We start from the raw sequence: 576716 nt of genomic DNA, 5'->3' as shown, positions 1-576716 counted from the left end.
CAATTAACGCCAGTAACAAGTGTAATAGATAGTCTAAAGGAAGCAAACTTGCAATTACCGGAAGGACTTTATTTTCCATTTCGGATTAACATAAATAAATGGTTTGAAATCGAAAAAATAACCACAATAAACGCATACTATAATAACGGTAAAATATTTACGATATTAAAATTTCCGTTAATTTCACACACGGAATATAGCATACTTAACGTAATTGCATTACCCATACCAAGAAATGAAAACCAATATGCTATCATTAAAATAAAAAATCCGGTAATAGCGATTAACACAGAAAAACGCTCATATATTACACTCTTGCAAAACAACCTAAAAACATGTAAAAATATAGATAGAAAATACTTATGCGAAGAAAACTTTTCAATACAACGCATAAACACAAGTCCAACATGCGAGATAGAGATATACGTAGAAAATAAAGTACAAAGCGACAATTGCGAAATAAGATACATAACTTCTAATAACACAATTTGGATACCTCTAGGTAATCCGCATTCATGGTTATACTCGACAACAAGAAAACAATCAATAATCATCCAATGTAAAGACCACGGGAAAATAAAGAAAACGATTGAAAATACAGGTAAAATCACATTAAAAAATAATTGCAAATTAATAACACAAGAGGTAACACTACAATCACCTAAAATATTAAACGAGACAAAAATTGAGGCATACATGCCAGACTACAATATTTCATTACCGAAAGAAATAACGCAAGAAAAAATGAATATGTCTCAAATAAAAATAGAAAGAATAGTGCAAGACCATCCAAAATTAAAAAATTTAGAAACTAAGTTAAAAGAATTAAATGAGGGTCTTGACACTCCGTATTCTCAATCAAAAAACTTTATTTACCCTATGGCAACAAGCAGCGTTACCATGTTAATAATCGTAGCAGTTGCAATAGGGATAATATTATATACTGTAAAAAGGAAACGGAGCAAAAAAAGAGAAACGTTAGAATACGAAAGCAAGCATTATACTACTTTATCTAGATCAATTTTAAAACGCACACAAAGCACGCGTTTCTAGATACCCAACAAACTAAAAATACTAAATCGATCTAATATATTTTATAAAATGTAAATAATGATAGAAAACTACATGCTTCCGTTTTCTTTCCCGGCGAGGGAGGGGTGTTAAAAGCGAAAAACTCCTTTTCCTCGTTTTTCTTTCCCGGCGGGGGAAGAGTGTTGTACCCTGTACAACGACGATAATTATACGCATAGCAACAGGAAATCAAGATTCCTATTGCTATGCATACGCGTAGCGGACTCGAATTCCGCATACGCTAGAAATATCGAAAAGACGCTGATGGTCTGTCGGGCTTCCGGCCCGCAACACCATCGCGCTGCGCCAGCTAATGCTGAGTCGCTTTCCGGTATTCGGATTTCGGCTAAGCGTGGGAGCTGCATACCGCAAGGAACACGATTGGCCGAACCAAACGACGAATTTCCGTATAAATATCGCGACAAAATCGGAAAGCGACGGAAGAGTTTGACAAACAGCTGTCCGGTGTGTTACTCGCCGTGCGTGACTTACACGTCGAGCTTGTAACACAATCCGGAGATAACAGCCGACCTATATATACCGGGCCGTCCGGGAAGAACAAGAAAACGAGCGACATACATACTCATACCACAAGTGTAACGAAGGCAATACTGAAGAAAATACATTATTTTAACGTTGGAACAAGCAAGTGTTTTATCTTCAACCACCGAGCGGCCCTTCCTACGAGTCCTAACTCCTAAGGCGCCAAAAAGATCCCGATATACCTACCGACGTCCCTGGAGCCATCACCGGGGCACAACAATTCAGACAAGAAAAGTAAGGGCAAATATTAATTGTATCAAAGAATTTTACAACGGTATCAATAGACAAAATAGATCTATGAATGAAGAAACCTTAATCTACATCCCAATGAGCAGATAATATTTTTTAAATGTTTTTTAAACTGTTTTCTTTAATAAAAATTGTTTTGTACTTAATTTAATTATTGTATTATATTGACATATTTTCTAGTTGCATTTTTATTTAAATAAATTATAACAGAAAAGTTATTTCAGATGCTAATCCGCATTTGTAAAAATCAATAGAAAAACTATAATTTTATATATACGAGGTGTGATCAAAAAGTAAGGTGACTTTTCATTTTTATAAAAAAATATTCATTTATTCATCCAAAATTATGTTATTCCCTTTAAAATAATCCCCCTCTGATACAATGCATTTGTGTCAGCGCTTTTTCCAGTCGTCAAAACATTTCTGAAATGCACTTTTGGGTATTGCCTTAAGCTCCTCCAGCGATGTAGCCTTAATCTCCTCAATCGCCGCAAATCTTCGTCCTTTCATAGGCCTTTTCAATTTTGGGAAGAGGAAAAAGTCGCAAGGGGCCAAGTCTGGTGAATATGGTGGCTGAGGCATGATAATAGTATTGTTTTTGGTCAAAAAAGTACTCACTAGTAACGACGAATTTTGCTGACACACGTGTCATACCCAAAACATCCGTTAAAATTGATTGGCATGAGCCAAACGATATGTTAAGATCATCAGCTATTTCTCTAATCGTGATTCGACGTTTTTTCAACACAATTTCTTTCACTTCCTGAACATTTTCGTCGGTTTTTGACGTGCTGGCGTCCAGAGCGAGGTTCATCGTTAACATTTTCTCGGCCCTCTTGGAATAACTTATATCATTTATAAACATTTTTTTTGCTCAAAGTTGACTCACCGTACGCCACTGTCAACATTTCAAGAGTTTTTGAACACTTAATACCATTTTTTACACAAAAATTAATACAAACTCTCTGCTCCATTATTTTCAACAGCAAAAAATTGCCGAGCACGCAAACACGAGTCTAACCTTTATGCCTCTCACATAAAAACAACACATGCTATATAGTCAAAACTGTGAACATATGATCGTGACGAGTGTACTAACACAAAAAAAAATTTTGAAATTAGAGTGTACAGAGCGCGCGAAATTCAAAAAGTCACCTTACTTTTTGATCACACCTCGTATTTATATAAATAATATGGTTTAATTATACATATTTCATATTTTCGGTAATATAAATTTACTTAATCTATCAGTTATATACACATATTAGCATAAAGTGTTCACAAATTATCACAAGAGATCCAGTTCGCAGCGATCACGGAGGTCAAGCAACGGTTATCGAAGTCACGACCGTGACCGCTTAGGAATTTTCAAAAAATTCCCAATTATTTTTTTGAAAAATGTTTTTTAAAATGTTATTAAAATATTGTTTTGCTTAATTGGAATTATGTGGTGTAATAATATAATATATTCATACGGATATTTCTTAAATATCCTAAAATAATCCTTAAATGCGTGTGTATATCCCGAGGATTGCGAATGGTCATCTTTAGGTCTTCCGATGGGATGTCCACAGGATATCCAGAAACAAGAATGAGGCGCTTATTTGGTAGTCCACGGGACGCCCACAGGACGTTTCAGAACTATAACAGGTAGTTACCAAGATATCTCGCTCGTTCCGACAGGTCGTCCTTAGGACATCTCGTGGACGTCCCTGTGCTATTAGGGTATTTTACAATGTGACGTCAATATCTTAAAAAGTGGCTTGAATTGACATTGATTGTTGTAGAGCTTTCAGAAAGATTCTAATTTTTTATATTTCATATGCAGTATTTTTGAAAAAATTCTGAAAAATGTCATGAAATATTAATTGCAACAGAAATGTTTCTAAAATGTTGTGATGTAAAATGTTGCAATAGAAATGTTTTTAAAATCTATCATGCAATAAATTTTTAAGTTGCGCTTTTTAAAATTTGCTTGTACTTTTGTCGAGTAATCAAGCGAAAATTTTTGAAGTCCGCTTGCAGCGTGTACTAGTTTATGTAGTAGGAGTATAAAAATGTTACGCAAATAAAATATTATGTTCTTATATTATACATTCTTTTTATTAAATATTTCAGATATCACATTTACATTTATTATATTAATCAGATTGCAATAAATAAAAACGTAATATAAAAAAACTAATTGTATTTTATAATTAATATTTATTATAACTATTTAATAGAGGAGAAGAGGGTATTATAGCTACTGTCGACAATATGGCTACCCCTATTATTTGTTATTAGGTGACGTATTTTAATAGCGATTTCGGCTGGGTTACACACCGGTTGCGCATTTCAGGTGTCGGTGCAACTTTTATGTTTGGCTAGTCAAATAATGCAGTTCTTCAATGGTGCCGCGTGTTCGTCTGGGCTCGATACATCTCACAAATGTATATTGGGTGTACACAAAGTAGACCTGAAAAAATAGTCGGAGCCAGTTTGTGTGCCACCGGTAAGGTGACACACCGGTACGCTCCAGCCGAAATCGTTATAACAATGCTTATGTTAGAGATATGCTTTTGGATCGATAATGTAACAACATGATAATAACAATGATAATAAAAAAGCCTTCTTCGGTTGTGGCTAGATCTTAGTGCTTATATTTATTCGTGTGATTTTATATACTTCTTCGAATTCAACTAGAATGTACGCCTAGAATTGTTTTTCCGGTCGTAACACAGCATGTCGAATGAGAATTAGAAATATCACAATTTTTATTAAATTAATTAATTTAATATAATAATTGATGCTGATTTGTATCTATATATTATACCCATTCTCCCCTGAAAGAAACTGTATTAAAAAACTGTAATTGCTTATGTTGTTATTCGTTTACCCCATCGTTTTTTAATGATGCTAATATGCCTATACATAATAATTGGTAATTGTTATAAAGCATTTTTACTTTTGAGTATTTTTAAATTTTTACACTTTTAACCTTTAATTACATATACTTTGTCATTATTTTTAAACTTAAGTGTATTATCACATGAAAGTAAATACGTACACTCGAGTGTTTTTTCGTTATTTAACTTTTTATTCGACTGTACACATTTCGTGTTATACACAGTTAAAACAATAACATGGAATTTTATTAATATGATTTTTTAAGCAAAATTTTTATATCGAAATATTTTTCGATAAATCAATTGTTATTTTAGAGGGGGGTGTTTAGAAACATTGGAGATATCATTTTATGTTTCTTGTTTAATGTTCAACAGGGATAAAATAATATTTTTAATGAAATTTCTGATATTTCTAAAGTCTCTGAACGCAAGAAAATTCGAAATCAGGAAAATTTTAAACAATAAAAAATTAAAAATATATAATTTTGTAACAAAGTGTTGTGTTTCGTTTAAACTAAACTAATTTTTAAAATTATTTTTATGGATAGCTATATTACAACCACTTTTTTTCCACCTATTATGCAGTGCATTAGATTTTTATAAATTACGTCCTAAATAGTAAATATTTTATTACTTTGAGTCTAGAATCTGTCAAACAATATTTAAACAAATGTAATCATTCAAGTTTTAATAGAAAATATTAATTATAAATAAAGTTATTCAATTAAGTAAAAATAAGTGCCATATTACTCTCATCTCTACTTGTAATTCTCTAAATATATGATAAATTTGAATATTATTTCTTAAGTACTTCAAGTTTAAAGTATTTCACAAATAAAATGTTTAAATTTATTACATTCACAGGAACACGATTAGCAACATTTCAGAAAGATTTTAGTAATTTTTTTGGTAAGCCAATCAAGCGCTCTTATTAATCTAGTGAGTTACATAATTAAATATTAGGAGTACAAATTGAAAACCGCCGTTTTTTGTCAAAATTTGAAGATTGATTGTTGAAAAATGGTTACATACTTATTCTTGAAAGTATTGTCCATCGCTGGCCACTACTTTCTCCCACCTTTCGGGCAGCATACGAATCCCGCGTCGAAAAAACTGCTCGTCTTTTGCGGCGATCCACGAATCGACTCAGTTTTTGGCCTCTTCGTAATAATGGAAGTGCTGCTCAGCCAGTCCATGCGCCATTGATCGGAACAAGTGGTAATCTGAAGGGGCGATGTCAGGAGAATACGGCGGATGAGGTAAGACGTCCCATTTCAATGTTTCCAGATAGGTTTTAACGACCTGAGCAACATGTGGCCGAGTGTTGTCGTGCAGCAACATCACTTTTTCGTGTCTTTGCTCGTATTGTGGCCGTTTTTCCTGCAATGCTCGGCTCAAACGCATTAGTTGTGTTCGGTAGCGAGCTCCTGTGATGGTTTCACCCGGTTGCAACAGCTCATAATAAATCACGCCGAGCTGGTCCCACCAAATACACAGCATGAGCTTCGAGCCATGGATGTTTGGCTTGGCCGTCGATGTTGATGCATGGCCGCGGTAGCCCCACGATTTTTTTTGCTTTGGATTATCATAATGGATCCACTTTTCATCGCCGGTTACAATACGATGCAGAAAACCCTTCCGTTTTTGCCGTTGGAGCAGCTGTTCGCACGCGAAAAAACGCCGTTCGACGTCTCTCGGTTTTAATTCGTATGACACCCAGTGTCCATGCTTTTGGATCATTCCCATGGTTTTCAAACGATGTGAAATAGCTTGTTGAGTCACGCCCAATGAATCTGCAAGCTCCTGTTGCGTTTGAGATGAATCTTCATTCAGTAATGTTTCCAATTATGCGTCTTCAAACTTTTTCACCTGTCCGGGACACTCCTTGTCTTCTACACCGAAATCACCACTTTTGAAGCGTTGGAACCATTCTCGACACGTTCTTTCACTAATGGAAGCCTCACCATAAATTTTTACAATCATTCGACGCGCCTCAGCCGCAGATTTTTTCGAATTGAAGGCAAAAAGCAAAACTTCCCGCAAATGACGCTTATTGGGCACAAATTTCGACATTTTCAATCACAAAAAAATATATAACGCCGATAAAAATTCACAACTGCAATGATAAGGAATTGTTGCCAGATGCCCAACCTTACATTTAAAATTTTTGATCTAACGTTTGGCGCCAGCATTTACCGCTGGCGCCATCTACTGGAAAACGGCAGTTTTCAATTTGTACTCCTAATAATTAAACGAACTTATCGTGAAGTTTGATTATAATTATGCTGACTTGTCCGGATGGATAAGTGTATAAGTGTAGTAGCATTCCGCTGCACTGTTGTCAACAGAAATTTTAAAGCTCACCGAAAAAAAAAGATTTAGGGACGCGGCAAATTCTTACACCCAGGCGCCACTCTCCTGCGCCCGTGCGCGCTTTCAACCTTTATTTAGTTTAAAGCTGAAAATGGGGTCTGGGCGGGTAGGGGATTTCGGACAGCATAATTATAATCGAACTTCACGCTAAGTTGGTTTAATTCTTTAATTATGCTACGTCTCGTCCGGATGGATAAGGTGCAATTTCACGTAGATATAATATCCAGACATTTACCCCCATTCTACTAAAATTCCCCATAACACCTATCTGGATACAATTCTCGATAGTTCGATTGCATCGAACTATCGATGTTCGTATTCGGATATATGCATATACACACTACGTCGGAAAAGTGAGCGCGAAAGATTTCAAAATAAATGACAGAATCTCTCAGCAAAGTTAGTTACATACATTAAACAGATTAAATATTTATGATAAATATGATTATCGTACAAAGATAAAAGAATTTAATAGAGTGATTTATTTTCCAGTTGGTACTTGGAATGGATAGCGATTTGAGTGACGAGCATTTAGCGGAAATATGTGGAAATGCTGTCTCGCAAATAATAATAGAACAGATTAGACGACGACACGTCGTTGCAGTATTTAATATTTTAAAGATGATTGCGAAAAAGAGAATGTACAAGAAAAAACAGTACTGCGTAGCACCGCTCTTCCAAGAACGCTCTCGGCATGGTTTTTATCATGCATTACTACCCAAATTAAAATTAAAAGACACTTGTTTTCATAATTATTTTAGAATGTCTGTAACGCAGTTAGAAGTTTTGTTGTCTATTGTTGGCCCCCGATTACAAAAGCAAAATTTTCTAAGAGAAGCTATAACACCTGCAGAACGCTTAGTAATAACTTTGAGGTAAATTTGTTTACTGCAACACAAAATGAAACAAATTAATTAATTAAAAAAATATATAATGTAAAAGAGATAAAAATATTTAAAAATAAAGATATGTAAAAGTATTTAAAAAAAAGTATAAAAAATATTTCAGATTTTTGGCATGCGGTGATTCTATGACACTCTGTCATTCCAATATATATATATATATATATATATATATATATATATATATACACACTACTCAAAAAAAATAGGGAACACTTTCCAGACACCAAAAATTAGGCTATTTTCAAATGACTGTAAGTCGGTGAAAAATCATCGTAGATAAAAAATAAAAAAGCATTTTGAAGCTTGAAGATCGAGCTTTAACGTTCTACCAGCAGATTTTCAAAATTCTTTTAACTTCATTGTCTTATGCAGTAAAAAAGTACACCTTGTTTTGTTCGTTAAAATTTCGTATTTTTGACACTTTGCAGATCGACCAAAAAATTTTTTTCAAATAATTCAAGTAAAATTTCATAAACTACAACATTTTACCTACAAAATGTTTTTTTAAAAATTTCTCTACGATTTTTTTTGACCGAGTTACGCAACTTTGAAGCTAAACCTGCATTTTTTACAAATGATATCCGTACTCCGTGAAAAATCATCGTAGACAAAAATCATCGTAGACAAAAAAATCAAAAAACCATTTTAAAACTCGAACTTTCAGCTTTAACATGCTATTAATGGTTTTCAAAAATTTTCTCAATTTCTTAGTACTATGCCCCAAAAAAGATACACTGTTTTTTCCTTAAAATAACGTATTTTTAACAGCCTGTAGCTCAATAAAAAAATTTTTCTTGACAAATCCAATACAAGTGCCATAAAGTATGACATTTTCTCTACAAAATGCTTTTTTTTTAATTTTTTCTACGATTTTTTTTGACCGAGTTACAAGACTTCGAAGATATACATTTTTTACAGTACATTTTTCCGAAAAATGACGTCTTCCGCCGACATTAGCATTACCCAATGTGCACCACGTGGAGGTTGCCAGTCGGATTTTTGCACATCGTGTGTGTGTGTGTGTGTCTGTCTGTCTGTCTGTCTGTGTGTGTGTGTGTGTGTGTGTGTGTGTGTGTGTGTGTGTGTGTGAGTGTGTGTATGTGTCACAGCAGAGATAAGAACCCCGCAGTTCGTCACTTCTGCACTATTTAACGACTCAAAACCCTCTTTACTGTGTATATGTGTGTGTGTGTGTGTGTGTGTGTGTGTGTGTGTGTGTGTGTGTGTGTATCACAGCAGAGATAAGGACCCCGCAGTTTGTCACTTTTGCAGTATTTAATGACTCCAAACCCTCTCTGCTGTGTGTGTGTCTGCGCGCGCGCGCATGAGTGTTCAATGGCGTGTATTTCGTGTGTGTTCGTTATATCAACGATATTCTACGATCACACGTTTTGCTATTAAATCGAACCTGTCGGAACTTTATTTTCATGCAGGACAACGCTCGACCTCATACGGCGAATATAACGCGACGTTTTTTTCAACGACACGCAATTAGACTGTTAAATCATCTCACCAATAGCCCGGATTTAAATCCAATCGAGCATTTGGGATGAAATGGAACGACGATAAAGGCGTCGCAAGGAACAGCCGCGAAATTTAGAAAAATTGGGAGAAATTTTAACGGAAATTTGGCACAACATTCCGCAAGATTGTATTGCAAGATGTATAAATATGCGAGAACGCTTGCAAGCAGTAATTGATCAGAGAGGAGAAAATACACACTATTGAACTCTCATGCACGCGAGCGCATACAAAAACAGCAGAGAGGGTTTGGAGTCATTAAATACTGCAGAAGTAACAAACTGCGGGGTTCTTATCTCTGCTGTCACACACACACACACACACGCACGTACGCACGCACGCGCACGCGCACGCACACAAGCATAAACGCACACACACACGCACGCGCGCGCGCGCGCGCACGCACGCACGCACGCACGCACGCACACACACACACACACACACACACACACACACAGACACACACACACACACAACGTGCAAAAATCCGACCGACAACCTCCACGTGGTGCACATTGGGTAATGCTAATGTCGGCGGTAGACGTCATTTTTCGGAAAAATGTACTGTAAAAAATGTATATCTTCGAAGTCTTGTAACTCGGTCAAAAAAAATCGTAGAAAAAATTTAAAAAAAAGCATTTTGTAGAGAAAATGTCATACTTTGTGGCACTTGCATTGGATTTGTCGAGAAAAATTTTTTTATTGAACTACAGGCTTTTAAAAATACGTTATTTTAAGGAAAAAACAGTGTATCCTTTTTGGGGCATAGTACTAAGGAATTGAAAAAATTTTTGAAAACCGTTAATAGCATGTTAAAGCTGAAACTTCGAGCTTTAAAATGGTTTTTTGATTTTTTGTCTACGATGATTTTTCACTGAGTACGGATATCATTTGTAAAAAATGCAGGTTTAGCTTCAAAGTTGCAACTCGATCAAAAAAAATCGTAGAGAAATTTTTAAAAAACCATTTTGTAGGTAAAGTGTTGTAGTTTATGAAATTTTACTTGAATTGTTCGAAAAAAAATTTGTTGGTCGATCTGCAAAGTGTCAAAAATACGAAATTTTAACGAACAAAACAAGGTGTGCTTTTTTACTGCATAAGACAAGAAAGTTAAAAGAATTTTGAAAATCTGCTGGTAGAACGGTAAAGCTCGATCTTCAAGCTTCAAAATGCTTTTCTTATTTTTTATCTGCGATGATTTTTCACCGAGTTACAGTCATTTGAAAATAGCCTAATTTTTGGTGTCTGGAAATTGTTCCCTATTTTTTTTTTTGAGTAGTGTATATACCTAAGTGGTATTTACCTTTTCAAAGAAAAGGTAAAAAAAGGCGCCTATGTGTGTGCGCGCACCTAAAAATCTTTATTTTTTTAACCCAAATAATATGTATTAATTAATATTTTCTACAAAATCTCTTATTCCAATCTAAGTGGTATTTACTTAAAATAAATATCTTGAAATTATGCAATCTAATAAACATGATATACGTCTAATAAACATGATATACGTTTATTCAAAAAAATGCATGAAACCTTTTAAAGTGCGCCTATTATGAAGAGAATATACTTTTTCTATAAAATCCATGGTAGTATTTGTATTTTTTTGAAAAATATTCCTATTCTAACCCAACTGGTAGTATCTTTAATTTTTATACAAAACCCACGTGATACTATCTCTTCTCTATATTGTCATTGAAAAATCCTCTTATTGCAAAAATTCAAGTGATAGCATCTTTAATTCTCATTGAAAAATTTTATTCCAACTCAAATGGTATTTCAACATTTAATTTCAAAGAATTAAAGAGGAAACAATACAAACTGAGAAAATTTTATTGAAATAAAAAATTTTTGTACAAAAACATGGCGCAGCTAGATAGAAAAAGCAATGAGAAGAATTGAATAATTTCTATACAAAACCAAATTGCTACTATCTTCTTCTACTACTTCTCTGTATTGTTATTGAAAAATCTTCCAACCCAAGTATTTAATTGAAAATAAATAACATATTAAAATTTTGTAATCTATTTTAACCTAAATAATTTATATGTTAACAGAAATGAAAACATTTTATTGAAATAAAGAGTTTTTTCATCTTTATTTTTTTAAGATCCAAGTGGTGGTATCTTAATTTGACTTACGATGTTACTTAAATGTTAATGAAGCTAAAACTTATTTCATAAATTGCTTTTATAATGCATATTTTACAAGTGTTACCTTTATTGCATTCTTTCTTATGTCTTTTCTGCTTTTCTATTTAGCAGCGCCATGTTTTTGTACATTAAAAATTTTTTATTTCAATAAAATTTTCTCATTTTGTATTGTTTCCTCTTTAATTCTTTGAAATTAAATGTTGAAATACCATTTGAGTTGGAATAAAATTTTTCAATGAGAATTAAAGATGCTATCACTTGAATTTTTGCAATAGGAAGATTTTTCAATGACCATACAGAGAAGAGATAGTATCACGTGGGTTTTGTATGAAAATTAAAGATACTACCAGTTGGGTTAGAATAGGAATATTTTTCAAAAAAATACAAATACTACTATGGATTTTGTAGAAAAAGTATATTCCCTTCATAATAGGCGCACTTTAAAAGATTTCATGCATTTTTTTGAATAAACGTATATCATGTTTATTAGACGTATATCATGTTTATTAGATTGCATAATTTCAAGATATTTATTTTAAGTAAATACCACTTAGGTTGGAATAAGAGATTTTGTAGAAAATATTAATTAATACATATTATTTGGGTTGAAAAAATAAAGATTTTTAGGTGCGCGCACACACATAGGCGCCTTTTTTTACCTTTTCTTTGAAAAGGTAAATACCACTTAGGTATACTCGTAATTTAAACGTATATACCCATACAGCACAGAAAATTGCAGCAACATTGCAGCAATGTTGCAATGTTGCAGATTGCAATGTAATATTACGAAGACATTGCAGAAACATAAATTAACAATATGCCTGCAACGTCTCATGGCATATGCCAGTAATATTCCGGAAACTTTGCAATATCATAATTTTTTAATATTTATATCAATAGACGAAATAGGTCCATATATGAGGAAACCTCGATCTACAGTCTAATGAACAAACAATATTTTTTAATTGTATTTTTAATAAAAATTTTTTTATATTTAATTTAATTATTGTATTATATTGATATATATTTTCTAATTACATTCTTATTTAAACAAATAACAGAAAAGTTATTCCAAATTCTGTTCTGTATTTGCAAAATTAGTAAAAAAAAACTATAATTTTATATTTGTTTATATAAGTACTGAGCTTTAATTATACATATTTTATTTTTTTGGTAATGTATATTGACCTGATCTACCAGTTGTATACATATATCAGCATAAAGTGTTTACAGGTTATTATGAGGGATCAATTCGCAGCGATCACGGAAATCAACGTTCACCAGAGTCGCGACTTGGATGGGTGACTGCTTGAAAATTTCCGAAAAAGATTCGCAAGATTTTTTTTTGCAAAAAATGTTTTTTTTAAATGTTACACAAATATTGTTTTGTTCATTGGAATTATATGTAATGATATGTGAATATTTTGGAAAAATGGGATGTTTCAATGCAATATTTCAAAAAGCGGACATCTTAATGTTGCTGCAATCTTCCAACAATGTTGCAGCAATGTTTCGCAATCAAAATGCAATATTACAATGTTTCAATGAAATCATTCTGCAATGTTCTTGGAATCTCTCTGTGCTGTATGGGTATATATAACCCATACAGGGCTCTTTGACGTCGTCGTCGAGCATCGCCGTGACTTCGGCGTCAATCACGGCCTGCATGGCGGGGTTTCGCGGTCGGTACCGCTGTTTAATTGGTTCGCGGTCCGGTTTCAACCGGATGACGTGCTGCGTTACTGTCGTCGGGCCGGTCACGCCCTCGAACTGCGCGAGTTCGGTCACGAGGAAGTGGCTCAGCTCGGCTGATTCGGTAGGCGTGAGCAACGTGGACACGTGGGTCACAGCGTGATTCTCTTAGCGGCCCCGCAGCCCGGCGGGGGGGATAGGTATGGGCGCGCCTACTTTTGCCCATGCGTCTATGCCGAGGAGCATGGCGGTTTTCATGCTTGGCATTACGCGGAATTTGTGCTGGATGTGCCGGTGTCCGATCGTCACGGTCAGGCGCACGTGGCCGGACAGTTCCACCGACTGACCGTCGGCCAGCTGTACGGTGTTACGTGCGCGCTGTATCTTAAAGCCGCTCGCCTCGGCGCGGCGGGCGGTGGCGAGGTTAATAAACGACACCTCCGATCCGGTATCGAGAAGTGCCGTGAGGTCCTGGTCGCGCATGCGCACGGTTAGGTGCGGCCGGGGCGTAAATTTTATTCGGAGGACCGGGGGTCGGCCGGAGTGTCGCCGGTCCTGGCGCCGTTTCCCGCCGGCGGATGGTCAGCACGCCGTCTTTGCCACATTGCGAGCAAAATTTGCGCGGCAATCGGCGGCACTCGAAACGTGTGTGCCCTCGCTGTTTACAGCGCCAGCAACACTCGCTTCGATCGTACGTCGCGGCGACGGCGGGGTTCTCGCGTTCCTGCGCGTGACTGGAGGGGAGCGCTCGGCAGCGTTCTTGGACGCGTTCGATCTCGACGACGCGTTGGAGTAGCTCGGCGGGGGTGCGGACGTCAGCCCGTCGTACGTGTAGTTGGAATTCGGGGCGCATGTTGTCGTACAGCTGGTCGACTTTCTCCTCGGTGGAGAAACTCTCTGCCCTTCGCATTAAGGAGAGGATTGTCGTTGCGTATTTGAGATACGGTTCGCCTGGCTTTTGAACGCGGTCGCGTATCTCGCGCAGTAGATAGCTCCGGTAGCGCGGTGGCAGGTAGGTTGCCTTGAAGTCGCTGACGAAGTCGCGCCATTCGTCCCACGCGTCTCGCGAGTTTCGGTACCACAAGAGGGCATCCCCCTTTAGTAGTTCTGGCAGCCCCAGCAAGACCTGATGATCCGAGAAATCGTAGCCGGCTCGCAGTTCCTCGACCCGCTCCAGGAAACCCCAGGGGTCTTTCCCGTCGAAATGTACCCCCCATTTCCGCATTTGATTCATAATTTTAGCGGGGGTGGACCCGTCCGGGAGTCCGTTGGCGTTGGTCGGGGTTGCATGGTGCAGGGTGAGTCGCGGCGGTCGGAGGAGTGTCAGCGTTGGTGCGGGGGGTGTGGTGGAGGTCGCCGTTAGTGCCGGCGGTCGGGTTGTTGCTGGTTCGGTCGGTGGGGGAAGCGCGGCCGCGCAGAACAGGTCTGGGTTTTCCTCGACATATTGGCTCATGCGCTGCCGTAAAGTGTCGAGGTTTCCCTCTGTATCTAGACCGAGCGTCTCCATCTCCTCGAGAAGGACGTCCTTATGTAGCTCGTAGATCCAGCTTTTTAGGCCGGCGGTCCTTCCTTTTTTCCGGTCTGGTCCCTGTTCGGGCGCCATGTAATTTACCGACTTTCCGCGCGCGGATCTGCTCGTCGGGCTCCCGGCGCGAGGCCGCGGAAATGGTTCGACGCGGGAGAAAGGAAGGTCGGCGGAACGGCTTTGAATAATTCGACGCGAGTTTTGGGTTTGAATGCAGCTTACACAACTATATTTCTTATATGCTATTTACACGTTTGCGCTATTTACAGATATATATACAGTACGGTGAGGTAGGCGCGTCTCGGCGTTAATCCGCACGGGAGCGTATAGGCGCGACTCCGGGGGGGGGGGGGTGCGGTCCCCGCGGTCTGCGTGTCGCGCTCCGGCGACGCGGTAGGCGTGGCCTACGGTACCGTTCGCGGTTCTGGCCGGTGAGGCGCGATCGCTTTGGGGCGGATCGGATTCCCGCACGGTATCGCGGTTTCGCGACGGGGATCGTCGCAGGCAGGTCGGACGCGCGATACCCTGTCAAGTACCTTGATCCGGGACCCCGAACACGGCGGTCGCGGTTTGGTGGGTGTCGCGGGGAGAGGAGGGCAGCCTCTGGGTCACCGGAGGCCGGCTCGTGGAGCGAGACTCGTGGTCCTCGGTTCGCGGAGGCTGGTGGCTATCGAAAGGAGTTGCGTCGGAGGCGGAGTACCCTCTCGCCGCGGCCAAGCACTCTTCGACCGGGTTTTCCGACTTTAGGAGCAGGATGTCGCCGACGCAGCGGATCGTGATCGGGAAGCTGGTCGGTGGTAGAGTGTCTCTTTCTCGTTGCGGTGGCCCTATTTATACCGAGCGACTCCGCTCGCCTCCGTTATCTTCCTCGGCGCTTGACGGCGGAGTCGTCGGGGAAGGGAGGACCGCGTGTCCTCCGAGAGCGCGTGCGTGCCGACTCAGCGCGTGCGATGGCTCGGCGCGTTTCTTCTGGCGATGTCTGTCGCCAGGCGGTATCGCGGTCTTGGGTCATTAAAAGTGGGTGCCCACGGCACCCCCGGTTATGGCCCGGCGGCCTTTTCGGTTGATGTTTGCCGTGGCGATGCTTTTTCTATGGGGTGCATCGTCACAAACAAATTTAAAATTATAGTTTTTTTTACTAATTTTGCAAATGCAGAATAACATCTGGAATAACTTTTCTGTTATTTGTTTAAATAAGATGCAATTAAAAAATATATATCAATATAATACAATAATTAAATTAAATATAAAAAAATTTTTATTAAAAAAACAATTAAAAAATATTGTTTGTTCATTGGGCTGTAGATCGAGGTTTCTTCATATATGGACCTATTTCATCTACTGATATAAATATTTATGTTTCTTAACTCTACTATGATGCACACAGCACCACTGGACCGCATGCTTCTTTCTAGACGTCTTAAGCCCGTATCAGACTACGCATTGAAGATTTAGATTGAAGATTAAAGATTGAAATTTGACCAATCAAAACAAGCAAATTTTAACTCCTTTTATTTTGATTGGCCAAAGTTCAATCTTTAATCTTCAATCTTCAATTTTCAATGCGTAGTCTGATACGGTCTTTAGAGTCAACATTTGAAGGATGTCTGCAAACGTCTATGCAAAGTCGATTTGCAAGCAACTTTGAAAGCCTGACTTGGATGAGTCAACTTACAGTCGATATATGGACGGTTGTATTCTTAGGGAATGTAGAGATTCAGCGGAAAATTTAGTAACGTCGCCCGACCTTAGTTTGCTAAATGCGGATGAATAATTATGGATGAGTTAAATTAATATATTATTATACGCGAATATTCTGCTTTGGCTCTTTATTGCCACTACTTAAAAAATTACGATATTACAATGTTTCCGGAATATTACTGGCATAAGCCATGCGATGTTGCAGGCATATTGTTAGTTTATGTTTCTGCAATGTTTCGGTAATATTGCATTGCAATCTGCAACATTGCAACGTTGCTGCAATGTTGCTGGAATTTTCTGTGTTGTATGGGTATATATATATATATCTATATATATTGCGACCGCACTCACGAGCGTGGTGCAACTGCGTTAACTGCTCCTGATGCTAGTTAGGCAGCCACGGTAATCGCGAAGTCGCTCACATCAAATGCGTGAAATTAGCCGGTACGATTGGGCGCCAGGCACGAGCGAGCGTGCCATTCTTAGACCGGGACGTGACCGATCTCTCGATTCAGGCCGGAAAAGGAAACGCGAAGACGCTCTACCTCGTCACGGGCAATAACGGGCTCTGTTAACCGGTAGCTTAGCCACGGGATTGGCAGAGGGGGTGGTTCGCGGTGGGCGGGGTGGTAGAGGAGAGCGAGGGAACTTAAAGAAAACACTTCAATTTAATAAAGAAATGGACAATGTATTTCCAAGATCTAACCCTACTCACCGGGCTCGGCGACGATGTCTCGCGACGCGGACGCGGTCGGAAAATACTACGCGGCCGTCGGTACGAGCTCACCGAACGGAGAGAGTCACAATTCCATTCTAAGTAGCGGCGGACAAATTACGCCGTGCACACTCGCAACTCAGCACAAGCACTCTCATTTCACGCGAAATTATGTCGCGATTCGGTACGAAGCAAGCATTCGGAAATACGCGGAACAAAACGGACATCGCCAAACCGAAACGCATACATACGCTATTACAGACGACACACAAGAATGTGACACAATTAACGCGACTTGGCTGTGGTGTCGGCGACGCTCTCAGTAAACGGAACCGGAAGAATCAAGACGCGACTTGATCGGATGAGACGTACGGCGGCTGAGCACGCGGACAGCACGCGATCACCGGCGTGTTCCCGGCGGGAGGTTTTACGGCGAACGATAACTCTAAATGCAGCTATCGCACGCGCGACTCATCCGACCGGCGAAATCGGTGGCTTTACACAGGTCTTGTTCGTCTCACCACAACGCTGGCTTGTCTCGAGCTCGTCTCAGAACAGGGGTACGACTCGTCCCTGGGTGATGGCGGCTCCCGTCGTCTCGGCTAAAGGTCCGATCCCGGCGACGATCCACAGCGAAGTGATCGATAGCGCGAGAAAATTCGACAGGCGGCACGCAGCATCTCTCGCCCCACGCACGGGGGTTCGTCGCGCCGCGCTATTGGTTCCGCCTTATAACGCAGTCCTCGCGGCCCTCTAATCAGGCTGTCGCGCCGCGGCGCGCAATTCGAGGTAGGTCGGTGTCTTCGGGCAGCTCACGACTCTTCCCGTGGTTTTTCCGAGGCCGGACGGCTATCCCTACGGACTCTTCGACGTCCGGTGAGTAGGGTGAGGCCCCCGCGCTCGGGACCACGTCAGAAACTTTCTCTCGCAGCTCCTCGTTCGGGGTCTCCTACGCGATGATCCGCGTGGAGTTTCGACATCCCTTACTCCGGACCTTCTCTCTTTGCGTCCTGCAATTTCAGCGGCCTTACTGTTGTATACAGGCGTGACGGTAAGAGATAGCGTAATTAAATGAAGAGAGATCACCTGTCGTGCGCTCTACTGCGATCCTGCGCACGGTCCGGAAGGTCTCAAGTGGCGGGAAGTCCTTCTTCTTGTAGTTTGCTCGCCGGGTGAGATTTCGTCGATACAAAAATTGAATATCCGCTAGTCGCCGATCCGCAAAACGTCGCTAAAATTAACGGACGGACACACGCACACAAAACAAAGACGCGAAATTGTAAGCCCACTCGCCGACACGTCCGACTCCGAGCCGAGAGGACGTAAAGCCGCAGCGTGCCCTCCTCGCCCGGATCTTACGATCCCTGTGACGGGATGTCACGTCACAACTCCCCCTTCCCCGGGGAGGACCGAGGAGGTCTTGGCTATCGACGAACGTCGATAGCTACCCATTTCGCCAAACGGTGTCGAGCCAGCCACGAGGGAGACTGCGGAGCGGTTTGCAGTCGCCGGGAGTACAATACTGTCTCAGCCGCGTCCGGCTGCCTACGCTAGAAATTGCTCTACGAAGTGGAACTTCCGGGCTGTTCGGCTCGAGGAAGGGGCGCCCGTACTCCGGGGTCACATCCGTTGCCGATCCACCAGTCCGGCGGTCTCCGAGCTCTCCAAACGCCAAAAAGGGGGCGGCCCTCTGCTGGGCCCGGTCGGGAGGAACATCTGGCGCCATTGCGGCGTGCTCACATCCTGGTCCGTGGCATCCAGTCTGGTGGCCCGAAACGCAGAAAACGCTTAACCTTTTCGAAATGCCTACTCTAAAGTTCGCCGAAGATTTTCCCGGCGACCCCCAGCTCCGTCCGCCCGCCCCGCTCGCAACCAGGCACCAGAACACGGAGCTCGCTATTACCCTACCAAACTCTCAAACGCCTCACTACGAGGCGGCAGCAACGATAAAAATAAACGAAAAAGAGACGCCGTACTTACCAGCGGAAGTCCGGTCACCTCCGTCTGGCCGATAACGCTCCACAGCCCCGTCGTACCTTCTCCTTAGTGGCACTTCCCAAACGATTACACCCAGACGTTCACACGGGACGGACATAACATCAATAGTCTCCCGATCTAACCTAAAGTACAAGGTCGGAGTGGAAGACAGGTAAGGGGGAGGGGGGGGGGAATTTCCAGAGCGAGACCGTGGTTAGTCTTACATCTGTTTATTGCGTATCAGAGCGTTTCTCCCGGCGCAGACAGCGTATGAGCCGGCTTCAGGTGGGCCCGTGTAACTCAAAAAAGAACGAGAAAAGAGAAGAGAAAAAAAAAAAGAAAAGTGCGGCGGGCGAGGAGAAAGAAAGGAAGAGAGAAAAAAAAACGAAAATAACGGTCCTACAAGCAAAGGGGCATTATATCCCCCCATGGAGTCGCCCGTCGCGCAGAGGGGCCAGAACAGGTCGGCCGGGCGGGAAACGGGCAGGTTTCGAGCCGTCGTCGTGCTTTCCAGGGATCCTCGCCGCGAGGCTGCTCTTCCTACTTTCCGATGCCCCGGTTCGCCGCCGTGCGCGCCCAGTCGTCGCCGCAACGCGGGCAGTCCCTGATTGAGACTTCCACATACCCGCAGGCGTAACAAAAGACGCGCTGCTTTGGGCGCGAGCAGCGGGAGTACCGATGTACCCGCGACCCGCAGTTCCAGCATCCGGCTGGGGACACGGGATAGTAGGAGGGCTCCTTCATGCCGCCGTCCCGTGATGCAGACCTCTCCGCCGGCCGCCCCCGTACTCCTCCCGGGCTGGCGGCGTCCTCCACGGGGGGCGGGTTCTCCTTGCTCTCGCTTCTAGCTGGCGGCTCGCTTGCCAGCAGGGGTCCCCAGGCGGGGAGGGGTTCGGTCTGGGTTGCCTGGTCCCATCTATGACACCCCACCCCCCCATACGGCTTGGATCCCAATGTCGCGTTTCTCCGGGCGGTTGACGGCACGAGCTTCTTGTGCCTCCTCCGCGTTCCGTGGGCGCTGTTGTCTTAGTTCATCCAGATCTTTCCAGAAATTGGGGAACTCTCAATAAATGGTGCTAAATAATTTCCGGTACTCCACCAGAAACTCCTGGCGGCGTTGTAGGTACTCCTCCGCCATACTCGGTGGCCCAGTTTACGGCGTTCACGCTCTTCAGCCCGGGTAGAAGGGTATAACGGAAAGAGGAAATAGAGGTGCAAAAAAAGGGGGGAACAGAAGAAAGAAAGAAAAAGAAAAAAAACGGTGAAATATGCCTCACTCTAGACACTACGATACTCCCGTAGGGGTCTGGAGTCGTTTCGGGGCCTCCCGAGGCTGCGGATCGACTCTAGATACAGGAATTGGCGTTCCTGCGGTTTCCCGAGCTCGCTAGGGGTCTGCGGTCTCTCGTAGGCCGTAGATTCAGGGATCTCAGCGACCCTGGCGCCCGAGCTGACACACCGTAATCCATCACGCGCTGAAATTACGTGCGGGATGGACCGGGGACCTTGGCTTCACCGCCCGGGTCGCGAGGAGACAACCTCTATAAAAAATCAAGGAGGCGGCGTCTGAGTGTCGTGTTCTCGCGCCTCAGACGCCATGGTGGTGTATACTGTGTTTAATGTACGGTGTTCGTCGCGGCGGGGGGTCGGGTCGCCTTCTCCTTGCGGAATCCTGGAGCGATCTTCTGGTCGATGGTTAAATCCCGCGCGTTGACCCGCTGGTTGTCGATGTCTCCGGCTAGCCCGGGTGCATCGGCGCCGGGCCCTTGGGCCTAGGATCAGCCCGTACACCGGTGCGACTGGCACTACCTATCGGGGATGTTCCTCGTTAGCGCGGGGGCATCGTCGTGGGTGGTGTTAGCTCTTGCCGAGGCCTCTGGTCGGGGGATCGCTGTGGGTGCCTGCCGGGATCGGGGGTCCCGTCTGCCCGCCGCAATCCATTGTCTGATACGCGTCGATCGTGGGTCATCCCGGGTGTGCGCTTAACCGCGTGCACTTAGGTTTTGTTTTCTGTTTTTCCCTGGTCGGCGCGTGTGATGTTTTGTGTTATCCATTAGGTTCGCCTCGGATCGGTAGTCCCCGAACGCCGACCCGTAGTACCCCTCGGGGCGAGGGTGGGGTTCCCCTCGCGAAAAGTACCCTATTATGAAATACATGGACAAGGATAAAGATAACTTACCGCCCAGGGGGGGTCGGATACCCCAGGGCCGGCAAGGGGGGACTAGTGTCCCGGGTGCCCCCTTGTCGATATCAACCGACGGGCTGTCGCGCGGGGTGCCCACAGGCTCCGCCGACGAACGGGCTACTGTGGTGATGAGTGTTCGTGCCTGCCTTGGTGCGCCGTGGAGGTCGCGCAGAGTGACGCTCTTGCAGATGCGGGAGCGCCTCGGGCCCGAGGCCCGCGACGCAATAGATCGGTTCCTCGCCCTCGAGCAGCTCGAAGGAGAGCTGTTCAAGGGGGAGGACTCCGAATGGGAGGGGGGAATTAACGGGGGGTCCTCTTCCTCCTCAGAAGACCAGGGGGAGGGTTATGCCTCCCTCAGCGAACTAACGCCGGAGGAGAGGGCTCACTGGGCCGGAGTCCTGACCGAGTCCGCGGGGGAGGATTCGATCCTGCTAGCCGACGGTCGTCGCAAGACGGGCGGCGGTCGGCAGGATACCAGCGTAATCGGGTCCGAAGGGACCCGATTTTTTGAGACGGTGGCTTATATGCCACCACCAACCACCATAGGGGGATCGACGCCGATCCGCGTCCGTGGGGGGGACTCGGGCGGGGAGGACCCCCGCTGACCCGCCTCGTAGGAGGCTGCAGGGGCTCTCTCAGCTCGATGCTGAGCCCATGGACGTGGATCGGCGAGAGGAGGAGGAGGAGCCGATGGCCAGGAACCCCCTGGAGCCGGTCATCGATTTGGATGAGTCGGAGGGCCGTGTCCGTATCCCGAATGTTCTGGGAGACGGGACCGACCTTCCGACTCATGTTAGAAGTAGGCGCGCCCGTGGCCGACCCCGTTTGGACGGGAGTGGACCCTTCAGGTCCCCCTCCCCATTGTCCGACGGGGCGGACACAGAGGACCGGCTCCATGGGGTTCCTTTAGAGCGATTTAGGGCCCGCCGACTCAGAGCCAACGTCATCCGGAGCTCTGAGTCGGAGGGAGAGGGAACGGGGGCGAATGATGCGCGGCCTCGGTAGCGCATCAGGATCCCCCCGACCCTATTCATGCCGGACCAGCGGCGATACGTGGACCGCCAACTGGGAGTGATCTCCCGGAGTACGACCACCGATCTAGCCGGATTGGCTGATGGGTGGCTCCGGGAGGTCGAGGGGGCGCGAAATAAGGCCTCGACGGGTTGCCCACTGTCGGGCAACCTGTCGGGGCGAATGAAGTTAAATACCCATCTCGCCCGGGAGGCGCTCATGACACTGGCGTACCGTGCCATGGGCCATCTCGGGCGAGAAGATGGGCAGGAGGAAGCGGCGACCGCGGTCCGGGAGGAGGAAGTGCGCTCCCTCCGGGCCGAGGTTGCTGAACTGAGGGGCCAGCTGGGGGTCGCCAAGAGGGCTCTCATGCTCCAGAGCGACCCCTCCTCGTCTGCGGCTGCTCCGCAGACGTCTAGGAGAAGGTCTCCTCCCTCCGCCGCCCCCGTCGGTCGCTTCTGCCCCCGGCTCTTCTCCTTTCGAGGAGCGAGTGCTGGGGACGTTGGAGCGGCTGACGGCGACGGTGGAAGACCTGGAGAGGCGCCTAGCGCGGGTGGAGACAGGGGCTGTCCCAGCCGCCGTCCCCACCGACGCCAGGAGCAGTAAAAAGAAGAAGAAGGGGAAGGGGGGAAAAGGGAGTGCGGGAGCTCCGCCGGAGGAGCCTCCCGCGCCCCCCGCCGTGCCGGCGGCAGCGCCCGGCCCCGATACGCCTGCGAGCGATCGGAGCTGGGTCGAGGTCGTCGACACCAGAAAAAGAAGGAGGGTGGACAAAGGGGGCCGTAGAGCCCCCCCCACTCGGCCTGCGGAGAGTGGCTGGGGGGGGTTCCTCCCAGGACACGGGGCGGCCCTAGTCTCGGGTCGGCCATCGGGGGTAGCGGCACCTACCGCCCCCCTGGCGACCGGGCCGGGCAAGAAGAAGAAAGAGAAACAGAACGGAGGTCCGCCGCGAAGCCAAACGCTCGCGGCGAAGAAGATTGGGAGGCGCATCCCCAAGTCATCGGCGATTCTAGTGACGACGCAGGAGTGATGCGGCGGGCCCGCGAGGCAATTGTCCTCGGGGACATCCTGCCGCAGGGGGAAAACGGGCTGCGGGTCCGCGAGTCCAGACCAGGGGTCTCCTTCTGGAGATCCCCGGCGAAGATAGTAGGCCAGCCGCACGGAAAGGTCCGAGCGCCGCGCACCTCCCCCAGGCGAAGGTGGTGCTCGAGCCCCTCCCTCTCCCGCAACGGGAGAAGCGAGTGGGACGAGACTCGAGCACGCCTCTCAGAAAGGCATTGAGACCCCAGGCGGAGAAGGCGTTGACGCCTTCTCCCCCGGGGTCGCCTATCCTCGGAGATAGGGCCGCGAAGTGACTCCCCTGGGAGGGGGGGGTCATTACGCGATCCTGGGCCACGTTTCCGGCTGCCCCTGCGCTCGGGGATGCCCAGGAGACGAGGACCCTGGCTGTTGGGCCGCCCGATGAGTAGGGGTCTCCGCTCATCTGGCGTGCCGGCCGCGCGAGGATAGGAGGTAGGCCCGGTCGGTCCCTCGGGACCACTGGACCTTGGGGGGTTGGCGTGGAACGGGTAAGTTCGGCGCTCGCCTCCTGCCCTAAAGGAGCGCGGGGGGGCGTGCGGTGTTTTTCACGGCGCTACCCCGGGGTAGACAAGCCGGCAGCTGACGTATCTCGGCTGCCGCCCTGGCACGTCCTCTCCCAACCTGACGAACTGGCGCGTCGGGGGGCTCACGCTCCGACCCCCGGGGGAAGGCTACTGATGAAATAGCGTATTGCTGGCCGGGGCCTTCCTTCGATCTGGGGCGAGGTGGCTCGGTGAGGTAGGCGGGTTAGGGCGAGCCTGGTCGCTGAAACTACGTGGCCGGGTTAGCACCGTCCTGACTCGAGTCCAACACTGTCAGGTCTAGCCAACCTGTCGTGCCATGAGCATTTCCCTCATCGTACCAAAAAAAAAAAAAGAAAAAGACTACGATACGCTTTGAGGTCTTTTACGTGGGTTTTTCCTACTGCGGTTCCGTCTAACTCGGTGAGCTCGTATACGACGGGCGAAAGGGCTCTCGAAACTCGAAATTGTCCATGGAATTTCTGTGACAACTTCGCCGCGATGTTTTGGGCCACGGACGATAGAACGTGCTGTCTCTTCAAAACGAGCTCTCCCACCCCAAAAACCTTATCACGCCGGTGCTGGTTGTAGTACTTCGCTTGTTTTTGGTATGCCTGCTCAAGATTCTCCGAAACCCACGCATGCAACGCTCGCAAGTCTTGCATACGTCGCGACCAGTCCCCCGCTTCGCCCGAGGCCACCTCGATAGCGTTGCGGCAACGACGACGCAGAAAGTTAATTGGCTCTAATTCACGACCGAGATTTAAAAACGCAGACGAGGTTCCGATGGATGAGTGGTGGGCGGTGTTATACGCGAAACAGAAGTCATGGATATGAAGATCCCAGTCGCGGTGGTCACGATCGAGAAACGCGATAATCATCGTTTTCAATACCCGGTTCACCCTCTCTACGGGGTTGGCTTGCGGGTGGTACGGCGGGACGGTTGTGTGCGTTATCTCGAAATCCTGCGCAAAAGCCCTCAACGTCTGGTTCACGAACTCGGTCCCGTTATCCGTCAGTAGGAATTTTGGCGTACCCAATCGCGACAAAACGAGATCCTCGAGAGCTTCCCGTATCCTTTTGCCGTTTGCGGTTCGCAGCGCTTGGCATTCGACCCATTTAGTGAACAAATCTTGTATCACGAGGAGATACGAATAGCCGCTTCTACTTCGCGGTAATGGACCCATTATGTCCGCCGCTATGACTGTCCACCGTGCCCCTATCACGCGACGCCCCATCAGTCCCACGGGACTGGCTTGTTCGACCTTTGTCCGCTGGCAGACCTTGCACCTTTTCACGTACCCTGCCACATCGCGAAACGCATTCGGCCAGTAGTACGCGATACTCAAGCGGTAGTGTATTTTATCGACCCCCAAGTGACCGGACTGCGGATCGTCGTGAGACTCCCGCAGAGCCTCCTCCCGCAATTCCCGTGGCAATACCAACTTCCAACGGTCTAGATCGGGGACGATGGCCGAAGTCACCGGGCGCGGTTTCAGGAAATAGAGTTGCCCGTCCACGATTTTCCAGTCGGTACAGTTTCTCTTTACCTTCCCCACCTCGCGAAATTTTTTAAGATACCACTGGTCCTGCGTGTTCGGCGGATTAATCGCGTCGGCGACCGCGACCACGGCGGGCTCGGTTTCCCCCTCGAACATTCGCGACAAGGCGTCCGGAACATGGTGTTGCGCGCCCTTACGATGTACAACTTCATAGTCGTACTCGAGCAACTCCAACGCCCACCTCGCTAGTCGACCCGTCGGGTTCTTGAGATGGTGAAGCCAGCGTAAACTACTATGATCGGTTATCACCGTAAATTTGTAACCTTCGAGGTACGGCCTACTTTTGTATGGCCCACACGACTGTCAGGAACTCCTGTTCAGTTACGGAATACTTTTTCTCCGGGTCCGACAAGGCTCGACTCGCGAACGCGATAACGTGCTCGACTTCGTCCACCGCCTGTGTCAGGACCGCCCCCAATCCGACGGAGCTCGCGTCCGTTTGTAACACGAACGGAATTGAAAAATCAGGGCATGCCAGCGTCGGAGCGGACGTTAAGCGCACGCGAATTTGTTCAAAGGCCGCTTCCTGTTCGCCCCCCCCACTCCAACCTCTGGTTTTTCCTAAGTAATCGGGTGAGCGGTTCGCTGAGCGTCGCGAATTGTGGGATGAAGCGATGGTACCAGGACGACATCCCGAGGAAACGGCGTAATTGCTTTAGATTGCGCGGAGCCGGATACTCCAAGATCGGTTGCACTTTATCGGGGTCAATGGTTAGCCCCTCCCTCTGCACAACGAAGCCAAGGTAACGAACGTGTGCGCGACAAAATTCACAAATTTGCCCGGATTGATAGTGAGACCGGCTGCGGCGATTTTATCCAAAACCCGTTGGAGCCACTCTAAATGTTCCTCAAACGTGGACGTGACCACGACGATGTCGTCCAGGTACGCGAACGCATGCGGTTCCATCTCTGGACCGATCAGTTTGTCGAGGAGTCGTTGAAAGGTCGCGGGCGCCCCCGTCAATCCGTACGGCATGCGAGTGAAGTGATACAACCCTTTACCCGGGACGCTAAACGCGGTAATTTCCCTACTCTCCTTTGCTAAAGGAATCTGAAAATACGCTTGGCTCAAGTCGATCGTTGAGATGTAATGGGCGGGTCGCAGCTTATCGAGAATACCGTTCATATTTGGTAGCGGGTACGCGTCCTTCTTTGAAATGCTGTTTATTTTCCAAAAGTCAAGGCAAAACCGATATTTGCTCGTGGTCTTCTTCACCATCACAATGGGATTCGACCACTCGCTAAACGACGGTTCTATAATTCCCGCTTCTAACATTTTGTTGATTTCCTCGCGAATCGCGTCCTGAACCTTCGGCGAAACTAAATAACACCTTTGTTTCACGGGCCGGTGTTGTCCCACGTCAATGCGATGCTCGGTAAGCTTAGTAACACCCGGATTCGCGACTTGTTTTGGTACGTGGTTTTCTAAAAATTCCTCTAGACGTCGTTCCTGATCCGATGTCAACTCCGAAAGCCCGCCACCGGCCGGAACGCCGGCGACTGCGGACGTAATATTTTTCCCGCCAAGCTCGAACGGATACCTGCGATCAGGCTCGTCCGCAAAAGTCCACGCCACGGCAGTGAAATCGAGACTAATACCGAAAACGCACAGAAAATCTACACCCGCCACGCACGGGACAACCAAATTCGGCAAGAGGCACACGGAGAGAGAGTGGCGTCTCCCCTCCAACTCCACCGTCACGTCGGCTTCCTCCGCGATCGTGGCGATTTGACCGTTCGCGGTTCGTATCCGCGAGCTGCGGTCGCGGAGCGTCGGGATCCCCAGCCTTCGTAGTATCCGGACCCCGTCCTGCCCGAAAATCGTGCGGCTCGACCCGGAGTCAACCAGCGCGAGGAGCGAGTGTCCCTCCACGAAAACGCGAAAATACCGGATGGGTGGGCGCCCCTCGATCGGAAACGCACCGTATGCATGTTCGAAATTGCTTAAGTTAGTTGGTGATCGGGCCTCTGCCGATTCTATGGGAGTCGCGCAGACCCGACCTAGCGACTCGCCGGCTCGTTTCCCGCGCACATGGCACACGACTTCACGGTCACGCCGGTCCTTCCGCAACGGTAGCAATATATCCGCCGGTTCTCGCCGCACTCGCGCGCGATGTGACCGATTTTATCGCAGTTCCAGCATTTGGCGGTGCTGGTACGCGGAGAGGCGTCTGTGGGGTCCGCGGAGGCGGTACCCGTCGACGTGGCCGTCGGCGCGGCAGCGGCGGTGCTTGGTAGTTTCGCGGATTTCTTACGCCCCCGAGACTCGCAGCCGCGACTCCCGCTGCGACGACCGCAGGTGCGCGCGCGGCCTTCCCCGGCGAGCGATAGGCCAATTCTGGAAAAAGAGATCGCTCCGGCGCGGGTGGAGCGCGATAGCGGGTGGCCGCATCGTGGCTCACCTCAATTCGCGACGCCAATAACTCCAAAGACGCGAAGCTTCTAAACTCGTCTCGGCGGATCGCTATCTGTAACCGCGGCAACATATTCCGATGCGCGTAATTTAATTGCTCTTCGAGAGTCCACGGCGGGCTTAGTCGATCGAATAAGGCCTGCATACACGTCAAATAATCGGCGACGGTCTCGCGCTCCCCCTGCGTGCGACGGAGAATCTCGTCGCGCAACGCGAATTGAAAATCCGGATCGCCGAATCGCGTGCACCATGCCACCACGAAGTCGTCCCACGATCGCCATTCTGCGCGTCGGTTGCGGAACCAATGTACCGCCGTCCCCGACAAAAAGAACGGCAGGCAACGGAAAAGATCGTCGTCCGAAACGGGCAGTAATGCGCGACCCTCCTCAATACGCACTAAAAATGCTTCCGCGTCGCTACCGCGAGAACCCGAGAACGCCAAGTTCCATTTTCGCAAAATGTTGAAAATCTCCGTAACCGAATGCTGCAGTCCGCCAGGAGGTGGAAGCCGTCTTCCGCCCCCGCGAAGCGGCAGCATCTCCTGACCCGAGGAAGCGTGAGCGGGGATCGCGTCATCGTCCTCGTCCAGGCGAAGGTTGCCCATCGCGAGGTCACCCGGACTGTCCGGTCGCATCGGCGGAGAGGGCGGGGGTAGTCGTTGGATGGCCGGCATCTCGATAGCGTCGTGCAACGACGCGGTCTCGATCGGCTGTTCCATCTCGTAACGCAATAGGCGGTCGTGCAATGCCGCGAGATCCCCGCCGCTTAGCTGTCCACGACGCGCCAATTCCTCCCGCAAACGATCCTCCGATAGCTTATAAATCCACCCGTAACGCGATTTTCCCTCCGAAGTTGTCATCGCGGAAGAATGCCGCGAAACCGCACGATGCTACAGCGAACGAAAGAGAGCCGCAAGGACGGGGTGACCGAAAGTCAAGATACGATCGCTCACAACGATCCGCAAGGTTCAGAACGAATAATATTTTGACACGAATATTCTCCAAATTCCGCCAGCCCAAGCGCGAAAACTCTCAGTAAGCTAGAACGGTGAAGGCAATCACAGAGAGGCACTCGAAAACGTAAACAACGTCGTCGCGCGAACGCGTACGCGAGCGCGAGAGAGACAGCCGCAAGGCCGACGCGCACGCACAGCGCACGGCAACAAGCGACGTCGCGCGAAACCGTTCACGCGAAAAACACTCGAAATTCCAGGACCACTCGGATTCACAAAATCAGTACGCGAACAATAGCATGCACACTGCTGCAAAGAAAATGATTCGCAACAACAGAAATCACAACAATAAAATTCACCATAGAAACATAAATCACACATATAGAAAATAATTTCAAAATGCAATAAATCAATACGAAAACATGCAGAAGTCCTCTCGCTCTCAACGCCCGTAATTTCGATATTTGCAGAATTTCTATTTTCCAACGTTTCTGGGCCCCACGTTGGGCGCCAATTTTGCGACCGCACTCACGAGCGTGGTGCAACTGCGTTAATTGCTCGTGACGCTAGTTAGGCAGCCACGGTAATCGCGAAGTCGCTCACATCAAATGCGTGAAATTAGCCGGTACGATTGGGCGCCAGGCACGAGCGAGCGTGCCACTCTTAGACCGGGACGTGACCGATCTCTCGATTCAGGCCGGAAAAGGAAACGCGAAGACGCTCTACCTCGTCACGGGCAGTAACGGGCTCTGTTAACCGGTAGCTCAGCCACGGGATTGGCAGAGGGGGTGGTTCGCGGTGGGCGGGGTGGTAGAGGAGAGCGAGGAAACTTAAAGAAAACACTTCAATTTAATAAAGAAATGGACAATGTATTTCCAAGATCTAACCCTACTCACCGGGCTCGACGACGATGTCTCGCGACGCAGGCGCGGTCGGAAAATACTACGCGGCCGTCGGTACGAGCTCACCGAACGGAGAGAGTCACAATTCCATTCTAAGTAGCGGCGGACAAATTACGCCGTGCACACTCGCAACTCAGCACACGCACTCTCATTTCACGCGAAATTATGTCGCGATTCGGTACGAAGCAAGCATTCGGAAATACGCGGAACAAAACAGACATCGCCAAACCGAAACGCATACATACGCTATTACAGACGACACACAAGAATGGGACACAATTAACGCGACTTGGCTGTGGTGTCGACGACGCTCTCAGTAAATGGAACCGGAAGAATCAAGACGCGACTTGATCGGATGAGACGCACGGCGGCTGAGCACGCGGACAACACGCGATCACCGGCGTGTTCCCGGCGGGAGGTTTTACGGCGAACGATAACTCTAAATGCAGCTATCGTAGGCGCGACTCATCCGACCGGCGAAATCGGTGGCTTTACACAGGTCTTGTTCGTCTCACCACAACGCTGGCTTGTCTCGAGCTCGTCTCAGAACAGGGGTACGACTCGTCCCTGGGTGATGGCGGCTCCCGTCGTCTCGGCTAAGGGTCCGATCCCGGCGACGATCCACAGCGAAGTGATCGATAGCGCAAGGAAATTCGGCAGGCGGCACGCAGAATCTCTCGCCCCACGCACGGGGGTTCGTCGCGCCGCGCTATTGGTTCCGCCTTATAACGCGGTCCTCGCGGCCCTCTAATCAGGCTGTCGCGTCGCGGCGCGCAATTCGAGGTAGGTCGGTGTCTTCGGGCAGCTTGCGACTCTTCCCGTGGTTTTCCCGAGGCCGGACGGCTATCCCTACGGACTCTTCGACGTCCGGTGCCCCCGCGCTCGGGACCACGTCAGAAACTTTCTCTCGCAGCTCCTCGTTCGGGGTCTCCTACGCGATGATCCACGTGGAGTGTCGACATCCCTTACTCCGGACCTTCCCTCTTTGCGTCCTGCAATTTCAGCGGCCTTACTGTTGTGTACAGGCGTGACGGTAAGAGATAGCGTAATTAAATGAAGAGAGATCACCTGTCGTGCGCTCTACTGCGATCCTGCGCACGGTCCAGAAGGTCTCAAGTGGCGGGAGGTCCTCCTTCTTGTAGTCTGCTCGCCGGGTGAGATACAAAAATTGAATATCCGCTAGCCGCCGATCCGCAAAACGTCGCTAAAATTAACGGACGGACACACGCATACAAAACAAAGACGCGAAATTGTAAGCGCACTTGCCGACACGTCCGACTCCGAACCGAGAGGACGTAAAGCCGCAGCGTGCGCTCCTCGTCCGGATCTTACGATCCCTGTGACGGACAGCCAATGTCAAGGGATGTCATGTCACATATATATACATGAGTATATACTGTATATATATATATATATATATATATATATATATATATATATATATATATTTAATGCATATCTAGGATTAATAAGGAATACATTTCATCAATGCTTTATGTTTATTACATACCTTAATGTCAATATTAATCTTTTTTCCGCAGCAATTGGTTGTCTTACACAATATTCTTTTGTTAAATTAAGTTGAACTAACTACAACAACTCTTCCAATTTTATCGCTGACATCCGAAAATAGTTATGAAAGCCTAAATTTTCCAGTCAAAGTGATGGAAGAATTGCATTATAAAAACCATGAAATTTTCTTTCTGCACAAATAGAAGTCTCCTAAAATTTTTTTTTTTATATGTTTTTCTTTCAATACATACAATCGCAGCAAATGCTGCACTAAACAATCGCTTCTTTCTAATTTCTTCTTGCTTTATCACAATTTCTAAACATTTCTTTTGCTATTCATGATATTTGTGTACATATTCAACGAGTGAGGCCCAATCAAAATAGAAGATATGAAGGGTAGCATTCATATGTTGCAACGTATGTTATCTTATTTACATCATTTACATATAAGCAACAAATTACTGAATATGAATAAAATGTCTTCGTAAAATTCACATTTCTATTATGTGAATAAATTAACCTCATAACCTTACACCTGTCAAACTCCATGAAAAAGAGCGAGAGTAATGAATTATACATCAACATAGGTGAAAGCTCTCAATGTTCCCAAGCAGAACAGGGAGTCATTACGACGTCAAAATGATGCCAAAGTGATGCAAAATGATCATTGAAAATCACTTTTCGATCAATTACGATTCACTTTGGTGTCATTTTAACATAATTGTGAATCACTTTGATGTCATTTTGACTTGTTGTTCTGTTTGGGTTAACAACATTGTTATATTGCTTCTATCTAATATTTGTGTATAATTCACTCTCGCTCTTTTTCATGTAGTTTGACAGGTGTAAGGTTATGAGGTTATGTCCCTTGGTTTAATTAATGAAATAAATGTTGGAACCACATAAAAGAAATTGTGAATTTTACGAAAACGTTTGATTCATATTCAATTTGTTGCTTTCATGATCCAGGTGTAAATGATGAAAATAAGATAACATACATAGCTAGAAGATATGAATGCTATCTTCATATCTTCTAGCTACTTTGATTGATGAATTCTAAATAAATATGGTCACAAAATAAAGCTAATTGGATCAAATGAACATAATAAAAGCTATTTTGATCTTTCTTTCATCCTCGAAGGGGTATGTCACATTATTCAAGAAAAATGTATATCGCTCGGACAGATCTGTCATTAAGTCATTGTTGTAATGGCTTTCCTGTCAATGCAATGTGTAGTTTCAAGCAATTTACATTCAAAACAAGTATCTCATAATAAAATAAATGTATTAACATGATTCTAATGCCGGTATGATAATTTTAAAAGCTGAATGTTAGAGGTCATAACCTCTAACTTTACATCTGCCAAACTGCATAAAAATGAGTGAATTATACATAAACATTAGATGAAAGTTTTCAATGTTAATAATTGTTGTATTGCTTGTATCTAATGTTTATGTAGATATGACTCTATAATTGTAATGGTCATGACTTCGACTCTGTAGTTTGTAATCACGTGGGTTATATACACATATAACATGTCCGACTTATAAATATCTATCTCTATAAAAACCGTTTACAATTTGATATAAATTTCCAAAGAGTCCTTTACTCTTTTCATTAAAGAGAGGAAAGAGAATAGGCATTTATAAGCAGGATATCCTACACAAATATGCGAAATGCGATTCTTTTATTACTTGCATCTGTAACTAAAAAAAGTACAATTTACTAGTACTTTCCATCGGTTTATTTTTATAAAATTGCAAATACATCAATTAAAGTTCATTTTCAATTTCAAGTTACAAAGTACCCGCTAAACAAAATTATGTTGCAACGACGTTTCTATAACGTAGCGTTATAGCCATGCGACGTTATGCATTTTGTCGCATAAACGTTTCGGTAACGTTCAAGCAACCAGAAATGTCCCGATTCAATTACATATGCGATATCACATTTCCAACATTTCTGCGACGTTTTTAAAACTTGCAATACAATGTTAGGGAAACGTTACCCAAGCAATTAAAAATATTTAAAATTTGGTTTTTAAATTAAAAGAGAATTGTTTTCTCTGTGAGAAATTAAAATTTTATTCCCAATTTTTTAAATTGTGAAAGTGTCAGCTTCGCAGAAGTTTTTTTTAAAAAATTTTTTTCGGAAATTTCAAGCGATCACCCATCCAAGTCGCGACTCCGGTAAACGTTGCTTGACTTCCATGATCGCTGCAAACTGATCTCTAGCGATGATCCGTGAACACTTTGCGTTAATACATGTATATCACTGATAGATCAGGTAAATATATGTTATTAAAAAAGTAAAACACATATAATTAAAACATATTACTTACAAGGAAACACAGGGAAGTGTCCGCCTCAGATTAAAACGAGTTTTTAATATGTTGTAGTACAGATAAAAATAAGGGAAACGTACTTTTTTATACGTGCCCATACGCACTTTAAGGGGGTGAAACACCCCTTTGAAGAAAATCGGTTTTTTTCTTTCGAAGTGTATGCCGTCGAAACTATAAGAGATAGAAAAAAATGTTTTAAATGAAAGTTGAATGGCTCGAAGAGTAATTTATGACAGCGGAAAAAAAAATTTTTTTTTAATTTTTTTAATACTTTCCCCCACCACTTACCTATTTTTTTTCAAAATTTTTATTTTTTTTATAAACAAAATAAAGCTTATTTTATTACGAATTCAACGGTATATGATAAAGTTACGATACAACATTCCCATTTTCCAAAAATAATTAAAAATCTCTCGATACGAACGCGGTACGCGCACCCGTCCGCGCGTTTGTGCGCTACAAAAGTGACTCCCTTCGATTTCGGCGTGCTTTTAATATGTTGTACAGATTAAAATAAGGGACACGTATTTTTTACACGTGTCTTAATACACTTTTAAGGGTGAAACACCTCTTTGAAGAAAATCGGATTTTTTCTTTCGAAGCGTGTATCATCGAAACTATAAGAGATAATAAAAAAAAAAACTCCCGACTGCTGCCAAAAGTTGGTTTAATAACAAGAATTAAAAAGTTTAAGAGTTTCAGAAATTAATTAATAAAAAAAAAAAATTAAAAATTTAAAAAACAATTTAAAAAATTATAAAGTTAATTAAAATTAAATAAAAATTAAAAAATTAAAAAGTTAATTACAAAAATTACAAAAATAAGAAAAAACCAACAAATTAATAAAAATTAACAAAATTAACAAATTTAGTAAAAAATTGGAAATAAAAAACAAATTAACATAAAAACAGAAAATCAACAAAACTAAAAAATAATAATAAAAAGGTTGCTTTAAAAAGTTTGAAATAAAAATTAATTAAACAATTAAAATAATAACAAAAAATAAAACTACGGATACTAAAAAATAGTTTTAAAAGTTTGAAATAAAAATTAATTAAAGCAAATACTAATACTTGACATTTTAAATGCTAATTATATTTTTAGCACATTATTGTACCAATTAAAAATTAAAATTGAAATTTACACTTTGTATAATAAAATACTTTTTTTTCAATAATAAATTGTACTTAACCAGCAGTCGGGAAACGTCACGCTGAATGTTATAACTATTCAGGATATAATGTAATGTTATATTTATTAATTAGCGTGGCGTCTCCCGACTGCTGGTTAAGTACAATTTATTATTGAAAAACAAAGTATTTTATTAAACAAAGTGTAAATTTCAATTTTTATTTTTAATTGGTACAATAATGTGCTAAAAATATAATTAGCATTTAAAATATCAAGTATTAGTATTTGCTTTAATTAATTTTTATTTCAAACTTTTAAAAGGATTTATTTTTTAGTATCCGTAGCTTTATTTTTTGTTGTTATTTTAATTGTTTAATTAATTTTTATTTCAAATTTTTTAAAGCAATCTTTTTATTATTATTTTTTAGTTTTGTTGATTTTCTGTTTTTATGTTAATTTGTTTTTTATTTCAAATTTTTTACTAAATTTGTTAATTTAGTTAATTTTTATTAATTTGTTGGTTTTTTCTTATTTTTGTAATTTTTGTAATTAACTTTTTAATTTTTTAATTTTTATTTAATTTTAATTAACTTTATAATTTTTTAAATTGTTTTTTAAATTTTTAATTTTTTTTGTTATTAATTAATTTTTAATCTTAAACTTTTTAATTTTTGTTATTAAACCAACTTTTGGCAGCAGTCGGGAGTTTTTTTTTTTATTATCTCTTATAGTTTCGACGATACACGCTTCGAAAGAAAAAACCCGATTTTCTTCAAAGGAGTGTTTCATCCTTAAAAGTGTATTAGGACACGTGTAAAAAATACGTGTCCCTTATTTTAATCTGTACAATATATTAAAGGCACGTCAAAATCGAAGGGAGTCACTTTTGTAGCGCACGAACGCGCGGACGGGTGCGCGTACCGTGCGTATCGAGAGACTTTTAATTATTTTTGGAAAATGGGAATGTTGTATCGTAACTTTATCATATACCGTTGAATTCGTAATAAAATAAGCTTTATTTTGCTTGTAAAAAAAATAAAAATTTTGAAAAAAAATAAGTAAGTGGTGGGGGAAAATATTAAAAAAATTTTTTTTTTTAATTTTTTTTCCGCTGTCATAAATTACTCTTTGAGCCATTCAACTTTCATTTAAAACATTTTTTTCTATCTCTTATAGTTTCGACGGCATACACTTCGAAAGAAAAAAACCGATTTTCTTCAAAGGGGTGTTTCACCCCCTTAAAGTGCGTATGGGCACGTATAAAAAAATACGTGTCCCTTATTTTTATCTGTACTACAACATATTAAAAACTCGTTTTAATCTGAGGCGGACACTTCCCTGTGTTTCCTTGTTAGATAAACATATATAAAAATACAGTTTTTTTTACTGATTTTTACAAATAAGCATCTGAACTTTTCTGTTATTTTTGTTTAAATAAGAATACAATTAGAAAAAAAAACAAAATAGTACAATAATTAAATTAAATATAAAATAATTCTTATTGTTTTATTTTAAATCGTTATTCCAAATAATTTTGTAAAATAAATTAAAATTTAAACTTTTTTAAAAAAATTTTAAAATAAATAATAATTGATATAAAAATAGTTTAAATGTTGAATACACATTAAATACATAATAAATAAATATTAAATAAACATTTGAAAAATGTTTATTGAAATAATTTTTTTAAACAAATATTTTATGAAAAAATACTTAAAAAATATTTAATAAAAATAGGACTTCCGTTTCCGGTAGCGAGAGTGATAGTCGTGTGTTTGTAAGGGTGTTTGGTGAGATTGTGTTTTTGAGAAGAAGAAGGGCAGGATTGGAGTTCGAGGAGGTGAGGGGACGGAGAAGTAGCAAGTGGAGTTGGGAGAATAAGGGATAGGACAGGGGTAAGGGAATAGGGAGACAGGAGTGATAGTAGGGTTGGGACGGGATTTGGAGGTTAGACGGGATAGTAGGTATAGAGAAAAGAGAGGAAGCAGAAAAGAGGGAGGGTAACGACATCGGGCGGTAGAAGTGAGAAGCATAGCAGGAGAGAGTTAGTGCAGTCGCGGGAAATTTTGAATTGGAGTAATCTACTGAATATCCAATATAATATCTTAACATATAATTTGGTATTTTTACATTTCCTAAACTTAATTGATTTGTTTTCTTAGATTAAAAGTGACAATCTTAAATATAAAAAGAGTCATTCTAGTAAATATTTTAAATAGGAAAATTGGCAGGTTAGAAGAAAGACGAGATGGAGGAAGGAAAGAAGGGAGGGAGAGAGAGGGAAAAGGAAGTAGAGGGGAACGGAGAGGAAAAGAGAAGAGTAGGAAGGCCGAGCAAGGCAGAAAGCCTTATGAGGGAAAGATCAAATAGTGTGCCACTGCTAGAATTGTTGAAGAGGGGAGAGAAAAGGAAGGGTGAACAGGGGGAGGAAACTAGAGTAGAGGAGGGAGAAATCTTTAAGAGGAGCAATATGGTAAAGAGATCGCCGGTAAGACAAGAAGAAGGAGGGCTAAGGGAGATATTACGGGAGGTGAGGGAAGGTTTTAAAGAAATGAAAAGTGAATTGAGAGAATTGAGGGACGGTAGAGAGGAGATGAGGGAATGGATGGAGGAAATGAGGAAAAGACAATTTGGAGAGAAGAGTGGAGGATATAGAGAAAGGTAGGGGAAGGGCGGAGAAAGTGACGGGAGGAAGGGAGAAGGATAAAGGAGAAGAGATAGAGCAGATGCAGATAAGAGGAAAGAGTGAAACGAAGGAACTAGAAGAAAGGATGAGGAGACTAGAATTAGAAAGGGAAAAGGGGGAAAGAGAGAAGAGGAAAAGGAATATAATTATAAAGGGATATATAATAAGAGTAAAGGAGGAGGGAAAGGAGGAATTAAAAAGAGAGATTGAAAAGATAGTAGAGGCAACGGGGGTGGTAGCGAGAGTGGAAGGGGTGAGGAGGATAGGGAATAAAGATAAAGATAAAGATAAGGGGAGAGGGATCATGGTATGGGTGAGATTAGCGAGTGTGAGGGAGAAAATCGATGTGATGAAGGGAAAGATGAAGCTGAGGGATAGGAAGGAGTGGATCGTGGACGACTTGACGGAAAAAGAGAGAAGGGTAGAGTGGTGGATAAAGAGGGAAGCAGAAAGGAATAGAAGAAAAGGAAAGAAGGTAAGAGTAGGATATATGAAAATGTGGATCGAGGATAAATTGTGGATATGGGATGAGATCAAAGATCAATGAAGGGAATGGAGGGGAAGAGATGTAAGAGTGGAGGAGAGAGGGGGAAAGGAGGAGAAAGGGAAAGAGGTTTTTTTAATAGGGGGGTGGGGTGGGAGAGAGGGAGAAGGATGGGAATGAGGGAAATGGAAAATATGATAGAAGGAGGAATAGAAAAAGGAGGGACAGTAAAGAATATAAAATAGGATTTTGGAATGTAGCAGGCATGGAAAATAAAGAGGAGGACTTTAGGGAGAAATTGAAGAAATGGGATGTGATGTTTTTGAGTGAGACATGGTTACAGAAGAAAGGATGGGAGAGGGTGAAAAGATGGTTACCGAAGGGATACATTTGGGAGGTGCAAGAAGCGGGAAGAAAGAGCAAAAAAGGGAGGGCAATGGGGGGGATGATTGTAGGGATTAGGGATGGGATAGAAAGAGGAAAAGAGAATAGGAAAAGGAGAGAGGTGGGTTTACAGGTGAGTAAAGTCAAATTAGGGGGAGAATGATGGAAACTAGTGGGTGTATACGTGAATGGGGATTTAGAGGAAAACACGAGACAATTAAGAGAGTGGATGGAGGAGAGAGAGGAGGGGTAAGTATATTAATAGGGGGGGATTTTAATGCGAGAACCGGTAGAGAGGGGGGAGGTATAGGAGAGGAGGAAAAAGGAGGAGTAGGGGAAAGAGAGAAATTCAAAAGATGGGAAGATGAATGGAGAGGGAAAGAAATTGTGTGGTTTTTTAAAGGAATTAGGATGGTCAATTCTGAACGGATGTATAAAGGGAGATGAGGAGGGAGAATGGACATATACTGGAGGGAAGGGGGAGACTGTAATTGACTATGTAATCGGAAATGAGGATACGAGAGGTAAAGTGGTAAAGATGAAGGTGGAAGACTGGGTGGACTCGGATCATCAGCCATTAACGGTGTACGTGAAGGGGGGAGAAAGGGGGGAAGAAAGGATTGAGAAAAGAAAAGGAAGAGAAAGAAGAGGGGTGTGGACGGAAGAGAGAAGGAGGAAATTTGAGGAATATATGGGCAAGAGGGATAATGTTTCGGAGGTGATTGAGGAGGATTGGAGGAAATTGAAAAAGAGAGTGGAAGGAGCATTGGAAAGAGTAGAAAGAAGAGAAAAAAATGCGGAAAGGATGGTGGGATATGGAATGTAGGAGTATGAAAAGAGAAGTAAGGGAAGAGTTTAAAAAGTGGAAGAAAAGAGGAGGGAATGGGGAGAAATATAAGGAGATGAGGAAGGGATACAGAGAACATTGTAAGGAAAGGAAAAGAAGGGAAAGAGAAAGATGGGAGAAAGAATTGGAAGGTGTAAGAACGGAAGGGGATGTTTGGAGGGTAGTAAATAGGGGGAGGAGAAAGAGAAAGAGAGTCACGGAAGGGATCGAAATGAGGGAATGGGAGGGACACTTTAGAAAGGTGTTGGGGGGAGTAGAGTGGAGGGTGAGAGGGGAGGTGAGGGGAAGAGAAGGAGTGGAAGATGATATCAGTAGGGAAGAAATAGCAAGGGCGGTAAGTAAACTGAAGGAGGGAAAAGCGGCGGGAGGGGATGGTACTGTAAATGAAGTATGGAAATATGGGGGAAAAGAAATAAAGGAATGGCTATGGGAAATATGTGACAGAGTGTGGAGAGGAGAGGGGTGGCCGGAGGAGTGGAGGGAGGGGGTGGTAATGCCGATAGTGAAAAAGGGGGAAGGGGAGAGGGTTGAAAAATATAGAGGGATCACGCTAACGCAGACGGCATACAAGGTGTACGCAGCGGTACTTGCGGAGAGATTGAGGGAGGAGGTGGAGAGGAAAGGGATACTCCCACCGAGTCAAACGGGTTTAGGAGAGGGGTAGGCACAATTGATCAGATTTACGTGCTGAATTATATGATAAACAAGAGGGTGGCAGTAAGAAAAGGCAAGGTGGTAGTGCTATATATAGACCTGAAAGCTGCGTTTGACTCGGTGGATAGGGAAATCCTCATACAGATGATGAGGGACAGGGGAGTTAGAGAAAGCTTGGTCGTGAGGTGCGAGGAGGTACTGGAGGAGACCCTAAGTAGAGTGAGGGTGGGGGAAAAGGTAGGGGAAAACTTTTGGACGGGGAAAGGGGTGAGACAGGGGTGCCCTCTGAGCCCATGCTTGTTCACGATATTGCTGGCGGATTTGGATGAGGAGTTAGAGAGGGAGGGATGGGGAGGAGTGAGGGTAAAGGGAAGGAAAATATACTCGCTAGCGTATGCAGATGATGTGGCAGTGGTTGCAGAGGAGGAGACAGGGATGAAAGGGATGATTAAGGCATTAGAAAACTACATAGAACGGAAGGGACTAGAGGTCAATGTAGAAAAGACGAAAATAATGAGGTGTAGAAGGGGAGGCGGAAGACAGAAAAAGATGGTGTGGAAATGGAAAGGAAGAGAGATAGAAGAGGTGAGAAAATACAAATACCTAGGGTATGTAATGATGGCAAATGGGGGTCAGAAAGAACATATAGAGGAGAGAGTTAACAAGGGAGCAGTGGTGATGAGAGAAGTATGGGGAATAGGAAAGAGGAGATTTGGAAAGAACTGGGCTAGAAGGATGTGGTTATTTGATAGGTTGGTATGGACGGTGGTTAGCTATGGGGCAGAAATTTGGGGGTGGAAAGAAAGGGAAAAGGTAGAGAGGATACAGGACAGGTTCTTGAAGTGGATTGTGGGGGTTGGGAGGTACACGCCGGGGTACATGGTGAGGGAGGAAATGCAGAGGGAAAAGTTAAGGGGGAGGGCAGGGTTGAGGGCATGGAGCTATGAAAAGAAACTGGGAGAAGGAGGGGGAGGACAGCTGGCGAGGTTGTGTTTGGAGGAAATGAGAGACAGGGCGAAGGTAGGAAAAGTAGTGGGTAAATGGGAAGAGGAAAGGAGAGACTTTTACGAGGAGAAGAGCTGGAACCTAACTGAGATAGAAAAGATGAGAGAGGGGGGAGAGCTGAGGGGGGAAGAGGTAGTGGCAAGAGAGAGAAGGTGGCAGGAGGAGGAAAGATGGGAGAAAATTAGGGGCTCGAGATATAACTTATGGTATGGTAGGGTGAAAGGTAAGAGGGTGCCAGAGTACCTAAAGAAGGGATGGAAGGAACAAAGATGGCAGAGAGTGGCGAAGTTTAGGTTAGGAGACGGGATGATGGGGAATAGATATTGGGAAGGGGATGAAGAAAGGAAGTGTAGGATATGTGGAGGGGGAATGGAAACTTGGGAGCACGTATGGGAGGAATGCACGAATTGGGGGGTTGAAAAAGGATGGCAGGAGATGGTGGATGAGGTCTTGGGAGAAGACGGGGAGGGAGAGATTTGGATGAGGAGATTAGAGGAGATGAGGGAGGGAGGAGGGTGGTTGGGTGTGAATGAGAGTGTGGAAGGAAGAGAGGAAAATGCGGCGGAAACGGAGGTCCGGAGAATGAGTGGATGTATGGATGGATGAATGATCTTTCTCTCTCTCTCAGGTGTTGGATGGGATGCGAGGAATAAAATTGCGAGGTTTAAATTTTGTAAGCGGAGCGGAGGTCCGCAGTGTACTCCGCAAGGAATAAAGTACCTTATATATATATTTAATAAAAATATTTAATACATTATTAAAAATTAAAACAAAATTTTTTGAAAATTTTTTTCTCAAATGTATAATACAATATAATTATTGACTCAAAGGCCGGTATTTATAGTCGACTCTTATTTCAAGACTGTCTTAATACAATATATTATTGCTGCTATAGAGTAGTTAATAAATTTAAACTTTTCAGTGATGTAACAACGTTAATGTAGGAAAATATTTCAAAGTTAAAAATGTCGCATATGCTACGTTGTTGTGGTGTTTTTGAATGTGTAAAAATTAATGTTTCAAAGAAAACATTGAAGAAACGTAGCGAAATGAATGTTTCACAAACATCGTACATATAAAGTTGAGGTAACGGATTTAAAGTTGCAAAAAAAAACGGTTTATATGAAACGTTACTGTCACGTCACAAAACGTTTATTTTGTAACATTCCAAAAGATCACATTTAAGTTAAAAATGCAATGTTTTTGACACGTTCCACGAACTAACGCAAGTCAAACGTTACTTTTAAACGTTACAGGATCTGTTAATTATCTGTACATATAAAACGTTACAAATTCACTAAATTAGGGTCAAAACGTAACGTTCCCTGAAGATTTCATGTTTAGCGGGTAATTACATCCTCTACATAGACTTATTTAGATTATAGGTGTGATCAAAAAGGAAGGTGACTTTTTGAATTTCGCGCTCTCTGTACACTCTAATTTCAAAAATTTTTTTTTTTTTTTGTGTTGGTACACTCGTCACGATCATATGTTCACAGTTTTGACTATATAGCATGTGTTGTTTTTATTGTGAGAGGCATAAAGGTTAGACTCGTGTTTGCGTGCTCGGCGATTTTTTGCTGTTGAAAATAATGGAGCAGAGAGTTTGTATTAATTTTTGTGTAAAAAATGGTATTAAGTGTTCAAAAACTCTTGAAATGTTGACAGTGGCGTACGGTGAGTCAACTTTGAGCAAAAAAAATGTTTATAAAAGGTATAAGTTATTCCAATAGGGCCGAGAAAATGTTAACGATGAACCTCGCTCTGGACGCCCCAGCACGTCAAAAAGCGACGAAAATGTTCAGGAAATGAAAGAAATTGTGTTGAAAAATCGTCGAATCACGATTAGAGAAATAGCTGATGATCTTAACATATCGTTTGGCTCATGCCAATCAATTTTAACGGATGTTTTGGGTATGACACGTGTGTCAGCGAAATTCGTTCCAAAACTGCTTAATTTTGATCAGAAGCAGCGTCGCATGAACATCGCCCAAGACATGTTGAACGACGTCAATGATGATCCTGATCTGCTCAAAAGGGTTATAACTGGTGACGAAACATGGGTATATAGTTATGACGTCGAAACCAAAGCTCAATCATCCCAGTGGAAGAGCCCAGGAGAGCCAAGACCGAAAAAGGCACGCCAAGTTCGTTCGAATGTGAAGGTTTTGTTCACAGTTTTCTTTGATTACCATGGCGTTGTGCACCAAGAATTCCTACCACAAGGTCGTACGGTAAACAAGGAGTATTACCTTGAGGTTATGCGGCGTTTGCGTGAATCAATAAGAAAAAAACGTCCGGAAGTGTGGAAAGAAAATTCATGGATTCTGCACCATGATAATGCATCTGCGCACACGTCGTTACTAGTGAGTACTTTTTTGGCCAAAAACAATACTATCATCATGCCTCAGCCACCGTATTCACCAGACTTGGCCCCTTGCGACTTTTTCCTTTTCCCAAAATTGAAAAGGCCTATGAAAGGACGAAGATTCGCGACGATTGAGGAGATTAAGGTTGCATCGCTGGAGGAGCTCAAGGCAATACCCAAAAGTGCATTTCAGAAATGTTTTGATGACTGAAAAAAGCGCTGGCACAAATGCATTGTATCAGAGGGAGATTATTTTGAAGGGGATAATATAATTTTGGATGAATAAATGAATATTTTTTTATAAAAATGAAAAGTCACCTTACTTTTTGATCACACCTCGTATTTCACAAAGTAGCTCAAAACAGCAGTATTACTGTTTACGATGATGTAGTGCACTGTATGTGTTATAACATGTCAGTGATCAACGCTTTGCATTGTAATATTAATTGTATTATTTGTGCAATTTCACCCGTTTAATGCTTAATTTACTTTTAATTCTGACAATATTTTCATTTCTAGTTTTTTGTATTGCACTTATATCACTTATAAAAATTTTAATCAATCAACAAAGCATATAAAGTACATTTTTATTGTACATTTCTATTGTATATACTTTAATTTTCAGAAAATATATATGTATGAATTTTTATAACAAGAAAATAAAAGAAAAAACTGAAAGGAGCATTTTTTGCTGTCATGTTATTTCTAATATCACACGTACAAACGATGCACGTATGTCATCACAAGATCACCTGTCTTTAAACATAAGCGTCCAACGTAAATTCTTTTCACTCTAGTTCATATTTTAATATACAGGGTGTTTCAGACCACACGTACACCTCTTTTCTCTTCGCAGGATTAGGACCAATCAAAAATATGTTCAGACGAAAGTTGTAGGGTTTCAAAAGATCTATTCAATGATCTTATCAGTTTGACCTTGGATGGCGTCGCCAAAGTCAGATCGAAATCACATTAAGTTTTTTAAATGGAACACCCTATTTTTGATTCCAGAATCTAATAGCTGGTGTCAAGACCTTTCCAAAACACTATAAGAATGTTTATTTTCGTTAACTACTTTCCGAGTTGTGCGGCTTGAAAGTTACACTACCGCCAGCATCAGCATTACTCAAGATGTACCATGTGGTGATTACTTAGTCGGATTTAATCTTGTGTGTGGGTGTGTGCATACGTGCATGCGTATGTGTATGGGGGAGGAAAAGGGGAGTCAAAGTTTTATGTACTCTGCTTTTGTTTATTAACTGGATTGATTATGTTTGATGATCAATCATGTCCAGATTGACTGTATGCATTTTCCCGTGCTTAGCATTATCCAGAATGAACGACGTGGACGTGACGAGAATTTCATCCCATTGGGGTGCTTGATTCACGTGAGTCCCCTTGCCTCTCACGTTTGGGGTGCTTGATTCACGTGAGTTCCCTTGCCTCTCACGTTTGGGGTGCTTGATTCACGTGAGTCCCCTTGCCTCTCACGTTTGGGGTGCTTGATTCACGTGAGTCCCCTTGCCTCTCACGTTTGGGGTGCTTGATTCACGTGAGTCCCATTACCTCTCACGTTTGGGGTGCTTGATTCACGTGAGTCCCCTTGCCTCTCACGTTTGGGGTGCTTGATTCACGTGAGTCCCCTTGCCTCTCACGTTTGGGGTGCTTGATTCACGTGAGTCCCCTTGCCCCTCACGTTTGGGGTGCTTGATTCACGTGAGTCCCCTTGCCTCTCACGTTTGGGGTGCTTGATTCACGTGAGTCCCCTTGCCTCTCACGTTTGGGGTGCTTGATTCACGTGAGTCCCCTTGCCTCTCACGTTCGGGAATGAATGAGTGTATGTTTTGTTAAGCGACTAAATGTTCAAAGTGAGCACCATTCTCTGCGATGCAAGCATCAACTCTATTTTGAAAATCATTGGTTGCTCGAAGAATTTCCTCGGCACGTAAGGATCGAATTGCTTCACTTATTCTACGAATCATATTATCCCTCGTAGTCGGACGTTCATGATAGACCAAGTTTTTTATCCTTCCCCAGAAATAATAATCAAGGACGGTGAGATCTGGTGATCGGGGTGGATAATTGATTGGACCGTATTTGCCTATCCACTTGTCGGGGAACATGGTATTTAATGCCGCACGAGCAACTCTCGATGTATGAGACGGACATGCATCTTGTTGGAACCACATGTTCAGGCGCAATTGCAGAGGAATATTTTCTAGTAAGACAGGAAGATCTGTCATTATCAAGGCGGAATATCTATCACCGTTTAGATTTTCGTCAAAGAAAACAGGACCTATGATTTGACTTCCAATAATTCCACACCAAACATTGACTTTCCAAATGGTTTGATGATCTACTTCTCTCAACCAGTGAGGATTATTTTGTGCCCAATAACGAGAGTTCCAAGTATTAACAGATCCATCACTTTTAAGTGTACATTCGTCAGAAAATAAAATTTTCAAGTGGAAATCAAGTGGTTGCTGTCTTATAAAGTTGCAAAATACAAGTCTCTGTCTAATATCGTTATAATTCAACGCTTGATGAACAGACATTCTGTAAGGGTGAAATTTGTTATTTTTTAGAATGCGCCAAACACTGATTTTACTAACACCAGAATCTTGTTCTCGTCGTCTTAAAGAATCATAAGGGTTCAATTCTGTCGCAAGAATTTCCACTGTTCTTTCATCCATAATCGGACGACGAATTTGTGTACCTTTGTTATGTTGAGGCTGAACGACACCTTTAATTTTGATTCGTTTAGCCAAACGTGAAAAAACATATCGCGAGTGAGGAGTCCGATCAGGATAACGTTCCCGCCAGAATCTTTCCGCTGCAATGAATGTACCTCGACACTCACCTAAAATTAGCAGCATATCATATGCTTCTTCATTGGAATAGGACATGGCTAAATAAACCTAGACTAATAAAGAGGGTCGGATTTTTGTTGCGCGATTGATACTGATATGACGGTTATTGAAGACGTAGGTGACAAGTTTGAGAGAGTTATTGTCACTCGTGTTGAGTTGAGTCACAATAGCGTTGTGGTGAATACATCTCTACTACATCCTATGCAAATAACAATATGTATAAAATCACGAGTTAGACATCGTTACGCAGAAAGCCGCGCTCGTTATTGCTCGTGTGCTACCGTTAAAGTAATAATGTAATTACATAATATTATGACATACATATGTATGTGACTATCTACGGTCGCGACAGCTAACTTTCACGATTTTTCATGATCTGTTTTTGTTGGCCCGGCTCGCGTGTTTACTTTCTTTGTGTCGGCTGCACGGCTTTCTGCGTAACGCGTGATTTTATATTGTCATTTACATGGTGTTGGCGGTAGTGTAACTTTCAAGCCGCACAACTCGGAAAGTAGTCAACGAAAATAAACTTTCTTGTAATGTTTTGGAAAGGTCTTGACACCAGCTATTAGATTCTGGAATCAAAAATAGGGTGTTTCATTTAAAAAACTTAATGTGATTTCGATCTGACCTTGGCGACGCCATCCAAGGTCAAACTGATAAGATCATTGAATAGATCTTTTGGAACCCTACAACTTTCGTCTGAACATATTTTTGATTGGTCCTAATCCTGCGAAGAAAAAAGGGGTGTACGGGTGGTCTGAAACACCCTGTATATCGAGAAATTTGTGGCGTATGCGTCTATTTAAGGTACGTGGTGCAAAAAAATGATTCGATTAAAAATAGGTCTAAAACTTATAAGGTATATAATACAAGTTACGAAATTTACGGTTTTGCTCAAAATTTTTAATTGAGTTGAGAGGCTGTCGTCGGTTTTTCCAATTTGCAATTTTCTGGTCGGAAAGTTGTCGTATTTTTATTTGAGGCTCTAATATATATTTATTAGTAGAGCTCTTTTGTCTTTCAAAATTTTCGCATTGCATAGAGTCATTTTCTTTGCTCGCCAATAGCATATCTACAATACATATATTCGTACATTCTACGTACGTTTTCCTTGAAATTTGGATATAGGAATTGGATACGCAGTGTATTGCGCAACTCTTCATATATCGGAGCGTGAAAGAGGATGCCATTATAAATGAAAAGTTTCTGTTTCAATTTTGGCTCAGACCATTATTTACCTACGCATTTATCTGCTTATTTATCTATCCACTTATTGATTTATTCATTTAATTATTAATTAATATGAAAAGTTAAAATAAAATCTGAATTGGAAGATAGTACAGTAGGCGTGAGAATCTTCATGACATGCTATTCTGAATTCTTCTTTGTATTCCGAATGGGCATAATCTAATGAACTTTAATCATTAATAACTTCATAAATTATGATGAAAGCTAAAATTGAGATAGGAACTCTTAATTCAGAATTGCATCCTGTTTCAGTCCCCGAAATATTTATTAAGAATTATTTATTAAGATTCTATTAAGAGTTACACTCTGTATATTATTCTCTATTATGTGACTTATATTTTTCCATTTCATACCTAGTATAGGATGATTATGTGTGTACTGGTACTCATCCAATTTACCAATAAACATACGTAGAAACTGTTGAAGAGGTAATCTACAAGATATTGTATATTCAGATATTCATAACAATAAGAAATAAAAGTGTAAATAGCGGCAAAAAGATTGCAACACTTTTTTCGAGGAGTTTTGGAACTTAGCCTTGCTAGAGAGAATGAACGTAACTTAGATCCATAAGCAAGAACCGCTCGGTTAAAAGTGCGGATAAGACTGCATTCCAAACTCATTGAAAAACAAATGTTGCAACGTTTCTACCACTGACCGTACACAAAGTTAAGCATAAACGTAATTATAATTATGATTATTTAAAAATAAATAAAAACTAAGTCTAGAGATAAATATAAAGTTAACTATAAATCTAGATACACTTAAAGTTAAATATACCTTCCATGAATCAGTTTGTGCTTGAATGATTTTTAAGCCTCTTTCCAAGCTTTTTCGTGATCGTGTAGATTGTATCTTTTGATTGTCATTTACATGTTTCAATTTAATTTTTTGGTCCATTATAAGGTTGTTCAATTTTTCTAAAATTGTTAAAGTATTGATGTTAATTTAATTTAAATGTGTGTGTGTGTGTGTGTGTGTGTGTGTGTGTGTGTGTACATGGTATAACTAAAAATCATATATTGAGTATATCACAAGATACAGGACAAGAATCCAAATCGGAAAATCCAAGTTATTTTTTTATCTGAGCTTTAATTCTGTTTGTAGTTATACGGTATTAAAGTTCACGAATCAGCGCCTATCCATAGACAAAAAGCACGGAAGAAAAGTAGTTACTCTTCGTTCCTGCTTTTTGTCTATATATTGGCGATGATTCGTAAACTTGAATAACGTAAAACTAACGAACAGAATGTTCAAATAAAAAAATGACTCGGGACTTTTTGATTTGAAGACTTTGATTTGACTTTTTCTTGTCCTGTATCTCGTGGTATACTCTATGCTTTTTTTAGTTACACCCAATTATTACCTTATTATATAATAATATCATTACCCTGGTAAAAAGTTTTTTTATGTATAATTATGTATAGTCACATATAATTACAGTTATACATACACACACACACACACACACACACACACACACACACACACACGCACGCACGCACGCACGCACGCACACGCACACGCATACACACACACACACACACACACACACACATATTAAAATATGTCCATATATATTAAAATATTATAGCTGATCCTATTGTATATATGAACCTAAGTTTAATATATATTTATGATTTTTTTTTATATTAAGATTTATTTTTCATTTCTATTAACTTCTAAGAATATATTGCATATATTTACCTAAAAATAACCATATATTAGGATGACGGCCACCTAATTTCCTATTTATCGCATTGTGGAAACTTTCAACGCCATTATTCGTGCTGACTGGATATTTATATAAGCTTATTTTTGAAGTTTTAGATATCCATGTTTTTTCAACATAAGTCAAAAATTGCTTTATTTTCTCATAATTAAGATTGTTTTCCTCACAGGCCTTAGACAAAATGTTATAAGCTTCTGTAAAGTATTCTTTTGGCAGTAATGGTATTGTGATTGTCATAGATAGTATAATATTCGGAGAATTGATTAAGCCTAAATAATTCCATTTTGTTTGTAGAGCCTGTAACAAAAAGCATACAAAATACTTTTTTGAACATATACAATAATAATAAATATATATAATAACAAATTTTATTATAAGTTAAAGTACTTGATTCAGTTGAAACCAGCATCCATATATAATTGCATTGGGAAAATATTTTTCGAGTGCATTTATTGCTGCACAATCATAATCTGTTATAATGGATTTTAGATTCGTTTGCAATCCAGGAACAAATTCTACTATTTTCAACCAAATCTCTTCATAAAAATCTACAGTATAAGCTTCGCACAGAACAAATATCGCTGCTATACGAGTAATCTACAAAACATATAAGTTTTAAATTAGAGAAATATTTAACCGATAATATAATAACACAAATTAAACAAGAACGCCTTCAACGGTCGTAGCTAGAATGTTAGTGCTCATAATTATATAAACATAAACACTAAGATCTAGCTACGACAGTTGAAGACGTTCTTGTTTAATATATAAGTTCTGTTACTATTTTTTTAAAATTGCAGATATCTTCAAATATCTTGTTCATATAACGTATACAAATTATATACAGTTGATTAAGCAAAGGTGTTCAAAAAACAACCTACAATCAAATTTTTATTTAGTTTATAATAATGTTAATACAAATATAATGTGCTAAAACAGGCTAGTGAGAGTCAGCGCGGGTATAAGAACGCAAAACACAATCAGTGTTCAAATAATTATTTATTCATAATGAATTAGAAGTAACGAATGTGTCGGCTCTTTTTGGAGCCCTCTTCAGCGAAATTACAAAAAAAATTATTTTAATAGTCATCTTTAACGCAATTACAAGTGGAAGCTATTCTAATCGTCATCAGTCAGTTACCGGGAATTAAATCAGTCACCAACGGTTTGCCAAATCCGCCGTGGAAGCATTGCCCGTTGTCGTGTCAGTGAAATTGACAATTTTCTAAACAACCATCGTGTTCTTAGATAGCTGACATTACTATAATTAATGTTTTTTTATTTTTTAATTTTTTAAAAAGTACTGTGACTCATCCATTGGCACTGATGACGACCAGTGAAGCGTTGGACAACTTTGTCCATAGGAAACGAAATTCGCCTGTCAAAGTATACGTTTGAATTTGCTGTAATGCCGCGTGCTCACTATCTCACGTAATAACGTATACTGACTAAATCTTTGTTCAAACATCCTATCATCGCCGAGGAAGTCAAATAAACGAGAGAGAGCAAACAATAATAGATACATAGATACGTAAATATGAACGGAGAAATCATTTGATACAAAACAAAATAAATTAGCGGACAACAATTAACAATGTCAGAATTATCAAATTAAAAATAAAATTACAGACTTAACGTGATTTGGAGGCAAGGAGATTAATATAATTAATATAATTAATATAATTAAAATCAACGTAGCGAATTAGCGGTCAGACGACTGTTGCTAGTAAATAAAACTTATCTGTTACAGTCTCTTTAATAGTGAGAGGTATGCGTGATGTAGAAATTCAGTATCCCTTTGTAAATTGAGGCTATTTGTTTGTAATTGGATGTGTAGCATTTCCGATGTTAACCGCCTGTCCAAAACTCGCTCGCTATCCAAGATTTTAATATTCTCCCAGTCAAAGTCGTGATTAAGATTAATTCTGTGTTCCGTGATGACCGAATAGTTGTTCGCATTACGTCTAATATCATTGCAATGTTCTATGGCTCTTGTTTTTAATCTTCTACTACCCAAACAGGGAGTCATCACGACGTCAAAATGATGTCAAAGTGACTGTAAAATGATCGTTAAAAGTCACTTTTCAATCAATTACGATTCATTTTGATGTCATTTTGACACAATTGTGAATCACTTTGATGTCATTTTGACTTGTTGTTCTGCTTGGGTAGTTTGCCCTACATAAGACGCATCGCAGTCTTTGCACACGATCTTATACACTTTTCTTAAGATTATTCGGGAGAACGTCTTTTTGAACTTTAATGAATCTGCTCAATTTATTGAGACTAAAAAAAGCCAGATTTATGTTGAATTTGTTCGTGAAATATTTGAACTTGTCAGAAATTATGGGAACATATGGCAATAAGAACCATGGAGATTTTTTAGTTTTTGTTTCGGTATCATTGTTAGTGTCTGTATGTTTGCTTTGATTAATTAAATGTTTAATGCGGCTATTAATTGTCTTAAAAATAAATCCAGCAGGATAGTCATTCATAAAAAGGGTATTTACGATAAGCTCAAAATTCTTTCTGTGGAATTTAGGATCTGACAATAAAAACGCTCTGTCAACCATGCCCAAAATTGTTCCTCTTTTCTGTGATGAAGGATGGGCTGATAGAGTTCAGGTATCTCCCTGAAAATGTGGGTTTATGATACCAATCAAAAATTAAGGAATCTTCGTATTTTATCATAGTGATGTCTAGAAAGTTTATTTTATCACCCCCTATTTCCAATGTAAATTGCATCCGCGGGTGAAAGGAATTGAACGTACTTAAAGTAAGATCAATTAAATTATCTGGGACAGCCATCACTATGTCATCCGCATATCTAAAATAAAGAGGTAGATGTATTCCAATTTTGTTTAAAGCTCAGTTTTCAAGGTCCTGCATGACGAGGTCTGCTATAACGGGTGACAATGGAGAACCCATGGGGGTACTAAATTTCTGTTTATAAAATTCATTTTCAAAACTAAAATAAGTTGAATCTAAAACAAATTTTATCGCTGTTAAAAATTCTTGTTCAGGAATGTTACAAGATTCACTAAGAAACATCCACCTATTGGAGATGCTTGTTAAAGCTAAGTCTATGGGAATGTTCGTGAATAGTGATATAACATCCAACGAAATCAACCTGTAATCAGGACTTAGATGTCTGCCCTTCAATTTTTTAACTAATCGGAAACTGTTGTTAATCTTACTTGAAGGCTCCGGAATGTTTTTTGAAATAATATCATGCAGCAAAATGGCTAAACCATATAGAGGGCTATCAATTGACGACACTATTATTTTATATGGAATTCCGGGTTTGTGAACCTTCGGGAGACCGTATGCCCTTGGGAGGTTGCCGTCGCTGCAATGAGCATTCTTATAAGCAGACTCAGTGATGTATTTATTTTTCTTCCACCTCATCAACAAGTCATGAGCACCTCTGGTCAAGAAACTAGTCGGATCTTTTTTAATATTTTGATATGTGTCCTGATCTTGGAGCATTAGTAACATTTTTTGTTTGTAACTTTCCCTATCGAGAGCGACGGTGATGTTCCCCTTGTCCGCTTTAGTGAAAATTAAATCTGGATTATCCTGTATGAATTTTTTAGTAATTTTTGTTAAAAAACTGAAGGTGTTAGTGGTTGCATTATTTAGTTGTGGTGGGGAAAAAATATTGTTAATAAGTGGAATCGATAAATTTCTGATGTTTAGGCGTTGATCAGGACTCATCTTATGTAAATTATTTTCAATATTTTTTATATGATCAAGGATAACGTTTTTTCTGTCGTACACCGGTAAAGAAAAGTTTTCACCAAATTGTAAGAAAGTCTGTATTTCTTTTGGAATGCTGATAGATGATAGATTCAACATCCATTTATCTCTAATGTTTGCGAGAGAGGAATTGTTTAGTTGGTCAATAAACTTTTTTGGATCAACGAAAACTTCTACATTTCGCAATTGAGAGGTATTAGTACTCGGTTGTATTGAGAATTCCGTTTTGCGGAGAATTTGAAGTATCTTCCACACTAGTGTACGAACAATAATAATTGATCGGTTTAATTTTTTTCAGTATCCGTCTGTCATTCTTAAGGACCAGCCAATTTAATTTTTGGTTTAATTTATCATGTTCATGTTTTAAATGAGAACGAAAAGTGGCCTCTTGTTTTTTGAAAAAAAAATAACAAATATTTGCCGGAACATGTCGCAAGATTTGTCTTCTGTGGTGAAAGAAGCAGGTGACATTACTTTTTAAAAAATAAAAAAATAAAAAAACATTAATTATAATAATGTCAACTATCTAAGAACACGATGGTTGTTTAGAAAATTGTCAATTTCACTGACACGACAACGGGCAATGCTTCCACGACGGATTTGGCAAACGGTTGGTGACTCATTTAATTCCCGGTAACTGACTAATGACGATTAGAATAGCTTCCACTTGTAATTGCGTTAAAGATGACAATTAAAATAATTTTTTTGTAATTTCACTGAAGAGGGCTCTAAAGAGAGCCGAAACGTTCGTTACTTCTGATTCATTATGAATAAATAATTATTTGAACACTGATTGTGTTTTGCGCTCTTACGAGTATAAGTTAATTTTCTACTGATTTTCATAGATGTTATTGAAACATTTTTTAAACGAATTTTAAAATTATTAATAATTGAAAAATAAAGAACTTAAGTGTTAAATAAATAATAAACATAATTTTATAAAGATAAAAAATAAGTAAAAAAATTAATATTAAATAAACATTAAATAAATATTAAATAAACATTTAAAAAATGTTTACTAAAATCATTTTTTCAATTAAATATTTCATGAAAAATAAATACTTAAACAATATTAAATAAATATTTAAAAAATGTATATTAAAAAAAAAATAAATAATAAATATTAAATTAATATTCAATAATTGTAAAATTAATGTTTTTGAAATTGTTGTTTCAAATAAAAAATTAATGTGAAATAAATATTAAATTAATGTTTAATAAATGTTGAATTAATGTTTTAAAAAAATGTTTTTTTAAATAAAAAATTAATGTGAAATAAATATTAAATTAATGTTTAATAAATGTTAAATTAATGTTTTTAAAAAATGTTTTTTCAAATGAAAAATTAATGTGAAATAAATATTAAATGAACGTTAAGTAAACGTTAAATAAATATTTTCCCAAATCATTATTTTAAATATTTAATTAATGTTAAATAAATGTTAAATAAACGTTAAACTAATATTAAATAAATATTTTCTCTAAATCATTATTTTAAATATTTAATTAATGTTAAATAAATATTTAATAAATATTTAATAAATATTTTTGTGATAATAAATTGTACAATGAAAAATTAATATTAAATAAATATTAAAAAAACATTTAAAAAATATTGTGTGCTGATTGGTTTGTACGAAATAAAAGATTGAATCTGGCAGAAAAGAGTCGATGGGCGTCGTGAACCGAAATATCAATCATTAAAGTTGACAATTGTACAGGTTAGAAAACTATCATGTACTAGTAAAGAAAACTTAGTAAAAATTAATTTTGTTGTAAAGAAAACATCTGTTGCTTGCTTTATTTTAACATGTTTTATACTTGTCCGTTTAGTTGGCGAAAGATTTAAACAATAATTGTATGAAATCTTATTAATTTAGTAAAGTGAAAAATTTCAACATTATTATTTTTTAAGTATACAAATGTATTTTATATAATTACTAGCAAAACAGGCGCGCGCTACGCACGCAATACATGGCTTTTGATATAATAAATTACAAATTTACAAATTTTTTAACAATCATTTATTAACGATTGATATATCGGTTCGCGGAACAGAGCAACACTTTCATTTTCCAGATTCTTTCATCTCGTGCAAAAACGCATCAAATGAACTTAATTTTATCAAAATCGGAAGTGAAGGGGATATCCTTCTAAATAATAATTTATACTCAAACTGTGTACCTAATTGTTAATATAGCTTTTTCATCTCAGATAAAATCTTGCTACTTATTGTCGACCAAGAGTATTTTTAATATATTTAAATATGGAGAAAATTAAAGGAAAAGCGAGAAACAGTTTCGTTTATATTTATGAAGGATATGTTTACAACATTGATAAACGTACACGAGATACATATAGATGCGCTACTCGACGCATTCCCTTACGGAAATGGACTATTGTAACTATTAGTAAAGCTATTAATAAAACTGTTGAATTATTCGTCATAGTTTTTTCGCGGATTATTGAGACGAACTATTACAGAACTATTGAAAAATTATTTGAGTCCAATAGTCACTACAATTTATATAGTCATATAAAATATATATTGATAAATCAATAAATTAAACGTAATAAGTTATAGTTTTCAAAAAAATATTTCTTTTTTTTTGTCCAAAGGATTAAATAAAGATTAAATCTAAATTAAACATTTATGTACAAGATTTAATAACAATACAAATTGTTATTTTTACATGTAAAAATAGAAAATTTTATGTGGAACAGTGAACCACATACACATCACATTTGAAAAAAAAACGAGAGTGAAATTCGTCTCAAGGTTACAACTAGTTTCCAAAAGTTTCACTGAAGTGCGATTTAGAATTATGGTCACGGTGGCGCCTAGATATAATGCCTGTGGCCGCACTTGACTCACGAGAAAATCCCCCGCGGCATGGCCACTTACTGGAAGCCGCGCAAGCCGCGAAAGCGCGAAAACTGGCGTCGCGCAAAAGCTTTGAGACCATAGACATAGTACAAAGTCTAAAGTTTGAGACTCAAAACCAAAGCAAATCGCTCGATTTTTGAAAGCACTGTAATATGTTTTTACGTGTAAAATAACTATTAATAATTGAATGTCTTGGATTTTAAGCGTATTCGGTATTTCTGAAATGATTTATAAATATTTTCCATTTTATAAATAATATACGTTTTCAATAAACCTTTAATTAGCTATACCAAATGTGTATAAAATACGTTTATTATTCGTTTCAATATTGCTGCAATAAAAACATATAAATATAATTTACGCTTAAACTTTTATTAACATATTTAAAAAGTATATCATATTCGGATATTAAATCCTATTTTTGATACGTTATTTAAAGGAACAATTTTTACAAATCATAAACATATTTAAGAAACGTTTAATTAGCATATGATAGTATTTTATAGTATTTTTATACGTGTTATAAACGTAAATACATTTCTAGCATTTTATAAACCATTTTTCAACGTATAAAATACGTTCCGTATTATATATATACGTAATAAGAACGATTATTATAAACGTATATTGCACTAACGTATAAAAACCGTTTTACCTATATACCATACCTATACCTGTTTTATACCATACTTGCGTTTAATAAACGTATAAAACAATCCAGTTCTTATTGAGTTTATTGTGAATAATCGACTAATAATCATTTATATATTAACTATTAAAAGTAGTGTGCTGGTGATTATTCCAAATAACCTGATTATGAAATCAATAATGTAGAATATTTGAAAGGAAAGAATACAAGCATAAATGTAATTAAAATTTATTGTGTCTGACTCGCAGATCAGATCAAAACAAACTCAATTCTTTTTTTTTAGTTTTTCTTCGTTGCTAAACGACGCTTTCTAACGCCGTCTTCGCTTGCTCGAAGAGCGAGAATCATATCGACGGATAACTTCACACAACTCATTCAAGATAATTATACAAATTAACCCTACAACTCGGCCATTCCTGAAAGGCATTCGTCCTCGAATGCTTACAATTCAGTTTTAGTTACAATTTTAGCGTTTAAATTTTCACATTTAGCATGTTTATTTCTAATTTAATTTCTATCGCTCTTTTAATTTTCGATTTCATTTTCGCTAGTCATAACATCAATATCATAATCGTCAGGTATCCAAAGTTTCATACAATCAGCTGCCGTCGACGTTTTGCGTGGACCTTCATGATCACCGACTTTTGATACCACGTATCTATCATTACGCATAATTTTAATTACGCGATACGGACCTAAAAATTTATTTTTAAATTTAATACCCGGACCTAACTGCGTTCTCTTAATCGCAACAAGATCTCCTTTCTTTTTTTATTATAACTTTTTGCATTTTCCTGTTGAATTTTCGCGATTTTCTTTTTGGCTTCTCTACGAATATTATCACGTCCTTCTTCACACATCTTTATCCATTCATCTTCGATCATTTCCCGTATTTGTGGATCCTCTTTTAATCGCATATGAACTCCAAACATTAACTGAAATGGCGTTCGATCGGTACTTCGACTCGGCGTTGCATTTAAATATCTCTGCGCGATTGTTAAAAACTTAAACCATTCATCTGTTTTCGGCGTAGATAATTTTGTTAAAAGCGGTATAAGCGTACGGTTCACTCTCTCTACCTGCCCGTTTCCTCTAGGTATCCCTATCGAAGTAAGGATATGTTGAATTTTTTCGTCATTACAATATTCTTTAAAAGCGCCTGAAGTAAAAGCGGTGCCATGATCCGAAACAATTCTTCGCGGATTTCCGAACACCGTAGATTGTTTTCGTAACCGATCTATAACTTCAGCAGTGTCAGTCGATCTAGTAGCACATAGCCAAATAAACTTACTAAATGCATCTATTACTACAAAAATATGCCGATAACTTTTTTTTGTACTGGGCATCGGGCCCAAATGATCTACATGGTACGTATCCAACGGTCCATCTCCTTTATTAATCGCATGCAAGAACCCTTCTTGTCGACCATACTTCCGCTCGGCTAAAATACAATTTATACAACCCGCTATTATTTTTTCAATTTTCGGACGCATCTCTTTAAACCAATAATTTTTTCGTATAATTGCTTCTGTCTTACTAATACTAAAATGTCCCTGATCATGTGCTTGTCTAATTATCGTGTTTTGTAACATTTTTGGTACAATAAGTAATAAATCATCACCTTCATTTCGATATAATAAATCATTCTTTAATATATAACCGTCGGTTTCATCTCGTGCTGCTAATTCTCTGATTTGCTGTAAATCTTTATCGCTATTTTGTGCCTTCTTAAACCTAGCGATCAGACTGTCGTTACATTCATTTATAAGTAAGATTTCTGGAAGAGGATGTCGGCTTAATGCATCTACATGCGTCATACTTTTCGCTGTCCTGTGTTGAATCTTATAATTATATTCTTCTAACGCTAGAGCCACACGCACGCCTAGATCTTTCTTATTCATCGTTAGAGTAAATGCCTTGCAATCAGTAATGATTTTAAAAGGAATTCCCAACAAATATATCCTAAATTTCTTTAATGCCTTAATAATTGCAAGTACTTCTAACTCGTAGCTAATATATTTTTCCTTCGCGGGAGTGGTCTTTCCACTCATATAATATATCGGATGAAAATTATTATCCGCGTGATCCCGTTGCATCAAAATCGCACCATAACCGAACTTTGATGCGTCCGTGTGTAACTCCGTTTCGGCTCCTTGTTTATAAAGTTTTAAAACAGGTTTATTACTTAACGCATACTTTAAACTTTGAAACGCTTGTATCTCGTCTTGTCCAAACTGAAATTTGGTATTATTTTTCAAAAGGTTTATCAGCGGCCTAGCTATCATCGAATATCGAAAAATAAATTTCCTAAAATAACCAGTAAGCCCGAGAAAACTTTGAATGTCACGTACGCATTGCGGGATTGGAAATTTCATTACCGCATTAGTCTTATGTTCGGAAGGCCGTATCATTCCGCCTTCTATAATATGCCCCAAATACTCGATCTTTGTTTGAATAAAACGACATTTTCGCCAGTTAAGAATCAGTCCGGCTTGACTTGCTACTTCTAATACACGCTTTAAGTCGTCAATTGCTTGCTCAATATTTTGCGAGGGAATAATTAGATCATCTAGATAAATTAATACAGTTTCTTCATTTATTAAATCCTTAAACACATTTACGAATTTTTGGAATACCGCCGGGGAATTGCAAAGCCCAAACGGCATTCGTATAAATTCATATTGGCCATTTGGCACAATAAATGAAGTATACTTTCTACTTCCTTCAGCTACTTTAACATGAAAGAATCCATTTTCAAGGTCAAAAGCACTGTAAATCCCAGCACCCTGCAAACGATCTATTTGATCCTCAATTAACGGCAGTGGATATCGATCTTTTACTATTTTATCATTCAGCTTTCTATAGTCTACACAAATTCTCGTATCACCATTTTTCTTCTTAACTAACACGATCGGACTTGCATACTCTGAAATAGATGGCCTGATAATACCGTTATTTAACCATATTTTTAATTGCCTATCTACCTCTTCTTTTTCAGGTTGAGACAGTCTACGTGGCCTTTGATAAATCGGAACGTCATCTTTTAAAATCAGAGTCATTTCAATACCAATTTCTCGTGTCTTTTTTGGTTTATAATTTTGAGCAATTGTTTTTATTTTTTGTCGGATATGTTTTTCACTGATGTACAAAAAGTCATTTGAATTGTTTATTTCTTCTACATCTATCTTTAATATCTCTGGTAAATTTGAAATAATTTTACAAATTGTAATCTGTCCTCCTATAGAATGTAATTCAACCTGATTCAAAAAATCAGTTCCGATTAAAATTGCGTTCTTCATTATATGATTATCCACGACGTGAAATAAGATTTCATATGTTTCGTCATCAATAATAACATTTGTTACAAACGACCCGTGTGTCTGATTATTCAGCGCTTCTAAACCGGTAAAAACTATTTTATTTTGTAATTCTGGACAACTTAATTTTTCATAGCATTCACGATTCATTATACTTATGTCACTTCCCGTATCTATTATACTAGTGAATTCCCGATTCGCAATTTTTATTTGTTTTGACTGTTTCTGACGCAGATTATCGGAAATTACATGCGCAACTTTCTTCTGTGTATCGACCGTTTCTTTACATGATTTCGCGATATGACCGAATTCATTACATTTAAAACATTTTACACCTTTGTCTTTTGACGGACATTCTTTGCTTACGTGATCTTTACTACCGCAGTTGAAGCATCTCTTCGTTTCCGTGGATGTCGTGCTGTTCATGTCGTCTCGAATCGTCTTTTTCTTTTTATTCTCTTCCGTCTTTTGCTGCCTCGTTTTTGACTCTCCTTCTTTTCGTATGGCCTCGTACAGAATGAACCTCTCCTTCAGCTCTCGTATCGTCTTCGCTCCATGTAACACCGTTTTATTAACGGGTTCGTCTTGAATACCCTCGATGATGTACTGGATCACCGACTTTGTATCAACGTCTGCTTGCGCCGCGATTTCGAGCATCTTATAAATGTATGCTTGATACGATTCATCTGATTTTTTCTTTCGTCGCATCAATTTTTGGTGCACTGCGTGACTGTCAACAGCGTCCATGAATTCCTCCGTTAATGCTCTCCGTAGTTTTTTCCACGTCTTTGTACATTTTTCATAGTTCACAAATAATTTTGCCGAACCACGAAGAAGTCGCTTTGCGTACGCCACCTTCTGTATATCGGACCATTCGCATAATACCGCCATTTCTTCAAAGTCTTTAAGCCACCTCTTTACGTCGACCTTGTCGTCTCCACTAAAAGTTTCCATCGACTCTTCTACGTCTCTGAATGTTAACAAATAGTTTCTTCTGGATCTTCTCGCACCATTATGTCTTTGATCAGTCACCAGTACATCTTTTTCGTCGCTTGAACTAGAACTGCTTTCACTCACATCATCTTGCTGCTGCACGCTTTCCTCTTCATCTTTGTCTACATGTTGTCGTCCACCATGTTCGCGTTCCACGCTCATAATTGCTGCCAATCTTAGAACAAGCTCGTTCTTGGGTCCCGTTGTCTTCAATCGTCGTTTTTTTAATTCGTCTTTTAATTTTACTATCGTCATCTCTGTTAACTTAGCACTTAGATCGTCGTCTAACACACTAGGGCCTGGTGTCGACATCATCAGAATAATACGTCTTAAATCACGTCTTCGTCTTGTAATTTCTGGTGCGAGTCACCTTCGCTGTCTGTATACGTCTTTACTTCTTCTTTACTGATACACTTTTATTGCACTGATGATTCACTCACAATTAGACTCGTAATTTCGCTTGTATCTCTTGTATTCTTTATGTAATTCGACTGGACGAGCCCCCAAAAAATATGTAGAATATTTGAAAGGAAAGAATACAAGCATAAATGTAATTAAAATTTATTGTGTCTGACTCGCAGATCAGATCAAAACAAACTCAATTCTTTTTTTTAGTTTTTCTTCGTTGCTAAACGACGCCTTCTAACGCCGTCTTCGCTTGCTCGAAGAGCGAAAATCATATCGACAGATAACTTCACACAACGCATTCAAGATAATTATACAAATTAACCCTACAATAATCATTCCATAAAAGAACTATTGGGGAATGATTATTGCAAGTAATCTCATTAAGAAATCAATAATCACTCATTCAAAAACTATTGGGAAATGATTATTGCGAATAATCCAATCATTAGATGCTACATAATCACTATTAGAGAATGAATAATCACTATTGTAAGTCAATAGTGATTATTGCCTTTCCAATAGTTCATTTCCGTAAGGGCTACTAGATGCAGTAGTTAGTGAAGATGGTAAAGTAATCGTTAATACTTTACATGATCATCCACCTAATCATATAAAAATGCAAAAATATGCATTAGAGCAAGAGATGTTACTCGTATCTCGGATGTCGTTACAAACTCCTAAAGATATATTCGATGATGTTTCCCGAAGATAAATATATAAATTAAAATATTATTTATTGCAGTAATTAAATAAATGATTAATATATATGACATGATTCATAGAAATCCTGAAGCAGCTGCATTTCTTGCTTTTAAATCAATCAGGTGTCGAATGAATAGAGAAAGAACAAAAAACAGGCCAAAACTGCCACATTCTATAACTGCACTTGCTGATGAGTTAAATCAGTGCTCGGAGTTAGTTGCTCATTTCGAGCCGATTCCTGAAGAGTCGCCCACTGTTCCCCCACTACCGTTTGCCGCTTGACGATCGAGCCGACGATCACGCGGCTGGCGCTCTGCATCAGGAGCGAATAGTACGCTACCAGCATATTTTTCACTCATTGTCAGAGACAGAGCTCGGCAAGAAATGCACATTTCGCCCGATTTTCAGTTGACTCCGCCTAGCGCTCGTCCCTTACCTCGACGTCCCGCGCGCAGCCTACGAGCCGCGCGAGGCTCAGGACTGTGTCACCTTGCGACTCGCGACCATATCGTGTCACCGGTCACCGGACCTCGAATACATATTTTTAATAGAGTTGAGCAAAAATTCACTACCTGTGAATTAGTCACTGATAATAAAAATTCACGTTCACGACCTGTGAACAAATATGAAAATTCACTGTGAACTTTTGGCTTTCCGCACTGTCGGGTAGTCACCAAATTAAAAAGTTATACATTAAAATGCGCAATTAAAGATTATTTGCAATGCAAAGTACAAATTAGAATCTAAGATTTATTAAATAAAAGTTTTAGTTTACGTTTTTTATAATATATATTATATATTGCATTGCAAATAATCTTTAATTGCGCATTTAAATGTATAACTTTTTAATTTGGTGACTACCCGACAGTGCGGAAAGCCAAAAGTCTCATTCACACTATTCACAGTGAATTTTCATATTTGTTCACAGGTCGTGAACGTGAATTTTTATTATCAGTGACTAATTCACAGGTAGTGAATTTTTGCTCAACTCTATTAAAAATATGTATTCGAGGTCCGGTGACCGGTGACACGATACGGTCGCGAGTCGCGAGGTGACTCGGTCCTGAGCCTCGCGCGGCTCGTAGGCTGCGCGCGGGACGTCGAGGTAAGGGACGAGCGCTAGGCGGAGTCAACTGAAAATCGGGCGAAATGTGCATTTCTTGCCGAGCTCTGGTCAGAGACGTTCCTAATGCAGAGCGCTTGCCGCGTGATCGTCGACTCGACAGTCGAGCGGCGAGCAGTAGTGGGGGGACAGTGGGCGTCGCTTCGAGGATCGGCTCGAAATGAGCAACTAGCTCCGAGCACTGACTGTTAAATCATTATATACCAATGAGTTATATTTATAAAGGCTGTGTAATCTCGTGCAATGGAGAAAAAGCATTACTTTTCTCTGATGATAAATTACTCCAGGCACTCGAATCATTAACAGAAATTTATTGTGACGGTACATTTTCAATAAGTTTAATATCCATACACACAAAATGCAAATGTAATATATACACCGTATTTCTTCATTAACATTACAATCAATCGAATAAAAATTTGATTGCAGGTAGTACTTCGAAAACCATCATTTAGTCAGCTTTACACTATTCATACCCGTTATATGGATAAGGTATGTCCCCCTTAAAATCAACTACAATAAAAAAAAAATAAGTTGACGTAACTTTTATATATGTAATAGCTCATTGCGGCAGTATTTATATGGTGCAAAGTTCGTACAATAGCTTTTTATGAAGAAATTTGGTCGAAAATAATAGAATTTATTCCGGGACTACAAGCCAACATAGAATTTATTATGACTGATTATGAATGGGCAGCGATAAGAACAATGGAACAATTTTTTCCAAATGCAATTATACAAGCTAGTTTCATTTAAATCAAGTATTTTAATTTTTATAATGTATCTTTAATACAATAATTTAATTTAATAATGCTTGTTATTGTATAAAAAAAATGTTCTTGATGCTTCTTGTTACAGGCTTTGCGAAGAAAATGAAATCATTTAGGTTTAACCAATTCTTCAAATATTATACTGTCTATGACAATGACAATATCATTACTGCCAAAAAAATACTTTACAGAAGCATATAACATTTTATCTAAGGCTTGTGAGAAAAACAATCCTGATTATGAGAAAATAAAGCAATTTTTGACTTATGTTGAAAAAACATGGATATCTAAAGCTTCAAAAGTTAGTGTGTACAAATGTCCAGTGAGGGCAAATAACGCCGTTGAAAGCTTTCATAAATTAATAAATAGAAAATTAGGTGGTCGTCATCCCAATGTGTGGTTATTTTTAGGTACACTTATGTAATACAATCTTAATAAATTAATAAAAAAAAGAAGTTAATAAATCTTAGTGTTAGAATATTTATTTAAAATAAAATAATACCGACTTTAACAATTTCAGAAATTAAAGAATCTCCCAATGGATCAAAAAATTAACTTGGAACTTTTGCACCATAACCAAGAGATACGATCTGTGCGATCACGAAAGAGTTTGGAAAAAGACTTAAAAATATTTCAAGCACAAACTGATTTGATTCAAGGAAGGTATATTACCCAGAATTATATTTAACTTTATATTTGTTTTAAGACTTAGCCTTATTCTTGTACGATTATATGACAATTATAATTGCCTTCGTATTTTATATATTATGTATTACGTACTGTTATTTTTGTTTGTTTATTAATATCTAAATATACGTACAATATTTTTAGATTATCTGTTTAACAGTTTTTACATATGTTTATTGACAAATTAGACAATTATCAATAAACACAAATTCATACTGTACATACCAGGTAAAAAAAGAAATAATATAGTTAATATAAGAGACAAATATACAGAATGTCTTTTAACTCTTAATTAAATACTTCGGGAAGTGAAAAAGGATGGAATTTTTTTAACTAAAAATTTCTGTCCCGATTTTGGTTTAGGCCATTATTAACCGAGTTACTAATGATTAAAGTTGATCAATCAGATTACGCCCATTAAAATGCAGAAGCGTATACTATGAAGCTTATCGCGCCTACTGTACATTCTTCCGATGTAGATTTTATTCTAACTTTTTTGCATATTAATTAATAATAAAATGAATAAATCAATAAATGGATAGATAAATAAGCAGATAAATGGATAGATAATAAATGATCTGAATCAAAATTGGAACAGAAACTTTTCATTTAAAACGCCATCCTCTTTCACGTTCTGACATATGAAGAGTTGCGCGACACCCTGCGTATCCAATTCCTATATCCAAATTTCAAGTAAAACATTATGTAGAGTGTATATGTATTTTAGACATGCTATTGGCAAACAAAGAAAATGACTCTATGCAATGCGAAAACTTTGAAAGGCAAAAGAGCTCTACTAATAAATATATATCAAAGCCTCAAATAAAAATACGACAACGTTCCGACCAGGAAATTGCAAACTGGAAAAACCGACGACAGCCTCTCAACTCAATTGAAAATTTTGAGCAAAACCGTAAATTTTGTAACTCGTATTATATACTTTATAAGTTTTAGACCTATTTTTAATCAAATCATTTTTTTGCAGCACGTACCTCAAATAGACATCGACGCATGCCGCACAAATTTCTCGATATATATTAAAATATGAACTAGAGTGAAAGGAATTTACGTAGGACGCTTATGTTCAAAGGCAAGTGATCTTATAATGACATACGTGCATCGTTTGTACGTGTGATATTAGAAATAACATGACAGCAAAAAATGCTCCTTTCAGTTTTTTCTTTTATTTTCTTGTTATAAAAATTCATACATATATATTTTCTGAAAATTAAAGTATATACAATAGAAATGTACAATAAAAATGTACTTTATATGCTTTGTTGATTGATTAAGAAAGATTTTTATAAGTGATATAAGTGCAATACAAAAAACTAGAAATGAAAATATTGTCAGAATTAAAAGTAAATTAAGCATTAAACGGGTAAAATTGCACAAATAATACAATTAATATTACAATGCAAAGCGTTGATCACTGACATGTTATAACACATACAGTGTACTACATCATCGTAAACAGTAATATTGCTGTTTTGAGCTACTTTGTGAAATATAATCTAAATAAATCTATGTAGAGGATGTAATTACTTTGTAATTTGAAATTGAAAATTAACTTTAATTGATGTATTTGCAATTTTATAAAAATAAACCGATGGAAAGTACTAGTGAATTGTACTTTTTTTAGTTACAGATGCAAGTAATAAAAGAATCGCATTTCGCATATTTGTGTAGGATATCCTGCTTATAAATGCCTATTCTCTTTCCTCTCTTTAATGAAAAGAGTAAAGGACTTTTTGGAAATATGTATCAAATTGTAAATGGTTTTTATAGAGATAGATATTTATATATCGGACATGTTATATGTGTATATAACCCACGTGATTACAAACTACAGAGTCGAAGTCATGACCATTACAATTACAGAGTCATATCTACATAAACATTAGATACAAGCAATACAACAATGTTATTAACATTGAAAACTTTCACCTAATGTTTATGTATAATTCACTCATTTTCATGCAGTTTGACAGGTGTAAAGTTATGAGGTTATGACCTCTAACATTCAGCTTTTAAAATTATCATACCGGCATTAGAATCATGTTAATACTTTTATTTTATTATGAGATACCTGTTTTGAACGTAAATTGCTTGAAACTACACATTGCATTGACAGGAAAGCCATGCAACAATGACTTAATGACAGATCTGTCCGAGCAATATACATTTTTCTTGAATAATGTGACATACCCCTTCGAGGATGAAAGAAAGATCAAAATAGCTTTTATTATGTTCATTTGATCCAATTAGCTTTATTTTGTGACCATATTTATTTAGAATTCATCAATCAAAGTAGCTAGAAGATATGAAGATAGCATTCATATCTTCTAGCTATGTATGTTATCTTATTTTCATCATTTACACCTGGATCATGAAAGCAACAAATTGAATATGAATCAAACGTTTTCGTAAAATTCACAATTTCTTTTATGTGGTTCCAACATTTATTTCATTAATTAAACCAAGGGACATAACCTCATAACCTTACACCTGTCAAACTACATGAAAAAGAGCGAGAGTGAATTATACACAAATATTAGATAGAAGCAATATAACAATGTTGTTAACCCAAACAGAACAACAAGTCAAAATGACATCAAAGTGATTCACAATTATGTTAAAATGACACCAAAGTGAATCGTAATTGATCGAAAAGTGATTTTCAATGATCATTTTGCATCACTTTGGCATCATTTTGACGTCGTAATGACTCCCTGTTCTGCTTGGGAACATTGAGAGCTTTCACCTATGTTGATGTATAATTCATTACTCTCGCTCTTTTTCATGGAGTTTGACAGGTGTAAGGTTATGAGGTTAATTTATTCACATAATAGAAATGTGAATTTTACGAAAACATTTGATTCATATTCAGTAATTTGTTGCTTATATGTAAATGATGTAAATAAGATAACGTACGTTGCAACATATGAATGCTACTCTTCATATCTTCTATTTTGATTGATGAATTGTAAATGAACATGATCACAAAATAAAGCTAATTGGGTCGAATAAACATAATAAAAGCAATTTTGTTCTTTCTTTCATCCTCGAAGACGTATGTCACATTATTTAGAAAAAATGTATGCCGCTCGAACAGAACTGTCATCAAGTCATTATTGTAATGGCTTTCCTGTCAATGCAATGTGTAGTTTCAAACAATTAACGTTTGAAACATGTATCTCATGATAAAATGAATGTATTAATCCCTTATATTTTAAATAAATTATATTGCATTATGTAAATAACAACAAATATTTTTTTTAATAATACTTTTTTAAGATTTATTTTGTTTTGTTATTACAAATTAAGTTGTTTAAAAACATATAAAGGTTTCAATTTTTCTGTGTAAACATTTATATACTTTAAGTATTCAGGATGATGTGTGCAAAGCTTCATTGCGATTAATTCTGAACTTACTTTTGTCGTAAGAGATAAAAATATTTCGTTTATTAACAAAATGCTGATATTCGCACTAAAGTGTCACATGAATCACCTTGGATACTTAAAGTACATACACCAAAAAATTTTATATTTACATTATTTCTTAACTATATTTTCGTCAGACGACATTTCTGTTCTTAAAATAATTTTTCTTCGTGTAGAATCGGATCCGTGTGCAATCGGGTCCGTGAGCAATCGGGTCGGTGCGCAATTGAGTCGGTGGGCAATCGGGTCGTGCGCAATCGGGTCGGTCAGCAATATCCCAGATAGCCGAATGATTGCAAATTGTCGGCAACTTGCCACAAATATCGCTCATAAGTTGTCAGCAACGCAACAGAAGAGGGTATCCTCTTTTCAGTGTGTTTTTGTCAGTAACAATTTTCAAAATATAATAATGGCAAGTTTCCAACAATCTATTGGCAATAGACTTTAAACTCAGTTTTCAGCAACTTGCTGGCAACTGGCGCGCAACACGTCAGGAATTCTTAAAATCTAAACAATGGGTAGGAAACAAGTGTTGCTATTAGGTTGCCCTCAGATTGCAGACAATGCAAGAAACTTGTAGAAAATCGATCGGCAATCTGATGACGATTTTCAGCAATTTATGAACAACTGACGTGCAACATATTGTATTTTTAAATTGCCATCATGTTATAAACAACAGGTAAAAAGATTTTTAATCCTTTTCATATCCCTTCTATAAATACCATATAGATCTTGTTACAAAATCTGTGTCATGTCAAGACTTATGTTCAACAGATAGAGCAGATCGGTGAGCGCTTAGTGAGTTAAAAGCAAAACTATGTTCCAAAACTCATCAAAAAAAAGTGTTGCAACCTTTTAGCTCATGACTGTATATACGCACACCGACGGAATCGATATCCCTCCGCGCGCGACACGCTTCTACACATATAGTATACGCAAAGCGCCCACATACATACTAGTCTTCCCCTTCCATGCTATTAGTGTGGCTGCTAAAAGTCAAAAATACATTGCTGACACTGGGCCATTTTGAATTTTCACTAGTTTTATGAAACACACAACGACAAATGATGTACATTCATAATAAGAGTAAAAAAGTAGGTTAGGCAATGCATGCGCAAATATGCTTCGCTTCAGTTGGTCGCTTAGGTACTGACGTTTACGTGCACTTCTCTCACTCAATAATAATGCACATCATTGTCAACTAAATGCTGAAAACTTTCAGCAATTTCATTATAGTAGAGTTGCTATTCGGTTGCCGACATGTTGCTCACAACTTATGAATAAAAGTAATACTCGCATGTTTCTGTTAACTTTATATTACCATTCGGTTGCCGACACGTTGCTCACAACTCATGAATGGTAATCGTTGTTCACATATTGTTATCAAATTGTTATAAACATTGGTTGCAACAATTGTTCTACCATTGTTTGACAATAAAACTCAGCATATTAATACTGAATTAACAAAGACTTTTATTTATTAAGATGTAGAACAGTTAAAAGTAACAAGTAGAAATATTTTATTATAGCTTAAGTTTCAACTTTGAAATATGTACAAAATGTTAAAATAGCTGATCATGTCATGATTAATTGTGACACAACTGTGACGTGATGATTAAGGCACCTAGTATGAAAGATGGCATATTTATGAAATATCTATATGTGAATGGATACGCAAGTAGAGTATTATTCTAGCTTGTGCAAATATTAATTTAGCGTTATTCATGCAAGACTCCATATCACTTTATAACTGCACCGAGAACATTGTAAAGTGCAAGATATTTCCTAAGAATTGATGAGCTTTGTATATTTTGGACAAATTTCAAAATTGTAAGATCTTCTACTTCTCAACTCTTTCTATAATTATCACAATACTTATAATAATTTATAACGATCAAATCTTTTCCTATCTCTCTGCCGCGCAAACGAGAATTCTGCAGTGTTTCTACAATGTATGGCTTGCATACGTAAATAGAACGTTCTTTCAAAACGTTTGTATTGGTCTTCATCTTCTTCAATATCGTCGGTGTAGAATTGTCGTATAGTTTATTGTCTGCATGTTGCGTGCAAAAAATCATAGTTTTCAACTTGTAGCAATCGGCAGTCATTTTCATTTTCTCAAAATCCATTAAAAGCTTAATTGTTGCATTATGGAACTTCAAATTTACATACTCGTTCTATGAGAATGTAATAGCCCATACAGCACAGAAAATTCCAGCAACATTGCAGCAATGTTGCAATGTTGCAGATTGCAATGCAATATTACGGAGACATTGCAGAAACATAAATTAACAATATGCCTGCAACATCGCATTACATATGCCAGTAATATTCCGGAAACATTGCAATATCATAATTTTTTAATAAAGTAGTGGCAATAAAAAACCAAAGCAAAATATTCGCGCATAATAATATATTAATTTAATTCATCCATAATTATTCATCCGCATTTAGCAAACTAAGGTTGGGCGACGTTACTAAATTTTTCGCTGAATCTCTACATTCCCTAACAGTACAACCGTCCATATATCGACTGTAAGTCGACTCATCCAAGTCAGGCTTTCAGAGTTGACTGCAAATCGACTTTGCATAGACATCTACAAACATCGTTCAAATGTTGATTCTAAGATGTCTAGAAAAAGGCTTGCGGTCCCGTGGTGCTGTGTGTATCATAGTATTGTTAAGAAACTTAAATATTTATATCAATAGACGAAATAGGTCCATATATGAAGAAACCTCGATCTACAGCCCAATGAACAAACAATATTTTTTAATTATTTTTTTAATAAAAATTTTTTCATATTTAATTTATTTATTGTATTATATTGATACACATTTTCTAATTGCATCTTATTTAAACAAATAACAGAAAAGTTATTCCAGATGCTATTCTGCATTTGCAAAATTAGTAAAGAAAAACTATAATTTTATATTTGTTTATATAAATATTGTGCTTTAATTATACATATTTCATTTTTTCGATAACGTATATTGATCTGATCTACAAGTTATATACATATCAGTATAAAGTGTTCACAGGTCATCATGAGGGATCAATTCGCAGCGATCACGGAAGCAACGTTCACCGGAGTCGCGACTTGGATGGGTGACCGCTTGGAAATTTCCAAAAAAATATTCTCAAAATTTTTTTTTGCGAAAAATATTTTTTAAAATGTTATACAAATATTGTTTTGTTCATTGGAATTATGTGGTGTAATAATATTTATTTAAATATTTTGGAAAAATTTATAACATTGTTGCTGGGATGTTTCAATGCAATATTTCAAAAAGCAGACATCTTAATGTTGCTGCAATCTTTCAGCAATGTTGCAGCAATGTTTCGCAATCAAAATGCAATATTACAATGTTTCAATGAAATCATTCTATGATGTTCCTGCAATCTCTTTGTGCTGTATGAGAGCGTAAGCGACACTATTGTACGTACGATAGAAACAATCTGTTTCGACGATTTCTCTTATGACATTTTGATCAATCTCTGTAAAAGGAAAGTTCCATGGTATAACGGTATATGTACCCTTACGGAAAAAAACTACAAGAATACGAAAAAATTACTAGAATACTGTTGAAAAACTGCAGTTTTTATATAGTATATCAATAATTTTTTCGCATTCTTGTAGTTTTTTTTTATAAGGGTAAACTTCCAAGAAGAAGTTGGATCATTCGCCATTTTTTTTAGTCTATTATTGAACTCGTTTGAAATTCCGGAATCGTATATGATGAAGTTATCCATTCCGAACAACATATGGATGAAACTTATCATATCTATTGACTTTACTGGCTTCATCGATGATTGTGTAACGCACACCCCTATCTTATTGTGGCTTGAGCTTCGAGTGTATATTTTTATGAGAAAAATAGGTGCATAATTAAGGTATTTGTTGGACTTGGTGACAAACGTTATTCCAGTGGGCGTCTCGTCGCTGGTGTATATACAAATGAAATGATATCCTCCATATCTTGGGTTTTCTCTTAGACTCGAAGCAACTGCATTGCCAATGGGAATAAACCTAAAACTCCCCAATATAGGTTTACTTTAATTCTCGAAGAAGACGAGACATTGCATATTCGAGACACTGTTTATGGTCCCAAGTCCAACTGCTCGTATTTCCTTGTCATTAATGCTGTGCGCAGAATATATATACAGATCATCCTCCAGGCGTTGCCAAGAGGGAATTGGTTCATCAAATTTTGGGTTAAACGTGGTAAAAGTTGTATTAAAGTTCGCAAAGTTTACATCTGATCTTGGTCCAGGCTTCCCAAAGTAATTGAAAACCTCCAAGACATACCTCAGCTTGTTGTATTTATGTCGATAGATGAGCAAAGATATGAGGCTTACTACCGCTGTAACAGCCAAGGCAGCTTAATAATATTTTCTCATATTGTCGGTGGTTTTAGCTTAAATCTCATATAATGTTTTTAAAGACAAATTTGTTATGTGAAATACTGCACTTCATAATCTTCGTTGCGGAATCATGCTCAGAGAACATTCTGAAAGAAAATAAACAAATGTTACGTAACTCCATAATATTCGTAACTGTTGTAACATGCACGCAATTACGAATGTCCCTTTACTTTCCATTTCTATCTCATATCATTTCGGCTGCAAGCGTGTGCTATTTCTCGTCGACTATCTCATAACCAATCACCCGATTTGATACAAAATTTCCTCGACCTTCGATACGGACGTGAATCAATGTGTAAATCAAGATTATTGCATTACTTCAAATAAATTCTTATAATTTATTTTTTAACAATTTACTTAATTGCAATACACAAGACAAAAATGTGAGTGTATACATACATACATATGCAATCATGCACAGATAAGTTACGTGGGTTAATGTTTCATGCGTATAAATTTTTTTGCGCCGATTGGCTAGCAAATAGTGAATTTTAAGTCCCGAGAGTTCCTTTCGTAAAAACGTTAAAAAAGTACAATTTTATGTAACAAATTTTGTTTACAAAAAAGCAGTCGAAAAAGTGTAAGGAAAAATAAATAACGTACTAAACTCTTTTAATTATTATATATTACAATTACAAATGCATTATTCTTATGTAATCTATACAATTGCATATTGTTCGTATAACAACTCCCGCACTTTGTAATAATCCTCAGAAATGCAGCCTTCCAATATTACTTTCCCAGCTTCGTGTTAAAATAAACACAACAATTATTTGTTTGGCTATATTTTATATCGAAATTGTTACATATTTTGCACTTCATATACATAGTGATTTCTAAGTACATAAAATTTTAAGGAACTATTCTACAGACGGTTTTAATTTAAATTTTTGCTTTAATTTTTTTACTAACTTTTCTACTCGATTTTATTTTTTACTTTAAAATATCTCCTTAAATTTTTTGTACTTATTTAAAAATCACCTTGTACTTAAAACACAAGAAATGACAGAAATATAAGAGTACAAAATGTACAGATGAAGAAAATTCATTTTTACTAAAATAATAAACAAACCTTTCTAACAGCGATGGTATTATTGTAACACCACAGTACTCCTCCACTAAATTCTGATGAAATGTTACTTTTATTTATAACTTGTTTGAAATCCGATAAATTTCAATTCATTTATGAACGTTGTTTGATGACCAGGAACCTGTAGAAATACAATTTATAATATTAATTAACTTGAATGTTTTCTGATATACTTGTAGCCTATACTCACCTCGTTTATTGGCAGAGGTTCCAAAGTCAATATTTTATCACTTTCATCAATTGCGTTCTTGGATTTGGTATGGGCGATAGCATCTCGGCAAATCTGATCACGTGCCGTTATCATCGCGTCTATCCATGCCACTTCGGAGTCGCCTTTACCTTTCGAGAAATTCAATCCGCTCACGAGAGCATCAGTCAAACGTACCTATTATAAAAAAAATATATTTTATGTAACAGCATGAAACTGGTTTCTTAATACAAATAGAAAATAAAATAAAAGGAAAATTATATTTAATATTAGTAGAAACGTAATTATGAAATACTTGATAAATGTGCGTTTCTGTTGTAGCGTCTAATGTTTCTCCTCTGCCTGGAACAAATACTCTTGCACCAGTACTTTGCGCTTGCCAAGCTAATATTTCTGTATCTTTAGGCAAACCTCTAACCAAAACAACTCTTCTCGGCCTTAGCTGCGCCAAAATTTTCTGTAGAGATTCGCCGTCGGATCTGCCTTCAAAATCTATATATGTTACCGCCGCAACGTACCGTTAACAGTCATCGTACGTGAAACTTGTACACATTTCGTTGGAATATCCATGGCTACTTCTGGATGATAATTAGTCTCCTCCTGTTTCATTTCCACATTTTCCTTATTATCTTCTATTTCAGGTACAGTCTCCGCTATTTTATAAACTTCTGGTCTGCAACAAATAATAAAGAACAAAAATTTACTCACAATACATATCATACATAATTAAGAACACATTTATTCATAAAAATAAATAAACAATTATCAAATATTGTTAAAATATAAACAAATTTTTGTGAATAAACTTTTAAACATATTTCTAACACCTTTTAAATGTTTTGTATAGAAATATGGAAACTTTCGAAAAAAATTAAATGATGTAATTCTTTTATATTAGAACTAAAATCTTATTACAAACTTTTGTTGTATATTTAAATATAGTTTATGATATATAGAAATATCCTTACTTTATGATTTTTCTGTATTCATCAATTTTAATCTTTTCCTCCACAAATGGAAACATGGGATGTTGCTTCTCGCTTTGTTTAAAAAAGCCAGGTTTACTTTCTTGTTTTACCAATAAAACATGTTTTCCCCCTACCACTTCCAACTTCTATTTCATCTTCCAACTCGGAACTCACATCTGCAGTTTCCCCAATGAAACGCATTGTAAGCATAATTAGTAAAGCATAAATTATAACCGAATAATAGATAGATATAAATTAAATCTGTTCCTGCTTCAACTTCTCTCTTTTTTTGTATTCTTCCAATTCAATACCTTCCAGTTTTACTCGTCTTTTTACATCTAAAGTAATATTTCGATTACCATCTTTCTCTACCAAATCTCTAGCAAGTGTCCCAGAAGGTGTTCTACTCGTTAATATAATGCTATTTTATGGATTACTGCACCATTGCAGAAATAATTCTCGGGAAAATCCACATTCCATATCGGGAGTGCTTGCAAGAACCACCTAAATAAATAAACAATTTGAGATGTATCATCAAATAAAATAATCTATAAGACCTGTGAAAATTTTAATTTTTTTTTATTTACCTTTGGACTTGGAATTTGATTTAATTCAGCCATACTGTGACAAAGTTGCAAGTGTTTAAATTGAAACGGATTATTGCGTGCACCTTCAAAACTTCTCATTAATTTATCACTCATCCATTCAATTTGCGATTTTGCGAATTCTACAACATTATAGCTGACATTATTGAGAAGAGCTAGTGAATAGGCAATCCGGATTTCTTATTACGCCACAGCTGGTCCAACATGTGTGCCAACTCCAGTACACGGCCAGCCGTATCTACACTGATCAGTACATTTCCACCGCCACGTAATGTTTGCAAGATATTAGCTAAATAACAAAAATGAAAAATACATATTTTAAATATATTTTAAATATATCTTTCAGTTAAATTTTTTATGTTTTTAATTAAAATAATTTACTCATCAACTTCTCATCTTTTGTTCTTCGTCTGGCTTGTTGATACATTGCATTGAACGCGTCTGTTATCAATAAAGATGGCCTTTGCAATCTTTCCAATTCACAACTATTCAAGTGACATTCCTTTTTATGATTAAAATCAACTGCATATATTATATCCTCTTCTCCAACTTTTACAATCTTCCAAATTGTTCCACTAATCATGTGTCCTGTTGGTAGAGGCGTCAACGTAACACCATACCCTTTACCTTTCATCGATATGCTTTGGTTGTATTTTAACTGGACAATTTTATCAAATGCAGCATCAACGTCGTTTAAGGTAAATAAATCGAAATCTTCCATATTATGACGAGACTAAAATCAATATAAACAACTTAAATGTCAGTAATGATTTAGGATGATACTTTTTCATATTTCTATTCATATTAAAGGAATGTACCTGGTATATATCGTACATAAACATTTGACCCATTTTGTAGACAGGTATGGTAGCATGTATGGGACAATTCATGCCACATTTACCTACTAGATACGGTAATGCACCTAAATGTAATAGATCTGAATATGAAAGTAATACTGCATGTATTTGATGTTCATGTCTAGAAATATAACAAGTAAAATAAGTAAATATAGACATTGTTAAAATAACTTAGTGATTGTGTATACCTCTTTAATTCTTTTATGAAGTCTTGATCAAAATTTTCATCCCATCCACAGTCGAACAGTATCCTTAACTCGTCCACTTGCAATATGTAGCAAGGTGGAGATTTGTTCATCGCTCCAGAGATAGCGTGAAGCTTTATTATAGATGTCATTTTGTATAAATTTTCTTTATCGGTACCAATCAAGTATAAACTTCCAACAAGTTGCACTATAAGATGTGATTAGTCATCAATCATTAAAACTTAAGATCGTTTTTTCATACTTTATAGACTTTAAAACTTGATTTCTTAACCTATCATCTTAACCTAAAAAAAATTGGTTCCATAAATTGGAAATTTATATTTAATTTAGACTTGTATCCGTGTTGAATACGAACTATTTATCAAAAACCTGTGCATGTATAATATGTTAAAAAACAATCGCAACAAAGTTTGTATCTGTAGCAATCACAGATATACAAATTAATACAACATAAATCTGTCGCATCTGTCAGAAAATAGTCCCCATAATCCCGCTATTTCCTGACGCATGCGCAGTGACTAGTTAACGGCAAACTCAAATTACAGAGCTCTTCTTATATGGATGTAATATACTGTAATATACGATCATCGATCACACCAAACTACACATTCAATTAATTATTATAGGTATCAAAATACATATAAAATTACAAATTAATATTTATAACATTTTATATTTAATAAAATATGAGTTTTTACATTTTAATTTACGCATTTTTATAATCACGCCATTATAATCTTATTGTTTCTTTATTATATATTATTAAATTAATTATACATATTGTATAATTATATAGTGGTGTATATTTGATACACTTCTATAGATACACATCATACACTCAGAAAAAATGTAGCATCAGGTAGTACAATTGCGGAATGCTCTTTTACAAATAATAACACAAATAGGAACAGAAATAAAATACAATAAATAAGTTTAAAAAATTGTTCCAAAAAACCTGTCTTAAATCATTTGACAAACTGCTTAAGGTTGTAAAATATTGCAATATTAACAAAACCTAAAAGATGTTGTAATTTTAAATAATTTTGTAGCAATTTATTGCCATTGTTGTCAAAATATAATAGCTGTTGACTTAAAAATCTATCACATTTAGAATTCAAGAATTTTTTTACTTTTAATATGAATGTAAGAAACAGCTATGTTTTATACAATTATAGTTTAGAGAATTTAATGTTTTAATACTTATTATTACATATAATATTGATTATTAAATAATTATTATAATTTTAAAATCTAATAACTTAATTCTTTAGCATTACAGAAAAGTAATGAATCGTTATTTTTGATTCGTAACAGTAACGGTAACGCGTTACTTTACGAAACCAGTAACGAGTAATGGTAACGAATTACTTTTTACAAAATGTTCCTTTGTAAAAGTCGGGATGGGTATTAATGTTAACAGACGTCTATTATATTATATCAAAATTCCCCCTTCTCTATTATAATATTATAAAGAATTCAAAATATTATAAAGAATTTTTTGCGAAAAATAAAATGTGCTAGTAAAATGTGGTTTACAATATTGTTTTTAACATTTAAAAATCTCTTCATTTTACTACTCATTTCTCGTATCACATAAGATGTTCTTATAGTAATTAAAAGCCACAAATGGATGGCTTGATTAAATGACGCTGCCTGATTCACATTGTTTGTATACTTTTTTTTTAAACAATGTTAACAAAATTGTTATCAATAATCGTTTACAGCATTCAAAAATCTGTATCGCGCTTGTTCCCATTGTTGCAATTCGCCGCTCGGCACCTTTGCTTGATCCTGCCGAGGCTCTGTGTCCATCAGACAAATGGCAGGTAAAGCTTTTTTCAAATTTCACGATGTAGACTAATAGAAAACAAAAGTTTCAGCCTTAAACCTTTCTATCAACCGACTTAATATTTTTCACATGTTTATATAAGTGGCAGTAGTATGCTGTTCTACAAGTAAGGTAATTTGTTGCAGGACATCATTTTTCATCATTTTGTGAGGTCCATAGTTAGCACAAAAAAATTTCAACTTTAAGCATTTATATCATTGATACTATTTTTTTTACATAATTGAAACGCTATTGTCAAGTAATGAACCCTCGAAAATTTGAACTTGTACCATTTATATAATTGATATTTCACAGTCATATATCGCAATGTAAATAGGAGAATCGCGCGAATAAGTAAAAGCGAAAGCAAATCAACGAAAAGGAAAGTGGATATTTTATAATATCTGCATGGGCGAGCGAGCAGGCAGGTGTCCTTCTCGATTCGCCTGTATTGGCGTAGTTTACACCGAGCATTTTCGACGATGCATGTATACGTAATACATATATTTAATTATGTCGATTCATATTGTACCAGCTTAATATACTATTCTATAAATTCATTGCCGAAATTAAGATAATTTAATAGCAAATTACTAGTTAATACGCGTATCAAGTGCTCGGTGTAAACTAGACCATTGACCTAATTTTTATGATTAAAGCAACTGTAATTATGTGGTTAGCACAAAAAATAAATTATAGTTAAATTATAATAATTGCAATAATTTTTTTCTTTCAGTGCACATCTCGAAATTTTGTTTACGAACGAGATGTTGCGTGTCGATAAATGCCAAGATAAATGCCAAGGTCCTCTTCTCATTCTTTTTTTATAGAACATTCGCGTATCACGAATTTACGTGACCTTGTTGCGTATCCGGTTTCAGTTTTCTCTCTCTCTTTCTCTCTCTCTCTTAATAGAAGGAGCAGTAACGGAGAATTTCAAAGTGTATTCGATTTCCGCGAAACGGACGCTACCCAGGCGATCGAAATTCCTTGCTGCTCCGTCCGTTAATATAGACAGCCTCTCAAGCGCTGCAAATAAGAGAGAGAGAGAGAGAGAGAGAGAGAGAGAGAGAGAGACAGTGAGAGAGATCTGAAACCGGATACGCAACAATGTTACGTAAATTCGTGATGCGCGAATGGAGTGTTCTACAGGGTGAGCCATTTGAATCTATCACCACAAATATTTCCGTTCCCTTGCATTTTACAAGAAAATGTTTCAGACAAAAGTTGTATGGTTTTGAGGGGGACATAAAATGGTGTCAGTAATGTAACCTTGAATAGTAGCTTGAAGGTCACGTGAAGGTCACCTTCAATTTCTTTAATGGGATTGCCTACTTTTTATTACACATTCTTGTAGCTTAAAAGTTAAAGTGCTTTAAAAGTTAAATAAAGTCTTGTGCTTTAAAAGTTAAATAAAATCTAATCAATCATATTAAAATTATTTAAAGCATTAATTAATTTCTATTATTATATATTATAATTTAAAATTATGATAAATTTGTAATAATATTTACATTGAAATTAGCAATAATAACAAGTAATACTATTGAAATCATTTGCAATCACAATAAAATCATTTGTAATCACTGCAATCACAATGATATCATTTGTAATCACTGTGATATCATTTGTAATCACAATGAAATCAGCTGTGATCACAATCGATTTCACACAGTCGTATAAAATCATTTTAGTAGTTGTAATCACATCGTAATCAACTGTAATCAGTTGTAATCAACTGTACTTTATAATCACGTGTACATCAAATAGCTGAGTGAATGGCCCCTCGGTAGTCCCATTAAAAAAATTGGAGGTGTCCTTCACGTGAACTTCAAGCAACTATTCAAGGTCAAATTAATGACACCATCTTATGACCCCCTTGAAACCATGCAACTTTTGTCTGAAACATTTTCTCGTAAAATGCAAGGGAACGGAAATATTTGGGGTGATAGATTCAAATGGCTCACCCTGTATAAAAAAAGAATAAGAAGAGGACCTTGGCATTTATCTTGGCATTTATCGACACGCAACATCTCGTTCGTAAACAGAATTTCGAGATGTGCACTGAAAGAAAAAAATGATTGCAATGATTATAATTTAACTATAATTTATTTTTTGTGCTAACCACATAATTACAGTTGCTTTAATCATAAAAATTAGGTCAATGGTCTAGTTTACACCGAGCACTTGATACGCGTATTAACTAGTAATTTGCTATTAAATTATCTTAATTTCGGCAATGAATTTATAGAATAGTATATTAAGCTGGTACAATATGAATCGACATAATTAAATATATGTATTACGTATACATGCATCGTCGAAAATGCTCGGTGTAAACTACGCCAATACAGGCGAATCGAGAAGGACACCTGCCTGCTCGCTCGCCCATGCAGATATTATAAAATATCCACTTTCCTTTTCGTTGATTTGCTTTCGCTTTTACTTATTCGCGCGATTCTCCTATTTACATTGCGATATATGACTGTGAAATATCAATTATATAAATGGTACAAGTTCAAATTTTCGAGGGTTCATTACTTGACAATAGCGTTTCAATTATGTAAAAAAAATAGTATCAATGATATAAATGCTTAAAGTTGAAATTTTTTTGTGCTAACTATGGACCTCACAAAATGATGAAAAATGATGTCCTGCAACAAATTACCTTACTTGTAGAACAGCATACTACTGCCACTTATATAAACATGTGAAAAATATTAAGTCGGTTGATAGAAAGGTTTAAGGCTGAAACTTTTGTTTTCTATTAGTCTACATCGTGAAATTTGAAAAAAGCTTTACCTGCCATTTGTCTGATGGACACAGAGCCTCGGCAGGATCAAGCAAAGGTGCCGAGCGGCGAATTGCAACAATGGGAACAAGCGCGATACAGATTTTTGAATGCTGTAAACGATTATTGATAACAATTTTGTTAACATTGTTTAAAAAAAAAGTATACAAACAATGTGAATCAGGCAGCGTCATTTAATCAAGCCATCCATTTGTGGCTTTTAATTACTATAAGAACATCTTATGTGATACGAGAAATGAGTAGTAAAATGAAGAGATTTTTAAATGTTAAAAACAATATTGTAAACCACATTTTACTAGCACATTTTATTTTTCGCAAAAAATTCTTTATAATATTTTGAATTCTTTATAATATTATAATAGAGAAGGGGGAATTTTGATATAATATAATAGACGTCTGTTAACATTAATACCCATCCCGACTTTTACAAAGGAACATTTTGTAAAAAGTAATTCGTTACCATTACTCGTTACTGGTTTCGTAAAGTAACGCGTTACCGTTACTGTTACGAATCAAAAATAACGATTCATTACTTTTCTGTAATGCTAAAGAATTAAGTTATTAGATTTTAAAATTATAATAATTATTTAATAATCAATATTATATGTAATAATAAGTATTAAAACATTAAATTCTCTAAACTATAATTGTATAAAACATAGCTGTTTCTTACATTCATATTAAAAGTAAAAAAATTCTTGAATTCTAAATGTGATAGATTTTTAAGTCAACAGCTATTATATTTTGACAACAATGGCAATAAATTGCTACAAAATTATTTAAAATTACAACATCTTTTAGGTTTTGTTAATATTGCAATATTTTACAACCTTAAGCAGTTTGTCAAATGATTTAAGACAGGTTTTTTGGAACAATTTTTTAAACTTATTTATTGTATTTTATTTCTGTTCCTATTTGTGTTATTATTTGTAAAAGAGCATTCCGCAATTGTACTACCTGATGCTACATTTTTTTTGAGTCTATGATGTGTATCTATAGAAGTGTATCAAATATACACCACTATATAATTATGTAACACATTCTACGCAAAATGTAGTTGAGTTGAAATGCTCTTTGCCTTAAATTGTTTCAGTCTTTTGCTCCCTCTGACTTTTGGCTGTTCTCACATTTCAAAAAATTCATGCGTGGAAACTATTTTGATCGAACAAAGAGGTAATAACAGCCGTTGAAGCGTATTTCGACAGTCTTCCGGATTCTCACTTCAGGGATGGGAATCCATAAATTAGAAGATAATTAGAATAAGTATACTGAAGTTTAGGGAGATTAAATTGAATAATAAACTGTATTTCTAACCATAAAATCGTGTTTTTCTTATTGAACGACAAAACTTATTGAACAACCTAGTATGCTTTATTTCGCACAATTATGAGCATGTGCATTTAAAAGTATGATTACGCGTATACAGTTACGATTACGAAAATTAGATGCGTAGAAGCTTTATTGTAAACAATTTCAAGAGCTTTCCAATGTAACCTTCCTCCAATGTAATATCAGGTATTATTTTAACTAGTTCAGTGAACTCTATATACATTGTAAAAGCTTAACTTTATTAACTTTAATAAAATTATTTTCAAACAGGATTCAAAATGTACTTACGCATTAAGTAATCCAGTCACAAATTTCTGAAACCAGCGTGAACATATGCAGCGTTTTAACCTCCAAAATTCAACTATAATTTATTGCCCCTAAATTTTCAAATATCATACCTTACTTCTAGAGTATTTTATTTAATATAATAGTGGGATAAATGCATATCTCAAATGCGTTACGATTTGTCCATCTTTTATATTTAGAGTTCTAGAGCCAAGGAATATAATATATCCATTATTATAAAATAAAACTGTAAAATAAGCATATAAACAAAAACAGAAGAAACAGACAAACTTATATTTAATTAATATTTTTATTTTTAGGTAAAAGAAATAAAATTGTATAGAGAATTGATAATGTCTTAGAAAATTACACATACTTTTATTAATTTTTTTTTTACAGAAAAACAATTTTTATTTTTAAGAAAAAGTCGTAGTGTTATATATAAAAATATTACTTAAGAACAAATCTAATATATGGCGTAACAAAAAAAATCAATTCTTACAACAATAAATATTCCTTTAATCTATAATCTATGTTATATACAAATATATCTTTTTATATTACAATATTTTTTAATTTATATTTAATATATATATATATATATATCTGACTATTAAACTAAATACGTTTTCTAGTAATTTTGTATGGCTTTACTTTTATTATAAATAATATGATATGATGTAGTTTCAAGACGTTTTATTGTAAATAGCAGAATAGAATAATAGAATTAAATAATATGTTTTATAAAATTTCACAAGTAAAAGTAATATGTTAATATTTGCTACGATATGTTTGCTACTGAATTTCAATACTTTTTATAGCAAATAGTTTTAATAATTTTTCACATCAATAGTTCTTATTAAATACTTGTACATATGTTTAAAGGGCAATATAATAAACTTCTACCTACTAATCCGGTTCCAGTTCTCTCTCTCTCTCTCTCTCTCTCACACACACACACACACACACACACACACACACACACACTCTCTCTCTCAATAGAGAAAAGGCGCCTACGCGCACACGCGTAGCTTCGCACTACGCAGACACTAGAATATTTTATGACAAGTTGTAGGAAAACATAACAACAATTATTGTAAAGCAGTTTATTTTTTATGTTTAAAGTTAAGTGAAAATTGTATTCACAGAGGCTATAAACTACCTATATGAATAAAACGAACAAAATGTTAATACAAATTAATGTTAATTGTTTTAAATATTAAAAATTAAAATATTTTATACAGCATTATAATAAAGCAATAAATTTTAATTGAATTTTATAGCATAATTTCATAACAAGTGTGTAATAGTTACTCTTAATATATTATAATTATCCCAAACGCTGCAGAAAAATGTTTTATTTTTTATTAATGAAATTTATTTGTTTCACGGAATCATAGTTTTTGTGTTTGCACGTGAAAAAGTAAATTTGCTACAAAACTGTAGTTAATCTGTGTATTGTCTATTTTCCATTACATTACAATTTGAAGATCCTTATCTGACAAAATAAAGTCTATTGTAATCATTTTTTCCGAGAGATTTTTCTCACTGCATTTTATTTATTTATTATTGTACTATATTATATATTATGTAAAACTATTCCATACAAGAACATGTGGATGAAAAGTGGTTGATTACTGCAATATAGGTCCTGATTTCAAGAAACAAAAGAAAATTAAATATAATAGTTTGAAATTTGTACATGTTCTATAATCAGAGAAAAAAGTGATAAAAGAGTGCTGAAATTTACACGCGGAATGGCAAAAGAAAGCAATATGTATTATATTTTTGTAGTTTCTAACTCTCTGTTGAATATAATTTTCACCTTTAAATATTAAAATAGTATTAATAATATCATATCATTTGCTATCAAATATATAGAATGAGGCATATAACTATTACCACTCTGAATATCTTTGAAATTATGAGAGTAGGAGAAAAATTTATCAAATAGAAATTACACGACACAGAAGTGATCTTGCATTTCGCTTCTTTTTTAGATAAAGTAATTTTGATCTGAAAATTTTATCCTCGTTTTTTAAAATAAAATTATATATTTTATTTAAAATTTAATAGATATAGATTTTTCTTAAATAACATAATTTTTTAAATATAATTATTCTGTAAAAATGTTAAAATAGAGTTATTAAAAAGTCAACAATTTATTAAATATTTTATATTTTATACGGGCGTATTTTGGTAAGAAGTATAAAATATCTCAAACTAATCATTTTTGGGGCAACTATATCTTTTATGTACAGAATAATAAGATGAATTAATTGCTCTAAAGAAAAGACATGGATTTAAAAAAAAAAAATGTAATTGCACATTGACAATTGCATGATTTATTATTATTTATTAGTTTTTAGAGTATAAAATATTTATATATACATACAAATATACATTGAAATTGATTATTTAATTAAAAATAAAAAAAAAACTTACTTCTGAAAATTAAAATCCTTGTGCAACAGTATCTTTTGTATACACTTTTTCATTATCTAACAAATTAATCAATTAAAAATTGTTTAGTATTAATTAACATATATCAAATGAGGTCTGTCCAAATCAATCCAAAACTTTGCTCGCAATCTAAAACGCTTCTATTTTTCCGTGATTGACAAGTTTGATAACTTTGGCACATAAATTGGATCGTATAAACGTAATAATTGTTATAGGCTTCACAGGCAGAGGATGATAGGTAAATTTAGTCATATTATGATTGCAGAATTAAGATGCCGTCAGTGTCTTCGTTTTATAAACTTAAACAAGTTTGGATTCAAGCAAAGATCTTTTTTTTGTTACTTTTTGTGTGACAATGTCGAAGCGAGAAATAAAGGCGTTTTAAATCGCGAGCAAAGTTTTGGACAGACACCTGTACTAAATAACTGATCTATCCCCTAAATATATGTTATTCTTTTACATACCTTTTACATACATCGATGAACAAGTGCTTTGGTAAATAAAATGTTTGTCAATTTACTCTGTGCGTAGCTCATCATTGGCGAATAAGATCTCTTTAGATTAATATCATCAAAATTAGTATCGCCAACTATAACAGAATATTTTTATTATAATAATACTTTAAACGAGAGAATCCTGAACGTATATAAAAAAAACATTTTAATTTTTAAAAAAACCCCATAATATTGTTTTACTTACAAATATGCGCAATTAACGAGAGATTGACTATTCTGCAATTGGGAGACAATTTTATTTTGAGACAAAAGTAGAAGGGTCAATAGAAAATGACGTAGATGGTTGACTTGTAATGTAAATTTATTTCCGACCATCGTCCTCTCGTACGGACGCGCATACACGCCGGCATTATGGAGGAGTAGCGTGCGGGCTCGAGCTTGGCGTAGGATTAAATGAATGACAGAGCGTGTAATGGTTAAACTGAATCTGTATTTTCGTAATTACAGAATAGTAGGAGGTTACATATGGGGGCTACAGGTAAAACGTCATCTTGCGAAAGAAGCGCTTTCTGCCGCCGGCGTACGCGCGGTGTGCCCTACGTTTGCCCATATGTGCTTCAAACGAGGCATGGTAGAGTTAATATGGGAGAAGGATTGCCACGTTAATGCGTATATGAACAGGTAACTTACCGATCTTAACGCGAGAGTGAGAGAAAACTCGGTATAAAAAATCTACGAAATTTAGTGAAATAGATTAGTGATCGAGTATATGTAACGAGTGACGAATCCGCTGGGTCGGAGTGGTTACTCGTTAGAACGCCTCCCTTAAGGGTGGAAATTATGTGGAGGAGGGGGGACGGTGAAAGCGTCGAGGAGTCACGCTAGCGAATCTTCCTCGACGGGTTGGGAAGGGAAGAAGGACGGTGTCGAAGAGTCGCGTTAGCGAGTCTTCTTCGACGCCGCAGGAAAAAGAGAGAGAGAGGAGACGTCGAAGAGTCGCGTTAGCGAGTCTTCTTCGACGCCGTAGGAGAGGGAGGGAGGCAGAGAAACGAGTGAGGCCACACTCTAGCTAGTGCTAGGTGAGGTTCAACCCTCAGGATCTCTGGTGGAAAGGAGGGAGAGGAAAAGAGGCGATCCGACCGGGGCTACCCCGAAGACCAACGTCTTCGTCAGGAGTAAAACCCTCCCGTCGCTGAGATCGTACCTGGAGGTCTGAACGTTGGTGGTCGCCGATGGCAGCGACCAACAAGACTGATCTGAATTTCGAGCTCCGATTTCGCTCCTTATATAGGCAAGGATATGGGCAAGAGGTGTCGCGGGACGATTCCTCAAGTTCGCGGAAAATTCGGAGCGATAGTTTTTCGTAACGTGTGGCCCTTAGAAGCCCGCCCCGTTCCGCGACCGCGCGGCTTGCGCCTATATCGCGCGAGCGCTTATTGACTTCTCCGGGGATCGCGACTCGCGGGGGCACCGCATACCAAGCCCCGACGCGAAATCCAGTGCTCAGAAAATTAATAGAATTTAATAGAATTTATATTATAATTGAGAGTGTGTGGGGCGATAGCGCGAAGCACATGCAGTAGTTTTACGTATAAAAAGTTAAGGTTTTATTATCGTTCGTAAGAGATTAATTGATTCAAGGTTATTTGGCATTTTTATTGGCCGTGATTTTAGAGTTGTTTCGATCGGAGTTGCATGGCGCAGCAGTGGGAAGCGTCCATGAGTGGATCACGTTTAGATAATTATAAATTTGCCGTTCTTAATATTTTGTATTAAATTGGAAAGATGAATAGAATTCCAACGCGCGGAGCTTGTCGGTACCAGAGGGGGCCGCGAGCCGAGGGGTCGGCGCGCACGATGTTTGTCTCGCGCCGATGGACGCTCGCGGGTGTTGCGCGTCGAGGGGGCGGCACGAGGTAGCCAAGCCGTATGAGATTTAAAATCGAGCGATATCGATTTATGATACTGATGCAGGATTTATCTGATTGATCGGAGGATGTTTCCGGATTCTAATTAGGCTGTTATTAGTACGGATGGCGCGGAAAAATAAAAATTTTCTCGGCAGACGTAACAATATAAAATCACACAAATAATACAAGTACGAAAATTTAGCTGCGTTGAAGGCATTCTTGTATTGATATAGTATTGATATAGTAACGGTCAAAATATCTCTCTACTACTTTAATTTTTTTATATTTTCTATTGCTAGTTATTAATATATTCATAACAGCATAATATTTATATAATTCATTTATTTGTTTTCAATATACATTTTCTAAATATATCATTTTTTAACGAGGTGATAATATTAATCCAGCAAAACTAAACAAACGTTCTAATTGTTGAATATTTATTAAGACTTTGCAGCGAAATATCATTATCGTTTACATATTGCAGAAATTCCATTTCAACCAAATATACACTATTTTGAGATAAGGAAGTAGGTAATAAAATGTTCATAAAATTGAAAAACTGTTGCTTCTTTTCATTACTGTACACTTTATTATTAATCGTCGAAGTAACTAAACTTCTATTGTTTACTGTTTCAATCACATTGATTACTGTGTCTTTATTAAATTGTAATTTAATATCTCTTAAATTTGGAAGTATCCAACGAAGCTTCTATTTTGGGTGACATACGGTAGCAACAATAAAATATTTAGCATCGTCATTTAATTCTATTATATTATAAAAACAATCGTAGAAACGTTTTAGAAAATTCTCTTTTAATGGTTCACAATATTTTAGTATTCCAATATTATTTTAATCTCTCTCTAATCCTTTAATATTTTCTAAATTGTTTTTTAAGCCAAAGATCCAAGATGTAATGTTGCCAAAAAATATTATACACTAGGCAATAAAATTATCGCAACACTCATTTATACTAAAATTTCGCACAATATCAAATTATCGGAATTTCGTTAAGAATTATCATACTTGAAATTTTTATTATTTTAAAGCGTCGTTATGTTTCTGATGCAGATCAAGCGTCTCTTAAGGTGCATTTGGCCAATTTTGAATTTCTGCTTTCCTCCTTCCGCCGTTTCTTTAAAGCCTGATCTACAATATGCTTGTTGCTTCCTATTTCTTGCTTTTTGCATCTTGCTTTCTAGTCTTTTTGCGCACTGTTTTGCCGACAATCGTATTTCTTGTCTTTTCTGAAGTTCGTCAAATTTTATCTCGAACAACAAAGACAAAGAAACATGTTGGTTAGGTTAGGTTAGGTTAAATACGACTACGGTATCGTGGCGAATTGAACATAGTCTGATAAAAAATATGTCTGATAAAGAAAATAAGGCTGAGATACAAATAAATGTAAACAAGAAGCTTTTGGCAAATTGTTTGCCAATTTTGTGTAAAAAAATCCTTGCCTTTTGTGTTGACGATGTCTCTCGGCTTCATGTGACAAAAATACAAAAACAAGGAAACAAAAAGAAGAAAGAACAAGACAAAAAGCAAAAAGGACAAGACAAAACGCAAAGACCACATTGTAGATCAGACTTGAAAGTAAAGACGCGTTTTGTTTCCAAACATTTGCATAGTTTGACGCACTCCACGGGGTAGGATAAATTTTTTTCGCAAATGTCACAATAGCCATCGTAAAATTTGCTTTTCCCTGAAAATTAAAAAAAAATCAAGTTCTTACAATTTTTTTGAGGAGTTAGAATGTATCAAAGTTATATATGCATTTTTGTCAGTTACCGCCAGCGTTACCTGGATTTCGATTTGTCTCATTGATGATGAGGCAATCTTCTTTAGCTGACGTTACATAAAATTCGACGAAATCCGCCTTTTTCTCGATAACGAGCCCAAACTCGAAAGATAAAGGATGAATACCTATTTTCCTTGTAACATAACTTTGATTCAATCCTTCTTCCAAAAGAGCAATGATTTGCGCACATTGAATTTTATTCAAACGAGGTATTGTTACGACTTTATTGCTTGCTTTTTGAGTGATACAGTAAAGAATAAGTTGACCTTTATATAGAGTTTTGGTGTCGACAGTTTTTATGAGAATCAATATAAATCACTACATTTCACAGTGTTTCTCCGGATCACCACGCAAAAACTGGCCAAATGCACCGGCCTTAAGCCGGTTCTACAATGCGTCAGCATGTGTCGCTGTCGGATGTCGTGTCATAAAGGATGGGAGATGTTAAATTAATTCGTTCCGAAGGAGAAGTGAGAAACCGATAAAATTGTACATTCAGTGCATCCTTGATTCGCTCCTGCAATCCGTTCCTGCACTCGAACGCAGAGCCGTTCATTTCTCTCTCGTTTGCGCGCGTCGTCGTCGCTCTCTCGCGCTCTCTCTCTCTTTGTCGCTCGCGGTACTGCCGTCTCTCGCGCTCTCAACGCTCGCTAGCAGTATCGCACGAAATCAAAATTCACAACTCCCGCGTTCTCTCTCTGAGAAAAAACCAGCTTCCAGTGCTCGTTCGTTAAGTACTAAATGAACTAAACCGAGTCTACTGAACATTACTGTACTATTGAAATATTTATACATACACACACACACACACACACACACACACACACACACACACATATATTTTTTTGAAAATATCACTGTATGTAATTTTATAGATAGAATAAATTTAAAATCACTTGGTCGTCATGTTAATTTGGGATGCAAATTAATACTTTCGAACGTTGTTATTCAGGAACCGTTAAAATTATCAGAATAAAGAACTCGTAACTTTCAAGCTTCGTAATTCGAATGTCCTCAATAAAAGAACTTTATTTTAACATTTTCGAAAGTTCTCAAAGTCAGAATAAAGAAAGCAATAATAAATGAGGATTTTTGAGAGTTTCGAATTATAAATTCCACGATTTGCGGTTTCACGATCCTCAAATCTAATATTTTTTATTAAGTAAACCATCATATTCTGTATTTTTCTATTAATTTTTAATACAACTTTATCACTCTATCACTGCATGCAGAATTTAATATCAAATATTTATTTATTTTATAATAAACAAGGTTTAAAGACTTATCTTAAGTCTTGATAACATCCAATTTAAAAAAAAATTTTTTAGCGACTACATGACCAACTTATGAGGTAGAGGATGGTTTCGCGTGAGAACTGATTGCGAAATCAAGGCCGTTGCTCCGGACACGTGTCGCTAGTCGTAAAAGGAGAAGATAGGATCATTCGATTAGGAACGTTCTATGAATTAATTATCGTAGAAATAGAAACAATAAAATAAAACGCGGTCACAATATAACGCACGCACGTAAAATTAAATAGCAGAACATAATGTTTTAATACATAATATTCTAAAATAAACTACGATGACTTTTGTTGCTAGAACTTTGTACAATGGGATGTCTTGAATAATGGTTCTCTAAATTTTTGAGTATGTTTTTACAAACATTTTTAAGAACACGTTTACAGAACATATAGATTTTGGAAATGCTTCTAAGGAAAATACAATATAAAAGAAATAAATACAATCAAATTTTATCTATCAATATTCAAAGAAAGTAAATGTATGTTAGAGCTAAAAAGAAGCAAAATTAAATAGATAATTAAATAGACAGTTCAAAGCTTTTGATGTAATTATTACACATTTAACGCCTCTATTCTGTGGTTACCAACAAAGGTAAAAGATTACTTTTTATGCATAATAATTTAATAATATTCCGATAGCAGGAAATATTTCAACAATATTCCAACGTTGCTGCTATCTGAATTGATTTAATATTGGTTATAATTACTATTAAATCAAACTAAATCAAATATAATGATTTGATTTAGTTTGATTTAATAGTAATTATAAATATTTTTGTTAAAGCACCTTTAAAAAACGAACATTTTGATTTGACCGCAAGGCAAATTATTAAAATATTTCTCACTGAAATTATTCATATATCAACATATATCACTGTCTATTTAAAACTGAAAAATGTCAGCAAAAATTTCCAATAAAAAATTAGTAGATTCTTACAGAAGTAAGTTGCAAGATTGTAAAAATGTGGAAGTCGCAAATGTGGAATTATAAGTAAAAAAAGAAAAAGATCAGAAGACGATGAAGAAACAGAATTAGAGGAAGATGCTGAATCGATTTCTCACGGCACATCTATATTTTCTCTTTGCAAAAACAGAAGCGGTTATTAATGCATTTATGCCATTTTCCGTATGCTAATGTGTTTTATATAGAATATGTTATGTGTATGAAACGCATGCACATATGAAAACCAGCGTGAAGGCATTGAAAAACGCTTCTGTACAAAGAATAAATCTTTAGAAAGCACTATCTAAAATCATAATTATCGATTTAAAAAGAAACCTATTACGTATTCGTATATGCTAATTAGCGTATATGTGGAATTAGCTCCTACGATGACGTATTGCTTTTAAATATTAAAATTCCATTTACCCCCACCGGGAATTCGCAGACACCGCGCTCGTAACGAGCACGATCCCTTTGCTCTCAACTCTCAGTCTTACGCGATACATTGAAAGGAACACAGTTTGATATATTGATAATTTGTGCAGTTACTTAGAAAAAGGCTTAGACAGCCACGCGTTCTAAAGCATAGAAGTAGCAAGCCTCGTCGGATTTGTTTGCTGCTCCTATGCCGGATCTAGTGCAGCGTAATGATAAGACTGTAAAGTATAAAGAAGTTTAAGAATGGTAAGACTAAAAACTATAAAGAAGTTTACATGTTTAAAAATTGTGATATTAAAAATAAAACTTTCTCGTATAAATATTGTTTTGTTACAGATATTATTATAAAATATTACCAAAATTAATGTTTTACCGTGAAACATTCATTAATATGATTGTGCTGACGGAATATTTAATGGGCGGATACTTGTATCTAGAGGTTCTCCAAGAAAAACTGTGTTCAGAGCTGGTTGGAATGAAGCATCATATTTTGCTGCGTGCCAAGAGTGCTGGTAATGGATACACCTTAAGTGTGCGTAAGTATTTTATATGTAATGTTGGTCTCATGAAAAAAATGAAGAAGGTACACTAGGACTCACCGTCCTAGATGTCTTAACACATGAACTTGTGTTCGATGAGTTTCTAAACGCGCAACTCTAATGCGAGATGGGAACGACTGCTACTAAGGAGGTTAGCGCGAAATGTCAAACTATCATACGAGTATACAAGGTGTCACAAATAAAATTTGGGCACCTTGGAGGAAATATGAGATAAGTATACTCGACAATAGTTTTCAAATAAGGTTTATAAATAAATATTCGCACATTTTCCGTATTTGATCGGTTTTAATCTACTTAAGTTTATAAATTCGTCATTACAACACGATGAGCTGAGATGCTTACCCTTACGGAAATGGACTATTGTAACTATTAGTAAAGCTATTAATAAAACTATTGTTTTATTTGTCATAGTTTTTTCGCGGATTATTGGGACGAAATATTACACAGAACTATTGAAAAAATATTTGAGCTCAATAGTCACTACAATTTATATAGCCATATAAAATATGTATTGATAAATCAATAAATTAAACATAATAAATTATAGTTCGCAAAAAAAATATTTCTTCTTTTTCGTTCAAAAGGATTAAATAAAGATTAAATCTAAATTAAACATTTATGTACAAGATTTAATAACAATATAAATTGTTATTTTTACATGTAAAAATATAAAATTTTATGTGGAACAGCGAACCACATACACATCACATTTGAAAAAAACGAGAGCGTAATTCGTCTCAACAATTCGGTTACAGCAACTAGTTCCCAAAAGTTTCACTCAAGTATGATTTAGAATGATGGTCACGGTGGCGCCTAGATATAATGCCTGTGGCCGCACTCGACTCACGAGAAAATCCCCCACGGTATGGCCATTTACAAATTTAGTGGAAGCCGCGCAAGCCGCGAAGGCGCGAAGACTGGCGTCGCAAAAAAGCTTTGAGACCATAGACATGGTATAAAGTCTATGTTTGAGACATAAAACCAAAGCAAATCGCTCGATTTTTGAAAGCACCGTAATATGTTTTTACGTGTAAAATAACTATTAATAATTGAATGTCTTGGATTTTAACCGTATTTGGTATTTCTGAAATAATTTATAAATGTTTTTTATTTCATAAATAATATACGTTTTCAATAAACCTTTAATTAGCTATACCAAATGTGTATAAAATACGTTTATTATTCGTTTAAATATTGCTGCAATAAAAACGTATAAATATAATTTACGCTTAAACTTTTATTAACATATTTAAAAGGTATATCATACCTGGATGTTAAATCCTATTTTTGATACGTTATTTAAAAGGACAACTTTTACAAATCATAAACATATTTAAGAAACGTTTAATTAGTATATGATAGTATTTTATAGTATTTTTATACGTGTTATAAACGTAAATACATTTCTGGTGAAAATGTGTTATTTATTAATTAAAGCTAACTTTTTCTTATTTTTAGAAGGAGTAGAAGACACAAGGATGATACTGAAAGAAAGGTAAATAAGATTTTAGTTTAATTACGTAAGACGTAAGAAAAATTTTGTAATAAATATACAATTTATTATTTGCATAGGTATCACTTTAATTCTGGTCCATTGATGCAACAAGCATGTAACATTTTGAAACAGATGGATGGTAAAGTGATGAAGAATGAATTTGATATTCAAATTCTTGATTTATTGGCGAGTTCTTGGCCAGACAGACCACCAGTTGAGAAAAGCTGGAACTATTGAAGGTAATATTATTTTAAAGTATGCGGCTCTTTATATTTTATTATAATATTTATCTATTGCATTATTTCTTAAAAGGATATGAAGACTGGTTTATCAGAAGAAGGGAAAGCTACCTTACTCACAAAAATGTCTTTGGAAGAAGGGAAGCCAGATCCTGTCACATAGAGGATAAAATATTCGTTGCACCATCGAACTTATGACAAGTGATTTATTTATTCCAATTATGTTTGCACCCATTGCTTGTGCGACAGCATTGAAAATATTACATTCTCCATGGAGGTAAAAAATGATTATTTCAGTGTAATCTTTAGCTTTATATATGTATATATAAATCTTTTCCATAACAATAACTATATTACGTCCATTTGGTATTAAATCTCGCACATTGTTGACGCCAAATTAATTCACCTAAAAACAACGCATGTATTAAGTTAGAAAAAAAAAAATATATATATATATATATATTTTTCTAACTTAATACATGCTTTGTTTTTAGGTGAATTAATTTGGCGTCAACAATGTGCGAGATTTAATACCAAATGGACGTAATACAGTTATTGTTATGGAAAAGATTTATATATATATATATATATATATATATATATATATAAAGCTAAAGATTACACTGAAATAATCATTTCTTATCTCCATGGAGAATGTAATATTTTCAATGCTGTCGCACAAGCAATGGGTGCAAACATAATTGGAATAAATAAATCACTTGTCATAAGTTCGGTGGTGCAACGAATATTTTATCCTCTATGTGACAGGATCTGGCTTCCCTTCTTCCAAAGACATTTTTGTGAGTAAGGTAGCTTTCCCTTCTTCTGATAAACCAGTCTTCATATCCTTTTAAGAAATAATGCAATAGATAAATATTATAATAAAATATAAAGAGCATACTTTAAAATAATATTACCTTCAATAGTTCCAGCTTTTCTCAACTGGTGGTCTGTTTGGCCAAGAACTCGCCAATAAATCAAGAATTTAAATATCAAATTCATTCTTCATCACTTTACCATCCATCTGTTTCAAAATGTTACATGCTTGTTGCATCAATAGACCAGAATTAAAGTGATATCTATGCAAATAATAAATTGTATATTTATTACAAAATTTTTCTTACGTCTTACGTAATTAAACTAAAATCTTATTTACCTTTCTTTAAATATCATCCTTGTGTCTTCTACTTCTTCTAAAAATAAGAAAAAGTTAGATTTAATTAATAAATAACACATTTTCCGTATCGACTTTGGTCTAATTGAGCTTTATAAATTCGTTGTTACAACAACGATGATCTGAGATGCTTAGATGTAGTTAAATAAATTATAATTATAACTGTAACAAATATTTAAAATTTTAATTTTTTATATTTATTGTAGTTATAATTTATTTAATTACATCTAAGCATCTCTGATCATCGTTGTTGTAATGACGAATTTATAAAGCTCAATTAGACCAAAGCTGATCCAACACAGAAGATGTGTTATTTATTAATTAAAACTTACTTTTTTGCTAACTAAATATATATGTTTTTTCTAGGTGAATGAATTTGGCGTCAACAATGTGCAAGATTTAATACCAAATGGACTTAATATAGTTATTGTTATAGAAGAGACCAAACTCGAATATATTAGAGGCTCGTGTGTCAAATAAAAATAATTGGAGCCATTCGTAAGCAGTAAATAAATTTTCCAAAATTAAGTAGAAAGATATTATTTGCTTTAACTATTTATGTAATTACGTTTTTACGTTTTGCGTTATTTTTATATTTTAAATCTTCCTACATCAGCTACAGGTCGAACGCATTCTTGGAAGACTTTTATGATATACTGAAACTACTGATTTCCATATTTAATGAACAAGGATTTGAACTATAGATCAGCAGCTTGCCTAATGTAGATATCGAGGATCTTAAAGCAAATATTGAGCATCATAAATACACTGCTACGTCTTTACAGGTACATTTTAATATTTTTTATTATCTTAAGTTTGAAGAATTGAATTATACTATATTTGGTTTTTTTTTTCCATTCAGATTCAATAGTTCTGGCGTGCATTACGAGGTTTAGATCAAGCGGATCATGCGAAGTTCTTACAATTCGCTCCTGGTACGTTCAAAGTGCCGTTACAAGGTTTCGCCGCGTTGGAAGGCACGGACGGTGTACAAAAGTTCCAAATTCACAGAGAAGATAGGTCAACAGACAGGCTTCCATCTGCACATACTTGGTAAATATATGAAAAAAGAAATTTTTAATACTTCCTCATATGCGTGTATAAGCTGAAATTAAATTGATACAAAATTACTAGGCTAAAACTATTCTCTAATTGCAGTTTCAGTCAACTGGATCTGCCAGTGTACGGGGCGTATGATAAACTTCATACAAATCTACTCGAGGCGTTTCATGAATGCAGCGAAGGATTTGGATTTGCATAAGCTTGTTGGAGCGCTATTGTGTAGCAGTTTTTCACACATGTGTTGTCCAGCCTGTTCGGAGTAAACAGTTATAAGAATGTCATTCAATCGATGACATTCTAATGACACGCTTGGTCTTCGTTCAAGATCCATTGAAAAATTTGTTTAACTTGATATATACACGGAAAAAACAAACATGATTGAATTAACAAGCTATATTTAGTTATACAAATTTTGGTAGGTGTTTCATTGAAAGCTTATACGGTTTATACAAACAAAGTGATGCATAAAAAATGAATAAGAAGACGTCGGACTTACTTCGTGAATGGGGATTTAAAGAATATATTGAAATCTTCAAAGGTTTGTATAGTTTAATATATTTACGAAAATTCGGTTTCTGATGCATGCTATTCATTTGATATGTTGTACGAGGTGTGTTCAAAAAGTATCGCGAATTTTGTGTTTTTTCAAAAATTATTTATTTATTCATGAATATCTATTTTGTCCCCTTCAAAGTAATCCCCATGAGATATTATACACTTGTGCCAACGGTTTTTCCAATCTTCGAAGCACTTCAAAAAATCATTTTTTTTTATCTTGTTCAGCTCCTCCTTCGATGCCGTCTTTATCTCGTCAAGCGTAGCGTAACGTCGTCCTTTCATGGGCCTCTTCAGTTTAGGGAACAAGAAAAAGTCACAGGGGGCCAGATCTGGGGAATACGGTGGCTGCGGCATCATTAGTGTGTTGTTTTTGGCCAAAAAGTCGCGCACAAGCAACGATGTGTGAGCAGGGGCGTTTGGTACGAATTTCGCGGCGACCCGTCTCATGCCCAAATCATTGATAAAAATCGAATGGCACGAGCCAATCGATATGTTTAGGTCCTCAGCAACTTCTCTAACGGTGATTCGACGATTGGCCAATACCATTTTCTCCACTTCATTAATTTTTTCGTCTGTTGTTGAAGTGCTCGGGCGTCCGGCACGCTCTTCGTCGTTCACATCTTCTCGGCCTTCTGAGAACATTTTGTACCACCGATAAACGTTGCTTCGGTCCAAGGTAGCTTCTCCGTATGCCACAGTCAACATTCGGAATGCATCCGCGCACTTAATTTCGTTTTTCACACAAAATTTGATACAGGTTCTTTGATCCATTTTTTTGAATAGGTAAAAATCGAAGACGATCCAAAACACGTGCAAGCAAAGCAGCTGTCAACAATTAAGTGAACATTCAAAATGGCCGAGCTTGTCGGCATAAGTGAGAGACATGAGTACCAACATAACGCCACAAAAAGATCGAAATTCGAATATACGTAACCCGCGAAAATTCAAAATTCGCGATACTTTTTGAACACACCTCGTATGTCAATGGTTGTGTTGTGATATAATTTACATTATGTATATTCTTAGATAGCACAATATCTTTGACAGATTTGTGTTTTTGGGGTTATGTAACCTTAAAAATCATTATTATAGGCATATGAAATTTTCGTACTCGTAGTATACATCCAAACACAGCCCATGTCTCACACAACCATGTACTAAAAGCGTGTTCCATTTAAAGCTCGCAACGGTTCCAAGCACTATTTGTCTGTTTAAGATTTGATAAACTACAAGGATGAAATGATACGTAGCGAATGTTAAGTGAAATACGCCCTAAGCAATCTAGTTTTGCATTTTTTAATATTATTAAATTAAAGCTATTAATTTTATAGACAACGAAATTGATTATGAAGCTATGATAATTATGAAGGCCGAATCCGATTTTCAAAATATAATACCAAAGGCAGGGCCTAGAGCCAAGTTTTGTCATAAACTTGAAATTCACAAGCTTAAGTTGCTATCTACAAAGGTTGTAATAATCGAATTTACATTTTAAGAATCATAAAAATTAAGGCACTCTTAAAATATCTTAAGTTTTCTTACAATGTTTATGATAATTATTTTAAATATTTTTAGCCATTAACTTGTTCAGCGTCAACTTCTTCCTGTATAGTGCAAAAAGAAATAAATGCACCAGATGAAGTTTATTCTTCTATTTTAAATAATGAGCCTGTTATTATTTTTGATGACATTATCACAGATATCATAGATGAAGAAGAAGCAACACCAAAGGTGATGAAAATGAAATTATATAGATTTTTAGTTTATAAAAGTTATTCTATTCTTTCAAGTTTTAAATATTTTCTATATTGTGTTGTACCAATATAAGATCCTTTAATATTTAAAAAATCTGACTATAACTTTTGAATAAAATTATTTAAATATTTTAATTTATAAATATTATAGTCAAACAGCATTAGTCTATATGTATATTATTTTTTCATGGCTTATATTTTATATTATATCTTACTTAGCCTTCTGAAGCAGTAACTTTAGATGAAGATGATGTAAGCAAGCAAACTGTGAGCAGGATGAAAATTCAAAAATAAATGTAAGTAATGCAATTTTTAATTACATTGACTCTACTATTTGTTGTAATGTGCTTATTACAGATATTACGTAATTATATACAATAATATTCTTTTTATATTTTTACCATTTCTGTAGTTGTTTATTTTTTTTTTTTGTTTCGTGTTTCTATATTAGATTGTTCAACTGCTTTGTGACATAGATTTAGATGTAAAAGCTGCTACAGCTGTCTTAAATGGACAGGATAATAAATTAAAAGACTCGGCAAGAAATAAACTTTGTTCAGTGATTATAAAATATGAGCTGAAAGAAGATGAAAACAAAAAGTATGTTTTATTTTTATCATTTGTTGAGGAATTGTCATATGAAATACATTCATCATGTTCCTAAAACAAAAATGATTACTTTCCGTACAGCACAGCATTGCAAAAACATTGCAAAATATTGCTGAAACATTGCAACAATATTTTACAATGTTTTTGCAATGCTGTGCTGTATGGGTTCAATCTACATTTTGAAATAATTGTTATTATTGTATTATTATTATTATTTTGTTATTGTTCTATACTATTATTTCAATAATATTAATGTAATATATTTCTGTACCAGAATAAGCCAAAAACGATTTCAAGAAATAGCTTCGCAGATACAAAGTGCAATTCCAGGAGAAGTTGAGGTTTGTAATTCAACTTTCCATATAATTTAAATTTTTTAAATTTTTTAGCAAGCTCTTAATATTTATAATTTAAAATTAAGAAAAGATACAGTTAAAAAATTGATGAAAATTTAAGATGTAGAGATATATAACACTTCTAAAGGAAAAAATATATACCATATACATAATCCGATTGTTGCTTTAAATGTTAAACTTTTATATACTTATTCTTATAGGAGGCATAAAAAAGTAAATGCTAATGGCAAACTTTATGACAAGTATACAAATTATGTTAAACATTTACGCAAAAGTGGATTGAGGCAAAAAAGAAAGATAAAATCGACAGATTTTGAATCAGATTTGGTATTATATAAAATAAAGTAACTGAATAAATTAAAAATCCTTCGAAATAGCAGATAATTTTCTATAATCGCAATTGATAGTTCACAAAATAAGAGTATTATACAAATGCATTATTTTATATAGATGTAATTTTAAACGACGATTTGATGGGAAAGCTTGAGTGGCTTCGTAATCATAAAGAACCATATGAAGAAGTAAAAGAATACTGGGACGCTGCTACTCACGAAGTAAGATTAGCACAGCTACGACGGGAACCAGGTAGCGTTTATGATTACATCATTGAATATAATGCTCTTCAATTGACAACTGGCTACAAATTAGTAAGTTTCAATATACTTACATAAATCTGCATTATGGAGATGTTATTTTAGTGATAAAGAACAGTTTATTTTCAGTCATTTTTATTTTTTTCAGCTTCAAGCAGATTTTAAGAAATTATATCCTGATTATGATACACGAATGTGGAGTAAATGGACAGAGTTTGCAAGAAAAGTATCACTACTATTGTCTCTAGAAGGTAACATTCATTATATAAAATTATTTTCAAACAATATGTTACTTATTAAATTATTATGCTAAATATTAATTATATTGATGATAATTATAAGATTACACCATCTCACATGGCAAATGTTTTTAATTTATTTTGAACGTAATTAATATTTTTTGTCTTGTTAACTTTAATTGTTTAAAAATTTTTTTTAGATATTTATGATTTAAATATCTTCTTACAATTAGGATATCTTTTTACTCCAGTTCCTGTACCTCTAATTAATGGAAAGAGATGGAAGCTTTCTACACAGAAAATGATAGATGGATTCATTCTTCATGTAAAGGTAAGTTATTTAAAATTTTTTAGTTCTGACTAATAATAACAAAGATGTTTATTCTATTTTATTGATTTTATTTTATTTTACGTTTATGTTAATCTTCTTATAAAATTATTCTGTTCAGATAATGAATGATTTGGTGCCCAATATCCAAAGAATTAGAAGCAGAGCTCAACAATTGAAGACTAAAAAAATTCAACCGCTTGTTGTCGCTGTGGGACCTACTCTGTCACTGTGCAAAGATTTTTATGTAGTAATTGATAAAAATTACTATAGGTTTGATAACATTCGGACGGCAGTAGATACATGTTTTAAATGCGTGCATGCTTTGCATGCTGAATATTTTCCTCAAAGTGAGGCAATATGGTATTTTTTACAATTTGCATTGTACGAATTACGTACACAATGGGACAATATAATACCTCAAGTGAGTAAACAATTAAAATCTTTTTCTGAAAAATAATACTTTTGAATTCGTTTCTTTACTGTAACAAGACAATTTAATTAACAGTTTAATATTAGAAATTTTGATAAGGTTTATTTTATTTTTAAGTTAAACATATATTTGTCGTACGATTGTCATCATGCCTCGCTGCATTATAAAAACTTGTAGCCATGCTCTATTTCCATCTGTTAAAGCACTCTATCTTCACATTGAAATGTGTCATCAATGCCATTTAAATGAGAAAATTATGTGTCAAGAAGAAAAATGTTGTAGAGATTTTAAAGGTTGGCGTTCCTTTCGTAGACACTTGATGTCACTTCATAAAGTTCCCGCCGCATTAAATTCTGCTCATAGATGTGAAAGAAAGCCTGATATTAACATTAATATCATGCCTAATTATCAAGATATAAATATAGTCACTGATCGTCAAAATGTGATTAACAATGAGAATTCTGAAACTGTTGAAAGTATTTTGCAACAAGACTTTGCCTTGCATTTTGTAAGTAAACTTTATGTCACTCCAAGCCTTCCACGGAATATTGTTCAATTCATAGTGGATGAGACACACGATCTTCTCTATAACATTTCGTCACTTGTTATTCCTTCAATTATAAGTAATTTGGAAAATATTCCTTTGAATGAAAATATATTAACTGCCATAGAGAAAGGATTGGAAATCCTTAAAGAACCTTTTAAAAATATGGAAACAGAATACCAAAGACTGAAAAAAATAAAGTTTAGTGGATATTATATAGAGGCAAAAGATTATGTAGTTGGAAGTCGCTTTGATGAGAAACTTATTCAAAGTCATATCATAAAAGAAATGTGTGATATTAAAGCTAAGTTTATACCTATAAGAACAGTTTTGCAACAATTCCTATCTCTTCCAGCAGTATTGGAAACTATTCTTCATTATATGGATAGTCTCCAGAAAGAGAAAGGAGTGTTCTCTAATTTTATTCAAGGCGAGATATGGCAAAATAAAATGCAACTTTATTATAAAGATAAAATTGTTATTCCTCTTTTTCTTTTTTTTTTTTTTTGATGATTTAGAAGTTAATAATGTATTCGGTTTTCATGCTACTATTTAAAAACTTGGTGCTGTTTTCTATTCTATACCATGTCCGCCTCCTCAATTTTCTTCTCAATTAAGTAACATTTTCCTTGCTTTATTGTTCCACTCTGCGGATAGAAGTGAATTTCAAAATAATAATGTCTTTGATATTCTTGTAAAAGAAATCAATTTCTTACAGAAAGAAGGTTTGTATATTCAAACCGAGACAGGTCCTGTTCAAATATTTTTTGCTTTAGGTTTAATATTGGGGGACAATTTGAGGTTAAATTCAGCATTAGATTTTGCAGGAGGTTTTAACGCTACATATTACTGTCGTTTATGTAAAATGTCACAACATGAAGCTCATTCGTGCTGTATTGAAAAAGAAATTCTCTCACGAACTGAAGACTATTACAATAATCACTTAGAAACTAAAAATCTAAAAGATAGTGGTATTAAACAAAACAGTATATAGAATAAAATAGATTATTTCCATGTAACTTCTAATGCTGCAGTAGACAAAATGCATGATTTAGATGAGGGCGTATATAAATATGGAATGGTTCACATTCTGTATCATTACATTATTAACACAAAACAAATTTCTTTGTCCTGTCTAAATGAACGACTAAAAGCATTTGATTGTGGTTGCAATGACATAACAAACAAGCCACCTCTCATAACCGATGATGAAATAAGGAAAAAGGATTTAAAATTTTTGGCTAGTGAAATGAGTAATTTTATATTATTATTTCCTTTTCTTGTTGGTGAAGATATACTTCATGATGATGTATGGCACTATTTCTTGATTCTTCGTAAGATACATGTCATTGTTAATGCTAAATTTCTTCAGAAGAAATGTAGTGACTTATTAGGAGTTCTAATACAAGAACATCATGAAAAGTATCTTCATCTTTTCCATGACAATCTTAAATGTAAGCATCATAATATGACTCATTATAAAACAATAATGAAAAAAAGCGGTCCTCTGTCTCATTTGAGTGTTATGCGTTTTGAATAAAAAAATCGTTTACTTAAACTTGCCGCAAATACAACTTGTTCCCGTAAAAATATTACTCATACATTAGCCATAAAAGAACAGCTAAATTTATGTCACAGACTGTTATCTAAAGCAACATTATATAAAAATCAGAAAATGGGGCCTGTCCTTTTTGCTGATCACATTTCTCAAATTCATGGATTTGATTCGTTTAAAATTTCTTTATCTCCTGATTTCATGGGAAAATGTATAGAGGTTGCATGGGTGCAGCATAGAGGTGTAATATACAAACCTAATTTCTGTGTAGTTATTGATATTTTAGATAATCTTGCCACATTTGGCGTTATACAAAAAATTTTGTTTAATGAAAACAATGATTTATGTTTAATCTGTCAAAATATGTATACTATAGGCTTTAACGAAAACCTTCATTGTTTTAAAGTTGAGATTGTTACAAGTTTAACTGCAGTTAATGTAAATAATTTGTTTCATCCTTTTTCTGCAATTATGGCACGTTTGCCACTGAGTGGAATTCTTTTAGTAGTGACTAAATTTGCTTTGTAAGTTTTGCCATGCTTATATTTTATTAATTGCATACATTATAAACAAAATCGCATAGGAAATTTGCTTTTTTCATTTATTCTGATAAGTTGTAATAATTTTAATTTACATTAATTGAATAGAGAGAAGCGCCCTAAAATAGTCAGAGCTAGATTTTATAGAGCTTGCAAGTTTTAAGACGTTTCTCTTAACTGTGCAATGTTATTTTCTTTACTTATTTGTAATATATTGTAAAAAAGATATGAAAGACATTGTAAAGGAGATAAGAAATAAATACTTTCTTGCTACTATTATATAAAATAGCTGTAATTTATTTATATACAGAAGAAAATTAGTATTACATCAACAATTCATTGTTTCATACATGAGCAAGAATATCAAATTTTTTTGAAAGAATTTGATAATCTTAAACAAACATAATTTGCTTATATAAAGAAACAAAATTTAACAAATTATATCTGTTTAAGATTATTAAATCTTTCAAGAAGACTTTATTTGAAGATTCCTACTTATATATGAAACAATAAATTGTTGATTTGATATTAATTTTTTTCTGTGTAGATATAAAATCTGGCTACGTTACTAAAATATTGTCATGGTATTGCAACCAAAAATTTCGTTGCTTTTAGCATATGCATGCAACCGAATGTACTTGATTGTCGTAACTTGACTATGTGCAATCAAATTTGTCCGGTTATTTTAATCAGAATGCAAGTAACCAAATTTGTCTGGTTACTTTAATAAAAAATATGGATCGTTCATATTCCACCAAACAGTCTAGTTACTTGATCCATTTTTCAGATTAATTCAACCAATTTTTTTTCCGTGTAAGATGAACGGATATGTATAAATATAAATAATTAGTTAGTATTAATAATTATAACTAATTCTTAATTACAGTAATGATCATTAAATATCATTTTAATATTAATCATTCAAAATGTGATGTTAAACAAGTGTAATTTCTTTTTTTTGAAATCTAACGAAATAGAATTTACAATTGAACAGACGTTGCTTCATAAACGCATCAAACGGATCAATTTATTAGTGAAACACCGAACGGGCACCGTTATATTATAGTTATTACCAAACTCATTGTTAGGGAATTATTTGTTAAGGATCGCAAAATAAAGTAAATGTTGTATTTCTTATAAAAAAAAACAAGCAGTCAGTCTTTTATTATTTTACAGAATCCTTAATTGCCAATTTCCGAGTTTCCTGAATAGATAAATATCAATAATGTTGCGGTATAATTTGACGAAGTCTCCCTTTAAAGTTAGCTTAACTTTATGTATAACCGATTATTGTTCGATTAATTACATGAGAGTTTATGTATATAATAGCATGAAAACATATATTTCAAATTTACATAGTCGTATAAATGCAATAATCCATATTAGCAATTAGAGCACTGTGATTCGCAACGTTCACACGATAGTTTTACATATAACGCTGCATGTAACATTTTTTGTTAGTACGTCAAAATTTTCGCAAGCAGTATGCCATTGCACGTCCGGAATATTATCACTGGCTGCAAAGACTCATCCATAAGTTGAAGCAACAAGCATTGACAAAACCTTTTAACATGTCTTAACATATTTTAAATCAACATTTTTACATTTTACATTTTACATATTTTAAATTGCACATATATTTATAAGTACAACTTTTGTACATTGAAGAGGATAGAATACTTTTTATCACAGAATGTTGAAAAGCATTCTATCAAGTGATATTGAAATTGCGCAATTTCCATTTTTTTAATCAAATGTTATGTGGGCCATATAATCCATTTTAATCCATAAAATAAGAAAAAAGTAAAGTAAGTTTTAAATAAGTTTTTGAAAAGTAATACTAGACGTTTTGCAAGTTATTCAATTTATTTAAAACATTTCAATTTCAATTTATTTAAAAAAGATACCGAATTAATTTTTACACCTAATATTTATTAGTAGTTTTTATATACGATCTCAGATAACAATGTAACAATGTATAAGATTAATAAATATATTTATGGCTTATAATTCATAATATATTAGTTATGCTACTAAATAGTAGCATTATATGTTTAAGTAGCAAGAACTATCAGTATTTTAGCAGATGCTTGAAATATAAAAGAATTTTAAGATTCTATAATTTTATCCTCATTCTTTATTTTATTCATTTTACTTGTATGTCTTTATCTTGAATATATAGAAAAATCTATTAATTGAAAAATTTAAGCATCTACAGAGTATTAGTTAAATTAAATAACATTTAAAAGTCATATAAAATACATATATATTTTAAAATTTAATATAACATTTATATTTATTATCAATATTTATTAATTTTCTTAAAGTATTACCAATTACATTTAATTTCGACTTAAAAATTGATTATATACTTTAATCTAAGAAAAATTTAACTATAACCAAAAAGAGGTAAATTATTGTTAATAATTTAATTTTTAATTGAATATAATCGCCAGATGACAGACGTGAAATGTAAAAATATCTAGAGTCGGAACACGCCGAATCTACCATATCGATATGCCTTGACACGCGTACAAGTTCATGTGTAAAGACATCGGTGAGACCTAGTGTATAGTCGTGAGCTAAAAGGTTGCAACACATTTTCTTAAATGGTTTTTTGAATGTAGACTTGCTCCTCGATCGGCAAACGTAATTGGTTGAATCCACAGGTAAGAACCAATTACGTTTGCCGTTCGATGAGCGAGTCTACATTCCAAAAACCATCGAAGAAAATGTGTTGCAACCTTTTAGCTCACGACTATACATCAATAACTAATTTATTTGAAATATTTAGAGGAAATGTTGAATGTTACTAAGTTTCGGTGCAACATTGATATGCAAATGGAATACTTGTCCACTGGAGGTCGTCTTCCGGTTTGGGACTTATGCAATCCTGTAGTCTTACGATTGTTGTAGAAAATATCAATAGAATGAGTCACGAGTCATTTTCGTGTGATACACACAAGCGCATTCTTTCAAGAAATGAGAACAACTGAAGCTAGACAATTGTTGTCCGATGCATGAGGTAATTAAAAACTTGCCATAATTGCTATAGATATATTTCACAAATTTCAAAAAATGAGTAATTATGAATAATATAAGCAATTTATAATTTATTGTATATGTCATAAAGGAAAATATTGCAAGCGTTACTAGTCTAATAATATCTATAGCCAAAGATATTCTATTACCGTTCTCGAAACTTGCAAAAGATGTTCAAACGTTAGATGCTAATTTAGATCCCAGAAAGCTGAAGACGGGCGACATATGCAAAATTTATTGGAGCACCATATGGAAGAGCATTGTAAACTTCAGGAAAAATGGGCTTTTTGTCAATCTAAATTTGTTGCTTTATAAAACTTATCCGAACGATCAGCTTTCTGAACACGATTCGTCATTAAATGCTTATTAATGATTATGTATTCGTAAGTATTAATATATTATTTACAAAATATATTTACTCACAAAATAATATTTACGAATACAGTATGAAGAGTTATGTATGTCAGCGCAAATGTTCTTATGAAATAACTCTTAAAAGAAAAAGGATAAAGTATTAAAGTATAGTTTTATTATAGATCGGGTAATTTAATTTTAAAAAATATCATGTAGAAATTATAGTGAATTTTGATTAATTTTTGTAGAAAATCTTATAAATCGATCTCATTGCATATTTTCACACTTTGCAAATATATCGATGTGAAACATACGAAACAATTCAATGTAGAAAAGAGAACAATTTCTGTTTCAGAATTTACATGAAAAAATTGCATTAATTTATATTATTTTTTTATATCTATACAGAAGCAATGGCAGCAAATCCCAATTTTAAATTAACAAACTTTATTCAAGGAGGCTATTACTGAAGCATTGAGATCGTCAAAGCAACGACTTCGAAACCAATAAGATGCAAGTTAAAAATAATGGGAATATCAGCGATAATAATGATGAAACTGGTGACTCAAACAGCGAAAACAACAATTAATTTACATTAATAACATAGCCTCGAATTAGTTGCTTCTGAAATAGACAGAATAGTTCACAAAATTATTTTTTGCTCGTAGCAAATTACAGCTTTAGAGAATGAAATCACTTCTTGAAGAAAATGTACATATGTTTTCGGCGGAATAACCGAGAATGATGACACGTATAAGAAAACGTTTAAATGGAAGTTGCATCACGCTTTCGTTTGCTCTGTTACGCAACTGCGTATAGATAAGAATCAAAATATTCGTATTGTTCAAATTATCCCTGTCATCCTTAAAATTGAATTTTCATTGCTTACAAGTTATCTAGATATGTTTACTAGTTATAAATAAGTAAATAGAAGGCAATAAAACTTTTTATATATAATTACTTATAATTATATATAAAAAGGTTTTCCCTGATAATCAATATTTTTATCTTTTATTTATTTATTCGTAACGTGTAAGCAATTGTACATGTGTTACGTCCGCGAATTCGCGAGGGTTGCGATCCCGGGACGTAGATCTGGTTCGTTGGTTAGTTTTGGTGTTAAGGCAGCTGTCACCAGTCGCGGCTCCGAATCGTGTGATAACACGGCCGGATACGCGACAAATTCCTTGTATGGGAAATAGGAGGTATTGTAGGAAGATATATTATTAGTAGGTTTAGAAAATGTAGTAGCGTTTTATTAACGCTACTGGAGGAGTAGCGTGCGGGCTCGAGCTTGGCGTAGGATTAAATGAATGACAGAGCGTGTAATGGTTAAACTGAATCTGTATTTTCGTAATTACAGAATAGTAGGAGGTTACATATGGGGGCTACAGGTAAAACGTCATCTTGCGAAAGAAGCGCTTTCTGCCGCCGGCGTACGCGCGGTGTGCCCTACGTTTGCCCATATGTGCTTCAAACGAGGCATGGTAGAGTTAATATGGGAGAAGGATTGCCACGTTAATGCGTATATGAACAGATAACTTACCGATCTTAACGCGAGAGTGAGAGAAAACTCGGTATAGAAAATCTACGAAATTTAGTGAAATAGATTAGTGATCGAGTATATGTAACGAGTGACGAATCCGCTGGGTCGGAGTGGTTACTCGTTAGAACGCCTCCCTTAAAGGTGGAAATTATGTGGAGGAGGGGGGACGGTGAAAGCGTCGAGGAGTCACGCTAGCAAATCTTCCTCGACGGGTTGGGAAGGGAAGAAGGACGGTGTCGAAGAGTCGCGTTAGCGAGTCTTCTTCGACGCCGCAGGAAAAAGAGAGAGAGAGGAGACGTCAAAGAGTCGCGTTAGCGAGTCTTCTTCGACGCCGTAGGAGAGGGAGGGAGGCAGAGAAACGAGTGAGGCCACACTCTAGCTAGTGCTAGGTGAGGTTCAACCCTCAGGATCTCTGGTGGAAAGGAGGGAGAGGAAAAGAGGCGATCCGACCGGGGCTACCCCGAAGACCAACGTCAGGAGTAAAACCCTCCTGTCGCTGAGATCGTACCTGGAGGTCTGAACGTTGGTGGTCGTCGATGGCAGCGAATCTCACTCGACCAACAAGACTGATCTGAATTTCGAGCTCCGATTTCGCTCCTTATATAGGCAAGGATATGGGCAAAAGGTGTCGCGGGACGATTCCTCAGGTTCGCGAAAAATTCGGAGCGATAGTTTTTTGTAACGTGTGGCCCTTAGAAGCCCGCCCCGTTCCGCGACCGCGCGGCTTGCGCCTATATCGCGCGAGCGCTTATTGACTTCTCCGGGGACCGCGACTCGCGGGGGCACCGCATACGAAGCCCCGACGCGAAATCCAGTGCTCAGAAAATTAATAGAATTTAATAGAATGTATATTAGAATTGAGAGTGTGCGAGGCGATAGCGCCAAGCACATGCAATAGTTTTACGTATAAAAAGTTAAGGTTTAATTATCGTTCGTAGGAGATTAACTGATTCAAAATTATTTGGCATTTTTATTGGCCGTGATTTTAGAGTTGTTTCAATCTGAGTTGCATGGTGCAGCAGTGGTAAGCGTCCATGAGTGGATCACGCTTAGATAATAATAAATTTGCCATTCTTAATATTTCGTATTAAATTGGAAAGATGAATAGAATTCCAACGCGCGGAGCTTGTCGGTATCAGAGGGGGTCGCGAGCCGAGGGGTCGGCGCGCACGATGTTTGTCTCGCGCCGATGGACGCTCGCGGGTGTTGCGCGTCGAGGGGGCGGCACGAGGTAGCCAAGCCGTATGAAATTTGAAATCGAGCGATATCGACTGATGCGGGATTTATCTAATTGATCGGAGGATGTTTCCGGATTCTGATTAGGTTATTATTAGTACGGATGGCGCGGAAAAATAAAAATTTTCTCGCCAGACGTAACACATGCTTTGTTGTTTAATCGTACCCTTCCAGAGTTATCTAGTACAAAACGCAGGTGCTATAAAAATTACAGATTATATTTGTTGTTTAAAATAATGCATACGTATGTATAATTATATAAATTTTTATATATGTGGAAAGTTTTGTATGTATAAATATATATGAAAACTATATTACAAATATGTTATTGGACCGATAGTGTAACAACACAATGATAGTAAGAAAGCCTTCTTCGGTCATAGCTAGGTCTTAGTGCTTATATTTATTTATGTGATTTTATATACTTTTCCGAATTCAACCAGAATGTGCGCCGAATTAATTTTCGATCGTAACACAGCATGTCGAATAAGACTATGTGTAATATCACTATTTATATTAAATTAATTAATTTAATATAATACTTGATGCTGATTTGCATCTATATACCCATTCCCCCCTGAAAAAACTGTAAGAAATTTATTGCGAAAAATAACACCCCACCCAGGGTTCGAACCACCCTGGTACCTCCGGAATCTCCGGTGGTGAAAACTGTATGATAATTATATATAATAATTGCACATCATTTTTTATAATCATTATACGATTGTCAAAAATGTAAAAGGTAAAATATTTAAAGTGTTTAAAAATGTATAGCTAGAAAATAGGCAGATAAAGAATAGGTAGCGAGCGCACTGCAGAATTGTGTGAATAGATGAATGAATTTTAGAGTAATATTGTAAACCAAAACCCCTTCTTGGATATCTTTCGTAAATTAAACAGAAACATATATCTATCTATACATATATAACTGTATACAATTATGTATGGTTATATAAAAATATATACAATTATATATAACAATCATGCCTAATTGTATGTAATTATATATATTTTAACGTTAAAAGGTTAAGTTTCATCTTTTTATATCGTGCGGTTTACATAATAATGTAATAAGATAGCATTAAAATAATGTACGTTGCTATTGTTATGCTTCATATACGTCAATGATTTATTTTAATTAGTTTCATCTTTTATGTTGTCGTCAGTATACATATAATATTGTCGTGCTTTAATAATGAAAGGTATATTAATAATCTGAAATGTATATTAATAATAATTAAGTATCTCTGAAACCATTTGAATAATGAAGTTGCTAAACAGACTTTAAATATTCGATGAATAATAAGGTACCCGAGCCGAATAAGGCCCACCTAACTTATTTTATTTTTTATAAATTCTATTTACAAAGATATTGAAATAAACTAAATTGGGCCTTATTAAATTCTTGTGCTTTTAATAAAGCTCGAATTAAAAATAAATTGAAAATAACAAAGAAATTAAGTATTATTTTTCAACTCACTGTTAAAATGATTATTAATCACAAATATGAAATCCTTTAAGATCTATTTTACTAGTAAAACATCACAATTATTTTTAATTTTGTCTATAATTAATATTTTAACTTTAAGAAATTCTAGCTATTTTAGTGCAATTTTAGCTTATGAAAAGTTAGCTATTCTCATTGAAAATCGTTATTCTCTGTTGCAAGCCACATACTATACATAATAAACAAATAACAATAGCTATACCAATAAATTTACAAGTGGGCCTTATTTATTAATACATTATTTATAAAAAAGTATATTTATTCCAAAAAATTAATATACATATTTGTTTTTTCCTACAGTTAGAAAGTTGAATAATATTATAATATGTTGTAATAAATCATAAAATAATGTATACTTATTAAATTTACAACACATTTTTATAAAAACGACTGATTTACCCACTTTGTTACAAACTTTCGTTGCATTGAATAAACGTGTTGCCTTCGGTATTAATTTCTTATTCAGTCTTTATCTACTTCCTATGACATATCTTTTAAGCATATATTTCAAACATCAAACGGGTTTTTTAATGATAAATTGAAAAGTGGGCCTTATTTAGTACTGGGCCTTATTCGGCTCAAGTACCTTACTGATTTTTCTTTCATTTACAACAAGATATCACAAAAAGTGATTATGAAAAGAGGTGTTAAGATTTTCATATAAATTTACGAAGAATAAAAATTTAATTTTTATACTTTAATTAATCCTTAGCGCTCCGCACGTTTTTGTACCACCGCCTACCAGCAACTCCGGCATATTTTCGCAGCGAAACGTGATAAGAATTATACGTGCTTGTGAATCTTTTTGATTTTAAATAGTTTAATCGTAACAGTACAGAGCACGTTTTAACTACAGATAGCAATTGCCAATGCTGACGATATCGTAACGGATTTTACGGATTTACGAAACAAATGACGGATGGCTCTGTAGCGGAGCCAAAGGAGCGCTAAAAAGGTGCGAATTCATGCAGCGATAAATCGCTGGCGACTTGGAAGAAGTGGGGGAAAAATGACGCCTGCGTCAAGTATCTGTCGCTTTTTTCTCAGTACATATTCATGTGGCGACAAATCGCTAGGCTAAAAATAAAATAAATATGTAACGATACGCCCCTCCACCGTCCGTGCGCCTCCGTTCCGTCCACCGAACACCGAACGCCGAGTGCAGTCGAGGGCCACGTGCGCGCACGACCGAACTTCGCCGTGCGACCACGCGGCGACACGCGCGCCGACCGTGGCGTTCCGTAACGCTCCCACTCCGGCTCAACCGACCGAACGCGCGGATTGGCTTGCTCAGCCGCGCGTTCGGATATATAAGCCGGCAGTGGGAACGCACAAGTCAGATCCGTCCGACTATCCGACCCGTCCACAGACCGAGCATTCTCGATCGCTCCTTAAAGACGAGCATTCTCGTCGCACTCCGATATCCTCGACGGGCATTCCCGTCGCTATCCTCGGCCGAGTATCCTCGACCAGTCATCTCAGATATCCTCGACGAGCATTCTCGTCATCATCACCGGCCGAGCATTCTCGACCAATCACGTCCGAGATCCTCGACGAGCATTCTCGTCATCATCACCGGCCGAGCATTCTCGACCAATCACGTCCGAGATCCTCGACGAGCATTCTCGTCATCATCACCGGCCGAGCATTCTCGTCATCATCACCGGCCGAGCATTCTCGACCAATCACCGTCGTCCTCGAATACCGTTACCGTCGAACCGACAAACTTCGTAACCCATATCGGCAGGGCACAAGCAACCTGTCGATCGAGCGCCCCACTTGCACGGGGCGCGCTCGGGCGAATCGCGGCGGCGACCGCGCCGGCAACGACCCGCACTTGCGCACACGCTTATACGACCGCGTTAGCCAATCCCGCCGCGCCCCGCGACTCCCCGACCGTACGGGCAAGCCGCCCGCATAACTTCCTAGTTTAGCCGGAAAACTTTGTACATAGATAGTTCTAGCATTAGATATAAACCGCGCCGCGTAGCTGGTAAACCGAGTACCAGCCATATTGCAATCTGTATACTACTGTTATCTCTAGCATTGTCTCTCTTGCGATCTCTATGTTATGAGCGCGATCATTATCTTTTATTTTTATATCTCTCTATTTCGTTAGTTATGTTCCTGTTCATTCTGTCAACTCTTTTTGGCAACTGATATTATCAATAAAGCATCCACTGTCTTTTGCTACGTAAAACACTGGGTATAGTCATTGCGGACACCTGACCAACCGACGAGCCTTATCCGGTCCGATCCCGAAGTTCCCGCACCGCACCGAACCGACCGAAACCGCGTACCGTTACAAATATAAAAAAAATATAAAATAAAATAAGTATTATTTCTATTAAAAATAATACTTATTACTCTGTAATTATTAACTAATAATTTACTGAGTTGATTGCAATAGGCGCAATAGGCGTTTAGTGTCAATAGGCGCAATCAACTCAGTAAATTATTAGTTAATAATTTACAGAGTAATAAGTATTATTTTTAATAGAAATTGAAGAGTGAGAAAAATAAAAGTGACAATACGTTCGAATAAGGCGTATTCTGCTGAATGCGCAAATATTTTGGGAATAGTAGTAGCAAGAGCAATTAAAAAGCGACGAATAGTGATTGCAACTGCTATAATGTTGGAATTGCAAAAAACACAAGAGAAACGGCATTACAAAAAGAAGCAGTAATGGGTAGCTCCATACTTAAAAGACCGTCAGGATCATAGCTTTTTTCACGTATCTGTTCCTAAACTGAGATTTGAAGATTCCATACATTTTTATAACTATTCATACTGAAATTCATACTGCTCACGAATGTGTCGACTTGTCGCTGAAGTGCAGCCAAGTTGAACTTCCGACGATTTGTCGACGGATTCCAACGGATTCGGCACAAGTATGTGTAGAAGGGGAAAATCGAGGTAGAGGGGGAAAGTCACCAGCGATTTATCGCTGCGTGAATTCGCACCTGGGGTAACTTGAACGACATAAATATTTTGATTCTTATCTATACGCAGTTGCGTACAGCAAAAAGAAAACGAAATGCAACTTCCGTTTAAACATTTTCTTATACGTGTCACCACTCTCGGTAGTTATTTCTCTGGAAAGAAAATGTACATTTTCTTCAAGGAGTAATTTTATCCTCTAAAACTGTAATTTGCTACGAGCAAACAATAATTTTGTAAACTATTCTATTTGCACACAATATCTTTAAGTTTACTGAATTTTCGGGTTGCCTAATATTGGTCAATAAAATAAAATGCATTGACCATTGTAATTAGCTGTTCTACAGTCAAAATTAAATAAACAATATTTTGCAAAAAATAATAATTTCTCAACACATAACTTGTTTTTAATTGTACAATGAATTACGTAAATACTTTGACATCACCAAAAAGATTTTTATGATTTTAGGTCGAGTTCAAAAAACTCATTATTATCTTATTATTTCAATTACTATTATTATTTTTAAAAAACTTTTATTTTAATATTTATTGTACTATACTGATTTGCCTTCAATGCTTTTTCACGTAATACGCGATTAGCGATGCGTATGAGACAAATTCGTTCCAACGCGGAAAAATCGAGCGCACGAATAAATACATACGTATAGCGTGCATGTATAAGGAGTTTGTTATTATTTTTCAAGAATGGTATATCGGAAATATACTTTGTTATATATGGTTGGATTCGTATAAAAATCTGCTTTAATTCTGTCATTAAAATATTTAAAAATTTTTAAAAACAAGTATGAAGTACTGGGGGAAGTATGAAAAATAATTTTAAAAAATTTGTTTACATTATTATTGTAAAGTACCCTTCGAGCCATTTAACTTTCATACAGAACATTTTTTGCTATCTCTTATAGTTTCGACGCTATTCGCTTGGAAAGAAAAGAACCGATTTTTTTCAAACGGGTGTTTCACCTCCTTAAACTGAAATTGGACACAAACAAAAATATTTTTGTGTTATGAATGAACTCCTCTATGTGTACACAAAATTTCAGAATTTTTTGAAATTGCGGGTTTGCAAACCTTTTTTGTGAGCATCATAAACACACTGCTACGTCTTTACAGGTACATTTTGTATTATTTCAAATTTGAAAGAATTGAATTATACCATATTTTTTTTTTCCCCACTCACAGATTCAATAGTTCTGGTGCATTACGAGGTTTTGATCAAGCGGATCAAAGCGTGCGAAGTATTTACAATTTGTTACTGTGGTACGTCCAAAGTGCCGCGACAAGGAAGTGCCGTTAGAAGAGATGAATGGCGTACAAAAGTTCTAATTATCTCAAAGATGATAAGTCAACAGACAGGCTTCCATCTGCACATGCTTGGTAAATATATGAAGAAAGAAATTTTTTTAATATTCTCGCGTGTATAAGCTGAAATTAAATCAATACAAAATTATGGAGCTAAAACTGTATTTTCTAATAGCAGTTTCAATTCCACTTGGATCTGCCAGTGCACGAGACGTATGATAAACTCCATACAAATCTACTCAAAGCGATTCATAAATGCAGCGAAAGATTTGAATTTGCATAAACTTGTTGGAGCGCTATTGTTGTATATTATGTAGCAGTTTATCATACATGTGTTGTCCTGCCTGTTCAGAGTAAACGTTACAAGAATTCGTTCTTGTATAATTACGCGTTCATACGTCCAATCGATGACATTCTGATGACACAATTGGTCTTCATTTGAGATCTAATAAAAAACTTGTTTAACTCGATATATACATCTAAGATGCACGGATATGTATACACATATAACTAATTTTAATGTAATTACGTGAGAATAATTGTCAATGATACGCGAAGGTAGGGATTTATTTTGTTGAGGAAGATCATGGAAGAAGTTGCTGAGCTTAACGATAATTCCCAACAAAGAATGATAAGGAGAGATTAGAGTTCAGTTTTATGATAAGGATTTGCTAAAGATAAGAGTCACACACATAACTGTAATAGTCAGATTAGTTTGTCATAAGAAATAATATAGAATGAAAAAAATGTAATATACTGCACTTTAAAATCAGCGTATTTATTAGCGTATGTATTACCGAATAAATTATTGTTCGATTAATTACGTGAGAATTATTATATGTACTATATATAACATAAAAATATATAGGGGAGACCGGGGCAAACCGTTAGACGGGATAATTCGATAATTGGAAATATCTTTTTATGGGTACATATTAAAAATTTACTTTAAACACTGTAAACACGTGTCCCACACATCAATGGAGATCTGTAGGACATACTAAAATTATCGCGGATATACAAAATGTATTTCAATATACTGGCGAAGATATCGCGAGTATATTGTAATAAGTAAATTATAAAATCATTCCCGTATAAGATATTCAGGGGATATCTTATCCTTAAAAAAAGTGAATATGTTCAGTACATCTTAGAGATATCCTAAAGATGTCCGAAACAGATAGGATATCTTTCAGACATCTTTAAGATATCTTATTTATACAGGACTTATAAAATAATATAAATAATTGTACAGGCATTTTATATTATAAGGAAATCACAGTGTCGTACACTGAAAGTACCTAACATCTTTTCATCTATATGTTCGGTATTTGTGGACTGAATCCCTAAAGCGGGCATACATATGTACGTGTATGTATGTGTATATACAAAAGTCCGTTTGGAGCCGCCTATGGCGCCTATACGAGTGCGTACTGCGTACGAGATTGCACGTTGTCGAACGCTAGTTGCAGTTGCATTGTTGTGCATTGTGCCTGATTGTGCCTACACTAAAGAGAATAATACTTTGAAGCATGGTGGAAGTATACATGGTGTATGCAAAACCCGGAAACCACGCCCCTTTTTTGCTTCGATATACCGCTCAGACCCCAGGTCTACCAACTTCGAAAAATTAAATGTTTGATAATATCAGGTTACTACAACTGTTATGATTGCATCTTTGTCGCACCTTGCTATATGTTCGTTGTGTCCTTTTCTCTGAAAGAATTGCAGTTTGTACTGTTTGTAATACGCGTGATTTCGAGAGAAGTACGTAATTCCAAGGTCCGTGGATTGGCGTTGGAGGGGAAGGAAGGTCGTTGCATCCACTTCAACGATGTGGAACGAAAATGGCGGCGGCCATACTTTTACTGCACACTCGCTCACTCACACAACTAATAGCTGTAGTACCTTACTATCTACGTACATACACTAACACTGACTCGCTGTCTCGAAAATGGCGGCTATGCAACGACCTTCCTTCCGCTCCAACGCCAATCCACGGACCTTGCGTAATTCGAGAGATTTTATGTGAAATTTAGTGAAGATGGTGCGTCGGTGTATCGTAAAATAAATAAGAAGCAATACTTAAAAAATGATAAAAGGAGAAAAAATAAAAAAATGGAAAAATTATTTCCGCAAAAAAAAAATAATTTTCGCAACAAAAAATAAACATAGACCAACTTTTGGCGACTTAGTCAACGATTTGCGGAAACTTTTAAAGAAAGACTGATCCTGCTATGCTTCCTTTAGAGTGTTCCCAAGCAGAATAGGGAGTCATGACAACGTCAAAATGATGTCAAAGTGACTGCAAAATGATTATTAAAAGTCACTTTTCAATCAATTATGATTCATTTTGATGTCATTTTGACACAATTGTAATTATTTTGATGTCGTTTCGACTTGTTGTTCTGCTTGGGTTATTATCTTAACAAGACTGCATCGACTTTCGTGGTAGGTGAGCAACCTATATTAGTCAAACTTCCACATAAATTAATCAAAGTCTGTGAAATATCAATTTTACGTTTACTCGCGGCATTTTGTGCGGATCGAGTAAAAAGATCGCGGCTTTTCAAACGGAACGATCTTAAGAATTTTATACATTACTCGCGGCGTTTTTTGTAGATCGAGTAAAAAAATCGCGGCTTTTCAAGCGAAACGATCTTAAGAATTTTATACATTACTCGCGGCATTTTATGCGGATTGAGTAAAAAAATCGCGGCTTTTCAAGCGGAGCGGTCTAGGAAAAGCACTATATATAGTGCAGTTCGCGACCTTATGGCGGATCGAACTAATTTGGGAGATAATTAACTGGGAATTCTTTAAAATTAAATTTTTGTATTTGTTTTTTCTTTTTATATATTGAAAGAGACCTTCAAAGAGTCATTTCATTGAATTTTATGTAACTTTATTTGAAGCCTTTCCAGTTTAATTTATGTAAATATATGAACAAACTTCTTCAATTATTGTAAAATATTAAAAAATATTACTTACATGCAAATCACACTCTTTCTTTTACGCGAGGCTCTCGTACGATATTCACGTATGCGATAAAAAAAGATCGAGAGAATACAACATGATGTGCGTGCAACGAAGACAACTACATTCAGTTGTAACAACTTTGTGGAGTTAAATAAGATTGGTACACCTGGGGTCTGAACGATCAGAAAACAAGCGAGAGGGCAAAGAATTAGAGAGAGATGCTTGCAAGCTGCACACACCATGTTACTTCCATCATGCTTTGAAATATTATCATCGTCTCCGCTGCATAATAGAGATTCAGTGGACTAGACTGATAGCGAGCGTACATACAAGAGAGGATCATTAGCTTGCCGTATGTAAAGGTTAAATTTCTTCTACACTTCTACACTTTTGTACTGAAAACGTAGTTTTACTTTTATTCCTCATTATATGCTGAAGAAAAATAAAACAATATTTTCAATACAAAAGCGTGCAAGACAAAGTTAGCCATAATTAAAATATATAATATATATTATCTGTACAGATATATTTATACTACTTAGGCACGATTGCATCAACGTTATTTTAGTTTTAAGTAAAATTTAAATGTGTCTGTTTTTATTTAAAAAGAAAAATAAAGATAGATACACGTTTAAGTCTTATTTAAATCCAAAACAACGTTAGTGCAACCAAGCTTTATTTAAATATCCATAATATGTATTAAAAATACTTTAATTTTTGCAGAAGTATAAATATGAATAGTAAAAGTAGAAAAGAGAATAAAATGAAAACAAAGAAAGCAAAGAAAAACTTAAATTCTATTACAGACAGACATAAAAGTAAACTTATACAAATTGAAAGCAATAAAATTTACAATGAAATATTTTTATCTTCTAAAAAATGTGTAACTAAAGATAATAATTATATCGATGAATAGAAGTCATTGTTATACAATAATAAATTAATAGTAACAAATCATACTAATAACAAAGATTTTGAACAAGAAGTAACAATATCTATAGAACCATGTGAATTACAAAACATATTGCATACTGAAGCTAACGACTGTTATTTTTTCAGTTAAATAAAAGTACTAATCCAATTGAACAATTCAATCAATCAGAGCAGACAAATTATTTCAGTGATATTCAATACATGTTGCATACTGATGAAAGCTCATTTGCCCAGTTTGAGAAAAATATAAATTTAAATGTACTATTTGATCAGTCAAAAAATATGAATTATTTGAATAATACTATAAAATTAAAAAATTTTTTGACCCAATGGACTTTACAAAATCATGTTACGCATACTGCACTGTCCACATCATTGCAAGAATTAAAAAGTTATCAATGTTTTTCTACGTTATCTCAGGATGCAAGAACATTGCTTAATACAACACATCACAATATGTTGTAAAAACGATTGAATGTGGAGAATACATGCATTTTGGCTTAAGTAACGGTATAAAACATACATTTGAAGAAAAAACTTTGACAGCAAACTTTAATACTGTTATTGAAGTAGCAATTAATATAGACGGCCTTCCAATTAGTAAATCTTTCGGCAATTCATTTTGGCCAATTTTGGGATCTATTGTACCACATGGAAAAGTTTTCATTATCGGAGTTTATTGTGGTGAAGAGAAACCGAAAAATGTTAATGATTTTTTACATGATCTTTGTCTGAGACTAAAGACCTGTATGCAAATGAAATTTTAATCAATAATTTTCAGTTTTTATTTAAAATTAAGTATTTTGTATGTGATTCTCCAGCAAAATCTTCTTGTATTTTGCAATGTAGAGGGCATACTGGATATTATAGTTGTACAAAATGTGCAGTTGACGGTGTTTATAAACAAAACCGAATATGTTTTCCTGAAATTAATGCTTCTAAACGTACAGATAAGGACTTTAGAATGCATACAAACGAATCCTATCATATATCACATACTTCACTTGAAGAAATTCCCAATCTTGATTTTATAAAAGATTTTGTACTTGATTACATGCATTTAATATGTTTAGGTGTTATGCGTAAATTACTTTATTTATGGATATATGGAAATGTAAGATGCCGTTTACAGTATTATGATATACAGAGAATTTCCGTTGCATTGGAAAATATAAAAAGTTTTATACTAAAAGAATTTGCACGTAAACCACGCTCATTAAAATATGTAAAATTGTGAAAAGCTACAGAATTTCATCAAATACATTTATATACTGTTCCAATAGTTTTAAAACCAGTATTCTCAGGTAGAAATCTGCCTCGATTTGCCGAGATTAAATATAGGGCCTGTGTAAAAGAATCCAGTTTGGAATATCCGTCTAGGTCCAGAATACACCCTAGAAATTTACCTTGACTTTACCGAGGGAAAAAATAGTCGGAAAAATTTACATGGGTCCTAGATTGTCACTGACAGATTTTTCTCAAATTAGATATGAAAGTATGGGGCCTGGATTGGATAATCTTGCTTGAAATACCCTAATAGGTCCAAAATATAATTCTGAAATTTACCTAGTTTTCCCAGGATAAAATTTACGTACTACAATATATTGTATACATACGCGCGCGGCGTACGAGTATACATATAATAATTGTTTTGTACAATTGTCTTCTTAATTAGTGACCACAATTGTAGTTTTGAGATGAGTGACATCGAAGGATGGACGTCGTCACGATTGTTGAGGAAACGAAAATATTACGCAAGAAAAAAATTAGAAAAAAGAGTGTGTGTAGTAGTGAAAACCAATAGTGAGGTTAACAATGATGTGCAAAACAGTAATATCATCGAGAATTGTTATCGTACTACCAGTAATGACTGTACATACGAAAAAGCTGAAACACAAGAAAATTCTAAGTCCGAAAGACACATGGTAGAAAATTATGAAAATGAAAGAGAAAATGAAGTCGAAGCCGATGAAAATATAATTAACGAAGAGGTTAAAACCGATGGAAGTACAAATGATGATGAAGATGTTGAAGCCGAAGAAAATGTTACAGATGACGATGAAGTTAATGAAAATGAAACAGAAGACGAAGAAATTGGAGATAATGAGAATGAAACCAAAAATAAGGTGGTGAAGTTACGCGATTGGATTATTAATTGTCAAGTTCCACACACACACGCAGATATCTTACTTGATATTTTAAGGTCACGATTGACGCCAAATTTACCGAAATGTACGAAAACATTAATTGGAACGACATCAGCTAAATACAAAATCGAAGAAATACAGGATCCCGATGGATCAGTCGGGGAATTTGTTTATCTGGGAATAGAAAAAAATCTTATAAATATCATTAATACAGAATTGCACATCAACAATGAAATAATTAATCTACAAATTAATATTGATGGAATACCACTTTTTAAATCAGCTGCGAAACAATTTTGGCCAATTTTGTGTCGAATCGATTACAAGCCAATGATATATAAGCCGTTTCCACTTGCAATATATGCTGGCAATTCTAAACCTAAATTGTTAACAGATTTTTTTACAAAAATTGATAACAGAGATCAACATACTTCAAACAAACGGTTTTAATATTGACAATAAAAATTATAAAGTTAAAATTAAATGTTTTATCTATGACACACCTGCTAGGTCATTTATAAAGTCTACTGTAAGCCACACAGGATTCAGTTGTTGCGAGCGATGTACTGCAATTGGTAAAAAAGTTAATCGAGTAACAGTCATTTCAAGCATCGATTCTCCAGAACGAACTGATGAAACATTTCGAAGCTTTTTAGATCCACATCATCACAAAAATGCGACACCTTTATTACTTATCGATCCACCAATAAATATGGTCAATTGTTTTCTTTTAGATTTTATGCATTTAGGTTGTCTTGGTATGATGAAAAAATTGCTAGAATATTAGACAAATAATACAAAATCTAAAATCAGTTCAGCATACAAATTAGAATTATCTCGAAGATTGCAAACTATACGTTCATTCGTACCGAACGATTTTCAAAGAAAGCCGAGAGACGTCGATACTTTGTGTAGATGGAAAGCGACAGAGTTCATGCTATTTCTATTATATATTGGTCCAATTGTTTTAAAAGGCCTTTTAAGAAAAACGGAATATAATAATTTTTTTTATTATTACACATGGCCTGCCGATTACTGTGCACTGAAAGTAAAGCAGTAATGTATGTGGAAAATGCAAAAGAATATCTTAGAGCTTTCTGTGCATCGTCTCAAGAAATTTATGGTGAACAGTTTGCTGTCATTAACGTACACAACTTAATTCATTTGGCTGATGATGTAAGAAACATGAACAGCACTTTAATAAACATTAGTGCGTATTCATTTGAGAACTGTTTAGGAATGATTAAGAAAGTACTTCGCTCACCAAATCGTCCGTTGGCTCAATTATGCCGTCGGATTCATAAAAAAACGGAATGCAAAACACCCTGAAGTCTACAATACCAAGTATAGTTGAATATCGTGAAAAAGGCAATACAATTTTAGAAGTGACATACAAAGGAGCATTACTGAAAACAAAACCACCAAATGATATGGTCCTGTTACGGGATGACATAACTGTTTTGAAAATAACAAAATTTATTAAAACAGAACACAACGATGTGCTGAACGTTGCAGGCAATGTGATACCGTTGAAAAGGAGCATTTATTCATATCCATCGGATTCAAGTGTAACGGACATGTGAGAAATTGAAACCGTAAACCAACAACCAACCAACATTTGAAATAAGTGTGCCAATAAATCAAATTAAGTGTAAACTTATGCACTTAGTTCTTAACTTTGAACCACACTTACAAAATTGCAGATTTGCAGTAGGATATTTACACCAAATGTAAGCACAATTTCTCAGGAATGTATATCAACACCGATGGAGAGACTATTATGGTAGTGTAATGAACGCGGTCGGCAAATAAGGGCGCGAAATGTCGCGATCATGAGCGTGCGTGGTCACGTTATATGGTTGTGTTTGTGAACGCGGACAATTTCGCGATCATTTGTTTTTCTTCATGAGTGTGTCGTGCTCAATGGAAACGTAGAAAAATTCAAGAAAAGTTCGTTGCAAGAAAAGTAAAGTCAAAATATATTCTACATTTTATTTTTGTTTGCCTAAAAGCCACGGTTAATTTGGTGTATACAAAATTATTAAAAAATTGGAAATATTATTTACTATGGGACAAATAAATCCGCTAATACCATGTTATCGGTGGATTTGAGGTTATAAATTTATCGAAACATTTCTTTGATAAAGTTACAAACATTCTATATTCGACGGAAAAAATTCTTGAAAAAAGAAACGATTTCTTCGCGTTCGTAAATGAGGGAACCCTCTTCATTATATTATATGTGAATTCAGTGTGACAAAATTTCCTGAAAATAAACTTTAAATAATATATACTAAAAAATATTTAACTTTTATGAATGCAATTTAATTTTTGTATGCAATGAATTTGGTATTGAAGGTTGAAAAACTTTCAAAGATTATTTTTTCGTGTTGAGATGAGTAGTTCATCAAGTGATGATTTTGATGACTACTTGTACGATGTCGTTGAATTTGTCATACGAGGAAGGCCTTCGTCAAGAACAATCGACATCGTTCCATTGAAGTGGCTCAGTTTCAATGAAAAAAAAAAATATGGAAGCTAAATTCAAACCACCCCCGTACAATGAAGAAGTTTTCAAAGAAATAGAAAACTTAGTCGAAAACAATGTTGATGCACCAGCAGAATGGCCAGTATACCATGTGAGAGTTATTGCTCGTGAAAGTAAGTATACACAATACACTTTATCAAATCTAATACCTTAATATAAATTACAGTAAAAATTAATTATACTTCTTCTGTTCATGTATACATATATGACCAAAAATTTACTGAATTAAAAATTAATTTATTATTGGAATCATAAATAATTTAATTTATTGATATATATGTGTATCTATATAAATATACTAATTCTTTCTACAACTATACGATGTATTGATTTACGTATTAATTAAAAATTAATATTTATAATATATGTATCAACAGGAAATTATACTGCACTTAAAAAATTAAGGTTAGCACAGAATCAACGTTATGCCTTTACAACAGAGACTGATGTCGAACCAGAAGAAAAAGCTGCTGCAATTGAAAGAGAATTCAAAAAGGAAACTCTGTTTACAAATGTCTCGGAAATAAAATCATTGATGAATGTTAAGCCCATTGAACCCAAAGGTTTGTAAATTGTAACTTAATAAAAGGCAATATTGTCTTATTCACTTAATCGATTTTCTTGCCATTGTTTTAACACTGTTACAGTATATAAAAAAGGAAAAAAGCGTAATATTATGTCTAGTCTTTCAAACCAGCCAAATTCAAAATACTGTAGAACGTCAAATGAAATAAATTATTTAGGTAAGTATTTCCAAATATAATCCTATTCTAATATAATGCTCGAAGATATCAATTAAAAGTTTTACAAAATAATAATTTTCATACTTTTAATGCGCATAATATCTTTGTTTCTAGACGAAAATGATAATTGGAATGACCAAGAACCACAAATGATGCACCGATCAAATAAATCTGGTGAGATAACAATTATTTTCATATTTTGAATACAAAATTTTATTTACAAACAGAACGTACGACGTGCTTTTTAAAAATAATTCCAATAATCTTTAACTTCAAATAATCAATTTACTTTAAAAAATATTTAATAAAAAATTACAAATGACAATTTCAGATGTGCCAATTGATGAACCATCTACATCGCAAATCATTCTTGACGTGATGGCCCTTGTGATTAATGAAAACTCAACAAATCAGTTGGATGATACATTGTTTGCCGACTCAAAACTCATGGATATTCCGAAGAATAATGGTAAGTTTATAAAAATTAAAATGTTGTAAATGTATAATAAACGAGTGTACAAATACGTGTACGATAAAATATTAATCATTTTATGTATATCTATTATTCACAGATTTCACAAAAAAATCACAGCTGAAAACACAAAGTCTAAAACAAAAAGATAAGACAATTGAAATTTCCTTCGAACATTTGCAAGTAATGACAGCTATTGGAGACATGAATACGACGCTTCAACAAGTTTTAGATAATCAAAATAAATTGATGAATTTGTGGGAAGCGTCAGGCATCCTTAAAGGAATGCCTCAAGCCTTTCACGAAAAATATGAATTAAATATCCCTTTTAAAACAGTAGAGGAGTTTATAAATTTCAATGAATTATTGCAAAAAAATAATGATTGTGTGATTTTGTAAGTATAATGTAAATGTCAATATGTAAATATGGTTGTGTTTTTATTGTTAACACTGATTAATACCATTTGCATTGTATCAGGTCCGGTCGTTACATGTTTTGATTGACGCAGAAATCATGTTAAAACAATTATGAACATATTTAAAAAATACATGACCCAAGATGTCGCTTTAAAATATACAGCACAAAAACAATGTACTGATTAGTGCTCAAGGAATTGCCTTTTTGTAAATCAATAAGAGGTAAAATGTTTCAGTATATTCGTTATTAGCATATATATTAATATTTTTTTAACTTTATTAGAATTAGCAACGCACAAACTCATCAACGAAAATAATCAGTCACTAACGGAAAAGGAAATTCTGAGTGCTATTGGTTACTGCTTAACAAACGCAAAAGATTGGGATGGACATCGCGCACAGAGGAACAAAGTACAAAACCTAGAATAAAATTTGTAGGTTAACCTATATTATAAGTAATATAAAGTGTACGTGTTAATATAAAGTGTTTAATTTAAATATATGACAATTTGTTTTGTTTCGCTGACAAGAAATAAAAGTATTTTCTTTTTTGAAATGTAATATAAACGAGTAAAATTATTATTAAAATATCCTTCGAAAATTCTTTGAATAAAATATTGGCGGGATTCCAGGGAATATTTAAGGAAAAAATTTTAGATTCAAGGGCAAAACTGGATTATAGAAATAATTATGGTACAAACCCAATAAATATATCTAGGAAAATTATAGGAAAATCCCAGCTAGATTCCAGATAATATCCTTAAACAAATTTTGGGCGCAATCTTGGGCCGACCTGGATTCAATAATAGGGCCTGTACGATTTAGGCGTCCCAAATTTTACACAGGCCTTAGCTAGATTGCCCAACTAGATCCCAGAAATGTTTTACAAAAAATATATGGGGCCCTGATTGTTTCTAGATAAAATTTCTACCTGGGTTACCACAAGATAATTACAATAATTTTATTAATTTGCATGTAGCAATTAAAATATTACGTAATAAAAGCAATAGAATCGCTTATAGGGATTATGCCGAAACATTATTGAAACATTTTATTGAATCATTTGGAAAATTATATAGCAAACATCATGTATCACATAACGTACACAACTTGAGTCATATTACTGACAATGTCAAAAATTTTGGTATTCTAGATAATTTTAGTGCTTTTAAATTTGAGAACTTTATGCAGAAACTAAAAAAATTTTTAAGAAAAAGTGACAAACCTTTACGACAATTATTTCGAAGATATTACGAAGCACAAAATATAACGACTGAAATAAAAAGAAGAAAAAACAACTGTATTCAATAAAATCTACATGTCATTGCAATAGTCCATTATTACCTTTATCAAGTAATCCACAATACAAATCAGCTGAATGTACTTTTTTTAAATTAGACGCAAATAGTCCTGCAAACAATTGCTGTGGATTAGAGGATAATACAATAATATTATTTCGTAATATTGCATACAGTTCTGAAAAAAAAGAATTAGTAATTATAGGTCAAAAGGGTTAACAAAAAGATAATTATTATGACATACCATGTGATTCATCTGTTCTTGATATATATATATATATATATATATATGTATATATGTATGTATATATATATATATATATATATATATATATATATATATGCCAATATATGGTATCACAATTATCTGATCTTAAAATATGGCTCCTACGTTTTGTTATTAAAAAATATGCAAGATATCCATATAACAATGATGAATTTATTATTATTCCTCTTCTGCACAATAAAATAATTGAAACAGATTTATGATATTTAAGAATGCTTTCTTCTAATAAACTGAAGCTAATATATATCAACACAACGGGATATTATATCATTGTAAATATTTTAGTGTATATTACTAATACTTTATTTGTATGTATTATTATATTATATGTTGTGTCGCATTGTAGGTAAAAATAATAAACATGAGCAAAGAAGAAAGTCCCTACTATATTATTGAATTTGGTGATGGAATTCAACTTATACCGTACATTTGGTTTACTACTACAGCTAAAACTAAGGCATACTGGCCTAATTTCACAGACATATCGAAATATGACAAAGTTGTGAAAAACAGGTATTCTGTTGGAAAGAATTGGACTTTGTACGACGTTACAACAATATTAGGTAGTGCTCGTAAGTAAAAAATTTATTTTTTTTAATATATGTTCAGATATCCTTATGTAATTTTTTTGTATAGTGATATTAGAGTTATTAGTATCGTTGGTAAACCTATAAAAGATAATCTATTTTATCATTTTAGAAACTTTCGAATCTGGAAAAAAAAATTAAAATTAGCAGAAACCACCTCAGATTTAAATACCGATGTTAGTGAAGCAAGGAAAAAAAAAAAAAAAGAAAAATAAGAGCTGCTAAAAAATTTAATAGTGATACAGTTTCTGATTCACAAATTGTAGAATCTGTGATAAAACCATTTCCAAAAATTAATTTGCATAAAGTTGCTCAGAATACGAAAACGAGTGATAGTAAATGCAAAAATTCACAATATGTACACGATCATTCGGCATCATCATCATCATCATTATCATCCCAGTCATATAATATGTTGACAGACCCTCATATGTCTATAACAGTATCAAAGAGTAAAAAAAGAGATATAATAACAGAGATTAACGTAAAAAATAAGAGAATAAAAAAAGATAATAGTGAGGAAAATGTTGAAAGTAATAAAGAAAATTTGGACTCGTGTACATCAAATGATACGTATATTTGTATAATTATATCTGTATATATTTTATGATTATACAAAGTATAAAATTAAAAGTGTTACAAGCATTACTTCTCATGCGATTAATATTTATTGTCGGAATCTGTGATTAAACCTTATTTTTCTGTTTTAATAATTTTGTTCTCAAAAGAAAATTGGCTACAATTGCAAGTATAAAAAGTATTTTGTTATTTCAAAATCTCCTTCAAATGACATATAAAGTTAATTTGTTTGTAATTCTTTCGAAAATAACTTTATCATATCTTTGACAAAAAGCAAAATTGCTAAAAAGTAATTTTATTAAATTTCTATTATTAAATATTAAAGTCTCTATTATTAAATATTAAAGTTTGCAACACTTTTTGACATTTTGTGTAATATATTTTATTATATTATAAATTTATTAGCACACAAATATTTTATTACAAAATAAATATTAAATATCTTTCATGTGTAGAAAAATTTCAAGGATTTATGGTGACGGAGATGGTATATACAAAAATCGCACTACGGCGTTGTGAAAGCATGTTGCTAGAGTCCCTAGACTAAGACTAGAAAAATTTTTAAATATTTTAAATAAATGTTTATACAAAAAAAATAAGAAAAATTATAAAAATAACAATTGTTTTCCATCATACTAAATAACGGTTGATTATAAACAGAAAAGCGAAATAAATTTTAATACATGGTAAGAAAAAAAACACAATCTGTGCAAGTACATCCACGGCAATTGATGCTGTCCCACGAAAAACTTCACCAAGTAATGACCCTATATTAGGAGACCCAAGCAGCAAACAACATTGTTAAAAAGATTTATGAAACATTTTAAAAACGTTAAAAATAATGGAATAAGTTCCCTTTATTTCATTAAAAAACGTTTACTTTACATTTAAAAAAATGTCTTTTAATATTAAATAAATATTTTTAAAATGTTTTAAATACATATATTTAATATTTACATTTTTTTTAATGTTGAAAGAAACGTTTACTAAATGTTAAAAAAATTATCCTTGTATTAAAACAAATATTTTTTTAATTAAATAAAGGGGATTTAACATTATCTGTAACGTTTCTAAAAATGTTTTCTAAATATTTAAAATATTGTTTGCTACTTAGGATACTCACAGTCCATGTACATATAGTTGGGGATATTTAAAATAATAAATATACTTTTTATTGCATAAAATATCATATGCAGCTAGCGGATAATGTAACAAAAATAAGGTGCGTTTAAGAAACGCAATAAAGTGTGTTCAGGCTGTGAACAAACTTGTACTTTATTAATGGCTTCACCAAACTATTTTATGTCAATTGATTTAAAATATCAACTTCAAATATTGCTTGAGACGGAGATTGTACAGAATAGATTGTTAAAAATTTTTTTGGATGAACTAAAACAAAGTGATAACGATAATGATATAGAAATGCAGACTAGGAGATATTGGAAGAATTACTTAACAGAAGACACAGTTACTTTCAAAGAATCTGGGTTGAAGAAGAAAAAAGTTCTTTTTATGATCTGTGGATTTTCAACACGATTTTCATTAAACTACAAGGGTAGAAAAGAGCTACTTAACATGATTAAACTGTTGGCAGGTCCTGAATTTTAAGATTGGAGTTTCAGTGACTACCATTTTTTGAAAATTTTTGATGTACCTAAAGAAGTTATTAGATATACCTTTTACTGCACAAAGTGTCATGTACAGCTAACGGATAATGTAACAAAAAATGCATTTAAGAAACACAATAAAGTATGTTCACGTTTTCCTTTGTCATAGCACCAAGAACACTCAATTTTCCATCAGAACAGTTAAATAATTGAAATCCAACGTTGCTTAATTTCTTCGCTTGATTAACAAGTGATTGTAAATATGTATTCATCATAGCAGGTGAAGGTTTATTTTTTCCCAACCACAAACTCGCTACTAATATGTATTTAAATCGTAATTTGGGGGGTAACTTATTTAAAATAATAAAAATTAACCAAATAGCTCGTTTTAAACTTTGAAATACCGATAGGTATTGAAAGTATAAGTTAGTACTATCACGTTTGGATTTTTCATATAACCTATCATCTGTTGATATAATTGTCCATCGAAAATATCACAGATATAATCGTCTGTTCTGTCTAATTTAATCTCGGTTAGATTTTTTAAGCTATTCTGTACAATCTCCATTTCAAACGATATTGTAGGCATATTTCTCTTGTCGAGCGCGACATTGTCGAACATGATGCCGTGGGCACATTTTCCGTTGCCGATCATGCTACGTACAGCGCAGCTCAGCGTGATTTCCGAGACTGTGATTAGCTCCGCGGGATCGTATGATCGGCCCTGATTTGTTATTGTCGTTGTGCCCTTACGCGCGTTTTGAGAGAGCTCCGAATTTGACGCGCGGTTCGGCAGTTCTGCCGGAGCAGCCTGCGAGCACTGTACATAATTATAATAACGATATAATACACGGACACTTTGCACGTAACTGCAGTTACGTGAAGAAGTCGTCATGACGACTTGGCTCGCGTTAATTTGCCTACCGACTATCCATCCTATGGACCATCCTTGACAAAACCCCCTACAATATTTAAAGTTGATATTTTAAATCAATTGATATAAGATAATTTGGTGAAGCCATTGATAAAGTATAAGTTTGTTTACAGCAAAATGGAAAATTGAAAAGAATTTTAGACAAGCCTTTGCTGTGCAATCCTAATACAGTTTCTCGTTCTATTTTACAGAATAGAATGCAATTTAATGGTTATTGCGGGTGTTCTTAGTGCTGACAAAGAAAAACATGATATAAGATGTACGCGATTCTTAATGAAGGAGAATGATCCCGATGATAGAACTCACGACAGGCATATGTAAGATATGAGAGAAGCCAGTAAAAAACATGAAACGTGTACGGGAAAAAGAAAGTGTAAATATTAATGGAGTCAAAGAGTTTTCCGTCTTATCAAAATTACGTACAATCGACATGGTATGGTCATTTGTTAGAGATTACATGCACGCCGATCTATTGGGCATCATGTCGCATTTACAGTCGATATGAAATTATCCGCGTAGTCTTATTCGCTTGACTAAAATTGATATGATTGATTATTTTTTAACAGAAACTAAATAAATCCATTGTACTTATTGGTGGTATTGAAGTGCCACAAGAAAAATTAGCTTTGTGTTCACGAAAAGCATCATTAACCAAATTTGTAAAGGATGTGATGCTCTTTATTTTTACTGAACAAGAGATGGCTAATTCTTCGTTAACTGGCACTACACCTACACGCAAATCATAAAGATGATGTACTTCAAAAATAGAAGTTGGATCCAATTAGAGTCAAAGCTTTACACGGTAAACATTAAACCATTTATACTCTCATTTACTACTTATTTAGTACTACTTTCTTTAGAAATAATTTAGTAGATGTACATTTAAAAAGCTTTATTTCTTTTTTCAGACTATGTAGCAAAAGCAATGCTATCGAGATACGATGTAAAATTTGTGCAGGAAACCATAAAGCAAAAACTCCATTATATTAATAAAAGAGTTAACGGAGTAGCGTTTAAAAAAGTGGCCAAATTATCAGCGTAAGATAAAAAATAGATATATTTATGCATTTCTTCGTTTATTTAAAAATTTTTGATATTTTTCAATAAATATCAAAAATTTTTAGCCGCAATTAAAATTCTTCCAAATTTCTGCATTTAAATCTGTTTATTAAATTGTAATTGTATAATTATTTTATATAATTATACAAAATTGTATAATCATAATATATAATTAAGTTATTACAGTTTTTTTATAGATTCTAACGTTTTTCTAATTTCATGAATCAAAATGAACATGCACGTTTAATTTGCTGTTTTTCGTGCAATTATTTTTTGTTTTTACGTAAACAAGATACAAAAAAATTAAAAATTGATAGCTCATGTAGATTACGGCATTGAAGTGTGCAATCTTTTTTGGAAATATTTTCGTTAATATATATCACGTTGAGGTTGACGACGATAAGTGCGCACGAGGTAATTGAGATACAAGTGATAAGACTGAGCAAATGGAATGCGTATTTCCAATTGTATACATTTCCTTTTTGCTCCAATGACAATTATCCAAGTTTTTAGTTTTGTTATTTCCGTCAATTGAGGAATTGGAAATGGAGTTACGCAGCTGTTCTTTATAAAGTTGTACATTTCATCTGATTATTATTATAATACTTGTTTTAAAACACTATGACTAAACATAACATAATAGATAAGATTTATTTATTGCTTCTTTGGATTGCACAAGTTTTACATTCTTTTTTCCACGAAGCTGATTAAGTTACTATTGCATCCAATTCCTCGATAAGAACTGCAGGATACAACAAAAAAGAGTTCTTCACGTTACGACGAACGCGTTCGCAGATGGATTGTTAATTAATCGCAACGTCAATTGATGCGTGCATCACGTTGTTATCAATTTATACCTGCAAACTGTCTTGACCGCTCTGGCGTTATTAATCTTTTTTCCCCGTTTTTATCGAAGGACCTCCATTCAATTGCCGTCAGAATTTCTCTATCGATGATTAAAGGAATGCTAGCTGGATCTACAATATTAAACACTATTTTCAGACATAAACATTTTTTTTATTACACAGAATTATAAATCTTTTTTGTTTGTAGAAATTAAAGTATAGATGATAATGCAGGATGGTGTGTAAAATTTAGTATTAAAAAAATATGAAAAAATTAGAAAATTATAATTTTGCTATCGGCTTCTACGATCGACTCGTGACAACATTTGTTATACTGTGTTTTTAGAAACTGTAGTACAAAAAGAAACATTGTCTGAAAATTTGTGTGCGCGTATGTGCGTGCATTATTGATGCAGTAATTTGTACAGATGTATTGATGTTTACTACTACATCAATATCGCAGACACACGTAGGTTAATTCGGTCGGCAAAAGTAATATCGCCAGCATTTTCTTGATGCCAAGGTGATCGAGTCTGGAGGCGGTGTCTCTCCGAGGTGCCGTTTTTAATAATTAAGGTTTACCAAATAGATATTTATAGAACACCTTGACCTATCGTCTAGGATCCCCGTAACTACTACATCAATATCGCAGACACACGTAGGTTAATTCGGTCGGCAAAAGTAATGTCGCCAGCATTTCCTTGATGCCAAGGTGATCGAGTCTGGAGGCGGTGTCTCTCCGAGATGCCGTTTTTAATAATTAAGGTTTACCAAATAGATATTTATAGAACACCTTGACCTATCGTCTAGGATCCCCGTAACGATCGTCTCTGTCATTCTAGAGTAACTGCGAATAGTTCACAGGTGTATATTATACGTAAGTATGCGTAGTTTGAAACGACCTACAAACGATCGTACATAGCGTCGTAGGGTGCTTCCCTCCTTAGCTTAATCGCGGCAACGCGAAACAACGACGTGCCGCGCCGAATCTCATTGTACTTACAATTAGCGTCGGCCGTTTCGGCGCCAACGTTGTGTCCTTTGCGACCGTCTCGTCCAGATCTGATGCTTCATCGTTTTGCAATTTTTCGTAATTTTTATGTATAATATATTTCTCGCAGTTGTCTCTCGTTATTCTTTAATTAATCTTTAATCGGTACCGTTCGACTTATCAGTCATACTCTTTTTCCATTTTAATTGAACTTTTTTATTTGTGAAAATTTTGTTGTTTGAATATTCCATTGAAACCGTACACATTTCTCTGTTGATTTAATTGATACAGAAGGTGTTAGCTGTTACAAAATTAACATTTCTTGTGTGTCTACTAGAAAAATGTTTCAAATCAACAAATAAATGTGTGTATACATCCCAGCGTCATTGAGGGTGGCGTCTCATGGCATAGATATTTCGCGTATCGCGTAACCAATCAACTTTATAAAAAGACTCAACAAAAGACGCTTCTGGTTACGCTTCTGGTCAAAAGATTGGTTACGCATTACGCGTTACGCGGAAAATATCAGTCCATGAGACTTTAGCCTGATTCTGTCATTCAGAAAATTTTCCAATCTAAAAAGTCACCATTTTTCTACACACTTGCAGTTCATGATTAATGAAACGACTAGAGCTTATTAGTAGAAAAATAACGACTTTTCAGTTTGGAAAATTTTCCGAGGGACAAAATCGATAACGCTGGGTTCAAATTAAATGGTACAACGAACTGCACAAAATTTCTAAAATAGCATCTAGCAAAAATAATTTTTATTTCTGTTATATATAGTAATAATACCTATAAAAAGTTGTTTTTTTTATTTGTTGAAATTAATGAGAAATTTTTATAGTTAGAGATTAATATGAGTAATGCGGAGCGAAAGACCTGTGATATTTGCTATTAATTTATACCTGTAGTTAAATAATATATGTATTAACAATATTTCAACAATATATGTAATAGATACGTAATATATTAATAAATATATATTAACAACAATATATGTAACATAAATGTAATATATTAATAAATATATATTAATTATATTTATATTTCAGGGTGTATTTATATGTAAAATAATATAATTTTGATTTCGATCATCATTACAAATACCATTGAAAATGCTACTCATTTAAAACAATGCGTCCATGGACCAAAAGGAATTTACGAACAGATGGCAAAAAATACTTTGAGAATCCAAACTTATAAAACTATTGTAGAAGAAGTTTCAGAAACGTATATCTGTTCGTCGTATTGCAATTCGTTATTTCAGCCAGATGAGGGCCATTGAGGCGCCGATTTGCAACACACGGACAGCACCGGTTGGCAGAAGGAACTCTCCCCACTTCTCGGCATTCGGCTGATTCGGCGTGCGTCGTCGAGACTCGACGTTCGAGCAGCCAAGGCGACGAGTGGTGACTGGGGAGGTCTTCCTGTCTCTTTCTTTCTCGAGCGGTTCCTCTCCTTCTCGCCGTATCCTCTTCTGTCTCGAGCGTTCTCTTTCTTTCTTGTACAGGCATAGCTTTCAGCTACGAATTCCAATTTTCGGGCACAGAGCCGAGCGCGCAACATATATATATATACAAGGTGTCAGGTAACTACCGCCCGTGGTTTCGTGGATTGATAGATCAAGTAAAACTGAGCAGAAAAGTCCTTTACGATTTTTTAATATTTGCCATAGTTAACGAAAAAAAAATTAATATAGTCTGCGAATAAGCGCGTATCACCGCGCGCAAGGACCGCCCGCCGGTCGCCGAGACGTAGGCAGCCGCGGCTGTAGACGCGGCGCTGTGCGGTGAGGAGGGAAAAGCAGCAGTAACTGTGGCGGGTGGCCTGCGAGCGGCACGACAAGGAGGGAGCTAGTTACCTGACACCCTGTATATATACACAATTATTTATACATATAAGTTAGTAGGAAAATCTTAATTTTCCTACAACATTTATTAAATTATATGACGATAAAATCTTGCATAAAAATTTTAATCGGCAATTATGTAGGTGTATATAAAAAAATAGATGTGGAATTGACCTGTTGTAAGACATTGATAACTGCCGATGTAATTTCAAAATATTTCAAAGTATTCGACAAAACTATGACGATATATATCGATATTTTTATCTTAATAGTATATTTACAAAATTAGAAAAAAATTGAAAAAAAATATTGCTGTACTATGCATGGAACATATAAATATAATTAATCCATGTACATGTTTACGAAAATCTTAATTATTTCTAAATTACAATGTAGAACTATTGCAATATGAAATATATTACACATATTCAGCATGGTGACATATTAAATAAAGAACCAAACGGTATCGAAATCGTTATAAAATTATGAATAATTTTACTGAAAGCAAAGCTATGCCTGTAAGAAAGAAAGAGAACGCTCGAGACAGAAGAGGATACAGAGAGAAGGAGAGGAACCGAGAAAGAAAGAGACAGGAAGACCTCCCCAGTTCCCACTCGTCGCCCTGCTCGAACATCGAGTCTCGACGACGCACGCCGAATCAGCCGAATGCCGAGGAGTGGGGAGAGTGGGTCCTTTTGGCAACCGTGTGCTGCAAATCGGCGCTTCAACGGCATCACCGCCGTTGTAAGGGTAACCCACCCTTAGAGAGAGACGCTCTTACTTTGACACACCATGTCTACACTACGGTGTGGCTACAAATCAGCGCCTCAATGGCAACTCTGTCAGCGAGGTATAAAAGGCGGATTCGAGCGTTTAATGCTAGATATAAAGTAAATTTTTCGGAATTCGGAGCATACGAGTTCCGCGGCCAATTTCTTATTGAATAGTTTTGTTGCTCAACGAGCAATTTTGCGACCATTCAACGTGCCCTAGGATCAAGTACTGACAAACAAATTTTGTGAGTTTCTAAAGGTATTGTAATTTATCTTTTGATTAATTTTACACTTTATAATTATTACTTTATAATTATTACATTTATAATTATTACATTCAAATATTTTGAGATTGTTTCAAGGTTCATTAGTTATAAATTTTGAACATAAAAGATTTTGTTAATAATTATCTTGTTATAGTTACCCAAATAGCACACAGAATTTTTAAAAAATTCAGGTTTATGTTATTAATTCTGAGTTCTCTTTTATTTTGAAATGCAGAATTTTCTTTTCGTCTTAAATTGAACCTAGAATTCATGACATAAATTTGAATTTTTTTATTCTTTTTGAATTTTCTGTGCTGCGCGACAACACGTAACGATATTTCTAGCTGTCGTTAAGAGTTACCGAATCCCGCTACAGATATTTTGAGTTATTGCATTCTTTATTATATACTATTCGTATGTATGCATCAATGTACGCGCAACAAACTATAGAGGGTGTTCATTAAGCGCTCCATAGATGTCAGACGCTCGGTTACAGAACCGAGTTAAACGTACAGACCTCTGGTAAAAATTATTCTCAGATTTTTTTGTATCATTTTTCGGAACATCTATATAATTTTTTATAAAACGTTATAAACTCTAAAAAGTAAAGAAGTATTTTTTTAAAATTGTGAAATGAGAAATCAGAATATTTCAGAATTCAAATGCATAAAAAGTTCTAAGAAAAGATATAAACTTTTTAGGTATTTTTAATTGTATGTATTTCCGAAAAATGTTCCAATTCGTATAAAAATTTTATGAGAAAAACTTTAGCCAAGGAGATTTTGAGAAAAATATGATAAAATATGAAAAATTTCTCATAATTATGAAATCGTTCTGAGAAGTTATAAATTTTTTATTTCTCCCCTTAAAAAAAAAACTACAAGAATGCGAAAAAATTATTGATATACTATATAAAAACTGCAGTTTTTCAACAGTATTCCAGTAATTTTTTTGTATTCTTGTAGTTTTTTTCCATAAGGGTCGTTGGAAAAAATGTAAGAAAACATTAGACAATCTGAAGAATTTTATATAATTTCACATGCGAGCATTCTGAGAAATTATGAAATTTCTTATTTCATATTTCTTTGGAAAGTTGAGAAAAAATATTAGATAAATTGAAAAAGTTTTCATAATTTATCGTTCTGATCGTTCTGATCGAGACATTATATTTTATGTTTTGGTGAAAAAATTTGAAAACAATTTCTCATAAGTTTTCATAATTACTTATGAATTTGTGACAAGAGAAATTATGAAAAATTTTATAAAAAATTATGAAAAAAGTTTTTATCAGGGAAAACTGCATACTTCGTTATATTACAAAAAATCTGAGAAAAATTTTTATCAAGTGTTTGTACATTTAACTCGGTCCTGTAACCGAGCATCTAACATCTATGGAGTGTTTAGTGAACTACAAATGCAAGTCGGTAAGTCAACTCCTACGGTAAAACGTGAGGACAACCATTAATGAACACCCTGTGTGTGTGTGTGTGTGTGTGTGTGTGTGTGTATAGAGTCATTATTAATGACTGTTTCTACTTTTTACCATAGAAGCGCGCATTTGTAATTTCTAATATAATAATATATTAGAAACACGTATCCGTCGGTAAGTCAAACTCCTATGATAAAACATAGAAACAGTCATTAATAATCACCCTGTATACAGGGTGTAGGGGAAAGTAGGTAAATTGCACGCACCTAAGGGAAATTTATCGCAGTGAAGTGATTTTTAAAGTTGAAATTGATACGAGTACAGAAATAGAAACTTTAAACATTTTTTTATCATTATGTATTGTCATATTGAACAATTTTTTATTTGATAATGCTATATTCAGCAAAAAGAAGCAAGTGGTTAAACGAAAAAATTTCTCGGGCCTTGGGTAATTGTACGTGCGGTTGGATAAATGGACGCGGAGGAAAAATGAGGTTATAGCCCATTCTTTTAACTACACTACACTGCACTACACTGTACTAGTGGCACTATAGTTGATCTCACGTGGTCTCACGCCTTTCAAGATGGATGCGTAAAATTGTCGACGGCGGACTTGATTTGATAAATAAACAATTACTGGATGACTATTTAATTAAATTTAATAAACAATAGCTCAAAGAACGCAGGAAAAAACGTACTTTTGTTAGGTATAACAAAATTAAACGAATAAAGTAAAAATACAGACTTATTGCCTTATTTTCTGAACGCCAAAATCGCAAGAAAAATCATGATTTTACTTTTTCTTATTTTTTAAATTAACTACGTTTTTAAATGATATAACGTATGGTTATATATTTAAAAAATGCCTTCAGCCTACAAATATCGTCGTGATATAAGTTTTATTCATCGGGAAGGTGCCAAACCACGAAGCGTACAATTACCCAGTGCGTACAATAACCCTACTTTCCCCTATGATAATGGTTGTCCCCACGTTTTACCGTAGGAGTTGACTTACCGACTTGCACTTGTAGTTCACTAAACGCGCCTTAGATGGCAGATGCTTTGGCACAGGACCGAGTTACACTGTACATACAGGCCCCTGGGTGAAACTTTATCTCAGATTTTTTTTGTATCATTTTTCAGAACATGTGTATAAGTTTTTATAAAACGTTATAAAATCTAAAAAATAAAAAAGTATCTTTTTAAAATTGTAAAATGAGAAATCTTAGAATATTTCAGAATTCTGATTTTATTAATTTGATTAATAAATAAAAGTAGTAATCTTAGTAATAAATGTAATATAACTAACCATGCACAGCTTTACCTAGTAAAAACTTTTCCCATAATTTTTATAAAATTCTCATAATTTTTTATGTTAACAAGTAATTATGTGAACTTATGAAAAATTTTTTTCAAATTTTTTCAAATTTTTTTACCGAAACGTAAAATATAATATTTTGATTCAATTATATCCTATTATAAATTCTGAAAAATTGTTCAAAAATTATCTAATATTTCTTAACACTTTTCCCAAATAATATAAAATAATAAACTTCATAGTTTCTCAGAATGATCGCATATGAAATTATGTAAAATTCTATAGATTGTCTAATATTTTCTTACATTTTTTTTCAACAAGAAATAAAAAATTTATAACTTCTCAAAACAATTCCATAATTATAAAAAATTTTTTATATTTTATTATATTTTTCCCAAAAACATCCCTGGTTAAAGTTTTTCTCATAATTTTTATACGAATTGGAATATTTTTCAAAAATACTTACAATTAGAAATATTTAAAAAGTCTACATTTTTTCTTAGAACTTTTTATACATGTGAATTCTGAAATATTCTGAGATTTCTCATTTCACAATTAAAAAAATATACTTTTGTAACTTTCAAGATTTTATAACGTTTTATAAAAAAATTATACACATGTTCTGAAAAATGATACAAAAAAAATCTGAGAAAAAGTTTCACCGGGGGCCTGTATGTACGTGTAACTCGGTCCTGTGCCAAAGCATCTGCCATCTAAGGAGCGTTTAGTGAACTACAAGTGCAAGTTGGTAAGTCAACTCCTACGGTAAAACGTGGGGACAACCATTATTATACACCCTGTATATATGTATTGTACTAAGAACCAAACCAAAACACCATTTAAAAAAAATGTCTTCAATAATTTCATTTATTTTTAATGACAAATAAAATATTACATTAGTAACTTTTCTTTTCATCTCATAATAGACATGATTTATATCGTTAAGGAACATACAATAAGCAGTATAATCTTTAACGTTTCACAAAAATTAAGTTGTAAACAATAAATGATTTTTATTTTATAATTAGACGTTACAAGAATAAAATATTAAGCTATCAGTAAAAGAAGTTCAAGAAAAAGTTTTGCAATATATCAAATTGATCAACATTATTCTTCCTGTTTTTCAATTTTGTCGTATTTTAAGCATAACAAATGGAATATTGGGATTTCAGAGAGACACTACGGAGGGGATATATTAGCTTATAAAAATAGGAGGAAGGAAATTTAAACTCTTCAGATAAATTTTATCAAACTTCTTCAAAAGTCGCGCGTGTCCTGATTGCTATATAAGGTAAAGATTTAAAAATATTCATATACAGTGTAGCTGAAATAAAGTGTTACAGATTAATATTGTCTTCTTATGCCTTTCAAAAAAAAGTTTTAGACAAAAGGCGCAGGAAAAAAGATATTAAACTTTATTTGAGTTATCCAGTATGTTAAACATCAACACATGTCCTACTATTATATTTTATTCTATCGTAGATATTCAAGAACTAATTACTCAAACATGCAGACCAAGATCCTGAGTCTCCTTCACGTTCTCAGTATCGGTGCCATTATCAATCCGTTACATGGGTATCAGAATCAAAGCTGGCATTATAACAACAGTAATACGGAATGGACGTTAACAAACTTACTAGAATTAGGTGTTGGAGCAGTGAACTTTCTCAAACAGAATCAACATTATATTGAACAGGAAGTACCGAACACGACACCACAATCCGGAAATACATATGACTTTATAATAATCGGTGCTGGTACTGCCGGCGCAACCTTAGCCGCAAGATTGAGCGAGATTTCTCAATTCAAGGTACTACTGATCGAAGCTGGTATCCACGAAAACCTTTTTATGGATATTCCAGTACTCGCTGCTGCCCTACAGGCGAGTAATATCATTAATTGGAATTACCGAACCAAACCGTCCAACAAGTATTGTCGCGGCATGAAAAATAATAGTTGCCCTTATCCGAGAGGAAAAGTAGTTGGTGGCAGCAGTGTGTTAAACTTTATGATAGCTAGTAGAGGCGGTGCCGAAGATTACGATCGATGGGCCGAGTTGGGCAACGAAGGTTGGGCATACAAGGACGTTCTTAAATATTTTAAAAAACTGGAAACATTTGATATTCAAGAGCTGGAGGCAAATAATACCTATCATGGTACCGAAGGACCAGTACATATCACTTACCCGAGATTTCGTACACCATTGGCAGAAGCTTTTCTAAAAGCAAGCACGGAGATGGGATATCCGCTAACAGATTACAACGGGAAAAACGAAACAGGTTTCTCATATTTACAGACAACGATTATGAACGGCAACCGCATGAGTAGCAATACGGCATACTTGCATCCAGTACACGATCGCAATAATCTTTATATGACTCTTCAGAGCACGGTGACAAAAATACTGATTGACCGTATCACAAATCGAGCAAAAGGCGCACAGTTCATCAAGCATGGTAAAACTATAAGTGTATTTGCGAAAAAAGAAGTGATTCTATGCGCAGGTGCTATCGGATCACCACAATTGTTGATGCTGTCAGGTATTGGACCAGCGAAACATCTTACTAAACTGGGCATAGACGTAGTAAAAGACGCGCCAGTCGGCGAGAATCTTATGGATCATACTGCTTTTTTTGGATTAACGTGGACAATAAACGCACCGTTAAATTTAATCCTATACGATGCTTTCAATCCCTTTAAAAATCCATTTGTATCGGAATATTTAAACAAACAAACGGGACCATTAACGATGTCAGGCGGATGCGAGGCCCTTGGTTTCATTAATACAAAACAATCAGAAAGGGATAAAGGTTTACCGGATATCGAACTATTGTTTAACGCCGTTACAATAAAAGATTTTCTTCTTCCAAAAATTTTACTTAATCTTAAAGACTCAATATTTCAACAATGGTCCAAGTACCAAAACAGTTACGGTTGGAACGTTCTAGTAATATTGTTAAAACCAAAAAGCCGTGGAAGAATAACATTATTAGCTAATGATGTTAATGTTAAACCAGAAATTGTGCCAAATTTTTTTGACGACCCAGACGACGTAAAAACCATGATCGCGGGTATTAGAACTGCGATACGCCTTGGTCAAACAAAAGCAATGCAGACGTTTGACTCTCAATTGATAAATATTACGTATACAGAATGTAATAAGTACAAATATGATTCTGATACTTATTGGGAATGTGTAATAAGGATAATAACTGCCACGCTTTATCATCCTTGCGGCACTTGTAAAATGGGACCTATTGGAGACCCAACTGCTGTCGTCGACCCCAGATTAAAGGTATTTACTTAAAAAAAAAGAATGAATTAAAATAAAAATATTTACGAAATATATCGTGAGTAGCGCAACGTGTTTTTATAAATTTATATGCAATGTTTTGCAGGTAATCGGTGTTCAAGGTTTACGAGTGGTAGATGCCTCTATTATGCCCGAAATTATATCGGGCCACACAAATATTCCTGTATATATGATTGCCGAAAAAGCAGCAGATATGATTAAAGAAGAATGGAATCACTTGGTGAAATCACGAACATAATATACTTTCATGAAATAACTATGCGCATATGTGTGTGTGAATGATAAATATTCATTCTGCTGTTATTGATTCAAATTAAAAAATTTAAAGATTAATAAAATCTTAAAATACATGTAATATAATAATACAAATACGTGTTTATTGTCTTAAATAGCTTTCGGAATAAATAATAAAGGATGTTAAAGAAAAGCCACATACAGTCATATGAAAACAACTTAAATGATAATACGTAAGAAAGGAAATTTTAAAATCTAATTAAACTTTCAATTGAATTGATTCTTTTGCTGTCTTATTATATTTACTTCATAATTTCATAATTATCTCGAACACTATAATAAAAAAATTTAGCAGCGGTCTCCCAGTTCTCAATGTGGTAACAATGTATATAAAAAATAAATATATCTAAAAATTAATTATGAACTTTTAACACTTCTAATTTTTATAAAATAAATGACTTTTATACATGTAAAGTAATAGCCTTCTTTGAAATTTTATTAATCATTTCATTAAGAATAAATAATTTTTTTTAAATAATTCACGTTTATTGATCAAAATAGAGGATGCTAATTTAAAATAATATAGTATACTAATTAATATTGCAATATAAGAACTGTATATTAATCAAAGAAGATTAAAAATATAATAATTATGTATTTATATGTGTGAATGTAACATGTATTAATTTTGTATTATACATTGTTGTATCTGTTTTGTTAGCTATCAAAACATATTTTTAGAAAATATGCTATTAAAGAAATTTACTATAAATGTTAATAAAAAAAATTTTTCAGTAATTAATTATTTTTAATAGTTTTAGCAAAAAATATTAAGTATCGACGTGGACTTTTCATCCCGTCACAATAGATACATGTTTTATCATGCCATAACATTTTAGATCTGCCAAAAATACAATGTCGTTGCATGAATTTCGATATTATGGTCCACTAACGGCACAATTCCGTTGCGGAATAAAAATATTAATTTTATCTAAAAACGAAACAAAATATTTTGATTTCAATAGACAGAAAAATATCTTTAGTAAGACATGTATCAAAAATCCGTCAAAGTCTTATCAGAAAGTTTCATAGAGCGCTGTTGTAAGCGTCGCACGTTGAAATTGTTACAAATTTTTTTAGAAAGTGACAAATGTATGTTTAAACATGTATTAGAAAAAAACATAAAAGTAACGGCGATGATGGTGTTTCCTAACAAAAAATTTATCAAATTAAATTTTGCATTATGACCTTTTTTATCTTTATTTAAAAAACATAATTATCTTTATCATAATTTGTACAGAAAAAATCAATGAGACTTTTGTCATATAAAACTAACGATTAAACCTAATAAGAACTCGTTTGGTCCAGCCGTTTTCGTTCTGAAATCTGATAATGTTGGATACTCGCAACTAACTGGCTTGCATATATTATATTATATTATAGATACACGTGAAAGTCTTGCATAACATGTATTATATTATATTTAGCGCGAAACATTATGATACATAATTCATAATTTGGAAAATTAGATGATGCAAGAGTAAAAGATATTAAGCTGTTACTTAAAGAATTTAAAAAAAGCGCTATTAAACAGGAAATTGCAGAATAACTGTAGCAATATTTCGATGTATTGCGCATGCGATACTGAAACAAGCTATCGACTACGACATGGAAAAGACATTAACTTATAAAAATGCGATGTAAGAAAAATATAAAAATATCGTTAAATTTTTTAAGCCTCTACTATACAATTGCACATAGACCACTATATATACTTAAAACTATAAGTCAGATATGTACTCGTATGTTAAACATCTAGGCACATTTTCCTATCATTGCATTTTACTTCAGATGTTCAAAAGCTAATTATTATTCGAATATAATACACAAATGTTCAAATTTTTCATGTTCTCAATTGATATTATTGTCAATTCGCTACATAGGCACTCTAGCTGCATTCCGATATATACTGTCAATACATGTAAAAATCTGTAATATACGTAACGTAAGCTATAGATTTTTTGTACTAGTAGTGAATTTCAGAACGCAGCCTCTATAGTAGTTTTCTTAACAAACTATGAATGGTTATTACATCATAATTAACTAGTTTATTAGTAATGAGTTATATATGAACGAAAAAAGAGTATCACAACTGGTAATGACTCATATATGAATTATTAACTTTTTAATAAATAATGAGTGAAAAGGTCAATGATCTTGACCTTATGAAGAATCAAGGTCAATATCAAGATGTGTAAAGTAAATATTTATTTTGAATCACATTTTATTAAGTATATTTTCATGCCTTTATGACGTAAGCATTAGATACAAATTAATTTTTAAACTAATTGAGACGTCATTGCGACATAACGTAAGGTGAATCTATACGTCACATTTCGTTTGGTGCGGACAGGGAACTGATTTATGTAATTATTCTGATCATAAAAGAAAAACTATATACGTTAAAATACAATTACAATAAAATAAATAATTTATAAGATGTTTCATATTTTATATTGAAGTATGTCAGAATAAATTTGCTTACACGAAAAAAAGAATTTTCTTTATGTAAGCAAAATTATGTCTGTTTAAAATTATAAATTCTTCCAAGAAGATTTTATATTCTTGCTTATATATGAAACAATGAATTGGTGATTTAATAATAATTTTTTTCTATGTAATTTTTGTAAAATAATTCTATTTTAATATCTTTGTATTCAGACTAATTGAGTCACACTATGTAAAACAAATCATAGAATTTTGTTTTAAAAAAATGTGACTTTTATAATCTTGAACAATCAACTTTTTCGAAAAATAATTTAGTCCATAAGGTGGATGATTTACATTTAAAGTGGCGAATCAAGAAGCGCGGTCGCGCCTATTACGTTAAGTCGCGGTTCGATTTAGTCTCATTTTTTATTTATCTCAAGGTCTCTATAGCAAGATCACATGCGTTCGCACGTCGTCACTACTTTCAGTCAAATCGCTCCTAAAAGAAATTAACTTCGTTTCCTTGGTTCAAGTGTCCTTTCAGAATTTTCGTTCCTTTCCCTTCTAAATGTTCAACATTTAAATTGTACATCACAGTGTATTTCACATCGTATACCCAAAATTACTCATACGGCCTGCTGACAAATTAATTAGTACGCTGCGTGACCACTTACACTATTATCGGACAAACAAATATTTTTCGTTTGTCAATTTTCACAAAAGAAGAAAATGTATTATGACCATTTAAACTACTCGAGACGTTACTTTGTTTTCGTTTCAAGTATCAGTCATATATACATGTTTCGACCTGCATTCGAACAATATTCGTGTTCAAATATATGTATTTTTCCAAGCTTCTAAGAATGTTTCCTATGCCTTTATTTTCTTTATATTAAAAGCTTCTTATATTTTTCATATTAAGCAGTCATAGCGTGCAGAAAGAATTTCCGATTAGTGTTGTACTATCTGCGAAAATGCACGAGAACGTTGTCAGAGGTTTATACATCAACATTTTATGACAATATCAATGTGTTATGTGAGTTGTCGTAATCGTCATAATAATTTTACCATTATTTATCCCCCTTCATACAACTTTGTCTAATACATTTTTCTTTTTTTTTTGTAAAATACGTAGAAAAACAGTCCCTACACTTTATTTGAGCCACTCTGTACTTTACACATCTACAAACATTTTATCTATTGTATTTTATTCCAGATTAAAAATCAATTTCGAATATGCAAAATACGATTCTGAGTTTTTTTCTCATTCTCAGTTCAAATGCTATTATAAATCCATTATATGCGTACCATTACTTCTATAGTTTTTATGGCCACCGTAATGAAGAATCGGAGTTGCCAAATTTACTGAAAGTAGCTACTGAAGTCGTGGACTTCTTCAAGCAGAATCGACATTTCATAGATCAGGAAATACCGAATATGACACCCCAATATGGAGACGTATATGATTTTATAGTGATCGATGCTGGTACAGCCGGTGCAGCCATAGCCGCAAAACTTAGTGAAATTTCTGAATTCAAAGTATTACTCATAGAAGCTGGTTTCCATGAGAGTCTCTTCTTCGATGTTTCATTCTTTGCTACCTTGTTGCAGTTTAACAATAACATTAATTGGAATTATCGAACCAAATCATCCAAAATGTATTGTCGTGGAATGAAAGACAATAGCTGTCTTTATCCGAGAGGAAAAGTAGTTGGTGGCAGCAGTGTGTTAAATTTTATGATAGCTAGTAGAGGCGGTGCCGAGGATTACGATCGTTGGGCCAAAATGGGAAACGAAGGTTGGACGTACAAAGATGTTCTCAAATATTTTAAAAAAGTTGAAACAATGGATATTCCAGAAATCAAATACTGCCTACCATGGTACTGATGGACCAGTACACATCACTTCCTTAGAATTTCATACCACATTGGCGCGAGCTTTTTTAAAAGCTGGCAAAGAGCTGGGATATCCGATACTAGATTACAACGGGGAGAATGTAATAGGATTTACATATTTGCAAAACACAATCGTGAATAATACTCGTATGAGTAGCAATAGGGCGTACTTGTATCCTGTACACGATTGCAATAATCTTCATATAACTTTTTAGAGCACGGTGACAAAAATACTGATTGATCGTACCACGAATCGAGCAATCAGTGTAGAATTCATCAAGTATGGCAAAACTATACGCATATTTGGGAAAAAAGAAATGATTCTATGCGCCGGTGCTATCGGATCATCGCAATTGTTGATGCTATCCGGTATTAGACCAGCGAAGCATCTTACTGAACTAGGCATCCACGTCATTCAAGATGCACTAGTCGGCGAGAACTTGATGGATCATACAATATTTTATGGACTATCATGGACAATAAATGCATCGATAGGTTTCAATTTCAATGATTTACATTCTGCTAAATCCTATGTAAGAGAATTTTTAATAAATGGGTCATGACCGTTAACGTTGCCTACAGGTTTTGAGGCTGTCAGTTTTATTAACACAAAACGTCCTAATATACCTAGTGCTCTACCCGACATAAAACTGCTATTTTTCACCTCTACAACTAAAGATTTTCTTCTCTCAATGTTAATAAATTTGAAAGACGAAATAATCCATAAATGGAATAAATACGGCAACACTCATGGCTGGACCATTATCCCAGTATTGTTGAAACCAAAATGACGTGGTAGGATAACGTTATTGGCTAATGACGTTAATGTTAAGACAGAAATTGTGCCGAATTATTTCGACGACTCAGACGACGTCAGGACAATGATTGCTGAAATTAGAGCTGCATTAAATATTTAGTCAGACAAAAGCAATGCTGGCGTTTGGTCCTCAGTTCCTAAATATTACTTTTACTGAATGCAACAATTATGTATATGACACTGATGCTTATTGGGAATGTATAATAAGGATATTATCTAACACACTCTATCATCCATGCGGTACTTGTAAAATGGGACCCAGATCAGATCCGACTGCTGTTGTCGATCCCAAATTAAAGGTATTTGTTTAACAAAATGCACTACAGTATTTATTCGGAAGATAATAAACAGTATATATCTTCATATTTAATGTTTCGCAGGTAATCGATATACAAGGATTGCGAGTGGTAGATGTGTCCATTATGCCCGAAATTGTATCGGGGCACCCAAATATCCCTATATATGTAATTGCCGAAAAAGCGGCAAATATGATTAAAGAAGAATGGAATTACTCGGCGAAGCCATGATAATAATATCCCTAGTAGCACAGTACATTGGCTTTACATTGGTTAACATTGGCGAAACATTGGTTATGTTGGGAGTACATTGGCCAATATTTCCCAATAAAGAGCCAATATTGGTCATAGAATCAATTGCACATGTACTTGTAATATTGCTCGCCAATTAATAAACAATATTGCATTTACATTGGAGATGCATTGGCCAAGATTTGCCAATGTAAAGCGAATATTGTTTATTAAAGAAATGACAATGTTTTGCCAATATTACGAGTCAACAATTTTACAATATTGCTCTTACATTGGAGGTGCATTGACCAAGATTTGCCAATGTAAAGCGAATATTGTTTATTAGAGAAATAGTAATGTACTGCCAATATTACAAGTCAACAATTTTATAATATTGCTCTTACATTGGAGGTGCATTGGCCAAGATTTGCCAATGTAAAGCGAATATTGTTTATTGAAGAAACGGTAATGTACTGCCAATATTACGAGTCAATAATTGTACAATATTGCACTTACATTACAAGTGCATTGGCCAATATTTGCCAATCAAAAGCGAATATTGTTTTTTAAAGAAACGGTAATGTGCTGCCAATGTTACGAGTTAACAATGGTACAATATTGCACTTATATTGGAAGCGCATTATTGGTCAAGATTTCCAAATCTAAAGCGAATATTGGTTATAAAAGAAATATTAATGTGCTGCCAATGTTACGAGTCAATAATTGTATTGTAAATATTATCAATAAACGAAATAGGTCCATAAATGAAGAAACCTCAATCTACATTCCAATAAGCAAACAATATTTTTCAATTGTTTATAAAAATTTTTTTATAAAAATTTTTTATAAAAATTTTTTATATTTAATTTGTATTATATTGACATATATTTTCTAATTGCATTCTTACTCAAACAAATAACAGAAAAGTTATTCCAGATACTATTCCGCATTTGTGAAATTAGTAAAAAAACTATAATTTTATATTTGTTTATGTAAATAATGTGCTTTAATTATACATATTCCATTTTTTTGATAACGTATATTGACTTGATCTACCAGTTATATACAAGTATCAGCACAAAGCTTTCACAGGTCATCACGAAGGATCAGTTCGCAGCGATCACACAGGTCAAATAACGTTCACCGGAGTCGGGACTTGGATGGGTGACCGCTTGGGTTAAAAAAAAAATTGGACTAATATTGGTTAAAGTGTCAACCTTCTAATATTGGACCAATGTTGAAAACCCAATGCACAACCAATATATAATATCGTATTTATTTATTTTTTTAATATTGGTTAAATAAGGGTCGATATCATACTTTGCAATATTGGACCAATATTAAAAATCAATTCACATCCAATAGATAATATTGGGTTGACATGATTTTTCAATATTGGACCAATATTGCAACTTCAAGATTGGTTAAATAAGAGTCGATATCATACTCTGCAATATTGGACCAATACTGAAAATCAATTCACACCCAATATAGAATATTGGGTTTACATTATTTCCCAATATTGAACCAATATTTTGTGCTACTAGGGATACTTTCATGAAACAACTTCTGTATTATATTTTAATTAGTATTTTATTATAGTGATACTACCAATGTTCACATTTTTTATATTATTTATAGAATATCTTTCAAAAGATAATATTAGATAATTCATATAAAAAATTTTATAAAAATTAAGATTTGTATTACAAGTATTTATGTGCATGTGTGAATGTACGTGTGTGTTACAAAGAACCTATATTTTTATAAACATTTGCACAATATTTTAATTATATATATATATACATATATACGTATATGTACACAATATACATCGCTTGTTAATGACTTCGTTTACTAGAAAAAGTTCTGCATGACATTTTATAATGTAATTAATTATACATTATGTTTTGATTATAAAATCAGTGAAAAACTAAGGCAAAAAACCGATCGTATTAACGAATCATACATCAGTTGTAAATTTGATCTTCTTCTGTTAGAAGTAGACCTTGTTTACACCGTACGCAATTTTAATGCGAATCAAATTAATACTGTTGTATCTCTTACTTTGTGGGTGTGGGTGATTCACAATTAAGCGAGAGGGATATTTATAATGCAATGTCGAGTTTATTGTTACGGGATACAGACAGACTAAAAGAAAAAGACTGAATACATAGACTGACTCTCTGGGAAGGCCCGGAAGGTTATCGGATAATATAGATGGGTCAGTGATCATGAAAAGAAAGGCGGCTTCTTATTGGTCGAGAGAGGTACACGGGTGTAGTGTGCGAAATGCATATGGCGGTAATTCCAAACATAACAAATACACATCAAGTATGAAATCTGCATGTGTTTACACCGAACAATATCAAGTGAATAGAACGAACCATTAAGAATCCAATAAAATACGCATCAAATAATATGGTATCTTTCTGCTAACAATTGTTTTAGTTCCAATAGAGAGAATAATTTTATATAAAGGTTAAATTGTACAACAATGAATAATATACAAGAGGTTACATCCTTATTTATTGCATTATTTGCAATAAATAGACTTCAACAAGATTGTCGGAAAAAACAATTACGACGATTGTTTTCCCATAGACGACGTGCATTGAAGGCAACGCTTAAAAGGTTATGTTTTCAAAAAAGAACAGAGTTGTTATTAAGGTGGAAACAAATTAATAGTCTAAAACAAATAGAATTAATTGCAGAAGGTATACGATATCGAAGGATTTGGCAACTTGAGAGAAATTCAGATTTTTGGAAAAGGATTGTGAATTGTCATTATACTGAAAAAGAATGGATTGAAAATTTTCGTATGTCTAAAGAGAGTTTTATAGAATTATGTGATATGCTCAGAGATGAATTAGAACCAGAACCACAATTTTTAATGCCAAGGGAACCTATATCTGTAGAAAAACAAGTAGCTGTGGCCTTATATAAATTAGCATCTACTGCAGAATATAGAGTTATTGGCAATGCAATGGGAATACATAAATCGTCTGTAAAGAAATGTTTATACAGAGTAATAAAGGCTATCAATAAAGTAATGCTTCAAAATTATATAAATATGCCAAATGAAAATGAAGCCAATTTAATAGCTTCAAATTTTGAAAACAAACGTTTTATTCCACAAATTATTGGTAGTATCGATGGTACGCACATAGAAATTATTCCACCAAAAGAAGGATACAGAGATTTTATAAATAGAAAAGGTTGGCCTTCATATAATGTACTTGCAATTGTTGATCATAACGGAAGGTAATTTTTTATATTTCAAACAATATGTAAAAATCAAATTTTATATTATTTATAAATTTAAATTACAGATTTAGAAATATTGTAATAAAACATCCAGGGAGTTATCACGATACAGCTGTATTAAAAGAAAGTATGTTATATAAAGATGCTGATACTTTAATACCTAAGGTATCTAGACTTTTATTTCAAATTTAAAATATTGCATAAACTATTAATTATATTTATTTTTATATAAAAATATGCATACGTATCTATTTAGTTGACATAATTTGATAACTATTTGATAAATAGTTGTGATAATTTGATAAAAAAATTTTGGGAATATTTTATAAATACAATATAATATTCCTAAAATTTTGCTAATATTTTTATAATGTTCCTCTATTGGCGCAAGTTCTTAAACTTATAGATATTATATGGACTGTGTTCTAATATTCACTATTAGTACTAAAAATCTATAGTGTACGTAATGTCAACTATAACTTTTTAGTACTGGTAATGAATATTGAAACACGATCATAGTGAACACCTAATTGTACTGATGGAATAAATATACATGATAAATATACCTGTGATCTGAAATTTATTTTCTAAACTTATTTTATAGATGTTCAGAAAACTCGTAACATAAATAGAATGGAAATACCGTTTATAATTGTGGGAGATCCTGCTTACCCACTGTTACCATGGTTCATAAAAGGATTTTCTGGTTCATTATCATCGGAAGAAGAATCTTTCAATGTCCATTTAAATTCTGCTCGAATATCTATAGAAATGGCGTTTGGTAGACTGAAAGCTAGATGAAGAATTTTACATAAAATTAATTGCGATTACAGTTTTGCTGTAATCGCAATTAATTTTATGTAAAATTCTTCATCTAGCTTTCAGTCTACCAAACGCCATTTCTATAGATATTCGAGCAGAATTTAAATGGACATTGAAAGATTCTTCTTCCGATGATAATCCAGAAATTATTGCAGCTTGTTGTGTATTACACAATTTTGTTGAAAAAAACAAGGATAGGTTTTACATACAATGGTTACAAGAAATTGAACAATTAGAACTTGTAATATCACAACCAAGAACTGCAACGATTACTAGTACAGATTCTATAGATGGTACAAATATTCGGAATCATCTAAAACAATATTTATCCGACAATTTTCCATTAAGAAAAGCCTTAATACGACCATAAAAGTATTTTGCGTTAAAATAATTGCAGTTTGTAGTAATAATAGTAATTAAAATAAAGTTATTGATTTAGAAAATTGAACTTAAATAATATTATATCTTTTATATGTATAATATATATAATATTGATAAATACAGCAAGATTATATAATCAATAAATGAATGTATATAACTTACTTTACTTTCGTATATAATCAACAACCAATAATTCCAGTATATTATAGAACGGATAAGTTACAGAATGGTAGTGGTTCTACATTCAATTTATTACTTTATTAGTTTAATTTTATTAATATGATATATAACAGTCATATATATATATATATATATATATATATATATATATATATATATATCAGTCTCGCATTGCAAATATTTGTCTTACATTTAAATCTTTAATCACATTGAGCATAGAAATATTAAATAAAATATAATCGCAAAATAAAAAATAAAAATTCTAGACTCATAATTAATATAAAAAATAAACTGTTTCACTGCCTTACAAAACATTGCTTTTTATAACAAAATATAAAATTGCGAAACTATAAATAAACTACAGCATAATGTAAAGATCACATTTAAAACTAAACCATTAGACATTGCAAATATTTGTCTTACACTTATATCTTTAATCTTATTGAGCATAGACATATTAAATAAAATATAATCACAAAATAGAAAATAAAAATCTTAGACTTATAATTAATATAAAAAATAAACTGTTTCACTGCTTTACAAAACATTGCTTTTTTATAACAGAATATGGAATTGCAAAACTGTAAATAAACTACAGTATAATGTAAAGATTACATTTAAAACTAAAACATTAGACATAACACATTAAACATTGAGATTAAAATATTAGAAGTATATAGTAACATAAAACTGACTTTTTGGCAATACGTTATATAATTTAAAACAGTTTAAACTAAAACTTTTTGGATAAATCTTCTTTTGAAGTAGCTTCTGTTTGCATCTTTGTATTTTCTTTTTCTTTTTGGTTTATTTTAAAAGGTGAAAAACCAACATTATTTATCTGAAAAAAATGTGTCTTTTTTTGCTAATAAAACATTATTTAGTAAAAACATTTTATTTTAGAACTTACAGGAATTAATTTTACAGATGGATAATTATTTTGAGGTAATAGAGGCATCTGAGGCTTTAACATTTGTATACTTTGTAAAAAAGTTTGCATAATAAAATTAGTTTGTTCCCGTTGAAAGTTACGTTCCTTCTCCATTTCATGTTGCTCCCATTCTCTTTGCTTATCCATTTCTTGTTGAATTAATTCTTTTTACCTTTTATCTTGATTCTCTAACATTGAATTCAAGGTAGTATTTTGCAATGTGAACCATTTCTCTGTACAGTTTTCTAAAGCAGTCTTGTAACTTTCTCTTCCTAAAAAGCAAAATAAATATTATTTGTTACACATATAATCTATTATTAAAAATTCAAATAAAAAATATATGTTTACCAGATTTTTGTTTTGTTTTTCTTCTTTTTTTTGCTGGTTCTTCATTTTCTTCAAGATTAACTTCAACTGGCAAAATATTGTCAGTACTATTACTACTGTGAGCCTTATCATTACCATCAGAACTTCCATTATTATCAGCACCACCATTATCATTATCAATATTATCATGTTCATTTTCAATTACGTTGCTAACTAAGGTTAAAAAATTCTTTTAATTATGACTTAATTTTAATTATGATTGTCTTAATTAATAATTGTACGTCTAAACAATAATATAAAGAGATAGGTCAATAAACTAACAATTAAAAGGATGAACAATATATCATAATTTCATCACACAATATAGAATTATAATAAAAAGTTGTCTTTACTAAGTTACTTTTAGCCTAATAAGAATAATTTGTAAAATATAAACTTGAATATAATATAAATATCAAAATATTGAAAATCGAGTTCTTATATGTATATATATACAGGGTGTCCCAGACCAATGTATAAAGATTATCACGATGAGGTAGAAGGGATCGAGATAAATGAAAAAATCTAATACCATTTTACGATATTTGCAATAATTGTTGAGTAATAAAATATTAAGGTCAACCGAATAAGAGCGCGCGGAGAGACAAGCGGTCGCTCGTCTGACCCGTAGGACCGCCCACTGTGGCCCGATTGTAGACGATGGTAAGTGGCGCGCGGCGAGGGAAAGGATAGCTTGGCACCGCACCATGTCGAGCCGGGCGGTCTTACGGCTCAGGCGACCAACTGTTTGCCTCTCCGCGCGCTCTTATTCGGCTGACTTTAATATTTTATTACACGAAAATTATTGCAAATATCGCAAACTGTTATTAGACTTATTGATTTATCTTGATCCCTTCTACCTTACTGTAGTAATATTTATACATTGGTCTGGGACACCTTGTATATATAATATAAATATCATATATATATATATATATATATCTTATATATATATATATATAATTGCAATATTAGTGAAATGTTTTATTTAATGATGTCATACCTTGAAACAATTTGATAATGTTGTGATCCTTAAAATTAAAATCAAATCTTTTCTTCAGATTTTAAATTAGGAACATACATGTGTGGCAACTATGTATATAACATATTGTTAAATCCTTTCAATTATTTATTTATTGACCTATCTCTCTGTACCACTTCTTAATTAAATTTATAATAATTAGATTTTAATAAATATCTATATATTATTTACTATTACCATTATTACTTACTATTATCATTAATATTGGAAATAGCAGTATCGATTCCTGAATTACATGAGCTTGCTGCTGCATTTGGTCTGCAGCCATATAATATTTCCATTTCATCATAGAATGGACAACGTGTAGTTGCAGCTCCACTAACATTATTATCTCTTTTGCATTTAAAGTATGCAAGAATTAAATTTTTTAATTTTAGCTTCATCTGCTCTGCAGTTTTATTGTAACCTCTTTGTTCCATTTCTGGAACAAGTAGCCGGAAAATTTCAACATGTTTATGTCTTTTTCCATCTATTATTGATAATATTTGTTTTTCCGTGCATAATTCTAAAAAAATACACGCGTCTCCTCTTCTCCCCAATTTAGTCCTTTTTTACACATTATGTTAATTATCGCAGATTTATTCTCACAAGACGAAGACATTATTAACTATTAACTGAATAAAACTTGAGAAAACCTAAATCGCCTATTACTTAATACGGAAATGTTTATACCGTTACATGTGTGCTGAAAGTACTATTTGTACTATTTTGATACGATACGTCTGTTTGATTCGTATCGTACCAGACTATACGTCATCGTTTACACTTACACCATCGAATTAAATTAATTTAGTACGAATATAGTACTTAGTACGCGTACAAACACCCGGTGTAAACTAGGTCATAACCATGTTGATATTGATGAATTTGAAATAATTTATCAATAATCCAAATATTTTCTGAATAGAACATTCTACGTATACGTATAGAACTTTTCATTGTAATATTCCGAAATTTAGAACATTTGTCTCTTTTAAAAACATTCAAAAAAATGTTCTTCATAAAATATGTTGTTCTGAGAATATTATTCTAGTAAATACATTAAAAATTATCAAATTAATAAAATAATATCTTTCTTAAACATATAAAATATGCAAATATGTATGCATAATTTGTCAATAAAGAAAACAAATGACAAAATTTTAAAGGAAAATCATACACACTTGTACAAACTCATTCACCTTCTCCTATATAAGAAAATATTTTATAATAAGCATTAATACATAATAGCATGATATTTTTCCAACTAATAACAAATTTCACAAATCCATAGAAATATTATAAATTATTTCATGTATAACTGTAAAATATATTAAAATATTTTATAAGATAGTTCAAGTGCTCTATATGTGTATATACAATGTTACGTTATCAACAGGTCAATAAAAAGCAATCAATATAGATGTTAATAATTAAATATATAATTATAATTCAATGTTTATATTTTAACCATGGACGTTTGGGGTTCACGTGCCTCTTATCAACGTATGAAGTTAATTAGTTATATATTAGGTGATTAGAAGTTAATTGTTAAGTTACAAACTGTGTGAATAAAATTCGCGAGTAGTTAACGGAATCGAGAGACATCAGTCAACGTATAAAAATATCGAAATGTATAAGTTTTTTTGTTATTGTATCCGTAGAAGTAAACGTAATCCATAAGAAAAATATTCCTTGGATGGTCATGCCTTACATTAAATATACCTACTACGGATGCAATGACAAAAAAATTAGACAAAAATTATCCGATAGGATATCGTTGCTTCAACAAATATAACAAAATTGTAAAGATACATAAAGACAACATTCCGTACATCAATAACAACAATATTATTTATAAATTGCCATGTAACAATTTTTGTAGTTTAAAAATTTTTTATTTTAATAAAACATTCTCATTTCTGTTTTCTCTTTAATTTTTTGAAATTAAATGTTACATATTTCATTGAAACTTTTTTAAATTAAGTACATCCACTTAGGTTAGAACAGAAAAATGTTTCAATAAAAATACACAGACAGTATCACTGAATTTTATTTAAAAAGGAATTAAAGATACCGCTACTTGGGTTTTACTTAAAAAATAAATATGCTATCATTTGCATTTTATTCGTTAAAAGTAGTACAGTAGTTATTTCAAAGAGCAATATATTCTTTTTATAATTGGCGCAATTTAAAGATTTCACTCATTTTTTAGAATACGTACCACTTGGGTTGGAATAGGAAAATTTTTCAATAAGAATACAAAGTACAAAGTAGTACTACTATTGTTTTGTAGAATTAAAGTTAAAGGTAAAATTACCACATGGGTTAGCATGGAAAAATTTTAGTCAAAATACAAAAATAGTACCACTTGGGTTTTTAAGAAAAGTTAAAGATAAGGTGCGTGCACACGCATAAATTGGCATCTTTTTTTATCTTTCTTTTAAAAAATATATATACATGCTTATGTTATTATTTATAACGAAAACCATTAATAAATCTTATTATTAAAAATTCAACATTATCATTAGATAGCACATCTTTAGGATCACCAAATTTTAAAAGAATCGATCCCACAATTTAATCTACAGTCCTCTATTCCTACCTTTGAATAACAACAGTAAATATCCAATTTTTTATAACTTTTAATTTTAATCTTCTGTTTTTATACGAGACATCAAAAGAATAACAATAAAAAAAACAATAGAAATTGTAAAGTATTATGATAAAATTAAACATTTCCAACAAGCACTAAATATAATGCTAAGATGTAATGTATGTATATAACATATATAACATAGTTCAAGATAATTACGTTATATTAAATTAAACACATACGCTATGTGTTTGCTAGGTTTGAAAATTAAATTTTCGTTACTCGTAATTAGAATAGAATACTAAACGCCTTTTCGATATCTCGGGGATCACCTCGTCGTCAACACTTAGATCGTCACCGCTGCCGCTGCCGCTGCCGCCGCCTCCGCCGCCGCCGCCGCCGCCGCCGCCGCCGCCGCCGTCGTCGTTATCGTGCGTCGTCACCGTCGTCGTCGCCGCCGTCGTCGTTATCGTGCGTCGCCGCCGCCGCCGCCGTCGTCGTCGTCGTCGTCGCCGTCGTCGTCGTTATCGTGCGTCGTCACCGTCGTCGTCGCCGTCGCCGTCGCCGTCGCCGTCGCCGTCGCCGTCGCCGTCGCCGTCGCCGTCGCCGTCGCCGTCGCCGTCGCCGTCGCCGTCGCCGTCGCCGTCGCCGTCGCCGTCGCCGTCGCCGTCGCCGTCGCCGTCGTCACCGTCGCCGTCGCCGTCGTCGCCGTCGCCGTCGTCGCCGTCGCCGTCGTCGTCGTCGCCGTCGTCGTTGTCGCCGTCGTCGTCGTCGTTACCGCGCGTCGTCGCTGTCGTCATCGTTATCGCGCGTCGTCACCGTCGCCGTCGCCGTCGTCGTCGTCGTCGTCGTCGTCGTCGTCGTCGTCGTCGTCGCCGTCGCCGTCGTCGTCATCGTCGCCGTCGCCGTCGTCGTCGTCGCCGTCGTCGTCGCCATCGTCGCCGTCGTTGTCGCCATTGTCATCGCCGTCGTCGCCGTCACCGCGCGTCGTTCCCTGTCGTCGCCGTCACCGCGCGTCGTTCCCTGTCGTCGACTACCACTAATAGACTAAGTGCTATCTTCGATAATAACTTACCTTCGACTTTCTATTGATTGATGAATAGACTTGATCGATCAAATCGACGCGGTTTTACACGACGAAACAGACGAATTAATTAAAAAAGTATCGGACTGCCCCGCAAACCGAGATTATTATTGTTGATAATTGAGGCATAATTAGGTTAGAAAACCTGTCACGGCGGCCATAATGTCAAGAAGTGCAGTGCGCGTCAATGATTCGCTGGGTCATAGTAGGTAGTTTGACTTACCGACACTGAGTTGATGACGATAAACGCGCGTGCGCAGGCGTACATCGTTATCGACTCAGTGTCGGTAAGTCAAGCTACCTACTATGACCCAGCGAATTATTGACGCGCACTGTACTACATCACATACATCACAAGTACACCACAATCGCATATAGCTAATGTATACCAGCGCCACTCTGTGTCGAAAATGTGAAAGGGAGAATTCTTGAGAGCGACGACGACGACGATAATGATGAAAACAATGACGTTTCTTAACACAAAAATGTCGAAAACTTAGAATTGCACCGCGATATATCCGCTCGTAGGACTCGGAAAGAAAAAATAAAAACACTTTTGTTATGCAATTTGTTCCCAACCTATCGATTGAAACTACTAAGAACTTGATCGGTTCAGCCGTTACTGAGATCTGTTAATCTCGTTATGCTTGAACTCGCTGACTCGCGTAAAAGAGGCGCTCGGTGTTTTTCGCTTTTACTTTTCTTTTTTAATTAGCACGAGACGCGACCGCGCCTTTTGATGTATAGTTTCAAGCAATTTACGTTCGAAACAGGTATCTCATAATAAAATAAATGTATTAACATGATTCTAATGGTATGATAATTTTAAAAGCTGAATGTTAGAGGTCATAACCTCATAACTTTACACCTGTCAAACTGCATGAAAATGAGTGAATTATACGTAAACATTAGGTGAAAGTTTTCAATGTTAATAACATCGTTATATTGCTTCTATCTAATGTTTATGTAGATATAACTCTATAATTGTAATGGTCCCCACATAGAACTAAAACCTCCAATGGACGTCTGCCGTGGAGGTTCAGACCTTCCAGTGGACGTCCCATAGACATCCAATGGACGGCCATTAGGCATCCACAGTTCCGCATTGCGCACGTCCATTGGACGTCCATAGACGTTAACAATGGATGTCCATTAAACGTTACGTGGATCATTAATAAAGGGTTCATAGAGCCTTAGTGGATGACAAACCGACGTCACGTGGATTATTAGTAAAGGCTTTATAGAGTCTCAGCAGACGTTACATGGATTATTAATGGACGTCTGCCGTGGAGGTTAGGACTTTCAGTGGACGGTAAAAAAAAATTTTTTTTAACAGATTTTATTATTTTTATAGCTTAATCTGTATTCACTGTTTCACATATAACATTTTAATTTACTAATTACAATTACGTATTATTTTATAAATTTTTAAAACGCATCGGCGCCTGCGGGATTCGAACCTAAGATCTTCGGAACGATAACCTAGTATCTTAACACTGAGCTAAACGTGTGAGATTGTTAATAAAAAGTTATATTTGAAGTAAAGCTGATTTAAACAAGAAGAAACTGGCGTCTTGAGTATCGCGCGAACACTCTTATTAATCCTTTGTTCATTTAGCCTTAGATATTTTTAATATAAATTATATAAATAATTAAAATCTGTTTCTGCCCATGGCCAAATTGGTCAAAAAACAACAATTAGAAATAGTATCGGAGCATGAAAAAACATTAATGATGTAAAGAGCCCGTTGCCAAAGTTAATTTTGCAATTAATTGTTATAAACAAATTATCAAAAATGACTGTAGAGGAGAATTGGTTGCGCTAACCGATTCACCGGGAAAAATTACTAAAGAAACATATATGACGCTTTTTTAATTGTCATAGTTATTATAATTGTTATAAACAAATTAGTTGCATAATTGTTTTGATAAAGAGATAATGATCAAATTCCGTAAAGAGAGCGCATGATGTACGTAATATAACATTTTATCCTTGTTTAACTTTTGGTGATCAACAAAAATTACGTCATGCGCATTATACGCTTTTAGGAATCTATCTGACTTCTATGATGAAAGTAAAATCTCATGAAGCTATAGAAATTTTATAGACTTCTAATGGACGTCCATCTGACTTCCATGATGAAAATAAAATCTCATGGAACTATGGAGGTTTCATGGACTTCTAATGGACGTCCATCTGACTTCTATGATGGAAATAAAATCTCATGGAGCTATAGAGGTTTCATGGACTTCTAATGAACGTCCATCTGACTTCTATGATGGAAATAAAATTCCATAGAGCTATGGTTGGATGGATGTCCAATGGAGATCTATTTGACTTCCACGATGGAAGTAAAATCTCATAGAGCTATGGAGGTTTCATGGACTTCTAATGAACGTCCATCTAACTTCCACCATGGAGATAGACGTCCCATGGAGCAATGGAAGGGCGATGGACATCCACTGGAAGTCAATTTCTATGTGGGTCATGACTTTGACTCTGTAGTTTGGAATCACGCGGGTTATATACACATATAACATGTCCGACTTATAAATAACTACCTCTATAAAAACCGTTTACAATTTGATACATATTTCCAAAGAATCTTTTACTCTTTTCATTAAAGAGAGGAAAGAGAATAGGCATTTATAAGAAGGATATCCTACACAAATATGCGAAATGCGATTCTTTTATTACTTGCATCTGTAACTAAAAAAAGTACAATTCACAAGTACTTTCCATCGGTTTATTTTTATAAAATTGCAAATACATCAATTAAAGTTAATTTTCAATTTCAAGTTACAAAGTGATTACATCCTCTACATAGACTTATTTAGATTATATTTCATAAAGTAGCTCAAAACAGCAGTATTACTGTTTACGATGATGTAGTACACTGTATGTGTTATAACACGTCAGTGATCAACGCTTTGCATTGTAACATTAATTGTATTATTTGTGCAATTTCACCTGTTTAATGCTTAATTTATTTTTAATTCTGACAATATTTTCATTTCTAGTTTTATGTATTGCACTCATATCACTTATAAAAATCTTTCTTAATTAATCAACAAAGCATATAAAGTACATTTTTATTGTACATTTCTATTGTATATACTTTAATTTTCAGAAAATATATATGTATGAATTTTTATAACAAGAAAATAAAAGAAAAAACTGAAGCATTTTTTGCTGTCATGTTATTTCTAATATCACACGTACAAACAAGGCACGTATGTGATCACAAGATCACTTGTCTTTGAACATAAGCGTCCAACGTAAATTCCTTTCACTCTAGTTCATATTTTAATATATATCGAGAAATTTGTGGGGCATGCGTCGATGTCTATTTGAGGTACGTGCTGCAAAAAAATGATTCGATTAAAAATAAGTCTAAAACTTATAAGGTATATAATACAAGTTACAAAATTTATGGATTTGCTCAAAATTTTCAATTGAGTTGAGAGGTTTTTCTAATTTGCAATTTCCTGGTCGGAACGTTGTCGTATTTTTATTTGAGGCCTTGATATATATTTATTAGTAGAGCTTTTTTGCTCTTTTGTTTGTCCTTTTCTCTTTTTTTCTTTCAGAACTTCTTGACGATGTATCTATGTTCGGCTCTACAGGATGATATGGTATTGATTCTTCAGAAGCATTCATTCTACCTTTATATATGTATCCGTAATCATCTTTTTGGACTGCAAATACGTTTTCTATAATATTGTGAAAATGTTATAATTCAAATTACTTTAAAATGTAATTATTGATTAAGTATATATTTTCAAATAAAATTCTTTATAATATTTACCATGTGGCGTTCCATAACGCGTGAGCGCGTTTCGTCCGCCTACCACACGTGCTACCGGAAAGATTGCGATCGGGAGCGATGTGGGGGAGGTAAATGCGTTTTCACCTCAATTTGTACGTATGTATTTAATTATACATACCTCTTCACCGGTACAAAGGTCGCACAGAAAGACTCGCTCGGTTTGCTTGTGAGCTCGGCCACGGCTTACACGAATCTGCCCGTCTTCTCTCGCCTTCTCTTTCTATTCCGCGCGCAGTAATACACGGCTCGCGCCCATTCGCGACGGGGCAATAAGCCGAACGCGTCGTTGCTTGGCGACATATAGACACGTGCATAGGAAACGGGTTCGCCTATGCAAGACCAATGTTACGAATTTTAACGAGACAACATTGTGTCGAACTGTTTACGCTACATACCATCTGGAATTTCTGATAAGGTTTCTGTCATTTCTGGCGTCTGTATTTTCGGGCGTAAACATCTAATTGGAAGTAGTAACTTCAAGGCCAATATTTCCAGATTAAAAATGTGTTGTAATAGTTTGTTCATGTTGATCATGTTCATCTCTGTTATTATTAGTACTGTTTTGATTTTCATGAAGTTCTGGTGATTAGAAATTGAATTTCAAGAAAATGAATATAAATATTTTACTAGTTATGTAGTTTACAAAATACCTCTGCTTATTTACTTTACATTTAAACTTTGATCATAATGTATGTTGTCGAAATCAAAATCCTGAGTTACCTTTAGCAGATTTTAACCGTCGTTTGTTGTTCGTTAAAAAGTTATTAACTTGAGTTGACAAATTAAATGTGTATTTTTTAGCGAAATAAAGCTCAACTAGAAGGTTCGCCCGCCCTTCCATAAAGAGGACAAAAGTTATCATCTAATTATATTGCAATTGATACTAACCACGTTCTAATTAATCATGTTGCCATTTTGGACTAAAAACGTGATCAATATCAGGGTTATACCTTTTCTGGACTCTCCATGTTCACTTTGCAACGCAAAACAAGATCCCACATCTGCTACGGAGTGAAACGAAGTCTACAATTGTATTGTTTCACATAGGTCTTTGATAATTACTAATTTTTTTATCAAATAACAAAGGACGGCTAAATCCTCTTGAAGGGGTTATGCTTACCAGATCTTACTTCAGCTCCTCTTGAGTTTTCAGATGGAAAGTGCGTCATCCTTCTTCGTGATCAACGACGCATATTTCTACTGTTGGTTAAAGTACTTCTACTCTCATTAAGCTCTAAAAAAATAAGATTTAAAATTTCATTTTTAATGCTTGATTGTTTTATAATGCTGAGCAACGATCTTAATTTCTGAAAACTCATTTTTTGTGGAAGACAAAATTTGTGTAGTAAAAAAGAAAAAAGTTATTGTTTTTAATCACATAATAAATTTATTAATTTAATCTTACCTATATCACGGTCAATAGTAGATGTTTCTGACAACATGTCAGCACAGATCTCATCTCGTTGCTTTCATTAGTTCCAATAGAAAAAGTTATTTCAGTAAGATATATTTGATCCTCATTAAATCGATGAAAAGATTGCAAAAATTCCTTCAAAGATATTCTGAAAAGAGTACAGAAAAGCATTAGAATTAAAAAAATATTACTAATTTTTAATATTACTAATAACTTCAATTAACATGTGAGACACTGTGTAAATACAAAATACCTATTTTGCGCAAGATCCTTTTGTTTTCGAAATATTATATCATATCTTTCCTTATTAATTTTACAATTTTAATTTCCGTAATGTTTACATTTATAACATACTGCTTGTGTGTATAAATAAACCCAAAATAAAATTGTAGTGTTTATATTTTAATTCTATCCCAAATGTAATTTTACGTAGTAGTAGTAGTAAGGTACTTTATTCCTTGCGGAGGATATTACGGACTTCCGCTCCGCTTACATAGTTTCAACGTTTTTATTCCTCGCATCCTTTACAATGCTCGAGAGAGAGAGAGAGAGAAAATCACTCATCCATTCATACCTCCACACTCATTCTTTGGACCTCCGTTTCCGCCGCTTCCTTCCACACTTTCCTCTCTTCCTTCCACACTCATTCATACCCAGCCACCCTCTTCCCTCCCTCATCTCCTCCAGTTTTTTCATCCAAACCTCTCCCTCCCCCCTCTCACCTAAAACCTCTCCTACCATCTCCTGCCATCCTTTTTCCGTCCCCCAATCCGTGCATTCCTCCCATATATGTTTCCACGTTGCCTCTCCCCATCCACATATCCTACACTTTCTTTTCTCTTTCTCTTCCCAGTATCTACCTCCTCTCATACCGTCTCCTAACCTAAACCTCGCAATCCTTTTCCATCTTTCCTCTTTCCAATCCCTCTTCAAGTACTTCGGCACTCCCTTTCCTTTCACTCTGTTATACCATCTGTTGAACCTCGAGCTCCTAATTTTTTCCCACCTTTCCTCTTCCTGCCGCCTCCTCTCCCTTGCTACCACCTTTCCCCCCCTTAACCCACCCTCTTCTCTCAACTTTTCTATTTTCTTGATATTCCAGCTCTTTTCTTCATAGAAACCTCTTCTTTCTTCCTCCCATTTTCCCATCACCTTTCCCTCCTTCACTCTACCTCTTATCTCCTCCCAACACAACCTTGCCAACTCCCCCCCTCCACCTTCTCCCAGCTTCTTTTCATGCCCTCCATGCCCTCATTCTTCTCCTTCTCCTTAATTTTTCCTTCTGCATCTCCTCCCTTACCATGTACCCCGATGTGTACCTTCCCACCCCTATTACCCATTTCAAATACCTGTCTTGTATCCTCTCTACCCCTTCCCTTTCTTTCCACCCCCAAATTTCTGTCTCATAACTAACCACCGTCCATATCAACCTATCAAATAATCACATCCTTCTAGCCCAGGTTTTTCCGAATTTCCTCTTTCCTATTCCCCATATTTCTCTCATCACCACCGCTCCTTTTTTGATTCTCTCCTCTATATGTTCTTTCTGTCCCCCATTTGCCATCATCATGTAGCCCAGATATTTATACCTTTTTAATTCCTCTATTTCATTTCCTTTCCATTTCCATATTATCTTTTTCTGTCTCTCACCCCCTCTTCTACACCTCATCACTTTTGTTTTTTCTACATTTACCTCTAATCTTTTCTGTTCTACATATTCTTCTGTTTTTATTAACCCTTTCATCTCTGCTTCATCCTCTGCCACCACCGCCATATCATCCGCATACGCCAGGGAATAGATTTTTCTTCCTTTCACCTTTACTCCCCTCCATCCCACCTTATCCAATTTCTCATCCAAATCCGCTAGCAGTAGTGTGAACAAGCATGGGCTCAACGGACATCCCTGTCTCACTCCTCTACCTGTCCAAAAGTTTCCCCTCTCCTTTTCCCCCACCCTTACTCTACTTATTGTCTCCTCCAAAACTTCCTCATACTTCACCACCAGATTCTCTCTCACTCCCTTCCTCCTCATTGTCTGTACCAGTATCTCCCTATCCACCGAGTCAAACGCTGCTTTTATATCCACAAACATAACTACTATTTCGCCTTTCGTTTCCGTTATTTTCTTATTTATTAAATAATTTAACACGTATATGTGGTCTGTCGTTTCTACTCCTCTCCTAAACCCCGTTTGACTCGGTGGTAATGTCCCTTTATTTTCCACTTCTTCCCTTAATCTCTCCGCCAAAACCGCCGCGTACACTTCATACCGTTTGCGTAAGCGTAACCCCCCCTATAGTCTTCTACCTTCTCCCCCTCACCCTTTTTCACTATCGGTACCACTATCCCTTCTCTCCAATCTTCCGGCAATCCCTCTCCCTTCCACAATCTATTACATACCACCCACAGCCATTCCCTTATTTCTTTTCCCCCATATTTCCATACTTCATTCGTAATCCCATCCCCTCCTGCCGCTTTTCTGTCCTTCAATCTCATTATCGCCCTACCAATTTCCTCTCTACTAATCTCTTCTTCCTCCTTTACCCCTCTCCCCATTACCTCCCCTCTTATCCTCCACTTTACTCCCCCCAGCACCCCTCTAAAGTGTTTTTCCCACTCCCCCATTTCAATCCCTTCCCTAACTCTCTTTCTCTTCCTCCTTCCTTTATTCACTACTTTCCACACATCCTTTTCGGATCTTATTCCTTCTATTTCCCTCTGCCATATTTCCCTCTTTTCTCTTCTTCTCCTCACAATGTTCCCAGTACCTCCTCCTCATTTCTTTATATTTTTTCCCTTCTCCCCCTCTCCTCCTCCATTTTAATTCCTCCATAACCTCTCTTTTCCTATCCCTACATTCCTCATCCCACCATCCTCTCCGTTCCTTCTTCTCTTCCTTCTCTATTCTCTCTAATGCCACTTCTACTATTCTCTACATTTTCCTCCAAACCTCTCCTACTCCCGCACCATCACTATCCCTCTTTCCAAGGTATTCCTCAAATTTCTTTTTTTCCTTCTTCGTCCAAACCCCCCTTCTTCCTCTCCCTTTCCTTTTCCCGGCCCTCTCTTCCCTCCGCCCTTCTCCCTCCACCCATACCGTTATCAACTGATGAACGGAGTCTACCCAATCCTCCACCTTCATCTTTTCCTCCTTCCTTCTTGTCTCTTCATTCCCGATCACGTAATCTATTACGATCCCTTCCTTCCCTCCTGTATACCTCCATTCCCCCTCCTCATTCCCCTTTACGCTTCCATTCTATATTGACCATCCCAATTCTCCTATAACCACATAGCTCCTTTCCCTCTCTATTCACCTTTTCATCCTTCGAGCTCTTCTTTCCTTGTTCTACCCCTCCCTCTTCATCCTCACCTATTCTTCCCCCTTCTCTCCCCGTCCTAGCATTAAAATCCCCCCCCTATTAACATCCTCACCCCTTCCTCTCTATCATCCATCCACTCTCTCAGCTTTCCCATTTTTTCCTCCAAATCTCTATTTACATACACTCCTATTAGCCTCCACCACTCTCCCCCTAAATTTACTTTTACTTGTAATCCCTTTTCTTTTCTTGCCTTATCATCTTTTTTTCTCCCTATCTCTTCCCTTATCCCCACAATCATTCCTCCCATTGCCCTCCCTTTTTTACTCTTCCTTGCCGCCTCTGGCACTTCCCACACGTATCCTTTGGCAGCCATTTTCGAACTCTTTCCCATCTCTTCTGTAACCAAATCTCACTCAGGAACATCACATCCCATTCTTTTAGACTCTCCCTGAAATCCTTCTCTTTGTTTTCCATGCCTGCCACATTCCAAAAGCCTATCTTATACTTTTTGCCATTTTCTTTTTTCTTATTCCTCTTCTTTTTCCTATGCTTCTCATTTTCTATATTTCCTTCTATTTCCCCCTCTCCCTCTCCCTCCGTCCACCATCCTACTAAAAATCCTCTTTCTCCTTTTCCATCCCTCTACCCTTCTCCATCCCCCCTTCCATTCTCTTACTTCTTTTCCATGCCATTTCCTCAACTCATCCTTAATCTCATCCCATACCCATAATTTCTCCTCAATCTATATTTTCATATATCCCACTCTTACTTTCCTACCTTCCCTCCTTATCCTTTCCGCTTCCTTCCTTATCCACCACTCTATCCTCCTCTCCTTTTCTGTCAGATCATCCACTATCCACTCCCTTCTTTCCCTAAGCTTTGCTTTTCCTTTCATCACTTCAATTTTCTCCCCTACACTTGCTAATCTTACCCATACCATTTCCCTTCCCTCCTTATCTTACTTCCCTATACTCCTTATCCCTTCCACTCTCGCCCCCGTCGTCCCCACTATCTCGTCTATCTCTTTTCTTAACCCCTCTATCCCTTTCTCCTTTGCTTTCTCTCCTTTTACGATTATATTTCTCTTCCTCTCTTCCCTTTTCCTTTTTTCCCCCTCTAACTCTATTCTCTTCATCCTTTCTTCTAATTCCTTCATCTCTCCCTTTCTCCTTCTCTCCATCTGCTTTACCTTTTCCTTTTCCTTTCTTTTCTCATCCCCTTCCTCTTTCTCCTCCCTCCCCTTACCTTTCTCGATCTTTTCCATCCTTTTCTCTAAACTGCCTAATCTTTTCCTCATATCTTCCATCCATTCTCTCATCTCTGCTTTCCCCTCTTTCACCTCTCTTAATTCCGCTTTAATTTTCTTAAAATCCTCCCGTACCTCCCTTAATATCTCACTCAACCCCCGTTCTTCTTGCTTTTCCGTCTGTTTTTCCGGCTGCTTTTCTAGCTGTTTTTCCGGCGATCTCAATACCTTTATACTTTTCTTAAAGATATCTGCCTGTAATGCATCTATCTCCTTCCTTTTCTCTCCTCTCTTAAACGCATCTATCAGCGATAGACTATATACTTTATCCCTCATCCCTTCTGCTTTGCTCGGTCTTTCCACCTTCCTCTTCTCCTCCTCTTTCCCCTCCTATACTTCCCTTTCCTTCCTATCTTCCTTTCTTCCTTTCCTTCCTCCATCTCGTCTTTCTTCTAACCTTCCAACTTTCCCTATTTAAGAGTTTACATTATTTGCAGTCGGGTTGTAAATAAAAAAAGAAAAACAAATTTTTTTTTTTAATTAAGTAATCTATTTTTGTAGAAAATATTTACTAGAAAATATGATTTTTTTTATATTTAAGATGATCACACTTTTACACTAAGAAAACAATTTAATCTAGTTTAATAATATTTTTAGCTTACTTTTACAATTATTATATAGATGTAGCAAATGTAAAAATATAAAACCATGTATTATATCGGTTACTCAAACGTTACTCCAATTCAAAATTTTCCGCATTTATTCTTTCCTGCTATGCTTCTCACTTCTACCGCCCGATGTCGCTACCCTCCCTCTTTTCTGCTTTTTCTCTACACTCTAAACCTGCTCTCCCGTCTAACCTCCAAATCCCGTCCCAACCCTACTATCACTCCTATCTCACTATTCCCTTACCCCGGCCCTTTACCCTTATTCACTCTCCACCATCAGTCCCTTCCCTTTCCCTTCACCTTCTCGCACTCCACCACGTCTCACCTTATCCCCTAATACCTGCTTATCAATTGTACTCTTCACACACACACGTCAATCACTTTTGCGACCGGAAACGGAAGTCGCCAAGTATAATTTTACGTATTAATTTGATAAATTTTTGGTGGTGGAAATAAGATCCCTTTTATGGAAAGAAATAAGAAAGCAAAAGAATGATTGGCTATCTGCCACGCGTAACGCGTTGACGCGTCCTGTGTGCATTGAGCCATACTTCTACCACGGGTTCTAAGGACTGTTAACTAATAGAAACGGTAGTACTAACGATCATGCGACGCGAGTGACCAAATACCGAACTCATTTTTACGACGAAATTCGAGTTCACTTTTGCTACACAAAGTTTGGTCTCCTTATCCTACTTCATGGAAAAACGCTAAAGCCGATATTCATAGTCGATTCTTATATTTAAGATCATCTTAAGCATCATCTTAAGATGCCATCAACCAATCAGAGAGCCGTATTAGCATCTTAAGACGTTACTTAAAATAATCATCGACTAGACGATCTTAAAATAATCATCGACTATGAATACCGGCCCAAGAGTGTTCATGCACGAGGCGAGTACTTTTCTTTCATTTCCTCTTTCTTCGTTTACTTTCTATCTTGTTCGCTCTTTCAGCATTTAAAAATTTAAATGGTCGTAAATATTTTTGTCGGTTAGAAGTTTAAATGCAATATTAAAGTGATAAAGTGATTAAAAATAGTGTTTATAGTTAAAGTAAAGTGCAAAAAAAGTTATAAATTATTAAATTTATTAAAATTATGTATATTGTAAAAAAAATATGAATATTAAAGTCTTCTTTGCTATATGCTATATGCGATATTACCTAATTATATATTATTATTCATTAATATATGTAAAACGGACGGGATCCGATAGCGCACGGTGCGATAGCCCACCAACCAATCATCTTGACTTATCTAACCCAACCTACGGAAAATCTCTAGGCATCTGCCATTGTGAGTGGTTTTTATGCTATCGGGATGTGCGCTATCGGGACCCGCTGGATGGACACAACCGTCTAACGCTAAATACACCTGAAATATTCATAAAATGTTCATAATGTACCAAAATAGTATTCCAAAAGTATTTCGGTATATTTCTAGAATGTTTATGAAATATTTATAGAATGTAAAAGCAATATTCAAATTAATTGAATAATATTAATTCAAAGGACATACAGAATCATGGAAATAAAATAAGATGTGCTACTATGCATATCTTTGAAAATGCTACTATGCATATCTTTGAAAGTGCTACTATCATGGAGTAGGAGAATAGGAGACCGAACTCGATAGCGCGCGCAAAGCAAAAGTGTTCCTGTTTTATGTACCTTATTGGTAGAAAGTACGTTAAACGGAATAACTTCTTACCGATGGTCGCGATCTTTAAAAGCCTCTCACGCATGTAAAATGTGATGAACTCACGATCACGCATACATCGCATACACGAGATGTCACTCCGATTTTGAAAGAAAATGTTGGAAAATATCATTTGCATTGCAACATTTTTAACAACAAAGTAATATTAATTGAGAACTAATCGTAAATTGCGTACATCGTGTTACAAGCTGAGTCCAATAATTGGAAATGGAAAATAGAAGTTGCGTCAAACAAACGACAGAGAGGTATAAATATTATAAAAAAGTAATAATTATGAAATAGTATATTTGATTAGTAATTAATACGAAAACTTACATTTTAGGGATATAATGGAAAGAAATTTCACGGAAATATATCATGCATCAGATGAAATTAAATTTAAATATTTGCAACAGAACTTGAATTTAGTGGAGCTGCCTTCTTCGGATTGGGGATTTTTGACTGGAAACAACAAATTCTTTGGTTTTACGAAGTTAAAAGTGATTTTAGCATAAGAAAATGAATTGCTGTCTTTTCAAATTTACATATTAATATTTGTATCGATAATGAGATTATACCCTTTTCAAGATATAGTAAAGTATCAAGTATTAATAATTTAAATGAAATTTTGAGAACATTTGATACTGTTTAATTTATACTCTTTTTAACTGTATATATATTTATGGTATATATATTTATACTCCTTGTAATTGTATAATATACAGGGTGTTTCAGACCACCCGTACACCCCTTTTCTCTTCGCAGGATTAGGACCAATCAAAAATATGTTCAGACGAAAGTTGTAGGGTTTCAAAAGATCTATTCAATGATCTTATCAGTTTGACCTTGGATGGCGTCGCCAAGGTCAGATCGAAATCACATTAAGTTTTTTAAATGAAATACCCTATTTTTGATTCCAGAATCTAATAGCTGGTGTCAAGACCTTTCCAAAACACTACAAGAAAGTTTATTTTCGTTGACTACTTTCCGAGTTGTGCGGCTTGAAAGTTACACTACCGCCAACACCATGTAAATAATAATATAAAATCACGCGTTACGCAGAAAGCCGTGCAGCCGACACAAAGAAAGTAAACACGCGAGCCGGGCCAACAAAAACAGATCATGAAAAATCGTGAAAGTTAGCTGTCGCGATCGTAGATAGTCACATACATATGTATGTCATAATATTATGTAATTACATTATTACTTTAACGGTAGCACACGAGCAATAACGAGCGCGGCTTTCTGCGTAACGATGTCTAACTCGTGATTTTATACATATTGTTATTTGCATAGGATGTAGTAGAGATGTATTCACCACAACGCTATTGTGACTCAACTCAACACGAGTGACAATAACTCTCTCAAACTTGTCACCTACGTCTTCAATAACCTTCATATCAGTATCAATCGCGCAACAAAAATCCGACCCTCTTTATTAGTCTAGGTTTATTTAGCCATGTCCTATTCCAATGAAGAAGCATATGATATGCTGCTAATTTTAGGTGAGTGTCAAGGTACATTCATTGCAGCGGAAAGATTGTGGCGGGAACGTTATCCTGATCGGACTCCTCACTCGCGAAATGTTTTTTCACGTTTGGCTAAACGAATCAAAATTAAAGGTGTCGTTCAGCCTCAACATAACAAAGGTACACAAATTCGTCGTCCGATTATGGATGAAAGAACAGTGGAAATTCTTGCATCGACAGAATTGAACCCTTATGATTCTTTAAGACGACGAGAACAAGATTCTGGTGTTAGTAAAATCAGTGTTTGGCGCATTCTAAAAAATAACAAATTTCACCCTTACAGAATGTCTGTTCATCAAGCGTTGAATTATAACGATATTAGACAGAGACTTGTATTTTGCAACTTTATAAGACAGCAACCACTTGATTTCCACTTGAAAATTTTATTTTCTGACGAATGTACACTTAAAAGTGATGGATCTGTTAATACTTGGAACTCTCGTTATTGGGCACAAAATAATCCTCATTGGTTGAGAGAAGTAGATCATCAAACCATTTGGAAAGTCAATGTTTGGTGTGGAATTATTGGAAGTCAAATCATAGGTCCTGTTTTCTTTGACGAAAATCTAAACGGTGATAGATATTCCGCCTTGATAATGATAGATCTTCCTGTCTTACTAGAAAATATTCCTCTGCAATTGCGCCTGAACATGTGGTTCCAACAAGATGCATGTCCGTCTCATACATCGAGAGTTGCTCGTGCGGCATTAAATACTATGTTCCCCGACAAGTGGATAGGCAAATACGGTCCAATCAATTATCCACCCCGATCACCAGATCTCACCGTCCTTGATTATTATTTCTGGGGAAAGATAAAAAACTTGGTCTATCATGAACGTCCGACTACGAGGGATAATATGATTCGTAGAATAAGTGAAGCAATTCGATCCTTACGTGCCGAGGAAATTCTTCGAGCAACCAATGATTTTCAAAATAGAGTTGATGCTTGCATCGCAGAGAATGGTGCTCAGTTTGAACATTTAGTCGCTTAACAAAACATACACTCATTCATTCCCGAACGTGAGAAGCAAGGGGACTCACGTGAATCAAGCACCCCAAACGTGAGAGGCAAGGGGACTCACGTGAATCAAGCACCACAAACGTGAGAGGCAAGGGGACTCACGTGAATCAAGCACCCCAATGGGATGAAATTCTCGTCACGTCCACGTCGTTCATTCTGGATAATGCTAAGCACGGCAAAATGCATACAGTCAATCTGGACATGATTGATCATCAAACATAATCAATCCAGTTAATAAACAAAAGCAGAGTACATAAAACTTTGACTCCCCTTTTCCTCCCCCATACACATACGCATGCACGTATGCACACACCCACACACAAGATTAAATCCGACTAAGTAACCACCACATGGTACATCTTGAGTAATGCTGATGCTGGCGGTAGTGTAACTTTCAAGCCGCACAACTCGGAAAGTAGTCAACGAAAATAAACATTCTTATAGTGTTTTGGAAAGGTCTTGACACCAGCTATTAGATTCTGGAATCAAAAATAAGGTGTTCCATTTAAAAAACTTAATGTAATTTCGATCTGACCTTGGCGACGCCATCCAAGGTCAAACTGATAAGATCATTGAATAGACCTTTTGAAACCCTACAACTTTCGTCTAAACATATTTTTGATTGGTCCTAATCCTGCGAAGAGAAAAGGGGTGTACGGGTGGTCTGAAACACCCTGTATATATTTTAAGGATGAAATAAGTGTGCATCCAAGGAAATTAAGGAAATTAAGGATTTTACATCGATAATTAAATTTGACAAGTGAAATGGAATCGACCGAGTCATTAAAGGAAACCAATAATTAATTTCGATTTTTGAAGACTATTTGTTTATTTACTCTGATATGAAATAGTTTAAGGTCTGAGATTTATATTTCAATTTGTATCGAAGTAATTTTAAGTCTTTATAATTACTTAATGCTGTACGATAAAAGTTTATTTGATATATCTATTCAACTTTTTTTAAATAATTGTACATTTTTATTATAAGAGAATATAAACTTAGTGGTTCATTAAATATCCATTTCTATGTTCATTTCCTTTTTATTTATCACCATCATATACATTAACAGATGAATAAATTTACATAAACTTATGTAACAACATAAACTTGAGTAACAACATAAACTTAAAAAACATAGAACATTTTCACAAATTATTATGTTACTTACAGTAAAAGCTGTAAAAAGACTTTTTTTGCCAAAGTACCACTTTTTCCACCTTTCGTGGTACATCCTCAAATCCAACACGCCATTTCTATGTTTGGTTTACAAATAAATAAATATTTCAATATTCGGGTAAAAACACTGAACTCTATGAAAATACATAAAAAGTCAAGTTAGGGTAACTATTACAAATAGCGCTCATCCGTAAGAAATTATTCTTTTCAGCGACCATCCTCCCAATAGGGAACACGAAACGAGAACGTAATTGGAGTGCTGAATTTAGCCTCCTATTGTCCTACTCCATGGCTACTATGCATATCTTTGAATTTAATAAAATTTTGTTTGGCCATATTAGGAATAATGTTTTGTTGTAACAATAACACATAATTTGGTTAAAATATACCCAACAAAACTAGTTAATACAAATAAATATTTAGTTAGTATAAACAAATACTTTTTGTATTTACATGTATTTTGCAGAAGCAACCAAATTTTTTTTACAAGACAAAATATTTGTCATAGTTAAGAAATGCTTCAACTAATCAGCCTTTTCTGAAAGCAAATTTTTTTTTCTAGAGTATATTATTGTAATGATTGACAAATTTAACTGATGGTATTTATTTTGCTACATCAGCTTTAATATTGATGAAATTATGCTCACTACACGCGTTTTTATAAAAGAATCTGGTAAAGAAAAGCGTCGTTCTTAAATATAAACTGATGTCAGATATTTCCCAGCGCAGAATACTCCAGTAATGTTGCAGCAATATTTTCAATGTTTCTACAATATTTCTGAACGTATTTAAGCTAGACCAAAGTTAAAAAAAGAATGTTGCAATGTTGCTGCAATACATATTCGGAGGATATTTCATATATTTCGAAAAATTAATTCTTCCAGGAATATTAAAGTGGTTCTCAAATTAATTTTTAAACTAAATTGTACTTTCAAAACACATTCATTAATTTTTATTTTGGATCCCAATTTTGAAGACTTAACGTCGAAAAATCCTTTCATCGAATCCTGTAGTTTCAAAATACATAATTTTGTCAAAATGAGAATGAAAAATCTCATTATGCTATTCTATATGGTTTTTACTTACTGCTATGCCGCATCTCCTTTTAGTGGCAGAGACAAGTATTGCTCGTGAGTGAACGATTTTAAGTACATACAAGAAGTATTCGTACAATATTCTGAATATTTTATTAACATTTAAACATTCTGTGAATATTTTTTTACTGTTCACATGTACTTTACAAATGAAACATTTTATAAATGTTTAATGCTACCTGAGGATATCTCTTCCGAGTGTCGTCTGTTGCTAATTCAAGTAGACAAGTAAACAAGTACAATAAAAAAAGAGTAAACATTGATGGAAAAAATGTATAATAATGAAGAATGTACACAATAAACAATTTTGCTGAAATACAAATCTGAAAATAATTGTTAGACTATTAAATTTATTATTTCAGACACAAAGACCCTGGTTTCTATACTACCGAAACTTTTTACGACGAATAAACGTGTTTGAGTTTCCTACATAATTTATTTGATAGTCCAATATACAATTATTTTCTGATCTGTATCTAGCAAAATTTTTTAAATACTGCTGTAAATGTCTTCTTTCCGTATAAATGTGTTTATCCTGCCTTTGTGCGATTATTCAAAACAAGTTAAAGATTGCTCTTCATAACAATCTTCTCAATCGAATTTTTATGCCAAATAATATTACATATTGTATATTAAATAGTTATTATTATCCTATTACATAATTTTATAAAACTATTCGGAAAGCTATTAAAAATATATTTTTTTGTGACGTATAAAGTTAATGTTATAATTGTTAAAAATGCATTACTTGTATCTATAAATCAGCAGATATGTTATCTGTAAAAAATTTTATTACCCATCTCAATTTTTAAAACATAAATCTATCTTATTTTTAAATTTAATTAATTTAATTAAACGATGGAATTTCAGATTCGAATATTCAACATGGAATTCGAACAATTGGAGGATCTAAATTAAAATTGCACGTGAATCCGAAAGTCAGCTAGTATATCAACAAATAAGTAAATCCTGAGCTAACACACAATAATATACGTTCATACTGCTTGGAGCAAAGCTCTCTTCAAGCTAACAGTTTGCACCCATCGCTACTTCTCGAATCACCAACACAACCACGTCTGATCTTTGTCACCAATAGCTAGCACTCGCAACTATCAACACTGTGATTCTTAAGCACCAACACAGGAGCGTGCACCCCACCATCCTCATACGTGAGAGCGTAGCAGTGGACCAGTTGATAAAATGAATGAGAATAAGTCAGTTAAGTGCGAGACAGTGCGAGAACTCCGCTGAGGAGAAGGAGGACGAGATGTTTGAACGCGAACTGGCCGAGGATGCTCACAATCAGTGGAAGCGAATTCAACAGAATACCTTCACGAGATGGGCGGACGAGCGGCTAAAGGTGGTAAACAAGCACATCGGCGACCTGAAATGCGACTTGTCCGATGGTCTTTGGCGGGTGAGCCTTATCGAGGTGCTGCCACAGAAACGGCTGCCGAAACACAATCAACGGCCTACTTTCCGTTCTTAGAAACCGGAGAACGTGTCTGTCGCTCTTAAATTCTTGGAGGATGCCTTCATCAGGATTGTCAATATCGGTGAGTAATTCCGTGTGCATGTTGAATTTCGTACACGCGTCACAGAATAGATTCGTCCTGTCTCTTGATGCTAGGAAGAATCCCATTAATTGATCATAAATAGTGCAATAAAACATTGATGTCTTAGATATATTTAATAGAAGAAATAATAAATTCAAAATATGATTGTACTTCAATTATTCTAAAGAAAATATGTACGAATGACTATATTGCGATTGTAATGCCATAAATAATTTACTGTTTTTACTCCAGAGGAAAACAGGCGGTAATTTTGAAAACCAATAATTATCACGTTATGTTTTTGTCAAGTTCAAGTGAAGTAATTATTCCACGTAACAATTGTTGTCGACGGGAATATCTATTTGTTAATGCTATATTAAATTTTGATGTCTATTAGCTAAGAATTTATAGTGGATGTTCAGGTAATATTTCTATATAATTTTCGAAGAAGGTTTATATTTTTTAAAGTTTATTTTATTTCACAAGGGGAGGATCAGGTGAGTCACCCTGGGATTTTGATCCCAATTTTTTTAGTTACTCTGGAGACAAAAAAAAAGTTTACGTCTCCCGGCATTTGATCGAATAGGCCTTAGTTTTGAAATAATAAATTTGTGAAAATTGCCCATACCGCGGCGCGACATATGAGCCTTCCCAGTAACTGTTTTCCTAACTGGTGCAGTCGGCTCCGTGCGTTAGGTGCTTGCTTCACAATCGTAAGATCCGGGTTCGCTCCCGGATGTGTGCAATATTTTTTTTAATAAGTGTATTTATTTATCTTGATGATATTGATCTAGTATGCAAATTTTTAAAATAGAAAATTTAATTTAATATCACTTTCTAAACATTAATTTAAATTTAACTTGAATTCAAGTAATAATATTTGAAATAATAAATAGGTAATAATAATAATAATATATAAGTTATTTGAAATAGATAATATATAAAGGCAACGTATCTAAATTTTCAAATTGTTTAATTTAAAATTTAATTGGAAATAATATTAACAGTGTTTTAAAATTATAGCTTTTAAAATAATTAATCGTAGAAGAAGAATACCAGTGTTAAATTTAAACAATTTGAAAATTTAAATACGTTGCCTTTATATGTTATCCATTTCAAATAACTTATATATTATTATTATTACTACCTATTTATTATTTCAAATACTATTACTTGAATTCAAATATCCTTCAAATTAAATTTAAATTAATGTTTAGAAAGTGATATTAAATTAAATTTTTTATTTTAGAAATTTGCATACTATATCATCAAGATAAATAAATACACTTATTAAAAAAAATTAAAAAAAATATTGCACACATCCGGGAGTGAACCCGGATTTTACGATTGTGAAGCAAGCACCTAACGCATGAAGCCGACTATACTGGTTGGGAAAACAGTTACCGGGAAGACTTATATGGTGCGCTGCGGTATGGCCAGTTTTTACAAATTTATTATTTCAAAACTAAGGCCTATTCGATCAAACGACGGAAGACGTAAACTTTTTTTTCGTCTCCAGGACAACTAAAAAAATTGGGATCAAAATCCCAGGGTGACTCACCTGATCCTCCCCTTGTCAGTCATATATGACTGATTTTTAAATTTTCCTATTGTAATCTCATCAGGTAAAATAATTACGAATCTTTCGATACACTACATCACCACATGATAGTTACAATTACCGTGAGTGATGTGAATGAAGTCTGCGTCGTTTTGCGGATTCTGCATAAAATAGATTTATCGATCCGTAGATTTTTATATGTGTCAAGAATTCATAGCTTCTTTTTTAAGAGTTTGAAAGATTTGTGCGGAAATAATTTTCAAAAATTTATCAAATTAATACGTAAAATTATACTTGGGATAGAATTAAAATATAAATATTACAATTTTATTTTGTGTTTATTTATACACACAAACAATATCTTATAAATGTAAACATTACGGAAATTAAAATTGTAAAATTAATAAGAAAAGGTATGATATAATATTTTAAAAACAAAAGGATCTTGCGCAAAATAGGTATTTCGTATTTACACAGTGTCTCACATGTTAATTGAAGTTATTAGTAATATTAAAAATTAGTAATTTTTTTTAATTCTAATGCTTTTCTGTACTCTTTTTAGAATATTTTTGAAGGAATTTTTGCAATCTTTTCATCGATTTAATGAGGATCAAATATATCTTACTGATTTAACTTTTTCCATTGGAATTAATGAAAGCAACGACGTAGATGAGATCTGTGCCGACATGTTGTCAGAAACACCTACTATTGATCGTGATATAGGTAAGATTAAATTAATAAATTTATTATGTAATTAAAAACAATAACTTTCTTCTTTTTCACTACACAAATTTTGTCTTCCACAAAAAATGAGTTTTCAGAAATTAAGATCGTTGCTCAGCATTATAAAACAATCAAGCATTAAAAGTGAAATTTTAAATCTTATTTTTTTAGAGCTTAATGAGAGCAGAAGTACTTTAACCAACAGTAGAAATATGCGTCGTCGATCACGAAGAAGGATCAGGCACTTTCCATCTGAAAACTTAAGAGGAGCTGAAGTAAGATTTGGTGAACATAACCCCTTCAAGAGGATTTAGCCGTCCTTTGTTGTTTGATAAAAAAATTAGTAATTATCAAAGACCTATGTGAAACAATACAATTGTAGACCTTGTTTCACTCCGTAGCAGATGTGGGATCTTGTTTTCCGTTGCAAAGTGAACATGGAGAGTCCAGAAAAGGTATAACCCTGATATTGATCACGTTTCTAGTTCAAAATGGCAACGTGATTAGTTAGAACGTGGTGAGTATCAATTGCAATATAATTAGGTGATAACTGTTGTCCTCTTTATGGAAAGGCGGGAGAACCTTCTAGTTGAGCCTTACTTCGCTAAAAAATACACATTTAATTTGTCAACTCAAGTTAATAACTTTTTAACGAACAACAAACGACGGTTAAAATCTGCTAAAGGTGACTCAGGATTATGATTTCGGCAACATACGTTATGATCAAAGTTATCTGTAAAGTAAATAAGCAGAGGTATTTTGTTAACTACATAATTAGTAAAATATTTATATTCATTCTCTTAAAATTCAATTTCTAATCACCAGAACTTCATGAAGATCAAAACAGTACTAATAATAACAGAGATGAACATGATCAACATGAACAAACTATTACAACACATTTTTCATCTGGAAATATTGGCCTTGAAGTTACTACTTCCAATGAGACGTTTACGCCCGAAAATACAGACTCGCCAGAAATGACAGAAACCTTATCAGAAATTCCAGATGGTAAATATTATAAAGAATTTTATTTGAAAATATATACTTAATCAATAATTACATTTTAAAGTAATTTGAATTATAACATTTTCACAATATTACAGAAAACGTATTTGCAGTCCAAGAAGATGATTACGGATACATATATGAAGGTAGAATGAATGCTTCTGAAGAATCAATACCATATCATCCTGTAGAGCTGAACATAGATACATCATCAAGAAGTAGACGTTCTGAAGGAAAAAAAGAGAAAAGGACAAAAAAAGGGCAAAAGAGCTCTACTAATAAATATATATCAAGGCCTCAAATAAAAATACGACAACGTTCCGACCAGAAAATTGCAAATTAGAAAAACCGACGACAGCCTCTCAACTTAATTAAAAATTTTGAGCAAAACCGTAAATTTTGTAACTTGTATTATATACCTTATAAGTTTTAGACTTATTTTTAATCGAATCATTTTTTTGCAGCACGTACCTCAAATAGACATCGACGCATGCCCCACAAATTTCTCGATATATATTAAAATATGAACTAGAGTGAAAGGAATTTACGTTGGACGCTTATGTTCAAAGACAAGTGATCTTGTGATCACATACGTGCATTGTTTGTACGTGTGATATTAGAAATAACATGACAGCAAAAAATGCTTCAGTTTTTTCTTTTATTTTCTTGTTATAAAAATTCATACATATATATTTTCTGAAAATTAAAATATATACAATAGAAATGTACAATAAAAATGTACTTTATATGCTTTGTTGATTGATTAAGAAAGATTTTTATAAGTGATATAAGTGAAATACAAAAAACTAGAAATGAAAATATTGTCAGAATTAAAAGTAAATTAAGCATTAAACGGGTGAAATTGCACAAATAATACAATTAATATTACAATGCAAAGCGTTGATCACTGACTGTTATAACACATACAGTGTACTACATCATCGTAAACAGTAATATTGCTGTTTTGAGCTACTTTGTGAAATATAATCTAAATAAATCTATATAGAGGATGTAATGACTTTGTAATTTGAAATTGAAAATTAACTTTAATTGATGTATTTGCAATTTTATAAAAATAAACCGATGGAAAGTACTAGTGAATTGTACTTTTTTTAGTTACAGATGCAAGTAATAGAAGAATTGCATTTCGCATATTTGTGTAGGATATCCTTCTTGCCTATTCTCTTTCCTCTCTTTAATGAAAAGAGTAAAAGATTCTTTGGAAATATGTATCAAATTGTAAACGGTTTTTATAGAGATAGATATTTATAAGTCGGGCATGCTATATGTGTATATAACCTACGTGATTACAAACTACAGAGTCAAAGTCATGACCATTACAATTACAGAGTCATATCTACATAAACATTAGATAGAAGCAATATAACAATGTTATTAACATTGAAAACTTTTACCTAATGTTTATGTATAATTCACTCATTTTCATGCAGTTTAACAGGTGTAAAGTTATGAGGTTATGACCTCTAACATTCAGCTTTTAAAATTATCATACGGGCATTAGAATCATGTTAATACATTTATTTTATTATGAGATACCCGTTTCGAACATAAATTGCTTGAAACTACACATTGCATTGACAGGAAAGCCATTACAACAATGACTTAATGACAGATCTGTCCGAGCGATATATATTTTTCTTGAATAATGTGACATACGCCTTCGAGGATGAGTAAAGAAAGATCAAAATAGCTTTTATTATGTTCATTTGATCCAATTAGCTTTATTGTGTGACCATATTTATTTAGAATTCATCAATCAAAATAGCTAGAAGATATGAAGAGTAGCATTCATATTTTGCAATGTATGTTATCTTATTTTCATCTAGAGGCGCGGTCGCGACTCGCGCCTATGTAGGAGAAGCGAGTCGCAGACCGACTCTCTTTTACGCGAGTCAGCGAGTTCCAAGCATGCGAGATTATCAGATCTCAGTAACGGCTAAACCGATCAAGTTCTGAGTAGTTTCAAACGATAGCTTGGCCTCGACTTGTATAATAAAAGTGTTTTTATTTTTTCTCTCCGTGCTCTACGAACGGAGATATCGCGACGCAAAGTCCAAATCTCAATTTTTACATTTAAGAAACGTCATCGTCACTAAGATTTTCTTGTCCAGTACATATTTTCGTCACAGAGAGGCGTTTGCTATTATATTATATTAGCTATATTCAATCAATCATGTCATGCACCTTCATCTAACCTGAATAGTAGTTGTCACCTAACGCAACTGACCATTCCGTCACGGCGATTTCAGTGGAGCGAACAATCCTTTAATCCGTTTTCCGCCCGGTTAAGAATAATCAGTACAAAATTACCGTTTCAAAAAAAAGATAAGAAAAGGCATCAAGTGTATGTGCGCGCACCTAAAAACTTTTATTTTTTTCTGCAAAACTCAAGTGGTACTATATCTGTGTTAATTGAATAACTTACTATGCCAGCCCATGTCGTAATATCTTGAACTTTAATATACCTTTGTGAATTACAATATTACATTTTATTCTATTTTTTTTTCTTACAATTTTGCCAAGTTGAAATCATGTCTTTTATTACAAAAAAATACAAATTGCTTGACACTGCAAAACGCATGATATCAGTATAAAATTACCTTTTCAAAAAAAAGTAAAGAAAGGCACCAAGTATGCGTGTGCGTGCACTTTATCTTTATTTTTCTTCTAAACCCAAGTGATATTATTTTTGTATTTTAACAGAAAAAATTTTTTATGCTAATTTAATTCTACAAAATCCAAGTAGTACTACTTTGTACTTTATATTTTCATTGAAAAATTTTCCTATTCTAACCCAATTGGTATGTATTTGATTCCATAAAACCTAAGTAATAGTGTAAATTATGTCTTATTACAGAAAAAAAAAATTACATGTTGCTTAACACTACAAAACGTGTGATATCAGTACAAAATTACCTTTTCAAAAAAAGGTAAAAAAATGCGCCTATGTGTGTTGCGCGCAACTTATTTTGAAATTGTGTAATCTAATAAAAATGATATACGTTTATTAAAAACAAAAATGTGTGAAATCTTTTAAAGTGCGCCTATTATAAAAAGAATATACTTTTTCTACAAAATTAAAGTAGTAGTATTTGTATTTTCTTTGAAAAACATTCCTATTCTAACCCAACTGGTAGTATCTTCAATTTTTATACAAAACCCACGTGGTACTATCTCTGTATTGTTATTGAAAAATTTTCGTATTTTTAAAATTCAAGTGATAGCATCTTTAATTCTCATTGAAAAATTTTATTCTAACCCAAGTAGTATTTCCTTAAATATTGTGTAATTTAATTCAACCTAAATGCATTTTTTCAAAAAATCTTTTAAACAATCAAAGTACTATTTTTGTATTTCAATTGAAAAATCTTTCAATTTTAACTCAAGTGGTTGTATTTAATTTTAATAAGTTTCAATGGAATATATAACATTTAATTTAAAAGATTAAAGAGGAAACGGTACAAAATGAGAAAATTTTATTAAAATAAAAATTTTTTTATGTACAAAAACATGGCGCTGCTAGATAGGAAAAGCAATGAGAAGAATTGAATAATTTCTATACAAAACCTAATTGCTACTATCTCTGTATTGTCATTGAAAATCTTCCAAACCAAGTGGTATTTAATTGAAAATAAATAATATATTAAAATTTTGTAATCTAATTTAACCTAAATAATTTATATTTTAACAGAATCTTTATTTTTTTTAATAAAATTCAAGTTGTATCTTAAGTTTAACTTACGATAAGAATTACTTAAATGTTAAAGAAACTAAAACTTATTTCGCAAATTTCTTTTATAACGCATATCTTACAAGTGTTACATTTATTGCATTCTTTCTTATGTCTTTTCTGCTTTTTCTATCTAGCATCGCCATGTTTTTGTACATAAAAAAATTTTTATTTTAATAAAATTTTCTCATTTTGTACCGTTTCCTTTTTAATCTTTTAAATTAAATGTTATATATTCCATTGAAACTTATTAAAATTAAATACAACCACTTGAGTTAAAATTGAAAGATTTTTCAATGGAAATACAAAAATAGTACTTTGATTTTTTAAAAGATTTTTTGAAAAAATGCATTTAGATTGAATTAAATTACACAATATTTAAGGAAATACTACTTGGGTTAGAATAAAATTTTTCAATGAGAATTAAAGATGCTATCACTTGAATTTTAAAAATACGAAAATTTTTCAATAACAATACAGAGATAGTACCACGTGGGTTTTGTATAAAAATTGAAGATACTACCAGTTGGGTTAGAATAGGAATGTTTTTCAAAGAAAATACAAATACTACTACTTTAATTTTGTAGAAAAAGTATATTCTTTTTATAATAGGCGCACTTTAAAAGATTTCACACATTTTTGTTTTTAATAAACGTATATCATTTTTATTAGATTACACAATTTCAAAATAAGTTGCGCGCAACACACATAGGCGCATTTTTTTACCTTTTTTTGAAAAGGTAATTTTGTTCATTTACACCTGGATCATGAAAGCAACAAATTGAATATGAATCAAACGTTTTCGTAAAATTCACATTTCTTTGATGTGGTTTTAACATTTATTTCATTAATTAAACCAAGGGACATAACCTCATAACCTTACACTTGTCTAACTACATGAAAAAGAGCGAGAGTGAATTATACACAAACATTAGATAGAAGCAATATAACAATGTTATTAACATTGAGAGCTTTCACCTATATTGATGTATAATTCACTCTCGCTCTTTTTCATGAAGTTTGACAGGTATAAGGTTATGAGGTTACATCCCTTGGTTTTATTAAAGAAATAAATGTTAGAACCACATAATAGAAATGTGAATTTTATGAAAACATTTGATTCATATTCAGTAATTTGTTGCTTTCATGTAAAAGATGTAAATAAGATAACATACATTGCAAGATATGAATGCTACTCTTCATATTTTCTATTTTGATTGATGAATTGTAAATGAACATGATCACAAAATAAAGCTAATTGGGTCGAATAAACATAATAAAAGCAATTTTGTTCTTTCTTTCATCCTCGAAGGCGTATGTCACATTATTCAGAAAAAATGTATGCCCCTCGAACAGAACTGTCATCAAGTCATTGTTGTAATGGCTTTCCTGTCAATGCAATGTATGGTTTCAAACAATTAATGTTTGAAACCTGTATCTCATGATAAAATGAATGTATTAATCCGTTTATATTTTAAATAAATTATATTCCTTTATGTAAATAACGACGAATATTTTTTTTAATAATACTTTTTTATGATTTATTTTGTTTTGTTATTACAAATTAAGTTGTTTAAAAACATATAAAGATTTCCATTTTTCTGTGTAAACATTTATATATTTTAAATATTCAGGATGATGTGTGCAAAGCTTCATTGCGATTAATTCTGAACTTACTTTTGTCGTAAAAGATAAAAATATTTCGTTTATTAACAAAATGCTGATATTCGCACTAAAACGTCACATGAATCATCTTGGATACTTAAAGTACATACACCAAAAAATTTTATATTTACATTATTTCTTAACTGTATTTTCGTCAGTCGACATTTCTGTTCTTATAATAATTTTTCTTCGTGTAGAATCGGATCCGTGTGCAATCGGGTCTGTGTGCAATCGAGTCCGTGTGCAATCGGGTCTGTGGGCAATCGAGTCCATGCGCAATCGATTCCGTGTCCGATTGAAACGATGTGTGTCCGATCATTACTGTGTCCGATCGGGTCTGTGTCCGAACGGGTCCGTGTCCGATCGGGTCCGTGTCCGATCGAGTCCGTGTCCGATCGGATCCGTATTCAATAGGGCCCGTGTTCGAAATGCTCTTGTGTCCGATAGTTTATGTGCGCAATCGGGACAGTCCCATATTCAACAGTACGATTGTACCACTCACTGTACTTGGCAGTAAATAACATAATTTTATTCAGATCAAAAGAAATTATCGACTGTGTGAAACGAAAGTTAACTGTAATCGTTACTTTCTATCGCGCATTCTATTTTCATGATCGCTAAAAGTAAAATAGCAATCAAAAAATTTTGTCGCTAAAATTTGAGCGACTTAACAACGTATAAAAAGAAACCTTAAGTGTAGACGTTTAAAGCTCAGATTTATTGTTTGATTGTGTTTGTTTTATCGAATCAAAAAATTATGATCAGACAAAATATAACTGAATAACATGTTCTGATAATACTTATACTATGTAAACTCTGTGAAACTGAAAACTATAACTAGATTAATCTATTTTAGGTTTACTTATAACTGACTTAAATAAAAAACTTATATACTTAAAATCGTCTCATGAAAAAAAGCGTCGTTAATTATTGGGCGATTATAAAAAAGAGCAAAAACCTGTGATGATTTGCATTAACCAGTAGTGCGTCTAATCTTGTCTAAACTAATATCTTTAGGAACTGCAAAGGAATTTGAGGTATGACAAGTAGAGTGTGCCAAAAAAATACTTATATCTGTTCTCGCTGCACCTAACTTTGCTTTGACCCAATGACTTATAGCGTTTTTGATTTGACGACTCTACCCGACTCCGAGTCAAGTTTGATCGAGTCGAGTCAGATCTCATGTTCGATTTGGAACTCTGGGAACTGTCATGGCGGAAAGTGTATGCCTAACTTAAATTTATCAAAATTATTTTACCGTATTTTAATTGATATATTTATAACAATGAATGAATTAAGTAAGAAATTTGTATTATATTGGTAATAAAATTATAATTAATGATGTAAACTCGTGTTAAACGGTATGGCAGTTGGAATGAACTCATCCCCCCTCCCTGGTTATGAATGAGCGTTGTGTGGGATGAGCGTTGTGAGAGAAAAACCCTTCACTCTGGTTTAAGCCTTTGGGGCAAACGGCACACATAGTTAAATAAGTTACGTGTAAGATGGAAATAAATGATATTAATCAATAAAGTCCTCTTTTTATAATCACCAATCTTAACATGGTAGCAGAGCGTGGTTGGTTTGCTTGGGTGATTTAAGTGGTGAAAAGTGTTGGACACGTGAATTTCGCTAAGTGAAAAGACGCTCGAGACGAGCACGTGGTACATTCCGAACACGAAGGAACGTTCGAGAATAAAGAAGACAAAATGGAGAAAAAGGAGATTATGATACCAGTATTCGACGGAGAGGACTATAGTATGTGGAAGAAGAGAATAACGATGTTCCTTAAATTGAAAAAGTGCCAAGAAGTAATTACCAGAGCAAGAGTCGCAACAGATAGTGAAGACTGGGATGAAAACGATTTAAAGGCAATAAATCTGATTTATGGTGCGATATCGAATAAACAACTAGAATTTGTTTGTGAAGAAACTACAGCATATGGAATTATAAAGAGACTAGACGAAATGTATTTGAAGGAATCTACAGCGTTACAAATTGTGTGCAGAAACAAACTGGAGAAGATGAAATTAGAAAAGTACAGTGATACAGCAACATTCTTCAGTGATTTTGAGAAGTCAGTCAATGAATTAAGAAGCGCTGGAGCCAAGATCAGCGAAAAGGAAAAACTGAATTATATGCTAAACACGTTGCCGAGCCAATACAGTTACATTGGCGATTTAATCGACACGTTAAGGGAAGAGGATCAAACAGCGGCCTACGTCAAAAATAAAATCCAGATTGCCGAAATGAAGAATAACGATCATGGTGAAAGAGGTGAAAGAAGATCAAATGTATTCACAGCGAAGAAGGATCAAAAAGGAAACTGCTTCAAGTGTGGCAAAACCGGGCATTTCGCACGAGAGTGCCAAGATGGCGGCCAAGCGGGGTACAACCAAGGAACATGGCGAGGTTCAACACGTGGTCGCGCACGAGGCAGAGGCGGAAGAGGCAACTACATCAGAGGACGCGGTAACTTCCGTCAGCAAGGAGCCACCACCAGTGAGCAGAGCAGCGCATGGATAGCCATGGCACACGAGGCGCAGAGTGGCTACAGTAAAGATAAGTTAGATAATGAAATCCAATGGTTATTAGATAGCGGATGTACTGACCATATAATTAATAATGAGAATTATTTCGAGAAAAGTATTGTACTTAAAGAGCCAGTCAATATTTACTTAGGAGATAATAGATATATAAAAGCAACGAAAATCGGGAACGTAGTAAGTTACTTTGACGCGTTTGGTAAACGGAATGAAGTAAATATGAGTAATGTTTTTTATGCCAAAGAGATGAATACAAATTTAATTAGTTTTGGAAAATTAACGGATAAAAATACGATTATTTCAAAAGGAAATATTGCAAAAATTGTTGATGAGAATAATAAATTAATAGCAGTAGCTTTCAAAGAAAAACAGGTTTACAGAATGACAAGTAAATTAAAAACCAAGGAGATTAGTGTAAACAGTGCCGCACGAAACAATAACATGAGTCAAAAGGAAAGGTGGCATAGAATCTTAGGTCACGTAAATTTTAGTTATCTAAATACATTAAGTACTCAACAATTGTTAGAAGGCATTCCAAATAAACTTGAATCGGAATATATGAAATGCAAAACGTGTTTAGAGAATAAAATGCATAACCTGCCTTTTAATAACAACAGAACAAAAGCTAGAGACGTTCTGGAGATTATACATACAGATGTGTGTGGAAGTTTTAAAACGGTTGGTCTAAATGGAGAAAGATATTTTGTTTCGTTCATAGATGATTATAGTAAAATAGCTAAGGTTTACTGCATAAAATCCAAAGATGAAGTTTTCGATTGTTTAGTACAATTCGTAAATGAAAGCGAAAATATGACTGGGAAAAGGGTAAAAACTTTAAGGTGCGATAACGGGAAAGAGTACATGAATAACCGCTTTTATAGATTTGCCAAAGAAAAGGGTATTGTAATAAACAGCTGTCCTGCATATGTACATGAGTTAAACGGTACGGCGGAACGGTTTAATCGGACGATAATGGACATGGCGCGTTGTTTATTAGCAGAGGCACAAGTAGGTAAGCAATATTGGCCGGAAATAATATGGGCGGCCACATACCTGAAAAATCGTACGTTAGCAAATACAATAGAAAAGAAAACCCCTTATGAAATATTTTTCGGAAAGAAACCAAATGTTGAACATCTGCGATTGTACGGTAGTAAAGTTTTTGTAAGAAAGCCAGAACAAAGAAGATTTTCGAAATGGGAAAAAAAAGCAGATATGGGAATTCTATTAGGCTATAGTGATGTTGGATATAGAGTTTTTGTAAACAATAGAGTAATAGTCGCGAGACATGTTGATATCGTGGAAGAGAATGTAATTTGTATTAACCTTGATGAAAATGATAATGAAAGCGATACTAATGCAAATAATGACTTAAATGATAGTGTTTCTGAAAGCGCGGATGAAACAGATGAAGAAAATCGTAAATCAAAGGAAAATGACTCTGAAAATGTAGAATCAAAGGTTCCACGTAGATCTAAGCGAGAAAAGAAAATCCCAATAAGATATCCAGAGAATAGTTCTAGTAATATCTATGTAAACTATTGTAGAGTAGATACTCCTTATACATTTGAGGAAGCGTTAAATAGTAATGAATGCGAAAATTGGAAAAAGGCGATGGATACAGAGATAGATTGTATCAATAAAAATAAAACTTGGAAATTAGTTAATAAGGAACAAGGTCAAAAGGTATTAGAGGTAAAATGGGTTTACACAAGGAAGTCCGACGATACGTATAAGGCTAGGTTAGTCGTAAGAGGTTTCCAACAAACAAATGTAATTGATGACATATACGCTCCAGTTGCAAAAAATCAAACGTTAAAAATCTTATTTTCATATTGTTGTCAAAATGGTTTAAAAATTGAACAAATGGATGTAGAAACTGCTTTTCTAAACGGCAAGATTAACTCGGAGGTATATGTGAATCAACCACAAGGATATGAAGATGGTACAGATAGAGTGTTTAAATTAAGAAAAGCATTGTATGGATTAAGAGAAAGTCCTAGAGATTGGTATGAGTGTTTCGATGAGTATATGATGAAACTAGGTTTTAGGAAAAGCAATGTAGAATTGTGCTTATACATTCACAGAAAAGGTAAAAATACTACTTATCTTCTAATATATGTAGATGACTTATTGATCTGCAGCAAAGATAAAGAGAAAATACAAAGCATAAAGAAACTATTATCGGACAAGTTCAAAATGAAAGATTTAGGAGAAATAAATGAATACCTTGGTATTCAAATAGATTACAACTATCGTAAATATGAAATGAATCTTAACCAAACAAAATATATAGAGTCCTTAGCAAATAAATACAAAGTAAATAATGGGAAATTATATAGCACTCCCATGGAGATAAATTTAAAGATTGAAAAGGCTGAAGAGTGTGTATCCGATATAAAGTATAGAAACTTAATTGGCGCATTATTATACATAAGTTCTAGTACAAGACCTGATGTGAGTTATAGTGTAAATTACTTGAGTAGATATCAGAATTGTTATAACGAAACGCATTTTAAGTACGCTTTGCGAATTTTGAAATACCTGTACTTAACTAAAGACTTAAGTTTATGCTATCGAAGAAATGAAAACGCAGAAGTTATACATTGTTATGTAGATGCTGATTGGGCAGGCGACAGCATAGATAGGAAATCCACATCTGGTTATGTAATTAGTTTGTATGGAAATGCAATTGACTGGAAATCGAGAAAACAAAGATGTGTAACCAAAGCTTCGACTTATGCGGAATATGTAGCACTATCAGAAGTAGTGACTGAGTTAAAGTATATTAGAGAGTTAGTTAAAATATTTGATATAAGCATAAATGAACCTATAAAAATTTATGAAGATAACTCAGGGGCGATAAGCATAGCAAATTTCGGAGATTTTACGAAAAACTCTAAACATATAGAAATACAATATCACTATGTACATGAAAGCGTTAAAGAAAAATTGATTGAAGTATGTAAGGTTGACTCGAATGAGAATATTGCAGATATATTTACCAAGGCCGTGTCCAAAGAAAAATTTGAAAAATTCAGGAAACTATTGAACATAATGTAAAGGTATATTAAAGTGTAAAATATAAATGTAAGGAGGCGTGTTGGGAATATAGAGTATAATACATTTATATTGTACACTGGGCGTTCGTTTAAACGGTATGGCAGTTGGAATGAACTCATCCCCCCTCCCTGGTTATGAATGAGCGTTGTGTGGGATGAGCGTTGTGAGAGAAAAACCCTTCACTCTGGTTTAAGCCTTTGGGGCAAACGGCACACATAGTTAAATAAGTTACGTGTAAGATGGAACTGTCATGGCGGAAAGTGTATGCCTAACTTAAATTTATCAAAATTATTTTACCGTATTTTAATTGATATATTTATAACAATGAATGAATTAAGTAAGAAATTTGTATTATATTGGTAATAAAATTATAATTAATGATATAAACATAAAAAACATGTGAACTACATGTTATCAATACCATGTCGCATACATAAGTTTCGATTGTAAGAAAGGATTTGAACTATAGAAAGATAATGATAAAGCGATTTTATTTCAGAGAACACAATGCTATGCAGTACAATAAACACTACACAAGAGAAAACTAATGAAAATGTGCACAAACTTGTTTTTGCATGTGATTATTTTCTTTCTTCGTCAGATAGTTCTGATGATGAATTGCAATACATTTATGTAATGCAGAAAAAAAAGATACAATGAATAAAACATTATGTTACAAATATTGTTAATCATTATACTAAAGAAGAGGTAAAGTATAATAATATTTATTAGAAATATTAATTTCAATGTATAAGCTATTTTTTATCATATGAATTATTTTTAAGCTTATGAGCTATTTTTTATCATATAAACTGTCCTAATAGCCACCTGTCTGTGTTGTTGCTGTAATGTTAAAGTTCACATGTTTTTTATATTTATATCATTAATCATAATTTTATTACCAATATAATACAAATTTCTTACCTAATTCACTCATTATTATAAATATATCAATTAAACTACGGTGAAATAATTTTGATAAATGTAAGTTAGGCATACACTTTCTGCCATGACAGTTCCCAGATCGAGTTCCAAATCGAACATGAGATCTGACTCAACTCGATCAAACTCGACTCGGAGTCGGGTAGAGTCGCCAAATCAAAAACGCTATTAGTGTCTGTGGAAGCGCAAAATTGTGAGGGATGCGGAGAGAAATGAAGAAAAAATTGCGAAGACATCTGACGGAGATCGCGTGATCTTCAGATTGTTACGTCCAGCCTTGTAAGAAAGAGATTCTATCGCACGAATGAATTGGATTTAGCTAAGGCTCTGGAAAACGCAACAGCGTGAGCTCACGCACACCTGTGTAAGATAAGTGTGCATGAGTCGAACGCTCAGATAAGCCGATAAGTCCGTGGGGGAACTGGAGTCCCACGACTACTGTCGGATCGTTCGCGTTCCTGTTTTGGGGGAACAAATTTAATCGCTTTACCTCAGGATCGGACCAAGCGCTGATCTTAATATGAGCGAGGGATGGTACGATTAGGTTTAGAAATAATTACAATTATTTACATTCTAGAAATTTATTACTATTCTATCCTGATAGCCAAATGATTGTAATCAGATGACATTTTGCTGTCACTTATTCCGCATTCAATTTCATCGAACTAGAACCAAGGTGTTTCTACAAATTGTCTATTGTTCTGACGTCATTAAAGTCTTCATTTAAATTCAGCAAATTGCAAGCAATTTGTTATCATGCGTGGACTACATTCAACTGATGTGTTTGATATCAAAATGTCAGCAAGTCATCATCATACATGATATCTACACGTGAAACTTTGTTGTCGGCAATTTGATTGCTATCCTAGTAATAATTTTCTGCAGGACTGCAGTAAATCTTGCAGCAGATTCTTGAAAGATTCTGCCAACAGGTTATGATCTGCTTCCTCATTATACTCAATTCTTCTGAAAGATTTTGCAGTTAAATTCTTGCAAGAAATTTGTATATATCTGCTGCAATATTTGCAAAATTCTTTCACCAGAATATTAATACAGTCTTAAGATGCTTCCCTGCCGAAAATGTGCAATTAAAACCGATTAAAAGTAATCTGAATCAAACGGAATTTTTGCACCAAAAATATAAAATTTTATGTGGAACAGTATTTCATACACACGTCATGTTTTAAAAGAAAGAGAGCGAGTATTCGCCTCGATGTTACAACATGTAGCTCTTAAAAGCTCATTGAAGCATGAACCTTGGTATGAATTGGGGAGTTGGTGGCGGTAGCGCCTAGATATAACGCCTGTGGCCATACTTAACTTACGAGAAATCCCCCGCGGCGTGGCCGCCTAGCGGTGGCTCCTCTCACTTGTTCGTGTGCGGTCTTACACACGGCGGAACCGAATATTGTCATGTCACCAAATTGTCGATAATAACCTGCAATTTAGAATCTTTAACAATATTCATCAAATGTTCTACTTTTTGTATTAAACTTTTGATATCATATGTGCCATCATTTTGTTAACACATTGCTGTCATTATGACATATACGAATGCAAGCTCATGACGAGCTGACAGTTTGCTGTCAACATGATATGTTACTATTAATAAACGTTTGCTTTTAACATTTCATTAATTGATGTTGTGTTTTTGCTCTCCTGTTGCTGACTCAGTTTTATGTTAAATTCTGTAGCTAGCAAATTGCCTTCAAATTCACAACAATACATGCAATGCATTAATTTGCCCGATGTATTGAATCTAGCTTGGTTATCTGGGTAAGAGGTTACAAAAGTATAAGGTTATCGTGCCAGATTTGCATGATTATAGATTACAATATTTATTTTCCCTTAAATCTACAATTTTTACAATCTTATTTATGTCGATTTAAACGTGATTCAATATGTGAGAGTTTGTGAGGGTGTGTAGATTTATGGCGAAAGGGATTATCAAATTTTTCTTATGATGGCAGAGTTTGGCCGGAAATCATTTAAGAAGATTATTTTAGGCACGAAATAATAGCTTGGGAAGGTGTGAGGAAGGAAAACAGGAATGAATCCGTCTGGCGGAATGTGGGGAAGAAAAGCGCGAACTGTTTCTAAATCGATTTCATTAGGACCAATTGAGAATGCACCGAGAGGAAGGGGGTAGAGGACAACGGGAGGGCTGATAGGATTGTTTCTAGACATTGGAGGGGAGAGAAATAGGAACGAGGGGGGAGAGTGGTGGAAGTTCGTCTATAAACTCTACACTTGGAGGAGGAGAGCGGAGGTGATGTTCAGCCTCAAGATCGTGAGATCCGAAGATCGGCAGATTCGGTGGAAGTTCCTCTTCCTCGAGATCCTGGTACTCGAGAGAAATAGGAGTATCGGGACAGATTCTGTAAGTGAGTGGGGTAAAGTCCGATCCACGGGAGGATACGCGAGGTTCAGAGGGTGAACGCGGTTTCTCTTCGTGGAAAGAAAGGGGGGTAAGAGGGTTCAAGGAGGGAGTGACTATGGTAGGAAGGAGAGGATGATTCGGGGGAAACGTGAGAGTAGATTGACAGAAGCTACCGGTATCGAATTAACAGAGTTTTCAGGGAGCATTATAGGTGGGGGAACAGGACCTAATTTTCCCGACTTAATTAACTTACAAGGAAACACAGGGAAGTGTCCGCCTCAGATTAAAACGAGTTTTTAATATGTTGTAGTACAGATAAAAATAAGGGACACGTATTTTTTTATACGTGCCCATACGCACTTTAAGGGGATGAAACACCCCTTTGAAGAAAATCGGTTTTTTTCTTTCGAAGTGTATGCCGTCGAAACTATAAGAGATAGAAAAAAATGTTTTGAATGAAAGTTGAATGGCTCGAAGAGTAATTTATGATAGCGGAAAAAAATTTTTTTTTTTAATTTTTTTTAATACTTTCCCCCACCACTTACCTATTTTTTTTCAAAATTTTTATTTTTTTTATAAGCAAAATAAAGCTTATTTTATTACGAATTCAACGGTATATGATAAAGTTACGATACAACATTCCCATTTTCCAAAAACAATTAAAAATCTCTCGATACGCACGGTACGCGCACCCGTCCGCGCGTTCGTGCGCTACAAAAGTGACTCCCTTCGATTTCGACGTGCCTTTAATATGTTGTACAGATTAAAATAAGGGACACGTATTTTTTACACGTGTCCTAATACACTTTTAAGGGTGAAACACCCCTTTGAAGAAAATCGGGTTTTTTCTTTCGAAGCGTGTATCGTCGAAACTATAAGAGATAATAAAAAAAAACTCCCGACTGCTGCCAAAAGTTGGTTTAATAACAAGAATTAAAAAGTTTAAGATTAAAAATTAATTAATAACAAAAAAAATTAAAAATTTAAAAAACAATTTAAAAAATTATAAAATTAATTAAAATTAAGTAAAAATTAAAAAATTAAAAAGTCAATTACAAAAATTACAAAAATAAGAAAAAACCAACAAATTAATAAAAATTAACTAAATTAACAAATTTAGTAAAAAATTGGAAATAAAAAACAAATTGACATAAAAACAGAAAATCAACAAAACTAAAAAATAATAATAAAAAGATTGCTTTAAAAAGTTCGAAATAAAAATCAATTAAACAATTAAAATAACAACAAAAAATAAAACTACAGATACTAAAAAATAGTTTTAAAAGTTTGAAATAAAAATTAATTAAAGCAAATACTAATACTTGACATTTTAAATGCTAATTATATTTTTAACACATTATTGTACCAATTAAAAATTAAAATTGAAATTTACACTTTGTTTAATAAAATACTTTTCTTTTCAATAATAAATTGTACTTAACCAGCAGTCGGGAGACGCCACGCTAAATAATAAATATAACATTACATTATATCCTGAATAGTTATAACATTCAGCATGGCGTCTCCCGACTGCTGGTTAAGTACAATTTATTATTGAAAAAAGAAGTATTTTATTAAACAAAGTGTAAATTTCAATTTTAATTTTTAATTGGTACAATAATGTGCTACAAGTAGAATTAGCATTTAAAATGTCAAGTATTTGCTTTAATTAATTTTTATTTCAAACTTTTAAAACTATTTTTTAGTATCCGTAGTTTTATTTTTTGTTGTTATTTTAATTGTTTAATTGATTTTTATTTCAAACTTTTTAAAGCAATCTTTTTATTATTATTTTTTAGTTTTGTTGATTTTCTGTTTTTATGTTAATTTGTTTTTTATTTCCAATTTTTTACTAAATTTGTTAATTTAGTTAATTTTTATTAATTTGTTGGTTTTTTCTTATTTTTGTAATTTTTGTAATTAACTTTTTAATTTTTTAATTTTTACTTAATTTTAATTAATTTTATAATTTTTTAAATTGTTTTTTAAATTTTTAATTTTTTTTTTATTAATTAATTTTTAATTCTAAACTTTTTAATTCTTGTTATTAAACCAACTTTTGGCAGCAGTCGGGAGTTTTTTTTTATTATCTCTTATAGTTTCGACGATACACGCTTCGAAAGAAAAAACCCGATTTTCTTCAAAGGGGTGTTTCACCCTTAAAAGTGTATTAGGACACGTGTAAAAAATACGTGTCCCTTATTTTAATCTGTACAACATATTAAAGGCACATCGAAACCGAAGGGAGTCACTTTTGTAGCGCACGAACGCGCGGACAGGTGCGCGTACCGTGCGTATCGAGAGATTTTTAATTATTTTTGGAAAATGGGAATGTTGTATCGTAACTTTATCATATACCGTTGAATTCGTAATAAAATAAGCTTTATTTTGCTTATAAAAACATTAAAATTTTGAAAAAAAATAGGTAAGTGGTGGGGGAAAGTATTAAAAAAAATTAAAAAAAAAAATTTTTTTTCGCTGTCATAAATTACTCTTCGAGCCATTCAACTTTCATTCAAAACATTTTTTTCTATCTCTTATAGTTTCGACGGCATACACTTCGAAAGAAAAAAACCGATTTTCTTCAAAGGGGTGTTTCACCCCCTTAAAGTGCGTATGGGCACGTATAAAAAGATACGTGTCCCTTATTTTTATCTGTACTACAACATATTAAAAACTCGTTTTAATCTGAGGCGGACACTTCCCTGTGTTTCCTTGTTAGATATAATAGGTATTGATTCCGGGGGTGGTCGAGCGCCGCGGTGAGCTTCCTGGCTCTTCTGTTTCTCCGATTCCTACGGTGGCGGGCCCCGGCGCGAGATTTGTTTTTGTGTGACCTTGAGGGTCTTAATCTATCCACTAAAATGAATTTGAACGAAATGAATAGTTACCTCCATTTCTCTCTTTTTAATATATTGACATTTTAGTTGACGAGCAAAAAAAGGAAGAGGAGGAGCGAGTGATTAAGTTATAGAAGAGTATTCCTTCGAATCGAGTCGAAATAGGACTTGATTATTCTAAGAGGAAATTTGAATTGAATCGAGGGAACTCTCGATTCAATCCGGTAAGATAGTTAATGAGAGATTGTTTTAAATTGGATCGAACAGAATTCGATTCAATCCAGAAAAACAAGACTAAGTAGAAATAAAAACTCTTAAGAATCGAATTGAAATAAATTTAATTCAATCTCGATAATAAAAAAAATAGAAATAGAAACTCTTAAGAATCGAATTGAAATAAATTCAATTCAATCCCGATGATAGAAAAAATAGAAATAGAAACTCTTAAGAATCGAATTGAAATAAATTCAATTCAATCCCGATGATAGAAGAAATAGAGATAGAAACTCTTAAGAATCGAATTGAAGTAAATTCAATTCAATCCCGACGACAGAAAAAATAGAAATGGAAACTTTTAAGAATCGAATTGAAATAAATTCAATTCAATCCCGATGATAGAAGAAATAGAGGTAGAAACTCTTAAGAATCGAATTGAAATAAATTCAATTCAATCCCGATAATAAAAGAATAAAGGAAAAAAATAGTAAAGAAATGTGCTGAGAGGGAGGAAGAAAGTTAAATAATTACATATGTATAAATTTATATATATATATATATATATATATATATATATATATATATATATGCGTGTGTATAGGTTATCCGCAAGAGAGAAAAAGTGGCTAAACAAAAGAAAAAAAAATAATGAGGTGAACAGATGAAACGAATTTACTGGTGATTGAAGGAGTCGAACGTGATGATAACGCAATGCAGCGGTGTGACTTTCCCTGTCGTAACTAACGGGTTGCTTGTTCTTGGCTCTCTGGATGGACTGTTTTCGGGAACGCACACACTGTTTTGTGAGGTTTGCTGAAGACGGTGTTATTGAATGAACTTATTCAACTGTTACAATTTCGCGTCTTAAAAGGTTAATTAAAGCCCCGAACGCCACTGACTCGGACATAAATGCCACGGACAGTGAGTGGGGTGTAAGTGAATGAATGACTGAATGACAACTGCGTTTTGTCTCGGTGTCCTCTCTTTTTATACCTGATTCGGTTCATTATTCTTATGGGTTTTAGCTACAGGTGTGCTATTACCTATTAACTCGCCTTCGCGTTCCTAGAATTTTGACTTTTTTAATCCGCTACCGGTTAGGATTATCTCGCCTTTATCCAGCATTAAAAAACATTTTTTGCCGAAGCGATCTCGAAAATCGGTTTATTTTCGGCTAATCTATGCTATCCGTTGCCGGACGTCGGATTATCTCCAGATGGTTAATCCATGCTTATTCATGCATCAGTACTTGCTATTATTTATTCTTAATCCTTCCGGGCGGATTCGGCACATGTCAGGTGTCAAGCATCTGTGTCAATCCGAGTACCCCAGTTCCGGCTTACTTGCACTGTTATCCCGAATCACTTGTTTGATCCGCGCTAGTTCGGCCGCTTTGTTTATCCGGGTGTCCGGTCACTCGGATTTCGTTACTTCATTCTTTCGATAATTTATAGCATACTTATGTCCCGCCGTGTTACAGGAAGTCAAATTAACTAGATTTCCGTTGCCTGACACATGCCGTGGCTCGAAAGAAAAGAATAGTTACTCCGCCGGACGTAACAAGATAAAATCTTATCAATAAATAAATGTTAAACCCTGGTTTGTCCGGGATAAGTTTGACAGGGATTTTAATAATAACGAATTTCGATATTCTAATATTCGAAAGCTGTATAACTGCTAGAGTTTGCATCCCTTGAGCGGTTGTGGGAGCGGAAAGCGTCGCTAATTTTCTCGAGACCGTTTCCAAGGAAAAATCCTCATGAAAATATAAAGTAGATAAATGATCACTCATTAGAGATGGATCCTCAATGTAATTGTAACGAGAGCATTGCGGCTTTAACGCAGCGACCCAATCAGCACACAATATTTAAAAAATGTTTTTAAAAACATTTAAAAAACATTTTTAAAATCATTTATAAAAACGTTAAAAATAATGAGTTAATAAGTACTTTTTTTTCATTAAAAAAATGTTTATTTTAACGTTTAAAAAATGTTTTTTAAATATTATTATAACGTTTTTTAAACATTTAAAGAAAATGTTTATTAAACGTTAAAGAAACTTTTTTTTAACGAAACATAAATGAGCAAAACAATAATTAAAAAAAACATTAAAAAAATTTTTGCAATAAAAAAATTTTTCAAAAACGTTAAAATTAGTTCCGTCCCCCTTTTTACATTAAACAAATATTTTTTAACATTAAAGTTTTTTCTTAAGAATTTTTTCCAAAATTTCTACGCGGTCACCCATCCAAGTTGCGACCCCGGTGAACGTTACTTGATCTTTGTGATCACTGCGAACTGATCCTTCGTGATGATTGTACACACTTTGTGCTAATACATGTTCATCACTAATAGATCAGGTCAATATATGTTATCGAAAAGACGAAATATATATAATTAAAGTATATTATATATATGTATATATATATATATATACACGAGTATATATATATATATATATATATATATATATATATATATATATATATATATATATATATATATATATACGAGTATATATTGTGACGTGGCAGTTTTATCTGCCTCGCCACTTCGTCCTCCGCCTGAGCATAGCGCAAGGAGGCGCGTAAGACCGGGTCGGGCACTCAGCGAGAGAGCGAAATCTCCGGCGGGACTGCGGCGCGTATTGATTTCATTTATTTATTCGCGGCTTATTTCATGTATCCGCGGGCACCTCGACAAACGTCGCCTAAGGACCAGCAGCAGCGAGGAGGATGGGCAGCAGCAGGACAAGGAGAAGGCGATCGTCCAGGGCCGGCGCACGGAAAACCGACGGCGGAGAGAAGGACGAGACTCGACATGGTGACAGATATGCGCCACGCAAAAGAGGCTCGCAATTGGCGCAGCCGAGGGACAGGCCAGGGCGGACGAACGGCCAGGACAAGGGCCGTCGGATGCCGGCTGTCCGTCGAGAAGGGTAGCGGCGAAGAATCGTCGCGGGAAATCTCTGCTGCTGTCATCTGCGAGGACGACGAGAGCGGCGAGGATATCGGATGCCGACGGGGACCGCACGACACCTGCGGAGACCCGACACTGCGCTGCCGTGACGTCGCGGCTAGATAAGGGCGGCCGCTGATAGGCCGCGCCGCTAGGCGCAAGGATATCGCGCACCCTGTGGGAGGGGTAGCGCCCATCGATCGCGTATCGAGCGCGATCCTCTTGGCTTTTGCGTGCGACCCGGCGAACTGAGCGCGTGCGGGACGAATCCGAGCGAGTGTTATCGGCGAGCGAGCTACCGGATTTTGGCTATCGGAACTGTGCCCGGCCTGGCGATCCCTGCGGAGACGTCCACGGGACCAACGGAGGACGGGATCGTCGTCGAGGTGACCATCTAGAGAAGATGTAAAGCCACGAGCCGGTGCCGGCTGACTCGCGCTCTGAGGTGGAGCCATTGGGTTAGTGTGCAGGTGCGTCCGCCGCGTGGCGATAGAACGCACCTTTTTAGTGTTTGGTCGGCTCTCCACCTCAAGCGTGAGACCTTGTCGAGGCACCCAGCTGTCGGCTGCCGCGTGTACGTTGGCTGTCCCGCCGTAGAAGCTCGCGGACGACCGGCTTCCCGGGAAGCCGCAAAGCCCTCGCGCACGTGCGCGAGTCGTGTTACGGCCGTGATCACACGACCGCCCGCGTTATCGGTGCGTTGTCGTGTCGCGCGTCTTCGAGAGAATTGTGCATCGTGACCACGACGACGGCATTGCCGTCACCGGGTATCTTTGATTGTATTGCTTTTGAGTTAATTACTGTCCGTTAGCGAAAGTTCGACGAGTGTGTTTTCGCCGCGCTGTTCCGAGCGCGCGTGATTGGCTGTCTCGTTCCGCGCGGGACCAACCGCCGTTGTTCGCGCCGCTAGCGTAAGCATTGTAGTATTTAAGAAAATTTTCGCGTTCCGCTTATTCGTTTTCGTCAACTCTCTTCATCTTTCCGTTCTTTGCTTGCTTCGACTGATAATTTCTTCGTGTTTGGCTCTACTCTGTCTCTGTCATATGCTACAATACATGTTATTTCTGTCTGTTATATCGGCCTGATCTTGCTTGATTTCTCGCCTACCCGTCTCCTCCAGTAAGAGAGCCGCTTCGTCCCTGTCTCCGCTACCCCGCCCCTCTACTGGTTAGAGGAGCTAGCTGGCCGCGTGCGAGCGACGATTTCGTGTTTCGTTCTGAGAAGCTATCGCGTAGGGTGCATCCGCGTCTAGCGTTAAATAGTGTACCCGGCGACGCGACCGGTATAATCGCGTCTGGCGCCCAAATTCGCGATTGGTAGTATCTATTTGTTCTATCGTCACTCACGCGTGTCTCGCGCGTAATTCCGGTGTTCGATCGCGTATTTCGCCGCTGCTCTCCGGCGTGAGATAAAAATACGTGACAATATATATATATATATATATATATATATATATATATAAGGTACTTTATTCCTTGCGGAGTACACTGCGGATCGCCGCTCCGCTTGCAAAACTTAAGCATTTTATTTCTCGCATCCTATACAACACATGAGAGAGAAAGAGAGAAAGATCACTCATTCATCCATACATCCACACTCATTCTCCGGACCTCCGTTTCCGCCCCATTTTCCTCTCTTCCTTCTACAGACTCATTTACACCCAACCACCCTCCTTCCTCCCTCAACTCCTCTAATCTCCTCATCCAAATCTCTCCCTCCCCGTCCTCTCCCAAAACCTCCTCCACCATCTCCTGCCATCCCTTTTCAACCCCCCAATTTGTGCATTCCTCCCATACGTGCTCCCAAGTTTCCATTCCCCCTTCACATATCCTACACTTCCTTTCCTAGTCCCCATCCCAATATCTATTCCCCATCATCCCGTCTCCCAGCCTAAACTTCGCCACTCTCTGCCATCTTTGCTCCTTTCATCCTTTCTTTAGGTACTCTGGCAGCCCCTTACCTTTCACTCTACCATACCATATGTTAAATCTAGAGCCCCTAATTTTCTCCCATCTTTCCTCCTCCTGCTACCTGCTCTCTCTTGCCACTACTTCTTCTCCCCTCAATTTTCTTCCCTCTCTCATCCCTATCTCAATTAGGCTCCAGCTCTTCTCCTCATAAAAATCTGTCCTTTCCTCTTCCCATTTACCCATCATTTTTCCTACCTTCGCCCTGTCTCTTATTTCCTCCAAACACAACCTCGCCAGCCCTCCTCCCCCTCCTTCTTCCAGTTTTTTTTCATAGCTCCATGCCCTCAACCTTGCCCTCCCCCTCAACTTTTCCCTCTGCATTACCTCCCTCACCATGTACCCCGGCGTGTACCTCCCAACCCCCACAATCCACTTTAAGAACCTGTATCCTCTCTATCCTGTATCCTCTCTATCTTCTCTCTTTCTTTCCAGCCCCATATCTCTACTCCATATCCCATTACCGTCTAAACCAATCTATCAAACAACCATATCCTTTTCAACCAATCTTTTTCAAACTTCCTCTTTCCTATCCCCCACACTTCTCTCATCACCACTGCTCCCTTGTTAACTCTCTCCTCTATATGTTCTTTCTGACCCCCATTTGCCATCATTATATATCTTAGGTATTTGTATTTTCTTACCTCTTCTATCTCTCTTCCTTTCCATTTCCATACCATCTTTTTCTGTCTCCCGCCCCCCTTTCTACACCTCATTATTTTCGTCTTCTTCACATTGACTTCTAATCCCTTCCATTCTATATAACTTTCCAGTGCCTTAATCATTCCTTTCATCCCTGTCTCCTCTTCTGCAACCACTGCCACATCATCTGCGTACGCTAACGAGTATACTTTCCTTTCCTTTACCCTCACTCCCCTCCCCCCTCTCTCTCTAACTCCTCATCTAAATCCGTCAGCAACAGCGAAAACAAGCATGGACTTAGGGGGCACCCCTGTCTTACCCCTTTTCCCGTCCAAAAGTTTTCCCCTAACTTATCCCCCACCCTCACTCTACTTATGGTCTCCTCCAGGACCTCCTCGCACCTCACTATCAAACTTTCTCTAACCCCCCTCTCCCTCATCATCTGTATGAGGATTTCCCTATCCACTGAGTCAAACGCAGCTTTCAAGTCTACAAATAGCACCACCATCTTGCTTTTTCTTACAGCCAACCTCTTGATTATCAGATAGTTCAATACGTAGACATGATCAATCGTGCCTACCCCTCTCCTAAACCCCGTTTGACTCGGTGGGAGTATCCCCTTCCTCTCCACCTCCTCCCTCAATCTCTCCGCCAGTACCGTTGCGTACACCTTGTATGTCGTTTGTGTTAAAATGATCCCTCTATATTCTTCAACCCTTTTCCCCTCCCCTTTTTTCACTACCGGCACTACCACCCCCTCTTTCCACTTTTTCGGCCACCTCTCTCCTCTCCACACTTTGTTGCATATTTCCCACAACCATTCCTTTATTTCTTTTCCCCCAAATTTCCATACTTCATTTACAATACCACCCCCTCCCGCCGCTTTTCTCTCCTTCAGTTTCCTTACCGCCCTTGTTATTTCTTCCCTACTAATATCATCTTCATCCACTCCTTCTCTTCCCTCACCTCCCCTCTCACTCTCCACTCTACTTCCCCAAACACTTTTCTAAAGTGTCCCTCCCATTCCCTCATTTCGATCCCTTCCGTAACTCTCTTTCTCTTTCTTCTCCCCCTGTTCACTATCCTCCATACACCCCCTTCCGTTCTTACACTTTCCCTCTCCCATCTTTCTCTTTCCCTTCTTTTCCTTTCCTTACAATACTCTCTGTATCTCTTCCTTATCTCCTTATATTTCTCCCCGTTCCCTCCTCTTTTCTTCCATTTTTTAAACTCCTCTCTTACTTCTCTTTTCATACTCCTACATTCAATGTCCCACCAACCTCTCCGCACTTTTTTTTCTTCTTTCTCTACTTTTTCCAATGCTCCTTCCACTCTCTTTTTCAATTTCCTCCAACCCTCTTCAACCCCCTCCGAAGCACTATCCCTCTTGCCCACGTATTACTCAAATTTCTTCCTTCCTTCTTCCGTCCACACCCCTCTTCTTTCTCTTCCTTTCCTTTTCCTAATCCTTTCCTCTCCCCTTTCTCCCCCCTTCACGTATTCAGTTAATAGCTGATGGTCGGAATCCACCTAGTCCTCCACCTTCATTTTTACCACTTTTCCTCTCGTGTTCTCATTCCCGATTACGTAGTCAATTACAGTCCCGCCCCCCTTCCTTTCAGTATACGTTTATTCTCCCTCCTCATCTCCCTTTATGCTTCCGTACAGAATTGACCATCCTAACTCCTTTAAAAAACCACACAATTTCTTTCCCTCTCCATTCATCCTTCCATCTTTTGAGTTTCTCACTCTTTCCCCTACCCCTCCGTCTTCCTCCTCTCCTATACCTCCTCCCTTTCTACATGTTCTCGCATTAAAATCCCCCCTATTAATATACTTACCCCCTCCTCTTTCTCCTCCATCCACTCTCTTAATTGCCTCGTTTTTTCCTCTAGATCCCCATATAGATTCACATATACACCCACTAGTTTCCACCGTTCTCCCCCTAAGTTGACTTTAGTCACCTGTAATCCCACCTCTCTTCTTTCCCAATTCTCTTTTTCTCTTTTTATCCCATCCCTTATCCCCATGATCATCCTCCCCATTGCTCTCCCTTTTTTGCTCTTCCTTCCCGCTTTTTGCACCTCCCAAACGTATCCCTTCGGTAACCATCTTTGCACCCTCTTCCATCCTTTCTTCTGTAACCATGTCTCATTCAAAAACATCACATCCCATTCCTTCAATTTCTTCCTAAAGTCCTCTTCTTTATTTTCCATGCCTGCTACATTCCAAAAACCTACTTTGTATTCTTTACCGTCCCTCCTTTTTCTATTCCTTTTTCTATCATATTTTCTATTTCCCTTAATCCCATCCTTTTCTCCCTCTCCTACCCCGCCCCCCTTACTAAAAAACCTCTTTCTCTTTCTTCTCCTTTTCCCCCCTCTCCTCCTCTCTAACATTTCTTCCCCTCCATTCCCTTAATTCATCTTTGATCTCATCTCATATCCACAATTTATCTTCGATCCACATCTTCATATATCCTACTTTTACCTTCTTTCCTTTCTTTCTATTCCTTTCTGCCTCCCTCTTTATCAGCCACTCTATCCTTCTCTCTTTCTCCGTTAAATCGTCCACGATCCACTCCCTCAGCTTCGTCTTTCCCTTCATCACATCAATTTTCTCCCTCACATTCGCAAATTTCACCCATACCATGACCCCTCTCCCATTATCTTTATTTCCTATTCCCCTCACCCTTTTCACTCTCGCTACCGCCCCCGTTGCCTCTACTATCTTTCCTATCTCTCTTTTTAATTCCTCCTTTTCCTCTTCCTTTACTCTTATCCCTATAATTATATTCCTCTTTCTCTCCTCCCTTTCCCGTTTTTCCCTTTCTAGTTCTAGTCTTCTCATTCTTTCTTCCCCTTCCTTCATCTCACCCTTTCCTCTTACCTGTATCTGCTCTATCTTTTCCCCTTTATCCTTCTCCCTTTCTCCCTTCTCCTTCTCCACCCTCCCTCTACCTTTCTCAATCTCTTCCACTCTTTTCTCTAAATTGTCTAATCTTTTCCTCATATCTTCTATCCATTCCCTCATCTCTGCTTTCCCCTCCTTCACCTCTCTTAATTCCGCTTTAATTTCCTTAAAACCCTCTCTCACTTCCCTTAATATCTCGCACAACCCTCTTCTTCTTGCTTTTTCGGCTGCTTTTTCAGCTGTTTTTCTGGCGATCTCAAAATCTTTATACTTTTCTTAAAAATATCTGCCTGTAATCTATCTCCTTCCTTTTCTCTCCTCTCTTAAACGCTATCAGCGACAGACTGTATACTCTATCTCTTATCCCTTCTGTTTTGCTCGGTCTTCCCACCTTCCTCTTCTCCTCCCCTTTCCCCTCCTCTACTTCCTTTTTCCCTCCTCTAATTCCTTTCCCTCTCCTTCCCTCCCTCCTTTCCTTCCTCCATCTTGTCTTCTAACCTGCCAATTTTCCCTATTCAAGAGTTTATTTACTTGCAGTCGGGTTAAAAATTTTTGAAATATTTATATATTTATTTTAATAATTTTGAATAAAACGTAAATAATTTTTTTTTTAAATAAGTAATTTATTTTTACAGAAAATGTTTACTATAAAATATGACTCTTTTTATATTTAAGATGATCACACTTTTTAATCTAAGAAAACAATTTGATCAAGTTTAATAATATTTTTAGTTTATTTGTAAATCATTTTATAGATGTAGCAAATGTAAAAATACAAAATTATATATTAGGAGAATATATCGGTTGCTCAAAAATTACTTTAATTCAAAATTTCCCGCAACTGCACTTACTCTCTCCTGCTATGCTTCTCGTTTCTACCGCCCGATGTCGCTACCCTCCCTCTTTTCTGCTTCCTCTCTACTCTCTATACCTGCTCTCCCGTCTAACCTCCAAATCCCGTCCCAACCCTGCTATCACTTCTGTCTCATTATTCCCTTACTCCGATCCTTTACCCTTATTCGCCCTCCTCTACTAACCTCCTCTTCCTTTTCCCTTCACCTCCTCGCACTCCACCACGTCTCACCTTATCCCCTTACTCCCGCTTATCAATCGCACTCTCCACACACACACACACACACATACGCACACGCACACGCACACGCACACGCACACGCACACACACACACACACACACGCACACACACACGTCAATCACTCTTGCTATCGGAAACGGCAGTCATTAAAGTATATTATTTATATAAATATAGTTAAGTTAATTTTTTACTAATTTTTATAGATGTTATTGAAACATTTTTTTAAACAAATTTTAAAATCAATAATAATTGAAAAATAGCTTAAATATTAAATAAATAATAAACAAACATAATTTTATAGAGATAAAAAATAAATAAAAAAATAAATATTAAATAAACATTTAAAAAATGCTTACTAAAATTATTTTTTTAATTAAATAATTCATGAAAAATAAATACTTAAATAATATTAAATAAACGTTTAAAAAACGTTTATTTAAAAAAAATTTTTTAAAATTTTAAATAAATATTAAATTAATGTTCAATAAATGTTAAATTAATGTTTTTGAAATTGTTGTTTCAAATAAAAAATTAATGTAAAATAATTATTAAATTAAAGTTGAATAAATGTTAAATTAATGTTATTAAAAAATGTTTTTTCAAATAAAAAATTATTGTAAAATAAATATTAAATAAATGTTAAATAAACGTTAAATAAATATTGTCGCAAATCATTATTTTAAATATTTAATTAATGTTAAATAAACAGTACAAAATTACCTTTTCAAAAAAAGCTAAAAAAAAGGTGCCAATTTATGTGTGTGCGCGCGCACCTTATCTTTAATTTTTTTTAAAAACTCAAGTGGTACTATTTTTTAATCCAACTTAAATGTATTTTTTCCAAAAAATGTATGAAATCTTTAAATTGCGCCAATTATAAAGAGAATATATTGCTGTTTGAAATAACTGTTGTGCTACTTTTAACGAATAAAATGCAAGTGATAGTATATTTATTTTTTAAGTAAAACCCAAGTAGCGGTATCTTTAATTCCTTTTTAAATAAAATTCAAGTGATACTGTCTGTGTATTTTTATTGAAACATTTTTCTGTTCTAACCTAAGTGGATGTACTTAATTTAAAAAAGTTTCAATGAAATATGTAACATTTAATCTCAAAGAATTAAAGAGAAAACAGAAATGAGAATGTTTTATTAAAATAAAAAATTTTTAAACTACAAAAAATTGGCGCTGCTGCTTTACATTTTATTTAGATTATATTTAGACATCTAGCAGCGCCAATTTTTTGTAGTTTAAAAATTTTTTATTTTAATAAAACATTCTCATGTCTGTTTTCTCTTTAATTCTTTGAGATTAAATGTTACATATTTCATTGAAACTTTTTTAAATTAAGTACATCCACTTAGGTTAGAACAGAAAAATGTTTCAATAAAAATACACAGACAGTATCACTTGAATTTTATTTAAAAAGGAATTAAAGATACCGCTACTTGGGTTTTACTTAAAAAATAAATATACTATCACTTGCATTTTATTCGTTAAAAGTAGCACAACAGTTATTTCAAACAGCAATATATTCTCTTTATAATTGGCGCAATTTAAAGATTTCATACATTTTTTGGAAAAAATACATTTAAGTTGGATTAAAAAATAGTACCACTTGAGTTTTTAAAAAAAATTAAAGATAAGGTGCGCGCGCACACACATAAATTGGCACCTTTTTTTTACCTTTTTTTGAAAAGGTAATTTTGTACTGATATCACGCGTTTTGTAGTGTTAAGTAATATTTATTTTGTTTGTAATGAAATACATGATTTTAACTTTGCAAGATTGTGAAGATACATACCACTTGGGTTGGAATAAGAAAATTTTTCAATGAGAATACAAAGTATAATGTAGTACTACTTTTGTTTTGTAAAATTAAAGTTAAAAATAAAATTATTACATGGGTTAGCATGGAAAAATTTTTCTGTTAATTAAAAAAAAATTAAAAATAAGGTGCGTGCACACGCATAAATTGACATTTTTTTTACCTTTCTTTGAAAAAATATATATATACATGCTTACGTTATTATTTATAACAAAAACCATTAATAAATCTTATTATTAAAAATTCAACATTATCGTTAAGTAGCACATCTTTAGGATCACCAAATTTTAAAAGAATCGATCCCACAATTTAATCTACAATCCTCTATTCCTACCTTTGAATAATAACGTCGTTGTCGTCGTCGTCGTTACTTCGCGTCGTCGCCGTCGCCGTCGTCGTCGCCGTCGTCGTCGCCGTCGTCGTCGCCGTCGTCGTCGCCGTCGCCGTCGTCGTCGCCGTCGCCGTCGTCGTCGCCGTCGCCGTCGTCGTCGCCGTCGTCGTCGTCGTTACCGCGCGTTGTCGTCGTCGTCGTTACCGCGCGTCGTCGCCGTCGTCGTTACCGCGCGTCGTCGCCGTCGCCGTCATCGTCGTCGTACGTCGTTACCGCGCGTCGTTGTCGTCGCCGTCGTCGTCGTCATCGTTACCGCGCATCGTCGCCGTCGCCGTCGCCGTCGTCGTCGTCGTTACCGCGCGTCGTCGCCGTCGCCGTCGTCGTCGTCGTCGTCGTTATCGCGCGTCGTTGTCGTCGTCGTCGTCGTTACCGCGCATCGTCGCCGTCGCCGTCGTCGTCGTCGTTACCGCGCGTCGTCGCCGTCGCCGTCATCCTCGCCGTCGTCGTCATCATCCTCGTCGCCGTCGTCGTCGTCGTTATCGCGCGTCGTCGCCGTCATCGTCGTCGTCGTCGTTACCGCGCGTCGTCGCCGTCGCCGTCGTCGTCGTCGTTACCGCGCGTCGTCGCCGTCATCGTCGCCGTCGTCGTCGTCGTCGTTACCGCGCGTCATCGCCGTCGCCGTCGTCGCCGTCGCCGTCGTCACCGCCGTCGCCGCCGCAGTCGTCGTCGCCGCCGTCGTCGCCGTTACTCGGATCGCGATCGTCGTCGTTCCCGGGTACCGCGCGTCGTCACCGCCGTCGCCGTCGTCGTCGTCGTCGTCGTTGTCGTCGCCGTCGTCGTCGTCGTCGTCGTCGTCGTGCGTCCTTGAAATGTGCTGTCCTCGTCGTGGAATCACGAGGACGTACCATCACCCGGCACTAACGACCGTATACCTAATTCACCGCGTTTTTCGCGACGCGACGTGCCTGATTCGCGAATCCGCAAATAGGTTAGGAAAACTGTCAACTTACCCACTACATTTATGTACACATATAATATAGTCGTAGACGGCCATGATGCTTATGGGTATGGCCATGTTACATCACGTGATAGAACGGCTATGAGCGCCACTCGTTACTCGTGTCGAAAAGATGTACTGGACAAGATTCCAGGCGACGATAATGACGTATCTTAACATGTAAAAACATATATATTGGACTTTTCGTCGCGATATCTCCGCTCGTAGGACACGGAGAGAAAAAATAAAAACACTTTTATTATGCAATTCGTTACCAAGCTATCGATTGAGACTACTCAGACCTTGATCGGATCAGCCGTTACTGAGATCTGATAACTCGTTAATGCTTGAAATCGCTGACTCGCGTAAAAGAGGCGCGGGTCATTCTCGCTTTGCGTTTTTTATCTTTTCTTTAAATTGGCACGAGACGCGACCGCGCCTCTTGATGTTAAATAAACATTAAATAAATATTAAATAAATATTTTCTCTAAATTATTATTTTAAATATTTAATTAATGTTAAATAAATATTTAATAAATGTTTTGTTACGTCGCGGATTCGCGTGATTGCAATCTGGGACGTAATTTTGACAAATAAAAAGGCTGCTGTCTCCAGTCGTGTCTCTGAGTCGTGCGATAACATGTCCAGATACACGACAATATGATATGAGGAAGGAGGGATGAGGGTGATTTGGGGAAGGAAATTTATGAATAACTAAAGTGATTATTTTTAGGAAAATAAAAAGTTTATTAAAAATTAAAAAAAAAGAAAGATTGTTATACAACGTGGTTGAGTGTGGCGTGGGATTAGATGAACAATAAAGAGTGTAAATGTAAAATATATATATATATATATATATATACAAGGTGTCCGGGAACTACGAAACTTACTGCTTTGACAACTTAAAGAAGATAAAAAGGGACAAAAAAGTCTTATACCATTTTGCAATATTCCCTATAATTATCGAATTATAAAATAAAACGTATGAGCTAATGTGCGGTGACGCCGCGCCATCGCGCCTAGCTCGTAGGCAAGAGCGCGCGGCGGGACAGATAACGCGTCTTTGTTTGAAATTGCACGGCGCGATGATCTGAATTCGCCGCAGCACGTGTACATACGTTGCAAAAATCAAATGTGTTATTTATCAAATATGTAAGAAGACGTTTTAGTTAAAATAACACATTTTTTTGCAATGTTATATAGGTAAAAAAAAGGCGCCTATGTGTGTGCGCGCACCCAAAATCTTTATTTTTTCAACCCAAATAATGTGTATTAATTAATATTTTCTACAAAATCTCTTATTCCAACCGAAGTAGTATTTACTTAAAATAAATATCTTGAAATTTTGTAATCTAATAAACATGATATACATTTAATAAACATGATATACGTTTATTCAAAAAAATGCCTGAAATTTTTTAAAGTGCGCCTATTATGAAGAGAATATACTTTTTCTACAAAATCCATGGTAGCATTTGTATTTTTTTGAAAAATATTTCTATTCTAACCCAACTGGTAGTATCTTTAATTTTTATACAAAACCCACGTGGTACTATCTCTTCTCTGTATTGTCATTGAAAAATCTTCCTATTGCAAAAATTCAAGTGATAGCATCTTTAATTCTCATTGAAAAATTTTATTCCAACTCAAGTGGTATTTCAACATTTAATTTCGAAGAATTAAAGAGGAAACAATACAAAATGAGAAAATTTTATTGAAATAAAAAATTTTTAATGTACGAAAACATGGCGCTGCTAGATAGAAAAAGCAATGAGAAGAATTGAATAATTTCTATACAAAATCTAATTGCTACTATCTTCTTCTACTACTTCTCTGTATTGTTATTGAAAATTTCCAACCCAAGTATTTAATTAAAAATAAATAACACATTGAGTTGGAATAAAATTTTTCAATGAGAATTAAAGATGCTATCACTTGAATTTTTGCAATAGGAAGATTTTTCAATGACAATACGGAGAAGAGATAATATCACGTGGGTTTTGTATAAAAATTAAAGATACTACCAGTTGGGTTAGAATAGGAATATTTTTCAAAAAAATACAAATACTACCATGGATTTTGTAGAAAAAGTATATTTTCTTCATAATAGGCGCACTTTAAAAGATTTCACGCATTTTTTTAAATAAACGTATATCATGTTTATTAGACGTATATCATGTTTATTAGATTACACAATTTTAAGATATTTATTTTAAGTAAATACTACTTCGGTTGGAATAAGAGATTTTGTAGGAAATATTAATTAATACATATTATTTGGGTTGAAAAAATAAAGATTTTGAGTGCGCGCACACACATAGGCGCCTTTTTTTACCTTTTCTGTGAAAAGGTAAATATCACTTAGGTATATATATATATATATATATATATATATATATATACGTTTAAATTATGTATCTGACTTTGTTTTGGAATTATTAGTATTATGCATACGAGCATCCACCGTATCGTTTTTATATAATTCACATGACATGTACTCTTCCATAGCTTTCATGAAAAACGGATTGTTCAAAGTTGACAATTGTTATATTAATTTTTTTTCAATATCGGCATCGTGTTCTTGTAATGATATTTTATTATCTATTTGCAGCGCAATGTCTGTTTCGTCCACTGACGAACTATTTAAATATTTCTGATCATAATTTATTTTGTAGCTCAATGTTCAATGCAATCCTTATGTCTGCAAGAAATTATAATAAAATATATAAATTCACAATAAAAAAAAATAAAACAAAACTAGTCAGAAACTTTTACCAAGATTATTGTTAATAATGACTGACGAATAAAGATCAGGTTAAAAAACCTGTCACGACGGATATGATGATGATGACAAGACGACAAGAAATACTGTACTACATCACATACACCACAAGTACACCACAAGTTGCATACGACTGACTGATGTATGCCAGCGCTACTCGTGTCGAAAATATGAAAGGGAGAATTCCTGAGGGCGCCGACGACGTTTCTTAAATGAAATGTAGAATATTTAGACTTTGCGTCGAGATATCTCCGCTCGTAGGGCACGGAGAAAAAAAATAAAAACACTTTTATTATACAAGTCGGGGCCAAGCTATCGTTTGAGACTACTCAGAACTTAATCGGTTCAGCCGTTACTGAGATCTGATAATCTTGCGTGCTTGGAACTCGCTGACTCGCGTAGAGAGTCGGTCTGCGACTTTCATAAAAAAAAATTTTTCCACATAGGCGCGAGTTGCGACCGCGCCTCTCTCTCTCTCTCTCTCTCTCTATATATATATATATATATATATTTATACATATTTATACATATTTATACATATTTATACATATTTATACATATTTATTATATGAGAACATAATATAATCTCGAAGAGAAACAAATGAATGATAAGTAGTGAATTTCTAAACGGTGGGTATTACTTATAATTTACGATAGTATAACCTGCAAGGGTCTTTTAGACCTCAAATGGAGGCCTGACATTTTCAATTACTTTAGGTATCCCTGTTGGTTTGATTGGTTTGATTGAGCCTGGCTTCCGAGCCGTTAGATTAAGAGATAAAGGTCGCGTCGGAGCACGAGTTGGGGTGAAATCAGGTGTAGGTTTTGCCGGTTTGTGCTTCGCGTTTCCCTGTGCCTTATTTAAAGGAATTTTGGAGTGCGGAGCAGGTGAATTGTTCTGAGGGGGTACAGGGGTTTGTACTGGTTTGTCAAGGCGGTCGTCTCCTAAATCCGGCATGGAGGATGATTCGGAAATTAAAGCCTCCTTCACCTCCATCGGCGAGGGCAGAGGGCTAAGACGCGGATGCGGAAATACAGACAGGTCGAATTCTCCCAAAGCGTATAGTTCCCTTATCATCCTTTGAAAGAAACGCTTGCGACCACCGGCGTACGCGAGGTACGCCTTTTTTCAGCCCATATCGCCATTTCGGCGGTATGCCTGTTTTCTTTAAAGACAGTATGATAATTAGTATGAAGGTTTGCCACGATGAAATATGAATGTAAACGTATGTGCGTGTTACTGCTTACTGATTTTCCCAAAAGAATAATCAGAAAAAGAGAGAAGTCTATGCGAGAGATCTACAATTTTTAATAAGATTAATTATTAATTATAGAGAAATAAATGGGAAGGAAACAAAAAATATAAGTATATATCGAGAGACGAATCCGCTGGGTCGAAGAGGACACCCGTTAGAATGCCTTTTTGAGGGTAGAGATTATCTAGGAAAAGAATTTGAGTCACAGGATAGAGAGAAGGTGAATGCGTCAAAGAGTCGTATTAGCAAATCTTCCTCGACGCTGCAGAAGAGGGAGTGAGGAGGACGACGTCGAAGAGTCGTGTTCGTGAATCTTCTTTGACGGTGCTGAGACAGAAAGGAGACGCCGAGGAGTCGCGTTTGCGAATCTTTCTCAACGCCAGGATGAGAAGGAGAGAAATAGAGAAACGAGTGAGGCCACACTCTAGCTAATGCTTGGTGTGGTTCAACCCTCTGAGTCTCTGATAGGAGGGGAAGAGGGAGAGAGGATGATAAAGATGGAAAAGGCAATTCAATCGGGGGCCAAAGACCAACGTCTTTGTCAGGAGTAAACCCTAACCTAACCCGTCGTTGAGATTGTACCTGGAAGTCTGCAGTTTGGCGGTCGCCGGGCAGCGAGTCTCGCTCGACCAACAAGACTGATCTAAATTTTGGAGCTCCGATTTTGCTCCTTCTATATGTCCAGATATGGACAAGAAGTATCGCGGAACGTTTCCGCAGGTTCCCGGAAAATTCGGAGCAATAGTTTTTCTAAACATGTTGCCCTTAGAAGCCCGCCCTGTTCCGCGACCGCGCGGCTTGCGCCTATAGTTTGCGTGAGGCGCTTGTAGACTTTCCCAGGGGTTTGCGATTCGGGGTGGTACCGCATACCATGCTTCGACGCAAATTCCAATACTTAGACAATTAATATGAATTATCTTCTTTACAGGATCTTCATTTGGCGTATATGGTACGGTGGAGGGCCATGTACCAAAGCGCTATGTAATGTTAAACATTAATATTCTATTGTTGCTACTGCAGGGAGTTAAATTTTGACAGGAGAAATTTCTAGAATTTTAATGTGAGTGTTACTTTTTAAATTATTGCAGTTGGGAGTGTACGAGGCAATAGCGCCAAGCACACGCTATTGTTTTATGTGTAAAAGATTAAAGTTTTATTGTTATTCGTAAAAAATTAATTTTTATATTGATTCTTCAACATCTTTTAACATTTCTATTGGTTGTGGTTTTAAAGTTGCTTTGACTTGAGTTGCATGGTGCGGTAGTAGAAAGTATCCACGAAAGAATCACGCTTCAATAATTATAAATTTGCCGTTCCTAATATTTTACATCAAATTGAAAAGTTAGATGGAATTCCAACGCCTAGAGCCTGGTGATATTAGAGAGGGTTGCAAGCCGAGGGGTCGGCGCACACAATGTTTGTTCCGCGCCGATAGACACTCGCGGGTGTTGCGCGTCGAGGGGGTGGCGCCGCGATGTTGCCGAGCGGTCGCGCATGTAAAAGCCGTATAAGATCTATTGAGATCGAGCGATATCGATTTATGGTTTTAATGTAGGATTTATTTAATTGGTCGGAGGGTGTTTCTGAATTTTAATCTGACTACTAATAATACGGATGGCACGGGAAAATAAAAAATTTTATCCGCCAGACGTAACATTCCCATCGTTAGGGAGGAAAGACATCGGAGGACCCAAATTCTTAAAGCGGAGCTTGAAATCTCTCCCAAAAGAAAAGGAAACGGAGTGTATAAAAACGACGTCCTCACAACGTCAAAATGATGTCAAAGTGACTGCATAATGATCATTAAAAGTCACTTTTTGATCAATTACAATTCACTTTGGTGTCATTTTGACATAATTGTGAATCACTTTGATGTCATTTTAACTTGTTGTTCTGCTTGGGTATTAAAGGTAGTACATGAGCCTATATCCAAAAAGGCGGATGATAAGAATAATAGCGAAAACTGAAGGGTTGAAAAAAATTGGCCTAATTCCGTTTACAAAATAATCACCGTAATCTAAGCGGTTTTGTATATTGCGTCATAGTAACGTCCAAAATTGAAGCGATCGTCACATTTAAAGCTGAAGATGGCTCCTGCACGAGAAAGCTTGTTGGATAAACTTGCTGCTGACATGGAATTTTTGGTCCATGCCGGGTAAATATCTTTCAGTCTAGCGAGAATGCATCAATAGCTTGCGCTAAGAAATCCAGGAACCAAGATGCAAAACACTGACAATTACTATTAATCTACATCAAACAAGTTATTGTTGACGAGGCCAAAACAAGAATCGATTTTGTTGAAGTAGTCTTGATCAAGAGATCGTTTTTTTTTTTTTTTTTTTTTTGACATGGCGCAAGATTTACTATCTGTATCAATGTTTTGCATAAAAAAATGTATGAGGCATAAACGAATATATTTCGTTCTATATACCACTCCCAAAAATCCGAGCTAATTTACAAAGAACGGGGAATTTAATTTACAAAGAACGGGGAATACCATATGAAAAAGTCGAAGAGTTGTTTACTTTCAAAGGGATGACCCTTTTAGAATCATCTCATTGCATTGAATGCGGCCAAGAGTTCCAAATGATTAATATGAAACTATCTTTCTCTAGGTGACCAAAAGCCGTGAGTTTCAATTTCGTCTGATATAGCCTCACATACCATTGTTACGTGCTGCGGAGTAACGATTCTTTCCTTCGCAACCAGCAGATATTCTAATTAACGGGCGAGCGACGGTGATCTCACCCCGATCCCAAGAATTCGGTGACTCTCACGGCAATAACCGGATGTCGGAAATTAAGTAGTTATAAATTCATCAATTGAGGAGATCTGAGGTGACACCGTTGCTCGATACCGGAAACACTCAAGATAGTAAAATCAGGGATCTGGAAGACGCACGTGTGCATCCCTTTGAGTTCTGATGCCCGACACCCGCATAGCAACAAATCAAAGAATTTTTTGACATTTAATGCCTCTGAGAGTTCAATTGTCAAACCTGCCGCTTTCTCGGATAACAATTACCGAGAAATATAAAAAAGTCATAAAAACAAATATTGCACGTGGGCGCATTAATGAATAAAGTGGTGCACACGGCCCTCGATGGGACAAAGGGAATCATAGACGAAAATTTGTATAAATAGGCGCGTTTTCCAGCGGAGCGCGCAGTCTAGTCTTGATCATTCCGAGTCGCAGTTCCGTGGCATCTTGTATGCTCGAGTTCTCTGACTCTCGGATCGCGGCCTTTAAACTCGTGCGGAGCGTACGTCTCGGTCGAAACAAAAAGTGCCATTCGAAACGTGCCTGGTTGGAGTCTGCAGACCATTGCCCATCGCACGCGGAATCCCTCCGACCGGACCATCTCCCGCTGAGTACGGCCCAGTTTGAAGGCCTGCGGCTCCGAGAGTATTCCATTTACTATTATCAACACTCACAAGTAGATGTACAGGGCCGATTCTAACCCAATTTGGGGTGGGGGAAGTCACGTGACACGGGGGAAGAGCGGGGAGGGGGAAGGGAGCCCCCCCCCTTTTATTAATTAAATTAATTAAATTTATATTAATTTTATATCAAACTATTAATTAAATTAATTATATTTATATTAATTTTATATCAAACTAATAATTAAAATAATTTTTATATCTGATTATTAATTAAAATAATTTTTTTTTTATATCAAACTAATAATTAAAATAATTTTTTTTCAAATTGTTATTTGCTAAACTAATTTTTAATAAATTAATATAAATTTTTATTATGTTTATATTAGGTTAATATTAACCTAATATCAATTTAATATAAATTTTATATTAATTTATTAAAAATTAGTTTAGCAAATAACATAATTTGGGAATAAACGTATTGCTCTCTCCCTTTCCCCTGCGCGTTCTCACTCGCACACGTTACAGCTATTGTACATGGTTTTCTCTTTCTCTCACCCGCACACATTGTTCTCGCTTGAATATGGTGTGACTAATGCTTTATCTTTTAAGGGACAATAGTTGAATAGGAAAAGATAATATTGAAGACATCGTTACAATATTTCAATTTTTTCTTATTTATTTGTCATGTAATGCATCATGTACAATATTATCTAAAGCGTAAGCTAACATTTCACATTCTAAAAACGAAGTTTTATCATATTTTTCTCGCAAGAGTTTTGCCGCATCACATTTATTATTAACATAATTTTGGCGTAAAAGGGTTACAAAATGTTTATATTTTTCGCTCACTGTATATGTATATTGATATAAAGAGTAATGTATATGCTCGACGCATTGTTCGAGCTCAAACAGAAAAAGTACAGTTTTTGGTTTCAAATACATGCAAGTATCGCGTAATGTTAATTTAACAATATTTTCATTACGCAGTTTAATGAGTTGTACAATAAGATCTTGAATCGGTAATGCTGAGGAAGGAGAAGTCGACTGCACGAGTCGTTCAATGTCCACACGTTTCTGGAACAGTGCTGTCCACGTTGCATGAGGCAGGATTATTTGATTGCCTCGGTTGTCACCAATAAGTATCTCCACAAATGATGTAAATCCCACACTAATTCCAATGTCGAGATATTTATACGCGGTGGATGTCAATGCCAATCTCCTTCCCAAAATGCGAGGTGTATACCGTGGCAATGTTCTGTAAATAAAATTTAAAAAAATAAAAAAAAAGATAAGTGAGTTGTAAAAAAACAAATAAATAAATTCAAAAAAAAAAAATGTATAAAAATTATAAATACTTACACTTTTTCACACGTTTCATCTTGTTGAAGCGGAACGTAGTACTCCATTTTTTTTTCTCGTATATATTTTTTTCTGAAAGTTTTCAACTGTTCACTGAGCGACTGATGCGGTAGAGTTTTCTTGCTTCCTTTTTATTATGTAATCCCCTCCTTTATTTTATAATCCCCTCTTCTACTTTGTAATCCCCTCCACATATTTAATAAAATAAATTTTTTTTACGACACTTCTTCGTATTTAGTACAGATTATCATTATGAAGGTCCACTGGTGAAGTTTCACTATGTCAGAAAGCTTGCCATGAATCACATGGTGTATAAAGCTTTGAGATTGTATCATGATCACAGTTACTATTATAATTTGATATGTCTATAAATGTACAATAATTGTATCTACCATGTAGGGAACAGCAAAACAATCTGTTCTCATCTTCGCTGTAGTCTCAGTGTTCCTAATTTATAGAGCTAGCAATATCATATCATACATTCTGGAAAATTCTTAAAGTGATATCATTCAAACCTAGAAATTTCTCATAGATATTACTTATTGAAAAGAAAATCTCCAAAGAAGTTTTATTCAACTTAATCATAGGAAGAAAAAATAATGGAAAATCTATTGTACCATTTTATCTTAAGATAAGAAATCAGCTCTTTTTAAAATTGATATGATTTATCTTTATGGGGTGCTTTTCAATGCAGACTCCCACAAAACATGAAATGACATGTGAATATCAGCTTTTAAAAGAAAATTTTGATAAAATTGTAAAATGCAAGATAATATACTATTTCAATGGTTTTTAAAATAATATTGTATTATATCATTTTATCTTGAGATAAGAAATCAGCTCAGATTAACATAACTTATTTCTATGGGTTACTTTTCTATGCAGGCCCTACTATAAAACATAAAATTATAATGATATATGACTATCTCTTAAAATTAATAAAAGCTGAAAAAGATTTGTTTCATGTCGAATGTTATCTTTCTGAAAAACATTGAATTTATTTTATCTTGACAACGTTAAGATGAGTCATACATTTTTTTCAAAAATGTGTACTTTAATTGTCCTAACTCAGTATAAAACCGAGAAGTCTGAGTTACTCTCGGTCAGTTTTGAGTTGAAAGTTTAGTGAAAAATTCAGCAAGAAGTTTCATCAGAAGATCAGTAAGAAGTTTTGTGAGAAGTTCTATAAGAAGAAGATTTCAAATGTTAGTTTTTCTTTTTTCCTCACGAAGATGGAACAAGAAGAAAATATAGTGCTGCAAAAGGAAATAGAAGATGAATTAATGGATGATTTTGATGAAGATTTTGACGAAGATTTTGACGAAGATTTTGAAGTAGAAGAAGAAGAAGATTTCGACCACGTTCTTTCTGACGATTCCAATTATGAAAGTGATACTGATGAAGAAACGTTTGACAAACAGCTTCAAGGAGGAAAGTTTCAAGATTTCAAACAGACAGAGATAAACACCTTTGATGACTCTAAAAAAATGTGCGTAATATATATTTTTTTCATCGAGAGAGACTACCCACATCATAAATACTGCTCCAAATGTGTAGTAAGTTTGCGTGCAGAATTTGAAGGTGCCTGTGCTGTTCGTAGACACAGGATTCGCAAAGTTGCAGATATTCACAAGAGATATTGTACAGAATGTGACACTCCGTTGTACCAAATTATGCCATGTAATTTGTGCTACATTTGTACAAATTGAACTATTTAAAAATTATATATTTATCAGTGTTTATTTTTTTTCGTGTGTGTTTTTTTCTCCGATTTATTCAAAAAATGGAGCATCTCGAACAAATGGAACTTCAATTATTGGAGCAGTGTCGTGCTATTACTACCTTGGTGCAGTGTTTCGCGTGGCTGCAACGATGTGAAGAGTGCATCGAGCAGCTCGAAGAACTTAGTCGCGCTAAGCGTCCTCGGCTCACCGTTGGACATAGACAATCTGCGGTAGCGAGGATTGCGCGACTCGCGGGTGAAAAGACTCTGTTAGAGAGACGTTTTCTGCACGTTGGTGGTGATTACGCGGGCACTAGTGATAACGCGGAAAGACTCGTTTGGCGAGAAATTGATACCGCGTTTAAGAATCGTGTTCTGACCGGTGCGGTAATTAATTCTAAACACATTGAACCGCGCCAGTTTCTTGAAGATGCGCGGGAAATTGTGATCGAACGAGTTGGGGATGCTATACGAAAACATAATAGTGTAAAAGTGAACACCGTGTTCAACGGTGAGTTTACGAACATTCGTGGTGAACGTGACAATAAAAATGTTGCCACTAAAAACTGTGAACTTTATCACACTTCAAATCTGCACGAGTGGTACGAGCAACGCGTCATTGAAGTCACGTTAGCGATGATCGATGAGTTCCAGGAACGTGATAGCGGATGGAAATTGTTGCGAATCTTAAATTTGACGGTGAACATAAACAAGCATAATCCCATGCACGCGGGGTGTGACATCACATTACCACGTGAAATAATGCTGAAACGAGCAGTGATCAACGTGAAATCTAAAGACAATGCGTGTTTTGCGTGGTCAGTCGTGGCTGCTCTGCATCCAGTCGAACGTCATACGGACCGAACATCTTCTTATCCACATTACACCACAGTACTTCACTTCAATGGCATAGAGTTTCCAGTGGCGCTAAAAGACATTGCAAAATTTGAACGTCTGAACAGTGTCTCGATCAATGTGTACAGTGTCGAAAAGGAAGGAAAGAGTTTAAGCGTTCTTCCGATACGGCTCACCAGCGACAAGAAGGAGAGGCATATCAACTTGCTATACGTACAAGATCCACGAAACGATAATCTCGGCCACTATGCGTGGATCAAAAATCTGTCACGCCTCGTGGGCTCACAATTAAGCAAGAAGCAGCATAAAAAATACATTTGCGATCGGTAAGTATAATCATAAGAAGAAATATTTTTTGTATACAAAAAAAAAATTTTTTTAATATTTAAAAATTGTTTCTTTATTTTTTTTCACAGATGTCTGCACCACTTTAGTTCCTGTGAAAAATTGGAGGCTCACATAGTAGACTGCAAAAAAATGAATGACTGCGCCATCCGACTGCCGAACGAGGAGGACAAGTGGCTTGAATTTAGTAACTATCGCAACAAGGAGCGCCTACCATTCATCGTGTACGCGGATTTGGAGTGTGTTCTGCGCAAGATGGATCCAGATAGAGAGGCATCGTATCAGCATCACGAGGTATTCAGTGTAGCATATTACGTGAAATGCTCGTATGACGATGCGTTATCATTTTATCGGTTTCGTCGTGGTAATGATTGCGTTGCGTGGTTCATTAATGAATTAAAAAACTTAGCACATAATGTAAATAATATTTTATCGACTAATGTCCCCATGGAATCAACACGAGACGATTGGGCAAAACATAACAGCACCACGCACTGTCATGTTTGCGAAAAACCGTTTGCGCTGAACGACACGCGAGTACGCGATCATTGTCACCTTACCGGTCGTTACCGTGGCCCTGCCCATTCAAACTGTAACTTAAATTATAAAAATTCACATTGCATTCCCGTAGTTTTTCACAATTTAGCTGGTTACGATGCTCATTTTATTATTAAAGAAATTGCTACCGCGTTCGAAGGCAGGATCGATTTGCTGCCTATAACAAAAGAAAAATATATTTCTTTTACTAAACATTTTAAAAGCACCGAGAATAAAAAAAAACAAGACAGGCATAAAATTAAGATTTATTGATTCATACAAATTTCTCGCTTCTAGTCTTGATAAATTAGCATCATTTCTAAACAAAAATAAACTACGGATAATGCAACGTGAATATTATAATTTATCCGCAGCAAATTTTGATTTGCTAACGCGAAAAGGCGTCTTCCCATATGAATACGTTGATTGTTTTGAAAAATTAGAGGAGACCGAGTTACCACCGCGCGATTCATTTTTCAGTACATTAACAGGCGAAACGGTGTCGGAAAACGATTATGCACACGCCGTTAACGTGTGGCAGCGGTTCTCCATCCAAACGCTTGGAGACTATAGCGATTTATATTTGAAAACCGATGTATTGTTATTGGCCGATATTTTTGAGAACTTTCGCGACAGTTGCGTTATCAGTTACGGACTCGATCCCGCATATTATTACACATTGCCTAGTTATACGTGGGATGCAATGTTGAAATATACTCAAATAAAATTTGAACTACTGACGGACATTGATATGGTATTATTTATCGAGCGCGGTATACGTGGTGGTTTAAGTCAATGTTCCAATAGATACGCACAGGCCAATAACAAGTACATGTGTTCGTATGACCTATCGAAACCGTCGTCGTATCTAATGTACTATGATGTTAATAATTTGTATGGTTGGGCAATGTGTCAACCATTGCCCTATGGTGAATTTCGATGGATCAAAGACGCTGAGAACTTTGACGCGAGCGCAATCGCTCCGGATTCGCCTGTGGGTTATATTCTCGAGGTGGACTTGGAGTATCCGCAACATCTCCATGACATGCACGCCGATCTACCGTTCTGTCCGACGCGAGATAAGCCGCCTGGAAAGCGGCAGGATAAACTTCTAGCGACGGTTTATGACAAAAAGCGTTATGTCATCCATTACCGCAACTTGCAGCAGTGCACGCGCCACGGTCTTCGTGTAACAAAAATTCACCGCGTACTACAATTTGCGCAATCTCCATGGCTTCGTAATTACATTCAGCTAAATACAGATTTTAGAACTCGTGCAAATAATGAATTTGAGAAAAATTTGTATAAATTAATGAATAATGCGGTATTCGGTAAAACTATGGAGAATGTGCGTAACCACGTCAATGTAAAATTATTAACTAAATGGGATGGACGGTACGGTGCGGAGGCAATGATCGCGAAACCGAATTTTCACAGTCATAGCGTCTTTTCGGAGAATCTGGTCGCGATCGAATTGCGTAAACTCGAGGTGAAATTCAACAAGCCAATTTATGTAGGTATGTGTATACTCGACGTATCCAAGACATGCTTGTATGAATTTCATCATGAATACATGGCACCATTGTTTCGCGAGAAATGTAAAATTATGTATACCGATACGGATAGTTTAATACAGAGCTCGGCAAGAAATGCACATATCGCCCGATTTTCAGTTGACTCCGCCTAGCGCTCGTCCCTTATCTCGACGTCCTGCGCGCAGCCAACGAGCCGCGCGAGGCTTAGGACCGTGTCACCTCGCGACTCGCGACCGTATCGTGTCACCGATCACCGGACCTCGAATACATATTTTTAATAGAGTTGAGCAAAAATTCACAACCTGTGAATTAGTCACTGATAATAAAAATTCACGTTCACGACCTGTGAACAAATATGAAAATTCACTGTGAATAGTGTGAATGAGACTTTTGGCTTTCCGCACTGTCGGGTAGTCACCAAATTAAAAAATTATACATTAAAATGCGCAATTAAAGATTATTTGCAATGCAAAGTACAAATTAGAATCTAAGATTTATTAAATAAAAGTTTTATTTTACGTTTTTTATAATATATAATATATATTATAATATACACTACTCAAAAGAAAATAGGGAACACTTTCCAGACACCAAAAATTAGGCTATTTTCAAATGACTGTAACTCGGTGAAAAATCATCGTAGATAAAAAATAAAAAAAGCATTTTGAAGCTTGAAGATCCAACTTTAACGCTCTATCAGCAGATTTTCAAAATTCTTTTAACTTCCTTGTCTTATGCAGTAAAAAAGCACACCCTGTTTTGTTCCTTAAAATTTCGTATTTTTGACACTTTGCAGCTCGACCAACAAATTTTTTTCGAACAATTCAAGTAAAGCATCATAAACTACAACATTTTGCCTACAAAATGCTTTTTTTAAAATTTCTCTACGATTTTTTTTTACCGAGTTACGCTACTTTGAAGCTAAACCTGCATTTTTTACAAATGATATCCGTACTCCGTGAAAAATCATCGTAGACAAAAAATCAAAAAACCATTTTAAAGATCGAAGTTCCAGCTTTAACATGCTGTTAATGGTTTTCAAAAATTTTCTCAATTTCTTAGTACTATGCCCCAAAAAAGATACACTGTTTTTTCCTTAAAATAACGTATTTTTAACAGCCTGTAGCTCAATAAAAAAATTTTTCTCGACAAATCCAATGCAAGTGCCATAAAGTATGACATTTTCTCTACAAAATGCTTTTTTTAAAGTTTTCTCTACGATTTTTTTTGACCGAGTTACAAGACTTTGAAGATATACATTTTTTACAGTACATTTTTCCGAAAAATGACGTCTACCGCCGACATTAGCATTACCCAATGTGCACCACGTGGAGGTTGTCGGTCGGATTTTTGCACATCGTGTGTGTGTGTGTGTGTGTGTGTGTGTGTGTGTGTGTGTGTGTGTGTGTGTGTGTGTGTGTATGTATGTATCACAGCAGAGATAAGGACCCCGCAGTTCGTCACTTCTGCAGTATTTAATGACTCCAAACCCTCTCTGCTGTGTGTGTATGCGCTCGCGCGCATGAGAGTTCAATAGTGTGTATTTCCTCCTCTCTGATCAATTACTGCTTGCAAGCGTTCTCGCATATTTATACATCTTGCAATACGATCTTGCGGAATGTTGTGCCAAATTTCCGTTAAAATTTCTCCCAATTCTTCTAAATTTCGCGGCTGTTCCTCGCGACGCCTTAATCGTCGTTCCATTTCATCCCAAATGTGCTCGATTGGATTTAAGTCCGGGCTATTGGCGGGATGATTTAACAGTCTAATTGCGTGTCGTTGAAAAAAACGTCGCGTTATATTCGCCGTATGAGGTCGAGCGTTGTCCTGCATAAAAATAAAGTTCCGACAGGTTCGATTTAATAGCAAAACGTGTGGTCGTAGAATATCGTTGATATAACGAACACCCGTCATTGCCGGAGGTGGCAGGATCACTAGATCACTTCGTCTTGTAAGTGATATACACCCCCACACCATCACGGAACCGCCGTTGTAGGATCGTATTGGCATAACGCAACGTCGATCATAGCGTTCATTTCGTCGATGCCAAGTACGTATACGAGCATCATTGCCATAAAGGCAAAAACATGATTCGTCGGAGAAATATACATTTCTCCAATCCTGTGAACTGTAAACATATAGTCGTCTTAGTCTAAAAAAAATCTCTTTTTAGACAAAGATGACCATATGTAAACATTGCATGCTCAATACAATAAAATTTTGTTTAGTACGCCGGCGATTCTCGCAGTGTGATAAGCGACACGGAATTTTCAAAATGCCGCGTAGACATTTATCGGCCGTAGAAGTTGCACGCATAATTGCGCTTTTGCAACAAGGTTTTAGTATGCGTTATGTGGCGCAAGATATTGGTGCATCTGTGTCCGTAGTGAGTAGAGCTTGGTTACGATATCAAGACACGGGAAATTACACGAGACGTGAAGGTAGTGGTCGTTCTCGATTAACGACAAATAGACAAGATCGAGCCATTGTTCGTTATGCATTAGAAAGACGAATAATTACCGCAAGAAACATTCGTAATGACATTCATTTGCGCCATGTGTGCGAACAAACAATTCGCAACCGTTTGAGAGAAGCCGGTCTTCGTTCTCGTGTTCGTGCACAAGTACCAAGACTCACACTTGTACATCGCCAAGTACGTTATCAATTTGCGCGCGATCACATAAATTGGACCGCTAGGGATTGGAGAAATGTATATTTCTCCGACGAATCACGTTTTTGCCTTTATGGCAATGATGCTCGTATACGTACTTGGCGTCGACGAAATGAACGCTATGATCGACGTTGCGTTATGCCAATACGATCCTACAACGGCGGTTCCGTGATGGTGTGGGGGTGTATATCACTTACAAGACGAAGTGATCTAGTGATCCTGCCACCTCCGGCAATGACGGGTGTTCGTTATATCAACGATATTCTACGACCACACGTTTTGCTATTAAATCGAACCTGTCGGAACTTTATTTTTATGCAGGACAACGCTCGACCTCATACGGCGAATATAACGCGACGTTTTTTTCAACGACACGCAATTAGACTGTTAAATCATCCCGCCAATAGCCCGGACTTAAATCCAATCGAGCACATTTGGGATGAAATGGAACGACGATTAAGGCGTCGCGAGGAACAGCCGCGAAATTTAGAAGAATTGGGAGAAATTTTAACGGAAATTTGGCACAACATTCCGCAAGATCGTATTGCAAGATGTATAAATATGCGAGAACGCTTGCAAGCAGTAATTGATCAGAGAGGAGGAAATACACACTATTGAACTCTCATGCGCGCGAGCGCATACACACACAGCAGAGAGGGTTTGGAGTCATTAAATACTGCAGAAGTGACGAACTGCGGGGTCCTTATCTCTGCTGTGATACATACATACACACACACACACACACACACACACACACACACACACACACACACACACACACACACACTCACACACACACACACGATGTGCAAAAATCCGACCGACAACCTCCACGTGGTGCACATTGGGTAATGCTAATGTCGGCGGTAGACGTCATTTTTCGGAAAAATGTACTGTAAAAAATGTATATCTTCAAAGTCTTGTAACTCGGTCAAAAAAATCGTAGAGAAAACTTTAAAAAAAGCATTTTGTAGAGAAAATATCATACTTTATGGCACTTGCATTGGATTTGTCGAGAAAAATTTTTTTATTGAGCTACAGGCTGTTAAAAATACGTTATTTTAAGGAAAAAACAGTGTATCTTTTTTGGGGCATAGTACTAAGAAATTGAGAAAATTTTTGAAAACCATTAACAGCATGTTAAAGCTGGAACTTCGAGCTTTAAAATGGTTTTTTGATTTTTTGTCTACGATGATTTTTCACGGAGTACGGATATCATTTGTAAAAAATGCAGGTTTAGCTTCAAAGTAGCGTAACTCGGTCAAAAAAAATCGTAGAGAAATTTTAAAAAAAGCATTTTGTAGGCAAAATGTTGTAGTTTATGAAGCTTTACTTGAATTGTTCGAAAAAAATTTGTTGGTCGAGCTGCAAAGTGTCAAAAATATGAAATTTTAAGGAACAAAACAGGGTGTGCTTTTTTACTGCATAAGACAAGGAAGTTAAAAGAATTTTGAAAATCTGCTGACAGAGCGTTAAAGATGGATCTTCAATCTTCAAAATGCTTTTTTTATTTTTTATCTACGATGATTTTTCACCGAGTTACAGTCATTTGAAAATAGCCTAATTTTTGGTGTCTGGAAAGTGTTCCCTATTTTCTTTTGAGTAGTGTATTATTACTTGAATTCAAATTAAATTTAAATTAATGTTTAGAAAGTGATATTAAATTAAATTTTCTATTATAGAAATTTGCATACTATATCAATATCATCAAGATAAATAAATACACTTATTAAAAAAAAATAAAATATTGCACACATCCGGGAGCAAAACCGAATCTTACGATTGTGAAGCAAGCACCTAACGCATGGAGCCGATTGCACTGGTTGGGAGAACAGTTATCAGGAAGACTCATATGGCGCGCCGCGGTATGGCCAATTTTCACAAATTTATTATTTCGAAACTCGGCCTATTCAAGCAAACGCCGAGAGACGTAAACTTTTTTTGTCTCCGAAATAACTAAAAAAATTGGGATCAAAATTCCAAGGTGACTCACCTAATCCTCCCCTTGTAAGTAATCTGCTGCCACCGTTTAGAATTGCAAAAAATGTTATAAAGGATATTATAAGTTTTAAAGTAATTTTAAGTAATCTTACTATTATTCTGTGGAGAAAATGTTTTTTAAAGAACAATATTTTTTGTACCGTAGGTTTTTTGTGACGTACTTTTTTTGAACGATGATGATAAAATGATCCAAAATTTTGTATGCAAATGTCTTGATAGCCAGACCATGTTGAGCAAGGATTGATTTTTAGGTGATTTATTTATACCCGCACATGGATAAGCGCGAGAGCGCACCTCCCCCCTCCTCACACACACGCACGCACGCACGCACGCACGCACGCACGCACGCACGCACGCACGCACGCACGCACGCACGCACGCACGCACGCACGCACGCACGCACGCACGCACGCACGCACGCACGCACGCACGCACGCACGCACGCACGCACGCACGCACGCACGCACGCACGCACGCACGCACGCACGCACGCACGCACGCACGCACGCACGCACGCACGCACGCACGCACGCACGCACGCACGCACGCACGCACGCACGCACGCACGCACGCACGCACGCACGCACGCACGCACGCACGCACGCACGCACGCACGCACGCACGCACGCACGCACGCACGCACGCACGCACGCACGCACGCACGCACGCACGCACGCACGCACGCACGCACGCACGCACGCACGCACGCACGCACGCACGCACGCACGCACGCACGCACGCACGCACGCACGCACGCACGCTCGCACGCACGCACGCACGCACGCACGCACGCACGCACGCACGCACGCACGCACGCACGCACGCACGCACGCACGCACGCACGCACACATACTACTGTGTTCAAAAAGTAAAGTGAATTTTGTTATAAAATGAAAAATCTTTATTTATTCATCCAAATCAGTTTTATTCCCTTCGAAGTATTCCCCCTTCGATACAATGCATTTATGCCAACGTTTTTTCTATTCCTCGAAGCATGTCAAAAAGTCGTTTCCCGGTATAGCCTTCAAAGCGCGCAGCGATTCATGTTGAATCTCTTCAATAGATTCAAAGCGGTGTCCCTGGAGCGGTCTTTTGAGTTTGGGAAATAGCCAAAAGTCACACGGAGCTAAGTCAGGTGAATAAGGCGGTTGCAGAACGATATGAGTGGAATTTTTGGCGAAAAACTTACGAAGAATCAATGCCGTTTTTGGCACCAAACGAGATTTGACTTTTCTAAGGCCCAAACGATCCTTCAAAATTGTTTGAACTGATTCAATTGAAATGCCAACCATATCGACAAGGTCTCTAATTGTCAATTTTCGTTCAACGATTTTCGAGTACCAATTTCTTGATTTTCTTTACGTGTTGCTCATCAGTTGACGTTGATGGTCGTCTGGAGCGTTCCAAGTTATCAGCACGTTCTCTGCCTTCTTTGAAGTCTTTGTACCACTTATAAACTTTTTTCTGCGACATAGTCGATTCACCGAAGGCCCTCTGCAATATTCTACACGTTTTCGCAGCCGAAATTTCATTCTGTAAACAAAATTTAATGGCACTTCTTTGCTCACATTGTAAAAATCGCCAAAATCACTTTTAGTCGTTTAGAAAACACAAGCGTAACTATATGACTAATGATGACATTCACCTGAAATTTGGCACAGATGTCACTAACAGTAGTACCATCATAAAAATAAAACAGTTTGCTCAAATCGATTAGCGCGGGAAGTTTAAATTAAAAATTCATCTTACTTTTTGAACGCAGTAGTACACACTTACACACTTAAACCTAGGCATCAGACCTCCGCTACGTCACATCTTGCACATTTATTCACATTATTATGCATTTTTTCAAAAGCTTTTTCCATTCTAATTGTGATATTGGTTCCACCATTTTGAATTTTCCAAAAAACCCAACGGCATAAAAAAATAGACATTTCAACAAAAATTTTAAGCCCTTGTAAAACATTTATATATATACAGGATGTTTGATAATTAATGATTAATCTCTTGCATGTAAGTAGAATGGACTAAACTGAGTCCTCAAAATCAAAAAGTCCTCATCATTTTCCAAAATTCGCAATAGTTAACGAGTTATAAATTAATAAAACAAGTTATAAATTAATAAAAATAACCTAATTAATCCCGCCCACCGCCAATCCAAGCGCGCGCTCGACGTTGCCGAGCGCGAGGAGTGTGATGTTTACTAGCAGCGATGGCCTTCGCAAAAACAGCGCGTAATGCTGGGCCCCCGTTTTGAGTCGCCGTTCTTGCAAAGGCCATTGCCGCTAGTCAACATCAAGCCCCGCGCGCTCGGCAACGTCCAAGGATGGGGAGGGATTAATTTGGTTATTTTTATTAATTTATAACTTGTTAACTATTGCAAATTTTATAAAATGGTAGAGAATTTTTTGACTTAGTTTGGTCCATTCTACATACATGCAAAATATTAATTATTAATTATCAAACACCCTGTATATATATATATATATATACAGGGTGTCAGGTAAATATCGCCCCTGGTTTCGTAGATTGATAGATCAAGTAAAACTGAGCAGAAAAGTCTTTTACCATTTTTTAGTACTCGCCATAGTTAACGAGGTAAAAATTAATAAAATTTTCGAATAAGCGCGTATCACCGCGCGCAAGGACCGCCCGCCGGTTGCCGAGACGTAGGCAGCCGCGACTGGCGGCGCGGTGAGGAGAGAAAAGCAGCAGTAGCTACGGTCCCTGAGCTAAAGGACTTTTCTGCTCAGTTTTACTTGATCCATCAATCCACGAAACCAGAGGCGGTATTTACCTGACACCCTGTAATATATATATAATATATATATATATATATATATATATATATATATATATACACTACTTAAAAGAAAATAGGGAACACTTTCCAGACACCAAAAATTAGGCTATATTCAAATGACTGTAACTCGGTGAAAAATCATCAGTAGATAAAAAATAAAAAAAGCATTTTGAAGCTTGAAGATCCAACTTTAACGCTCTATCAGCAGATTTTCAAAATTCTTTTAACTTCCTTGTCTTATGCAGTAAAAAAGCACACCCTGTTTTGTTCCTTAAAATTTCGTATTTTTGACACTTTGCAGCTCGACCAACAAATTTTTTTCGAACAATTCAAGTAAAGCATCATAAACTACAACATTTTGCCTACAAAATGCTTTTCTTAAAATTTCTCTACGATTTTTTTTGACCGAGTTACGCTACTTTGAAGCTAAACCTGCATTTTTTTAAAATGATATCCGTACTCCGTGAAAAATCATCGTAGACAAAAAATCAAAAAACCATTTTAAAGCTCGAAGTTCCAGCTTTAACATGCTGTTAATGGTTTTCAAAAATTTTCTCAATTTCTTAGTACTATGCCCCAAAAAAGATACACTGTTTTTTCCTTAAAATAACGTATTTTTAACAGCCTGTAGCTCAATAAAAAAATTTTTCTCGACAAATCCAATGCAAGTGCCATAAAGTATGACATTTTCTCTACAAAATGCTTTTTTTAAAGTTTTCTCTACGATTTTTTTTGACCGAGTTACAAGACTTTGAAGATATACATTTTTTACAGTACATTTTTCCGAAAAATGACGTCTACCGCCGACATTAGCATTACCCAATGTGCACCACGTGGAGGTTGTCGGTCGGATTTTTGCACATCGTGTGTGTGTGTGTGTGTGAGTGTGTGTGTGTGTGTGTGTGTGTGTGTGTGTGTGTGTGTGTGTGTGTGTGTATGTATGTATCACAGCAGAGATAAGGACCCCGCAGTTCGTCACTTCTGCAGTATTTAATGACTCCAAACCCTCTCTGCTGTGTGTGTATGCGCTTGCGCGCATGAGAGTTCATTAGTGTGTATTTCCTCCTCTCTGATCAATTACTGCTTGCAAGCGTTCTCGCATATTTATACATCTTGCAATACGATCTTGCGGAATGTTGTGCCAAATTTCCGTTAAAATTTCTCCCAATTCTTCTAAATTTCGCGGCTGTTCCTCGCGACGCCTTAATCGTCGTTCCATTTCATCCCAAATGTGCTCGATTGGATTTAAGTCCGGGCTATTGGCGGAATGATTTAACAGTCTAATTGCGTGTCGTTGAAAAAAACGTCGCGTTATATTCGCCGTATGAGGTCGAGCGTTGTCCTGCATAAAAATAAAGTTCCGACAGGTTCGATTTAATAGCAAAACGTGTGGTCGTAGAATATCGTTGATATAACGAACACCCGTCATTGCCGGAGGTGGCAGGATCACTAGATCACTTCGTCTTGTAAGTGATATACACCCCCACACCATCACGGAACCGCCGTTGTAGGATCGTATTGGCATAACGCAACGTCGATCATAGCGTTCATTTCGTCGACGCCAAGTACGTATACGAGCATCATTGCCATAAAGGCAAAAACGTGATTCGTCGGAGAAATATACATTTCTCCAATCCCTAGCGGTCCAATTTATGTGATCTCGCGCAAATTGATTACGTACTTGGCTGATGTGTGAGTCTTGGTACTTGTGCACGGACACGAGAACGAAGACCGGCTTCTCTCAAACGGTTGCGAATTGTTTGTTCGCACACATGTCGCAAATGAATGTCATTACGAATGTTTCTTGCGGTAATTATTCGTCTTTCTAATGCATAACGAACAATGGCTCGATCTTGTCTATTTGTCGTTAATCGAGAACGACCACTACCTTCACGTCTCGTGTAATTTCCCGTGTCTTGATATCGTAACCAAGCTCTACTCACTACGGACACAGATGCACCAATATCTTGCGCCACATAACGCATACTAAAACCTTGTTGCAAAAGCGCAATTATGCGTGCAACTTCTACGGCCGATAAATGTCTACGCGGCATTTTGAAAATTCCGTGTCGCTTATCACACTGCGAGAATCGCCGGCGTACTAAACAAAATTTTATTGTATTGAGCATGCAATGTTTACATATGGTCATCTTTGTCTAAAAAGAGATTTTTTTTAGACTAAGACGACTATATGTTTACAGTTCACAGGATTGGAGAAATGTATATTTCTCTGACGAATCATGTTTTTGCCTTTATGGCAATGATGCTCGTATACGTACTTGGCATCGACGAAATGAACGCTATGATCGACGTTGCGTTATGCCAATACGATCCTACAACGGCGGTTCCGTGATGGTGTGGGGGTGTATATCACTTACAAGACGAAGTGATCTAGTGATCCTGCCACCTCCGGCAATGACGGGTGTTCGTTATATCAACGATATTCTACGACCACACGTTTTGCTATTAAATCGAACCTGTCGGAACTTTATTTTTATGCAGGTCAACGCTCGACCTCATACGGCGAATATAACGCGACGTTTTTTTCAACGACACGCAATTAGACTGTTAAATCATCCCGCCAATAGCCCGGACTTAAATCCAATCAAGCACATTTGGGATGAATTGGAACGACGATTAAGGCGTCGCGAGGAACAGCCGCGAAATTTAGAAGAATTGGGAGAAATTTTAACGGAAATTTGGCACAACATTCCGCAAGATCGTATTGCAAGATGTATAAATATGCGAGAACGCTTGCAAGCAGTAATTGATCAGAGAGGAGGAAATACACACTATTGAACTCTCATGCGCGCGAGCGCATACACACACAGCAGAGAGGGTTTGGAGTCATTAAATACTGCAGAAGTGACGAACTGCGGGGTCCTTATCTCTGCTGTGATACACACATACACACACACACACACACACACACACACACACACACACACACCACACACACACACACGATGTGCAAAAATCCGACCGACAACTTCCACGTGGTGCACATTGGGTAATGCTAATGTCGGCGGTAGACGTCATTTTTCGGAAAAATGTACTGTAAAAAATGTATATCTTCAAAGTCTTGTAACTCGGTCAAAAAAAATCGTAGAGAAAACTTTAAAAAAAGCATTTTGTAGAGAAAATGTCATACTTTATGGCACTTGCATTGGATTTGTCGAGAAAAATTTTTTTATTGAGCTACAGGCTGTTAAAAATACGTTATTTTAAGGAAAAAACAGTGTATCTTTTTTGGGGCATAGTACTAAGAAATTGAGAAAATTTTTGAAAACTATTAACAGCATGTTAAAGCTGGAACTTCGAGCTTTAAAATGGTTTTTTGATTTTTTGTCTACGATGATTTTTCACGGAGTACGGATATCATTTGTAAAAAATGCAGGTTTAGCTTCAAAGTAGCGTAACTCGGTCAAAAAAAATCGTAGAGAAATTTTAAAAAAAGCATTTTGTAGGCAAAATGTTGTAGTTTATGAAGCTTTACTTGAATTGTTCGAAAAAAATTTGTTGGTCGAGCTGCAAAGTGTCAAAAATACGAAATTTTAAGGAACAAAACAGGGTGTGCTTTTTTACTGCATAAGACAAGGAAGTTAAAAGAATTTTGAAAATCTGCTGATAGAGCGTTAAAGTTGGATCTTCAAGCTTCAAAATGCTTTTTTTATTTTTTATCTACGATGATTTTTCACCGAGTTACAGTCATTTGAAAATAGCCTAATTTTTGGTGTCTGGAAAGTGTTCCCTATTTTCTTTTGAGTAGTGTATAATATATAAGATTTATTAAATAAAAGTTTTAGTTTAAGTTTTTTATAATATATAATATATATTATAAAAGACGTAAACTAAAACTTTTATTTAATAAATCTTAGATTCTAATTTGTACTTTGCATTGCAAATAATCTTTAATTGCGCATTTTAATGTATAACTTTTTAATTTGGTGACTACCCGACAGTGCGGAAAGCCAAAAATCTCATTCACACTATCCACAGTGAATTTTCATATTTGTTCACAGGTCGTGAACGTGAATTTTTATTATTAGTGACTAATTCACAGGTAGTGAATTTTTGCTCAACTCTATTAAAAATATGTATTCGAGGTCCGGTGACCGGTGACACGATACGGTCGCGAGTCGCGAGGTGACACGGTCCTGAGCCTCGCGCGGCTCGTTGGCTGCGCGCGGAACGTCGAGGTAAGGGACGAGCGCTAGGCGGAGTCAACTGAAAATCGGGCGAAATGTGCATTTCTTGCCGAGCTCTGGTTTAATATATAACATTGAATGTGATGACGTATACGAAATTATGAAGCGTGATATTAATAAATTCGACACGAGTGATTACGCAGTTGATAATGTGTATGGTATTCCGCTCGCTAATAAAAAAGTGCCGGGGCTAATGAAAGATGAAAATAACGGTCTGATTATGACTGAATTCATAGGGCTTAGAGCAAAGATGTATGCCTTGCGCGTTGATGGTAAAAAAGATACAAAGAAAGTTAAGGGAGTTAAGAGTAACGTTGTAGCAAAATCGATAACTTTCAATGATTATACGCGATGCTTGCATGATGAAATTGAAATGACGCGACAACAGTCATGCATAAGATCTAAATTACATGAAGTATATACCGTGCTTGAAACTAAGATTGCTCTAAGTCCATACGACGATAAGCGATATATTGTACCCGGTTCTACTAACACTCTACCATGGGGACATTATAAAATACCTCAATAAAACACTTAATTTGTATAATGTGTATATATTGCAAACATTATAAATAAAATACTCAATTTTTTTTTAATAATATGTATGTATACATTGCAAACATTATAAATAAAATACTCAATTTTTTTTTTTAATAATATGTATATATTGCGAACATTACAAATAAAACACTAATTTTTGTAAATATTACAAATATTATAAATAAAACATTTTTATAACATATGTTTTAGAAATAAACAACTCATTTTGTATTTCATATCTTTATATATTTTAATAAATGTGAGCATAAAATGCTTTATAATGTAATAATATGTTTATATATAATTTATTTACAACACACTATCCTTATGTATCCAAGAATTATGTGATTCATCGAATCCCAGCCATTTCACATAAACCTCATTTCCACTTTTGCGCAACACTTTTTCAACAAGATACACATCAGGATTAGCAACACGATGCAACTCGTATTCATAGAATCCTCCGACAACAGGTTTTCCACGGTAGTCTTCCAGGAGATACGTCACAGGATTTGTTTTCTGCACTTTGATGATTCTAAACACCTCTGTCGTCCAATTTGGTGTGTAACCTTTCTCAAAAGTTGTTTTGAATTTACTCACACGTACCGAATCACCCACTTTGAATCGCGCTGATTTGGCAATCTTAGGGTGGTTGTACACCGTGGTTAAGAGTTTTTCAGCATTTGTGGGAGTAACATCGATGGGTCGCATACCAATAGTTCGGTGCTTTCTCATATTGTACTCCGATAAGAGACGTGGCAACAAATCGATCCATTTATAGCTTCCATTGAGTGTAAACTGTTTCCACATGTTGTTCTTCAACGTACGGTTGAACCGTTCGACCACCGACGCCTTCATTACAGAGTATGTAGAATAGTGATTAATGTCATGTTTTTTCAAAAGTTCTTGCACGTTTACGTTGTAAAATTCTTTTCCCATGTCGGTTTGCAAATTTTTTGGACATCTTCCATTGCCTTGAATTATCTTTGCTATCGCTGCAGCCATCTCAGTTCCACTCTTAGTTTTCAACGGCACGGCCCATGCATATTTGCTCAGCACATCGATAACGGTGAGAATGTAGTGGTAACCTTTGTTAAATCGCGTATAAGGACGCATCTCGACCACATCTGCCTGCCACAGATCATCGTATCCGTAAACTATGACATGTCTTCGCGGGAAATTTTTTCTTGCAGGGGCATGCAGTTCTTCCACCAGCCGCTGTTTCTCGGAACTTTTCTTCTTAGACATGTTTGATCGTGACGTATGACACACGAATGACGCAGAGATATGACGTTTACTCTCTCTTCTATTCTGTATTATCAGAGAAAGGCGTCATTATTTCAAGCTTATGTAGCGCAGTTTGTATGTTATTTTGGAACTCTATCATCCTCTTCTCGAATTCTTCCTGTTGATTTTTCAAAATTTGTATGTTCTGTTGCACGTATCGTTTGTTTGCAACATCATCATCGTCCACAGATAGAGCTACATGTCGAATCTTACGCGACCTTGCGTCAAAGTCGGCTGCGACCACGCAAAGAGCATTGTCACGCACGTAATTTCTGAGTGATCCATTCCATTGGTAGTATGGCTCCACTCCACTTTTTCCGAGTGATATTCCAAACTTGTTTATTGGCATTTCGACGTTGACTAAATGATTTTGTATCATGCGGTTTTAATTTATAATAAGGCCGACCTCGCAAAGTTCTTCGATTATTGACAGAATCTCATTATCATGAGCGTTGTTGCCAGCTCTACGAGAAGCCTCGAGCAATCGAAGGCGGTCCACTAGTTCGTTAGGATCGTCCCAATGAACGTAATCGATCTTGTTATCAGTCAATCTCATGGTGGATGATATCACGCCTTTACCCTTTTTTGTACCCATAAGCGGAGCGATGATTTGCTTATATTTGTATCCCTTGTTACCCATGATGGAATTATCGGCGCTCCAACTACGTCTATGAGCATTCGTTTTTAACAATATATTTTTATACGTTTGTTTGTCATCCTCGGTAATAATAGCTTTATCGGGAAGTCTCTTGAAAATCAACTCGTATAATCCTGGCGTACCATTGTACTTTACTTTACCTATGATTAATTTGTCATCTTTGTTGATCGTTTGTCTCCGAGCCTCATACCATCTTTCCCGAAAAATACACCGTACACATAATCAACCTCATTTTGTTTGTCGTTAGCAAAGAGCAGGTCCACGTACTTTCGTCCCAATGGTCCCAGCTGACTATACAGCACATCACGTTCTTCTGGTAGTTGCAAAGCCTCTCTGACAGACGTTTCAAATGTAGATTTCATTTTGACATCTTCTTCCTCCGGTATGAATGGTAGTAGTGGTGGGTTTTGCGGTTTTATCGGTGTAGATTCAAACGTTGGTTCAAAACTAAACGTTGATGAATCCAAGGTGTCCTTGTCGTCGTCATCGTCATCATTCAATTGTATCTTGCGTTGCTTTCTTGGTGGTGGTGTTAATTCAAACAATCTATCACTATTACCGCTAAACTCATGTTTTCTTTTAATGATTTTTTTCGCAACATTAGCTTCTTCCTTAACATCTTTCACAACATTGACTTCTTTCTTAATTTTTCTTTTCACAACATTAATGACTTTTCTTTTAATCGGCCGAGAGTCCTCGGTGTCTTCAACAAAATTGACATTGTTCTTAATCGGTTGAGATTTTTCAGTATTTTCAACAATCTGTTTTAGAGGTTCAACGATGGGTTTAAACTGTTTCTCCAACGCTATATCTTCCTCTATTTTACCAGTTTTCAATGCATGATATTTTTTACGAATCAAATCGCTCGTTTTTGCAATCTGCTTTGCTATTCTCTCACGATCCTCGATACTGTTGTTGTTGTTCATGTTGGAGGAGGAAGGTTGCTTACTTAACGTATCGTCAACAACTAACCACATTACGGTACCGCATAATCATTAAATCCTTTTCTGTATCGCCCGTTGTTAAGCGCACTATCCTTGTCTACTACTAGGAATCCATACTTTTGTTGCCAACAAGTACTACACAATTCACAAAAATCTTCGTATGACATGTCGGTGTTTACATGATCGTTGTATACATGTTTGAGGTTGGTACCATCTTGTTTGAATAAGATTAACAGATTCGCATTATCACGTATAAGATGTTTCGGTATCTTTGCATACGTCTGACAGAGATAGAAGCTGTCAACATCCATGTGACGACCCATTGCAAAGTACTCTTTTATAACATCTTGCTTGTCACATGCCACGTCATCAAAGATAAAAATGGAATTCGGAAGCGCCTCGTTCGGTGGAACGACGTCGCTGTTGTTGGAAAATGTAAAATAACCAATTTCATCTATCGGTGTCAATAAATTCTCCAAGTATTGATATTTTGGTTGTTGCAGTGATTTTGAGTACACGTACACGTTCTCGAAGCGCACACCATGTGTACTTTCCATTAAGCTTATCAACACGTTTGTCTTGCCACAGTTTGATGGACCACAGATGATACCGCGTATAGAAATCGGTAACATGTTTCCATGCTTACGCATCTTTTTCTCAGACGTTAACTGTATTTTATCATCAAAATTTATCACTTCAATCACCTGCGACTGTCGCACGAACCGCATATTTGTTCTCTCTCTCTTACACTCTCTCTATAACGATGAAAAGAAAATGAAAAAATGATACCGAAAGCTGGTCTATTTATAGAAGCGCGTTGAGCGAAAGAGCTCAGTATACAAAATGTTTCGTGTTGGATAACTGCTACATACTCAGTTTAACGATTGATAAAAAAAAATTGTGTTGAATGTCGAAGAAACGTAAGGGTTGTGGCTTATTGAACAGCGCGATAAATGCACTTCCTTTCGAATTGCATATCCCCGGATATCAGTTTTGCGGTCCGGGAACGCATTTAGAAAAGCGATTGACTAGAGGCGACCGAGGCATTAATCCGTTGGACGCGGCGTGTTGTGAGCACGACATAGCCTATTCGCAAAGCAAAGATCTCGCTAAACGACACGTGGCCGACAATATACTCGCAACAAAAGCGCGAAAACGCATTACTGCGAAAGATTCGACTCTCGGGGAGAGAGCTGCTGCTGCAACCGTTTGGGCGGCTATGAAGGCTAAGACAAAACTCGGCATGGGTTTGAAAACAAAAATGAAGAAGAAAAAGAAGGCAACGACGAAAAAACGAATACTTCCGGTGGCGAAACGCGGTGGTTTCTTACCAATTCTACCGTTGTTGGGAGTCCTTGGTTCAGTTGCTGGTGGAGCGGCGGGAATCGCAAAAGTGGTTAACGATAATAAAGCGGCACAGCGTCAACTGGAAGAATTGAAACGCCATAATCGTGTCATGGAAGGTGGTGGAGTTTATCTTGCTCCATACAAGCACGGACGAGGAATCTCGAGAAAAAAAAAATGTCAAAAAAGAAGCATTAAAAATGCCAAAAGGTGCGACTACCAACGTACAACTGCAACAACTGGCAAACCGTATGCGCATTCCATATTTCAGAGGTGTTTTCATGCGTACCACCTTACCAACAGATAGAGTATATAGAAACGAGAGTGGTATCGTGAATTTGGACAATGCTAAGGGACCAGGCACTCATTGGGTGGCATATGCAAAGAGAGGGAATCGTGTTATATATTTCGACAGTTTTGGTAACCTTCGTCCACCGAGAGAATTGGTGCGATATCTAAATGTGACACAAATCGAGTACAATCGCAAGGCTTATCAACGTTACGATCAAAGCAATTGTGGACAACTTTGTCTGCAATTTTTACAAACCGTTGAAGATCAGTTTAAAAACTGACATTGCACTGCTTGAAACTCAGTACTCGCGCAGACATGTCACTGACGTTTACACTGACAGGCAAAAGTAGCGTCCTCGCGGTAAGCTACTTTCCAGCCGTAGATTTGAGCGACGATGATTACGAGCTCGGCTTGACAGACTTTGAAACCTACTACACGATACCTAATGTAAACTCATCGAATAATAAATTTTACTATGACAAGGACGATAAGGAAATTATCATTCCCGAAGGATCTTATGAACTGCGTGACATAAGCAAGTATCTGAAACGTGCAATTTTACAATCTCATCATCTTGATGTCGATGGTATTTCAATTGCAACGCCGGTTGTCCGCGGTGATATGTTGTTCGATGACGGTGAGAAAGGAGAGTTCCCGATAATGATCCGCGCGAATAACAATACGATGAAGAGTGAGGTCAACTGTGCCCATCAAATAAATTTTACCAAACCCAATAACAATTGGCTCGCTGCTAGGATTTTCATCGAGTCATATACTAGAGCCTCAACAGTGGCATGAATCAGATGCACCGATAAATATTATCAACGTAAATATTATTGGCATAGAATGCAACGTAACCACGGGGGCGTACAGCAATGATAAGTGTGTGCACACGATACACGAGTTTTCACCGAGGGTGCCACCAGGATATAAGATATCGGAAACGCCATCGCAGATCATTTACCTTCCAGTCATCGCACGGAGCATTTCAGACTTAACGATTCGCATTGTGGATCAAGACGGTCAGTTGCTCGATTTTCGTGGAGAGGAAATCACTGTTAGACTGCACGTACGGAGACAGAGACGATAACGTGACATGCTCGTGTTCAACGAGTAGGTAAAACAATCAAGAGACACAAGTTATAACAAAGAGACGACAACGACGACGACGACGACGCCAATCAAGAATATTCAATTGCCTGGCAAAAGGAAACTCACCGCATCAAACATACAATTTTTGAAATCATTGGGATTCACTGTACGAAATGGTTGATATCTTGAACGTTAAAGGTGAGCCGATCTTTGACGATCGCATCATCAAGATGGAGACTCACACGTACAACCCGTATGCCAACACGACATTTGGGAATAGCGATGAGATAAGGATACCAATACAGCAGCAAGATTTATATACGTTACCGTGTGAAAGTTTTCTCTACATCGAAGGAAGATTGACGACAAAGAATGTAAATGCCAATACGCCAGTGCTTGGTTTTAATTGTGTGGGGTACATGTTTGATGAAATTCGATATGAACTCAACGGTGTGGAGATTGATCGCTCTAGAAACGTTGGAATGACTAGTATGATGAAAACTTATGTATCAATGTCGGAGTTAAACATAAGGAATCTATTACATGCTGGATTTCCATATGGGGATAGAATAGAAACATTTGATGGATACTTTAATTTTTGCATACCGCTTAACGTGCTATTGGGATTTTGTGAAGATTACAAACATGTGATAGTTAATGCTCGTCATGAGTTAATTTTGATACGAGCGCGCAATGATAACAATTGTCTTGTGGGAGATCCAGCGATGGAACCGAAACTCGAATTATTCAAAGTGCAATGGCGTATGCCTCATGTTATGTTAAATGAAGTCAACAAACTATCCATGTTGCGAACCTTGCAGAGCGGGCGATACCTGAGTGTGAGTTTCCGTTCATGGGATCTATATGAGTATCCCTTATTGCCAAGTACGACGAAGCATTCCTGGGCAGTCAAGACTGCAACTCAGCTAGAAAAACCACGATATGTCATTTTTGCTCTGCAGACTAATAGAAAAAATATTATGAGAGCTGACAAGAGATACCTTGATACCAGTAAAATAACCAATGTAAAACTTTACCTAAACTCCGAATTTTATCCTTACGATGATCTGAATCTAGACTTTGGTAAAGGCAAATACGCTCTCTTATATGACATGTATGCACGTTTTCGTCCGTCTTATTATCAACATAAATGTTTGGAACCGATGTTTGACGTAGCAGCATTTAGATCTTATGCTATGGCTGTCATTGACTGCTCGCAACAAAACGAGTCTATTAAGAGCGCTACCGTTGATGTGAGATTGGAGTTTGAATTGAAAGAGAATGCACCGGCAAATACTAGCGCCTACTGTCTCATTATACACGATCGCGTGATTGAATATTCCCCATTGACCAATGTAGTGCGCAAAATCATGTAAAAATACTGCCATATAAAAATCAAGATGTTTTGTAATAAGAAGCAGTCTCGAAAAATTACTCGTTATGGTCGTGCCAACATTTGTAGACCTGCAAGGTTTCATTGTTAGAAGAAGATTTGTCGTGAAGGAAGTGGCGGTATTGAGACAGAAGAACGTTCTCTCACATTACATTTTTACAAATTCTATACCATGGGACGCATTGCTAAAATCCGAAAAGTCTTGCGTTTCTTGGTTGACTGCTTATCATCATGGTTTGCAATGGCACGATGGGATGGTCCCGTATTGGATGGCGAAAGATCTGATTACGAGAGCTGTGTATGGAATGATAAAGAATGATGACATCGATGGTGACGACGGCGATGACGACAATGAAGATCTTGTATATGTTAAGGGATATGAAAAACAAGAGTGGTTGAAGGATATGCTGGATGCTGATGCGAGAGATAATGTTGTCATCAAGACCATGGATGCTGATTATGAAGACATGGAATCTTTGAATAAATTAGATGCTACTAACACTATACAATGTGGAAAACATGTTAAGAATTGCGCATTACAAAATGTATTTAAAATGTATAATTGGTGATCACAACGCCAAAAGAAAAATTGTAATATTTGAAAAAAATAAAAATATAAAATACATAAATATATATATATATATATATATATATTATATATATATTTTTCTTTCCCTATCCCGATAGTTAAGAATCAATAGTGGTATAATAATGATTCAATAGTAGTACGATTATGGAACAACGCGGTTCGATAGACGTTCGATCATAGAACAATGTGGTTCGATAGACGTTCAATTGATGTTCAATTATTGATCAATGTGGTTCAATAGACGTTCGATTACAGAACAACGCGGATCAATAGACGTTCGATCATGGAACAATGTGGTTCGATAGACGTTCAATTGATGTTCAATTATTGATCAATGTGGTTCAATAGACGTTCGATCATAGAACAACGTGGTTTAATTGATGTTCAATTAATGTTTAATCATTGTTTGAGTATATATTATTGCCATAGAAGATAAAGCATTAGTCATACTATGCGAGCGAGAACAATGTGTGTGGGCGAGAGAGAGAGAGAAAACCATGTACAATAGCCATAACTTGTGCGAGCGAGAGCGCACAGGACTTCACAGGAGGGAGGGAGGGAGACAGAGAGAGACAGAGAAGAAGAGAGAGAGAGAGAGAGAGAGAGTGATAGAGAGAGGGAGGGAGAGAGAAAGCAATACGTTTATTCCCAAATAATTGTTATTTGCTAAATTAATTTTTTAATAAATTAATATAAAATTTATATTAAATTGATATTAGGTTAATATTAACCTAATATAAACATAATAAAAATTTATATTAATTTATTAAAAATTAGTTTAGCAAATAACAATTTGGAGAAAAAAAAAATTATTTTAATTAATAATCTAAAATAAAAATTATTTTAATTAATAGTTTGATATAAAATTAATATAAATATAATTAATTTAATTAATAGTTTGATATAAAATTAATATAAATTTAATTAATTTAATTAATAAAAGGGGGGGGGCTCCCTTCCCCCACTCCGCTCTTCCCCCGTGTCACGTGACTTCCCCCACCCCAAATTGGGTTAGAATCGGCCCTGTACATTTACTCTCACACATTCAGCAAGTAGTAAGTCCAGAATTACCTAGTTTACTTCTTGTTCTTTTCCTCGAACACCTTTTCTCTCTTTGCGAAGGATTTTTTTTTGTATAAACATAATATATTCACTAAATTTATTACTCTCCCATACTCTCTCTCTCTCCCTCTCTCTCTCTAATTTTCCATTCTTCTTAGGATTTACTCACAAGAGTCAATCCGGAGGAATCTTTTTATTATTAAATTTCCTCTTTCTTAGGATTTACTCACAAGAGTCAATCCGGAGGAATCTTTTTATTATTAAATTTCCTCTTTCTTAGGATTTACTCACAAGAGTCAATCCGGAGGAATCTTTTATTTACTAATTCTCCATTCTTCTTGGGATTTACTCACAAGAGTCAATCCGGAAGAATCTTTTTATTATTAAATTTCCTCTTTCTTAGGATTTACTCACAAGAGTCAATCCGGAGGAATCTCTTTATTATTAATTTTCCTCTTTCTTAGGATTTACTCACAAGAGTCAATCCGGAGGAATCTTTTTATTATTAAATTTCCTCTTTCTTAGGATTTACTCACAAGAGTCAATCCGGAGGAATCTTTTATTTACTAATTCTCCATTCTTCTTGGGATTTACTCACAAGAGTCAATCCGGAAGAATCTTTTTATTATTAAATTTCCTCTTTCTTAGGATTTACTCACAAGAGTCAATCCGGAGGAATCTCTTTATTATTAATTTTCCTCTTTCTTAGGATTTACTCACAAGAGTCAATCCGGAGGAATCTTTTTATTATTAAATTTCCTCTTTCTTAGGATTTACTCACAAGAGTCAATCCGGAGGAATCTTTTATTTACTAATTCTCCATTCTTCTTGGGATTTACTCACAAGAGTCAATCCGGAAGAATCTTTTTATTATTAATTTTCCTCTTTCTTAGGATTTACTCACAAGAGTCAATCCGGAGGAATCTTTTATTTACTAATTTTCCATTCTTCTTGGGATTTACTCACAAGAGTCAATCCGGAAGAATCTCTTTATTTCTTCTCTTCAATCGTAAGAATTTCTTCCTTCCTCTTCCTCTCTTTAGATTCAGCCGAACCCTTTTTACCTTCAATCTCCTCTGGTTTCACTCGAACCCTGTTCAGGTTAACCCGAAGGAGTGTTTAAACTCCAACCTTTCGATAAACATAGAGAGAAACGGAGTTTTTTTTTTTTAGTGAATAATGATAATATTCCCCGAATCCACGAATATAAGTCCCGAGCAGCCGTGAAACGGCACCGGAATCGCCACAATCGGCGAATCCGCCGCCTCAAAGCCATAGAGGAACAAATAAATAACATCGCTGCCCAAGTTAACTTAAAAATTATAGAGCCTTTAGTTTAAACCGTTGTTTTTTTTTATGAATATAAATCATTTTTCAAAATAAACAAATTTGTATTCTCATTTACTACTGATTAAAATAAACCAGGTACAATAATTAATTGGTGCTAATTTCATAACCACTACCACCATCCCTCGCTCTTACAAGATAAGCACTAGGTCCAATCCCGAGGTAAAGCAATTAAGTTTGTTGCCTCAAAATAGGACCAAGGCACGCGGAGCATCCCGGATATTTTGCCATTGGAGCCTCCCGCTGCGGGCCCTACTGACCTATATCCCGGGTTGTCGACGCGGTCTCCCGTGCCGCACGTGCACACTCTCGAATTGTCACGTCCCTCCCTTCTCCCTCTATATCTTGTCTACCCTTCTTTAACCCTGGACGTAACATATGAGAATTTTTGGGGGCTCGTCCGGGATGACAAGTGCAATCTTAAAGAGCAGGGATGAATACGAGGTCCGGATCGAATAAAGAAGAAGTTGAAAGTACTTACAAAGGTGCTATCGAGAATCAGGGTATTCCTGGACGTTCAAAGAACACGATAATACACACATCAACCCCTGTCCTACCCCCGCGAATCATTCCTAAATCAATTAATTTTACTTATTACGATTCAGAAGCTTCATTAAAAGATAACGACAGGACTCTTGTACCTGGTTCCGGTGATTCCGACGATTCTGGCGATTCCGACGGTTCCGGCGATTCCGGAGACAATACCGTGAAAGAGCGCGACGCCGAACTTACCCTTAAGCGTAAACTAAAGCGTAAAAAAATGACACATCCTCTAACTTTAAATACTTTAAAATACGCTGTAGAAGCCGTCCCGTTTTTCGATGGGCAAAACATCCCGCTATCATACTTTATTGAAGGATGCGAAGAAGCAAAATCTATGTTACCCGGCGAGGCCGAATCTCAATTCGCGCGTATTATAAGAATGCGAATTGTAGGCGAGGCTCGTCGGACGATTCAAGACCAAAATTTTGATAGCATTGCTCAATTAACCGCGTTTTTTAAACAAGTTTACGGCCCATCTAAAACTTTATACCAGTTGCAGGGAGAATTAGGTTGCATATATCAAAAAAATGAAGAGGATGTAGTTACTTACGCGAATAGATTGAAATTATTGGGCAAACAGATATTGGAAGCGTATAAATCTTGGGGAAATGCCCCCCCCCCCGATCAAAATATTAAAGCGTCATTAGAGAGGGATATGAGCAAATGCTTTATTAGAGGATTAAAACCCGAAATTGAACAAAGAATCGCGAGAAATTTAAGTGTTCACGAGACAGTATCCGACGCGTTACGAATAGAAAGAGAATTGCGTTCTATAACCGATCTACGACAGGGTAAAAATAACACCCCAGGGCAACTATCAATTATCAATCAATCACGTGAGACCTGTCAAATCTGCTACAAAGAAGGACATTCTGCTTCTAAGTGTAGGAAGCTGACTCAAACTGTTCAGAACCTTGATAAAATTCATCTAGGAACAGAAATTCTAATCTGCCAAATTTGTAAAAAACGCGGACATTCTGCTGACAAATGTCGATTCCGCGATCCTCAGAATCGACAATCCATCAAATTAATACAACAAACTAATATTATTTGCCAGTTGTGTTCCAAACCCGGTCATAACGCCAAATCTTGTCGAACTAATAGAACCGGTAGTCAAAATAAGCCTTCGGTAATTCGTCAATGGTGCGATAGATTAGGGCATACGGCTGATAACTGCTGGAAAAAACAGAATGAACAGCGTAACACAGAAAATAAGCCCAGACCAACCTGTCAAAATTGCAATATTTTTGGGCATATCGCGAGAGATTGTCGATCTAACTCGAGGGCAAATGTGGCGCCTAAAGATACAGTAACGTGCCGTTATTGCAAAGAGCAAGGGCATCTCCTTGAGAATTGCGAACTGCGAATTGCAAGTAATAATCGAAGGAAAGCTAACGGTTCGGGAAATGCGAGCGGGCCCTCGACGTCGGGTGTGCAGCAGGGGTCCGGAAGGATCTCACACCCGCCGGAAGCCCAAGAGACCAAGTGAGTAACCATGCATTGACCGCCCGTCAAGTAACCATAAATCTCGACAAGCATAGTCGTGTACCTACCATCCAGGTAAAACTTTGTGAGTCAATACCGCAGACTACCTTTTTATTAGACACAGGCAGTGGACCCAATATAATTAAAGAACGCTTTGTACCCGAAAATAAAATTATCAATTATAACAATATTTTGAAATTAAGCGGAATAAATGAGTACCCTGTTTATACTATCGGAGAAATTATTCTGCCCCATTTTGAGAAGGACATAACCTTCCACATTGTGTCAAGTAATTTTCCGATATCACAGTCCGGTATTTTAGGCAACGATTTCTTTAAACAAACCTTTTCGAAAATAGACTATGCTAAAGGCTATTTAAATGTATCAGGCACTAATGTTCCTTTCTTTTCTCCAGAAATTATTACCGCAGCTCCCCGGTCTGAGTCACTGTTTTATGTAAGAATAGGAAACCCTGAAGTAAAAATCGGATATATCCCTAAACAAAAAATCGCTCACGGGATTTATTCGAGAGAGACCATAGCAGAAAATATCGACGGCAAAGCATACCTTAGCATTATAAGTACCTTGGACGAAGAGGTAGAAGTTCAGGTACCTACATTGCATCTTAAACCCTTGAATGATATATTCGACGATTATAAGTTAGAAGATGAGAACAAACCAGAAAAAACTGTCGACTTAAAGGATGAAATTAATAAAGGAGAAGCAGAAGAGAAAACTAATGACGGAAGAAGAAATAATACGCATTACGGAGATATAAAATTGATTGATGATAAAAGTGAAATCTCAAAAATAAAAACGAGAGAGCATGGTAAAAATAAAAATAAAGAAATAAAAAATAAAGATAATCAATCTAAAAACGAGACAAAAATTAAAAGGAAAAACGAACATAAGATTCAAAGGGAGAACAAAACATTAAGTGAGAATTCTAATTCTCGAAATTATGGAGAGGGAAGTTTCCAAACCTCTTCCAAAATATCTTTCGATCCAAAAATTCATGAGGAGGGAAGTTACCAAACCTCCCTTGATTTGTCCAAGGATCTCAAATTTATTAGAGGGGAAAACTTCCAAACCCCTCCCCCAATGCTCCCCACTCCTGCCGATCGTGAAAAAGGAAGTTACCAAACCTCGAGCGATGCGGTTTCTATTCCAAGAGAGCCAGAAGAAAAGAGCTCTTTTACTCTCCCTGAAAAAATAAATGTTCTAAAAGGGGAAATGCTTATAGGAAGTGATGACCTCTCTCGTTCTATCATCAAGAAACCAGCAAAAGAATTAAATAGTTTATGCTGTTCTGAAGAAAGCGAATCATCCTCGGAAAATATGGCCTCATTTCAACAAATAATTGGAAAATCCGAGGATAAAACAAACACAGAGAAGCAAAAGATGCAAAAGGAAATATCTCACGAATGCTTAAAAATCTCCAAAACAAATGAACAAACCAGACTCGCAGAAATTATAGAATTATTGCGATTAGAGCACTTAAATACGCAAGAGAGAAATAGCGTAACGAATCTTATATCTTATAGTCAAGATAGATTTTACATTCCCGGAGAAAATTTAACGGCAACTCATGTGTTGCAACATCAGATACCGACAACAGATGATCGACCCATTAACACTAGGCAGTATCAGTTCCCACAAATCCATAAAGAAGAAATAAACAAACAGGTCCAGGAATTGTTAGAAGGAGGCATAGTAAAATTATCTCAGTCACCTTACAACATACCCATATGGATAGTACCCAAGAAGGAAGACTCAAAGGGAAATAAACGTTGGAGAATGGTTTTAGATTTCCGAGCTTTGAATGAAAAAACCATTGGCGACGCTTACCCATTACCCAACATTGTTGATATCATTGACCAGTTAGGTGGAGCACAATACTTTTCAGTGTGCGATTTAGCCTCCGGATTTCACCAGATTAAAATGGATCCGATTGATAGTCACAAAACTGCATTTACGACACCTTTTGGTCACTACGAATTTGAACGAATGCCCTTCGGTTTAAAAAACGCTCCAGCCACCTTTCAACGCCTCATGGATTTAGTATTATCTGGATTACAAGGCAAGGAATTGTTTGTTTATATGGACGACATCGTTATTTACGCTATCTCATTAGAGGAACACGAAAGAAAATACAATCTGTTGATGGACCGACTCCGAAAGGCTAACTTAAAATTGCAACCCGATAAATGCGAATTTTTAAAAACACAGGTAACTTATCTAGGGCATATAATAAGCCGAGATGGGATTAGGCCCGATCCCAAAAAATTAGAAGCCGTCCGACGATTTCCCAGACCCAAGACACCGAAAAATATCAAACAATTTCTAGGATTGGCAGGGTATTATAGGCGATTCATACCAAATTTTTCAAAATTGGCCAAGCCTTTAACGAATCTCTTAAAGAACGATGTCCGCTTCGAATGGACATCGGATCAAGAAAACTCTTTCGAAACATTAAAAGAGAATTTATGCAAAGAACCGGTGCTTCAATATCCCGACTTCTCCAAACCATTTATTTTAACTACCGACGCATCCGGTATAGCAGTAGGAGGTATCTTATCACAAGGTGAAGTGAATAAAGACCGACCGATAGCATACGCGTCGAGAACCGATAACGAAATTAAATATGACACTTACGAAAAGGAAGCTTTAGCTATTGTATATTGTGTAAAACATTTCCGACCTTATTTATACGGACGAAAATTTACATTAGTAACCGATCATAAACCTCTGCTTTGGTTTAAAAATGCTCAAGATGCAAATATGAGGATACTTCGCTGGAGATTAAAATTATCGGAATACGAATACGACGTTGTATATAAAGCAGGAAAAACCAATGTAAACGCGGATGCCTTGTCTCGAAACCCCGTAAATATGGAAGAAGTCGACTGCAATGTTATCACTCGGAGGAAAATTTTTAACCCCGACGATCCAGAAGATGCGAAAATCATTTCTAAAATATTAGAAAAGTCCGAAGATGAAGAAGGAGAAGATGACGATTTCAAACTTTACCTTTCGGACAATGAGGAAATTGAAGACCTAATACCCGACGAGAATTTACCTGAAGAAAACTCCGATCTGACACCTTCCATGTGCAAGGAACAAAATAAATCGCAGCAATTACAAACCACAGAAGAGGTATTAATTCATGAACCACCCCGCTCCAATGGAATGCAAACTCGAAACCAGACCAGAAATAAAAATATCCAACAAAAAATATCACTTCAAGATTCGCATGAACATATAGATGAAATAGAGCAAATAGAAGAAAGAAACGATCCGCCGGACAAAGGTAACAACGACAGGGATGACGAAGAGGAGAGCCAAGAAGAAGAAAGAGAAAAGGAAGTAAGGAGAAAGAAACATAAATCAAAACCCATTATTATTGAACATCGAATAATTAAGGCTAACACAATCGATTCTCGCGAATTATTATTTTTACGAAAAGATAATATTGCATATTTTGTTGACACTGATGGAAGTCCGTTAGATTTGGGCTCGCAAAAATTATTTGAGCGAAATGAAATACCAAATTTAGGAGCTCTAACCCTGGGTGAAGCTAAGACAGTAAAATATAAGAAACATTATCATATAGCTTTGCCTATTAGCGAAAGACAGCGCGAAGGACCAACTATGACTTTAATTCAAATCACAACAGTCATCAGAGACCTACGCAATATTATTGAAAATTTAAAACTGGAAACAGTAAGCATCGCAAAATCAGACTTTGTGAACAACGTCCCATGGAGTAACATTAAGCCTTTACTTCAATCAACCTTTATAAATTCAACTTCAAAATTAATAATATGTAATGGGTTAATTAAATATCCCCCCAAGGATCTTCGGCCAATTATAATCGGAGAGATACATTGCTCACCCACAGGCGGACACCGTGGAGTTACGAAAACGTATAGTAGAATAAAACACCATTATTATTGGGAAAATTTGAAGTCCGATATCCAACGATACATACAACAATGCTTACAATGTCAATTAAAAAAGTTAGTGCGAGTCAAAACTAAACAACCCATGATAATTACTGACACGCCTGGTTCCTCCTTCGATAAAGTAGCTATGGATATTGTAGGACCTTTGCCAAGAACTAAAAGAGGAAATGAATATATTTTAACATTGCAAGACCAATTAACTAAGTTTTGCATGGAAATACCCCTTCCAGATCAAACATCTGAGACAATCGCAGAAGCCTTTGTTGATAGATTTATTTGTGTGTTGGGAGCACCTAAGGCGATACTAACAGATCAAGGACGAAATTTTATTAGCGAACTAATGAAAAAGATCGCAAAGCTGTTCAGAATTCGTAAGTTTCGGACAACTGCCTTTCATCCGCAATCCAACGGATCTCTAGAAAGATCACATCACGCGTTGGGTGAATATTTAAAACAGTATGCCAATAATCAAAGAGAATGGGATCGATGGATCGGATTAGCAATGTTCAATTATAATACTGGTGTCCATGAAGCCACCAAGCATACACCATACGAGTTAGTTTTTGGTAAAATAGCAAGAATTCCCTCAGGCGAATTATTCGGGCCTGAGGATAAACTAACAAGCTATGACGATTACTTAATAAACTTAGCCACTCAGCTCCATGCTATCCAAACTAATGCCCGAGAAAACGTAGTTGAGGCAAAAATTAAATCCAAAAAACATTATGATAAAAAAATCAATCCACAAACATTTAGGCCTGGGGATCAAGTGTTCCTATTAAAAGGGCCTAAACCCGGTAAATTTGGGGATCATTACACTGGGCCACATGAAGTCTTAGAAATACTGAACAAAAATAATGTAAAAATTAAAATAAAGAAAAATAGCCGAATTGTGCATCCAAATCGATTAAGAATTTCCTATATAAAATCTGCCTCTAACAATTTAAATAAATAGTAACAACAATAATCCAAATTTCAGATGGATTCCCGGCTTATTGCTATAATGTTGATAATAGCATGGACGCGCAAAACGAATGGAATAATAGGCTACGATTGTGGATCACCAATGGCTAATATAACTACAATGTCTCTACTCAATACCGAAGAATGCGATATACCCCCTCAACGTGTGAACCAAAACCTACATACAACTCATACAGATTAATGAATTTAAAACCGTAAAAGTCAGGCAATGCAAGGTCGAGATCGATAGAATAGTGAAAACATGCGGAATGTTTTCCCATACCAACGATGTACTTAATGGCAAATATTCGTACATAGAGGAAACATCTCGTGAATCCTGTATGCGAATGCAATGGATCGGAGTCTATCGACATGGAAACACTGTTATATCCGAATTAAAGGCTAATCAATCAATCTCCCGGCCGTTGATTTTAGCAGGACACATAGATAAAGGAGGGTGCCACGGAGGTAGTTATTCCGATACTTTCGGGAGTTGGCCTAACGTGATCGTGCTCGCCACTGTTAAAATCACACTTCAAGATTACGAAGCAACAGTCCAACTAAACTCTAATCGCTTAATGCTCCGCTCAGGAGTGACTTGCGATTTCAAGGCTACTCATTGTATAGATTTAGAAGGAGGAAACACATTCTGGGACCCGCTTCCTGCGGATCAATGTGCACTCTCTAATTACGCATCCCTTTATGACGGATTCGCAGACGTGTTAATAGATGATACCGGGAAGGAATCCCAGGTAGTCTACACTGTAAAATCTCACGAAACAATTTTCGCATTAACAATGAGGGGAAAGTACACACATTGTGGGTATACACTCATAAGAACCGAACATCCGAAACTATTGATTTACGAAACAACCTTCGGAAATTCGATATTTGGTAAACAATACCGCCCACAAAACCTCGATATTTTTACCTATATAAACTCTAAATTTTTGTACGTAGAAAAACATGTGCGCACCCAAGTAAACCAGTTATATCGAGATGTTCTCCAGCAACAATGTATTCTCGAACAGAAAGTATTAAAGAATGCATTGGCTCTCGCCACTCACGCCCCAGACGCTTTCGCTTATCACATAATGCAAGGGCCAGGATATATGGCCCTGCTAGCTGGAGAAGTGATACACATAGTGAAATGCGTACCCGTTGAAGTAAAGATTGCTCGTACTGAGAAATGTTACGACCAACTGCCGGTATTACGAAATAATGAAAGTCTGTTTTTAACTCCGCAAACTCACATTTTGTTACGCCAAGGAACAGAAGTTACGTGCAACTCACTTGCACCTGCCATGTACCTTCTCGAAGATTCATGGTATAAGTTTACACCTAGACCAGTCGAATCACTTCCTCCAATAATTATGAAACCCATGACCAAATCGACATGGAAGTATATTAGTCCCGGCTCACTCGCCACGAGTGGAATATATACAGATAATGACCTCGAAACACTTCGAGATCACATAATGTTTCCTACTGAACGACCCGCGTTACTCAATACGGTGGCTCGAGGAATGATGGGCCAATCAAGCTCTATAAATGGGGGATCTATTTCTAACCTCTTGGACGAAGCCTCCATACAAAAAATAGCCGCGACAGCATGAGAAAATTTTTGGAATCGATTCTTAATTTTTGAAAATGTCAGCGCCGGCATAATTGGAATCTATATGTCGGCAAGAGTCGTTAAACTAATAATAGATACCTTTGTACACGGGTACGCCTTACATACCGTGTACGGATGGTCAGTATATTTAGTGGGAGCAATATGGGATTCTATCACTCAACTTCTGCTACATTTAGGAAAGGAAAAATGCAAATCAAAGAAATCATCGCCCTCAGCTCCTGCTGAGTCCGAAGTACAAGAAGTAAGACTTTCTGAACTACAAGACGATCCTACGCAAGAAAGACGTACCTATCCCTTGCTTCCCCCGCGGGAAGCCACTACCTACACCCTTGAATTAAAAAACTAAACCAATCCTTTACTTCCCAGTTGCCATTCTATTGTTATAGATGACTATGGATATTGGCCACACGAACATAAGACTTCTGACAAGGAGCCCATTGAGAGTGAAAATAATAAAAGCAGACGCGCCCACTCTAATCTGGGTACATCTGCAAAACTCTGCTGACGACTTCGAAGAGCTACTAGAGGAACTCCAACGCAGAATGGCACGGCGAAGCCGATTTTTGCACTACCCACCCGAAGACATTAAACCAGACGAAATTGTTGCTGTCCACGATAGGCACAGATGGCAGCGCGGAATTATTCTTGACACCCACGAAGATGGGACAGCCACTATTCTTCTCAGGGATTGGGCTCGCGTCGTCGAACGGCTCTTCTGCGACATTTACCAACTTGAGGATAGATTTCGCGACTTTGAATGGCGGGCAATTCCTTGCGCAATAGCTCACGTAGGGCCCTGTCCAATAAAGAGAATATGGCCCCGACGAGCCAGAGAGCTGTTAAAGTTTCTAGTTGAACAAAGAAAAGGCTGGATCAGCATTATGGGCGATGTGGAAGAAGAAGCAGCGCTTGTAAAACTAGAAACAAGAAACGACTGTGGGAGCGAAATGCTCGACGTCAAAGATATTCTTTTGAAATTAGGGCATGCTCGGGATACCGAGAATATTTTGGAAAAAGTATATCCCTCGATCTAAGGCATAGATGTAGTAATAATAAAGTTGGTTAGGTAAAAACCAATAATCTAATAATAATCAAGCAACTATCTTATAAAATACTCACCAACATTTACTCACATAATAAAAATATATACATGTATATACATATCTCGCAATCAATATGTGCACTCTTAAGGCTAAAAGGTCTGCAACCATTCTCTTATAGATATGCAAATCGAACGCACTAACCCCAGACTGCTGACTGAGAACCCACAAGCGGTCGAAGTGGTAAAGGTAGACTCACCCACTCGATTCTGGATACATCTGAAGGACATGCGGAAGGATTTTAAAAAAATGCAAAGAGACTTAAATAAAAAGACGAATCGAAAGGCACAGTTGTTACAACCTATAATTGATTACGCAGTAAGCAGAGAACCAGTAGTTACACGAGAAGGACAAAAATGGAAAAGAGGAATCATTACGGACGGAATCGAAGAAAATGGTAAAGTAACTGTAGCTCTGTTGGATTGGGGACGGATCGTCCGAAGACGACCCACAGAGATTTACACGTTAGAAAACAAATTCAAAACACTACCATGGCAAGGAGTACCTTGCGGACTGGCTTACCTAAAATCAACCTCTGGAGGACCATGGTCACCAAGAGCAAAAAAGGCAATCAAATAATCGAAAAGCAAGAAGGATGGATCAACATATTGGGAACTCTAAGAGATGAAGTAGCCCTTGTTGAACTACGATTAAGGGGTAAAAACAAAGGTGAAATCAAAATAAAGGAAATAATGATATTGCTAGGACATGGTGAACATTGTGACGATATTCGATCCGTCCCAGCGGTCGAAGTACCAACGAGTCGCGAAGATCCATGGATCACCACGTGGAGCCAAGGTCCGTGGATTGGCGTTGGAGGGGAAGGAAGGTCGTTGCATCCACTTCAACGATGTGGAACGAAAATGGCGGCGGCCATACTTTTACTGCACACTCGCTCACTCACACAACTAATAGCTGTAGTACCTTACTATCTACGTACATACACTAACACTGACTCGCTGTCTCGAAAATGGCGGCTATGCAACGACCTTCCTTCCCCTCCAACGCCAATCCACGGACCTTGCGTGGAGCCAGACCGTAAGCCACAATTCACGAAATAATCAATACCTGAGAGAGGAACTTCGATGCATCACCCTGTTAGAAGGACGACCAATCTATATGAGCCTCGACAACTTACAACTGTTCTGCAGCGACTGTTACCAGAAAATGGCGGCTGATCAAAAATCAAAATATACACCGCTGTTCCCGCACAACTTGGTCCATAGGAGATCAGTAGAGCACAGAGACAAATGCACAATTTGCAAAGGAAGGATGATAAACATCAGACCGACAAGCAGCTGTAAAGGATGCACTACGGGATATCAACGTGCCTTCAAAAAACGCTTAGACCAAGGATGGGGAATAGCCATCGCAATCACACCTGAGGACTGCAACAATCATCGAGAGAACTCCAGCAACCATCGAGAGGGCGAGACATCTACAAATTTTTAATACCGCGTTAACATTATAAGCAACTACATATTTCTTTATACCATCAGGAACAGTAGCAAAAAATTAATGTCCATCAACTATGTCAAAGATAGTACAACAGAACTAAATACTCAGGGAGGGGGAAGAACCTCCCAATTAAGGAAATTCATCGAATACCTTATCCCCGAATAATAATAATAATAAAAAAAAAAATATATATATATATATACGAGGTGTGTTCAAAAAGTATCGCGAATTTTGAATTTTCGCGGGTTACGTATATTCGAATTTCGATCTTTTTGTGGCGTTATGTTGGTACTCATGTCTCTCACTTATGCCGACAAGCTCGGCCATTTTGAATGTTCACTTAATTGTTGACAGCTGCTTTGCTTGCACGTGTTTTGGATCGTCTTCGATTTTTACCTATTCAAAAAAATGGATCAAAGAACCTGTATCAAATTTTATGTGAAAAACGAAATTAAGTGCGCGGATGCATTCCGAATGTTGACTGTGGCATACGGAGAAGCTACCTTGGACCGAAGCAACGTTTATCGGTGGTACAAAATGTTCTCAGAAGGCCGAGAAGATGTGAACGACGAAGAGCGTGCCGGACGCCCGAGCACTTCAACAACAGACGAAAAAATTAATGAAGTGGAGAAAATGGTATTGGCCAATCGTCGAATCACCGTTAGAGAAGTTGCTGAGGACCTAAACATATCGATTGGCTCGTGCCATTCGATTTTTATCAATGATTTGGGCATGAGACGGGTCGCCGCGAAATTCGTACCAAAATTGCTCAATTGCGACCAAAAACAGCATCGCATGAACATTGCTAATGAGATGTTGGACTCTGTCCGTGACGACCCAAATTTGCTCCAGAGGGTCATAACTGGTGACGAATCGTGGGTTTATGGTTATGACGTGGAAACCAAAGCTCAATCATCTCAATGGAAGCTGCCGCACGAACCAAGACCGAAAAAAGCGCGCCAAGTTCGGTCGAATGTGAAAGTTTTGCTGATGTGAAAGTTTTCTTCGATTGCAGGGGCGTGGTGCATCATGAGTTCTTGCCACAGGGTAGAACGGTCAATAAGGAATATTACCTGCAAGTTATGCGCAATTTGCGCGAAGCAATCCGCCAGAAACGCCCGGATTTGTGGAAGAACAAAAATTGGCTTTTGCACCACGATAACGCCCCTGCTCACACATCGTTGCTTGTGCGCGACTTTTTGGCCAAAAACAACACACTAATGATGCCGCAGCCACCGTATTCCCCAGATCTGGCCCCCTGTGACTTTTTCTTGTTCCCTAAACTGAAGAGGCCCATGAAAGGACGACGTTACGCTACGCTTGACGAGATAAAGACGGCATCGAAGGAGGAGCTGAACAAGATAAAAAAAAATGATTTTTTGAAGTGCTTCGAAGATTGGAAAAACCGTTGGCACAAGTGTATAATATCTCATGGGGATTACTTTGAAGGGGACAAAATAGATATTCATGAATAAATAAATAATTTTTGAAAAAACACAAAATTCGCGATACTTTTTGAACACACCTCGTATATGTATATATATATGTAGTAGTAGTTAAATATATAACTCAATCTATGAATTTTCAATTACAGCATGTAACATGCGGGAGTCCTTCAGCCTCCACTGGGCCGAGTCGTTCTGGGAAGACTATCTATATCTGAGCGATCTCCGGTGTGTTACCAGCTTAGGAAATTTGAGAGTATTTCAACAACTTGATGATTATTCAAAAATTTGCAGCAAATGCTACGTAGTTCTGACACCCGTCGTGAAACTCAGATATACTCGTCTATTTAGGCACCATCTAATCCATGTAAACGCCGTGCATCAAAACCGTTGCGCTATATGTCACGAAATAATGGTAATGGTTAGAATGGCCAAATCTTGTCAAGATTGTCTAGAACGATTCGACCACGCCGACAGAACACTCCTAAATGCCGGCCACGGCATATCTGTAGCCATTTCCCCAAGGGAAACTTAAGATTACGCAAGCGTAGTGTTACGTATAATACTAAGGGAAAATAAGATTGCAAAAAAAAAAAAAAATCTCAAAAAATTACTGAACTGATTGTCACCTGTATTTGAGCATAAGGTAAAACGAGGAAAAATCTTCCTTTGTTCCTTTTATCTGTATACATCTATTCACTACTTGATCGATTGCAGCATACGTATACGCAAATGATGTCTGCAATTCGCAACTTCTGCTGGGGAAAAAAGGGACGAGAAGAAGAAGAAAAATTTTCATCACGTTGTCTGAGCACTGTCATACTCATGAGAAAACTCCGATGCGTCACTACATTGAGAGGACGCCCGATATATCAACGATTCATCAGTTATAAAAAAATATGTGAAGGTTGCTACCTGGCGATGACATTCGACCAACAAAGAAAATACGCGGCTGTCTCAGCACACCTCCTGGCCCACATGGATTTTCTCCACAACCAGGACAAGTGCACCTGCTGTCTGCAGGTAATGCTGAGATATAGGGATATTGAAGAATGTCAGGAGTGCCTCAATACATTCGAATACGCAGACATCGTGGGCCTGAAAATGGGATGGGGGTACCCCTCTATTGGTCAACAAAGGTATCATAGACCCGGTTAGACCAGATGAATGATTCTCCCCTGCTGTTAACCGCGATCAAGTAGTGTTCCACATACCAGTACAAGAAAGAAAGAGAGAAATAGGTAAACCTTGTGCCAAAGATAACTATAAACGTATATTTTACCAAAGATAACATAACACCTAGCACCGCAAGCGTAACCTCGGTAGTTTAGGTAATTAATAGGGGACAAATAAGCAATCAGAAGCATAGAAGAAAAAAAAATAATAATAAAAATTTACCTTTTCTTCCATGTCTTTACAATTAGGAATAAAGAGAAGAGTATATGCATAATTATAAACATACATATTCATAAAACAATAATATATATATATATAAAAAGAAAAAAAAATCGTTTTAATATATATATTCTACTCAAAATAACGTAGGGACCTTAATTCTGTATAAGCATCTTAAATACTAAGATAACTAACAATAAACAATTAAGCAGCTAGCGATAGACCAATAAGTATTCGATAGACCAATAAGTATTCGATAGACCAATAAGTATTCGATAGACCAATAGGTATATTACACGAAGAAAAGAAAAGAGATTTAAATTTGCCTTTTCTTTCCGTCATTACTCACACGTAGGATACGCATACGTATATATAAATATACATATATATAATTAAACGCATATAGTAGAATAAAAGTGAAAAAATGAAGAAGAAAATTATGTATAAAAGGTATATATATATATATATATATATATATATATATATATATACTTCTATCAACAAATTATATAAATTAATAACAAAACAAAACAAAAAAAAAATTTTTATTGATTTATCTTTACAGAGTGTGTAATTGTAAAACACATATTTATATATATATATATATATCTTCCGTTGAAATAATATAGAACTCTAACCTTGTGTAAGTACCTTAAACGTTTAGATAATTAAACGAGTGCTAATAAATAAATAAGTGTTTGGGAACACGAAGGAAATAGAAAAGATTCTTTGTCCTTCCTGTTTTCACCCACATATATAGAGAAGAATAAAGGGATAAATATATAAATATGTAAGAAATGCAAAAAAAAAAAAAAATCCTTATAAAAAATATTATTATTAAAAAAAAAGAGGGGAAACCTTTATTATATATTATGCAAATATTTTTATAAGAATATATTTATGCCTTGCATCTATCAGGGAATTATGTAAAACCTTACCAAAAATAAGAATTTTTACATTATAAACGCGGCGCTGGTAGTTAAGCAAATAACACTAAACAAATAAATAACCAGGAATACGAAAGAAAAAACGGGAAGGGGATCTGGAGGTCGCCCTTTTCTTTCCTATTTCTATATAACTCACAACGCACACCTGAGCGCATTTAGATATAGATCTTCCCTCTTCGATATAAGAATTAATAGTTGTCGAAGGAAAAGAATCAAATCTCTTTGCAAATGTTGTACATCCCCAACATTTGTCTAAGCCGGGGGGTGTTACGTCCTGCGGAGTAACGATTCTTTCCTTCGCAACCAGCGGATATTCTAATTAACGGGCGAGCGACGGTGATCTCACCCCGATCCCAAGAATTCGGTGACTCTCACGGCAATAACCGGATGTCGGAAATTAAGTAGTTATAAATTCATCAATTGAGGAGATCTGAGGTGACACTGTTGCTCGATACCGGAAACACTCAAGATAGTAAAATCAGGGATCTGGAAGACGCACGTGTGCATCCCTTTGAGTTCTGATGCCCGACACCCGCATAGCAACAAATCAAAGAATTTTTTGACATTTAATGCCTCTGAGAGTTCAATTGTCAAACCTGCCGCTTTCTCGGATAACAATTACCGAGAAATATAAAAAAGTCATAAAAACAAATATTGCACGTGGGCGCATTAATGAATAAAGTGGTGCACACGGCCCTCGATGGGACAAAGGGAATCATAGACGAAAATTTGTATAAATAAGCGCGTTTTCCAGCGGAGCGCGCAGTCTAGTCTGGATCATTCCGAGTCGCAGTTCCGTGGCATCTTGTATGCTCGAGTTCTCTGACTCTCGGATCGCGGCCTTTAAACTCGTGCGGAGCGTACGTCTCGGTCGAAACAAAAAGTGCCATTCGAAACATGCCTGGTTGGAGTCTGCAGACCATTGCCCATCGCACGCGGAATCCCTCCGACCGGACCATCTCCCGCTGAGTACGGCCCAGTTTGAAGGCCTGCGGTTCCGAGAGTATTCCATTCACTATTATCAACACTCACACATTCAGCAAGTAGTAAGTAAAGAATTAATCACCTAGTTTACTTCCGCTCTTGTTCTTTTTCTCGAACACCTTTTCTCTCTTTGCGAAGGATTTTTTTTTGTATAAACATAATATATTCACTAAATTTATTACTCTCCCATACTCTCTCTCTCTCCCTCTCACTCTCTAATTTTCCATTCTTCTTAGGATTTACTCACAAGAGTCAATCCGGAGGAATCTTTTTATTATTAAATTTCCTCTTTCTTAAGATTTACTCACAAGAGTCAATCCGGAGGAATCTTTTTATTATTAAATTTCCTCTTTCTTAGGATTTACTCACAAGAGTCAATCCGGAGGAATCTTTTTATTATTAAATTTCCTCTTTCTTAGGATTTACTCACAAGAGTCAATCCGGAGGAATCTTTTATTTACTAATTCTCCATTCTTCTTGGGATTTACTCACAAGAGTCAATCCGGAAGAATCTTTTTATTATTAAATTTCCTCTTTCTTAGGATTTACTCACAAGAGTCAATCCGGAGGAATCTCTTTATTATTAATTTTCCTCTTTCTTAGGATTTACTCACAAGAGTCAATCCGGAGGAATCTTTTTATTATTAAATTTCCTCTTTCTTAGGATTTACTCACAAGAGTCAATCCGGAGGAATCTTTTATTTACTAATTCTCCATTCTTCTTGGGATTTACTCACAAGAGTCAATCCGGAAGAATCTTTTTATTATTAATTTTCCTCTTTCTTAGGATTTACTCACAAGAGTCAATCCGGAGGAATCTTTTATTTACTAATTTTCCATCCTTCTTGGGATTTACTCACAAGAGTCAATCCGGAAGAATCTCTTTATTTCTTCTCTTCAATCGTAAGAATTTCTTCCTTCCTCTTCCTCTCTTTAGATTCAGCCGAACCCTTTTTACCTTCAATCTCCTCTGGTTTCACTCGAACCCTGTTCAGGTTAACCCGAAGGAGTGTTTAAACTCCAACCTTTCGATAAACATAGAGAGAAACGGAGTTTTTTTTTTTTTAGTGAATAATGATAATATTCCCCGAATCCACGAATATAAGTCCCGAGCAGCCGTGAAACGGCACCGGAATCGCCACAATCGGCGAATCCGCCGCCTCAAAGCCATAGAGAAACAAATAAATAACATCGCTGCCCAAGTTAACTTAAAAATTATAGAGCCTTTAGTTTAAACCGTTGTTTTTTTTATGAATATAAATCATTTTTCAAAATAAACAAATTTGTATTCTCATTTACTACTGATTAAAATAAACCAGGTACAATAATTAATTGGTGCTAATTTCATAACCACTACCACCATCTCTCGCTCTTACAAGATAAGCACTAGGTCCAATCCCGAGGTAAAGCAATTAAGTTTGTTGCCTCAAAATAGGACCAAGGCACGCGGAGCATCCCGGATATTTTGCCATTGGGGCCTCCCGCTGCGGGCCCTACTGACCTATATCCCGGGTTGTCGACGCGGTCTCCCGTGCCGCACGTGCACACTCTCGAATTGTTACGTCCCTCCCTTCTCCCTCTATATCTTGTCTACCCTTCTTTAACCCTGGACGTAACACCATTAAGAAGACATTGGAGAAAATTTCAAGGTTGAAAATACTTGATCTAATATAGATACGTTGTGATTTATTTGCAAACATAGTTTTACACAATAAAAGATTTTCTCTAATCAAGAATGGGAGAAACATTTTAGCTCTAAAATTTTAATAGAAGTTGCTAGCGCTAAGAACCTCTCTCTTTCCAAAATCTTAGTATGTAACATGTCATACTGCACCGCCGGGCAAACTAAGATAAGAGAGCCTATAAAACTTACCAAAAAGCGAAACTTACGAGGTGTGTTCAAAAAGTATCGCGAATTTTGTGTTTTTTCAAAAATTATTTATTTATTCATGAATATCTATTTTGTCCCCTTCAAAGTAATCCCCATGAGATATTATACACTTGTGCCAACGGTTTTTCCAATCTTCGAAGCACTTCAAAAAATCATTTTTTTTTATCTTGTTCAGCTCCTCCTTCGATGCCGTCTTTATCTCGTCAAGTGTAGCGTAACGTCGTCCTTTCATGGGCCTCTTCAGTTTAGGGAACAAGAAAAAGTCACAGGGGGCCAGATCTGGGGAATACGGTGGCTGCGGCATCATTAGTGTGTTGTTTTTGGCCAAAAAGTCGCGCACAAGCAACGATGTGTGAGCAGGGGCGTTATCGTGGTGCAAAAGCCAATTTTTGTTCTTCCACAAATCCGGGCGTTTCTGGCGGATTGCTTCGCGCAAATTGCGCATAACTTGCAGGTAATATTCCTTATTGACCGTTCTACCCTGTGGCAAGAACTCATGATGCACCACGCCCCTGCAATCGAAGAAAACTGTCAGCAAAACTTTCACATTCGACCGAACTTGGCGCGCTTTTTTCGGTCTTGGTTCGTGCGGCAGCTTCCATTGAGATGATTGAGCTTTGGTTTCCACGTCATAACCATAAACCCACGATTCGTCACCAGTTATGACCCTCTGGAGCAAATTTGGGTCGTCGCGGACAGAGTCCAACATCTCATTAGCAATGTTCATGCGATGCTGTTTTTGGTCGCAATTGAGCAATTTTGGTACGAATTTCGCGGCGACCCGTCTCATGCCCAAATCATTGATAAAAATCGAATGGCACGAGCCAATCGATATGTTTAGGTCCTCAGCAACTTCTCTAACGATGATTCGACGATTGGCCAATACCATTTTCTCCACTTCATTAATTTTTTCGTCTGTTGTTGAAGTGCTCGGGCGTCCGGCACGCTCTTCGTCGTTCACATCTTCTCGGCCTTCTGAGAACATTTTGTACCACCGACGTTGCTTCGGTCCAAGGTAGCTTCTCCGTATGCCACAGTCAACATTCGGAATGCATCCGCGCACTTAATTTCGTTTTTCACACAAAATTTGATACAGGTTCTTTGATCCATTTTTTTGAATAGGTAAAAATCGAAGACGATCCAAAACACGTGCAAGCAAAGCAGCTGTCAACAATTAAGTGAACATTCAAAATGGCCGAGCTTGTCGGCATAAGTGAGAGACATGAGTACCAACATAACGCTACAAAAAGATCGAAATTCGAATATACGTAACCCGCGAAAATTCAAAATTCGCGATACTTTTTGAACACACCTCGTACAACGCCTTCTATTTAATACGTCAAGAATTATTTTAAAGAGTGTATCTCTTTTATCGGGTGGAATCGAGACCGTGAAAAGCTTACTATCAAATATAAAGCCCAAAAAACCGTGCTGATTTCGCTGTCTTAAAGACACTCTTGTGACTGTTAATGACAGATACTAAGAAAGTTAAAAGGTCTATCGTCGATTAATATTTTCAGTACATTGCTCGTAGGAGGGAACAATGAAAAAGAACTCATCCACATAAATGACTGAGAAGAAACTTTTTTCTCTAAGGGAATGTAAGACTGGTTTCAAAATTTATGTAAATAAATATAAGGGGTTGACATTAATCTAAATGACAGAACTCAAAAACTGGAAGTGACGATTTCTAAATCAAAAACGAAAAAGTTTACTATCATCTTGATAAATCGAAATAGAGAAATATGCTTCCTCTAGGTCGATGATTTCAAGAGAATCATGGGAGAGGAGACAGATGACCATCTTCGAATCTTCTAATTTAAAATGTGGTGCCGAGATAAATCGAAGGCGTTTCGGGTTCAGATTAAACCTCCATCTTAAAGATTTTTTAAATACAAAGAATGATGATAAAAATTGATTCTGGCAATTTTCCACTATTTCTATCATTCCTCAGTCGAGAAACCTGAATATTTTTCGCGAACAGATTTGTTCTTCGATGTTATATAAGTAAATCAAAAGCTCACTTTCTTGAGAGGACGGATACTGTGTAAAAGGTAGCCTGTAGCTCACAAAAGTTTGTAGCATTACTCGATGACATGCTTTCTTTCCATCGAGAAGGGAAAGATGATAATCTACCGGCATTTATCTCTTTTTTAAATAGTGTTTTCTCAATTGGGATCTGGATTGGTGCGATGATCGACGATTGCCATACGTCGCCCTTGTTCTTTTCGTCACCGACTTCACGTATCTCACAGGGGCGCGGGCGTTTCCCAATCTAGCAAAGGCTACTTGAGTCGCTTGTTTAATCGATTGCTGTACTTTCCTAAATATTGCTAAAAGCATTTTAACTATGACCTTGGATGAGGTTTTGAAAAGAAGGTTATTCACCGAAATAGCGACATATTTTTAGCAATTAAATGGAGAGCGGACGTAATTTGTACTCTTTTTGATAAAAATAGTCTGTGAAATAGATCAGCTAAAATCTCGCAATGATGTTTGTTCGTTTTATGTTAGATGGCTTTAGTCTTCGTACGAAGCTCCAATTGAGGCAAACACTCCCTGATGCTCCACTTACGCGATGGAAGCGCTTGACATGATCTCTCGATGATCTTTGACGCGGCGAGGCGAGTCTTCGGCCTCAACGACTTTTGAATGTCCAATTTTATGAAGTCCGAAATGGCTTCACCTAAGGCGCACAAAACCACGCTTTCCTGATTTTGATTTTTGCAGCTATAGTCGACTGATTTGACCACAGAGTTGCTATTTAACGGTACCCTGCACACTTAATTCTAAGTGGATACTTTCAGAAAAGCTACTGCCTCTGGCGGGGCGTATTTATTTAGCAAGGTCTCACGTTGATCGGTAGGAAGACCTATACGCGACAGATCGTGCCATTTCTGCGTTACTAATTCGTTCCAGGGCGATAACATCTACCCACGTAGCACATAATGGTTTTAAATACGTTTTTAAAACGTATCCCTAGTTTCATAACAGTAAAGAACCATTAAAAAACAGAAACGTTTTTGAAACCATAGTTTAAGAAACGTATTTTTTAAGTTTCTTCTGTAAATACTGTAAAAAAGTAATACTGTAAAAAACAGTTTTTTTAACATTAAATAAAATAGATATGTTTTTTAAAGTAAAAAAAATCAAAAATTTTTCTCAAGAATTTTTTCCGGAAATTTTAAAACCGTTACTCATTCAAGTCGTAATCGTAAAAGAGTATAATTTTATATATGTTTATATAAATAATATGCTTTAATTATATGTTTCATTTTTGCAATAACATATATTGACTCGATATACATGTGTTAACACAAATTATTCACAGATTAATCATCAGGCATCAATTCGCAGCAGTCTTACAGGTCAAGCAACATTCGGCGAGGTTACGACTTAAATAAAGGTAACTGCTTGAAAATTCCAAAAAAATTCTTGGGAAAGATTTCCGAACTTTTTTTTACTTTAAATAACTTCTATTTTATTTAACATTAAAATTTTATTTAACATTAAAAAAAATTGTTCTTGACAATTAATCAAAAATTCTAAAAAAGTAAAAATTGTAAAATTTTTTTATCCGTAAAAAACACGGTTCTATAATGATTTCTTAAATGTTATTTTATTGGAAAAGAAATGTTTCAGTTAACGTTTTTCTGAGTAGACATTTTAACGCATGAGAAACGTTTCGAGAAATCGGTAATACAACGTTTATAAAACTTTTTTGAAACGTATATATGCTACTTGGAATTTATTTTAATATTGTAAAAAACCGTTTTCTTAACATTAAATAAAATAAAAATGTTTTTAATGTAAAAAGATTGAAAATTCTTCTCAAGAATTTTTTTCGGAAATTTTCAAGCGGTTACCTATTCAAGTCGTAATCGTAAAAAAACATAATTTTATATATGTTTATATAAATAATATGCTTTAATTATGTTTTATCTTTTTAATAACATATATTGCCTCAATATACATGTGTTAATACAAAGTGTTCATCACCAGGCATCAGTTCGTAACAGTTTTACAAGTCAAGCAACGTTGGGTGAGTTTACGACTTGGATGGGTAACCGCTTAAAAATTCAAAAAAATTCTTGAGAAAAATTCCCGATTTTTTTTTTTACTTTAAATAACATTTCAATTTTATTTAACATTAAGAAAACTATTTTTGAAAATTAATTAGAAATTCTAAAAAAGTAAAAACTTTAAAATTTTTTATCCGTAAAAAAAACGTTTTTATAATGGTTTTTTAAACGTTATTTTATCGGAAAAAAAACGTTTCAGTTAATGTTTAACTGAGTGGACATTTTAACGCATGAGAAACGTTTCTAAAAATCGGTAATAAAACGTTTCGGAAAAATGTTTATAAAATGTTTTTGAAAAATATATATGTGCTACTTGGGTAACTCTCCAGATCGGAACCAACCGACCTGCTGCATGACAGCGCCGAGCGAGAGTCGTCAAGTTTCTCGCGAGAATCAAGCCGCGTTGTTATAATCCTAGTCGTCTGTCGGGTCTTTTGCTTATTGAATAAAGACTATTAACTGCAACCGTTCGAACATCTAGAGTTCTCTTGTGCTCTCCGCTATTTTCTATTATCTGTCGCAGCGTGTGCAGCCGTACCGGTTATGTGCGGCGATTGCCATTGTCAGTCGTTGTTGAGGGACAGTCGAGTTGTCAAAGAGGACTATGGTATGTATTTTTTTGTAAAACCATATCAGTTGAATATAAATCCGAATATTCAAACGACTAATTGCAAATATTTTAGTTTTGAGATTAGTGGTGCCGAAGCAGTTGAAGATATGTGTATTGAGGTTTCTCTGTCAAAGCATTTCCACTCCATGGTATTTATGTCGGTGTCGAGGTTGAGTGACACGAAAACTGGCAGAGTCATAAAGAACTTTACGTAAAGGAGTAAAGAAGCTACAACTTAACGTATTTACTACAAGTGAGCTTTGCCTTTAAAACAAAAATTAATTCGTTTATTTGAAAAACAACATACGTCAACAACTCTCGTTTTTAAAGAATTAAAGATGTCTAGTTTTTACAACTGCAGCACTAAAATTAATTAAAAATTGATATTAATTAAATATTGTTATAGATATTAACATCTTGATTTTGACGCTCGATTAATTTTTTTTTATTTAAATTGAATTATTTTTTAAATGATTGATTCAATTGTATTCTTAATAATATTACTTTCAATTTGTGCATTACAATTGCAGAAAAGAACACAAGGAATGTACCAGCAATCAAGATAAACAAATTATCCCTCAATACCTTACGTAAAACAAAATAATTCTTCATCCACTAGAGATTCAAGTTGCAGAATACAAAATGAAAAAGAATATTTTATCTATAATACGTATGGACTGGATCCCTTCACAGCATCTACAACAAAGAATTCATTTCTTAAAAAATTAGCTAAGTTCTATGATTTATATTTTACAAGAATATTTTACAATGACATTGTATAAATTCAAAATCTATACATGTATACAGGGTATTTAACGAGAGGTGAGAGATAAAGGTTTTTTTTCTTATGTGACGTCCATTAATATAATATAGTTAAAAGTTTTTATTATTTTTTTTTATTATTAATATTCTTAACAAGTGCATCTGTATACAGTATTAATATTATGCAAGATAATATTATATACATTGAGTTATTGTGATATACATATATACAAAGTTAAACAAATGCGCACAATATATCATACACATATATACACATTTACATTCGCTTTACATATTATAATAATTTTCTTTTTTCTAAATAAAACAAATTAAACAAATGAAAAATGTCTTATAACATATTTTCAATATTCCTACTTTTGCAACTACATAGAATGTCTGTATGGGAGGGTCCCAGATGCGCACAGACCCGATCGGACACCACCAATCACGTAATCTAATCTAACCCAACCAACGGAAATACTTTAGGCATCGGCCGCTATAATTGGTGGTGTCCAATTGGGTCTGTGCGCATCTGGGACCCTCCCGTCTGTATGATGGCTAACTATAGTCAACTTATACTTGTTTTCAAATGTATGACTTAAAGACGTCTCTAAAAGTCGATTTATATTTGTCGATTAAAGTGAGATATTGTATGACTTATAGACGTCTTTAAGTCGTCTAAAGTCAACTTACGGGCATCCATTTTCCAGACATTTAGCAGTTATGGCCGACTCATAGTTGACTTAAAGTCGACTTTGTGCTGTTAGGGGAAGGACGTAAACGAGGATCGAGAGGCGACATGTGACGCTCTAACCTCTCTTTACGTCAGTATGATAATAAGGCAAGACATCTTTCAAGGCTCGCGAGACGATTGCTTCTAACGCGAGATGAAGATCTCTTCTTCTTCTTCGATTTATGAGCGAATTTTCCCATATTCGAAAGCTGGATGTACTCAAATTAATGAAATTAATGTACAGTCGTGTTCATTATAGTTGCGACACTTTTTCTTAGATGCATTTCTGAACGCGTAACTATAACGAGAGCTGAGAACGTGATTGGTTCTTACTTGTGGATCTAACCAATTACGTTCCCCGCTCGATGAGCAAGGCTACATTCCAAAAATCATCGAAAAAAAAGTGTCGCAACTATAATGCAGGCGACTGTACAGTCGTGTTCATTATAGTTGCGACACTTTTTCTTCGATGGTTTTTGGAATGTAGCTTTGCTCATCGAGCGGCAAACGTAATTGGTTGGATCCACAAGTAAGAACCAATCATGTTCTCAGCTCTTTTTATAGTTGCGCGTTCAGAAACGCATCTAAAAAAAAGTGTCGCAACTATAATGAACACGACTGTACACCTACGGAATTTGATTCTGTTCATAGGGAAATTTTCCAAACTAAGAAATCGCTATCTTTCTACCATGGAGTAGGAGAATAGGAGGCTAAACTCAGCACTCCAATTACGTTCTCGTTTCGTGTTCCCTATTGGGAGGATGGTCGCTAAAAAGAATAACTTCTTACGGATGAGCACCATTTGTAACAGTTACCGTAACTTGACTTTTCATGTATTTTCATATAGCGTTTTTCATTGGGAAATCTAGTGCGCACTGAGTGTGCACTCACCGCTGGCAATTGGACGTTTTGGTTCACGCGATGACGGTGCCAACGGAAACGCCCAATTACCTGCAACAAGTGCACATTCAGTGCGCACTAGTTTTCCCAATGAAAAACGCTAATAGAGTTCAGTGTTTTTACCCGAATATTGAAATATTTATTTATTTGTAAATCAAACATAGAAATGACCTGTTAGATTTGGGGATGTACCAAAGGTGAAAAAAGTGGTACTTCGGCAAAAAAAAGTCTTTTTACAGCTTTTACTGTAAGTAACATGGAATAATAATTTGTGAAAATGTTCTATGTTTTTCAAGTTTATGTTGTTACTCAAGTTTATGTTGTTACATAAGTTTATGTTAATTTATGCATCTGTTAATGTATAGGATGGTGATAAATAAAAAGGAAATGAACATAGAAATGGATATTTAATGAACCACTAAGTTTATATTCTCTTATAATGAAAATGTACAATTATTTAAAAAAAGTTGAATAGATATATCAAATAAACTTTTATCGTACAGCATTAAGTAATTATAAAGAGTTAAAGTTACTTCGATACAAATTGAAATATAAATCTCAGACCTTATATTAAACTATTTGATATCAGAGTAAATAAACAAATAGTCTTCAAAAATCGAAATTAATTATTGGTTTTCTTTAATGACTCGGTCGATTCCATTTCACTTGTCAAATTTAATTATCGATGTAAAATCCTTAATTTCCTTAATTTCCTTGGATGCACACTTATTTGATCCTTAAAATATATATACAATTACAAGGAGTATAAATATATATACCATAAATATATATACAGTTAAAAAGACTATAAATTAAACAGTATCTAATGTTTTCAAAATTTCATTTAAATTATTAATACTTGATACTTTAATATATCTTGAAAAGGACATAATTTCATCATCAATATAAATATTAATATGTAAATTTGGAAAGACAGCAATTCTTTTTCTTATGCTAAAATCACTTTCAACTTTCGTAAAACCAAAGAATTTGTCGTTTCCAGTCAAAAATCCCCAATCCGAAGAAGGCAGCTCCACTAAATTCAAGTTCTGTTGTTAAATATTTAAATTTAATTTCATCTGATGCATGATATATTTCCGTGAAATTTCTTTCCATTATATCCCTAAAATGTAAGTTTTCGTATTAATTACTAATCAAATATACTATTTCATAATTATTACTTTTTTATAATATTTATACCTCTCTGTCGCTTGTTTGACGCAACTTCTATTTTCCATTTCCGATTATTGTCGGACTCAGCTTGTAACACGATGTACACAATTTACGATTAGTTCTCAATTAATATTACTTTGTTGTTAAAAATGTTGCAATACAAATGATATTTTCCAACATTTTCTTTCAAAGTCGGAGTAACAACTGGCATCTCGTGTATGCGATGTATGTGTGATCGTGAGTTCATAACATTTTACATGTGTGAGAGGCTTTTAAAGATGGCGACCATCGGTAAAAAGTTATTCCGTTTAGCGTACTTCCTCCCAATAAGGTACACCCAAGGACTTTGATTCTGTCCATGGGGAAATTTTCCAAACTGAGAAGTCGCTATCTTTCTACATACTTACAGTTCATGATTAACGTAACAACCAATAAGCTCTAGTCGTTTCATTAATCATGAACTGCGAGTATATAGAAAGTGGTGACTTCTCAGTTTGGAAAATTTCCCCATGGACAGAATCAAAGTCCTTGGGTGTACATAAATCAGGAAAACACTTTTGCTTCGCGCGCGCTATCAAGTTTGGTCTCCTATTTTCCTACTCCATGCTTTCTACATACTTACAGTTCATGATTAACGTAACGACCAATAAGCTCTAGTCCAGAGCTCGGCAAGAAATGCACATTTCGCCCGATTTTCAGTTGACTCCGCCTAGCGCTCGTCCCTTATCTCGACGTCCTGCGCGCAGCCAACGAACCGCGCGAGGCTTAGGACCGTGTCACCTCGCGACTCGCGACCGGTCGTGTCACCGGTCACCGGACCTCGAATACATATTTTTAATAGAGTTGAGCAAAAATTCACAACCTGTGAATTAGTCACTGATAATAAAAATTCACGTTCACGACCTGTGAACAAATATGAAAATTCAATGTGAATAGTGTGAATGAGACTTTTGGCTTTCCGCACTGTCGGGTAGTCACCAAATTAAAAAATTATACATTAAAATGCGCAATTAAAGATTATTTGTAATGCAAAGTACAAATTAGAATCTAAGATTTATTAAATAAAAGTTTTATTTTACGTTTTTTATAATATATAATATATATTATAATATATAATATATAAGATTTATTAAATAAAAGTTTTAGTTTAAGTTTTTTATAATATATAATATATATTATAAAAAACGTAAACTAAAACTTTTATTTAATAAATCTTAGATTCTAATTTGTACTTTGCATTGCAAATAATCTTTAATTGCGCATTTTAATGTATAACTTTTTAATTTGGTGACTACCCGACAGTGCGGAAAGCCAAAAATCTCATTCACACTATCCACAGTGAATTTTCATATTTGTTCACAGGTCGTGAACGTGAATTTTTATTATTAGTGACTAATTCACAGGTAGTGAATTTTTGCTCAACTCTATTAAAAATATGTATTCGAGGTCCGGTGACCGGTGACACGATACGGTCGCGAGTCGCGAGGTGACACGGTCCTGAGCCTCGCGCGGCTCGTAGGCTGCGCGCGGGACGTCGAGGTAAGGGACGAGCGCTAGGCGGAGTCAACTGAAAATCGGGCGAAATGTGCATTTCTTGCCGAGCTCTGCTCTAGTCGTTACATTAATCATAAACTGCGAGTATGTAGAAAGTGGTGACTTCTCAGTTTAGAAAATTTCCCCATGGACAGAATCAAATTCCATGGATGTACAGTCGTGTTCATTGTAGTTGCGACACTTTTTCTTTGGTAGTTTTTGGAATGTAGCCTTGCTCACCGAGCGGCGAACATAATTGGCTGGATCCAAAAGTAAGTACCAATTATGTCCTCAGCTTTCGTTATAATTGCGCGTTCAGAAACGCATCTAAGAAAAAGTGTCGCAACTATAATGAACACGACTGTACGTAACCTGTTAAGTCCGTATCAGACTGCCGACTGCAAAGGCCGACCCGACTACCGATTACGATTTTGAACCAATCATATTGAAGCGCCGATTGTAGCGCTTTAAGGATACGGGTTTTAAGGATTCACACAACAGGAAAACAATGAAGGTCGGAAGCGCGCACGGGCGCAAGAAAGGTGCGCCTGGGTGTAAGAGTTCACTGCGTTCCTAAATCTTTTCTTTTTTCGGTGAGCTTTAAAATTCCTGTTGAGGACAGCGCAGTGGAACAATGCTACACTTATGGACTTATCTATCCGGTCGAGACGTAGCATAATTGTGCTGTTTTTAAATCGAAGTACAATGAGTTGCGTTAATGAGGTCTTTTTTCAGTGTAGAAACTCCACCAATTTAATCAATCATGTGTTGCTATTGGCTTAATGAGTTAATTGGCTAAGATTGTTGTGACCTTTACACTAGCTACATCGAAAAAGGACCTCATTAATAAATCTCATTGTACATCGGTGTAAAAACAGCCCAATTATGCTACAAATAACCACATTTCTTAAACAGAAATTACAGAATATGTACGTATTTTGCATTTAATTCATTGTTATCTATTACTCAATAAACAATTTTTATTGAAAATAGATATTTATTATCTATATTGCTACAAAATAATGGATGAAAAATCTTATAGATGAAAGGGGCCCTGTTTTAACACCAATCCCTGGACCACAAATACCTTAAATCGGCTCTGCTTTCGCATGAATTTAATTGAGATTTTTGATAGTTATGTAAAAATAAATTTTACAAAAGATTATAATAAAAAATTTTTTATAAGACGTTATGTGGATAAAATTGAAAATTGAAAAAATAAATTTTTTTTAACTGATGAACTGATCTTTTTGGAAAAAATATGTTGTGGGGACTTATAAAGCACAGAGAGATTGCAGGAACATTGCAGAATGATTTCATGGAAACATTGTAATATTGCATTTTGATTGCGAAACATTGCTGCAACATTGCTGGAAGATTGCAGCAACATTAAGATGTCCGCTTTTTGAAATGTTGCGCTGAAACTTCTCATTTTTCCAAAATATTCACATAAATATTATTACATCACATAATACTAATAAACAAAACAATATTTGTGTAACATTTTAAAAAAAACATTTTTTGAAAAAAAAATCTCGGGAATATTTTTTCGGAAATTTCTAAGTGGTCACCCATCCAAGTCGCGACTCCGATGAACGTTGCTTGACCTCCGTGATCGCTGCAAACTGATTTCTCATGATGACCTATGAACACTTTATGCTGATATGTGTACATAACTGATAGATCAGATCAATATACGTTGTCGAAAAAATGAAATATGTATAATTAAAGCACATTATTTATACAGGATGTCCGTCCATAAATGTCCGAGCAAATATCTCGTAACTGGTTGAAGTTAGAAGAAAGTTTAATAAGGAAAATTTACATGGTTTTTAGTCGGCTACAAAATGCACGTAAAGAAATTTTTTTTACTCCTCACCTTTTTGAGTTATGAAGGTCAATGTAGGTTTTTTAAATGGGTACCTATAATTTTTTTTGCATATTTACATACGAGGTGTGTTCAAAAAGTATCGCGAATTTTGTGTTTTTTCAAAAATTATTTATTTATTCATGAATATCTATTTTGTCCCCTTCAAAGTAATCCCCATGAGATATTATACACTTGTGCCAACGGTTTTTCCAATCTTCGAAGCACTTCAAAAAATCATTTTTTTTTATCTTGTTCAGCTCCTCCTTCGATGCCGTCTTTGTCTCGTCAAGCGTAGCGTAACGTCGTCCTTTCATGGACCTCTTCAGTTTAGGGAACAAGAAAAAGTCACAGGGGGCCAGATCTGGGGAATACGGTGGCTGCGGCATTATTAGTGTGTTGTTTTTGGCCAAAAAGTCGCGCACAAGCAACGATGTGTGAGCAGGGGCGTTATCGTGGTGCAAAAGCCAATTTTTGTTCTTCCACAAATCCGGGCGTTTCTGGCGGATTGCTTCGCGCAAATTGCGCATAACTTGCAGGTAATATTCCTTATTGACCGTTCTACCCTGTGGCAAGAACTCATGATGCACCACGCCCCTGCAATCGAAGAAAACTGTCAGCAAAACTTTCACATTCGACCGAACTTGGCGCGCTTTTTTCGGTCTTGGTTCGTGCGGCAGCTTCCATTAAGATGATTGAGCTTTGGTTTCCACGTCATAACCATAAACCCACGATTCGTCACCAGTTATGACCCTCTGGAGAAAAATTGGGTCGTCGCGGACAGAGTCCAACATCTCATTAGCAATGTTCATGCGATGCTGTTTTTGGTCGCAATTGAGCAATTTTGGTACGAATTTCGCGGCGACCCGTCTCATGCCCAAATCATTGATAAAAATCGAATGGCACGAGCCAATCGATATGTTTAGGTCCTCAGCAACTTCTCTAACGGTGATTCGACGATTGGCCAATACCATTTTCTCCACTTCATTAATTTTTTCGTCTGTTGTTGAAGTGCTCGGGCGTCCGGCACGCTCTTCGTCGTTCACATCTTCTCGGCCTTCTGAGAACATTTTGTACCACCGATAAACGTTGCTTCGGTCCAAGGTAGCTTCTCCGTATGCCACAGTCAACATTCGGAATGCATCCGCGCACTTAATTTCGTTTTTCACACAAAATTTGATACAGGTTCTTTGATCCATTTTTTTGAATAGGTAAAAATCGAAGACGATCCAAAACACGTGCAAGCAAAGCAGCTGTCATCAATTAAGTGAACATTCAAAATGGCCGAGCTTGTCGGCATAAGTGAGAGACATGAGTACCAACATAACGCCACAAAAAGATCGAAATTCGAATATACGTAACCCACAAAAATTCAAAATTCGCGATACTTTTTGAACACACCTCGTAGTAGAGGTAATTTTCAATCAAAATTATATTAGGAAAAAAATTGCTACGACGCATCGTTTACGAGATAATCGGCATGCAAAGTATTAAAGTAATAATTTGGATCGAGTATTGTTGAACAAATTTGGAATATCAAATAGGTTGAGAAAGTAAACATTGTTTTTTCATGAAATATTTATTAACAAATTAATTAAGAAATGGTTCGAAATTGTTACCATCATGATCGATACAGCATTCAACGCGTATAATGTTTCTTATTGTTAACTGCAGCATTTCTGTTGTAATACTTTCAACAGCTCTAGTGATTTTATGTCGTAAATCTTCTTCATTTTCAGGAATAGTTACATAAACAATATCCTTAATATACCCCCAAAGGAAAAAATCGCAAGGTGTCAAGTCCGGAGATCTCGGTGGCCATCGTACAGGACCATTAGTACCCATCCAACAATTAGGAAATCTATTATTTAAAAAGTTAATTACAGCACGTGTATTGTGTGCTGGAGCACCATCTTGTTGAAAAATAATATTTCGAAAAACTGATAATGGAAGATCGCGTAAATAATCTGAGAAAGTTGTTTGCAAGAATTCCAAGTATTTGTCACCATTAAGATGACCATGGAAAAAGAAAGGTCCAATAATTTTTGTTCCGATGATTCCGCACCATACGTTCACCGAAAATCTGCGTTGGAAACCTTTACCTCTTTTCGCATGTGGATTCACATCGGACCAAGTATGCACGTTATGTCGATTTTCCATACCACAATTGGAAAAACAAGATTCATCAGACCATAATATTTTATTAAGAAAACCAAAGTCAGTGCGATAATTAACTCGAAGCCAGTGACAGAACATTAATCGGCGATCTGCATCTCCTTCATGTAAAGCTTGTACTAAATTATTACGAAACGGTTTGAATTTGAATATTTTTAGTACAGCGTGTACGTAACTTTTCGATAATTCTAAATTACGTGCTACTGTTCTTATGGATGTACGTCTGTTTTCAATAAAACTTAATAGCACACTTGTCTCTTTTTCTTCATCTGTTTGGATTGTACGTCGTTGTCTTGTTAGCGATCCTGTTTGACGCAATTGATCTTCAATTCGTCGAAATGTACGATTATTTGGTATTCTTCGTTCTGGATATTTTTGTTGATAAAGTAATCGTGCTTCATTTTCATTACGCATACTTAAATACCAGATCTCGAGCATATCACACTTTTCCGTAATTGTAAACATTGTTCTCACGCGCTCGTATGTAGACGATTGACTAACAGACTCATACTACCCTGTAATTCATATTACGTGCTATACAAATACTTTATTTACAAATCAAACAGTCGTGTATTTTGAAAAGTTGAAGGTCAGCGATCCTGTTCGATATAACAGACTTCATACGAGTGCGTGAGAACAATGTTTACAATTACGGAAAAGTGTGATATGCTCGAGATGTGGTATTACAACAGAAGTTGGGGGTATATTAAGGATATTGTTTATGCAACTATTCCTGAAAATGAAGAAGATTTACGACATAAAATCACTAGAGCTGTTGAAAGTATTACAACAGAAATGCTGCAGTTAACAATAAGAAACATTATAAAACGCGTTGAATGCTGTATCGATCATGATGGTAACAATTTCGAACCATTTCTTAATTAATTTGTTAATAAATATTTCATGAAAAAACAATGTTTATATTGATTTGTGTGGAAAATTGTGGTACATCAATATGCTTGATAGAAGACGATTTATTAAAGAACAACAATGTGGTTTTAGTACAGAGATATGTGTGTGATGACCGAACGAATGAAAAAGAGAGAAAGACTCGAAGTAAAAAGGTATTATAGAGAGGGAACAGTGATACCAATATGAGAAATCAAGAGTGACTCGACCATAGACATAATACATATAAGAACTGATTTTAAACTATTTATTACAACACTTCCCCTAAATGTTCAAAATCAAAAGAACTAAAGAAAACAATTTAACGATCAATATTAGTCATTCCCAACATTTTACGTAGTCTTTCAAACTGTATACGCGGAATGACCTTCGTCAGGATGTCCGCTGCTTGCTCTTTGCTTGGAACATATTCAATCTTCAGTTGTCCTTCTTGTACTCGTTCGCGTACATAGTGAAAGCGCACATCTATGTGCTTGCTGCGCTTGTGGAAACTAGGATTCTTTGTTAGCTTGATGGCGCTAACATTATCCACGTAGAGTACTGGAGCAGTCTCTAAAGGAGATATTTCCTTGTATAGTTGATTTAACCATACAGCATCCTTGGCCGCTTCTGAAGCGGCAACATACTCGGCTTCAGTCGTTGATAAGGAAACGCTCTGTTGACGTCTACTTGCCCAGAGAATGACTCCACCATTGTAGTTACAAGCTATTCCACTGACTGAACGTCGAGTATTTGAATCACTCGCATAGTCTGCATCGCTGTAGATTTTTAATTTGCCACCCTTGGCATGTGCATCATAGTAGACGCCTAACGTTAGCGAACCTTTGATATACCTCATGATCCGCTTGACCATTGTCCAATGTCTTTCTTCTGGTTTTTCCAAAAACTGTGAGACGTAATTCACTGCGTAAGTGATATCCGGTCGTGTACAGATGGCTAAATACATCAAGCACCCCACTGCTTCACGATAGGGAGCACTCGTGATCTTCGTGTCAATAACTTCCTCTGCTTGATGACATTTTTCCATTGGAGTTGATACAAAACGAGCTTCTTCCATATTAAATCTTCGCAGAATACTTTCTGCATAGGTCTTTTGGGAAATAGAAATCGAACCATCTTCAAAACAATTGATGAGCACATTCAAAAAACAACCGACTGTTTCAACGGTTATTTTAAATTCACTTTTAAGTCTGATTAAAAACTCTTGAATATCTGTTTGTTTTGTAGCAACAACAAGACCGTCGTCAACATATAATACGACTATTAACTTCTCATTACCGATTATCCGATAAAATAGACATGGATCTGCTGAGCTTTCCTGCAATCCAAAGTTAGTTGACACATTTTTGAAGCGTTTGTTCCAGCATCTAGGAGACTGTTTCAAACCATACAAACTTTTATGGAGTTTACAGACACGATTGGTGCCATCCTCGTAGCCTTGTGGTTGATCCATAAAGATATCTTCTTTAACTATGCCATTTAGAAAGGCAGTTTTAACATCAAACTGTGCAATTTCAAGTTGCTCATTCGCAGCAATACTTAATATTGCTCGAATTGTATCAAATCTAGCAACAGGGCTGAATGTATCATTATAGTCAATTCCTTCGCGCTGACTAAAACCTCGAGCAACTAATCGAGCTTTATAACGGCTGACTTTTCCTTCAGCGTCACGTTTAATGCGATAAACCCAGCGATTTGAAATAGATCTGCAACCAGTTGGTAACTCGACCAAAGACCAAGCCGAATTTTCCTCCAACGATGCTAATTCATCTTCCATCGCTGCTTTCCAGTGATGACATTCTTCTGATTTAGTCGCTTCAGTGTAATTCCGAGGTTCGTCCATTTCAGCCAGCATGATTTCAATCAATCGTTTTGGTGGATTCAACTTATTCCTATCTCGCAGATCTCGTTTTGGAGTTTCTGGTATTAAATTTTCCTTCGGATCCAACGCTGAATCCTCCGCTGAATCATTTGATGAATTACTCGATGAGTCGGATGAGTCAATGTTAACGTCTTCAATACATTTCTTCTGATCGTTAGCCTCCGGCTCAATGTTTGTATCAACAGAAAATAAAGCTAATAAGTCCTCCGTTGTTTCTGGCTCAAACACTACATCTCTGCTCCGAATAATCTTGCTCCTAGACTTTAGCCATATGCGGAAACCATCAATGTTATCTGAGTAACCAACAAGTATACCGTGTTGTCCTTTTGCATCCCATTTCTTACGTTGAACCTTTGGCACATGCACAAAACATCCTGTACCAAAAGTGTGAAATTTGTTGAGATGCACGCTTTTTCCGGTAAACAATTCATATGGCGTTTTTCCATCGAGGCTACTAGGTCCAGTTCGATTAAGAATATAAACGGCTGAATTTACTGCTTCCGCCCATAAATGTTTAGGTAAGTTCTTCGCCAGGAGCATTGTTCGAGCAATATCCACTACTGTTCTATTCGTACGCTCAGCACAGCCATTTTGCTGAGGTGTATGCGGATTAGAAACAACAAGAGTTACACCATTTGATGACAGAAGTTCTTGTACTTTACTGTTTTTAAATTCTGTACCGTCATCACATAGCAGAGTTTTCATGGGACGTCCAAAATTAGTTTTGATAATTTGTAATACTTCTGCAATTTTACCAGCAGTTTCTGATTTCTCTTTAAGGAAATAAACTATGCGTAATCTAGAATAGTCGCATGTAAAACATACAAAATATTTTGCTCCTCCCAGAGATGTACATTCCATCGGACCACAGAGATCTGCATGAATGATCTCTCCTGGTTCGTTTGCTCGTTGTTGACGTTCCTTAAAAGTGTTACGATGCTGCTTCCCCTCGACGCAGGCTCCACAAAACTGACCATCATCCTTAAATTCAATGTCATGCTTCCTTAAAATCTTCTTCACATGATACATGTTCTGATGGCCTAATCGTTCATGCCAAATGCGCAATGAATCCCTCGACGATAAATTTACTTCCTTGACACATGATGTTTTTGGTGGCTTGATACGAATTTCCATTTTAAACAGCTGACCAACTCGAACGCCTTGCGCTTTAACAATGCCATTTTTTGTAAATTCACATCCATTCTTAGATGACTTGAATGCCATACCTCTATCAAGTGCTGACGTCACTGAAAACAGATTTCTACGAGCATCTGGTACATACAAAACATTTTCCATACGACAAGATAACCATTTTCCACTAACCAGAGCTTCAAACTTGATAGTTCCTTTGCCAAGTGCATCCATTGTTGACTTGTTACCAATGTGAATAATTTCAGCAGTTTTAAAATATTCAAAAGTCGAAAACCACTCACCACGGTGTGTTATATGATCCGTCGCACCAGAATCAACAATCCAGCTATCGTCAAGTTCAGTATTCAATATTTCACATACAAATGCCTCGTCGTCATCCTTCTGTTTCTGCTTCTTGCTTGGACAGTTCTTACGAAAGTGGCCTATTCCACCACAGTTATGGCATTTATACTGTGTAAATTTATTTTTACCTTTTACAACTGTAGATTCAACAGGTTTCTTCGACTGACGTTTCTTTCCGTCGCGCTGCATCTTGTCACATTCATTTTTCCCTTGAACCTTGGCTACCAGAGCGACCATCTCTTCCTGCTTATCCATTCGTTGTTGTCGTCGTTTGTCATCGGATGTCAGTATTTCTATCAAATTTGTAAGCGTCTGTTGTTCCTCTGGTCTTGCCCACCAGGCCTGTCGGAGACTCTCATAATCATCTGGCAAAGAATCTAATAGTTTCCATCACAGATGATTCATCTGGCCTTACATTCAACTGCTGCATACGTAAAACCAAATTTTCAAATTTTGCAATATGCGATACCATATCATCGGATTGATTCTTATTAAAACCGAAAAATTCTGACTGAACCGTGTGAGCAGCTTGCTTCGTCTGCTGTTCGAAAACTGCATGTAGCTTGAGCCACATATCTCTTGCACACTCACACATAACCAACAATGTCGTTACCTTGGTTTCCAGAGTCTTGACAATAATCTGGCTCGCTGCACGATCCGCCTTATCCCAGATTTTTAGGTTAGTTTGATACATCACTCGCTATTCTGCACTAGCGGTAGCTTCCAGCGATTTCGGTTTTTCAATCTCACCGGTGCATACCTCATACGCATCTTCAGTTCCTCGCAGCAGATTTCTCACTGTGAATTTCCAAGTGTTCCAATTTTCGGCACCACGCAGCTTCTCAATTCCATGGAATTCCATGTTGCTCGTGTAAAATTTCCAGCAAGTATCAAATTCGAGAGAGTACGTTCACGTTTAACTTCTTTCCTTACTTATTACACGCGAAGTCTTCAATCCATTCACGAACCACGCTCTGCTACCATATTGATTTGTGTGGAAAATTGTGGTACATCAATATGCTTGATAGAAGACGATTTATTAAAGAACAACAATGTGGTTTTAGTACAGAGATATGTGTGTGATGACCGAACGAATGAAAAAGAGAGAAAGACTCGAAGTAAAAAGGTATTATAGAGAGGGAACAGTGATACCAATATGAGAAATCAAGAGTGACTCGACCATAGACATAATACATATAAGAACTGATTTTAAACTATTTATTACAACAGTTTACTTTCTCAACCTATTTGATATTCCAAATTTGTTCAACGATACTCGATCCAAATTATTACTTTAATACTTTGCATGCCGATTATCTCGTAAACGATGCGTCGTAGCAATTTTTTTCCTAATATAATTTTGATTGAAAATTACCTCTACTATGTAAATATGCAAAAAAAATTATAGGTACCCATTTAAAAAACCTACATTGACCTTCATAACTCAAAAAGGTGACGAGTAAAAAAAATTTCTTTACGTGCATTTTGTAGCCGACTAAAAACCATGTAAATTTTCCTTATTAAACTTTCTTCTAACTTCAACCAGTTACGAGATATTTGCTCGGACATTTATGGACGGACACCCTGTATATAAAAAAGTATAAAATTATTTTTTTTTTTATTAATTTTGCAAATGCAGAATAGCATCTGGAATAACTTTTCTGTTATTTGTTTAAATAAGATGCAATTAGAAAATATATATCAATATAATACAATAATTAAATTAAATATAAAAAAATTTGTATTAAAAAAACAATTAAAAAATATTGTTTGTTCATTGGGCTGTAGATCGAGGTTTCTTCATATATGGACCTATTTTATCTATTGATATAAATATTTATGTTTCTTAACAATACTATGATACACACAGTACCACGGGACCGCATGTCCTTTTCTAGACGTCTTAGAGTCAACATTTAAAGAATTTCTGCAGACGTCTATGCAAAGTCAATTTGCAGTCAACTTTGAAAGCCTGACTTAGATGAGTCGACTTACAGTCGATATATGGACGGTTGTACTCTTAGGGAATGTAAAGATTCAGCGGAAAATTTAGTAACGTCCGACCTTAATTTGCTAAATGCAGATGAATAAATATGGATGAGTTAAATTAATATATTATTATACGTGAATATTCTGCTTTGGTTCTTTATTGCCACTACTTTATTAAAAAATTATGATATTGCAATGTTTCCGGAATATTATTGGCACATGCCATGCGATGCAGGCATATTGTTAATTTATGTTTCTGCAATGTCTCCATAATATTGCATTGCAATTTGCAACATTGCAACGTTGCTACAATGTTGCTGGAATTTTCTGTGCTGTATGGGGATTAATGGTGCAATGTTTGAATGAAATTATGAAACTTTTTTCGAACAAATACCAGGTGTATGCATAAGTTTTTTCCGGTTTCACTAAGAGATGGCGCCAGCGAAAAGTACGCAGCGTATTAATTTGACACATACGTCATTTTGTTCGTCTGACATAGAACTACAAACACACACAAGTTGAGTCCGCCAAGAACTAGCGTCTTTGTTTTATTGTTCAGTGATCATGTCAAGTTTTGTGCCTGAAAAACAACATTTGCAGCACGCATTGTTTTTTTTATTTAATCAAAAGAAAAAGGCTGTTGAAAGTCATTGTTTGCTGGTAGAAACATATGGTGAACATGCTCCATCGATTAGAACATGTGAGACATGGTTTCGACAATTTAAAAGTGGTGATTTCAATGTGAAAGACAGTGAGCGCTCTGGTAGACCACAAAAATGCGAAGACGAGCAATTGCAGGAATTATTGGATGATGACCCAACTCAAACTCAACGGCAATTAGCAGAAGCATTACATGTATCACAAGAAACAATTAGCAGACGTTTACGAGCAATGAGAAAGATCAATAAACTCGGTAAATGAGTCCCACACAATTTGAATGAACGTCAAATGGAAAATCGCAAAGTCACTTGTGAAATGCTGCTTCAACGCCACGAAAGGAAATCATTTTTGTATCGAATTGTGATGGGTGACGAAAAATGGATTTATTTTGAATACCCGAAGCGGAAAAAATCGCGGCTTTCACCTGGCGAAGCCGGTCCACCAACACCAAGGCCAAATCGCTTCGGCAAGAAAACCATGCTCTGTGTCTGGTGGGACTAGAGCGGTATTATGTATTATGAACTCTTGAAGCCCGGCGAAACCGTTAATACACAACGCTATCGTCAACAAATGATTAATTTAAACCACGCATTAATCGAAAGACGACCGGAATGGGCCAGAAGACATGGCAAAGTAATTTTGTTACACGACAATGCGCCGTCTCACACAGCAAAACCAATGAAAGACACCTTAAAATCTCTTGGATGGGACATCCTTCTGCATCCGCCGTACTTGTGGGAGAGAGGTGGATCTGACTCTCCAAGACGGAACCACATCCGTCGTGTGCGTGAGGAAGGATGAATCGAACTGGGCACTACTTAGTGTAAAGAAACGATTTATTGAGAAATACTGTTGCAGCTCGTACATGCGCTCAGTACGGGCGGTCAGAAGAATCTGAATCTCGCTGAACTGCACGCAGGCAGCATGCTACATCGCATAAAATACCCTAGCTCGCTACCACAGCAGCGCTAGGGTAAAGCGGTGGTGACAATCCCCACATATGTAGCGTACTGCGGAACGATTGTTGCTACTTATGACTTGACTCAGTGAACGATCGGAAGGGATTCAGAGCTATATGTTCAGAATGCTTGGGACACGTGTCAAAACTCTTTATTTCTTTTTTTGATGTACATATCGATCTCCTTCCTGAAACCTTTCGCTCGTTCCTAAAACCACTCTCTTAATCCAGCATAAGGCTGGTACTCAAACTAGTAATCTGATTGGCTCTTGCCAATGGAGCCGCCATAGGACTCCCCTCCGAGTAACTGGGTTACAGTTACGAAATAACTTTGTCTAATAAGATATAATGTAAGTGACAATCTGACATGAAATGAAATAAATATTACATTTTATCTGTAAAGAATTATGTGTTATTAAAAAAACTAACTAATGAACGAGCGTTACAATAAAAATAGAAATGTGAAAAAGTGGAAATATTAAAATATGAAAGATACAGTTTTCTTTTTACCCTTAAGTCTAGGTCCTGAGTAAGTTTTCGGTGCTGAAGGTGGGCGTTCTCCTGGAATGGTTGTTGAGGTTGAGGGTTGCTCTTCCGTCGGGTGTTGTGAGCTCGGAATGGGCTCGTCCTCGACTGTGGTTTCGATGAAAGCTGGTTTTAGACGTTCAACGTTTACTACGACTTTCTCGTTGTTGATAAGCAATGCGAAGTCTCGATCCGATAGTCGTTCTATAATCTTGTAGGGACCATCGTAGGGATGCTGCAACGGCTTTTTGACGGCGTCGACTCTTAGGAAGGCGTGTGTGCAAGTGTACAGAGTTTTGTGACTGAATGCCTTTCTTCGGTCATGGAATGCAGTTGGCGAGGGTCGTACCTGTTGCATGTGTTTGCGGAATTTCTCGACGAAAATCTCTGGGTCTGCAGGCATCTCTTCGTTAATAAAAAATTCTCCTGGTAGGCGAAGTGTTGTACCGTAAACCAGTTCAGCGGTCGTAGCGTTGATATCCTCTTTCAAACTTGAGCGTAATCCCAGAAGGACCGTGGGGAGAATGTCAACCCATTGCGTGGAATTGTGGCACATGATTGACGCTTTGAGGGATCTATGCCAGCGTTCAATCAACCCATTTGCAGATGGGTGATAAGCCGTAGTTCTCGTCTTCTTGCAACCGATCAGATGTGTAAGCGCTCGGAACAGTAAAGCCTCAAATTGGGATCCCTGATCCGAGGTGATTGTCGCAGGAACCCCAAAGCGGGAAATCCATTGTGAATAAAACACTTCTGCGACAGCATCAGCGGTAATATCTTTAATTGGGATCGCCTCCGGCCACCGAGTGAAACGATCTATCATCGTTAGACAGTATCGATACCCTCGTGATGGTTGCAAGGGACCGACGATATCCAAATGCACGTGGGCGAAACGATCGTTGGGCATTTCGATATGCTCGGGGGGTAATTTGGTGTGCCTTATTTGGTGTGTACTTATTTTGCTTTTCTGGCAGGGTAAGCAGGTGCGGGCCAAATCTGCGATGTCCTTAGCCATAGCCGGCCAAACGAATTTCTTTTGGATGATCTTCCTCGTGGCTCGGCCGCTAGGATGCGAGAGTCCGTGTGCCATGTCGAATATGCGCTTTCGTAAACTTTGCGGCACGTAAGGACGTATTTCCTGTGTAGACACGTCGCAATACAACGCTGAATCGGTATTGTCGATCCTGATTCGGCGTAAGTCGAGCGCTCTTGGAGAACGGAGAAGGTCTGGAAGTTCTTGGTCTTTTTGCTGCGCAGCTGCCAGCTCCTGTGTGGAGACAGTGACTGGCATGGCAATAGTGTCGATGCGGGAGAAGGCGTCAGCAACAACATTATCAGCGCCTGAAACATGGACTATATGCGTGGTGAACTGATAAAATCGAGTTGTCGAAGTTGTCGAGGTGACGCTTTTTCTGACTTTTGTTTAAAAGCGTAAGTAATAGGCTTGTGATCAGTTTTAATCACCAACTCCCTACCCTCGACAAGATGCTGAAAGAATTTCAGGCCACTAAAGATTGCTTGAAGCTCTCGATCGTAAGTTCTCGCTGTAGTTTTGAGCCTTGGAGAATCTTTTTGAATAGAATCCCAAGGGCTCCCATTGTTGATTGTTATACTGCTCCAATGTAGCTCCCATAGCACTGTTAGAAGCGTCACAAGAAAGCGCGAGTGTGGCACCTTCCTTTGGATGATGGAGTAAGGTAGCATTCGCTAAATTTGTCTTACAATCGTGAAAAGCTTTTGTAGCTTCTTGAGTCCAGTTGATGTTAGAGTTGCTGTTTTTCTTTGTTCCCGCGAGCAGAGCGTGTAGATATGTTTGAACTGATGCGGCATTTTTCAGGAAACGTCGATAAAAATTAATAATACCCAAGAATTTACGGAGATCTTTAAACGTTTTTGGCTTTGGAAATTGTTGAACCGCAGTAATGCGGTCGGGTAAAGGCTGAGTACCGTCTTTTGAAATGCGATAGCCCAGGTAATGAACTTCTGACGCTCCGAAGACGCATTTGCTTAGATTGATTGTGATGCCGAATTTGCGAAGTCTTTCAAACACCAATCTTAAATGTCTTAAGTGTTCTTCGGCGTCTCGAGAAGCTATTATAATATCGTCAATATAGACGTATAAAAAACCTAATCCTCTTAGCGCTGTGTCTATAAACCGTTGAAAAGATTGGGCTGCGTTGCACAGTCCGAATGTCATCACCTTGAATTCAAATAGGTCGAACGGCGTGATCACGGCTGTCTTAGAAACGTCCTCCGGGGCCACCGGGATCTGGTAGTACGCTCGCGTGAGGTCTAACGTTGTGAAGATGCTGCACCCGTGGAGTCGATAAGAGAAGTCGTGAATATGGGCGATCGGGTATCTGTCCGGAATGGTGATGGCGTTCAAACGGCGATAATCGCCGCATGGTCTCCAATGTCCGTCCTTTTTCGGAACCATATGGAGTGGACTTGCCCATTGGCTTGTTGACGGTTGACAGATTCCTTGAGCCATCATGAATTCAAACTCCGCTTTTACCTGGCGTAGTTTCTCAGGCGATAGCCGACGTGCTCGCTGAGCGACGGGAGGACCAGTGGTAAGAATGTGATGGTAAACACCGTGGACTGCTCCTTTGTTGAATTGGCGAGGCACTGTGATGTCGTTGAATTCCTTCAAAATGTCTCGATAACAATGTTGATTGTTAATCGTTGAGACACTTGGTACACGGGATTGCGAGAAGATTGCAGGTGAAGAGAGATTAATGTGACTATCAATAATCTTCTTGCCTTTAAGATCGATGAGCAAGCCGTGTTGTGAGATCAGATCCGCTCCAATGATAGGTTGCGGCACGTTTGCGATGGTGAACATCCATTTGATTGGTCTGCGTATTCCTAAATCGAGTGTGACGAGTTTTTCTCCGAAGGTTTCGATGGTGGATTCATTTGCTGCGAAAAGCTTAAATTTCGCTGGCGAAATTGTTTTTCCGGCGAAGGATTTTGGCAGAACAGATATGTCGGCGCCAGAGTCAATGAGAAGGCGTAGTCCGCTGCTTCTGTCAGTGATGACGAGACGTTTTTGTGAGTTCTCGCCTTCGGCCGTCTCGATTCGGGGCGAGGATACTAGTTTTCCAATGCTTTGGGCGTTGGTTGTTTCCAAGAGCATGGCGGAGAACACTTCTGCGCGTTTTCGCCGAATCTGTGATGATAAAAACAGTATTTGTCAGACTTTTGCTTACTTTCAGAGCTTGTTCGTGGACGTGATGCACTGCGGCTTCTATTGTTTCGCTTGGCTTTGGTGAAGCGGGCTTCAATTTTGTCTAGGCGCCTTATGATTGCAGCAAGGCTGCTATCCGTGGACGAGTCAGGGTCTGCCTGATTAACTTGCTGCACGACGAGGCGTGCCGGATTTGAGAATTCCATGAGCTTATCAGCTAGAGCGGCTAAGGCGTCCAGGTCCTGATCTGTATTTGCTACTAGGATTTGTCGTAGCTGATGCGGCATTTGCTCGAGGAACATAGATTTAATGATTGAGTCACTAACGTGTATAGGCGCCAAGTTTCTGATTTTTTGTAGAAAATGCGTTGGCTTTGACTCACCAAGTTGTTGACCCTGTAATACCTTGGGAAGCTTAACTTCCTCTGACTCAGTAAAAGCTCCGAGGACACGCTGTTTGAGAGTCTCATATTTATTTTCTGCAGGAGGTTGACGAAGAAGGCTCGTTATATGCGGTAGGAACAATGGGTCGGCGTGGGCGATGATGTATTGATATTTGGTTTCATCCCGTACTATTCCGGCAATTCCGAACGCCGCCTCGACCTGCAGGAACCAAAGGTCGGGTTCCTCCTTCCAAAATGGGGGCAATTTTGCGATGCGCCCGGAGAAAATGTGCGCGCTATTTCCTCCAGCATTGCCTTGGGTCTCTCCCTCGTTATCGGTAGGCATCTTGGTTAGGTTACTCGAAGTGTGTAGAATTACACAAAATGCTGTGTTTTTGGGCGAGGTCACCAATTGTAGCGTACTGCGGAACGATTGTTGCTACTTATGACTTGACTCAGTGAACGATCGGAAGGGATTCAGAGCTATATGTTCAGAATGCTTGGGACACGTGTCAAAACTCTTTATTTCTTTTTTTGATGTACATATCGATCTCCTTCCTGAAACCTCTCGCTCGTTCCTAAAACCACTCTCTTAATCCAGCATAAGGCTGGTACTCAAACTAGTAATCTGATTGGCTCTTGCCAATGGAGCCGCCATACATACTCCCCACCTGGCGCCATCTGACTATCACCTCTTCGCATCAATGGGGCACGCGCTCGCAGAGCAGCACTTCAGCAATTTCGAGGAAGTTGGAAAATGGCTCGACAAATGGTTTGCCGCAAAAGACAAGCAGTTTTTCTGGCATGGTATTCATAAATTACCTGAAAGATGAGCGAAATGTGTAGAAGCCGGTGGCCAATATTTTGAATAAAAAAAAATTAATTTCCCTTGAAAATTATGTGTTTTTTTTTACCAAAAAACCGGAAAAAACTTATGTATACACCTGGCAGATTGAAAAAGTTTTTAAAACTTAAAAATTTTTTTATTAAATGTACTTGAGATAGTATCATCATTTTTTACTATAAAATTTTCGACTTACCTAGAATATCATATTTAATTTTCAAAACAATCGAAAAGATACATCATAGTTTTAAAAAATAAAACATGCTTCGTCGCTGCTCAACAGGTAGAATATCCATCATTTGTTTTGTTGTTTGAATTATTATGTTATGTGATCTTCAATTATTTTCTCTAGTGTTGCTTCGTTTTTTACATCTATTTATTTTTTTATTGGAAGGGTAAGTTACAGGAAGGGTAATTTTACTCTTCGACAATTTAACTCTTTACTGCGTCTTTAATTGACTCCCATAACTTTGTTTTTGGAACATTCTTGTTTTTTTATTTTTATTTTTATATGTTTCTAAATGTGTATAACTCAGACTTATAAGTAATATGTGTTGTTCCGTTATACTTTAATTATTTTAAATCCTCGTTTGATTTGAAAATACAAAATACTTGTTTATTACAAAACATATTTCCAATCATTGATATGTTATCATAACTAAATGTTACATGTTGTAATTTTCTCATATTTCTCATAAGCATAAAACAATTAATTTAGTGGAAAATCACGTCATTCAAATAGCCATTATTCATATTTTCTTTCTTTTATGTAACTAACAGCAACCATATTGACAATTGTCTCTTTTTTTGCGTTTTCTTCCACAACACATCTTTCTTACTATTTAATGTATATGGGACCTTTTAGTTTTCCACGTTAATTTCGTATAACGTTTATTACTTTGTCATATCACTGCAATAGTTCACGAGATTCGGCTATGTACACAGCGCATGACAGTTCGCGAGGTTCTGCTACGCATACTACATTTATACTAGACTCTGCTACGTACGTACACATGATCACGTGAGAACTAACAAAAAACTGCGAATAGTCTCCCTTTTTCAATTTTTCTATTTGAAAGCGAATTCTCGATCCTGCTGTATATATGGAATATTTTCTTACTATTTTCAAAGAGTATTATGGGGATGAGACGATAAGAGAACTCACTTCAGTTTGTGAGAGGCGAGGAAACTGATGATAAATAAAGCAACTGATAATATTTATTTGATTGTGATTTCCAAATTATATATTATAACCAACGCTTAATATAAACAAGGAGTTTGACCACTCTGACCACTCTGACCACTCTGAAAGTTTTGATATAAATACTCAAATTCATGTTTTACTTTGTGTGGTGTGTGTGTTTAACTTATTACACGTTCCAATTTATTACATCATTTCAAGATTTGTATTTATAATAGTCTTTATACTATTTGAACATTCAAAATCAAATTATGATCATTTTTAAATCATATAAATTCTCACAGCTCCCAACTAAAAAAATCTGACTGGGCTATACAATTACAATGCAAAATGCGACTGTAATTTACAATACTAAGTTTGTTAAAAATCACTAACAATAATAACAAACCGAAATAACCATTTAATGATGTTATTATTTTAAATTTGTTATGTGTAAATTTGTTATGTTTTGTGTTGATGTTATAAGGTTAAAATAAAAATTTGAAAGCGCTAACAATTAGCTTGACTCATTAATTATTTTTTTAAATAAATGAATTGTTTATTACGATCTAGTTATCAGAAATAATTTTCACAACAAAGAAGAAATGAGAAAAGCCATCTAGGCAGCATTTTATTATAAAATTTTGATTAATAAAAAACAACAACATCATAATTGTCCTGTAAGAAAAGATACCTAATATTCTTGACAAAAAGCAGAGGAACCTTAAAAGATTATGTGCACAAGACATCTCTTATAAAAGATGTCGAAAATGTTAGAAAATCAATGTATGAATTTAAGATTATGGGCTCAAACTGGAATAAAGTAGAGGAGCTATATAGATTCAAGACAACAAATTGTATACAACAAATTTAAAATAGGCCGATCAATAGCAAGATTTTTGTTGAAATAATATTTCATGTTTCTATTTATTACGAACTGTGCACCGTTATTTTCGCTTTCAAACATAGCTCTTGAAAATAAAACATAATTAAATTAAAAATCAATTTAATAATACTGATGCTAACTTGCATCTCTAAAATCCTCCCCAAAGAAAGTGAAAAATTTATTGCAAAAAATATTATCTTGACTAGAATTTGAACCTGGTTCCCCCAACTGTCCAGGAAGAGTATTTTTCGTAACAAATTTTTCACTTTCTTTAGAATGAAGAGATTTTAGAGATGCAAATTAGCATCAGTATTATTAAATTGATTTTCAATTTAATTATGTTCTATTTTCAATAGCTGTGTTTGAAACCGAAAGAATGGAGTTTTAATTGAAACATATGAAATATTATTTTAACACGAAGATCTTACTATGACTGACTTGGCCTATCTTATATTAAATGTAAAGCAAGTTTTACACAAAATAGCAATATTTTAAATCAATAATTTTGGAAAATGACTTCAAAATAGAAAATAATGACATAAAGATCTTTAAAATTGCATCGTAGATAGCATTCAAAATTTTCTTCTGATGCATACTATAGGCTTGAAATTAAGGCAATATGCCAAGAAATTAACAACGTGCATGTCATTAATACGGAAATTTGGAGTGTAAGCTACAAAAATGGCTTAAAAACATTGGATATTATTATATTAAAAGAAATCAAAACAAACTTCTAAAAGTTGAAGACAAGACTTTATAATGCTGGCATAGCTGATTAAAAATAAGGCCATTTTATAAAAAAAAATTTCGAATTTATTTTGTGTTTTTCTTAAAATTATGTTTTCCAAAATAAATGTAAACTATTTTTCAAAACTAATGATTTAATTGATTTTATTTTTAATAGGAATATTCTTAAGAAGATTGTCAATCCCGTAGTGTACGATTTTTAAATTTTTTTGATGTGTTAATCCATTTATTTTAACGAATTTTTTAATGTACTTATTTTAAGGCCAAATTCTTTTTCAAATCGAGCTGACTTCTATATTTTTCAATTTAAAAAATCCTACTTTACATTGTTACATCTGTTTATAAAAAAATATTTTACTTTTTGATTTCAAACTATTCCTGCTCTCGAAAATGTTACACTCGTCCGATCTTATCGTGGCGAAGAAGAATTCTGCGAAAATCGTTCTACAGCTTAATCTTTAAACTGTAATGTCGGTCTTACTGTTTGCTGTTTAAACTTTAATTGTCAATAATTTCCTTGACATTTACAAAAAATCTTCTAAACTCATAGTACTTTTATATTTATATGCAATCTGTCCTCACTAAACACTACAATGGGCCCGTTGTCATTCGTTAGAAACGCTATAATGGACAGTTGAAAAATTGTAACAGTCTCTCCAGGGTTTACCAAGGTTTGTATTACTTTTATCGCAGTATTGAGCATTTATTTCTTCGTCTACACATGTATTTACAGATTTTAACTCTTATTCACTGGTGCGATGTTATATTTTAATGTTAGGTTAGGTTAGGTTTTAATTAGGTATATTTTAATGTTAGAAAAATTTTTATGCTTTATTTTTTAATAGGATTATTAAGACTTAAAAAATTTTTTGAATCCCTAGCGAAAATAATACATTTATTAAATATTTATTAAAGTGTTTATAAGATGGAAATTTAAACATGAAATTGTTTGAGATGTTCGCAAATGTTCGAAAAATGTTGTATATTTTCAGAATGTTATAAATGTTTTAATATAAGTGTTGTATGTTTTTAAAATTTTGTATGTTTTGCAAATATTTGGGTGTTTTGTAAAGTGCTTTGAACATTCTGAAAACATATAATACTTTTCGAACGTCTATTAAACAATTGTGAACATCTCATAAACAATTCCATGTTTATATTTCCATCTTATAAATATTTTAATAATTATTTTAAAACTTCAATTAAACATTTGCTCAACACTTAAATATCTTATAAACATACTATTTTCGTCAGGGAGGAGTAACAATTTATTGAAAATTGACCTTTTCTAATGTTGATTCTAAATAACGCCTAAACGGGTTAATGTATCAATCTTTGTTTTGTACCAAAAATTTTCTTTTTTTATGCTCTTCCAAATAATGTATTACAATATGAAGAGTTTTATTTAAAATATTTGAGTTAGTTTTCCTAGGGAGTCCTTTGTAATCTCCCCCATAAAAAAGAGTAGCCCCTTGAAATGATCACACGCGTATTTCGCGATTTTTCTTGATTTTGAACTATTTTTAGAATATAATGGGTAAAGTTCTACAGATTTTAGACACACCTTATATATAAGTTTTTTTGCTAATACTCATATTAAAGCGTCTTTCTTCGCCTCTCCTATTTACAAGTAGGTATTCAGAATAATTGAAAATATACATTTTTCATTATAAAAACCTTTATAAAATTAGCGGAGACATAATAGCGATCTGTCAAACTGTTGTTAAACAATAATGTGATTTTTTCGTTACTGTTGAAACGTTAAACTTTTAATCGGTCTCTTTAAAAATTTTTAAATTTACAGTTTAAATATTGTATATTATACCTATAAAATATAAATATACACATTGTACATATACTATACTCATAAAATATAAATGAATTCTACATAGTAGTTAATTTTTAAAAAATCTTACATTTGTAAGTCTTAAATATTATTTTACACTCTATCAGGGAGGTCATACCCCTTAAATGTTGTTCACATGAAGCGTTGTTTTTATGATTTCAACAATCGAATAAATGTGTTTTCACCTGTCTTACAACGACAAAAATGCTCGGAAAATTGCTCCAGGAAAATGAGCTATTGGCAAGGTACGCCCATCTGTCTATCCATATGTAAATATCGTGCGTACTCGCACACATTTACTCTACGTTGTGTTTCACGAGAGTAGGGAGAGATCTGTTATTGATCCTTTCTCCTCGCGCACCGATTCCCTCCCTTTCTACGCGGCAATGGCAGATTGTCGTTCACCAGCTTTTCGCGGCAAGAGTTCATAGCGTAGTGAGAGCCTCTCATTTGAAGTCTTTGTCGTATATATCGACGATAGACGATTGAGGGAGACTGGAGAGATCGCAGGGAAATAACGTGGCTGCGTGGCGAACAGGGCCAAAGCATAGGGCACGGAGACAGCCGAGCACGACCGAGGTCGCGAACGTCGACCGAGTGAGTCTTTCTCTTTCTTTCTTTCTCTCTCTCTCTCTCTCTACTCAGCGCTCGGGTCCAGTAGCACTTAGCAGTACTTCAGTATGTGCACAACGGCCGGCCGGCGTGCATGGTTATTGAAGAAGTGTTGTGTTCTTGGAATCGAGTACTTTTCGCGCATCACTCTTCTGTCGTGCTTATTTTTATCGATACACGTACGGAGCAAGAGCTAAATTCGACAATCAGACGACGTCCTTGTGTCAAACGGCGCCGGGCCTTGGGGCCCGGTGACTCGTTTTCGCTCGAATTGACTACAGAAAGCATGCGATCATGGAGTTTGCAGGCTTATCCCGGGGACGAACCGGCTGCGATGTCTACACGGGCGTTACCCTCCTATAGTAGTTTGTCTCGCGTAATAATCGCCGCAAGTTATTGTACGACAAAAGTCAGTACTTCCTCGAATCAACGAAGGTATATTTTTGAGAAAAAGAAAAGGAAGCAAGAGACAAGATACAAGAGAGAGACAAAGAAAAAGAGAGAAGCACACAAAATGTCATCCTTTCGTGAGATCAAGCCATGTCAAAATAGAATTTCGAGGCAGCAGATTTAAAAATGCTGGGCAGGGAGCTTCAGTAACAAAATTAAGAAAAATACTGATTTGTCTACATCAATCGAGAAGCATTTTTAAATTCTTAATTAATACAGAGTATTTATGGATATAATTTTTTGATAATTTGCAAATTGCGCTACAATCATGTTTATGCAGGGCGTAGTTATTGGTGAGGTAGTGGGAGTTATTCGTGGACAAGGGAAAAAGGGACAAGAATATAAGAGGGAGATAGATAAATATAGAGAGGAGGAGGGAGCAATAGGAAGGACGGAAGGAGGCGAGAACAGAAAGGGAGAAAAAAGTGAGAGGAAATGGGAGAAAGAGAGAGAGAGAGAGAGAGAGAAGGAAGTAAACGAACTAGAAATTTATTATAATTGGTTTTTAATGACTTCGTAAAAAATATGTTAAAAGATGATAGGATTCCAAAGATACTCAAATATAATATAACTCAAATAAATGAGGAAGATGGAACAATCCGTTATTAAATAATTATTTCAATCAATTAATATAAAAAACGCCATTGTAAATGCTAATAGTATAAAGTTATCTTTAATGAGAATTGTTGAACATTTAAAAAATTGATGCATAATCTGTTCCACAAGAATGTATATGGCATAATTTTGTGAAAAATAACCATAGCTTTATCTTCCAAAGTCTGTCGAAAACTCTAAAGCAGGCTCTTTGGCACAGTATATATTTCATCGTTATATTGAACATTGGTGTCGTTTCAATAGACTTTTTTCAAGATAAATGCAAAATATTTAAAGCTGTATGCAGCAGTGTTTCTTGTTAGTCACTTATAATATCCTAAATTATGCACTGTAGTTGTATCTTCAATTAAAATCTTCAGGAAAAATCCACATTCAATTTGAAGCAGCTTACGATGAGGATTCAACAGATATAGTGGTTTCTGTCATGAGAATATGCAGAAAAGATTGTCGAAAGCATGGACAAAAGGCAATTATTGATAATAGAGGTAACTGGATCTATTATTAGATAATTGCGCACTAGTCTTTATGGTATATTTTCTAAAATGCGAAGAGAATTTTTATTTTTATATTTATATTTTTCAGATTATTTATATTTTTTATGCTGCCATATTCTTGTGGAACAGATTGTAGTACACTAGGAGAAATCGTGATTCGGCACAAGAAACATTGGCATTGCGTTCCACTTATATATTTACTTATATATTTACTATAAAACGGAATAGTTATTGCAATATATTTCTTTTATAATATACTGAGAGTTTTATTTAAAATAAACAAGTATTATAATAATGAAAGGTAAAAAATTTAATTCAATAGAAGATAAATAAATTTTAAGTGTTTCAAAGCTGTGTTAACATTCTTCAGTTTGAGAACACAAATCTAAATTACATATTATTTAATAGAAAAGTTTTTGTTACTATATATGTTTGGAATAATACATAACAGTAATTTGTAATAATAAAATAATTAAATGTATAAAATTAAATATTTGAAATTAAATGTGTGTAAAAATGGGACATGTGACTCATATTTAAGCTTAATTCACATGCAAGTGAGAAGTGTATGACGTTTTATTACAACTTAACTCTAACAAAATGCTTTATTATTTAATATTTCTCTATTGAATCTCACTAGTTATATTTAAAATAGTTTACATTTGTTTTTCTGTTATGCATTTTGCTTTTTGATCTTCACAAACTAATTTTAAAAGATCTACAGTGTTTACTAAGAGATATATATATTTGTGTCTTTTGTCATTTCCATTAATTTAATATAAAGGTTATCGTATAAACGTGATATGTATCAATTCACTTTGCTATAAAAGCATGGCTGGCTACAATACAGCATGTTCGTATTTTATTTATTAGAAAGAAACTACACATATAAACTGTTCTTGGCATGAAAATCATCTCTATCACAATAGTACAGTTTATCCATAATTGTGTAAAATGTCAAATACTGAAATTGTATGTGTGTGTGTGTGTGTGTGTGTGCATGTGTGTGTGTGTGTGTATACACACAGAAAAAATATGGTACACGCAACCAGAAATATTCAGTTCTAAGTAATATAGCTACATTATCCTAGTTATTTTTATATGATAGGTATGTGTATGGTTGATATGATTTATTTAGTTTGATATGTCAACTGCAATGTTGTTACACGTGATCTGGTAGTGACAATCACAACTTAGGAGGTTATTTACCTTTGATAAGCTGTCTATTTGTTGCATTAATTGTGATGCCATATTATAAAGCAACAATTTCAGAAAACGAAAGCGACTTAAGAAGTAAAGTTATCAGAATTCAGTCTAAATTGTCAAAATTTCTAGTTATATGAGTAAGTAATTTTACTCAGAATTTCTTAATTGTTCATATTATATCACAAATTGGTTTATCAAATTATATTTATCCATATATCTCTTCTACTTTAGATTGTGTCTACATATTCCACAACTTCATTATTCACAAGAAAAATTTAGGAACTTAAAAATTCCAAAGAAATCTGATACTTTGCATTACTTATATACTGTATAAAATTGTAATACATGCATTACAATTGTGAAATTGTAATGCATGTACTATAATTTTACATAGTATGGTATCAGATTTATTGAAATTTTTTCAAATTTTAAATAATAAGTTAAATGGGCTAGAGAGCTTAGCGTATATAGACATGGAGGGGGAATGATAGTACTGAAAGTGTGTCCAAGATTTGTGCGAGAGAGAAAAGTATACAATCTATGTACGTCTTCTCTGCGCATGCGTCGCTTACACCAGTTTAGACCTTTGAGGTTTGGACGCGTTCGGGAAGATACTATTAGCACTGTTTGTGTCGATCATTTATTAGATGTAAGACAAGAATAAAATGACGCAAATAGCGCTAATAGCGTCTCTATGAACGCATCCTTTCTATACTTAAGTTCCGAAACGTGCATTCCGAGGAAAATTTGACTTAAAATGTGTAGTATGTAAATATAATGTATACTATATTATATCGAGTAAAATTTTCCTTGAAGATGTTTTGGAATGTGCTTTAATATTAGAATTGCTGTGTTAAGATAGTGATATATTGACATATCAATTGGTGATAAAAGACATAAGGTTTCAAATAATTTATATTTCAGCTATAGGTTACAAAACCTATTAGAAACGACATTGTACTAGGATGTAATAATAAAGGAGTAAATAAAAATTAACACCATTATACATAAGAAAATAGTAAATAAAAATAAAGAGTAAATAAATTTATACAGGAGTAAATAAAAATTATATACCATTATACATAAGAAAATAGTTTTTATTTATGTTTAAAATGAATCAATTTTTTTGTACTCATGTCTAATATACTCTTTGTGTATTGAATTGGTAACGCACTTAGCACTTAGCCTCATGGAATAAACGCAAATTAATATAAATTGTAATTATGCTTTTAATAAGTTCTATTTTGTGATTGTTAAATATATCTTGCTGCATTATGTGTTCTGACATTGCACTCTCATTAAATACTGAATAGCAAATATTACTAAATATTTTCATAGTTAATATTTTTTTAATATTATTTCTAGTGTGAATTATATTATAGTTGGATCAAATAACTGTTTCACAACATTGTGTTATTTTTATAACGTCCTTTGATGGTAAAATTAAATTACCTCTGTTTTTACCAGTAATTAAAATTGAGTCTATGGCTTTTGCAGTAAGAAATGTTGAACAAACGTGACAAATACGCCGTAATAATTTTTTTATAACAAATTCACTAATCTATTTAACCACGTCACTGACATATGGACTAAGTGTCTATAATCTTGACAAGTAATCATGGTGAAAAATATCAGCAGATAATTGTACGTCATCTATTTTACTGAATAAGCCATCGCTTACATTACTTGTTGCTGACGACACATAAAATTTGGACATTGTTAATGAGACAATTACCCTTAGTTGCAGCTTCAATTTCATGCCTTACTAGTAATCTTTTATAACTAGTCTCAAATTGCTGTGCAGCAAAATTATTATTAAATCCTCCTTTGCTACGGAGCGTGCTAAAAAATGTTTCTAGATGATCCTGACTTAGTTTATGCGTTAATAAATATTGGAGTCCTCTTTATTGTAGAATTTCAAATCGGACATATTAATTGAGCATATAATGAATCTAAAGAAACCAACTTTCCTATTACTTTGAAGAACTGGTATATTGAAACCTTTCTCTTTTATATATAACTCTTTTATATATTTAATTATGTCAACAGCATATATTTTTAACTCGTTAAAATTTTCACTTTTTAAAGCTATATTACACTTATTTCTTTTACAAAATTGTGATCTAACATTTAATATATCAAATGCATCATTGAAAGAACAATTATAAAGCAGTCTCTTTTGGGGTATCAAATTGCGATGGAAAATATTGATTAGCAAATTCTAGATCTGTACTGACACTTGCACTGAGAGTTTGAGCAGCCAGTTTTACATTTATAGTATGATTTTTATTTAGTAGCAGCCTTTAAACCCTCACTATGAAGTTTCTGTAGGAAGACAATGTTATCCCAATAAATATTGCTTTCATTGTGACCTAAAATTAACTTATTTCCTAAACCATTTCTAACTAATTTGAGCATATGGCAAGGATCCAAGAAGCAGAATACTTTTTCTTTTGTGACAGAATGTAGGGTTTAAAGTGCACATCTAAATCAAAATTGGCATTTAAATTCGTACACATGCTAAAATTAACACTAGTTCCATCGAACGTTAACGAATGTACTATAACTCCAGTGTCATAAAGTAGTTCCAGGGACTTTTCTAACAAGCTAGCTGTCTTACTTCCACTTAAAGAATTTATTAAAAAGTAGCTTATTGGAACTTTCCAATGACTATTTAATGCCACTACCATGAAAATTAACGCGTTTGTAGCTTGTTGGAGATTATTAACATTGCTTGTAACATACAGTTATTATCTTCTAAATTGACATAACCATAATATCGGTTTTCGTTGTAATCTATTTTCCGTCGAATTGATACTTCGTCAACTACTAAATTGTACAAGATTGGAACGTCTGTATTGCGAACTTTAAATTTTAATGCATTTAGTGTTTCATTTGTAAATCCTGGCCGGCCGTCTATCACGGAATACCATTTACGTATGGTCGAGGTTTCTGGAAGATTTCGGAATGTTTTACGTACATATGCGTAAGCTTTTGGTGAATAAAAATTGAATGTTAGAGTGAATAATCTTAATTCCGCAGAATTTTTCTTAAACTTTTTTTCTGTTTTATAATATGATTTATGTCTTCTGGAATTTCTGCCTAGATGTGTAGAAAGTAATGTATTATATAAAATAAATTCAGTTTATAACAGGCACAGTTACAAATGCTAATAATGTTATGATAAAAAAAGATAATATCATGAAAAAAATCTGGATTGATATTAACACGATTGATTCATTTATATACTCAAAATATATCTTAAATGAGATTTTTACTTAAATTTAATATTTTGTTCCATTTATTGATAGGTATCTTACTAATTATCTTTACTATTTACTGATTAATTATTATTATTAAGTACTTAATATAATTACTATTATATTAATTACTTAATAGTAATAAAATAGTTATCTTAATAATCAAATAATGTATCATAATATTAATTTAAATATACATTTCAACAATACAAATATGTAATTATGCTTTCTTACATCGTAGACTTGTAAATCTTTGCAGTTTGATTTGAAAATCCAACCCTATCTATGACAGTCCGATGTAACAAGTTCTTTACTTACCCCACCATAGATACGATAAGCTTGCGATAAAAAAACTAAACAAAATTAAATTGACTCTACGACTCATTCTACATTAATTAGATTTACCTGCAAATTTGTGGCAGTCTCTTCAGATAATAAATTTTTTTCTTTTTTAATGTTTTATTAAATCTTTCATCGTTGTGATACGAGCCACTAATCTATTGCGGACTTGCTGCAAAGTTTTTATTTTTTGTCGTTGTTGTGCGATAGTCCATTTTGCTAACTGCAAAGCCCTTCTAGCTTTCCTAGATGTAGCTAAATGTGGTTCTAATTTCACTGACACACACATACACATACACACATACACACGCGCGCGCGCGCACACACACACACACACACACACACACACACACAACGAGGTTCCCGTAGACTCTTCGTGTTTCCCAATTTGAGTACAAAGTAACTTTATCTCTCACAGGTGTAGATGGTCCCACATTAATAAATTGAGATATTGACTTTGGGGAGGTATTTGACATTGTGATGACTGATTTCAGAAATCTGTAGAGCACTTTGAGTATCTATCATTGAAATATCTAGAAAGTCAATCAATTATTAAGTTATTAATTATTTCTAATTTATTGTAAGCAAATACATAAAATCAGTAATTATTCATTATTACTTGTAATTGATAATCGCAATGGATGTTTACATTCTCTTAGCATTATATTTCTGTTTGGTGCTATTATTAATTTTATTAAGAGCAGAATTTGACAGTTTAGACGTCTTTATATAAATAGATGGAACAGCATTGGATTTTAGCATGATACTTTTATTGCTTTTTTCCTCAATTCTTTATGAAAATGATTTGAACATAGTCTAGTAGCCGTACTGAGAACATGTTCATCAATTTCACAGAATGCTAGCTATTGTTTACGAAGTTCCTTTTGGGGAATCTGTTAATATAATCTGTAATTAATTGTATTATTAATAATACATACAGAGTCATCGAAAATTATCAGACCTCTTGATCATTTTGGAAACTAAGCATTTTAGAAAAAAGCATTTCAGATAAAAGTTGTAAGGTTTCAAAAGATTTATTTACTGATCTTATCAGTTTGACCTTGGATGGCGTTGCCAAGGTCATTTCGAAATTACATTAATTTTTTTAAATGGAATACCCTATTTCTGATTCCAGAATCTAATAACTGGTATCAAAAGCTTTCTAAAATCCTACAAGAAAGTTTATTTTTGTTGAGTATTTTTCGAGTTGTGAGGCTTGGAAGTTACAGTGTACTGTAACTTTCAAGTGTCATAACTCGGAAGATACTTAACGAAAATAAACTTATTTATAGTGTTTTGAAAAGTTATCGAAATCGACTATAAGAAAATGCAATAAAAGATATAACATTAGAGTATCGATAGTTTCCTAATTAAAGGGTATCGGTACTACCCTAACATTCTATATTTTTTATTGCATTTTCTCGTAGTCGATTTCGAAAACTTTTCAAAACACTATAAATAAGTTTATTTTTGTTAAGTACTTTCCGAGTTATAACGCTTGAAAGTTACAGTACATTGTAGCTTTTAAGCCCCACAACTCGGAAAATACTTAACGAAAATAAACTTTCTTGTAGAGTTTTGGAAAGCTCTTGACACCAGCTATTAGATTCTAAAATAAAAAAATAGGGTGTTTTATTTAAAAAAGTTAATGTGACTTTGATATGACTTTGCCGACGCCATCCAAGGTCAAACTGATAAAATTAGTAAGTAGATCTTTTAAAATCCTACAACTTTTATCTGAAACACTTTTTTCTAAAATGCTTAGTTTTCAAAATAATCAAGGGGTTCGATACTTTTTGATGACCTTGTATATGAAATATTTTATAATATATATAAAATATTGCATTGTATTTATAAAATTTTATTAAACCGGCACAAAATTTAGCCTACATTTTACCATATTTTACGTTTAATGTAATAGGTACAAATAATATACGTATATTTACTTGCGCATGATAGAAAATCGATTTCTTGCGATTGCCGCATAAAACACAATATACATCTGTCCTGTTTGTATGCATTTTTATCACCAATTTTAATATATTGAAATAAAAAAATATATAAATAGTATATTGAACCAACAAAGAGTAGAAAGTGTCGAACAGTGTCAAACTTGTAGTGCAAACGCAATGAAGTCGACACTTTAGAAGAAGAAGCGGCAACACATGCGCAGAGAGGACGAATATAGCTTGTATATCTTTCTTATACAAATAGGACACATGTCCTATGGAAAACAATGGAATTCCTCCACCATGTCTATATACTCAAAGCTAGAAAACCGTAATAATTGGTGATAAATAAATGTGTAAAAACAACAAAAACTATATTTACATTCGTATTAAATAAAATGTATTATATAAAACATACAGTTCGATCTGTTTACTAACGGTTTTCTTCTTATAATCGGACTTGTGTGTGACTTACAATATCATTATATCGTATTTATTATTACAATTTAGCGAGCTTTACATTACGAAGAGGTTTGAACTATTAACTATTAACTTTAAACTGAATTGTAGTAATAGATACGATGTGGCTACATAAGTCACGCACAAGTCTAATTATAAAAACATTGAAGAAGATTGTTAGTAAAAAAATCGTATGTTTTCATATATATAATACAATTTATTTAATACAAATGTAGCTAGTTTTTGATATTGTTTTTACACATTTGTTTAACACCAACAATCGTCACGGTTCTCTAGCCCATTTAATTTATTTGAATATTTTAAATCAAGTTTTGCATATATTATTTTTTTCGAATTTTTTTATTAAAAATATTAAAACATCTGTTTATTATAACTATAATAGAAATTGTAACTATTTTTATAGTTGTACTTGCAATGACCTACGAACTATAACAATCATTTGTCTTCATACTATATCTACATAATTTATCTGAAGTAACTAAATGATGCAGTTGCCATTAAAACATTTATAATTAAATATTTAAGAAACAGTCTGATAATTGCAACTAGATATCGTCATTGTTCTAATACAAATCATTCAACCATTGTACTACGGTTCAAGCAACCACATGAAAAGTTTTTCCATATTCCATATATTTAATCTGGTTGTCCATCAAATTTTTGTGTAAGTCAACCACTGCTTTTTTCGTGTACATGCACACACGCGCACATACACGCATACGCGCACACACACGCACGCACACACACGCGCGCGCGCGCGCGCACACACACGCACGCACGCACGCACACACGTGTGTGTAATGTATGTGTATATAAATATTTAGAGGAGAAGTTGATATTATGTGCCATGTTAGTACTATAGTCATTCGTATTATCTCCGTTATTAGATGACAAATTTTAGTAATTATAGAATTACTTATTTAATAGCTTGTCATTATGTAGGTGCGTAAATATATAACACAAGATGTTTATTTTAAGGTTTTTTAAATTTCGAGCGTTTTGAAATTTTTTCGAATTATATTTTAACATTATTACACATATTTCCTTTTCCTTTTTTAATTTGTGCGTATTATCACACGAATGTATATACACTTGTGCTTTTTTGTTATTTAACGTTTTATTCGGCTATATACATTTTAATTATGTAAAATTAAACAATAGCGTAACATTTCATTAATGACATCCTTTAAGATTGCTGGTAATTACTATTTTTGAGATTTTCATATCCAAGTAATTTTTGGTAAATTGATTGTCACTACTTCTAACTTATAATTTACGTTAGATTTTTAGTATTGAGCAGGAAGAGATTATGAGCAGGAATGTATGCAATTTGCAATATTTTATTTTTTTTATAATTTATAGCAATATTTTTTATTGCATTATGTTGAGTTGTTACATAAGTTTATTCGGTTTTTTATTCATTGTACTGTTTCAATGAAAAAAAAAAAAAAAGATAAAACAACCAAACTTATGTAACAATTCATTACTATATTATATTTTGTGATGCTAAGATAGCAACGTATTTTAAAAGAAAAACAAAGAAAGACATCGGATGCAAAGTGCAAAAGTGCAACTAGCAATTGACAGTGTAAGAACAAAAATTAAGTTACAGAAAAGCAGCACATTGTTTGAAGTTTTCAGAAGTACTTTTCGGAGATTAGTTGCAAAAGATTTTCAATCAGAAAAAAAGTGTAAATATGAGATTAGCATGAAAGCTAATGATGCCTCTAGAAATGAAAGTATGTAATAATTAGTAAGTTATTTACTGGTAATGAAAAACCGATTAAAATTATATAATTTTATAAGAAAATACTGTGTTTTTTTTACACCAATTTAACCCAATTTTTATGTTTTATTTTTTGATGAGTTATATTACCACTTCTGTTTCTCTTTGATTCATTATGCAATGTCTCTATATTTTTATAAATAATGTTCAATATATAAATATTTCATAATTTTGAGTCTAAAATCTATTAAACAACACTTTGATGAATACAATCGTTAAATTTCAATATAATTCTATATTAAAATTAAAATTCTATTTTATATTATAAAATATGGATTATTATCAAAGTTATTGTATAAAATGTAATCAGGTGGCCATAATACACCACCTTCTCCTGCGTGTGCGTGCATGCGTGTGCGTGTGTACATGTGGTTATATGCTATCATGTGACATATTTTCACAATTTTAATTCGATTGTTACACACGCGCATGCACACACACACGCGCGCGCGCACTGTACATTATATATTGTAACTTATCATTTTTTATTACATACGCTTGCGTGTATATTTATGTGTACATACACAGTTAACATAAACACTTTCTATGAACGTTCCATAAATGTCTGTTGAAAATATGAGAATATCCTAGAAATATATTGGAGGTTATTTTATAAATCTACATAAAATGTAGAAATAAAATCAATTTAATCAAATTTCAGAAAAGTTCGAATATTTTTTTATCTTCAAGAATGTTCAGAGAAAATGTTTATAATATAAATTAGATTTATATAAACTATTTCAGAACTAAATTATTCTTAAATTCTAAATATTTGTGCAAATACATGTGTTGATAGAAAGAAGATAAAAAAATGAGAGCATCAAAATATGTTTTATTATGTAAATTTTATCACCTCTCTCTTTTTTCCCTCCTCTTCTCCTTCTCCTTCTCCTCCTCCTCTCTCTCTCTCTCTCTCTCTCTCTCTCTCTCGTTCTTTTTCTCTCTTTCTCTCTCTCTCAAGTCTGGAAGATCATGGTCTCCATGCTCATACATGCTCCATGGATACTGTTTTAGCAAAAGTACTCAGTGGTTTGCCATTGCCTTCCATGCGAAACGTAGCGGAAAGTCTGATATGTTCTGAATAGATTTTAACCTGGATCTTTAGCAACTCTCACTCCATGATTACCGCATTTTATCATATAACAATAATAATTATATATAATAAAAATATAATTCTGATATAGAGAATTACAATTTATATATTAATTTAATTCAATTTATAAAATACATATTGCAGAGGAGAAGGTGTTATGGCTCTAATGTGGACATTATGGCTACCCTTATCACGTCCGTTATTAGGTGACAAATTCTAACAATTACTCATGCAGTTATTCTTTTAATATTTTATCGTTTTTTTTTTAGTAATGCTAATATGCCAATACACAATAGCTGACAATTGTTATAAGTCATTTTTAGTTTTGAGCACTTCTAAACTTTTTCAAGGTAAAATAGAGAACTTACTTGACCGATAATGTAAAAACTCAATATACAAAGTGTCTTAAAGGTCATAGTTAGATCTTACAATTAGTGCCGATATTTATTCGTGTGATTTTATAATGTTAGAAATTTTTTAATGAATTTTAAATAACATAAAGGAAGAAGTGGTTATGCACGAAATTAAAAATAATAAATGATATAATTGAAAAGTAAGATACAACAGTCTTAAATGTGATGAACGTGTGTATTAAATTTAATGAACATAATATTATAAGAATTAATTTACGCGTTAATGAATGTAATAAACGTGTAACTGAAAAGTAATGCACAACCAAAATAACTTATTTTTTTTTAACAGATATTTTTATTTTTATAATTTTATCTATATTCATTGTTTTGCATATATCCTATTTCGTTAATTACAATTACGCATTATTAAAAAATAATTTTGAAAATGCATCGGCGGGATTCGAACTTAAGATTTCGGAACGGTAACCTAATACGCTGACATTGAGCTAATCACACGTTTGTAATATCGTTAATAAAAGTTTAGATTTGAAGTAAAGCTGAACAGAAGAGTTGAACAGTAAAAAACTTACGCATCGAGTACCACGCCAATACCAACCCTTTGATTCTTTAGCTATGAAAATTTTATTTATCCTTAGATATTTCTTATTTTTTATGAGTATACAGATTTGGCTGTTATGTCATATTTTTCAAAATATTTTAAATTTGAAACTAATATTTTTTTTTCTTTATATTTTAATCTTAGTTAATGAAACTTTAATATTTTATGTCTTAAAATAATACAATAAATTGTACTCTCTTAAATCATAATATACTACTGTGTCTAAATGAAAAGGTGACTTTTTAATTTAAATTTCGCTGGTTTATCGATTTGAGCAAATAATTTTTTTGTAGGATGGTAATACTGTCTTTGATATCTGTGCCAAACTTCCTGTCAATATCTTGAGTTAACAAGTGACGCTCGATTTTGTGAACAACAAAAAGTGAATGCTTTGATTTTTACAATATCTAATTTTTTTGAACAAAGAAGTAAGATTAAATTTTATCTACGGAATGAAATTTCTGCTGCAGAAAAGTTAAGGATGTTGCAGAAACATGACTGCTTTATAGTCCGAAATCATTTCTTTACAGACATATATTAATACGACACTCTTTTTCAAAGAAGTTCAGTGTTTTTGGAACCAATCGAGATTTTACGTGTCTGAGGCCCAAAATATCTTTTAAAATGGTGTTGATTGATTCTTTTAAAATGCTAACAGTATCAGCAAGGTCTCTAATTGTCAATCGACGATTTTTGAGCAGCAAATCTTTGATTTCCTTGACGTGTTGTTCATCAGTTGATGTTTTTTCTCGTCCGGGAGCTCTTTGTCATTAACGCTTTCTCTGCCTTCTTGGAACTGTTTGTATCACTTGTAAACATTTTTTTCGCCATAGCCTGGTTACCTTCTGCAGCATCCTTAACGTTTCTGCAGCAAAAATTACATTCCGTAGACAAAATTTAATTGTATTTTTTTGTTCAAGAAAATCAGACATTGTAAAAATCGAAACAATTACTTTTTGTTGTTCACAAAATTGAGCGTCACTTGTTAACTAATGAAGATATTGACATAAAATTTGGCACAGATATCAAAAGCAGTACAACCAACTAAAAAAAAAAAAAAATATTTGCTCAAATCTATAAACCTACGAAGTTTAAATTGAAAAGTCACCTTTTCATTTGGACACAGTTGATCATTAACTCCCATGTTACAAACCTGAGACAACGTTTAGCGTAAATATTCATCGTAATGGAATTACTTTTTAAATTAAAAATGTATTAAATTTTAATGAATATACTTTTTAAATTACTAGAAACTTAAATTTTATTAACATAAACATTAATAATTATTTCAATTATGATTAATTGAAATGTCATTTATATCCTTAAATAAAAAATATATTAAATTTCAATACATTAAATTTTCAAGTTACAAACTTAAATCTCATTAACATGTACATTAATAATTTTTTCAGTTAAAGAAAATTTCAATTTTATTCACCAGTATACATTAAAAGTTAATGAAATTTAAGAACATTTCTAACAATGTACTTTTCAAATTCTCTAAACTGCGTGCCGAATAAGTTTTTGGTGATAACAGCTTTCAGTTGAATAAGAATTAATAATATCACATTTATTAAATTAAAAATTAAATTAACACTTATTCGATATCGTAATTTTTTGTTCCTCAATAGTCATGATGGGGCCACCCTTTTACACTTCTATTAAAGGGTACACCGTAATGAGATGGATTTCAACAATAATTTTACTAAGTTTCAACCTTCTAGTGTATGATTAAAACGTGAAATAGTAATAATACTTGTGAAACTATATAATTTTGGCAAATATGTGAACAAAGTTATGACAAATGTAGAGTATTTTTTGAAAAATTATAACTTTTTTAATCCTTAAACACGTAAGTGGGTCTGAGAGACCCCATATGAAGTTTCGAACGCTTCTTGTGTGAAGACGCAATGAGATAGGAGATTCGAACCAAGACGTAAAAAAAGTTTAAAATCTCTTTCGATTGATATGGTTGATCAACATTTTTGGTCAACTAGAATTTGAACGGCACGGCAGCAAAATTTTGTTATGGTCAATGCGACCCTTATAGTGTGTAAGTGAAACATTTTTTGTATTTTATATACAAAAAGCTGGACAAAATACGTTCGAACAGGTCGGTTCGCTGATGTTACTCGCATATACTCTATCTAAAGTTGGAATACTATAAAATGCTGTAGAAAGGGGAATTTTTCCAAAATATATCATGAAATACATCAATTTTCTATTTTAGACACGATTTAATCAAAATTTCTCATATTCGCCTTGTTACATAAGTACATTTTTTAATAGAAATGACAATGATATAATGTTTTTTTTTTGAAAGTATGAATCTTTAGCTTTAAAACGCTGTATTGTAAAGTCCTTAAAAGTTTTTTGTTGCGAAGATATGATTTTTTGAAGGAAAAGTGGATTTTTTACCAATTTCTCATTTTTGTTTAATGGTTTTGCCTTTAGAACTTCACAATAAATTATTTTTTCGGCAATGCCGATTGTGCAGTCACACTCCTGAGATTTTAAACTTTCATTTAAAAAAAAAATTCTATAAAAATATTGATTGTAATCAAAATTATAGTTTCTCAAAGTTGAAAAAGTCTCCCAGATCCGAAAATGTGTTTCCGTATTTTACAGGATCGGTGTATTTAAGAGTTAAAAATCATCGTAGAGAACTTATTAAAAGAAATAGGTTAAAGTTAAAGGATCATATTTTTATTTAAAAAAATGTTTTATTGGTCTGGATTTATAATTTAAATCTGCAACATACATAATGCTTATTTTTATGATCTAAAATTAGTGGATAATATGGAATTTTCAATAAATATAGTTTTTGTTCTGTAAGTTTAATGAATTTTAATATGATTTTAGTGTTTAAAAGTGAAATTACATCTATATATTTATATATTTTTTAAAACTATATGTACATATGATGCGACATTTCTATAATAACATAAAAAACAAATACTTTTATTAATAAAAAATAAAAAATTATATATTTTATTTTATCAATGTCATGCAAATATATTGATAAAATAAAATATAAGAAATATAAAAATTATTTTTAATTTTAGTACTTTTACCAGCCAAGCTGAGATTAGTGCGCCGTGAATTTTTCACACCGACCTAACTATTGAAATAACAGTCGTTAAAAAGTGTTACTTTTTTAGGCAGGATATATATGCGTGCAGCATGTACTATACCGGTATCAGCAACGCGAGAAATTTTGCTCTGACAGGAGTGATCCCTCGGTGGCTAGTATTCAGAGTTAATAATAAATCACTAACATCTGAATGTGAGAACGCTCTCTTCTCTTAATATTAGCACTATAATCTAGCTGTGATCGTTAATGCTCTTCGTTTTATATAGTGTTTTTCAAGGTACATTTTAGCACTTAATTACATTCTATTTTTTTAACTTATTGTTTTCAAACTTGAGCATATTATTATACGGCTGTATATACACTTGAGTTTTTCTGTTATTTAACTTTTATTCGGCTATACACATTTCACGTTATGCAAAATTAAACAATAATATTCTGTTAATATAGTATTATAAGCGAAATTTTCATATCAAAATATTTATTCAATGAATCGATTGTTACTCTAAAAAACGATATTTAGAAACATTTGAGGTATTTTATGCTTGTTATGTAATGTTAAACAAGATAAAATATTTTTAATGATATTTCTAAAGTTTTGAATGCAGGAAATATATATATATATATATATATATATATTTGCCTATGATCAATAATATATGTAATAATAAAAACTTGTATAGATAATTTAAATTTTTATCTAAATATATTATTTCTTTATTACAGTACATTACAATATTATATTATGTATGTACTATTAATGTAGGAAGTGGCGAAATCTGAGATACTTGATCTACTATTTTCTAGAAAACCATTTTAAAAAACTTGAGCTATGGTTAGGAGAAACTTGATTCAGGAGGATTACATTTTTGCTATTTCTTTAACTTATGCAATTAAAGATATTGAGTAATATAATCTATCTGTATTAAAATTTTTTATAAAATTAAACAAGTTACAATAAAATTAAACATAATTTAAATATTAAACATTCGGTGACGTCACGCAAACACATAAAAAAAATCGACGAGCTATGCGTGAACTGTGTCGTGTGATGAATATCGCTGTTCAAATGTCGTAGACTACTCAAGTAAGAGTACGCAACAGAGCGTGAAATAAGGCAAACGGAAAACGTGTCGAAAAATGCGCTAATCACAAAAAAATTGTAGTGATCAATATTTATACGCATACGTACCTATTGATTGTTGATCGTGTAAATCAAAACAGACAGAGAATAAGAAACAGAAGGAAAACAGACGAAGAGAGAGGTGAATATACACTTTTTAATGGAAAAGATAAAAAATACCGTCTTTTATCTTGACAGCTATTGGCACATAAATTCACCAAATGATTTAAACATAAAGAAACGCAATTAGCTTCGAAATGTTAAAGATGCATTTATATCCTTTGCAGAGCAAAATAAATTTTATTGTAAAAATTATCTCATGATAGTACCGAGTGTACGCTTAATCGATTTAGACCAGATTGCACTACAAATGTATGTATTTGTCTTTATCTTTCTTTCTAAATAAAGCCATACACATTTTAGTTTCGCTTAAAGCCAAAATAACTTTGGCGCGCGTGCGTGCGTGCGTGCGGGCATGCGCGCGTGCTGTGTGCGTGTACGCGCGCGCGCGCGCGTGTGTGTGTGTGTGTGTGTGTGTGTGTGTGTGCGCGCGCGCATCCAAAGACATACAAATGTATGCAATAAAAGTTTAATGAAAACAAAAAGGAAGCAAAAATAGTTTTTTTACATAGAATTCTATGAAAAAGAACTTAGAAAGTAAAAAACGTATGGTTTCAAGTGTATGCATTAAAAAAAATCTTTATTCATTCAAAATTTATTCACATCTTTATTTATTTATATAGTTAACTAAAAATGAATATGGTATCATTACAATTAGCCAAGCATATTCTTGCAGAAAAAGACTTCGAAAAGTTCCATAAAAACTTAATAAAAAATTATTTGTGTAAAAATAAATAAGTAATCAGTGCAATTACTTAAAAATTATATGCATTAAAAGTTTAATGCATTATTGCATTTAAAAGTATATGTAACAAAAGTTTGACATTATTGTCTTTCATTGTTTTTCATTCTAATTATAAGTTGCATAAAATGGATATAAAAATGGAAAAATAATTAACAGAATATATCAGTGCGGCTTACCCGTGTCGCATTAAAACGCAATGGCTCATCAATGTTTTACAATAGAGAAATTATTTAAGAATTAATGAAAATAGTGATATATATATATATATATATATATATATATATATAAACTGTAGACATGTACATACAAAAGCATCTTATTAAGGGGAGAAGATTATGTAAATATCAATTTTTTTATTGCATATACAGATTGCGCTATCTCAATCTGGTCGATGGAAGTATTGAATAACTTCGAGAATTTTTAACAGATTTTACAAAGTCGTATTTTTTTATTAAATTTGATTTATTACAATTTATTTTAATTAGTTTCCAAAAATAATATCGATCAAATGTCCGCCTTTATTACTGAGACAAAAACAAGCTCTTTTATCGGCATTTTCCATCACATTTGCCAGCCTCTCAGGCGATATCACTGTGATTTCGGCTCAAATGTTGTTTTTAAGTTCATCTATAGTTTTAAGTTCATCTTCGGTTTGCTGGCAGAGACTTTACTTTTCAAGAATCCCCAAAAGAAAAAGTCCGGTGCAGTCAAATCCGGCGATCTTGGTGGCCAATTAATATTAACTTCTTTTAACACCATACGTTCCCAGGACGTGCCGAAAAAAGAGCTCGTTTTTATCTCATTGTCAGTAATAAAGGCGGATATTTGATCGATGTTGTTTTTGGAAACTAATTAAAATAAATTGTAGTGAATCAAATTTAATAAAAAAATACGTCTTTGTGAAATCTGTTGAAAATTCTCTAAGTTATTCAATACTTTCATTGAACAGATTGAGATGGCGCATCCTGTATATGTACTAAAACATTTCAAGAATTCAAATTTTAAGTTCTCATATTGGAGATCGACATATTAACAATCCTACAGACAAGTTTATACGTAGGCCTCCAATAGATAGTCACGCAGTTCAAACTTTACACGCGTTTTTCTCGAAACTACGTCTTTCAAAACGGCGTGCAATATAACTCAAAAAATATTTTATCAATATAGCTAAAACGGTGCATGTTTATTTTTCACTAAATTCTTCACCGAAAGTACCTGTAAAACTTGCAAGAATAATTATCCAAATTATTTTTTTCACATAATAAAAATGAAAATTTTATGTGAAAATTCAACACTTTTCAAAACTGCGTAAAATTTTTATTTTAGTACTTTCTACTATCGGATTTAGGTTTTTCCGGTATGCAATTTTATCAAAAAGACAGATTCGTTTGATTTTTTATTTCGGGATGAGATAAAAAGTACTACATTGCACGCCATTTGATCCTCTCGAAAACCAGGACTTAGAGAGCGAGCGCCATTACGCCGTCATATTTGAACTAATTTGGTTAAAAAAATTTTTTTCTACATCTACTAATTATAAGAAATATGTAAGAAAAGTTATGGACAGTTCATTAAAAGTCTTGTGCCGTAAAAAATTTATGAAAATTAGCTTTTTTGGCTGATTACATGACCTTTCCCCCTTAAAGTTAAAACTAAAAAGTTAAAACTTATTAAAATAAATAAAAAAAAGGTATTAGTACCCAGTCGACACAGTTATATGTTTACTATATAATAGTTATTTATTTCAATATCTCGTTTTATATAACGTGAAAGTTGCTGCAATATTGTAGCTATATTATAATTTTGCCCTTTTTCGTAAGTAACAGTAACGACATATTTATGTTGAAATAAATCACCATAGATCATAGCCCATACAGCACATTAATATTGTATCAACGTCTCATACAATATTTAATCACAATATTAATGAGACATTGCAGCAATGTCTAATGTCCCTTGAATCAATGGTAAAATTTCTCTGAAATGTAAATATTAATATGGTTACACCACATAATTTCAATGCAAAACTATGTTTTTGTAGCATTTTATATTTTTCGCAAAAAAGAAATTTCAGGAATATTCTCTTGAAAATACCAAGTGGTCACTCAATTACCAAGTCGTGACCACGGTAGACGTTGCTTGACTTCTGCGACTGCTGCGAACTGGAACCCTCGTGATGATCTGTGAACACTTTATACTAATACGTATATAACTGATAGATTAGGTGAATAAATGTAGAAAACATGAAACATGTATAATTAAAGCATAATATTTATATAAACATATATATATATATATATATATATATATATATATATATATATAATTTTTTTACTAATTATTACAAATGCGGAATAGCATTTGGAATAATTTTTTTGTTATTTGTGTAAATAAGAATACAATTAGAAACAAGTCTATATGACACAATAATTAAATTAAAAATTAAAAAATTTTTTTGAACATTGAAAAAGCATTTAAAAAATATTGTTTAAACATTAAGATGTAGATCAAGATTTTTTTGTCCACAGACTTATTTCGTATATTAATAATAATTTGTTCAATATTGCTTTAACGTTACAGCAACATTAATATTTAATGTAGAAAAAAAAACAGTAAATTTTCAGAATACCTTACCTCACCTCCGATTTTGACGAAATTAGGCTTATTCAATGCGTTTTTGCTCAAAATGAACGAATCTGGCAGAAAAAGTGTCGCTCTGTCTTGCGAACCGAGATATCAATCGTTAAAGTTGGCAATTGTATAAGTTAGAAAACCTATCATCACAATATAAAATGTTTATATAGTCACAATAATTAAATTCTATATAATAATAATATTATCATGTAACTAATTAATTATATTGATTTTATATTGCTACAATATCATGTTGCAATATTGATTATGTATTGGAGCATTACATCCTTGTTATGTTAATACAATTGCACATTTATATTATATAGAAAGAATTATGAAACATTTGTTATATAAACTGTTACTCCCAAATTATATAGTAGTTACAAATTGTGTTGACTGGGTAATAACTTAGCAATAATAATGATAATTTTTAAATAAGTTTAATTTTACATTTAATTTTTGAATAAATTTTTATAATTTTCAAAAGTTTTCTTTTATAAGAATGTATTTGGTTAATTGTATTTATTTCATCTTTGTTTTTAAAAAGTTAATCTTTGAATAAATAAAGGTTTCTCATTTTTATTGCATATACTTTTAAAGGTGTTTATGTACTTGGCGTATTTTTTTTACTTTGTTCTTTAAATAAGTTTTTTAAATAAGTTATATTTATTTTGATAATATTTACCAAAATCATTACAGATTAAGGCTTCTGAATAGCTGCCCGAAAACTCTTCGTTGACGGCGGTGACGTAACATTGTGGAAAGAATTAGATTTAGTAGTCATGAAAAGTGACGTGTGACGCTAAAATTTTGTCTTGCATGCCATTTTGTTATTGTGTGTTTTATTGTGAAAATGTGACTTGTCTCGTACTTAACAAATTCGTAAAGATGGACCGCAAGTAAATTTACTTTTGAATTTTATACGTAAGAACATATTTTTCACTTTTTTCAGCAGTTGTCCGTGTGTTTTCCTGTTTGAATAGGCTTCACTTCACGTGTCATTTACAACTATTTACTGACTATCAGAGAGGCAACAGAGAGTTTAAACATATTTTTACAAGTATTTTAATGCGATCTTATCATTCTGTTTTATCCAAATTCTTTTTATTAACAAATGGCATGCAAGAAATTTCAACGTGTCATTTCCCAGTTATGACATCACGATTTCAATATGATCGTACCGACTACTTAAGTAGAAGTAATATTACATTCATAACTACTTTAGATGTCTTAATTTAATTTAAATATTTGCAAAAAATTGTTAAATTCTGTAACTTTTATGAACATAATTAATCTAATTAATCATTTATTAATAAGATTTGCGTAGCCAAATTACAATTTTAATCAAATTATAAACTTTTAGGAATTTTAATTAATTAAAAAATATTATGTTAATAAAATAATGCAAAAATAATTATAATAGATGAATAAGTATAAAGTGTCTAAAATCAACTTACAAGGAAAGGGACAGAAGTGTCCCTCTCCGATTTTAACGAGCTTTTAATATGTTATACGACAGATAAAAATAAGGAACACATTTTTTTATACGTGCTCAATTTCACTTTTAGGGGGTGAAACACCTCTTTGAAGAAAATCGGTTTTCTACTTTTGAAATGTATATCGTCAAAACTATAAGAAATAGAGAAAAATGTTCTAATTGAGAGTTAAATAGCTTAAAAAGTACTTTATATCAGTAATAAAAATTTTTTAAAAATCTTTTTGTACTTTCACCCACCACCTATCCATTTTTTTCAATATTTTTATTTCTTTTTATAAGCAAATAAAGCTTATCTTATTACAAATTTAATGTGTATGATAAATAATAAATATGATATCATTCAAAATCTGTTGGAAAAATTTTTAATGGTTTGTCTTTCGAAACTATAAATTAAAAGAAATCGTTTTTTGATGAGTACGTTTTCTTCTTTTCTGAATATTTTAAATATATTTAATTTCTCGATTTTTGCACCTATTTATTGTTTTTTTTACCTTCTAGCGTATTGATTTAAAAAATTGTTCAAATTCTATGCATTACATACAAAGATATATGCAATTGAAAATGGTCGGATGGCGTACACCCACGTATGGCAAAATATCGAATCCGGTATAGTATGTCAGTTGAGGGTTAAAGTGCCTTAACTTTTTTATTTTCAATTTTAGCGCTTTGATTATATGTATAATCGTTAGAACTCTTTGGAAGGCTACTAGAACTCGTGGCAAAACCGGACTTTTCCATAAAAGTTTTGACCAAAACAAACTTTAAAATTCCTAAATGTTCCTTTGATGTTCCTAGAATATTTAAAGCGCCAGAATTTTGTTTTTAATTTCAGTGCGTCGGTTGTTAAGGATAATTGTTAGAACTCTTTGGAGAGCTACCAGAACTCGAGACAGAACATTGGATTTCCGAAAAAATTTTTGTCCGGTACGGAATTCAAAATTTTCGAAATTTTTTTTTTAATTTCTTTAAAGTTCTGATGGTCTTACAAAAAATTCTATTGATTATTTTTAATAATCAAACGTATTAAAGTTGAAAAGAAAAAAGTTATAACCCTTTAAGTTACAGAATTGTGAAGTTGGTTTCCCCCGCTCTTTCAAAGATGTTATTATCGCTTTAACCTTTAAACACACCGATCCCGTAAAATACGTAAACATATTTTTAAGTCTGGGAGTCTTTCAACTTTTTGAGAAGCTATAATTTTGGTTCCAATCAGTATTTTTCAACAATTTTTTTTTTTTTTTTTTTTTTTTTTTTTTTTTTCAAATAAAAGCTCAGAATCTCCGAAATGTGACTACATAATCGGTATTATCGAAAAAGAATTTATTGTGAAGTTATGAAGAAAAAATCATTAAGTAAAAATTATTCAAAAATTAATTTTTTTTTTAAATTATACTTCGCAACAAAAAACTGTTAAGGACTTTAAAATACGTCGTTTTAAAACTAAAGAGTCATACTTTCAAAAAAAAGTTATGCCATTGTTATTCTTTTTAAAAAGTATAATTATATAACAAGAAGAATATGTGGGTGTCTAAAAATTTATTTTTTCTAAAAATAATTATATCTTTGCAACAAGGACCTTACAATATGGTGTTTTAAGGCGATGCTGGACTGACGGTGGAACTCACTCGATGTCGGTACTGCAGATTGTTGCAGATTTTTTTTCGATAAACTTAGGATTGTGCGTTAGGCGAAAAGTAAGGGGAACAGCTTAGCGTTTTTTGGCAAACACATTTATTTGTTTTTCCTTGTTTTTTTTACTTTAGCGCCTCTAATCTTTGAATTACTATGAACACAATTTCTGCTCTTTGCACTAATATACGTGAAAATTATATAAACAGTTTATACAATTATATCTTATACTAAAGCTTCTAAGATCATTTTGCAAACGTTGTATTGTTCATTGATTTAATTTTCACTTTGCTAGCTACTTCATACACACAATGTTTAAAATATTTATATGGTCACACGTTGTCACGAGTCGGCTACAGAAGCCAATGGTTAAACTATAATTTTTTAATTTATTTTCTTTTTTCGTATTAAGTTATAGCTAGCGAAGTGTGTTTTTGTCACTATGTACTTTAATTATGTAAATTTTGGACCCTGTGCAGAAACTCCTTTTTCTACTACACTAAATATTATTTTAACTTTAGGCAGAGTACATGCGAGTAACATATGCGAACGGACTTATTCAAACGTGTTCTGTTTGGTTTTTTAAATATAAGTTTACTCACAAGAGAATTTTACTTACACAGTGGTAGTACCACAGACCCCAACAAAACTTTGCTGCAGTGTCGTTCGAATTTTAGTAACCAATAAAAATTGATCAACCATATCAAGAAAGAGAAGATTTCAAACTTTTTTTATTCCTTATTCCGAACCTTTTATTTCATTCCGTCTTCACACAACAAGCGTTCGAAACTTTATATAGGCAACTTTTTGACCCATTTGTGTGTTTAAGGATTAATTGACGGAACTCTTTCTTTAATCGATTGAGAATTTTAGAGCTCCTTGGAGACAACCAGAACTGTGCTTATTTTTTCAAAGTTTAAAAAGTGGCTTCACAGAGGTTTTCTGAACACTATATATATATAGTATTTTTAGTATAGTATGTCTTTTCTTACCGGCTAAAATTTTTAGTATTTGAATATTTTATGAGCATTTATGGAATATAAGATAAAAATCGAAATTGGGTATATAATTGAATCTCAGAGTTAAATATGGCGAACCATTTAATTATTTCATTAAAAATTTTAATATTCTTTAATATCTTGCTTGTATTAAATAAACATTATATTTATAATTAAAATTGTACGTATTTATAATTTTTTATATATTTCATACCCAATTAAAACTGCCTAGTTAATGTGATGTTAATATGACGTTCAAAACCATCGTTTGTGGTCATGGCATGAAAACCGTTCAATATAACGTATAATTGACACCACGTAAATTGATGTTGTGTGCAATGAAACTTCATAGAATAAGGTGGAAGTAACTGTTTAGATAATAATTTTAATGTTATATCAGAAAATTCAGTCAATGTCACGTTGACATCAAAATTATGACAAGATAATTTTGCCCCGGTTAGTTTTCGAAAGAGATTTCTGTGGCATTGTTTTGTAATGTATTGCTATTTTTAAATATTCAGAACATTTAAGGAGATGCTAAAAATGTCTTTTCTTACCGGCTAAAAGCGGTTAATTTTTGTACATGTTTTTTTAGTTACATTTACAAATTAAAAAATTTTTCTCTTTAATTAAATTACAGACATTAATGTATTTCATACCGATTAACTTTAAGCCAAAAACGAAAAACATTTGTTTAATATAAATATCTAATTTTAATCCAATATGGCATCTAGAGCTGTCAAAGGATATTAATATTTACATCATACAAATATTTCACAATTTGGTTCTACAAAATAAGAATGGTATGAGATTACATGTAGAAACAACATAAAGTTTTCAAAATTTGGTTTAGAACTCTAATATGAAAGATTAGCATGCTTAAAAATTTCTGCATACAACAAAGATAAACTGTAGTAAACAGAGCAGCAATTATGTGACATCGTAGATGACAGATCTTGCATTAGATTGCGCTGAAATCGAAAAAGAAGGACAAATAATGTATTCATGATTTTTTATTCATGACGCCTATTTTCTTTATTTTTTGTCTTGCACGTCAAAAAAAAATATGTAATTCCGACGTCGAGTGAGTTCGATCTTCAGTTTAGCATCTTTTTAAGGCCGATTGTATTCTATTTTCATTATATAGAGCATTCCATTTTTATTTATTTCCAAAAAATGTTTTATTATGGTAGAAAAAAAATTAAATTAAAAGTTGTTTAGTTTGAAAAGAGACAAATTTGGTCATTTTTTTTTCTTATGTGAAAATACTTGAAAGATATGAAGATTACTTCCAATTTTATAAATAAAATTATATGATTTTTTTATGTATCGTGATTTCTTTAGTTTAGTATTCCCCAGATAGCAAAACGTGATAACTCAATCTAAAGGAAATCATTGCACAGATTAAATTTTTAATTGCTATTACGTTATCTTTTATTTGATGCGATAAAAATGTTTTAGTCAATTTAGTATCAATATACTGAGTTTTATTGTCGAGCAAATGTAAAAAAATTATTAAAATCAATCTGTGATAAGTATATTGCCGTAAGTTGTGTTTAGAAGTGTTTTTGTCATTATTATATTTTGAAAATTGTTTATAGCAATCTGTAAGCAATATGACAGCAACATGCGAGCAACAATTTCCATTTATAACTTGTAATAAGTATAATGCTGATAAGTTGTTAGGAACTTGCCGGTATTATATTTGAAAACTATTGCTGGTAAGAACGTAAAAGGATACCCCCTTTTGTTGCTTCGCTGACAATTAATGAGAATATTTGTGACAAGGTGTCGACAACTTGTAATTATTTGGCTATCTGGATCTGTATATAAAAGTATTAAGATAGAATTATCAAAAAATCAATAGTTTGCGAGATATTTTACATTATTTTATTTATTATATTTTATATTTGTACTATTATATATGTATCCATATACTGTACATTTATATACTTATTGTTAGTACTTATGTATAAGTATATATTATAAATTTTTTTTTATACATGAATAACGAATCATATACTTTTGCTTTTATTTTATCTGTACTTGTTTTCAATATTTATGCCTATTTACTCATGTGTCAAAAAATGAAGTCTTCTTGTAGAGGAATAAATTCAAAACTAATATACAATATATTTTTACCAATATAAAATAATTTTAATATTGGATTAATTTACTTTTAATCTTTTTCTAGTTCTAAGAATTAAAAAAAAAAAGATTAATTAAACAAAGATCAATATTAATCTGCTAATAATGAGTAGAAATGGATATTAACCTTATATTTATTTCCATATAGGGAAATTATTTAATATGACATTAAATTGACATTAAAATGACGGTCAAGATTACCGTCATATACGACGTTTTGCATTCATGTTGTCACTTTGCCATTATTTTGACATCATATTCTTAATCAATTTGACGGCATATTGATGTTATTTTGATTAGGCAGTGTTTACTACATATTTATAATATTCTATAACCTATTTATAAAGTTAACTCGGTTGTTACTAGTAACGAAGGTAATATATATTTAATTAAACAATTTTATGAGCAATGAAAATAAATCTATAGCACAATAGAATAGTTTTATGTTTATTTAACTTCTTTTCAAAATGTAACAAGAAATTGTTAACAATAGCGGTTATCCAATATTAGCCAATGTATTTTCTCACAACATTAATTATGGTACGAATATTGTTTACTTTGCATGAAAGACGTCAGAGAAATAGGCATTTTTCTACGTCTTGTAACTAGCCGTTTGCTGAATCTTTCGTATGAGTTTTAGCTTGTTGCCCAATGCTATCTATAGACGCGGAGCTCCGTTGCGATGAGACAGATTATATAGTCAAATGAACTTGGCTTTAACTATGGTAAATGACCATCTAATATTACACGTTGAATTACATTTCAACTTCGACAATCTTTTACTGTTCATTTCATTTTCAAGTACATTTAAGTACAATTTACTATGTCAAGTTTATTTTTGATTTTTTATTCAATTTGACTTAATTCGCGCAATTAAATTTTTAAATTCTGAGACTTAGTTATTTTCAACCAGAATTTTTTTATAGGGTACATATGTATAGATAATATTTTTAATAATATTCCCCCTAAAAATATATTTGATGCACATAGAATGTTAATGACATGCTTTGTTATCTGGGTAACAGAGAAGTAAAAATTCATAGTTCATACACTAATGACTTTTTTTTTATGTAAAAGCTAGAAACGAAAGAAATAAGAATGCTACTTTGTTTTTGGATTTTAGTTCTTAAACGAGATCTAAAAATAGAACAAATGGAATGAAATGGAAGCTGTATGTAAAAATTACATATGAAATATTATTTCAGCACTAAGATCTTACTATAATCGTTCTGATTTATCTTATATTTAATTTGTTGTATACAAATCACGGTCTTAAGTCAATATTATTTTATATTAGGTTTCCACGATCGGATTTACTATGTATGTGTGTGTGTATTATGTAGAAATTATGCGTATAAAATGGTCCAACAAATGTTCAAATATTTGGTTGTTTGTTTCAATACATAAGTTTATCCAATTACGAAATTATTCTCTATTATTTGTAATTTTGTTGCAAATATAATATATATGTACGCACGCATGCATATATACACACAGAAGTTTAAATCTGACCGTACAACTTTCACACGGTACACTTTAGGTATTAGTGCTAATGCTAGCAGTAGTGTAACTTTCAAGTCCTATAACTGGGAAAGTTCTTATGGAAAAAAGATTTGTAACCAATATTTTGGAGACGTCTCAATGTCATCTACAAGGTTATGCTATGAAAAATAAGTTTTATTTAAGATTTTTGTGTTGATCTTGATAACGCTTCTCAAAGTCATTGCAAGATTAAATAAGTATCGGCATCATTTGTCACCATTGATATTTTACAACTTTTCTATGAAACATTCTTCTTAAAAATGTGCATTTTTTGAAAAAAAAGTCTAAGAAAATTAAAATGGGGTATCCTCTGTGAGTACACACACACATACACGCACGCACACACACACACACACACACACACACACACACAGGGTGTAACTAAGAATATATATAAAATACACTACGAGATACAGGACAAGAATCCAAGTCGAAAAGTTCCGAATCATTTTTTTGATCTGAGCATTCTATTTGTAATTATATAGTATTAAAGTTTACAAATTAGCGTTTGTCTAAGGGGAAAAACAGGAGCAAAGAGTAGCCGCTATTCTTCTGGACGCTGATTTGCAAACTCTAATACCATATAACTACAAACAGAAAGCTCAGATAAGAAAATGACGAAACTTTTTGACTTGGATTCTTATCCTATACTCTATATGGTTTTTTAGTTACACCATGTGTAATATATATATATATATATATATATATATATACAGGGTGATTCAGAACGACCCATGTGTCCCTGTAAAGACGTGTTCTTGAATAAATTCTGAGACGATTTTTCCTGTACAAAAATTTTGTCCGACGCTTACTTTTTGAATAATAAGAGGATAAAGTTAGCGAATTACGGACCGTGTACACATGGTAGACAAAGACGGCGCAACTAACCGTCCGACGCGGGCGCTTACCCGTGTCGAACGGTTAATTGCGCCGTCTTTGTCTACCATGTGTACACGGTCCGTAATTCGCTAACTTTATCCTTTTATTATTCAAAAAGTAAGCGTCGGACAAAATTTTTGTACAGGAAAAATCGTCTCAGAATTTATTCAAGAACACGTCTTTACAGGGACACATGGGTCGTTCTGAATCATCCTGTATATGCTACAAGATATGTTACTTATTACAACTTGAGTTATGTCTTAATTTAAACGTAATTGTCCAAAAGTCAATAATGGTTAAAATAATTTTGAATTACAAATACACTCTATTGTATATATTGTGAATTACATTCAATCATTAAACTATAGATCTAATGTGAACAATATTTTTCTTATGATTGTGATATTGCCCCTACTATTATACAATATTATTATACAAAATTTAAAATTCTATGCGACTCTATTATTTTTAATAAGATAGTAATAATTTCAACATTCTGTAATAAAGGAAAAATAAAATTACAAGCAGTGTCCTGTGTGTTTCCATTAGTTTTGATTTTAATAGTAGAAATTTTTCTCACCTTATAAAAATAATTTTAGAAGTATTATTATATCAAAGCAGTCTTTCAAGAAATTGTAAACAAATATTTATATTCTTATTATTAACGTTGATTAATCTTTTCTGTAACGTGATATTTGCGTAATAATTGAAATCTTTATAATTGAAATTAATTTATTATTAATTTTTTATTAATGATTGTTTTGCTTATCTTTCTTTCTTTTCTCTTTTTGATTCTCTGTCTTAATTCTTTTATCTCTCTTTGAAAATCATTAAAAAGTATTATCATTTATTGCAAATTAATCTATGCCTACCAGAAAAAATGTTTATAAAATTTTCAGAAAATTTTTTAATAATTCAGGTTTGTTTTACATGATCTACAATTTTTAACAGAATTTTGTATAAAATTATATTTATAATTTAATAATTATTTATATCATTATAAAAATTATTTGAGTAATTAGCATTATAAGGTTCTAGTTTTATGAATAGAAAAGACGCATTATATATCCGCATTATATATTGCATAAAAACTCTAATTGTATCTAAATAAAATCTTAAACATTGATCGTTATGAGTAATTGTGCCCAATCAGACATTATTCATATGTAAATGTGATAACGTGTAATGTTATTTTTCAAACATATTTAATTTGAATTGCTTTTGCAGTGGGCGTATGTGTGCATATTTTTGTGTTTGTGTTTATTTAGATTTATTTTTAACTTATTATGACGCTACAAGTATTACATTTTTTTATTATCCTTGGTGAACATTTTTCTTAGAATTCTTTATATCATTTTTTTCAGAATTTCTGTATGATTTTTAACTTTTTCATATTTTTTATACAAATTGGAACACTTCTGAAATACTCAGACAGTTTAATTACAATAAAAGACACCGAAGTGTAGTACTCTTAAAATTGTCAACTATTAATGGGCTAATAAAAATAACCGCCATTGTTGGTAGAAAATAACAATTTTATTAATTTTTAAAAACGGACGTTTTGACTTACCTTCGAGTCATCGTCAACTACAATTCCTTCTTTCTTAAGCGCTGTTACATAAGTTTGCTTTTGCGAGATGTTTCCCGGCTAGGCAATCCACTTGTTAGGACGAACAATTTTTATGGAAAGATTAATTTCTGGCTACTGTATAGAACATTAACGTTGATTTTTAGTCTTTTGTTAGAAATTTTTTTTTGTCTACCGCTCCCCCACCGTAAAATTACTTACCAGAAGAGCTCGCAAATTGACAAAAACCGCAAATTGACAAGTCACATTCGTACAGTGCGTTGCCTGGGGTACTGATTTTAGGGACCACGTTTCTTTCTTGATTATTTTTATGTTCATGACTGAATGCTGCGGTGATCGTTGACAGCAGCATTTGGTCATGAACGTAAAAATAACTAAGAAAGAAACGTGGTCCTTAAAATCGGTATCCCAGGCATCAATGCAACGCACTGTACCGCTTGAATTATACGAATTATTTAACTTGTAACAATCAAACTTCCACGCAATAACCTGTCAAGTCGAAAGACCGAACTGTATTGAACACGCAGAAACAATTCGGTTTACGTCCAACAGTAAATAACAATATACAATCGATATCCTATGTAACAATGTCAGAATCATGCAGTCACGTTTCAAAACTATGAGCTTGAATTGTTAACCTCGGTCCTTGAATTTATTTAAAAGCGTCAAATAGCCATTATGTAAAAATTCCGTATCTGTCTGTAAATTTACGCTGTTGGTTTGCAGTTTGATAAATAATATTTCAGAAATTAACCCTTAAACACACCGATCCTGTAAAATACGGAAACACATTTTTGGGTCTGGGAGACTTTTTCAACTTTGAGAAGCTATAATTTTGATTACAATCAATATTTTTATAGAATTTTTTTTTTAATGAAAGTTTAAAATCTCAGGAGTGTGACTGCACAATCGGCATTGCCGAAAAAATAATTTATTGTGAAGTTCTAAAGGCAAAACCATTAAACAAAAATGAGAAATTGGTCAAAAATCCACTTTTCCTTAAAAAAATCATATCTTCGCAACAAAAAACTTTTAAGGACTTTCAAATACGGCGTTTTAAAGCTAAAGAGTCACACTTTCAAAATAAAATTTAGCAAAGTCATTCTTTTTAAAAAGTATAATTATGTAACATGGAAAATATGAGGTATTTTTAGGCATCTAAAAATCCACTTAAAAAAAAAATCATATCTTTGCTTCAAAAAACTTTGAAGAACTATACAATACGGCGTTTTAAAGCTAAAGATTCATATTTAAAAAAAAAAATTATATTATTGTCATTTCTATTAAAAAACGTACTTATATAACAAGGCGAATATGAGGTATTTTTGATTAAATCGTGTTTACAATTGAAAATTGATGTGTTTCATGATATATTTCGGAAAAACTCTCTTTTCTACAGCATTTTATAGTATTCCAACTTTAGACAGAGTATATGCGAGTAACATCCGCAAACCGACCTGTTCGATGTATTATGTCCAGCTTTTTTATCTAAAATGCTCACAAAAAAAGTTTTGCTTACACACTATATGGGTCTCATTGACCCTAACAAAACTTTGCAAAACTTTTCAAATTCTAGTTGACCAAAAAAGTTGATCAATCATATCAATCGAAAGAGGAGATTTCAAACTTTTTGTACGTCTTGGTCCGAACCTCCGATCTCATTCCGTCTTCACATAGCAAGCGTTCAAAACTTCATATGGGGTCTCTCAGACCCACTTACGTGTTTAAGGGTTATTCTTCTGCTGAGGAACCTTTCCATATTCAGGATCTCAATGTTATCTTAATTGTAGTCATGATTGTGATGCATCCTATGTTTCGAAACAACTGAGTAGTTGCCTGTTTTTTTTTGGTTGCCTGTGTCATTTTTATGTTCGAAAATTCTAGTTTTTAACAATCTGCGAGTCTGTCCGACATAGGAGGCATCACAATTTTTATGTGATATTCTGTATACAACGTTCTCTTTTTTGTTGTTAGGTAAAACATCTTTCTGTGCTCTAATAAATTGACTAAGTTTATAATATATCAGAAATTTTATATATATTTTCAAAATTTTTCAAATATTTTAAACTAATTATGAATATCCTGAGATTTCCAAGATTTTTTGTTCTATCATTTCTGGTGATATAAAATTAAAAAAAATTAAAAGCATTTTTTAGAAATTATTGGATGAGAATTTAAGAATATTTTAGAATTCACATATATAAAAAATTCTAAAAGAAGATACAGACTTTTTCACTATTTTTGAAAAATATGCCAATTTGCATAAAAATTATGAAAAAAATTTTTATCAGGAATTGCTTGTCTTAATAATATTGTTTTATATAATTATAAATAAATAAAGAATAATTATAAATTAATTTATGGGAGGTTTGTGTAATACAAGTATTTTTTCATCTATAATTATATTTGTAACTTTATGAGTAAAATTATAAACAGAATTTTTTCTCAAATGTCGCGAATTACACAATTATACCTTAATAGACCTTTTTTAGGATTTGGATAAATAAAGTATTTTGCGATGAATTGTTGATAGTTAAAAACAAATTTGTTGACTAAAATAGCCTATCACCTTATGAGAAAAATAATGTGAAAAAGTCAAGTTTTAAAATTTTCAAGACGTAACACCGGAATCAAATTTTATTTCCAAACGTTGATGCCATGCAAAAGTATCAACTTTTAGAAGTGTGAAAAATTGCAACACAAAAATTTTTTACTTTTCTGGGGGTAATTAATTTTTAATTTAATTATATTTTATTTTCAAGAGCTGTGTTTGAAAGTAACGACGCGCAGTTCAAAATGAATAGAAACATACAAAATATTAAAAAATTAGAAAATAAATACAAAAGTTTGAGGCTCTTATAGAATAACAATTCAAATCAGAACAAGAAGAGCTTAGGAGTCGTGCTGGGTGTTGTGTGCCAAAAACAAAGCAATTACGAATGTAAATAATGTAAACGTTTTGACTATTTAATTACTAGTCATCTTCAGTACAATGATTGAATTTATAACATTAAAACAATTAAATAGCAAATCGTATCAAAAACTTAACGCAACATTGATAATAAATTGAGATCTTATCGAATATATCTGCGATGTCAGCTTACGAAAACGTATCACATTTAAACGTGCTTACAAAATGTGTCGAGAAGCATCTTAGGTTGAGAGGTATCCTCGAGAAACGAGCGAAAAGACATCGTTTTCGGAACATGAGTCTAGTAAAACCTGCACAAAAAAGAAGAAACAACAATATTTAATGTCAGAATGTAAAAAATAAATAAATAAATACAGATGAAAGTAATAATAAATATAATAGATTGAGAGCTGTACAAGTCAGGTTAATAAAATGGTAAAGAAGGAAAAAAACTAACGTAAAGTCAAAATATAACAATAAAAAATAATAAATTGAAAGCTGTACAAGTCCAATAATAAAATTGTAAAATGGAATAGATAACATGAAAAGAATAATATACAATAGATTATATCTATGAATTCCGAAAACTATATCTTATATGATGCTGGTACGAATGTACATCACAGAGTGTTGTGAAATGAATAATAAGGTAAGAGAATTGTCGAAACAGAACCATATAAGTAGGAAAGAGGAGTAGGAGGGGAAAGTATTAGATGTTAAGGAAAGGAAATACGATCGAGAATAGGAAGATACGCGTCAGGAAGTAGTTTGGTATCACTTTGTTTATTGAGATCTTTTTGTTGTTTCTTTATGTGTAACATTTTAGATATCCTTTTTTAAAATCCTTTTTTAAAAGATGGTTCTTGAGCTAAAATTTTAACGTTGTCCCAATCAAATTTATGGTTATAATCAATACGATATTTTGTGATAACAGAAGGAGAACTAGATTTCCTGATATCCGATTTATGTTCCGAGACTCGTTTTTAGCTGACGTTTTGTCTGTCCCACACAAGAAGATTCGCAATCCCTACAATTAATTTTGTAGACTACATCATTGCACGATAATCGGTCAATGCAATCTTTTCTCATGGTTATAAATTTATTAAGTTTAAAGGGAATTGTAAAAGCTATGTTGCAGTCATACTTATTGGGGAAAGATAAAAATTTCTCAGATACCGACTTGATATAAGGGATCGTGAAATAACTCGTCACACGTCCATCAGCCCCATCGGTGTCATTTTTATAAAAAAAATATTTTAATCTAACGTGAATCATAGCAAAGATGAAATTTAAAAGATAATTATTTTCAAGTAAGATGTTAATCATACGAGTAAAATTTTTTTGATGAAACTGTGGATGTGATAATGAAATTATCCACCATACCAAACTGTCCACCATACCAAAAACAATTCCCTTTTTGTGACACAACGGGTGATGTGAAAAGAAATTGAGGTATCTCCCCGAAAAGGTGAGTTTACGGTACTGATCGAAAATAATTACATTGTTGCATGTTATCAATAACACATCAAAAAAACTGATTTTCTCCTCTCTCTCCGTCTCCATTGTGAATTGTAGGCGGTCATGCACGGAATTGAAAGTGTCGAGAATACAGGATAGTGAGTAATCGGGCGCTGCCAATATAATGTCATCTACATATCTAAAATAAATTAGTAGATGGAATAAAGACTTTTTATCGCAGTACACTCCAAATCCTGCATGACCAAATCAGCTAAAATAGGAGATAGCAAAAATTCCATTGGTAAACCAAAGAACTATTTATAGACAAAGTTATTAAATTTAAAAAAAGTGGGACCTATATTAAATTTAATGCCTTAAGAAATTCAGTAAGGGGAATAAGAGTTTTTCGAAATCAAATCCCATCTCGACGTGACACTTTCTACCGCTAAGTCTTTTGAAACATTAATGAAAATAGACACGACATCCAGAGACGCTAAAACATGATCTGATTCCAAGTTGAAACCATTGAGCTTAATAGTTAACGAAATAGTAACTATTTTTTATAAAACTAAGGGCTTATGGTATACTATTGTGAAGAAATTGGTGCAAAAAATTAGCTAACGAATGTAAAGGACTATTTATTGACGATATTATTATTCTAAAAGGGTTATCCTGCTGTATCTTTGGTAAACCGTTGACTCTCGCTAACATTCCGTCGGTTGTTAAAATATAAAATATTATTTTAGCACGAAGATCTTGCTATAACCGTCTCGGCCTATCTTATTTAATTTCTTGTAGAAAATATTTTATTTATTCAGGTCCCAAAAAAATGTTATAGATTATTCAAAGTGGACTTTATATCAAGACGTTATTATTTTCGTAAAAATAAAAGTATCTTTTGCATATTTGTTTTCTTTATTAAAATTTAAGACAAAAAGTTTCGATATGTTTATTATATTTATAACATAATTTCTTATTTTATGTTTTTATTATGTATTTTAATATTTAATTTATTATTTATTAATTCTTAATTTTATTAGTTAATTTTAATGCTCAATATCTGTTACAAATTTTGTTACTAAACATTTTTAAATATTTTATTTGGCGGAAAATATAAAACAAATTTATTTGTACAAATAAAACAAAACGAGCTAAAGAGCCGTGCTGCGTGTTGTGTGACAAACGAACAAACCAAACAACCCAAAAACAAACAAACAAATAAATGTAAACGTTTTGACCTTTAATCAACGGTCTTCCTCATTACAAGATATAAAATCTATAACAACAAGCATTCAAATTACATTAAGATTACAAATCTTATCACAAAATTAACGCATCGAATTAGTTGGCAAATAAAGATCTTACCAAATGTGAAAATGCGAGATCCGCTAACAAAAATCGTAATATGTCGGAAACGTATTTCCCTTTCTTAACGTCTTATCTCCTCCTCTCCACTTCTTCTGTTTCTGACAATTCTCTTTTGTTCGTTCCTTACTTGTGTTGTGACATTCGTAGTAGCCTCTCTTGTAAGATATAGTTTTCGGAACTCATAGGTATGATATATATTAATATTTTTACAATTTCCTTTTTACTATTTACATTTTTTTTACAATTTTACGACTTTAACTTGTACAAATTTCATTTTATTATATTTATTATTCGTGCTTCTTAGTTTTTCCTTTTTACAATTTTATTACTTTGACTTGTACAGCTTTCTACTTTTTATTACTTTTTGTTCTCGTTTATTAGTTTTATATTTTGACTTTCAATACTTTCTGTTCTAAATTATTGGTAGTTGTCCTTTTTTAGTTTTTACATATTTCATGTTGCTTTTTGTTCTGTTTTTACCAGATCATGCTCCGAAAACGATATCTATTCACGGTCGAGAGTATCATTTAGACGGCGTTTCCGACATATTACGATTTTTGTAAGTGGATGTCGCATTTTCACATTTGATAAAATCTTTATTTGTCAACTAATTTGATGCGTTAATTTTGTGATAAGATTTGTAATCTTAATGTAATTTGAATGCTTGTTGTTATAGATTCTAAGTCTTGTATCGAGGAAGACCGTTGATTAAAGCTCGAAACGTTTACATTTATTTGGCATTTGTTTGTTTTTGGTGCACAACACCCAGCACGGCTCTTTAGCTCGTTTTGTTTTATTTGAATTATTATTCATAAAAGCCTTGAATTTGTATTTGTTTCTAATTTTTTAAATTTATTTGTCTTTTTTTTCATTCTTCTTTTCGTGAACAAGCTGATATTACTTTTCAATCTTTTTATTATTATTTAATTTAATTATTCAGTCTAAATTGTATCAATATTAGATAATAATTTTATCAAAAATCTTTGTTTACTTTATATTCTCTGCATAGAGGATATGGCCACAAAGAAACAATATGATCGTAATCACCTCCTACTGTGTATTATCAGTACCTATCTACTATGTATGTATTATTTTCTAACAAAGCTGAAGATGAAAATAGTTGGTTATTTATTTTGCTTTTTACACGCGGCATGTATTATACTGTTATACAAAAAAGCCATTAATCTTTCTTTTATATCTGTACAATATTCTGAGAACTTATATATTAATTACTTTTATTACTTGCATAATTTCTTTTATGTTAGTGATATTGCAATATAATAATTATTGTTCAAATTTAAAAAAAATACGAATGTATGAGAAAAAATTTATTATTTATTCAAAAGTATAGTCACTATACTTATAACTTTCGTGTATTTGTGTATTAGATATTCTATGTCATTTGAAAAAGTAATTTAAGTGTAAAATATGTAGATATGACGATCTAAATAGCGTGAACAGAATATTTTTTTAAATTGTTCTTCAAAAGAAGTGATAATTCAAAAGAACGTTAGCAATAAATGATAGTTCTTATTCTAAATTTTTTAAATTGTATTTCGACATGGAGTTTCGTATTGTTATCGTGAAGAATCAAATATTTTATCTAAAAGAAATCGGCGGGTCCCGATAGCGCACATCCCGATAGCACACAAACCACTCACAATAGGCTTGTTTTCTATTCCTGCACTAGACTGCACTGGAACGTTCCTTCTTGCTTTCGCTAACTTTGAAACATCTATCTATTTCATTTTAAATGTACTCTTATTTAGAGAGTTCAGGAACAAAAAACAAACGGAATGGCAGATGCCTAGAGATTTTCCGTAGGTTGGGTTAGATAAGTCAAGATGATTGGTTGGTGGGCTATCGGGATGTACACTATCGGAACCTTCCCAAAAAAATCTATACATATTTCTTTCGTAAAATAGTAAGAATTAATCAAACTTAACGCAGCAAACATTTGTTATAATCTGCTACCTTTAAGACCTCAAAATATATTACTATTATATACAAAATAATATTACTTTCCTATTTTCTATCACATATTTTTAACTTATACAACGTTTAAACAGTTTTGGGCTCTAAAAAATACATTAAACTCTCTTTTTTCTTTTTTGTTTCTTGCTTCCTATTGCATTCGTAATTTTTCGAGTTACTAGTCAACTTTCTGTGATTATTGCATCTTTGTTATATAGGTGACACACAGTACCAGCGTGGGAACATGTCATGAGTGTGAATTTCTGTGGATTAAAAAAATAAATGCGTTAGGTGTTGACAATTGAGTTTAATAAAAATTGAAAATAGAAAAGTATGCGTATAAGCGCGCAAAGGAGATGCAATGATACGAGAAACACATAAGAAGAAAATGAAGGAAGAATAAAAGTTTTATTGGCGAAGTAAAATAGAAAAAGTGCGCGCAACGGCAGATACGCGAAACTGGCGACCCAAACACGTGACACTGGCTCCCATGGGTCTCGGACCCGCCGCCGAGCCAATGGTGGGTCGTTCTCCAGTCGAGGCAGCACTTCAGAGATGCAATGCGGTCTATGTACCGTCGTCGCTGGTCTATTCCGCCGAGCTATGTGTATTACAAGCAGTCGACGTGGTTCCGGAGAATCTTGCTATCAGGAGTTGGCCACGGATATGCAGGAGCGACGGCACTCGCAGATGGAAGATGCAGAAATTGAACTTATTAAAGCAAGCGAAATCGTGAAGAGAGTGAAAAACGTTCACACAGAAGAGGTGAGATTAAACACGAGTAGATTTTTAAATAATCGACTTGCGTTGTATTGAAATAGATGAAAAACTTATCGAAAATATTTAATTCATGAATCAGGTAGTCTAAAATTCATTCAATTTCCATGAAAATTTGTATCTGAGAGTTTTTCGACTCCCTCATGAACAATCCATAGTCAGACTTCCAAAATTCAAAATGACGCATTCAATATGACAACTGTGCTGAATGCACAACTGATTATAATATTTATTAATCATATGGTCCAAACTTAATTTTTTTCCCATAAAAATAGATGAGTTTTTTAGGATACATTTTTCAAGATTTATAGATTCTGAAATAAAATTTATAAACAATTAGAAAATACAAAGTAGTATTTTTACTTCAAATTGAGTGTGTATATTAAAACATTGAGTATGTACTCGCAATAACTGAATGTTCACACTAAAATTTGGATGTTAACACTAAACATTTAAGAGTTTACTCTTAACATTTGAGTACGACACTCAACAAACGAGTATAAATTCTAATCCTCCAAATGTTATTCTTAGATTGAATATTCTCAAGTATCACTTGAATGCTAATTTTCATGATTGAGATCAATTCTGTTGAATGTTAAATAATATAAACATTTGAACACTTAAAAATGATTGCCTTTCTATTTTTTAAAGAAATAGAGATTAACAATGTTATCATCAGTACTATATTTATTATAATGCTTTACAACCATTATATATACCAATAGAAAAAAGATTAAAATATGCTTAAACGAAACATATTAATAAAATATTATTTAACGATATGTAAAATAATATGATAAATAATATATGATAAGTAATATATCATAAGATATATTAAAAGTATGTAAATAAGTTTTTATTTTATATTTTACTATAAAAGTATTTTATTTATTAATAGATGTGTGTACATTATAAAGTATACTGTTATGAAGATTGTAATTTATTGTTACTTGTGTAAAGGCTAATTCGCGATATTAGAAATCGATCCGAGTTCTCGGATCAAGAAATGTGTAGTCAATAAAATTGTCACTTTTTTATGAAGGCTGCAAGTTTATTGGGTACACAGTACTCGATTCGAGCATTTGAACTAATTTCTAGCATTGTGAACATTGATCTTCAACTTAAAAGTAACTCTCAAATTGAGGTTAACGCTCAAGTTGAGTGTCATTAAATTAATTGTTATTTTTTTAGTTTTGAGTGTTTGAGTCTTTCTTTTTTCTTTGTGAGTAAACATAAAATTGAGTAAACACTCAAATTTTGAGTTTTTTTTGTAAAGACTCATTTGGATTAAAAAAAACACTATTTTTGAGTGCAGTGTCCATAAAAGTGAATTATGTTATTCTTTGAGTATAGGAAAACTTTACTTTGTTAAAGTCATTTTTCAACAAGAGTGAAACAATCTCACTCCAAAATTATCAGAGTGAATCTTAATTCATCTGATAATTTTGGAGTGAGATTGTTTCACTTTTGTTGAGTGAACCGATTTATTCTCTGCAGAGTAAAATTTCCATGTAGAATGACGAACGAGCGTACTTTCAGATAGTGTTTCGAAATTTACTACCAGTATTGAAAATCTACCATATAGCGAAAGGAAGTTGTCAGGAACAAAGAGGACAAAGATACCACAATGCGAATATGATCGGTTTTACTGATACTTTATTTCTCTTGTATCACCTCCGTATACTTAGCAGACAAGTTTAACTTTCTTAATTTTTGTTTTAGTGAAAAAGTTTGGAAATAATTTGGGAAAATTTAGGAAAACAATTTCATAATTTAGAAAATAATAATTTATTTATAATTAATAAAAGTTAATCAAGTGTATAGTTAGCAGAAAATTTAATTTTTTTTCTGCAATTGTTTAGAAATAATTTGGGAAAGCTTAGGGAAATGGTTTTATAATTTAGGAAATAATAATTTATTTATAATTAATGAAAGTTAAGGGCCGGCAGGAGTGACGAGCCAATTCATTTACATCTATTTCACGGTGTAGTCACATATCTGTACTTTCGCATATTTTGTCTTGTAGATGAGATATTTTGCTGTCAGACTTTTTAACTTATTTCCTATGTAACTGCAAAACCTTTTAAAGATATTGCAATTTTGCTTCTAAAAGTATTATAATAAATGATATTATCTGCTCCTTACTCTTGGTGCACGTGTAATTTATACACTCAAGTATATTGTATCTCGTAGAAGCAATTCTTTACAATGAAACTTTTGTTAGCTTATATCTTATATAACTACGACACTTTGTACAAAGCCGATTTTTGTCATTTTGTCTTTAAGGTTTTATGATAAATAAATTATCTGTACCTCAGTTACACTATAGTGTCGAGCGAATAACACATAATGAATTTCTTTTTGCCTATTTTATTCAAAGAATCGCTGTTTACAAAGGTGCAGGCAATTCTCTTGATTACGAATATCGCTGTTACATTACAATCTTTCACATTACAATCTTTCAAGAATTGAAAAGAAAAAAAAATGCAATTGGTCAATTCCAATGGACTAACCTCTTGTTTAGTTTTAACCGAGATTGGTGAAAGAGGACCTACTTTTTGTTTCAATTTCTGAAGACCATGGCACATAGAAAAACTTAAGCAGTTAAGGCTGTTCTACAATGAGTTGAAAACGCTTCATCGCCAGTTGCAAAAAATGGCAACTAGCATTATTTCCGGTGGCAACGGACTGGCGCGGTTGCCAAATGAGAGTTGGCCAACTTTTAACTTTGGCGACAGCAACTGGCGATCGCATCACCTTAACCTTATGGCTGCGTTCCGATCTACACTGCAAGTACTGAAAATCTATAGTTCACGTTACGTATACTATAGATTTTCAGTACTGGCAGTGAATTTCGGAACGCAGCCTATAAAGTGAATTGAAAGAGCGTGGCGGAGCGTGGCAAAAATTACGACAAATGTGATTTGTGGTAGGACAATTTTCGGTAGTGATATCTTGAATGTCTGGTACTCACATATCTTGCTTAACCAAACATTCAATTTGCACCTTTTGACAATCTCCACATTCAAATGTAGATTAGGTGTTGAAATTATTTACAACTTGCGACTGGCAACTAGCCACTCGCGATTTGCAACTACGTTTTGCAACTCATTGTAGACCAGCCTTAAGAAATTCAACGTATTGGATCTGGTACTACTTACGTTTGGCCTCATGTTCTCAACTGCCATTGGCTAATTTGCTTACTGCTTAAGTTTTTTTATGTGTCCCAGCCTTAATTCGCTTACTGCTTAAGTTTTTTATGTATCCCAGCCTTGAGTCCCGAGGCTTGTTTTCTATTCCTGCACTAGACTGCACTGGAACGTTCCTTTTTGCTTTTACTAACTTTCAAATAGATATCTATTTCATTTTAAGTGCACACTAATTCAGGGAGTTTAGGAACAGAAAATAAACGGCCGGTCTACAATGAATGTTGTAAGCCTTAAGCCGTAAGAAATTGACCTACCATGGTCGAGTATTCTCCTCATATTTAACTATAATTGGTCAATTTCTTACGATTTAAGGCTTACTACGTTTATTGTAGACCGGGACTGAAAAATCGTGATGTGAAAGATCCTAATGTAAGCCTGGATCCTCATGCAGACATCGGCGCTTTGACACCGAGTGCTAATTGGTGAAAAAGTAATAAAGCTAGTGCTATTTACTTTCACCACCCATTTTTCACCAATCAACGCTTGGTGTCAAAGCGCCGATGTCTACATGAAAATCCAGGCTAACAGCGACATTTGTAATCAGGAAAATTGCCTGCACCTTTGTAAACAGCGATTCTTTGAATTAAAAAAGAAAAAAAATTCATCATATATTATTCGATCGACACTATAGTGTAACTGAGGTGCAAATAATTTATTTATTATAAAATTTTAAAGATCAAATTACAAAAATTGGTTCTGTATAAAATTTTGTAGCTATATAACAAATAAGCTAAAAAAGTTTCTTTACAAAATATTGCTTCTATGAGACACAATATGCTTGAGTGGGCGGGATTCGATAGCTCACGGTGCGATAGCTCACCATCGTGACTTATCTAACCCAACCAACGAAAAAACTCTAGGCATCGGCCGCTGTGAGTGGTGGTGTGCTATTTGTCCCGTGTGCTATCGGGATCCGCCCACTTGAATGTAATTACATATACAACAAGAGTAAGGAGCAGATTATATCATTCGTTATAATACTTTTAGAAGCAAAATTGCAATATTTGGTTCTTTAGAAGATTTTGCAGTTTTATAGGAAATAAGCTAAAAAAGTCTGACAGCAAAATATCTCGTTTACAGGACAAAATATGCGAAAGTACAGATATGTATCTACACCGTGAATGAGGTGTAAATGAATTGGTTCGTCACTTCTGTCGGCTTTTAATTTTTATTAATTATAAACAAAATTATTATTTCTTAAATTATAAAACTATTTTTCTAAGCTTTCTCAAATTATTTCCAAACGGTTGCAAAAAAAAAATTAAATTTTCTCTTTCTATACGCTTGATTAACTTTTATTAATTATAAATAAATTATTATTTTTTAAATTATAAAATTGTTTTCCTAAATTTTTCCAAACTATTCTCAAACGTTTTCATTAAAAAAAGATTAGGAAAGTTAAACTTGTTTGCTAATTATATGGACCCTGCCTGCACCGGACGTAACAGACGTGCTGTTTTGATCACAAAGTCGCAGAAAATATGATACGTCTTGTGCACGTCGCTGCGACGTAATTAAATAATTTGAATGTTTTAATTAATTAGCTGTTTGTTGAATTTTCTTTTGTATTATGACTTATATTTTAAAGATAAATAACATTTCACTTTTTAAAAATGATGTTTTTCATTTAATGTAATTAAATTTAATACGTAATTGTGAAAACGTTACGTAGAGTAATGTACAGTTGGGAAATACTATCGCGGTATCCGGCTATCCGGTAAAAATCACTATCCGATGCATCTCTCATAATAATTTTCTTAACCATGCAATTATAGTCACAAATACTTTTTTCTCTGCGTATAGTAGTACACGAAACCGTCACTAGATGGTTGTCATGGCGTTTTCTCGTAAGAAAGAAAATACGTAAATGGTATAAAAGGCGGAGCATTATAAGATTTTTCACCGATGTTCTATTAGAGTAGAATAATTTTTCTAATGAATTCCCTTGAAAATGAAATCAAGTGGAAGATGTTTTAATTTACTATGTGATTAAAACTAACCTTTTTAAACTTCCAATATTTGGAACCATTATAAACATAATAGATGTAACCATACATAAAAAGTAGAATATTATAATTCAGAATTACTATAATTTATAGATCGCATCCAAAACCACTATAAATTACAGTTGAATTATGGTAATTGCAATCATTCTCTTCTCTCAGTGTAAAACTATTATACATTTTATCTAGCAAGTATTTTACGTACATAATGCAGTAAAAACCAATCTTAATTTTTCAAAATTTGTCGATAATTTTCAGGTCACAATTAGTGCATAAGTCACAAAATACACGTCATTACAACGTCGCTGTCACCAGAAATGGGGATGTTAGTTACGTCTCAGCGACGTCTCAATTACGTTTCAAACACCAGTTGAGACGTCGCTGAGACGTAACATGCGACGAGTTAGCACGTCACAGCGACGTGCTTGTTACGTTTGGTGCAGGCAGGGGAGGTTCTTGTATCACACTGCAGCGGCATGGTGGCCGGCTGCCTTCACATAAAGGCCACGACACAGGCTTTTGCATAGCTGCATAACCGTATGCATAAAGAGATTGATTGATACATTTCCTTACGCATGTGCTAATGGACTAATCAACTTTCTTATGCATACAGTTATGCAGCTATGCAAAAGCCTGTACTGCGGCCTTCCTGCGGCCCTCCACTCGCTCTGTATTGTTAAAGAGCCTCGCACATGAAATACGTAACATAATATAAGCACAACATAAGATCAATGAACCAATGAGCATTCAGCACAAAGTCGCCATATTGATTTACATAAGATTTCCATTGGTCTAGAGGCCTTATACTACGCTTATGCTGTTATGCATTTTATGTGCGAGGCCCTTTAACAATACAGAGTGAGTGGAGGGAGAACGCTTCTTTCCATGAGGTGACAAAGGAGAACGCACGGGCGCGCTACTGTCGCGGGATCTAACCAATCGCATGCAAGATGTAGGCTTGCAGCGAATCTCTATCTTGCCTCTCGTCACGTGGTGACGCGGACCAATCACGTTGCTCTGAAGGAGCGATGCAAGCGCTACTAGCAGGGGAATAACATCGAAAATATATCGGGTGCGCTAGTTTATGTCTTACAACTTTGGCCAGCCTGAAAAAGATGTTTGATCCTGAACATTAGAAGTAAAATAAAAGATTCAAAACACAACTGAATTATAAACTTTGGAACTTACTTTCTAACATGACAAAATATAGAGACCGTAAACGTGGTCGTATATAAACTTTTCTTATTTCTAATGGTAATACAAATATGAACAATTATAAGATTACAATAATGCTTATGAATAGGAACGTATATCAAAATATCACATATTTTAGTCATGACGATGGGGACGCAACTCATAGTTTAATTCTATCAGGCGATAATATGGAATCGTACGATTAACTGACACCAGGGAATGTCCTGAAAGACATACTTGTTATTATTTAAAGTCTTCCCAATCATATACGGATCTTTATATATGGGCTTAAGTTTTCTATCCTCACCGAGTTTAACGATGGTGTCTCGTACCATTACGTGATCGCTAACTTTATAAGTAAAAGGAGTCTTATGTCTCTTGTCGTAATATTTATTATAATCCTTAAGTTGGTTGGTAGCTTGAAGAGCTATTTCTTGAAATTGAACATGGTTTTCTTGTAAATGAGAAGACCAATTAGAGTCAGCTAAATTTTTCAAAAAATTAGACAAAGGAAAATCAGATTGATTTCTTTTATCATATTCTAACAATAATTTAGAGTGAGAATTATTTAGAGTGAGAATTTTTAATGGAAGAATGAAAAGTATTATTAATAATATATTGTAATTCTGGAACAAAGCTAGACCAATTCGAATAATCCTCAACCATTTTTCTTAACGACGATTTCAAAAATCTATTAACACGTTTAACTAGGTCATTTGCCCAAGGGGCTACAATAGCGATTAGACGGTGCTTAATTTTACATTTGTAAAAATTGTGTAAACTCAAAGGAAGAGAAGGAAGTTCCTTTATCTAAAATAACAGTAGAGGGATTATCAAAAATATCAGAAATTGAAATTAAGTATAATATGACTAATCGAGACTACAGGCTTACAACTAATAGACTTACAGGCTTAGAGCCACGTAAATCTAGTGAAAGAATCGATGGCGACCAAAATGTTCTTAAAACCATCTGAGGATTTCGTTAGAAATCCGAAATGATCTATATGAATGACCTCCAAAGGAACACCCGGAACATAATCTAACTGTATCTTTCTTTAGAGTTTGACGAAGTATTTGCTATAAGGCAAACAAGACAATTGTCAATGTACGATTACACTTTTTTCCACATTGACGGAAACCGATGTGTATCACAAATACCCTTTATAGTCTTTTTGAGTGCGCAATGAGCACTTTGATCATGATACACCCGAATAACGCTTGTAAGCATGGACTCCGGTATGAAAAATTGTAAACTGTTATCACACTTTCTATAAACTAGTCCTTTGACCATCTCGAAGTGATTGTAAGGAAAAGTCTCAATATGATCAACGATAGCACGTGCGGGTCGGTCAACTGTCGACAATGCAACTGCTGTTCTAAAGGAATAATTTCAACTGACGCAACGATACGACTCATTGCATCAACATGCATCATTTTCTCATCTTTACAATGAATCAATTTAAATTTGTAATTTTGTACACGCAATATCCACTGAGCAATACGTGGATTTAAATTTGCTTTGTTGACAGCATAGATGACCGCATGACAATCTGAAATAATGGTAAATTCTAGACCGTAGAGGTAGAAACCTCTCTGAAACCTCTCAACGACTTTGACTATAGCGAGCGTTTCGAGCTCGTATGAATGATATCTGCTTTCTTATTTATTTATCATTTTTTTCTTATTTATTTATCAATTCATACACTAACACTGAATTAATGCTGGAATTTAAAACGATATTTAATTATTTGACGCCTTGCTTTTAATAATTCTGTACGTGTAAAAAAATATTGTTTTTAAGTCAAAAATACCATATTTAAAATATGTGAATGAAAAATAAAAATGCAGAGTGAGAGAGAAAGAGAGAGACGAGTTTGATCAAATTTGAACGTGTATACTCACTTATCATCCTGCACAGCAATCAGCCTTTATCTTCGCGAAGACAAAATATCTATATTAAACTGGAGATTTTTCTCTTTTCTTCTTAAATCACATCACTTCTCACATTCACTGCAATCATTCTTTTGATCGAAAAATACTAACGCATCACTTCATACAAATTACTATCGTCAATTACTATTAGTCGCTACTAATCACGCGTGAGAATTACTCAAAAAATGAAACACGTGCATGTGACCGTAATCTTGAAGATTTCAAGGTCATCCCGGTTTTTGACGGCCGAAAGACTGAGTTTGATATGAAACAGACAGTCGCTTGAGAAACGTGAGCCATAAACGCTCCGCGAGTGCATCGTTTGGGACTCGTCTGGAATGACCGTGAAATCTTCGAATTCATGGTCATAGGCATAACACACGGAAGCAACAGTATTTTTAATTTTTAATTATCGCGTTCTAACTTTTAGAACGTCAATTACGCAGTGATACCGCGAACAATAAAATTAGTCGACTGCTCGCTTGTGAAGCAAAGAGGATATAACCTAACCCAACCTCTTTGTTGTAAACACGTATTGTGTGTTTATCGTGTAAACACGTGTTTCTTTCTTTGAGTAATTCTCACGCGTGATTAGTAGTGACTAATAGTAATTGACGATAGTGATTTGTATAAAGTGATTAGTAATTTTAGATCAAGACAATAATTGCAGTGAATGTGACAAATGATGTGATTTAAGAAGAAAAGATGAAAATCTTGAGTTTAATATGGATATTCTGTCTTCGATAAGATAAAGCTGATTGTTGTGCAAGATGATAAGTGAGTATACACGTTCAAATTTGATTGAACTTGTCTCTCTCTCTCTCTCTCTCTCTTTTACTCTGCATTTGTATTTCTTATTCACGCATTTTAAATATGATTTTGACTTAAAAAGAATATTTTTTTACTCGTAGAAAATTATTAAAAGGGAGACGTCAAATAATTAAATATTGTTTTTAATTCTAGCATTATTTTAGTGCATGAATTGATAAATAATTAAGAAAAAAATGAGAATGAGAATGGGATAGAGGTTTTGAGAGAGAATGAGAAAGAGGGGGAAGGGAGGGAAAGCAATGTTCGAGCTGTCTGCTTATCACTGCCTTAAGCCCAAATCACACTAGCGATTGACAATTGCGATTGACGATTACTTTTTAAACCAATCAGAGCAAAATAGTCGGTGGCTGCTTTGCTCTAATTGGTTGAAAAGTAATCGCTAATCGGCAATCGCAATCGTCAATCGCTAGGTGTGATTTGGACTTTACGTAATCGCCCATATTAAACAGTGAATTGCACCTGCTTCACCGCCATATGCGCCCGGTTATTGGATAATTGTTTTCTTTTATTATTTAAAAACTATGCTTCGGACAAGTTTTTGCCAAAGAAAAAGTTGTTTCAGAATAACCTCAGGAACATGTCTCTTTAAGGACATAAGGTTATTCTGAATCACCCTGTATATATACACAGTTTGTCTAACAAAAGCGTATACGGCGAGGTTTTTTTCTGGAAACCGTTAGAGGGAAAATTTGAACGCGATCAGATAGAGGGATGCCTCCCCTTAGATGCTTTAAAAAGAAAACCTCAATTGTCGTTTGATCTTGGTCACAAAAGGACATATTTCACCATGAGTGCCGCGTACGCATCACGTTACGAAACCGTATTTTTAAGTTTGTATTCAAAAGGACCAAAAATTTTATACGGACCGGCTGCAAAATACATAAAAAAGTCAAAGACATTTGTAAGTAAAAGGGTAAACTACTCCGACGTAAGAAACGTCGATAACCTGCCAGATCATGGTTTTGTTTAAGTAACAACAAAAAAGGAGGACAAAGTGATTTTACTGATGTTAGAAAAGAATTCTAGTTTGTTATTGCGTGGAGGGCAAGCGATTTTGCGTAAAAAGGGTCTAAATATGTCATGTGATACTATAAGAAGACGTTTACTGGCCCATGAAGTACAATTTTGAAGTATTGAAGAAATTGCAAATGTCCCCAAAAACACGTCGAAAAAAGACCTTACTTGGGCGAAAGACAATTTGGACCGCAATTGAGGCCAAGTAATTTTTACGGACGAAACTTCTGTTTGGTCAAATTCTTTGATCCATCAAGCTCCAAGGGAAAAAGGGTTTGGATTGTCAAGCAGTTATTTCGATAGATTTTATTTATTTGGAGGTTTGTCACAAGATTATACTATAAAATTATTGTAGTCGAAAATTGCTTTGGAGATGCCAGGCAATTATTAATAATGGAAGCAACTGGACAACTTATTAATAATAAAGCATCCTAATCTATATCATATGTATTTTTTTTTTCAATTTATTATCTCAAATAGTTTTCGATTTTTGTCGTACACGCTCTTGTTAGACAGACTGTATACACACATACACGCACGCACGCACACACACAAACATGCACGCACACACACACGCACGCACGCACGCGCGCACATATACATAATCTTTAGTTTATTTAATTGATAAATTTATAAAAGAGTGTACTAGATTATTTTAATTATATATATAGTTAATTTAACGTATCGTTATATATATATATATATATATATATATACTCGTATGTCGTAGGCAAATAGCAATTTTAGGAAAATAGTATCTGACTAGGCAAATGCTATCTGCCTGGTCAAATAACTTAAAATTAAAAGCACAAATGCCTGCTTAAAAACCTAATAATTATATATTTTTTGTGTTTTTTAAACAGGCATGTTGTGTATTTCAAGTAGAGAATTACAAACAAAACGTGCCTGCTTTAAAAACAGAAAAATCATGTAATTTATTTTAACCTATTCTAACCAGGCAAATAGCATTTACTTAATCAGATATCATTTTGCTAAAATTGTTATTTGCCTGCGACACACACACACACAGACACACACACACACACTTTATACATATATATATATATATTAGAATAAAAGAACTCGATAGTGCAGAGTAACACACAATTATTGGTACAAAGAATATATATTTGGCAATGTTAAAACGATTCCGCTTTGCGCATGGGCGGTGGTAACGGTGGCGAGGGCGCAAAGGATCGCAGGGAGAGAATTAATTTCACACGCGATGTTTTCTTTTCGGTGAAAAATAGATATTGAATTTATTGCAAATTAATCGTGAGACATACAGAAGAAAATAATAATGCGTGTGTGCGTGCGTGCGTGCGTGCGTGCGTGCGTGCTTGCGTGCTTGCGTGCGTGCGTGCGTGTAGCGCGGTGTCGGCAGGCGCGCGAACGCGTTGGTACACCGAGAACGGCCAAGTACAGCTGTACTGGCCGATGATAATTTGCACATACTAAACGCCTGTCTAGGCGCATTGTTACAATGTTACAAAGAGACTTAAAATGCACGCAGCAGCGTGTGTATACATGAATGCAAGAAGATGCGGAAACGTGCGTACTCAAGCGCGTATCGAACTTAGATCGACCCATCGATCTTGGCCTCTAACAAGTAATGCCACAATAATCGACATCTACGGTGCCGAACATTTATCCCTAACACCTCCTCTTGTTCTCGACGTCATCTCCATTTGTCCAAGATATCGTGAAATTGTAGGCCAAGGTAGAGGCTTTGTAAGTAAATCTGCTACTTGCTTGGTTAAAGGTACATATGTGACATGAACCTTCCCAGGTTTCCGTTCCTGCAGTCTGATGGGATGAAACTGAACCCTAATGTGTTTAATTCTTCTATGGAGCTCCGGATTTCTTGACATCGCTATAGCTGCTTGATTGTCTGTTTTCAACTCTGTTGACTTTACTTGCTCTAATCCAAGAAATTCAATAAGTGATCTCAACCAAAGAAGTTCTTTTAATGTTTCCGAGATCGACATTCCGCGTCCGATGAAGAGAGTGCTGTAATACGTTGTAGACTCGATGACCAAGCAACCAGTCCATCATGAATAAGAAAAACATGTCCGGACGTAGATCTTCTCTCTTTCAATTCACCAGCGTAGTCGAAATCGCAATATCCAATCAATTCATCTGATGATTTTTCGTGGAAATACAATGTGACATTGATTGTGCCTTTGAGATACTTCATAACAAGCTTCACTGCCTTCCAATAAAGCTGCTGTCGATCATTGGAATATTGAGCAAGTTTGCTCACTACATACGAAATATCTGGTTTCGACACTGCAGCAATATAATTTAAGCAGCCAATTGTTTCTTTGTAGGGAAAACGTTTTTCCTTATTTTTTATTTCCTTGAGTTTAGTTGACTCAATAGACAAGTCTATTGGAGATTTTACAGATTTGCAGTCTTCCATTCCAGAACGATGCAACATGAAGATGCAACGTGAAATGTATCCTTGTTGATTGATGCATATTGTCCCTGCCGTTCGATTTTGAGTTATTTCCATTCCAACACGTCGGCTGACACGTAACTTTGAATTCCGAGATTAGCAATGAAACAAAGGTATGCAGTGTTCTCTTCCAATTGCATGCTATCAAGCTGTCATCAACATATAGAGACAGTATCATCTAATCATCTGTATGAGCACCCTTCATGAAGACACGGATCAGCTTTCAATCGCTTAAGACCATCAAACATATGTTGTCTTATATTTTGACGTAATAAAGTCATAACATATTTTAACTCGTGTGTAAATATTGTACAATATACTTAATAATAGATATATAACAAAAAATAAATTTTATTTTAATTATCTAAAAAAATACAATACATATTAATATAATATGTAAAAACAAATAATATTATAAACTCCAAAATTTTCAAAACATAGTATTTATATTTTTACATGAAATTCTTTTTCCCGATTTTATCAGGAAGTACCATATTATGCCGGAAAGCTTAGTGGCTTAGATGCTTGTTGTTGCCGATTTCCGCTAATATCCTTGTACCAGGGCGCTCTCCTGTGAGGTTTTCTCCCTCTTTTATTGCGAATTCCGAGTTTTTTTCGATTGAGGCATTATCTTTCTCTTCTTCCTGTACATATAGAAAAAAGTTGGTTAGAAATTATTGGATCGAGGAGAAAACTGATGTGGAGAATTTTCTGATTTAACAAATGCACCGTGACAAAGATTGTTCGCATAGGCGCATATACTGACTGCATTCGATCGTTTTGCGTTCGATAACTATGTTTAACACTAGATGCTATATGATATTTTTTTCTTATTTTGACTGACTTGCGTAAGATCCGTCACAAGTTGAAAAGAATATGTAAGAAAATGGTATCGTATACTATCCGAAGTGTTATGCATACAAAGTAAAATCAATCAATATTAAATATATTTATTTCTTTATGTGTTGTATGCTCAGATGTGCGAGGTAACGAGCATGAAGATTGCTGTACCTTACGCATCGTTCATTATTACATATCATGATGAAAAAGAGAAAGAAAATCATTGTATCTATTTCTGTAGGCGCAAAAACTCTAAATATTGTATACCAATAGTTTGCCGAAGAAAATTTAATAAAATATAATTTTTATTATAACTATATAAATATCATTAATCAATAATTATGTAAAGAATTATTACATAGTGTAATAATTTAATAATACACATATAAAGGAATAATATGTAATGACATAATATTAAATGTATGAAAGTATAGAATTTATTTATAAATAAATAATATACGTGTTATATTTATGGTAGTATATATATTCATGGTGGTACATATTCATGCAAAGGTGGTCATGAAAAAAGAGTGTTATACAAAGAGATTTTTCTCACTAAGAACAAGTAATTATAGTAGTTCCGCTACAATTGTCACGTTATACAAGATGTCTTGTTTTAAGTGACTATCCCGAAAAATTTTTTTAGAATGCATTATACATAAAAATGTTTCCTACGAAAGATGTAGGGTTCAAAAGGGGACGTAAGAAGATACTACTGGTTTGACCTTGGATGGTGTCGTCAAGCTTAGGTCAAGGTCACATCGATTTTTTTTAAATGGAACATACTATTTTTGATTCAAGGTCAAACTAGTAGTACTTTCTTACGTCCCCTTTTGAATCCTACTTTTGTAGGAAACATTTTTATGTACAATGCATTCTAAAAAAGTTATTTGGGATAGTCACTTAAAATGAGACACTCTGTATAATGGCAATATTTTGCGTAAGAAAACAGAATAATACTTTTTTGCTTTAGAAAAAATTATTTCAAATTTCAGCTTGATTGGATAACAAAACTCATATCCCCGACTTATTGGATATTTGAATTTCTTTAAGTTTTTCTACACTATCAATGTTGACTTTTAAAGCGTATTTTCTATAAAAATAAGCCTAGAAGATTTTGTCTTTTTTTTTAATATGCATGTCTTATTATGCTTTTTAATATGCATGTCTTCTGCATTGTGTAAGACCTTATACGTCTCATTTAAGTAATTAGGTACATTGTTAATAAATAAGATTAAAATAAATAGTTATAAATAGTTATTTTTTGATTATTCGAGATAAAATTGATCCAAAAAAGAATATTATTAGTACATATATATTTATCTTCTTTAAATTTAATCAATAATTTTACGTGGATTGTAGAGTGATGGACAGAATAGTTGTGACTTTTTTTCGATACATTTTAAAACACAGTTTTGTTCATTGAGCGGCAAATGTAATTATTTGGATGCATAGGTAAGAACCAATTATGTCCAATCACGGTGAGCAGGCTACATTCCGAAAATCATCGAAAAAAAGTGTCGCAACTATTTTGTCCACCACTGTACAGGATAAAAGTCAATATAAATTTATTTTCACGAAATCCACATTACTACTTTCTATTTTAATCTCCGTCAAATTTTATAAGTAATTCTATGTGGATCAAATAAATTAAAATCTATATGGAAGTATTCACGTAAAATTTATGTGGATATCATGTCGATAAAATCCTATTTATGTATTCTACGTAAAACACGTAGATAGAACATGGAATTTACGTATCTGTTCTCACCGGATTAGTTCTGAAATCATTTGGATTGGAAGCACGGATTGAAAAAGTTAGAAGGCTTGTTTCAGATTGTTGCAGGATTCATTCTGATTAAACTTCGAAAAATTGCACGAATTAAGAACTGACAAACTTTGTCCGAATGAGTTTAGGATTTGTTCAGATTGGACTCGAAAAGAATTGAAAGTTTCTCAGGATGAGCTTTGAAATCATTTGGATTGGATGCACGGATTGAAAAAGGTTGAAAGTATATTTCGAATTTATTCCGATTAAACTTTGAGAAACTGCACGGATTAAGAAGGATTGAAAATTTTATTCGGGAGAACCGGATCTTGGATTTGTTCGGATTGGATTCACAAATTAAAAAGGATTAAATGACTGTTTTGGATTGATATCAGATTCATTTGGATTAAAATTGGAAAGAACGTACAGATTGAAATTGATTAAAATAGTTTTCCTGATTGTATTATGGATTCAATCGGATGAAACTTGGAGTTGATGCACGGATTGAAAAGAGTTAAAGGCTTTAGCCGAATAAGAAGGGTTGAAATCCTTCCCAAATAAATTTGTATGAAATTTAACCCATCTTTTTGTCATTAAAAAAAACCAAGTTTCCTAAATTTTCAAGTCCCGAGCTTCTTTCTATCATCTATAACTTTGAAAAACAAGTTTTTTTAGTAAATAAATTTTTTCTCTGCAAGTTTTTTTTTAATGAATTGATTTGAAATTTTAACTAGTATTAGACACATAATAACAAATTTCAGTTTTCTATTTTGACAGAAAATTCTAATTTTACAAACCGAAAAAGTTTCAAATTGTAATATCTCGACTTTCACAAGACTTGCAATCTCTATATTTTAATTATAGTTGCATTTTTATAAAAATTACCTCCTTGACTTTTTTTCAGAATTTTCGTTCCACGACAATACCTTTAAATATTCCAATAACTGCTTTTTTCACCTTTTTCGGCTATTTTTCGTGGTTACTTTTACTTGTAAAGACCATTTCGTGACTGCATCTGATAAACTTTCTATTCTCCATTGAAACAGAGTTTATCATCAAGCATTATTAACAAATATTTTAAAGAATATCAAATTCTGATTTAAAACATATCACGTTTTCACTTGTTTTTGTCATTTTCGTGTATTTAATAAAGAGACGGGATCCGATAGCGCACGGTGCGATAGCCCAACCAATCATCTTGGGGTCGATTGTGTATCATATAACTAGAGTGAAAATTATAAAAGTGAGCAAATTTACTAGGTATTGACCAATGAAATTATAAATACTCTAGTAAATTTGTTCACTTTTGTAATTTTCACTCTAGTTACATGATACACAATCGACCCCCTTGACTTATCTACCCCAACCAACGGAAAAACTCTAGGCATCAGCCGCTGTGAGTGGTGGTGTGCTATCGGAATCTCTTAATAAAGCGCGATTTTTTAATTTATGTCCGGCTAGATTCAGTACTTCTTGTACATAAAAAGTATTCTGCATAATTTTTGTTATTCTTATTTGTGTTTACTTATAAACAACAAAACTGGAACATAATATCATATAACGCTAAGATGCAAACGTTTCAAATCTGATTTGTCTTATGATAAAGTATTACTGCCGAAAAAATTACACACAGAATCTGCTATTTTCTGTGATTTCTTTAGATTAGCATTAATACGGCAGTAATCGTATTACTAATCTAAGAAAATCACAGAAAATGGCAGATTCTGTGTGTGATTTTTTATTTGTAATTTTTTCGCCAGTAATACTTTTTTATAAGAGGAAAGGCAAATCAGATTTGAAACGTTTGCATCTTAGCATTATATGATGTTATATTTTGGTCTTGTTGTTTATAAATAAACACAAATAAGAATTGTCGAGATACTAAATGCTTTATGTGAATTCAATTTATTATGTAGTTCTTTAATATGTAACATTTCAAAAAGAAATTAATACTTATATGCTAAGTCAATGCTCTTATGTTACCCGCTGCACGCTGTAAAGAAGCGAGTATACGGATCTGAGCGAGAAGCAAAGAAATATCTTAATATGTAATACTATTACTTTTCTCTTAATACAATTATTCAAATACTAAGAGTAGTACTAATGTAAAAGAGTGATTTTTTTCTAATGAAATTTTCTTTTGTAATATTGATTTTCATTACAGGTTGAATAGCTTTTAAAATGTGTTGATAAGAACGCGAAATTCTTTGACCTATAATTACATTTCCATCTATATGAAATAATGTTTCATATCATTACATCATATGTATAATATTTATTTATCGTATAATAGGTTCATTGTGCGAATATCATTGTGTATAACAGTATTACGAATTGATGAAAATTTTGAATTGCGCTAAGGTGTTACGTTATAACGCAGTAATTTTGTCTAAATAAAATTTTTAAATAACATTCATCAAAAATAAAATAAAAGAATATACAAATTTTCAAGGATTTTGTCCCATTCGGTGATCGTTCCATTTCTACATTTTCTTATGTATTTGTCTTTCTAAAAACCGAAAATTATGCATTATTACTCCAATTTTGTATTAATTTCTAATGTGCTTATTGAGGAATATAAATATCGTAGTGTGATATAATGATATAAAACGTTATTTTATATAAATGGAAATGTAATTATGTGTCAAAGAATTTCGCGTTCTTATTAAAACATTTTTTATTAAGTATTGTATACATGTATCTCTTCTCTGAAATTGACTGTCTTTTGAATCATTGACATCTCATAAATTTTGACAATTTATTATAACTATTTTTAATATTCTGTAATATTTTTATATGATCATGACTTGTATAATGCATATACTAATTTATATTTAAATATGATTCAATTAATAAAGCATTTTAATACAATATCATCGTAATTACTTCAATGTAGTAACAAGTTTACAAAAGTTCAAGAGTGGCCACTATACCATCACTGAACGCGCGCTCTTTAGACTACATGATCCGCCTACTGTAAATACTTCTCATTTGAAAAGTATTAAAGTTTCGACATTTTTGTATTAGGATTTTTGTCTTATTTTTATGTAAAGAATCTCGTAGCTTATTCAGTGTTAGTTATTTTTGAAGCACCCTGTATATATACAGGGTGTCAGGTAAATACCGCCCCTGGTTTAGTGCATTGATAGATCAAGTAAAACTGAGCAGAAAAGTCTTTTACCACTTTGCAATTTTTGTAATAGTTAACGAGTTATAAATTAATAAAAATAGCGGATTTAGTCCAGCTAGTCTTCTACTATGACATGTAGTTTTGAATCACTCTATGATTACAGCCGCTTATTCAGTGAGCATTTCGCAGAGAATAGTATTTTTAACAATTTAAGAAGTAGATTATTATATGAATTAATAAAGGCTTAATGTTAAATCAATTACAATTGATATTTTACTATATTTCTAATTTACAGTTGAGGATAAATTCAGTAATAATTTCAATCTCTTTTGTTTTTAATTTTTTAAGTATCTCTCTAATATCTATCGGAATTGTTATTTTATGTTTCTTAAATTTTTTGATCATAATTCTCCTTTCTTGGCTATACATGGAGCATTTCCAGAAAATATGTTCTATGTTTTTGGGACCGTCCCCGCACAGACAAAGGTCACTATTTATAATTTTAAATTTAAAAAGACTACTTTTAAGAGAATTATGTTCGCTCCTTAATCGATTTATTATTATTTTTTTTTTTTTTTTTTTTTGTTATTACCTCAAATCCTAAGCAGCAATCTAGTTTAGTGTCGATATCTGTGGGACGCAATGGATTAAAACTGGATTAAATTAATACATTAAACAAATTTTAGACTACTATCCAGACAAAATAATTCTTATACAATGTATTTTTGGTCGCCGAAAATAATTCCGTAAATAAAATTGTTCTATCATGTCACATTCCCCAGAATATTTTTTCTTACGGAAAAAAGTTATTTATAAATATTTATTTTTATATTGCAAAAAATTATTTTTTAAATTAAAATAAAAATGTTACTTAAAGTAAAAAAAAGATCGGGAATATTTCTCAAGTTTTTTTTCCGGAAATTTTCAAGCGGTCACCCATCAAAGTTGTAACCTTGTCGAATATTGCTTGATCTGTAAGATTGCTGTGAACTGATGCCTGGTGATGATTTGTGAACATTTTGCGTTAACATATCTATATCAAGTCAATATGTAATTGAAAATATGAAACATATAATTAAAGCATATTATTTATATAAATAACTTAGATGAGTGACCGTTTGGAAATTTCCAGAAATAATTCTTGGAAAAGATTCTTCATTTTTTTTTAACTTTCAAAAACGTTTTTACTTAACGTTAAGAAAACGGTTTTTCACCATTCTGAAATAAATATCTTATTTGTAAGGGTTTGGGAACCTGTCCCTGTCCGAACTTGTATCATAGACGTTCGATGGATCTCTTGTACTAAAAAAGGATGTCCTATGTCCAAAAATGCATGTCTGATGGACATCCAGTGGATGTCCATGTGCAATCTGAGCTCGATGCTTGCCGTTGGCTGCATGCAGTCTGAATTAATCTTTAAAATCCGATTGAGAGCACATTTCACACAAAATACTTCGTAATTAAAGTAAAACGCCTTGTGCGATTAAAAAAAAATGTTAAAAGAACGAAAGCAACACATTGCGAGCAAATTTAGAAAATTTTTTGAATATGTCTCAGCGGGAATGAAACTTAATTTTTCCTCACTTAGTTCCGTTTCACTGAATTTATTTTTGATAGTCACATATATAATCACAATAAGGACGTATAAGATACACGCGTTTATTATTAATAACGGGTGAATTTGACTTTCCGTCTTCGCACACTTTGAAGCAGCCACTCGCGTCTCAACTCTTTACTTGATCCTTGTCTTTAGAGAAAAGGAAAGAGTGAACGATGTCGTATCGAATTATAATTCACGATTTTCGTACGTGCGGAAGCGTGTACTGTGGCTAGTGGTCGAGAGCGTAATGAATGCGAGTTGCGACATCAGGACGAGCGATATCGTAATTGAATTGCAATTTTCTATCAAAAGAATGCCGCATAGTAACAGGAAAATTCGGGCCTTGAGATCCCTGGTGATAATTGCGATTTCTCTTTGTTTTAATTCACACTGCATTGCCCATCCATCACCCGCTCCCCGCACCATACGCACACTTCCACTCGCGTGTGCCTATATGCATGTGATCGCTTCGTTACATCCCCCTGTTGAGAGGAATCGATCAACCCCTGTAAGGAAGATCGTTTGCGCATGATGGATAGATCCACGCCATAATTTATGGCTAATCACATGTTTTTAATTATTTAGCCCATTGGCCACGCACGAATCGCCTTTGCCTGTTGGCTTAACGTGCGCTTCGCAAAAGGAAAAAAAAATCTTTAAAATTTTTTGGTAGCGTATAATCGTATCGCTATCGATATCATTTTTGATAACATATAATGTATCGCATCGATATCTCGCAATGCATTGTTCTTACTCTCGAACGCGTGAAGATAGACGCTATTGCTTGATCGGCAGGGGACACAGATGATTGACCGCTCTTTTCAACTTTCCGGCTGGAGTTTGTACGGATTGTTGCAACGCTGCAAGAAATCCATTTGTTGATAAATCACTCACGATTTCAACGTGCATTCTCTTATGGACATGCAGACGAAAACGCATACGTATATTTTGATCCGTGTTCGATTGCGATGTTTTCTTTCCTTAATGTAGAACGGGCCACAGAAATCTATCCCGGTACTGGCAAAAGGTATCGCCTTACGTACACGAGCCGCCGGAAGATTTCCCATTCTGTATTCTATTGCCTTGGCATTGAATCGGAAGCATCGAACGCATGCACGCACGATCCTCCTCACTTGTTTACGCCCGTCGACTATCCAATATTTCTGTCGCAAAATATACAACGTCGTCTGAATGCCCGCGTGATGATGCACCTCGTGAATTTCGCGAATAACGCAATTGCTTAATTTGTGCCGGCTAGGAATCAGAATCGGATGCTTCCGCGAAAATGCCAAATTTGATTTTTGGAGACGTCCTCCTACGCGAATCAAACCGCGGTCATCCAAAAATGGACTTAGATTCGCAATTTTGCTTTTACTCGCGGGGCGTCCGCACCCGATTTCCTTAATCTCGGAGTGAAATCGATCGACCTGCGCATTTCGTAATATTCGTATTTCCGCTTTGTGTATTTCATTTGAGCATAACGGTTTGGTGTGCTTATTGTTAGGTAAAAATCTCAGACAATACGCGATCACTCTGAGTAGCTTCGAATTCGAAGAGTATCTCTCGAGCATCTCAGAATCGCGCTGCTCAACTACCAAGCAAACATTTCTCTTCAATTCGAGTGTTTTGCTCATTCGTAATGATTCGCTAGGCCAATCGCTTTCATCTCTTCGCAGCCATGCCGGTGCGGAAAACCAAGTTCGATTTTTCATGAACGCATACGGCAATTGACCCTGTGATAACGCGTAAGCGGGCTTGTGCTCCGACTTGACATGCCGCCATTGTTTAGGATCCGTAAGCCCCTGGACCTCCATGACGCGATTTGCCACGAATGAGTTAAGTAAATGTGGCGCCGTGTTTAGCCAGTGTAAAACGACAGTCGAATCGCACCAGAAAAATGTCTTAGAAGGCCTAATGCGGCACTTGCTTCACGATACAGTCGGGCCAGTAATAACGCGCCACAAAGGCGAGGTATAGTGGTGATCTTTAGCGGTGCAACGCGTGATTTAGCGCACAACAATTTAACGATTGCGTCGCCCCTGCTACCGGTCGAGCGCACGTACAAGCACGCGCCGTATGCGGCGCCGCTAGCGTCACAAAAACCATGAATTTGTATATCACGGCAATCTTCTACCAACAACTTGCGATCGATCGATATCCGATTCATTGTTTCTAATTGTCCGACGAAATTCGACCATTGTGTATGCTTTGCGGCACGGATTCTTCCCAGTTTAATTTATATTTCCAAACGTCCTGCATCAATTTTTTGGCGTATAATACGACGGGCCCAACAAGGGGCCCTAATGGGTCAAAAATTTTTGCTATTTCCGATAGTATATTCCGTTTCGTCAATTTTTTCGTGATTTTAATTGATTGCATTGAGTAACACAATTCGTCCCCTTGCGCGCACCACATCATGCCCAACGTTCTTAAAGAGCGATCCTCGCCGAATGTGAACTTTGTATGAAGCGTACTGATCGCGAGATCGTTCACGCTCGTCGTTGGACGCCCATTGCCTGATCGCAAAGTCGCCTCGAGCGAGCAGCGCGATTGTTTCTTCCCTAATTTCTCGGACTTCCTCAATGCTATTGGCTCCAGTTAAAAGATCGTCAACGTACAGATGGGTCTTAATGATTTTTGCCGCCTTGGGATACGCTTCACGTTCATCGTCCGCTAATTTATGCAATGTTCGAATCGCGAGAAACGATGAAGACGAAACGCCGAACGTAAGAGTGTTAAATTGCAACGTCTCAATTTTGCTGTCTCGTCGCCATAACAATCGTTGGTAACGCCGATCATCTTTGTGCAATGCTATTTGTAAGTACATTTTTTCAATGTCCGCGGTAATGACGTATTTATATGCGCGAAATCTTATTAAATGAGCAAACAATTTGTCCTGTATTAAAGGACCTGCCATCAGTATGTCGTTTAAGGACACGCCAGTGTTTGATTTTTAGCGGACGCGTCGAACACTATTCGCACTTTGGTGGTGCTACTTGAATCCTTGATTACCGCGTGGTGAGATAAATAGTATTCCTCATCAAAAGGATCATTAACCACGGAAAGGTAATTTAATCTTATGTATTCATCTATCACACAAGTATATTCGATTTTTAAAGATTCATTTGCATCAAGTTTTCGTTCCAATGCCGAGAGACGCTTGAGTGCAATTGCATGCGAATCACCAAGGCGCCTCCTAATTTCGCGAAACGGCAATTGAACCGTGTAACGCCCGTCGTCATTCTGAACAGTACTTTTTGTAAAATGCGCCTCACACGCGCCATCGCTTTCTGTTTTTGCGTCCAACTTGTCCGCCGCAATTTCTTCAAGCGCCCAAAATTTATTTATTTGTGTCTCCAAATTTGTCATACCGCACATCCCTGTCTTTGATTGCACTTGCGCCGCCGCTCCTCCGGCGATCACCTAACCTAAACGAGTTTTTTGTATATATAAATCGTGCCCTGCTGGCGATAAATTAATCTGCCCTATTGAGAATAACGACAACGTGAACCCGGCGCCAATTAAAAGATCGACAGGACGGGGCAATTGAAAATCGGGATCCGCTAATTTAATGTTTGCAGGTATGTCTATAGTACCTCGAGGAAATATTTTGGAAGGTATCAAATCCGCGATGGTCAGAATAGTTAAACACGTGAGATCCTTACGAAACCCATCGTGACTCGACGGTATCGTAATGCGCACCATGCCTTTTGAAATCGTGTTCATCGCGTTAATTGCGCCAATCGGCGCCGAATGCGCCTTCACCGGCACACCTAAACGTCGAGTAACGCGCTCCGTTATAAAATTAGCCGTCGCGCAGGTATCCAATAAGGCACGGACCCTAATGAGTTTGCATCCCTCACCGTAGATGTACACCATTGCGCTCGTTAACAATGGCGGTGCCATCTCGTGTGATATCGATGCGAAGCTTATCGCCTTATTCATGGCCGAATCGGTTAGTCATGCGGACTGATCGACATCGTTTTTTAAATTAGGCTTGCCCGCGTATCCCTCAAGACGAAGAAGCGTATTGTGACGCTTCTGGCAAATCGAACAGCTTGAGAATTTGAAAGGATGATCGCGATGAGAACGCAATTATAGCAAAGCTTCGCGCCCTTCACTGTTTCAATACGCTTGGGTATCGGCAATTGTTTAAATTTGTCGCATAGATACAGCGGATGCCGCTTTGGTTTACACACAATGCAATTGTTTTCCTGCGATCAATATTTGACACAAAAGCCTTGTTTTCTGGTTGAAAACGCTTTTTTTTCGCGGGAGGTTCGCCCTTGAATTTCTCTACTTCCCGTGTCCTCTCATGCAGAGATGCACACACCGCGGTTTTGTATAGAAAATCGTACATTTAGTTAAATCCCGGACATTTATTCATTTCGAGAGTCGCTTCTCACTTTTCCAATGTCGCTTTTGGTAGCTTGCTTCTTAAAACGTGCACCACTACTTCGGGCGTGATGGAAATGCCTAACGCGTTTAAAACCGCAACGTGCTGCTGCGCGTCATCCGCGAGCTTTGAAAGACCGCTCGTGGTCTCCTTTTCCTGAGCGGATAAATTCAAGATCGAGGAAATATGTCGGTCTATCAAAATACGTCTCACTTTGTAGGAACGCTCAAGCAAGTCCCACGCCTTATCATAATTAATTTTATCCACCGCGAATATATTTATTTTACGCGCAGCATCACCTGTTAACGCCGATTTCATATAATGCAGCTTGTCAACATCCGATAAATCCGAACGCGGACTGATCATATTTTGAAACGCGTTTTTAAATGATAACCAGCCTTCGAAACGGCTGTCGAACGTTGGAAGAGACGCCTCAGGTAATTTAATTCGTCTCTTCCTTGTCACGCTTTCATCATTATTAATTCGCGTTTCATCCTGCAACACGCTGGAACTAGCGCTCGAAGTACCCGCAGCACTAAACATATCTTCGATCTTACTCGCGAAAGTATAAAAACGCTCCTGAAGATTCTCGAATTCCTCAACATGCGCGTCGCTCGAATCTAGCATTGTGAGCTCTTTATTATACCCCTCGTATGCGTGGTACAGTTCAGTCAAACGCGTTTTACGTAATTTCAACGCGATGCCGCTGACCTTATCTTGTTCAACGAGATTACTTAGATTAGTTATCTGAGATTTTAAATATGTCCTTTTATGGACAAAGAGTTTAATTCTCTCGGCCATTGTTATTTATGTATGTGAAATGAAAAATGAACGACCCACTTGAATCGGTTACACTCTACAGATGATCGTGACTTGCCGCCTCGATGATCTCCTTCGCCGATGCCAGCCGATTCTCGTGCAGAGTCTCGACGGTCCCTTCTCGTCTAAACGTGTCGGGCTGCCGCTGCTAGCTAGTTCTCGCGCAAAGTCCTGGCAATCCCTTCTCTTCCAAGCGTGTCGGGCCGCCGCTGCTAGCTGGTTCTCGCGCAGAGTCTTGGCGATCCCTTCTCATCTAAGCGTGTCGGGCCGCCGTCACCAGCTCGCCTTGCGCGAATTCCCGACCTCACACGAGGCACGAAAAATGTCTTAGCGGGAATGAAACTTAATTTTTCCTCACTTAGTTCCGTTTCACTGAATTTATTTTTGATAGTCACATATATAATCACAATAAGGACGTATAAGATACACGCGTTTATTATTAATAACGGGTGAATTTGACTTTTCGTCTTGGCACACTTTGAAGCAGCTACTCGCGTCTCAATTCTTTACTTGATCCTTGTCTTTAGAGAAAAGGAAAGAGTGAACGATGTCGTATCGAATTATAATTCACGATTTTCGTACGTGCGGAAGCGTGTACTCTGGCCCGTGGTCGAGAGCGATGCCGCGAGTCGCGGCATCAGGACGAGCGATATCGTAATTGAATTGCAATTTTTTATCAAAAGAATGCCGCATAGTAACAGGAAAATCCGGGGCTTGAGACGCCTGGTGGTAACTGCGATTTCCCTTTGTTTTAATTCACACCGCATTGCCCGCTCCCCGCACCATACGCACACTTCTACTCGCATATGCCTATATGCATGTGATCGCTTCGTTACAGAATAAAATGGTCATTTTAAAATTTCCAAATGTAAACATACTTTGTACGTTGTATAACGTACGTTTTTAAAACGTTCCTATTGAATCTATGGAGGTTTGGACTAAACTGAAACCAAAACTGGACGTCTAATGGATGTCCTGTGCTATCTGCGAGTATCGTTATTCACTAACATATATCTTTGAACTCGTCAATCAAGAATATCTCTGACAGATGGCATCTCACAGAAAAATCGATTGTTTGTTTTGTCTCCGATTGTTGCCGATTTAGTATTACAGGATCTAGAGGTTACTTCTCTCAATATAAACTTCAACTTGCCTCTGCTTTTATGTGTGATACATGGAGGATGTCACTATATCAATAAAAATTTATATTGATTTGTGTCTGAATATTTTTAACTTATACCATCCTAAATTAAGATTCACGTTGGCAAGGTGAGCGGTTGAATTTTTTAGATGTTATCCTTATAAAAAGGAACAATTTTATTATTCATAACTGATACCAAAAACTTACCTCGTCAGTTAGCTACTTCCATTATTTTCCTTGTCATCTATTTCATCATAAGATAAGCACAATAACGGGCATGGTGGATAGGATATTTAAATTGTCACACTCCTCGTTCCATCAAAAAATTTTGATAAAGCCACATTCTTCTTAATAATACGTATCTCTTGGCTTTAATTTTTTTCAATTATTGAAAAATATTTGTACCTTATCTTAAACGGTAAAATAACAATGTTATTAATGACACAAAAAATAAGATTATTGATTTTGAAAAAAAGAATTTTTTAGTATAGAATACGATTGGGTGTTTTGTGCAGTTTTTTTCTTTACTTGCCAATATTTCAAAAACGGAGAAAGCACAAAAACCGATTGATGTTCATGAAAGATGTGTGTTTTAGCTTCAAAATGTGCTATGGTAAACCTTAGTAACTTGCATCTAATTGAAGCTGCACGATAAAATGTAGAACAAGTTTGATGTGTACAAAACGCTTCGACTGCGGGATATTTTGTGCAACATAGTAAATCCTACGCTTCTTCATCGTAATGCAATTTTTAATTGTCTTGATTGTGTTTGTATGTTATTACGGTTATATTCCAATATGTCAAACAAAATATCACGTAAATATGCTTACAAAAGCCATTAAATATGCTTACAAAAGCATTTAAAATTATTGAAAGCATTAAATTGTTTTATTTTTTATATAAAACAAATAAATTGTATCTTTATCCTCAAACTGGCTTATTTTTGTTTATTTTTTCAATTGCATACCCCACCACTATATAATACTACATTATGTTATCCAAAACACACCTCAATGTCCATCCATCATAAATTGCGCTCTAAAGCAGAAGCACCAAATTTTCATCACAATGCACGATATTTCTTGATAGCAGACATCCCAATGCAAGATGTCTGCTATCAAGAAATATTGTGCATTGCGATGAAATATGACAATGTACAGATTTGAGAGAATAACGAGACTTATCGAAAATATAGCGATATATTTTGCAGAAGTATGAATCTGGAATGTCATAAAACAAACTTTTACCTATAAAATACGCGTGGAACAATCGATCAGTTTGAGACGTCGCAGTATAATGCGTATTTGAATGACAAATAACATACTGGAACACCACCCAACCTTTTATCTACTACACTCTCTAAAAAAATTAGAATTGCACAAAACATCCACCGCATAAAACAATCCACCCTACCCTACTATTTGTACCGACGTTATCGAAGAAATTCAAAAATCTTATTAAAATAGATCTGTCCATATGCATGACGCAGGAATTAATAAATCAGTAATTTTATTAAAATCCAAAAAGATACTTTGCCTCTATAAGAAAAGTACAGTACACTATAGCTTTCAAGTTTCACAACTTGGAAAGTAAACGAAAATAAATTTATTTATAGTGTTTTGAAAAGCTCTAACCAGCTATTAGATTCTGAAATTAAAAAAAGAATGTTCCATTTAAAAAAGTTAATGTAATTTCGATGTGACCTTGGCGACGCCATCCAAGGTCAAACTGATAAGATCAGTAAATAGCTTTCATGATCTTATATAACTTCTCCAAATTTCAATTTTCCATTTAGATTTGTTCAAAAGTTACGAGGGTGTATCCAGACTTTTGTCACATCCTACACAATTAGAATATAACTATTACCTTTGATTTATGGAGAAATTATCATCAAAATGGCTTTTTTTCTAATTGGCATCATCTTCCGACTTCTGAAGATGGAAGATAGATATTATAAAAAAATACACTCAAATATTTACATACATTCGTGTCGTGTGATAATATGCTCAAGTTTGAAAACAGTAAGGAAGTATACTTGTAATTGGATGTTAAAATGTACTTTGAAAAAGTTTTGAAATACTCAAAAGTAAAAACATCTTATAACAATTGTCATATTAGGCTTATTACTTAATGGTAGGCTACCAAGCAAATAATTCCATGAGTAATTATTAGCAATTCATCATCTAATGATGGAGAAAATACAGGTGCTCAAAGTATCTATACCCATATATAATACCACCTTCTCTTTTATATTGAATTGCAATTTTGAAAAGTTTGTTTATTGTAACGAGAATGAATGAATGATTGACATTATCTTATTAAGGGGATGAAGTCAGTTCTGTTTTATCAGTAAAACGCAATAATTTTGTAACAACTTTTTGTATGTATTATTTTTACAAATTTGGAAATCTTATTCCAAAATTAAAGTATAAGCATTAACACATGTTTGCAGAACTTCATGCAAAGAACGACAAAAAGTGTTTTTAATTCAGATTTTTTGTCATTTGTTAGAATATGTCGTTTAGAGCTTTCAAATTGTGACAATATTTATTTGATATGAAAGCTCTACAGCTTCTACTTAAAATTAATGTCTCCAAATATGTAGATTAAAAAACGAAAAAACAACGTTGAGCTTTTAGAATTAAACTTAGACATCTAATTCAATATGAAAAGATTTTACGAAAACGTATCCGTATGTATCCGTGCAATATTGACGTATTATGTAGTATATATAAGTATATAATATATTAATATTAGTATGTATAGCATATATACAAATTAGTATATATAATGACGTACTGATATTTTGTAAATCGTATGTATATCAGTTGTTTAGTAAAATGTCGGTAAAATTAACAACTTCAGCTTCTCCTAAAATATGTAAATATATTTTCCACTTTATTTACTTATTTATTTATTAACAAATAAATAAATTTGTGTATATACGTTTTCAGTAATTTTATATGTGAAAAAATATATATATATTATATATATATGTCGTAGGCAAATAGCAATTTTAGGAAAATAGTATCTGACTAGGCAAATAGCATTTGCCTGGTCAAATAGCTTAGAATTAAAACACAAAATGCCTGCTTTAAAAACCCAATAATTATAGAATTTTTGTGTTTTTCAAGCGAGCATGTTGTGTATTTAAAGTAGAGAATTAAAAACACAAAATGCCTGCTTTAAAAACACAAAAATTATGTAATTTATTCTAACCTAACCTAACCTGGCAAATGCTATTTGTCTAGTCAGATACTATTTTCCTAAAATTGCTATTTGCCTGCGACATATAAATATATATATATATATATATATATATATATATATATATTCATGAAAGGTAAGAAAATAATAAAAATAGTTTTTAATATTTCGCCTGCATACATCACCTTCTATGAGATATTTAAATTTAGACCTAAGGTCAGATGTTGGTAACTGTCGTCATCAACGTTCCTGACCTAGACTCGCTCGAGTGTAAACATTCGACACGTTCGTAGAACGAGAAAGAAAGGAAGAACTTGATTAACATTTGATCTTAAATTGGTTAATGTTCATGATTTTTACTGCCGAAAAAGATCAAAACAAATGCAAACTAAGATAAAAATTCAAATTTGATTATATATTGTCATTTCAATAACATAAATACTATGGAGATTGCTTTTTAAATATTTTATAGAAATGCAATATAATTATATATATGTGCGTGCGTGAGTGTGGGCGCGCGCGTGTCGGTGTGTGTATATACACATAATTACAGGGTGTCCGAAAAATCGCCCGCAATATTTCGGAAAATGATTCAGGATCCAAAAAGAAGGCAAAAGGTTATTTAAACACTGGTCCGGAAATAAATTGCTTCCAAGTTAGAGCCACTTTTATGCAAAAAAAAATTTTAATTTATCTCCAAAATAGTTTGAAATGAAATTATTTCTGTCGAAAAACTATAAAATAAATTATAATTATTAAGATTATAAAAAATAAATTACGATTTCTTTTAATATGAAAGTGACTACAACTCGGAAAAGATTTATTTTTTGACCTATGTGTAAATAATTTTTTTCTCTTCTTTTTGAATCCCGAATCACTTCCAGAAGTACTAGGGAAAATTTTTCGGACATTTTGCGCACACACACACACACACACACACACACACACACACACACACACACACACACACACACGCATGTATATATAAGTTACATATAATTGAAAAGAATTACATGTTGTATTTTAAACTATTATATACTTCTATATTGTATTATAATAATAATTATTTTAATTACTACGTTTTCTAGCTTTGATAGAAATAAGAAATTCATTTATTGATTGATAAAGTCTTTTTATATTATATATCATTTGCGCGTGCCTCTGATACACTTCATACAAAGTATTGATATCTTGATGCACGTCGCATATTCTGACGTCACAATAGCTCGTAATTATAGATGAAGGTCGCCGATACTGACATACCGACACTTTGTTTTTGAGTTAAATTTCTTAGGAAAAACTGAAAATAAATCTTTGAAAATATAAATACAAATTAGAAAGTGTTTTCTATCAGGTAATGTAGCATTGTTTGTAATATTTTTCTAAGAGCCACTGTACAAAATACCCGTTTTTCAGTCCGCGATTTTTCACTTAAATTTTATGTCAAATGATAGCGTATGATGAGACATTAATCACAAAAAAGCTTTACATTGAGCATTACGACTGGTTTCAGAGATACAGCTCAGTAAACACCAAGTTACGTGTAATACAAATGTTGGTTGTAATTTTCCACTTAACAATGTAACTGTTATATAATGAGTGTATTGTATAACAGTTACATTGTTGAGTGGGAAATTACAATTAACATTTGTATTATTATACATGTAATTTGGTGTTTGCTGGGAGAAGATCAAAATGGTCACCTACCTACTAAGAAAATAACAGTAATTATGCTTTAGCACAAATTTTTGTTGAATTTTTTTGAAAGTCAACACTCATAGGTTCTTTGAATTGCTGATTAAGAATCTAATATTAAAATTTAAAAAATTAAGTTGGCGAAATTAATATGGCGGACTCAAATATTGAAACAATTATTCACTCCCATGGAAATTGTTGTTTTTTCGGCTTGCTTACAAATTTTCTATCAGATTTTAACAAGTAATTAACGACATTTTTTTAGTGGAAAAGGCGTTTTTTTGATTGTTTTTCTTAAAAAATATCAAATTTAAATTGATCAAATTTAATTGATACGTTTTAAGACGCATAAAGGATAAAGTGATAGTTTTATTTGTTACATTTAGAAGCTTTTCAACTATTGATGTGCTTTTTCATTGCAGGTTTCGTGATTCTTTATAACTACGTATTATTACATCCAATGTATAAAAGTTTTCTAAGTTTATCAAACAACACTTAAATGAACTCCTCACAAAAGCATGAAGTTTCCGAAACAGTTGTGAAGAGAGAAACCGTGCTCATGATGTTTTATTTGTTTTTGTACAATTTGAAAAAGCTTATTCTAATAAGAGTTCTATTTTGATGCTGTTTGCTTTTTCTCCGCAATCGATAGTATTTGAGACTGCCATATTAATTTCACCATCTTGAATTTTTTAAATCTGACATCAAATTCCTAATCAGCAACTTAATGAACCCATAGATACAACTTTCAAACAAATTCAATAAAAATTTGCTATAAAATCTATGTGAATCCGAGTGGCACTCGATTTAAAGGAAGAAAGTTTTTGAAGAATTCAATTTGATTTGGTTTCTACCCATTGGTACCACCTTTATTTTTGTTTGTATCTAAAGAAAATGAAAACTATAAAGGGATAAAAATGTTTATAATTAAACAGTTGTTAATTGTAAAAAGTCCACACAGAACAGTGAAGAGTCACAACACCAATAATAAAAGATTATAGTCTGAAAAAAAGACTACAAAGAGAACAGAGTAGTTCTTACCATGTCGATACAATTATCTTTTTAAGGGTACAAATTAAACGAAGAAACAGCACTTGTTTACGGATTTAAAATATTTTAAAAAATGGCGAAGTTAGCTCTCACTTCTCTTTTAAAATTTCGGTACAATTACTCCCTTAAGGATACAAACGGAATGAAGAGTGGTACGAATGATACTTAATCGAATGGGATTTAAAAAATAGTGATATTGTAATATGGAGTGCTAACGTTTTTTAATCCTCTATAATTTTCACTTCCTTGAAGTACAAATGAAAATAAAGGTGGTACAAATGGGTCCAAACCAAGCCAAATTGAATACATTGTTCAAAAAATTTTTTCCTTTAAGTTGTAAGCCAGGTTCATATGAGATGTTATAAAAAATTGTCAGTATCACTTTCTTATTGTTAGTTTTGATTTAGCTGCTCTTGTTAACAGTCTTCCAACGGCTCTATATCTCCTCAATAGCAATTTATCCATGAGGCATTCTTGCGATCTCCTCCTCCAATTGGTCTAATATCACCCGTAGTAATGATTTTTCGCGATTCTTTTATTATTTTGTTTAAATAAATTAGTTTTTGAAGAAAAAAACTCTTAAAACAAAATCATACTGTTAATAATTTATCAAAAAAAAAAAAATCGAAAAATTTTTTAAAAATTCCGTAATGTTAGGCCTATATAGGCGTAGATAAACTTTAAAATTAATGTACAATATTAATTAGAATGAGGTAAAAATATTAAACAAAGAATAATTCTTAATTAAGAGACATTTCTCAGAAATAATACATGTCCAAACACAAATAATCTTAGAAAAATCGTCAAAGTTTATAAAGACTCCCAAGAGAATCAAATAAAAGCATAATAGTATACAAAATTCAATGTGCAATGCGAGTTATGTAAAGCAAACGTTTAGATAATTAAAAAGAAGAATTTCAGTAACATCGTAATCACATCAATAGGAACACCATGTCTCATTCAATGACTATAAAGCATAGAATACAATTTAATCACGAATTTGAGAGTTTTAAGTTTTAAGAAGAGAAAAGTTTCTAGGAAAGCGTTTAATTTTGGAGAGGATGTTTAAAAGGAAATAAAAAAGCGGACTCTATTTACAATTTAGCGTTGAATATATACGTAACGTCTATATTTCAAATTTAAATAACTTGTAAACAGCTTGTTGTTTCTTCGCTTGAAATCTTATTTGACTTTTGTTCGTATTCGTATATCGACTTTTGAGCGTATCATTTTATTTTTATCTCTCAACATAACAATATCTCTTAACTTATTTAATCATTTTACCTTGTGACTATTGACTAACTGATACTTTTTTAAAGTATGATTTTTTTAAAAGAACATCTTTGAGGACTGGACAACTTATTAAAAATAAAGCATCCTAGTCTAGCATCAGTCTAGTATATGTGTATTTTTTTTTAATTATCTGAAATAGTTTTCGAATTTTGCCTCTTGTCAAACAGACTGTAATTCTTTGAGATGAAAATATTAATTTACACTCTCGTAATGAAATCAATAAAGTTACAATCAATAACTCATAATCAGTTTTTTTCGCCTAGATTTAAAAATCTTTTTAAATTTTTTTGGTATAAAAGCGGATATCTGGAAATGCATCCCGCTCATTTTCAAAATCCTGTAGATTTCTGTTACTTCCAAAACGAAAAGCATATACCCAAATGTAGTATTTGTGGAATGGACGCTTTTATGTAGTGTGCATAGTGTGGCCAGTACTTTTGTTTTAAACATTTTTATGAAGAATATCATTACTGTACCAAATATCCGTAATTTTTATAGTATCTGCGTTTTGTACTAAATACTACTAGATGAATTTTTGCAGGGTACGATCAAACAACAAAGCATATACAATTGGTTACAAGTTACAAATAAATAAAAGATGATAAAAGTTCATATAAATTAACCGAAAAAAACTTTTTATATAGAATTATATATAATCACTTATAATTATATTATACTAAATAATGCATAATAATGTTTAATTATGTATATTTTAATATAAGTGGGTATATTTTGTATATAATCATATATAATTTTTCATAAATGTAAATATATATATATATATATATATATATATATATATATATATATATTTGAAACATTTCGTGTTTACTTTTTGCTGTGTGATGTCTATTTTTGTCGATCATACGCAATAATGCGCGCAGTTGATGTTGGGGCTATTTACCGAGCACCGGGGCGATTCGTTAATACTGATTACAGCGCCTAATCTAAGTTGGGTAACCCTAACCCTTTGACTGTGTTACGAACGTCTGCGCTACGCTGAGTTAAGCATTGAGGTAAAGTTCTTCATTGATTTAGTTTAAACTTGATAGTATTGTGTACTTTAGTACATAGAACATGAATATTATAAAATCGTCGCTCTTAAGCAGGTAAAAAGTTATAAAGCGTTAAAGATTGATACTTGTGAGGTTAGAAAATCTGTCACACCGATAGCATAAAAGGACATGCGAACGTGTATGTTTGCATTTGTTTTTTGTATATCCTTATTTAAATAAAAGAAAGTCTTAACAATAGCTTTTTTACAGTCTTTCAACTTGAAACACAAATTTCGAGATATTCTCGGACTAGTTACGAATTACCCCGGGCTTGGAGCTATTCGTAATTTTTGGCATTGGTCGACATTTTTACATGTACTTCAAAACAAGTACACTTCCATGTTCTATCTATACTGACATTGTGAAGGGGAAGATTTAACATTTCAAACCGTCCCATGTTTCTTTTTCCTTAATGAATATAGGACTCAGGAGACACAAAAGAAAAAAAGGTCTAACGAATAGCCTCGGTCTCCCCTATATATATATATATATAAACACTTATACTGCACAGAGAGATTGCAGGAACATTGCAGAATGATTTTAGTGAAACATTGTAATATTGCATATTAATTGCGAAACATTGCTGCAACATTGCTAAAAGATTGCAACAACATTAAGATCTCCGCTTTTTGAAATATTGGATTGAAACATCCCAGCAACATTGCAATGTTATGAATTTTTCTAAAATATTCACATAAATATTATTATACCACATAATTTCAATGAACAAAACAATATTTTTGTAACATTTTAAAAAATATTTTTTGTAAAAAAAATCACGGGAATTTTTTTCGGAAATTTCCAAGCGGTCACCCATCCAAGTCGCGATTCCGTTGAACGTTGTTTGATCTCGGTGAATCAATCCCTTATGGTGATCTGTGAACATTTTATGCTGATATGTGTATATAATTGGTAGATCAGATCAATACGTTATCGAAAAAATGAAATATGTATAATTAAAGCACAGTATTTATATAAACAAATATAAAATAAGTTCTTTTTTTCTTAATTTCTCAAATGCAGAATAGCATTTGGAATAACTTTTCTGTTATTTGTTTAAATAAAAATGCAATGAGAAGATATATATCAATATAATACAATTAAATTAAATATGAAAAATTTTTATTAAAAAAACAATCAAAAAATGTTCATTGGGATGTAGATTGAAGTTTCTTTATATATCGACTTATTTCGTCTATTGATATGAATCTTCATGTTTTTCAACAATACTATGATGCACACAGCACCACGGGACCACATGCCTTTTTCTAGATGTCTTAGAATCAACATTTGAAGGATGTCTGCAGACGTCTATGCAAAGTCGATTTGTAGTCAACTCTGAAAACCTGACTTGGATGAGTCGACTTACAGTCAACATATGAACGGTTATGCTGTTAAGGAATGTAGAGATTCAGCGCAAAATTTCGTAACGTTGCCCGACCTTAGTTTGCTACATGCGGATGAATAATTACGGATAAGTTAAATTAACATATTATTATACGTGAATATTCTGCTTTGGCCCTTTACTGCCATTATTTTATTAAAAAAATATGATATTGCAATGTTTCTAGAATATTACTGCCATGAGGCAATGCCAGTGATTAACAATATTGCAGGCAGATTGTTAATTTATGTTTCTGCAATGTCTCTGTAATATTGCATTGCAATCTGCAACAGTGCAACATTGCTGCAATGTTGATGCAATTTTCTGTGCTGTATGGGCACTTTCAAAGCATTTAATAAAAATTTTACGAAACAAAATTGTGAAAACAATCATACAAATATAATGTAGAAGTCTGTAAGTGAAAAGTCAAAAAATTTTATAGTCAAATTTTATGCTACGTTTATGGAATTAACAAAATTAGATGTGATCTGAGCATCCTTATACGAGAGCAATGGAGGGTCAAATAATTAAAACCTATGTAAAATGTATATTAATAATAAATAAATATTTTTATATAAAACCATTTGAATAATAAATCCGCAACAGACTTTAAATATTCGATAAACTTAATTTTTCTTTCATTTATAAAAGATATCACAAAAAATGATTATGAAAAGTGCGAAAAGGTATGAAGAGTTTCATATAAATTAACAAAAAATGAAAATTCAATTTTAAGGGTCAGTAAAAGGTTGCAAATATATATATATATATATATATATATATATATATATATATATATATATATATATATAGGGCAATTTTGATATTTGGGATATTTTGACTTTGACGAAACGTTTTATTAAGAACAATCCTAACATTATTTTTACGCGCGCTGACAAAGGTAACACCATTGCTGCTCTTAACAAAATAAACTATGTACTAAAAATGCAGCGCATATTGCCCGACAAAGACACTTACGCATCGTTAAAAAGAAATCCGTCCAATATCTTAATCTCTAATTTAAAAACGTTATTAAAGAGATGGAAACTGCAGGACATTATTACAACTGCAACATATAACAAACTTAACTTCTCCAATCCTATGTTACCACGTGCATACGGTCTACCAAAAATTCACAAACCGGGAAATCCTTTCCGTATCATTATTTCATCTATTGGTAGTCCGTTGCAAAATCTGGCTGCATTTCTTTACAAGATTATTAATGTTAGTTTACTTCCTTCCGATAGTTTCGTAAAAAATAACTTTCATTTAGCCAACAAAATTTTCAATCAAAAAATTCCGGAAGATCCTATTCTTATATATCTTTTTCTTTACGAATGTGCCTGTAGAACTTGTTGTAACGGTCTTGAACGCTGGTACCTTATTTAGAGAAACACCTCTCTTCCAAAAGCCGAATTTGTCGACGGCATTAAATTGATCCTTGGGTCAACTTTTTTTAACTTTTAATGGCAATTTTTATAAACAAACGTTTAGTGTACCTATGGGTTCTCCCTTATCACGCATTGTGTCTGACCTAGTTTTACAAAACTTGGAGTTACATTGCCTCAAATTGCTCACAACCGTGCCGGATTTCTATCTTAGATACGTGGATGACGTTGTACTTTCCACTCACATATCAGGAATAGATACGATATTGAATACGTTCGTATCACGCTAGACTTAATTTCACGGTAGAGGTGGGAGGAGAAAGTATAAATTTTCTAGACCTAACCGTAATTAAAGAACATAATTTCATGATCTGTGATTGGCATCAAAAATCGACCTTTTTCGCCCGATATCTTAACTTTTATTCTTGCCATCCGTTTTGCCAAAAAGAGGTATAATACTGGCTCTAATCGAGAGTTCTCAAACTTTTACATCTCTTTTTTCAACAAAAGAACTTTGACAAAATTATCAATATCCTATTGATCAACGGATACCCCTTATTGTTAGATATAATATTTGATAATATAAGAAAGAAATTGCGCACAAAGTTTCACCAATTCAATAACACGAATAACATTAATGATAACACTGAGCAAGGTACGAATAAGAAAGCTCTCCTTTTTTTTCACCATGCCTTATGTTAACAATATTTCAGAAAAATTTAAAAAATTTTTTAAGCACGACCCTAACATGGCTTATATGAATTCAAATAAATTAGGCCAATTTATCAGAGTTCAAAAAAACCAACTTTTGACTGGCTCCTAATCGAATGTTGTTTATAAAATAAACTGCAAAGATTGCGAGGCTTCATATATGGGACAAACGGGCAGATTTTTAAACACTAAAATCATGGAACATAGGAAATATATTAACAGAAACTCGACTCAGCATTTCGTCATCATTGACCACAGAATCGACTTATCACATGAAATGAATTGGAATAAAGTTGAAATTTTAGACAGAGAAAAAATTTTAAACAAAAGACTTGTATTTATATCCAAAAACAAAAACAGTCGTTAAATTTGCAGACAGACACAGATCTGTAAAACCCGTTATATACAGAACTGTTTAGTAATGCCTGATGTTTCTATCTCTTACTTCTTTCCGAATTTACTGTTTATTTATTATATATTTACTGTCAGCCTTACTGTTCAGTTTTCTGTAACCGTTCGTTCGATCCACATAGTTAATGTTAAGAAAACGGTTTTTTACAATATTAAAATAAATATTTATAAATAAATATTATTTTCGTAAAAAAAGTTGTCAAGTCAGCGAAAGCAACGCGTCGCGATCAAACTTAGAAAATTATGATAAATAAGATGACTTTTAAAATGTATAAATGTAAACGTACTTTGTATTTGTGACAAAAGACGCATAAAACCTTATGCTTGCGCGGTAATAGCGCGCTTCTTGATGATATCCAAATTCGAATATCTTATGGACGTCCAAAAATTGGCCATTAATAGACGTCCAAAATCGGACATACGATGGACGTCCATTTCATGTCTATGGACGTGCGGACGTAAAATGAATTTAAAACGGATGTTCATAGGATGTCCTGTGCCATCTGGGATATGATTATATACATATAAAATCAGATACAATTGACATATTTATGAACTTATATATGATCATACATATTTATATAAAAATCATATATGATTATATATAGTTTCATATTTAAAACCTATTATTATTGTATGATCATATAACATTGAATATGGAGTCATATATTTACTTATATGGACAAACATTACTTCAGATTATGCTTGACAATATACATGACAAGGTATAATCATATATAAATTATATATAATAATATATATCTATATATAACTATACGTGAATAATTTTATTTAAAATATGTTAATATATCAATATAATAAAATTTTTCGGCTACAAAATTTTGTGTAAATTTGGCAAATAAAGTCGTATTAAATGTGTGGTTGTGGAATGATCGTCCGTCATGTGCATTTCTCTTGCAACTTTATAATCTCATTGTAGCATTGTTGTGTAACGTTTATTATAGAAACAAAAAAATTATTTTAAAAAGTTTCAAGTTTTATTAAAAAAAAATGTTAAGTCAAAAGTGTTATTAAAAAATTCTTTTTAAATAAAATATATTTTATAAAATGTTTATAAAATCTTGTTTTGTGGCACTTATTTGTGTGCAAAATCTATGAAAGATTATGAGATAGAAAATAATTTCTTACAAGATTCCCTCAAACTGTGTGCCGCAATTTCACCGGACTTAAAAAACAGTTTAAAAAAAAATCCGAATGTAAAGCACGAATTTAAATTGCTAATATAATTATTAATTTGATGATTGTACGTATCTCTACTATTCCCTCTCCCTAATCCCGAAAAACTGTAAATAAATTTCTTTAAAACTGTGTTTTAAGTCCGTCGAAATTGTGGCACGCAGTTTAATTGGGAGAAACTTGTAAATGTTTATAAAATTTACTTAAAAAATTATTGAGCTCTAAGAATTGCTTTTGACCGGTAATGCCGTATTTATTATTTCTATTTGTTGTTACAATTCCCAGTCTTATTAGGATTTGTATTATATTGTTTAAACTTTGAACTTTTTAATTTAAACTTTTTTGTATACATATTTTCTATTATCCTAATTGTTTAATAAAATAAATTGGAAATAGAAAGCGTCTTTTTACAGTGGAAGTTATCTTATATTTATAAAAAGTAAACGCTGGTGTAATTGGGAAACTGCCATTTTAGAAAAAAATTAGTCGCACCTCTTCCAATTATTAAAACATACAAGACAGATTTCTTAGAAGCACTGGAGAACTATTTTTATTATTTGCTTAATTAACGTTGATCTTTTTTTAATTGGATAATATCTACACAGAAACGTATTTGAGAACACATCTTGTATTAATGGAGGTTTATTAGAAATCTTTACTTTTCTCTTTTCTCTTCTCTTCTTTTCTCTTCTTTTCTTTTCTCTTCTTGTCCTTTTTCTTTTTTAACTTTCGACAATTTTTCTTTTATCGTAAATTTTTATAATTTATTAATTATTTGTAATAATGTATTCATGCGTTCAATTAAGAATTGTTAAATTTTTTATTTATAATTGCACAAAATTATGTCAAATAATTAAAAAATAAATTATAATAAAATAATAATAATGGAATGGTAAGACAAATATTGATGCAGTAATACTAAGATGTCTTCACAACAAGATAATTGCAAGAACTTGTTTACTTGCATCGAAGCAGGTGGACGTCATTTTAAACATTTATTACAAAATAATTCTACTATTTAAACATATTGTTTGTGATTAGTGTGTGTAAAGTATTACAATATTATATTACAATATTGTTTGTAAATGATAAGAAAGAAATAATCAATAAAATTTTTAGTTTAATTAAAAACTAAAAGAGAAAGAGAAAATGAATGTGTAAGATTAAAATAATTTTATACCTATTAAAATAACGGCACGTATTTATATGATTTTAAATTGCAACTATTCAAATTTTATTGAGGTTTCTCATTAATATTGTATACAATTTAATAATATGTAATGAAAATTTTTATGAATTATAAATTTGTTATTTGCTACATTTATTTATAGCATAAATGTTATACGCAACACGCGGTATTACGCGATGTTACGCACACGTTTATCTAATGTCAGTGAACGCGTGAAGTGCGCGATCACTGACATTATCAACGCGCGACTCATGGACAAGTTTCCGTTTAACCTGCAATTGGCCAGTTTAAAACTTCTATATATCTCAAAAATTAATGCTTTGAAGAAAAAATGGAAAATACTTTTATAACTTATTTTTTCAAGAACTCTCTTGTTGTGATATTTTTACCTGCAAATTTCGGGACACCCTGTATACATATACAATATATGTATACAATATATATCCCAGAATTAGCAGAGGTTCTTTTATGAGTAGATTCTTCGGAGTATTCTAAGTCGAAAATTCTAATATGAAAATGTCGAGGCTATAATACTTTTTAAATTATAAATTTTTAAAGTTGTTTAATTATAGCGCCTAGAATTCATGCGCTTAGACATGGCACATAGTACAATAGTAAAGATGCCCTTATACATTGGCTGACTTTCTACATATTAACTTAATTTTTCATATAATGATAAGGAGTCACTTTTAAATTTTGTCTTGTTCATCAGTGATTATTTAATTTAAACTATTCACAAAGATTAATGTCAATCTAATGTTACGGAATGTCGAGCCATATATAAATTGAACTGTCAAAACTATAAAATGGAGTACATATAACGACATACTTACTTTGTTTACTACGATGCTATGTACCATCCCTAAGCACGCGAATTCAACGCTAAGTGTTACAATTAGATGATTTTAATCATTTATAATTTGAAAAGTATTATAGCCTTGACATTTTTGTATTAGGATTTTTAACTTGGAATATTTCGAAAAATCCGCTCATTAAAAAATCTTTGTTAATTTTGGGACATCCTGTATATATTAAATACGCATTTTTATAAATTAAACTAGAAATGGCTCATAAGAAATAAATCACAGTACAAATTAATGCTATAAAAGCCAACACTGGATGTTTGCGTGTAAAAGTAAACACTGATTTTTTTTAAGGTCAAACTAAGGTCGACACTAGAATCAATTTGAAGTCATTTGAAGCTGATTGTACGGAAGAAAACGTTTACTCACATTTTTATCATTTTATGTTAAAAAATGACCCATAGGAGTCACCAAAAAATCTTTTACGGGCTTTCATTTTAAATAAAACTTTACATTAATTGAAATCAAAGGTTAACTGTTTTTGGAAGTTTATACCTCTTATTTTGATTTTTATAATAACATACTCAATAAAATCAATGTCAAAGAATTTATTAAGATGGAAGAATGTTTGAATATACAGTCTGTTTAACAAGAGCGTATACGGCGAAATTCGAAAACTATTTGAAATAATGAATTGAAAAAAAGATACACATGTACTATATGATATAGACTAGGATGCTTTATTATCAATAAGTTGTCCAGTCGCCTCCATTATTATTAATTGCCTGGCCTCTTTGAGGCATACTTTTGATTAATTTTATAGCATAATCTTGTGGCAAAGACCTCCAAATAAATCAAATCTGTTGAAATAATTGCTTGACGGTCCAGATTTTTTTTCCTTGGAGCTTGAACTTTATGAGTGCCCAAACATTTTCTATTAGATTTGCATTTAGCGACTGCGACGGCCACTCCATTACGTCAACGTCATTTTTTTCTTTTCACGCAGTACAAAGACAACTCTGATATTTTGGATTATTGTTCTCTTGCAATAGCTAATATTTATTTTTTATTTGTAAACCACTTTTGTGCAGATGGTAATAACGCCTTTTGATATATTTTGATCATTTTGATCAGCGTTCAAATTATCTGTGAAGATGTACAAAGTGCCAAATCCTTGTTTTGAGAAACAACCCCAAACGTGCACTTTGCCGCGTGTTTAACTGTTCGTTTGATGAATTTATTATTGTGGATACACCAGGTATAACGGACAGAAGAATTTGCCCAAAAAGAAGCTGCGTCCATAAAAGTTACATTGTCCCAATTGCGGTCCAAATTTTCTTTTGCCCAAGTGAGTCTTTTTTCAATGTGTTTTTTGGACGTTAGCAGTTTCTTCAATGTGCTTTGAAATTTTACTTCATGGGCCAGTAAACGTCTTCTTATAGTGTCACATGATACATTTAGATCCTTTTTAGCAAAATTGCTTGCTTGCCACGCAATAATAAAACACGATTCTTCTTAAATATCCGTAAAATCACTCTATCCTCCTTTTTCGTCGTTATTTGAGCAAAACCGCGATCCGGCAGGTCATCGACGTGTTCAAGTCGGAATAGCATTTTACCCACTTACTTATAAATGCCTACGACTTTTGCATGTATTTTGCAACTACTGTACGACATTTTCGGTCCTTTTGGATGGAAATACAAAAACATGGTTTTGTCACGTGATGCGTACGCGGCACTCATGATGAAATATGTCCTTTTGTGATCAAGGTCAAATGATAATTGAGATATCTTTTTTAACCCTTGGCTGGTAAATATAGGTCGTTCGTGCCTTGTCAAAACTTTCTTCCTTTGCTAGCTCGGGAGGGGAGTAGAAGCGGGGCAAAACTATGCTGAAAAAAATTGTATACTAGTATACTAGCTCTCCAAATACCGATGGTTTATTGTGCGAACAGTTTCTGTATGAGCCAGTCGAAATTTGGTGCCAAAAAATAGTTTACCTGCCAAGGGTTAAAGCATTTTAAAGGAGAGGTTTCTCTATTTGATCGCGTTTGAATTTTTCTTCTAACGGTTTCTAAAAAAAGTTTTGCTGTACATACTTTTACATCAAACAAACTGTATTTCTTTGTTAAAATTTTTATTTATCATTTCTGTTACATAAAGAAATAATCAGTGTAACAGTGTTTTATTTAATTTTACTTTTTTAATTTAATAATTTCTTCAAAAATATCATACAACAAATAAATGAAGAATATTAATTAGCCAAATCTTTGCAATGCTGAATTTTTTGAAAAATAAAATATTGATTAGTATTCTTTGACTTATATATAAATAATAAATTATTAAAGTACCTCATATCAGTATCTTATTTAATAATTTAAAAAAGTGTTCATGTTTTACTTGTATTTAAAAATTTTCGAATTAATTAATTATTTACAATTGACAATGATGATAAATTTAAGTAAAAACAAATCTAATGATAATAATATAACTAACAGAAAATTTATTTAAATTGTTATAGAAACGAATTGACGAAATAACGGTGGACAGCGAGGAACAAAATGCAGTGTTTTTGTGTACTTATGGTGAGTATATAATGAGTATATGTATTATATATTTTTTCTTAGTAAAAATGAAGATAAATAAAAGAAACTTTCAATAGCCCTAATCTCGAAATATGTTTTTCAAAGCTTTGACTCTGAAAAACATTCAAAAGATTTCAATTTTTTTTATTAAAATTTAGTAACAGAAAGAGTTTAGAAGTATATGTTTTTATCAATGCTATAGATAGGAAATAATTTACTAACTAGAGAAGCCTTCCACAAATCATTTACCGATTTTAATAAAATTTTATGTGTGTGTATTTACTCACGCCTTTATTGTAGTAAAGCAGTTTGTTGCGAATACCTATTTGGCATTCTCGAAAAAATGACGATTAAATATTTCCAGCACCTATAGTACCGTTACAGAAGAGCGTTTGTCGAATTAGCGGCGTAATGTGGGGCATTCGGACGTAGATTGCTACGCTAAGCATCCCACGTTCGATCTCCGTGGGTGAGACATTTTTCATTTAAATCTTATATTTTAAAATTTTTATATATAATTTTTAAACCGTTTTTAATTATTTAATATAAAATGTTATTTTTAAAACAAGGAACTTAAAAATGCTCTCATATTATTAATTAAATTAACACTAGAACTACGTTAAAATCTTTCTACTTAAAATCGCGGCAGCGGTCAAGTTGACCGCTCATTAAAAATTAGCGTTTAAATTATTATAATTTTAACAATAATTTATCAGGTACATACCAGGTATTAAGCGGACATTTAAGTAAATAAATTGCCTTTATTTAATCGTTTATGTAACTACAAAACATGATATAGCCTTAAGGGCGATTGGCGGCTCGGCCATCGAGTCTCGAGCAGTAGCGGGAAGACAGTAGGCGGGGAGATAGTAGCCTCAGAAATCAGCTCGAAATGTGCATTTCATTGCGAGCACTGCCTAGTGCATACACGTGCCAAATGAGGGTAAATCGTGGAAGAAGAGGAGTAACTACTACCCCTAACGACTCAATTTCTATTGGCTGACAAACGCTTAAGGTTAATGTGTACAACAGGGGAGCAGTCTCTGACGTCCTTGACCTTGACATATGTTATCAATGAAAAGGTACTGAGTGATATACAAAAGGTTTCGAGTAATGCCCACTTTTTATTAAAAAAATATTAGAGAAAGAAAAAACAGTTTTTCTTAATTATTTCAGAAAATATGCATTTTATAAAAAAATATGTCAAACGAAAAATGAAACTCGTGATAAGCTTTACAAGAAAGGTCATATATATATTTTATCTAACTTCAATACTTTAGTCTTTATAGTAGAAAAACTGTTTTGCGTGGAAAATCAAAAACCCGTATAGTACGGAGAACGCGTGAGGGGCGGGGGATGGGCTCATATACATATTTATGTATATGACTTTTTTTATAAAGCTTATTGCAAGCTTCATTTTTTGAAATATTTTTTCGTAAAATGAATATTTTCGGAAATAATTAAGAAAAACTGTTTTTTCTTTTTCTAATAATGTTTTTTTAATAAGAAGTGAGCATTACTTAAAACCTTTGGATGTCACTCAGTATCTTCCTATTGATAACATATGTCAAGGTCAAGGTTGTCAGAGGCTACTTCTCTGTTATAAACATTTTTCACGCTCAATTTTCAATATTGGTCGATTTGACCGCAACCGCCGTTATAGGTATATCTCTGTAGAAAAAATATTTAGTTACGTAAATTAATTAGTTCCCTTTTTTTAACTTTTATAAAAACAAAATTCATGCACAATCATAAAATTACAAGACTCTACAAGCGATATATTAATTATAAAAATAATAGGAAACACTGAAACGGTCATTTTGACCGCGGCCGCAGTTCTAGTGTTAAAATTTCTCATGAACACAAAAATATATTTGCAATAAAAATTTACAATAAGAACGTCAAAATAAATGTTCCTAAATAAATCGTTTAAAAGAAATCGTTATATTTGCAACAAACTTTTATGTTTTGATTGTTTTTACGATAAGTACTACCCTAAAAGCTGTAAACTTATTGTAAAATCGTCATTGTAAACTTATTGCAAATATATTTTTTGTTTCCATTTTTTAGGTTTCTTATTCTTGTGTTTTATATTTTTTGTGTTTATGAGAAATTTTAATTAAATTAATAATAAAAGAGCATTTTAAGTTCCTTGATTTATAAAAAAATAACATATTTTATATTAAGTAATTAAAAACGGCTTAAAAATTATATATAACTATTTACAAATATAAAACTTAAATGAAATAAGTCTCCTCCGCTGCAATCGAACTTGGGACCCTTAGCGTAGCAGTATACGTCCTATCGCGCCACATTACACTGACTCGACAAACGCTCTTCTATAACAATATTATAGGTGCTGGAAATACATAATCGTCATTTTCTCAAGAATGCCAAATATTCGCAATGAATTGCTTTATTACTACAGTAAAGGTGTGAGTGAATACTACACATTTATAAAATTTTATTAAAATCGGTGATTTGTCAAAGGCTTCCTCTGTAAGTGATGTGTGCGTGCACGTGTGCGTGCGCGTGTTTTTGTGTAAAAGTACATGTGGATATGCATATGGACGTGTATCTGCCTACATGTATGAATACAGTAAACGTATGGAAATTTCCTACTCTAAAGAAATCTGACGTAACTCGAATCTACCTTGAATCAAGAATTATACGCAGTTTGAGCCTTGAATGAATAATCATGAGTTATATATTAATCGATACTCACAAAGTATGAAACAATACGTTTTTATTGCTAAATTGTAATTTTAAGTTGAAAACTTAACGATTATATTCATCAATTTCTTCAATAGATTCTAGATTCATTAAGTTATATGACATATTAATGATATTGAATATTATTTATAAAAATGTAGCAACATGATGGATCGAAGAAGGAAAGAAGTAATGAGGCTCACCACAAGAATAAATTTAAAAAATTGGGTTTAATTAAAAAAAAAATTTTTTTGTTATACAATTACATATTTATTCAAAATAAAGAGAAAATATTGCAGAATAAGCATATAAATGTATGTATTATTGCAATGTTTCGTGCTGTGTGGATATACACTGTAACCATCGCGGCATAGCTTCGTCGTTTGTCTGTGATTATCATAGAAAGTACTTTACTCTAATTTTTATTCAAAAACTCTTGTTCCAATATTTAATCGAAAATATTAGGCACAAGAGAGCATGCTAATACTATTTTACGATACTTTAGATTTTGCCAAAATATTTTGCGATGCAGAATACTTCGCGATGCGTGGACTTAGAATGCTCTGCTACAGAATTGGCAAACAGGATTGTTCAATGCGAGGCAGATGGAGATTAGAGAGCAAGAAAGATTACACAATAATTAATGTTATAATTAACGAAGAAATAATAATGGTATCTTCGACGTTCAATTAAGAGTTACTCGTTACAATGGTTAAGGTCTACACCTAACACGCGGTTTGCTAGCGTGCCACTATCATATATGTAATATTCCTATATTGCTAAAAGAGTGTCGACCCTCAACTTAAACATTACAGTGCAGACGTATAATAGCCTTTCTCTCACAAACGGTCCAGCTGCTTTGTGCGTATGCGTTTACATTTTTTAAAACAACGTTAGGCAATATGTTCATAGTTATAACCAACATTTGCCACGTTAATCTGTCATATTACGCATCGTATAACTGCAATAATCGTTATAGTTAGGTTGAATACGTGTGTCCACAGCAAATTTGATCCGATCTAATATGTACGTCTTTTATGTGTTTACTTATGTACCATCATTTTTCTTTTCTGAAAAAGATTACTGATGAGATGATTTATTTCATGAAGATTTAAAGAAATATTTACGAGATATTTTATATCGAAATAGTGTCACTTTTCGAGCCGATTTCCGAGGCGACGCCTACTGTCTCCCCTCGAGCCCCTCACTCCGCTCGCGGGCCTACAGCCGAGCTGCCGGCCGCGCGTCAAATGTTGTGGCTCAGGAGCGTAGAGCGTCCCTTGTAAAAGAAATAGCCTAGGGCCTAGAACCTAGAAATAATTATTATTTTTATAAATAATTATATAAAAATTTAATATTAATGTATGTAATATATACATACAATATAAATAATTATATAAAAATTTAATATTATTGTATGTAATATATACATACAATATAATATACATATATTATAATAATATATTTCCAAAATATATAATTAAAAAATTAAAATTTGAAATTAAAATCTAAACAATAGCTTTCCACATTACCCATGAGGTACTATTGAGAATGCGTTTTTTTTTAAGTGGTTTCCCCAGTAGGCCTAATCCACTAAAAAAATAACTAATTGTAAGATAATGTAAAATGTGGTTTAGCACATCATATGTGTCTTTGGCAGACATGATGTCCTCTGCGGACAATGTTTCTTGTCAACATAATGTCTAAACACGATGTCTCCTATAGACATGATGTCGTATACAACGATTGATTACACGGGAGTCCAAAATCACTTTTCTTATTCCGCTATACTCTATGATTTTCTGGGTCGTTTACACGATTCTACTAAGGATAATATATCTACAGAAATTTTTGAAGAACTAGCTCGCATGAGTGAGGACAATGATGCATCGTTCAAAGAAGAACGTTTATCCGTTTTTATAAATTTCATTTTTGAAAAAGAACGTTCACACAAATATGTGGACCCAAACATAGAGAAAATTCGCAGACCAAAAATTTTAAGACGTGGATAACGCGATGCATCTAAAATTTTAAAAAATTCGATTCCTTTTTCTAATCGCGCTTGTAAAGTAATATCGGACTGCAAATCACAAAGTTCTTCTTGAAATTCGAGACTTTGTTCTTGGATTTGCACAGTGAGAGGATTCTCAAAAAGTATGAAATCTCTTTTTAGTATTTCAAAATCACTAAAACGCTTATTAAATTGAATGATTAAGGAATCAATTAAATTAATGTGATTTTTGAAATTACATTTTGTGTCATGTTCTTCAAAAAGAATCTGACAAGAAGGAAAAAAGTGAAAAATATTATTTTCTAGATGATTTTTAAATAATTGCAATTTTTTACGAAAAGAATCTACATGACTAAAAAATTGCGAAATGATTTGGTCTGTCTTTTGCAACTTTAGATTTAAAATATTTAATTGATTAGTTATATCAGTAATTAGGGCAAGTTCACACAACGAGTCTAAATCTTCAAAAAAATATTTAAATTCATTACATTTTTCAGGTAATTGTTCTTGCAAGAAAAGGAAGATCTCTTTTCTTATTGCAAAGAACTTCTCTAAACATTTTCCTGCACTGAGCCATCGAACTTCACAATGTAAAGGTACATCTTTATAAATAGCATTATGTTCCTCGAGAAAGTGTTGAAACTTTCGATGGGAGAGGAATTTGTTACCGCCTTTAATTAAATTTGTAATTTTTGTTACAGTTTGCATTGCCGTGGATAGTTTAACATCTCTCCCACATAATGCTTCTTGGTGAATTATGCAATGCATAACAGGAAATTTTAAATCTCGTTGTTTTAACTGCCCGAAAAATCCATTTTTGGAACCAATCATTGCTTTTGCGCCATCAGTAACGATAGCTGAACATTTAGAAAAATCGATACCAAATTTTTGCAATGTTTTATTAACAGCATTGAAAATATCTCTACCTGTTGTTCTATTATGTAGTGGGACAAAATCTAAGAGCTCCTCAACATGTGAAAAATCATTTTGAACGATTCGAGCAAAAATACTCAATTGACTCACATGTCGTATATCGGTGCTCTCGTCGAGACATAATGAAAAAAAAGCACAAGATTCTAATAAAGATTTTAATTTTGTTTCTAATGAAGAAGCAATATCACCTATTCGAGATTTAACTGTCTTGTCACTTAAAGGAATGCTAGCAGCTTCTTCAATAGTCATTGAATTTCCAAACGATTCCACTGCAGCGATTAGACATTCCTTTATAAATTTCCCTTCACAAAATGGTTTCGAATTTTTCGCGATAAGATTAGAAATAGCATACGATGCTGTAACTGCTTTTACCGAGCATGTAGCATTTTCCATGTGAGAATCCGGAGTATGACTTTGAAGATACATTTCTTTTAATCCCGCAATTACATTTGATTTTTCCTCGCCCACATAGTGTGAATATTCATTTGAATGTTTAGAATTAAAATGTCTATAAACTATAAATTTTTTTACGACAAGAGGTTGAAAACCACATAAAAGACAGGTGGTTTTATTATATATATTGGCAAAAAAAATTTCCTCCCATACCTGATCAAAGGATTGCACACGTCTCCGATTGCTATCCATTTTTCAAGCACTATCACTATTATACAAATCACTATCACTATTATACAAATAGCAGTTTTGGTTGACACGAGAATCTCACTGTGACTGTGAGACTCGCACGTTTCACTGGAAATATCGTAAAGAAACAGTTGAGGAGATAAAACAATTGCATATCAATCGTTGTAGGAGTACGCGCCAAAAGTTTAGCCGGGAAATTTAAAGATCTATATAACATTTAAAGATCCATATTACAAGATAGAAAATGCTATTTGTATAATAGTGATAATGATAATAATTAGTGAATTAATTTAAACAATAATGAGCAAAGATACATGCAACACTTTAATAAAGATATGGCAAAAAATTTCGCTTCTATTTGTAATAAAACCTGTCTTATGTGGTTATCTACTCTCTCTTGTTAAAAGAAATACATTCTTAATAAATAATATTATATAAATAAACATTTAAATAAGTATTCAAATATATGAACGAGGAGAAATTAAATTTAATTAAAGGAATTGAAATTAATTTATAATAAGAAAGTTGTAGTTCAGATTTTCATATCGAAAATGTTACACTTTCGGTAAAAGTTCTTACTAACTTATAGCATCGTATGCTTTTCAAATCTTATCGCAAAAAATTCAAAATTATTTTGTAAAGCAAAATTTGTAAAGAAATCCTTATCACAACAACGGAGTTTGGAAATTTATTGAAGCTGCTAATATTCCTTTAAGTGACAAGACAATTAAATTTCGAATAAATGATATTACTTCTTTATTAGAAAAAGAAATTAAAATTTATTAGAATTTTACGCTTATTATGTCTGTAAGAGAACACCAATAATCGACACGTGAGTCAATTAAGTATTTTTGCTCGAATCGTGCAAAATGAATTTCATATGTCGAGAAACTCTTAGATTGTGTCCTATTATGGAAAAACGAGTATTGATATTTTAAAAGTTGTTAGGTAAACCTAGAAAAATTTGAAATAGATTTTTCAAAATGTTCAGCTATCGTAACTGATGATGCAAGGGCAATGATAGGTTTGAAAAATTCTTTGATCAATTAAAGCAACGAAATTTAAAATTCCCTATTATTCATTGTATAATTTATCAAGAGACATTATTTGAAAAAGTTGTTAAACTATACAGTGTGATGCAACTCATAACAAAAATGATAAATGTAATTTGAGGCGGTCAAAAATTTCTTTCTCATCGAAAGTTTCAACATTTTCTCGAGAAACATAACACTGTTCATACAGATGTACCTTTGCATTATAAAGTTCGGCTCAGTCAGTGTAGGAAAGTGTTCAGAAAAGTTCTTTGCAATAAGAAAAGAGATCTTCCTTTTCTTGCAAGAACAATTACCTGAAAAATGTAATGAATTTAAATATTTTTTTGAAGATTTAGACTCGTTGTGTGAACTTGCCCTAATTACTGATATAACTAATCAATTAAATATTTTAAATCTAAAGTTGCAAAAGACAGACCAAATCATTTCGCAATTTTTTAGTCATGTAGATTCTTTTCGTAAAAAATTGCAATTATTTAAAAATCATCTAGAAAATAATATTTTTCACTTTTTTCCTTCTTGTCAGATTCTTTTTGAAGAACATGACACAAAATGTAATTTCAAAAATCACATTAATTTAATTGATTCCTTAATCATTCAATTTAATAAGCGTTTTAGTGATTTTGAAATACTAAAAAGAGATTTCATACTTTTTGAGAATCCTCTCACTGTGCAAATCCAAGAACAAAGTCTCGAATTTCAAGAAGAACTTTGTGATTTGCAGTCCGATATTACTTTACAAGCGCGATTAGAAAAAGGAATCGAATTTTTTAAAATTTTAGATGCATCGCGTTATCCACGTCTTAAAATTTTTGGTCTGCGAATTTTCTCTATGTTTGGGTCCACATATTTGTGTGAACGTTCTTTTTCAAAAATGAAATTTATAAAAACGGATAAACGTTCTTCTTTGAACGATGCATCATTGTCCTCACTCATGCGAGCTAGTTCTTCAAAAATTTCTGTAGATATATTATCCTTAGTAGAATCGTGTAAACGACCCAGAAAATCATAGAGTATAGCGGAATAAGAAAAGTGATTTTGGACTCCCGTGTAATCAATCGTTGTATACGACATCATGTCTATAGGAGACATCGTGTTTAGACATTATGTTGACAAGAAACATTGTCCGCAGAGGACATCATGTCTGCCAAAGACACATATGATGTGCTAAACCACATTTTACATTATCTTACAATTAGTTATTTTTTTAGTGGATTAGGCCTACTGGGGAAACCACTTAAAAAAAAACGCATTCTCAATAGTACCTCATGGGTAATGTGGAAAGCTATTGTTTAGATTTTAATTTCAAATTTTAATTTTTTAATTATATATTTTGGAAATATATTATTATAATATATGTATATTATATTGTATGTATATATTACATACAATAATATTAAATTTTTATATAATTATTTATATTGTATGTATATATTACATACATTAATATTAAATTTTTATATAATTATTTATAAAAATAATAATTATTTCTAGGTTCTAGGCCCTAGGCTATTTCTTTTACAAGGGACGCTCTACGCTCCTGAGCCACAACATTTGACGCGCGGCCGGCAGCTCGGCTGTAGGCCCGCGAGCGGAGTGAGGGGCTCGAGGGGAGACAGTAGGCGTCGCCTCGGAAATCGGCTCGAAATGAGATGATTTATTTCATGAAGATTTAAAGAAATATTTACGAGATATTTTATATCGAAATATGTCAGATTAAAACATAAAAATATTTTGTATTCCATTTTTGTCTATTTTACTTGGATAACTTTTTTACGATGAATATTTTGAAGGATCGATGTAAATTAAATCTTAGGATTGTTCCATTTAAAACAGTAATAATGACTTGCTTGAACTATCAAAAATGCTTTTATCTAAAAACATTACATTTTCCATATCTTATTCTCGAGATATTTTAGAACATCAATTAAAATGGAAAACCTTGTATTTATAATTTCAATCACTCTACGCGATAGGAGACGGGAAAGTGTGGGACAGAATGATAAAAGTGGAAGTAGGGAACGAAGTGGATTCAGACCACTTCCCAATTGTGATATTAATTAAGGATGGGAAAGAGGGAGTGGGTTTGAGGCGTGGAATTGCAAGGAAGAAATGGAAATAAACAGAAGGGGGGAAAGAAATTGTTTAGGGAAAAAAATAGAGAAAGTGTGGGAAAAGAAAGAGGTGGAAGGGAGGGAAGGGTGTGTGTGCGTGCGTGCGTGCGTGCGTGCGTGCGTGTAGTGTGTGGAAGATACTAAAGGAAGAAGTACAAGGGATACTGCAGAAGGGGCAGGGGAGAGAGGAGGAAGAAGCAAGGAGGTGGTGGGATGCGGAATGTGGGGAGGGTAAGAGGAGAGTAAGAAGGGAGCTGAGAAACTGAAGGAAGAGTAGAGAAGTGGGAGACGGGTACAGGGAGGTAAAGAGGAAGTATAATAGCTTATGTGAAAGGAAGAAAGAAAAGGAGAGGGAGAAATGGATAGGGATGGCCAAAAAGCGAAGACGGAGGGGGGAGTGTAGACGGTGGTGAATAAGGAAAGAAAAATAAGAAGGAACATTAACAGAGACATTAAAATAGAGGAATGGATAGAGTATTTAAAGAAGGTGTTAGGGGATAGAGGGGAAAGTAATGAGGGGTATAAGGGAATAGAAGGGAGGAACAGAGACGGAAATTAGTCGACAAGAAATAGCAAAGGCGTTAAAAAAGTTGAAGGTCGGCAAGGCTGCAGGAGAAAATGGGATACCGGGGGAAATCTGGAAATATGGAGGGGAGACGTTGGAAGGATATATATGGGAAATGTGCAATAGGATCTGAAGGGGGGAGGAATGGATTGAGAAGTGGAGTGAAGGAACGATAGTACCGATAAGAAAGAAGGGGGAGGGGAACATGGTGGGGGATTATATTGGGTAACAATAACACAGTTGCTGTATAAGATATATGCCACGATACTAAGGGGGAGACTAGCGAGGGAGATAGAGGAGAAGCAGATAATACTTCAAAATCAGACGAGGTTTAGAAGGAGTATGGGTACAGTGAAGATAACATCTTTGTGCTGAATTACCTAGTTAACAGGCAATTGAGTAGGGGAAAAGGAAAAATGGTAGCGTTCTTTGTGGACCTAAAGGCGGCCTTTGACTCAGTGGACAGGGAAGTGTTGGAAGGGATGATGAGAGAGAGGGGCGTTAGAGAGAGATTAGTAGTTAGATGCATGAATTTGATGAGGGAGACGAGGAACAGGGTAAAGGTGGAAGAAGAATTAAGTGAGATATTCTGGACGAGCAGGGGAGTGAGGTAAAGCTGTCCACTGAGTCCAGGGTTATTTAACGTCCTAACAGCGGATTTGGAAGAGCACATGAGAAAGGGAAGATGGGGAGGAGTGAGGTTAAAGGGGGTAAAGGTGTATTTGTTGGCATACGTGGATGATATAGCGCTGTTAGCGAGGAGAATGATATGATGGGAGGGAAAGGTTATTGAGGAAGTGAATAAATTTAACTATCTAGGGTTTGTGTTTCAAAGAAATGGCAGACAGGACGAGCAGGTAAGGGATAGGGCAAGGAGAGCAGTGGCGATGATAAGGCAAATTTGGGGATTTGAGAAGAGAAGGTTTGGAGGGGATTGGGGGAAAAGATTATGGTTGTTCGACGCGCTAGTATGGACAGTGATGTCGTATGGGGTAGAGATCTGGGGATGGAAGGAAAGAGACAGGGTGGAGAGGATTCAAGAAAAGTACTTGAAGTGGGTGCTGGGGGTAGATTGGAAGATGCCGGAGTATTTGGTGAGGGAGGAACTAATGAGCAAAAATTGAGGATGCAAGCGGGAAGAAGGGTGTGGAGTTTTGAGGAGGGACTGACGGAGGGGAGAGGAACCAAATTGGCGAGATGTTGAAAGGAGATAAGGGAGAGGGCACGAAAAGGGGGGAGGTTGTCGGACTGAGAGTTGGAGAGAAAAAGCTTTTTTGAGGATAGGGGGGGTAGAGGTGGGGGCGATGGAGAGGAAAAGGGAGAAGGAAATTTTTGATTTTTGCAAAGGTAAGAAGAGGGACAAAGTTGGGAAAAGGGAAGAGAGATTAGAAAGAATTAGAGGATTGAGGGGTAACAGGTGGTATCAGAGAGTAAAAGGAGAGGCAATACCGGGATATCTAAAGAAGAGGTGGGAGGAGAATAGATGAAAGAGAGTAGCAAGGTTTAGGCTAGGAGAGGGAGTAAGGGAAAGAAATTACTGGGAAAGAGAGGAGGATATGAAGTGCAGAATGTGTGGAATGGAGGAGGAGACATGAGGGCACGTATGGAAAGAGTATGGAAGTTGAGATACGGAGGGGAGTTGGGAGGAAACTGTGGAGAAGGACTAGGAGAGAATGGATACAGAGAAGATTGGCTGAGGAAATTGAAGGTTCAGAGAGGGTAGTAGCATGGAGGGAGGGGAATGAGGGGACGAAGATGGAGGAGAGGATGGCGGGATAAAAGCGAGAGAGTAAGTACGAAGGAGATTCAGGTGGGGGCAGGAGAAAGAATGGTAACAAAATTGAGAGGGAGAGTGAGAGTGTGAGATAGAAATAGAGAGAGAGAGAGAGGGGGGGGGGAGTGACTGTGAAGGAGAGAAAGAGATGCCTACACCCGAAAGGGACGATAATGATATCGGATAAGGTATGAGATCTAAGAAACAGTTGCGACGAAAATAAAGATCCCGGGCGCGTGTATGTGTTTGTGTGTATATAGGAAATAGCTGTAGGTTAGCAGTAAGATAGTCGTAAGTAAAGTAAATGTAAGGTAGAGTAAGACAGCGGAGGATGTATAAAAGATTTGTAACCCAAAGTAGATTAAATAAAGATTATTCATTTATTCATTCATTCATTTCAATCATTCTCTTTAAATATTATAATTTATTAATTAACATTTATCCGTTGGAGGTACATTGTGAATAAACATTCAAGCACGATTGGGTAATTTTTTTTCTGTTTTGCGTTCTTTCCGTCTTATTTTTTAATGGTTTGTCTTTTGCTCACACTTATTCAATAGACGCGTCTGCGCATAATGAAATTTTATGCCCATATTTGGAATTCGTGCATTTCTCTTTTATTGGGCTCGTGCCTCTCATTGTGAAAATACGAAATTAGCAATATAGGAGTATTACATATATGGCCACCATACATTTTATTGCTTCGCAGATTTCAAAAGGTCGAAAAAGGCTTAATTCGTAAGATGACGCGAAAACGACGTAATTAGTACTGATATGAACTAGCTGTAACACATTTATTGAAATGCTATTTTTGGGGCAAATTATTCAGTCATGCTCTTATCGCGCATGAATTGACTCAACTGACTGAGAATGATTGCGAAATGTACACTTAGCCTTATCAACTCTGATCCCTCGAAAAATTCCTCGGAAAATTTTCCAAACTAAGAAGTTGCTATTTTTTTACATACTTAAGCAGCGTTTACAATGGGTTCGTAGAGTCTCAAAAAAGGTCATAAATCCAAATGAAGTTTTTGTTAATACGCGATATACCATGTTTTCTTGTAATTGGTCAATTGTAGTGACGGTAGTCTCTGGAATTTGAATTAAATCAACTCCGAACCTCTACGACTACGACCAAAAGTACAGAAATTTACGATCGCTCTTGCGACTCTGCGATCCTATTGTAGACGTTGCTTTACAGTTTATGATCAACGTAACGACCAATAAGTTCTAGTTGTTACATTAATCATAAACTGCGAGTATGTAGAAAATGGTGATTTCTCAGTTTGGAAAATTCTTTGAGGGACAGAATTGATGACGCTGGGTGTACGAAATTATCTCAAATTTATTTAACAAATCAAACGTTATTTTATAGGTAAGTGTACAATATACATAATAACAATTACGGCAAATTATGTTACAATACGCAAGTAATGTTAACATACAAAATTATGTTATGTTTTATTACGGGACATGACAAGGACAGTGACTTGGCAGCGTTGGCATGTATGAAAAAAGAAACAGAAATTACACTTACGCAGCACGGCGAAACCGGACAGGGCAACGTTATTACAACAAAAACGCAGACTCTTAAATACGCAATAATAGGGCACCAAAAAGGGAACTCAGCAACAAAACAAATATTGTCGACGCCGCCCGAGTGCAAAATTAGCAATGTTACAATACGATAATGACGTTTGTCTCATTACACGATGATAACTTTTCCTTTTTTTGAAAATCTTGATCTCGATCTTGCGTTTTCTTGACTTATTTAAGCATATCTTTCGGATCGCCACTGGCTTAGGAACACGCTCACAGCACAAGTGGCGATCAATCATTGATTCCATGAGAAACACGTAGCAATACGTCCGACTTATCATATAATAATTGTGCTGCTTCTATATTGGCCGCGGCCGTGATTTAATCTTTGCACAAGATACACGAATCGCACAGCTACTACGCGTTTGTTGATTTCTTGGCACGAAACTCAAATTGATCAACAAGACACTCTTACGAAAATAAGTATTGAAGCTCAATACTTAGTATTAAAGATTCTAATACTGTGCATGTTGTAATACTCCTTGGTGAAAGTATACGAAAGATTTGAATAGGAAAATTTCTATTTACCTGAATCCATTTTAGTCCGAAATCTCTACCCGAACGAGTCAGTTTTATACCGAGTGAATCCATGAAAAAGGAATCGCAGCCAAGTGAATCCATCGTAATCCGAAGTCAGCAAAAAGATTCCAGTCCGACTAAATCTAATCTAAACCAGATATCTGATGAGAATAGGTATTATATCATTACATAATCGCAATAAACAAAACAATATTTTTGTAACATTTTAAAAAACATTCTTTTCAAAGAAAAAAAATTTCCGAGAATTCCAGTAAATAAGACTCTCGAACAGAAAAAATGAAAGATAATGAAATATTTGTTGTAGATTTCGTTTGTCGCATTATGGCACGTTTTTCTGTCGCCAGTTACCACCTTACTTTTTTTATACAAAGGGTATTTTTAAATTAATCTCCGATAACATTGTACAAAATTCTTATTTGCAATACAGAACCCGTTTTTACACAGTTAAATTGGTAACAGTTACCTATTTTCCTATTGTTTGGAATTCTATTGTTATGGAAGTTAAGCAGCGAGCGTGTAAACATGTCGACTATGATTGAGTCTCCCGCCAAGTGCGAAATGCGTTCTGTTATTCGTTTTTTTGTAAGCCGAAGGGAATGCAGCTGAAATTCTTTGAAGAATGTGTTGTATACGGTAACGAATTTATGAGTGACGGCATGGTGCGTGATTGGTGTAGGCAATTTTGAAAAGTACATACACCCACGGTAATTGATTCTGTCCGTGGGTGTACCAACATTCACGATAAGGTCGGCAGAAGAAGAAAATCTGTGGCAACTGAAGTCATTGTTCAGAAAATGGATCAGGTTGTGAACGACGTTGCTTCACCATTTCTAAACTGACCGATACTTTTAACGAATAACAGAATGCACTTCGCTCTTGGCGAGAGACTCGATTGTAGTCGACATGTTTAAACGCTCGCTTTGACTCTCACTAACAATGAAGTTCCGACCAATGTTGAGGAAACAGGTAACAGTGCTACCAACTTAACTGCGCAAAAACAGATTTTGTATTGCAACTAGAAATTTTGTACAATGTTATCGGAGGTTAATTAAAAAATACTCTTCGTATATATTTAATACTTCGCAGCTTTTCTTCTTCTTGTTTACCATTACTTCCATGTGTTATGAACACTCGCAAGGTTTACTGTTAAACAATATCTTTTTATTCAGAACTGTTTGCAGAGAAAAATGATAGCATCTCTCAGATAATCCAAGCTACTCTAAAGAACTGAAAGCTTCCTATTGAAATCGATTGTCTCTTCAAACTCTCAAGTTTTCCTTTACTTTTATATTGTGATTTACCTGTACTGTCACATAAAATGCACATTACAAAAATTAATGGTAATTGTGTACTATAAAAGAAATAGCTTTGAATAGCTTGATCTTTTGACGGGACTGACCCGTTTGCGCACATAAACTATTGGACACGGATCTTATTGCACAATGACCCTATTGCACATGGACCCGATTGGACACGGTCCCTATTGCACACGGACCGGATCGGACACAGTCCCGATTGCACACGACCGATTGCACACGGACTTGATTGCACACGATTGGAAACTGCACGATTTGTCGGTAGGGAACCGATTAAGACGGGGTGAGTGCGGGAGGAGTTAGGCCTACAGCACCCCACCGTGCGTGCGTGCGTGCGTGCGTGCGTGCGTGTGCATTCTAGTGCGGTTTCCAATCGTGTGCAATCGGATCCGTGCGCAATCAGTTCGTGTAATCAAATTTGTGTGCAATAGGGCCCATGTCTGATTGGGAAATGATCTCGTGTCCGATAGTTTATGTGCGCAATCGGGCTTTACTCTTGTATTGCGGACATAAAGAATATAACTTAATCCAACCTAAATTTTTGTCGCAATTGACCACGTTCTAATTGACCAGGTTGTCACGTAGAAAGTTGGAATAATGTAATATAATACCCACGTGGAATAATGTAATATAACTATAAATCTTGTTTCGTCTCATAAGCAGGGAAATGTGGAATGTACCTCGTTTTGCGTTGCAAAGTACTGTGGATATGGAGGATCTTTACCTTTCCTATGGAAGGGCAAAATCCGAAAAGTGAACCTTATTTTGCTAAGAAATACTCATTTAAATTGTCAACTACATTTATTAATAATGTTTAACAAATAATGAAGGACGGCTAAAACCTCCTGGAGGTCAGTATCATGATCTTGAACATACGAGGGTTGTCTGAAAAGTTTCCAACTTAACAACGAAACAAGACATTTTTTTCTTCAAATTTATTTTTTATTTTTTTTATATTTCTACATAGTCTCCTTGTAAGTCTATACTCACTTCTCCTAACGATGCTCCCATCTCTTCAACTCGTCCAAATAGTACTTGGCGTCTTTCTTTGCAAAATAGTTGTTTACGAAGGTGATAGCTTCCTTATTCAACAAAAATCCCTGTTCTTTGAATGCAATTTTTAGCTTAGGGAACAAAAAAAGTCGCTTGGAGCTAAATCTGGTGAGTAAGAAGGGTAGTCAAGCAATTCAAACCGTAATTCGTAGATTTTCGCCATGCCAACCGCTGAGGTGTGACCCAACTGCGCGGAGCAAACGCGGCACCCAACGCGCGGTCATCTTTTTTATGCGTAAATCTTGATTCAATATGTGACAAACACGTTTTTGGATATATTTATAACCTCTGTTATCTCTCTAACCTTAATTTGCAGTTGTCTAGCATCATTTAGTGAACTTGAGTGATGTTATCGTCAAGGGTTGCAATTTTTGGCCGTCCCAAACGTTCATCGTTACTCAAGCTGATACAATCACGTTTAAATTCAGTTGCCCAAAATTTCACGGTAGTAAATGATAGTGCAGAGTCCCCGTCTATAGCATCCAACTCGTCTTTAATTTGCGTAGGCGTATTGCCTTTCAAAAACAAATATATAATAACAGCTTGATATTTGATTTCTTTCATTTTTACAAAAACATTCACATTGATTCACTCAAACGATTGTCAAACAACAACTGCGTGTCCAAAATGGTTAAAATTTTGGTGAGTATCTTTTAGTAGTACCTAAGCATGCGCAAACACATTCCCACTTTTGTTGACGAGTGCTACCATCTTTATGTTGAGATCGGAAACTTTTTAGACAAACTTCATATATGAAGGTTAAGGTGATTGAAGCTAGTTCCCCTATAGTGAATAATTAACAAATTTATGTTGCAACTGTTATAAAGAGATATTCTACGTGTTAGTTATCAATAAACATTTCTACAAAAATTACACTTTAATTAGCATTATACGTTATTTTAAACAAAATTCTTGAACAACGAAAATAAAAGTACAATTAAAAACTAATAAGATTACAACACAGATAACATTAACACAAATTAATTGATCATTAACAAAATTTTATTCATAAATCTAATCAAACTCGCTTTGAAGTCATCCTTAATGTACTACATAATAAAATTTGAAGTAATTATCTAGCCATCGTCGGTCCAAAACGCGGATGAGTCACTATAAACAGGTTGCCAAGACCGAAGTGGCATCTTCACCCATCAAATGTGGTGGTAAAGGAGATGACATAATCTTCTCCAAGAGGCCGACGAAAACCACTGAATAAGTGTTTCCACTTTGAGGAGAAATTTCCCATTTCAGGGAATTTTTGAACTTTTGAAGGAAGAAGATGAAATAGGGAAAAATGAGGAAAAATTTAACAAAATCGAAAAAATAATAAAAAACATATATAGTTATCCTTATTAATAAATCCCTTTTTGACTGTACTAAGTTTATTTAATCAAAAATGTGTAATTTCTTTGAATTTTATTAAGTTTAAAAATTATGTATGTTATTGTATTTACAGATTATATATAGGGAAATGTGGGGTAAAGTGGGACACGTTTTTATTTTTCCGTAAAAAAATTTAAAAGAAATCATATTTTTGTAAACCTGAGATGTCCATTCGATAGAGAATTTCATTAGTTAACTTTCTACGGAATTTCAAAATTATACTTTTTATTATATTTTTGTTCAGATTTTCTAAAAAGTGAGTTTTTAGTCATTTTAAAATATTGTGGGGTGAAGTGGGACACGATGATATTTGTCAAATTTGATTAAAAATCAAGTAAGAATCGTCTGAAATAGAATTTGTAATGTTTATTTGAGGAGGGATTCCGGTTTTTCGGGTAAAAAGAATCGATTTTTTTTTACGGAATATTTTAGTTTAACATCTCAAAAATATCTCCAAAAAATTTTATTTCAAAATTCGTAAAACTTCCGGAGTTATGAGTCGATCTTTACTGACCCGAACGCAGATCTTGATAAATTCGTCCATGAACCGCCACTACATGAAGATGTTCAGCAAGCCTTAAAGCCAATTTTTGAAGATTCACCATCAAAAAAATTGTTAGAAAGATGTTTGAATGGTGAAACTCAAAATAATAATGAGAGTTTTTACTCTACCTGCGATTCGCAACTAAACACCCTCATTGTGAATCAGAAATAATTGAAATCGCGGCTTATTTAGCAACTGAAATTTTTAATGAAGGTTTTTGTGCTGTCCTTAAAACTATGACAACGATAGGAAGAGTTATAGGAGAAAAGACCAAAATATATTCCGAAGAGTGAGATCAATACCGGCTTGAAAGATCAGCGCGACGAAGCGTCGAGGTTCCAAAAGAAGCTCGGACAAAGTGTAGAAGCAAACAAATGGCTCAAAACCAATTCTACGAAGAAAAGGAAGGACTATTATATGGCCCTGGAATAGCTAAGTAACAGAAAGTCATGTAAGTACTTGATATACTTATATAAACTAAACCTAAAACTTTAAATGCTGTTTTCTAAAAACAACATTTTTGCGGATGGTGTGTAGGATATTTTTATAACCATTGAATCTATTACCTTCAAATTTGGCCTGCATGTTTAGCAAACATTACTTTATTGTTTGATTAATCAGAATACTGATAAGTTATATAGTTTTTTTTACATAATAAAAATGGACGAATTTTAGTAGTAAAAACTATAGTTTTGATTTAAAAATTTAATAACTTTCGCAATAATTTTTATTTTTTAATTCTAATTCATCAAATTGAAACTACAAGTATATAAAATAAAAGGGCGTTTCATTTTTTGTTTCAGATTACCTGGAAGATCAATATCGTGCACACCAGTACATGAAGAATTTTGCGCAGCGTTATATTTAATCATATGTAGTTTTTATATTTATAATTAAAAATTAACAAAAAAAAACTGTACGTTCTTAAAAGATGGATTAAAACATGTTGCAAATTTCAAATTAATTGAATAGTTAGTTTGGGAAAAAAAAGTTCTTAAACTTTGCTATGTTTTTGGCCAAAAAACCGGAATCCCCTCCTTAATGATTCGAGAATGAAAATATATCAATAATAGGTAATTACGAACCAAGGTATCAAGCACCAAAGTTGACGACTATTGAAGTTAGGATACCTATCATCGACGAGATGTAGCGACTTAAGCATGCGTTGTGGTTAGCATGCACGTGACCTTCAGCTTTAATGGTGCGTCCCATTTTACCCCATAAAAAATGTCCCATTTCACCCGAATCCAATGTTTCGAAATTATGACGCGTATCATCGAAAATATGTTAGTTTCGTATAAAAACTCTTTGCAATTACAAAACTAAACAACAAACGAGAACTTTGTATATATTTACCTTCTTCAAATTGTGGGAAAGACTATTGAAAATAAAAACTTCGTAAATGTCGGAAAAAACTTTTTAAAAAAAAAATTATAGTTATGACAGAGCAGCAAAATGTGCGTGCACGTTCACCAAAAATTAATCTAAAATGGTTTGGCTTGACGTACAATAAATGACAGCTAATGGTTGCTCTGAAATTTCACTACGTATATCCTATAGTAGCATTGTCCCACTTCACCCCATGTTCCACTTTACCCCACATTCCTCTATTATATTAAAACAGTGCTTGTAACGATCTGCACATTTCGGGTCGAAACACAAAGGCGTTTGTGGCGCGAAAATGGAAGAAAGGAAATTATGTCGAATTATATTCTCCGACATATACAAACTTTGCAAAGTTCTACGACGTGGAATAAAAATCGCAGGCAAATACAGTTTACAGCATTCAAAAGCGTCTTAATTTTTAATTTGCGTATTTGTTGAACATTGTACAATTTTTTTTTAACACTAAGTTATTCAACACTGAAGCAACAATAGTTTTCTTTTGCTTTAATGTTGAAGAATTCAGTGAATAAAAATTATACAACACTCAACAAGTACGCAAATTAAAGATAAAGATTCACGCTTTCGAACGCTGTAAACTACATTTGTAATTTTTAATTTACGTCAAATAACTTTGCAAATTTCATAACAAATTTTGCCGCATTTTATTTGTATTTGTATAACTCCTTAAAAGATCAATAAGACGTTTTCAATGTCGATATAAAAAGTATATAGAAACTTTAAGCTATAATGTTTTTTAAAACATTTTATGATTATCATTTTTTGTGTTGTTACACTTTTTTTTGGAAAGTAGAATAGGTGATCTTTTAATTTTGTTGTTAAATACTCACTCAATTTTTGCTAAAGTTAGTGAAGTTGATAATTGAACTTCATGAAACAAAAATTGTAAAACGATCTTCCTAGGCTCATTTTAAACGACAAAGCATTTTGATTATTTGAATTAATTTTTTGAATGTTTTTTTACATTAAAAAACAAGGTAGAAAATTCAAGGATTTTAAAAAATCAAAAATTTTGCAAATTTAAACAAATCTTCGCTCTTTAAAACGAGCCTAGAAAGATTGTTTTATTTTTTTTTTACGAAGTTTGAATATTGACTTCAGCAAAAATTGAGTGAGCGTTTAACAACAAAATTATGTATTACCTATTCTATTCTCTAAAAGGACCATTATTGTAAAAAATGAAAAATCCTACATCGTCAAAAATAATAAATTATAATAATATTTTCAGAAAACATTTTACAGTTTAAAGTTACTACATACTTTTTATATCGATTTTGAAAACATTTTACTGATCTTGTATAGAACTGTACAAATACAAATAAAGGTATGGTTAAATTTGTTACGAATTTTGTAAAGTTATTTGAAGTGAATTAAAAATCGCACATAAATACAATTTACAGCGTTCAAAAACATAAAATCTTTACTTCTAATTTACACTCTTTCGTTGACTTTGTACAATTTTTATTTATCGAATTATTCAACATTGAAACAAAGGAGACCGTTGCTTCATGATTGAAAAATTGCATAATATTCAACAAATACGCAAATGAAAGATAAAGATTCACGCTTTTGAATGCTGTAAACCGTGTTTGTATGAGATTCTTATTTCACGCGCTGTGAAGCTTTGCAAAGTTTGAAAAATTTTGAGATTGACGCATCCCTATTTAAATCCATGTAATTTCATAAACAATCAGTAAGTCATTTAATAAATTATCCATTTCAAAACTATAGATTTTTAACTGTAAAATGCTTTTTTGAACATTTTGTTACGATCATTTCTTACAAAATTAGAGTTTCTCTTGAGTTTCACCAATTTTTAGGAGTCAGAATAGATGATGTTTTAATTTTGGCACCGAGTGTATTTTAATATCTAATTTTTTATTAATTTTTATATGTTAAATATTTATTTAAACTTCTTTCTTTTAACAGTCTTTTTATAGTTTTCATTTATTTTTTGTATTTTTATATTTTATACTTATTATAAAATAAATGTCACAATACATTTGTTTTTTAGTAATGTTTTATATAGTGGTCAACTTGAAATATTATCATATTATTTTATTAGTAAATAAGATTGCGATATTTATGAACTTATTTTTAGGATTAAGAAAGATTATTTTATTATATTTATAACATATTTAAAACGTTCATTTTGTAGATAGCAGCTTACTTCGTAATTCTGGTACAACCACATTACCAGAAGTCCATGATGGGTCATCTGCGGTGGAAACAGCATTCAGGCGTTTATCCGATGCGGAACAAATTCTGTTGGAGAGTCTGGACATCGATCGATATAGACTTAGACATACCGGTCGATTTTTGACTATGCACAAGAGACGGCGTAAGAAGCTTACTACTAGGTCCTTAAATCAAGAACCAGGTATCTTGGACGACATTTTCCACGGATTAGTACAGGTAATTTATACATAAAGAAATAAAAATTTAAAAAATTATAATGCTGATTTAAAATTAATATAAAACCATTTTTCTTTTCACTATTATTTTAGGAATATTTACACAAATATTTTTTAACATATCTAACATTTTTAAGTGTTTCGCATGATGAATGCATAATTTGTTTTTTACACTAAATTTAAAAAAAAAAAACATTCTTAAAATCTGTGACGTAAGATCCCACTTAATCGCTTGTTACAACTAAAGGTCGTAAAACCTGACTGGAAAAGTACGCTGCGGATTTTGCGTTATCTTAGCTCGGAAATAAACGTTGTGCGCGTGCAAACATTATTTTTGTTCGTATCGTTCGTTTGTTCGTTCGTGTGTTTAGTGTTACGTTCTGCGAATTTGGAGATCGACGGTTAGAATCAGCGGATTTTTATAAAGATACCGTCTCACTCGATTGGAGGATCTTGAGGAAAAAATCTATTTCTGGAGGAATATCAGACTACATGGAGGAGAGTAGGGACACACAGGTGATTGTCTCCTTTTATTATTATTATATAATTATTGCTTGTCTATAACGCTCTAGTAAGACCGCTATATTTTGCAGGAAACTGCAAGATATTATAAATCTGAATAAGGTTATAACGTCATTATTCGCCTGCCATAGCATGGAAGACACAGTATAGGTACGAACAATAAATCAACTTCGGTCAAAGTCTACGAAATGATTGTCACTTGCGTATGACAGAAATGCACATTCAACATTGGCGGTCTACAGGAAAATTTATTTATTAATTAAAAATAAAAATAATTAAATTGTAACAAAGCGCCCAGAAAAGCGCTTCATACACGGGAATTATCGCCGTCCGGTACTCGATTGACAACGATCCCGTTGCGCGCGCGCACTTATTGTTCCCAACACGCAGCAACAGCATACATGGTGCAGCAAGCCCGATCTCGAGCGGCTAGGTCTCCGAGAGGATCCGAAAGCCTCCGAACATTTACGACGTCTTGAGATTCGTGTATAAAAGAACCGTAGCCGAGAACTGTACCTTTCACTGCTGGCTAGTCAGCCAGCAACTCCACTAGCTTATCTACCGAAGCAGCCGCCTGAGCAGTCCCGGGGTGAAGCACATTTCGCCTCTGCTAAACATTCTTGGCGACCGCCGCCTGCTACCCGTCTTTTCTGCCAACGACTGGCTGAAGCGTACTTGGGCTCTGTCAAGCGTTTTTAACCGCTGGCTTTCCGAATATAATATCCGATCCGATTGCACCGACTGGCGCACACGGGGTGAAATGTTTTCGCTTTTGCCAAGTGTTCTTGGCACAGCCGCTGCGTTTTTGACCAACGAATGCGCATACGACAATTGAGAATATACCGCATATACCGAATTAAAGGCCCGCGCACTGTTGTGCCGCAACACGTATTCACAGAGCAAACGCTATGTGGAAAAAACGGCCGGTGCCGCACGTGCGACGCCCAAAATAACGTCAGCCGTCAGCTAATCGCCGTAGCGATAGATCGCAACGTGTAAAGTCGTACTACTGAACACGCCAGAAAACAATCACGGTTATATGTGATACCACGAGAGTATTACCACTCTGATCGCCTTGGTCACGTACCCTTTTTTGTAACTGCCTTTCTGGCATCACAACTTTTAAATTGTACGAAAAGCCAATCGACCGACGCCAATAAATCCACTGTTTTATACTGTGTTGTATATAGTGTTTCGCATGATTTTTGTGCGTTAGATTTTATTTCATCTTATATTGTGCTTAATTGCCAATCCAATAAACGGAAATGGATTTAAATGGATTGAAAATTTATAATCTATTTTAATTTATTTGAATACGTTGTGGATTAAAGAATAGCAATTACGTTATTTCAATCTTACGTCATAGATTAAAATGGATTGTGTGGCCTACAAAAATCTCTTTTCAATAGAAAAAATAGGAATCACTTCATTCCATTTTATTAAAATGGATTTCATGGTCCACATAACTTTTTTTGAATATAAAGAATAGATATCCCGTAGTTTTAATCCCATTGCATACTTAAAAAGAAATTAAAAAATTCTTAAATTTTAATTAGATTGAAATAAATTTATAAAATCAAGAATTTAAATTCGGCAATGATCACGCGAATTTATTTTTATCCAGTTCAATCTATTTATTAAGACATACGGTATTCCCGATTTGCATAAGTTTTGCGTTGTATTGCGCGATTTCGTCAAGAATCGTCGCATTGGATGAGTTGTAGAATGCGTATGTGTATGATTAAGAGTGTTGTGCGTAAATGTACCATCTTATTACGTTGAGCGGTCGTGGACGTTAAGGCTGAATCAGTCTTTATACAGGCTTATTTTTGGACACCCATATTTCTTAATTGACTTTACAGATTTTAAAATCCTTCTTTACAATTAAAGTAATGACAAAAACATAACCCGGGAAACTATAATTGAATACAAAAAATGAAAATAGAATAAAAATTATCCCATACAGCACAGAATATTGAGGCAATATTGTAGCAATGTTGCAAATTGCAATGCAATATTGCGGAGATATTGTAGAAACATTGCGATGTTGAAGTGTGAATGTTTTTTCAATATTGAATCTATGTTGATTTTTTTATATTAAATGTTAATGTTGCTGTAACGTTAAAGCAACATTGAACAAATTATTATCGATATACGAAATAGGCCTGTGGACAAAAAAAATGTAGATCTACGTCTTAATGATCAAACAATATTTTTTTTAATATTAAAAACAAATTTGGTAAAACTTTGGAAGAGCTACACCACTCTTTATGACCTAGACCTTTACATATGTTATAGAGGCATAGATACTGAACAACTTTTTCATATAAATTAATCAGCGGTCTCGTACAGTTTTTGAGATATACTTTGAGAAAGAAAAAACAATTTTTCCTAATTATTTCAGAAAATATTCTGAGAAAATACTCTTTTACAAAAAAAGGGTCAATCAAAAAATGAAGCTCGTAATAAGCTCTACAAAAAAGATCATATACATATTTTACCTAACTTGAATACTTTAGTCGTTATAGTAGAAAAACTGTTTTAAAATAAGTACAGAGGTATTCTTAATTGTTGTACCTACTCTTTACCATAGGAGCATGACTTACCAACGGATTTGTATTTCTAATATAATATAACATTAGAAATTACAAATGCGTGCTCCCATGGTAAAAAGTGGGTACAACTATTGAAAATCATTTTTTATACCCGGGAAAAAAAGGATTATATCTGTTAAGATATGATTATATCTGGGTTATCATATCTGACTAGATATAATTAGATATGGTCAGATATAATTATTGTTGAATTTAGATCTGCTGACATACAATTAGAAACGAAGGGATGAATTATGAAGGGATGTTATAAGGGATCTCTGCCAAAAATGTGCGATTAAAATCGATTTAAAAAAAAGTAATCCGAATCGGGATTTCTCCACTGAAAATATGGTATTAAAACCGATTGAAAATAAGATCGGGACTCACAAGAGGAACTCTTGAGAATGATATCACCGATTTTAATAAAATTTTATGGGTGTGTAGTATTCACTCACACTTTTACTCTGGTAATGCCATTTGTTGCAAAACTTAGGCATTCTCGAAAAAATGACAATTAAATATTTCCAGCATCTATAGTACCGTTACAGAAAAACGATTATCGCATAAGTGTTGTGGTGTAGGGTGTTGGGACGTCGACTAGTATGCTTGAGGTTCCAGGTTTGATCCCCGCGGATGAGAATTTTTCTTTTTTTATTTAAATCTTATATTTTTTAATTGCTATACATAATTGTTAAACCACTTTTAATTATTTAATATAAAGTGTTATTTTAAAAAAGTTAAATAATTAAAAAATTCTTTTCTTTTATCAATTAAATTAAAATTTTTCATAACTACAAACAATATGAAACACAAGAATTAAAGGGCTAAAAGATAAAAACAAAACATATATTTACAATAAAAATTTACAATGACTCTTATACAATTAGTTTACTTTTAGGGTGATACTTATCATAAAAACAGTTAAAACACAATGGTTCATTGCACCATGCACATAAAATCAATAATTATAATTAATCATAATTTATAGAAACATTTTGATGTTTTTAAAACAGTCATTATAAATTTTTATTGCAAATATATTTTTTGTGTTTATGAGAAATTTTAATTTAATTAATAAAAGAAAAGCATTTTTAAATTTTTTGACTTTTTTAAAATAACATTTTATATTAAATAATTAAAAGTGGTTTAACAATTATGCATAACAATTAAAAAATGTAAGATCTAAAAAAAAATTCTTATCTGCGGGAATCGAACCTGGAACCCCAAGCATACTAATCGACGTCCCAACACCCTACACCATAACGCTTATGCGACAATCGTTTTTCTGTAACGGTACTATAGATGCTGGAAATATTTAATTGTCATTTTCTCGAAAATGCCTAAGTTTTGCAACAAACGGCTTTACCAGAGTAAAGGTGTGAGTAAATACTACACACCCATAAAGTTTTATTAAAATCGGTGATATCATTCTCAAGGGTTCCCATTGTCAGATAGATTTATTAAAACAGAATGCATTAATATAAACGTAATAAATACTTTTTGTTGTTAAATATTCTTCTCTCTTTTTTACTATTGTATTGTTGATGATGACTCCAAAGAGAGTCGAAACGTTCGAATGTAAAAACAGTTAATACGATTAAGAAATATATTGACCTTGCGCAACAGTTACTGCGCCTGACTCTCACTTGCTTTTGTTGTGCCCGGTGGTGGTCCGGACACGTCTTTAGGTATTTTGCTTTTGCCCAAAGAGTTAGAACTCACGGGACAGCAGCAGCTCAGACAAGTTGCCAATCAAGGAACACCTTTCTTGTCGCATATATTATGATGCATTAAGAATAAATCTATTTTATATATATATATATATATATATATATATATATATATATATATATATAATAGATTTGTTCTTAATGCTTCTTGTACAGGTATTACTTATACTTAGATGCCCTGTTACATTGGGCCGCGGTGCGCGTTATCTTCTCTTGTATTGCGTCACGGCTCGACGTATAAGTTACGCACGGCCGTGATGTTACTCTGACGGTTGTTCAAGTTATTCTCCACCGTTTCCCGATTCGGAGGCTCTTTTTATCCCTTAATATTGTTGATGCTGAATTGCAGGTCGGCTGCACGCTGAATTGGCGGCGGTGAAAGACTATCTTGTCTTCCATCATTGTCGCGTTTTCTGCACGTTTTTCGAAAGGAAATTTTGAAAGACGATTTACGCTTTCCGTTGCTTTCGCGTTTTCTACACGTATTTCGAAGGAAAGTTTTGAAAGACGATCTGCGCTTTCCGTTGCTTTCGCGTTTTGGTCGATTCCGAAACGCGACTATTCGCTTAAAATTAATATGCATAACAACGAAATCGCTTTGCTATGCACTGGTGTTTGCTTAGGCTATAACACCTTTACTGATTATTAGTTAGCGTAAAAAATGTTTAGTTTACAAAAAAGATATTTCTTGTATCTTTTTTGTTAAAAAGGATTAAAAACAGATTAAATTTGAATTAAATATTTGATTTATGTACAAGATTAAATAACAATACAAATTGTTATTTACACATAAAAATATATTAAATTTTATGTGCAACAATATTCCACATACACATCACGTTTAGAAAAAAATGAGAGCCAGTATTCGTCTCAAGGTTACAACAAAGAGCTTTTAAAAGTCTCACTAAAGTATGAGCTGGGGAGTCGACCGCGGTGGTGTCTAGATATAATAGCTGTGGCCGCACTTAATTTACGAGAAGATCCTACACAGTGTGACCACCCAGTGGCGCCAATACTCACTTGTTAAATCCATTTTAATCCGAAATTATAGGATTTTATAAATTACAATTAAATCAAATTTTAATGCGATGTGATATGCTGAGACGCTGACAATTCTTGTATGCCATTTTTAAATAAAGAGATATTTTGATGACAACACTATAAATCATGTTAACAAATTTGTAAAATTGTCTAAAAGCTATGTTTTTTTGACAGTTAATAAACAACCATCAAGAAAAAAAATAGTTTTCAAACAATTTTACAAACTAATTAAAATAATTTAAATACAATGTTATTTTATCAAAATAGCTTTTTATTTAAAAATAGCACGCAAGAATTCTTTGATGCAGGTTGATTTAGCTTGGGTCCTTTTCAATCCTTGAGCCTTGTGGTATGCATTTTGAAGCGCCTGTTCAAAGCCCGAATTGCAGGCATTCTGTCCTGTCTCATCCTGAAGATAGAGTCAGTCAGAATGTCGCTGGGAAGCCTAGAGGGGAGTGTCCCAGTTGCGCACAGATCCGATTAGACACCACCAATCATAACGGCCGATGTCTAGAGTATTTCCATTAGTTGGGTTAGATTAGATTACGTGATTGGTTGTGTCCGCTCGGATGTGAGCGCAACTGCGACTTACTTGCCTAGTATGTCCAGTCCCCTTCTTCCACTTCAAGTCACAGGCTAGTCGATATGCAGCAACTGCCGCCCCCATTACCACCTGGTGAAGCGGTTCAAATCCCGAACAAAATGCCCATGGCCGCTACCGGCCTGGTTTGCATTGCACCCAGAGCTCCTCTTAAGATCAGAGCCCTGATATGCTCCAGCACTACCATGGCCGTTTTCTTACGCACCCTAGGCCTCCACACAATTGCTGCATAAGTGAGCCTGGGTCGAAGTATTGCTGTGTAGATCCAATGGACTATCTTGGGCCACGTCTGGTCAAAGATTCTTCTACACGTCCAGAAGTAAGAACATAGGTTTTTACAGCGGTTGTCGAGATGCTCTCTTCAAGACAGCTTCTTATCCAGGATTACTCTTAGATATTTTACTGACTCAGTTGGAACTAATCTTGTCTTCTCAAAGATAGGTCCTACTATAGTGCCCACTTTGTATTTGCGAGTGAAAACAACGAGCCTTGTTTTTAGCGGATTTACCAATAAATCGGTCTCCCTGCTCCACCGTTCCCAGTGCACTCTGCATGAACTCCAAACGCGTCTCGAGAAAGAGCTTGTACCAGCAGAACCATGTCGTCAGCGTAGCTCTACACGACGAAATCCCTTTTGCTCAACCGCTCCAGTAGCTCATCTATCACCAAGCACTATAGTAGTGGAGAGAGCACCCCACCCTGGGGGCAACTTCTTTCCACCCAGCCACTAACCTTCACTGTTTCTAGCGAAGTTACGACCCATTGACCAAGCATGTTCTGAATTCACTGAACAAGTTTTCTAATACACCCCTGCGCACCGCTTCCACAAACCACCTTGTGCGGGGTGGTTAAATGCACTCTCTATGTCTAGAGAGGTACCTACCGCGTAACCGCCCCTTTCCAACTGCCTCTCGATGAACGACATTGTCGCGAGAAGATCAGTCTCAGTGGAGTAGCCCATGCAGTATGCATGCTGCGCGTGATGCAGGGGGTGCCGCTGCAGAACAACATCCCTCATATTAGGATAGGTTAAGGATTCCTATACCGCGTGCGTTCAAAATATTCGAGATACTATTGCGTCATTGCCGAAATGCATTTTTTGTTTACCCTCTTTCCTTGTGAACCACTATAGCGAGATGGAACGATGCATATTCAGACATATCCAAGTACGGAGACGACGTTTGGCACTGGGCCCGGCATGACTGCCGTTCTCAGCGATATCTTTTGCTAAAAAATAAATATCTAGATAGTACTCAGTGGATCCTCATTTACAATGACCTGTACATAACATCTCACATACGCGTCCACCAGTTTGTCCAACGTTTTTAGGAGAAACGAGGTCAGACTTAGCGGTCTGAAAACCTTAGCAGATGAGTAGCTGGTTCTGCCTACTTTCAGAATTAACACACCCTCGCTAGTTTTCATGCTCTAGGCGTGTAGCACTAGCGCTAGTGTTAAACATGCCTTCAGCGTCCTTGTTAGATGTCTCACGACCAGGTCCAGCCCTTCTGAAAAAGAATCGGAAAAATCCGATCCGGTCCTGCCGACTTAAAGAGTTTGAAGGTATTCACAGCCCATCTTACTTTCTCAGGCTTGACGATGCCTACTGCTAGTCCCCAATCCGCTTTGCGAATCTGCGCAAGCTCACCACTTCATAGGCAAACAGCTCTCCGTATTCTCTACGAAAGCCCGGAAAGCTAATTTCTAATAGATGCTCCAGGCACCGCTCCCCGGTTACCTTTGTCCCCTCAGGGAGACTAATGGAATCCAGAACTGCGTCCGGGTTCTGGCTAGGACCCTGCAGTTTGTTTGCACATAGTCTTGCAGTTTCGGGCATGCCCTCCACCAACTCGCAGAATTCTCTTCAGCTTCTCTTCTTCGCCCTCTCTACAGAATCTCTAGCTTTTTTGAGCCCTTCTGTGAAGTTTTTAGTCTGACTGGCGGCCTGTGTTTCTGGTTCTATTCCAGGCTCTCCGAGCCGCACCTCTGAGTTTCTGCAGCTTGGGGTTTCACCAGGAGTTGCTTCTAGAGTTCCTGACCGCCTTTTCCGAGCAGTTCCTCTCATAAGTCTCAACCAGAGCCCTCTGCAAATAATCCACACAGAGCTGTAGTTTTTCCCCAGTCTCGTACCTCTTTAGGAAGCCCTCGAGGTTGCACTTCAGATCGTCTCGGTAAGAGTCCCAGTCGGTCCTTTTGGGATCTCTGAACTTTGCCATCTCTTCTCTGGCCCATGCGAGCTTGAAGATGATCTATCTGTTGTCAGATAGTGAGGTCAGATAGTGAGATTGCTCGAGACATTTCATACGACTACATCCCTTGATATCCACCTAGAACAAACAGTAAGATCGAGAACCCCTCTCCTCACCGCCGTGCAAAAAATGGGCTCATTATCTTTGTTGAGGTCTCCAGGTCTGTTGATGCAAAAAATTCCAACAGCTTCCTATCTCTGTCGTTGGTATCCGTGCTTCTCCAGACCATGTGGTGCGAGTTAGCATTGCATCCCCCTATCAGAGAAAGCCGCTTTTTCTGGCAATACTCGACTGTTGTGGTCACCGGCGGCGGCGGGCCCACTTCATCGTGAGGGAAATACGCAGAACACACCACCACCTTTTTCCTGCTTCCCGAGACGTCGGTCACGTCTATCTCAACCGCCACCACATCTTTGGAACATAAATATGGAATTAGTCGGGCGTCCATGTTCTTCACTGCCACGCAGGCTCTGGGCTTTTCAGTCGTCGGAGACCTAAATAGTCTCCCGCATGCTGCTACGCCACTAATACAGCCTTGGACAAGCCAAGGATCTTGTATCAGTGAGATGGCTGTGTGCACCCCAGTTTGTTTTCTCGACAGAATCACCGAGGCCCCTTTACTGGTGCAAGTTAATTTGGGCAAAGATCACCTCGGAACGATCGAATTTTACGAATTGTCCATAGGAGATGATTTGTAAAATTTCTGCTCCCTCCTCACTTCCCTTGTTCTTACTTTGGAGCCCCGCTTGAAGGTGACCTGGTTGAGCCCGAGGTAAAGCTGAAAATCTAGCGGTCTCAGTTTGAGAACGATGGACTTTGGAATCGTGAGAACCAGGTTTCTATTGTCCTTGGTAGCTTTTACGTTTTCAACCATAATTTTCCAACTCCCGGTGCTGAACCCAGGGTTTTGCTTCTTCAACTGCTGCAGCATCGCGGCCGGGTTGTTGGGAGCTCCCAAGACCCAGACCACCCAGCCCTGTGCTGCCTTTGAAGTACCTCCGGGCTCATCACCTTGAATTTGGCATTTTCTCAGAGAGAGATGCTCCCCATCTGCTCGCTAAATCACATTAGGGACGCTTCATCTCTGCCTAAAACTACCGCTGTCCCTCCCGGATTCCACTGATTGCCTTGTTGACGGCCAGTTTCAAAAGAGCCAGCCGCTCAGCAGTAATTTCCTCCTCGGGATAATGACCCTTGTTAAGGGGTCTGCCGCCTCCGCATAGGTCCCAGCCTGCTAAGCTTTATTATGCCTCTTGGCAGTCCTTCCGCCGATGAGGGGAGTGTTCATGGAGCCTTTTCAACGTTTGCCGTCGGTGTACCCCTCCCTTTCCTTTGGTGTTACCACCAGGGGGGTAGAAGTGATCTCACACTGAAACCTCTCCCGTTCCCGTTTGGCTTTCCTTTTCTCCGTACCAGAACGGTTTCTCTTAACAGAAGGGACCACTACTGTCACGGAGCTTTCTGCTGAGACGGCGGCGGTGGCGCCTCCAGAGCCCTGTCCGCGACCCTCACCGCCGCTCCCGCGTTGGAAACAGCGGCGCTTTCAGAGCCCGATTGAGCTTTGTCCGCACCCTCCGCCATCGCCTACCCGCTGGGCTCTCGCACAGCGAGCTCTCCATTTTCTCTACTGCATCTTTAGGATTTTTAAGGGTATCCATAAAAATCCCACGAGCAGCTAGGGAAATAGAAGTCCGCCCACGCAGAACTCCGCATGCGTGAATAATTCATAATTTTACCTTGTATTCTTGACACGTTCAATCCTGTGCATAACCACTTACAATTCACATTGGAAACAGAGAAAGAAAATTAGTTTTCTTGATGTGTTTTATTGATAAAATGTAATGATGTGATTATTTTCGATCAGTACCGTAAACTCACCTTTTCGGGAAGATAGGTCACTTTTTTTTGCTTCACCCGTTGTGTCATAAAAAGGGTATTGTTTTCGGTCTGGTAGATAGAGTTATTTCATTATCACACCCGCAGTTCAATTAAATGAATTTTACTCTTTGTTAACATTTTACTTGACAACAATTACCCATTAAATTTCATATTTTCCACAATCCAATTTAGGTTAAAATATTTTTTTCATAAAAATGACACTGAAGGAGCGCATAAAGATGCGACAAGGTATTTTACGATTCCTTACATCAACTCGGTATCTGAGAAATTTTTGTCGTTCCCTAATAAGTATGACTGCAATATAGCCTTCACAATCTCATATAAACTTAATAAGTTTGTAACCACGGGAAAAGATCATATTGATCGACTATTGTGTAACGACGTAGTTTATAAAATCAATTATAGAGATTGCGAGTCTTCTTACGTGGGACAGACAAAACGTCAGTTAAAAACGAATCTTTGAACACAAAGCAGATATTAGAAAAGCTTGTTTTCCCTCGGTTATTTCGAAACATCGTATCGAGAATAATCACGATTTTGATTGGGAGAACGTAGAAATTTTAGATAAAGAACTATCCTTTGTAAAAAAATCGATACTTGAAATGTTGCATATTAAAAAACAACCAAAAGGACTCAACAAACAGAGTGATGCTGAATTTCTTCTTGACGCGTATCTTGCGATTCTTGGCTGTATTTCTCCTCCTTAACGTTTTACCCCTTTCCACTCCTATCTTTCTGTTCTGAAAATTCTCTTTCGTTTGTTCCTTATTTGTGTTGTGACATTCGTATCAGTCTCTTGTAAGATATAGTTTTCGGAACTCACAGGTATAATATATATTAACATTTTTACAATTTTCTTTTTACTATCTACATTCCTTTTTACAATTTTACAATTTTGACTTGTACAGATTTATTATATTTATTACTCGTGGTCCTTAGTTTTTCCTTTTTACAATTTTATTACTTTGACTTGTATAGCTTTCTACTTATTATTTTTATTACTTTTTGTTCTTGTTTATTAGTTTTATATTTAAATTATTGGTAGTTGTCCCCTTTTTAATTTTTACATATTGTCTTTTTATTGCTTTTCGTTCTTTTTACCAGATCATGTTCCGAAAACGATATCTATTCACGATTCTCGAAATTATTATTTAGATTATGGCGTTTCCGACATATCATGATTTTTGTAAGCGGATGTTGCAGTTTTACATTTGGTAAGATTTTTATTTATCAATTAATTTGATGAATTATTTTTGTGATGATATTTGTAATCTTAATGTAATTTGAATGCTTGTTGTTATAGATATCTAAGTCTTGTACCAAGGAAAATCGTTGATTAAAGGTCGAAACGTTTACATTTATTTGGCATTTGTTTGTTGTTGGCTCACAACATCCAGCACGGCTCTTTAGCTCGTCTTGTTTTATTTGAATCTTAATTTTTTATTTGATTTATTTTTTTGTAAAATGAATATTTTCTAAAATAATTAAGAAAAACTGTTTTTCTTTTCTCTAAGTATATCTCGAAAACTGTACGAGACCGTCGATTAATTTATAAGGAAAAGGTGTTCAGTATCCATGCCTCTATAACATACCGTAAAGATCAAGGTTGTCAAGGATCATGTAGCTCTTTCGAAGTTTTACCAAATTTTCTTATATTTAATTTAATTATTTTGTCATATTGACTTGTTTCTAATTGTATTCTTATTTATACGAATGACAGAAATATTATTCCAAATGCTATTCCAAATGCTATTCCGCATTTGTAAAATTTAGTAAAAACTGAAATTTTATATATGTTGTTAGATTTAGTTGACTGGGGAAGTGATTAATCAGGAGACACACTTAAGGATACGAAGTGACTTTACTTTCTGACTGTAGAAATACAAGTGATCCTCTCACGGGAGTTTTCTCGAGGCGCTCTCGCAACTGCTCGCAGCGCCGCTCTGGTAGTTCTTAACTTTTCGATCGCGCTTAACCACGCGCGAATATTTAAATGCCATAAACTTATATAATAAGACAATTCGGACACGCCGTCCGCCTTGACAAATATACTTATATTTTCAATAACACGCATAAATGACAAACAAGTTTTAGAAAAAAGGCAAGGAAACTTAATATATTCTAAATATAATTGAGTATTGTGTTTAATCAAGTAGAGGTGCAATATTTACAACGGCCCTTTTGTAGGTGCCCTTTTTGGTGCGTACCGTGACGACTCTGATCACCCCATCCGTTCCTGGATGAACTTCTTCAACCCTCGCCATCGTCCATTTCAGTGGCATACTTTGATCCTCCTTTAACATTACCAATTGGCCCACCTTGAATGTTCTCTCGGCTTCTGTTCGCCACTTATTTCTCTCCTGACAGGTAACGAGGTATTCTTTCTGCCACCGGGACCAGAAATATTGTCGAATTTGTTCAACATGTTGCCATCTTCTTAATCTGTTGACTGGTATTTCCTTTACATTTGGTTCAGGATAACTTTGTAGACTTGTAACGATGCACCTCCGCATCGTTCCCCCTGGGGCCACGAACCGCTCCCCTGTCCGGCCGAACACCCGCCGGACAGACGAACAGGCGCTACGCGCCGATAATCGCCTCACACGCGCGCACGAACGGTCCGACAAGCGCGCCGTTAAACGCCCAAAGTCCGCGCGCACGCGCACGGATTTGCTCCTGGCGTTGGAGCGACAGAGAGGCGTACGCTCAAGCGAGAGCGCGATACCGGACCGATCTCGGAGCAGCGGGGATGCTGTATTCCGAGAAGAACCGAACTCCACTCGAACATCCCCGACTCTCCGAGATCGGGGTATAAAAGGCGGACGATCCCGCAGAGAGATCGACTCCTCTCCGGTCCAGCCTCCGAGCCAGACCCAGGAAATCCGCGTGGTAGAGCGAGCTCTGTCACCGCCGAGAGATCTCGACGATTTCCGATCCCGCTTTCCCGGCACCTAGGGAATCCGAGTGGTAGAGCGAGCTCTGCCACCGTTGAGAGATCTCGACGATTCCCTCAACCCATCTCCGTCCAAGCGTCCACGGTAACGACTGCCACCAAGGGGGTAGAGATATCTCTGCCTCCATCGAGAGCTCTCGAGGCAGCCGACACCGACTCACGTCGGAGATTCCCTACTAAGGGAATCCCGCCGCGCACCTGTCGCGAATTCGCGGAACACCGACGCGGCTTCTAGCGTAGGGCGTCCCGGCCCGCGCGCGCCGCGGACCGACAAGGCCGGCGACGACACAAACACCGTGGAATCCTCGCGACGATACCGAACCAAGCGTGAGCGAGACCGCGCTATCGTGCGCTCTCTCGCACCGACCGCGAGCCGAGTGCGAGCGACCGCACGCATGTAAATAGCTCCCCGGTCTGTAAATACCGCGTCTTCTTACTGTAAATACCGCGTCTTCTTATTGTAATACCGCGTCTTCTTATTGTAAAACCGCGTCACCGTACGCGGATGCACCGCGTGTATCCGCGAACTACGGGCACATATTGTCAGTATTAGATCGTAAATAAAGTCATTTCTCATTAAAACGCACGTCCGATCTCGGAATTGATTAACCCGGCAACCTTCCTTCGAGCCCTGGCTTCCCTGAGCTCGTCCGCGCTCGGACAAAACACAGGTTGTTACATGGCGCCCGAACAGGGACCGTTTCCGACATCCGCAAATTGATTCCGAGATCGGTGATGCCGCTTGCGTGGATCTACAATATCCAACGACACGAACTAGTCCGTACGTTAGAGAGCTTCCGCCTCAATCCGACCGGAAGCGTAGCCGAACTACGCCAACGTCTACGCGACTACGTCGTGTCGCACCTCGAGTACATTCCGCCGCCAGCTATGCCAGACCCGGTCACGATCCAGGTCGACACGCCAGAAACTCCGCGGGCCAGTAGCGATCCTGCCGCGGTGATGAACCAGATACGCAAATGGGGGTGTAATTTCGACGGGAAAGATCCCGCCGCTTTCCTCGAACGCATCGAGGAGTTGCAAGTAGAATACGGGTACACGGGGGAGCAACTCCTGCGCGGACTGCCCGAACTGCTCCGCGGGGAGGCGCTCCTATGGTATCGAAACAACCGCACGGCCTGGCACTCTTGGGGGGAATTTCTCGCCGACTTCCGCGAATACTTCTTTCCGCGCCGGTACATCGCGAGACTAAAGCGCGATATCCAAGCCCGAACTCAGGGGACCGAAGAGCCGTACCGCAAATTTGCGACCGACGTGCTCACCATGATGCGGCGCGCGGGCGGATACGATAACGACGAACAGATTGATATACTTTACGACGGCATGCACCCGCGGTACAAACTGTACATCCCGCGCGACGGTATATCCCGCGCTGCCGACCTCCTCCGCCGGGCCGAAGAGTACGAGGACATCAGTGCTCAATGCACCGAACGCCAGAGAGCGACCAAACCGTCCGCCGCCGCGACCGCGTACGACCGCAACGAGTGCTGCTGGCGATGCAAGCAGAGGGGACACACCCGGTTTGACTGCCGTCGTATCGCGAAAAAGTTCTGCTCCCAGTGCGGCAAAGACGGCGTCTTCACGCGGGACTGCCACCCGCCACCGGGAAACGCCAGCCGGGCCGAGGAAGTCGCGGAAACGCCTCGGCCCTCCGCATAGAATACACCCCGCGACCGCACATTCAACTCGACATAGGACCAGTCCGACTCACCGCCCTCCTCGACTCCGGTTCCGAAGCGACATTCATCAATCCAGAGGCGGCCGATCGCCTCGTACGCCAGGGATTCCGCGCGCAGCCAGCGACCGGCCAAGTTCGGCTGGCCGACGGCACGAGCACACCGATCCGCGAGCATTTCATCCTCCCGATTCGCCTAGGCGGGCGAACATTCGAACACCGGGTACAAGTCATGTCCGGACTCGACGTTGACGCGCTCATCGGCGTCGACGTGCTCGCGCGCGCCCAACTATCGGTCCCCCCACCGCCACTGAAGACGAACCGCGTCGCCCGAAACGCGCGCTCGGAGGAGATCACGGCCTCCGCCGAGGAGGACACACAGGAGGACGCCCGCCTCCGGACGTTCCTAGCCGAGGAGCTACCACGCTTCCGACACGTACGTGGACCCATCGACCGCGCCGAACACGTCATCCGGACAAAAGGGGGGCCCCCGATCAAACAACGCTACCGCCCGCGTAACCCGGCAATGCAAACCATCATCGACGCCGAGGTCGATCGAATGCTACGGGAGGGGGTGATTGAGCCATCCCACAGCGCTTGGAGCTCCCCGATCGTAGTCGTAAAGAAAAAGGACGGCAAACATAGGTTTTGCATTGACTTCCGCCGCGTTAACGAAGTCACGGAACCGGACGCGTACCCGCTGCCGCAGATTCCCGCGACTCTAGACAAACTACGCGGCGCACGATACCTAAGCACGCTCGATCTGGAGAGCGGCTACTGGCAAGTGCCACTGTCCGCAGCTAGCCGGCCGATTACCGCGTTTACTGTCCCGGGGCGCGGACTGATGCAGTTCCGCGTAATGCCGTTCGGCTTGCACTCCGCACCCGCTACCTTTCAACGCTTACTGGATACCGTACTGGGACCCGAACTAGAACCGCAGGTATTCGTCTATCTCGACGATATCATCATCGCCAGCCGCACTTTTGACGAGCACCTCGACACGCTTCGCGAGGTATTCCGCCGCTTACGCGACGCTCGCCTCCGCCTGAACCCGGACAAGTGCAAATTTTGCGTAAATCGCATCAAGTACTTGGGACACGTAGTCGACCGCACCGGCATACGAACCGACCCTGAAAAGACCGACGCGATCGTGAAGTGGCCGACACCGCAAAATGTGCGCCAAGTACGGCAATTCATCGGCCTCGCCTCCTGGTATAGGCGCTTCATAAAAAACTTTGCCACCCTCGCAACTCCGTTAACCGCGCTAACTAAGAAAAACGCCCCCTGGACGTGGGGGGAAGACGAACAGCAAGCGTTCGAAGGTCTTAAGACCACGCTGACTACCGCGCCGGTCCTCGCATGCCCCGACTTTGAGAGGCAGTTCGTCTTGCAAACAGACGCAAGCGCTACGGGGCTGGGGGCCGTACTCACGCAGTACTTTCCGGAGGGCGAACGAGTTGTCGCGTACGCCAGCCGCACCTTGAACTCCGCCGAGCGGAATTATAGCGCGACAGAACTCGAGTGCCGGGCCGTGCTATGGGGCATCCGAAGGATGCGCGACTATCTGGAGGGATACCGGTTCAAGGTGATTACCGACCACCAGTCACTGAAATGGCTGCAGAAGTTAGACTCACCGGCCGGCCGCCTCGGCCGGTGGGCATTCGAACTGCAGCAATATGACTTTGAGGTGCAGTACCGAAAGGGCTCCCTGAACAAAGTCGCCGACGCGCTATCCCGCCGAAGCAACGTAAACGCCGTCGCGCAACCGCGATGCACTTGGTTCCGACGGATGTGGCAACGCGTCGACACAGCACCCCAGACCGTACCGGACTACCGTATCGAAGGAGACCGCTTGCTCCGTCACTTATTGCATAGCCTCGACCTGAGCGACATCCCTCCGGACGCGCAATGGAAAGAATGCGTACCGAAAGAAAACCGGGAGGAGATCCTACGCCGCTACCACGACGCGCCTACCGCGGGGCACTTCGGTATTGCGAAAACGATAGCCCGAATCGCCGCACGCTATTACTGGCCGGGAATGTTCCGGGACATTGCTCGGCACGTACGGCAATGTCCGCAATGCCTCGCGTACAAGGCGGAGCAACAGCGACCAGCTGGCCTCCTCCACCCGACCGCAGTAACCAGGCCGTGGCAACAAGTCGCCATCGACCTCGTAGGACCGCTGCCACGATCCACGGGGGGGCATATCTGGCTCTTCACCATGCAGGACCGTTTCACAAAGTGGCTCGAAATGCGCGCGCTCCGGCGAGCCACCGCGGCAAACGTTACGCGCGCGCTTACCGAAGCGATTATTCTTCGGCACGGATGCCCGGAGGAAGTACTGTCGGATAACGGCACGCAACTCCGTTCCGCGCTCCTCACGCAGCTCCTGCGCGACCTGCAAATCCGCCACCGACTAACGCCGGCATATGCACCGCATTGCAACCCGGTCGAGCGGACCAACCGCACGGTAAAAACTATGATCGCGCAATACGTCCAGAAACGGCACCGGCGGTGGGACGAACATCTACACGAACTTCAGTTCGCCTACAACACGGCAACCCACGACGCAACCGGGCATACGCCGGCGTTCCTGAATCACGGCCGCGAGCTACGGCGACCCGAGGAGCGCGCGAACGCAGATCACGCCGACACGCCGTGCGCGCTGCAGAAACGACTCCGAGAAACGTACGAGCTTGTGCGCATACGATTAGCGCGAGCATTCCAGCGCCAGGAGCGCTATTATAACTTACGGCGTAGGACATGGGCACCAAGAGTCGGGGAGCGGGTATGGAAGCGCGACCACCCCCTCTCCCGACGCGCGGACGCGTTTAACGCCAAACTCGCGCCGAAGTACGTGGGACCGTTCGAAATTCGGCGAATCATATCACCAGTCATCGTCGATCTCCGCGACGACCGGGGGAAGTGGTACCGTCACGTCCACATACAGGACCTCAAGCTGGCTCCCCCCCCGAACCCTGACGACGAGAACGACAGCGCCGATGCCGGCACCGAGAGCGACTGAGAAGGGCGCACCGAGAAAACAAAAACACGAGGCACCTACGTCCGGACAACGCTTCGCCCGACGAAATTTCGGAGCGACCGCTCACTCTGCGAGAAACTGCGCGATGGAGCACAGCGACGCAGAATTACTACAGGCCATCGACGACCTCCTGGGGGAGGCCGACGTCGAGCGCTACGACCCCGAACGGCCCGGATTGGACGGGTCATCCGGACGGCCGAAACCCTCCACCAGCAGGGAGACCGAACCACCGCCGCAACGCTCCGCCGCAATCGCCGGCATGCGAAATGGTCAACTCCGGCAGCCATCCGATCGCCGAAACAGGGCCAAACGGACGTGGCTGACGATGTCACCGCCGCCGCCGCCCCAGCGACCGCCGCCGTTGAGGGAGCCCCCGACCAGACCCAGACCAACTCTGGAACCGCTCCGAGTAATGGGCCCGCTGCCTCCATCACCAATACCGGTGGAGGTAGAACCCGGCATAACGGTCGAAGTACCGCACTTCGCAGTGCACGTCAGCAGGCAATACAAGCCCCGGCTAGGGAACCGCAGGTGGCATCTGCGATTCAACGGAAACGGCCAACTCCGCTCCTGTAAGGAGAAGTCGCAACGCCAGCCCGAGCGACTCGACCAAGGCCCCTAGATTCAGGCCTCCTTGGGAAGGGGGTGTTGTAACGATGCACCTCCGCATCGTTCCCCCTGGGGCCACGAACCGCTCCCCTGTCCGGCCGAACACCCGCCGGACAGACGAACAGGCGCTACGCGCCGATAATCGCCTCACACGCGCGCACGAACGGTCCGACAAGCGCGCCGTTAAACGCCCAAAGTCCGCGCGCACGCGCACGGATTCGCATGCTCCTGGCGTTGGAGCGACAGAGAGGCGTACGCTCAAGCGAGAGCGCGATACCGGACCGATCTCGGAGCAGCGGGGATGCTGTATTCCGAGAAGAACCGAACTCCACTCGAACATCCCCGACTCTCCGAGATCGGGGTATAAAAGGCGGACGATCCCGCATAGAGATCGACTCCTCTCCGGTCCAGCCTCCGAGCCAGACCCAGGAATCCGTGGTAGAGCGAGCTCTGTCACCGCCGAGAGATCTCGGCGATTTCCGATCCCGCTTTCCCGGCACCTAGGGAATCCGAGTGGTAGAGCGAGCTCTGCCACCGTTGAGAGATCTCGACGATTCCCTCAACCCATCTCCGTCCAAGCGTCCACGGTAACGACTGCCACCAAGGGGGTAGAGATATCTCTGCCTCCATCGAGAGCTCTCGAGGCAGCCGACACCGACTCACGTCGGGGATTCCCTACTAAGGGAATCCCGCCGCGCACCTGTCGCGAATTCGCGGAACACCGACGCGGCTTCTAGCGTAGGGCGTCCCGGCCCGCGCGCGCCGCGGACCGACAAGGCCGGCGACGACACAAACACCGTGGAATCCTCGCGACGATACCGAACCAAGCGTGAGCGAGACCGCGCTATCGTGCGCTCTCTCGCACCGACCGCGAGCCGAGTGCGAGCGACCGCACGCATGTAAATAGCTCCCCGGTCTGTAAATACCGCGTCTTCTTATTGTAATACCGCGTCTTCTTATTGTAATACCGCGTCTTCTTATTGTAAAACCGCGTCACCGTACGCGGATGCACCGCGTGTATCCGCGAACTACGGGCACATATTGTCAGTATTAGATCGTAAATAAAGTCATTTCTCATTCAAACGCACGTCCGATCTCGGAATTGATTAACCCGGCAACCTTCCTTCGAGCCCTGGCTTCCCTGAGCTCGTCCGCGCTCGGACAAAACACAGGTTGTTACAGACTTTCCCCTATTAAAAAATGGCTTGGAGTCAATGCCTTCATATCATTGACATCGTCCGATATTGCAGTTAAGGGTCTTGAATTGAGTATAGCTTCCACTTGAGTCAGGATGGTACTCATCTCTGCCACCGTGAGGCATGCTTCGCCTACTGTTCTTTTTAAATGCAGTTTCATAGATCGAACCGCTGCTTCCCAGATGCCTCCGCAATGAGGTGACCTGGCTGGGATGAAATGCCAGTTAATTTGTTCGGACGTTGTATATTCTTGTATCGATTTTTTGAATTCTTCCGTGTTCAGGATTTCCCGTAACATTCGTTCCGCTCCTACGAAGTTTTTTCCGTTGTCCGAGTATAGATCTCTTGCTCTTCCTCGACGTGAGACGAATCTTTTTAACGCGACTATGAAGGATTCTGCCGTTAGATCCTCCACCAATTCGATGTGCACTGCCTTCGTGCTCATGCACACAAATATAGCTACATAAGCCTTGTATGACTTTGCGTTCCGACGAATTCTGTCTTTTACCTGGAACGGCCCGCAGTAGTCCACTCCGCTGCTCAAGAATGGCCTTCCGATGTTCACTCTCACTGACGGTAGTTGGCCCATTAGCTGCCAGCCGGCTGATGGATAGGCCTTGCGACATTTGACGCATTGTCGAACTATTTTCTTTATCTTATTTTTTGCTTGAATTGGCCAAAATTCCTCTCGGATCGCGTACAGTGTGGTCTGCGCACCCGCATGGAGTAGCCTCTCATGATAATGATTTATCACCAGTGTTGTGAAGTGATGTACCGCTGGGATTACGATAGGATGCTTTGTTTTTTCTGGTAATGATGCTTGTTGCAGCCTTCCTCCGACTCGTATAATACCTTCCTCGTCCAGGAACGGATGGAGAGCCTTTAATTTTGATTTTAAGGATACGTTGCCTTTAGCACTTAACGCGTTCAATTCTTCCTGATATTCGTCACCTTGTATTAACTTAATTATCTTTAGTTTTGCCTTGCGTTTCTCCTGTAACGTTACTTTTCCTAGTATGGTTTCTTTCTTTTCGCCCTTGCATCTTGTATTTTCGATAAATCTTAAAACGTAAGCGACAATCCTAATTAACTTATCTAAGGTAGAGTCTCGCGTAATCTAATACTGAACTTTGCTTGACTGTTACTGCTATCACAGTTTGTTTTTTTATCTCTGGTGCGTCCATCATTGGCAATTCCTCACCTTCTATTGGCCACGTTTCCTCGCTAGCTTGTAGCCATGGAGGCCCTTCCCACCATAACTTTGTGTTTATCAAATGTTCAGAAGTTTCTCCTCTGGAGATTAAATCGGCGGGATTTTCCTTAGATTTAATGTAATGCCATTCCGAAGGAGAAGAAATGCCTTGGATTTCGCTCGCCCGATTCGCGACAAAGGTCTGCCATTTTCGCGATGGTGACTTTATCCAGGTTATCACAATTTGTGAATCGCACCAGAAATGTCTTTGGCTTATCTTAATATTTAAACTATCTAACACTCGATTCATTAAGTTTGCTAACAATACCGCCCCGCACAACTCCAGTCTCGGCAGTGATAACGCTTTCATAGGCGCTACCCTTGATTTTGAACATATTAGTGCAATCTTTATTTTGTCTGGCTTTATCTGTTCTCTCACGTATACGCAGGCTCCGTAAGCCCTTTCGCTTGCGTCGCAAAATCAATGTAACTGTATCCCCGTGCCTGCATCACCGGTTAAAATCGCTCTTGGAATCTCTAGTCTGCCTAACATATGCAGATGTGATTTTAGCTGCTGCCATTCTTTATATACGCTTATGGGAACCGACTCGTCCCAGTCTAAGCCCAAACTCCATAGCTTTTGCATCAGTATTTTTGCTAAAGTTATTATAGGCCCTACTAAACCCAACGGGTCAAACAATTTACAGATTTGTGACAATATGGCTCGCTTTGTTGCGCGCTTTTCGTGCTCCCTCGACCTCGTAGTGGAATGCGTCGCTGGAAGGATTCCATAATATTCCTAGCAATTTTGATTCCTCTATTTTATGAAGTTTTACTAACTTGTTTTTATTTGACTTTATTTCTTTTGCGTTAATTACGTTCGTGTTCCATTTGTGCAACTCGAATCCTCCTTTAGCTAATAATTCTGTTAGTTGGTTTTTTAATTCTGTAATTTCTTCGATAGAGTTTCCCCCTGTTAATAAATCATCCATATAAAAATCTCTAATAATTACTTCCGCGGCTTTGGGGAATTTTTCTTATTCTAATTCCGCTAATTGGTGTAAGCACCGTACAGCCAAAAAGGATGCTGGCTGTGTACCATAAATTATTATTAGTAATTCGTATTCTTCGATATCCGTTGTAGGATCTTCCCGCCACAAAATTGATTGCAACGCGGTTTGCTCTTTATGTACAAATATTTGTCTATACATCTTAGATATATCTGCACTTAAAACATATTTAAATCTTCGGAATCTTATTATTAACGAAAATAAGTCTAGTTGTAAGACCTGACCTTTGTATAACGCGTCGTTCAACGATTTACCCTTTGCCCCTTTGCTCGAGGCATCGAAAACTACCCGTTGTGGTACTGCTTTCTTTAAATACCGCGTGATGCGGTAAGAACACTTGTATTTGCCCTTTTTTAATTGTCAAACTTTGTTTCATGTGACCTAGCGTTAAATACTCTCTCATAAAATTGACGTATTCATTTTTAAATTCTTGATTTTTTGCGAATCTTTTTTCTAACGATAAAAATCTTTTCAAAGCTATTTCTCTAGAATCGTTTAATGATGCTAATATTTCTTTTTTTACTGGTAGTTTAACAACAAATCTTCCCCCCGGTTGACGAGAGTATGTTTCCTTGAAAAATTTTTCACAATATTTTTCTTCTTGATCTAAACCCGTTTTGTTATTCGTTTCGTAAGCTTCTACTTCCCAGAATTTGTGTATTGTTTCGTTAATTTGATCTATTATGCTTAAGTTGCAACTTATTTGTGTCGCTTTCTTTGCGTTATTTATTTGTATAGGTCCTGCAACTACCCAACCGAATAATGATTTTTGTAACGTGGGCATATTTTTTCCTAATTTTATTTGTCCTATGCAGAATAAATCCCAAAATATTTCTGAGCCTATTAGAATATCTATTTGACCCGGCACGTGGAAATTCGGATCTGCTAATCTAATATTTTTTGGTATGTTTAGCTTAACCGTATCACATTCGAATGTAGGTATCATTGGTGTAATTTGTTGTATGATTATGCACTCTAATTCTGTACCAAATGTACCGAACCGTGATGTTAGTTTTATATTTACCGATTTTGTCGCTCTAGAAACGCTTCGATTAACTCCGTTTATTTTAAACTTATCTTCCGTTGACTTTAATCTTAATTGTTTGGCAAAACTTTCCGTTATAAAATGCGATTGAGAACCACTGTCTAACAGAGCTCTTCCTTCAACATATTTTCCTTCGTTATTTTTTATTCTTACTACCGCGGTAGACAATAGCGTTTGCTTCGCGCATTGTTTCGATAGAGCCGATGCACATACGGAAGTGCTTGCCTTATTGGAATCTGATTCCTTTTTTGTTTCTTGATTATTTGTTTCGTTTTTATTTTCTCGCGAGGGTCCACGATCTTCGTGCAATAGCGTACTATGCTTTTTTGAGCATATTCTACAATTACTGGCAGTGCAGTCTTTAATCGTGTGCTTGCTTCTAAGACAGTTTAGACACAGTTTCATGGATTATACTTTATTTAATCTTTCTGTGATAGGAAGTTCTTTAAATGTTTTGCAATGGTATATTCGATGATCGCCTTTACACTGCTCACACTTGACGTCAGTCACGGCCGCGTGGGATGCTATTACCTTAACATTAGAGTTTTGTTTTAAATTTGTGTTTTGATTTCCTATGAAAGTTCTTCTGGCAACTGCTTCTAAAGTTTGACACCTTTTGCTTAGAAATTCCGTAAAGTCCTGTAATGTTGGTAATTCTCTTGGTTCTAATGTATTTTCCCATTCTTTAATCGTAATGAAATCCAATTTGCTCGTTATAATGTGAATTAAAAGATCATCCCAATGACCCGTCGGACGTCTCAGTGCTTGCAGTGCTCTCGTGTGTTTTAATAATCCGTCTAGAATATTTCGTAATACGCTACTATTCTCACGCCTTAATATGGGTAATTCGAATATAGCTTTAATATGATTTTGTACCGCTAATCGCTCGTTCTCATATCTTTCTCTTAAACGAAACCATGCATCATTATAATTGACATCCGATATTTCGATCGAAGCAATAGTTTCCGCTGCCTCACCCTTCAAGGACGATTTTAAGTAATGAAATTTTTGTATATTTCTTAGCGACGTATTAGCGTGTATTAAAGAATTGAATGATCAAAATATGGATGCCAATCTTCATAAGCACCCGAGAAAGTGGGCAAATCGATTTTTGGCAATCTCAAAAAATTGTCATTGACTCTATTTGAAGGATGATTCGCTGGCACTGTTGCTTGCTCGACGCGATTGCTAACGCCGGCCGGCCTTACTCGATCTTTTACTATTCGCTCGCCTAATACCTTTAACTCTATATATTTTTCTTCACAAATCGCCATTTCGGCATCGATCTGCTCATCCGAAATATCCTTATCACATGCTGCTATTTCTATCAACGCTTCACTTAATGTTCGATGAAGCTCGTCCAGTTTCTTTAGTCTAACATTTATTTCTTCTATGTCTACTGTGCTAACGTTTATTTCTCTCATAAAGGTTTCGATTCGAGTAATGCCCGCCTTCGTTATTCTTTTCCTCTGCTTTAATTTTGTTAATTCGCTCATTTTGTTTATTCGTTTATTTTGTGGCGTCCAGACAAAATAAAGTTATGCAAAATTATGCGACTATAGATGATAAATCGTTTAGTGCTAGCTTTATGAAATTATGTATGAAATTATCTGACGATAGACATGTGAACTTATTTAACGATATATATGTGAATTTATGCAATTCAATGAAATTATAACGCTTATGCGACTTAGCTCGCTGCTGTCGTCTCCGGATCGTTGCTGGCTCGTTCGTAAGTACGGCTGTCCTTGTCGTTCGAACGCTCGTACTCTCTCGTTGGCTGCATTCGTTCTCGCTCGCCTGATGCGATCGTACTCGTTCGTTGACTGCTGTCGTCGTCGTCCGCAGGATGCGAACAGACTTGCTCGCTGGGTGTGGTCGTCCGTGCTTGCCTGCACGGAGACGCTCGTAGATGAAGATCGCTCTCGTTCACTTGTTCGGGCAGGCTCGCTCGCCCGCCGCAATGGATTTCTCGCTCGCTAAAATGGACTCGTCCCGCTCTTCTCGGTCTTTCGATCTGCCGAATTTCGATCTTTATGCGCTTTTTCGGTACCTCGTGTGTCTCGGGATGTCTCATGGAATGCCACGGCTCGCCTTGCTGCTTGACTGCCACCACCGTCTCGTACTTTCAGCTCGTTCCTCGTTCTCGTTCGTTGCCGGCTTCTCGCTTGCCGGCCTCGTGGTTTCGGACTCCTGTGGTTGCTCGCCTCGTGGCTGCTGGATGCTTGGCTTGAATGCGCCTTGCGATCGTGAATTTTGCGTTGCGGCGCTTAGCTTTTCCTTTTTTTTTTAATCCCTCTTTCTCTCTCTCTCTCCTTCTCGAGTCGTCGAGTCTCTTTTTCTCACCGACTGCTTTTTCGAGGGATCTCGCCTTGCCGGCTCTCCTCCTTGATCGCCGGTGTTTCTCTCTGGCCGCACTTATTTCGTCTCCCGGCCTCTCTTGCCGGGATCCGGCTCGAAGGACCAATGTTAGATTTAATTGACTGGGGAAGTGATTAATCAGGAGACACACTTAAGGATACGAAGTGACTTTACTTTCTGACTGTAGAAATACAAGTGATCCTCTCACGGGAGTTTTCTCGAGGCGCTCTCGCAACTGCTCGCAGCGCCGCTCTGGTAGTTCTTAACTTTTCGATCGCGCTTAACCACGCGCGAATATTTAAATGCCATAAACTTATATAATAAGACAATTCGGACATATGTTTATGTAAATATTATGCTTTAATTGTACATGTTTCATCTTTTCTACATATATTCACCTAATCTCTCAGTTATACACATATTAGTATACGTATTAGTATAAAGTGTTCACAGATCATCATGAGGGATCCAGTTCGCAGAAGTCAAGCAGCGTCCACCGCGATCACGACTTAGATGGGAATTTTCACTTGAGAATTTTCACTTGGGAATTTCCAAAAGAAAATACTTGAGATTTTTTTGGGAAAAGTGTTTTTAAAATGCTACGAAAATATTATTTTGTATTGAAATTATGTGGTGTAATCATATTAATATTTACATTTCGGAGAAACTACATTGATTTAAGGGATATTAGGTATTGCTACAATGTCTCGTTAATATCGTATCAATATTTTACAATGTTGCTGCAATATTCGCAATCTTGTGATTAAATATTGCTGAAATATTGGTACAATATTAGTGTGCTGTATGGGTATAGTTTAATTATCGCTTTCTGCAGACGACTCGTGACAATATATGCTCCATATAAAAGTTTTTGTTGAATAAAGTCAAATAAGCAAATTCAACATTCCTGTGGAGCGCCGTCTATGTGCTCTTGGTTTGTGACAAAATGTTTTCAATGATCTTTTATTTTTCTAACTAGGTTTTACTTTGTTCACGCACTTTAGACGTGTGAAGCTTTTGCTTCTTATTAAATGTACCTCGACTATTAAAACTTGTAATTTTGATTTTATTACTAGGGTAAATCAAAAATTATCCGCACTGTTGCTGGAACACGTCTTTAAGTTTGTCACACTGCGTTTCGGGCAGGCAGGCTTTAAATTGACACTACTAGGGTTCTATAATCAAAATTGGATCTTGATTGCGTCAGTTTGTTTATCGCTACGAGTGTATAAATATGACTGCTCCGCTAGAAGTTTGCACCAAAAAGGAACAGAGAGCTGTAATACGATTTTTTTGGTCAGAAAGAGTGAAAGGTGCTGAAATTCATCGGAGACTTTTAACACAATACGCCGATTTGCCAGTATCAACTCTAGACCTTGCTGAATCTTTTTGTCGGTGGTGGGAGTTGACGGGCGTCCTACTTCCTCTTTGTATGTCACACTTGTGCGTCCACTTTTAAACTTTTTGATCCATTCATATACATTTCTGCGTGATAAAGAACTGTCCCCGCATTGTGTTAAAAGCTTCCGATGAAATTCAGCACCTTCCAACTAAAGAAGCGGTAACCAAGCGGTAAACAAACTGATGCAATCAAGGCTTTGATCACGGAACCCCAACTTAAAGCCTGCCTGCCCGGAATGCAGTATGACAAACTTAAAGACATGTTCTAGCAAAAGTGCGGATAATTTTTTATTTACCCTTGTATTAAAATGTTTTGTTATTGTATCCATCCAAACGTTCAATTTCAATAGTTTTAGATTATGTACCATATTACGTAATATGTAATATGTATGAAATAAGTATTTTCCAGTGTATGAATTAAATGAAAGAACAATATAAGAAGGAACACATTGTATCTATATAACCTTGCTACGTCTATGATATATATTGTTACTTCCAACATACTTAGCAAAAGTCCGCCTAAAAGACATTAAAAATGTAAAAAAAAGCGCCAAGTATATTTTTTTGTAATATATTATTAACCTTTAAACACGTAAGTGGGTTTGAGAGACCCCATATGAAGTTTCGAACACTTGCTGTGTGAAGACGGAATGAGATAGGAGGTTTGAACCAAGACGTAAAAAAAATTTGAAATCTCTTTTGATTGATCAACTTTTTTGGTCAACTAGAATTTGAACGGCACGGCAGCAAAGTTTTGTTAGGGTCAATGCGACCCATATAACGTGTAAGTGAAACCTTTTTTGTGAGTATTTTACATAAAAAAGCTGGACAAAATACGTTCGAACAGGTCGGTTTGCGGACGTTACTCGCATATTCTTTGTCTAAAATTGAAATACTATAAAATGCTGTAGAAAAGGGAATTTTTCCGAAATACTAAAAACTCATCATAAATCACAAATCATAAAACACATCAATTTTTAATTTTAGACACAATTTAATAAAAAATATTTGCCTTGTTACATAAGTACATTTTTTAATAGAAATGACAATGATATAATTCTTTTTTTTTGAAAGTATGAATTTTTAGCTTTAAAACACCGTATTGTAAAATTTTTCAAAGTTTTTTGTTGCAAAGATATGACTTTTTTAAGTGGATTTTTAGATGCCCAAAAATACCTCATATTCTCCATGTTACATAATTATACTTTTTAACAGGAATGACTTTGCCAAATTTTATTTTGAAAGTGTGACTCTTTAACTTTGAAACGCCGTATTTGAAAGTCGTTAAAAGTTTTTTGTTGCGAAGATATGATTTTTTGAAGGAAAAGTGGATTTTTGACCAATTTCTCATTTTTGCTTAATGGTTTTTCTTTTATAACTTTACAATAAATTATTTTTCAGCAATACCGATTGTGCAGTCACACTCTTGAGATTCTAAACTTTTATTTAAAAAAAATTGTAAAAAAATATTGATTGTAATCAAAGTTATAGCTTCTCAAAGTTGGCAAAGTCTGCCAGACCCGAAAATGTATTTCCGTATTTTACAGGATCGTTGTGTTTTAAGGGTTAATGTATTAAAATACTTAGCAAAAATTTGTGATATCCGCCTAAACATTAAAAATGTAAAAAGAAGCGCCAAGAATATTTTTTGTAATATAAAACCAAACCAAAACTACGATGAATAAAATCAAATATAATATCATCAAAAAGAAATAAAATCAAAAATATTGCAAGTATATTTATTACCGATGGGGTGGGAGTCTTATGACCACGTTGCAATTGATCACCAGCTTCTTACAGTGTTAAACAGTAAAAAAAACTGTAGGCACTAACCGCTCAAATGACTGTGATTAATCGCAACGTGGTCAAACAGGTCACTCCCATACCGATGAGGAGCAAGCTATGTGACAAATAAAATCAAAGATGAGCACAATCTTCAGCAGCAGCGTACTTGGCGGGCCCGGTTTTTTTAACTAATACCGTTAAAGTTATTTTTTATACACACACTCAGTTTAACCCTTAAACACACCGATCCTGAATACGGAAACACGTTTTTGGATATGGGAGACTTTTTCAACATTGAAAAGCTATAACTTTGATTACAATCAATATTTTTCTACGATTTTTTTTTAACGAAAGTTCAAAATCTCAGGAGTGTGACTGCACAATCGGCATTGCCGAGAAATAATTTATTGTGAAGTTATAAAAGAAAAACCAAGCAAAAATGAGAAATTGGTAAAAAATCCACTTTTCCTTCAAAAAATCATATCTTTGCAACAAAAAACGTTTAAGGACTTTCAAATACGGCGTTTTAAAGCTAAAGTCACACTTTCAAAATAAAATTTGGCAAAGTCATTCCTTTTAAAAAGTATAATTATGTAACATGGAGAATATAAGGTATTTTTGGGCATCTAAAAATCCACTTAAAAAAAAAATCATATCTTTGCAACAAAAAACTTTGAATAACTTTACAATACGGCGTTTTAAAGCTAAAAATTCATACTTTCAAAAAAAAAATTATATTATTGTCATTTCTATTAAAAAATGTACTTATGTAACAAGACGAATATGAGGAATTTTTGATTAAATCGTGTCTAAAACTGAAAATTGATGTGTTTCATGATATATTTCGAAAAAACTCCCTTTTCTACAGCATTTTATAGTATTCCAACTTTAGACAGAGTATATGCAAGTAACATCCGTAAACCGACCTGTTCGAACGTATTTTGTCCAGCTTTTTTATGTAAAATACTCACAAAAAGAGTTTCACTTACACATTATATGAGTTGCATTGACCCTAACAAAACTTTGCTGCTGTGCCGTTTGAATTCTAGTTGACCAAAAAAGTTGATCAACTATATCAATCGAAAAAGGAGATTTCAAACTTTTTTACGTCTCGGTTCGAACCTCCTATCTCATTCCGTCTTTACATAGCAGGCGTTCAAAACTTCATATGGGATCTTTTAGACCCATTTACGTGTTTAAAGGTTAAAATATAGCCTACACTTTAATCATTATTTACAAGATTTTGTAAATTATTAAATCAATTTTCAATACTGGCATTGGTTGGAATATAGTCCTAATAATGGCATAAATATTTAACAAAATTAATCCAAATTCCGATAAAAATGATGTTATATAATACAGTATGCTAAAAAATAAAGAATAAGAAAAATTGTTAGGTGAAAAATTAACATAAAGATAAGCTTGTTGAATGTACCGAATAGCTTACTTTGAATTTTTATAGTATTTATTATTAAATTTAATACTAATCATCAAATAATGTAATTTTAAAATCTCGTCATTTACTATAGCATTACAAAAGATAATGAAAAAGTACTTACTAATTTCTAAGTAATTATTATTATAAAAACTTATAAATAGGTGAATAGAATATTTTGAGATTCGTCAGTGATTTAAATAAAAGTATGAACAATAGAAGGACTGCGTGCTCTAAAAATTATATAAAAAAACGAGCCCGCCAAGTACGCTGCTGCTAGAGATTTTATCCATCTTTGATTTTATTTATTACATGATTTGCTGCTCATCGGTACGGGAGTGACCCGTTTGACCACGTTGCGATTGATTACAGTGTCATTTGAGCGGCTGGTGCCTACAGTTTTTTTACTGTTTAATTGTTATTTACACGTAAAAATATAAAATTTTATGTGGAACAGCGTTCCACACACACGTCACGTTTAAAAAGAATGAAAGAGAGTATTTGTTTCGAGATTACAACAAGCAGGTTCTAAAAGCTTATTGAAATATGAGCTGGGGAATCGGCCGTGGTGAGGCCTAGATATAATGCCTGTGGCCGCACTTGACTCACAAGAAAATCCCCCGCGGCGTGGCCGCCTAGCGGTGGCGCCAGCACTCATTTGTTAAATCCATTTCAATCCGAAATTACAGGATTTCATAAATTATAATTAAATCGAATTTTAATGCGATGTGACACGCAGAGAGACGCTGACAATTCTTGTGTGCCATTTTTAAATAAAGAGATGTTTTGATAACAACACTATAAATCACGTTAACAAATTTGTAAAATTGTCCGAAGGCTATGCTTTTATTGGCAGTTAATAAACAACTGTCAAGAAAAAAAAAAGTTTTTGAACAATTTTACAAATTGGTTAAAATGATTTACAATGTTATTTTATCAAAATAGCTTTTTATTTAAAAATAGTACGCAAGAATTTTCAGCCTCTCAGCGTATCATTTCTCTCTACTAATGTAAGGATTCCTAAATGTGGTCGCTGAGAGTATTTAGGATTCTTAATACAACTGATGAAAAATTTTTAAAAATTTGTATATTATGCATTACATTTAAACAATTTATGAAATTAGAAAAATAAAATCTTTCGAATTTTTTTGAATGTTTGAAAATTTTTAACAGTTTAGAGATATATTAAATTAAAAAAAGAAATATATATAGAAGTAATATATACATAATATAAAATAAATATCTATAGATTTTGAAAGATACGAGTAAATATAGATAGTGTAGATGTTAACGTATAAGTATCAAATAGATTACATTAAATTCTTATTTAAAATAATGCAAATAATACTTTTAAACATTAACTTTTAATTTAACTTAATTTAATTTCTTAATGAAATTTTTTATCGGTATTACTATATAACTCAACGAAAAATGATCTATTGAATCAATATCAAAATGATTTCGACATCAAATTGATGTCAATTTGACATCGATTCCATTATCATTTTATTATAGTTTCTGCAGCGCCTCTTTTTTTGCAACGCCTATGCATCCAATAACAGAAATCTAACTATCTAAATAATTTAAAGCTTGTTAGCATGTAAATAAGTTTTTCTATACATACAATTAAATATAATAATAATAATTTAATTTTCTGTTTTATACATAATTAAATTTTAAATTTTAATTACCGGTAGGAAATTTTTATGTAAAAAATATATATAATTATATATAAAATATGTTCATAAAGGTTTTCTTATTGTTTGGTTATTTAGAGTAATTTTAAAACTCTAATTAAAAAAAAATTTTCTTACATTCTTATTTAAAACAATACGTATAATACTGTTAAAAATTCACTTTGAATTTAACTTAATTTAATTTCTTTTAATGTAATTTTTAATTAATTAATTTTTTTATTCAATTTTTAAATGTTATTAGACTTATAATTTTTTATCGGTATTATGGTATTTAACTAAACCTATCAAAGATTGTAAATGCTGTTAATATCTGATTTACGTTGATGATCTACGTCAAATTGACGTCGATGTCTCGACTTGGAGACGCCATCGACGTCAAATTGATGTCGATTTGATTTATAATTTTTCCCTGAGACAGTAGTAAGCATGCATTCGCGGAAGGCGATACGACAACAGACAAAGTATTTTATTACGAAAGTCCAGATAATTTTTAACTCACCCTCGTATAACGGATACAACAATTTTATAAGAAAGACGAAAAAAATTGTAAATAATTTACTAATTTTTTTCGGTTTACTGTTTAAACTTCGGTTTATACTTTAATTGTGAAGAAGCATTTTTAAATCAGTAATTGCTATTATAAAAAGCGGCGCGTGCGCAAATTAACATTCAGTAGATATTGTAAAAAAGAACAATTTTAACATGCCCTTAAGCAGCCAAAGATTCATTAACGACGAAGTCAAGATGGTTATCAACAGTTATCCGCAATTAGTAAGCATTTTTATGCAGTTTTATGAATATCCAAGAATTTAACGTATATGTGATAAAATAATGAAATAATATATAAAATAGAACATATTTATTATTATTATTATTAATTCGATCAAATAAACATTATATATGTATCGTATATATTATCCATGTTGTCTATATTTAGATACATAGCTGATAAATCAATTTTAATTAAAGAACACATTCCACGATCAAATGCTATTACTTTCAAATACAGGATATAGTACTGTTTTACAAATATGTTATATAAATATGTTTTATTTTATAACATTTTTAAAATTATTATTAATATTTTTTTAATTCTTTAATTCTTTAATATGTAATAAAAATAAGAAATAAAGTAAAATCTATCTAAAAAGTAAAGTCTTTTCCATAATGAAGCGTAGATCAACATTGTTTCTTCAAAAAACTAATGTAAGAAATTCTACGTCCTTTCCGTTGTGAAGTGACGCTCTTTGCGTGCGTCGTCACAAGGGCCCGAGCACAGCCGCGGGGACACCCTCGGATTGCGTTTTCTCTCCCAGGGAAAGAGAGTGTACTCCATTTCTATTTTTTAACTTATTTGTATAGCGTGTTGTTTTTGTATGTTTAATTCATACTGGAATATTATAAGCAGTACAGAGCGAGTATGACTCAAGTGCATTGTGATTAAAGCTATTAGAAGTGAGGATCTATTAAAAGATTTAACACTATTTAACAAATGCCTTATAGAGACAAGGACACTTACAGCTTGGGACAATGCAATCATCATTATACACAAGAAAGGAAATATTGCTGACTTAAAAAACTATAGATCAATTAACTTACTCCCACACCTGTATAAGTTATTCACAAAGATCTTAACTAAGCGCTTTACGTCTAAGCTCAATTTTTATCAACCCGCAGAACACACAGGGTTTCGAGCGGGCTACGGCACAAGTGACCATTTACAAGTCGTTAAAACATTAATCGAAAAATCCATTGAGTACAACAAACCACTTGTATTGATATTTGTGGACTACGAAAAGGCGTTTGATTCCATCCAACACAATGAATTGTTTAAAGCGCTAGTCGAGTGTCGGGTAAACGGGAAGCATCCATTTGGACACAGTACAATTAGACACGAACCACTCACAACGCTTGAACAGAAGAAAATTACTAGGCACCAGCCGCTGTGATTGGCTGTGTCCAAATGTACTGCGTCCAAATGCTTCCCGGGAAAACCATAGGTATTCAAAATTTTTTGAATGAATTCCGGGAACTTTTTAATCAAGGTGATACATCAACGTTATTTCTTCGAAAAACCAAAAATCTACACTTTTCTTCAATAATTCATAATGAGGCATAGATTGATGTATTTTTATCATATTTTTAAAAATTATGTCTTCTCCGTAATATAATAATTTATAATAGAGTATAAGAAAACGCACTCTAATTCGTAAATACACTTGACACCAAAATTAAAGCATCATCTATTCTGACTTCTAAAAATAACCGAAATTCAAGAGAGAATAATTTTGTCAAAAATAATCATAAAAAAATGTTCAAAAAACATTTCAAAGCTTGAAATTTCTAGTTTCAAGATTGATAATTCATTAAATTTATAGGTTGTTCATGAAGTTACGCGGATTCAAATGAGGATTCGTCAAATCTCCAAATTTTTTACAAACTTTGCAAAGCTCCACGGCGTCAAATAAAAATTGCACGCAAATGCGGTTACAGCATTTGAAGGCGCGAATTTTTATCTTTAATTTGCGTTCTTGTTGAGTATTAAACGATTTTTATTTATCGAGTTATTCAACATTGAAGCAAAAAAGGCCATGCTTTTTGCTTCATTATAAAGTTTTGAAAAAAACTCTTGATATCGACTATTAAATTCTGGAATCAAAAATAGGGTTAAATTTAGGTCTATTAAATATAACGAATTATTGCACCACACTAGGGCTGCGGCGTTCCAAAATTTACTGCTAGTATTGAAAAGCTATAGTATACGCTACGTAAACTATAGATTTTCACTACTTACAGTGAATTTCGGAACACAGCCTAGGACGCTATTTTTGAAAACATGCAAATAATTTTTCTATACGAAAGTGGCAAAATAGCCAATGAAATTACAGTATATAGTAGTAGTATGTTATCTGTAGATTTGAATCTTATTATAAGTAATAAAAATTGAAAAAATTTTAAATTTATAAATTACCGACTTATTTTCTCACAATAAATTCTTTTAATCATTATTGATAATTTTATCATTAATTTTGTATGTTGACAATAAATTTATACTTTTATTCTGTCTACTAATGATAATTTATATTATATTCATATCATATTTGTATTTTATATGTTACAGTGCATGTTACAAAGAGCTGGAAATTGGCGTTTTAATGCTTTCACGCTGGAAACAATCACAGGTGGTGAGTATGATTGGAATTATATTATATTTAATATTCTGTAATATTAAAAGAGACATCCAATTTTTGATTATGGATTTACATTCTTCCCAAAAATACTTAGAATTATTAAATAAAACACAAATTTATATTCAAATTTATTTTGTCCTATTTAAAATAATCTTTATTCTTTACAACGTACACGCGTCAATGCTTTACTCATAGGTGAAGCTGGAACATATTGTGATCGATTTTTTCTTTTTTCTCCTTCTTAGTGTAAAAGAATATTTGAATTCTTATGAAATGAATAAGTTCTCCTTTCAACAAGAAACAATTGATTTTTCTCATGTTCTTCTCAGAATGAATTCTATTTGTGTCGGAACTATGCTTAACTAATAATCAATAAAAAACAAAAGAGTAAATGAAAGTGATATTTTTTGGCAAGGTTAAACATGCACCGTGAAATAAGAGTGATAAACAAAAATATATACGAGTATAATCACAATGTACCTTAAGAATTACTGCTGATGTTACATATAACCCCAAGGATACCATTATTGCCACTCAACTTCATGTGAACACTGATACGAAGCTTGCATTAACATAATCATAGTTTTAAATAAATCTCTAAAAATAACTTTACAACAGGTCGTATACATTTGTGCCATTGAAAGGAGTGCCTTACCTTGAGAAACAAAACTATAAACTGAAAAATTTCATCTAATAATATTTCTTCGATAAATTGATTGTCACTCTAGAGTGCTGTGTTAAGAAACATTAGAGATATAATTAGGATAAAGTTCTGAAAAGATGAACCCTTCGATTTGGTTGCAAATTGGTATACTACTGTATTTTGGTGTGCTGATTACGAATATTATAATAAAACTTACCGACAAGGTTATCTTTAAGGTAAAAAATTAAGGTAAAAACCAGGTTTTTTCATTTGTTTACATATATTTCGAAAAATATTGATTTCCTGAAAAAAAGTGTCAAATAAAAAATAAAGCTCTTTGAATTATCTACAATAAAGTTTCCACGCATAATTTTCGTTATCGCCACGGTATACGCGTAATCTTACTTTTAAATAGCGCATGCTCGTAATTGTACGACATAAGGCATATAAATGGACAAATATATTTACTTATACTAATACACACGCACGCACACGCACACGCACGCACGCACGCACGCACGCACGCACGCACGCACGCACGCACGCACGCACGCACGCACGCACGCACGCACGCACGCACGCACGCACGCACGCACGCACGCACGCACACACACGGGGTGCAAGGGGATGGGCTTACACCAAAAACACAATCAAGAAAAAAATATAATAGGACGTAATACAAACTCGCAGTGTCCTATACTGAATGACACCATGGTATAATAATACCGTTTGTCTAAACCAAACCGTTTTACTTTTTAATAAGAATTCCATGCATTTACATTTTACGCGAAGCAATATCCTCTCATCCCCATTCTTACTTACTACGGTGTGAAACGAGGCCTATGACGAAAGAGTATCTTTCATATTTTTTTGCTTTTTCTGAAAATTATTGGTTTTGTTCAAAGAATGTATAATATATCAATGATGTATTATTTTAAGAGTTATAACCTTTATTTGAAATATGTTTTTGTTAAATTAATATTTATCAAAATAATATTAAAAAACCAATATTTTTCAAGTTTTTTAAATTTTTTACCTTGAAGATGACCTTGTCGTGGTTTTTATTATCATATTTATAATCAGCGCACCAAAATACAGTAGTGTACTAATTTGCAACTAAATCGGAGGGTTCATCTTTTCGGATCCTATAATTGTGCTTGTTTAATGTTAAATAAGGATGAAACGATATCTCTAATAATATCTCTACTGTATCTGAACACAGACAAATTTTAAACCAAAAAATGTAAAAATACATTATTTTGTAATAAATACTGTGTATTTGTAAACTAAATCAGTTTTTTAAAATTCATTGTTAGACCAGCTACATCACTTTTCCTTTTTTACCGATTATACAGTGTGTCACATTTTTATAAATTACATCCTAAGTAATAAATATTTCATTACTTTGAGTTTAAAATCTATTCAATAACACTTTGACAAGTATAATCAAGTTTTAATATTAAATATTGATTATTAACAAAGTTACTTAAATAGGTGTCATGTTATTCCCTTTTCCTCTATGTATTCCGGCTTCATGACTAATCCCAATTAGCACACAATATTTTAAAAATGTTTTTAAAAACCTTTAAAAAACATTTTTAAAAACATTTATAAAAACGTAAAAAATAATGGGTTAAGTGCCCTTTTTTACATTAAAAAAATGTTTATTTTAACGTTAAAAAAATGTTTTTTAAATATTATAAAAACATTTTTTAAACGTTTAAAGAAAATATTTATTAAATGTTAAAGAAACGTTTTTTTAACGCAGCATAAATGAGCAAAACATTAAAAAAAAAACATTTTAAAAACTTGCAATAAAAATATTTTTTAAAACGTTAAAATTAATGTAGTTATGCCCCTTTTTACATTAAAAAAATATTTTTTTGATATTGAGGTTTTTTCTTAGGAATTTTTTTTCGGAAATTTCCGCACGATCACCCATCCAAGTCGCGACCCAGGTGAACGTTGCTTGACCTCTGTGATTGCTGCGAACTAATTCCTCGTGATGATCTATAAACACTTTGTACTAATACAAGTTGATCACTGATAGATCAGGTCAATACATGTTATCGAAAAGACGAAATATATATAATTAAAGCATATTATTTATATAAATATATATAATTAAGTTAATTTTTTATTGATTTTTACAGGTGTTATGGAAACATTTTTTAAACAAATTTTAAAATCAATAATGTCTTCAAAAAAAATTCTTCAAAAGATGTTTTGGCTTGTTTATTCCACGTAATCTTTATGTGTTAGAATGTGCTGAATCCGAAAATAACCTCCGTTTTGTCATAGGATATTATGTTTTCTGACAATGTAGGTAACTGTTAAATAAGGCAGTACCTCAAAATAAATAAAAATAGATTTATGAAATTAATTTTTTATTACAAATTTTTCATGAAAATTTATTTTTTTTATTTTTTTTATTGGAATGAGAATCAAGAAAAAAATTGAAGTGGCATGTCAGAGCCGTTCAGCTTGCAATATGTTGATCCTGGTTTTATTAGCTCACTCTAAAAGTTCTTTTCTCTGAAAGTTACATTTTTTTGGCATTGTATATCTTGAATGCACTGATGTGAATTAAGTAATAGTAATTTTGACTTTAAATTTGGTTAAAAACCCTAAGATCAAAAAATATCAAAAATTGAAAAAAATTTACTAAATTCGAAAAGGATTTTGCATTTTGTGGCAAATCCTGATGTCCAGAATTTTTTTCAATATTTTTTTCGTTTTTAGCACACCAAAATAGACCGGAATTAGATGAAAATAATCAAACAGCTTTTTAGTCGCAGACCTGTGTAATTGAAAAATAAATAGCTTAAATGTTATGTTACGTCTGCCGGTTTGAAAACTGTAATTGGTTTTAGAATTTATTTTGGCCGCTGTCATCAGTTATTACTTAATTTGAGGGACTTCCTCAATTAATCAACAACGATTTTAAAAGAAGTACGGAATGGATTTAATTTTTAAGTGTTTGAGTGAAGTCGAACGTGAGGAGCTTTTCTCTTTTCTTTTATTTATATTCGCGTAGAAGGATGAGTGGATCAGAGCGTTGCGTGGGATGAGTGTGTATGTATAAAATAAATAGTATGGTTGTTTGCATTTGACTGAGTTTATTGGAGTTTATTCAAAGAAATGGAAAGAAAAAGTTCTAATACATATTACGATATCACAAAATGCCCGTCAGCGTTCTCGATATTTTGTAGTGGACCGCTTGACCTTGCTTATATTCTATACCGTTTATTTTAAAAGATGACACGATTAATATGATTGCCATGAGTGTAATAGAGTATAAGTTTTTATTATTTTTTTTATGTTTACCATTTCCTTAGTAAAAAAGCTGTAGGCAGGAAGCTATAGTTATAGACTATTTTCAAAGATAGAGAGATATCAAGCCGCCGAGAAAAACAAGCAAAAGAAATTTTCTAAAAGAAACAGAGAGATGATTAGTAGTCTGAGAGTAATTTGAGTCCTATTTATCTAGAAATAGGTAAGAGTGATTTTAATCTTGAAACATATGGTGGTTCTCTGAGACCGTTGATCTTAATTTTAATTCTATTTTAAAAGAGAAATAGTTTTACACTATATGAAATTTATTCTTCAGAAGTGGAATCATTTTTTCAGAAGAAGGAGGATCAAGGTTTTGCTATCTTGGAGATCAGAAAGCGCTCGTTCTGTTTTATGGATAGATGGAAGATTTTTAGACAAGATGGTTTTCAGGGTTTCGCTATTCTAGTGGATAGGAAGCGCTTGTCTTAATTTTAGGTATATGAAAGAGAGAAGTGGAGAAGATTTTATACAGGATAAAAAAATAAGTGTCCATAAAAATAAATCTCGAGATTATAAGATTTTTAAATAATTTTTATAGAAATTTTTAGTTCCAGAGGAGACTGAATTCAGAAAACAAATGTAGAGAGAACATGATTTTAAGGTTTTCAACCTGTATTCAGGAAAATAGATTTGTAGTAATATAGATTTTCAGAAAGAAAAATAATTTTCGACAAGTTGTTTGGTCTCGGGGAAGATCCATGATGTTAAGAAAAGTAACCCGCTCGTAATCTAACTAAATGATCTTGCATTTGGGAGTCGCCCTGGGTACGCGCCTTACCGATCATCAGCCAGATATGAACGCTCGGAGCTTCGGGATCGCCCTATTTATACTGACAGGTTGTAAATGCGATATGCCGGGGGGAAAGGTTTCCCATTTTCTGTCAGTTTTTCAATATGGTTTAGGCTCTTTAAATGTTGCACCTTGCCGCGTCCCGCGCAGCTCGCGCTTTGATTCGCGCTCGCGGAAGCTTGTAGGCACTCGCGGGGATTGCGAGACGCAGTGAGACGCGTGCGATTTCAAAGTTTGATACTTTGATACTTTTGATACTTTGAATTTTAATATACAATACAATTTTCAAGGAATTTTGATTTTGAGTATGCAGAACAGTAGTATGATTTTTACCGAATCATTATGTCGCCGAAAAGTTAAAGTTTTAATATTGCTTCTGCTAATAAAAATAAAAATAATTTTTATTTTTAAACATTTTTAACGCTCTCAATTTTTTTGTTATCTTAATTCTATGTGCATCGTGCGATAGCGGAGTAGGCGCACTAAGATTGCAGGTTGAAACTTATGATATTATTGTTGCTACTATGAGAAATAGTACATTATACTACAAGGAGCCGAGCTTTGCCGGTCTCGACTGAGGACGATGTTTTCAATACGAAGCGTAGCTACGCGCGCGAAACGCAGTCGAGTGCTGAAAACATCGTCTGAAGTCGAGATCGGTGCTCGGCTCCATGTTGCATACAATATTTTATGCAACAGAAGTACGTTTTTTGCGGCATTCTAGGCAAAATAAGCGCATGGCGTTTTCCTGTCACTGCATGTTCCGGTTAAAAGTTATGAGAGATCAGTGTACTACCTTCGCTCATGCATTTTGACCTTACGCTTAGCGCATGCGTCAAGAAACGTTTACAAAAGTGCGCATGCGCACCTTACAGAAATGTTGTCCATTTAAGATTGCCCATTTACGCCCATGTTTCTGGGAGGACGCGAAAAATGTTTGATGTTTTTATTGCATAAACTATTTTTCTTTGTGCCTGAATAAATTTCCGTGTTTGATTGCGATGTTTCCTTTCTTTGATGTAGAACGGGCCACAGAAATCTATCCCGGTACTGGCAAAAGGTATTACCTCACGTACGCGAACCGCCGGAAGATTTCCCATTCTATATTCTATTGCCTTGGCATCGAATTGGAAGCATCGAACGCATGCACGCACGATCCTCCGCACTTGATTACGCCCGTCGACTATCCAATATTTCTGTCGCAAAATATACAACGTCGTCTGAATGCCCGCGTGATGATGCACCTCGTGAATTTCGCGAATAATGCAATCGCTTAATTTGTGCCAGCTAGGAATCAGAATTAGATGCTTCCGCGAAAATGCCAAATTTGATTTTTGGAGACGTCCTCCTACGCAAATCAAACCGCGGTCATCCAAAAATGAACTTAGATTTGCAATTTTGCTTTTACTCGCGGGGCGTCCGCTCCCGATTCCCTTAATCTCGGAATGAAATCGATTGGCCTGCGCAATTCGTAATACTCGTATTTCCGCTTTGTCTATTTCATTTGAGCATAACGGTCCGGTGTACTTATTGTTAGGTAAAAATCTCAAACAATATGCGACCACTCTGAGTAGCTTCGAGTACGAAGAGTACTTCTCGAGCACCTCAGAATCGCGCTGCTCAACTACCAAGCAAATATTTCTCTTCAATTCGAGTATTTTGCTAATTCGTAACGATCCGCTAGGCCAATCGCTTTCACCTTTTCGCAACCATGCCGGTTAGGAGAATCAAGTTCGATTTTTCATGAACGCATACGGCAATTGACCCCGTGATAACGCGTAAGCGGGCTTGTGCTCCGACTTGACATGCCGCCATTGTTTAGGATCCGTAAGCCCCTGGACCTCCGTGACGCGATTTGCCACGAATGAGTTAAGTAAATGTGGCGCCGTGTTTAGCCAGTGTAAAACGACAGTCGAATCGCACCAGAAAAATGTTTTAGAAGGCGTAAAATTTAATGCGGCACTTGCTTCACGATACAGTCGGACCAGTAATAACGCGCCGCAAAGCTCAAGGCGAGGTGTAGTGGTGATCTTTAGCGGTGCAACGCGTGATTCAGCGCACAACAATTTAACGATTGCGTCGCCCCCGCTACCGGTTGAGCGCACATACAAGCACGCGCCGTATGCGGCGCCGCTAGCGTCACAAAAACCGTGAATTTGTATGTCACGGCAATCTTCTACCAACAACTTGCGATCGACCGATATCCGATCCATTGTCCCTAATTGCCCGATGAAATTCGACCATTCAGTGTGTATGCTTTGCGGCACGGACTCGTCCCAGTTTAATTTATATTTCCAAACGTCCTGCATCAAATTTTGGCGTGTAATACGACGGGGCTCAACAAGCCTAACGGTTTCAAAATTTTTGCTATTTCCAATAGTATATTCCGCTTCGTCAATTTTTTCGCGATTTTAATTGATTGTATGAAGTAACACAATTCGTCGCTTTGCGCGCACCACATCACGCCCAACGTTCTTAAGGAGCGATTCTCGCCGAACGTGAACTTTGTGTGGAGCGCGCGAGATCATTCACGCAGCGCTCGTCGTTGGATGCCCACTGCCTGATCGCGAAACCGCCTCGGGCGAGCAGCGCGATTGTTTCTTCTTTAATTGCTCGGACTTCTTCAATATTATTGGCTCCAGTCAACGTACAGATAGGTCTTAATAATATCGGCCGCCTTGGGATACGCTTCACGTTCACGGTTCGCTAATTTATGTAACGTTCGAATCGTGAGAAACGATGAAAACAAAACGCCGAACGTGAGAGTGTTAAATTGCAACGTTTCAATCTCGCCGTCTCGTCACCATAGCAATCGTTGTTAACGCCGGTCATCTTCGTGCAATGGAATTTGTAAGTACATTTTCTCAATGTCCGCGGTAATGACGTATTTATATGCGCGAAATCTTATTAAATGAGCGAACAATTTGTCCTGTATTAAAGAACTCACCATCAGCACGGTGTTCAAAGACACGCCAGTGTTCGATTTGGCGGTTGCGTTGAACACGATTTGCACCTTGGTGGTGTTACTCGAATCCTTGATTACCGCGTGGTGAAGTAAATAGTATCCCTTATCGGAAGGATCCTTAACCACGGCAAGGTAATTTAATCTCATGTATTCATCTATCACACAAGTGTATTTGATTTTTAAAGATTTATTTGCGTCGTGTTTTCGCTTTAATGCCGAGAGACGCTTGAACGCGATCGCAAGCGAATCACCAAGGCGCTTCTTTGTTTTGTTAAACGGCAATCAAACTGCCCGTCGTCATTCCGGACAGTATTTTTTGTAAAGTGCGCCTCACATCCGCTTTCTGTCTTCGCGTCCGACTTGTCCGCCGCGATTTCTTCAAGCACCCAAAATTTATTTAATTGCGTTTCAAAATTTGTCATACCGCATATTCCTGCCTTTGATTGCACTTGCGTCGCAGCTCCTCCGGCGACCACCCAACCTAAACGAGTTTTTGGTAGATATAAATCGTGTCCTGCTCGCAATAGATTAATCTGCCCTATTGAGAATAACGACAACATGAATCAGGCGCCAATTAAAAGATCAACGGGACGGGGCAATTGAAAATCGGAATCCGTCAATTTAATGTTTGCGGGTATGTCTATAGAGCCTTGAGGAAATATTTCAAAGGATATCAAATCCGATGGTCGGAATAGTTAAGCACGTGAGATCCTTATGAAACCCATCATGATTTGACTATATCGTAATACGCACCATGCCCTTTGAAATCGTGTTCATTGCGTTAATTGCGCCAATCGGCGCCGAATGCGCCTTCACCGGCTCACCTAAACGTCGAATAACGCACTCCGTTATAAAATTAGTCGTCGCGCAGGTATCCAATAAGGCATGGACCCTAATAAGCTCGCATTCCTCGCCGTGGATGTACACCATCGCACTTGTTAACAATGGCGGTGCCATCTCGTGTGATATCGATGCGAAGCTTATCGCCTTATTCATGGCCGAATCGGTTAGTCATGCGGACTAATCGACATCGTTTTTTAAATTAGGCTTGCCCGCGTATCCCTCAAGATGAAGAAGCATATTGTGACGCTTTTGGCAAATCGAACAACTTGAGAATTTGCAAAGGCGATCGCAATGAGAACGCATGCAATTATAGCAAAGCTTCGCGCCCTTCACTGTTTCAATACGCTTGGGTATCGGCAATTGTTAAAATTTGTCGCATAGATACAGCGGATGCCGCTTTGATTTACACACGATGCAATTGTTTTTTTTGCAACCGATATTTGATACGAAAGCCTTGTTTTCTGGCTGAAAACGCTTTCTTTTCGCGGAGGTTCGCCCTTGCATTTCTCTATTTCTCGTGCTTTCTCACGCATAGACGCACACACGGCGGTTTTATATAGAAAATCATACATTTTCATACATTTCTAATGTTGCTTTTGGTAGCTTGCTTCTTAAAATGTGCACGACTACTTCGGGCGTGGAAATGCCTAGTGCGTTTAAAGCCGCTACGTGTTGCTGCGCGTCATCCGCAAGCTTTGAAAGACTACTCGTGGTCTCTTTCTCCTGAGCGGGTTCAAGAAATATATCGATCTACTAAAATACGTCTCACCTTGTAGGAACGTTCAAGCAAGTTCCACGTCTGATCATAATTAATTATATCTACCGCAAAGATATTTATTTTATGCGCAGCATCACCTGTCAACGCCGATTTGAAATAATGCAGCTTGTCGACATCCGACAAATCCGCCTGCGAACCGATCATGTTTTGAAACGCGTTTTTGAATGATAACCAGCCTTCGAAATGGCCGTTGAATGTTAAAAGAGACGCTTCAGGTAATTTAATTCATCTTTTCCTCGTCACGCTTTTGTCATTATTAATTCGCGTTTCGTCGTGTGACATGCTGGAACTCGCGCTGGAAGTACCCGTGGCACTAAACATATCTTTGATCTTACTCGCGAGAGCATAGAAACGCTCCTGAAGATTCTCGAGTTTTTCAACATGCGCGTCGCTCGAATCTAACATTGTGAGCTCTTTATTGTACCCCTCATATGCGTGGTACAACTCAGTTTTACGCAATTTCAACGCGGTGCCGCTGACTTTATCTTGTTCAACAAGATTACTTAGACTAGTTATCTGAGATTTTAAATATGTCATTTTATGGACAAGGAGTTTAATTCTCTCGGCCATTGTTAATTATGTATGTGAAATGAAAAATGAACGACCCATTTGAATCGGTTACACTCTACGGATGATCGTAACCTGCCGTCTCGGTGATCCTCTTCGTCGTTTCTCGTGCGGATTCTCGACGATCCTTTCTCGTCTAAGCACGTGTCGGGCCGCCGCCGCTAGCTGGTTCTCGCGCAGAGTCCTGACGATCTTTCCTCGTTGAAACGCGTCAGACCGCCATCACCAGCTCGTCTTGCGCAAATTCCCGACCTTACAGGAGGCATCAAAAATGTTTCAGCAAGAATAAAACTTAATTCTTTCCCACTTAGTTCCGTTTCACTAAATTTATTTTTAACAGTCCCAAATATAGTCACAAATAAAGACATATGAAGACACACGCGTTTATTGCCATTAATGACGGACGAACTTAACTCCTCGCCTCGGCACGCTCTAAAGCAACCACTCGCGTCACGACCCTTACTTGATCCTCGTCTTTAGAGAAAAGGAAAAAGTGAACGATGTCGTGTTGTATTATAGTTTACAAATTTTGCACGTACGGGAGCGTGTACTCTGGCCCGTGGTCGAGAGCGTAATGATGTGAGACGCGGCATCAGAACAAGCGATATCGGAGCTGAATTGCAATTTTTAATGAATGCCGCATGGTAAAAGGGAAACTTCGGGGCTTGAGACCCTGGTGATAACTGCGATTTCCCTTTGTTTTAATGCGCGCCGCATCGCCCGTCCATCGCCCGCTCCTCGTATCACACGCACACCTCCGCACGCGTGTACCTATATGTATGCAATCGCTTCGTTAACGTTTATATTTTTAAAAGTATTACACAAAAATAGGTGGTTAAGCGTAGCTGTTTCGATATAAATTTTGATTTAAAGTAGTTGATTACATTAAATTATTTTTATGTGTCAAATTTCCTACTATAATTTGTATCTATTGTGTTTTTCAAAAATTTAATCGTATTGAGAATTTTATATTGATGAATGTATGTGGATGGTGTGAAAAATAAGGAAAAATTTTGGCGCCAGACGTAACAGTTAAATAAATAATAAATAAATATAATTTTATAGAAATGAAGAATAAGTAAAAAAATTAATATTAAATAAACATTAAATAAATATTAAATAAACATTTAAAAAATACTAAAATCATTTTCTCAATTAAATAATTCATGAAAAATATATACTTAAACAATATTAAATAAATGTTTAAAAAAAAACGTTTATTTAAAAACAAATGGTAAATGAATATTAAATTAATGTTCAATAAATGTTAAATTAATGTTTTTAAAATTGTTATTTTAAATGAAAAATTAATGTAAAATAAAGATTTAATTAATGTTGAATAAATGTTAATTCAATGTTTTTGAAATTATTGTTTCAAATAAAAAATGTAAAATAAATATTAAATTAATATTCTCTAAATTATTATTTTAAATATTTAATTAATGTTAAATAAATATTTAACAAAAGATTAATATTAAAGCTAATTAGGATGTGTTTGAAGTTCGATGAATATTGCGTCATGCAGTTCAATAAAACAGGAAATTATAAAAATTAACAAATAATGACAAACTTGTTATTTGTTTGTGCATGAGTTACAAATAACGTTATGTTTCATTTACAGGTCGCTCGCTGCCAGTATTATGTGTCCATCTGTTCCATTGCTATGGACTTTTTCAACAATTTAGCTTAGATGTTGTAACAGTATGGAAATTATTTGGTAAGCATATATTTTTAAGTATTAAAATTTTCGTAATTTTATCATTTTTTCCTGTAACTTTTACATTCATTAAATAGAAAAAAGTACACAATAGATAAGAAGATAAGTACTACATGTTTGTATGAATGCAACACAAAATCGTAAACATCATTATAATATTTTATGTTATATTTTGCACTTTTTATCGTTGTTCTCACCGTATGCCGATCGTAACAAATGAAAATCGAGGACCAGATCAAACGACTAACTTGGTTGCTCTATAATTTATTTAAATTCAACTTTTAAAGTTATAAATTGTCTTCGAAGTGAGTTATTGCAGCTTGCAAAGAACGATGCAAAACCGTGTAGTCGCTCGATAAGCATAAGCAAAGTTTATGTTAGAGTCGTACAAGACTTGCAGAATCCACTTTCATCAATGCTGTGATCATCTTATCGAGATTAATCTGCTCGAAGGCTGCGTACACAAAGACCGATGATTGCTATAATCCCTCGCCTCTCAGTCTACTCAAGTAAGAAGGGAGAGATCCATAATAAATGACTGAGTTTCCAAAATAAACAAACTATCGGAAATTTACAAAATTTGTTACCTTGATAAGTGTTTATAACCCGTGAGAAATAAACATCTTGAAACATCTCTTGAGCCGAGTACTCCACATTAATACATCCTGCCCACTTTATCCTACGAAAGAAACCGAGATACTTCATCTGTTAACATTACAATGATTTTTATTAGCATACAGAATAAAGATTCGATATGTATAACTGTTAGGATCTTCCTCAAAATATAGCAGAAAATAACTACACGTAGCGCAAACTACAGCGAGAATTGTAACATATATACAATATACCAGGTATATTTAGTGTGCAGTGTGTTAGCGTTGATTTCCGAAAATGGTTAATCTCCGATTTTAATGAAGTTTTATGAAAAGCTTCATTTAAAGATTAAAATGAAAGCGCTTAAAGAGATTTTTGTCCACTTCTATGACAAAGCCATCATTTTACATAAAATGATAAAAATGTGGGTAAACATTTTTTTTCATACAGTCAGCCTCAAAGGATTTCAAATTGATTCTAATGTCGACTTTAACCTTCAAAAAAGTTAAAGTCATTGAGCTTTTCCAACGTTTGTTGTTTATTAAAAAATTATTAACAAAATTTTAAAAGTTATTAAAATAATTAAAAGGGTTATTTCCCCTTCCCATCACAACCATGCCGCCGCCTCAATTTCGTATTTTAATTTTAATAAATGTGAGTGATCTGGTACAATTAAATTATCGTGCAATCATATTAAACGTTTAATTTACTACCTTATTTTTTTATTTCCGGTTCTCAAATCTGAGAGCACAGTGAAGGACGGCACTGTTCCGCTACAGAAACATTTACCTATATGATATCATTTTATGTTAAAAATATGCCTTTATCATAGGAATCCCTAAAAAATCTCTTTAAGGTCTTCTATTTTAACCCTAAAAAGAGCTTTTCACAAAATTTTATCGAAATTGGAGGTTAACCGTTATCGGAAGTTTATTGCTTGTGACATTGAATATTTAATGCAAACGGGCGCTTGCGAGTAAAAATGTGCGTAAAGTGCAATGTTGTCTAGGGAGTACAGACAACACCCAATAAAAACATAACGATAAAATATTCAAACTAAACATAAGCACCATCCGTTCCAACACATTAATGATAAAACATAACAAGAAAAGAATGAAAATAAAAGATGCTGTCACTTATTATTAGAAGTCAGGTACAATGTTTTTGTCAGGTCTGAAACCTCTTGAAAGCTGCTAGAAGAGGCAAACATTAGATTGATTACAGCTTCTAAATTGGCCGTCGAAACTATAGATAAATAGTCAGATAAATGGACAGATATTTTTTATAGGATTTCTGTTCACGCTTTTTCGCAGCGCATAACTAAAAAGGCCTTGTAATCGAGCCTGCCGTGAGGATTAATAGGCTTGTTCTGATTCCATCATTAAGTAAGTAACTGATCTATTTGCTAACAAGCCAATTCACTCTTGAACCATATGCACCTCACCAATGAAGTTTCGTTCAAATCAACAAGTTTGCATAGACAATCTAGTAATGGAATAGAAGCACACTGCGCATCAATTAAAATTTTTTATGTAGCGTCTTACCGCGAACGTAGCGCATCAGCAGAAGCATAAGATGGCTTATTTTCGTGAGTACAATCATGTATTTTTCGTCGTACAGCATTGCTGCATGCTGCAGTTTGTCCCCGATTCAATATAATCCATCAAGTTCTAAAATAAGCCGTAAAGGCAGGCTCAAGAATTTTCTTGGCAATATCTCACTGAGAAAAAGAGCCTCTTGATTTCCCTCGGAAAGCCCTGCTACTGCATGATTTGTAGATATCATCGCGCTGCAACAAGCAACTAATCTGTCGTACACCGAATCTGCAATTGTGGAGGATCTTAAAACAGTAAGAATTAGGCTTGGATTAATTAGATAAGAGACAAGAAACGAAGGAATTCGTTAATCTTTGTTTCGTGAGTGGTCAAGGTGATTGAAGTACGTTATTTTTTCTCTTCATCATTTTAAAGCGTCAGTTATCAGGCTAACTCCCACGATAGTGGATACGCCATAACGATCCTTGCCACCACAGCTCTATGGTCACAAGTACTTCAGACGTGACCCTTCAGATGGCAACAGTCGACGGTTTTTTTATTATCGAGACGTCGTGCCAACATAATGTCCTAGATGCTGGCGACTCAGTGGGTTACAAATGGCTTCCACCGCAATGGATGAACGTCGATTCCATTCAATACAACTTTGGCGTTACTCCACGAGTAAAGGTTGTTGTGCAAACAGTCAAGAATTGACGCAACATGTTGCAGCAAACGGGCGATTAATAAGCTTCGCACAGCTTCAATCTAGGATTGTAGATTTGCTTGATTAAAATCACCTTGATTTAGCAACTAACGTATAATAATGGCTCCTGACGTCCTAGTGGCGCATAAGTAATGGCAGCGGTACCCAAGCTGAGGCGTGAAAATCCATGAAGCTCGACGCAGCATTTGACTTAGAAACATCATTGCCGCCCGATCAAGTTGCTGAATTCAGTTGACGTAGAAGTAAATTTACTTGAGGTTAACCTCAAGCGCGTGCGAGTTGACTTTGACTTCGTTCCAAGTCTAGTCATCCAAAGATAATAGGATTTTGACGACGATTAGTCTATAAAGTCGAAAAACTTTTCCAGACAATATTATGATGACATTACGAAGTTTGTCAGTCTTTAAGCGGACGCTGAAGGGACGACAGAACTCCGACGGTCCTGCGACATCTACTAAGTGAAATTAAAAATGTCGATAATATCGATCGATAATGTCAACATTTTTAATTCCATTTTTTTCATTATTATATGAGCATTTTAGAATTGTCACTAGGATTATTATTAGGACCATGGTTTATATATGTGGGTATACAGGTAACTTATTAAATTGTTCTATTTAAATATTTCTAAAAAATGTAAAAAATACGGAAAAACCATTTTAGACAAAAGTGATATAGTCTGAATCATGATTATGCCGTGTATTTCAAGATTACATTTGTACAGATTATTATACGTATTGTTTATACGTATAGTTTTCATCGTATACACATAAAATGTGTGTTGATTATTTACATTTTACGCGATTATTTATATTTTAAACGCAAGCATGGTTTGAAAGAGGACGTACATGTCTTTCATTAGTATCGTCTAAATAGACGTTTCTGATACTTATAATCAGGCAGTATTGTTATACACATTTCTAATTTTTTTATCAGTATCGTCTAAGTAGACGTTTCTGATATTTACTTAACCAGTATCGTCTGAATAGACGTTTCTGGTATTTATTTCAGCAGTACCTTCAATATACACGCTTCTGCTCAAATTGCTCAAGTGTATTTTTTCATGCATAACCTTTGTGAGTCCTTTCTCCTTTTCAACTTGAGGTCTGGACACAAGCTCATGTTTTCTATCTCACACGAGCTGCTAATAATTCCGACACGCGATGCGTAGCAGCGGAGTTTTCAACATTGACTTCGTGATTGTTCTAACGTTGGCTGGTGCCTCCCAAATCGTCCTCCTCCTCTTTTATTTCTGCTTGTTACTTTTTCTATGGCACTCACTTACAAAAACAATATACTTAGCAATAATCACCTCGACAGTTACGCGACATCCTGGATAACACTCCAGTATATAACGCGCAGTTCATTACATTGCGATAACGGAAAGTCAACGCAAAACGACGTTATCCGCATCCACCATCACTCACGACACCGTCGAGGAAGTCAACGCGGCAGCCGACGAATTTCGAGCACCAGGGGATCGCGCGATCACCTTCACGCCCCGCGACGCAACATAACCCTTGAAACGCTTGGCCGTAGTCGTTACTGACACATGCGTGTCTCCGGACAATTATTATAACCGCATTTCGCATGTACACCCAAGGACTTTGATTCTGTCCATGGGAAAATTTTCCAAACTGAGAAGTCGCTATCTTTCTACATACTTACAGTTCATGATTAACGTAACGACCAATAAGCTCTAGTCGTTTCATTAATCATGAACTGCGAGTATGTAGAAAGTGGTGACTTCTCAGTTTGGAAAATTTCTCCATGGACAGAATCAAAGTCCTTGGGTGTACAGTCGTGAGCTAAAAGGTTGCAACACATTTTCTTCGATTGTTTTTGAGATGTAGACTTGTTCATCGAACGGCGAACGTCATTGGTTCTTACCTATGGATCCAACCAATTAAGCATCGAACCATCTAACCATCAAAGAAAATGTGTTGCAACCTTTTAGCTCATGACTGTACACTTACAAATATATGAATCGAGACCGAAAACAAACAGTCGAGACGCGCGGATTGAAAAATGTGATCAAATCGAACGGCGATGGATCACTGATGCCGTCGCTCGTATGACGAGCTTCGATCGAACGAAATTTGCGATTTAACAAGTTGCCGGTACATAAATATGACACTAATCACTTTGATATAAAGATCGCGCGGTGCTTTGCACTTGCAAGACATTTCCGATGTACGCGATGCGTAATTTAATTATGTCGTGACAACGGAAAATTAACGCGAAACGGCAAGCGAGCTGCGATCCGCGTTACTTGGCACTCAACTTGCCTATAGCATTACGTTGTATCTCTCGACTTAGCTTCAAAAGAGAAGGATGCAGAAAGTAGGGAGACAGTACGAGTGCATCTTCCTCACTTGACACTCGGTCGAGAGAGAAATCATGATACGACATGATGTTATGGACAAATGCGGTATCCTCTGCTTTACACTACCCCGTAAATTTACTTTAGAATACTATAAAAATATCTATAGTTCTGAATGTGTTTTTTGAAACAGGTATTGCATATACGGAATGGGGTTCTCCTTATACGACTTTTATAATTTTTAATAAGGTAATGCGTATGTTCATTACCTTATTAAAAATTATAAAAATCATATAAGGAGAAACCCATTCCGTATATTTTTCTATAGAAAAAATATCTATAGTTCTGAATGTGTTTTTTGAAATAGGCATTGCATATACGGAATGGGGTTCTCCTTATACGACTTTTATAATTTTTAATAAGATAATGAACATACGTATTATCTTCCGTATATGCAATGCCTGTTTCAAAAAACACATTTAGAACTATAGACATTTCTATAGTGTTCTAAAATAAATTTGCGGCAGGGTATGCAAGCGGACGGTATACCACAGTATCTTTTTTCTTAGACCTTTTATTTAAAAATAATCAAGAATTTTAAAAATGCTCTTTGATTATTAATGAAAGTTGAACACAAAAGATATAAAAAGTTGAAACATTTATTTTGACGTTTTAAAACAGTCATTGTAAAGTTTCATGGCATATATACTTTTTGTGTTCATGAGAAATTTTAATTTAATTTATAATAAAAGAGCATTTTTGAATTTCTTAATTTCTTTTTAAATAACATACTTTATATTAAATAGTCAAAGACGATTTAAGAATTATATATAATAATTTAGAAAATTTCTATTAACTTTTATACATAATTCTATATATATTAATAAATAATTGTACACACATATGTATCACGAATTATGTTTTCTACAATTATTTATAGTTTAGTTGTTAAAAAAGTTTAAAAAAAAAGACTTTTTTGTCCTCAAGGATCGAACTCAAAACCTTTAGCATACTAGGCAACGTTTTTGCACAGACGCTACGCAGCTAACTTGACGATCCTTTTCTCGTAACACTACTATAGGGCATTTCCGAATTTGTTAATTATATATTATAACAGTCACTGTAAAGTTTCATGACATATATGTAGAATTGTGTATAAAAGTTAGTAGGAATTTTCTAAATTATTATATACAATTATGTTTTTCATGTTTGTGAGAAATTTTAATTTAATTTATAATAGAAGAGCATTTTCAAACTTCTTAATTTTTTTTTTTAATAATATACTTATTTGTATTAAATAATCAAAGACGATTTAAAAATTGTATATAATAATTTAGAAAATTCCTACTAACTTTTATACACAATTCTATATATATTAATAAATAATTGTACGTGTGCGGGGGCGCGCGCGCGAGCGTGTGTGTGTGTGTGTGTGTGTGTGTGTGTGTATATTATACACAATTTTAGGTCGCGTGCGGCGCTGAGGTAAGAGATAAGTGCTCACAGTCGCAAGCCTCGTCGGACGGTCCGACTCACCGGCCGCGAGAGCCTACGGAGAACGCTCTCTTCTCTTTCCTTCTCTCTCAAGCGGTTTCTTTTCCTATTGAAGTATCCTCTTCTTGAAGTATCCTCTTCTTGAAGTATCCTCTTCTTGAAGTATCCTCTTTGAAACTGTGACTCGTCAAACAGTGTTGCCATGTTGCCTTTTCCGTTTCGACTCACCAAGCCGTGTTGCCGATGCCACGAGCGGCGCACTATTTTCACTTTCTTTATAACTAAACTATAAATAATTGTAGAAAACATAATTTGTGATACATATGTGTGTACAATTATTTATTAATATATATAGAATTATGTACAAAAGTTAGTAGAAATTTTCTAAACTGTTAAATATAATTCTTAAATCGTCTTTGACTATTTAATACAAAATATGTTATTTAAAAAAAAATTAGGAAATTCGAAAATGTTTTTTTATTATAAATTAAATTAAAATTTCTCATGAACACAAAAAGTACATATGTCATGAAATTTTACAATGACTGTTTTAAAACGTCAAAATAAGTGTTACAACTTTTTACATCTTTTGTGTTCGACTTTCAATAATCGAAGAGCATTTATAAAATTCTTAATTTTTTTTTAATAAAAGGTGAAAAAAAAATTTTTTTTGTCCTCAGGATTCGAACTCAAACCTTCAGCATAGTAGGTATTGTTTTTCCACAGACGCTACGCAGCTAACTTGACGATTTTTTTCGCGCGCGTGATGCTCATTCACACCGTAGAGCTATGAAGTCATAAAAATATTAGAATCTGATAGTTGTACAGGTTTCCTAGGCAAAACGAATTACTACCACTTCGGACAACATGATAGAATAACACTAAATTATCGAAACTTAGATCGCAAGCTTAGAAAAAAAGCTCGGAACACAGCATGTCGAATAAGAATTAGTAATATCACGATTTTTATTAAATTAATTAATTTAATATAATAATTGATGCTGATTTGCATTTATATACCCATTTCCTCCCTTGAAAAAACTTATTGCGAGAAATAACACCCCACCCAGGATTCGAATCTGGCACCTCTGGAATCTCTGGTCCCGGCATCTTACCACCTCGACTACTGGGGCACAGTGATATTTCTCGCAATATTCATACATGAGTGACAACGCATTTGAGGTGCGTGATTTAAAGTAGAAATATGTTTTTGGACCGATAGTGTAACAACACAATGATAATAAGAAAACATTCTGTGGTCGAAGCTAGATCTTAGTGTCTATGTTTATCAATAAATATAGGCACTAAAATTAGCTGCGACCGAAGAAAGTTTTCTTATTATCATTGTGTTGTTACACTATCGGTCCAAAAACATATCTCTACTATAAAAGTTTGTATTTGACAACAACATAGTTTTTACAGGGAAGAAGATGTCTAAATTTTAACCAAATAAGCATGATTTGCGCTTTACTTTTCTGTTTCAATTTAAAGAAAACTGCTGCCGAATCTCATCGAATGCTTGTTGAAGGTTATGGGGAACTTGCTTTATCGGAAACAACTTGCAAGGAATGGTTTCGATGATTTAAACTTGATGATTTTGACACTAATGATAAAGAACGTCCAGGACAGCAAAAATTTTGAAGATATAGAACTGTAAGCATTGGTGGATAAAGATCCATGTCAAACACAAAATCAACTTGCAGAAACGTTGAATGTTACTTAAGCAGCCATTTCCAAGTGTTTAAAAGCATGGGAAAGGTATACAAAAAAGGAAAATTGGTACCATATGAACTGAAAAAAAGAGACGAAAGGCGAAAAACCATCTCCGAAATGTTGCTTGCCAGACAAAAAAGAAAGGGGTTTTTACATCGAATTGTGACTGGCGATGAAAAGTGGATTTATTTCGATAACCCCAAACGCCGAAAAACTATTTGTGACCCATCGACATCGACGCCAAAACTCAATATTCATGAAAAGAAAGCCAGGCTCTATATTTGGTGGGACCAGAAGAGTGTGGTATATTATGAGATACTGAAACCTGGTCAAACAGTCACAGGGAATCTTTATCAACAACAAATAATGCGTTTGAGCCGAGCGATACATGAAAAACGACCAGAATATGAGACGAGACAGCATAAAGTGATCTTGCTTCATGACAACGCTTGACCTCACGTCACTAAGGCTGTCAAGGAAACATTGAAAGCACTTCGCTGAGATTTGCGCCTATGCGGCTTATTCACCAGATTGTGCCCCTTCCGATCATCACTTGTTTCGATTGATGGCACACGCACTTGCTGAGGAACACTTTAATTGTTATGAAAGTGTCAAAAAATGGGTCTCTGATTGAATAATCTCTAAAGATGAGTCGCTCTTTCGCCGTGGGGTCCGCTTATTGCCAGAAAGGCAAAAAATTATATTAAATGATGGCCAATATTTTTCGATTAATTAATTTTTTTTTGTTTTTTAAATAAAGGTTTCATTTTTTCAAGAAAGGCGGGTTTCAAGTTATAGACCTAATATATATAGGGTACCAATATTCGTTCCTGCTCTCGTGGGTCAATAGAGCAAGTAAAACTGAGAAGAAAAGTCCTTTATTATTTTTCAAAATTCACAATAGTTACCAATAAAATTAATATAGTCGGCGAATGAGCACATACTTTTTCTACCCACCGCACGCGGGGACCGCCCGTCGGTCGCCAAATCATAAACAGTTGCGGCAAGCGGCGCGGTGAGGTGGGTAAAACAGTTATTGCTGCTTTTCTTTTTTTATCAAGCCGCCTGCCGCGGTTTGGCGACGGGAAGGTACCGATAGCGCACAGTACTATTGCACACAGCCAATCACAGCGGCTGGTGCCTAGTGATATTCTTCTGTTCAAGCGCTATGAGTGGTTGTGAGTGGCTTGTGTTCAATAGTACTGTGCGCTATCGGTACCTTCCCCTCGGTAACTATTGCGAATTTTGAAAAATACTAAAGGACTTTTCTTCTCAGTTTCACTTGCTCTATCAACTCACGAGAGCATGAATGAATATTCTGTGACACCCTGTATAAGCATATTTATACACTCTATTCATTTATTAATAAAACGATTTTATTCATTTTTGATCAATAAAACGATTCTGTGTCACGATGGACACAGACTGTTATGTGCCTTAACTCTTAAACACATAAGTGGGTCTGGGAGACTTTCCCAAAAAAACTTTGATTTTGTGCTATTTTGTTGTAGTTAAGCAACGAAGTTGGTCAATCGTAGCAGTCGATACAGGAGACTTCAAATTTTTTTTTCACCTTTAGCCCGAATCTTTTTTCTCATTCCGTCTTCACACAGTAAGCGATCGAAAATCTGGGAGAATTTTTAATATGTGTTTAAGGGTTAATAAAGGATCTTGCAGTTCTTATAAAAATAGGATTTTGATCAAATTGATTAAAATTTTGATATTATAGAATTTGATTTATTGATTAAAAGTCTCAATGGTTTCTAAAAGCCAAATAATTAAAAGTTTTGGAGTTACGGCGGCTGAAATATTTAAAATTAACCTCTCCCTAGTAGCACAGTACATTGGCTTTACATTGGTTAACATTGGCGAAACATTGGTTATGTTGGGAGTACATTGGCCAATATTTCCCAATAAAGAGCCAATATTGGTCATAGAATCAATTGCACATGTACTTGTAATATTGCTCGCCAATTAATAAACAATATTGCATTTACATTGGAGATGCATTGGCCAAGATTTGCCAATGTAAAGTGAATATTGTTTATTAAAGAAATGACAATGTTTTGCCAATATTACAAGTCAACAATTTTACAATATTGCTCTTACATTGGAGGTGCATTGGCCAAGATTTGCCAATGTAAAGCGAATATTGTTTATTAAAGAAATAGTAATGTACTGCCAATATTACAAGTCAACAATTTTATAATATTGCTCTTACATTGGAGGTGCATTGGCCAAGATTTGCCAATATAAAGCGAATATTGTTTATTGAAGAAACGGTAATGTACTGCCAATATTACGAGTCAACAATTGTATAATATTGCACTTACATTGGAGGTGCATTGGCCAAGATTTGCCAATGTAAAGCGAATATTGTTTATTGAAGAAACGGTAATGTACTGCCAATATTACGAGTCAACAATTGTACATTATTGCACTTATATTGGAAGCGCATTATTGATCAAGATTTCCAAATCTAAAGCGAATATTGGCTATAAAAAAAATATTAATGTCCTGCCAATGTTACGAGTCAATAATTGTATTGTAAATATTGTCAATAAATAGGTCCATAAATGAAGAAACCTCAATCTACCTACATTCCAATAAGCAAACAATATTTTTCAATTGTTTAAAAAATTTTTTTTTTATAAAAATTTTTTATATTTAATTTGTATTATATTGACATATATTTTCTAATTGCATTCTTACTCAAACAAATAACAAAAAAGTTATTCCAGATATTATTCCGCATTTGTGAAATTAGTAAAAAAACTATAATTTTATATTTGTTTATATAAATAATGTGCTTTAATTATACATATTCCATTTTTTCGATAACGTATATTGACCTCGATCTACCAGTTATATACAAGTATCAGCACAAAGCTTTCACAGGTCATCACGAAGGATCAGTTCGCAGCGATCACACAGGTCAAACAACGTTCACCGAATTCGCGACTTGGATGGGTGACCGCTTGGGTTAAAAAAAAATTGGACTAATATTGGTTAAAGTGTCAACCTTCTAATATTGGACCAATGTTGAAAACCCAATGCACAACCAATATATAATATCGTATTTATTTTTTTTTAATATTGGTTAAATAAGGGTCGATATCATACTTTGCAATATTGGACCAATATTGAAAATCAATTCACATCCAATAGATAATATTGGGTTGACATGATTTTTCAATATTGGACCAATATTGCAACTTCAAGATTGGTTAAATAAGAGTCGATATCATACTCTGCAATATTGGACCAATACTGAAAATCAATTCACACCCAATATAGAATATTGGGTTTACATTATTTCCCAATATTGAACCAATATTTTGTGCTACTAGGGCTATTGTCAGATAGTATGACGTAATGGTAGACACTTAAGATTTAATATGCTTCACATTTTGAGAGTCTTCATAATTTCATTTATGAACAAATATGTATACATCTACATACACGAATAGACACATCCTCGCGCGCGCAAATGCGCACGAACATACACTGTTTGGATTAGCCTTTAATCAGAACATTTTTTTCTATCTCTTATAGTTTTGACAGTATTGACAGACGCTTTGAAAAAAGAAAACCGATTTTCTTCAAAAGGGTGTTTCAACTTTAAAAATGCATTAGGGCACGTATAAAAAAATACATGTTGCTTATTTTTATCTATACAACATATTAAAGGCATGTCAAAATCGAAGGGAGTCACTTCCGTAGCGCAGGAACACGCGGACGGGTGCACGTACCATGCGTATAGAGAGGTAATTAATTATTTTTGGAAAATGGAAATGTCGCAACATAACTTTATCATATACCATTGAAATCGTAGTAAAATGTTTTATTTTGCTTATAAAAAGAAATTAAAGTTTAAAAAAAAGATAAGTGATGGAGAAGTATAACAAAAGTTTTTCTTTATTATTGTTATAAAGTACTCTTCAAGCCATTTAACTTTTAATTAGAATATTTTTTTCTACCTTCTGTAGTTTCGAAAGAAGAAAATCGATTTTCTTCAAAGGGGACGCACTTATCCCTAAAAGTGCGTATAGGCACGTATAAAAAAATATGTGTCTCTTATTTTTATCTATACTGCAACATATTAAAGACTTGTCAAAATCAGAGGGGGACACCTCGGAGCCTTTCCTTGTAAGATCATCATAAATGAATATTTTAAGACATATTTTGCATTTATTCTAATATTCAAATGTAATAACATGAAATGCTTTATAAAACTTGCGTAGTATTTAAAGAATAAATGTAAGTTACAAATGCGTTGGTAAAATTAGATTCAAAAAATAGAATTATGAATGTGTTTTTTTTATTATTATATCCTATTTATCTCAAAAAGACTTCTATGAAATTTTGTAATAAAACATTCCAATACTACATTTAACATTTTTAAGAAAACAAGTTATAATATTTTATTTTGAATGATTGTGCCTAATCATGCTTTTCTGAGAGGATGGAGAGGAAAGGATGAAGAGAGAGAGAGAGAGAGAGAGAGTAAAAGAGAGAGATTAATTTTATTGTATTATATAGAGAAAGTTGGAAGAAATGAAAGAGAATAGAATACAAATTAACAATAATTAAAAATTTTTGATGTCAATCCGAATATCATGGCCAAATAATATGTGTTATTATTTTATTAAAGCTTTTATCGAGGAGGGTTATCACAGTACAAATCCTTACCACAACAGTATACATGCGACGGATGTCACTCAGGCGATGCATTGCTTTCTTCAGGAAAAAAAGGTAACTATATGTTTATTTTTATAGACAGGGTGTATAAAATGTTTATATACAGGGTACATAAAAACGATGGGAACCCCAGAATATTTCGGAATATATAAACTTTATTAAAAAATGTTTTAGATAAAAATTGTACAGTTCAAAAGATCTAACTGATCACCATCTTATTTGTTTTCCATTGTGTGGCATTCCCAAAATCAGAGTAAGATCACTTTGAATTTTTTAAATAAAATTTACTACTTCTTATTGCATTCATTCTTATAGCCTTTCTTAAAATCTGTTTGAAACATTATAATTTTATCCACTTTAGGTTGGTTTTGAAATTACTGAGTTTTGTAATTTTTAGGTTGTAAGAGATGTTAGTAAATTATAGCCCAATCAGTCAATTTTTTTAAAATTAAGCCTTTTTTCTATTACAGATTCGTGTTTGGAACAATTTTGTTCTTTTCGATAATGTTAGTTAGATTTTTGATCTACAGAACCATTTAAACTCAATTAGTACCTGCTTAAATTTTCCAATAAATCTTCAAAAAGCATTTTTTATTGGAGATTCAAGTTCCATTTCATTTCAACAGTTTTTTTTTACATTTATTAAAAAGTAGGAAGTTTTATTTAAAAAGTTCAAAGTGACCTTACCCTGATTTCAACGCCACTCAATGACAAATTGATAAGAAGAGTTAATAAATCTTTTTAAACATTACAACTTTTTGATTCAAAACATTTTTTTTAAAACTTATATTTTTTGAGATTTTGGCCCGTTTTACATATCCTGTATGTGCAATTTTTTATTATCTAGAAAACATAATAATTTCATTTCTTCAATGAAACAATAATCGAATTGTCAATTTGCAGATTAAAATACATCTAACCAATTTAGAAATTATGGCATCCTTGATAGCGGCTGTAACACATGACTTAGATCATCCCGGTGTCAATCAACCGTTTCTGGTCGCAACGAGTAATCATTTAGCTGCACTTTATCAGGTAGGAATCCATTAAATTATTAATTAAATAATTGAAAATCTGATTGATACAATCAAAGAATATAGCGTAATAAGGAGAGTGATTATGGGCCCCGCGCGTAATCAATCGTTATACAGGGTGTACCAGAGTATTGTGTAAAGCTTGTCACCATGAGGTAGAAGGAATCAAGATAAACCAAAATTTTTATACCGTTTTGCAATATTTGCGATAATTTTCGAGTTATAAAATATTAAAGTTAAATGAATAAGAGCGCGCGGAGAGACAAGCGGTCGTCTGCCTAAACCGTAAAACCACCCATTGCAGCCCGATTGTAGGCGATGGTGAGTGGCGTGCGGCGAGAGGAAAGATAGTTTTGCACCGCCACTCCCTCATGTTCCCGCACCGCGCCGAGGTTCGCGTCAACGCTATACACTCGCGATTACGATTATTAAATATAATATTTCAGGTAATTGTGCACTATAGAGAACCCAGCTCCAATCATGTTGACCTTGACATATGTTATAGAGGCAAGAATACTAAACAACTTTTTCTTATAAATTAATTGGCGCTTTTGTCTAATTTTCGAGATATATTTAAAGAAAGAAAAAACAGTTTTTTTTAATTATTTCAGAAAATATTTATTTTACAAAAATGTGTCAATCAAAAAATAAAGCTCGTGATAAGCTCTATAAAAAAGGTTATATACATATTTTATCTAACTTCAATACTGTAGTTGTTATAGTAGAAAAACTGTTTTAAAATAATTTTTTTTGTTTTGAGTAGTTTTGCGTGAAATGTAGATTCTTAGGCGGGAGGGGGGGCTCCGCCCCTCCCTCGCACTTCCTCATATTTTTTCTAACCTAACTTAACCTAATCTTATTTAGTTGTAATTTGGCCAAAGATATCTAATTGACCATGTTGCGATATTAGATTTGCAATTATGGCCCACCCTCTCCTGCACCCACCTCCTTAATGGACCGACTGAGACGGGGTGGATTAGGTTAGAAAAAATACGGGGAGGGAGTGCAGGGGGAGGGGCGGAGCTCCTTCCCCTCCCCCGCCCACGCGTTCTGTGTATGACGTGTAAAAATTTGAATTTGTCAGTTTTTTAAAAATAGTTTTTTGATTATAACTCCTCTAAAGTATTGGAGTTAGGTAAAATATGTATAGAACCTTATTTGTAGAGCTTATTACAAGCTGTTTTTTGTTAAACACATATTTTTGTAAAATAAATATTTTCGAAATAATTAAGAAAAACTGTTTTTTCTTTCTCTAAGTATATCTCAAAATCTGTAGGAGAGCGCCAATTAATTTATAAGGAAAAGTTGGTCAGTATCCTTGCTTTTATAACAAATGTCAAAATCAACATGATTGGAGCTGGGTTCCCTATAGTGCACAATTACCATATTTCGTTCTTCGTAACACTTATAGCATTCTTTTATAGTGAAAAACCAAAAGTTAAATAATATAACTATTGTGTAAGCGCGCGGGAAGAAGGAGTCAGCTAGGTTGGTTGAGTGCGCTCGACAGCCCGAGCTGTAGATTTACGTGTATCATTAGTAAATCCATTATTTCCATCTTTCCACGCCATCTCGATACATGGTATTAGGATCCCATAAAAGTGGGATCAATCTCGCAAACAACACTATATTTTTGCACGGGAGAAAATTTGAGGAAGGTGGAAAGTGACACACATCTACAAGATAACCTCAACTGGCTTCTGCGGTGAACATTCAAGCACCAGGAGAATTTGATTTCGTCAAACCTGACCAAAATGGATCAAATGTTTTAAAAGATATCTGTCGGTGACTAAGTTATCAAAGAAGTTGGACAAGGAAAAAATTGACATGTTATGCTACTCGATGGCGAAAAGATTTTAAGAAATCCTAATGCAAGTCATGCCAACGATCACGTTTTCAACCACGTTTGCCAGTGTCAAAGAGAAATTTGATTCGTATGTCAGACCAAAGAGAAACGTTATTTTTGAAAAATACAAATTCAATTCTTGAATACAAGAGCCAGGAGAAAACGTCGATTTATTCGTCGTGACGTACTCACTAGCTGATACATGTGAGTATGGCAATATTAAAGACGAACTAATTTGCGATCGTATAGTAATAGGTATTCAAGATACTAAAGTCTCAGAGAAGCTACAATTGATAAACGATTTAACTCTTGATAAAGCACTGGAAATAGCTCGCCAGTTAGAAATACAGTTTACAGAGGGAAAGAAGATAAGGCGAGGGAAGAAATTGAAGAGAAAAGGGATGTGAACCAAATCTCTGAAAAGGAAAAGTTTCTTGACGAAAGACTAACAGTGATAGAGATATGTTTCAACGGACAGAATGACTATGTAGTAGATGTGGATACCCTACTCATCTGGGAAACAGAAAATGTCCTGCAATAAAATTAATATGTCGCAAATGCAAGAAGGAAGGCCACTCGGATTAAATGTGCAGTTCAAAAGAGGTACGACGTTTAGAACAAGATGACGAAGAAGGTAAAGAAGATGAAGTGAGCGTCGCCTACGTATTCATTGGAGTGGTTAACACTGATGAAGGCGCAACGGACTTCAAATTCAAAACGTATATCCCTGAGCTTCCAAAATTGCTGTATTTTATCATGGATACAGGTGTAGATATTATATGTGTTTCCGAGAAGTGTATTCCAAAAAGAAATAGGGAAAAATTAATTTTATTGTGGGAATTAATATAACTCTGAAGACAGATCATAAACCACTCATTCAAATTTTGCAATCTGAACCTCTAGACAAATTAACGCCTAGACTTTAACGAATTAGAATGCATCATCTAATACGTTATAATTATAAGATTACTTTTATACCGGGAAAACAATTAATTGGCATTGTCTTTTGAGAAATTTGATGAGAGATATAAGCAACTCAGGAAAAGAATTCGCTAAAGAAAGTGAAAAACATACATAATGGTTTCATTATTAACTACTTTCCAGCAGCAACAAATTTACTGCATAGAATTAAAAACGAACAGGAAAGAGATTATGTTTGCGCAAAATTTAAAAAAATTTTTTAATTTAAAATTTAATCAATTAAAAATTAAAGTGGCCAAAGAGAGATAGACTACCAGATGGACTACTAGCATACTATCAACTGAAGGATAATATATTGTTATGCCCGTTCTTCGGCTGAGCTTAAGAAACTGGCCGAAAGAACATCGATTAGACAGAAGAAGCGCGGCCGGCTTTTGTTCTGTTCTGGGACGCGGAGCTGTCACAAGATATTTAGAATAATTCCGCCACGATTTATTCGTATAAAGTTATTAGATTAAAGTTAGTGTTCTTTTTTTATAAAAAAGTGTTCTTTCCTTTCGCATCGTGAAAACGAGTGTCTTTGCGCGAGAGAATTGTGTACTCGTTTTGTCGAGTACAACATTTTGGGGGTTCGTCCGATTTTGGACCACGAAAAATTATGGATATATCAGAAAATTTAACGGCAACGACTCCTGCGAAAGCGGAGGGACGTCCTCTTCGAAAGAGAATGCGTGTTCGTACGCCTGCTAGACCTCGACTCTCTACCGAGGCAAATTCTCTTCGGACAGTCGCCATAGAATTACGTCAGCTTTGTGATGAGAGGCAAAAGCAGCGGCAATGTGACGAGGAAATGCAGGCGCTGCTCCAAGAGCGCGACAACTTCAGCGTCTAGAAAAGCGACTACAACATTTTTCAGGCCAGTCATTACCTTTATCTTTTTGTCCTCCTACCGCGGAGATTCCTCGAGATTCCGGAAACGCGAGCGTCAATTTCAAATTGAAACCAGATATTTTTGACGGGAGTGTTCCGCTGCGCGAATATTTTACACAATTCAAATTAATTGCGCGAGCGAATAATTGGGAAGATTCTAAGAAGGTGGTCGCATTAGCTTTGAATTTACGGGTAAAAGCGCGTTTAGTTCTAAACGGAATAACGGAATTAGAAAATTTAAGTTTTGAAGAAATTAAATCTAAGCTCGAGTTACGTTTTGGGGAAGGTCATATGACTCAAACGCTTTACACGCAGTTTACGAATTGTAAGCAAAAATTTGGAGAAAATTTGGTTTTGTTGAGAGCCGATTTAAAACGACTTTCACGTTTAGTCTATCCCGAGTGTCCTCACGAAGTACTGGAAAAGATTGTTTGTGCTTAATCTATTATTGCAGTCTCTGACGGGTTTTTGAGACGCACTCTTCAACTTGAGGGAATTATTATACTTCCTTGCATTCTGCAATTGAGAGGGCGAAAGCAATTAAAACTTCAAGAAAACAGTTTTTCTTAGAAAAGGAAAAATAAAGAAGTAGAGAATGTTTCAGTTTAGGTTTCGTAATTTAAAATAGAGGATGTGGGAGAGAGTTACGGTTTTAGGTTTAGGATTTCTTCTTTCTGAAATTGAAATTTTGTCTCACGGAGGGGAGGGAGATGTTCTCTCGTTCCTTTTTCTTTCTGGGGGGCATTGGATTGGGAATGACACGGGCGATGCTCGGTAACCTGTGGCAGGGGTAGAGTAGGAAATCGTCGTGCTTCCCTGGAAGTCCACGCCTTGGAGGACGGGTTCGGAGAATCGTTTTTTCTTCGAAAACTGAGAATGAGTTTTGATTCTTTTTTTAGAATTTCTTGGATTGACACAAGAAAATGGATTCGCAACGAACAGTATTTAGTTTCCCAAAGCAGAGGCCCAAGTGAGAGCAGAAAATTGTCATTTTTGTTTGATATTGCTCGAGACGACGCTCGGTAACCTGTGGCAGGAACCCAGGGTAAAGCAGAAGGTCGTCGAGTGGATTGTCATTGCAGACACGGTCGATGCTCGGTAATCTGTAGCAGGAGCCCAGGGTAGAGCAGTAGGTCGTCATTTTGGTTTGAATCGCGGAGGACGATGTTCGGTTACCCGTAGCGAAAGCTTGGAATGGAGCGGAAGAGTTCAAGATTTCTTATTCTCTCAGAAAGGTACTGGTTTGAAAGTGACTCTGGCGACGCTCGGTAACTCGTGGTAGGAGCCCGGGGTAGAGCAGGAAGTTGTCGCACTCCCCTAGAAATTCTTGCTTTGGGAGATGAGTTCTAAAGATTGTTCTTTTGTCAGGAGCTGAGAGTGAACTTTGATTCTTTTTCTTCTGAATTGCAGAGGACCTGAGACAAGAGCCCAGGGTAGAGCAGAAAGTCGTCAGATTTGAGTCTTTTACGGGAAAATTTTATCCTAGAATTTTGTTTAAGATATAGAGGAAAAGAATTATTGATTTTAAAGTTTTTTTTGCAGGGTTTTGTTATTTAGAATTGAGTACTCGTCGGATTTTGTTTTTTCGTTTCAGTTATAAGGATCTTTTGAGACGACGTTCTTCATATGGAGGATCACTATAGTACTTCTTTTAAAGAAGACTGCCTCGCCCCGGATTTTTGAGCCGTGGTTTTCCCCGTAGGGCTGAGGGCAAATTCCGAGGCAAGAGCTTGGTGAGTCTTTTGAGACGTTGGGTTTACGGTAGATACCCCACCTTGCTCGAAGTTTTTGAAGAAAGAAGATTCCTTAGAAGAATTCTTCGAAGGATTTCTTTGAAGAAATTATTTTTCGAGAGAAGAGAATTTCTTCAATTAGCAAAAATTCCAGTAGTATCGTTTTTATTCAAGGAAGAGTGGCTCGGAATCTTGTTAGCAGTAACACTCAGATGGGTCTTAGAGACAACAAGAGGTCTGGAGACCTCTGGATGTGAAAAGACTTTGTGCTTGTCGGGACGACAAGTTTTAAAAAAGGGGTGCAATGTTATGCCTGTTCTTCAACTGAGCTTGAGAAGCTGGCCGAAGGAACATCGATTAGACAGAAGAAGCGCGGCCGGCTTTTGTTCTGTTCTGGGACGCGGAGCTGTCACGAGATATTTAAAATAATTCCACCACGAATTATTTGTATAAAGTTATTAAATTAAAGTTAGTGTTCCTTTTTTGTAAAAGAGTGTTTTTTCCTTTTGCGTCATGAAAACGAGTGTCTTTGCGCGAGAGAACTGTGTATTCGTTTCGTCGAGTACAACAATGTCATTCTCAAATGTATTTCGTATGTTAGATACTAGATTGATTGTACCTCTCTTCTTATAACAAGAGTTGCTATTGAAAATACACGAAGATAATCTAAGCATAAACAAATGTAGAGAGAGCTAGACAATCAATCTGGTAGCTTGGTATAAGTTTGCAATTAAAACACCTAATCGAAAATTGTCTTAATTGCATTGAACAAAGGTCTAATATTAAAGAGTCTTTTGTAAGAGAGACATTTCCTGATCGCTTGTGACAAAAAGTAGGGATAGACTTATTTAAATTAGAAACGTGGTATTTAATCATAATGGACTATTATTCTAGATACTTTAAAATCCTTCCAGAGGAAGAATTTAAGAACTTTAACGGAACAAAAAATTATAACAAAATGTAATAAAGAAACATTTGCGAGATACGGTATCCCGGAAATGATAAGGCGTGATTGCGATATACAATTCACATTGGAATTTTGTCGCTTTGAAATAGAATATGATTTCGAGCATGTAACTAGTTTGCCAAAGTATTTTTAGAGTGACGGGGCAGCAGAAGCGGCAGTAAAAATATCAAAAAATATTTTTTTAAAATGTATGGAACATATAAACTTAGGGTTATTAGCATATAGAACTACGACTTTAGAAGACAGATATACACCTGCAGAACTTATCTTTTCAAGGAAAATCCATTCTCTGCTTCTATTACCAAGAAAGTTAGGATCGTTTAAACAACACAACAAAGTCTTTGAAAAAGAAAACTAAAGGAAGGGAAAACAAGAGCGTAATTATAACAAAAAATACTGATCAAAAGCGTTATCTAAGTTAAAAGTAAACGATAGAGTATGGGTAATAGATTTACGCTAAGATTATAAATCCGGACAAAAATCCGAATTCATATAGGGGAGACCGGGCAATTCGAAAAATGGAAATATCTTTTATGGGTACATATTAAAAATTTATTTTGAATACTGTAAACGCGTCTTAATATAACGATGCTGTTAACAAAATTTTGTTGGTAATGGCGTCATATTGAAATTGTAGTGAAAAATATGTTTTGCAATAGTCGAAGTAATCTCTAATAGTTAGCATTTCTTTAAAATTTAAGTAAAATAAATACGATTCTTTTTGAAAACTTTGAATGTATTGTGTCCAGTTGAATGTATTTGAAACATTTTGTGTTTATTTTTTGCTATGTGATGTCTATTTCTTGTCGATCATACGCAATAATGCGTACAGTTGATGTCTGGGCTATTCGAAATACCAAACGTCGAATCGTCGTTTGGATTATTTTTTTTCATTTTATTTACGTTCTATGTACCAAATACACATTTAATACTCAATAAATGTAATTACACGTAATAGTCCCTGACTTGTTCCAAAAACGCTAAAGCAATAAAATTCTTTATTGTGCGTTTGTATTCTTTTATTGTATGTAACATTTCTTTATAATACTATATATCCTTTTCTAAACAAAACAAAGTCTTAACAATAGCTTTTTTACATTTTTTTCTTTTTAAAACATAAATTTCAGAATATTTTTGGACTAGCTTTGAATTACCCCGGGCTTGCGGATATTCGAAATATTTTGTCGACATTTTTGTATGTATTTAAAAGCAAGTATATTTCCGTGTTCTCTCTATAATTGTGAAGGGGAAGGTTCAACCGTTCAAACCGTCCAACTTTTTTTTAATGAATACAGGACTCAGGAGACGGAAAAGAAAAAAAGTCTTCCGAATTGCTTCGGTTTCTCCTACTATTAAAACCGAAAAGACCAGTACGATACGCAGAAACCAGTGGCATTTAGTACTAGCTCTGGACAAACAAAGAATAGGGAAAGACTGCAATTATGATCCGGCGTTAATTGATGATGATAAGAAATCGGCGTCAGATAATAATGAAAAGCAAACAGTAATCGGACAAGACGCAAGCGATACAAGTAGCGTTTTTGATAGAGAAGCTGTTAAAGTAGGACTGTGTGAGCGGGCTGAGAAATAGAATTTAGTCGGTTTGATGCGAACTTAATTTCTTTAATTTTTTAATTACAAGGTTGCGGCGTGCTTTTCTTACATGAGCTCGAGAGAGAACTGTGCGAGAGGATCGCAAATCCTGCTCGCCTTTTGACGAGAACCACTAAAATTGCCCGAACTGTGCGCTCGACTTGTGTGTCGTACAATTACGCACAAAACACGTGTCTGTACATCTAGAAATGCGCTGAACTTAGCTATTCTTTATAGAACCAAATGAGAACTTACAGGAAACTAACGAACTGCGGAGGTCAAAGCGAATTCAGAAACCTAGTACCCGTTTACATAGCTTTTTGACATTCTAGGCTAAGGAAAATATCTTCATGTAATTAGTCATATCTCATATAATTTTGTCACGTATTCATATGTAGAAGAGAAACTTTAATAAAACAGGGAGGATGTTGTGTGAACGCGCGGGAAGGGAAAGTCAGGTGGTTTGGCTGAGCGCGCTCGACGACAAAAGTCCGAGCTGTAGATCCATGAATACCATTAGTAAATAATTATTTTTATTTTTCCTCGCCATCCCGATACAATAACTAACTTCGTGAATGTAGCATCATACCTCTCCTTCTAAAGTACAAGAACACAGTAAATATTATTCCTTTAAACAACAATTCTAATTAATACAATTCGAATCTTATCATTATGTGTAATTTCAAGAAAAAGATTTAAATTATTATCATTTCTTTACACTTTTTACATTAAACACGGTAAGACACTCGCATAAATAGTATCATGCTGATTAATTTATCGCAGTTCTAGCAACAGTCTTCAGTAGTTCTAGTAGAATGCTCAATGCTCAATGCTATTTTAGAAGAGTTCTAGCGATTGTATATTTTTCAATAACTTTTGAATCTTTGAATACTGTATGATTTTATAAAAGAAATGTGTAGTTAGATTTTGCAAATTGCATTACTTTTTCTGTAAAACAACTTTGTATGTTTTTTACACTAATTGATTTATCTCATTTTTTGTATATAAGCATTAAAGTACAATTTTACCAGACGAACAGTACCATTTTATAAAAAAAAAAAAAAAACAGTTTATGAGATATTTTATATTTTATATTGAAGCTGTGCTACACTAAAATTTATTTTTTCCGTGAACTTCTTTATAACCGTATATGAATACTTGAATGCTTTTATTGTAGAATAATTTGCTACATTAATTAATAATTATAAATAGTCATTATTTACTGCGCACTGTCGACCGCGCTTGACTCATATCTGCTGCATTTTTTTTTTTTTTGTTATTTTGACATTTTCACGAGTCTTGATTTTTTTATTGAATTAATAATTTGTTACATGTGTAATACAGTGTCCAAATGATAATTGATAAAGACATTTTACGAAATATTATTAAACATCTATTAGGTGCGCAATTAAGTTCTCGCTGTTTTTTTTATGAAAATGCAACTTTATTGTGAAAAAATGGTTACAAATGAATCATTCAAAGTATTGCCTATCGCTAGCTACAACTTTTGCCCATCTTTTTGGCAGAGCTCGAACACCGTTACAATAGAAGTGTTCGTCTTTTGAAGCTATCCACGAATCAAGCCATTTTTTGATGTCTTTATGTGAGCGAAACTGCTGATCAGCCAGACCATGTGCCATCAAACGGAACAAGTAATAATCGGACAGTGCAATATCTGGGGAATATGGCGGGTAGGGTAGGACTTCCCATTTAAGCGTTTCCACATAGGTTGATTCGTCGCATACGAGAGCAGTCCGATAAGTACTTAGCCTACAAAAGAAAAACGAAAATTTTGGAAAAGTGGCGATTTATTTCTCAACATAGTTTCCTTTTAGCTCGATACACTTGACCCAGCGATGCTCCAACTTCTTTAACCCATCTAAAAAATACGTTTTCTCGAGGTCTGCAAAGTAGGCCTCCGTGGCGGCGAAGATCTCCTCATTCGACTCAAATTTCTGCTCAGCGAGTGACTTTTTCAAGTTTGGAAACAAAAAAAAGTCGCATGGGGCCAAATCTGGAGAATACGGTGGATGGGGCAGCAGTTCATAGTGCAATTCGACCAATTTGGCCGTGGCGACGGCGGAGGTGTAAGCCGGTACGTTGTCATGGTGGAAGAACACTTTTTTCTTTGCCAAATGGGGCCGTTTTTTCTGCAATTTGGCGTCAAATCGGCCCAATAATTCGGCATAGTAGAGCCCTGTGACCGTTTTGCCCTTCTCCAGGTAGTCGATGTAGATCACACCTTGTGAATCCCAGAAAACGGTGGCCATCACCTTTCCGGCCGATAGGACAGTCTTCGCCTTCTTCGAAGCACGTTCGCCGAGTGAAGTCCACTGTTTCGACTGTTCCTTGGTGTCTGGTGTGTACTAGTTGATCCATGTTTTGTTGACGGTCACGAAACGACGCAGAAACTCCTTCGGATTGTGCTTAAACAGCGTCAAACACTGCTCTGAACTGGTCTCACGGTTGCACTTGTTGTCCGAAGTGAGCAAACGCGGCACCCACTGCGCCGACAGCTTTCTTATGCCCAAAATTTCATGCAGAATATGACCCACGCGGTCTTTTGAGATGCCTACTGTTTCAGCTATCTCGCGCACCTTCAATCGACGGTCTGCCAATACGAGATCGTAAAATTTTTTCACGTTATGAGCCACGCCCAGGTGCCCCGAAAATGGCTACCCCCTCCGTGGTAGCCATTTTCGGGGCACCTGGGCGTGGCTCATCAAAAACCGACGTGCGACTACGTTGAAACTCGTTAAACCAATTTTTAACGGTCGCCATCGAAGGAGAAGTGTCACCGTACATAGCATCCAAGCGCTCTTTGATTTCGCTGCGCGATTTCCCTTCCAAAAACAAGAATCGAATCACCGACCGATATTGCTCTTTTTCCATTTTTCCAAAATCCGCGGACACGCCCACTTCCATACGCGGTCAAAACAAAACTACGAATCCGATTCGGCTGAAATTTTGACAGTAGCCGTCTACGAAAATGTACTACACGATAGTAAATCTGTCTTGCGATACTGGCACCATCGGGCGGTGAGACTAAGGACTTATCGGACCGCCCTCGTAAGTTCTATACGCGTAATGCTGTGCACGGCACGAGTTTGTACATGATCGAACAAGTCCAGCTCACGCACAGGTACATACACTCGTGCGTTCACACACGCGCGCATCGATGCCCTACTATCCAGTCACTGGGACTCGCGGAGGGACCCACCGCTCGCTATTCGTGGATGACCAAGCGGTGGGAAGACGTAAACCACGGAAGAGTATATATCCGGCTGCTCGAACAATCCAGCGATTAATCGATTTCTCACGTTGGAGACAAGATCATCATTCTGTACATAGCAATACAAATTATCATCATTCCGTACATAGCAATACGAATTATTAATTGTGCAGTTACTCGACTCAGCGTATAAGAATATTAACGAAATTTAGTGTATCACAATCCGTGTGACTCAGGGCTACGGCTCCAAGGCGTTGGATTGCAAAGAAGCATCGCAGTAAAGACCTCACATACGAAACCACAGCGTGACGATAATTGATCACCCTGACCATACATAAGTTTTAATGGGTTTGGCAACATGAGGCCGAGCGTTGTCATGCAATAGAATCACTTTGTCGTGCCTCTGCTCGTATTGTGGCCGTTTTTCACGCAGTGCTCGGCTCAGTCGCATCAATTAAAGTCGATACCGTTTTCCAGTGATGGTTTCGTTAGGTTTTAACAGCTCATAATAAATAACACCGACCTGGTCCCACCAAATACACAACATAACCTTTGCAGCGTGGATATTCGACCGAGCCGACGACGTAGAAGCATGACCGGGCAGTCCCCATAACTTTCGTTTCTTTGGGTTGCTGTAATGAATCCATTTTTCATTGCCCGTTACGATGCGATAAAGAAAACCCTTCCTTTTTTGCCGCTGGAGCAGTTGTTCACAGGTGAAAAAACGACGCTCAACGTCCCTTGGCTTCAAATCATAAGGAACCCAAGTTCCTTGCTGTTGAATCATTTCCAACGCATGCAATCGCTTGGAAATGGCTCGGCAGGTAACTCCTAATGCTGAAGCAAGCTGTTTTTGTGTTTGGCACGGATTCTCATTGAGCAATGTCTCCAATTCAACGTCTTCGAATGTTTTTGGCCTTCCTTCACGTAGACGGTCATCAACATCGAAATCAGCGTCTTTGAAGCGACGGAACCAATCACGGCACGTTGTTTCACTTAGAGCAGCATCTTCGTAAACTTTTTGGAGCTCTCGATGCGCTTCAGCCGCCGTTTTCTTTGAATGAAATAAGAAAATCAACACTTCCCGCAAATGACGATTATTTGGCACAAAATCAGACATTTTCACACAATCAAAAGTATATGACACCAAAACAAAATCACTAACATGTCAACGCGGTTTGTTTACCATATGTCTAAGCTTAGTTCATGACGTTTTGGATATGTCTAAATCGACCAGCACTTACTGCTGGAGCCATCTATTGACAAACAGCGGGAACTTAGTTGCGCACCTGATAATATTAATTTAATTTTTTCCACTTCCTTTATTTATAGGGAAAGGTGGGGCAAAAAAGGGTAGGGAGGTAAAATGGGGTATGGCCTGTATTGCGCGATTCGAATGCAGAAATCACAATTTAGCATACGTGTTAGATGCGATTCTTTAGTCATTAAAAGTTACTTACGAGTCAGCTGCATTATTGAGATAAACCATAATTTATACTTTTCTGCGATTTTCTTATGACTACAAGAAGAATAACAGCGAGGAAACAGAGGCAAAAAAAAGAAAAGAAGAGAGCAAGAAAAGTATAAAATAAAATTATATAAGAGCCAAAGAAACGTATAAGAAAAGAGTTAAGCTAAAAACGCATAAGTATCCTACCTTGCCTGCGAGAATACCCATCTTACTCGTCGGGCAAGATGGGGAGAAATGCCTCTTTTTGGTTTTTATTACATAAAGTTTATAATATTTTCAAATTTTATTTTAATGATAAATATATTGAAAGAAAATGTTCAAAGAGTATTATAAAAATAAAGATGACTTGTTAATTTTGAAAACCTAGCTTTTATTCATTTTCAAAGCTTAACTACTCTGTCTTACTCCACCTTCTCCTAATTAATATTAATTATTTATGTAATATTATTTTATATTTTGTAAGATTCGCAAGTAGTGCAAGTTTAACGTATTGCACAATAATTCTTAAAATAAATATTGAAATCAATGAAGTGTAATTGATAAGATAAGAAGCGGGATTAGAAATATTTACGTAATAAGCATTATTATAACACTGTTACTGTGAATGTAAGTAATGTAATTAAATGTAATTTGATATATTACTATAAGAAAAAATATAAAATCTAATATTAAAAAATATGTTATTGCTGTAACTGTGCTTAAGTTGATGATTGAAAAGCAAAATTATAATTAGCATGATACTATTTAATATTTATCTGAGTGTCTTACCGTATTTATTATGAAAAGTGTAAAAAAATGCTGATAATTTAAATTTTTTCTTGAAATTATACATAATGGTGAGATTCGAATAGTATTAATTAGAATTGATGTTCATAATAAGTTATGCTTACTTGAACGACTGTTCAAGCCAGATTAACGGCAAGAGCGGTGAACAATTAGAAACAAATAGAAAATCTCGGCACGTGTATATAGAATATGAATTTTTATTTAAGGACTTAGGCTTTACTACCTTATGCGCTGTCGTCTGTTTTTTACAAACAAAGAATATTTCAACATACGCACACGAATGCGTATGGCAACCATAACTAACACTTACTGACTAACAATAAGTGCTCCCTGTCTCGCACACGCACTATACGTGAAGCGCGCCAAGCTCACGTTTTGCCAACCCGTTTGATTCGAATCGCGGCTCTGTCCAGATTTAACAGTTCAAAGGGATAATATTTACTATGTTCTTGTCCTTTAGAGAGAAAGATGTGATGCTATATTCGCAAAGTTAGTTACATCCCATACAGCACAGAGAGATTGCAGGAACATTGCAGAATGATTTCATTGAAACATTGTAATATTGCATTTTGATTGCGAAACATTACTGCAACATTGCTGGAAGATTGCAGCAACATTAAGATGTCCGCTTTTTGTAATATTGCATTGCAACATCCCATTTTTCCAAAATATTCACATAAATATTATTACATCACATAATTCCAATGAACAAAACAATATTTGTTTAACATTTAAAAAAACATTTTTCGCAAAAAAAAATCTCGGAAATATTTTTTCGGAAATTTCCAAGAGGTCACCCATCCAAGTCGCGACTCCGGTGAACGTTGCTTGACCTCCGTGATCGCTGCGAACTGATTTCTTATGATGACCTATGAACACTTTATGCTGATAGATGTATGTAACTGGTAAATCAGGTCAATATACGTTATCGAAAAAATGAAATATGTATAATTAAAGCACAATATTTATATAAACAAATATAAAATTATAGTTTTTTTTACTAACTTTGCAAATGCAGAATAGCATCTGGAATAACTTTTCTGTTATTTGTTTAAATAAGATGCAATTAGAAAATATATATCAATATAATACAATAATTAAATTAAATATGAAAAAATTTTTATTAAAAAAAATTAAAAAATATTGTTTGTTCATTGGGCTGCAGATCGTGGTTTCTTTATATGTGGACCTATTTCATCTATTGATATAAATATTTATGTTTTTTAACAATACTATGATGCACACAGCACCACGGGACCGCATGCCTTTTTCTAGACGTCTTAGAGTCAACATTTAAAGGATGTCTGTAGACGTCTATGCAAAATCGATTTGCAGTCAACTCTTAAAGCCTGACTTGGATGAGTCGACTTACAGTCGATATATGGACTGTTGTACTGTTAGGCAATGTAGAGATTTAGCGGAAAATTTAGTAACGTCGCCCGACCTTAGTTTGCTAAATGCGGATGAATAATTATGGAGTTAAATTAATATATTATTATACGCGAATATTCTGCTTTGGCTCTTTATTGCTACTACTTTATTAAAAAATTATGATATTGCAATGTTTTCGGAATATTACTGGCATATGCCATGAAATGTTGCAGGCATATGTTAATTTATGTTTCTGCAATGTCTCCGTAATATTGCATTGCAATCTGCAACATTGCAATGTTGCTGGAATTTTCTGTGCTGTATGGGATCCCATACAGCACAGAAATATTGCAGCAATTTTACAGAAATCTTTATTTGCAATATTGCAGAACCGTTGCAAAATATTGCTGCAACGTTACTGCAATGTTGCAAAAACTATAAAATATCCGACCTGTGAAATATTGCAAATCAATATTGCAGCAATAATAATACAATATAGTATATACCAGAATATAAATTTTATATATAATTATACAGGGTGTCTTACAATCAGCGAGCAATATTTTAACAGCGTATTCTGGTTGCAAAGTGGAGCAAAAAATCCTAATACAAAAATGTCGAGGCTATAGTAGTTCTTGAATTATAACCGATCAAAGATAACCAGTAATGTCGCGTAGAATTCGTGCGCTCAAGTCCGTAGTTGGATAGCACGTTCATCGGTTTATCATTTGTCACTGATTTCACATACGAGGGCTGCTCCATAAGTTTTGCGACTAGTAAGGAAAACATTCGTATGTACTTGACCGATGATAAATACCGGTTGAAGGAATCACCAATTTAAATCGTTTATATTTTGTTTGTAGTTTTGAAGTGCAATTGAAAAGGTTTAAAGGTCGCTCTGTTAATTGTAATTAATTAATTATTTTTTAACCGTGTATTTAGCTGAAATAATTAACGAAAGTAAATTACACAAGGAGTTTGTATGGATTTGTATTTCGTTTGTAGAGTTTTGAAGTGCAATTGAAAAGGTTTGTAGACCCTCCAGATAATTTTAATAAAACAAAGTTATGTAATTGACCGAAATATAAATTCCAGGCGCTACTGGTCTTGAAATACCAGAAGGCGCGTTCGGTAATCTCTCTAGTATTCCGATACTCTTGTTTCTTTTTCGATAATAAACAATAGTAAAGGGGGACTGTTACGGTTCCTGAAACGAGGTGAAAATTACGAAAGTGAGCAAATTCATTAGTTGTTGATCAGTGAAGTTATAAATATTCTAGTAAATTTGCTCACTTCAGTAATTTTTACCTCGTTTTAAGAACCGTAACAGTCCCCTTGAGTGCACCCCTGGTGTTGCAAAAGCAATTTAGTATTTAACCAACAAGATTCAGAAACAAAAGCACAAGCCCAGCGCGTTCCTTCCCGAGAAAGCAGTCTTTGTATTTCGTCTAGAATCAAGATTCATAGCTCCAGCGATTAAAACCATCTGTCATTCTGATTCACTTAAATACGAAGTACAGTAGAATTAATTTTTTCAAAAAACTGAAAATGTATTCAATATTTACATATAAAATAATATTGGATCCAAGATCTTTAACGATAGTTGATGCTTCTTTATTTATGTCTGCAAGTAACTTTTTGGATGATTAATTGATTTCTTGTACAATATACTATTCTTTATTGCATGTTTGTCGTGCCATGAAATATTTTCTTCCTAAACAATGCACTATGGTCAATGTTAAAATGATTAACTTGAAAAATGAAAAGTTATCAGAAGTTTCAGCGAAAAAAAAATATATAGGATCATCCAAGATATTAGTGAAAATAATTTGTGCAAGAAAGTCAAAAGGGCAACTATTTCTTAAAAAATACACTTTACCGTCAATTATATAAGTTCCACAAAAAAATTATTTATTTTTTAATAAATAATGTTTTACGTTCTTAGTGACTAACTTATTGTTTAATGTCACTTCAAGATAAGCAGTAAAGAACTTTGATTGAGATGGATTATGTTCAAAATATTTTTTCGTTTCTAAATTAGTAGCATTCTGTTCTACTTTGATCGATTTATTTTTAATTTTTTAATTTTGTTTAATGAGTGGCGTTGATTCATGATTGAGAGATTTCGGACTCTCAATAGTTGTTTCACGTGATGTTTGGTTTTTAAATATATCTAAAGTATTTCAGAATTCAACAACGTTGAAATCACCAAATCTTCCGTTTAATAGCTTGTACCCAGGAAAAAATGATAAGTCGAATCGACGTCAATTTGACGTCGCTGGCGTCTATAACGTTTCCAAGAGACATAGCAATCAGATTGACATCAATTTGAAATCATTGACGTCAACCAGATATCAACAGCATTTACAATCTTTGATAGGTTTAGTTAAATGATTTCGATAAAAAAATTTTAGGTTTAATAACACTTAAAAATTGAATAAAAAATTAATTAATTAAAAATTGCATTAAAGAAATTAAATTAAAGTAAAAGTTAATTTTTAAAAGTATTATTTGTATTGTTTTAAATAAGAATGTGATTTTTTTAAATTAGATTTTTAAAATTATTCTAAATAACCAAACAATAAGAAAACTTATATTTTATATATAATTATATATATTTTTTACATAAAAATTTTTTACCGGTAATTGAAATTTAAAATTTAATTATGTATAAAACAGAAAATTAAATTATTATTATTATATTTAATTGTATGTATAGAAAAACTTATTTACATGGTAACAAGCTTTAAATTATTTAGATGGTTAGATTTCCGTTATTGGGTGCATAGACGTAAGAAAAAAAAGGCGCTGCAGAAACTATAATAAAATGATAATGGAATTGATATCAAATTGACATCAATTTGATGTAGAAATTATTTCGATATTGATTCGATAGGTTATTTCTCATTAAGTTATAAAGTAATACCGATAAAAGATTGTAAGTCTAATAAAATTTAAAAATTAAATAAAATATAAATTAATTAAAAATTGTATTAATAAATTAAATTAAAAGTTAATATTTAAAAGCATTATTTGCATTGTTTTAAATAAGAATGTAATCTATTCGACACTTATACGTCAACACCTACACTATCTATTAGGAGTAAAATTAATTTGGTCCGTTTTTTTATGGTCAAAAATGCATTTATTTCAGAACAAATTGAATGAACAGATTATTCAAAGTATTGTCCATCACTGGCTACTACTTTGTCCCACCTCTCAGGCAATTTTCGAATTTCATCTCGAAAAAATGTTTTGTCTTTTGAAGCGATTCTAGTTAGGAGCCAATTTTCGATTTCTGCGAAAGAAGTGAACCGGTGTCCTACCAAATCGTGCTGCATCCGTCGGAATAACTACCATATTAATCAGATGGAGCGATGTCCGGCGAATACGACAGGTACAATAAAATATCCCACTTGAGCGTTTCCAAATAAGTTTTGACAACTTTTGCGACATGATGCCGAGCGTTATCATGTAGCAGAATAACTTTGTCATGTCGTTCCTCGTATTCCGGCCGTTTTTCTCGTAATGCACGGCTCAAATGAATCAATTGTAGCCTATACCGATCGCCCGTAATGGATTTGCCAGGTTGTAGCAATTCGTAGTATGTCTTCAAATTTTTTGGCTGTCCAGAGCGAGGCTTGTCTTCAACGCTAAAATCACCATTCTTGAAACGTCGAAACCATTCCCTACATGATTTATCAGTTTGAGCATTGTCACTAAAAACTTCTGCCAGCATTCGATGCGCTTCAACTGCGCTTTTCTTCCAATTAAAACAGCCTCGAAAACTAAAACCTCCCGCAAATGCTGCTTAGTTACTACAAAATTTGATATATTTAACACAGTAAAAAACAGGAATTTTATATGAAACTCAAAGCGATATGTACTGAATATTATTGACAGATGTCTAACCTCTCTGAAACCACCGGCATCAGCCGTCACTATGAGCCATCTTTTGAAAACGGACCGAACTAATTTATACTCCCAATATATTTATCTTTCAAAATCCATAGATATATATTATATATTATGTATATATTACTTCTACATATATCTCTTTTTTTAAATTTAATATACCTCTAAGCTATTAAGAATTTCCAAACATTCAAGAAACTTTAAAAGATGTTATTTTTTTAATTTTATAAATTGTTTAAATGTAATGCATAATATAAAAATTTTTGAAAATTTTAAATTAGTTGCATTAAGAATCCTCTCGGCGAGCACGTTTAGGAATCCTGACATTAGTAACAAGAAATGATATGCTGAGACGCTAAGAATTCTTGCATGCTATTTTTAAATAAAAAGCTATTTTGATAAAATAACATTATAAATCATTTTAACTAATTTGTAAAATTGTTTGAAAACTATTTTTTTTCTTGACAGTTGTTTATTAACTGCCAAAAAAAAAACATAACTTTTGGACAATTTTACAAATTTGTTAACGTGATTTATAATGTTGTCATTAAAATATCTCGCTATTTAAAAATGGCACACAAGAATTGTCAGCATCTTAGCGTGTCGCATTGCATTAAAATTCGATTTAATTATAATTTATGAAATTCTATAATTTCGGATTGAAATGGATTAACCAAGTGAGTGCTGGCGCCACCGCTAGGCGGTCACGTCGCGGTGGATCTTCCCGTAAGTCGAATGCGACCACAGGCATTATATCTAAGCGCCATCGCGGCCGAATCCATAACTCACACTTTGGTGAGACTTTTAGAAGCTGCTTATTGCAACTTCGAGACGAATATTTGCTCTTATTCTTTTCATACGTGACGTATGTGTGGAACATTGTTCCACATAAAATTTTATATTTTTACATGTAAATAATAATTTGTTTTTTTATTTAATTTTATACATGTTAAATGTTTAATTCAAATTTAATCATTTTTTAATTCTTTTTAACGAAAAAGATACAAGAAATATTTTTTTGTAAGCTAAACATTTATTACGTTTGCATTAATGTATTCTGTTTTAATAAATGTATCGGGGTTTCGATTTTATTTTCAATTGATCTTAGTACCGTATTTTCGGTGCAGAAAACTTAATCAATTTGGATTACTTTTTTTTAAATCGGTTTTAGTCGCACATTTTTGGCATATTATATTTTTTAATAAAATGTATTTTTGATCAAATGTTTTAACTTCTGGCATGATTTTTTCCATCTTTCCAGTCCATTAAACGATTCCTGGGAAATGATAATAAAATCGATGTCAAATTGACATCAATTTAACGTCGAAATCATTTCAATATTGATTCGATGTAAGTCATTTTTCGTTGAGTTATAACATCCAAAAGGATGTTAATATCATTTATTAAATGTTTTATTTACGTTAATATTGACATCCAAATGGCATCAAAATTTGAACATTTCAACATCGATGTCGACGAAATTTGATCTCATTTCGGTCGTCAAAGTGACGTCAATTTGACGCCGATCCGACCTATCATTTCTCTTTGGGTACAAATAGTTTTATCAATTAATTTCTCAATGTTTTTATTATTTGATTCTACATTTCAAATACTTTCATTCTATCATCATTTTTAATGAATGAAAGTTATAGATTTGGCCTTTCCACGCCAATTTTCTCTTGATAATCTGAATCATCAATTGAATTAGAATAATAATGTTTTATTTTTAAATTGTGTGCATTATTGTAAAGTTTAATTGGACTTGTTTTTGCTATGACTGGAGCTGTAACATACTGAAAATAAAATAATAACAATACTTATCAGTGAAAATATTTTGATAAAATCCTGAAAACTTTGGTAGTCTATCATTAATCCGATGTATTGAATATAAAAATCGCGTACAAGATGCAAAGGATGACTTTAAAATAGGCCATCAACAAACTATTTGGATTACATGTTCAACGCCAACTTATATACGTAAGTTGATATCCATTCCCGTGAAACATACACTCCCACAGAAACAAATTTCAACATACTTTTTTATAGTAATATCATTCAAAAGCTTTTGAACAAGTCAATAACATTTCTCTAAAATAATTAACGACCACTTGGAGTGACTTACGAAATTTGCTCATACATATATACACTGTTAGAAATGTTCGTAAAATTCCATCAAAGTTACTAAAGTAACTTAATTTTCCGAAATTGGGATGCTGAAAACGAAATTAAGTAACATTTAATGCAAATTTACTAAATTTCTCTTAAAATTCCGATACTCTATCTCAGAATTACAAATGGTTTCTTAAAATTACTAAATGGTAACAGAAGTTTAAGATATCGTGACTGGATGAAGTTGCGCAGTGTACTCTGCGCAGTTTTTTTCCCGCGTACAACTCGGCGATCGGCAGGAAGACATCCTTTTCAATCTCTCAGTTGTGAGAAGTGGCCAGAAGTGGCAGTGAATGATACAGTGTGCAAAAACAAGTGTCATTATTCAGAATTTTACTGAAAATGTGATATTATGTTATATAAAATGTGATGTATGTGATATAGTTTTCTATTTTAAAGATTTGATTATGTATTATTTTAAAGGATTATAATGATATTATTATTGGGTTTATTAATTTTGATATATTATTGCTTATAATATTTATCTTGACATATAAATAAACATATAATACGAACAAAGTATGTTTAAACAAACAACTAAGTGTGTATATGTTATACACAGTATTCTCATTGCATTAAATGAACGCTCAAAAACAACTTTTCATAACTAATAGTTTTTGATATACATTTGATACGTATATGTATACTCAATGGCTTGCATGGCATATAACATATTTAGTTCATATTATCTTACTATTTAGGTGCCAAGATATATAATATATATAATATTAGATATATAAGATTTATTATATATAAAGAAATATAAGAAATATATAAGAAAACATTTTTATCGGTTTATTAATTTTAATATATATTATAGTTTATAATTATATATCTTATATTCTATATATAGATATATAAATAAATTTTTTTACCCATTGAAATTTTCAGTTACAGATACTGAAAATTACTAAAGTGTAACAAAAATTTCAAGTACGTGTGACTAAAGCTTTATGCAGTTGCTGTTTCTAAAATTTTCAGTTTTGTATAGTAAATTTGAGAAACAGTAACTGCATAAAACTTCAGTCACACGTATCTGAAAATTCCTACAGAAATTTCTAACAGTGTAGCTATAATTTCAACCAGTGTTCAATTATCTCAGTTTCTTGTGATTCTGTTAGTAATTAATATGTTGTCAAAAACAGACGTATTGTTAAAATATATGGCACGTATAGAAAAATGCAAGCTGATCGTTCGACGTTGGACGTCTTACAAAGTTAGTTGCATTACATAATAAACGATTAGTTAATTCATGTTGAAATACATTAAGCATTTGCCATTTCAGACAAGGAGAAAAGACAACGGATTAAAGCCTCGTTACTATCCAAATTATTACACATTTATTAAAATATGTATTTAATGTTATTGATCAAAGCACTTTTATCACGCAGATAGAACTATTGATACATTGTACTTTTCATTATTCGGCTGTATCATTGTTTTTCATACAAATATATACATGCATTGTTCAGGAGGAAAATATCTCATGGCACGACAAACCTGCAATAAAAGATAATGTGTTGTACATGAAACCAATTAAGCATCCAAAAAAAATTATTTGCAGAAATAAATAAAGAAGCATCAACTATTGTCAAGGATCTTGGATCCAATATTATTTTATATGTAAATATTAAATACATTTTCAGCTTTTTGAAAAAATTAATTCTACTGTACTTCGTATTTAAGTGGATCAGAATGACAGATGGTTCTAATCGCTGGAGCTATGAATCTTGATTCTAGACGAAATACAAAGACTGCTTTCTCGGGAAGGAACGCCCTGGGCTTGTGCTTTTGTTTCTGAATCTTGTTGGTTAAATACTAAATTGCTTTTGCAACACCAGGGGTGCACTCAAGGGGACTGTTACGGTTCTTAAAACGAGGTAAAAATTACTGAAGTGAGCAAATTTACTAGAATATTTATAACTTCACTGATCAACAACTAATGAATTTGCTCACTTTTGTAATTTTTACCTTGTTTCAGGAACCGTAATAGTCTCTCTTTACAATTGTTTATTATTAAAAAAGAAACAAGAGTATCGTAATACTAAAGAGACTACTAAATGCGCCTTCTGGTATTTCAGGACCAGTAGCGCCTGGAGTTTATATTTCGGTCAATTACATGACTTTCAAATATTTTATTAAAATCATTTGGAGGACCTACAAACCTTTTCAATTGCACTTCAAAACTTTACAAACAAAATACAAACGAATTCATACAAGCTCCTTGTGTAATTTACCTCCGGTTAATTATTTTGGCTAAATACACGGTCAAAAAATAATTAATTATAATTAACAAAGCGACCTTCAAATCTTTTCAATTGCACTTCAAAACTCTACAAACGAAATACAAACGATTTAAATTGGTGATTCCTTCAATCGGTTTATCTTTGATCAAGTACATACAAATAAAATTTTGTGCCAAATTTTATTTTAAAAGACTCCCACAATTTCGATATATCGCAATAAATGTGATTTTTTATTAATATTTTTTTCTTCGTTAAATTTGCTAAATTGAGAATTTAAATTCTCAGTCTCCTTCTGCAGTTTAATTGTACTTGTATTTTTCTTTATAAAAAAACATTTCAGCAATCTCCCTCTTTGCTCTGTTTCTTTCATAATGTAAAATTTAAGGTGTTGACCAATTAAAATGATTATTAATAGGACGCTATTTACTAACAACCGAATGGACACTTTCATGTTTCTTAACATCATTTTTATGTTTCTTAACGCGAGTTGCCAAATGTATATGCATCACATTCGATATACTCAAAGCTATAAGCAATCTCCGTTTTTTTTTTTTTCGTGGCGCTTTAAGTCATCTTTTCTTTTCTTTATTAATCTATTTAATTTTTTAAGGATCGTAAAAAGTGTATCAAAACCAAATTTACGTAAACTGTAACTAATAGACTCACTAACACTTTCAATATACGACAAAGTTAAATATCTCTTTACATCAAACCTTATACTGCACTCAGAAAAACAAACATTTTCACTATTCAATCGGCTTTTTAATTCTCGAACACATGTGTTGACATATTTTTTAACAATATTATGTAGGAAACAATTATTAATCAAAATATTCATTTTATTATTAAACGCATTTTGCCAGCAAGTTGACTGAATTCTGAATTATTTATTATTTTATGGCGACTGTTTTATAAGTAATATTTCACTTTGGTAAAACTTGTTAAATTTTTTTCCATATTTCTTATTTTTTATTTTTTTTTTATTTTTTTTTTATTCTTGGCGCTAAATGCTGCTTATATGAAATAAAAATGTAAAATATTAAATAGGTACATTTTAGGAGACCGGTATGCATTCAGTAACTTTTCCTTATACGGGGACACAAATGTTTTCTTACGAAAAGTTACATGCATATCGGAACATACTCCATAAGCGTTTTAGTACATGTATATCTTGAGAATGTTATAATTCTCATTTCGACGAAATATTAATATCGTGTATTTTTGAAATGTTTCTGCAATATGACATTACAATTTACAAAATTGCAATATTTCTGAAATGTTACTGAAAGCTTTACTGCTGTATGGGCGATTGCAAATGTACTTGATTACAAAGGACTTCAGTATTCTTTCAACTTTCAGAATACTTCTGTTCTCGAAAATCATCACTGGAGATCAGCTATAGGATGTCTTCTAGAAAGTGGTGTGTCGGCACAACTACCGGCTGAAGTGAGACCAGAACTTCAACGGCATATCAGTTCATTAATCTTAGCGACAGATATTACAAGACAACAAGAATTTCTCACACGTTTCAGGGTATATCTTATTACATTAATTTTCGTCTTTAATTATCTAAAGACACGTTTCATTTAACGCTTGCAACGTTTGCGAACATTATCCTTGTTTAATATTTGATAAACATTAAGCAGAGCCGGACTAAGGCAATCTTGCGCTCGGGATGTAGAATATTGCGCCCTCACCCTAAAGGCATATTACAATAAATAACAAAACGCAAAAGTGTATTTTGTTTTGTATCTTTGCATTTTTTGTAGTTTTTATCTACTTAAACTGTGCCAAAGTGCTTCTAATCATAATAAAAGAAAATGCAGCTTAAAAAATAAATTTCTTGGTGTAGAAACTAACACAGTCTAAGGAATTTTTAGTCTAAGAAATTTTAACTTTGCTTTTGCGTTTTGACATCCTGTATTATTTTTCTACAATTGGTTAAAAATTTTACTATTTCAACTAAAATTTGAATGCGTTGACAAGTCATCCAAATTAAACCTGAAAGTGTTATGCGTAAAATAGTAAGACAAAATGAAACGTGTGCAAAAATAACAAAAAGGAATTTTCTGGTATTGTAAAAAATATTTTTATTATACAAAAGATACATGTTTTATTCTGGAAACAAATCATTAAAGAAAATTATGAAAATTTAAACATATTTATAGAATATTTATATATATAATATATATATATATATATATATATATATATATAATAAATTTAAATTAACAAAATACAGTAAACAATTTCAAGATTAACTGTATTAACAAAAATAAAAGTTTAGGTAAACTTCACTTTACGAGTTTTTAAAGTAGAAAAATCTTCTATTAAGTCACTATAATCTAATGACTTCGCCAAATTCAATAGATAACAAAGTAAGATTACTTATCTTGTCTTGATTTATAGTTGATTTCAAATAGTTTTTAATTATTTTTAAGTTTGCTGAACGATCTCATAAGGTTCTCATTGATTTAGCGGCCATTAGTTTATACTATGTTTATGCTTTGTTATGCATTTCATGTGCGACAGGGCCATAGGGCGTCGATAGAGGCGCCGGCGCTTGACGGCGCCCCCTACAGCATTGCGCCTGGGGCCGTCGCCCTCTTAGCCCCCCCCCCCTCCCTTTTAGTCTAGCTCTGACGTTAAGTATGAAATGATTCCAAAAGCGTTGCAAGCATTCAGTAGAACGCGTCCTAAATTACGGTTTCTTTATTGTTCATATTTCAGGATTACTTGAGCAACAATTCACTTGAAATGAAACATGCCGAAGATCGTCATTTCATTCTGCAAATTGCCCTAAAATGCGCAGATATTTCTAATCCCTGCAGACCTTGGGACATATCTAGGAAATGGTCTTACAAGGTTTGCGAAGAATTTTTCAGGCAGGGCGATTACGAGCGTCGTTTAAATCTTCCAGTAACGCCATTGTGTGATCGATATACTACTAGTATCCCAAAAATTCAAGCTGGTTTTTTTAAACATGTTGTTACTCCTCTTTATGTAGAATGGCACCGTTTTCTCGGTGATGGTCTGAGTATATCATTAATGAAATATTTAAAGATGAATCAGAAAAAATGGGAGACATTGATTATCCAAGAGATAACTGAAGAAAAAGAAACCGAAATTTCTGAACTAAATGAACCTGAAGGACCCATTAGTTCAGGTGAAGAAACAGCCGTCGATAAAGTTTCAAGTAGCATTGATCTACTGATACCAGCAACTTATGTGCAAACAGCGAGAATGCCGACATTGCCAGGACGAGTTGGACTTGATCGCGTTGGTAGACGTCATTCCGTTCCTTTAAGTATGACGAAATCATTGCACTTACCTTTAAACCAAACCAATAGAAGAGAAAGTTTGCCGAATGAACGAGTCAAAACGAAAAGTCCATTTTTGAAGATAGAAGATCAAAGTTTGTTGGAACTAAGTACGTTGTCCTTATTGTCTTCTAAAAGTAATATGACTGAGTCACCAAATAGTATAGTTGAGAAACCAGTTAGCGCAGAAAATCTCTTACCAGAGACAAGTATAGCTAGTATTACCAGCAATGCTGAAGCATCGAGATTAAATACAGTTCTGCAATCGGATAAGCAGTATGGCGCTCAAACTAAACAACTTACACGACAACAGACTTTCCCTCCACTGCAACCTCCTTGTACAAGAACGAGGTATATGTCTGCAACTGTAGAAATGTCACAATGTTATACTCAGATTTTAATGAAAATTGACAATTCTTCGAGTTCCTCGACCTATATGGAGGAAAAATCATGTTCAAATGGTCGATTATGTTCGCATGATTCTAATTCATGTCATCAAAAAGACTCCAACATGTTAAATGCTCTTTCTCAGGAATTATTAATGATGGATGTATCTCTCAAAAACCAAGGCTCAATTGTATTGGATACAACAAAGCAGAAACATATTGGTAACTCAGAACGTCGCCATTCTGTACAGACTGTTCATACTAATGACTCTTTTTCTAAGCATAAATATAAAAGGCCTTCTTCCGCTCAAGATTCAGATTCCACACAAATGTTCTATGCTACGTTAACGAGCTCTTACAATGACAAAAACAAACGTGTTCCCGATATACATATTGCAGAATGTAAATCGAATTTAGATTGCAATAACGAATTTAAATGTCATAGTGAGAAATTAACAGCTCAAGAACTGCAAACTACATTATTGTCCAAAAAAATAGACCAATATACTTCATCGACTAAAAGAACGTATGATCCACAAGAGTTGCGAAGATATTCAACTTCTGCCACCGAATGTAGAACATTAACAATAGAGCATGCAGGTAGACGATACACTACAATACCCGTGTCTTCTGAGCTTAACACTCACAAATTCTTTATTGGTAGTCCTCCCGATTCGCCTCCTAATTATAGTGCATCTTCGTCAAGTGACAATAGTAGTGAACCGAAAAGAAGTATCGATGATTCGAATAAAGAAGATACTGTTGTCATTGGCAGCAAAAAAGAACTGAATTATATGAAAGAAAAACATTCGAAGATCACAAAGTTTAGTTTCGATGCGCAAATGAAGGAAAATGTTGATCCCCGTACGAATGACGACTTCGCCAAAGCATTATCTCGTAGAGGCAATCAGGTAATCCAATAATGATTTATTTCTATTTCTAAGACTAATATTTCATTATAATTATTTTGGATTATAACGTGAATGCATTAAAGATATTTTTTTATTTTATATTTTGAAATAAATCAGTACTTTTGTACTTGTTTCAATACTTTAATATTTTGTGACTTAATATAAAGAATTTAATACATTATTGTTACTGTAACCTTTGATTATATTTACTCGTCCTTGACCTATTATTAAATTTTATTGTCTTATACAAGGTGTCTTATTTTTAAAAATGGACCTCAATAATTTTTTAATAAAGAATTTTCAGCAAAAATGTTTTAGACAAAAGTTATGGTTTCGAGGGGTACATAAGATGGTGTCATTAATTTGATCTTGAATAGTTGCTCGAAGCTCATGTGAAGATCCCTTCAATTTTTTAAATGGAATTGCCTACTTTTTATTGCATATTCATGTAATTTATCTTGAGACTTTTTCAAAACATTATAAATAAATGTTTTTTTGTTAAGTACTTTTCGAGTTACAAGACTTGAAAGTTACAGTACTGCCGGCATTAGTATCATTCAAAGGGTACCACGTGGAGGTTGCCTAGTCGGATTTACACCTCTTTTGTGTTTGAAGAAAAATTGGAAAATGATTCAACCAGTCAAGGTAAAATCAGTCGGTGATCCAGTCAGTCAAAACAAGATTGATCGGTGATCCAATCAGTCAAGGTAAGATCGATCGGTGATCCAGTCATTCAAGACAAGATTGATTGGTGATCCAACCAGTCAAGGTGAGATCGGTCGCTGATCCAGTCAATCAAGACAAGATTGATTGGTGATCCAAGCAGTCAAGGCAAGATCGGAAAAGATCTGGTCACTTAAGGCAAGATTTTGAGAATTTTCTATCGCAATAAATGTAGTCTATCGCAAGAAAGCTGTAACTTTCAAGTTTTGTAAACTCGAAAAATACTTAACGAAAAAACATTTATTTATAGTGTCTTAGAAAGGTCTTGAGCTACAAGAATATGCAATAAAAAGTAGGCAGTTCCATTAAAAAAATTAAAGGTGACCTTCACGTAACCTTCAAATAACAATTCAAGGTCAAATTAATGTCACCATCTTATGTTCCCCTCAAAACTATACAACTTTTGTCTGAAACATTTTTGCTAAAAATGGTTCATTGAAGAATTATAGAGGTCCGTTTGTTAAAATAGGACGCCCTATATACTTAATTTAATTTATTTTTATTCTGTTCATGTGTGTTCTATAATTTTTTATTTCAGAAATAAATGTTAAATTACCTATTAAACAAAATTTGCAACTATTAATACAAAAGATATATGCATTTTTTACATTTTAACATTATTTTATCAAATCTCAATTATATCACTAAATTTATTACTCAAATATAAGATAAAAACCGAAAGTTTTAACAAGATATAGAGTTCTAGCTCTATATGTGCTAAAGTAATGCTAGGTTATCAAAAAAAGCACTCATGTATAGATGTACTATAAGTAATTTTTAGATATGTAATTGCAATTCAATCTTTACACTTCACCATGAACGGTTTAAGTTCACTTGTCCCTTTTCAACATGTGAAATTAATAGTTTAATTACATGATATGTGATTAAAAATTACTAACAAGGAAACACAGGGAAGTGTCCGCCTCAGATTAAAACAAGTTTTTAATATGTTGTAGTACAGATAAAAATAAGGGACACGTATTTTTTTATACGTGCCCATACGCACTTTAAGGGGGTGAAACACCCCTTTGAAGAAAATCGGTTTTTTTCTATTGAAGCGTATATTGTCAAAACTATAAGAGATAGAGAAAAATGTTCTAAATGTAAGTTAAATAGCTCAAATACTTTATAACAGCGAAAAAAATTTTTTTTAAATATTTTTTATACTTTTCCCTCCCACTTACCTATTTTTTCAAAATTTTTATTTTTCTTTATAAGCAAAATAAAGCTTATTTTATTACAAATTATATGATACAGTTATGATACGACATTCCCATTTTCCAAAAATAATTAAAAACCTCTTTACACGCATGGTACACGCTCTTATCCGCGCATTGGTGCGCTACAGAAGTGACTCCCTCCGATTTCGACGTGCCTTTAATATGTTGTACAGATAGAAATAAGGGACACGTATTTTTTTGTGCCCAATGCCCAATCTCAATTTTAGGGGGTAAAACACCTTTTTGAAGAAAATCTGTTTTCTTTTCCAAAGCGTGTATTGTCGAAACTATAAAGCCTGATCTACAATTGCTGTGCTCTTTGCGTTTTGTCTTGTCCTTTTTGCTTTTTGTTTTGTGTTTTCTGCTTTTTGTTTCCTTGCTTTTTGTATTTTTGTCACACGAAACCGAGAGACATTGTCATGCACAAAAGGCAAGGATTTTTCTGCACAAAATTGGCAAACAATTCGCCAAAAGCTACGTTTACTTGTATCTCAGCTTCATTCATAGGCGCCGACTTGGAAAAAATGTTGTGGGGGCAAAGCGAAAGCATTTCAAGTAATGATCTTTTTGTTAATTTTTACATTACCGGGGGACGAGTGAGACGAGGCCGGTAGAAGTTGTACATAAATATGCAAATTATGTACTGAAAGGACCACACAGTAAAAAAAGTTTGTTAAATTAATAAAGTATGTTAAATTTAACATATTTCACATGTCTCAAACGGTCCATCCAAATTTTTCTGTTAATTGAATTCAAGATGAATATGTTAAAAAATAACACAAATATTATGTAACAAATTAACACAAGAAAAATATAACACTGACATAATGCGGAAACAAATTATAGAAGTATATTTTTTCAGTAAAATTAACATTTATAATAGTAAACACGTACATACTCGTATTATTCATTTCTTTGAGATTGTACATACATTTCAAAATCACATTAATCTTATATTATTTGGTCATTTACATAAAAATTATATTATTTTTACCCTAAAAAATGTTAAATGAAAATTCAACGCAAAATATTCAAATAACATAATTACATTATGTTAAAATAATACTCAAGTATCTTAAAAGTTTTATATAAAAATTGGAGCAAGGAACGATTTTAACGCAAAAACAAAATATTTTTTGATGTGCAGAGAATACAAAATGTACAAACATAATATTTATTGCACAAAAGGAAAAAAAAGTTTAATAATTTATATTATTACCGTAAAATAATTTATAAGTACAAGTTTGCACATCGAATTTTGTTTTGATTAATAAATTTGTCAGCAATAGCATTTAAATCTAATTTCATTGCTTCTTCCATATGCACATGCAAAATACTTAAAGAATTTAACCGGTATTGTGTGATAGTACTTCGTAAATAAGTAAGTAATCTTTTTAAAGAAGAAAATGAACGTTCGGCTGTACATGTAGTTACAGGAATTATTAAAATTAATTTTATAAACTTGACTAACTCTGGCAGCAAATCTGCTATATGTCGTTCCTGCTGTAGCAAACGAACTACATCAGCAAAACTCGTCATTGATTCACCGTTTAAACTTGGTTTTCTTTTTCGTATAATGTCATACAACATATTACAATGCAAAATTAGTCGTTCGCAATCAATATCCGAACCAAAATGCTCTAAGATATCATGTTGAAATTCATCATTGCCCAAAACAAATTTTTCTGCTTTCATTAAAAACATACTTATTTCTGTATCAAACCTTCTTTCCAAACAATTAACAATGTTATCGATTATTTCATAATATAGTCTGTTATACTTATTTTCAACATTTGTATAATAATCTTTCAAATTATCTTGAGATTCGTCGAATTTTTTTGGTATTTTTTTCTTGCGTTTTAGTTTGGGCGAATCAATTTCGAATATAATCTTTTTCTCATTAACTATTTTCCAAAATTCTTCAAACTTGTTTCTAAAACTTTTTATAGTATCACGTAAAGTTTGAATTAATAATTTTACATTTCCAAAATGAAATTTTTTCTTTTGTAGCAGTATTGGTCGCATCTAAATGACTGAAAACTTTTTGTAAAAGAGATATTGTAAAAAAAAAAATCAAACGAGTCTATGTTTTTTAAAAAATCATTTGCTTTTGCAGCCGCATCGGATGTATCAGATGAAGAATAATCTCTAAAAAATTCTCTCAAAGTTTTGTAGTTTTCACAAATTGAATGCAAGGATTCGTATCGTACTGTCCAGCGAGTAGGACAAAATGGTCTTAAATTTGCCTTCTTGTTCAAATTTTCTTGTTTTATACCTGTATATTAAAATAACAGTAACAAAATTAATTGGTAATATATATAGTTATTATATTTAAATAAAAGAACAAATAATGATAAAAGTTTTTGTTTTTTAAAATATTATTGCGTCCGCGGCACTTGTTATGCTTGGTTGTCAAATAATAATAACTTGATAACAGCAAGATGATAACAGCCAACGAGAAAGTGGCTCAGATAAATCACGCAAGAGAAACTAACGTATGACTAATCTTAAAGAGACAAATCTATTAAACTTATATAGACTGCTGTTGTATATAAAGTTGCTGTATATAAATCTTTTTAGTTTGAAAACCGATTCGTATTATTTCCCTGCGAATTCAAACGTACACGATTGCGAATAGGGGCGGCACACATTTTAGAAATAACGGGTGAACAACACGCGGACGCAACAATATGTACCTTTAAAAACTGCCAACCTTCTGGGAGAATCTTTTACAAAATTTATTAAATCTTTTGCGATATTTAATGTGTCTCGACATTCTGTTATGGACTTGATTGAATCTTGAACAACTAAATTTAAATTGTGCGCAGTGCAGTGAACAAAAAGCCTTTTTTTCAATCTCTAAAATTTTGGCTTGCACTCCATTGAAAATACCAGACATGTTTGCTGCACCGTCGTAACATTGTCCACGAATATTAGAGGTTGATAAATCAAAACGACGTAAAATATCAAGAATTATATCTGTCAAGATTTTTGATGTTGTGCTGTCGGTATTGTAAAATCCAAGAAACACTTCTTCTACTTTTAAGGAATCATTCACAAACCTAAAATGCAAACAGCAGTGGTAACACTTAATTAATAGAGCTAAAATCGATCATAAAATGTTATGATCATAGTATTAGATATAGACCTAATAAATCTAAGTTAAAATTATTATACTGTAAATTTTCCTTATTAAACTTTCTTCTAACTTCAACCAGTTACGAGATATTTGCTCGGACATTTATGGACGGACACCCTGTATATTGTACAACTTAATTCGGTCCGTTTTTTTGCTTGAAAAACGCATTTATTTGAACAATAAAGTGAATTAATACTTTATTCAAAGTATTGTTCATTGCTAGCCATTACTTTTTTCCATCTTTATGGCAATTTATGGATTCCGTCGCGGAAGAAGCGTTCATTTTTTGAAGCCAAGAATGAATCGAGCCAATTTTTGATACCCTGTTTTGAAGTAAAGCGTACTCCAGTCAAAGCGTTCTGCATTGTTCGAAACAAATGGTAGTCGGAAGGGGCAAGGTCTGGGTTATAAGACGAGTGAGCCAGAACTTCCCATCCGCTATTTTCCAAATAGTTTTTAACCGGAACAGTAACAGGCTGAACGTTGTCATGGTAAAAGATTATAGACTCGTATCTGGTCGCATATTCTGGACGGCTATAGCTCGCTTTAAACGGATCAATTGTTGCCTATAGAAGTTTCCCGTGATGGTTTGACCAGGTTTTAGCTCATAATGGATTACACCCTTTTGATCCCACCAAATACAGAGCATTACCTTGGCACCATAGATCTTTGGCCGGCCGGCCTTTACATACGATTTTTTGCATTTCGGGTTGTCGTAGTAAATCCATTTTTTGTCCCCGATAATGATTCGATGCAGAAAAGACTTCTTTTTGTACCGTTCAAGCAACATTTTGGACATGCAAAATTGTCGTCCGATATCTCTCGGTTTCAATTCGTATGGGACCCAATTTCCTTGCTTTCGGATGTATCCCGCGGCTTTGAGTCTTTTCGAAATAGCTTGTTGAAAAATTTCCAATGTTTTTGCGAGCTCTTCTTGCATTTGACACGAATCTTGATTGAGTAATGTTTCTAATTCTTCATCTTCAAACTTTTTCGGTTGATCCTCTTTGTCTTCAACACTACTTCAATGCTGTTTGTCTTCACCACTTTTAAACCGTCAAAACCATTCTCTGCAAAATTTATCCGATGGTGCAGATTCACCATACACTTCCACAAGCATTCGATGCGCTTCAGCTGCATTTCTTTCAATTGAAACAGAAAATCAAAACTTCCCGCAAATGGTGCTTATTTGGAACAAAACTCGTCATTTTCAACGCAGTAAAAATTAAACTTGTTGTGCAAAACTCAAAGGCTTGTAAACAATATTTGGTTGACAGATATTAACACTTCACGATACAGCAAAAATTAGCTGTCGCCGTCAACGATTTATAGCACCTAGAACCATCTTTTGAAAACGGACCGAAATAAGTTGTATATCCAATACTAGTGTCTGTTAAGCAGTTTTTTATGCCTAATTCTCTATTTCTTACTATTATTGGTACTGAGAAACACATTGAATGAGATATCTCTATAACACGATTTTATATCTTGTGCCCGATAGCTTTGTGAACTGACTGACTAGCTGAGCTTTAGCGCATAAATAAAAAATAAAAAATTCGAGCCGTCATCAATCACCAAAAACAGGAAGCAGGCGAGTTATCAACGGTTTGTCAAATCCGTAGTGGCATCTTTACCCGCAGGAAATAACACTTGTCTAAACAAACATTTAAAATGACGACGACTACTAAAGCATTGAATCAATTTGTCCATAGGAAATGAATTTCTTCTGTCAACGTAAACACTAAAGCGTTTATTGTTCCGCGATAAAACGTGCACACTGTTTCAAATATACTGATTAATATAAGTTAACCATAGTGTACACTAATTAATATAAGTTCAACATTTATTTACTGGTCTACGTGATTCAATTACAATATTTGTTCTCTTCAGCATTTTACAGATAAAATTTGTTTTACAAAAAATTATTACTCACACATTCTATACCTTTATTATATAACGCTCATCAACTAACAACAAGAGAACTAACATAAAACTAATTTAAAAATTAGTTAGCTTTAGCTAAAATTTCAGTTTTTATACTGCATTTATACAATTTAATTAATGTGTTTATTAAATTTGATTAATGTAGAAGTATGCATAACCACGCCACTGGGCACATGTACTTTGGGTCATTTATATCTTGAAATGTAATTTTTACGTCTCGGCAGTATTGATCTCAAAATGTATACATTTAAGGCTGCGGTCCATTTAGTACTTCTGAACGCTTTGAATGCTACGCTCTAAACGCTACGCTATGATCGGTCCACTAGTGTTACCAATATTACAATCACTACACAAGTGGACCAGTTTGTAGCAGTTGTAGCACTTGAATCAACTAGCCGCGATTTATCCAAATTTAATAATGGAATCAGTTCCGATTTTAGTAAATGTTTATAATACATTCAACGATATAATATCTTATATATATGATGATGAGGAAGAAGAAATAGAATTTTGCTTAATGAGTTATGAATCGAAGAAAACGAAGAACGCCTAAAATTGAAGGTTATGTAGAACGTATTATCCCATCTCTCACTGCTATGGAATTCAAGAGTCATTTCAGATAAAATCATAATTTTAATTTATTTTTTCTCGCGTAGCAGAAACAAAGAGAGTTAATGATAATAATTCCTTTTTATTGTCAATTGATATATCATGTTTAAACACGTATGAACACAAATACGGCCCCAAACAAACTATTGATGAAGCCAACAGCGGTTTGAGCGCAAATCGAAATGTGGTTCAAGTCGTAATTTTCCGCCAAATATTGAAACGCTCCAGCTAACCCATCTCCCGAGGTGAGGCAGTTAGAGCGAATCGAGAGCGAAAACGATGACGTATTGATGACGTAATAAGAGCTATTGGGAGCGTTCCGAAGCGTCAAATGGACCAGCCATATTAATGCTACAAATGCTCTGTAGCGTTTGAAGCGCTAAGTGGACCACAGCCTAAGTGTTATGTAAATGTCGCAACATAACTTTCTCATACCATTGAATTCGTAATAAAATAAGCTTTATTTTGCTTATAAAAAGAAATAAAAGTTTTGAAAAAAATAGGTAGGTGGTAGGGAAAAGTATTTTAAAAAAATTTTTTTAAATTTTTTTACTGATATAAAATACTCTTGCAGCCAATTTTTATTCAGAACTTTTTTCTCTATCTCTTATAATTTCGACGATACACGCTTCAAAAGAAAAAACCGATTTTTTTCAAAAGGGTGTTTCAACCTTAAAAGTGCATTAGGGCACGTATAAAAAAATACGTGTCCCTTATTTTTATCTGTACAACATTAAAGGCACATCGAAATCAGAGGGAGTCACTTCCGTAGCACACAAACACGCGGACGGGTGCACGTACCATGCGTATAAAGAGGTTTTTAATTATTTTTGAAAAATGAGAATGTCGCATTGTAACTTTATTATATACCGTTGAATTTGTAAAAAAATAAGCATTATTTTGCTTTAAAAAAAAATAAAAATTTTGAAAAAATAGATAAGTGGTAGGGAAAGTACAAAAAATATTTAAAAAATTTTTTTTTTGCTGTTATAAAGTACTCTTCAAGCCAATCAACTGTCATTTAGAACATTTTTCTCTATCTCTTATAGTTTCGACGATATACGCTTTGAAAGAAAAAAACCGATTTTCTTCAAAGGAGTGTTTCACCCCCTAAAAATGCAAAGGGGGACGTTTAAAAAAAATACGTGTCCTTTATTTTTATCTGCACTACAACATATTAAAAATTTGTTTTAATTTGAGGCGGACATTTCCGTTAGCGGATTATGCGGATTTTCGACAAAAGACTGTAAAACGTCTGTTTTATTAGAGTTTGTCGTTATTGTAAACCTACTTTACCTCACTCGGTCTTTAACAGAACCTGCTTCTTCAAAATGTTGTATAATACATATAACACTCGGTTTAGATATATCATTGTCCACATTTCTAAAAAGGACCTCGCAGAATCCCTTATGGAAAATGGCCCTCGGTTAAATTGACTGCAATTGAAGTATATTATTGTTCTCGATGTACCAAACAAAAGTTTCAATAGGCACAACTCTCTAAGTCCAGTACTTTTTCGCTTAGAGACGTTTGAAGTGATTGTACTATGTGTTTTGGAAATCAAGTATATATAAATATATTTACATATACATATTCATATACGCGCGCGCATGTGTGTGTGGGTGTACATATACACACACGCGCGCACGCACGCACACGTACACGCACGCACTCACACACGGTGGGGAAAAAGTACCGGGACAGTGAAATATTTTGAAAACTAAGCTTAAGGAAAACTATTTTAGGAAAAAATGTTTCAGATAAAAGTTGTCGAATTTCAAAAAATCTATTTACTGATCTTATGAGTTTGACCTTGGATGGCGTTGTCAAGGTCAGATCAAAATCATATTAACTTTTTTTAATAGAACACCCTATTTTTCATTTCAGAATCTAATAGCTGATATCAAGAGTTTTCTAAAACACTATAAAGAAGTTATTTTTTATTAAGTGTTTTCTGAGTTATGACGTTTAAAAGTTACAGTACACTATAGTCTTCAAGTCTTACAACTCGAAAAGTACTTAATAAAAAATAACTTCTTTACAATGTTTTGAAAAAGTCTTTGAATTGATTACAAGAAATTGCAATAAAAGATATAGAATGTTAGAGTATCACTAGTTCCATAACTAAGGGGTATCGCTTCCTTAACATTCTATACCTTTTATTGTATTTTCTTGTAGTCGATTCGAAGACCTTTTTAAAACACTGTAAAGAAGTTATTTTTTATTAAGTACTTTCCGAGAGTACTTTGTGAGACTTGAAAACTACAGAGTACTGTAAATTTCAAGTCTCATAATTCGGAAACTTAGGGAAAATAACTTTTTTATAGTGTTTTGGAAAGCTCTTGACACCAGTTATTAGATTCTGGAATCAAAAATAGGATATTCCATTTAAAAAAGTTAATGTGATTTTGATCTGACCTTGGCGACGCCATCCAAGGTCAAACTGCTAAGATCAGTAAATAGATCTCTTGAAATCCTACAATTTTTACCTGAAACACTTTTTCTTAAAATACTTAGTTTTTGAAATATTTTGCTGTCCCGGTACTTTTTTCCTCGTACTGTATATATATATATTGCGACCGCACTCACGAGCGTGGTGCAACTGCGTTAATTGCTCGTGGCGCTAGTTAGGTAGCCAGGGGGTTCGCGAAGTCGCTCACATCAAGTGCGCGAAATTAGACGATACGATTGGGCGCCAGGCACGAGCGAACGTGCCGCTCTGAAATCGGGATGTGACCGATCTCTCGATTCACGTCCGAAAAGAAACGCGAAAACACTCTACGTCGTCACGAGCAATAACGGGTTCCCTTAACCGGTAGCTCAGCCACGGAATTGGCAGAGGGGGTGGTTCGCGACGGACGGGGTGACAGAGGAGAGCGAGGGAACTTAGAGAAAACGCTTCAGTCCGATAGAAAAATGAACAATATATTTCCGAGATATGACGCTACTCACAAGGTTCTGCGACGGGGCCTCGCAACCCGGACGCGAGTGGAAAATATCGCGCGGTCGTCGGTACGAGCTCACCGAACGGAGAGAGTCACAATTCCACTCTGAGCAGCGGCAGACAAACACCGTGCACTCTCGCCACTCTACACACGCACTCTCAGTTCACGCAAAATTATGGCGATTCGGCGCGAAGCAAGCGTTCGGAAGTACGCTGAACAAAACGGACATCGCCCAACAGAAACGCATACATACGCTACTACAGACGACATACAAGAATGTATCACAATTAACGCGACTTGACTGTGGTGTCGGCGACGCTCTCAATAAACGGAACCGAACGAATCCCGACGCGACTTAATCGGATGAGGCGCACGGCGGCCGAGCACGCGGACAGCACGCGATCACTGGCGTGTTCCCGGCGGAGGATTTTACGGCGAACGATAACTCTAACGGCAGCTACCGTGCGCGCGACTCATCCGACCGGCGAAATCGGTGGCTTTACACAAGTCTCGTTCGTCTCACCACGACGCTGGCCTGGCTCGCAACTCGTCCTCGCACGGGGATGTGGCACGTCCTCGGCTCCCGTCGTCTCGGCTCGTGGCAGCGCACTCGTGACGATCCACAGCGAAGTGATCGATAGCGCGAGGAAATTCGGCAGGCGGCACGCAGGATCTCTCGCCCCACGCATGGGGGTTCGTCACGCCGCGCTATTGGTTCCGCCTTATAACGCGGTCCTCGCGACCCTCTAATCAGGCTGTCGCGCCGCGGCGCGCAATTCGAGGTAGGTCGGTCTCTTCTGGCAGCTCGCGACTCTTCCCCTGGTTTTCCCGAGGCCGGATGGCTGCATATATATATGTATGTACATGTATATGTGTATGTGTATGTGTATATGTATGTGTATGTACACTGCCCGTCATTGATTCGACAGGTCATAGTAGATGGCTGACTTACCGACGTCATAGTTTAACATATACAATATATGCTAGACTGTGTCGTCGGTAAGTCAGCCATCTATTATGACCCGTCGAATCAATGACGGGCAGTGTACATGTACAGATATATGCATATGTATACCCACACACACACACACACACACGCGCACGCACGCACGTACGCACGCACGCACGCACGCACGCACGCACGCACGCACGCACGCACGCACGCACACACACACACACACACACACACACACACATGCGCGTGCAGTGTTGCTAGATGGGTCGCTTTTTTTGCACATGCGCATAAAACTCAGCCTCAGTAAAGTATTATAACCATACGGAAAAGGGTATTACTAGAGCCTATCTTTCAATAATAATAAAAAAAAAGCTTCTTAAAAAGAAAAAATATTAGTTATTTAGACATTAATAAGATTTACATGCACGTGCCCAAAAATAATTATAAAAAAATTAAATAATTGATGTACAAAATAATTTACACTATTAAGATTAGATTCTAAAACGTTCCTTTAGAAAAAAATTTTACTTGAAATATATAATACACGTTACGTATACTATACTATTTTGAGTAAAATTTTTCTCGAAAGGAATGTTTTGAAATATAGCTTACATTTAACCTTTGCAGCAACAGTTTGCCAAGATTTCCCACCTATACATATGTATTACTATACGGCACTGTATTAAATGCCTCTACTGTTGCGCATGCGCGAAAAAAGCGACCCATCTAGCAACACTGCGCGCGTGTGCATATAAATGTGTATATGTGAACATATTCATATATACTTGGTTTCCAAAAAACATGGTACAATCATTTCAAACGTCTTTGGATGGAAAAGTATTGGACTTAGAGAGTTGTGCTCATTGAGACTTTTGTTTGGGACGTTGAGAACAACAACATACTTCAATTGCAGTCAATTTAACCGAGAGTCATTTTTCATAAGGATTCTACGGGATCCTTTGGTTGAACAGTTCTGTCAGTTGTACATAATAGTACATTATGCAAAGGAAATACGTTTTTTGCGGCATTTCAGGCAAGACAAGCGCGTGGCGTTTTCCTCTCACTGCTTGTCCCGGTTGTAGGTTGTAAGAGATCAGTGTACTGCCTTCGCTCATGCATTTTGACCCCCAGCGCTTGTGCCAACGTTCACAATTTCTTAACAAAAATGCGCATACGCACCTTACGGAAATGTTGTCCACGAACGGCAATATTTCCCACTCCAAAAATTGCTCACTTACGCTCATGTTCCTAGGACGCGAAAAATGTGCTTCCATTACATAAAATCTTTTACTATCACCCTTGCATCATTAAATGAATTTCCCAACAGACCACCAAAGAGGTTCTAACCAGTGTTTCTTTTAATAAACTTCAGTTACTGATCTTACACTCGATCTATTCACTCACTCGATTAGCAAATAAGAAATTTTTTACTAACAAAAATCTCGCACACATACATTATCAGTTACTTTATCAATCACTTTATCAATTATAATTATTCGACGACTGAGAATCGTTGGAAGAATTACACATTACGCAACAAGCGTTTACCTGACGATAACAATCGATAAACTTGACTAATAAAATTAATTACTCACTATCGATCACTGTCAATTAATTATTCGGCGATTGTAAAACTGTTTGAAGGAGCATACATTGCCATCACACAATACGCGTTTTCCCTTCAATAGCAATCGACTAATTTTACTAATAAATTTATTAATTACTCACTATTGATTATTACCGATTAATTATTAGGCAACTCAAATCTGCTCGAAGGAATACACTTTACCATCACATATCAGGTGTTTACTTGATGATAGCAAGCAATCTCTCGATTTTATTGATTATGATTCTACACTGACAATGAAACAGCGCATGAACTCCCTGGATCGTAGTGCAGTTTAAATTACCGACTTTATGTTACACGGAATCATACTCACGATGACCTAGTTTACACCGAGCACTTGATACTTGTATGTACTAATTATTTTCTATTAATTTATCTTCATTTTGGCAATGAATTCAAAGAACAGTATGTTAAGTTGGTACAACTGGTACAACATATTAATCAAGATAATTAATTAAATATACGTATTCCCAGGGAGAAATGATAATGGAATCGACATCAAAATGATAATTCCGACGTCAAATTGATGTTAAAATCATCATTTTGATGTCGATTTGAAGTCGATTTTATTAACATTTCTCGCTGAATTATGTATGCATTTACACGCATTGTCGAAATTAAGATAATTTAATAGAAAGTTACTTGTTAGTACGTGTATCAGGTGTCCGATGTAAACTAGGACGATAATATGAAATGTAATTGTTGTATAATACTTATTTTTTTAGAATTATTTAAACTTGACGTCGCGACGCTACCGTATCGCTTGATACAATATTTCTTATACATTTCTCTTTCTTCGTTGTCTTTGATTTACGTAAAAAAGATCTTCCTATTGAGCTAAAAGTATATAGAAAGTATTTATCCGCAGAACGTAGTGACTAACGCGAAACGCTGAATGAGTCAGAATTGAGTGCGTCGGCTAAAAGAAACAAGATATAAGTAAAAAGGCACATCTATGCCTTGCTAAGGCTAATGGCACATGAATATAAAAGGAACGTAGCACTTCGTAAACTATGTACACCCACGGTTGATTCTGTTCCTCGGAAAATTTTCCAAACTGAGAAGTCGTTATCTTTCTACATAGTTACAGTGCATGATTAACGTAACAACCAATAAACTCTAGTCGTTACATTAATTATAAACTACGAGTATGTAGAAAGATGATGACTTCTCAGTTTGGAAAATTTTCTGAGGAACAGAATCAATTACAAACTCAATCAATCTAATAAATGATAGACTCCGTCCTAGTTATAATACCTATACAGCGCCCTGTCGATATATTAGTACTGAACGTTCATTAGAATCCTACAGTTCCTTGTAGATACGTACTGGTCGTCCTAAAAAGGGCAGATTGCTTTTGATTCCTAAAGAGGACGGATTAATTTACGGATAGTATGAAGAAATCTTAACTTTATAAAAAAATATTTAAAATGATCACCGTTATTTTGATGTAAGCTCGTATGGGTCTCAATAAATTACTTTGTACATTCTTTATTGTTTCCTCTTTGATGTCCCATACGGCAAACCACAATTTCTCTTCTAAATCGTCTAGATGTCGTCAGGCGTTTTATAAATCAATTTCTTGCAATATCCCATAAAAAAGAAATTTAAAGGATTAAAATCCGGAAATCTTGTGGGTCAACGTATTGTATCATATCGACCTATCCACCGTCTAAAAACTGCTCATTTAAATAATCCTTCCCTAATTTTAGAGTTGTGTGTGGCTTAGCGGCAACTTGCTGAAAAATAATTTTGTTTCTGTCTATTAATGGATGTATACGCAAAACAGTAGTCCGTGCCATAAAGAAAGTACATGGAATTATATTCAAATTGAGAAAGGTATCTGTTGGGTCCTGTCATATTTGCAGCAGTTCAAATATTGTACGAAAGTAGCAATATCCTGCCGAATAAATATGACACTAGCAGAGATCGTGTCACAAGAAATACGCGGAATACGGGGACTGCAGTCCATGCTTTTAAGCAAAAGCTTGAAACAAATATTTGAATTGTTGCTGGGGAATACGATTTATCGTATTCAACTGTACAGAGGAGAATTAAAAAAAGAAACAGTTGCTTTCCTTACTCGCATACGATCAGAAATTTAGAAGATTTTGTGAAAATTTTTTAAGAGAGGAAAATTGAGATCCCAAATTCCTGTCTCATGTAAATATTAATTTAGCGATGAATTACTGTTTATACGTGAAGGAATATTTAATTCATTTAACATACATTTATGGAGCGATGAAAATCCGAGAGTTACGTGATTCAAGAATTTCACACTTGTTGGAAAATGAATATTTGGACTGAAATTATAGAAATTGAAATATTAAGTCTTGTTATTTTCCTAGATGTTTTAATTAACGTAACATATGTATAAAATGATTAATATAGTGATTAAAATGGTAAAATAATAAATAATAAAATGATGAAATTAATAAAATAATCTTTGTTCTTGAAATGTCGTATTCTTAATTTAATTTTAAGACTTTTTCTCAAAAATTAATGTGTTTGCTAATGTATTTGCGCGTATTATTTATGTGCATTCATCAATCACAAGCGTCCTGCGTAAGCGCTCGCATCTGTCGGTAAATTGCGCCACCTTTGCTTATCCCATTAACCCTAACAAAATTTTACTACTGTGCCATCCGAATTCTAGTTGACCAAAAAAGTTGATTAACCATATCAATTGAAAGAGGAGATTTCAAACTTTTTTTACGTCCTAGTCCGAACCTCCTATCTCATTCCGTCTTCACACAGCAAGCGTTCAAAGCTTCATATGGGGTTTCTCAGACCCACTTATGTGTTTAAGAGTTAAGGACAAAAAATTGTTCTGAATCACTCGTATATACAGGGTAATTCAAAACAACCCCGCGACCTTGTAAAGACATATTCCTGATTGATTTCTGAAACGATTTTTTCTCTACGAAAATTTTGTCCGACGCTTACTTTTCGAATTGTAACAGAATAAAATTAGTGAATTACGGGCTGGTCGCGCACAAAAGATAAGCAGAGATGGCGTAACTCATTATCCGACGCAGGTACTTACGCGAGGGACTCTTTGCGATCAGCTATCTAAGCACGTAAGATTATTCTGATTGTTCACATAACACACACACACACACACACACACACACACACACACACACACACACACACACACTCTCTCTCTCTCTCTCTCTCTCTCTCTCTCTCTCTCTCTCTCTCTCTCTCTCTCTCTCTCTCTCTCTCTCTCTCTCTCTCTCTCTCTCTCTCTCTCTCTCTCTCTCTCTCTCCTCTGTCCGTCTGTCCGTCTGTCCGTCTGTCCGTCTGTCCGTCTGTCCGTCTGTCCGTCTGTCCGTCTGTCCGTCTGTCCGTCTGTCTGTCTGTCTCTCTCCTAGAGCGCTCAATAAATGACAATATCATCATCATCATCATCTCTCTCTTTTTCTCTCTCTCTTCCTTTCTTCCTCTTTCCCTTTTTCTCTTTCCGTCTCTCTGTTACTTATCTTGTAGAAATTTGCCGTTTTGATGTTGCAATTTGACGGATGAATTTCACGGTAGTGGAATAGCAATACAAAGACACTTCACGTTCCCATGTAACAAATAACGTCAAGAAATTAAGCTTTGTTTCTTTTTTAAAAATTGTATCACAAAAAATTTGTAACACTCCCGGATTTACTCACGCACTTTATGGATAGCACAAGAACAATTTACGAATGATTCTATTATTATATTAATTAGTAGCGATCAATTATTCGATTCAAAATCACTTGAAATATAAGAAAAGCGTAACATACATAATCCGACGTGATCCAAGACAAAAACTATATATTTGATGACTATAACAATCAAACAGGTTATATTTTTCCAAAGAGTATTAAGGCGATGTTGGATCAGTTTTATACATGCTTATTTTTGGACACTCATATCTCTTAATTGATTTTACAAATCTTAAAATCCTTCTCCACAATTAGAAAAATGATAAAAACATACCTCGAAAATTATAATTGAATACGAAAAACGAAAGTAAATTAAAAAGTTATAGTTTAATTATTGGCTTCTGCAGCTGACTCGTGACAACATGTGTTCCATATAAAAGTTTTAGACTTTGTATGTATGAAATAAGTAGTTTCCGGGGTATGAATTAAATGAAAGAACAATACGGAACTTGCAGAGTGAGCCTAGAAGCTCTATGAGATATGTGAATGTCTGAATATTGATTATGTAATTTGCACGCGAAATTGGTGCGAAGAGCAGTAATTGTGTTCATGGTAGTTTAGAGATCTTGCATTAGATGGTGCCAAAGTTGAAGAACAAGGACAGATGAGTGAGTTTGACAAAGAGCGCTATTCTATTTCTCTTAGGCTCGGTTTTTCATTATCTGATTAACTGATGATTAAATTTTACCTGATGTTTTATCCAATGTGCTTCATCTATGATGATGCCACAGGTGAAGCTTATTGGCTAAAACTTCAAGTTGAGTTTAATCAAAAGTTAACTAGATAATGAAAAACCTTTTTATTATTCTTTACTCTTCGCCTCACGCGCAACCCTCAGTCCGTTGAAGAAAAATCTGCAGTAATCTACTATACTGACGTCGAGTGAGTTCCTCCATCAGTCCAGCGTCGCCTTAACTAACTCGAAATCTGACATAACCCATATCTAAAAATTAAATTTATCGAAAATTCTTTAATATAAATAATATTCAATTATTTTTGTCTTTTTCTTTTCCTATTAAATTTTTTTTGTTAAATATGTTATTATTAATATTTCTTATAATTGAATTCAGGGATGGGCAAAAAGACGCGGATCAGCTCCAGTTGGTCTTCTATCAAGATTGGATGATTTTACATCAACGAACACATCTGCCAAAATTGATCATAGTTGTAGACGTGGATCAGTACCAACTGATATTACTAAACATCAAGGTATCAGAGTACATATATTTTAATTTTTATATTTGACACACCTATATTATTATACAGTATGTGTAAAACAATATCGACTTCAACAGCTACTTTGTTTATCAGATTTATCACAGACGCGCCATCTGTTGCATAGTGAAAATATGTTGTAACTTTAAAAACTTGTTTTTGTTTTTATTTTGTTAATTGTTATGAAAATGTTTGATAGAAAAAGAATTTACGATTTACTGAACACGCATACATGTTGCATTTTTTTAGACACAATTGTACTACTGTGTCTAAAATGTAAGACAGGTTTTCAATTTAAATCGCGCGGGTAAGCCGCACATCATAAATATTTTTTTTCTAAGTTGGCAGCATTATGACAGACATCTGTGACAAATTTCATGTTAAAACATTCATTAGTTTTTGCTTTACACTTGTTTTGTACGACGCTAAAAGAACATTCGGCGATTTTTACGAATGTCTAATTATATTGAGCAAAGAAGTTGCATTAAATTTTGTTTGCGGAATGAAATTTTGGGTGCAGAAACGTTCAGAATGTTGCAGAAAGTCTTTGGGGACCATGCTTTGTCGCAAAGAAATGTTTACAAGTGGTATAAACAGTTCAAAGAAGGTCGTGAAAGTATTGATGACAAATACTCGAATCTCGAGACGTCGGGGATGTTCGGTGGCGGTTTGGTTCGTTTCGGCGTCAGCATCCCCGCCGTTCGAGATCGGAGAGCAAACGGAGGCGAGCGAGTACGCTGATAACGGGCGTCGATTCGATTCGGCGCGCGTGCGCAGCAAGATACTCGACGCGCGGATGCCTCGGCTCTTGTGTACGCGCGTATGAAATATATTATGGACGCTGAGCGCCTACTCCTCGCGTGGCGGATATTCGGTGGGCGATTGTGGACGACAACCGGTCCATAAAGGGTGGTAGAAAGACGGTGTGTTACAATATATATATATATATATATATATATATATATATATATATATATATATATATATCACATATATATATATATACACATACACATACACACATACACACACACACACACACACACACACACACACACACACACATATATATATGTGTGTGTGTGTGTGTGTCCGGGAACTAGGGAACTTATTGCTTTGACAACATAGAAGAGATGAAAAGGGACAAAAAAGTTTTATACCATTTTGTGATATTCGCTATAATTATTGAATTATAAAATAAAATGTATGAACCAATGTGCGGTGACGCCACGCCATCGCTCCTAGCTCGTAGGCAACGGCGCGCAGACAAGTGACGCGTTGTTTGAATTTGTACGGCGCGACGGTCTAAATTCGTCTCACCGCGTGTACATACACTGTAAAAATCATATGTGTTATTTATTAAATATGTAAGGAGAAGCTTTAGCTAAAATAACACATTTGATTTGTGCAGTGTATGTACACGCGGTGCGGCGAATTCAGACCGTCGGGCCATGCCAATTCAGACAACAACGCGTCACCTTTTCCGCCGTGCGCCGTTGCCTACGAGCTAGGCGCGATGGCGCGGCGTCACCGCATATTGGCTCAGACGTTTTATTTTATAACTCAATAATTACAGCGATTATCGCAAAATGTATAAGACCTTTTTGTCCCTCTTCATCTCCTCTATATTTTCAAAGCGATAAGTTCCCTAGTTCCCGGACACCTTGTATATACATACATACATATATACATACATACATACATACAAACATACATGCGAGGGCGGTCTGATAAGTACTTAGCCTCACTGCCCAATGGTGCCAGTATCGCAAGAGAGATTTATTATCGTGTAGTACATTCTCGTAGACGGCTACTGTCAAAGTTTCAGCCGAATCGGACTCGTAGTTTTGTTTTGACCGCGTGTGGAAGCGGGCGTGTCCGCGGATTTTAGAAAAATGGAAAAAGAGCAATATCGGTTAGTGATTCGATTCTTGTTTTTGGAAGGGAAATCGCGCAGCAAAATCAAAGAGCGCTTGGATGTTGTATACGGTGGCTCTTCTCCTTCGATGGCGATCGTCAAAAATTGGTTTAACGAGTTTCAACGTGGTCGCACGTCGGTTTTTGATGAGCCACGCCCAGGTGCCCCGAAAATGGCTACCACGGAGGATAACGTGACAAAAATCCACGATCTCGTATTGGCAGACCGCCGATTGAAGGTGCGCGAGATAGCTGAAACAGTAAGCATCTCAAAAGACCGCGTGGGTCATATCCTGCATGAAATTTTGGGCATGAGAAAGCTGTCGGCGCGATGGGTGCCGCGTTTGCTCACTCCGGACAACAAGCGCAACCGTGAGACCACTTCAGAGCAGTGTTTAACGCTGTTTAAGCGCAATCCGAAGGAGTTTCTGCGTCGTTTCGTGACCGTCGACGAAACATGGATCAACTGGTACACACCAGACACCAAGGAACAGTCGAAACAGTGGACTTCACCCGGCAAACGTGCTCCGAAGAAGGCGAAGACTGTCCTATCGGCCGGAAAGGTGATGGCCACCGTTTTCTGGGATTCACAAGGTGTGATCTACATCGACTACCTGGAGAAGGGCAAAATGGTCACAGGGCTCTACTATGCCAAATTATTGGGCCGATTCGACGCCGAATTGCAGAAAAAACGGCCCCATTTGGCGAAGAAAAAAGTGCTCTTTCACCATGACAACACACTGGCTCACACCTCCGCCGTCGTCACGGCCAAATTGGTCGAATTGCACTACGAGCTGCTGCCCCATCCACCGTATTCTCCAGATTTGGCCCTGTGCGACCTTTGTTTCCAAACTTGAAAAAGTCACTTGCCGGGCAGAAATTTGAGTCGAATGAGGAGGTCATCGCCGCCACGGAGGCCTACTTTGCAGACCTCGAGAAAACGTATTTTTCAGATGGGTTAAAGGAGTTGGAGCATTGCTGGGTCAAGTGTATCGAGCTAAAAGGAGACTATGTTGAGAGAATAAATCGCCATTTTTCCAAAATTTTCGTTTTTTTTTGTAGGCTAAGTACTTACCGGACTGCCCTCATACACACATCACACACACACACACACACACACACACACACACACACACACACACACACACACACACACACATACACACACACACACAGGGTGATTCAGAACGACCCATGTGTCTCTGTAAAGACGTGTTCTTGAATAAATTCTGAATATATATATTTATTTATTTATTTATTTATTTATTTATTTATTTCTATATACAGAATGTTTGATTTAATTTGTCCAAATACGCAGAATAGGCCGTATTAAATAAAAAATTCAAAACAGATAAATTAGTGCAATTGGCTGAGGTTGTTATAATTCCTATATTTTCTCACTCTACACCTGAGAGACTCGATCGATTGAATTTAAGAAGTTGGCAATTTTATTAAATATCTGTGATTCTGTGTTGTTTTGTTATAAAACATTAAAAAATTGATAAACATTTATTTTTGAAAGATGTTTGTTTATTTTCTTCATTTATTCTTCTTATTGTTAAAAATACATTTTTAATCAATTTGATTAAAAGACATAACCTATTTCCTCTTTCTGGAAAAGCATCAACATAAGTTTAATCTGACGCCTGAGGATAATACTAAAATATAGAGAAGTTATAAACAATTATAAAAAAACAAAATAAATAATTTAAATATTATTTCAAAAATTTTTTATTAAAATAAAGAATTTAGATGCAAGTTAGTCTTAAATAATTTAATTACTAACATTTTTTTATATAAGAGAAAATACGGGGAAAATTTAAGGTAGAATATGAAGAAAAAAGAGAAATTTAAGAGGAGGAGAAAGGAAATTTTAGATAACTTTAGTGGAAACACTGATTACTTGTCTCAAGTATATTTTATTCTTGTAATTAAATTTTTCAGATAATGTACAAGATACACTTACAGAAATAACATTAAAATTTAGAGTGTTTACACTAAAAATTACTCAAAAAGATACTCAAATTCCCAGTGAGAAATAACAGGTTGAATAGTTGTCAAATCAACGTTCAAAAAACCAGGATATAGACGAAAATTGATCGATTTGACGTTTTTGTATCATTTAAATTAGACAACTATTAAACGTCTTCTATGAATAACTTCTTTGAAATATCCGCATAAATATTACACATTAGGCAACAAAATTATCACAACACTTATTTATACCAAAATTTTGCACAACTTCAAATAATCATAACTTTGTTAAAAATTATCATACTTAAAAGTTTTTTTTTTTATTTTAAAGCTTAAAATCTCTACTTTAAGGTGCATTAGGCCAATTTTGAATTTCTGCTTTCTTCCTTCCGCCATTTCTTTGAAGTTAAAGACGTGTTTTATTTCCAAACATTTGCATAGTTTGACGTATTCCACGGGGTAGGATAAATTTTTTTCGGAAATGTCACAATAGCCATCGTAAAATTTGGAGTTTTTCCTGCAAATTAAAAAATGTTGTCATGTAAAAACGCTCCATTACGCAGTTGAGCGGTGGCGCCGTGTGGCGCTGTAGACGGTGAGCGCTTGTTATCACCGCGCCGCCTCTCTAGTCACTTCAAGTAATCTTACTTCTTCACATATAGCCAAAGAATAAATACACGCTTTTCTATACAAAACCAACCTCGTGTTATTTTTTGAATAATTCCACCTTATTCAAACCCATCCTCGACATGTTATGGGCCCATCCTCAACAGTTAATTCGAAATTAGTGGAATTGTCGGTATTTTGTTATGCAAAGTAATATTTCGGTGAAAAATTGCAAAATTGCGAAATTGTGTGGTTAGTCTATCGCATCAAGCTCGCGTATGAACAAGTTAATATTGAAACAATGGAAAAAGAATTTGTTATCGAAAAACTCCGCGGCTCGGAAAACTACTATACGTGGCAATTCGCAATGAAAAGTGTTTTGGAATTTGAAGAACTTGATGGCACGATTGCGGAAGTGAACACTGAAACCGACAAAACAAAAGTAAAGAAAGCGAGAGCTTGGGTTATTGTCTGGGTGGATGAATCACTTTACATGCACATCCAACGTCACACGACGGCAATTGACGTCTGGACGGCGTTGAAACAACTGTTCGACGACAAAGGTCTCACACGGAAAATAACGCTGCTCAGGCATCTTATCACCGTGCACCTCGATGAATGCAACTCAATGACGGAGTACTTATCGGAGATTTTATCGATGGCGAATAAATTGGTTGGCATCGGATTCGCGATCACGAGTGGATTGGAGCGATTATGATGGTTGAACTCGGTGAGGAGTATCGCCTACTCATTCTTGGATTGGAAAGTAGCGGAGTGGCGCTGACCGCAGATAATGTGAAGACAAAATTGCTCGATGTGGACAGAGGCCGTCAAAGTGAGTCATCGTCGGCATTCCTAGATTATCCGAAATCCGGCGCAAGCGGCGGAAAGAAATCGGGTAAAAAGAAATTTGGTTTTAAATGCTACAACTGTGGCAAGATAGGTCACAAGCGGTCCAAATGCAAATCGAAACTGAGAGCTCAATCGGAGGATGCGAAGTTGACGGATGCATTCAATGCAAACGATCAAGTGGTGACCAGCATGAACTGGTACTTGGACAGCGGGGCGTCGAAACACATGATGCCACACCGAAACGAGTGAGTCCCAGTTGCCCACAGACCCGATCGGACACCACCAATTATATAATCTAACCCTCTCTTTTTTTTAAGTTGAGAAACGCCTTTATGACTCCTCGCGCCTGTGGGGACAAGACGCCGGGTATGTGGAACTCACCGACCTAGTAACTTGCCGGTATACCCACTAAAACCCAACTTTTTTCGGCGTCTGGGCTCGGAACGGATCACGGAATCGAATTAAGCACGCATCGCGATCCATCTTAGCTCAAACGAGTCTCCGCCCGAGAACAGAGACTCCCTCCGGAGTAAGCAACCGAGACTCGACCGAAATCGAACCCTGGTCGCCCGAATTGGGATGTCTCAGGGGTGCGATGGGTCCCAGCCCTAGGTTCGCACTCCCACATCCCAAGCCCCGGACGGATCAGCCGGGACAGGTCAGCCGGCAACTATCCCGCCGCTGATTCCACCCAAGGCGTACCTCCTCAATAGTGGAGAGGGTAGAGCCCTCTGTTTGATCTAGTTGACGCTATGAGGGTGCCCTTCTCCCCACTGTTCCTTTTCGGCTATCCCCCTTCCCCCTTCGAAGAATGCAGCCGCGCCAGCGAGTTGTCTTTGGCGGCAACCAATTCGCCGCCGCCAAGACGCTGGGCAGAGAGAGGGTGCCACACCGAAACGAGTGAGTCCCAGTTGCCCACAGACCCGATCGGACACCACCAATTATATAATCTAACCCTCTCTTTTTTTTAAGTTGAGAAACGCCTTTATGACTCCTCGCGCCTGTGGGGACAAGACGCCGGGTATGTGGAACTCACCGACCTAGTAACTTGCCGGTATACCCACTAAAACCCAACTTTTTCCGGCATCTGGGCTCGGGACGGATCATGGGATCGAACTAAGCATGCACCGCGATCCGTCCTAGCCCAAACAGGTCCCCGCCCGAGGGCAGGAACCCCCCTCCGGAGTTAGCGGCCAGAACTCGACCGAGGTCGAGCCCCAGCCGCCCGAACTGGGACGCCGGGAGTGCGTCGGACCCCCTTGGGAGAGGGCCCTAGGTACGCACTCCCGCGTCCCAAGCCCCGAGACGGGTCAGCCGAGCAACTACCCCGCCGCTGATTCCGCCCGAGGCGTACCTCCTCAACGGTGGGGAGGGTAGAACCCTCTGTCCGGTCTATCCGGCGCTGTGAGGGTCCCCCCTTCCCACCGTTCCTTCTCGGCTCGGCTCAAACCCCCCCCCCGAAGGGGGGAGGAGCAAAATGAGCCCACGTAATCTAACCTTTTTTTTTTTTTTTTAACGGGGGGAAAATACTCATTGTACCCCGGGTTGGCTAGACCACGGGAGTGTGGGACTCGGGACGCGGTACCCCTCGCCGGCACAGACTGCTTGCGCGGTAGAAAGTTGGCGAGGCCCGGCCCGCCTACCCACTAAAATCCCACCGAGCCCATCTCGCCCCGTTGCGTGGAGGGACCGGGATTGCTATAGCACTCTCCAACATCCCTCCACTGGGGATCGGAGCATGAAGCTCCCCGACGCGCCAGTTCGTCGGGTTGGGAGTCGGGCTTTGCTGGCCCAGCCGAGATACGTCAGCCGGTAGGGCCTAGCCCGACCCCGGGGATGCGGAGCGAGGCATCACGCACCCCCGCGCCCATTTAGGGCCATGGGGCCGCTCCCGACATATCGCCGGTGCAAGCCCCACGCCCAGGGACGAGCGGTCGCCGCCGCCCGCCCCGCCTCCTCACGTCCACGGCGCTCGCGTGGCCGGGCCGGGCGCCAGGAGGGAAGACATCTCGCCCGGCGCCAGGCCCCATCGGCCTGGGCCCCGTCCCGTCGCATCCCCCGAGCGCTAGGGGCAGCTAGGGGCGGGCACCCGAGGAGCGGCACTATCGCCGCTTCCCCTTGCCGAGGACGGGCGGCCCCGGGGAGGGCGCACTGGGCGCACCTCCCTTAGACCTCGCCTCCCTCGTGGCCTTGCTCCCCCTCCGCTCCCTCTGCGGGAGTTGGGGGGGAGGGGGAGAGAACCACCCGGGCCACGGGGAGGTTATCCCCAGAAGCGTGGCTCACCACGCTAGCAGCGTCACACGCGTCGTCTCCTCGACCGCGCGCGTCTTTGGCGGCGGGGGCTCCTCCCCGGACTCCGAAGTGTCCGAGGTGGACCCCGGCAGCCGAGCATCCACCGCAGCCGGGGGCCCATCTACTGGGACCCCGCCCGCGGGAGACGCACCCCCCTTGGCGGCCTCGGCCACCGCCGGACCGTCGCCCCCAACGGCCTGAGCGCCGCGGGCAGCGTCAGCGTCCGGCGATGACGGAGGCCGCTCCATTTCCATTTCCTCCTCTCTCCCCAGATCCGGGGAGGAGGGAGGAGGCCCCCCGGCCCTCCGAGGCATGGGGGGTATTTTGGGGCAGCCCGCGCCACCCGGTGGCCGGCTGCCTTGTTGCGGGAGGCACATTCGGGACAGAACGGTGGATTCGCGCACTGAGCCCTAGTGTGACTCTCCCCGCCGCAGTTGAAGCAGCACCGGGACCGGTCAAAGTAACCGGGACACCGGTGCTGCATGTGGCCCTGTGCCAGGCAGCGATAGCATCGCTGTGGAGGCGCCTTAAGTGCCTCCACGCGCGCAGCCGCCCAGCCCAGGGCCACTTTTCCCACCTTGGCGAGTCTCGCCGCCGCCGCGACCGGGCACTGCGCAATTACAGAGCCCATGCCCCGGCGGCCGCGAGTAACTCGACCGACTATAATGTCAGTGGCGCTGCATGCTCCGGCGCATGCAAGCGCCACCGCCACCTCCTCCGGCTCGGTGGAATCTAGGAACCCGGACACCCGGACCCCCACCCTACGCATAGGGCAGGTTATCCGGATCCCCGGGCCCCCAGCCACCCGCCTCATTTCGGCCGCGAGGCGCTCCGCCGCCGGCCGACTATCCGCGCCGGGGATCTCTAACAAGACACCCCTGGCTTGCGATACCCTGAATTTGAGGCCCAGGGCGGGCTGAGGGAGTATGTCCCCCAGGTTAATCGCCGCCTTGGACCTCCTAATAACGTCGGTGTAGGAGGCACACCCCGGCTCCACCGTGATCGCAACCACGGAGGAGCGCGGGATCCGCCTCCCCACCGCACCCGGGGCAGCGGACGCCGCACGGGACGTCCCCCCCCAGTCTTACCCCCCTCGGCCCCTTCTTCCGCACCGGTGCAGGAGCTGTGCCCCTGGGCTAGGCAGCGGAAGCATCGCTGTGGCGGTGCCTTGAGCACCTCCACGCGAGCCGCTACCCAGCCCAGGGTCACACTCCCCGCTCGGGCGAGTCTCGCAGCGGCGGCGACCGGGCACTGCACTATGACAGAGCCCAGCCCCCGCCGACTGCGCACCACTCGGCCCACCCTGAGGTCCGCCACGAAGCACTCCCCGGAGTCGGCGACCGCCGTGGCCACCTCCTCCGGGGTCACTGAGTCATCGAACCCGGAAATGCGGATCCCCACCCTCCGTAGAGGGCATGAGATCCGCACGTCCGGGCCCCCCGCGACGCGCCTCATCTCTGAGGCCAGCCTTTCCGCGGCTGGCCTACTGTCTTCGCCGGGGATCTCCAGGAGGAGACCCCCGGTCTGGGCTCGGCGGACTCGTAGCCCCTTTCCACCCTGTGGCAGCACGTCCCCGAGGACAATTGCCTCGCGGGCCCGCCGCATCACTCCTGCGTAGGAGGCGTCGTCCCCAGTCACCGTCACCAGAATCGCCGATGACTTGGGGACGCGCCTCCCAATCTTCTTCGCCGCGAGCGTTTGGCTTCGCGGCGGACCTCCTCCCTGTTTTTTCCCTCCCTTTTTCTTGCTCGGCCCGGTCGCCGGGGGGGCGGCAGATGCCGCTACCCCCGACGGCCGGCCCGATGCTGTACCGAATCCTGGGGGGAACACCCCCAGCCACTCTCCTCGGGCCGAGTGGAGGGGGCTTTACGGCCCCCTTTGTCCACCCTCCTCCTCTTCCGGGTGCCGACGACCTCGACCCAGCTCCGATCGCTCGCAGGCGTATCGGGGCCGGGCGCTGCCGCCGGCACGTGGGGGGCGCGGGAGGCTCCTCCGGCGGAGCTCCCGTACTCCCCTTTCCCCCCTTCCCCTTCTTCTTCTTCTTGCCGCTCCTGGCGTCGGTGGGGACGGCGGCCGGGACAGCCCCCATCTCCACCCGCGCCAGGCGCCTCTCCAGGCCCTCCACCGTCGCCGTCAGCCGCTCCAACGTCCCCAGCACTCGCTCCTCGAAAGGAGAAGAGCAGGGGGCAGAAGCGACCACCGGAGGCGGCGAAGGGGAAGGAGATCTTCTCCTCAACGTCTGCGGGGCGGCTGCAGACGAGGAGGGGCCACTCTGGAGCATGAGGGCCCTCTTAGCGACCCCCAGCTGGCCCCTCAGCTCGGCGACCTCGGCCCGGAGGGAGCGAACCTCCTCCTCCCGGGCCGCGGTCGTCGCCTCTTCCTGACCATCATCCCGCCCGAGACGGCCCATGGCGCGGTACGCCAGCGTCATGAGCGCCTCCCGGGCGAGATGGGTGTTTAGTTTCATACGCCCCGACAGGTTGCCCGACAGTGGGCAGCCCGTCGAGGCCTTGTTACGCGCCCCCTCGACCTCGCGGAGCCAACCATCGGCCAGACCGGCCAGGTCCGTGGTCGTGCTCCGCGAGATCACCCCCAGCTGCCGGTCGACGTACCGGCGCTGATCCGGCGTGAACAGGGTCGGGGGGATCCTGATGCGCTGCCGAGGCCGCGCATCGTTCTCCCCCGTTCCCTCCCCCTCCGACTCAGAGCTCCGGATGACGTTAGCTCTGAGTCGGCGGGCCCTAAATCGCTCCAAGGGAACCCCATGGAGCCGGTCCTCCGCGTCCGCCCCGTCGGACAATGGGGAAGGGGACCTGAAGGGTCCACTCCCGTCCAAACGGGGTCGGCCGCGGGCGCGCCTACTCCTAACGTGAGCCGGAAGGTCGGTTCCGTCCCCCGGAACATCCGGGACACGGACACGGCCCTCCGACTCCTCCAGATCGATGACCGGCTCCAGAGGGTTCCCGGCCATCGGCTCCTCCTCCTCCTCTCGCCGATCCACATCCATGGGCTCGGCATCGAGCCGAGAAAGCCCCTGCCGCCTCCTTCGAGGCGGGTCAGCGAGGTCTTCCTCGTCCGAGGCTCCCCCACGGACACGGATCGGCGTCGACCCCTCCTTTCTTCTCGGTTGTGGCGCGTATGCCACCAATTCAAAGAATCGGGTCCCCTCCGACCCGATAGCGCTAGTGTCCTGCCGACCGCCGCCCGTCTTGCGACGACCGTCGGCCAGCAGGATCGAATCCTCCCCCGCGGACTCGGTCAAGGCTCCGGCCCAGCGAGCCCTCTCCCTTGGCGTCAATTCATTGAGGGAGGCATATCCCTCCCCCTGGTCTTCTGAGGAGGATGAGGACCCCCCCGTAAATTCCCCCCCCTCCCATTCGGAGTCCTCCCCCTCGGACAGCTCTCCTTCGAGCTGCTCGAGGGTGAGGAACCGATCTATCGCGTCACGAGCCTCGGGCCCGAGGCGCTCCCGCACCTGCAGGAGCGTCTCCCTGCGCGTCCTCCACGGCTCATAAAGACTAGCACGAATATATGCCACAGTATCCCGTTCGTCGTCGGAGCCTGTGGGCACCCCGAACGACAGCCCGTCGGTTGATATCGACAAGGGGGCACCCGGGACACTAGTCCCCCCTTGCCGGCCCTGGGGTATCCGACCCCCCCTGCGCGGTAAGTTTTCTTTCTCATTGTCCATGTCTATCATAGTTGGGGTATTGTTTCGCGAGGGGAACCCCACCCTCGCCCCGAGGGGTACTACGGGTCGGCGTTCGGGGACCACCGACCCGAGGCGAACCTAATGGACAATACAAACATCACACACGCCGACCAGGGAAGAACAGAAAACAAAACCCAAGTGCACGCGGTTAAGCGCACACCCGGGATGACCCACGATCGACGCGTATCAGACAATGGACTGCGGCGGGCAGACGGGACCCCCGATCCCGGCAGGCACCCACAGCGATCCCCCGACCAGAGGCCTCGGCGAGAGCTAGCACCCCCCACGGCGATGCCCCCGCGCTAACGAGGAACATCCCCGAGAGGAAGCGCCAGTCTCACCGGTGTACGGGCTGATCCTAGGCCCGAGGGCCCGGTGCCGATGCGCCCGGGCTAGCCGGAGACATCGACAACCAGCGGGTCAACACGCGGGATTTAACCGTCGACCGGATGATCGCTCCAGGATTCCGCAAGGAGAAGGCGACCCGACCCCCCGCCGCGACGAACACCGTACATTAAACACAGAACACACCACCATGGCGTCTGAGGCGCGAAGACACGACACTCAGACGCCGCCTCCTTGATTTTTTATAGAGGTTGACTCCTCGCGACCCGGGCGGTGAAGCCAAGGTCCCCGGTCCATCCCGCACGTAATTTCAGCGCGTGATGGATTACGGTGTGTCAGCTCGGGCGCCAGGGTGGCTGAAGTCCCTGAATCTACGGTCTATGCAAGACCGCAGACCCCTAGCGAGCTCGGGAAACCGCAGGAACGCCAATTCCTGTATCTAGAGTCGTCGCACGGCCTCGGGAGGCCCCGAAACGACTCCAGACCCCTACGGGGAATCTAACCTAACCTAACCTAACCTAACCCAACCAACGAAAATACTCTAGGCATTGGCCGCTATGATTGGTGATGTCCAATCGGGTTTGTGCACAACTGGAATGCTCCCCACCGAAACATCCTACAAAATTTTCAGTCAGGAAATTTCCTGGAAATTTTGACCGCCAACAATCAGAAGTTGAAGATGGTTGGTAGCGGCACGGTGGTAGTGTCAATTGACGATGTGGACATCCAAATGTAGGAGATGCTCTACGTGCCGCAATTGACGGCAAATTTGCTGTCAGTGGCGAAGATCAAAGCGGCTAGAAACAAGATTTGACGAAACAGATTGCCAGATTTACAATCCGAGAAGTCAGAAGTTACTGCAAACGCGTGCACGGAATGGTGTGTACGTGGTGGACAGCAATGCGATCGAATGTTGTCTGGCGAGTGGCGACATGGTTGGTGCCGACGGAATGGAAAAGAATACAATGGATTGGCATCGAAAGCTCGGACAGCTGAATATCGGTGACATGATTTGACTGAAGGGCCTGGTCGATAGCCTCGAGTTTGATGGAAATGGTGAAGACGTGCCGGAATGTATCATGTGTATGATAGGGAAGCAATCTTGGGCTCTATTTCACTCGTCGAATACGGAAATTAAATCGACAAAAATCCTGAAATTGATACATACGGATTTATATAGGCCAATGGAAGTGACATCCAGCGGAGGAGCCAGGTACTTGTTGGCATTTATCGACGACTTTTCCAGGAAAGTATTTGTCTATTTTTTGAAAGCAAAAGCGGAGGTGAGTGACACCATTAAGGCCTTCATGAAGATGGCAGAGAGGCAGACAGATCGGCGAGTCAAACGCATTAGGTCCGGCAACGGGACTGACTTTGTGAATAGCACCAACAAGGCATTTTTCAAAAATGTTGGAATCATCCACGATGCGTCATGCGCCTACACTCCCCAACAAAATAATGTAGCGGAACGTATGAACCGGACGCTGGTAGAACGCAGCAAGTGCCTGTTCATTGATGCTGAATAGGAGAAACGTTTTTGTGGTGAGGCGGTGAGCATGGTCGCCTACGTTGTCAATCGATCGGTGAACCGTTGGAAGAAAAGTTCCAGAAGAAGTATGACGCGGAAAGCAAATTGACGTGTCAAACCTGAAATTTTTTGGCACGCTAGTAATGGTGCTCATCCCCGAGATCTACCGGAAAAAGCTCGATCCAAAGTCAAAGCAGTTGGTGTTTGTCGGATATTTGAAACGCAGAAGGCAATGCAATGCTTGGATGTCAAAAGGTTTTAGTGAGCTGTGACGTCAAGTTCCTGGAGCCTTGGAATGCAAAGGTAATAGTCAAACATTTTATTGATGATAATGTTGACGTCATTCCAGAGAAGCCAGAAGAGCAATCGAAGACAGTTGAGGGTGTATGCCAGAAAGATCCCAAAAGTAATCGAGGCAATGATGGTGGCGGGGCTGCGGTCAACAACGCTGCAGGTGGTAAGGCTGCGGATACGCCGGTCAACAACATTAAAGGCCTAAACTATCATGAGGATGAAGCATTGCGAAAATCGCGGCGAATCCCAAAGCCACTTTTTTGAGTTGGGGAATGTGTTACGCATCTCTGTGCCTGCGGAGACAGAGCCAGGAGTATGCGGGGCTCCCTCTCTCCCGGGGAGGTATACCCACTAAACCCCAACTTTTTCCGGCGTCTGGACTCGGGACGGATCACGAGATCGGGCAAGCATACATCGCAATTTTTTTTTGTTTAAGGCAAGCAGGGACTCCCCTCCGAAAGTTAGCGGCCGACCGACAAGTCGGTTAGCCGCCCTAATCGGGACACGGGTTGTGATACTTTCGGCTCCCCGAACCCCCGGTGTCCCGTGTCCCAAGCCACAGACGGGTCGACCGGGCAAATACCCCGCCGTTGACACTGCCAGAGGCATACCTCCCTTTGCTTAGGGAACAAGATGTAGGGCGACCAGACTTGATAAACCCCACCGCACTTCTCGGATCCACCCTCTCTGAGAAAAGAGGGGGAGCCACGCGAGACTTGTTTAGTCCCGCGCAACCGCCACGGCGCCTCACTTTATATCGGACGCAGGAGGGAGGAGGGCCTATTGCTGCTGACGCAGGAACACGCGGCGCCTCCTCCCCGGCCTGCGCTTTCTCTTCGAGGGAGCGTTCGGATCATTCTCCCGCGCTCTGAAGGTCACCGCCTCCCAACTCTCCCTGAGACAGAACTTTTGAGTTGCTGCACGTTCCGACCACTGAAAATGTAGCCGACTGTCTCATCAAAGGTGTGACGGGCCAGAAGCAGAAGTTCTGCGCTTAATATATGGGTCTGCAGAGTATTGTGAGCCAAAGAGTTGATTCGGACTTTTAGTCTAACTGACCATCGTCCTAACTTTGGGCCACTTGGATGAGTCATTAGGGCTCATCACGCCAGTGATATTAATGTGTCTTAAGCATTGTTTCTTTGAGTTCCTCTTTAGATTGTAGCTTACGATAAGTTGTGGTGTTGTCATGTAAACGTCCCATTACGCAGTTGAGCGGTGGCGCCGTGTGGCGATGTAGACGGTGAGCGCTTGCTCACTTCTTTGCACGTAGCGAAACAATAAATACACGCTTTTCTGTACAAAACCGATCTCGTGCTATTTTTTTTAAATAATTCCACCTTATTCAAACCCATCCTTGACAAAAAAAATCAGGTTTGTACGATTTTTTTTTTTTTTCAAGGAGTAGGTTGTATCAAAGTTATGTATGCATTTTTATCAGCATTACGCGGATTTTGATTTGTCTCATTGATGATGAAGTGATCTCTAGATGACGTTATTCGTCTTCGTCCTTTTTTTTTGATGAAATCCGCCTGTTTTTTTATAACCAGCCGAAACTCGAGAAATAGAGGATTGATGAATACCTATGCTCCTTGTAACATAACTTTGATTCAATCTTGCAAAAGAGAAATGATTCGCGCACATTGAATTTTGTTCAAACGAGACATTGTTACGACTTTATCGTTTGCATCTCGAGTGATACAGTAAAGAATAAGTTTACGCGTATATAGAGTTTTGGTGGTTACAGTTTTTGAATGATTCAGAGAAACGCTGTGAAATGTAGTGATTTACATTAATTCCCATAAAAGCTGTAAACACCAAAACTCTATATAAAAATAAACTTCTTCTTTACTGTGTCACTCAAGAAGCAAACGATAAAGTCATAACAATACCTCGTTTGAATGAAATTCAATGTGCGCGAATCATTGCTCTTTTGCAAGAAGAATCAAAGTTATGTTGCAAAAAGAATAAATGTTCATCGATCCTCTATCTCTCGAATTTGGGCTCGTTATTAAGAAACAGGGAGACTTTATCAAAGGAAAGGACAAGATTGAAGATGAATAACGTCAACTAGAGAAGATTGCCTGATCATCAATGAGACAAATCAAAATCGGGATAATGCTGGCAATAACTGACAAAAATGCATACATAATTTTGATACATCCTAACAACTCGAAAAAATCATACAAACCTAATTTTTTTTTAATTTGCAGAGAAAACTCCAAATTTTACAATGGCTATCGTGACATTTGCGAAAAAATTCATTTTCCGTAGAGTGCACCTTAAAGTAGAGATTTTAAGCTTTAAAATAAAAAAAACTTCAAGTACGATAATTTTTAACAAAGTTATGATTAATTGAAGTTGTGTACAATTTTGGTATAAATAAGTGTTGCGATAATTTTGTTGTCTAGTGTATCATTGCACCACATAATTTTAATGAGCAAAACAATATTTTTGTAATATTTAAAAAAATATTTTTTGTAAAAAAAATTCTCAGGTATTTTTTTCAGAAATTCTCGAGCGGCCACCCATTCAAGTCATAACTCCGGCTTAACAATGTTTAATCTCTGCGACTGCTGCGAACTAATCCCTCTGTGACTACCTTTGAACACTTTGTACTAAAATGTGTAAATAATTGATAGATCAAGACAATATATGTTATCGAACAGATAAAACATGTATAATTAAAGAATAATATTTATATAAAATTATTGTTTTTTACTATTTTCACAAATACAAAATAGCATCTGGAATAACTATTTGTTTAAATAAGAATGCAATTAGAAATTATGTGTCAATATATAATAATACAATAATTAAATTAAATATGAAAAAATTTTGCGAAGTCGGGTTAATAAATGACGTTTAAAAGACGTCTTACTACATGACCCAATTTTCAACTTTATTTTATCTGGATAAAAGAAAAAAATAGTTATGTTAATTATTTTTATTAATTATATATTTGCAAAACTACATCTAATAGAAACGAAATTCTCGAATGGTTGAAAAGTATTTCAAATAAATATTAATATCAACCATCTACAACATTGACGTCGAATAGTCTTTTCAACTTATTATTTTTCACTGGGTACTACCCAATTTAGTGTTATTTTAAACACTCAACTTGGACATAATCTCAATAACTTATGTATTATTCTCAATTTAAAAATTAACTTAAGTGTTAAGGCGATGCTGGAATGTGTGTGCGTGCATGTGGACGTGTGCATGTGTTTGTGCGTGTGCGTGCGTGTATGTGTGCGTGTGTGTGACGGCTGAACTCACTCGACGTCAGTATTACAGATTTTTTTTTTTATAAACAGTTGATCAACATGTGATCTCGCGTGAAGCAAAAATATAAGAGAAATAGTGCTAAGACAAAATAAACAAAAACCAAAACAGCTAACAAGAACAAATAATGTAATCATGTATCTTCTTTGTTGAAGACACATGATTACATTATTTGTTCTTGTCTTCAGCACCATCTAATACAAGATCTCTCATCTACCATATTACACAATTACTGCTCTGTTTTTTTTTTAAACTGATTTTGCCAAATTAAAATGATCAAAACATACAAAATTTTAATTTCAAGATTACTAAAGCTTCTGAGCCCATTCTGAAAAGCACAGTATTGTTTTCTGTTGAAATTCCGAGGGTATATCATGCTTATTTTAAAAGTACAAAGTCTCAAATTTTTATGCGCAGCAAGTGTCAACTAACAAATCTATATTTTTATAATTTTTTCTTGTTTTTCATATTAAATTATTCTATACTTTTGTTATAATTGTTTCATTTTGCAAGAGAATTTTTTAATTCGTGTCTTCAATAAAAAAAAAGTCTGAAAATGTGTATACAGACGACTCCAGCATCGTCTTAAGCGGATACTAAACCTGAGGCCGAACATCCTCAACGTCGGTATTACAGAAACTTTTTTCGAGCGAGAGTCGAACGGCACGCGGTCGCGCGCGAGACGAAGGGTAAGAAGAATAGTACTAAGGCCAGGCGAGTAGGCTAGTGATCTTTATTCAACGCATTCATATCATCTGTCCTTGTTTTACGACTTTAGCGCCATCTAATGCAAGATGTCACCTACTGTGTCCCACAATAACTGCTCCATTTACCATGGTTTATCTTCTTTACATGCACAAATTTTCAAGCACGTTTATCTTTTATTTTAGATTTCTAAGACAAGTTTCGGAAATTCTACCTTTTTGTGTGTAATCTGCACAATATACTTGTTTTGAAGAAAAAGACCGTCAAATATTTGTTTGAAGCAAATATTGGTACTTGTTTGCAGCTCTAGATGCTACGTTGGACTGAGATTAAATAAAAAAAGATATGAATTTAACATTCTCGGTATAGAGTCGATTATAAGATACATACCTTAATACTTAGACTTCAGTTAAGGAGAAGGATTTTGAATGTAAATGCAATTAGAAAAACGGCGTGTGCAAAAATTAATTGCTTTTAAACGGTCTAAAACAATGTTCACGATATTAGAAATCAGTTCAAATTCTTGGACCGAAAACTGTCTAATCAACCAACTTGCACTTTTTATGAAAAAGCGACAATTTTATTGACTACACATTTCTTGATCCGAGAACTTGGATCGATTTTTAACGTGAACATTAACCTTTACACTATGATTAAAGTTTAAGATAACAATAAGTTACAATCTTTATAGTAATATACTTTATAATATACATATAATATACAGGATGAATCTTAATGGTTGTTCCAAAATTTTGCCATAAGAGATGACTTACCAACTGCACCTGTAATTTACTAAACGCTCCTAAGATGACAACTGATTCGGTCAACCGCGCATATGCGGTCCGAGTAGGTCCGAGGGATATGTATAGGTCTCTGGTGAAAATTTTTCACAGATTTCTTTATATAATTTTTCTGAATATTTGTATAATTTGTATAACTTTTTCAGATTTTTCTATAAGAATTAAAATACTTTTCAAAAATATTCAGAATGTCTACATTGTTTCTCAGGATTTTTTATACACTTAGCAGCAAAATTAAAGGATCACCTATTTTGACTCCCAAAAATAGGCGAAATTCAAGAGAGTATAACATTATCAAAAATAATTGTGAAAAAATGTTTAAAAAAGCATTTTAAAGCTTAAAATTTCTAGTTTTGAAATTGATAATTTATTAAACGATTTATAGATTGTTTACGAAGTTACGCGGATTCAAATGGGCATGCGTCAAATCTCAAAATTTTTTACAAACTTTGCAAAGCTCCACGACGTGAAATAAAAATTGTACGGAAATGCAGTTTACAACATTTGAAAGCGCGAATCTTTACCTTTAGTTTACATACTTGTTGAACGTTGTACGATTTTTATTCACCAAGTTATTCAACATTGAAGCAAAAATGGCCTTTTTTGCTTCAATATTGAATAACTTGGTGAATAAAAATCTTACAACGCTTAATTAGTACGCAAATTAAAGACTCACTCTTTTGAATCCTGTAAACCGTGGGATTTTTATTTTACGCCGAGAAGCGGCGAATTTTGCAAATTTTGTTCAAAACATCCGTCAAATGTTAAAATTTTATAAAAATTTTGTCAAGTTGCACAGTGTGAAATAAAGATCGCACACAAATGCAATTTAGAGCATACGAAAACGTAAATCTTTACCTTTAATTTGCCCACTTGTTGAGCGTTGTACGATTTTTATTCACCGAATTATTCAACATTGAAGGATGAAACTATTTTTGCTTCAGTGCTGAATAACTTGGTGAAAAAAAAATCGTACAACGCCCAAGAAATATGCAAATTAAAGATTAAGATTCAATTTTGAATGCTGTAAACCGCATTCATACAGTTTTTATTTTACGCCGTGGAGCTTTGCAAAGTTTGTAAAAACTTTTTGAGATTTGACGCATCTCCATTTGAATCCGCGTAACTCTGTAAACAATCTGTAAATCGTTAATGAATTATCAATCTTGAAACTAGAGATTTCAAGCTTTGAAATGTTTTTTGAACAATTTTTTTACGATTATTTTTGACAAAATTACACTGTTTTGAATTTTGCTTATTTTTGGAAGTCAGAATAGATAAGGCTTTAATTTTGCTGCCAAGTGTACTTGTTAATTATGAAATATCCTAAGATATTTGACACAACTATTAAGACTCACGTTGTATATTGCAAAGACTTACCTATATTTTTATAGAAATTTGCAGAACGTTCTATATGAAAATACGAGAATATTCTATAGTACTTTATATAAAATATTCTATTCGTGTTCATAGAATATTTATAAGTTTGCCGTTCGAATATGCTATGGACATATTATTGATATTTGACCGTGTTTTTCATACACTCTACACAATGTTCAAATATTCTTAATAAATATTCATAAAACATTCATACAATATTTGTGTGTTTCCTTATGGAAATAAATTATTGGAAAGCCAGTAATCACTATTAAAGAATTATTAATAAAACTGTTGAATTATTCGTTGTAGTTTCTTTGCGGATTATTGGGACGAACTATTAGTTCAATAGTAAAACTATTCGTTGTACTTGTAACTATTGAAGGATTATTGGGCTCATTAAATAAAATAGAATTAAAAATGTGTTTTAAATAAAAACAATTTTTCTTTTCTGTAAAACTAGAATCCTCTAATCTATTTTTTTTAATTATAGAGGTGCTAGCTTTGCAAAGGTTTTTTCTTAAAAATTTTTTTTCGGAAATCTCCAAGCAGTCACTTATTAAAGTCGTTATGCTGAATGATGCTTAACTTCTGTGACTTCTGCGAACTGATCCCTAGCGATGATCTATGAACACTTTGTATTAACACATGTATTTCACTGATAGATCATGTCAATATATATTATCAAAACGATGAAACATATATTATTAACTCTTTGGAGTCTATCGGTACATATGTGTCCTATCTATGTATTACGTTTGTCTAATGGTACAAATAGATCCCGTTTTTCCATTATATACGAATTTCATTTATCTATCATGGTCGAAAAAAAGCATCCTACATTCATAAAATTAGCATTTCTTGATATTAGCATCCATATTTACATAAAACATGACTTCAGATATAACACTAGTAAACGAAAAAGAAATCAGACTCCAAAGGATTAAAACATATTATTTATATAAATATTACATAAAATTTATAGTTTTTTTTACAGATTTTCACAAATAAATAGCATCTGGAATAATTTTTTTGATATTCATTTAAATAAGAATACAAATAGAAAAAAATTAATATGATACAATAATTCAATTAAATATGAAAAAATTTTTATTGTTTAATTTTAAATCTTTATTCCAAATAATTATGTAAAATAAGTTAAAACAAACGTTTTTTAAATGGATTTTAAAATAAGTAATAAAATAAGTAAATAGTTTAAATGTTAAATATATATTAAATAAACATTAAATAAATATTAAATAAACGTTTATTAATAAACACTAAGTATTGAAAATAGTAAATAAATGTTATACATATGTGTATTGAAATTATTTTCTCAAATAAATAATTCATGAAAAATAAGTACTGAAACAATATTAATAGCATTTTTTTTTATTCAGAAAAAAAGAACTAGGCCTGGCAGAGCCATCTGGCCAATACAAATGTCCTTACAAAGTAGGTTACAATAGTAATGCAGAGGCGGTTAAATACAAACTCAAATATTGAGCTATATCGAGGATAATTTAAGAAATTATAATGTATAGATTTAAATTATACAGAGATATTTTGGAAAACCAAGATTACAGTTGGATAATAATACAATATATTATAAAAGAGTTTTTGAAATGCAGGTTTATATAGATAAAAAAAGTCTAAGCCTAGTATTAAACAGTCCATTTTATGAGATTATTTCGCGAATTATCACAGACAGACAGTCAATAATATTTTGATAATGTATTACACTATAGGGCGTATTCCCCATTATAGCCGATATTAAAGAAAATTAAAGTAAGGATAGTAAAAGTCCTGCATAGTGTATTAAATAATTAAGTAAGTGAGTTAGATGGTAAAATGGTGAGACCAAGTTCACACAGAGTAATCCTTACAGTTAACTTAACTAATTAATACTGCAGATAAACTTATACTTGATATTAAAAGAAAAAAAATTAAAAAAAGGAATAGTTTGCAAAAAAGGGGCTGGTTTAAATTTGGAATGACCTGATACCGAACTTAAAATGAGCTTAAAATTATGATTCTAAAGAATTTAAACCTAAACATGTGAGCATTTGTATGTGCCTAGCTATGTACATCCTACTTAATTCTATCGTTAAAAATATAGATAGAGATGTGTATTAATACGACTACCTAAGTTTAACCTATCACAATTATAATAAACATTATGAAAAAATACGAGCCCTTCGATAATCCTTGCCCACTCAAACAGATAACGTTAGTAGGGCATTCCGTGAAGTTTTGAATATTATCCGTAATTGGAATTAGCATGTGGTTAGAGCGAGCGAGAGTCCGCGAAATATAATTACAGCCCAAGAATTCAAACCTAACCTTCAGGGGAGGCTCCCTGGCCTCATAGATTATGGCATTAATCGGCGTAGTTTTTCTATAACTCAACGCCGTGCGGCAAGCCTGAGATTGCATCATTTCTAGTTTTCTAGTAATATATTGAGGAAGGTTGAACCATACAAATTCCCCGTACTCAATCCGTGATCTTATTAGTCCTTTGTATAACATAAGGAGCAGAAAGGGGTCTGAGCCCCATCAGGTAGTTCTGAGAAAGCTCAAAATGGCTAACGGCTTGCTACAGCTAGTAACCACCTTGTCCACGTAACTGTTCCATTTCAAGTTGTTTTAAAATAATAGCTCAAGAAACGCACACAGGGCACGGCGCGAATTATCAAATTTTTCATACAGATAGACCAGAAGCGGTCTCTCTGATTGTTTCCCTTACCAAAAATATAGAGCTGTGATTTATCGGGAGCGAGATCCAGTCCCAACGAACCAAACCAGTCAGCCGCTCTATTACCCGCTTTCTCCAGCTCCGACAAAACGGTGACATGATTCTTGTGAGATATGTATAGGCAGACATCATCTGCATACTGTAAAATTTTAATGTTAGCATTATAACGGAACAAATTCTTTAGTTAAGCGACACAGATAAAGTATAATATTGGACTCAAAACTGAATCATGCGGGAGACCCCTTTGAATGTGTCTGATTAAATTGATGTCATCATATTTGAACTGTACTATCTTTGAAAAGGCAAGATTGAAACTAAATTTAATAAATGCAGGAGGCAGTTTCAGTTGAATTAATTTATGAACTAAGATATCCCATAATACGTTATCATAGGTGCCTTTAATATCTAAGAATAAAGCATAAGTGTTTTTATTGTTATACCAATTGTTACAAATGTCCGAATGGAGAATTGCTATGTTGTCTGCACAGGATCTCCTACTGCTGAATCCTGCTTGGCTATTAGGTAGCATATTAGATTTCTCGAGCCACCAGCAAAGTCGGTCGTTAATAAGCTTTTCCGCCACTTTCATAGTACATTGAGCGAATGAAATTGGACGAAAGTTATTCGAGTCCTTTTTGAAATAAAAAAACCTGAAACCTATTCCATTCAGCTGGGAAAAACTCCAAATCGACGATTTCTAACATAAGGCTCAGCAGACATTTCTGGAAGATTGGAGGCAGCGCTTGTAAAACACGGTAATCTATTCTATCGAGACCAGGACACGAGTCGGGTCTGGCCGAATCGATAATCGTATCAAATTCTGTTAACGAAAACAAAGGAAATTGGACGTGGTCGTACGACAACCGATCTAAATGAGGCGGCTCGGGAGAGCACCAAGGAAGGCACAGTTCATCTATCTGATTAAAAATAATTTTCGAAGAAGATTCATCATAAGCGTTAGCTGTCTTTTTTCTATGGAACTTGTTACCCATAGCTCTTATTTTTTACCAAATATATTTTAGACTCGAGAATCTATTTAGCGAACCGCAGAAATTGAGAAAAAATTTGCGTTTTCTTTTCTTAAAATACGACTTGGTGATGGCGTCTGTTTGCTTGAAACTGCTAAAGTTTTCTCTAGAAGATAAAAATTTGAATTTAAGAAAAGCTGCTTTTCTGCGTCTGTAAAGCTTCTCACATTTTTCGTCCCACCACGGAGACGCCCTAACATCCGTTTTCAATCGATTTATCCGAGAGGGAGGAGCTGGTTTTTTAGGCGGGGTATAACACCAAATAGTATTTTTTATGATTCCCATGAACAAACTATATTTGACCTGAGTGTCAAGAGAAAAATCGTACACGACCTCTGCACAGGTGTCACCTAAAGCAAACAGCTTTCTTTAACTTTGGTCCAATCTGTTTTCCTGGAGTGGACACGATGAGAAGAATGAAATTGTAACCTGTTGAGAAAGAGCTCAGGCAGTTTTAGCTTAATAGGCAAGTGATTGCTACCCCATTCCTCAAGGTTCCTCAAGGGTTTCCCAATGAGAGGAAATAAATAAAGGACTGTTTGAGATGGATAGGTCTATAGCCGAGCCCCGAGAGTATGGCGTCTCAAACCGGGTCAGTGAACCGTCGTTCAAAATTTGTAAATTTAACTCTAAACAGACGTCCAATACTTTCTGACCCTCAGGACATGAGTACGGACTACCCTAAGCTACATTGTGCAAGTTGAAATTGCCACCGATAAAAAACTCCTCGTCAAATTGCGACAAAAACCTCCGCCAATCGGTCCGAGAAATGTTGACCTGTGGTGGTTTGTACAGTGATAGAATAAGTATTTCCTTATAATCATAAGGACCACAGGTCTCTATGGTCCTCCCAGCATCGAACAGATTCACGTTTTTGTAAATGCTATATTTGATACCATTCCTTACCATAACAGCAACACCGCCACCGCGGCGACCCAATCTGTCCATTCTTACATCAAAATCTTTGAAAAGCCATTTGGATTGAGGATCCAACCATGTTTTGGACAGAAGTAAAATGTCAAATTCCTTGGACCTCGCCTTGAGTTCTGAGTGTTTTTTTTTTTTTTAAATACTTTGACAGTTCCACTGTAAAATAGTAACGGTTATAAATATAGATATAAGAATATAAAAACAGAGCAAAATCCGCTTATTAATATTATTTGGGCCCAACGAATGGGGGATTCGGTTTTACTTTATCTTTAACGGATATATTCTTAAGCGCGGTCATGGAAATGTTATCAACCTTCTTAATCTTGTTATTTGACACGTGGAGATCTATTGCTTTCTTAATTCTTTTGCACAACAGAACACTGTCTAGATCTGATAAAATTGCATCAATAATATAATCTAACTTATTTTTAATATTACCCTTAACTTCCTTTAACAGAACATTACTGTTTGCATCATTCCCTACTTTGGAAATCTGCGACGGCATACGACCAACGTCTGTAGGCATCTTCCTGATTAGAAGAACAGGGAACTCCATCAGCGTTTTAATTGGTGCTCCTCTTGTAAAGCTCTCGCCTCTCTCCACCAAGAAATGCGCTTCAAGGAAGGGGAGATTACCGAACGTGGCTATATAACCATGGCTATCTCTTGGTGTTTTTGGTATATTAGGTAACCACGGTGTATTGTGTGGGCCTCCGCAATTTATGCATTTTTTAATTAACTCACAAGGTCTTTCTTTTGTCAATTGGTGATCGGCATATGTTAGGCATTTAGCCGGACTTTCACAGAACTTGCAAATGTGGCCCATACGGCCATACTTAAAGCAAAGACGAACGGATTGTACGTAAGGCTTGACGGTATAATCGCTCTTAAGATTGATACATTTATTGGGATGAGCTCCCCTCTTAATACCAGACAGACTGCTTCCGAGTCTTCCAGTAACTTAGACTCTTTGTTACGCCTCTTCTATCTAAATAGGCTAGAAATTAGAAAATTAGAATTTTCTTTTTCTACAATCTTCTTGATCTCTTCCATAGACATGTCAATCGGAATTTTCTTGATGATAACTTTTCTAGACGGGATCCGACAGCGGCACGGTGCGATAGCCCATTAACTAATCATCTTGACTTATCTAACTCAACCAAAAAACTCTAGACTTTGGCCGCTGTGAGTGGTTGTGTGCTATCGGGATCCGCCCAACTTTTTTACTAAATTTGTATTTCAAAATAAAAGTAGTAATACCCGCATTCTGAGGGTTGATCACGTAACTTTTTTCCTAGGGTGGAAAGGTGAAAAGTGAAATCTCTAACCATTAATTTCAATAGTTAGAGATTTCACTTTTCACCTTTTCACCCTAAGAAAAAAGTTACGTGATCGACCTCTTGAACCAGTTTGTTGGTAACCGCGCTATTAGCCAATGATTTTGATGAGAATGTCGTCTTCCACGTATCTCTTGAGTATTTCGAAATGCTGCTAAATTTAACATTGCATATATCCAGGATTTTAGAAATTTTAATCAGCAAGGTTCGTGACTTGCCAACCTTATTGAATGATTAATTACAGAAAAACACAAAGAACAAGGTGCTCTCGAGAAGGCGTCATATTTGTAAGCTCTTTCGTGTACCGCATGATTGATCATGCTTTTCGCAAACTTAGGCATTGCACCAGCGGTTTCGGTCTCGATTGCATTCCTCCTTACATCTGAAATATCATCCTCGCGTGAATTTGAAGATCTTACCGAGAAATATGCCCTCTGGGTTTTTTACCTGTATCCTTCGTCACACGCGGGGATCTTTTATTGTCCAAGTGCGAAACAGGCAGATCGTCTTTGTCCGTTGTCGGATGGCCTCTCTTATGCACGTTCTGCATCTTCACTTTGTCATCCTTATCAACGGGTGTCGCCATGGTATCGTCAGGTAGGAGTTGCCTCAATAAAAACCAATGCAAATCTGATCTAATGTCTTCATATCTGGGACACGTGCTCGCCAGCCGGCGAGCACGCGGCGTCTAAGTTATGATCGGACACTTTGGTTGTCCCACATGCACAGGTAACGCAAAAGGAGAATTGTAGCCCTTTCCTTGGAGCTAAAGAGTGGAGTGAGTGTGCAACCACTCGGATACAACGGATTACACATCTATGCTGCCACAGATGTGAGATTCTGTTTAAGAGCAAGGCGCGGATGTCTATTCACCAGAAACGTTCCATTGGAAGTATATTATTAGCAATTTTGGTTGGAGCGCACCGGTGACACATAAACTGGCTTCGACTATTTTCTGAGGTCCATTTTGTGTACACCCAATATACACTTGTGAAGTGTATCGAACCCAGACGAACACGCGGAACCATTGAAGGACTTCATTATTTTATTAACCAAACACAAAAGTTGCACCGACACTTGAAATATGCAACCGGTGTGCCCCAGCCGAAATCGCTATAGATAAACAGTTTTAAAAAAAGTATTAAAAAATCATTTTAAATGAATATTTAATGAAAAAATTATTACATAAATGTAAAATAATTTTTTTTCTGAAATAAGTTAAGGAAATAAATATTAATAAAAAAATAAACATTCAAAAAATTTTAAAAATAATCTGCTGTTTGAGTTACTACATCATAACAAAGTGACTATTGTTTTTCTGTAATTATTTAATGTTGTAATGATTAATGGGCTTAACAATTCAAGGATAGTTCAACTGCTGAAAGCTAATAATTATTCATATAACTATTAAAAGTAGTGTGCTGTAGTGATTATTGCAAATAATCTAATTATTTAATCAATAATCATTTGGTAAAAGAACTATTGGGGAATGGTTATTGCAAATAATCTGATTTGGCATCAATAATCACTACGGTTAAAAACTATTGGGCAATGATTATTGCAAATAATCTGATTATGAAATCAATAATCACTCAGTCAAAAACTATTGGGGAGTGATTACTGCAAATAATCAGATTATTGGATGTTATATAATCACTATTAGAGAATGAATTATCACTGTTGTAGGCTAATAGTGATTACGGCTTTCCAATAGTTCATTTCCGTAAGGATTATTTGTGATAAAAAGTAAAAGTAGCGTGTTTCTAATGCGTTACTTTGATTTATTATGTAACTGAGTATTATGTAAATGAGTAAAATTATTAGTTACTTTTTTTTAATAAGTAATGCGTAATGGTAATGAATTATCCAAAATTACTACTTCAACTCTGACGTTACTATTGCCATTAGTATTGCCGTTACTATTGCCATTGAAAAATTGTAATATGTCATTATCACAACGTTATTATAAATGAATGCAAACTTTAATTTAACTTGTTACTTTCTATCCCCAATTAAACAGAAAAGTTTAGAAATGCTTTAATATTTATAAAAAATAGTATTTTACCGACAATACATATATTTTACACATTGATTACGAAGGGCTGATCTTTAAAAAGTCGAATGCTCTAAATACAAATATGATTCAAGATTCAATTTTAGGCCTTTTCGAAATTGTTAGCTCATTGGTTATAAATTCATGAAAATTGTAAAATAAAAATTTTTTGTGGGTTTTAACCCTTATTTTTTTGGAATTCTGTCATGATAAACAGTTTTTAAAATCACATTCATATTCAGCGCACTCGATTTATTAAAGAACGATTCTTGATGACAAAAGTGTAAAATCTTACAACTAGTGTAATGCAATATTAAAAGACAACGTTAAAATTGATAAATATTAGCAAATAAAGTTAAAGTAATGTTAATTTTAATTATTTTTGAATATGCATTTTAATTAAAAAAATAATTCTTCAATTTGCACTTTTATTTATTTTTAGAGTTTATACTATAAATATTCTTTTTTTTATGTATTAGGTGGAAGTTGTATCCGGTTAACACCAGGATATCGAGGAGACAATTTTTCAACTCTACGAAGAGCTAGTCTTCCGCAAGAAACTACATTGGAAAATCTTTTGGAAAATGTTCTCACTAGTAAGTATACTTTAATAACATCATAAAACAGACAATTAATTTTACGTTATTTCAGGTGAGCGTGGAAGCATTTCAATACACAACAACAACAATAATAATAATAATAATAATAATAATAATAATAATAACAATAATAGTAATCGCAATAACAATAATGGCATTAGTAAATTTAATAGTACCATGACCGGAATGCTTTCTCCGAGACGAGGATCAATACCAGCAGACATAGCTGAATTACGTCGCGATTTATTTAGCCGAAATAATGTAAACAAATCGCGAAACCGTAAAAAAGTTTTAAGAAGACGAAGTAGCGGTGGCCCAGAAATGTTTACTGGTGGATCTGTTGACGGGAACGACAATGGTACGTGGTTCAAATGGAAGACAGAAATAGGAAAGCGTGATCCAGTCCCCGAAGCATTTGTCAAACGAAGAGGATCTCTACCTATAGAGATGGTGGCTGTTTCACATGCTGGTCGGTATAATCATAGATAAAGAATGTCATAACATAAGTGAATATAAAAACGTTTTTTCAAAAAATATTAGTACTCATTCTTCTGTTGTTCTTTCCTATTCTGTAAACAATGATTTTATTCGGAAAATAAATCACAAACGTGAAATTATATTAGATAAATTTTTACTAATAAAAACTAATTGTAATCTATATTCAAATATAAACAAATAATCTTCTTAAAAATTTTATTTAATACAAAATATTTAAAGCAATATGAAAATAATTAGGCCAACAAACGAGTGAAATAGGTAATACAATAAAATTATTATTTTTTTTATGAATTTACTAATTACAAATACTTTAAAAACAAACATCTTGAATGACAGTTTTTCTCAGCGAACAAAAAAATAAATAAGTTAATAACATCTGAGGACAAAATCTTTTATGTAAAATTATATGTAAAATATATCCATATACGTATAAATATGTACAAATATGATTATATATAAATGGATATTTAATTATATATATAATCATATATAAATAAATATATATTTATATACATATAATTTTATATTACATATAGTTATATATAAAAATTTTTTCTTGGGTTATACAGGGTGTTTCAGACCACACGTACACCCCTTTTCTCTTCGCAGGATTAGGACCAATCAAAAATATGTTCAGACGAAAGTTGTAGGGTTTCAAAAGATCTATTCAATGATCTTATCAGTTTGACCTTGGACGGCGTCGCCAAGGTCAGATCGAAATCACATTAAGTTTTTTAAATGGAACACCCTATTTTTGATTCCAGAATCTAATAGCTGGTGTCAAGACCTTTCCAAAACACTATAAGAATGTTTATTTTCGTTGACTACTTTCCGAGTTGTGCGGCTTGAAAGTTACACTACCGCCAGCATCAGCATTACTCAAGATGCACCATGTGGTGGTTACTTAGTCGGATTTAATCTTGTGTGTGGGTGTGTGTATACGTGCATGCGTATGTGTATGGGGGAGGAAAAGGGGAGTCAAAGTTTTATGTACTCTGCTTTTGTTTATTAACTGGATTGATTATGTTTGATGATCAATCATGTCCAGATTGACTGTATGCATTTTCCCGTGCTTAGCATTATCCAGAATGAACGACGTGGACGTGACGAGAATTTCATCCCATTGGGGTGCTTGATTCACGTGAGTCCCCTTGCCTCTCACGTTTGTGGTGCTTGATTCACGTGAGTCCCCTTACCTCTCACGTTTGGGGTGCTTGATTCACGTGAGTCCCCTTGCCTCTCACGTTTGGGGTGCTTGATTCACGTAAGTCCCCTTGCCTCTCACGTTTGGGGTGCTTGATTCACGTGAGTCCCCTTGCCTCTCACGTTTGGGGTGCTTGATTCACGTGAGTCCCCTTGCCTCTCACGTTCGGGAATGAATGAGTGTATGTTTTGTTAAGCGACTAAATGTTCAAAGTGAGCACCATTCTCTGCGATGCAAGCATCAACTCTATTTTGAAAATCATTGGTTGCTCGAAGAATTTCCTCGGCACGTAAGGATCGAATTGCTTCACTTATTCTACGAATCATATTATTCCTCGTAGTCGGACGTTCATGATAGACCAAGTTTTTTATCCTTCCCCAGAAATAATAATCAAGGACGGTGAGATCTGGTGATCGGGGTGGATAATTGATTGGACCGTATTTGCCTATCCACTTGTCGGGGAACATAGTATTTAATGCCGCACGAGCAACTCTCGATGTATGAGACGGACATGCATCTTGTTGGAACCACATGTTCAGGCGAAATTGCAGAGGAATATTTTCTAGTAAGACAGGAAGATCTGTCATTTTCAAGGCGGAATATCTATCACCGTTTAGATTTTCGTCAAAGAAAACAGGACCTATGATTTGACTTCCAATAATTCCACACCAAACATTGACTTTCCAAATGGTTTGATGATCTACTTCTCTCAACCAGTGAGGATTATTTTGTGCCCAATAACGAGAGTTCCAAGTATTAACAGATCCATCACTTTTAAGTGTACATTCGTCAGAAAATAAAATTTTCAAGTGGAAATCAAGTGGTTGCTGTCTTATAAAGTTGCAAAATACAAGTCTCTGTCTAATATCGTTATAATTCAACGCTTGATGAACAGACATTCTGTAAGGGTGAAATTTGTTATTTTTTAGAATGCGCCAAACACTGATTTTACTAACACCAGAATCTTGTTCTCGTCGTCTTAAAGAATCATAAGGGTTCAATTCTGTCGATGCAAGAATTTCTACTGTTCTTTCATCCATAATCGGACGACGAATTTGTGTACCTTTGTTATGTTGAGGCTGAACGATACCTTTAATTTTGATTCGTTTTGCCAAACGTGAAAAAACATTTCGCGAGTGAGGAGTCCGATCAGGTTAACGTTCCCGCCACAATCTTTCCGCTGCAATGAATGTACCTCGACACTCACCTAAAATTAGCAGCATATCATATGCTTCTTCATTGGAATAGGACATGGCTAAATAAACCTAGACTAATAAAGAGGGTCGGATTTTTGTTGCGCGATTGATACTGATATGACGGTTATTGAAGACGTAGGTGACAAGTTTGAGAGAGTTATTGTCACTCGTGTTGAGTTGAGTCACAATAGCGTTGTGGTGAATACATCTCTACTACATCCTATGCAAATAACAATATGTATAAAATCACGAGTTAGACATCGTTACGCAGAAAGCCGCGCTCGTTATTGCTCGTGTGCTACCGTTAAAGTAATAATGTAATTACATAGTATTATGACATACATATGTATGTGACTATCTACGGTCGCGACAGCTAACTTTCACGATTTTTCATGATCTGTTTTTGTTGGCCCGGCTCGCGTGTTTACTTTCTTTGTGTCGGCTGCACGGCTTTCTGCGTAACGCGTGATTTTATATTGTTATTTACATGGTGTTGGCGGTAGTGTAACTTTCAAGCCGCACAACTCGGAAAGTAGTCAACGAAAATAAACTTTCTTGTAGTGTTTTGGAAAGGTCTTGACACCAGCTATTAGATTCTGGAATCAAAAATAGGGTGTTTCATTTAAAAGACTTAATGTGATTTCGATCTGACCTTGGCGACGCCATACAAGGTCAAACTGATAAGATCATTGAATAGAACTTTTGAAACCCTACAACTTTCGTCTGAACATATTTTTGATTAGTCCTAATCCTGCGAAGAGAAAAGGGGTGTACGGGTGGTCTGAAACACCCTGTATATGTCCATATATAATTACACATAATTATATATATAATGAATAAAGTTCCGAAAAGATGAACCCTTTGATTTAGTTGCAAATTGGTATACTACTATATTTTGGTCCGCTGATTATGATAATAAAAATCACCGACAACGTCATCTTCAAGATAAAAAATTTAAAAAACTTGAAAAATATCGGTTTTTTTAATATTATTTTGATAAATATTAATTTTATAAAAAACTATTTCAAATAAAAGTTATAGCTTTTGAAATAATACATTATTGATGTATTATACATTTTTTGTACAGAACCAATAGTTTTCAAAAAAAACGAGATAATATGAAAAATACTCGCTTCACGTGGAACTTCAGTACTTTAGTCGTTATAATACAAAAACTGTTTTAAAATAAATTTTCTTTTACTTTCAGTACTGTTTTGGATAAAAAGTAAACGCTTTCCTGCCGCAAATTTACTTTAGAACACTAGTATTTTTTGAAACAGGCATTGCATATATGGAATGGGGCTCTCTTTATACGACTTTTTATAATTTGTAATAAGGTAATGAATATACAGGATATAAGAACCTATGGTGTCCAATATGTTTTTCACATTAAAAAATTTATATATAACCATTTACTTTAATATTGTTAAAAACAGTTTTCTTATGTTAAACAAAATAAAAATGTTTTCTAAAGTAAAAAATATTGAGAATTTTTCTCAAGAATTTTTTTCGGAAATTTTCAAACGGCCACCCATCCAAGTCATAACCTCGCCGAACGTTGCTCCACTTCTGAAACTGCTGCGAACAATACTTTATGTTAACACATGTATATTGAGTCAATATATGTTATTGAAAAGATGAAACATATAATTAAAGAATATTACTTATATAAACATATATAAAATTATATTTTTTTACAATTACGACTACAAAGTGGGCACTATAGAAAGGCTTATTTTTGAGAGAACGAGATTAGTTCCAGTTGAGTTGGTGAAATATCTAGGAGTGATCCTGGATAAGAAGCTGTCTTGGAGGGAACACCTCGACAATCGCTGTAAGAGCCTGTGCTCTTACTCCTGGATGTGCAGGAGGATATTTGGCCAGACGTGGGGGTTGAAGCTCAAAATGGTTTATTGGATCTACACTGCAATACTTCGACCCAAGCTTACCTATGCAGCAGTTGTGTGGTCTAGGGTGCGAAAGAGGATACCATGTGTGGCCATGGTAGCGCTGGAGCATGTCAATGTTTTGATTTTAACCGAGGCTCTGGGTGCAATGCGAACCACGCTGGTAGCAGCCATGGGCATTTTGCTCGGAATTGAATTTCTTCACCAGGTAGTAGTGAGGGCGGCGGCGACCGCTGCACATCGACTAACCTGTGAATTGAAGTGAAAGGCGGGGACCGTGCACTAGGTTTCCCAATGGAAACTGACTGACTCTATGATCAGAATGATGAGGAATGCCAGAAATTCGGACCTTGGATAGGCATTTTAAAGTGCATATCACAGGGCTCAAGGACTGAAAAAGGCCCGAGGCACTGGATCGGGCCTGGGACGGAAACATTTGGTTTACAGACGGCTCCAAAACGGACACGAGTTCCGATGCGAGTATCGCTTGTTGTCAGGGGGATATGGCGGAAAGCCTGTCTCTAGATGGGTACGCCACATTATTCCAAACGGAGATCGTGACTATTCTCAGATGTGCCCAACTGACCCTGGAGGGAAAAGGAACAGGAAGGCGCGTCAGCATATACTCAGATAGTCAAGCTGTTATTAAGGCACTTGAGGCTCTGATCTGTACCTCGCGACTAGTCTGGAACTGCAGAGAGATGCACAGGAGAGGCTAGCGAGCGATAAAGAAGTCATTTTAACCTGGGTTCCCAATCACTCGGAGATCAAGGGTAACGAGGAAGCCGATTGGATCGCCAGGACCGCATCAAGGATGGGAGTGTTTGGGCCGGAACCGGTGATGGGGGTCCCTTTTTGCCTAAGCAGGAGGAGGATCCGGGCCTGGCTACGGGATGAGCACTTTAAATTCTGGAAGAACGAGGTGAGGACCAAATGTCGGAAGGTTGAGGCTTTGCTGCGGGAAACAGCTAGCGAGGACCTGGCCGCAGACATTAGGTCTTTGATTATAAGAGACGCCAGGTTAGCAGTGCAAATACTCACTGACCATGGGGTCCTTAATTACCACATGCACAAGCTGGGCTGAACCAATACGGCCCAAGTATAGGGCATGCGAAAAGGAGGAGGAGACAAGTCTTCATATCTTCTGTAACTGTTTGGCCTATGCGAAGCTAAGGCTAAAACTGCTGGGCTTGGCCTTTCCCAAGCCAGGGCAGATAAACAAGTTACCGTTGAGAAACCTGAGTCTTTTCTGGAGAGAATCAGGACTCCTATAAGCGGCGGACGACTGGAGGGAAGCACAATGGACTGTAGTCCGCCACAGGCGGATCTTCAACTCTGAGGATCACCCCCTCAGATCTATTAGTATTATTATTATTATTATTACGGCTTGAATGGCTGACCGCTTGAAAATTTCAGAAAAAAAGTGTTGAGAAAGATTTTCAATTGTTTTGCTTTAAAAAACATTTTTATTTTATTTAATATTAAGTAAACGTTTTTTTATAATATTAACTTTTTTGCTTCGAGCGCCGCATATATGCGGCATCCAAATGATGTGTATACAAGTGCTGTATACACATCTGTATCTGGAGTCGATGACAGCATTTTCCGTTATCTACTGAATATTTTCTGTTGATTGTATTAGTACAATCGGGAAGAAACCATATCCATGGCAAAATTTCAATTGGCGTTAATAAAACGAATAATTGCAAAGTACCATCACAAAGTAACTCGACGTCAAAGCAGACCCGCTGACTATCCCATGAGGTTAACAGAGAGACATTTTCCCACATTCTGTAAGCCAAAAAACCGAATACGAATATGTAATTTGTAGTAAAAATGATAAAAGATCCGATTCACGATATGAGTGCAAAGATTGTAATGTTGGCCTATGTATAGATCTTTGTTTTAAAATATATCGTACAAAATTATATTACTAGTTTTTACATATTAATATATATATAAGGTACTTTATTCCTTGCAGAGTACACTGCAGACCTCCGCTCCGCTTACAAAGTTTCAACATTTTATTCCTCGCATCCTTTACAACGCACGAAAGAGAGAGAAAGATCACTCATCCATCCATACTTCCACACTCATTCTCCGAACCTCCGTTTCCGCCGCATTTTCCTCTCATTCTTCCACACTCTCATTTACACCCAACCATCATCCTCCTTCCCTCATCTCCTCTAATCTCCTCATCCAAATCTTTCCCTCCCCGTGCTCTCCCAAGACTTCATCCACCATCTCCTGCCATCCCTTTTCAACCCCCCAATTCGTGCATTCCTCCCATACGTACTCCCAAGTTTACATTCCCCCTCCACATATCCTACACTTCCTTTCCTCATCTCCTTCCCAATATCTACTCCCCATCATCCCGTTTCCCAGCCTATACTTCGCCACTCTCTGCCATTTTTGCTCCTTCCATCCCTTCTTTAGGTACTCTGGCAATCCCTTACCTTTCATCCTACCATACCATATGTTAAATCTAGAGCCCCTAATTTTCTCCCATCTTTCCTTCGCCTGCCACCTACTTTCTCTTGCCACTACCTCTTCCCCCCTCAACTCTACCCCCTCTCTCATTTTTTCTATCTCAATTAAGTTCCAGATCTTCTCCTCATAACAATCTCTTCTTTGCTCTTCCCATTTACCCATTACTTTTCTTATCTTCGGCCTGGCTTTCATTTCTTCCAAACACAACTTCGCCAGTTCTCCTTCCCCTCTCTCTTCCAGTTTCTTTTCATAACTCCATGCCCTCAACCGTGCCCTTCCACTCAATTTTTCCCTCTGCATTTCCTCCCTCACCATGTACCCCGGCGTGTACCTCCCAACCCCCAAAATCCACTTCAAGAAGCTGTCCTGTATCCTCTCTACCTTCTCTCTTTCTTTCCAGCCCCATATCTCCACTCCATATCCCATTACCGTCCAAACCAATCTATCAAACAACCATATCCTTCTTGACCAATCCTTTTCAAACTTTCTTTTTCTTATTCCCCACACTTCTCTCATTACCACCGCTCCCTTGTTAACTCTCTCCTCTACATGTTCTTTCTGACCCTCATTTGCTATCATTACATACCCTAGATATTTGTATTTTCTCACCTTTTCTATCTCTTTTCCTTTCCATTTCCATACCATCTTTTTCTGTCTCCCGCCCCCCTTCTCCACCTAATTATCTTCGTCTTCTCCACATTGACCTCTATCCCTTCCGTTCTATATAACTTTCCAATGCCTTAATCATCCTTTTCATCCCTGTCTGTTCCTCTGCCACCATTGCCACATCATCTGCATACGCCAACGAGGATATTTTCCTTCCCTTTACCCTCCCTCTCTAACTCCTCATCTAAATCCAACAGCGTAAATAAGCATGGGCTCAGAGGGCATTCCTGTCTTACCCCTCTTCCCGTCCAGAAGTTTTTCCCTACCTTATCCCCCACCCTCACTCTACTTATGGTCTTCTCCAGTACCTCCTTGCACCTCACGACCAAACTTTCTTTAACTCCCCTCTCCCTCATCATCTGTATGAAGATTTCCCTATCCACCGAGTCAAACGCAGCTTTCAAATCTACAAATAGCACCACCATCTTGCACTTTCTTACCGCCACCCTATTGTTTATCAGATAATTCAGTATGTAGATTTGATCAATCGTGCCTACCCCTTTCCTAAACCTCGTTTGACTCGGTGGGAGTATCCCCTTTCTCTCCACTTCCTCCCTCAATCTCTCCGCAAGTACCGTTGCGTACACCTTATATGCCGTTTGTGTTAACGTGATTCCTCTATATTCTTCAACCCTCTTCCCCTCCCCTTTTTTCACTACCGGCACTATCAGCCCCTCCCTCCACTCCTCCGGCCACCCCTCTCCTCTCCACACTCTGTTACATATTTCCCACAGCTATTTCTTTATTTTTTTCCCCATATTTCCATATTTCATTTACAATATCATCCCCTCCCACCGCTTTTTCCTCTTTTAATCTCCTTACCGCTCTTGCTATTTCTTCCCTACTGATATTATTTTCCTCCACTCCTTCTCCTCCCCTCTCACCCTCCACTCTACTCTCTCCAACATTTTTCTAAAGTGTCCCTCCTATTCCCTCATTTCGATCCCTTCCCTGACTCTCTTTCTCTTTCTCCTCCCCCTGTTCACTACCCTTTATTCCCTTCCTTTCTTACACCTTACAATTCCCTCTCCCATCTTTCCCTTCTTTTCCTTTCCTTACAATACTCTCTGTATCTTTTCCTCATCTCCTTATATTTCTACCCCTTCCCTCCTCCTTTCTTCCATTTTTTAAACTCCTCCTTTACTTCTCTTTTCATACTCCTACATTCCATATCCCACCATCCTTTCCGCATTTTTTTCTCTTCTTTCTACTCTTTCCAATGCTCCTTCCACTCTTTTTTTCAATTTCCTCCAACCCTCCTCAACCCCTTCCGAAACATTATCCCTCTTGCCCACGTATTCCTCAAATTTCTTCCTTTTCTTTTCCGTCCACATCCCTCTTCTTTCTTTTCTTTTCCTTTTCCCAATTCTTTCCTCTCTCCTTCCTCCCCCCTTCACGTACACAGTTAATGGCTGATGGTCAGAATCCACCCAGTCCTCCACCTTCATCTTTACCACTTTCCCTCTCGTTTCCTCATTCCCGATTACGTAGTCAATTACAGTCCCCCCCCCCCTTTCCTCCAGTATACGTCCATTCTCTCTCCTCATCTCCCTTTATGCATCCGTTCAGAATTGATCATCCAAATTCTTTTAAAAAACCATACAATTTCTTTCCCTCTCCATTCATCTTTCCATCTTTTGTGTTTTTCTCTCTTTCCCCTACCCCTCCTTTTCCTCCTTTCCTATACCTTCCCCTTCTATCCGTTCTTGCATTAAAATCCCCTCTCTTAATATACTTACCTCCTTCTCTCTCTCCTCCATCCACTCTCTTAATTGCCTCGTTTTTTCCTCTAGATCCCCATATTCACATATACCACTAGTTTTCACAATTCTCTCTCTAAGTTGACTTTACTCACCTGTAATCTCACCTTTCTTTCTTTCCCTGTTCTCTTTTTCTCTTTCTATTCCACTCCTTATCCCCATGATCATCCCCCCCATTGCCCTCCCTCTTTTGCTCTTCCTTCCCGCTTCTTGCACCTTCCAAACGTATCCCTTCGGTAACCATCTTTTTACCCTCTCCCATCCTTTCTTCTGTAACCATGTTTTACTCAAAAAAATCACATCCCATTCCTTCAATTTCTCCCTAAAATCCTCCTCTTTATTTTCCATGCCTGCTACATTCCAAAAACCGATTTTGTATTCTTTACCGTCCTTCCTTCTTCTATTCCTCTTTTTATCATATTTTCCATTTCCCTTATTCCTATCTTTCTTCCCCTCTCCTATCCCACACCCCTCTACTAAAAAACCATTTTTGCTTTCTCCTCGTTTCCCCTTTCTCCTGCTCTTTTACATCTCTTCCCCTCCATTCCCTTAATTCATCTTTGTTCTCATCCCATATCCACAGTTTATCCTCAATTCACATTTTCATATATCCTACTTTTACCTTCTTTCCATTCCTTCTATTCCTTTCTGCTTCCCTCTTTATCCACCACACTACCCTTCTCTCTTTTTCCGTCAAGTCATCCACGATGCACTCCTTCCTATCCCTCAGCTTCGTCTTTCCCTTCATCACATCAATTTTCTCCCTCACACTCGCGAATTTCACCCATACCATGACGCCTCCTCCCTTATCTTTATTCCCTATCCCTCTCATCCCTTCCACTCTCGCTACCGCCTTCGTTGCCTCCACTATCTTTTCTATCTCTCCTTTTTTCCCCTCTTTTCCCCTTCTAATTCTATTCTCCTCATCTCTTCTTCCAGTTCCTTCATCTCACCCTTTCCCCTTATCTGTATCTGCTCTATCTCTTCTCCTTTATCCTTCTCTCTTCTTCCCTTCTTCTTCTTCACCCTTCCCCTACCTTTCTGTATATCATCTATTCTTCTCTCCAAATTGTCTACTCTTTTCCTCCATCCATTCTCTTATTTCTTCCCTACCTTCTCTCAATTCGCTTTTTATTTCCTTAAAACCTTTCCTCACCTCCCTTAATATCTTCCTTAGCCCTCCTTCTTCTCGTCTCACCGGCGATTTACCTTATTGCTCCTCTTAAAAATTTCTCCCTCCTCTACTCTTGTCTCCTCCCCCTGTTCACCTTTCCTTTTCTCTCCTCTCTTCAACAATTCTAGCAGCGGCGCACTATTTGATCTATTTCTCATTAGATTTTCTGCCTTGCTCGGCCTTCCCACTCTTCTCTTGTCTCCATTCTCTTCTACTTTCTTTTCCCTCTCCTTTCCTCCTTCTTTTCCTTCATCTCGTCTTTTTTCTAACCTGCCAACTTTCCCTATTCAAAATTTCCCGCAACTGCACTTGCTCTCTCCTGCTATGCTTCTCACTTCTACCGCCCGATGTCGCTACCCTCCCTCTTTTCTGCTTCATCTCTACTTTTTATACCTGCTCTTTCGTCTAACTTCTAAATCCCGTCCCAACCCTACTATCACTCCTGTCACACTATTCCCTTACCCCTGCCCTATCCCTTATTCTTCCAACTCCACCTGCTACTTCTCTGTTCCCTCACCCCCTCGCGCTCCAATTCTGCCCTCCTTTTTCTCAAAAAACACAATCTCACCAAACACACAACTATCATCACTTTTGCTACCAGAAACGGAAGTGTCTCTTTACATATTAATATATAAACTAATTTCATTATATATTATATTAAACATTTAATCTTAAGGTTTTGAAATTATAAAAATACCTATGTTATTTATATTTTTGTAGGTCCTTTCATATTAAAAATGTAAATATACTTGTTACATTAGAGCAATGATTGTTTTGTTTAGCACAGTTGTTATTTAAAACTAAGAAAACTGTATATACAGAAATCACACGAATTGTGCATATTTCTGGTGCGAGCTTTCGTTCAGTAAAGGTACTTCGGCGGACAATACTGCCATAGCGAAAAGGTTAAAATGAGTTCTTTTTATTTTTATTAATAATTCATTTTCATTAATAACCACACATATATTTACACACTTAATAAGGAATTCGTTTTGCGTGGAAAGTCGAAAACCTCTATGGTACAGAGAACGCGTTGGCGGAGAGAGGCTTCCCCTGCACTCCTTCACTGTATTTTTTTTAACCTAACCTAATCCTATTTTAATTGAAATTATGGCCAAATTGTAACTAAAATAGAGTTGGGTTAGGTTAGGAAAAACGCGGGGTATCGCGGTGCATATTTGATCCCGTGATCCGTCCCGAGCCCAGACGCCGGAAAAAGTAGGGTTTTAGTGAGTATGCCGGCCACATCTAGGTCGGAGAATCTCACATACCCCGCGTCCTGTCCCTACAGGCGCTGGGACCCATAAAGGCATTTCCCAACTATAAAATGAAGGGGAATAATACGGGGTGGGGGTGCAGGAGAAAGGGCGGAGCCTTTTCCCCGTTTACGCGTTCTCTGTACAACATGTAAGAATTTTTCAGAATTTTTTTAAAATGAATTTTTGATTATAACGACTGAAGTATTGGAGTTAGGTAAAATCTGTATAGAACCTTATTTGTTTTTTATAAGAGTTTTTTATAAGCTTCATTTTTATTTGACACATTTTTTTTTTATGAATATTTTCTAAAATAATTAAAAAAAAACTTGAACTTGAGGAACTCATTAAACTTGAGGAAAGTATATAAAATCACATAGACAATACAAGCACGATGACCTAGCTACGACCGTAGTAGGCATTTTTGTTCAATTTGTGCTGATACAGCAACGGTCAAAATATCTCTCTCTATTACATTAAAGTCACGCTGCCTTTGAAAGCGTTCTAACTCAGTCGATTATTGCGAGAAATATCATCACAGCCTAAGTGGTCGAATTGGCTAAGACACCCGTACCAGAGATTCAGAAGGTCTCAAGTTTGAACCCTGGTTGAGGTGATATTTTTCGCAATAATTTCTTTACAGTTTTTTTAGGGGGGAAAGGGTTAATATTTAATAATGCGTGATATTACTTAATCTCGTTCAATTTAGAATTGTGTTATGACTGAAAATTAATTCGGCGCGCAGTTTATTGAACTTGAGGAAAGTATATAAAATCGCATAGATAATACAAGCACGAAGATCTAGTTACGACCGTAGTAGGCATTCTTGTTCAATTTGATACAGCAACGGTCAAAATATCTCTCTTTATTACTTAAATAAAAGAATCTTTTTTTCTTTCTTAAATATATCTCGAAATCTGTAGGAGAGCGCCAATTAAGGAAAAGTTGTTCAGTGTCCTTGTCTCTATAACATATGTCAAAGTAACATGATTGGAACTGGGTCTCCTATAATAAATAATAACCCATAATTATGTAGGATTATATAAAATTGTATATTATTATATATAAAAATTATGCATAATTATATACAGGGTGTCAGAAAACAAATGTTTTTGCTCTCGTGGGTTGATAGAGTAAGTCAAACTGAGAAGAAAAGTTTTTTACCACTTTGCAATTTTTGTAATAGTTAACGAGTTATAAATTAAAAAAATAGCGTATTTAGTCCCGCTCGCCGCCAAATCCAACCACGTGATCGTGGTTGCCAAGCGCGCGGAGAGTTGTTGTTTTCTAACAGCGATGGCTGCGTAATATTATTTAATGTTTAATAATATTCTACATATAATTATATATTATTATATATATTTTAATATATATGGACATATTTGGTATATTTGGTATATAATTATATATAACTATTATATATTTGAATAAGATGAGATGGGAGAACCAGAACTTATAACGGAACCACTGTTAACCTTAACACTTTATTTGATAATATATAATAACTAAGAATCGGAGTAATCGGTGAATGTATGGAGCATCCGCATGCCACGCGCGGCTATCCCGGTCTCACGGAGCGAGAAAAATGGTAATTCGGCAAAAGTCCGGCTTTCGCCAATATTCACAATAAGCTAAATAAGAGCGCCGAGAGGTATTATGATTAGGCTTGTTTATTTCACGGCGCGTAACTCACAATGTACATTATTTAGAATACATCTTAAATACATATCAATAACTTTATGTAATTTATTATATATAAAATTATATATAAAAATTTTTAATTACATATTAAAAACTTTTTCCCGAACAGTGTCGAATAATGCGGTATCCGATATTGCGTATCCAATAATGTGGTGTCTAATCATACTGCATCCAATCATACAATGTGTTTATTTAATCGTGCAAGTCCAATAGAGCCATAGCCAATTTTTACATATCCAAACGGAGATCATCCGTTTGAACTTGTGCAGATTAACATGATGAGCATTTCAGAGGCAGGAACCACATTATAATTTTGCGAGGATTTGTGACCAAAGGCATTGGCATAGGTATATACATGTGCAAAATTTGAAAAGTCGCTACTTAAGACCGCAACAAGTACCGAGGAAATCGACTACTGGAAAGAGGAAAGAGAACCGGACATCACTTTCCTTTGATCCTGCTGCTTGAATATAACATCCAATATCTTTGTTTAGAATTTGCGATAACGATACGAATGCAGGCCGCATCCTTTTCATCACCCATTGCTTCAAAGTACACGTTATCTTACCGACCATGAGCGCGATTTTAGGATTTTACCCTCATGAAGGCAAAGTGATCAAGGAACGTATTGCGACTGATGCGCCTATATAAGCCCGCCTGGTGCTCGACTCGACAATCTGCTTTTACTAGCCTATGATAACGAACCAATATAGCGAAAAGTTGTTTGAGGATTTCCTTGTTATCTCCAGTGGCAGCAGTTTCGGAGAAGACAAATCACTAACGCCGCCTGACCCAAGGGTTATCCCGAGTCAAGCTGAACCGCCTCATTTAAAGTAGGCACGCTAAAAACTGTTACCGCATCCTATTGATGACCATCATCATCTTTAGAACATATAAAGTATATAAATATGTTTCTACCGGGTATATCATGACTGCTTCTTCTTATTATTATTGAATTTGACACACTCTCCGAAACTTCTTAAATTAAGGGGCGTTACTGCAATCTCTCAAAAGTCAATTGTTTAACGCAAAAACAAGAAATGAGTACTCGACGTCAAATTAAGAATTCAGATTGCTGATTGTGATGCAATCAACGATTTCAAAAATATTTCCAGTAATGGACGAACATGTCCACACTCGTTCAAGGTCCAAAAAAGACTTATGTCATTACCGCGTCGCAGTGTTTATGAATAGAGAGCGACACGGCATTGCAAAATAGCAGTGGCTACGGCGGTAACACTGCGAGCGGATCATTACATCCATAATGATCTTTCACCAAGTGTTTAGTCGCAAACGCTACCATGCATAACAAATATGAACGGACTTATCCTAGGACTTATGACGCAATCAGCACGTAGCGGACATGGACGGACCTAGAATCTTAGCCAACACTATACATAGTTAGCTTTAAGGCGCACGCGCACGCACGCACGCACGCACGCACGCACGCACGCACGCACGCACACGCGCGCACACACACACACACACACACACACACACACATACACACACACACACACACAATAACTGGGTACCCAATCGAGGATTTTAGAGATCTAATAGTCAATAACAACTAGGAGGCGGCCTGTACCCAAAAGTACCTAGGAGTACTTGCTCAGGAGCACCTATGCACTGCATGAAGAAAAAATAAGGTCCCAGATAGCAAAATAATTGTAAGTTGTCGACAACTTGTCACAAATATTCTCATAGTTGTCAGCAAAGCAACAAAAGGGAGTATCCTCTTATCATTACGTTCTTGCCAGTAATAGTTTTTAAAATATAATACCGGCAAATTCTCAACAATTTATCAGCATTATACTTATCACAATTTATCACAAGTTATAAATGGGAATTGTTGCTCACATGTTACTGTCATGTTGTTCACAAATTGTTATAACCCATACAGCATAGAAAATTGCAGCAACATTGTAGCAATGTTGCAATGTTGCAGATTGCAATGCAATATTACGGAGACATTGCAGAAACATAATTTAACAATATGCCTGCAACATTTCATGGCATATGCCAGTAATATTCCAGAAATATTGCAATATTATAATTTTTTAATAAAGTAATGGCAATAAAGAACAAAAACACAATATTTCCATTTAATAATATATTAATTTAATTTATCCATAATTATTCATCCGCATTTAGCAAATTAAAATTAGGCGACGTTACTAAATTTTCCGCTGAATCTTTACATTCCTTAACAACACAACCGTCCATATGTCGACTGTAAGTCATCCAAGTCAGGCTTTAAGGGTTGACTGCAAATCGACTTTGCATAGACGTCTGCAGACATCCTTCAAATGTTGACTCTAAAATGTCTAGAAAAAAGCATGCAGTTCTAGTGTTGTGTGCATCACAGTATTGTTGAGAAACATGAATATTCGTATCAATAGACAAAAGATTCATACGAGGTGTGTTCAAAAAGTATCGCGAATTTTGAATTTTCGCGGGTTACGTATATTCGAATTTCGATCTTTTTGTGGCGTTATGTTGGTACTCATGTCTCTCACTTATGCCGACAAGCTCGGCCATTTTGAATGTTCACTTAATTGTTGACAGCTGCTTTGCTTGCACGTGTTTTGGATCGTCTTCGATTTTTACCTATTCAAAAAAATGGATCAAAGAACCTGTATCAAATTTTGTGTGAAAAACGAAATTAAGTGCGCGGATGCATTCCGAATGTTGACTGTGGCATACGGAGAAGCTACCTTGGACCGAAGCAACGTTTATCGGTGGTACAAAATGTTCTCAGAAGGCCGAGAAGATGTGAACGACGAAGAGCGTGCCGGACGCCCGAGCACTTCAACAACAGACGAAAAAATTAATGAAGTGGAGAAAATGATATTGGCCAATCGTCGAATCACCGTTAGAGAAGTTGCTGAGGACCTAAACATATCGATTGGCTCGTGCCATTCGATTTTTATCAATGATTTGGGCATGAGACGGGTCGCCGCGAAATTCGTACCAAAATTGCTCAATTGCGACCAAAAACAGCATCGCATGAACATTGCTAATGAGATGTTGGACTCTGTCCGCGACGACTCAAATTTGCTCCAGAGGGTCATAACTGGTGACGAATCGTGGGTTTATGGTTATGACGTGGAAACCAAAGCTCAATCATCTCAATGGAAGCTGCCGCACGAACCAAGACCGAAAAAAGCGCGCCAAGTTCGGTCGAATGTGAAAGTTTTGCTGACAGTTTTCTTCGATTGCAGGGGCGTGGTGCATCATGAGTTCTTGCCACAGGGTAGAACGGTCAATAAGGAATATTACCTGCAAGTTATGCGCAATTTGCGCGAAGCAATCCGCCAGAAACGCCCGGATTTGTGGAAGAACAAAAATTGGCTTTTGCACCACGATAACGCCCCTGCTCACACATCGTTGCTTGTGCGCGACTTTTTGGCCAAAAACAACACACTAATGATGCCGCAGCCACCGTATTCCCCAGATCTGGCCCCCTGTGACTTTTTCTTGTTCCCTAAACTGAAGAGGCCCATGAAAGGACGACGTTACGCTACGCTTGACGAGATAAAGACGGCATCGAAGGAGGAGCTGAACAAGATAAAAAAAAATGATTTTTTGAAGTGCTTCGAAGATTGGAAAAACCGTTGGCACAAGTGTATAATATCTCATGGGGATTACTTTGAAGGGGACAAAATAGATATTCATGAATAAATAAATAATTTTTGAAAAAACACAAAATTCGCGATACTTTTTGAACACACCTCGTATATCAAAAAACCTCGATCTACATCCCAATGAACAAACAATATTTTTTAATTGATTTTTTAATAAAAATTTTTTCATATTTAACTTAATTATTGTATTATATTGATATATATTTTCTAATTGCATTCTTATTTAAACAAATAACAGAAAAGTTATTCCAGATGCTATTCTGCATTTGCGAAATTAGTAAAAAAAAACTATAATTTTATATTTGTTTATATAAATACTGTGCTTTAATTATACATATTTCATTTTTTCGATAACGTATATTGGCCTGATCTACCAGTTACATACATATATCAGCATAAAGTGTTCACAGATCATCATCGGTTTGCAGCGATCACGGAGATCAAGTTCATCGGAGTCGCGACTTGGATGGGTCACCGCTTGGAAATTTTCGAAAAAAAATTCCCGAGATTTTTTTGGCAAAAAATGTTTTTTAAAATGTTACAAAAATATTGTTTTGTTCATTGGAATCATGTGGTGTAATAATATTTATGTGATATATTTTGGAAAATTCATAATTACATTTCCACGTAGCACATAATGGTTTCAAATACGTTTTTAAAACGTATCCATAGTTCAATAACCGTAAAGAACCATTAAAAAACGTTTAAACGTTTTTGAAACCATAGTTTAAGAAACGTATTTTTTACGTTTCTTCTGTAAATGCTATAAAAAAGTAACACTGTGAAAAAGTAATACTGTAACAAACAGTTTTCTTAACATTAAATAAAATAGAAATGTTTTTTAAAGTAAAAAAATAATCGAGAATCTTTCTCAAGAATTTTTTCCAGAAATTTTCAAGCGGTCACTCATTCAAGTCATAATCGTAAAAGAGTATAATTTTGTATATGTTTATATAAATAACATGCTTTAATTATGTTTTATCTTTTCAATAACATATATTGCCTCGATATACATGTGTTAACACAAAGTATTCACAGATCATCACCAGGCATCGCCAGCAGTCTTACAGGTCAAGCAACGTTGGGCGAGATTACGACTTGAATGGGTGGCCGCTTGAAAATTCAAAAAAATTTTTAATAAAGATTCCCGATTTTTTTTACTTTAAATAACATTTCTATTTTATTTAACATTAAGAAAACTGATTTTGAAAATTAATTAGAAATTCTAAAAAAGTAGAAATTTAAAAATTTGTTTATCCGTAAAAAAAAAACGTTTCCATAATGGTTTCTTAAACGTTATTTTATCGGAAAAGAAACGTTTCAGTTAACATTTAACTAAGTGAACATTTTAACGCATTAGAAACGTTTCTAAAAGTCGGTAATAAAACGTTTCGGAAAAACGTTTATAAAACGTTTTTGAAACGTATATGTGCTACTTGGGTTGCAATATTGCTGGGATGTTTCAATGCAATATTTCAAAAAATGGACATCTTAATGTTGCTGCAATCTTCCAGCAATGTTGCAGCAATGTTTTGCAATCAATGTGCAATATTACAATGTTTCAATGAAATTATTCTGCAATGTTCCTGCAATCTCTCTGTGCTGTATGGGAAACAATTTTCAAAATATGGTTATGGCAAGTTCTAAACAACTTATGGCAATATACTTATCACAGATTAACTTCAATAATTTTTATACATTTGCTCGACAATAAAACTCAGCATATTGATATTGAATTGACTAAAACATTTTCGGCGCATTAAATAAAAGGCAGTAATAGCAATTAAAGAGCAATTTAATCTGTACAATGATTTGCTTTAGAGTGAGTTATCATGTTTTGCTATCTGGGGTGCACCTAGTCAAGGCAAAGTAAACATCAGGATTTCCTCTTGGGTGTACCCAGAAGCAAATCTGTACACCAGCAACGCCCAGTTGAATATAAGAACACCTATATGCTGTACGTAAGAGCAATTGCAAGCACTAATTTCGAGGAATCTAGAAGCAGTCTTATCAGAATAAATTTTGCGATAAAATTGGTGTCGATATATTCGGCCATATCAATATTTATATGAGGCCAATGGGATGCGCAGTAAGGATACGGCTACGTGATTTTTTTCAATCGATTAAATATTGTCGCGAAAATTGAGTGAGAGCTTTGAGCGTGAATGTAATCACGATAATAGAGAAGTTATTCGACAGATGTGGCGCAAAGCGCCAGGGCGGATATGCGTTTCGGTGACAAGGAGGGTGCGTATAGTCACATCATGTAGTTTTATTTCTACGTCAAATTATTAATAAGTAACGTATATTATATGAGAACATGTAACACATTTTACGTTGCATAAATTTATTATCATTTCTAAATGCGTTGTTATAAAATAAACTACATACTTCACATCTATTTTTTCTGGTTTGAATGACAATAGAATTTAAACGATTTTTATTTTATCCATGACAAATTATGACAACAATCAAATGTTGTTCTTAAATTATTTGAAAATTTCTGATTGTTTGCTATAGGATCAACTTCGTCACCACATAGATCTAGCCTGTGGCGATTTTAGTATGCTGTAGAAAAATAAGGACCGTCCATGCAACCAGCAATTATCGTCGAATTACGACACAACAGTCTTTCCTTGAATCAGCAGTAACATCAGCGACGATTGATTACTCATCTTAAAAATTGTCAATATTAAAAACATTTTTGTCGATTGTAAGTGTGAGTGAATGATTAATGTAATATTTTTCATAGTTTTAAATAATGTCATGAAGACGATAAATCAATTTGTATTTGAATTGTACAAATTTTGTTACTATCGATGTGATTGTGATATCGCATATGTTATAATGTTTTTGTATGCGTTAGACAAATCAAAATTAGTAAAAGATTAGTTGAAAGATTTTATTAATTAAGTACAGATTTTTATTATATGTATAGGTAGAGATTTTTATTATATGTATAGGTATATTATGAAATTTCAAGACGTTAATTATAATCTAAAGGAAGGGAAGAAACAAAGAGAAAAGGAAGAAGAAAGAGAGGAAAAGATGATAAAAATAGAAGGAATGAGATAAAAAAATGTACAACTTTATATACAGGACATATCTTAAGAATAGATTTTTCACTTATTGTTAGAAAAGTAATTTAAATAGTCAAATGAATTATCTTTTGACTTGTTTTCAAAATATAATTATATACTAGTTTATATGTGCTTATCTTTAGAGATGCTCAAAATGAGTACCGCCTATTTATAAGGATTCCATAACATTTTTTATAAAAGATGGATTTCAAATTAACTGTAACTTTGCTTCCTAGCAAACGGAAATGGATTTAGAACATTTAAAATAGATAGAAATGGATTTAAAAAATCAAAAATTTAGATTTGCAATGACCACACGAATCCATTTTAATTCAATTAAAGTTTAAAGATTCCTTGAATCTATTTTAATCCATGAAGTGAAATTGAAATTACGGGATTTCTATTTTTTCAATCCAAAAAAGTTACGCCAGCCATATAATTCATTTAATGCGTGAAAAAGGATTAAAATGAAGATTTTTAGTTTTTCAATCTAAACCAGACCAAGACTTTTTAATAATACTCAAAAAATTTTTGCGGATCAACCAGTCCATTTTAATTCATGACATAGGATTGAAATTACTTAATTGCTGTCTTTTAATCCAAAACGTATTCAAATGAATTAAAATGGATTACAAATTTTCAATCCATTTCCATTTACTGGATTTATAGTTTATAATCATACTTATCAAAATTTAATTGCAGCCTTCACAAATAAACCATTTGAATTCTAGAGACGCTCAATACAAATCTTATATACTCATTACTTCTTCCATAGATTAAACGTTTCATAAACGCCAAAATGAAAAAGATAATGATTTTTTTCAAGAGAAAAATGTTTTTAATACGATAATATCGAGCTTAACTTTGTTCTTTCAATTCTAAGAAGTTTCTAACAGACCGTTTTTGTATATTTGCGTAAGATAAATAAAATTATATTTTATTGTGCCAAAGTATAATGTTTTTCAACGCAAAATTGCGATCAAGTTATTTACACACTTACAACAATCGCAGATCCATTAAGAAGAAGATTATTTCTAATAAATTAACTTTTGCTCCTTGTTCTCGTTTAATTCGCAACTGCTATGAGCGTGTATCATACACGATTGACGTACAAAACCGAAAATTTATTTGGTATACAGTTTGATGAACTTGTTTTTATACATATATTATAAACCCTTATATAAAATCCTTACAAATTTTATTTCATATATATTCCTTATACCTTTTCAAATAGATTTCAAATTTTTTATACGAATATAAAGAAGTAAAAAATAAGAAGTAAAATATAGAATCGTACAAGAAATATAAGATCCAACTGATTGAATAAGGTTCATTTTTAATTAGTTGTGTTTTCACATATATTTCTACATTCTCCTACTATTATTTAAATAACTTAGAAAATATTGACACATTAATGATATTTTGACATACTAAAGAATATTTTGTTTGTAAGGGTTTCTTTATGGTTGCGTCCTTTTCACCAAAATGGACTGAAATTTTTCTTTTCCTTCTCCAAATTTTTCCACGCTCTACCTTGAATTTTCCTCATATTTTTCTTTACATAAAATAATTTTGTTATTCTAGATTTTATTATTTTAAGAAAACTCTTATCCAAATTCTTTGCTTTGATACAGATTTTTAGAAATTTAAATTATTTATTTTACTTTCTTTATATGTGTGTGTGTGTGCGTATGTGTGTGCGTGTGTGCGCGCGTATGTGTGTGTGCGCGTGCGCGTGTGTGTATGCGCGCGCGCGCGTGTGTGTGTAATTTTAATATTATTGTCTTCAGATCAAACAAGTTTTAATTCAGGAAAAAAAACATTACAGCTTAAATTAGACATAAGTGTTTAATTGAATTTATTATAAATGTATGTTTAATAATAAGAAAAAATTAAAACAAACATTTCATAAAAATAAAAATTGATCACTTTTTTATGATTACAAAAATGAAACATAAAAGTAATTATATTCTTAGTATAACATAATCTGTACATAACTACAATAAATTGTTTAAGAAACAACAGATGTCTGATTAAATTGATTACAAAAAAATGAATCTTACATTTACCCAGATAGACAAGGTATGTTGAAAATAGAATGCAACATTTTATACAGTCTTTATGATACCATTATGACAGTATAAAATTTCAAATAATTAAATGTAGCGAGTATGCTGTCATATTGTTGTTATACAATTTATACAGGATGAGTCAGAAAATCCATACCCTCATGGATTGATAGAGCAAGTGGAACTAAAGAGAAAAGTCCTTTACCATTTTTCAAAATTCGCAATATTTACCGAGAAAAACATTAGTAAAGTAGGCAAATAAGCGCGTACTTTTCCTACGCACCACACGCGGAGACCGCCCATCGATCGTCAACCATAGGCAGTCGCGGCAGGCGGTACGGTAAAAAGGGAGAAGCAGCAATAGCTGTCTTTCCCGCCACACCGCGCCGCCTGCTGCGGCTGTCTATGGTTTAGCGACCGACGGGCGGTCCCGTGTGCGGTCGGTAGGAAAAGTACATACAATTTTGCCGACTTTATTAATTTTTATCTCGGTAACTATTATGAATTTTGAAAAATAGTAAAGGACTTTTTTTCTCAGTTTCACTAAATCTATCAACCCTTGGAGGGATGAGCAGATTTTTTGGGTCACCCTCTATATTTCACAATTTAGCTATATCCCAGATAGACAAATTTCGGCATATTGTCTGCATATTGCCGAAATTTGCCGATTGAAAATGCTTGCATAAAGACGTCAAGATGCGTCGCCAAATGAGATAAATGTTATCAGCATATAAAAGATGGCTTTTCATGCTGCAAAAATTGCGACAATATGCTGTTTATTTAATTAGAAATGGAGTGTGCTTAATCTTATATGTGTTTGCCGCATATGGAAGAGTGCATCTAATGTTGCAAAAATTGCGGCAATATGCTGCTTATTTATTCAGAAATAGTGTGATTATAAATAGTGACAATAAAATTTATACACGTTTTTTTATTAAGATAATTTATTGAATTTTACAATAAGGTTTAATATTTCATTGCATGAAAATCTAACAAATATTCGATAAAATATATAATAGACAAATTTGTAATATACTTAGTGTATAATAAAAAAATACTAGACGAGGCAAGAAAAAATGATTCCATTATAAATGCTATATGAAAAATCTTTTGATATTGTTAAAATTATTGAAATTATTATTGAAACACACTTAAGTTATACTTAAATTGAAAAGAAATAAAATTCTTAAGATATAAAAATTAATATAAATATAAAAATTACATAAACAAATAAAATAAATTTTTAAAATAATACTTTGTGTAACAAAATTTAAACTTTCTTCGATAATTTAATTCTCTTTCTCCTTTTTTCTATATCATTTCTCTTGACTTTTCTATATTATTACTCTTTTCGCAAATGCTTTTGTTGACGCTGCATAAAAATTCTTTGCATTTCTTCTTCTCTGATATAACGTTTCCCTCTATTTTCCTTTTTATTGATTGTATTTCTTTTACGTTGTTTAGCGTTACAAATGGCTTCAATCATATCGTGACGGAACTCCGTACCACTTTGTATCTGAAAATGTTTATTCTCGGAGAGTGCTTCTGAAAAATTAAGAAATTATTTATCACATGACATTTTAGATACATTTGTCATTTATAAGTAGTAGAAATAAAGTTAACCTTGAATGGCTGAGGAAAGTTTTGTTTTAAAAAATGAATAAATTCCTTCTTCTTTATTGCCATAGATACTTTAGTTTAGTGAATTTACTATTGAAAGAGATAATAGAATAATATTTACTTTAAATACATACACATTTACTGACTGGATTGCCTTCATATGACTCATCAGGACCTTTTCAGTAACCATTTCGCAACTTGTTTCTAGAGCGCCATAATAAAGTCTCAAAAATGTGGACGTTGAGTTCCTTAGCTTTGTTACTTTCAAATGAGTATCTCATTGAAATCAACGCATCTGCTAATCCTTGTACAATAATACCTAGTTTTAAAAATAAATTTTTAAAACAGCAATATACATATATAATACGTTAATTATGTATAAATAGCTTACCGATAGACCTGTGTGTATCACATAACAATTTCACCTCTGGCAGAGAATAAAAATTAATACCAATCATTTTATCCCAATTGTAGGTGACGATTTTTGCTACTTTGTTAAGTTTATAAAAATCAAAGTTCTCTATGAGAACTTTAGAAAGTAGAATTCATAAACATGTTGACAGCGATTGAAGCCATATGTTACACATGACAACTTTATTGGAAGTACTTCAGTAGAGAAACTGTTGTATTCAATTGTACCCAGATTCTGACGATTTAATTTGCGATTACAACTTTAAAAACTGCATATATGGTACTCCTGTTTCAAATTGTATTTGAATGATGAGAAACCTCATCAATTCCTTGGCTTTAACTTGTCTTCGAGAACCTATCCTTTTTTTTATATCTAAATATGACAAAGAAATATATTTTTTCGTAAATTATATTACCTCCAGTAGTGTAATTTTCAATAATATTCAAAATACATATCAATTACCTGGTACACAAAGCTTCAAATTCATCACCCCAAGTTTCAATTAATACAGGGCACTCATGCGGACAAATTAGGTTAGATACATCATCACAAACGCGTTTCATGATGAAAACTTCATTGAAATGTGGAGTCCACAACCTATAACATATGTTCTCAAAACTGCTCCTCGCCTACAAAATAATTGTTTTAAATATATATTTCTATGTATTTAACAATCGTGCAAAAGAAATAACAATAAAAGATAATAACTAACACTTCTTTTGAGATCCAAGAATTCAAAGATATCAGCATAAATATACAGTAATCGGTCCTTCATTTTTACCCATTTTGGAGACAATCTCAATAGCTGTATTATACACTTTTAACATAGGTACCAATCCATCCGACACACTCTCTGTGCCTCTTATAGGCATATCTTTGCCCGAATTCAATGCACGAAACCTACTTCGCCATCATGATGATAGAGAATAGCAAATCATTCCTATGTATTCAATATTGCATCAATGCTGTCACCGAACATTTTTTGTCAATAAAAATAAATTGTAAAAAAACATTATTTATTGAGTAACATATTATAACTTACTAACACTTAATATAATAAATTTGCTTGTTAGCAATAAAGATAAAATCACCTAGCTATTTGATGTGTAACGGCATATGCAATATTTATTGTCTGTATAGCATGTACGAAATATTGCATCGACATAAAATATATGTTTCAATAATCTTAATCTTTGCTGTGAATATTTACAGCAACTTGCATTAACATGTGCTCTCTCAACAATTTTTCCATTCACTTTTAACAAGTGATCATTCTTTCCATCATTTTAAAGATTAACATAACTATAATTAAAATTTCTATCATATATTATTGCAGAATTCAACTTATCTGCATTACTTTGCATAATTTGATAATATTTCTCACTGATTGGCAGAGGCATTTGTTTGTGATCGAACCTTTTGCCAACTTTTGCAGACCTTGGCCCGCAGTTGTTCTACGTTTTGCAGGTTTGACTTTGGCCCGGTTGTTCCACCTTTTGGTAAGTATCAAGTTAATTTAACTGATAAGTAAACCCTTGCGATCTGCGGACAGTTAAATTTACTTGATACTTACCAAAAGGTGGAACAACCAGGCTCTTTGCCTCGAGCGGTTGAACACACTACACACACAACCTCACCAACGGCCACCACGCACTTAACCTCACCGTTCACCGCTCGTCAAAACGCGAGCTGTCGGCTGTCGCGCGCGCGCGATCTCAATCGCAGCCAATCGACATCGCGGAAAGCGGTCGACAATTTTAACAATTATTATATATGTTCTGTGGGCTTTTAATACACAGCGTGATAATAATGCAACCAAAAACGCACTTCACGGATTTTAACCAAAACTTTTTTTATTTAGAAGAGGAGATATAAAGAAAAAAATTTAGTATCAAATCAATAACCGATTGTTTATATTATAATTGCTATTTCTCTAAAAGTAATGAGAAACAGTAAAATGATGGCATAATACCAAGATTTTATGTATTTAAAAATATGGTTTAGATACCTATAGTTATAATTGAATTGTAATATGCAATATTTTATTTCAACAAAATGTTGTGTACTTTGACTGATAATATGCATATTTAATACAGCATAAAAATGCAACTATCTCATATATACATTACAACTACATAATGCTAAATTAACATCCATCGAATAGATTGCTCAATTATTGTTCTCACAAATAATACAAATAAAACATAATTTTCTACTAGAAATATTTCATATATAATTGCAGTTATGCGTTTGTAGTAAAATGGCAACATATTGCTATATTGTGAAACATATAAATTATATAACAGCAATATGACAGCATAATCGCAACATTTAATTGTTTGTAATTTTATGCTGTCATAATGGCATCATAAAGGATACATGAAATGTTTGCATTCTTATGTCCAGCATGCTTGTCTATCTGGGATGTTGCTATTTTGCTACAAACGCATAACTGCAATCATACATGACATATTTCCAGTAAAAAATTGTTTTACTTATATTATTTGTGAGAACAATAATTCAGCAATCTATTTGATGAATGCTAATTTAGCATTATGTAGCTATGATGTATATATGCATATACAGGGTGTCCGGAAAATTACTACGAATATTTCGGGACGTAATTTAGGACCTCAAAAGAAAGAAAAAAAGCTATATAAACATAGGTCCGGAAATAAGTTGTTTCCGAGTTATAGCCACTTTTATGTTAAAAAAAATAAAGACGGATCCAAATGTTTTTCACAGAGTCCGAAATTCCTTTGATAGGAAAATAAAGGCCTGCATTCATGCCGAAGGTGGTCATTTTGAACACCTTATTTAATTTAATTAAAAAATAATGTGTTAAAAAAAAAATGCAATTACAAATATCAAAAAATTTACAAAAAATTAAAAAATAAAAATTATTAATTAAATAAAAAAATAATAAAATTCGAAAATTAAAAACATAAGAAATAAAAATGAAAAAATTAAAAATTTAATAAAAAAATTTAAGAAGGGATGCCACGCAAACTATAAAATACAATTTTTTTTAACATAAAAGTGACTATAACTCGGAAACGATTTATTTCCGTACCTATGTTTATAGCTTTTTTCCTTCTTTTGGGGTCGCAAATCACGTCTCAAAATATTTGTAGCAATTTTAATACTGGACACCCTGTATAAGACAGTTGCGTTTTTAAACTGCTGTTATACTCCGTGGTGATTACAACAAAATAATATTATGGTATGTAAGGATTCGAGGTCGGTGTCTAAAGGACTCACGAGGAGGATGTCGACGCAAGGGCTATAGATGGTGGCCGGGTAATAACTTAGACTCTCTTCAAGTTCCAATGTTTGATATATTTTTACGTACCGTTGAATTGTTTTACACTCATGATTGCTACGGTTGAGCGCCCGAGTCGCCTAGTCGCGGCGTGTAGTATTGCAGGTATTGTGTTATGACTCGGCAAGGAAATCTTGCTCGGAAATCTTTGCTCGGTCTGGTCAAACTCCGACGAGCCTAATGACGGGGCATCAGCCGTCGACATTAACATATATGGTCATTGTAATTCGATGTGACCGGTATATGGCTAATGCAATTTCTTTCAAAAATTGGAAAAATTTAATTAAATTATTTTGTAAATCTAAAAAAATAATTTTTTACAAAGAAAAAATTACTTTCTGTTTTAACTCATTAAAAATCAGATCAGCAAAGTTAGCTAAAAAATAACAATTAAAAATAGGAACGTAAAAAAACATTATTGACATAAAAAATACGTTGTAAAAATCAAACAAATCAACTAATTTGTTTATAATAAATTAAGAGTCATACATGTTTCTTCAGTAATTTCTTTTTGGAGAATTAATTAGCGCAATTAGTTTTCCTCTACAATAAATCTTTAATAATATGTTTATAACAATTAGTTGTAAAATTGATTTTTGCAACGTGCTTTTACGTCAATAATGTTTTTTCATGTTACTATTTCCGATTGTCAATTTTTTACTATCTTTATTACTAGTCTGGCCATGAATAGGAACAGGTTTTAATTATTTATGTAGTTTATATAATTTACTTTAGAAATATCTAAGACTAAATAATCAAAGGGCTAGTGAGAGTGTTCGATCAATATTCAACACGCAAGTTTTTTCCTGTTCAAATCAGTTTTACTTCAAATATAACTTTTTATTAACGCTATTACAAAGTGTACGATTAATTCAATGTTAGTGTATTAAGTTATTGCTCCGAAATCTTAGGCATCTTAGATTCAAATCTCGTCGTTTTCAAAAATTGTAAAATAATGCGTAATTATAATTAGTAAAATAGAATTTTATATGCGAAACAGTAAATATAGATTAATTTATAAGAATAATAAGATCTGTTGAAAAACTTAAAAAAATGTTTTTGTTAAAACTATTTCTAAGTATATAAGCAACATATTGCTGCAATTTTTGCAACATCAAAAAACTTTTTCATTTTGCTGCAACTATATACAGGGTGATTCAAAATAACATATTGGTCCCGAAGCTGACATATTTGTAATCGAATTCTGAGACGATTTTTCCTTTTGCAAAAATTTATCCAGAGCTAAGTTTTCAAGTTACAAGAAGAATTAGCATATGACGGGTCGGATACAAGTGGTAGACAGGGGCGACGCGACCTACTGTTACATGCAGGTGTTTCCGTGAGACGCCTCCTGCGTTCAAATGACTGACAAAAGTACACGAACAGCACATTCCTATTTAAACTTTCTCACTCTCACTCTCTCTCTCTCTCTCTCTCTCTCTCTCTCTCTCTCTCTCTCTCTCTCTCTCACACACACACACACACACATGCGCGCGCGCGCGCACACGCACACGCACACACTCTCACTCTCTCTTTCCTTTCCTTTTTGTGCGTTTTAAAAATGCTACTTTTAACTTGCAAATGATATTGAAATAATCTCATTTGCATTAAATTTTATTATTCGTGGACGTACATTTATTACAATAATGTAAACTTTCTTGAAGATTTCACGGTCATTCCGATATTTGACGGCTGGATGACAGAGATCAAAATTTGACAAATTAAATGTAGCATAATTAAAGTGACAGAGAGAAAAAGAGAGAGAGAAAAGTTTAAATAGGAATGTGCTGTCCGTGTACTCTAGTCAGTCATTTAAGCGCAGGAAGCACCTCACGGAACACCCGCATGTAACAGTGAGTCGCGCCGCTCCTGTCTACCACTTGTATCCGACCCATCATACGCTAACTAATTCTTCTTATAACTTGAAAACTAAGCTCTGGACAAATTTTTGCAAAAGAAAAAATCGTCTCAGAATTTGATTACGAATATATCAGCTTCGGGATCAATATGTTATTTTGAATCATCTTGTATGCGATTAACTACACTCCAATTCTAATTAAATAAGTAGCTTATTATCACAATTTTTGTAGTATTACAAAACCTCTTTTATATGCTAATTACATTTATCTTATATGAGGACGCATCTTAAGATATTTATGTAGTCATTTTCAATCTTAAAATTTCGTCAATTGACAATATGTTGACATTTGTCTATCTGGGTAAGGAGTTAACAATCTATTATATACACGGCTTGTCCTAAAAAATTTCAAACTTTTGCTAACGTTTACTTTATAAGGTAAGAGTGGGATAAATCGGACCTAACTGCAGTTTTTGCTCTCTATAAGGCCCAAATAAAGTCCGATCGTAAAACTGAAGGTGCCAATGGAAAGATAATTTAATTTCTTTTATTTTTGCTTTAGATCATTTTAACGTCTCTCTCTTTCTCTCTCTCTCTCTCTCTCTCTCTCTCTCTCTCTCTCTCTCTCTTTCTCTCATCTGTATTAAACTATAACAGAAAATGTAAAAACGCTTTTTCCGGTTCAATTTGGAACTACTGATTCCAAATCGGACCACCCTTTAGTCCACATTGAACTGTTGTACGGCTGGCTTACGAAATCGGGCCTGAGCCGCCGGGAAGGAGTGAGGACCCACGAGATCGTTGGCCAAGGAAGGAGTTCAAACATTTTAATGTAACGATATATTTACGAACATTTGATAATGCTCACAAACCGCAGCTTGTGTTACAGTTGTAGTATCTCATACGATACTAATGTGTGTGCTAAACGGTGTGACTGGATCTTCTATGAAGTTCTCTCGTAGGTGTGGCTGATTTCTGGACGGAAGATATGCTTCGTGTCGATGCTTGGGTGACTCTCCGCCGCTTAAGTGTCAAGCGGCGACTTGAATTGACTGCAATTGCGAAAGGCTATTGCCAATTGTAAGTGCGATGTTTGATACTTCCGCGTGGTCAGCGTGTGTCAACGTTATCGCAACTAATTTGGGCTATTACCGTTGGGCTTCAAGGTTTCCAGGGTTTGTCCGTATTGCGACAACGCTTTTATACTAACATGTATAATTTTATAGGATTGTTTACCGCTATGAGATTGCACGAGAGTCGTTTCTCTATTTAAGTCTTGTCGTGGCCCCAGGGAGTACAACTCTTCTCTTGGAAGAAGAGGGGTATGGCGATTGTTTCGATATGAGACCGGATATAAAAGTTAATTAGGGATCAGTGAAAGATACACACTTATTATACACTGAAATATACATTTTGAGAAGCGCTACAGAGATATGGCTGACTGCCTATATTGCTTCAAAACGAACGAATGTCTTTTTGTTGAGAGCGCTACTCTCTGGGCGCGGGAACTTTTTCCTAGGGGAAAGTAAAGCGCTGTAGCATGGTTACCACAGCACCCCCCCCCCTCCTAGTGGCACGGAGGTGCTGCGATTTGTACCTTTTTCCTTGGACCGAAGTATGTTTTAATCGGCAGAGGTTCGGGTGTTGTTGATCTTATCTGAGAGTTTTTTAAACTCTCAGATTGAGTAGAGATGCCGATTTAATCCTTTCTGTGGAAACGTTGGTGCGTTTACCTTAGATGTCTATTGCGAATAGTCTTTCGTTGATGTGTTGGAGTACTGAAAACGGTCTTGCGTATGGTGGTTGGAGTGACTTCCGTATTGCATTTTCTCTCATGAAGACGTGTGTGCAATTGTATAAATCTTTGTGTACAAATGGGACGTGTCTGGCATGCGATAGAGCTCGAACGTTTTTCATGTACTCACGATGTTTTTCAATAAAAATCTACGGATCTGTTGGAAACTCCTCTTCTGAAAAGAAATTGCCGGGAACCCGGAGTGTGGTGCCGTACAACATTTCTGCTACTGCGCCCTTTATGTCTTCCTTGTAACAACTACGTAAACCTAGAAGGATTGTGGGTAGATATTCGCTCTATTTATTAATTTCGTCTTCCGTCTGATAGCACATAATTGCTGCTTTTAACGTGCGGCGCCAACGTTCGATTAACCCGTTGGAAGCTGGATAATATACTGAAGTTTTTCTGTTGGAAGATTCCAATCATGTTGGACAGCGCTCGGAAAAAAATGGCCTCGAATTGCTTGCCTTGATCGATGGTAATTGCGGTGCGCCGAATCTCGCTACCCAATTGTTGTAGGTTTCAGTGATTGTTTCGGCCAATATATCGGGTAATGGAATTGCCTCCGACCATCTGGAAAATCGGTCGATCATAGTCAAGCAGTAGCGGTAGCCGCGTGATGGTAAGAGCGGGCCGATAATGTCGAGATGTATATGCTGAAAGCGTTGATCTGGCACTACTATTTTTGCTGGCACGTTTTTGGTGACGACTTATTTTTGTTCTGTGGCATGCTATACAAGTTTTTGCCCAATTTTTGATATCCTTGTTCATACCTGGCCACACGAATTTGTGCCTAATTTAGCGGCTTGTCGCTCTTCCGCTTGGGTGTGACAATCGGAATTCGTGGACCGAATTGAAGATCCTCCTCCGAAGGTTTTTAGGTACATATGCTTGTATCTATTCTGTCAAACAATCACAGTATATAGGGTTGATTGAGCCTGAGAGTGTGAATTTCCGAAGCTTTAATGCGGTGTCCGAATTTAAGATGTCTTGTAACTTTGTGTCCGGCTGTTGTGCCTCTGCCAGTTCTTCCGTCGTGATTGGCATAGCAATTTCTTCCATCCGTGATAAGGCATCTGCTACTGTGTTTTGGTCACCTGTTATATGAACAAGTTGTGTATTGTGCGATAAAGTCTAATTGCCGCGCTTGTCTCGGCGACGCCTTATCTAATTTTTTAGCAAAAGCGTAAGTTAAGGGCTTATGATCTGTACGTATCACTATTTGTCGACTTTCTGCATGTGTTTAAAATGTTTGGTCAATTCAAAGATTTCGATGAGCTCGCGATCATTAGCACTATATTTCTTCTGTGTATTATTTAATTTTTTGGAGAAAAAGGCAATAGGCTTTACTTTACCGTTTATATGTTGTTCTAAAGTTGCTCTGATAGACGTGTTGGAAGCGTCCGTTGTAAGAATGAGTGGAACTGATGCGGCTGGATGCGCTAGTTGAGTCACATTAGCTAGATCTTGTTTACATTTGTCGAAAGCCTTTTCTGCTTCTGTAGACCACGCAATTAGCCGTCCGTCATTTTTGCGACTGTCTTTTAAGTATTTGTTTAGTACGGCCGGATTTTTGGCAGCATCCTTAAGGCATTGACGGTAATAGTTAATGATACCTAAAAATCTTTGAAGCTCGTTGATGCGTACTGGTTTCTTATATAGCAGGATGGCCTTTACTTTTTCCAGTAAGGGTAGAATCCCGTTTTCAGAAACTAAGTAATCAAGGAATGGAATTTCAGAGACACCAAAAATACATTTAGAAGCATTAATTTTAATTCCGTGTTCCTGAAGTCGCTGGGGAATTGTGAGAACGTGTTCGGTATGTTCTTCTGGATTGTCAGATGCGATTAAAATGTTGTATAGGTAGCAGAAGCAAAATTGTAGGCCGCGCAATACTGAATCCATAAGCTATTGAAATGTTTTGGTTGCATTACGCAGTTCAAACGGCATCACCATAAATTCGAACAGCCTGAAGGGCGTTGTAACTGCGGTTTTTTGAATATTGGCTTCGGCTACAGGAACTTGGTGATATACTCGGATTAAGTCAATTTTGGAGAAGATTTTGTTTCCGTGTAACTCTGTTGTGAAGTTTTGAATATGGGGGAGTGGATATCGGTCTGGTATTGTGACCGCGTTGAGGCCCCTAAAATCCCCACATGGCCTCCTAAAATTAAGTTCTTTTTTAGCGACGCGGTGTAATGGGGCTGCCCATAAGCTGCTTGAGGGCTTGCAAATGCCGTGTTCGACTAAGCAGCTAAATTCTTCTTTTGCAACTTTAAGTTTCTCTAGTGACAATCGTCTTGGAGGTGCTGCAACTGGCGGACCTTCTGTAAGAATACGATGTTCCACTCCGAGTGCTTTGAGCGTGGTTGGCGGGCCTGCCAGGGTGAACGACGGAAATTCTGCAAAGATTTTGTGATGCGAGGATTGAGGTGCAACGATGCAGATCGTTGTGTGTATAGAGCACGAAATGGTCCCTTTCCTGTGTAATCTTGTAATGTTATCCTCGAGACGGAGATTTTTTAAATCGACCACCAGGCCAAATGGGTTAGGAAATCTGCGCCCAATATGGCTTTCTGAACTTCCGTTATGCAAAATTTCCATTTAAAGAAACGGCGTAATCCAAGGTCAAGATCCAGCAATTTCTCGCCGTAAGTGCCAATCCTCGTGCCATTTACTGCAAATAATTGGAGTGAAGAACGGCAAATAATTGGAGTGGAGACGGTTTGTCAGGGCCCCGGCGTCGTTGACCCTCAATCGACGTCTCGATTAGTTTTCCGTCTTTTTGGCTCCGCACGGCTTTGTACACTTTTTAGCTTTATTACCGAAGCGATGGTGATAAAAGCAAAGATTAGAATCCTCGAGACTGGGCTCGCTGATGATGATCTGCGACGACGTCTGTCTTTTGTGTAGTTTGAAATCTTGATCTTGACCTACCTCGTTGGATTATAACTTCTAATGCTGCCAGCCTTTTTTCTAGCTCGTTGATCAACTGAGTTGCCGTTGGTGAGCTTACTGTTTCGGGCAATTTGATTGCTGCGATAAAAACATTGTGGTTGCGCTTGTGTACTTTGTCCGCAAGCTTGGTTAAATTGCTCAACAGTGCGTCGTCCACCACTGCTAGCGTTTCCTGCATCCGCATGGATAACCTCTGCATCCAGAGCGTTTGTAAAACGCTGTCGTTTACTGTGCCTCCTGCGAGTTGTTTTAATTTGCATAGTAAATTGAAGAGTTTTTTATCGCCTAATTCTATGCCTGCTATTAGTTGCCGTAATCTTTTCTCTTCCGAGTCTGTGAAGCGGACTATCAGCGCGTCTTTCAACTGTTGGTATTTATTTGTTGATGACGGCGTTTTTATAATATCCGTCACTGCTAGCATAGTCTGCTCGTCGAGGTGTCGGATGACTGAACTATATTTAATCTTGTTGGATTGGATCCTATACATCACGAACTCGCTTTTGAGTTGCGCAAACCAGAGTTTAGGTCGTTTCTGCCAAAATGTGGGTAATTTAACGTGCGAGACTCATGTGCTTGTACTGTCAGTGAACGTTCTGTCTGATTCCTGTCGCTATTTGCAGTTTCGGTTTCGTTTCGACTCGGGGGGAATACCTGTTGGGTGATCTCTGGCGGGTTCGTAGTGCCTCCCGTGTGATTTCCCTTCGTTAAACCAGATGAGTCTCGTGGTGGGGAATGGTCCACTAGCATTGTCTCGTCTTGCGTATTTCCCGGATTTTCTTGATCACGTCGGGGTCACCAATTATGGCGATTATTTTAATATGAGACCAGATATGAAGGTTAATTAGGGATTAGGGAAAAATACACACTTATTATACACTGAAATATATATTCTGAGAAGCGCTACAGAGATATGGCTGACTGCCTATATTGCTTCAGAACAAACAAATGTCTTTTTGTTGGAAGCGCCACTCTCTGGACGCGGAAACTTTTTCCTAAGGGAAAGTAAAGCGCCGTAGCATAGTCGCCACAAGGAATATAGAGGTCTGTAGATATTTAAATGTACTAGAGAGCACGTCGAGTGATGACGGATTGGAAGGATGTACGCGATACACAGAATTGTTAGGTTACTTTGTTTTATTCAGCTCTTACAAAATCTTCTCTTATTTACGTGCACGTGTCAAGGCAAGCTCAGCGTTAAGTGCTGTTTGTTCTATCTGAAACTAGATATCAAGAAAAGAAACTTACTATATTCTATGCGCTTCCAGCGCCGCCAACTCACTAAGGAGACGCTACACTCACCCCCTTCCGAGCGACTTTCCTACTCGCGAAATACTAAAATTCTAATTTGAATCTATACTTGCACGCTCTTTTAAATAACAACAAGAAAAAAATCTATTTTACCTATTCTTTAAATGTAACAGGTTTTTTGTAATTACATTAATCTTCTTTGGAATTACATCAATCTTTTTTGGAATTACATCAGTCTTCTTTGGGATTGAACCAGTCTTCTTTGGCTTAACATATGTTTTAATCGCTGTCTGCGCCGAATTCCTGGCATCTGGCTCCCCCGTCGTTTCGGCCTCAAAAAATGCAGGTTTAAGTCGTTCTGTAGAGATATTAGTACGCCGACCTTTAACGTCAATTTTAAAAATAGTATCTGTTATTCGTTTTATAATTTCAAAGCGACCCTCGTATGGAGGTTCTAACGGTTTCTTAACCGCGTCGACTCGAACAAATATATGTGTACATGAATACAATGTTTTGTGTACAAAAACTTTTCTTTTATCATGGCGAGCTACAGGCCTCGCTCTAATTTCTCGCATACTCTCACGGAATCTCTTAATAAATGTTTGCGGATCTGTGGTGCTCTCCTCGTTGAGGAAAAACTCACCTGGGAGGTGCAGCGACATACCATACACCAGCTCAGCTGCGCTGGCTTTAATATTTTCCTTAAAACTCGTTTGAAGACCCAACAGAACCACCGGAAGCGTCTCTATCCAGTTCGGATTGTTGTGACACATTATTGCCGCCTTTAACGATCTGTGCCGACACTCTATCATTCCATTGGATGCCGGGTGATACGCCGTCGTCTTGATCCTGTCGCATCCTATTAGTCTGGTCAATACGCCGCAAATAACTGCGATTCAAATTGGCTGCCTTGATCAGTGGTGATTGTGACTGCGCAAAATCTGGATACCCAATGTGTGAAGAAAGTTGCTGCTACTACATCGGCTGTGACCTTAGAAAGTGGAATTGCTTCGGGCCATCTGTCGACTATAGTTAAACCTATAGGAAAACCTATCGATTATAGTTAAATAATATTGAAAATTTTGGTAACTTGGTAACGGCCCGACGATATCTATATGGATGTGTTTAAAACGCCCTTTTGGAGCTTTGAATTGATCAGGCGGATTCTTGTTGTGTCGATGGACGTTACTTCGTTAAAACGCTACACATGTGCAAACCCATTCCGCGATATTTTTGTTCATTCCAGGACAGACGAAACTTCTACTGATTAACTTCTTTGTTATACTTCTACTCGGATGCGAAAAGCCGTGAGTTAATCTAAAAATTTTCTTTCGCAGACAAACTGGAACGTAAGGCTTCAAATTGTCTTCTGCCAAATCGCAATAAATAAAAACGTCTGAGTCGTCTACTTGAATCTTGTGTAAATTCCATTGGCCTTTTTTCTTGAGGATTTCTTGCAGCTCGTCATCCGTTGCTTGAGCATTGGCCAGCTCTGTAATGGAGATAAGTACCGGCATCTCAATAGTCTTTATGCACGATAGCGCATCCGCGACTATGTTGTCCGTTTCTGCGATGTGCGTTATCTTGGTAGAGAATTGACCAATGAAGTCTAATTGGCGTGTCTGCCTAGGTGAAGCCTTATCCGCTTTTTGCTGAAAAGGTTTGTGATCGGTTTTGATAATTACATCTCTTCCCTTGATCATATGTCTAAAGTATTTAATGCCCAAGTAAATTGCGAGCAGCTCGCGATCGTAGTGCTATCTTTGTTCTGAACCTTATCCAATCTACGAGAGAAAAATCCGAGTGGTTCCTAGTTATTATGTATTTTTTGTTCCAAGACCGCTCCTATTGACACGTCCGACGCGTCCGTTCTCAAGGCCATCATTGCCGAGTCTCTGAGATAACTTAATAACGTTTGTTTAGCTAAAAGTTGCTTGCATTCTTGAAATGCGCATTTGGATTCTGGTGTCCAATTAACTATACGCTTGTCTTTCTTTTGTGCTCCAACTAACTATTTATTATTTAACGGTATTTGAACTTTTGCGGCGCCGGGAATAAATCGACGATAAAAATTAATGATTCCGAGAAATCTTCTCAGATCGCTTATCGTTGGATGCTTTTGAATTGCCTCAACATTGTTCCGTCGCTGGTGAGATACTGCCTGGCCAATCAAGCAGCCTAAAAATTGGACTTGCTCCTGAGCGAATACACACTTTGCGATATTAATGGTTAACCCGTATTTCCTGAGGCGTTCAAATATTATACGCAAATGTTTTTCATGGGCTTCGTGACTCTTTGACGCAATAATGATATCATCAATGCAACAACGGCAAAATTTAAGCCTCTTAAGACTGTGTTCATAAATCTCTGAAAAGATTGTGCCACGTTGCACAAACAAAAGGTCATTACGTTAAACTTAAAGAGTCCAAACGGTGTGATCACGGCTGTCTTCTGACGATCTTTGGGCGCT

General features: G+C 35.7%; 9 protein-coding genes, 3 long non-coding RNA genes and 3 pseudogenes across 26 annotated transcripts; 10 read left to right on the top strand and 5 right to left on the bottom strand.

Annotated features, from left to right (window-relative positions):
* Nucleotides 1-22522: 22522 nt before the first annotated feature.
* Nucleotides 22523-27595, bottom strand: LOC113005833 (uncharacterized protein K02A2.6-like). The gene is made up of 5 exons (XM_039454381.1): nt 27587-27595; nt 26436-27473; nt 26213-26388; nt 24469-25940; nt 22523-22674 (listed from the first exon to the last, which is right to left on the bottom strand). The coding sequence occupies exons 1-5, from the start codon at nt 27593-27595 to the stop codon at nt 22523-22525; spliced, it is 2847 nt and encodes a 948-aa protein (XP_039310315.1).
* Nucleotides 27596-64243: 36648 nt separating this feature from the next.
* Nucleotides 64244-66715, top strand: LOC120358688. Its single transcript, XR_005575588.1, has 3 exons — nt 64244-64470; nt 65222-65407; nt 65480-66715. It is a non-coding gene; the product is annotated as an uncharacterized LOC120358688 (long non-coding RNA).
* A 5437-nt stretch (nt 66716-72152) lies between these two features.
* LOC105202485 lies at nt 72153-76838 on the bottom strand (annotated as a pseudogene).
* Nucleotides 76839-91245: 14407 nt separating this feature from the next.
* LOC113003744 lies at nt 91246-98413 on the top strand. 3 transcript variants are annotated; one of them, XR_005574622.1, is made up of 7 exons: nt 91246-92109; nt 92200-92399; nt 95698-95829; nt 95954-96116; nt 96194-96384; nt 96490-96931; nt 98044-98413. It is a non-coding gene; the product is annotated as an uncharacterized LOC113003744 (long non-coding RNA). The 3 variants fall into 3 exon arrangements; XR_005574621.1 differs by having other exon boundaries at nt 91247-92109; nt 95698-95836; nt 95948-96116; XR_005574620.1 differs by having other exon boundaries at nt 91248-92109; nt 95948-96116.
* A 744-nt stretch (nt 98414-99157) lies between these two features.
* LOC105205067 lies at nt 99158-103681 on the top strand. 4 transcript variants are annotated; one of them, XM_039448516.1, is made up of 7 exons: nt 99158-99305; nt 99589-99655; nt 99871-99992; nt 100121-100317; nt 100412-100514; nt 100754-100833; nt 100952-103681. In XM_039448516.1, the coding sequence occupies exons 4-7, from the start codon at nt 100144-100146 to the stop codon at nt 101288-101290; spliced, it is 696 nt and encodes a 231-aa protein (XP_039304450.1). In that variant the 5' UTR covers nt 99158-99305; nt 99589-99655; nt 99871-99992; nt 100121-100143; the 3' UTR covers nt 101291-103681. The 4 variants fall into 4 exon arrangements, with proteins under 4 accessions (XP_039304450.1, XP_039304444.1, XP_039304433.1 ...); XM_039448510.1 differs by having other exon boundaries at nt 100736-100833; XM_039448499.1 differs by having other exon boundaries at nt 100703-100833.
* Nucleotides 103682-123109: 19428 nt separating this feature from the next.
* LOC105206947 lies at nt 123110-126523 on the top strand. Of its 3 annotated transcripts, none has more exons than XM_039451951.1 (9): nt 123110-123872; nt 124302-124567; nt 124832-125017; nt 125102-125197; nt 125312-125371; nt 125529-125666; nt 125770-126064; nt 126148-126308; nt 126370-126523. In XM_039451951.1, exons 2-8 carry the CDS (start codon nt 124423-124425, stop codon nt 126167-126169), a joined length of 942 nt encoding a protein of 313 aa, XP_039307885.1. In that variant the 5' UTR covers nt 123110-123872; nt 124302-124422; the 3' UTR covers nt 126170-126308; nt 126370-126523. The 3 variants fall into 3 exon arrangements, with proteins under 3 accessions (XP_039307885.1, XP_039307883.1, XP_039307888.1); XM_039451949.1 differs by having other exon boundaries at nt 124265-124567; XM_039451954.1 differs by lacking the exons at nt 126148-126308; nt 126370-126523 and having other exon boundaries at nt 123111-124567; nt 125790-125998.
* A 14879-nt stretch (nt 126524-141402) lies between these two features.
* Nucleotides 141403-143515, top strand: LOC105207219 (glucose dehydrogenase [FAD, quinone]-like). The gene is made up of 2 exons (XM_026141863.2): nt 141403-143205; nt 143309-143515. Exons 1-2 carry the CDS (start codon nt 141418-141420, stop codon nt 143459-143461), a joined length of 1941 nt encoding a protein of 646 aa, XP_025997648.1. The 5' UTR covers nt 141403-141417; the 3' UTR covers nt 143462-143515.
* A 3668-nt stretch (nt 143516-147183) lies between these two features.
* On the top strand, nt 147184-149186 carry LOC105203285 (annotated as a pseudogene).
* A 2811-nt stretch (nt 149187-151997) lies between these two features.
* LOC120358826 (protein ALP1-like) lies at nt 151998-153645 on the top strand. The gene is made up of 4 exons (XM_039454364.1): nt 151998-152450; nt 152519-152580; nt 153058-153234; nt 153332-153645. Exons 1-4 carry the CDS (start codon nt 152008-152010, stop codon nt 153643-153645), a joined length of 996 nt encoding a protein of 331 aa, XP_039310298.1. The 5' UTR covers nt 151998-152007.
* Nucleotides 153646-243600: 89955 nt separating this feature from the next.
* On the top strand, nt 243601-244803 carry LOC120358784. The gene has a single exon (XM_039454097.1). The coding sequence runs from the start codon at nt 243601-243603 to the stop codon at nt 244801-244803; it is 1203 nt and encodes a 400-aa protein (XP_039310031.1).
* A 52618-nt stretch (nt 244804-297421) lies between these two features.
* On the top strand, nt 297422-560988 carry LOC105197919 (homeobox protein 2). Of its 8 annotated transcripts, none has more exons than XM_039451994.1 (14): nt 297422-297554; nt 336138-336684; nt 380935-380998; nt 402799-403055; nt 438292-438355; nt 449905-450000; nt 463038-463138; nt 463988-464119; nt 488658-488831; nt 490029-491915; nt 509846-509984; nt 538263-538379; nt 538435-538851; nt 558405-560988. In XM_039451994.1, the coding sequence occupies exons 2-14, from the start codon at nt 336475-336477 to the stop codon at nt 558446-558448; spliced, it is 3702 nt and encodes a 1233-aa protein (XP_039307928.1). In that variant the 5' UTR covers nt 297422-297554; nt 336138-336474; the 3' UTR covers nt 558449-560988. The 8 variants fall into 8 exon arrangements, 6 of the variants coding, with proteins under 6 accessions (XP_039307928.1, XP_039307924.1, XP_039307935.1 ...); XM_039451990.1 differs by lacking the exon at nt 297422-297554 and adding an exon at nt 297636-298004; XR_005575239.1 differs by lacking the exons at nt 297422-297554; nt 538435-538851; nt 558405-560988 and adding exons at nt 297636-298004; nt 527367-527487.
* LOC113004926 lies at nt 390020-400370 on the top strand. The gene is made up of 2 exons (XR_003269301.2): nt 390020-399687; nt 400040-400370. It is a non-coding gene; the product is annotated as an uncharacterized LOC113004926 (long non-coding RNA).
* Nucleotides 560989-562335: 1347 nt separating the features above from the next.
* On the bottom strand, nt 562336-564853 carry LOC105206654 (annotated as a pseudogene).
* Nucleotides 564854-572863: 8010 nt separating this feature from the next.
* On the bottom strand, nt 572864-573745 carry LOC120358726. The gene is made up of 2 exons (XM_039453953.1): nt 573650-573745; nt 572864-573530 (listed from the first exon to the last, which is right to left on the bottom strand). The coding sequence occupies exons 1-2, from the start codon at nt 573743-573745 to the stop codon at nt 572892-572894; spliced, it is 735 nt and encodes a 244-aa protein (XP_039309887.1). The 3' UTR covers nt 572864-572891.
* A 650-nt stretch (nt 573746-574395) lies between these two features.
* LOC105197925 lies at nt 574396-575019 on the bottom strand. Its single transcript, XM_011164532.1, has one exon. It carries the CDS (start codon nt 575017-575019, stop codon nt 574396-574398), a length of 624 nt encoding a protein of 207 aa, XP_011162834.1.
* Between the last annotated feature and the right edge of the window lie 1697 nt (nt 575020-576716).

Source organism: Solenopsis invicta, chromosome 1 (assembly GCF_016802725.1).
Source record: "Solenopsis invicta isolate M01_SB chromosome 1, UNIL_Sinv_3.0, whole genome shotgun sequence".
Taxonomy (NCBI): domain Eukaryota; kingdom Metazoa; phylum Arthropoda; class Insecta; order Hymenoptera; family Formicidae; genus Solenopsis; species Solenopsis invicta.
The sequence above is the reverse complement of the archived record's forward strand: the minus strand, read 5'-3'. Positions and strand labels throughout refer to the sequence as shown.

Coding starts and splice junctions, on each gene's coding strand:
- LOC113005833 (XM_039454381.1), bottom strand. Junction 25,941..26,212: donor TTACTTAGGAAAAACCAGAG/GTTGGAGTGGGG, acceptor ATACAAAAGTAG/GCCGTACCTCGAAGGTTACA. Junction 22,675..24,468: donor AAAAGACCTCAAAGCGTATC/GTAGTCTTTTTC, acceptor TCGCCCCGACAG/GTTGCCCGACAGTGGGCAAC.
- LOC105205067 (XM_039448499.1), top strand. CDS start 100,144: ATGGGAAAGCTTGAGTGGCTTCGTAATCATAAAGAACCATATGAAGAA. Junction 100,318..100,411: donor TGACAACTGGCTACAAATTA/GTAAGTTTCAAT, acceptor TATTTTTTTCAG/CTTCAAGCAGATTTTAAGAA. Junction 100,834..100,951: donor GATTCATTCTTCATGTAAAG/GTAAGTTATTTA, acceptor TATTCTGTTCAG/ATAATGAATGATTTGGTGCC.
- LOC105206947 (XM_039451951.1), top strand. CDS start 124,423: ATGAAAAAAAAAAATATGGAAGCTAAATTCAAACCACCCCCGTACAAT. Junction 124,568..124,831: donor GAGAGTTATTGCTCGTGAAA/GTAAGTATACAC, acceptor ATGTATCAACAG/GAAATTATACTGCACTTAAA. Junction 125,667..125,769: donor GGATATTCCGAAGAATAATG/GTAAGTTTATAA, acceptor TATTATTCACAG/ATTTCACAAAAAAATCACAG.
- LOC105207219 (XM_026141863.2), top strand. CDS start 141,418: ATGCAGACCAAGATCCTGAGTCTCCTTCACGTTCTCAGTATCGGTGCC. Junction 143,206..143,308: donor TCGTCGACCCCAGATTAAAG/GTATTTACTTAA, acceptor AATGTTTTGCAG/GTAATCGGTGTTCAAGGTTT.
- LOC120358826 (XM_039454364.1), top strand. CDS start 152,008: ATGTCTAAAGAGAGTTTTATAGAATTATGTGATATGCTCAGAGATGAA. Junction 152,451..152,518: donor ATTGTTGATCATAACGGAAG/GTAATTTTTTAT, acceptor TTTAAATTACAG/ATTTAGAAATATTGTAATAA. Junction 152,581..153,057: donor TACAGCTGTATTAAAAGAAA/GTATGTTATATA, acceptor CTTATTTTATAG/ATGTTCAGAAAACTCGTAAC.
- LOC120358784 (XM_039454097.1), top strand. CDS start 243,601: ATGGTTGATATCTTGAACGTTAAAGGTGAGCCGATCTTTGACGATCGC.
- LOC105197919 (XM_039451994.1), top strand. CDS start 336,475: ATGCAATGCGGTCTATGTACCGTCGTCGCTGGTCTATTCCGCCGAGCT. Junction 380,999..402,798: donor AGTGTTTTTGTGTACTTATG/GTGAGTATATAA, acceptor TTCATTTTGTAG/ATAGCAGCTTACTTCGTAAT. Junction 538,852..558,404: donor GGTGGCTGTTTCACATGCTG/GTCGGTATAATC, acceptor TGTTTGCTATAG/GATCAACTTCGTCACCACAT.
- LOC120358726 (XM_039453953.1), bottom strand. CDS start 573,745: ATGCTAGTGGACCATTCCCCACCACGAGACTCATCTGGTTTAACGAAG. Junction 573,531..573,649: donor CGCCAGAGATCACCCAACAG/GTATTCCCCCCG, acceptor ACATTTTGGCAG/AAACGACCTAAACTCTGGTT.
- LOC105197925 (XM_011164532.1), bottom strand. CDS start 575,019: ATGTGTCACAACAATCCGAACTGGATAGAGACGCTTCCGGTGGTTCTG.